Genomic DNA, 553,962 nt, shown 5'->3' on the forward strand with positions numbered 1-553,962 from the left:
ACAAAAATAATTTTGAGGACAGCCAAAGAACGGCAAAAAATGATGAGTCAAGAATAAACCCAGTGCAATGCAGAGAAAGGAACAAACAGAGCAGCTCAGAGGACCAGCGAGCAGAGAGCGTGAGGATGAGGATGAGCTCTGGTGGTGTGGCTTAGAAAAGAAGACTTAATCCACAAGACTGGTTCCGCAGAGGTCTACAAGAACCGCACAAGTGACTCCAGCACTCCTCAGGAGGATGCTGCATCTGCTGTCTCCACATACACCGCCACCTCCCGTCTTTATAGTCCCCCCACTAGATCTCATCTGCAAATCTGCCAGGAGAATTACATCACATAGCAAATCCTTCTACTGTACGAAGATATGCGCACACAGGGATGGGGAGAATAAAAAGAGTTGGGAGAGTCGATAAAATATTCAGTGCAGCTCCAGTAGTGGAAGGTGAGCCAGCACAACGTAATGGGTTTCCCTGACAACAGCCGCACATGGACCAGTGACACAGTGCAAAAGTAGGAGTTTGACAGGTGGACGTCAGAGAAAAGAAGCACAGTTTGCTGATGCTACTCGAAGAATAATGCAGTACTGGAGCCATTGCTTTGGCAGGAGTCCAGAGAGCACATGGTTTATGGCTCCACCCACTGTCTCCACTTAAAGAGAAATCATATTATTTTTATGTGGGCCGGTTTCTGGTAGCAAATTATGCTCGACTGATGTGTGTATATTCAACCTGTTCTTTTATGTTCCCATAAAACTGAAGAGTGCCGACCACTTCTGGCATATTCTCCACACCCATAAAACAAAGAAACAAATGAGCAAGCAAATTTAAAACAAAATACATAAAAATGTTGCTGTTGTTGATGCTACTGATAAAAAAATAAAAAAATTTAAAAAATCCAAAAATACTTTTAATAAGTATTAACTCTGGGTTCCCCAGTCTGCTTGTATTTTTTTTTTTCAGATTTGTATTCATTATTTAAAGAAACAAAACAAGACGGAATAAAGGCTGCTTTTCTTTCTACTTCACAATTATGCTGCTACTCACATACAATCTTAATATAAAAACAAACATTTATATTTTATGAGGCAAAATGTGAAAAGTTGTAACGACCGTGAATACTTTATACGTTTGTGAAATCAAAATGCTTAATGAGTAGTTTGTCATTGGAGCTGTTCATTTAATATCTCTTTGAAAGGAACTTTTTCCAGTTATAACAATATGAAGGAATTCAGGCCAATAGTTGCAGCCTCATCTCCTCAGAGAGCATGTGCTGCACAAACACAATCATGGACGAGCGATCTGATCTTTGTCCCCACAGGACACAGCAGTGCTGTAAGCCTACACCTGACTTTAATGTGATAGGCTCTGCAACACGCCCTTCTCACTCATATTCAGTGTGGCAATAAGGCAGGAGTACGAATAGGATTTTTACATAAGAAAGGTAAATGAAGTTCATTATTGAGTGTGGATGTATTGATGCTGGGATTTTACAGTTAACAAAAATGTATATCTAACATTCCTACAGTGAATCTGTTATAACTGGAAACTGAAAGACAGGAAGGACTAAATGGAAGAAAGAGGAAAGCACACAAGGAAGAAAAGAGGGTTAACAAAATGAAATAAGGGGATAGAAAAGGACAAAAGGGAGGAAGTGTTAGGACACAAGGAAGGAAAGGAAGAAGGAAGGGCTTGAATGAGTAAAATGAGGAGGAGAAGGGAACAGAAGAACTAAGGCAAAGAGGAAAGGCAGTAAAGGAAGAAAAGAAAGAAGGTAGAGCTCAAGTAAGATGAAATAAAACATATGAAGGGAAGGATGGATACAAAAAAGGTGTAGGACAACAAAAGAAACATAAGATGAAAAGAAGATATTCTGAAGAAAGGAAAAGGAGTTGGGGCACAAGGCAGGTAGGCAAGGCACCAGGAAGGAAGTATATAAGGAAGGAAAAGGGAAGAATGTTTTTAAGGAAGAAAGGGAGGATGGAGAGATGCAAAGAGTGAAAACCAATTATTTTCTCATGCACCATTTCCCTTTTCCATATAGAGGCTCTTCTCTCTGCCCTCTCTCTGTCTGATTACTGTCAAATAAAAGCCAATAGTACCCAAAAAATTCCTTAAAGACAAAACAACAGAAAAAAAACAGAAATTAAATTCTATCTTTGGAGCCACCTCCTCTACACCATTTGAATTTTCTCATCAGAACATCATTCAGGTTCACAGAAAGTCTTAAGCATATTAATGGACGGAAATGAGGCCATTAATAGTGGAGAAACTACACTTCCCTTGCATTAATGTATTGACTTTTAGAACTAAAACTAATTATGCTTAAGCCAACACTGAATGCACATTCATAGCATCAGGGCGTAGGCTTTGGGGTTGTATTCAGAGTAAAAACTTGTTGTTGCTGCAGTTCAGTGGGTATCGAGCTGACGTTTTCACGGCACAATGATTGAGTAAAAATACCACAGCTTCATGGACTCATCATATTTACAAATTCAACTAGTACTAATCCAATTCATTTATTTTAAAACAAGAAGAAACACATATAACTTGTTCTGCTAAATTAGCATGATGCTACCATCTGCATGTTTTGTCTGTTTCAATAGCATCACTACCAGGGTATGGGGGTCTTTGCAGCCAAAAATATTGAGAGACACTTTTATTTTGTGTATGTATAGACATAGTGACCACTGTGTTGTGAGAAGTTTAGTAAACCAGGAGCCTTAAGTTTTTAAAAACTTGTATTCCTCATACAGGAAACCAAATGGTTGGGCATTATTTGTAATGACTGAAAACATTTTATTCACAGACACATTAAGACTGTCTGTAAATAAAAGGTTAGGAATACAAGTAACAGCTGAACTTTCACATAAACTTAAGATCATAATGGCAAGCATATAAGCCAAACAGCAAAATAAAAAAAAGAAGTCTTTGATTTATTGCCCTTCATTCGTTTAACTTATCATATTTCTCAATTTATAGTTTTGACGTGTTTATTTTTGTTGCCAAAATACTGCACTAATAGTGGAAAATAGAAATGGACTGGAAGTGATTCATGCTGTGAAATGACACGCTAATCTTCATTTGTAAATCCGTCCAAACAGAAAACGTTATGACACGACACACTACGGAAGACAGAACAATGACAAATCCGAGTCATGGAGTCACAGCAGGTAGTACACTAACAACAGATAATAACAAGCACCTGCTCAATCCCTATTAAGAGAGGGGTGTGGCTACATCAGGGGCACCAGATTCATTTTTGAGGTTAGGGGACAAATGGGGTGTTTCCTCACCTCTGTTTTGAATGTAGGGCGTGCACACTTGTTCAATTGATATGATGGCACCTGTCAATCAATTCATTGGGTTTGTCGCAATTTTGTCCCAAAGTAAACAGTAAACATCCCTTGCCTGAGGGCAATGTTTTTTGGGTCTGCCATGCGCTGCGATCTGGCTAAATTTGAAAACTGTTTGCTATTTAATGCGCTGCAGTCATAGAAAATTGGTGGGAAATAACAGTAATACAATGGATGTCAAATATCCTCCAGCGATGCCAATTTAGAGCAGCAGGACAACCTAATGGTGCCGGCGCATCTTCACGTTACGGTGCAGCAGCGCAATCTGGATGCTGTGGACCTAAAACCAAAAGGCAGCGCAGATATTTGCTGCAAGTTCCACAAATTGTGTGGGAAAGAGATGTCTGAGTGGGACAGACAACCAGCCAGACTGCTGACAATATTTTTGCATTGAAAGCAAAATGAAAAACACCATGGATTAACTTTAATGTGATTGTTAATTAGCAGACAAAAATTAATTTCAACAGCCAGCAGAGACCTGAAAACCATCAGTAGCCATTCATATGGATGGCTACTGATGGCTGATTGGCTTTTGGAAGAGAAAGGGGGGCCAAAGGGGTCCTCTTTTATTTTCTTTCAGGTAATTAAAACAGAACTTCTTTCCTGTAAACGAAAATTCACTCACACAAGCAATTAATTACACTTTGATTAATCTTTTGCTGCAATATATATTAAAAGAAAATAGTTACACCGGTCTAAGGAACAATTTCATTTCATTTCTCAGACGGTGATAAGTTTATCAATAAGCAAATTTAAAGGTTGTTATTTTTGGGGGTTTTTTTAAGTCAAGTCTCCAGAATAACAAACCTGCGTTTATCCATTAATCCACCTGTCACACATCGAGGGAAGAAGCACTGACGGAAACCAGCTGACAAAATGTCAGCAACAGGTGTTTGTCAGGAGCTCACAATGTCGCTCAACAGCAAAGACAAATGAACAACTAAAGAGGCTTGAGAAAAGCAGCTCGAGTTAAAGTCAAGCAAGAATAAAGAATAGCAACCGGTTGGGTGAGTTGGTTGGCAGATAATCCCATTCCCGTGACCGACCGGTGGGGAACCCGAGTTTGTTTATAAATTAGAGTTTAAATCAACGAGGGTTTGTGGGGGGCCCCACCGGGGGGCTCCCGGGAGCGCCGCGTCACAACTCAGACGGAATGTCTGCAAGTTAAAATTGTTTATGGGAGTTAAGAGTCGCCTCGGCATTAGAGCTCACCTTGGGACTCCGGAGGAGAGGTGTCGCTGCCGTCCTGCTCCGCCATTTCTCCTGACGTCAGCTGAGAGGGATCAGCAGCAGCAGGAACCAGAGGGACCTGATCCCTCCACAGGGCTGCGGCGACTGGGGCCCCTCCCACGGACAGGTATGGGCTCATCGTCCCAAATCTACCCTACCCCACCGAGAAAAAAAATGTGTTTCTTAGAAATAATAAAGACACATAAAAACCATGACAATTTTGCTTTCAGCAGAAAAAATATATATATATTTGAAATGATTTAAGTTATTGCGCTTATACGCTTTCTGACACGTGGATTGGTCAGACACGATTTACTGTAAATGAAGGAAAATCTTTGCAGACATTTTTATAAGAGAAAGGTGAAATAGTTCTGGATTAAACGCACAATGTATAAGGGCGCCATCTGGTGACCAGTAGAAGGGATTTCAGAAAACAATTCGAATTTAACATGGGGGGGGAAACCATGTTAAATTTCATTTTGTTTCAGTTGTGGTTCATACAGATGATACCCAACAAACTACATTCACGGATTCAGAGGCCGGAAAAGCAGCCATGTTGGCAACACACCTTACCAGCGTGCTTCTTGTTACGGGCGGGAGGAAGAGCTTGAGCCCATGTCACATGAGCTCCCAACAAAATATAATACACAACATGCTGTTTGTGGTCGTAACTTTACAGAATTAGGAAACGTTTCCTGCGATGGTAAACCTCAATAATCCATGTTTCAATTGAAGTTCGCGATTGTACCAGCAGAGGGAGCCCTGCTCTCAATTTAGAAACATTTCATTCATTAAAACAGCATTCAGTGTCTTTTGTTGCTTGGTATCTTTGTCCTTTTGGTTCGTTCATGAATTCATAAATTCGATCCTTAGAGTATAGAAGGGAGATGATACAAATGAAAAAAAAAATTCTTGAGGTCATTACAATCCAAAACATGTCAAAGACATAACAAAGGGACATTGCAGTTAGACACAATGAGGCCCAAATATCACGCACGTGTCTGCTAATTAAGTCTGCAACAGTGGCAAAATGTTTTACTGCTCCTGGATGAATGCACGCTAATCTCTCTTAACATCCCTGCTTTTTAACCAGACTGTGCTGGTGAAGCCCCTTCTCTTTACTCTCAGCAAAGCAGGATTTGATTGGTGCACAGAAATCTGGAGCCATGGCAACCAGCTGTTTGGCGATTTCTCAGATGGAGGAGGTGGAAGGAGGAGATTGGCCTGTAGGTATATACTCTGGTACTGGCAGACAGATAAACATGTTGTCTGACGGAGTGGGAGAAGCAGAGAGCAAGCGACTGGGAATGAAAAAGGACTGTACTCATTCAGCTCCCCTGTGTTTTTATTTCAAGGGGTTTGATCTGAGACTGTCAAACCCCCCCCGCACCCCCTCCGCCATTCCCCTCCAAGCTGTTGTTTCACACAAATCCCCTCCAGACGAAGACGGCCCATTTCTTTCAGCTCCTCAGGTTTTGGGTACGGTCTATTTTTTTTCCCTATTTCATATTTGTTTAAATTGCATGCCTCAGAATCCCAGAACAGGATTAACTCGGTAGGCTTGTTAAGAAAAAGATGAGACCAAGTTTCCACAAATCTGGCTGTGATCAAATGTTTTGATGGAAGGCTGATTGATCTGTCATTAACTGGAAAAAAAATAGTAAAAGACCCCAAACAGATAAATCTTGATATTTATTGCCCACAGAATGCTTGTTTTTTTTTTATTCCTTGTACTAAAAGGGAAAATCCTTAAAAGCATGTATGCATATATTTCTTTGACTTAAATTAGAGCTACTGCTTGCCAGACATTTCCCACTCGAGGATTCAGATCTCCGGATTATTTCTAGGGTTCTTCATCGAAGGCCGCACTCGCCTGAGGGTGGGGGGTGGTCTGTCAGGGAATAAGCCGATTGAAGAACTGATTGATTTCTAGAGCGAGTCTCTTCATAGGGTCACTTGATTAGCTTCTATTTTTGTTCACTGGGAAATCAACAAGCTTTTAGGCCTTTGAACATCAGGATAGAGATCAAATATGTTTCAAATACAAGTGAATTGGTTGCAGGTAATCAACCAAGAATCAAGAACAAAAAAATCTATTTTTTACACAACATGGGTAAAAGTATACAAAATTAAGTACAGACTACAACACTAATAAAATAAGTCTTTTTTTTTTTTGGTTATCAAGACTTATATATGTAACAGTATTCTGTGAATTATCTATGCAATTGGTAACATATTTTTCTACATGTGCCCCAAAGATGTCTTCTGTTTTGATATGTGTGGTAAAAATATCCTCTTTATTTAAATAATTTGCTAGAAACAGATGGCATTGTAGAATCCCCCAACAGGATTCTGCCCTTGTTGTCTAAACAGTCTTACCCTTCCTGTGCACAAAGTCACATTCACAAACACACACACATTAAGCAGTCTCTACAAAGTGCATGGGGGTAAAACCAATCTCATTCCTTTGTGTTTCCCAACAAAGCGGCAATTGCAATGAAGCAAACGTCTCAAAAACAAGTAGCTCATGCTCAAAACGGGTCAGAAAGCATATGGCTCTGTGCTTGTAATGGTGTCCTTAATTGTAAAGCCCTGATTTAATCCTTTTCATGGGTGCACAGGTATTCTAGTCATTGTTTATAGTGTTAGATTACCAATGAATTGTTTTGATAAAAACCAAAGATTATGAACCATTACATAAACATCTAAATAGTATACATACTGACTGAGTCACCACGGCCCGTTGCAAGAATACGTCACCAAATGTCTGGGTTGCCAGTCACTCAAAACTGTTACCATTTTCGGACAACTTTCATGATGTGCCATGTGTTGTTGAAACATCCTGTTCAAGGGTTTCTGCAGCTGTGGCTGATTCTCCTGTTCATCAGTTTGTACCCCCAGTTCCTACCCATTCATTTCATCCCAGCCTTTTTTACATTGTGTCTATTTACAAACCATTTCATAGCTGTTTCCTTTGGTTATGTATTACAATATTCACTGTGCTAGCGATACAAAAATCTCATGTAATATTTTACATACACCTTATTTCCATTGACAGATGGTTCATGTCCGTGTTGGGTTTGATCGACTCTCATGGAAATTATGATCCCCATTTCAAACAAAGCAAACTCCTGCTTGTTGATACTGTCTTGCAATTCCTTACAATACACTTAAGTGGATTATAAGAAGCTCTTGTGAGTCACTAGGCAGGTAGGAACTGAAGCATGATTTTAAAATGTCTTATAGCCAAAGTTCCTTTTTCAGACCTGGAAAAAAAATCAGGTAGTATTCAAATGGAAGGGTGCAAAATAACATGGGGGAAACTTGGACACACTTTGACTTTTAGTTCTTTAAAAGTCTTTATTCTTTCTCTTTTTTTCCTAACTGTACAAATATCTACAAAGTAAGGAGTTTTTCCATTGTAAGTGAATATGTCACATACTGTAACTATTCTTGTCTTTGGAAGAGAACCAGGGTAAAGTAGAAATTGTTTCACTGTCAGTTTAAACCTAAACAGGTACAGTTTGTAGTTCTTGTATGTAAATGAAAACATTAACTATCAAGCACAAAATTCTCAAAGTTAGGAATCAGAATGAGTCATGCTTCTCTTGCTGTTTGCCACTGAATAAAATGGGTTGAAATACTCAAGAAAAAAAGACAACCTCTTAAGTAAATATTCTGGAGGAAAGATTTGCAAAGACCTGGACATTTCAGGCTTGGAGTGATTTAAATCTCAGTGGAAACATGCAAAAAAGTCTGCATGCAAATCTAAACACATCTTGATTTCAGGGCCTGGAGTCTATTAAAAATATTTTGCAGGCCTATTATCACTTGTCCATCTCATTAAAGAAAAACCTTTGGTCAGACAAAAAGCTTAGAATCGAATCAAATTTGATGTGAACATATACAAGGCGGGTTTGGATTCATTGTTTCATTAATTTACCATGAAAATGTGCTGTCCTGTGCATTTTTAGGCTATAACTTTACTGCACAGTGAAACTTCAGTGATTTTTCAGAACGACTTGCAGTACTCCCTTGTTTCTGTGTGGATCGTAAAGTATTCCATCCATTTTCTCCATAAAATCCTGACTCTACTGTAACCTGCTTTTGACTAAAGTGGCTTTAAATCGGTTCTAAACCCAGCAGCTGTACTGGTAAAGGTAGAGCAGAAAATAATTTAGCAGACTGTGTGATGTCGAACGTGCCTACATCTTTTCGTGCTTGGAGTTGGAACATTTATGTGTAGAGTAAAAAATAGAATGGGTTCATTGTAGTGAAATTAAATTGATCTCTCTTGAGATTTCAACCAACCTCCTCAACCCCCACCAACACACACACACACACAGATATACACAGGGTACACAGGGTCTGTAGAAATAGAACACGTGTATGTAGTATTCATAATGTAGAGGAAACATTGTTTTAAGTGGTTTGCTGGAGTAAAAGTCACGGTCGAGTAGAAATAGAGTAGTAGTAAGTATCCAGATCTCGTAATGCAGCTGGAAATATAACTGTAGTCCACTTTGTAAACCACAATTTCCTATTTCCTGCTACTTATTGTTGATCTATCCTTTAAAATGGACTTAAAACAAAGTTTGTGGTTGTGTATGTAACAAAATACATAAAGGTTCAGGGTTATTGGTTAATTTTCAAGGCACTATCACAGTGTATCACAGTGTGTAGCTTAAATGCATAGAATGTCTCAGAGGCAATAAAGTGAATTGCCTGTCATGTGAATGATGAAGCAGGCCCACAGCAGCTTGAAGCATCGCCTCATTTATGTGATGTTGTGTGAGTTTCACAGTGGTGGACATGGGTGGTTTGTCCTTCAACTGGGGACCGTTTTGGAGATGTTGTCCGTGCCACTTTCCATCTCTCGCTGTTTTCAACTCTCTCTGCGCTGCCCCTGTCAAAAAGCATCTTTTCAATCTTCATCCCCCCACTTCTCTGTTTCTGTCTCTGTACAGTGCTGTTGTGATGGATCACCTTACCGACGAGAGAGAAGACGGGCAAAACAGCAAAGTAATCTGTAACAGAAAATGTAGTATGGAAGAAGAGACTGTAAACTGGAAGAGGAGAAAAGAAGATATGCAAAAAATAATATTGAGTTCATTTGGGCTATTTTGCTTGAGGATGTTTCTGTTTCGTTCCCGAGAAATGCTCAGCTCTGACAGTAAAGTCTGCCAGCAGCTATCAATAAGGGCACATTTGTCTTTTCACATTATGTCACGGACTCAGACAGGCTCCAATCTTCTGCCAAACAGCTATCATCTTTTCACATCGGCTTTACCCCACTCGAGCACCATGACCGAGCGTGCTGGTCCAAAGCTCGCTGGTGTGCAGCCAGCTTACTGAAGCGAGCCCTCCGAGTGGTGAGGGAGGCTCCTGTCTTTAGCTATTCTCCTCACATTCACCTTGCAGTCCCAATTATTCAAGGCGGCACGCATGCATGAGCGCAGCCTGCCAGGCCCAGCTGTGAAAAGTGGGTCATGGAATTTAAAGGCACAAGCAGCCCAGTTTCAGCGCTTGATTGTGACGGCACCAGTCTGGCACCGATCTGTGACGGCATCAGTCTCACCACCCCGTAACATTCAGCAGCGTGTTTGTGTGCAGGTGAAAGACCCTGTCTGTTTCGCAGAAAGTTTTCTTCTTAAAAAATAAATTGGTAAAGATGCAAAACCACCACTTTCACATTCTCTTGGTGGGAAAATAAGTGGCCACATTTTAACATTCTATAAACTGTACTTCTGTTTTGGTCTCTCTTGAACATAAGGCTTCAATGAACATTTCTACCCAGCAACAGGGTACAGTAGGCCAGTAGGCTAGCCCATATGGGGGGTAGATGCCTCACTGAGGAAAGCTAATCATGCACACACTGAGCAATAACGTCATACCCTGATGAGTTCTTTGCGGAACCAGACAGCGTATGGGGGTGTCCTACTAATCTACTGCCAACTATAAAGATGTAATATGCTCCTCGACACACTCATGTGGAAGAATATCCCACATGAGCTGCAAAGCTGCAAATGGACACATAATGAATATTTGTGAGTACAGTAGTCTGACATTTATACCTTTTAATATAAATAAATACTAACATGCCAGAATCGCATTCCTCTGTAAGAAAATTGCACACACAGGAATTTGTTTTTCAAACAATACACAAGTATTCTGCTTTTTTTAAATTTATTTTTATTATCAGCAAAAAACAAACCACACACCACATTACATTTTATAAACAGGAATACTCATTGTGGATGTACGAAATAAAAGTTCAGCTTAAAACCTGAATAGGTTATTCCTAGCATCAGTGATAAAAGCAACAGCATTAATCATTGTAAATGTATAAAAAGGAAAGTTTTTAATTTATCAAATAATAATAATAAAAAAACACAACTTTGGGCAAAAAATATTTCACCTCAACATGCTACTTTAAAAATTCATGCAAATGTAAAGCTTTCTAAAACAGTCACTTTCAAAACACTCTCCACATGAAATCCAATAACTTAGAAAATATCAGCCTCTTGTCCCTGAACTGATCCTTGAGAGAAAATAGTTTAAATAACCTCAACAAAAACCCAAAATGCATCCCAATTTCCATTAATGGCTTCATCTGGCAAACATACGATCTTTGTTACATGTTATAGCCTTAACTGGGCAAGTACCCACTGAGAAAAAAAAAAAAAGAAAAGATAAAATCCAGTTTTCAAACAGACATGTTTCTTTCAAACACATTTCTCTGGCATCATTCATCAGTGAAAACGCTTTTTTTTTATACACAACTAAATTCTGGGAAGAACATCAAAATCAGCACCATTTAAATTTTTCCTGGATTCTTTCCAACGTGACACTCACGTTGACTCCACAGTAATTGATCTACAAAGTCATACATCTTAGGCAAGTCAAAAAAAGATGCTTTTTTTTGCTTAAATATAAGGTTATATTATACTCTCTATGAATCTCTGATTTAGCATGCATTTGGGTGTCTCTCTTATGCTTTAATCCAACATTGTTCTGCTTTTTTCTTTAGAAGTTGATGGATCCAGTGGCAGGTGTAAGCCTGCCCTGATCTAACTGGTACAACTACTTTGCAAATTACTGAGCCCAAAGCCATAAAGCATGATTGTATCAGAGTCTACAGGTTTGTTGGTGTTGTTGGTGTAATAAAAGGCCACCATCATTAATTGATACCTTCACCCATTCTTTTAAACCCGGTAATATGCAGTTGCAACATTCTCTGCAAAATGCAAAGGTTTAAACGCCTTAAAGTTTGTATTGACTTAGTTATAACCTAAAAAACAGTCTGGTTTAAAATTCAGTGTGAGATTTATGATTCGTGACATATGATGTTTTGGATGTGATACGTTTGGCACACCCTCAATTACAGAACATGGCTTATTGGAGTGTTGCCTTTCAAATGGATCTAAAAAGTTACAACGCCTTTGTTTGAATGGGAAATTTTTTGGGATGCTTAAACTTTTCCACTTTTAATATGACCTTTAAGCATCTCAATAAAAATTTACAACTTTAGTATTGTGGGAAAATTGTGGTGTTAATCAAAGTGGCTCTGATTAACACTAAATACAATTCCACAACTGTAGTGGGTTTTTCCATGTCAGAGAGAAAGCCATGGTTTGCGTAGAGCTTTTAAATCATCAGAAGGATCTCAATGTCAAAAAGAGTCAATCACAAGAACACAAAATACAATTTCACAATTTTGAATTGCAGTCTGCAAACTTTGCCAGGTCTTGATGCATGAGGGTGGTGTGATAATAAAATCCAAAGGAGTTGCGACAAAGCATTACCTTGTGGATGTGCAACCACATTATTGTTTTTTTGGGGGGCGGGGGGGTTTAAACCCAAAAATTGTAGTCACTTTTAACATTTCGATAGTGTGAACTCTTTACAACCAATCTACTGCTTCAGAGTTTGACCTCACGACATTTACTCTTCAGCTGTCGGTAGCTGAGGCTTGCTGCTGACAAAATTGGAACTCATCCTGAATGTCCTTAAAGGCAACATTGTCCATTATCAGAAAATTCATGTTAGCAGAGGTAAATGAAGCCAATGAGAATAACCTTCAATGTTGGAGCATAAATGGTCACATCAGCCCGCAGACGGAGCACAAAGAACACGATCGATGAAAGGCTGCCAATCATACAGGTTTTTGTAGTCTCGAACAGAGAACTGCAACACCCATCATGCCTTGCTGAGATGAAAAGTACAACATTAAATAACTAGCAAAAATATTGGTAATGTTTCGTTAAATATATCGCCACTCCATTAAGAGGTTTTACATAAAACAAAAGAGTGAATAGATTCGTAATGTATAATTATAATGCGCTTAAAAATCAAAAGAACAGCTCTCCTTCACATGTGATAGCACTGACATGATGTGGACAAAAAACTGACGAGAAAAAACAGCTGAAAACAACTTTTGACTCAAGAACAATAAATAACCACTTTTTTTGACGTAACAACAGACACTCCAGTAAAAGAAGAAAAAACTTATAATGAAGAATTGTGTTTTTATGGAGCTTCAGCTGATTGTGCACCTATAGTAAATATTTTTTTTACCACCTCCCTTGATTAATTTTGTCCTTGTTTTGTTTTGAAGGTTGTTTTTTTTATTCTTTGGAAGGTTGGTCTTAAAAATGTGTGAACTGAACATGTAGATTTAGGTGGTGATATTTTTGTTATAAATATACTCACAGTCCAGGAACATTCCTGGTCTTGACATTTTATCCTTCGCTCAAAACACACACTGTTTTTTCGTTCTTTTTTTTTTTGCGTAAGTAACTGTCAACAGTTATGTTATCATGACTTGTAATCCTCTGTGCTTTAAAATGAATGACGGGTGCCAGATTATGGATATTGTGGTGAATGTTGGCAGATTACGGGGTGTTTCCTAGAGGTTTGATAAACAATTCTGTATTACGACACTTTATGTTGGGTGAGTAAAGTAGGTGAAGCTGTAGTGACATAGTTTATGGTTGGTAGATACTGGACAAGTAAGCCATTATAGGCCCTTCTTGGTTGGAGCGCTGAGTTTCCTCATCCCCCTTATCCTGCACAGCAACTCACTGACAAAGTTCTGAAGAAGAAAAGTAAAACAAAGTTAGACTGTTCAGAAATACACATTAAATTCAGTGAAGGAGTCATTTAAATGCCTTCCTGAAAATTTATTTTTTGAGTCTTCAACCTTTGTTCAGTGCTGGTTGGACTTCGCAAAGCTATTCCTCATTTCAATGAGTAGATAACGGCCAAATTTCCCAAAATAAGTAGCTTAAAGTCATTTTCAGATGCACAAGAATCAACACTTTAATGGACTACAAAGGTAGACAAGCTAAATGAGCTAAAATCATTTCAGATTAAAACACACTAGTACATTTAATTATTTAATTTAATTGATCAAACATTGTAAAGATTATTGTGACACGCACTCTCAGAATCAAGCAAGAGGTTATGTCAAGGTCTGGTTTCAGTGTTAACTACCTTATTATACAGGACAGTGCTCACGATCCAATTCCAGATGTCTCCCCCTTCCTATCTGCATTCATCTTTTACCCAGCAGGTGTTTTTTCATTTAACCCGAACAACCCACTCTGCCTCATCACTCCCCCTCTCACCTCATGTCTTTAATCTCCTGTTATCTTCCCCACTCTGCCTTCAAGAAGCAATCTCACAGTCCTTTCACCTTTCGTTCACATTCATCTTGTATATCAATTACCCCCTGTCTTTCACTTCTTATTTCCACTTGGCTGAGAGGAAGGGTATCTGTGTGCACCATTTTTATTCCTGAGAGTGGGTAGGTACAGCCGAAATGTTACGAAAAACACATTTAAACAAAGTCCAAATGGGTACAGAATTGTTTTGAGCATCAAACATTGGTTTTAGGGTTCCGTAAAGCTAAATATAATTAATAGGTATTTAAAAAAAATTAGTACTGTTATGGAGTTATGTAGTTGAAGGTGTATAGGTTGCATAGCTCAACAACTGTTACTGTAGCTAAACAGCAATGACCTTGTAATAAAACCACACACAGTGACGATGACAGATGGGGGAAAATTTGCCATGTGTGGAATTAATGTGATTGGTTTTTAAAAACTTTAATCATGCAAATAGCCTCATGCAACCTCATCTAAAACCAGACTCTTATCTCTCTGAACACGTCAGTATGTATACTGCAAGTAATGAATATTATGAATTCCTACATCAGGTAGCTTATTTGTGCTTGTGCACGCATAGTTAATTAGGTATTCATTAGCATACTAGAACATGGTGAGTGCAGGCTTTGCCTCTAATGGTTTTTGTGCTCCAAAGAAGCTCACCTCTGTGGGTTTGAAGCAGTCTGTTAACGATTCCTGTGAAAAGAAGAGGGGGAAACAGTTGTTAGGAGGAAATTATTTACCGCTGTTTTTAAAACCTCAGCAGATTCTGCACTTCTAACTCTTATTGACAGAAACTCACATTCTCCATTGGTTGTTGGAGTCTAGCCTTCATTCAGATGAGCATATATGTATTTAATTAAATGTTCAAAAGGTTCTGAGATTTTACGAATAAATTGCTAATTAGCAGACTTGAGGAACGTTCACAAGTCATGTCTCTCAAATTAAGTGTCAAGTCTTTAGGACCTGAAGGAAGCATGCTCTCATCAAATGCAGGGCAGCTAATCTGCCAATAATAAATAAATTTCAGACTTTGCTTAGACAAGAAAGCAAAGTTTACACAAAGCCTTACACAGCAACTCTTGAAACAAACTAATAATATCCAAGTTTTACCTATGGGTATTTAATTTATTACAACATGTTTATTTTTACCAATTGCCTTTATATTCACATGATATTAACAGTTATATCTTTACTGAATACCCAGACTGCTTAAGAACCAATCAACCACCACATCTCTATCAAGGATTTCTCATTCGCTCTGTGACCAATCATCTCTGCGAAAGACTTGTAGATACACACAACCACATACACACATATAAACACACATTTACCTGTAGTTTGCTGGCTCTCTCATCATCACTGTTGACCTCCAACAAGTCATCAATGTCAATCTCTACCTCTGGCATCTCGTCCTCCTGAAACACAAAATAACCCTTTGTTAGAGAACAGATGGAAATGCTTTAAATGTGCAAACAAGATAAGAAAGTAGAATATTTAATTTAAAAAAATGCAACTGGAATATTTGTGTTGGCAAGAGGCTTATAAACACCCAAACCACTCTGTGTGCCTGCCTGCTAGGGACATACATCATTTGGAAATGTCATTGTGCCGGGGTTGGGCCGTTTAGCGGCTCAGTGGTTGGAGGCTGCTTTCAGCTCAACACCACATCAAAGCTCCAATGCTTCATTTTATTTCGCCACAAGGTTTTTGCAGAGGAAGCAAGCAGGGAGGATAAACCTTTCCCCCAGACACCGCATGACGTGTTCTACAAATGCTGTCCTTTTGGGAAGCATTGAGCTAAGGCTCTTAAAGGAACTGAGCCTGGGAATCCAGTTGTTTTTTCACCTTTGTTTGCTTGACATTTACAACAAACACTTAAGCATCTGCTGCTGTCAAACAAGTCAGTGGAGATATTTGATCACCTTCTGCTATCTTCCAAGTGGGTGGTCAGGTTTTTGTGAGCAACCCAGGCAAAACTCTCTGGGGTTATTTTTGCACATTGTTCTTTACTTGTGGTTTACTTGTAGGTTTTGTTTCATTACTTTGAAACAAAACCTCTGCTCAGAATATGCTCAACTTGCTGAAACCGTTTTAATCCGTTTCCTCTTTGAAGATTTACTGACTATTTTTGTTTGTTTTTTGTTTGCAACTTTTTCAAATGCTCTTTTTTTTTCTTTAAATTTGATGTGAACATATTCAAGATATGTCTTTTTTTCTATTCTGCCATTTGACATTTAAATCCATTTTGCCAAAAATAATAAAAAAAAGTTTTTTTAAGCCAGAAGGCCATATTTCTGTCTTTGTTTCACAAAGATTAAAATGAATCTCCTTACTGACGCCAAGGAGGTTCAATCTAACGTACAGCGGCACGGAAATGTTGCTCACAGCTACTTGCGAACCATCGTTTCATAACAATGCCTGTGAGATAATTTCTCATCTCTACTCTAACACAGCAACAGGAATGTTATCCAGGGCTCATGTGTATGTGTGTGTGTGTCTTTCATATAGCCAGGAGCACAGCATGGTATTAAGACAAAGAGCATTAAAGCAGGGATGATATTAGCTCCCAGAAATGTAGTCAGTCGGCTTCGTTCTGTGTGGGCAGGATAATAAGAACACACTGAAATCAGTGCAAATCATAACCATTCAAGTAACAATGCAAAAAAACATGCATTCTTAAAGTCTAATGCTAAAATCTTCCAAATGCAAATTAATATGACAGAACTGTTGATGGGAAAAGAAGTAAGCCTGTGGAGCAAATCTCCATAAAACTTGGGTTTGATGGTTAATAGATTAAATATCAGTTGAAACCAGATTTTTGCGTACACTGTATTATTATTTTTTTTTTGCCACTGTCTGACATAAAATTCCCTAGTCTTTGTCTAAAATTATTTGCTTGCTCAATGCCAGATGAATAAGAGTAGATTTTGTTTTTGCATTTTTATATGATTTAATCTTTATATTCTGAAGTTTACTTATGTTTTCTTAGTACTTGGTAGATTTAACTTTTAAAACATGTTGGATATCCTTTGGCAAGCTTCTCACAGTAGTTTGCTGGAATGTTGGATCATTCCTCCAGGTGAGCTGCTTTGGATCCCACCTTCCTCACATAAAACTTTTCAGCTTTGAGACAAAAGGAGGCTTTTCACCACTTCAGAATATTTACTTTATTGTCCTTAGATCTATTCTGGCTACTAGGGTTTGACCCTTTGGTAGACTTATTTAGACACACGTTATTGTCTGATGTTTTTCCATGTTTCCATATACTGATTTCAAAGTTGCACAAGTGTACTACTTATACCAAACAGCAGCTATTGGTGTTAAATGACTTAACTATAGTCTCAGTCAAGACAAATGAAGCAAAGTGATGTAATGTAGAAAAATAAAAAACTCTGCCCTTGTAACCGACTTTGGTCTGAACATTTAAGTTAACATTACACAAAACTATTTCCATTCATAGTTCAGGTCTTTGAGAAGCAATCAGGGAAGATCTTAAACTAAATCTTCTCATAGGTTTTTATTTGAATGAAGCTCTGAACTTCTACTGGTTCAATTTCTGACCAGAAGGTGAACGTTTACCCCAGTCAGAAGTGTTCTAACAGGTTTCCTTCCAGGATTGCCCTCCTGCTATCTTTCTGTCAACTCAGTCCATTATCTAAATCCGACAGATGACCTAAAGTGAATTGATGACTCCACAAAGTTTGTCCCTTGGAGTTTGAGGACAGGAAGCAAAGGTCAGTCCCCTCAGTCTTTCTCTCTATCTGTCTGTGGGGTCATCACTCACTCACTAACTTCTGTGAGAGTCTGATTGTTTCACTTGTCAGCAGGCAGTCCATCACCCTACATCCCTGTGAATGGTGATGACATCACACATGGCTGGAGTGTGAAGCATGACCGTGAGCAATTGCCAGGCTACATAAAAAATCTTGATATTAAAAGAAGCTGTCACAGGAAGACATTGCACATATTTAGTCCTTCACAGTGGAGTGTGAGTAATTATATTAGTCTGAATCCATGCAACTACTCCCAATTAGATTATTTTCAGTGCCTGCAGCAGGGAAAGTTAATAGTAACTGCAGACAACACAAGTAAATCATCTATGCAAACATTTTAAAATAAAGAAGCAATTGCTAAAAGTGCACTTAAATCCTTATTTGCTACACGTAGAAGTAGCAGTTGGTTATTATTATTATTATATTTTTTTTAATTTTTTTTTTTTTTGCATTTGCATTTGCAAATGAGAGAAATAATGATGAAAGACATGGTGTGTTCAGAGGATATGGGCACAAGGAGCAGTGTTTTTTGTAATCAAGGCAACTTTGTGAAGACTGTGCGCGAGAACCAGCTATGAACTGAAAGCCCGATAGAAAAACACAAAGCTGGACTGTGAGCCTGGCAATGTGTGCAGACAGCTGAGAGCTCATCTGTGTCAGGCTTGTTTTCACCGTCAGCTCAGCAGCCGGCAGCGTTTTCATTCTGGTGAATCTAAGCTAATGCGAGAAGCCCAACCCTGTGAGTCAACACAAACTCCATTTAGACCTTATTCAAACAGTGTCTCTGAACAAAGGTGTGAGCAATTGCTTTACTTGAATGAATGATTCACTGACATCCCTATTCATAACCCTCTTATGTGAACCAGACAGGCCGGTTTCATATAATTGCAGTTCTAAAATAGATGGTTATCCACAAGCTAATAAAGTCTTGTTGATGGTTTCAGTTCATCAATATCCCCAGGTCAAATGGACTGTCTATTTCATCAGCTTATTAAAAATTATGTTTGGGTTCAGGTGTTTACAGATTCGCCTACGTAGTTGTTATATGAGCAAATGTTGTTTCTCACTGTGGATTCAGTGTAGAAGTAGACTTCTAGAGTGTCCTCTTGTCTTCTCTTTCTGCTTCTTTACATTTTCACTTTCAACCCCACGCCACTCCCTTTCTTCTTCTGAAAATGGTTGCTCTGTCGCACACACTCTCAGAAAAAAAAAAAAAACATAGAAGTTTGTGGCTCTGACTTTACAAATATGAAAGTTCAAGAGGCACGAATACCCTTTTCACCTCACTGAAGCTGAAAGGCAAGAAAAAAAGGAAGAGAATGTGGTCCAAAAGAAGCAAACATAAGGAATCTAATATTAAATCCTAAAATTGTGATTGGTACAGAACACACAGAGAAGCAAAACAACAGTTGGTAAAAGCTACAAGATTAACTACAATAAGAAAGACATACAACTCAGATGCAGAGAGATGAAGCGAGCACCGATAAGTGGGTCATTGTGATGATGATGATGAGGCGAAGGAAGAGGAGGATTGTGCAACACTAAAATCTCCCAGCTCAGCTTTCTTCCTCTATATTCTGCCACACTGTGTCACATCAAAGTGCCGGGGAGCTCAAGGTGGGCTGAAATCATCCCCTGAAATTAAGTTATTAAGGGTGGAGGAAGTAAAAACACAGAGAATTGACAGTGTGTGATGGGAAAATGACTGTCACTGTAATTTTGAATGGGAAAGATTCAAAATGAGGGAAATAGACAAACAATAGAAGGAGTTCAGAAGAGAAGAGAGACTTTGCCAAGGTTACTGTTAAGGCCCTTGTGGATTACGTGGCTCTTGGCCCTCCCCCACTTTCAAACACCTCCCTGTTGTCGTTTGGTGCAGCAGTTTGCTGAAACCATAGAGCACGAAGGATGTGACTTTACTGGGTGATGCTAGCAGCTGCAGTCACAGCTCTTTCTCATGCTGATTCAGCTACTCCAGAGGACACTACATCAAATAGGAGAACTGCTAGAAAACAGAGGATTGGGACAGAAAAATCCTAAAATTAACATTGAACATACAATTAATTAGCATGACAGTGACCCTCTAAACTTCTGCATGCATAAAATTAAAAACATTTACCCTGACTGTAAACTATTAGTGTAGTAATACCACTGTTTTCAAGTGGATCTCTAATATTATCTTTAACATAAAGCATTTCTGTTTTGTGTGCTGTGGCTGACATTTATATACACTATTTCATAAAGTTCCTACTGTCTGCCATCAACTTAGACTGCTTAGTCAGTCAGTCACTGGTTGAGATAAAGCTGCCAACAATTAAACCATTTCTCTCTCCAACTTTTTATTTTTTATCAGAATAGAAAGTACGTCTATGTCAGTTCTTTTGTTTCAAACTTCCAGTCAGTTGAGATGGCCGAGGCAGGTTCTTCCTGTGTATGGGGAGATTTTACTTTCCACTGTCTCTGTGTGCTTGCTCAGTATGAGGAATTTATGTAAAGTCAATGCAAGTGATTTTCTACTGTCATTCCGTGCTGAAAGACAGTATGGCTTGTTACACTAATTTCAATAATGAACTGACCTTAATGAACTTTGTTAAGTAGGATCAGTTGGAATGGACACGTTTTTGAATTGAAATGGCATTTTTTGGTCATGTGCCCTGAGACGGCATGTTGTGAACTGGCATTAAATAAATAAACTAAATTAAAATTGAACTAAACATTTTCTTTATTAGGACAGCAAGAAACATCTATACATATTTTGATTGGAGAAGTTCCAGAATGAAGTTTTTTAGAGAACCTTCAATTCATTTCTTCATATCTTCATGCATGTATTTTATAGTGCATGTAAATATCTGGTTTCACTTTTTTGTCTCTTTAGCTGTTGATTGCGCATATTCTAACCAGATTCTACTGTCAAGCTGACCACATTACATTCATAACTTGAGTAAACACAGCATGCACTCCACTAAGCTTTTATTAAACCTTATTCTGTATGAGCTCAGATGATGGATGTTTCACAATCTGCAGTTAATTATTCTTAGTGTCTTCTATGTTGTAACTAATCCCCCTCTTGAAGCTCTTCATAAACAGTTTCCATCAGCAGCCTCATCAACAGCTCACATCTACACACAGTGACATGCTGTTGCTAGACAGAATCACCTCTGGTTAAAATCCTTGTATATATTTAACAGTTAAATAAGCCTATTCATTCTCTATCAGGAATATATCAGACCTGGACATGTAAGGCAGATAGATATAATGTTACTGTACTCGAAATCCAAACAGTTCTTCCCTGAGGCAAATGAATCAACAGCTGAAGCCAATGTAGACCTTTGCCCTCAATACAAAGCGAATGATCGGCATAAAAACATAGATAGGATTGAGGTCAAAAGCAGTCAGCCATCCAGCAAACAGAACAGAGTGCTAAAGAATGTATTTAAATGAAAAGTTTCTCGGTTTTTGAAAACTGTAATGTAGGTGAGAATAAAACAAACTAGCTGGAAATAAGATCCAGATTTGTTTGAAAAATGAAAGCACTTCCTTACTGAACCCATGCAATTTAGTTTTTGCATGAGTCATTTTGCACATGCAAAGGTGGATAAACAGCAAATGCACTCTTGAATAGGAGCTCATCCGTCTGCCTTTTGAGAGTCAAAACAACCATCGGCCTCTTCTCTTTTTCTGCAAATGCAGATGCTGTTTTGCATCTCCTCCTCCAACTTTGGAGCGCACAGAGTGCGAGTCGATGTTTTTAAACAGCGTGTTTATTGCCGTCCTGACAGAGAAACCAGTAGTTAACCAGGTCTAGTAGGTATGAGGATAAAATGACTGAGAAATGAACTGATTTTAAAAGTAAATTATCGATCAATCAATCATATTTATAATACATTTCACCAACAAAGCAGTTCAAAGTGCTTTACATCATAAAAACACAAAAATCAACAATAAGAATAGGAAATTGTCAGGATTTCATTCATTGATATTAACTTAATCCAGGCATATCTTGGCTGACACAGCTGACACAATAATATCTATTCCTCAGCAGCACACAGAATTACATTTCAATGTGCTACAGGTCACTGTTTGTTTGGTTGATATCTATTTGATTGAAACCCACATGAAGAGAGTGAGCGTGCTGGAAGGAGGATCACAAAGTAGAAGTGCAGAAGCATGAAGTCAGTTGAGGTGGACGAGTGCAGACAGTGAAAGGAGGATAGAAAAATTTAGCACAAGCAAAACTGAACAGCCAATAAACACGCCATAACCTTTGTGCTCAGTGTTGATTATTGAAATTGACACTCAGTGCTGCCAGTGTGTCTCAGCAGCTGGTGGATTTCTGCTGGCCGAGAGGGCTCCTTGTCAACACCTCTGATTTGTTTAGCAGCAGATGCACGTGTGTGTGTGTGTGTGTGGGGGGGGGGCAGGTGGGGGGGGTGCGTGTGTGTGTGTGCGTGCAAGTGAAATGTGTGGACGTGTGCTCAGAGACAGACACTCGGCGAGTTTCTATTTTGATCCATCATATCTAACTTTCCAAGCATGGATATTGTAAACAGAAGACTGACCTTTCTTCATTTCTCAGTCCGTCGATCAGTCAGTGCAGCAGTAATCATTTGATTAATAGCTCCAATTCTGATAACCGGAGATGTATGTGGAGTTTACAGTGACTTGCAGAAGCCCTTACCCATGGAACCTTTTCCACATTTTGTCCAGATACTTCTGGATTTTATTTTTAGTGAAAAACCAACACAAAGTAGCACATAATTGTGAAGTGGAAGGTTGCATTTTCTTCCATCAAGACACATCTGCAGTACAGACTAAGGCCTTCTTATGTTTTTCTTTGCCAAGCTAAGCAAGCTAAGGCAGATACAAAACATAAGCAAACAGCAATTTTCAAGTTTTCCCAAAACTCTCAATTAATATGATTGATTTAGCTTCCCACCACATACGACTTGTAGACCAAGTAACTCAGCTTTGGTCTCTCTTAGTCACAGCATATCTTTCAACATGTTTATTGTCTCCCCTACATTGCTCCTTAAACTGGCCTGAAGAGGCTCATAGGACCTCTTCAGGCCTTTTTTCAGCAATGGCTTTCTTCTTGCCACTCTCTAACAAAGGCCAGATTTGTTGAGTGTCAAGAGATAATCCACCTGAATCATGGTTCTCTGTGGGCCCTCCAGAGTTCTCAGGGGTCTATGGGCTGCTTTTCTGATTGAATAGAACATCGCAGCCATGGTTGATTTTGGATGAATTAAGGTTCAAAGCTTGAGATGCTGTTTTATAATTACATCTTTTCTTCTTTGAGGTTGCAATGTCACAAAGTGAGAAAACTCTTTATTAGTAAGAATGCTTGCAAGGCACTAAACTTGCTTGTTTGTTGTGTGTGCTCATAGCATGATGCATTAGGTAACTCAGTATGTAAAGTAATACTCCTGTCAATGAGTGCCGATGTATATTTTCCCAGGCGTGCTATTGAACCGGTGTAATGACTTGGGCTTGAATTCTACTCTTCTGGTTCTATGTGAGGCTCACGTGGTTGCTCTTGTTCCTCGGCAAAAAACACACGACATGCACAGGGGAGGAAAAATCTTCCCGTCTCGACTCGTCAGATGGTAAGCAGTGAGAGACAGAAAGATGAAAGACATTTCATCTTGAAAGTGATACTTGGAGGTTAGAAATCAGCAACAAAATGCACATTTCTCTTTTCCGTACACATATTCATAAACACAAAAATCACCTGAAGGCATTTTTTACACAAAATTCAGTTTCAAACTTGCATACCTTATATAATCCATGGACAACAGGAACAGCAGTCAGAAGCAACGGTATCAACCACAAGAAGGTGCTTCAAATCAGGAGATTGTTTTTGCTCCATTTGGTCTGAACATGTACACTGACCAGTCAGATCACTGTCATGCTCATCAGTGTATGAAAAGTCACCACTGAGCAACTGTTAAAGAGTAGCCCAGTCTCTTCAACCTAAAAAAAAGGCCACATGGCCTCATACAAACCCACAGACAGTAAAAGCCTCAGGGCAGAAGCCTTGTATACCAACAGACCCTGAGCTGGCAGAGCCACTGAAAAGTAGGGCATTTCTTCCACTCATTTGTATCTGAAAGGCATAAACATGACAAAGCATGCAGAATGCAAGTGTATAATGATTTACTGCTGTCCAGTAAGAGTTTATGTCTCGCATTATCTTCATTGATTGCTCTCAGACAGACAGATCCATCAGTCCGTTGACACATTTTGCCTTTTAATCACCTAAACTGGATCTCAGCATTAGCAGGCACTCAATTAGAGTCCACTTAATCTGTTAAAGAAGAGAAGGAGTGTGGTGGTGGGTCAGTAGTTACAAACTAACAAGGACTTTTGTCTTCTTTTGTTCAGTTAGCATAACACACAGTGGCTGACAGAAAATATATATGTGAGAAAAAGACTGTTTGTTCAGAAAAGAACTGCAATGCAAAGACAAACACTGAACAGCAAATTGCATTACTAATGGAATCTGTTTAGTTCATTTTATCACATTTCTGCCTCAACAAACAACCGGACTTCACTGACAAACTCAAGCCCCTATATCACAGTCCCCAATGTACTATCAGGTTTTCTTATGAAACTAATACAGTGGATGACCTTTCAGCAAGAACAGCATAGTCACCTCTACATGTATCTAACACACACATGCTTAAAGAACACTACCGAAACCAATTTGGGTTTCAGCATGAAGGTATTTACAACAGTGGTTGGAATGTGACGTCCTGCTTACAGTCATGTCCATAAAGATCACTAGTATATAGTAACAACCTCCTGCTCAAACACTCGAGGAAATGATAGACATCTTTAACAATGTGCTGAAAGTACAACTTGTCGACATCATCAGGGACTGCTTTCACTATCGGCTTTTATTGAAATCCTTCCAAATCCCAGTTCAGCTCAGGCTAATAACGCTCTGGTTATTGGAGAGCCGTAGGGGGATCATCATGGGATATTATATTGGCTAAGTGAATAGATATGAAAAGATGCCCTGCTGGTGTATGGATGTACACACTATATGGAAAGAGGTCAAATGGACAGGATACCATGCAAGAGAAAAAATATGAAAATATATTAGCTCATAATTAATCTAACATTCAATTTGCATTGACTAAATCCTGCTGGTGGAAGTCTGACATGCAGCCAAGAACTCAGTCAGCTTTGAAATGTTCAGCCATTACAGTTGGAAACAAGGCTTCAGCTTATTTTAGCTCAAATAAGAACCACAACAGAGAAATAAGCAGGGCTATAAAGAGAGGGAGAAGCTCACAAACCCACTGACAGACATGAAAAGGCATCGGTCTGTGTTAGAGGTCCTGTAAATGCAACACTCATGGCATTTTCAGCATGAGGGAGGGAGAAGTTTGGAGCGTCACACACGTGTAGAGTTTATTAACCTCATGTGTGGAAAATATTTGCATTGCAACGCTCTCTCTTATTGCAGAAGGGAAGGTATAAAAACCTGTTCTGGCAGTTAGTGTCGGACTGTGATTTTTTTTTTTTTTTGCCTGAGCTTAGTTTCGGTACACAATGCACAAATCACTTGATATTTTGGCACGCTTTGTTTTGATAAAGCCGCAATCTTTAAAGGATTGTATTGGGAGTATACGTGATAGACCAAAATAAAACCCAGCACAATGGCCAAGTGAAAGAAAAAATATATTTGATTTTCTTTGTTTTTGTTGTTGTTGTCTTTTTCAAACAAAAATGTAAAAAGTATTGCGTGCGTTGCTATTCAGTCCTTTGGGGCATGCCTCTACCTGTAAACCATTCTGACATGAATATGCTTTGATTTGACTCATTCCAGTAGCTTTGGATTGTGTTGAGTCATTGTTCTGCTGGGAGGTGAACTGGAGTCTCATCTGTTTTGTAGCCTTTAACAGCTTCTCTTTCAGGATCTCCATGTTTTCAGCAACATCCATCTTCCAATCAAACATTGCCAGCTTCACGTGCCTGAAGAAGAAAAGCATCCTCACACCATCCGTCAGTGTGGGAATGTTGTTTTCAGACTTCAGCATTCTTCTCTACATTATCATGGCTAACGATTAATCCCTTAAATGGCTTTGGTGCTCTTCGGCTTCAGTGATGCTTTTTATTGGTTCGAGTTTTTTTAAAACCTGTGAAGCTTTGGAAGAAAACCTTCACTGAGTAAACAGGTGATTTCTGAAGGCAATGGGTGGCATTTCACAGTATCAGCCACATTTTCTTTTCGATACACAGTTAAGCTCTTATTAATGTTCTCCTGTCTCATAAAATCCCAATAATTCAAGGTGTGTGTACCCCACTCCACCCTGGTCATTTTAGAATCTCTCAGTGGCGTAATCTCTGTGTGGATTATACCATTGATAGATGGAGTGAGCCACGCACATACATAAATATATGCCTGACTGGAAGTGACAGATGTATTGTGTGTGAACATGTGTGTTTGTGCAGACCCTTGGCATTAGGGAGAGGGTTGCGAGCCAGAAGAGGTGATTGGCTGGGGAGGAGAGTCACAGCATCAGCACATCTTTTAACCCAGTGCCCTTCTTTCCATCTTCTCAACACCCCCACATGGCTCTGCATGGCAGCATAGTATATGTGGGAAACAGAGAGTTTATTGGAGGGGGATTTGCTGCTATCCGGACCTCTGACACACTCTCTCTCTTTCTTTCTCCACATGCGCACACAAGGCCTCCCTTCCCCCTTTTTAAAGTGTTAAAGAATGCGACGTGCAGACGTGCGCACGCACAGTAATTGGGGTGGCTAATATAAGGCGCAGGGACAGATGCACCGCAGAAGAGTGAGTATAGGTTAAAAGGGCAAAAACCGTCGCCACATAAACGTCAAACGACTGAACTGGGACGCACGCGCCATCTCATAAACCTACAATAAACCGAGCAGCTGGGGGTTTGCTTAAAGGATATTGATGAAAGGACTGTCATTAGTGTCATTTACGAGAAATTATACGGTCTATGTAAATGGATGCACACAGAATTCCCTTTTCGCAACTGCAAGCTTCCTTGGAGGTGGGGAAGCGACCGGTGCGTAAAAGGACAACCATGCGGTTTCTCTGCTGCTGCTGCTTTTCCTCCCCGGCCCAGGCATCCCTTGCTCAACGACAGAGACAGAGATAACAAATAAAGCTCGGCACACATAGATGTCTGAAAGCCTCAGCATCTTGGCGCAAAGGAAAATGAGAAAGTCAAGCTCCTGGATGTGAAATGTTGATGTGTGATATTGTTATGATTTTGAGTTTTCATGTGTAAAACGTCTGTTTTACACATGGAAAACAGATGCAGCTCTGATTTACTGACACTACAATTAAAAAAAAAAAAAAAAAAACGACACAGAAACACGCATAAAGTAATCTGCACTATTTTTTCCCGGTCGTCTATCTTCTTGTGCATTTGAAGGGCCCCCCGCTGACAGAGGGTAACCCGTCCTTTACTCACCTCACAGTCATACAACTTGCTGAGCTCCTCGATGATCCATTCTTCCAGCACGAGTCTCTTCCGCAGCTCCTTCCTGTCGTACTTGACCGTCACTTTCCCCTGCTTCTTCTGGACAGGGTCCTCGCCGTTGATGGGGCCGGAGCTCACGCAGCCCACACCGGGCGCACCTTGGAAGAAGACGCGGCTGCCTGCGGTGGGCAGAGGGGCACTGGGTTCGGTGCTGGCGGCCGACATAGCGGGATGAGAGGGTTTGTTGCTTTGTTAAATGTGTTAATGGAGTGGACAGGAGGGGAGGGGGGAGAGAAAGACTGCGGAGCTGCACGGCAGACAGGGGAATGTGCAGCAGCTTTTAAACAGTTGCTATTTAAAGCGCAGCGCCGTAGAAAGCCGAGAGGGCGGAGCGAGCGCTGCAAGAAATGCTGGATGGCAGACGTCGAGGTTTGAGGTGAAATAAAAAAATAAAAATAAAGACTCCAATTAATAATAATAATAATAATAATAATAATAAAAGAAATTGTGGAATATGGAGATGACAATGGAACAGAAACACAAAGGAGTTTACTACAGGAACGCCGCATTAGCAGGTGAAGGTGTTTAAAAATGTACATATTCAAAAATAAGTCCGGTTAACAGCCGTAAATCATTTTTTGCAGTGAATCTTTCGATTTCCCTCAATGGTTTTCATTAGCGCACCATGTGTTAAAGACAGTTGCGCCATCAAGAGGCGGGAAGGAGAAAAATCCGCTTCCCAATTCGGACAATCATTTTACTTACAGGCGCAGATATTAATGAACACCGAGACGTCTATTCCAACAATTTAGTTCAAAATCTGAAACTCAGATCGGTCACGCAGAGTGATCTATATTACAAGTTTTTAACTTGCAGCTCATAAAAACTGGACAGCATAATGAAATTCAGGACATTCTGTTTCAGATCTCGCCGCCCCAGAGATTATTAGTGCCAAAAATAATTGTTCAAGTATTCTTGTTTGTAGCTACAAACAAACAAAATCTCAGTATCCCTATTTACATTCTTTTCATTTAGAGAGAGAGAGAGAGAGAGAGAGAGAGAGAAAAAGAACTTGGCCAAATAATTTTTGCGCCACCTATTGTCCGAATTCATCAATAACACCATGGTAGAGATCAGGTTTTGTTACTTTTCGTCACTGAGAAAACTCTCAATAAGTTTTCCGTAATTAAATCAAATCTCATGTTGTTGGCTCAAATAGGTACACTCCTTGTTTTTGGAACTGAACATAAAAAAAATGTAGTTAACATTCGGGAATGGTATAAATTTGGTCAACAAGTAAAGGTGATTGACCCTCATTGGAATTTTCACAGATGGATTTAAATTAAAAATGTCCTTAAAATACATAATGTAGGTATTTCTACCATCAACCACATTTCTAAATCTTTTGTTTTTAATTTGGCTCTAAATATCACAAAAAAGAAAAACAAAGCAAAAGATTCAATTCAATTTAATCACACAGACAGATTCAAAGGCAGTTGCATTTGAATTTGAACACACCTCTTTATAGAAGCTTCTGAGATTTCCAAATCTGTTTGTTTCAGAACTGATAAACCATAACAAAAAAATTGCTTATATCCCAAACACTTTCATTTCATTTGCTCCATGAAAATCAATATTTTATTAAAGGTTTTTGTTAAGTGTTTCAATTTGGATTTACTATTCAGTTTGTAGCACAGGGAGAAGAAAGTGGAATATTAACCTCGGTACAGGACTTTGAAACTTAAACTTGCAGACTTTTAGGTTTTTTTTTTGTGTGTGTGTGTGTTTTTTGTGTGACCTGGTGATCCTTGGAATTGTTTTTTATCAACAGGGTGCCAAGCTCATACGCCTTTCCCCATGTTCTGACTCAGCATAAAGGCCCACTTCAGATAACAGAGCAGTGTTTTATAACACAAGGTTTGCACTCAGCAACGGTACAGTAGTTCCGCTCCCACTAGCAGGAGCTCAGTCAGTCATGGCTCTCCTGTCTGAACTCACACCCGTCCTCGCTCTGATCCTGTGCATGGTGGCCGGCTTTTTGTTTCTGAAATCTCGGGCACCAGAGACCAGTCCGAGAGTAGCAGAGCAAACCAAAGAGCCTACGAAAAAGGAGGTCAGACCCTGGGTGGACCAGGACTTGCAGGATGACACAGAAATAGCAAGAGGAGGTAAATTCCAGTTTCTTTTTACTAGTCAGAGAAAAATAGGATTTTTATGTTTTGCACTTGCATCGGATGCAAAAGGCTTTACATAAATTAAAATAAAAAAAATAACAACGAGCAATGATTAAAAACGGACATACAACACTAACAGTCATATTAACAAACCAAAAAATAAATAATGAGCAAAACAAGCATGGGGAAGTTTCTTGTGTTTAAAACCTTCATACGTTATGCATAAATGTACTCCACATTACATCACCGAGGTTGAAAAGTACCCATGCATCAATGGAATCTATTCGATTTTCTCAGACATAAACTTTTTAACTACTTTGAATAACGTATTGAGTATAAGATAACTGGTATCAATTGGAACTATTAATACCAGATAATTAAAGTTTATACATCTCAAGGATGTCAGAGCTCTGTGCCTTGTTACGGCAGACTATATGTTGGCTCTGTCTCCTTTTTTATTTACATTCCCCGATTAACAAAAATGTCATAGGCACGTTTCATTTCTTTGAGATCATTTTAGATGACGATGAATGGGTGGAGAACAACGAAGAGGAAGCCCTTGCACATGTTCCCTATTCACCACAGCGCTACCCAGAGGAGACCATGCTGCAGAGGTCCAAAGACTTTTACTCCTTGATGAACCAGAGGAGATCTGTCAGATTCATCAGCCCCGAGCCAGTCCCACGAGAAGTCATCGATAAGGTCATCCTCACTGCAGGCACGGAACTTATCAGTTTGGCTTTTTGCTGCATTTGAAGATCAACAAAGGCCATCATAACTGGGATTTTTAAATCCCATCAGTTTATTTTTAAATGTGCTCATCAGCTTGTTCTATCTCTTTTTAGGGACAGCACCAAGTGGTGCTCACACAGAGCCCTGGACGTTTGTTGTAGTGTCAGAGATGGACACAAAGCACAAGATCAGACTTATTGTGGAAGAAGAAGAGGAGGTGAACTACCGCCAGAGGATGGGAGATAAGTGGGTCCATGATTTGGCCAGGCTAAGGTGAACATATTTACTTCACATCTTTTTTACCATTATGATTATGATTAAAAGGACAGAATATGCCTAATAAATCACTCTTGTTTCTGCAATACAGGACAAACTGGATTAAAGAATATTTGGATGTTGCTCCATACCTGATTCTCATTTTTAAACAGACTTATGGGATTCTACCAAATGGCAAGAAAAGGACCCACTATTACAATGAAATCAGTGTCTCTATTTCTTGTGGAATCCTCCTGGCTGCTTTGCAGGTTAGAAATACAAAATATTCTCTGAAATACAAATGACACAAAATGAAATGAAAATTATTGTTTTAAATAATTGTCCCAATGCACAATTATGTTCTCTGAACATTTTTCCAAAAACACAGTATAATCTCAAACAAAGAATCTGATTTTTTGTTTGTCAGAATGTGGGCCTAGTAACCGTCACATCAACGCCCCTAAACTGTGGCCCTCAGCTCAGGCTCCTCCTCAAGCGGCCGGTCAACGAGAAGCTGCTGATGCTGCTTCCTGTGGGTTATCCTGCAGCTGACGCCACTGTGCCAGATTTGAAACGGAAGAATCTGGAGGAGATCATGGTGGCCATCTGAACAAATCAGAAAATATAAAATGTGGAAAAGTGTTCAAATGTCTTTTGAAGAACAAATACTTTTAAAATTCTAAAACTACTTATTGCTGCAAAGAAAAAAAAGGTTTTAGTTGGTATTTTTTTGTATCAGCAGTACTTTAAATAGCAAAAAAAAAAAGTGTACTAATGTTGATGTATGTTCTCCACTCAAGAATGCTCTCAGTCATCTATGTAGGAAACTATATGTTATTGCTCTTCTATTTTCTTTTTTTAATAAAGCAATTAGTAAAAAAGTGTGAATGTTGATATTTTTGTTGTATTCCCAATTTTTGCTCATTAAATTTGTCCTTGATCAGTAGGTGTAACACTTAACCTTGTGATTCTTAAAACATCGGCCAGTGGTTCTGTTTTCTAAACCATTATTGCTTGCTCATTTGAAAATACATGTGAAGGCAATACTGTGGTAAAGTTAAATAGATGTTTAATACTGCTGCCAAAGGCTACTAAAGAATGGGTTGAAAAGATAAATTGATATTGGCTCACTAAACGTGCAATATTTGGGTTGAAATAAAAAAATATTTTCCATCCATTTTCTGTACCTACTCTGCAGGGAGTGCCTATCTGCATCAATTAAAAGGTGAGAAGTGGGGAACACACTCAACATGTTAATACTCAATTCTGATTCGTTGCTGAGCTCTACCTTGTTGTGATATAACTGACATAATTTAGATGTGACCACTATCAGACTTTATGTGCCTTCTACACTCCTGACGTGAAATGCCTGCACAAAAGATAATACGATGTTACGTGCAACACATTGTTTTCAGAAGGTGTACGCTTCTTTTGCACCTTGTTTAACATTTTCTCTTGTCACATTTCAGTGTTGCTAAGTTGGATGAAATGTAACATGACAGTCCAGATTTAGGTTGCACTGAAAAACATTGGATATGAATTATATATGAAAAAGATTTGTGCCTATTATGCATGTCCATACTATATAAAAATATATTGCCAGAAATATATTTGGTCTACTCTTTTCTGTGATAAAAGTAGCAATACAAATACACACACTCAACGGACATTTAATGAGGCTCATGAAACTTACAAACATGCTTTTGGATTAGGAGATGAGAACCCAAGAAAGAACCTAAAAATGCACTTGAAGAACATCAAAACTAAGTCCAAATAGGCCCCAGCTGGTCGAAAAAAATTAAAACCAAGAAATTAAAACTGTATGTCTATTAGCAATTGAATAGAGTTGAATTTGGATAACAAAATTCAAAATTTTGCTATTCATTCAATATTTCATTGAATGAAATATTGCCTTTTACAGTGTGAATGTGAAGCAACAATTCACCAATTCTAACTCTAAAGGATATTTTTAGATTTGAAAAGTGAAGGAAACCTTTTTCTGTAGTGTAAATTTAAGACATGATCACAATCCATAAACAGTAACTTTTTACTTGTCATGATTTACTAACTGTTGTTGCCTATTTAAAATCTATTTCAAACATAAAATTTTGCTTTACTATTTGTACTTAAACCAGACTTAAGTAACACAATTATATATATTTTTACACACATTTAACTAAAATATAGGACAGGAAAAAATGTGTATTTTTCTTTTTTACACGTATTTAACTAAACAGGGAACATTTAAACACGGAACTGTTGGGGGAACCAATGCGCTGTCGTTGTGTGAGTCCTGCCCTTAATGAGAGAAGAAGAAGAGACGCCTCATTGCGCAGGCGTACACCACGTACACCGAGGCATCGAGCTCAGTCGGCTGGATGCTAGCAAGCTAGTCAATCGAAACTCTGTTACATTTTGGGGCTCTGAGAGGGAGAAACACGCAACGGTGGGGAACAAGGGCGAGCCCAGCGCCGCTTTGAAATGGCCGGACAACAGTTCCAGTACGATGACAGCGGCAATACGTTTTTCTATTTTCTCACGTCCTTCGTCGGACTTATTGTGATCCCGGCCACATATTACCTGTGGCCCCGGGATCAGAACGCTGGTAAGGCCCGGTAGTTGGCTCTCTGTTGTCTTATATCGCTCATTAACCCTTCCTGGACGAATACTAGATGCTATGGAAACTTAGCAAGTTGTAAAAAAAAAAAAAAAAAAAAGAGAGAGATTTTCTTATTTTCACAGCCTGGAAATATACCATTGTGCAAACTGAAGCTAACAAACGTCAGAAATATGATGCACATGTCTTTTTGTCTGTCTGTTTTGGCATCCAAACAGCCTGACTTTATAGCCCGTGTTTGGATGTAATCATGAAGCCAATTCCTTATTTAATGTAAAGTTGCAATTTAGTAGTAGTGTTGATTTCTCAGCATCTCAAGTTTGTCTTTTTAAAAGTCTTATTATAGAGTATTCTTATCTTTCTCCTGCTATCTGTTTGTAAACAACAGATATGTTCTGATGTATCCGAATCAGACAAAGTTCACCAGTTTGTTGTTGTTGTTGCAGTCCTTGTATATTGATGCCTAAAATGATTCATTCTGTTAAACTAAATCTAACCTAAAAGGAACCTACTCCTCTGTTTAACATTTCACCTCTTTTTGTTATCTAACTGATGTAAGTCAGAGAGTGTTATCATTCAGATAGTGCTGATGTGTCCCTAACTGGTCCCTCTCCATCTTCCTTTCAGAACAACTGCGTTTGAAGAGCCTGAGGAGGGTACATGGCCGGTGCCTGTGGTATCGGCTCAGGCTGATGAAGTCTCAGCAGAGCATCATCCCGACACTAAAGTGAGTGCAGACAGCTGGGTTTGACCGTTTTCAAGATGAGCTGAAAGCCTGACACATTGCAAGACGCCAATTCTGATTGGTTTTTAGAAGTATTTTGTAGCGCTATGGCCACATTTTGGAGCATTTGGCTCTTCAGATCAATTTACTTGCTTTTGCTGTGAACTTCAGTCACATGGGACTGTTGCTATGTGGGGAGGAAAGTTCTCATACATGAAAATCCAAGCAACACTTGCAGGAGGGGAATCTCTGTCTTGCATTTGGATCAGACATTCTGTTCTGGAGTAGAGGTCGAGACTTTAACATCTTACTTTTGAAATTCTGAATATTTAGAATCTCCACCTTGGAAACCTCATCACTTAAGCCCCTTAATAAAAATCTTCCAAAATTGTAAGAGTGTCCTTTTTCTCATGTGTGTATAACATCAGATGTTTTTCAGTCAGTTTTATTTTATTTTTTTCGATTTACTTTAGTTCTAAGCGATGATTTGTTGATATAAAGTCCCCACTGTAAAATATCCTTTGTTGGACCTTTGTGTTGCCTTTTTTTTCCTAAAGACCGGCATATGATTGGATGAAGTGTGTGTTTTTCTATTATGTGCAGAACAGCCACAGAAAGATGAAAAGCTAGGTTCTGAAAATGCCTTTTTGTTCTTTTAAGAAATCATTCCCTCTTATCACAGCCGACCACCCACTGGAGATTTTTATTTTTTGCCAATGCATTTTCTCCACAGCTGGTGACATTTTACCAAGTACCCATTCTATGACTTTTACACTCCACAATTACACAAAGATTCTCCCTAATAACAGTGTATGTGAATATTCTTGGTGCTGTTCGCTCAGCGTGTCAATATTTTGTGATGCGTGTTAAAAGGTCAAGCGTTACATGGTTTAGGCAGCTTGCCGAGGGGGAATTATATGAATGACCTTTTATTTTGTTTAAATCTCTTGGTGATGTTTGCTGTCTCTCTAAACATGTTTTGTTTCCTGACATGTCCACTAATACTCTTCTCCCCATGTTTTCTCAGAGCTGTTTATGTTTAATCTCTGAACTTTTATAGCAGCTTCTCAACAATTTGCCTTCTGCCGCCCACATTAAACGTTTCCTCTGTCATTACATTCACATCCTGTTTACCCTCTAAAATCTAATATTTGGTTTGTAGGATTTTTGTGGGATACTGACTCGGCCCGCATGTTTCCAAATAGCTTCTCATGACAGTATCACTAGATATAAAATTAATTGAACTGTTGTAGCCGACTGTTGGAATCAGAGTGCGAAAGTTGAACTTTGCATGCCAATAAGCTACGCGGCCTGATGGATGAAGTCAAATTCTCCCAGATGACAGCTTCCAATATGGTCACAGAGAGAGTTGGAGACGTCAAAAGACATGGGAATAACATGACTAATAACATCATCACTACGTTCAGCGGCGATATTGCTGTTGTGCTGATGAAGATTTATGGCATGCTTGTCTGAAAAGTTGCGTCACTTCTCTGCTCATCACCGTTTCACTGCTTTTATAGGAAAACGTTTTGCGTATTTGTGCCATCAGACATCTGAGCTGGTGTAAACTAGTGATCCGTTGTCATGGTAACAGATTCTGGGCACATATTTTCTTACTTTTGCCATTGTCATGGTAACAAGTTCAACATCTATCTGTGAATGATAAAACAATAAGGATGCCAGAACTTTTGTGACCTTCTGCTCTGTGGAGATGCATCGATTGTAATTCGTTTTCTATTTCCTGATGACAAGTTTCCTCTCTGAAGGAAAAAATGCTGCTAGGGATGTTAGGGAGTGACTTTGAGGTTGAAAAACAAATTTTTGTAGCAGATATGTTGATTTCAGAAGTGGTGCTTTTACACATACATGTGCTCATTTTGTTTTCTTTGTCAATAAAATGCGTTTTTATAAGCTAAGAGCAGCTGCTCAGTTTGGTCTCAAGACTGTTTGTTAGCTTTGATCCAAAATGGATCAGTTTACTCTATGAATATTTGGACCAATGAGTGAAAAGGAAAGCGATTGTGAAATCCTTATTTTCTCAGAAGACGAGAACACATCTCTAGTGGTCAGATTACGTTTGATTCATCCAGAGAGACTAGAGACCAGTTGGGGATTTGTGGTGATCTACAGGATTCTTTCACCCACCAATGGAAAATCAATTATTTATTCCAGTATTGAAAGGGTGAACAATTGAGTAACAAATAAAATGTCGTACAGCTTGACTAAAACTTAAGATTGAAAAATTCTCACCTAATCCCGTTAAAATTGTTACTACCTTTTCTTCACCACTCTAGTTTCCATCCCTCTATGAAAAAAGAGAACCATGCTTATTCTTTCTTGGAATAAACAAAGCTTTCATGAGTGATTTGTGTTTAATTCTTTCTTCTTTTTTTTTTTCCAGAAAAGTGGCCTTGCTTTTTGGGTGGGCTGTATTCCTACTTCTAGCCTACAAGGTGTCCAAGCTGGACAGGGATTACCAGGAGTACAACCCATATGAAGTCCTCAACTTGGAACCGGTAAATTAGTTTCTTTTTCCAGATCACTTTAATGATTAGAGAGTTATGCAGCATCCAGAAAATCAAACCTAGGTTTGTCTTGAGAAGTGAACATCTCGATGTGAACTCGTTCGTGTGATTGTGTTCTTGACTCCAGGGCGCGAAGGTGCAAGCAATTAAAAAACAGTATCATCTACTGTCGCTCAAGTACCACCCTGACAAAGGTGGTGATGACGTCATGTTTATGAGAATTGCCAAAGCCTATGCTGCGTAAGTGGGTTTTTAAAAATTTATTCAATTACTTAATGATTTAGTCAAATCAACATTGTCAGTGTTTTGTATTTGGTGAACATATTCTGTCTTTTGTTTGTTTCTGCAGTTTAACCAATGAACAGTCGCGACAGAACTGGGAACTGTACGGTAACCCAGATGGTCCAGGAGGTAAGTTAAAGCTACCTGTGTCGACCCCAACCTTTGCGTTGCTCTGCCGATACCCACTACTTTAGAAAACTCCTGGTTGGTGCATTTCCTCCAGAAGTTGTTTTATTTATTTCTAACAAACCCTTTTTATTTTATGCCATACCACAAAATGTACAGTGAAAATACCAAGCTTTTAAAACTGAAAATATATGGATTAACTGCCTCCTCCAGCATGAAAATAAGGGGCAGCTCTTGGCATTAGGCATTGTACTAGAATAGCTTTTAATAATAATTGCATAATATTACATATGAGGTTGAACTGTAAATAAATGAACATTGGCCATAATTTGGTCATTAGTGAAATCCTCAAATGATAGACTAACATTTCAATGCAACTTAACAAGTATTTATTTAACTATATGCATTATGGTTTCAATGCATTATTAATTCACTTGGATAGTAGCATAATTTTCACAATTTGATGAAATTAAGCTAGAATAAAGTTAATGGGAATGGCTGACTGCCCAAAATTTGCACATTAACAAATGGATTATGTTTTTCCATTAACAATGATTGCATGAAAAATGTACCAGACAGACTTCAGCTTTAACTTCATAGAGTGTTTTTGAAAATAACAGGAGGTGTAAAAAACAAACAAAAACTTTTTTCTGCTTTGGTCCATTTTCTTTCTCCTCTTCCAGTCACCAGCTTTGGTATCGCCTTGCCAGCCTGGATTGTGGACCAGAAGAATTCCATGCTGGTATAAATTTTATAGCTAGAAATAATGTTTTTGTTTTCATTCCATTCATCTGAATGTCAAACAATGACCTACACTAACAGAGAGACTTCTTTTTATCTAGGTGTTGTTGGTCTATGGCCTTGCCTTCATGGTCATCCTTCCTGTAGTTGTGGTAAGCTTTAGGCACAATTCTTCTTAAGTCAGGTTTTGTACCAACTATAATGTTCTTCTAATGTATGGTGGTTCATTTTTGCCTGCTTGCTTTAGGGCACCTGGTGGTACCGCTCAATCCGATACAGCGGAGACCAGATCCTCATCAGCACCACACAACTTTTATGCATTTTATTTACAAAACACCAAACATGAACATGAAACGTGAGTTTAATCAAGACTGAAAGTATTTTCACATGCATAGTTTATTTATTTAATTTTTTAGATTTTTATTTTTTTTATTTGGAGGCTCTGGTACTTTGTTGGTAGATCTTTTAACGTTTAACTTCAGGTGTCACGCATTTTGTGTCATACAGGATTAACCATGGTCCTCACTGCAGCCTGTGAATTTGACCCTCGCAGCAATAAAGAGGCGACCATCAGACCCACAGACAATGTCGAAGTGCCGCAGGTAGAAACGCATCTTGTCTGGAGTTTCAAAGACTCAGGAAAAGTTTTTGGTGTCTGGGCAGAACTTTAATGTTATTTTTGTTTTAGCTGTGTGGAGAAGAAATAAACTTTTACTTGTTTTGGCAGTTCCTCATGCCTATTAAAATACATGGAGCAACCTGTGTCCCTTCATCTTTTTATGTGCTGCTGGTTCCCATTTAAATATACCCCTTCCTCCCCATGTTCTTGCAATGAACTGCCAAATTACTAATTTGCATATGGAAGGAAGAAAAAAAAAGCATCTTATTATAAATACAACATAATTTATTGTTGGATAATCTAAAAGAATACTGCCAAAAAAAACTTCACACTGGCATTTTAAGGGTTAGAAACTAGAAAAATTTGTGGATTTTTGTTTATGATGAGGTTTGAAGTTTTTGATGTGATTCTTTAAAAAGTAATATTGGAAAATGTGTATTGATCCAGTAGTTCTACGGGAATCCATAAAGAATACATTTTAAAATTCTGAATTTTTGTTCTTCCTGAATCCAGGCAATAAACATCATGTTTGCTTGTTGTGAAAAAGAGACAGACTTTAATCACTAAAATCATCAATTAAGGGGTTAAGAATTGAGAAAATACCTAAATATTTATGTATAGTGGGAAGCAAACGCCCCTCAGAATCTTTTACCACATGTTGGCTAAGCAAATCTCTACAATTTATCATTTATCTCAAAGAATTTACCAAGGATTCAGTATTTTTTGCCTGTGCATTTGTTGCAGTTGATCCGTGAATTGGGAAATATCAACGTGAAGAAGAAAGAGCCTCCATTCTGTTATCCGTACAGCTTCAAGGCCAGGGTGTTGGTGCTCTCACATCTGGCCCGCATGGAGGTGTCAGAGGACTTAGAAGAAGGTAGGACTGATCAGTTGAATTACATTTTAAATCTTCTGTTCGTCCATTGTTCCTTTAGATTCAAACACTTGTGAAGCTTCTTATTTGCAGCCCTTTTTGTGGTGGTGTAGTTTTGAAAATATAATTTTGGTAATAGCAAGCATACATTTATAAAAGTCTCTGGAGTAGCAGAGGTCTTTGAGAATGACATCTTGAGGGTTCCAGGAACTAAAACAGCCCCACAAGCTGCTGAGCGTTTGATAAACTAGAGGAAATTCTATGGAAGGAAAAGTCATTAAAAATCCAAATAACCTGTTCACATGTGATTTATTGTAAAAGTAGTAAACACTTAGACAGATTAAATGTGTTCTCTGTATTTCTTCACCAGATCAAAGATTTGTGGTGAGGAAGAGTCCTGCTCTTCTTCAGGAGATGATCAACGTTGGCTGTCAGCTCACCATGATGGCTAACAGCAGAGGAGGTACACATAGCGATGGTCGCAACTCCTACTAAGCATCACAATGCCTCCATTTCCTTGATGCTAGAAATAATCTGCGCACACTTGCTTATTTGTCTCTAGGTTTCCCCGCTCCCAGACTGGTGACCATTGAGAATTGTATGAAGCTGACCCAAATGATCGTGCAGGGCCTGCAGGAGACCAAGTCACCGTTGCTGCAGCTGCCTCATTTCGAAGAGGAGCACCTACGCTACTGCATTTCTAAGAAGGTAGGCCCTAACACAGGAAAGGAAAAGTTGCTAAAATCTGAGTGATGGGTTGTTTTATTATTTTTCTTTTTTTAGATTATTTATGATGACGGTAGACCAAAAGTTATTTTTAATCTTGAAGCACAAAACCAAAATGATTACCAGTAAATATTATACTTCAACAAGAACAAAAAAGTTAGCATCAAAGTAACATGTGTTTATGGATTATTTTGTAGTTTACTAATTTAGTGCATTTGAGTTGTTTATTTAGTATGAAACCCTGAGGAATTGTTGTCTTCCTGTCCTCTGTGCAGTATAAGGTGAGGACGCTGCAGGACCTGGTGAGTCTGAAGGACTCGGACAGACGCAGCATGTTGCGTTTCCTTGGGGAGGAGAAGTACGACGAGGTCATGGCTGTTTTGGGCAGCTTCCCTCATATCACCATGGGCATCAAGCTACAGGGTTTGTCCAGACAACTTCATCTACATTTACTCTTGGGAACTTGTCTTCAAGTGCTTCTGGTGGAAAATGTGACATTTTAAGTGTGGATCGGTTAAGTTTAGCTGCTATTCTCCTTTTTCTTTATGTTTGCTAGTCCTTGATGATGAGGACAGCAGTAACATCACCGCAGGCTCAATCGTCACAGTAACAGTCACCCTAACCAGGAAACGTATGGCAGTAAGTATTTCATTTGGTGGAATGCTAAGACTTTATAGAAAAACGTGTTTTTTGTGGTTTGTCACCAGAAGAGGGCGCAGTTTGCTAACTTCAAGGCTTTAAAAGTGTCACGCTGTCCTACTGTTCATTGTTTGCAGGACATGTTTGAGAAGGAGCAGGAAGCATCAATATGTCAGGGAGAGGAGACAACCAATACAGAGGAAGTAGTAAGGGTAACCCGCCATCTTTGATCTGCAGACGGAAAACGTCAGCGTTTGTTAAAATCCCAGCATAAATAAATGACAACTTTTAATCTCGTCTTAAATTCAGAATCAGGGAGACGCGAATAAAGCCAAAGCTAAAGTTTGGCAAAGCAAGAACAAAGGGGCCAAGAAGACAGCCAAGTCCAAGAAGAAGAAATTACCCAAGAAGAAAGTGTTGCCTGCTCCTGTTAAAGGCAAGCAGGCTAATGGCAACGTGGCTGGAAATGTAAGCATCCTAAAATCTTTGCTGAATGCGACTCTTTGTAACAATGACGATCGCCTTGTTTCAGTTTATTGGAATGTTTACAATGTCTCAGGAAATGGCAGTTACAACATCAGCTGCAGCATCCGCAGCGAAGGAAGACGACGACGAAGCGTCAGATAAAGGCAGCGAGTCGGACGACGGCGAAACCAACAAGGATTCTCCCAGCGAAAGAGATGAAGAGAGCGACAAACAAAGCGACACCGAAGTCGACGAGGGCGGTGGAGACGACGAGGAGGTCAGTGTGAAGCTTTTATAGACACTAAGTAAAGGAACGTGAGCTTGCCTTCAACTAAATGTTGTTTCATCCAACCTTTCAGGAGTGGGAGGCGCTGCAGCAGAGCATCCAGCGGCGAGAGCGGGCGCTACTGGAAACGAAGTCGAAGGTGACGCACCCCGTCTACAGCCTGTACTTCCCAGAGGAGAAGCAGGAGTGGTGGTGGCTGTACATCGCCGACCGCAGAGATCAGACGCTCGTCTCCATGCCCTACCACGTCTGCACTCTAAAAGACTCAGAGGAGGTGAGACTGTGCTTCTGAAAAGGTGTTGAGGAAAGTCAGCGCATTTTCCTCTCACTACTATTTTCAGTATTAGTGCTGTGTTTTCAAATAAAGTTGGAGGAAAAGCTCAGATTTTTCTGCTTGAGTTAACATCAATACAGTGTTGGCTAACCTGTTTGTTGTTTTTTAATTAACCAATTAATAATTGGGTAGCAAAAGGAGCCTAATAAGACTTTATTTCTTTTTGACAAAATTTGAACCAAATGAAGATCTACCTCAAAAGGAGTTTGGGGTAGAACATATTTACAAAGTTTTATTTATTTTTTTTATCTTAAATTCAAATTGTATGTTCTTTTTGTACACCTCTCTTTGCAAATGGCCTCTTTTGATTCCAAAATTGCTGCAAATTATTTCAATAATTGCTTTGTCGCAATAATTTTTTCTCTTCTTAATTTGCTCAAACTTTTGATTGATGCGTCTGTAGTTTCTGTTACAACGCACCCAATCAACATTTCCTCACATCGTGTTACAAGGCCGGCCTTTGCATTCAGCATTGCTCCCTCCGAGGAGTTTGTGCATGTTTATCCAGAACAGTTTTCTCCAACAACAGCCCAGATTGACAGGAAAGTAAAAGCTTAATGAGGGCTTCGTGTAACGTTGCGCAGCCAGCTGTCGCTACGGGAGCTGCCCCTTTCGTGCATGATGGGTCGCTGGGTACCAATCAATTAGTCTGTCTCCTCGATAGTTTCTCCTATGCTTGCATTGTGGGATTTAAGGCTCTGCATATGTGGCAGATGTGTTTCCGGCAGCCCAGACTGGTTGCTTCCCCCCCAAGCAGACGGGGCTGTTTACAGCAGCCATGTTCAACTCACTTACGATGAATAATAAAAAGCTTCATCGTGCTGATAATTAGATGTTTACTGTATGTATTTGCACAAGTTGCTAATCACAGCCTGATGTAGAATAGGTAATATTTATAGTCAAGCCCTGTCATCATCATGAGTTGGTTAATTTCTGGTAATACACGCCGCTGCCCGCTCCTCTGAGAAGACCATTTGTAAGGGCGAGCTTTTACAACGGAGCCATCTTTCTCTCTAAATGGTTTTATGAAAGCTTAATTGAAAAACTGTTCAGATTTGGTTTGTTGCAGCCTTGTGCAATCCTAAAGCAATATTTTTCTTTCCGAGTTGACAAGAGGAGCGCGTCCAGTTGTAAACAAACACTTTAGGTGGATTGTTTTGAAAAGACGACAAGATAGGAACTCGGCTGGAAATAGACTGACTCTTAAGTACAGATGTCAACAAGATGTGGGTTACAAGTCCTCTGTCTTTTTTATTAATGGAAAGGTTTAGAAGAAGTAGCTGGATAATATGAAACTTTAAATAGAAAACTGTCAAACACTGACGTTGTTGCTGACCTGATCTTACACCAAGTAGTGCAGATTAGCCTAGCCTAGTTAATCTGGTACTGGTGACAGATCACTGGATTAACTACAAGTTTATCAACAAAGAATGGAGAGGAAGAACCCAGTAAAGAGGTGAGGGGAGTGTCCTGGACCAAATTTGACACGGTTCTTCTCTAAAGTGTCTTTAGACTCGTATCTCCACTTTGGACGAGCAATAGTTATTTGAAAATTGACCAGTATTCAGTTCAATTAAATGTGGCTCAACCTTTGTTTCTTCTTTTATTTTTGTTTTTCAGGTGGAACTAAAATTTCCAGCCCCATCCAAAGCAGGCAACTACCAGTACTCAGTCATCCTCCGTTCTGATTCCTACCTGGGTCTGGATCAGTTCAAACCACTTAAGGTGATGAGATGTTTATTCATATGTTCATAGTGTGTTTTTAATATTCTCGCTGTATTTTACAGCAAATCTACATTATATTTTCAGTTTCTTTGTCATTTTAAAATGGGCAAGAATTACAGCATTTTTCTGGTATTGAATATTGTCAAAAATTTGAAAATATATTAAAAACTAATTCAATTCTTTGCAATAAAAAAAAAGATGGTGGTATTTGCTACTGGATTTTGTTTAAATTAAGTATAATATTTTTATTTAATTTTAGTTTAAAAGTTGTCTTTTTTCTGTGTGTGTTTTCTTTAGCTGGAGGTCCACGAGGCCAAGGCCATGCTGGACAACCACCCACAGTGGGACATCCCCGACACGGAGGAGGAGGACGAGGAGCAGGAGGACAGCGACGGCATCGAGGAGAGCGACGACGAAGACGAGGACAACGACTGACGGAGCGGACGTGAGCGAGTCGGGGGCGGACGTGAGCGAGTCGGGGGCGGACGTGAACGCCCCCCGGAGCGACCGCTCATCCACTAGCGACGAGGAGAAGCCGTGCCTGCCATAAACAAAAACACATGAATGAATAAATCACTGAGGAGAATTTCTACACTCAGAACCCGCCACCATTTTACTTTTACAATGTCATAAACTGTGACCCCTGGGGGCCTGCTCCCATCTCCCCCCTTTCTATAGAGACTTTGTGTTTCATCGTCTGCTGCAGGCGGACATTTCTGTGAATACTAACAGGCCTGAGTGCGTGAGTAAGTGAGTGTGTGTGCTGTGTAAAGTGTATGTATTTGTATAGGTATGAGAGACAAGAAAAAAAATAGCTTTGGACTAAAGGACCTATTATTATTAAATGGGTTCTTTTCCTCGAGGCGGATAAATAACAGCTGCTTCCATTTGCAAAACTAACAGAAACAAACAAACTCTGTAGGGACATTGTCCCCTCTCTCTCGCGCTCTCTCTTGGTTTTAAAATTCTCCTGCGCCGATATTTTCCACACTTATGAAACTTTCTGTTGTACTCTTCATCTGCAGAGGCGTATATTAAAGAAGCATCTTCTCTTTTGAGTGCAGGGTTCCACAAGTTTATATTTTTGCTGTTTTCCTTTTCCAGCATCACAACTGTATTTCATTTGTACTTTTTATTTTTATTAATTTGTATGTTGGTTCTAAATGAGTCAAATGAAATAACTTGCAGTGTTAAAGAGCGCTATATTCTTCTCCATTTGTTACGTGAGGAAGTAGAAATGCCTCAGTCAAGCAGTCAAGGTTCAGCAGGTCATATGCTGAAAAACTCTCTCCCTTTTATTAAGTGCATCAAAACAAAGATTTCACACTCATGCTGCACTTTTTGTTTGACTGCAATAAAATCTGAAAGTTTAGAGTGAAATGGTTTGCAAAAATGGAGATAATCTTGGAATTCTTTTGTCTGTATGCTTCGAAACTACTACCTCTATCAATATACCTTTTTTTTTTCTTATTCGTATGAACCATAAAAACCGTGATCGGTGCATTAAAAAAAAAATTACCGTTTCAGCCATTTGAATTGACTAAGATAGTGATCTTTACTCCTGGCCTTTTGGAGTCATGCATTACTTCGATTTCCTCTTGTTTTCTTTCCAGTTGTAGCACATTCCAGTGTAAGTCATTGTCCTATATGGGCCTTATGAATACATCTGCTGAATCACAGCGTCTGCATCCTCTGGTGGTTCCCACGAGCAGATCGGATTTATTTTCCCTGTAAAAAACCAAACATCTGAATTGTTTATTTGGAGTAAAATACAGCTCCACGTTGTTGGGGCTACACATCACTCACCTTGTCATGAGGAGTTGGTTATTTTCCTTTTTTTGTGTGTGAAATATTTAGAGGTTTGAATGTGATGTTTCTACCACACACACAACTGAACAAATGGTTGTTGGAATTTTACTTTCATACTTAATAGTGTTTTTCTTACCATAAAGCAGAACCCACTTACTTTTGACTCTTGTTTTTAGACCTGAGGATTGCAAAGCAAATGGAGCTGTCTTTCATTTAGTTTTCTTTTTTATTCTTTTGTCGCAGTTGAGCTACAGCATGTATTCAGACTTGTTGTTTTCATCTTTATTTGTAGATGTTTTAAGAAAATCGAAGCTTCTTAATGCAGTTCTCTGTAACTCTGCAGTTTTAGTTCTTGCAGTATTTCACTAAGAAAATCTGAACATTTGTTTGTTTATTTGATCTTTTCCAGAGTGCATTTTGGTTTTGTCATGTTAAGCGTGAGAGATCTGAATTTCTGAAATATTCAAGGCCATGCTCCGTCACTAGAGCACAGGCGCTTAGACAATTCCCCCATTTTGTTACAGGTCAGAGCAGGTGTAAACCAAAAGTTACTCTTCCCTCTGCAACAGAATGTAGCATCGGTGAATTGTGCTGCGTGGGAGGAAATTTAAAGGAAACGCTGCAATGAGGCTCCACCGTCCCTCCCACAACCAACCGCATCCAGGTGACTGACCCACAGGCCGCCTCAGTTTGGACAAGCGACTACCCAAATGACTATTGATCTGCCACTTTTGTTTACAAAGAAACTCATTGTAAATGGGAAAAATATATATATATATATATTATTTGTATTTAAAATCATTTCAAATAAAAACTTTTAAATGAGTTTGTGGTCTGTTGAACTACCGGACTTGTCATGGTGTTCAGTTGGCGATTAGGTTGAAAATACCATGGCAGGATTATCAAATGTTCATTACCCGTTTAAATCATTTTTTTTCCTTCCACTCAACATTCCAACAACAATCTGTCAGCTACTTTAGGAATAGAAGAGTGTCGATGTAATGCTGCCCAGGTATTATTTTAATCACACATAACTCTAGAAAAACATAAATTTAATTAACTATATTTCATAATCAACACAAAAAGTTGATTGTGGATCAATTCATTGAAGGAGTGAATCAAAATTCACTCCTTGAATGAATTTGTGAAATGAATTATGGTTGATATTTCACTCATTATGTCTCATGTGGGGAAATAAGGTGTGGGAATCCCCTCTCTTAGGTTTTGCAAATTTACACGTGAGTTTTTCGAGATAAACTAATTTGGTTGACATATCCTTTTTAGATATGTCAACCAAGTGCAACGTTAAAATGTAAATTATAGGCCTACTGCTGTTGAGCCATATCGACCTTACAATTCAGCCACTTAAAACTCGGAGGCGCTTCGGTTCCATAGTGTTTTCTGGTCAGGCGGAAACGAGCGATGCTGCTTTTGAGCAAGATAGGAAAATCAGCCACGCCAAAAAAAAAAAAAAAAAAAAAAATCCCCCCACAAACCATCGTTTTACTCTCATCGTCCTGCGTCCAGGTGAGACCAACTCTGGTCAACGCTTTCGCACCGTGGGAAGGTGACGCTGCGGTTCGTTTCCCGACCTCAGAGTCCGGTTCCGCTCTCAGCCGCTTTCCTGCCGCATCCGAAGGTCCGGCAAAGCGGACCGGGAGCCCTGCGCTCTTTTTTTTTTCCTTTTTTTTTTTTTTTTTTTTTTTTTTTTGCGGCTCCTTCTGCTCAGTGCTCGCTAACAGCCCCTCATCCAACCCGCCTGCGGTGCGCCGCCTCGGAAGCCTCGACCGGAATCAATCACACGTAGAAAGGTGAATAAAAACTGCATAGTAGAACCAAAGCCATGATGCATTATTTATGTTTTTGTTTACATCGAAGGAACACGCTGCTTGGAATGTAAATAAATTACATTATTAAGAAACACGTAAGGGGAAAATAACTTACTTTGATCTTTTTTTTTTTTTTTTATTCCCGTGTGTATTTGTTAGTCATCGTTTACGATCATGCGAGCTTCTGATTGATGTTTGCACTGCACAATATAAAGACATTATATTCAACGCAATACTATGCTATTTTTCTTTTATTCAGGCAATTGATTTTGCATATCTAAGCATGTGAACAATAATCATTTTATGAAGTCATATTCAAATAGCCTACTTGCAGGTGGATATAACTGATTTTCTCTGCTTTAAGTCCATTCAGTAGAAATGTAAAGTATTCAAAGTCTTTTCTGAAAAGACTTTGAATTGACTAGAAATCTTATGATTTCTAATAAGCAATAAATAATTAGATTTCTTGGTGTGAGCTGATTGTGAGCTTCTGACCGCCAAAAAACACTCCAAAACCTCATGATTGGACTATATACCCACTTATTTTCAACTGATATGTGGTTGTTAGGCTTGTTTGTCAGATTAACAACCTTTAAGCTGCACAAACAATTTCCAACAAGTCCACATTTCTTGGAAAATATTATTACATTGTAATAATATTACAATATTATTTTTATAATATTCTGGTCTTAAATGTTAAGTTTTTATTAGCAGACAGTGATGCATGTAGGTAAGGATTGGGTGATTGAACAGCCAGGAGCTGCATTCCTTAACAAAGTAGGAAATTGCACTGCAAAAAGTGAACTTTTAGTAACATTAAATATCTGAAATTAAGGAGATTTATCCTTGTTTTATTCTTTCTCACCAAGAGGTTTTTGTGTTAGAATATTTTTCTTATTTTAAGTGTTTTTGTACTTAATTATCTCAGTAAGATATAAAAGCTTGATACTAAGAAAATGTTACTTTCTTATATATTATGAGTAAATATATACTAGAAACTAGAATATCAATATTTACAAAGCAAACTTCAAATCTAGAACTTATTTTGCCCAAGTAAACCTTTCTTATTTCAAGCACAAAAAAAGAAATCACTTACTTAACAAAATCTCTTCTCATAATTAAAACAGACTTTATCAAAATGGAAGTCCTTGTGTAATTGTCAGTGAGAAGATAAAAAAAGCAACAAAAAAAAAAAAAAACAACAACATGAACTTATACACTTGCACAGTTGGCAGAGTGTACTGGGAATTCTAAGTTGATATTTAAATAGTTGACAAGCACTTGTAACAATTGCAGAGACAATACTAGTTTGTGTCCAGATAATTCCTGGCATGTTTTCATCTGCTATGGACCTTCCTTAATTTAATCTTCCATGCCATTGCCATGGCCAGACATGTCTTCATCACGTATTGCACCATCTACAAGAAACTTTGGGGGTTGTGAGTGACGCTGTCCTTCACATTCTTGAGGTAAGACATTTATGATACCTATTCATCATTACACTGATGACAGTTCCTAAAACGTGGTTTGTTTTGTGATTGTTTTTTCTGTTTGTGTTCCAATTAGCAGATGATCCAATAACTTAAGTCAAACAAGACCACTTTTCAGTTCTGTGGTGATTGTGAAACCAACTCCCTACCAGCCATTGGAACCATGCCTGTCCTGATCTTCTGAAAGGAGGACTGACCCCGCTACACCTTTCAGCATGTGTGTGTGGCCACTCCTTTCTGTGCTGATGACAGATGTCCATAACTGAGACAAAACTTCCACATATAAAAGCCTCTGGCTTACTGGAAGAAGTTCTTTGCAGAGTAAGCTCCTATATTAATACTGTTGACGTCTAATCCCAAGATTTCTTTTGCATTGGACAATTTGGTTTGCTTGACTCTTACGGCATCTTATGAGTGCGGCAGATCTGTTAAGGTCTTCGTCGTTCTGTCATTTCGTGGGATTAGTGTTAAGGTAAATTTTTCTTATTTTAAGAAAATGATACCCTATATTTGTACATTTTTTCTTGTTTTTGAAAGGGGTCTTTTTTGCAGTGTGTGCCTGTGAAGCCCTTTGATGCAAAGCAACACACTGCGCTTTTTTTCTCTGCTGAGAGCAGAAGAAGAGTGACTTCAAGCAGCACTTTCAAAAGCACTCCGCTCAAAAGTCACCGGTGTGTTTTCTTAATTTAGTCAAAATGATTCAATTCCCTTCAGTTTATTTATGAAGCGGCAATTCTCAACAAATGTCATCTTGAGGCACTTTACAAAAAAAAAAAGTCATTTAAATTCAACCACACATACATTCCATTTGGTCTTAGTTGTCAGACAGTGCATTAAGTTCAGTTCACTATCCAAATTAGTTCGAAATGTTTCTATCCAAGGAATCCCAGCAGAGTGGATTGAGTCACTGACATTCACAAGCATGTCGTGACATCGGACAATCACTTCCACTGAAATGATACAGAAGAACTGAGCATTTTCTGTGTTAATACAATTTACAACCATAAAAACTGAAGAGTACTTTCAGTGTCAAAATGTTAAGCTAACATTGTGGGGGTATGCTAACATTAGCATTCCAACTTCAGTAGCAAAATCTAGCAGCGCAGAGCAGAGTGGAGCACAATTAAATTAGAACTCAGTGTTACATTGTTAGAGAACTGTGGTTTAATGGAAATGTGTTTATTCAAAAACATAATTACACTATTATTTCTGACTGCCATTTAAATTAGCTAATCCCACAAGATATTTTTTTCATGACATAGCTTTCCGTTCTCTTATCACACTTTATTTGGTGATAATGTCTGACTCTTGTGCCAATGCTTACAGAAGTTCTATGTAATTATGTCCTGTGATTAAACAAGTTGGAGCTCTTTGAACGTTTGAACAACAATAATGACAGAAATCCAATTTAACCCTGAAGAAAGACAGAAAAAGCTAAAATTACAAAGGATTATTCTTAAAGTGCTCCAAGGATGATAAAGCCCAGGCCTCGGTAAAATAAATAATAATTAGCAGAAAATAAGATTTGCTTAGAGCATGGGATTTTTGGCTTCATATTTTCCCCGATTTCCTCATTCCCATCCCTGCTTGCTTTTGTTCTGTCATATAAAAAGGAGAATAAAGCTTTGCTTGTTAATTTTAACCAGCGCCCTGGACGCCAAATTCCACTATTTTTGTCCTAAAGACACATGTTTCGACTCTTTCTTTACCATTAGCCTCCCGTTTGTATGTGACCTCTGAACACATGCTGTTCTAATAACTTATTTCCCATCTTTCATTCTCATTGTTTATATTTGTTCACTTTCTGTCCTTCATCTTTTTATTTGATGTTAAACTAATTAAAACACAAAGGAGTGAAAGGTTTCCAAATTAATTTGCAGAAGCCGTAATGAATTGTTATTGTTTCCTCTGACATTTATTCAGTGATGAGCATCGTCCTTCCCGGTGGACTGTGAGGGTATGAGACTGCGCGGTGGCCGTGATTTCACTACCGCCGACCCAACCAGGAGGCGGCTGCTCTGCCTCCTTCACCTCCCATGACCTGGCTGCCTCCCGGTGTCCTCGGAAAAGGTGTTCGTTTGCGACTGCGTCTAGATCGCCATGACCACCGGGGGCGGGGCTGCTGGCACCTCGTCGACCTGGAGGCAGAGTCAGAGCCGGTCGGGGAGAGACTGAGAAGCCCAGACCCTGAGGCCTGCATTCAAAGTAAGGGCATTGCGTCAATACAGCACCAACTAATATACCTGAAAAACATCTTTATTTCCTATTACTTCACTTTGACTTAAAGCATGTTCCTGTTTGTGAGTGTATTTATTCACACCTTCTTGAGTGACTTTTGGAGCAGGGCCTGATTTAATCGACTGCTGTCTTAGCAACGCTCTCACTTTGCTGTAAATAAAATTCATAGGGGGGCAATGGCAGCCTGTTCCAACATTCCGCTGATTAGAAAGCACAAAAAAAACCCTAAAAAAACACCCAAAAAACAGTTTTGTATTCATCTAAGAGTGTGAATTTCAGAGTTGAAATTCAGCTACATAAAACTATATGCTTTTATTTTGAAGTGTTAATGAGTCGGGGCATAATTAAACTGTAGTTACATATGTGTGAGAGTGTGTGAAATTCAGTGAACCATTTGCATGTGCTGTTTCCTTTTTCTGCACATAGGTGCAGAAAGATGCTAATCTCTTTTCCCTGAAGCCAGTGATTAAGTTATGCTAATAACTGCTGATGCATTGCTGTGACTGACACCAACGGCTTCCTGACATCTCTTCTAACTCCCCGCTTTGCTAAAACAAACCGACGTCTCTTAATTGTGAAAATAAAAGATTAGCGTAAAGGTTCACGATCTCCTTAATTGCCTAATTAACCACAAACAAATTAGTCTTTGGTCCTGTGATGCATTGTGCAAGGTCGCAGCTCAGAAATGCACATTTCATTTGCTTTTGCAAAAGCACCGCTGTTGTTGCTTATCGTTAATGAGGCCTCTCCTCTCATATTAGCCCATTTTTAACTAGGAGATGATTATCTGTTCTCGCTTGGTCTGCCTCCATCTGTAATGTGACGTGCTGGAATGGGGCAGGACTGATTGAGGATTGATGTTAGAATCTCAGTGTGTAATTACTATCCTGATTAATGGATGCCCACGCTGAGCACACACACACACACTCACAGGCCTCTGACGGTATCAGTCAGCGGAAAATTGGCATGCAGGCCATTTTCCTGTAAAGACAGTCAGTAGTTTAAGTCTCTAAACCATGTATTTTATTGTCATCAAATTTGGTGGTAGAGCAGCTTGAGAGCTGGAGTGTTTCTAGTATTGAATGATGCAGTGGGTAATATCTGTCTTTAGGGCCCCACAGAGCTACACTCATCCCCCCGCCACTACACTACTCATCACTAAATATACTTAATATCAGATCATTAAATATTAATCAGTTTTGATAGATATTTAGACATTTTCAGAAACTGATTGTTAAAATGACACTTTCTTAAGTCTCATGCAGTGCTTGAGTCTGCATGAGACTACTCTATGAGACAGTCTATGTCTCATAGAGTAGACATAGACTGTTATGTCCACTCTATAGAGTAGACATAGAAAAGTTTGCCTGAATTATTCAGAATTTAAACTCAGTTTTATTGGTAATTTACATTTAAATGCAAACAGCAAAGAGCAGGACATTTGTAACCTCTAAGACAAAAAAAAAAAACAATTGTGGAGTCTGTCTTCTTCTCTATCTCTTGCCTGAGGTGTTAATTTTTTCTCCTTTGTGATTCTTAACATGTATTTTTTTTTTGTTATAGATACAACAATATCAGCATGCAGTAGTTAAAACAAAAGCAGAAGAAGCCTGCAAACAAAAGGAAGAATGTGAGCTGTGAAAGCTGTGAATTTAAAAAAGAAAATTATGCAAAGCAGTGCAATCTTGAGAGGTTTCTGTAATCAGTCAATGTTCACAGAAAAACTGTCCTTTAACCTGACTTCTCCAAAAATAGTTTTAAATGTCAGCGAAGACTCCTAAAAACTCTTCATAAAAAAGGATTTAATTCTTTGTGAATGAAGCTGAGATTTCAGTTTGCAACCCAAGCACCTTGCAGAGGTTTCAATCTCTTGTAAAGGCAAGAAACACCCCTGCAGCAACTGTAATTACATTATAGCTACACACACACACGCACACCCACGCCTGCATGCAAACACACACTCGTCACTTTGAGCTTAGCACGTCTGCCGGCTGCCACGGGATGTTAGAGGCGTGTTGCTATGACTACTGAAAGGGGACACACAGGAGAGGAGAGGTGAAGAAAAAGAAGGGGTGGGGGCATTCGGGGTGGAGAGGGCGGAGATAGTGGGGGGGGAGTAGTCCGAGACTGAGAAAAAAAAAAAAAAGAGAGAGAAGGGCTTGTGGAGTTGCCGGTGTCTTGACAGCAGTGAGCGAGCGAGCAGCTGGGAACAAGTCGAGCTGTCAGGGGAGTATCCGGAAACCTGCAGCTGCTGGGAAGCGTCACTCGGAGTCCGGAATTACTAGACAGCTGTGCGCGTGGTAGGTAAGGCTCAGGATGATTCAGGGTCAGCTTAAAGCATTTGTTTTTGTCTGTTTCAGTCAGTGAAAAAGAAAAGGGAAAACAATTGGCACCACCTAATGTGGTTCAGACAGGGAATGTTTCTGTCATTCCCTGTCTGTTTATGCAATGAAATGATGTGTTTCACATTTTGTTTGCGGTGGAATTTATTAGATAGCTTTGGCATTTATGCACACACAAACACACATAAAAAATGCTTTTTATTTGCCTCATTGGATCCAGAGTTTAAATTGAGAGAATATTTCAGATTATTCATCAGGTTTCATGAACACAGCAGAGGTGTTGCAATCTAACACCACTGAAATGCCACTGAAATGAATGGCACTGAGACAAACACTCAAATCTACTGATAGTACACTTCATTGATTGGTAAATTGTGTGGGTGCTTCACTTTTATTTCCTGTGTTTGTGTAAGACTGTTTTGTGTGTGTGTGGGTGTGTGTGTGTGTGTGTGTGTGTGTTTATGCATGCATGGCTTTGTCTGTCTCTTGCAGAGCAGTAATGATATTTATTGCAATCTTTGCAGCTGGAGAGGGGGAGGGGTGCGGTTGAGTACAAAGCTTTATGTGGCTTTGTTTCACTATTTCCTATCATTTCTCTTTGCGTGTTTATGAAAGCGTGTTAGTGTGTGTGTGCGCGTGTGTGTGTGCGTGGAGGCTGAAGTTGCATGTCTAGGTGCGATTAACAGTCTCTCACTCGCTACTTTCAGTTTATGCAAAGGAGCATCTCGCTCTTTCCCAGGTCGGATGAGCACCCTTTCTACCGGCTTGGAGATGCAAACTTCAACCCTGGAAGCCCAGTTCATAGTGGCACCCCAGGCTAAAGTAACTGGCCGGAAGAGAGGACGGCCTCCTATCCGGAAGCTGGACTTCCAGAGCCACTATGTGGATTCTCTATCGCCCTTGAAGGTTCCAAAGAAGAGAGGAAGGAAGCCCGGCTTTAAGGTAAATTAACAACATGTTTGCTTCAAATAACAGCTGCTGGAATTATCATTTTTCTTTCTTTGAGAGTTAAACATTTGTTTCTCAAGCTGTGGGGAAATACCACTGCGGTTATCTGTGTATCTACACAGGATGTAACTATGTAAAGAATCTGTGTTTTTCATTGTGCAAAGGCTGTCCCTCTCAGAGGCTGCACAAGAAATGACTGCACATTAAAAAACTGTAAAGCAATGTTTTTTTTTGTAATAAAGTAGGTTCACTGTGAAAAGTATACATTAGTTTTCAGAAAATATGTTGAAGCAAGCTGTTTTACAATTGACAATCCCTGAAAGATTGATCTACATATTGAAATACACTGAAATAATTTTTTCTGAATGCAGTTAGTAAAAGTCCCAGATCCAGACTCAGTGCAAAAGAATATGGCATAAACAAATTAAAACATTGTGCATTTCTGTCTAAAAGACAGAAATGTTATATTTTGACCATTTTATGGCCTGCATAATTGTTGCCAGCTGTCCGGCAGTCAGTGAAATGCTCCACAATGAAGGTAAGTCACGAAAGATCAATGCTGGGTGTTAATGGAGTGCTGTATTCAAGCATGTTAATGGAAAGCTTAGTGGAAGGAAGCATTCAGTTGAAATATCTGTCACTTTTGTTTGTGTTAAAGTCTCCATAAAATAAAAAGTAATTACAAGATTCTTATATATGAAACTTTTAGGTCAGGCATTCACATTTTGCACAATTCGCCTGTAATTATAAAGCATGTTGAACTGCAATGTTGGTATAGTGGAGAAGAACTGAGGAGGAAGCCCTTTTGCACAGAGGACTTCCTCTTTATTTAGCAACATGTTAAATAAGATCATGATCAAATTAATTGTAATCACAGCACAGCCATAATATCAGTACATTATATCAGACTTTCACGGAGAATAATTCTGGTACATGTAAACCAGATTAGTCAAAAATTTCAATATATATTTATTCATTTTCTACCCTGTGCCCACTTTTCCACATGGTGTTTTGATCTAAAATAAAAATAATAATAATAGAAAAAATGTATATTTGTATTTCTGAGTCTTAAATAGAAAATTTCAAAACATTTTGGCATCAAATCCATAAACAAATAACAAAATAACTTTTCTGTGATTGATTTCCATTTGTTAGCTTTTCTGAAAAATAAGGAACTGACTTGGAGACTTGACTTACATATGAGATAATTTTAGAACATTGTTCTCAACCACTGGTAGCATTATCTTTATGCAACGTTTTGACTAGAAATAAATTACATAATAATTGTTACATACTAGTCCCACCACCTTTGAACTTTGGGTCGGTCCATCTCTATTTATCCTGTGAGCCACAATGTGATGTGTTTGAAAGTTTTTTGTCGTCATAAAATCTCTTCTGTCAGCTTATTTATGAAGAGTTTTTTAGAACACAGTAGAAAGAAACCTGGCACAAAATCATGTCATTTAGATGAAAAGCAGAGTTTTTTTTTTTACATATTTGAGTTCCTGCAGGCTGTTCTTCCTGTCATCAATCTGCAGCAGTGACATAAAAACACATGCAGACACTGATTGTCTGTAAAAATGATGCTTCCTTAGACATAATCTTAGGGAGCATTTTTGTGGCTAAATCTACTGATAAACTCGGAATAGGTTAAGTAGCGCAGCCAAGATTAGCATGAAAATACAAGAAAAAAATATTTTTCTGGAGATTGGATTTGTAGTTTATACAACAAAAGTAGTAGATATGCCTTAGCAGGAGCAAGTATTTGTGAGAATGGAAAGCATTCGATTCCTTGGATTGCATACTTCTTATGACCTGGACTGATTAAAGACCTGATCAGTGGGACAGTGAAACCATCCCAGTGGGAAACTAAAATAAACATTTTCCTAACACACAATCTCATAGTAATTTACAGAGCTGTGGGTGAGAATGTTTCGCTGCACTGCATTTCAGTGCAGAAATCCTGCTGGAGACAAGATAGACAAGAGGGCCCAGAAGAAAACAGTGATGAGAACCGAAACGATCATTGGGGGATCCTCTGTTCAGGATTTGTTTCCGAGCCGCTGAAAGAACAAGACAGACCTTCTTCAAGAACATTTTGAACTGCTGCCATAAAGCAATGTGTATGGCAACATCAAAAGCAACATTGTCTTAGAGGATTGTGAAGCCAACAGACAAAGTGCAAACTAGATTACATTTTAAAACAGCAACTACTGCATCGTTAGAGACTAGTTTTGAGGTGTTGCTACATTAAACCATAGGTGTTTGTACATTACTTTGTGTTCTGTGTAGAAGTAGATAGTCATTTTCATTCATCCAGTCTGCTCTATTTTGTTCTTCAGAGAACCAGAGAATCTATAGAAAAGCAGAATTAATATCCAAACGTGTATGTGTGTCTACTTGTGCAGCTGAAGCCCAGGATGGTGATGTCCTCACTCGCCAACTCTCCTCCCAACAGTACGCCAGAACCTGAGATGGGGTCTATCCCGCAAGACGCTGCTATCGTCCCCCACTCTGCCACACCGCAGATCCTAACAGGTACACACACTCTCATATACAAACATAAGCTTTTCTGTACAAACAGGTCAGACCTATTGTTTTTTTACATTTATTACACACGTGGAGCTCTCAATAATTTTTCTTTCCTTCATCATTTCCCTGTACTGATAGGAACTCTAATTGGGATAAATGCATTCATCTTTTATGCAAACGTCATCTGTCTGTTTTGATCTGTAAAGGCATGAGTGCCCGTCTGTCTGATTATAAATAAATTCAAATGCACCCATGTTCTTGTTTGCATAATTGAATTTAAGCACAACCTTCAAACACAAGCATGATTTCTGCTTTTCCATTAAGTCATTTAAAGTAGATTTGAGTTGGTTTGTTTTTTTCAATTATAACAGGAAATTCTAATTTCATAAATCCATCTGTATTTTTGTGTCCCTTTTTATTTAAAAAAATATTTGAATATTGCCTTAGGCATATTTGACATTGGAGGGGGAACCGCATGTTTTGAGGACTGGCCTTCGTGTTTGATGTCAGAGTGTAGACTTCCCGAGAAAAAGCACATATGTGCAAAAAGGGTCATGCATGAATCAGTAAGATCCCTGTGGCGTCACCCAGATACATATGTAAATCATGTGTGTGGTTAAATAGAGAAGCTCTTTAAAACATGCCATGTGCTTTTAACTGCAGTTTGTAGAAAACAGGCAATTGTGAATTGTTCATCCCGTAATAAAAAGGATTTTGATATTTTTCTGTTTCATTAAAGTATTTAGTAATTGCCAGTGAATAAAGACAGCAGTTCTGTTCTTTGTGTGTGCAGTACAAATATGAGAAGTGTGCGTGTGTTCGTACATAATCTTCCATATTCATTCTCACAGATCTTGTCTCATAATTGATTTTTCTGAATACAATAAAATACGTTTGACCTTTGCCAGAGCACGCTGTTGAGGTAATCCAGAGGCGTCTCTGTGGAGTGTTTCCCGTCTTATAAATCCGCCGTCTGGCAAATCCATAACTGCCTCGCTCGGGCAAAACCAGAAGGCATCTGCATTATCGACAAGCTGAAAATTGGTCGACACAAAGAAAACAAATACAGAGGATTTACTGTTTGTGGCTCTTCCATTTTGTTTCCACACAAAGAATGGGCTGTGATAGCTGCCCTGAGGATTAGCTCTTTATTTTTAAAGAAAAACTGCTGTCTGATGTTGTGGAAAGTTAGATAATCGTATTTTAGACAGAACTGAAACTCCGTACAGAAGTACAATAGCAAAATAATATTCAAATATGTTTGAGATAAAGAAATAGACTGATTTCTGTATAAAAAAGCCATAAAATAAATTAATTTGGTCATGCATATTCTTACACAGAAGAAATTACAAAAACACAATTTTATGTTTTTCTAGACCCCAGAATTATCACTGCCCTATAAAATTGAATCAAGTTTGATATTTAATTGAAAAAAAAAGATTTGTAGGAAGATTTCTCTATTCTAATTTTTCATGTTCCTTTGGGAACTTCAATCAGTTGCTCTTCAGAATAACGGTCCAGATCATCAGTTTGTTGGAGAAGTCTTTATTCTTCTTTGTTCATTTGTATTTTTATAAAAACCAAAAATGACCATTTGTTAAAAGATGTCTCTGCCAAAAATAAACAAAAAACTTGCCTTTTCAATTTCTAGGAGAAAATTGGCACATATATCTTGAGAACGAGATTTGTTTTGAGATGTGAGCGCAGATCAAGGTCAGAAATCCAAAGTGGTGATTTGGTTCAATTTATAATTTGTTTGTTTCCCCAACTGACTTATTTACACACATTTGGATTTAAATGAAGTTTCTCCTGTTAAGTTTTTTTCTTCTGTCTTCCAGGTTAGTTAATTTTAAACCAACTGAATTACAAACATTACTAAATAAGTGAAATGCTTATTTAGTAACTTCCTGTTTTCCTTTTCTCAGCAGACACAGCCCTGCCTGATGATTTCATATGTGACCCGCCTGCAGACAAGCGCTACTCCATAGATCTGAATGACTCTGCATTCAACATAATGGCATCGCAGTACCTAACCAAGCCTTCTTACATTTACCGTAGTAATAGCTGCTCCACTCCAATAGGTTTATGCAGACAAGTTTCCAGTCCGGCGACTTTCCAGGATGGAAATAGAACCGGTGAGAAAAATAGGCTGTTAATACACTCATTATAAGTTTTTTTTTATTTTTTTAAAAATTTTTTACTATTGTTTTGAAGAAATAATAAGTAGTCATTTGACTTATTCTTTCAGCTGTACATGTGTTATAAACCAACAATAAGCAGTAACAAAGCGTTTGATAAAGGGTAAAGGGGAGAATAGTGATCCCCACCCCTTATCTTGAGTCATCATATATGTTTTATTAATTGTCTACAAAGATTTTCTAGACTAATTACTAAACAATTTAAGCATTTGTGCATCATTTTTAAAGTCTGTATTCATATTTCTTATTTTGAATTCTCTGGCAGTGTTTCTCTCTATTTCAAAAGATGAAATGCAAAACAGAACCAACTCTCACTAGTACATATGAAATAGCTTTTGCTTTTCTTTATTTCTCTATTTAAACATGTGACACATTGCATGTCTCTTTCACTTCTATCTAGCCCTTCAAGTATATTAAATCACAGTTCAACTTCCTTCCTGCCACGTGCAGCCAAAGCTGCTTCCTTTGTTCACAATGTGCTTCATTTTAGATATCCTTATTAACGTTAAAGATTATTTAAAAGAAAATTTGAGCAATTTTAAGACTCATATTTGCCTAGAATGTAGTTTGTTTATCCTCCAAAAAAATCATTGGCGTTTTTTAGTGTTTTCATGATACTTAGGCCCATCATTTTTGCTGTTTTTGTGTTCTCCATGTCAAACAGCCCTCACTCCCTTGCCAGACGTTGGAGAGGGCAAGCGTCTTTCTGGGAAGGACCCATCCAATTGGGGTGTAGAGGACGTAGTGTGGTTCATCAAAGAAGCTGACCCACAAGCCCTGGCACCCCATGCTGAGGCTTTCAGGAAACATGTGAGTTCAGACTTTTAGTTTTCGGTTTTCCAGTTTAGTAATAAGGAGTTTTTCACAAAGCAAAACTCGTAAAAAAACAAGCAAAAAACGAGACAAATAAACATAAACTGTCAGATAGAGGATTACTTTTAATCAGAAATCACAAAAATGTTATTAAAGGAATAGGTCAGGATTTTTGATGTGACCATTTGTTACAAGGTCATAGACAGTTAATGTAATAATGTCAAAAAATAATGCTTCTAGCATCTTAGTTTAGTTAACATCAAACAAGATTTATTCTTTCAAAATGACTTAAAACTCCAAAAGATTATAAAATCATATGCTTAAGTAGCGTATTTTGCATATGCTACTTAATGAACCTTTAAAGAGTTTTGTAAGCAGCTTCCTTTTTTTTTTTACACATAATTATTTACATAGGAAATGGAGGCAGGAGGTGATGTATCCACAATAATCTTACAGTGTAAAAGGTACAGACAGTGAAAACATTTCAAGCATTTCCAGTCCGACATAAAAGTAAAATTGTGTTAAAAGCAAACATATTGTAGTATTTTCAACCCCTTTAGATTTTCTGTTCTGAGTAGGTGCTTCAAACAGGAAAGCCATCATTGGCAAACAGTGTCCTACATCCATTTCCTGTGTAAAAAAGACACACACAAAAAAAGGCCATTGCAAATGTAGCAACTGTTTAAAAGCTCACAAAATAGCTTTGCCATAAACCAGAGATTGGAGGCTTTTAAGATGGTAGAAATCCACTTTGGTTTTGGTCTCTTTTAGCCCCGCTGTTAGCTTCAACCTATAGATCCAGTAAATCTGGAACATAATTATCTTCAAGATGAGATGCTCTCTGTGGGTAACCTTTCAACAAGAACCTTACTTCAGCATTTATGAACCATCTCTTCAAAGCGTTAAAGAAGCATTGATTTTAATCTGTTTGGTGTGGTTTGTGTTTCAGGAAATAGATGGAGACGCACTCTTATTACTGAAAAGTGAGATGATGATGAAGTACCTGGGACTGAAACTGGGACCTGCGCTCAAACTCTGTTACCACATCGACAGGCTCAGACAGAATCGCTAGTAATTTCCTGTAAGAGAACTGAAGGCTGAAAAAAAACATCACCTCAGTGTCCTGAATATGAGGTGAAATTTAAACGTTGGTGCTTTCACTGCATCTGAACCACTTTTTGTTGACTGAACATTTTATATGTACTTACTGGGACTATTTACAACTTTTTTTACTTACCGGCAATACTTGAGTGGCTTTAAATAGCAAATAGTTTTGCTACATACAAATGTCAGCCAACATTAACTATAAGCAGCATTAATTTAAGCGAACCATAATCACAATCATGGAGTGCTCCACTAACGGTCTACAAAAAACTTGTCACAGTGTTTTACCTCATTATCATTTTTAAACTCAGCAGTATTCCTCAGTTCTCCAACTGCTTGTTTGAATACATTTTCTTTCTTTCTTTTTTCTTGACCAAGTTGGAATTGTACAAAGATATTTTTAATTTTTTGATTCTGAAATTGTCTGGCAGGGAACAGCTGCTGGTGTATTATCCAGGTTTTTCTGTTGTCTGACTAGTTCACTAACAAGTGACGACAGACAAAAAAAAAAAAAAAAGATCTGTGAACATTTTATCTCCATAAACTACTGGATAGCAAAATGGATCAGTGGTACTGTATTTCTCAAGTAAGAACTCCCTTTAAAATTAGGAAAGAAAAAAAAAAAAGCTCATGTAACTTGGTGCTGCCACTACATCTACACTCAACATACTATATCATATCTTGTATTAATGTCTAATTCTAACCTAATAGCTTGCCATTTTTGTTACATGGTACCTCGTTTCATGCCATTCTGAGTATAAATGCCTCTGCTGAAGAAGTAAGTAAATTTTATAATTGGTTATAAAATTTTAAAAGAGGCTAAGTGGCATTAATCGTTTTCTCATGTGATGCTATGACAAACTTCTGGTTAAACTTAATCTTATGCTGTACAAGGCAAACTTGTGAAATATGTTGAACTTAAAGTTAACTTTTGATTAAACATGTTTTTTTTTATCTTTCTATATGGTTCTGGTTATTTGTATTTAGTTAAGGTAGTTATGACTTCTCATTGTTCTTATTTTCCACTTTCACAGCAAACTCTATCAAGCTCACTCTATAGACCTGTTGTGAAACAAAGAGGTCCTGGATTCTGGGGTGGTGGATTGAAGAGTGATATTTGAACTTTCCAATGGTTGTGGTTTTCTTTTATAACCTAAACCTGCCTTAAACCTCTCCATAGCTACTGTATATGTCTGACCTATCTGGTGTGTTGCTTGGCCTTCGTAATGCTGCTTGTTCACTATTGAGCTTTGTTCTTAATAGAACATACCTAGAACAAAGTGCACACAGGTGAACTTCATTAACTAAGTAGGTGAGGTCATGAAAGGAATTGTTTTTTGTTTTTTAAAGAATTGGGTGTTTTAAGGAAAGGTTGTATTTAAGGGCATAAGAGCAAAGAGAGGCTGCATTAAAAAAAGGCTAACATACATTTTTATTTGTTAAAAAAATGAAAACGACTTTCTTTTTCTCACTTTCGACTGTGTTTCTGATTATTACATAAAATATCAATAAAATTTATTGAAGTTTGTAGTTGTGACAAAATTGTTAAGTGCTCAGATTCAATTGAAATTTTATAAAATGGCAGTTTAACTAATAACGTATAATTGCAATTACTAGTATAAAAGTTTTTTTTTATCCCCCAATTTTGTCAGTAACTTTTGAGTAAAGCCAAAAATAATAGCTGTAAAATAACTTTTACTTTGAAAAGACACTTACGTCGCGTTGCGTAGAAAGTCGTCATTTCCGGTATCCTGCCGCCCATCGAGCTGCCAGAGGTGAACATGGGAGACGTGTCGGAGAGGACCTTGCAGGTCGCGGTGGCGGTTTCTTTCGCTGTGGGTTTCTTGACGGGCTGGCAGGCCAACAGAATGAGGAGGAGGTTCCTGGACTGGAGGAAGAAGCGGCTGCAGGATAAACTGTCGGAGACGCAGAAAAAGCTGGACTTGGCTTAAATGGTAATATGACGTCAGAGTTCAGCTTAATGTATTTGGGAATTACCAATTACAAGCATACATTAATGGGGCATTTCTCCCCCATCCCCCCTATTTAATTACGTGTTTTGTTTCTTATTTGGCAGGTCGGCTGTGTGAAGCTGGCTCACTCCGGTCGTCCTTCGTTTTTGGTCTTACCACACCCTGCACAAGTTTGATCAGGATACCTGCCAAGCTGTCTTCAAGACTTATATCAAAAGAAACATATCATGTGGACATGTAATATATGGGAGTTTGTCATGTGTTTTTATAGCAGTGAGACTTTTTTTCATATAATGCAAATAAATTAATATATTCTTTCTTCTCCTTTCGTTACTTTTTGGAGTATTTGACGAGGTTACACACAGCGATGCGTGACCAATAGTTAGAAATTTCCCGATTTACCTCTTACTGAACGGTGTAGTTTGTGAGATTTTAACAAATTTGTGGTAGTAACTAGTCACCGTGGAAAACCGAATAATACTTGTTTCTGGTGTGATTGTGCCATCTGCCGGATAGAAAAGGACATTACAGCCAATGCTGATAAATCATCCATCCATCAATATCTGGTATCAAAACAAAATGTAAGAGACTGACAATGACAACAACTTAGCCATGCAGTGGTAAAATCTGAGAGCGGGGTATGCTGAAGAGCAAAGTGTACAGAGGCTGGCAACATTTTGCTGAAACAATAGATATGACCTATATTTTTATAAGAGTAATTATGAACATTCAAGGCAGTAAGGGTTTTCCAATTAACTCATTGTTGGTGTTTATAAGTTGTGAGAAGAAAACTGGAATATCTATGGAAGACCCACAAAGTGAAAACTATCTCCAGAGAGAAAGACTAATTGAGGTGTTGAAGTGACCGAATGTCTACTATGCAACTCAGTAAAGCCCTGCTCTTAAATTTTCTGGGAAAATAAAATATTTTGCGTTGCAGAGAGACCTTGCTCTTCTTCCTACATAATTTATGAGAATAAAATATCAAAACAATTTGGGATGTGCAATGCAGAGAACGTTCTGCAGTATTTTAATGATAACACAATAGCACATTAGAAGCAGCATATGTATGACCAGTATTTTGTCCAAATTTCTCTTTAATTTCTTGTTGGTTGTTACTTTTTCATTAGTTCTGATTGATAGAGATGGCGTACATCTCAAGTCGGTTGCATGGCAGGAAAAAGCCCAATGTGTAAGTCCACTAATATAAAAACAGTACCGTTGCAGCTCCGGAGAGAGCTGCAGGCTACTCTTTGCAACTGCTTTACGACTATCACCATCTCAAACCCCATTTGGGTCAATACCTGACATTGCCTTCAATTAAACATCAGTTATATTTAAAGCGATGTACACAGATAAAAAGTTGTATAATTTACTTCAAATGTCAAAGTACAGACCAAGGAAGATGAATGAACAACTTAAATACAATATAAAAGTAATTTCAGTATTTTCACAAGTCATGATTGAAATTATAGCAAAGTCATGTGACGTTCTGAGTCACATTTACCTTTATGTCCTTACAACTTATCCTTAGAAAAACATTTAAAAAGCCTGGGGACTTGGTTATCTATTCTTGTTTTAAAGCATATAAGTAACTGTCTGTTTTGAAGAAAGTAGAAGAATCAAATAGTTTTGATTTAGGATTTTATTGTATTTTTTAATGAACAGTCAAAGGGCAGTGGTTGTTGAACAGCTGAGCCTGATTTAAATTCTCCTGTAAATGTTGATCACTCTGAGCCTGTCTGTAGGGGGAGCTGGTGCTCTTTGGGAATCTGGGCTTAAGATTTGCCTGCAGCACTCCAAGCTTTGACTCTGAAATTAGATCTTTTGAGCAGATCTCTCTTTTTCATCATCACCAGATGAGCAGCCCTATTACTATGTCTCAACAAGCTTTTGACACAACCTTAAAACGTCGTTTTTTTTTTCATGTTGCACTACATCAGCTACTTGAGAGGCAAGTGTAGAGGGGTTATCAGCAGAGGAGATGGAGCTTCACTCCTCCAAGAACATGAATATATATGTTTCAATTTATATACATATATTTTCCATGATGCCCTGTACTTTCAGGGAATAAAGGTGGCATAAAAAATATTTTTTGAGGAGATTTTAGGAGATGATCCAGCACTTCCTATTAAGGTAGAAATAAGTGCAAATTTCTAGGGGTGACTTTTAATTAACTCAATTAGTTTAATTAAAGCCTAACACTTAGATGCAGTATGGGGTATATTCTGCACAAGGTGAATATGTCACATAAAACTGTGTGAAGACGTTGTAGACAGCTAGTAGGACAATTCCCCTGTGAACTCTTTGACATTTTCAGCATAGAAAACTTGCATTGTCCTGAGAGTTGCCTGCTACAAAAAAACAAAACAAAAAAATATGTTGAAAAAGGGCTATTGCAAAAAGCAAACCATAAAAAAACACACAAAAAACAACTTCTGCCTGCAAGCTGCCCTGCATCCATACTTTACATTATATGTGGGGAAAAACTAACATTAGAAATCACAACTTGGTGAAGGACGGTAGCGGCATCTTTATCGGAAAATGTAAAGCTTACAGATCATAGAATGATTTCAATCAGAGCATATCATAGAGTCAAAAGGCCCAGCCACAGTCCAGACTTAAATCTAATTGAGAGTCTGTACTGAAAATTGAAAACTGATGTTTGTAGATGCTCTTTTTCCAGTCTGACTGCGATTGAGTTGTTTTAGAAAAAATAATGAACAGAAGGTCTGATATCGAGAATTTGCTAAGCTCGTGGAGACATACCCCAAAACTAATTTCTACTAATTTCTCCTCACTCTTGTGTGAGGAATCACAAGCTCAGCATTATAAAATCAATATAATTTATGTCAAAAATCTCATCTGTTGATATTGATACATACAAATGTATAATGATTTTTGTCATTACACAAAAAGTGAATTACCAGAATTTTGAAAAGTAAAATTGAAAGGATTGGCAGCAGCTCAGCAGTACTGAGAATATGTGGCCATGTGTGCCCCTTGAGTGGAGAAATGTGAAACTTATTTTTTTTTTTTTTTGTCTTGGATTCTAGACAGAGTTTTATTGTCCCTCAGTGTCTAATGCTGCTACTAAATTATGATGAGTAGCTTTCTGGAGTGCAGTGCGAGCGCATGCATGTGTGTCGACGCCAACTGTCTCTTCCTTGTTTATTTTGAGACAAGCTGTGCATTATTGTGTGCAACAGGCAGTGCTGGTGCGTGGGGCTCAGATGCATTTTCAAAGCGAGGCGAGGCGGCTTAGTGACTGGAGGAGATAATGCGTGGCAGTAAGGGTTCACATTGACTGGTGTGATTGATCTGATTTTCCTAATTGGCGCAAAGACCTTAGAGCGTGTGTCCTTCGTCTATATTGAGTGTGCTCAGGGAGTGTCATGTTTAATAAGCTCCTTGATTGGCTTTCAGGTTGTGTGATTGTGCCCTCTGGCCATCGGGGGAGTGGAAGGGAGCAGAGGAGAGCAGAGCAGAGAAGACAAGAGAGTAGAAAAAGAGATTTTTACAATCCAAATGTCAAAGGAAGCAGATAAATAATGAAAGGCTGTGGTAGCAATAAATAGGTGTTATATGAGATGGAAGGAGGTGGAGGGAAAAAGATTATAATGTGATGACATCTTCCAGTCAGTTGTGCTACTGCTTCTTAAATAACGGCCAGTAGGAAAGATTTTTAAGCAGTTAATACACACACTCACACATGCATGCATGCCTGTAAACAATTTGGAAAGCCTAGATGAGGATTTCATAGCTTTGTAAACCTCTTTGTAAGGAATGCTTTGCCCTGATTGCATTCAGAAAGGAGGCAGGTTCTGTGTCTCAGAGATGAAGGTGTTTCTGTGTGAATTATGTGTATTAGCCTAAGATCAACAGAATAACCGTTGTAGAGAGACCTGCTGAACATTATAAGAGAGTGGAATTAACCATAGTGAAACAAGTCCTGCACATACCTGGGTTGAAAGGTCATTCAATGAAGCAGAAGCCATTACTCTATAAGAAACATAAGAACTCTGATTTTAGTTTGTAAATGCACAAAGATAGAAAAGAGAATTGTACATTTTTAAGATATATTTTCTGATATGATAAAAAATAATAATCACTGAAGCAATTGGGCAGGGATGACCCAAGGTTGTTTGGATCTTTTGTTAGGATCTTGGGTTGTTTGTTATTCTGTGTTCCTTAGTCTCTTTCGCTTTGATTTGATTGCTTTTATTTCTGTTGTATTTCAGTTCAGTCCTTCTTAGTCTTTGTTCACATTATTATTTCAGTTAAATCTAATCTAATCAACTTGTCGCCTCAGATTATCTGCATTTGGCTCCACTCAACAAACACACACCATGACAGCCTTAGGAAGAATTTGGTGTGATGACCCCCTCGTCCTATGAAAATCATCACAACCACCAACAGCATTTCAACATTTATTTAGTGGAATATGAGGAATATAAGTTTAATTTATTTATCTTAAAGGCAATGGTAGGTAATCAGTTATTATTTGATGAGATGTACTTTTGAACAAAGCAATGCTCAAACACATTTTTTACACTTTCATAACATAAACACACCGATTCTTTTATATCATAAGTTTACATGACAAAAATTGTTTAAAACTTTTTAATTATCTACGTTGAAGTAGTCAAATAAATAAAATGTAAAACTATTCTCAATTAACAAATATTACAATATGGTGTGTGCTAAAATTCAAGCATTTATGAGAGGCCCCTCAAAGCCTGGGGGCCCTGAACAGCTGCTTAGTTCACTTCGCCTTGGGATGACTGCATTAGCAGGAAAAAAAGAGGACGCTTCAAGCCTAAGAACAGCATCAGAACAATGAAGTATGTGTGTCGCAGTATCTTGTGAGAATGCCACTGCTGCCGAAGACATTGGTGTACTTCACAAAAATACATGTCATCATCATGAAAGACCATTATGTGGAAATATTGTAGCAACATCTGAAGACATCTGCCAGGAAGTTGGCCACAAATGGGTCTTCCAAATGGGCAAAGAGCACAATCATACCGAGAAATTACCCTCATACAAAATTTGTGGTTAGAGCTGATGAAAATGTGCGTGAGCAAGGTGGACTGCAAACCTGACTCAGTTACATCAGTTCTGTCAGGAGGAATGGACTAGCATTACAGAAAAAAACCTTATTGAAGAATATCCAGATGGTTTTCCATTCATACAGTTAAAAAGGAGTTCTGTCAAATATTAAGAATGTATACACTTACTATTTTGAAAACAGTTTATCATATTTTCTCTCATTATTCAGATATTTTGGAAATAGAAATAGTTTAGATAATCTTATCCGTTCTTAAAAGCTAAATAATTTATTAAAAGTAAATATTAGTGTTGAAAAATGTTTTATGTGTAAGTATCTTGTTTCAACTGTAGATATCAGTGTTTTCATATGTGCTAATGACTACAGGGCCACATCTCAGATATAAATGCAAAAAATGCCAATTGCAATATGTTGCCGAGATCTGCACTTGACTTGTGATGTTATTTTTGTCTCTATTATTTTGATCTAGGGTTGTTCGGAAACCAGTTCTGGAAAGCTTTTATGTAAACAAAAAGTGACAACTCTTTTGACCTATGACTGTTGAGAAATAGCTGAGATATTTTATGAACAAAATTCACTTCTTACAAATTGTTATTTTAGACAATGACCACCAACATTATAGAAATCACTAATAAATTGGCCCCTGCTCTTATTATCCAACCTGGGCATATTTTACTAACCTATTATGCCCAGATGTCAAATAAAGAAAAAAAAGCTAATATTTGTAACACTTTCTGGCACAGATAGAAATTGGTCTTAGAAATAGGCAAAGACTCTAATAACAATGATAACTACTCCCATAGAAATCACTGTTTTTGCAACCCTGTTTTGACTGCTGGACCTTTTCCAGTACTGATACAGATAAACTTATATCTGGCTGTGGGTGGGATCCAGTCTGAGGTTTTGTCTTGCAGATTTCCACCTGCAAGACAGAGAGAACTGCATTCTGAACAAGCTTGTGTTTACCCAAATCCAGTAATGTTGCGTCCTCAAAGATCTACTTCTAAAATTTACATTTCCTTCCTTCCTGAGCAAGTGAAAAACAGGCTGAACATGAGGCCTAGTTTTTTGATTGTAGTCTAACTCTTCTACCATCCAAACTTAATTATATAAATATGATGTGTTCCATCACAGGGTAGAGAAATGGTGTTTTAACATGTAGAAACAGTGTCATAATAAATGGTCCCCAATGTGAAACCACTGATTAATTCACACCCATCTCGTTCCACTTTAACAACCTTTGGTCTCTGCGTTGAAATCAACCTGCTGCATTCTCTAATTTAATGCAGTGTGTGGTCATAATAGAGAAACCAGTGTGTTCCACCCAGCTTACCTTCTGAGAGTGTCTAAATCGAAGCTCATGCTCTGAGTAAATGCACCAAAATAAATGACATCCATGGCATAAAGCTGTTTGAAGAAAAGCAGGCTGTAAACTGAGGTTATGCTCTCTCATTTTTATATTTTTCATTTTTAGACACTTTCAAAGGAGCATTCACTGTTCCAGTTAAAAGGTTAAACCCTTCCCTCTGTGATGCTTTTACTGGTCTTTGAAGAGCCACTAAAATGAAATTCCTACACATGGCGTTCCTAAATTGTAATATAACAAAAATGATCACCAGAAAACACAAACATTCATTCTCCACTTTCTTTACCACTTGGTCTATTCAAGACCAGGTAAGCTAAATAATCCATTATGCAATACAATTTGTAGTCATTAACTTTTAGGTGGATATTTAAAATACAGAATATGAAGACCATTTAAATGAGTTGTTTTCCCAGCATTTGAATTTGCTTCTAAACACAGTATAGATTTTTAAAATAGTTCATGTTGGCATCATTCTTTTTATCTGTTTTAGCCTTTATAAAATACATTTTGATGTGTGTTTGACATCATTGCTCTGAACCTTTCAATTTGGTGTCTCTAGCTGCTTGCTGTTAATTTGCAGTGGTGGTCTTGAAACATTTTGATTTCTAACGATTTCTAATAATCTTTTCTTCTATTAGAGGTTTGAAGGAAATGTGCTCATCCTTTTGTGTGCTGCTATATTTCTATTGTACATAACTGTTACCAAAATTTCACTAAAGTTTGAGATCTGTGGTTCTAACTCAAAGCTGAAGATAGGCACCATGACCCATCCAGACACCAGTGAGATAAGGGTGTAAGAACATGGATGGATGAATGGATAGGTTCTAACTTTTTCATCTGAGTTTGACAATGTAAAGCTTGGGAATAATTGGATCACAAACACACACAGGAACTGGTTTTAGAATGGATAAAACACACTGCAGTTACTCAGCCCTAGCCTCAACTCCATTTATGGTCCACGCTTAAAAGCCAAGTCTGTGCCAGGAAACCAATTGAAGACACTCGCTGAGTTCTGAGAAAAGGAAGAGTCAAATATCCAGCCAGTATCATGCCAGATCTTACCCATAGCTATAAAAAAGCGCATGATTTTTCTGCTATTTTCTGAGAGACATTTCCCACACATTTTGGGGTTGTGCGAATATATTTAAACAATCCGTAAAATTTGAATTTTCTGTCTATTGTATACTTATTTCATCCTGGAAAAAGAACAGATAAAATGTGTATTTAATGCCAACTTTAATAAGACAATCAGAATGAAAGCAGGACAGGTGACCATAGACATTACAGCCTGAAACCATTTTACTATAGATGCAAATACCAGTAAATGGTATGTTCTGCAATGCAGACCTGGAAATTCAGGACACATTCTGTAAAGCTCACTCTATAAAGACAGTGTTAAAATATTCCTGTGTGCATAACAAAAGCCAAACCAGTTTAATAATGGAAAAGTGTCTGAGGCCCAGAATCAGACAGGCAGATACACCTTGGGCTGCGGATGTGTAGCTCTGAACTGAATGAGGTAATTATGCACAAACCACTTTGAAGACCCGGTTTGAAAATATCTGAGATTCCTTACTACACTGCTCCAAAGATGATTTCACAGAGGTGCTTTGCTTTTCTTTGGAAAGCAAAGCAAAGCTGAAAAAACAAACTAATGGAAGATAAGCAGAAGGGAGCAGTACGTACCTCGCTATATGTGTGAATGTTTCTGCATAGCTGCTCACAGAGTAAGTATCCTCAGTTCACCTCGTGTTTCATTAGTTTGGAGTTGTATGGCATAAGCCTTTTTGTGACTGTACATCCACCAGATCTGATACAAGAACAGGTTGACAACACCAGGCAGTGTCCTTATGTAAGCACAGATGAACGGAAACAGAAAAAAAGCATATTGTCCAACTATAGTTTTCTTCCAAAGAATGTAGCAAAACCCAAAAGCCCTGACATTTCCCAGAGGAGAATCAATCACATATGCTGTTTTAAATTTTAATAGTGTGTTGCATTGCAGTGTGGTACATTGCACATTTGTTACTCTTTTATTAAAAAGTTCAATTCTGACACAGACTGTGACTTTGCTGTAATTCCCCTGGGCCATAAAATTAACCTTTTAATGTGGGAAAGCACGATTCCAAGTGTGACAGCTTGTGTTTGTGCTTTTTATGATGGAAACGCTTCACAATCACAATGCAAACACACACAATTCACACGCACGCACAAACACCTACAGTTCAAGCTAGGATAGTATGCATACACATACACAAAGTTAGCTCATCTGTGGAAACTGCTTATTCCAGCTGACGGAGTGTATAATTCCAGCATTGGAATAATAATGACAGCATTGTAATTCAGACGGATAGAGGAGAAATTAGATTCTGGGGGGTTTTGCATATTGTCATTATTGAGTTCTTCGTGAAAGTGAAATGAATTAAGAGATACGATGGTTTATATGACTAACTTGCTGAAGTTACCCATGAGTCTCAATTTCTAGTAATTCTGTTTGTTTAAAATAAATCTTAAGTTCAATTGCACTGTTTTCAAGAACAACATGCACACTTTCATGCATGTGCTTAGAAATATAGCCTGTAGCAATGAAAAAAAACCCAAAAAAGCTTATTAGATCTACTCTTATAATGTGCAACAGAAATACCAAAACACTTATCACTTTTTATAGTTTCCCATAAGATTTATGACTTACAGAAAATAAGTGAGGTGTCATTCTGTATTAATGACACTTTTAATCCAAAGCTCGATTAAAATAGTCATTATTTACCGCATAACACTTCATGATGATAGTCACAAACATTCATGAAGACTAATCCTAATTGAACACATAAGCATGACTCAGCTTACTTTGACTTCTTTGAGTCATGTGCACAAAATGTTTCCTGTTAAATTACAATATACACCAGAACAGCAAAACAAATGTGGAAAACTGATATTTAGTTTTATAGAGGGGAAACTCTATTTTATGTGAGTTTGATGGATTTTCAGTTGGAGGTAAATCAGCTTGTCTGAGAATCTTTTAGGTGGAGGTGAGTGAATTTTTATTGACACTCTGCTTATGAAGGTGACGTCATCATTTCATAGCTGCAACATTTGTATTGCATTTACAACAATACTGCTGAAGTAGCGTTGCCACATTCTTATCATGGACATTTTTTGTCATGACTATATGAACTTGGCAGCATGAATTAGATGAAGATCAAACTATATTTACTGAAGTAAAAGACGATGCTTGCAGCTGTACATCCACACATACCATAGAAAAACAAGCTAGTTAGTCAATATAATTACAGCTGTCCTTTGTTGTCAGGGTGGTTTCATGGCCTAGATAGTTTAATCCCAGAGAGACAGTTTTGAGTATAAAGTAACAAAGGTTTGTCCTTCAGTTTGTAGGAGCTACATTGAGCCACACTCGTTTCAAGTCCGCTGGGTAAAAAATGAAAACTATAAGTTTAAAGTTCTCAGAAAATATTAAAGCATATCAAGAATGTGCTCTTTTGAAAGCGCTCGTGCACAACGCTGATCCATCACTGATGTGCCTCCAGGCAAATAATGAATGTAGTCAAACAGCTAAACTGCTGTGCATGTGTGCAGCGAGAGATGGAAGCTCAAAGATGATAGTTTCAGCAGCTCAGGGAGTGATACCTGCTCCTTGCGGGCATAAGAACAGAATTTTGAAGTCTGCTTGAATTACCAAAGGACAACAGGGGCAGCTACTCAAGGGCAAATTTTAAATGTATAAAGAATAACATATGTTTAAAAAAAGATTTGTTTTCTTCTCTATGGCGACTTCTTTCTCATGAGAATGCAGTACTACCTGCTGTGAGAGGTTCCTTGGAAGAGAAATTTGTAGAATGAATCTATAAAGTTATTATAAGCAGCTTGTCTCTCTTAGTGTATCTTTGTGTTCTGTGGCACAAAGGTACACTAAGATACCAAATCTTTAATTCAGAGATGAACTAAAGAGTTAGGCCTCTGCAGTATTTGGCAGCATGAACTGCAGAGGTAGATTCAATTTTGTTTGAATCTACCTAAAAAAATCGGAGTCTTACGCTGTTCAGTAATTATCTGAAAATCAAAATTGCACAACTGACATCTACACCTAAACTGACAGGCCTTTCAGCTGGACAGTGAACCCTGAAAATATGGCCAGAGGTGCAGTGCATTCATTTAAATTCAATTTGAAAAATGTTTTATTGATCCCAAAGGGAAATTAAGTGCTGTTAAATACAGCATACTCATGTAACTCAATCAAAGACCAATTAAACAAATGAAAAAATATGGCCCATAGATGAAAGAAACAAATTGTGCTATGAAATGGTATGGGTCTGAAAAGTGCACAATGTTACCCCTTTAAATTTTTTCTTTAAATTTGCTTGCATATCATTCAGCATCAGGTTACACATACTCTCTAAATGCAACTACCTTGCTCTGTCTTTTGTCTTTGTACTTTTGGGTCAGCCGTGCATGAATAAGGGGAACATAGTATTAAGGAATCATTTGGTAAATAAATAGATTTTCTGGCTTTCTGTTCACAGCAGTTTTGGGAATTTAATCAGTTTTTCTTCTAAATGTTTAATTGGTCTTTTAAAATCTGTTTTTCCTCACATTTTTTCTCAGTAGACCTCCAGTTTGCAATTAAGAGAAAAAAACATCTCTGCTTGGCTTAAGCAGCTCTCTAGGTTCTCTTTGAGAAAAAAATAATCAAAAAGGCCAAATAAATTGCCTACTGGACCATATTGGATCATCTGTTTTTCTAACTTGCTTAGTCGCCTACTGCAACATTCAAGCTCTTGTAAGAAATATCAGGCAAGAAAGTCTTTCTTCATCATGGCCATTTATTAAAGCCGATGTCTTCTTATCTATATACTGAACCTTAAAGTGATAAAAGGTTGCCCATAATCAAAGTTGCACATTTATTCTCAATTGTGTCAGAGCTGCAGTTCAATCAGAAGTCCGATTAGGCTTTCACAATGTCCAACACTGCATCCACCACAACTGTGTAAATGGATGATTGTGGTACTTTTTTGCCTGGACAGGGGGCCCATCAAGCAAAAAAAAAAAAAAAAAAACTGACAACATTTCCTTTTCCATGCAATGACAGAAAGCAAGGCTGAAACCCCCTCATTTCAGCCTGATTGTCCTCTTTCATCTTCTGTCTCTTCTTTCTTTACCTTTGATCTCACATTTCTGACTCTACAATTGTGTCCTGCTACGGCACTTACACTTGTACACAATGAAAGAAGACAGGAAGTGTTAGGCTTTTAGTGAAAAACTGTATACGCATGTACGCGGCACATCCAGAAAAACACTACGCACGCTGAGAGGAGCGCTATCATCGGTGGAACATCTGCTCGCCATCAAACGAGGCATCAAAGGCTGCTTGTTACTTGGATTGCATTAGTTTCATGATGTTTTGGCTTTTATACGCCCCAGAATCACTTCAGCAAACAAGACATGCTACCGCCACAGCGCACTGACTGTCCTCAGCCACAGAACAAAGCAACTCTCTTTCTGGCTGTCTGAATAATCAAATGAAGACAGATAATGTACAATAACCCCCTGCAAAGATTGTCTCTCAAATTGATCCCCTGAAGTGTTTAGGCTGTATCACCATATCTAATATTGCAAGCTATTACAGCTTCTCTTGATTTTTGTAAGAGAGAATGTCAGCTCATGCAGGCTTATCAATACTGACACTCGAGCGACAGACATTTTGTTTATGTCTCTTAAGGAGTTTAAAGGTGTTGGTGTGAGATAAGCTGAGCAGGATTTTTGTTTTCTCCAGGGAATGTTAAATGCGTCAATTGCTGTTCTTCCCTGGTCACAGTTATCAGAGTAATTTGGTTTTATGAATTCCAGGCAAAATTGGTGACTTATGTCTCTGTCATTATTTTGAAAGGCAAATTTTTGTTGGTCTTTCATAAACAACATGAACATGGGATTATGTATACAAGATATTTTGGAACATTTCGTCATCTTTTTCGAGTCTTTCTTTGGTTTTACTGAAAGATGACTGCCACATGATCCTATTAAGACAGATTATTTTATCCAACTGTTTCTTCAGACATGCTCAAAGACCTTTAACCCTCACCAGGCAGATGTTGCAGATTTGCAACAGCTCAGTGCTACTTAGCTAGTCTTTGCAAGTAATTTGAGCCTGAGAGGGTTAAGGTTGAAATCTCATGAAAGTCTAAAGTTATTGGATAAATTGAATGCTAAAATAGTTTCTAATGCTAGCTCCAATTCATATAAACCATAGAGGTTAGATAAATGAGGAACAAAAAAATAGCAAGGCTTAATAACTTATCTCTATCAGATAAAGTTCTCATGAAATTAATGTTCTAAGAAGGTCCAGCAAAGACCAAACTTTGAAATATCGTATATATTTCTTTCTCTGTTTAGCAACAAGATGTCCTCAAAGTCCTAATTCTTTACTGGATTGAAATCTTGTGACTGTTTTAACTGTGGACTCACTGTCATCATCACGAAATCCTAATTGCATTGTCCTTCTTGAAGTTGAAGACTCTGTAAATACTTTTCACAACGCTTTAAATGTACCATCACTTGTTTTCTTTTTTTTTAAATGATAAAAGAAAAAAAAAAGTTTCCATTTTTGTCCACTGAATCTTTAGAAAGGTTTTTGGTAAGTTGAGATTTCCCCTCAAATTACTCTAATGAAACAGAACAAAATAAATGTAGTCACCATCACACACCAAAAACACTTTTTTCCTACTTTAAGTTTGGACACTGTTACTTGCAAAATCAAGCACCTGAGAGGCACCCAAAAGAGACAGACCAAAACAAAGATGATGAATGTCACGCACAAATTGAGATCTAATTTTTTTCCCCTCCAGCATGCACTTTGTTTTGCTTAATTAAGTTGCTTAGGTTTGGGGAGTTTGATCAAATTAAGTTAGATGTCTGGTAGACAGGAAAGAAGTGGAAGAGGGATAACAATGAGCAGGCTTCAGTGTTTTGGACTTTCTGTGTTTTTAAATCTCAGGACAATTTTGTGTAGCAGACTATGATAATCCATTTCTCAAGCTTTCTGCCTGTCTGTATTTAGAGGCCTATTGGTAGCCACTTAGATAAATGTGCTCTAACTGTTAGTGTATAACATAAGTTCATATTAAAACATCCTCAAAGTGTTCATTAGCAAGAAGGGATTTAGCCTAATAAAGTATTTTTCATTTAGCATTAAATAATGAGAGCAATTTTTGGAGACCAGGAGGAGTTCCTGTTTTAAGATGATGACTGACTTGTAAACCATTTTAAGTTTCCAAGGACAACCCTTTCAGGACCTCTGGCGATATTTTCTTGAGCTAAGCGTAGTTAAGGGTTCAGAAGAAAGTCCATATGAGTCACATGCAAAGCCACCGATTCGAATAAAGCAACAAACATGTCTGGGGGAAGAATGTATGGATCCATTTCTATACCAGCTATTTCCAACTTTTGTAAACAAAGCTGTCTATGAGCCCCAACTCGGTGTGCTACTTCCAGAGAGAAATTAGTTATGGAAGTAGCTAATTCTTGAACAAGAAGAAGCCATGGCCATCTTGGCAAAATCAATTTGAGAAAACAATTGCAGTCGCTCCGTTCAATACCCTTTTGGACTCAACAGTTGTTGGAGGTTGATGGCAAAGGGTAAGCTTTATTTTAAAGGGTCTTAAATAATATTTAAATATTTTTTGTATTTATTTTGTGTGTCAAGTGGTCTTTTCAGCTTGTTACAGGTTTTCAGAAACTAAAAATGTACAATCCATGTAAAACTTTTTCCGCCTCCATTATGGACGGCCTAAAACACGATATTTGAGCTTTCGTCTTTTTCTTAAGTGACGTAACACTGCACAAAAACGGTTGGAAAACTCTTGAAATTATATGAGTTTTAATAGATCAAATTCAATCAAATGTTTGAGCTAGTGGTATTGTAGCGTTTTTCAGTACTCAAGCAGTTTAGTTAAAAAAAATACACACATTGGTGACAAGAATAAAACATCCTTATAAAGAAGATGCAATAAACCAGTTGTGTAAGTGCATATGCTTGTACAACCAGGAGTGAGAGAGATTTCTAAGCTTTGCTCAAAGAATTAAAGAGCAACATAGTGAGAGACATAAAATCAATATTGATCATCAAAATAAAAAAATTCTACATCCATTGAAATGAGCATGATATAATCAAGTGAAAAAGAAAAATGTTCCTAAGAGACAAAATCCAATTAATTAACAGTCTTACAATTAGAGTTGCGTCCTCGGTACTCTTCAGAAGATGTCTATTACTCAGTAACAAGATAAAGTTCCAGCGCAGAACAGGATGTATGCAGTTACAGGGGGTTGTATAAAAGCTGGCATCACACAGAGAGAAATCTGATTGTTAATTAGCTAGTGGTGCTATGCACATCTGTGCAGGAAGCTGCAAGCTGCCTTTGTTAAATGGTTGCTAAAAGAACCACATGAAGCAATGTAGCACTTTAGAAAATGTTACTATACACCAGGCTTATTATTATAATATTAAATCATATTGCTTTCTTTGTTCTAACATTTTGTACATACAGTATAAATTTCCAAATGTCTACATTAGAAGAAGATTGTGGGATTTTAAAGCCTCTTGACATGGTTTTATCAGGTGCCAGTGGGGAAAAAAAAGTGTAGCTCTTTGATTTTAGATGAACTTTACTTCCACGCTTTAATAATCCGAAGCTGTTCCATTTAATTTGATAAGTTCACATTTTTAACAGCAAGACAGGAGGTAAGGAAGCACTCTTATATGAAGAATATTTTCACAGATCTTTGCTCAGCATGTATTAAGACTAGCACAGGTGTAACATGAGCAATTGATTCTCATCAAATGTCCTAGAAAGCATTTACCATGCAGCGGTGAGTCTGAGTCACAAGCCCAAAAATGGAGGCTGTCAAATTAAATTCAACCATTGTAAATTAGATCTTTTTCTACTTTTAATGACATATTTCGTCTGATTGGGAGTAAAATTAAGGCATATAAGTGGAGCAACCAGAGTTCTTCAGATTGAAAATATATATGTGGGAGCTAACAATAAGATTGAATGAGGGAAAAGTAAGTCCACCGGCTTCAAAGACTTAGGGGGGCAATTATCAAACATACCAATGCAGAAGTCACATAAATCTTAGCGCATAACTATGCCGTTTCTAATCAGAATCAAAACAAATAAAAAAAAAAAGTTGTTAAATCAACTTAAATCCTGATAGAGCTCCTTCATGCATTTTATCACCTTTGAACATACACAGGTAAAATTTTACCATCACTTCATTGCAAATAATGGTGAGACTCATAATGTAGCCGGTTCTTCTCTTCTGTGAAAATCTGCCATATATTAAGTTGTTAAAACAGGTCAATGACTTTCTTTTTATTCGCAACTGCACCTATGCAGAATACATTTAAACACATTTTGGAAAAAAAAATAGCTCAAAGTTCACAAGTTAATATTGAAAGTTGTCATGGCAAAATTGCTAGCTGGGATTTTGATAAACGTGGAAACACTTGTGCTTATGAATGTGCCAGCATCCCAAAACTCCACCTCATGTTAAGTTCTTGCTTATCCACCTCTCCTCTCTTTGCCTTCTCCTTTCCTCTTGCTCTTTCCAACTGAATTGCACCGGCTATTGATTCTCCCGCAGGGGATGATTAGCCCTAACCTGTGTCAGAGCGCCAAGTCAGGGCAGTGATAATGCCTTCACTCAATGCACAACAACAACTCAGGTGCCCCCAGGAGCAAGTGCTAGCTTCTGGGCACAGGCTAGCATGCTAATTTGGAGAGTCCTGTGATAAATGCATGCTGTCAGTCCCCTTGAACTAAGTCAGGCTCTCAGCACTGCCGCAGTAACGCCAATTCAATAACCTACATCCAGAAAATAGGAGAGGGTGCAGTTGTTTGTGCTGCATCTGTGCAGTATAGGCTGTGATACAGGCCATAACACTCGTTCAAGAGTACACATTAAGGTAAATCCAGTCAGTTGCAAACAAAGCAGAGCAAACTTTATATTGCCACATATTTCATCTAAATACACAATGCAAAAATACAAAGACTACAAGGTAATTCAAACATAATGGTCAAATGCAATGTGTGGATCTCTGCAGAATGCCACACACAATAGAACAGGCACGTTGGCAGCTTTGTCACTCAGAATTGCAACAGAAGAGACGGGGGACGCTTTTGAAAGGAATTTCTGATCCCTTTTTTCTTTTTACAAACCAACACAAATTCCCACACAAACATGCACAGACTGCTGGATACACAAGAGTCTTATTTGCACAAGATGAATACCACACAAGCACCCAAAGCTGAAATGACTCTCAGCCTGTTGTGTCTTGCAAACATTAACACATACATGGGGAAGTACTGATAGACACATCCCTAATCAGGAATCCTCTCGTGGAGCGGCTTACGCGTGTAAACGAAACAAAGAGTAAAAAGAGGTGGAAGATGGTATGAAAGCAGATTTACAAGGTCTACTCCTGCATCCGTCAGCAGCTTCATTCTTTTCAGTCGCTGTAGCAGTGATGCAAACATGCCCGCGCACACGTGGACATTATTTTTGTGCAGCAAACACGCAAGCGTTTTGATGGATTTCCTTCAGATGCAAGGGCACAATGCACATGGGTCTGTTGCAGAGGAGTTCTCCCTACCTCAAATGTGTCAGACGACAAGGACAGTTTAAATGTTTCCGCAGGAAAACGCTGCAAGGAAATGATTTTGTAAATTTTTTCTTTTTTTTTTATGCTTGGCCATTATTCAAATGTGCTTATGGAGCTTGAAAACACAATATGGGCACAATTTAGGAGCATCTTCTGCAACAACCGTACAAGTTGTTTCATGCTGAGTTACTTTGATGATTTTGCATGTTGACCTTTACTGCTTTGCTCAGCATGCAGGACAGCAAAATTCATTTTTAATTCACCTCACTGATTATTCCCCAGCTGTAACACAATCATTTGAGCAAAGTTATTTTTCAATGTAACTCTTTAAAGAAAGTCAGAGGGTACCCATTTATCTTCCAGATTCAAAGATAAACAAAAATGCAATTTGTTTCTCATCCTTCATGTCTCAGACCAAGATTATGTAGTACTTTCATAGCTTTGAGTTTGTTTCTGAGTTGTTCTCTTCAGTTTTCTGACAAAGGATTACAAATCCCATTAGAAATGAATGGTTGGATCACTTTCTGTGAAGTAGATTTGCATAGCACCTACTCAAGGGTCAAAGATATGTTTCTGGAGACATGCATGAATAAATAATAAATATTTGTAGCAGCACAGTTCTATGTAATATTTTGTAGCAGACCGCTGGTGTCAAAAAAAAAAAAAGTTTTCTGAACAAATGTTCAATTCAGTATTTTTCAAACAATATGGGAGCTAATTGCTCAAGAAATGCAAAACAAGAACAATAACATAAAAATGGAACCTGCTTAAGAAAACAAAGAAATGGTTAAAAACAAAACAAAAAAGATTTCAACACTCGGGTGATAAATTCTTTGTTGACACCTTGGCAACACCTGAGTTACAAGAAATCTATGAACATGTTTTCTAGTTGTCAGAATGAGGATCCATTCCCACCAAATCAGAACCACAGTGCAAAATTAATGAGTATTTGCAGGTGAAGTCTTCTGGCCGTTGACAGTTTCTTAACTATCAAAGGTGGAGGTTTAAAGTGTTAACATAAGTGGCTTGGTTATTAGAGAATTTAAAGCACAGGTGGTCGTGGAGGTTTCATGCTAGGGCTACAACTTAATCGCAAGCGTCGTAGATCCTGTTGCTACTCTGGCTTCATCGTGAAGAACTTCACCAAGTAGCTGGAATGAACAATTCATGCTCTCCATGGAGATAATTATAGTGTATTCCTCAGAGTCTTGGCAGTACACCATAATTAACATGTGATTCCTAGATAGAAGGGCAAGCACCTTCAAATTTACAACCCTTGATTTTTTTGTTGGTTGCTCTGCAAGCTGAAGATGAATTGAAGCTCACAGTGATCACAAAAAAAACACATGAGGAAATCAGTACTTGTGTACGTGATTCCTCATGTCTGCCAGAACATTAGTTGAAATATTGTGAAAGAGTAGCATGTTGAGCACATTACATCTACTTCAACAGATAAAACCTTTCACTTATATTACCTTATGCTAATGTTGTTAGATATGTAAAATCTAATGCTGTTTCCTCCTTCACAGAGAAGCTAAATATGATGACGGATGCTCAAATATCTTTGCTGGAAAAAAAAAATAAAATCATTCGGGCTTTTTTTTTAATCACCAAAAATTTAACAACAAAACAAACCCTGCAGGATTTTCTGATTGTTCTAAATGAACTGCTAATGTGCTTTGATTTACTATTTTGTTTTGTCTTCAGTCACGACCTGACTTCTCAATGTAAACAACTGTCTGCAAAGGGGCGACCCAGATTCTTGCGGACACATAAAGATGATAAAGTGAACATCAGAAAGGCATTATGGTTGAGCAGACTTTCAAGAACCCTGAGTCGTAACCATAATCACAATGATCAAATTTAAACTAAACCTTACATCCAACATTCTTGTTCAGTGTTCAAGTTAACATGACACAATTTTGGTCAAAATTTTAAAGAAATGAAACGAACAAAATGCTCTAGTGGCTTTAATTGTCTAAAATTCATGATGGTATTTTAGTCTGCAGCCTTATTAGTGGAGAGTAAAAATAATTGCCGTCATCTCCAGCAGCTCCCGATCTCTGGCTTGTTGCATGTTTCTCCTTGCTTTTCTCCAGCTCGTTTGGACTGTAGTTGTTGCAGGAATGCGTCAGTGAATAGCTCCCCGCCTCGTCAATAAAGCAATCATTAGTAGCTGATTGAGTTTGTGCTTGTGGACCGACAGGACATTGGATTGGGTGAATGGAAGAAAGGAGCAAGGAAGAGAGAGGACGGCGATGGTGAGATTTTGACGCGTGTTGGCTGTGTCTGTCTCAACCAATTTAACTGACTGCAACCACTCAAATTGTTTTTTTGCGCATAGTGAAGCTGATGAGATCCAGATGCTTATGACCATAGCTGCATATTTATATCTCACCATGAAAAATATCTGCCCCACTTGGTTTGTTTTTGCTTCGTTCTTTTTTTTTTTTTTTGTCACACTATTTTTCAGTTCATCAAGCAGATGTACCACTATACAAAGATGAGCAAAGAAAATGCAAAAAAACCAAAAACAAAACAACAACTGTTTTTAAATAATGATTTTAATTATTAAGGGATATAAATATCTGAACCAACCTGGTCCATATGCAAAATGAATCATCATCTAATCCTAGTAATAGTCTTATACTTGGTGGCAACAACAGCCTTTAACATTTAATAACTGGCAAAGATAATTTTAACAGTAATGTGGAAGTAAAAAGAAATGTGGCCCATTCTTCAGGATTTTTTCTAATTCATTAATTTTGGGCAGTTTCTGTATTTGATCTGCTTATATTAAATAGAAAACTGCTTTTTGTATTCTTTCAGGGTAGCTTAAATATATATACTTTTTCCATTTTTAACTTTTTTTTTCTACTCCCCCCCTCCCACATAACAGCAGTTAGCTGTACGTTTAACAAAGTTGGGTCAAACCAAGACTCATCAACCTCACAGTTCTTCTCTCCTCATCTAGTTGAGAAGTGACTCAGGGTCAGTACTTGAAATGTAATAAGTCCCACTGCTCTCAGCTTCCCATATTATCCAAACGTGAACCGGTGAATCCCATTTAAAGAACAGCAGACCACACAGAGGCTACGCTCAGGAGGAGAGTTCGCAAGGGTCGAACAGTACTCACGTTTTACTGATACCTACCGAGCCAGCATACTTATTACAAACCCATAGAAGTGCTTATTTAATCATTTCTTATTTCCTGACTGCATGTTTAACAGTTAGCTGCTCCGTTATTGGAGAAGCTCAACATGGTGTTCAACTATGAGACTACTCAGACGGGAGCTTACTGTGTTCAGGCACAGAAAATTTGTTTCTAAGTCCAATATGCAATTTGTTTTAGTTTTGTAATGGTTTCAATCAAGTTTTTGTTCAGCTCCTCTGCAGTTAAATTTTCCATCATACATATATATGTACATAAAATAACATATTCTTTTGTGTGTGTGGGAAGTGTAATTTCACTTGACCTTTGCTGAAACCAACACTAATAAAAGTAGTCACACTTAATCAAAATCCTGCAGGTACTGAAGCCATAACAATGAGCTTAGGAGCACTTTGAGACCAACTCCAGCGTAGGCAAAACTTTTAACTCCATTTCGTTTGTTGTTAATATAAAAACATTGAGTACCATAGACGAAAATACCGAGTTTAACGATGCAGCTGCGAGAAATGTAAGGCAATCATCACTGAAGCATAAAATACCCAGAGAAATGCATTGTGGCTGTATTGAAATGATTAATATTATAGGGTGAGGTGGAATACAATCGGCCATTTAGACGAGCGTTCTAAGGTATTCATCTCATTTCATAATACAGAAAGCAATTTATCCACGCAAGCAGATGAATAAAAAGAAAGTCTTTTTGACACATAGGCACACACCATTAAAACTTGAGCTAAATATCTATCATACAAAAATACCTTTCTTTTTTAAAATTATAAATACTCCTTTCATGGATCCTGCGGTGTTTTTAAGGCAAAATGCCTCAACTGTGACTGATTCAGTTTCACATTCACTCAGTGCCTCAGGTAGACCTGTGCATCACATATTTTTTTACAACCTGTTTTGATTTTTATAATGGAAACTCAAGCTATCTGTAGACAGAAATTATTAGAGATGTGCAAATCTTTCTGTGTAGCTCAGGAAAGCTGCATCTTCTCTTGTAAAACACAATATGCAACTGCAAAATGAATGGGTGATTTTCAAAATACTGGGACTTTTCGGCACTTAGCGAGTTGAATGTGCACTTTTAATGTATTTTATATGGTAAAACATTGTGGTGACAGAAAATAGAAACTCATCAGTATTGAAATGGAGGAGGAATGTAGCTAAATACAGGAAAATTGTAAAAGAAAAGCTGTTAGCGCAGGCAAAAGACTTGAGATTGGGTTAGAGGTTCACCATATTTTTCATATCATTTACTTTACTGAATGATTAATGTATTTCTATATATTTATTGCCAATTTTGGCAGGGTCAGTCCTCCATCCTAATCAAATTAATGTGCAACAAAGCACATTGGAATTTGTGGTCATAATGTAACAAATGTAAAAAAGTTAGAGGTGTTACTCTTACTGAAAGTCAGATCAGTGTCTGGACTTACAGCATTTCTTTGCTGTTCCTCTTTCATATGTTCCATTTAACACAAATCCAATTTTCAAAATGCAGTTATCCTCTGTAGGTGAATAATGTGTGGCCTCAAATTAAGTGTCCTATCAATAAACGGTGTCAAGGGTAATGACATCCAGTGAAATCTTTTTTTGAATATATTAAGCCCCATGCTGTCTGAGCTGCAGATTGAGCACTGAAACTCATTTGTCCCTCTTGGAATTGATCACCATTAAGTAGCTTCACTGCCTTAATTGTGTGCTACTTGAAGTCTTATGAATTCTTGATTCACTAGTGGTTTGTGGCAAATATTTCTTTTTTTAATACAAATTGTGAAGTTAGCAAGAAAATAAAATGATTTGAAATCAATTAAAATAAAAATGGTTTAAAAGCAGAGATATAACTTATCTTCAAAGCATGTTATAAAAACATATTTATCTATTTCTACAGAATATTTATAAGTCTTTTGAAGACATGATGCATTCTAGAATATATGCTTGATTAGAGCTCATTCACAATTACAGACAGTCTCACTTTATCAATGTTCTTCATAAAATGTCCAGCCTTTTTGGCACATATCAGCAAGACTATATGGGAAACCCTGTTTTCCATTCACCAGTTAATCTAAAAACGCTGACAAAAAGAGCGCTTCCATTAATTTTCCTTCACCATGTCAGGCCATTTCTTCCACAATATTTCATTAAGATAAACCCAAGTGTGCCAATAACAAGCTCAGTTTATTCGCTGCGGTGCTTCAGAAACAGAACCCCATTCAGTATTCACACACGCAGCCGTCCACTTTGACTTACAGCCCGATCACGCAAAACTCAATCATTTCTGAAGCCACTATTGGTCTCGACAACAGGCTAATTGGATGACTGACCCTCCTGATTGAAACAGCCTACTCAGCAGTTTGAAAAGCAAATTCTATCAGCAAGTATAAAGCTTAACTAAGAGCTGTCATTTGTCAGTGATTTACAGACGGGTGACAGTCGTAATAAAAGGAAAACAAGATCCAGAGCTTCTTGGCACAGATTAGCAAATAATCAGGCCAATTAATCTAAGGTCACCAATTATAAAACTTTAAAGCAAACACTGAAACATTAATTTGCTAAAATAAACAAAACAAAATCACTACCTATAAAAGACTTTGCTCTTTAAATGAAGCTAATGTGGCAGTAGGGGTTTGGAACTCACCAATGACTTGAAATTTTTTCTATTATTTTTTTTGTGTGGTTGAATAAAAAGCAACAATCTTGTTTTCTCCGTTTGTTGGTAAACACTCTGACTGTGGTTCACTGTCAAACCTCAGAAATAGCTTGGAAATAGCTTTGTAACCAATTTAGGGTAAAAAAAAAAAGAAATTCTAATTTTATTTCTTTAGGGCATGATATGTGGCTTATTGACACATTTAGTCTACTTTATGTTATCAGATAGGTTCTATGTAAGTGGTTTGTTTTTGTTCAGATGGCCTGGAAACAATTAGTCCAGGATGTGGACTGAAACCGAATTGAGCTTCCAAAATATTATTTCAGCCATTTCATTATTTATTCTGTGTGTGGAGGGTTACTTTTCTCACATATGTTTCGATTGCATCTTTCCCAACCCTTATCAAATTAAATAGCAATTGTTTTATTCAGTTTTTTGTGTGATGATCTTTGCAAAAAAAAAAAAAAACTAAAACAACTATGTCCTAGGAAATTACTTTTTCTCAACTTTGTACCTGCATCAGAAGGTTATAAAAATTGCCCCATAAGTCCAAGGTGTTTGCTAAAATGTTTTTGGACCCATTTATGTGGGATCATCATATTTTTGATGATACCTATTGCTACTTTATGGCCAAAAAATACTGCATGTAATGTGTTCAGTAGCTTTTTGTTACTTTATGATTATTATTTTCCAAAATCAAAGTTCTTCTAATAAATCAATGAATTCTGCCATATATGCGTGATGTTGTGTAAAGCAAAACAAATGTAATTCTGTGTCTGTGTTATATATAAAGGAATGGTTTTCTGCTGAATCCCTTTGGGAGAATTGTCTTTGCTTACGCCTGAGTTTGTCAGCCATCTGCCCACTCTGGCTGTGGTTCCAGGCTAAAACCTCTTTAATTTATTTGTTCTTTTCCCCAATCGAGTCTGGCTTTACTTCTCAGTTTACATAATATTCTGTTAGATACAAAAACATAAAAGATATGGTAAATATTATAAGTCTGCTTGCCTTATAATATTATTTTGAAGGGACTTTATCCCTTCAAAATAAAAGCAAAATGGTAAGATGTGTTTTTATCTAAGTTTGGGATCATAAAGTAGAAGTAGCTACACCATCACACTGATTTAAACTGTAAATATATAATAAATAATGCACACCTCTCATTTCAGACCTTTCTTTGACTTATATTTGAATTTTGAGGGTGAACTATGTCTTGTTTTTTTTTTTTTTAAATGAAGTTAGCTTTTGCATCGCTGTGTGTTTCTCTAATCCTCACACCACACTCCTAAAATCCCCTCCATCCTTGACCCAGATTTAGTTCAAGGGGACTGACCTCAGCATATGGTGTTATGAGTATTTCCATTTCACTTTTAAAATGATGCTTTTGGTGTCAAATAGTAACTATTTTAAAAGGAACCAGCTCTTTAAAGCTGATACCGGACTCATTTTTCTTTCTGAAGACCTCAGGCAGATCTAACCACTGTGTTCAACAATCCGGAGCACAACAGACTAAATGTTTAAATAGGGCAAATAATTTAAAAGGTACACATTCAAAGTATGTGTTCCTCTATAAGTGGGTATAATTGTTAGGGATGCCCTTCTTTAACCCTTAGCAGAAATAAGATATTTTGTTTTAGATTTGACATAACTCATGTGAAGGTCGTTGCTTGGGCTTCTTGTTTGCTTAAATAACTTGTATTTCTTAGTATGGTTAATGTCGGCAAAATATCATGCCTAAATATATTACAGAAAGACAGAGGAGTGTCCTGAATTTTTTATTACAGTTGATCCTATCCTGTAACAAAAAGGCTTTGGACTTTAACTTTGTTCTGTTAGACAAAACTGATTGGTAGAAGTGTGGATGGAGTTTGTGGCAGTTCATCGTTCTGCTCTTAACTTCCTCTAATGAAGTCTTTTTCTTTGGCCGTAGCAGAAGAGACCTAAAACCCTTTTGCTCAATTATAGTTTTGGGTGAAGAAACTTTCCTTGTTAAACAAGTGACGAGAATTAAAGCAGGACATTTTGCCACTTGTCCTGTCTCTTTGTGGCACTGTCTAGCAATTGTCATTTTGTGATTGTTTTCTCTGGCACATAGATGTATCTAATTAAAAAGTTAGATAACGACAATAGTTGCAACTGCTTTAAATAGTATGAACATTTTTGTAGATACTTTAATATTTCCCAAGAATTTGTAAAATTTTTCTATCTATATGACTGTTTTTTTTTTTTTTGTAATTGAGTTAGAGCCTATTCGCCTGTGTCAGGCTCTTTTTTAATGCTACTTTGGAAGCACCTACTCAAAGTGTTGCCTCACCAGTTGTCATTAAAATAACTGGTAAGCTGCATTTTGTTTTTTCTAGTTTTGGTCTGCAGTCTAATTATTTCTTGTATTGCTGCTGTTCTCACTTCAGGGCCGAGGTGTTGTTGTCACGGTGTTGTGTAGTTGATGAGTTTGAATTCCCAGCACTGTGTTAGCTTGACTGAGTGGAAAGAAAGAAATAAAGTGCCAAGTTGTCCTCATTTGACTTCTTAGAGAGAGTGTAGATCCAACGCAGACACAAGCTGTTCAGTTTAAAGAATAAGAACTCAACATAAAAAATAAAAATTGTCAAACCTTATCAGCACATTAAACACAAGATGATTATAAAATAACAAATTTATTAGGTGAAGCAAATGTGAAAATAAAAAAAAGTAGCAACCTGATTCTGTAAGTGCACACGTCTTTAGAATGATATGTTGAAACTTCTTTTGATACATCTTCATGATAAAGTCAGACTTAGTTCACACCTACCATCTGTTGAAGTGAATTTGATTAACTCCAGCAATTTACACAACAGAGAAAATGTCTATATTCTGGAATGAAGTTACACAAAAATAAGTCTTTTCGTAAAAGTTTCTCAGAATTTGTTACAATGTTTTGACCTTCAGGCCTACTATGTGCAACAGAAACCAGACATCACCCTGGGAACACCATTCCTTCGATGAAACATGTTAGTGGCAGCATCATGCTGTGGAATAGCTTTTCCTCAGCTGGAAAAGGGAATATAACTTTTCCACTTCAAAATTGGAAAACAATTTAAGTCTAATTCATGTTCCACCAAACACATTAAGGTACTTGTTTGAAACCTGAAATCTCATCTGAAGGCTTTTGTAAGATACTATTAATATCATCAACAGCTATAAGAGTGTTAGTTTACATTCATTGTTGCCTCAAAGACATCAGTCCACTTTGCATTTAGATTTGAGGACATAACATCAGAGGAAAACACACATCGTTATAACATGAGATAAAAAGTCAACATGTGAATTACACCATCAATGTAGAGTTTCTAATAAAAATCTGAACAAATTTGCATCCTTTCCAGGGGATAAAAATTGAGCAAACCACATTATTTATATGTTTTTTGAAAGAGTTAAATTCAAAATATATACTCATATGTACTGGTATCATAAGGATTTAATCATGTTTTTAAAAAAGACTCTCAACTGATTGTCATGGCACTGATTAAAACTGATTCTACCAACAAGCTGTCAGCTAATCTTAGATGTTTGTATACTTTTGAGGCTCACAGCATTCAATATTGAATAAATCCTCATTAAAAAAAGAGCAGATTCCCTTTATCTCCTTTTAGGACTTTTGAAAATATTATAGGCCAAGTATTAAGGGTATTAAAAAGTCTGAGATGTTTTAAGAGTTCCAACTTTTACATCTGCATATAATTTAAATAAGTTTGCTTACTTTTGAGCAGTTGAAAAAACTCTCTTGTGGAGCTGATATATACGCATAATTTTTTGAAAATTTTAATTGACCCTTATACGTTCTTCAACAATTTTTAATAGTACCAACTTGAAACAGACCTTCATTGCAAAGCATCATCAAATTTAAGTCGGAAATAAAACAGTTCATTTCACTGGGAGATCATCCACTTGTTTCAAGCACAGCTGCTTCGAAGCCCTCTGTTAAAACAGGGCACAGGAACTGCGAGCACACCCGCACACACGCAAATTGCTCACAAGTCATTGAAGGGTATTTTGGCTCTTGACATGTCTAAATAGCTCAGCAATTTTCCTTAACGATCACTCAAAGTCTACCATGCAGAGGCTGATTAGTGCTGCAGTGTCTTGTTTTGGGTGGTTCACACTCATTACATGAAGTAAGCTGACTGTTATTGAGAAAATAACATAAAAGAAATTACTTAAAAATAAATAAAGATGGCACAGACAGCAGAGTATTTTACTCAGGCATTAGCAAACCCTAGAACATCTATGAAATTATCCAAAACAGGTTGAATACAACATTTTTGTGACTTCTGAAAAATATTCACCTGGAGTTTTTAAAGCAATACAAATAATTACAGCAATTAGTCTTATCAATAAGAACCCTTGCAAAACTATTGATAGACCAACCTAAAGTAGCACAAAACTGTGGAGTGGAAGAAAAAGAAAAATTGGTGCTCAACAATTTTTGCACTTAAAAATGTAAAGATGCATCATCCTGCAATTAGTGCCCAAAATTAAATCTGACTCCATGAATTGTCTTTCAAGTCATCTATTGGTAAAAAGAGTCAATTTCCCATCACAGTAAAACTCTGGCTGTTTGCCAGAGGTTTGTTAAGAGAAGATTAGTGAACAAGCAGAGTCTTGAGGAGCAAATAAGGTTGAAGAAAAGTTTTAAATATACATTATATCAATATACAGGGAATCTGGATTTGTTTTGATTTCATGGTCAGTATTTCTTTCTTTCCCCTCCTCAGATCCTCAGGTGAAATAATTTGTAAACACTTAATCCCTTAATGCTCCATCTTGGAAAGTGGAATGAGCTAATCAGAAAAGCAGTCAAGAGGCCCGACTATGGAGTACCTGCAGACATTCACAGCTCATTGGAAGAATGCATAACTTTTCACTGTGCCTTTCAAAGAAAACTAGCGAATGATCTCAAATGGCTCAGATTAGATAAGATCAAAATGTAACTTTTCGGCCAAACATGCAAAAATGAACATATAAGATCCTCCCCTCAATGAAAAATGGTGGTGGGAGCATTAAACTCAGGAGAGGGTTTCTTTCAAAGGCTCTACATAACTCTTCAAGGCACTATATGTTAGTATAATAAAGCAAAGCATTATGTATAAAAATCAGCTGCAATCATTAAACTGAAGAAGCCTTCTTTCATTAGTGGGAGTATTATGTACCTGTTTTATGTACTAACCATTGAAGCTCAACTAAGAAAAGGCCTTTTGAGATGTACATTTGGAAATGTAACTTTATTATTAATAATAAAAGAAAATAAATGGTTACAAATGTGGAGAAAGAAACCCAGAGTAAATGATGGGCTGTTTTCAAGGAGGATTTGCACTGAACTGGTCTTTCGGGCCTTTGATCACTTTGATTTTATGCCTCTTCATTTAGCCAGGTTCCATTATGTAATTAGGAGCATTGAAGAGATAGTTCATCTTGTAGCTCAGAGTGTTTCACTTCTTTTCAAACTCCCCTGCTTCTTTTGCTCTGCATGTCAGCCAACCCTGCCATGCTCAATAAGCATTAGTTCAACAGCGCTTAAAAAAAAAAAAACAAGCCATCATTAACTCTGTGAGGCGCATCGAGGGAAAAGTTAGTGGAGCGTTTCTGAGTCAGATGCTTAGTGAGTTGACTTTTTTGATCTTGAAAATGAAAGCAAATCTTAGAGTTTGATAATTTTTACATTTTTTTTTCCCAGGCACAATATTTCAAGAGATGAGCATAGATTACTGATTTTACATGTCGTGTCGCACACTTTCTCAATGTATGCCTGTAAGGGAATATTTTTAAAGTGCTCTGGATGAGAATGTGGCTGCCTATAGCAACACCCATCATTTGCCAAGGCCATTTCTGGGTCTGTTATTGTCACTCAAATGTCCTAATCTCCTTCGGGTGCAATGACCTGTGGAGCTAATAGAGCAGTCTGGGACTGAGAAGTTGATGGGCAGATGGATGTGCACAAGGATGCATGAAAGAAGGTCCCTGAGAATTGATTTTTTTTTTCATTGCATCTACTTATTAGACAAAAGAGGCAAACACAAATCAGAGAAAAGTAAAAGTAGATAAAAAAAAAAAACTAAGAGTGAGTCTGGGTAAGAGAGGAAGAGGAGATGAAGGTTATCACTGGGAGCTCTGTCTCAGAAAGCATTGAATTGTAGAGTAGTTCTGTTTCCCCCCCTGGAAAAACTCCACACCCCATTACCCCTGGCCATGACCACAGAGTTAGATGGTGGGCTTTGGGTGGTGAGGTGGGCGGGGTGGGCAAAAGACGATGATACATCCAAAGCGCACCCCAATACACGCTGTCTTGAGGCGAGCTGTAATGGAGAGGCAGGAGGGTCGGGATGAGGTCTTGGTCCGCTGGCTGCGGGATGCAGACGTAGCTGCTCAACTGATGCAGAGGAGGAGAACATGATGGAGGGAGGAGGAGGGGGAGAGAGGAGGGGGATACACAACTCATGATAAACACATCTATCCTCATTATTGAAATAACCCTCCTGCTACGCACCAGTGCAGCCACTCTCTAGCTCCGTCAGCCCCCACCTTTGTCATTCACCATCAGTCGCTTCTCCTCTTTTACTCACACACATACACATACATATTTCAAGTAGATGCATTGCTGCAGAAAAAAAAAAACAAAAAAAAAAACAATCAAATTCAATTTTATTCACATCTGTTCTTCTGTGATCCAGTCAGACAAATGGTAAGAGCTTAGAAGTGCAGATCAGAATCACTTTCAGGTGTAATTTTGTCAATCAGGAGAGGAAGCATGGTGTGCTCATCACCCATTCCTGTTCTGTCCACAGACCATGAGAAAAGCTGAGGGAAGCACTGGTTGGATTAACATGCTGGCCGTAGGGCTTAAGGCAGAAAAACACACACTGACATACACATCTCCCTGTTATTTTAACATGCTCTTTGCTCTTCTCTGACTTGTTTGGAAAACCTTTCACAGTAAATGTGAGATTTCTCCTGTGTACTGCAGTGTTAATGTTATCATGACGCAGTATGTACAGCCTGTCATAATGTGCGGTTGTAGGTGGCGAGGTAGATGCGGTGGACGTCATATTTTTGGAACCCGTTTGCCCACACTTCTTTATTGGATATTGCATATTCTGAAATAAGCGACATGTTGAGTTTTTTTTTTTTTCCTTCTGTTTTACCGACATTAATATCGCATTTATCTTACATTTCAGCCTAATATTCAATCTGCTCCAGTTGTGCTTTATATTGTTCCAGCTCCTTCTATGCATAGACATGTAAATTTTAATCTATCTGAGTATTGACAATATATGTGTGTTCTCGGCTGCACTGGACATTTTGTTGGAGAATAATAAAGTTAACAAATCCTAACAAAACAGATAAGATTCCTTGGTCCACAAGGTGTGGTTTGTCTCTGCTGAGTTGTAGTTTTATGCAAAATGATCGTTAAACAAAATAATAATCCATAAAACAATGTGAACACAATATGAAAGGAGTTTTTAAATGTGAACAATGCTTTTTGCTTCTTGTCACTTCATTTCCCCTTGACCAAAACCAGTGATCCTTATCAGCAGTTGTTCTCCATATGTCAAGACAACACTGCATTATTCTGACCTGATTTAATTCCCCCGAAGCATTTTCTTTCACGGTGTAACCACAGAATACCGGTCGTGCACAATGGTCACCCCTCTATCCACTAAAATGCAAGGTATGCTCAACTGCGACTGTTAGCCACAAAAAAGTGCAGCAGTAAGCAACATATATTTGATCCTGTTATTTGAAATCAGCACTTTGTTGGTGTCCACAGAGGAATAAGAAAACAATGCCAGCAAAGTTAAAAAGTTAGACGTGGTTTTGTGTCTGATAAAGCTTAAGATTTCATATGCACCATCACCTGCTCCAGCAACAGTTCAAGGCGTTGGTTCAGGCTCTTTTGGGGGTAGCTGTCAGTCTGACAGCTGGTACAGATCTAATCTTGCCTCACTCCATCTGCCAGCTTCAGTAATTGTTCATATACAAGCAGCCCTGCCCAGCTGGAATTAGGCGTGTGTGTGTGTGTGTGTTTGTGTGTATTGGTTGGAGAGCCCTTTGGATGCTTGTGTACAGCTCGAGCCAGCGGGGCGGTTGCCCTCTGATTTCAGCAGATGCCAGGTGTTGGATATCACCTGCTGCTTTGTGCACATATTCTCAAACTCACACAAAGCTTGGATGCCATAAGATCTGTGCCAAAAGGAGGATTATACTGTCAGTGATTTAACGTTGAATATTTTGCAGCAAAAAATAAACTTTTTTAGAAGTTTTTTTTTGTGTGTGTGATTTTTGTTATAAAACTTTATTTTGAAAGTAAAAGGGAGACGATTTCAAAACAAAAGATTAACAATCCTTCAGAGCAATTCCATACATACTGTAGGTTATGTACATGCACCATTTATTGCTTGCAGTTTGCTTTGGTAATGAATGGAAATTAATGCAAAGTGATCATAGATCAGCACCATTGGAGTCACAGTAAATACTTTCAATGTGAAACAGTTCGAGTTCTTTTGTTGCTATGCTGAAGTAGGCAAAGCTCAAAGTTTGTAGGAAATTGGATCTTTTATTGTTTAGGTTTGCCTTTGCACAGTTCCTCCTACAGCCATTCCAACGACTGAGCTGGACCATCTACAATTTAAGAGGGCATATGCATTTAGCAGTCTTTACATGTTGGCCCTACAACATAATAATTGAGTGGCGAGGGGTCATCACTCAATCACAACATTTTCTTCCATATTCCTTAATTTTCTTAGTAATTTTCTTCAAGAAATTACAATTCCTTGAAGAAAATGGTTGAATCGTTCTGCAGAAACACCTAAACACAAATTGTCTGTCATAAAGTTTAAAGTTTAAAAGTGTCACTTCACCTGTGAATGCCGGTGTGTTTTCACACTTAGTGGGATCAATCTAGACATAAAGATATTTGTGGTGATGCCACATGCCTGGTGTCTAAAACAGATGTAAATAAATAGACACATATGTACTCAATCCATGAGAAAATTTTGTTCCCTATAGATATTTGTAGCAATCACTTTAACCAGTGGCAACAATTTAACCAGTCATGACCTTTGTGTGAGAGTGAAAATGAAGTGTGAGTAAAATGATTTCTTTTTTCAGCCTAAGTGAGGTCTAACAGAAGATTGTTTCTGAGCTGCTCCAGTAGAACCAAGAATGGAGAAATATTGATCCCACTCGTTGCTGAAATATCTCTTCTTCACACTATCACCATCCTCACACTCTCATCTTCTCCTCATTGCTTTTCTATCTTATTTCACCCGAGTCATCAACCTGGCGTGTTCATGAGTGTGTGTAGATTTTCCAACATCCACCGTATAACAGTAACTGTGTAGGCTCGATATTGCGAGGAGAAGATAATTTCATTCCTTGAAGAAAAGAGACGTTTTAGGGCTTCTGGGTAATCAACCTGGATTTTGGGAGGGAAATTGATTTATATATTTTTAACCAGACAGGGATGAAAAAAAACAATATCTATAATTTTAGAGTGTGGTCATTGACGTACCCCATCATAAACCGTCCCACTGGGTGCGTGTGCATGTGTGTGCGCTGTATAATAAAGAGTAATAGCTTTGCCTGTGCCGAATTGGTCTAGCTGTCGCAGAATGATGACAAATGAATTCCCATGTCCCCTGATGATGATGATAACACTAATGCATTCACAGCTCGTTTCCCTCACTCTAATCTCCCCATGAAGAAATGAAAGAAAAGTAGCCATGATGTGAACTGTGTGTATTGTGTCAGGCTGCACATGAAAACAAAAAGGCGATGGCGTGCAAATGGACTAAGAGGTCAATGAGAATCACCCATTAGCAAATAAACACCACCGTCATCCACATGTCTCCCTTTTTTTTAAAACTTTTAATCTCTCTTTCTCTAATTTTCAAAGCAAGGTTAAGTAAACTCACTTCATCTCACACTTTCTCCTTTGTTGGAGGAGATTAGAAGTCATTAGCCAAAACTTTTATAAATCATGGCTCATTTGCTCAAACATTTTAATCGAGTGAAAGCAACACGTCATCTTATTAACCTATAACCTATGTATTGATATCCAAAGGATGCCAGCAGAAAACCACATATTGATAAACTTGTATAGCCATTAAAGTACACACATATAATATTTTCAATAATTAGAAAATGGTGCTCAATTATATTGAGTTATTAATAATTAGCAATTCATAATTAATTAAGTAATTACTAATATAGACATAAAATATCTAACAGCATGTAAACAAATGTGAAATCGAAATATTAAAGTTTTTGACTAGCCAACTATGTAGCTATATGTTTCTGAATTCAATTCTTGAAATATTTTTTTTATTCCCTATTCCATAAAATCTGTGCAACCCAAAAGCCTGTTCACTTTGAAACGGTCTCAGACTAGAATGCTTCTTCCACAATAACTTGTAGAGTTATTATTATTATTATTATTTATTTTGTTTTTTTGTTATTATTTTTCTTTTTTATTTTGTTTTTTGGTTGTTGTTTTTTTGTTACTTCTGGCAATGTCAACCAAACATTCCTTGGTTTTTATGGCATTGGATGAGCTGCCATTTAAAAAAAATAAATAAATAAAAAGTGACAGGATAACACACGTCTTGACATTCATGTTTATAATGAAAGAGCAATATATGTATGACAAGACATGTCACAAGAAAAAACTCATTTGCTCCCCCACTGATACACTGACATTTGTTTCTTGATATTTATACCACGTCTCTCAGTACATGACGATGCATTCGGAGCCAGAGCTGCAGTTGTGTGTATCAGAAGTCTATTTGATGGCATCCATGCTTCCGGAAGGGAGCTCTATCTCCTGCCAGGGCTCCAGTACCTCTCTGAACACCACAGATAAGGCCTGCTCAATGCTTCAGCCTCTACCAGAAGCCAGCACACGCGCAACGGCCTAAGCAACACCCACATGCATATTCAGAACACACTGAGAAAAAAACAACTTGCAACATACTGCTGGATGTTTATGAAGGGTAGCCGGTCTACACAGATGCTTTAACAAGTGTGTAAATGTAGCTACGGGTTGTGACTCACACATTTAAAGTAATACATGCAGAAAAATTCACTCCTACTGCTGTGTTTCAACATGCATTAGCTAAAGCTTTTGAATAGCCTTATCCTACTCTAAAGTGGAAACCAAAGCGTGGGTGTGGGAGAAACCAGAAAAACCAGATGGCAAATTTGTGTGTTGATGTCTGTTTGTGCAAACGTGTCTTACTTTGAAATGTAAATTACACAAGCGGGTATGTTGCCAGGTACGTTGATAGAGTGCAAGGTGGGGGAAGTGGGCCCATTTTTACTCTGCGCGATGAGCCACTTAAGTGGGTCTCTGTACAAACAAGCATTTGCATTTTAAAGACACCTTTAGACTAAAAGAGTAACCTGCCAAAAGCTGAGCTGCACATGCTTTGAGTTTTCAGTGTTTGAGGGTCACAATTTGCTTCAACGCAGGCGGAAAATGTTTGTGAGATTGGATGACTGGCTGTGCCTTTTTGTTTGAGTTGCTCAAAACCATGAAGAATTTGACATATTCAGCTGTGTGGCAGCAAATAAATGGGATCATTCAACATTCTGTTTATTGGTGCAAAGACTTAATAATCTAATCAAACTCCTGCGAGCTACTCGCAAGATAAATCTTTCTATTAAAAGAATGAAGCAAAACATGGGAAATACCCTGTGACCATTAGACCAACCACCCAGAGAGTGGGTGATGTGTATAACTATAGTTTTGGGAACACTAAGAATCCAAAATTTGCTCATTAAATCATCTGCATTCAGTGTTTAATTATCCAATTCAGGTTTAAATTATGCATCCCACTGCTCCACTGCTATTCCAAGGTTATTCTATGGCTTCTTGGGACCTTCAAAAAGCCATGTCATATATAGGACATTTTAAACCTCCTGATGTGTCAGCCTGCCTCTTATTATTATTACTTTAATTTGCAAGAGAAAAAAAGACTTTTTCTTTTCTAAATTCAGGCCTGGATTGCTTCTGTTTTAAACCTGGAGTTGCCATGTAACCTGAAATTTGGCAAAAGAAGCAAAGTGATCTTTATGCTTCCCCACATAACTGTGATTTTTTTTCCCATACAAATTTAAATGAAGTGATACCTTCCCTGTAAAAGCAATAATCCCTAGAAGTGACTTAATATTTCAGTCTTCTTTTCACTGTGCTCACTAAGTAGGTTAACTCTCAAGCATTCTCACTTAAGGGAGCACTGATTCACCCCAAGAGTGTTTTCTTCTCACAACTGAACTCTATCTGCATAGACAGCCCCAGTTCTGTGTGAGAGAAAGAGTAAAACCCGAGTTGTGGTGGGTATTGTATGGAAGTGGGTCAAAATGGCCAACTATTTTGGCCAGGGATGAGGGTGTGCGTCAATGCGTGCTTATGTTGGAAAGGGGAATCATGGGATGTACTGAATTTCAGATTTTAAATTTGAGAAATGGGAATGGAGACAAGAAGGATGAAAAACATGTGAAAGTACATTTGTGTTCAGCAAGAACATGATAAACAAGAGAAGGAATAAAGTGAGTCTGAAAGCTCAATTGTTTCAATAGAGGGGAAAGAGCATAGAACCAAGAGTCTCACTGGGTGTTTCCAATACTTTTTCAGCCTTTTGGTTTTCAATTTACTGAAGTTTTAAGCTGATATAAGCCTTTTTTATTCAGTTCTGGGCTTTCTGTCCCTTTGGAGAAAATAATGATTCTGAAATAGGACCCTCAAAGTAAATCCACACAAAACCTTTTTTGAAACCATCCCATGGCTGTTTTTTTAAGATAAGGGCCAGGACAAACCACTTTGAATAATAATACTGCCATACGCTCTGTCTTTGCATGTCTATGTATTGCATTGAAGTTTTCACAGCATGCATGTGCGCCTGTGTACAGTACCAGAGACAAAATTATTGCAAATATTGCACTGATAAAGTGCAGTGTGAGGATTTTTGTTCCACTCATCTCAATATCTAGCTGAGACCAAAATAGTCTTTTATTATACCTTCCACAAAGAAAAAATAACTGCCCTCCAAGTGCTGTGTGTATCATATTAATTTAATTAAACAGTAAGTGTAAGTGCCTCTTTTAAGACAGAAGCTCTTGGAAGTTTGCAAATCTAGATGATTTTGGTCTTTTGTAATGTGGTACTAAGAAGATAAGACAACTGAATGATACCTACTACTCATAATAATTACAGGAAATGAAACCCACTCATAGCATCAAAATAATTTCAGATAAGTGTTAAAAAGACCAGAAATCACCCTTGTGAAGTATTTATTCTCATAACTCTTCTTAGACAAATACCTAAATACCAAAGACGCTTACTAATTCTGGACACAAATGCTCTTAGTATCAGTTTAGCCTTATACATATTGTTTTAGTTCTACATTGTTCAATGCAGCCATCTTAAACAGCTGCATGTAAATCTTGAAGGAAAAAGTTCCCATGGTACAATTAAAAGGCGAAAGGTAAAGCATGCTTCTGTTCAAAATCATCCATTGCCCTGGGAATGCAGGTTTATGACTCAGGTTGACTTATGTCAGAATTAAATGTGCAAAACAATAGTCTGTCCCAGACTGAATCAGACATAAAAACAACATATTCTGCTGATAAAATAAAAAGGTAAATCACCCATATAATACTAACCTATAACACCTGAAGTTTGGCCTCAGTCATTCCTGTCCTGCTCCTGTGAACTCCAAAGGTAATAAAACGCTGTCCTCTCCTGAAATTCAAACTGCCTCAAGGAGCCTCCATCATAGCCGAGGGGCTCATTTGTGTGGGCTGCAAGAGCCTTGTCTCTACAGTTCTGTGCGGGGACAAACACACTTCACTCAAATCTTGATGACTGGAGTGTTCTCCAGGCACAATGGCTTGCTTAGAAAATACACACTGTCCACAACGCTCACTCTACATTTGAATTATTTCAAATTAGACCCAAAGCCTTTTGTGAAGCATGAGATTACAGACTGGCCTGTTGTAATTTTCCTGCTATTCTACCACAGGCAAAGAGCGGCTCAGCTGTGGAGTGTGATTGTTTTTTTTCAGAAGATGCAATCAGCTTGCGTGGACGTGTCTACATCTGTGTGTGTATGGTTGGTTTATCATCCAAAATGATCCTAATCAAGTCAGAGCAGAGTGACCTGGGACCCTGTTTGGTCCCATTCTCACCGTGATTACTGTGAGCTGTTGAAGGGGTTGATAAAGGGTTACTTAGCAGGTGATGACTGACTCATATGTATAGACAGACGGCAGGAACACACACTAAAGCACATTTCTCCCACGCACATTCACATCCACATTTCACCATTGCTCCTTTCTCCATTCCAAGCCAGATATTACACATGCTTTATAGCTTTATTTCTCATCCAACCACAATATGGTGCCATTACCTCCACTAATCTCCAGCTGCTTAACCAAAGACACACACACGCAGATGCCTACACGCAGTCTCACACTCCACACCCTTCCTTGTCTAAATTAGAGGTGAGCGAAAAGGTGCAGTCTCAGGAAAACCTGCACAATGAGAACAAGAGCCGGACGTCAATGTCTCTCAGTGCATCTGCTCAACTTGTTGTTTGTGTGTGCTGAGATGCATCTTTATTTTTTATTCATTTCTCTAGCTTACCAATCCAGTATGCTATAAAGAGAAGACAGGACACGTGAATGTGAAACAACATGCACTCACACCCATCCTAGCCCACAGGCATGGGTAAACACACACAAAGACACACTTGTCCAACTCTAATGGCCCAGGGCGAGGACGTGTCATTTCTTATGAGTGACCAGAGGCTGCAAGGACAGAAAAAAAAGTTGTTAAGAGAACAGAGGAGGATGGAAAAGAGTGACAGACACTGTCTTTAGGGTGTAAAATAACTGAGATGGGAAGAGCGAGCAGACTTGGAGGACTAGAGAGACGAGGGCTCAATAATGCGGCTAATTAAGGCTTGCTAATAAAAGAAAGGGAAGAAGGCAAAAAAGAAAAACTCTGGACTACGTGCAGAGGAAGATGCTATTAAATCATAGCCAGTGGTGAGGTAGACCAAAAAAGAAAAAGAAAAGAGAAGCATTCAAAGCACAGCCTAGGGCCTATTGGCTAGAGTTATATTTAAAAAGTAACTAATATGAAAATTTAATTAGGATTGCACCGTAGGAGAGGTCTCTCTCTCTCTGTCTCTCCTTCTCTATGTTCTCCTCTCTTTTATTCTCTGTCCATTTGAAATGAAGAAACCTGCAGGTGACCCACATGACAAATAGAGAAATTGTCATGGAGTAACTAAAGAAAAAAAATCTCTGTGTGACCTGTCTGTATTTTTAAAAAAGAACAAAAACAGAGTGAATCATCCTACAGCACATATAAAGCTTGTTGTCATAAATATTTGAAGCCTGTAGAAAGAGTGTCTTTATATTAACCATTGTGAAAAAAAAAAAACATTCATACCTCTTGAACTTCTTCAAATTCTGTCATGCTACAATCGCACATTTCCATGTGTTTTCTCATGTGACTACTACCACAAAGTAGTGCCCAATTGTGAAGTGGAGACAAAATAATAAATTGCTCTCTGTTGTTTTATAAACAAATATTTCAGAAGAAAGGTAACCACTTTTACTCAAACACCCCGGAATGAAACAGTGCAACAGATTCCCATAGACACATAATTCATGATTTAATCTCAATGTGAATCCACAGCGGATCTTAAAAGGCCTCAAAGTTTTTTAGAAAACACCATTGGTGGGCCATTCGATCACATTAATTTGCTGTGATTTGTAGCTCTTACTGTTCTAGAGTCAATGTCCAGTTGTCTACTTGGTTTTATTTAAGGGTGTCAGAGTAAAAGAAGCTGAATGCAAATCCATAAAGCACATACTTTCCATACACATCACGATCATGAACTGATTTGTTCTGGTGTATCAAAAAAAATCCTGAAAATGAAGAAAAAATTCAAAGGGTATAAATTTTTTAAACGGCAAAACCTTCAAACATAAACTGTAAGCACAAAGGTTTTTTTTTTGTTGTTGCTGAAACATTCAGAGTAGAAATCATTTACACTGGACTTTTCTTTCTTCTCATTTAAAGCATGAACACAAAGACCTTTGAGAGAATAAGAGTCAATAAATTGTTTTCAGAATCAAAGGAGCTCCCATAGATTCCATGAATGCTCTCACTCAGAAACAAAAGAACAAAGCCCAGGAAGCAATATTTGCTCTTTGTTGCATCTGAAGGGTAAGCGTAAGAGTGGGGGGGAATGTCTTTCCACTCATTCTCTCATCTCAGGGTCTTAGCGCCAAAGAGACTCATGATCCAACAAGCTGCACAAGTATGCCGGGATTAACCGTGCCGCTCGGATCTGTCGCCATGTGAGGGAGGAGGAAAGGAGGGATACAGGGAGAGCCTGTGCTGGTGAGCAGCCAATAAAGAAGGAGCTAACACTTATCAAAAGCCACACAATCCTTGATCAGGAAACCTGCACACCACATCATACACACTGATGACTTGCTGATGATTCACTCCCAGCACACCTCAGGGAGTGATTCCAAATGATATGAAAATGGGAAAAGCTCTTGCATCTGTAATAGAATCTTCCATTTTCAGATTTTTCATTGAATTCATTCACATAGAGCTTTCCCCATGCTTTTACCTATTTCTTGCTACCTTTACACTTACTGAATTATCTGTTGCTCGGAGACATGCTTCAGTAACATTAAAATGTTGTTTGTCAGGACATCCTGCCTTACTGACTGGTTCTCGAGATAATAAAAGAAAATACTTTATTCATAAACCATAAAAAAAACGTTTACCTGTTTGAGTAACAGTGATCAAAGTAGATTTAACCATGAATTTTGTCTTATCCATTCATCAAGTTATTGTCAATTTGTTCATTTCGTCTGAAATAAAGCAAAAAATATGTATAAATCTTGATTCTCCTGTTTGTTTTGATCACAGATCAGTATTTTAATTTGGACAATTCTCAATAAAGCAGCTCTCAGTTACACTTCTGTTCCTCCTTCAAACTTGAGACCAATAAATTAAAGTTTGACTGACTATCTTTGTAACTGCCTCCAGTTCACTCGTCTTAAGCACATTAGCTGACACAAAGTCATCTGTCATGAAAAGTAAAGAGAACATCTGAGCTGTTAGTCAAGAAATGTGAGAGGTAACAGAGCAAACCTGGGAACAGATACTCATATCTATTAGTGCTGACGGCTGAGCATGAGCCTTAAATTTATTTTGTTTAGTTAAAAACTGCTGACAAAGATGTGATATTTGGAAGTCTCTGTTGTCTCTGCACCAGCCTTCAACTTCGATCCTACACATTGATTCATAATTTCTGTTACTGCTATTGTTTACTGTGGTATTATGAACAATGTTATTGGGTTTTCAGATTCCCCTCATGTGGAAACTCACAGTTGTGTTTTTACATCATGATTAGCAAGGAGCAAGTACAAGGAGACCCAATGATCAGAGCGATTGAGCCAGAGACGTCAATGCAAGTGGCAGTTTTTATTCCAGTGATGGACAAGTATACTCAAGATATTAATCAACAGTCATGTATGGCTCATTAGGTATTTGCCAATTGCTACAAATCTCCCACTACACCTTTGCCCGTTCACCTGGTGACATCCACTCATCCGTGCAACAACAAATTGATCTTACTGTTGACAAAAATCATGCAAGTAAAAATGTCAGGAATTGGTTTTCTCTGTGTTGATTTGAGTTTTTCTGTGTGTTTATCTTACGTTTCAGTGTCTTCTGAGTCTCCGTGTTGTCCTGTCTCCCCTTGATTGTTCCCAGGTGTGTCTCGTTCCCTGATTGCCTGCTGTGTCATCTGTGTCTCCGTGTCTTTGTCTGGTCCTCGTCTCCTTTAGCATCCCGTCTGCTGTTGAGTCTGTCGTTTTTCTGTTTCCGTTGTTCCAGTTGCTACCAGCCCTGCTGTATAAGTTCATCTGTGCTGCCTGGATCTCTGGATTTTGGATTCTTCTCCATTAAAACCATCATTTATTCGTTCCAACATGGACCATCTGTGTTTGTCTCACCACCTATTACCGCAACTTATGACAGAAAGCTAAGACAACAAAAATATTTAAAATTTTCCAGAATAAAATCTGATTTAAAAAAATTACAGAAAGGAGAACAAAAGCAAGAAACAACAACTAAAAAGAAATATCTGCATCTGACCGTTTGAAACTCAGTAAGTGTCCATCCTGACCAAGTGACTCATCTTCATGTTGTAGGACCTGCTGACATTTTGTGGACCATGGCAGAACTTCTGTTCATCCGTGGTTCTGTTGTTTGGAGAGGGAAGGGCATGCAGATTTGATCTTGATGTAGTAATTACTGGTTAAGAAAATTGAAATCATCAAACTTACAAAATCAATAGGGAATCTAAAACTTTTTACTCCCCACTGTCATTGCACGCATAACTGGGCAATTATTCCTCCACGGATCACTTTAAGGAAAAACATCCGATTCTCCCGAGTTTGAAATTCTGTTGTAAGAACAACTAATACTGATATTCATGAGCACAAAACTACAAGCAATTACTTTGTGAACATTGCATCATTGCTATGTCATTTTAATCGCTGCTGCTCTGCTTTATTTTTCTAATTGCAACAAGAAATGTTCCTGCAACCCAGGATGTGTTTATCAATAATCTGTGCTTCTTCTCTTTGGAGACATGAAACACCCATATGGTATCATTTAGGCAAAACTGACAGCCTAATGTAAAGGCTTTAGAACAGGGTATATGATAATGTCATGTTGAATGTATGTTGACCTATATTACAGATGTTAAAAAATCCTCTGAAATTTTAACTCACAAAATTGCCTTGTTCTATAATACATCACCAAAAAAACATGTATATTAAAAAGCTGTTGTGAAGGAATAGATCGGGCCAGCTTCTATCATTTTTATGGGATTTATGAGACTCAACACATATTATTCCACCAGATCTGAAATGCTCAGTGGCAGGATGGTGCATATGGGTTTTTCAACAGAGATCCTGAACTGTTGATAAAGACCTCACAATAATATTGTTTTTACCCTGGAATAAACCAGGGTAAATAAATAATATTAATAAATAAATAAATATTGTTTAACAATAAATATTGTTTAACAATAAATAAATATTGTTTTTACCCTGGCTAATCTTTAATACCTGGGAAAAAATACATTTATATTGTATAATCCTTTTCTGGGAAAACCTCCAAGAGGGCGATGATACAGTATCTGTGGTTCTCATTCATTCTCTCGTTGCTGGTGTCCCCGCACTCACCCAATCATTGGAACATAACAACACTAACCGAAAGAGATGAACAACCCTAAATGGTCTGCAAAAGGTTCCTGTAAGCCTTTAGAGCAGCAGCAGCTTTGTGGCTAGTGTAAATGCTGTGCTTATCGCTGCATTATGCTGTATGTAAAATAGCAATTTCAATATCAATTTGTGTGAGAATGCAATTGCAATGGCCTTCTTTGATCAAAATTTGGAGGTTAATATAATTTAATTGCCTTTCCTGTGGATTGAGTTCATCTGTCTTTGATGTTCAAATCTCATTTAGACTTTTGTGACCTAGATGCTAACACCATTCTACGTAAATTAATTAAGGACATCTAGTGGCAGTTTCTGATATGGGATACATAGGCAACCACCCAGGGCGGCACCCCTGAGGGGGGCGGCATGAGCACCCCCTCTTTCCTGCTTAAAAATAGAAAATGCAGCAAACAAATCTTCATTGCCTTCAGAAGCCTGCACATGTTGGTAAGGCCCTAAATATACATATAAACAAATTGTCAGTGAAAAAATTTCATTTCAATATTTTTTTATTTCTTAAATAATTCTTTGGATTTTTGCATGTCTCAACAGCTCAAATACAAAATATACCTTGACATGAATTAATGCACACAGTGAAAACTGTCTTTGGACAGAATCTAGCATCTGCAGTCAATCAGTGCCAAGGAAAATTAATGATGCTCCTCGATTGGCAGCGTTGGAAATGCCATCCAATAGCACGTAAATTATCAGTGGACCTACATGTATCTAACCTTCACAAGATGTTCTGTAGAGCATATTTCAAATATGCTCCACAGAAAAAAAAATCCACATACACTAGACTGTGAATAGACAGGACTCCACTGTACTGCAGTTACTTGTGATGCCTTTAAAAAATGGTGCCTCCTCTCTGACTTGTTGCTGTTTCTGGTTTTGTGTTTTTTATTCTAACTCACTGTGCAATTCATGAGTTTTGCAATGTAACTGATAAAGATTTTGGGCACAGAAGAAAACTTCACTTCCTAAGTATTTATGGGATGCTCTTTTATAACCATCGCTATTTCATGCCTGTCTCTACCTTATAAAAATCCTCAATTCACATCCTGTTTCTTTGACATGTTTCTTTGGTTTATCTTGAGGATTACTGCTTATCAAAGCAAAGAAAAATATAAATCTAAAAATCTTCCAGAGACAAAAGTGAGTCTGGGTTAGGGTTAGGTTAGGGTTAGGGTTTGTGTAAAGATTTTCCTCCTTTACACAAACCAGTAAAGCAGGAAAATCTTTCCTTACATGGGAAGCAGTCAGAGTGACCAACCACGAGGAAAATAACATTAAAATGGGGCCCAGTGAAAAAGAATGTTGAACAATGTGTCACCTGCTTCCCACAGACTGCTGGCTATAAGTCAGGGGTTCTGTTTCCACTTGGATGGTTAAAATAAGGCTTTGGTTTAACTGAAAGCAGTTCCCAGATTTGTGTCCATGAGGAAAAAAATCTTCCTTCCGACTAAAGTCCCATCAAACTCTGCAGCATACGCACACATCCACGCACACGCACGCAGGCAAGAAGAGTCCTCTGTTAATGTAACGCTTCAGTAGGATGAGCATCAGGAGCTCGGGGCACGACCGACAAACAGGCTGCAGGTTTTTCTGCTGCAAAGGAAGAAGGGAAAGGGGAAGAAAGAAATATTACTTGACACAGAAAGAAGGAAGGTGAGGGCACTGTGGTGACACCAATCCTCCTCTCAGTCAGTCTTTTTGCCCTTCCTGCCTTTCTAATCCTCATTTTAATTTTCATTCCCCTGGATGTAGCTGCCACCTCTGTAACCTTTTTCTCGCATTTGACTATTTCTCCCCTCTTCCTTTTCAATCTCAGCGAACATATCTGTATTATCTTCATCATGCCATCCTCTGTGCATCCCTCTATCTCCTTATCGTATTTCTCTCATGGAGCCTCTGCGATTTGGGGTGAGTAGGTGAAGCTTTTCAGTTTTCTGGGGGGTAAAAAGGAGTGGGATTTTGTTGGAATCTTCAAACAACCATTTCACATGTGTCTTGGTTTCAAGTATCATTTATAAAAGCATAAAATCCTGCATTGGAAGCAAACTGGGAAAAATTGGGGTTTTCAGATAGGATTATGATGTATATGTACTCAGTATAAAAATGTGTACTGCACATAAATACACTCCTGTATCTCTGCAGGCAAGAGTTGCTTTTCCTCCAACCTCAGCCTTCAGTTTATCAATATCTGCAACACATTGCACACAGCGTCAGGCGGGTTTTTTTCCCCACTGACTCTCCATTTATTAATAGTATACATAGTGTACAGCTCAGTGCTTCGTTCTGTATGTTGGCCTCTCAGGAGAGTGTAAATCAAATACAAAGAGAGTAGGAACAATTCATAAAAAAGAGATATTTTCCCCTTCGCATAGTCCGCTATACAAAATATGGATGGTGGTGTTTGTGTGCACCACAACACGGAAGCTATTCATCTTTCCAAGAAATCCGAATGGCACTTATCTTAGAGAGAAACTTATTTGTGGTATGTTTACCTATGAACGCTATATAACTTTAGGACTTACTCATCATCGTCTTTCACAGTCTGCTTTATCATTTACTTTTCGTTGTTACTGGGTTCTGACAAGAAGTTATCATGCTCCAATGCATCTTACCTGCATTAGAGCTCTCGGAAGGACTTTCAGAGTGAGGTGAGTGACTGCATCACATTTTATTCTTTCCTTATCGCAAACAATGAAACAACATCCTGCATTTTAAATGTCTAGACATATAATCTCTATCCAATAAAGTTTGTTGGATTAGCAATTGGGCTTACTGTTAATCAAAGTGAGCCCCTGTGAGTTCAATTAACTTCACCATGTCAACTATCACACAATTTAATCCAGTTGTATGTTAAGTAATATTTTTTCAATACATAATTTTTTCATTTGTTTTGCTTTATTTTAATCATTTCCTTACAGTATCAGTACACCAGCAGACATTCTACTTGTACTATTTCAATGACGTTTAATGCTAAAAGAAGGAATGAATTGTTGACTAAATTAATGCAAAGCGAACATGACATACCCTGTGGTAGCTGAAAAGGGAACATGACCAAAACTCATCATAACATAATCATAAAGAGGAAATATTATATATACAGCTACCTTAAAATAAGATCTAAATTAAAGTTAAGAGGCAGTTCAGGCACACTTGTAAGAATTTTTAGATTGGTTTTACAGGAGACCACCATCTCAAGTATAATATGTAAAGAGTAAAAGGTCAGATGACAATTTACATTCAGTATGAAATATTATAGGAATTTAGAGCAAGGCTTTTCATTTAAGTCGGTGCTTTTTTGGTGTCTCCAGTGGAGCAAAACCATATGATTAAATGGATGAAGTTATCATAAAGAATGTTGATTACCCAGTCGTGCAGAAAGTAGAAGCAGTTTAATGCATAGTTTTTGTTTTGTTTTGTTTTTTTACATGAAATTGTTTTGTTATATTTGTTTTTAAATAATTTAATTAAAGTCCAGTAAACCAGACACCATGAAAACTCTAGTTCTTCTAATAGAAGTAAAAACAAAGAGGTATACTAATTGAAGTGTATGTGGCCACCACATAAAATGAAATGTAGAATAGGTATTTGTTGTTTTGTCAGATGTAGTGAAACATCAGTAGAGGGTGATTGCATCAAAGCTGATCCCTCTATTTGTAAAAAAGGCTCTTAAAGGCTGAATAGAAGATAAAAAAAAAACTCAGCCAACCTGTTTTCTTTTATCCTCCATGTTTTATTTTAGGAAAATTGTTTCCTATTTTTTGATAACATATTCTTCTGTTTAATTTTTTTAGTTTGTTTTCTATTTTGCATACTGTCACAATTTGCACTTTTAGAAGGAGATTTTATTTCAAAATTTAACCTCCATATTGCAACACCAGGCTATTACAATGTGCAGTAGTGGAATGTATTGATGTTTGCAGTAATTTAAAAATGTTTGCATGTTGTGTTTGCATGTTTGTTTACACTGGATATGGATTCAAACTGATGGTCTTGTATTTTTTAGTTATTTTTGCTGTTTACAGATTTCCATATGCTTTCTTTAGTTTCAGTGCATGGAGCACTGTTGATTTGTGGTAGACTGGCCCTGAAGCAGAGCTGTGAGATGTGCGCCATTGATTTTTATTATTTTTGATACTTTGACCTTTTTTAACGAGATGTGTTGCTATCGTCCCTTTTCAGTACATGCCGACTTGAGAAGAATAAAGACTTGATGTTTGATTGACATCTTCCATGGCGTTGTTTCTTATTTTTTTTATATTATTGAAATTTACTGAATATGCATAGCTTAATATGGCTGCTTACTTTATCGCAGCCATATTCAGAGAGTTTATGACTGTAGTGCTTAGAGGAAACAAATGCATATGTCAAATATATATATATATTTTTTTTTTTTTTTATCTTGTTTCAGCTGAATTCACCTCAAAATTACATTATATGATGATAAGTTTTTAGGATTCCAGACAGATATTTTGTCCAGTTGTCTAGAGCTATTTTGCATTCACAGTGGTAATTTTTGACACAAATTTTTCCTGTAACAGCATTATGTGAATTCCATTATCATCTCCTACAATGATAATTGTAGGCCCCCCTCCCAAAAAGATAAAAACATTTAATTCTAAGTACCATACAGTCCAAGTGTTAGGATTTAAATTGATTTGAAAGCCAAAGAGCTACAGAAAGAAGTGTCTGTTTTAAAGCTGCATTAGAAGTAAGTTTCAGGGGGCCTGGATTGCTGCACACATCATTTTAAAATACTCTTGCTGATTACGCTTCTGCTCAGGCCAACCAGATGGGGCTATGCTGAGAATTAACCATGCAGCATGTACCAATGAAATGATAAGCATCTAATTTGTTCCACCCCACCAAATGTGTCAAACAGGAAAAAAGGGGGCTGTCAGTCAAACGTGGTGTGCCTCAACCCAGACAGTCCTGAGAAGCAGAGGTTTAATGAGGCCAAGTTAGAGAAAAGTTCAGTGACCAGCAGTGTGAAAGACAAGTTTGGAAGTTACTGCTCTTGCAAAACAAACTTTTACCTTTGCTTCACATTAATAATTTTAAGAATAAGAAAGGAGCTTTTTTTGTGCAAAGATATCTTTGAGTGCAACGTTCAACATACATGTCTCTACAAAGCAACAAAACAACCCTGCATAACAAAACACAAACCTTTCGTCACCTACAAGATACAGAGCTGATGGAGACAATTTGTACAACCTATGTTCCCAAAAAAGCAAGTGTTAGTCTAGACTGGTTTTGTTTTCATTTATTTCCAATCATTTCATTTTATTTCAATCAAAATGTCCATGAAATTCACAAATTTCATGTAAATTTCAGTAAACAATTTCAAAACAAATCTGTAGTTCACTTGAGCAAAAAGGAAGAAAGGAAAAAGAAAGAGAAAGAAAGAACAAAAGAAAGAAAGAAAAGTCAGTATTGGACAGACTATCTACCTACAAATGTATCATGTTTGCCCTGTTTGAACTTAGTTATTTTACTTTTTAGCTTCAAATCGCTTTATCTTAATCACCTGTGAATTAAAAAAAAATACAAACATCCTAATGAATACTTAAAGTAATACTGGAATAGCACAAATATTATTTCAGGAACATTGCTATGTTTTCTTTCTCAATACTATTTTTTACGGCTCTAGAAAATGTTTCATCCAGGTGCTTTTTCTTCCAGTTTCCTAATATGAAGCAATTCTCACTGGTCACAAAATTCAACGATGGGCAGGAAAGATTTTAAATCTTTTTGGATTGATTATGCTTCTGTTATGAAGGTATTTATTGATCTAGCCCTTTGGATCTTTTTACATCTCTGTATGTCTGTCAAAACATCTATTTCTCATAGAAATAGAAACAGGAAAAAGAATGATCAGCAGAGACTAAACAAATCCATTATGATACAGCCAACAAGTTTAAAAACAGGCTTTTTTTTCTTTATCTACAGTATTGTAACGTCAGACTGTGACTGGACGATATCTATTATATTCTTTACTGACGCAGTTCTATATCTGGAACATTAATCTTGATGAGGACATTTGTACTTTTAAGCAAATCCATTTTCACATTTCTGAACTTTTTGCTGTATGAATGGTCTGTTCTTTTTTATTTCCACTCCCTCCTCCCGCAACTACATAGAGATCATTTTTAAATAACAAAGCTTCTGTCAAATGTAAACAAACTGAGCTTCTTCTCTCCCATTAGAATCTTCTTTTCTCTGTGCTCAGCTGTTTCTGCTCCTTCATGTGTAAGTAATAAACTCATAATTACTGCCAATAGCTGCAAGGACTAGTGGCCTATAAAAATTCACACGTGACTTGCATGTGTACAAATGCCTGCAAGTAAAACAAAAGTGCTACTCCTGACCATCTGTCAGATGCACATAAAAAAATCTAAAACCTAATTCGCTAATTGCATGTGTGTGTCTGTGTGAAGTAGAGAGATTATTTGTGATATCAGTTTTTGATGCCAAAGTTTCTGGAAAGCCATCATAAATCCAACCCAGAGTCTGTTTACATGAGGAAATGGGAAGATCTGCTATTTCTCCTGCTTTACTGTGTGTGGCTCAAAAATTCACAAACACATTCATAAATAGAAAACTGACAAAAAGGCACCAAACAAAGCTGCAATCACAAACCAAAGGTAATATGCAGGCAGCATATTTTAACAGGATCTATTCTATTCTATCATCATTTTTAAAATATCAAAAATATGTAATTTTGATTCAGGTATTTGACTCAAAACGTAACACATCCAGTGATTTAATTAGTGTTGATTACTGAACAAAGACAAAAAAAAACACATTTGGGATTTATAATAGTTTATTAATGGGGCAAATGGCTGCTTTGAGCTAGCTGTAACATTGAACAAGTCAATGAAGAAAGAGGAACACAGGAACTTACACTATAAATGCAATTAAGCATACTTTTTCATGCAGACTATTGAAAACCAAATGGAAACCTGTACTTGAGATTTTAATGGAAAGATTTTTTTTTCATTTCTCAATTACACAGCTTGAAATGTTCAAATATTAGATGCATTTGAAAACCTTGCAATAAATTTGAGCAGTTCAACAATAACTTGACATTACTTTAGCTAAATTTAGCAGAGTACAGAAACAAAAAAACACAATGAATAATGATAGGGTTTTATATCATTATAAAAAAAAGTAGATTCTCTAAAACTCCTTACCAGGAAACCCACGCTCCAACTCATTTTCTTGTGACTCATCAGCCTAAACTGTAGTTTGCAGTGAGTGTGCTACCATACCTGATGTGAAAATTGAAGAAAGATGTTCTGTTCACCAGGATAGTCTATAATTTGCTGCTGTTAAGTGACAAGTCCTCTTCATCACGCATGAGCAACCCGGAAATTAAAAGTAAAGGGAAAAACATTCATGTAATTGGGCGTAATTACTGCCAACTCATCTGAAGAAGCAGAACCTTTGCTGCTATGGAGGTCAAACATATTTAAATGCAAATGTACGCTGCTGCCAACAAGTATAATTTTTTAGTCTAATTTTGCTCTCTGTCTGGACTTTATATTGCCTGACGAGTAAAGACCTGCCCAGGGAGATTAGGACTTCCCTCAATTAATTACGTCAATTCACTGTCTCACTGTCAAACATTGAGACAGTGAGACAGACCTAAATATATCAACTATACATTACAATTAAGACCTCATCTGTGTTATTTTCTCACCCACACCAGTTTTATATCCATGCCTCCCCTTTCAGATGAATGTGTTTTAATTTACAAAAACACATTTTTTCCACTACTACAATTTTCTATTCTGTGCAGGACTCGTCTTGCTGACATTGTCGTAGAAATCTGGATAAGACCAAGAAACTCGCATATAAAAATTTTGTAAGTTCTTCTGTGACACCTAATCATAGAAATCCATAAACAGCCATGAAAAGAAGCTGTATGTGTTTCATTACAATAGGCACAAGCAGAACAACTTTTATTCCACTGGCTTTTGTCACATACACAACAATGCATAAGAACACATATATTCATGCATTCCCCACCACAAACACCACAAAAGACAATATCTCCTGGGATATTAGAGAGGAGCAGACGACCCTACACGGCTGAAATTGTTGTCAGGAAAAGGCATCAATAATGAAATATGCATACAGTAGCAGAGGCCACAGGCTGTGTGAACCTACAGCAAAACAGTACTAGACATGACAGGCACCACGCACCAAAGAAAAATCACAGAAAGAATGAGAGCTGATGCTCAGAGAGGGACAGCACATGTGGAGGGAAATAAAACATTTGAAATTTACTGAAAAACACGAAAGTTTATGCAGAGAAAATCAAAGATGTTTCCAATCTACAAAAAGAAAAATGGAACACGCAACCGCAAAGCACGGTATTGCAGATAGAAGATGCAAGGAGGGCGCAAACACATGCGGAAGATAAGAAAGTAAAAGCAGTCAGTGGTTTCTGAATCAAAGCTACATTAAAAGAATTTTAACAATCCAGACTTATTGAAAGCTTAATGAGGTGTTTCAATATTCAAAAATACCTTTCGATGTTCAACTCAGCTTATGTTCAAAGCTGAACTCCAAAGTAAAAGCAAAGAATACAAATTTAATTTACTAAGGCATTCAGACAAATGCTGGAATTAAGCAATGCAGAAGTTAACAATTGAAAAAATAAAAATAAAAAAGAAACACTGGAAGACATAATGCAAATGCACAGAAGGTAAAAAATACTAACACAGACGGCACCACAGCAGAATGGAGGGAAAACCTGATCACATAAACTTATATCCAGATTGGTCTCCTAAAGCCACAATGTAAAGTTTTAATTTCCTCCTCAGCAGACAGACACTGGGGCTCCTCTGAATAATGCATCCATAAATCTCTTTACACAAGTGATGAACTCTATTTTCCATTAACAACAAAGAAAAAACAAGTTGTAGCAGAACGAAAAATACAAAAACAAATAGAAGATGAAACAGACCCACCCTATGGCAAGATTTGCTACTGCAAACTTTACACATTGTAAGCACACACAATGTGTTGGCACAATAGCTGTTGTTGTGCTTGGTAGATACATGCACAACCACAATAACCTGACACGTTTTCTACATGCAGTACTTTGGGATGACATCCCATTACTTAACCAGCAGTTGCTGCAGAATGTGATCACTCAGGCAACTCCCACAAATGTTAAGTGCAGAGCACTGACATCCTGGGGTGGTACAGTTCCATTCCAAAGAGAGGAGAGGTGGGATTGATACTGTTTGAGTCTGCACTGAGCCTGCCACCAAGGATGACAAGCCTTTTCCTTCTGAGAATGAACACTGTTGGCTCTTACATTCACTAAAGGTTTTTAAGGCATATATTTAGTTCTGCAGCTCATCCCAAAAATGCACTTTCCTTTGACATGTGGCACTATTTATGCAGACATAAACAGATTTTCCAAAGGTGTAACACTTATTGCCAAGAAGTTCTGTTTCTTGGCAATTCAGAGAAGTAGAATCAGACAAAAATACCCAATGGCTCAATGACAATATTTTTTCAAGTCCAAAATATTGATTTATTTGATGTAAGAGGGAAGCATATGTTTATCCCTTTAAAAGCCCTAAAATACATTATTTACAACAGTAAGTTTATCAATATGTAATGGGTGCAGACAATTTGACTTAAAACATTCCTGTTCCTTCATTTCTCACTTCTAACATTCACCTGTCACAAGTGAGAGAATGTGGTCGTCTTGAAAATGAGAATTGGTTCCTCAACGAGATTTACTGCACATACAGAAAGATTTTTTAAAAAAAAAGACAGGAGAAGTGAAAATATTGAGAAAGAAAAGAAAATGTTCATTTATGTTATGCTAAGAGTGATTCAGCTCTTTTTTGGCTTAGTTGGATGAGTGCAAATGGCTTCTGCTCGTGCAAAAGGAGCTCTAATGTTGTTTCAATAAACGTCTATAACTTGACAAACTGCTCAAACTACCCAAAAGAGATATTTTATAATATTTATTGTCTGGGAAAATCTAGTTTCTCTGAGCTCATTTTTTTTCTTGATTGAATTTGTAGTCTGCCAGCTTCCCCCCCTTTCACACATTCAACAAAGGCTGCCTCAAACAGAGGGAAAGAGAAGGTATGCAAAAAAAAAAAAAAGACTTGATGGCAGAAGAAAATAATTGAGTAGTTGGGGGATTCTGTGTGAAATCGTTAATGAGTTATTTTAAAAAAGAAAAGCGGAGATTTGTTAGTAAATATTGGAAGCGGGAGGAAAAGAAAAAGGGAAAGTACAGTCAGACTAAAGCTCTCCCGGCTGCAGAAAATGGCTGACTTTTTTAAATTCAAAGCACATGGTATATCACAAGATTACTAGAAATGTCAATGAGAGATGGCATTCACCAGCAGGAACTAGGCAGAAAGAGAAATGGAAAAGAAAAGGAAAGGAAGACGTGAAATGGTGGCAGCAGTAAATGTAGATGGGCTGCTCAGGGTAAAACGGAGTAACAGCAGAGCTTGGGATGGTGGAGAGAAAACTGGGATTTGACTCAGCAACCCCAAAAGAGAGTAAGAAGGAAAGCGGAGACAAAAATGTTTTTCTTTTATCTGACGAGGGCACGAGGAGGACAGGAGACCACTCAAGACTTCATATAGAGGAAAACATCACAGATGCAAATATGGAGAAAAAAACTTCTCATAAAAAAAAGTACAAGAGTCTTCCATACTGTGATTGGGGTATGTTGGGAGACAGCATGTAGCCTTCAGTGTTTCAATGGCTGATGTGACACAACCTGTGTCTACAATAAAAATATGGAGGCAGTTTATGTCTGACCTCCAACTGACTAAGAAGTCATTTTTCTTGGTGCTTTGCCCCATATTTCACAGCAAATTACACTGGAAGGTGAAGAAGCCCTTTTGAAACATTTTTGACATGTTAAAGAAAAGTTTGGGGATTTACTGCAGGGACTGTGTCATGTGTTCCCCTTTCACAATGCAAAGGTTAAACATGCAGAGTAAGATGTCGTCCTCCTGCAGGTTGCTGCATTTTAAATACACAAAATTTCTCTTCAATCTGTAACATTTTTAATTATATGAATCTGCAATTATATGCATTGAGAACTGTGGCGACATTAGGCTTGAACTTAATTTCATTCATGCAATCACATTCCAATGGTCTCAAATTAAACAATTCTTTTTTATTCACCAAGATATGTAATGTAAGACATTAAACACTCAGTCCCTGAGTAAAATATTTCCACCAGTTACTTCTCTTGGGAAATTTATTTTATGCTTGCCAATATTTTAGTTTCCACTTGATTAGACACAGACAAAACAAAAATACTAGTTAGTATGTGTTACTTTAGTCACATTACTAAATGTCTAGATACAGACTACATTGTGACCTTATATTTTTTTACATTTTAGAAAATTTTGTTATTATTTTGTTGCTTTATTGTGCAAATGTATAAAATGGGATTTACAGTGCTGTCAATGGGACACATGTCACACAATGTTTTATTTCTATTGTTTTGCTTCTATTAAATGTATATCCAAATATTTTGGAGTATGAAAAATAGTTTCAGTTAATTTTCAATAAAACTTAAACCTTTACACGCTTGAATTTCTTTTCTTTTTTATTTTATCAGGTTGGTTATCCTAATACTACTACTACAAAAATATTACTGCTGTTTTGTAAGATTTATTGTGTAACTAAATACTGTGAATGTGTTCTTAATATAGATATTTTTTTTTCTTCACATTAAACGTTGTTTAAAAGAAACAACAGCAAAAAAGTTGCATGAGAAGTTAGATTTTATTCGGAAGATTTTTACGCATCTTAACCAGGCCGTGTGAAAATAAATGTAGCAGAGAGACTCCACACCTTATTAACTTGTGACTTCCTTATAATTTCATTTCAAGCTTTTACCAACAAATGTATTCTTGCAGTTGCAGTAGAAATGGAAATGTGTGAGCACAGATGTGACCAGGTAGGCAGGTTATCAGCACCTTTCAGGAAGGTAAAGGATGAAACATCCCTCTGCCTTACAGCCGTATTTTCAGCATATTCTCTGACCAGCACCTTTTCTGACTTTCTAATTAGCAAAAACAGCAGAACACAAAGGAACAGCTGCACTAATTGCTTGCTGGCTCTTTTGCAGCCCATTATGTAACAGAAGCTGAATGTTTCCCTAAATTGAGGAACAATTATGCTATTTTTTTTGCTTTGCTTTTGCTTTAATTTGATCATTTTTTTTCTATAGTTGGAAGAAGATGGGCCATTTTTATGCCCCATTTTGTTCAGTTTCCTGCTCACCTGAACTAGAAACAAAACAAAGGGAGAAAAATAACCAATTTGATCATTAAAGGAAGTGAGAGCTGCCACAGCAATGCTATGCTCTCTGTTTTGAATTGGCAGCGCAGGGTTTCTGAACCCCCACCTGCTGCTCTTGTCCACATCTGATCCCACCAGCTTGAGATCTATATATTATTCCCTCCGGTGGTTTTTGTGTGTGTTTTTTAGGGTTACATAAAAGCTATAGTGAAACATCATAGGCTATAATGACAGCAGTTATTAACCTTTATGATTTGACAGGAATATGTGCCTGTCTTTTCCATAACTACTGTGTTCTTGGCATGAAGGAAGCGATGCTTACTGCCACATTATGGATAAGAAAATGGGGTCCTGAACTGACCTAAGCTGGTAGAGGCAATTTTGAAAACTCAAATATAAAACATTGCAATGTTATTGAACTCAATGTCAAGTTTGTTAGAAGTGGTTTGCAGATTTTGGAAGATTTATAGCTTTTTTGTAATATGTTGCTGTTTCTGTTTGCTTTTATTTCTCAGAGGGGACAGACTGTCTTGGGTGCTCCCTACATTTTCATTTCTGCTTGTCAGAAGGTTAAAAATTCGAGTAACCTAACCTAACCTTAATCCGTTTTATCTTCTATTCAGTCTGCCAGTATCAAAGGTCAATTTAGCCCACAGAGGTCAAAGCAGCTCAGGCCAAAGTTAAACAAATTTGAAGCGTTTTTGAACCCTTGATCTTCTTGATCTGTGCATGTGTGCAAAGCTTGGAAAAAATTCACTTCACATATACTGCACTGCCTTGGCTTAATTTCTCAAGACAGCTGAAAAAGAAAAACGTTTATCGTGAAATATATTTATACTGAACTGATTTTGTACTTGCAATCAGAATGTTCTCCTTGTTTAACCCAGATAATGTTATATTTTTTTAAAACATGTAATCATGGAGAAAAATGGAATATTTTGACCAAAGTTGCATTTTGAAGACATAATGAAACCATATTTGTACTATTGTACCACTCTGATGATTCTGCTGCATTTTACATCACTCAAATGTTTGATAATATTCTACTAGTAAGGTGTTTCTAATTTTACAACAACTGAAGGTAATTTACTTGATTGAGCTATGAAAGGGAGCTATGAGCTTGGAAAATACATAATTCCTCTCCTTTTAAGAAACGAAGCAAAATTCTGACAAGTTATTCTTTCATTCTTTTAACTGAAAATTACAAATCTAAATTTAGTTTCGAAACAAAGTACATTTCAATACATTTCATTTCACAGAACACGCTCGTCTCTTAACACCAAATTAATTATTGTTTATAAAACATAAGCTCTTTTGAAATACTACTTATCTGCTCAGAGGCAAAAAATATACAGTTGGTAAATTTTACAAAAGTAAAAATCAGATATTTACTTTGTGGAACTCCGTTGCCAGAAAAACGCATTCGTCTCTTCGCAACAGATTAACAATAAATATTGTTATTGTTCAAAACACAAAACTTGGCAGGTAAGGAAAGATATATATTTTTTAATTATTATTATTATGTTGTTGTTTTTTCCACTGGTGGTAAAAACATTATAAAACAGACATTCAACACAAAAAGTAAAATATCTGTAAGCAAACAAGGACGCCTTTACAATCTAATAAAGCTGTATAATGTTGGTTTTTTTTACAAAAAAAAAAAAAGAAGCAGATGGTGTATCTCCTCTTTTTCTTGGAGCGCAAACTGAGCACTAAATACAAAATATAAAAACGTGCAGAAACACATGAAGACTGGAGAAACCTTGAGCCAACGCAGGTTTGGCTACTAAATTTACCGCCTCATTAGCTGTGAAACTGGAATTTCATTAGTGTGAGCCTCATGACATATTACTGGGCCGATATGGGGGCTGTGGGTGTGAGATTGAATCGTAACCTATCTTAACTTTGCCACAGTGTTATACAGGTAATTCCCCCAACATTGGCCTGCATTTAATTTATCATCGAGTGCTGCTGTGTCGAAGCTCAAAGATACGAGCTCAGGATATAGCTATATGTATGCATGTTCTCTTGGGATTCTGGGAAATTACTTTTAGCAGATTATAATACCATGATTTAAACCTCTAACATGCTGCGTGTTCTTTGGTCTTTGTCCTTCTTTTCACTTATCATGTACACACGCTCCCACACAGTAATGAGGTCAAGGTAGCAACTGCAGGAGGCAAAGTTTGACAAGGCTATATGACAGAAGATTAGAATACCAAGTCCAGAATACATAGGAGGTAGTCAAATGTTGAATCTACCCCGTCTCTGGAAAACTCTGATATATTCAGTCATACTCAGACGGAAATGATGACATGTGAAGGCTTCTGCACATTCTGCAAAGAAATGAAACATTTTCAAGGCCAGATTCAGCAAGGTGAAAATTGTTGTTGCGAGCTTGTAGCAATGTGAATGGCTGAATCTGGCAGTAGAGCACTTTGCAGAAAATAAAGTGGCAGTTTAAAACCAAAAGAGCTTTTCTGAAGGTGTGGTAGCATTAGTCTTGAGACGTGTGACAAGCATCACAGCCTTCAAAATACAGAAATTTGGGAAAGTACGTCAAGAAAGAATTAGTATCGGGTGACATAAGTCATCTACCTACAGAAATGTACCACTGCAGGTACATTTCTGGAAAAAGGCCTGCATCTCCTGCGGAGAACTGCTGGCCACAAAAATTTCTCCCTGTGGGAAATAAGCAGCCTCATACAGGAGATGCAGAATCTGAACAGGAGAACAACGAGCACTCAAATAAATTAAGTTAACCTGAGAAAAGATAAGGTTTTTCACACCCTGGTGTCCTTGTTTCTAAATGATGATGGTGTATTTGCATAAAAAATAGATAGTATATGCTGTTAATAACGGAAAAGCTCAGAGAAAGTCCTCTTTCTCTGAGCTTCACATTCTAAATGTGGAGAAACAAAAACTGGGCCAGAAGAATCCGGCATGCTAATCTCTGATATAAAACTTACACTGTAGTACATATTTATTTTTAAGCATTCTTCTCTACCTGATATCAACATAGATTGCTTCTATCATAAAGATTTTTTTTCTTCAACATTTAAAATGCATAAAGCTTCAGCAAATCTTTTGACAATAAAAAGAAAACTCGTAGTTTGGTTTTCTTTTTTTCAAAGACTGAGCAAATGGTAGCTGTTCAGCTCAAACTGTAAAGCTAAACTGAGCTTTTCTTAAACAGGCCAACATGCATTGGTTAAAACGGCAAAGGAGGATAATCATGGCTAAGGCCATTGTTCTCAATGCGTTAATTGTTTTAACCTTTACTTATCAGGGTGAGGTTTGCTTACACACACTGACACACGCAGCAGCTGCCAGCTGGAAGCCGCTCCCTGTCATTCTCAAAGCAATTAGCTGCTCTGCTAGGGCTTTTGATGGTGTGGCGTAGAGGGATTTGGCTCTCTAAGTTCAAGGTTCATCTTTCATTTTCTAATTCATATCACAGTTGTGTGATATGACCAAAGTTTAATTTCGTACAGTTCTGTTGTTTTGGCTATGCTTTTTGTACTGAAGCATTAATTAAATACTTTCCCTCTTTCTTGTTAAAATAGAAGTAGTTCATTCAATGTTCCTTTTTTTTTTTCTGGAAAACATTTCACAGCTGTTGCATCAGGACCTTGGATTTTAAGCCAGTGTGCTCAAGTTGTACACATGTGAAATTTATGTTTGAGTGGAAAGATTGCGAGTCTCTTCAAATAATAGCCTAGGCAGGAACAGAACCACAGAAAAGTAACTGTTGCTTTTCAAGGGCTGCGAATGTATCGCATTGCGTGTACAGAATACAAGAGCAAAAGAAGTCATAAAAAAGAAATTGTATTCAGGAAAATGACCTCTCTTTGGCTCTCCTGATGCTCCTCCCCTTCTCACAGCAAAGAAAAGCGCAGGCATTCACACACACGTGCGGCTACGCATGGCTGACTGGTGTTGCTGATGTTGGCACATTTGTGCTATGGAACAAGAGCTGCTTCATTGGCACTGATTACAGCTTTATCCCTCGCCTGAAAACATCAGCCAACATCACCCCGCATACCAATGGACCGGACAAGGCTCAGACCTGGGAGGGAGGAGAAGGGAAGAGGGGCCAGGTTAGTTACATTCATTTCAGCTCACGAGGGTAAAACGCCAAAACACTTCAACTCAATACCTCCTGTGATATGTATGCATTAAATTCATCACTCTGAGAGCCAGGTGTCTATTGTTGTTGAATATTGATGTAATCTGAATCTCTTGAAAGGATAATTGTGTATTTTGGATGAACTTGGTAAATCTATTAATAAATGAATGTAATAAAGCAAATCCAAGGAAATTACAGAATGTAACATTTTTGTGAGGAAGATATTTGAGTTCAGTTTTTAGATTAATCATTTAAATCTGCTTTTATTGACTGTCCTTCCTCTTTAGACATTTTCTTATGTTTGAAATGTTTCGTTTTTCTCAGGCATCTTGACATTCATCTGATTTTTCATTTAAGCAAAACAAGTGCTTCAGATATATAAAATGCATTTCTTGCTGTGAGCTTTACTTCACATGACAGCACAGAATTCTCTCTGTTCCAGTGTGTCAGATATTCACTCACCTTTACAGAGAGTTGTGTGCACAATAAAAGCACATAAAACATCTGAGAGTTATGCAGTTATTTCATTCTGGTGCAGCTTTTAAATGCTAAAAATATTTAACATTAAATGTTCGCTGATTAGCATCAAAAACTTGACACGTCCTGTTTGATATCCTGTATCTGTTTGAAGATATGACTTTGTCAGTGTTCTTTAAATAATTATATGAGATACAATAACAAAATTCAGATGTAAATTTTTCATTTCTACTTTTCATATGTTTTCCCCCATATTCATTATCTCATTAGGAAGAGCCTTTGTTTTCAATAGTCATTTTGTGATCCATTGTTCTCTTCTGTCAACAATCGCATAAAGTAGTCCAGAGGCTTTTCTGAATAATGTCACAACACAGGTAATTAATCTACAATCTTCTGTTAACTCACTCAATTTTTGCAGAGATGTTTATGATTGCAGCAAATTTAATGATAGTTTTACAGGCCTTACTACAAAAAGGCATAAAGGTATTGGTTTCTATCTTTATACATCGAGAGTTTCTCAAACTCTTTTTAGAAAAGAGCTGCCTTAAAGGCGGAGCACAGTTGAATCAGTGAATCTTAGCATTCAGGGCCACGTCGATGGGCTTCACATGTGTCAAATGATGGCTTTGTGAATGAGTCACCACCCACAGTCTGAGGAGGGCCGATAAGACCTGATTGAAGCCACTGCCTTTCAGTGGGACACAAAGCTGGAACACAACAGGGGACTCAGACATAGACGAACTTCAATAGGCATCCAAAAGGTATCAGAAAAAATCAAGACAAGTTGTGTAAAATTAATACCATTGTAAAATTGGGAAAAATTTCAAATTCTGGAATGAGCACAAAATTCATGATAAAAAATGTAGGAACCTTAAACATATTTTCTGCTGTAATCATTGTACAAAAACAGCCAGGGTAAAACAAAGGAAGCAATAAATCATGGCAAGAGTATTGGTTTTGTTTGGAGAAACATGGAGGAAGATTTCTGGAACCAATCTTACACAAAACACCTTTTTTGCCAAGTCAATCCTTCAGACTGGCTACAGAATTGTTTCACAACCAAACTATTCCAAATGTCTTCCCCTGCAGACTCACGAGGGACAGATTGATGCCATATGTGGCAGGTTGGATGTAAACCAGGCCAGTAAAAAGACTTGAATGGAAACGTGTTGCTGCAAGTGTCTGCTAAAGCTGTTATGATCCAAAACATCAAATTTATGGTGACAAGTTTTTACCATCTCCAAACCCAGGACCAACCCCCTTTGGCAATTTTAACTCGCAGTGAGACACAGCATTTCTAAATGTCCCTCATTCTCATGCTTGGAAAAACAGATGCTTGGACACAATGCCAAGCATTTTCTGCTTATAGCACAATTCATATGCTGGGGACGCTCGATTGATTTCCAACAGGAATTGTATTGATCTGGTTGTTTATGCTGTAATTTGGGCCCATGTTCAATGTTTTATGAAAGTCAAAATGAAAGGAGCTGATACAAAGAATAACAAAAGCAAAAAGGAAATCCTATAGCATATTGTTGGGAAATTCAGATGGCTATTAAAAAAGAAAACAAACCCAAAACACAGAAAGACTAACAAGCAGATGACGTGCTCTATTAAAAGATGCAAACCTACATGTTCAATGGGAAAGCAGACTGAATTTCCAGTGGATACATTTGAATTAATCTACCTATGTTTATGCAATCTTGAAATAAATTAGAAATAAATGATCACTTCTGCTTGGCACTGTTTAACAGCTTTGTTTTCACTGTTTATGTTGTTAATCACATAATGGTGTCTGCACATTAGCTGCTGGTTCCCCTCTGTGTTTGTTTCTGTTCTCGCATGATTATCAAGGTCGGAGTTTAACATTAATATGATATTTCCTGTTGAGATGTTCTAAAAGCTAAATCAGAGTTTAAATTCTTGGTAAAAAAAAAACAAAACAAACAAACAAAAAAACTTCACACCTTAAAGTAAGCAGTACTGTGAAGCCTCAGACATCTGAACGAGGATCTGGAAATGTAATCGCAACCAAATCGTTTTCTGATGAATATTTATGTTTTCATCCGCATTGATCAGGCTCACTCCAAATGTATATTAAATGGTTTTGAACCCTGTAACCCTTTAACTAAGATTTGATGCACTGCTTACTGCATGGACAGTGGTGCCCCATTGTGAAGTACAAATTACAACAATGGAGACCCAGAACTGTTAAGTTGTGCATCAAGCAAGGATGGGAAAGAATTCCACCTGCAAAGCTTCAACAATTAGAGTTCCCAAATGCATATTGACTGTCATTAAAAGGAAAGATAATGTAACACATTGGTAAACATCCTTGTGTCCCAACTTTTTTTGGAATCAAAATTCAAATAAGTGAACATTTGCAAATAAAAAAAAAATGTATACAGCAAATTTTAAAAGAAATTATGCGCTTTAACATGTAATATCTTGACTGTGAAGATATTTGTGAATTTGACTGAGTATAGATTGGAAAGAATTAGCAAATTATTGTATTCCATTTATGTTTTTCACATAAATGTGACTTCCCTGCAATTGGGTTTGAAATCTCTTGCAGAAGGATGGAAGCTGATCGATTCAAAACAGAGTCAGACTTACTTGAAGTCTCTTGCTGGTAATTTATTAATCCCCCATCTATATGGCTTTTGCATCTACAAATCCCTCACTCACACACTCATGGTCACAAATTATATGGTGGGATTCTGACATTGCATTCTGGCATCTACTGTTTATCAAAGAGCATAAATTCCCTAAGGTTTCAGTTCAAATTTTGTTTTTAATCAGTGTAAAAACCAATCAGTTCATTATAATTCCAATTCACGTTTCAACAATAGGATTTTGTTTCCTGAATTATTACATGCAGATCCACAGGGCAAAACATAACTTACAGCAACCTTCATCCAAAATGTTCACTGGTCCTCTAGCATTTACATAATAGTCCATGTCACAGAGGAAAAATGCAGAGCAATATTTAATGCTGCTGTATTGTTTTTCTGGCATACAGCCAGGCTGTTCTGCTGACTGTTATGTTTGGATCCTCACCAAATAGATCACAGAGCCACTCCATACACCGAGCAATCGTCTCCAACAGCTCTGAAATCACTGGCCAAGTGCAGTAATATTTCTGTCTGACACTGCTCGGCGGCTGACCCTGCTCTTTGACCTCCACGCAAAAGATACAAGCAGGAGGATTATTTTTCCCGCAGGGATCAATAGAGTATCACAAAAAAGAGCTTACAGTGGAATTCTGTGTTACCTATGGGGTTTCTATGGAGGAAACTGGGTCTTTTTCATGATAAAAACCTAAACTTTTCCACTTGCATAAAACATTTTTACAACAATGAGATTATGCAGCTCTCAGAGATTTGCATTCCATGTGTTCTTCGGTGCAGGGAGCTCAAACACAAACAGGTATACACAAAGAGCAGAAAAGCTGTCTTCAGTGCTCTATTTTACACCAAAGCAAAGAAAATACATGTGGTTGTGCCCCAAGGGTTTATAACTGTGCTATATTCTCTCAAAGTACACACCGATACTGTGCCTATTCGCTGTTCTTTTCGTGAACTTTTTACATTCTGCCTTGTTAGAACCACAAACCAACTTTTTATTGAGACAGAAAAATACAATCTGAAGTGGAAGGAAAATGAATAACGCTTAACGGTTATCGTTTTATACACCGAAATTGTTTGCACACCCTTCTTTAAAGATTAGAATGGATAAAAATTTCAATTTGAACTCATGCAACATATTCAGGTTTTTACTTTGATTAGGCCATACTAACACACGGATATTCTCAAGAATAGTTACTCCACCATAGCTCTTACTGACTCAATTTATGCACCATCTTGTCTGATCAGCCTCAGAAAAAAGTATTTCCACAGCATAATGCTGTCACCACCATGTTTCAAGATAGTATGCTAAGGGCGGCCAGACAAAACATTTAGTATGAAGACCAGGTGTCACAATTTTGATCAGACCAGGAAACATTCATCAAATTAAATGTTGAAGATAGATAAATAGATAGATAGATAGATAGATAGATAGATAGATAGATAGATAGATAGATAGATAGATAGATAGATAGATAGATAGATAGATAGATAGATAGATAGATAGATAGATAGATAGATAGATAGATATATAGATAGATAGATAGATAGATAGATAGATAGATAGATAGATAGATAGATAGATAGATAGATAGATAGATAGATAGATAGATAGATAGATAGATAGATAGATAGATATAGATAGATAGATAGATAGATAGATAGATAGATAGATAGATAGATAGATAGATAGATAGATAGATAGATAGATAGATAGATAGATACATAGATAGATAGATAGATAGATAGATAGATAGATAGATAGATAGATAGATAGATAGATAGATAGATAGATAGATAGATAGATAGATAGATAGATAGATAGATAGATTCTGCAATAAGAGAGGTAGCTGTTTAGCTCCAAGAACAAAAGAAAAGACAGACATGCATTTTTAGATGTTTATTAGACAGAGATGTTAATCTGTTAAGATATAAATCTGTAAATAACTGACTGCGTGTATGCATGTGTGTGTCAGACAAGTTTATTTGCATTGCACAATAGAATAGATGATTTAGTTAGTAATTAGGGAATCCAATTATTGGTGTTGTGAAATATCACTCTGTCTCAGTAGTTATTCCACCACTGTCTGCAACCTGCCTTATTACACCCGATATGATTAGCTAAGTGTGTGAGGAAACACTGAAAAGAAACTGCAGTGGAAATGAAAGGGAATAAGTTGAGTAGAAAGTGTGTATATTTGTGTGTGTTCAGGGAAGTTAGTATCCTCAAAGGTAACTAATTTCTGTTCATTGTAGATTACAGGTGGCAGGAGCACAGAGGAAGAGTTGTAGCCAAAGCCATTACTGGTGGTCCCGTGACACAATGCGTGTGGGGCTGCCATGAAAAATCTTATTTACTACCCAGTGTGTTTCTCTCACTCTCAGTCAGAGTTAAAGTGCACTGATACACACAAAGGGCACCATACATCATAAATGAATCACACAGCACTGCTTTTATGGTTGTAAAAAGGCAATCGGTCACATACATGCACTCCTGCTCTCAGGTTTGCAGCTGTAAACAAAAAGGAGGACATGCAAAGGGCCACATGGAAATCTGACTTTGTCCTTTTGGTCTGCGTGGGCACATGTGCAAGCACAATCATTTCTCACTTAGTAGAAAAAGCTTCCTGCTTGCTCTGCTTGTCACTGATGGAAACAAAGACCAGGGGCAGCTGAAAGCTGCTATCTCCAACCATCTGGGAGAGGAAGAAAAAAAAAGACAGCAGCAACTCCTCACAGCTCACCAGATGCTGCCAGAAGAAGAAGAAGAAAAAAAAGATTAACAGATTTGGAAGACTGGGGTGTGAAGAGGAAATATTATCTTCATGGAGAGGGGTCTAATATAAATGCTAAGATGGCTATCTGCTGTGGGCAGAAATGATGAAAAGAGAGACATCACTTCAGAGAAGATGGCATAAGTGTACTCACAGTCATCTTGCAAAAAACCCCAAAAAGTATTCAATATATTATGCATGCAAAAGTGAGTCACGCGCCTCAATGCGATGCACATTTCATTTCAACTTTATTTTGGTTCTCAGGCACAACATCAGTGGAGAGTAATATTACAGATTTTTGAACAAAGCATCCTGCGGAGTCCTTTGTTTTATTTCTTTCTTGCTGTCAGAAACACACCTGCAGGGCCCCTCCCTACACCAGCGACACAATCCTCATATGGTGACAGATGTCTGTGAGTCTGCTGCCTGGTGAAAAAAATATTTACAGGCCACTCATGGGAAGTAGGGTGTGGAAGCTGCTCTTGTGTCACAAAAGGTGCTGGCAGGTACAGGCCCGCTTGCTAACCTCTTTTAGGGTACATTTCTGTTGCCATTTTCTTCTTCGTTAATTTTATTTTTTGTCTATCACATGCTTTCCTCCAGGATATCCCTTTATTTTGTTCAATCCATCATTGGCTCTTATGTCCCTGTGCAGACATAAAAAAAGTCTTAAACCATATATTCTTTTCTTTTATTTTACAATCAAACTCTACTTTGCGTTGATCGATCCCAAGAAAAACTTTCAATAGAATTTTGGAAGTTTCTTGCTGACTTAGTGGGAAAAGCCAGTGGAAATAGAAATTTCTATTATTTAATAGAAATATCTATTTTAAAAATATTTAGCAGGCAAATGTTTTGCAGCACACTTTTTTTTTTTTTTTTTACCAAGTGCTGTCTTATCTGCTTGTTGTGAGATTATGTTGCATCTTATCTCGTCTGAATGGGAGTCTTCGCTGAAGTTGCGCGGGGACTCTGCTGATCATGAAGCTCACTGAAAACAAAAAAGCCACACCACAGTAACAGCCGTCTATCGCCGCCAGCCGCCTCTGAGCACACCTGATTGGGTCTGATGACTGACTGGCAGACTCTCGGAGGGTTTTTATTGGTCCGGAGGTAACAAGACACCGTGAAAGAGGTCCACTGAGGGCGGAGCGCGTCGGAGGAGGCGGAGCTCTCCGTGGTACTTAAATGGAGTTGGTGCCAGAAAGATGTGAAGTACGAGCTTCGCACTGCAGCCGGAGCGCCCGGTGCGTGCTGCAAACACTGAAGGAGAAGCGAGAGAAGAAGGAGGGGAAAGAAAGAGACAGAAGGAGAGCAGAGGACTGAGCAGCCCTCTGTACTCATGGATCATAAGGATATCTAATCATTCGCCCTCGGGAGCGCACAGGTATCCTGTTTTATCCTGCTTTCTACGTTTATTGCTGTGCGTAAAGATTGGTCTTTATGTGAAGTGGACCATAGTTTGTATCCTGCAGCTTCCTGTTTGTTTGGCTTTCTTACATTCCATCGGATGTTGTGATTTACGACTGAGTGTGAGGGAGCAAGGGGCAGTGGATCGTTGACTGACTCAGTAATATGACACCTTTCACCCCCGTGCGCACTGATCCTTGCTGGTTTTATGTGTTTCTTTAGAATAGCTACAATCGATTTTGTGCGTAAAGCCATTGTTTTGTGAAAGGCGGTGTTTTCATGCTTTCCATGCTGTCAATTTCACTCCCAGACACCGCAGTCCATGCCTCTGCCTTGCCGGGTCATTGATGGGAAACCAACTGGATCGGATCACCCACCTCAACTACAGCGAGCTGCCCACGGGGGATCCGTCCGGGCTGGAGAAGGACGAGCTTCGGGTCGGCGTCGCCTACTTCTTCTCTGACGAAGAGGAGGAGGTGGACGACCGCACTCCGTCCGACTGCGGCTTCACCAAGGACCACAGCCCGGCAGAGGAGGGACCCTTCTCGGTCAGTGAGGTGGAGTACTCGGCGTTCTGCTCCCAGGAATGCATCTTCTCCAAGCTGCGGGAAAACGAGGACCTGAACGTGTACTCGGTCAAAACTTTGCTGACTATGTGCAAGCCGGGGGATCTGCTGGAGCTGGTGGCCACCGCACAACCCCCCCACTGGGTCATTTACCAGCGTGACGACCAAGTTATTCACCTGCACAAGGGCGAAATCCGCAGGGACAGTCTGCTGGAGATCAGCAACGGTCGGCACGGCAGAATAGTTAACAATCGGTACCGATTTCGGCCGCTTCCTCCGGACCTGGTGATGCAGAATGCTTCGGGACATCTAGGGCTGAGAAGTGAGGAGATTTGTTGGACCAACTCTGAAAGTTTCGCTGCCTGGTGCCGCTTCGGGAAACGGGAATTCAAAGGAGGCGGGGAGGCGCACTCTGCGGAGCAGCAGTATTTCCTCAAAGTGCACCTGTCCGGCAGCGGGGTGCACACTCTGGTCTTTCGGAGTCTGGAGGACATGATCCGCGAGCGGCGGAGAGTGGACGCCAGTGGAATTCTTAAAGAGCTCTCTTTGGTGACCGGAGACAAGGACTGATCAGGAATTCCGTTTGATATCCTCCACCTCCAGTCACCGAGGCGCATGGACGCACGCTTTACTGGCGCACACACTAACAGGACCCTCACACATACGCAAACAATTAAGTCCCGCCAGAAGCGCACATATGAATAAGGACCTGTTGTTTTGGGACCGTCGTTTAGTACGGACCTCGATGCACTGTGGATTTCCCAATAAAATGGAGAGTACTGAGAAACGAGGGAGCGCGGCCATATAAACAGACAACGCCCCGCATGGTTAGGACGCGTGCTGAGTGGCGCACACGATTCCTAATCGACCCCATTAACACAGGACAAGCAAAATCACCTTTACACGGCGCACACGACTCGGTTTGATTTCTTTGATTTCCAGGAGGGGAAAAAAAGTGGATTCGGTTCCTTTCTTCTCTGCAGCAGCAGAGCAGACCGGCAGAGGGAGGGGACGGGTGTAGATGGGATCTGGGGATGTCTCTCAAAGGTCTCCCTTCTATTTTTTTACTGTTAGCTTTACGACCAGGACAGACCCAACGACACGAACTCCAGCCACTTAATGATTCATAGACCTCTGAAAGCCTGAGCTGGTTGCAACAGTTGCCTAAGCAAAGCGTCTTGGCTTGACCAAGCTCCTCTTTTTGCCATATTGTTCTCTCCACAATGCTGTCATCTCGCTCACAGCACTGGATGTATGTGTAAATTGTATTCATACATTGGTTTTAAAATTTGAGTCCCTTATTTTTGTATTTAAGTTTAGTGGAATTATCTCTTTTTTGGTTCAAATAAATCAAGGTTGAAATATGAAAAGAAAATCGACCTGGTCCATTAGGTCTTGTTTTTGGCTGCACACTCACACTCACACATCAACAGTGTTACTCTCCTCATTTGTGCTCACACAAAGCTATGAAATATTCATGCTCTGATACCTCCTGACCTCTCTCAAACCAAACACGCTTCACACATCTTTGTAGTAATCTGCATTAAGCAGAAAACATAAATCAGTGATCTTGCAGCTTATTCTGACTGCTTACAATCAATTCTTTACTGGCATTTCATAACTCATGCTCTGATCTGTCTTAATTAGGATTTTTGCAGCCTCCCATGCATCCTTGTGCACATATTTGACATTACAAGAGTGCACAAAATGTCACAGTCTTTATCTTTAAGCAACACAGCTGCTTATTTATATTGATTAGCTTCTGTGATGGTAGGAAAATGGCTTTGTTTTCCTGTTTTTTATTTAGGGTTGGATCAATCACCTCACCAGACAATCATCTTTGTTCGTGTGATGCTTAAGTTTTTCTTTAATATGAATTGAAAGGGCAAGGAAGCATATATTTGAAGGTGCCTTGCCATGATGTGTGCATTTGTTGAGCATGTTGCAGACATTAGAATGTCTTTAAAAGATTGTATGGAACAGCAGAGCAGGTTTAATTGAGTCCTCACTTCCAAATATTTTGTTTTGTTGATGAGAGAGCTGCAGATGGTTTGTTTCAACAGAGGTGAGCAGCTTGTGTGCAGTAACAAAGCTGAATTGATGAATATATATATGTAAAGCATTGACATCCTGAATCTTGACTCTTGATTTGTGTTTCAAGGTTTGCACATTGAATGGGGTAGTTTGCATTGGCACTAAAGCCGTGCATATACTTTAAAAAGATGTGTTCAATAATTATTAACTCTTCAATTGTATTCAGTAGCAGTTCTTCATTATGTGGCTCAGGTACAGCTGTGTCAGGGGGAGAAATAAACAAACAACAACAACAAAATGTAGCTGTCAATTACAAACCAAAAGATTTTCTAATGCGTATTGTCATGAAAAGCAAATAAATGTGGAGCTACGGAGATTCTGTACCTCGAAGCGACCTGCTTTTGAAAACCCCCCACCTACATACCCATTTTATTTTCTCCCAAATTATTGCAACTGTGAATCAATATCAACTTCAGTGTCAGCACATAGCAAATGACTTCTATGCCATTCTCATTGAGTTTATTTCCCAATAAGCACAAGAAAACCCCTTCAGGGCTGATTCCAATTTATTTAGCACATTCCAGCAGCAAGGTAGTTCAAACTGCTTTATATAACATAACACCCAGTTTTTAAATTACCAATAAACTTTATATAATGTCACCAATGCTTAGAACAGAAGGAGCCCATTACCTAGGCTGGCGTTCAGGCATAAACTATCACTGTTTTTATTGACCTCCCTCTAAGCACATAGACACATAATTCTTATTCATTATCTTTCTTCTTATAATCATCCTTTACTTTTATCCTTGACTTATGGAGCTGTTTTTTTAAGCCAACACCGACAAAAATACATCCACATATTTAAAAATAATTTATATGTTAACTATAATAATGATTTGCCAGTATTCAAGCTTGAAAAGAAGAGAGTTAAATTTTGTTTCTCTTTACAAACTTGATTTGTTGTTGCCAAACGTGAAATCCACCCTTTTGCTGCTGCTTTAGTCCTTTGCTCTTGCCATATTCCCTAGTGATTACTGTTCCGCCTGTTCAGTACATGTTGAACAGGCTGAGGTTGCCTCAGGTGAGTGATTTTATTTATTTTTTTATTTATTTTTTTTTAGAATTTGTGTTTATGTGTGCGAGAGAAAGTGAGGAAAGGAGAGTATGTCAGACTTCCCTTGCCAGTTTGATAAATCAGGGTACTGGGGCAGCCAATGTTACTTTGCTGTTTGTGGTGTGTGAATAATAGGACTCAGAGAAAGACGAACATGTGTATTTGTGTGCTCACCACAAAGTCAGCTTGAGGAGACACGGTTTGTATGTGGATGCGTTACATTCAGTTCCATATATACGTACATGTACTGGTGAATTACAGTGAAAAAGCTGCTTTGTAAAGCTGTGACTGTGAGGTTGTTTTAACAAGCACTGGCGACTTGTTGTTTGTGTACATTTATGAGCCATATGCTGCATGCATGTGCTACGTAGCCATAAAGATATTCGTCTTTGTTTCTATCAGCAACAGTGTGGAAGTAGCCGCTGTTACTAGGGAAACTCCAGACACTGGCGTACAGTACATCCACCGAGCTCTCTGCATGCTTCTGAGTGTCACTGTGCAAATGCTTTTCAGCCAGAAGCTACTGCAGCTGTCAGCCTTAACAACCACTCATGTAAGACATATGACATTCAAATCTCTCTCACACACACACCCACACATGGCAGTGTGTCCTTTGGGGACCAGCTATTGTTCTTTTGGCACTGTGGTGTTTAATTTACCCAGAGAATTGTTTTCTGCGTGTATCTGGACAAAGAGGATCTTGTCTTCTACCAGCTAAATCAGTGGTCTCAGAGGAGATGTTGTGGGGAGGAGGGAACATGAGAGCATACTGCGCCTGCATGATACCTTTAAGAGGATCTCCCTCTCATCTAGATACATGGCCCTCCCAGCGGAGTAATTTTTTCTGTCTTTATTCTCAACGATGGGTATTGCTCCACAACAGCACAGCTGGTGGTAAAAATGAGGCAGTTGCAAATAGGTTGCATGCTGCTAAAATGTTGGTGACAGCAGTTTATACCTCTAAACATCTGTTGTGAAATGCTTCATCCATCACCTGGAGTATATCTCCATTTGAACCCACACCTACACATTGGCATTTAAATCTGATCGCACACTGCACCACATTTGTAAATTGAATGACATCCACATTAAGGCCTGTTATCGGTGCTCTCAAAGCATCATTGTTGCCAAAGAGAGAGTAAATTCATAAAAGGTCTGTGTATTCTGCATTGTCGGTGTTTTTACAGCAATGATTCCCAAAGGAGGGATGGGATGTTAAGGTAAGGTGAGTTTATTTTAGCTGAACTCAAAAGATGTTAGTTCAAAGTGGCTTAAAAGAAAAGGAACAAGAGGAGGAAAGAAACTACCTTAAAGACACAATACATTAAAAGAATGATATTATAAAAAGAATAACATTAAAATCAGGTAATAAAATCATCTCTGATGCTTTTTGCAGCAATCAGGCCTCATATGAAGGGGACAACAGACTCTGCCCATCTCAGGTTTTCAGGGAGTTGATTTCAAGGCAATTTTATTTGTATAGCACATTTTTTAGCAACCTGGCAATTCCAAGCGCTTTACATGATTAGAAAAAAAAAAAAAAAACAGTGAACAAGTTACTGCAGATTAAAATGTTCTAAATTTGCTCAGACTAATCAAAGGTAGCCCTAAAAAGGAAGGTTTTCATTGATTTAAAGGAACTCAGTGGCTTAGCAGTTTTCGGTTAGTTATTTTCTGGATTAGGGAAGTATGAAAACTGAATAATGGTTCTCCATGTTTGGTTATAGTTCTGTGGACGCTACTCAAAAGAGAAGACCTGAGTGGCAGGAATGCTGCCACTCAGATTTGTGTATTCTTCAACACATCTTTAGTGTATTTTGGTGCTAAAGTACTACATAGTTTTTAAACCACTAGGTGCATTTTAAAGTTTGTTTTCTAAGTTACCGGCAGCCATTGTCAGAACTTTCAAATAGGGGTGATGTGCTCTGTCTTCCTGGTTTTAGTGAGAAAGCAAGCAGCAGCGTTCTGAATCAGCATCAGCTGTCTGATTGAATTTTTGTTTTTAGGCACACCTGTGAAAACATCATTGCTGTGATCCATGCAATTGAAGATCGGCGCAAAAATGAGATTCTCTAGATCTTGCTGCGACATTAGTCCTTCATGTGATGGAAGGCCTACTTTACAACTGCATTTGTGTGTCTCTGACAAGTCAGATCCGTGTCCATCACTACCACAAAGTAGTGATTGTTTAGCCCAGATTCTGGCACACTCACTAAATGTGACTGACTGTGAGGTGCAGGGCTGGCCCAAGATTGAGGGGCCTTAAGGAGAACTGGGTTTCAGGTTAAGAACTTCACCACCACTTTTTAACTTTACACTTAATTAGACAATAAATTTATTAAATCTGTTACCCAATCCCACAGTTTTCAACTTCAGCTGCAATATTTAGATGATAGGGTCTGAATTTACTGTTAAACGTATTAAAATATGGATCTATCCTGTCTTTATCAAAGCTTCAGACTGTTAGTGGTTGTGCTATGATGCAGTTGATATTATATTTGTAAACACCAAAGTCATTCTGAGTATTATTGCTGACTCTGTTCATCCCTTTATGACCACTTTCTCCTAATTGCTACTTTCATTACAGATTTGGTGAAATTTGGGAGTATGTTTAATAAGCTGAGCTTCAAAGCAATAGCAGACAGTAATGTTTGCTGAGATGCATTTGTGATCAAACCAAGTTCAAACACAAAGAGGAGATCAAACTTGTCAGAGTCAGATTGAGACATCATGAAATGATGATTATTCTTTGCTCTGATCACTTCTGTAAATCTTAAATTTAAATTTTAAACAATTTGAAATCTTTGAATGCATCTGTGTTGAAACCATCAAATCAAACTTAGTAGTGTTCTTATCACCAATATAAAATTTTAGCTCTATAATCTTAAAATTGAAGGCCCTGGATGATTTGGGGTCCCGAAATGTTTTGCTTCGCTTTTGGCTGGGTATGGATAATTCATCTGATCAACAGCTCTAAACTATATTAATATCCATGGTTTCAGAACTTATGAGATTATTAACAAAATGTTAAACTCTAACCTTTTGCAATCACGGTGTTGCAGCGCTGATTTAAATGCTGGTGTAATGAGATCAATTTCCTGGTGTTTGTCAGGAATTAACCAGTTGCATTTTTAATAAACTTGAGCTGCCTGACAGAGATTTTCTGCAAAGACAAGTACTTTTATCTAACCTATTGCAATTTAAAGCATGACAAATTTCTCTTTTTTGTATTTTACAAGAAAACCCTGAAAGTAGTAGTGTGATATATTTATTAAAAGACCAGTAAATCTAAATGTTAAGTTTGATTTCTTGCCTCATTACATTTATTTGAATTCAATTTATTGCAGTAACGTCATGTAGAGGCAGTTATCAACATGACATGTGTGCTGAACTCTAGTTACAAAAAATATTAAATTAAAAGAAATCTGGGGCAGATACTGACTATAAGGGTGTATTGTCATCCAGTGAAACGTTGACTCCTGTGTCATATGCATTACATGCTTCTCCTGTAATCTGAGTCAGGAGAAGCATGTAGAAATTAAAGAAGCCTGAGAATTGATCCCTAAAAAACTTTGCTCTAATGTTTAATGACCAAATTACTATAGTAATTTAAGCAAATTTGTTCTGAATCACTTTAGTGCAGCACCAGTAAAACTCGCTTTCAATATCTTTACTTGGATTTTCTGGTAAGCTGTTGAAAATGGGACACTGAGAAACAGTAATACCACTGAAACCAGTTTCAGAAACATTTCTGGTATGACTTTTACTAAATACTTCTAGTGTAATTTCAGTGTTTAGGTACGGTTGGCAACATGAAAGTGAATTTCACTGTAGCTCAACTTCAAAGTTCTGCACTTTTAAACCTGCAAATAGTAAAAAAAAAAAAAAAAAACTACAAAAAAAGTTTTCGTAATTTTACCAAATGAATGAATTAATCATTGTTGTTACTCTAAATTCTGCTTGAGGACTACATGTTGTGTCTCCTTCTCTTTACAAATCCATTAGATAAGCAAGCATTAACTATGTGTGTACTTAAAATGCTCTAATTAAGTACTGCCAGTGTAATAACAGATTTGTGTATTCTTCATGTCAAAGGTTTTACCTTTACACTTATAATTAATGGTGTGTTTATTTTCTTAACAGCAGATGTCTACCGGGAATGAAAACACATCTGAGTAATGAAGTACCAATTTTTGCTCAGGATTTAATAATTAAGTTTAAATTAAGTTAAGAATATAAGTTTTTTTCTTTTTGAAAAAGAAAAAAATGATTGATTTTGAGTTGATAGCAAGAATGGCTCAAGATCAAAACTCCTTTTGACTCAAGACTTCTGGAGCAATAGTAAGACTCAGCGCACCAGCATCTGCACAAACAACATGAGTCACCAGAATCAAATGTTTCTTTGGCTTTGCTGGTCTCATCATGTGCTGTAAGAAGTTACTAGCACTAATGACATATGGGCGTGGAACACAGCCTTTATGGCATTTGAAAAAAAAAAAAAAAGATCAAACCTATGATTAGACTGGAAACAATGACTTCAATACAAGCAAGAAAATGTTAATTTACAGAAAAACATCTACAGAGAAATGTTTATTGAATAAGAGCAAGTAAAGTGTGTGGTTTATAAAATTGTAGTTTTTGTTATTTTTGACGTTTTGGCATTTCTCCAGCTAAAAAACAAACCTCTGATGTTTCTAACCAATATTCAGTTAGCTTGAAACTGAGAGATTAAAACATGCCTCCAGCTCTTGACGAAAACAGGTTTTTCCACTGAAAAAGACCAGTATTCAAACTGCGCCTCGCCCGTCTTTCACTGGCAGGTAGGTCAACCGTATGCAAATAAACACTGTGCTGTGTTAAAGCTGCTTTGCTCCAATCAGATTGAAAGGTCACATCAACATTGAAACAAGGACATTTTGGGCCGACAGAAAACTTTTATTTGCTTGTACAATTTTTTGAAAGGATATTGCATTTTTGAATATTTAACATTTTTATAAAATACAATCTAAAAGTACATTACCCCCATGCATATTTGTCCAAAAGAAGTTGTAAAAAAGTACTTTGTTGTTAATCTAAAGCTGTTCAGTATAGAAAATAATTTTTTGAAGACATATTAAAAACAATGTTTCATTATATGTGATGCATACATTATGTTGTAATCAGCTTAACATTTAAAAACCTGTCTAAAGAGATGCAGTTTAGTGAATTTCAAAAGTTTTTCATAACTGTGGAACCTTTTTTAATGAAAGCAAGAAAACTAGGTTATTAAAAGACAAATACTTTTAATACTTTTAAATTCCAGGAAGATTTTAATCTATTCTCATTTATACTTGCAGCATAAAATAAAACCTGAAAAAATATATTTTCTCTTATTATCTACTGATTGTTTTTCACCTGTTTTATCTGCAAATTAGCTGTTGTTTGAAGTGTTAAGATCCTTTGCAAGGCAATGTGTTTTCATAAATTTCAAAACAGGAGTGGAGGAAACACATTCGGGTGATAAAACACTTCCCACAGCCAATAAATGTTCTATTCTGAGGGCAGGTGTTCCAATCTTTGGCTGTTCCGAAGAGTTAAGGGACTGAACAGCCTCAGGAAATTTTCCCTGCCGCAGCTGCATCGCTCTGTCCTTAGCCTCTATGAAAAGGCACCAACTGCTAAATGTCAACCGAATACAGTCAATAACAGTTTACCATTTACTCATTCTGACTGCTGCTTTTACAAACGTTCAGTCACATTTACTTCTTGTGCCACAAAGCGTGAATTTAGGATTGCATTGAGACAGTCACATCAGATTTAGATATTTAATTGCATTTACGGTGCTATCAAGAGTGAGAATATGTTACGCTGGCTAGCATTTAATCTTCTTTAGAAATCAAAAGCTTTTTATATGTTCACAAAATGGAAATTTCTCACAAAGCAGTTCGCAACATATTCAAGATTATTGCAATACGAGTTAATTTTTCTACAATTACATAACCATGGTTGTTCAAAGCATATCTGAGTATAATGAGGCATTTGTTGCTGATTAAAAATTCATGAAAAACATTTTTTCACTAAATGATTTGTTTAGGAAACTGTGTCAGAAATTTGCTGTTTTATCTGGCTTAAATCTTTCTCAGCCATGCCGAAGCACTTGACCCTGACATGAGTGGTGAAAGGACAAATATTACAGTCTGCAATCCAGCGCACAAACCTTACAGCTTCATTTGTGTGGTTTTCACCCTCCTGCTAACTTCTTAACACATGAGAAGAGAAATTGCCCTGAGGCTTTGGCCCTGTGCAATCACAGTTTGATTAATGAAAGGCCTAACATAGCCCCATCTTTCCGTCTCTGCGGTTTAATCCCTCTTTAAAAAGGCACAGCAAAAGGTTACTGTAAATGTCATTATGGGCAGTTTCACAACCTTTTCACTGCCAAATGTCACCCTTTCACCATTTTATAATCCTCTGTTTCCTTCCTAAAGTATTCACGTTTGCACCGTTTCATAAAGTTCCTCTTTTAAACCTAAAAGTTGCTGAGCGCACACCTTCTGAAGCAACACTCTGTGGAATTATGCACAAAAAGAGAGCGCAGTTTGAAAACAAGCACGGAGTCGTTTCACACACAATGTGACGTCTGATCAGGCAACTGAAGAGGTAAGAAACTGCTGGGTAATCATAAAGTTCATGCAGGTCCACAGCATGCTTCCATGTTTACAACCACAGCTCATTCAAATGTATCAGGGTGATTAATACAAATGAATCCCAGTAGTCTCGACTTTTTACAATCTCTGGCTTTTGATGCCTTGAGTTCGTAAATTGTGCTTAAATTGAGCTACAAGACAAGCAAAAGCAAGCTGAAAGGTGCAACGCTGACAAAAAAGTAATGTCACCCCACATTTCTTATTTTCACTGTTTTGTTTTTATTCCTGATCTTACTGTCAGACTAATATAATCTCCTGTATTATTGAAAAAGATACTAAAACCAACTTCACTGCATGTAAGAAAGTACTTGCCACCCGAACTGAATAATTCTTTGTGCCACCATCGGCAACTTCAACTCCTTCCAGCATTGGCAATAACTGGAAATGAGTCTTTCCAGTTATTGCTACCCTTAGTTAGAGAATTATCATTATTCAGCTGTGGTTAAGTTAAAGGTTAAGTGGCCCCAGACTCTCACACTATTGCGATCGTCTTTGATTGTCACAATAGGCTGTTTTGTTGTTGTTGTTTTTAAAAAATATTGTGTCACTTTTATGCTGGATGAAATCAAATGAACACCTTCCAAGCTGTTAAACTTTTGTCTTGTCAAACCTCAGATTGCTTTATATCTTGAGGGCCATTAAAATGTCTTTCAGAAAATGTGAGACAAGAATTAATTTTTTTTCTGGTCAGTGGTGTTTTTGTAGTTTCAACTTCCCCATTGCTGTCCTCTCATTCATGTTGAATAATGAACCTTAAATGAGGCAAGTGAACCCTGCGGTGCATTAGATTATGTTCTGTGTACTTTATCAATTTCTGGATGAGTCATCGGTTCTTGACGTATTGGTTGAGCGGCAGCTCCTGACAAGGTTCTTCCCGATTCGTGTTTCTCCTATTTGTGGAAAATGGTTCTCACGGTGATTCACTGGCATCTATCAGTCAGCTCTGTTACACTTTGCTAACTGATTGATGTGAAAACCTGTCTAGATCTGTGAATGATGTATTGCTCCTTGAAATCTGTTAAATCTACTTCATGGTGACAGGATCTGTTTCAGTAGTTCATGTATTTTGCAGCAGGAATCAGGCTTTTTGTGTGACCACTAAAATTAAACTCTGCTCTCCAAAAATGTGGTTAATCACAGTTTACTAGTAATTTAACAAAATGACTGGTTACTTTTTTTTCTGTAGGACTAGTTTGGTTCAGGTAGCTTTCTTTAATTAATGAAATATTAATTAATAAAATATAAAATATTAATTAATAATATATTTCTTAATGTCTAATGACATTAAGAAATATTTGAGGCAAATGTTTTTTCAGAGCATTGCAAATGTGAGCTAATCTTTAGACATTTTTAGTAGACATTGAGAGTGGTACAGACAGTATGAGTCACTTTCAACCAAAAAGGATAAAAGGAATAAGCAAACTGTTGATGAATGAACAGGCTTGACAAGCTACACTTGGAAACAATTTTTATATCTCTCTCAAAAGAATGGGACACAATTTGCTTTTTCCAACTGGACAATCTGTACTCTTAAAATAATTTAGTGTTGTCTGAGGAAATGAGGTGTTTTAGGAGAAGAGAACTTGTTCAGCTAGTTGCACATTTACTCAATAAACCAGCATTTTTTTTTCAGTCCTCAGGACCCAGTGTTTTAAACTTTCCTGCTCTAACACAGTTGATAGGCCTTTAACAAGCTTCTCTTGAATAGTAAATGTGCTGTGGAGTTAAATCCGTTTGCCCTCAATCATAAAAAAAATGACCCTCATGTATTCCCTGCTCTCCTCCACATGTATGACTGTCCGTTTTGTCATATGAACAATGTATTCCAACTCAGTCAACCAATGAGAACGGCTATAGGACAGTAGAGAAATGGATGCTTCAAAGGTTCTAGTTTACAGTCACAAGATTGCAACTTAAAAATGCAAGGCAGGTACATGAAAGTGTCAGGAGAAAGAAGCTTACAGTATTAGAATATTACCATTTGTCCTGACCAAACATGAAAACTACACAAAAAGTAGTACCACGATTTGAGACAAACATTTTAATCACCACACCACGAGAAATTAACATATTTTACCAGTTGAAAATACAAAACATGATTTTTAAAAAATATATTATTCAACATTTTTTAGCCAATGTGTTGGCAATAGCTGCCTGTAGTCTCCTAACTCATTCTCGTGCCAGCTTAACAAGTCAATATTTTAAATAACTTTCACACATTGCTTGTGTACAAACTTGCACGGTTGTCAGCAAGCCCAGTTTGTTCAGGCATGCTGTGAATTTGGAAGTAGTTTTAAAACATAATATTGTAAAAATGTTCTTATGAGCGACAATGACTACACTCCTGCTAATCACTGAGTGACAACAGGCTGGTAGATGAACAGGCTGAACTTAGTGTAACTAATAGCACTCACTTTGATCTGTCTGTGCTGATGCTGTTTAATGGGGTTTAATGAAATTATCAGTGTTGGTCAGTCTCCACAAACAAGCTTGCTGAGAGACTTTGATATAAAATTAATGATACTAATGAGCAACAGTCAGGAAGGTAATAACTATAATGGTGTGCTTGTTATTTCTCTCTTTCTTCTACTCATTCCAAGAAAAAAAAAACACAATAATGATTCTAGTAACATGTCTACGAAAACTTGATTCCTGCACAATTACTCATTTCCATCACTTTCTGTCTTCCTGTACAGTTTTCAGGCTTTTATACTAACTTCTCTGAAAACTTCATATGATTTTTCCATTTTCACCAGGATAGTTTTGTTTGCCAACACAGATTGTAGTCATTGAAGTCTGAGCCTTCAATAAATAGCAACATATATTTTCTTCAAAACTCTGTTCTTTTAAAGCACAGAAAACTAAAGCTTTATTTCCTCAGTGTTAAAACTTGGTCTCTGATTAGTATTCTGGAATATTCTTCACATGTATTTATTAGCTGCAGGCTGCTACTCCAGCCCAGTATGTTAAAGCAGGTGCTAAACGCTGCAAGGCACCGGCACCTTACGGACAGACATTTGAGACCTCTGGAAAAGGCTTTATGATTCTTTTCAAACAATCCTAACAAACAATTATTTTCTCAAAACACTGAAATTCCATCTCAGTTGTTAAAGAGAATAATTGAACCCTCAGGACAGGGAATAAGGGAATGTAGTTCTCTTCAAAGACAGTCGGGTTCAAAGAAGTGAATGTCTGTTGGGATCATCACCAACGCTCTAGTGAAAGATAGATTGGTGCAGAAAGAGTTAATAAAAACGGCATCATGAACCAAAGATCATGTGTAGCCTCTGTTATGGTGGCATGTCTAGGCTTTATAAGTGTAATCCATTGATCTGAAGTCGTTCACAGATGAAGTTACCATGTAAACCAAAATGCAATTGATTTTATCATTTCAGTTTCACAGATGCCTGAAGTGAACACATTGAATATTTTCCCTGTTCTGGAATTTGCACTTTTTGCTAATGAGGCGACCCACCCAACACATGCAGCCTTGGTAAACTCAAATTGTGCTAAAAGCGACAAAATTCATGGAGCAGTTTTCTGAAGTGATAAGTTAATGTCAGCATGTTCGTTCTCTGTTTTGATACAACTCACTCACACCTCCTACCAACTCATCCACATCTCACTCTGAGACAAAAGCATCACTCCCTATCCTTGGACCCCCTGCCTGTGCTGAAGATCACAGAAGAAGATGCAAGGCTCCTTCAATTTCTGAAGACCTGACTTGACACATAAAGTCATTTTCCAGGTGGACAAGTTAAAGACTTAATATGAAAAAAAAGTTCCATAATCATACAATGTCTACCTGGAGCCGTTGTTCTCTCCTAGACAGTGGAGATGACAGCGGCCTTCTAGACAGCAACCCCACACTCCCTCTGCTCACCAGCCTCAAAAACAGTTTGCATCCTGTGGATCCTTCTGCTTCCTAGGAACCACTCTTTCTCAGGACCTGAAATGATCCCCATCAAAGCTGACCTGCACTCTATCCAGAGATCCAGCTAACATCTCCGCAGACTATACACATCCTAGACACCATTTAATCCATTAAAACTTTTACCTTAAGGTCTGTACTACATAGCTTCACTTATAAAACCCAGGCACCAGAAACTGTTTCTTTTGAAACTATTGGTGTTCCAGAAATGCATATTGTTTCTTAGAGTTATACAAACAAAATGAAAAATTCTGCCTTGAATGAAGGGGATTACTGTGGGGTTCTATCATACCCCTCTATTTTAAATGTCTGTTTATGATTCATTTATTTTCTTTGGAACAATGGCTGGATGAATAGATGTTTCCTTTTCATTTGTATTTTATTTATTTATTTATTTATTTATTTATTTATTTATTTATTTATTTTGCCTGAATCACTTGTGAAGTACATTGGTCAACTGCTGTGTTTTTTAAAATGTCTTATATAGACACATTTGAGATTGACAGTGACTTTTATTAGCAGTCAGCAGAAAAGCTAAATCACCCAGAGGGGAAATCATAAACTCACTTTTCTCCCGTGAAAATCCCAATATATTGAACTCAAGATGTCTGGCCGTCCCCAAAATGAACATAACTGTGATGGATAAAGTGGTTTGAAAACTCTGTCATGGAAAAGTGCATCGTGATTATATCCAGCAGCAGCTTAAGGTGGATCCCACTCGACTTCACACGGCATTAAACACGGAGGAAGACAAACAGCACACAAAGATGCTTTTAACTCATGTGTCACTGTGAAACTTGCCAACAGCAACTGCAGCAGCAAGTAATACAAAAACTGAAAGAAAAAGGTTTCATATTGATCTCGTTTAACATAACAATCTTCTGACTTCTTGGAACCAAACAAGACAGAAAATAAAACTTCTTTCTTCTTGGCCAAACAAATATTACACAGGAAACTCAGTTTTTTTTCCCCTATTCATAAATCTTGCAATATTTGTAAGGACAATGCATATTTGGGTTGAGAAGCAGAGTTGAGTTTGTCAGCCTGCACCCATGAAAACTTGCCAAATCCTCTCCCCCAGTGACATTGACTATTGTCTGGTGTTATTTATTGGATTGGATTTGGATGTTTCAAGAAGTGAGATGATTTGCTATGTAGTAACTTAACAATTCTGTTAATAAACAGATGTTTTAGCAGACTCTTATTGAAGTCCACCCATATGGGATTGCCACATATTGTAGAATTTTGTCTTGGGTTCTTTCTTCATGGAGTTTGCTTCCCATGATGACACGCCTTGTTTTTTCACAGTGGAAGTGATTGCCCCATGCCAAAACACCATCTCCACCAAAGGAGGGGATTTGGTAAGTTTTCCATGACAAAAACCCACAATTGCGTTTTTTCCTTATAAATGTGATACCATTTAAGGGCAAATAAACCGGCTTTTCAAGAGTGTTAAAGCCATAAATATTGATTATCTAAACTGCTTTGTCTTTATTTATAAGGTTTACATTGGTTAACATTATGAAATTTGAGTTTTTAATTTGAAATGGTTACTTCCTTTTAATGTGTGTGCCACTACAATCCAGTGACTTGCCACCATCAGTGTATGAATGTGTGTATGTGAATGGATGAATGATGGAATGTATCACAAAAAAAACATTGAGACCATAGAAAGATTACAGAAGCGTTTTTGACCATGTTTCTCATTTTTCATAGGAAATAAGATATCGAAGTAGTAACAAGAGATATTTGGATAATTTTTATTACTACTTTTGAAAAAAAAAAAATTAAGATTCTTTTGGTAAAATCCACAGATTTGCAAATTTTCTTGACATACATATGTACTGGATTTTCTTTGTCAAGAAGCTTTGGTGGAACAACAAAGAAAATATCACACATTTCTTTGCTATAAACTATGGCATCTTTTTAATGATGTTTCATGTTTCTATGTGTTAAAATATTTATGGCCTCAGAGGAGTGTGACAAATCAGAAAAGCTTTCATTTTTCTAGAAAAACTAAAAAAACATTATTTTGCCTGTCTTTGGTACTTAAATTTAAATTGACTCTTAAAAACATTCCTCAGGGTTGCTCTATATGAAACAGAAAAAAAAAAACAGACCTGGATTTTTCTCCTAAATGTAACAGCTTTTACTGTAGATTATTTTCACAAAATTATTGCTGTGAACCAGATTACTAGAGAAAGTATTGAAAGACTTTACCTCAGTGAATCAACAGCTTTTGGATAGAAAACCCACAAAAAACTCCAACCAATAATTCTGGAGATATTCCATTTTGGAGCAAGACATTGGACCAACTGGGCTATCACCAACACTCTGCCTTAAAGCCATGCAGCAAGTCAGGGGTGAAATTGGGATTATCCAAAGTCCAGATGGGAATAGTAAGAGGAGGGGAACGTTTCCCCAAATCACACTTCATTGCATTTGTGAAATTTCAGACAGATATTTTACGATCATGAATGAATCAAATCAAATTTCTACCACTAGGGAGAGTGAAAAACATTTTTACTATAGTCTGTTGTGTGAAACTACACGCTTAATGTGTTTAATGGCAGAATTAAAAACCCCAGGACAATTTCAATAGACCAGTTGACCTCACCATCATGTTTTTGGATGTCAGCGTGTCCATTGGCAAGACGCTTCACTCATTCACTCATGTCGCCTACTGATGGTGGTCTGGTGGCGCCGGTGCATGGCAGCTTTGCTTCCGCCAGACTGCTATAATGGCAAGCTACAATCCAGTAGTTTGCCACCATCAGTGAGTGAATGTGTGTATGTGAATGGATGAATGGCAGAATGTAGTGTGAAGCGCTTTGCGATCCTCTGCACTCGATAAAGTGCTATACAAGGACGATTTTCCGTTTGACCATTTACAGGAAGAAACCTCCACCAGAACCTAGCTTGGTGTGAATGCCCATCTGCTGCTGGGGGGGTTGAAAACACAGGGCACATACACAAAATGATTGAGCAGCACTGATCTAGTAGTACTTTCTATGTTCAGAAAAAGTAAAAAGTAAATGGCAGGTGTAGCTCCTTTAGTGGATTTGTCTGGGAAAGAAACACAGCATCATAACCTCTGAGCAAGTTCTAAAGGCTACAGGAAAGAGAGGTCAGAGAGTTAGCAACATTTCAAGCCTTTACAATAGTTTTGTCCAGGAGAGCCAGAACAGGCCCAAGGACATCACCTATAGAAGAACGGGAAGTTGTCTATAGCATCATCTCAGTCAAAGCCCCCTGGTGGTAGGAGTCACAGCAAGGCAGGAAAAAACAACTGACAGAAAATATAAAGGTAAATGTTGAAATAACAGTAAAAGATGTGTTAGTAGAGAGGAGGAGATTGCAGCTTGTAGTGAGGATGAAAGGCCAGGAGCGTAAGCTTACAGGAATTTAACTACAGAGATGACCTACGGTTCTTTACCTATATGCTTCATCAAAAGGAAAGTTTTAAGACTGAGGGATGCTGGTGGTTCAGGCACTGGACCACCTATTTCACACTTTTTGGAGGAAATTATGAAATACAAAAACCACCACAAGAATAAAAGAAGGATTTACAACACAATCTCCTAATTCCAAAAAAGTCCTAAAGATTGTGATATTTTCTTCAGCAATACTATTTTAAGAATTGGGTGTCAGTGATCACAAGTCTTTGTCTTTGACTAGTTATGAAATATTAAGAAACAGTTTATCTGCCAAATTCAAAATAATGTAATCACTGCAAATGGATTTTTAGAGAACTAGCTTTTTGAGCAATTTGACATTTAAATTGTGCTACTCAGATGTCTACTCACTTCACTTACATATTCAAATAAGCTGCTAATGCAGCAGAAATTAATTCAAAGGGATAATGTGACAATTTAGACCTTGGTTAATCCAGTTATGCTGATATGCCTCTATTGCATCAAGAACATTGACATTAATAAATCTGTCTCTTCTGTGTCAATTCCCTCTATAACAGTTTGACCAAATTGACAGTACAGAAAAAAAGAAAAGAATAAAAGTCCAGGTGAGGCAGAAGGAAATGGGAATGATTTTAGTCAGTGACAGTAGCGAAACAGAATTTCATCACTGTTAAGGCAGCAAAGAGCTGATCAGCTAAACATTTGATCTCTTGCAGGTTACAGTGAATCTCAATGTTTCCTTTGGACACAGCGTACATATCAAATAATTTTGAGTTGTCATCTACCATGTGGAACACTGTTTTTCAATTACTTTATCTTTTAGTAAGCACTTATTGAAATGCACTGCTTCTGAAACAAACAAACAAAAAAAAAAACACCCACACAAATAAACACAAAGAGAAATTGATGAAATACGTAATAAAACACTTTTGCTTTCTCAGATTGCCTTTAAATCACCCATACAGGTAATGGGTTTTGAAATTGATTTTACTTCCATTGTACAGAAAGTAAATCAGTGCTGGTTTAACTACTGTCCTGTCCTCCAGGCAAGCGCCACTATCCACTATTCAGCAAGTAGCAGTTTAATAACAATATGTGCACGGGATCACAGGCTTTCACAATATGTGTGTGCAGCCGTAGATGTGAGGAAGTGTTGCAAATGTGTTTGTGCTCGAACTCATCCATGAATGGGAGAATGTGCAAGACAGAGAAAAAGCATAATCTACCGGTAATGGAACATGAAACCGAGCAGAAAATTGCAAAAAGAAATGACTCCTAGGGAGGGTGCCAGCTCTGATGAAATAAAGCTCCTCATGTGTGACCTAATAAAAACACGCAGAGGGGCTAATGCCCCCTATAATCATCCTATACACAATAAGGGAAAAAAAATAAACATAAAGGCATGCACACATGGCCGGAGTTTCAAAGGTGGCTTAATGGTCAAACTACCTGGAGGGGTTTTCTTTAAGTGGGCTGCTGGCTGTTTAAAATTGGGTAGCAGTTGATAGGTGATTGATAGACTTTGTATGTGGCAAAGTTATTTGTTCTGTGAACAATGACACAGAACAAATTATGACTTGTAGTTCGTCCAAAAAATTCCGAATGCTTGATTTGATGTGACAGAATTTATTAGATTGTCTGTGTCTTCCAAAATCTTCAAGAGTAGGGAATTAGTTTGTTGAAGTAAACCAACTCAACAAAATTAAACACTGAAACTTGTTCAGTCCTTTGTAGAACCACCTTACATTGTAATTACAGTTTCAAGTGTCTCTCTAGCAGTTTTGCCAATTTTTTATTCATTTTTGCAAAGCATTTCAAGGAAGTCAGATTGGATACAGGACACTTGTAAACATCAATATTTTATTTTTGCCACAAGATCTCAGTTAGATTGAAGATTGAAACTTCAGAGCCTTAAACCGTCATTCAGCAGGAGGGCTGCAATATTTATCAATATTTTTATTCCTTGTAAAGTATTAATACATTAAATCCTTCTCAAATTCCTGGCAAATGGCATGTAATAAAACAAGCGTTACAATTATTTAAATAATGAAATGAAATGAAAAAAAAATTATATTAGGTGTTACTTATTCTTACTGTTTAATAATATCTTTATGCTACTTTATTTATTTGTCACAAAATTCACTTGTGTCATTTTAATATTAAGATATCCATGTTTGGGTACAATGACCCAACATCTTGTATTTTAAATGTCTAAAAAAAACTAACTTTAACTTTTCAAAAGTTTTTGTCAAGGTGGGAGAAAAAATGAACAGTTTCAAACACCATTCAGTGGTAACATCAAATCTTAACGTGTCTGCCAGAAAGCTAGAAATAAACATAAAAATTTAATTCGTCCATATCACAGTAAGTCCAAATTGTCCTCTTAATCTGATAAAATGTAGCTGGGTCCAAAGATTGTTCAACAAAATATGAATATTAGGTTATGGACACTTGTGCAACCATGTTATTTACCATTTTTAATGTTTATTTTTTCTTTCTTTTTTTTCTGAACAACAAGTCAATATAGTAGACACCATGACAACCTCATATGTTATAAACCCAATAAGTAATACATACTATTTTACCAGTGAGGATAACATTAAAAGCAGTGACATAAACTGATAACTTTCTGTTGTGGGGTGAAACGCTTGAAGTTTCTGGCAGATTTCTACTCTCTAACTCATCAGTGTGCAAGTATGCGGCAATTACAGTGCAACACATGAGGTCCTTGCTCATTTGACCCCCTGCGTCTCCTTTTTTCTCTGCAATGACATTAGTATTGACGAGACAGCTCGAACTGACACAGCAGGGACATATGACTTGAGGCAAGAGAAATGGACAAAACTACAATCAACTGTTAGAACAGCTTGACCTGCCCTTGACTCTGGCTACTGCCGTGAATTCGCTAAATGACCTGGTGTCAAGCATTAGTTGTGCTGGACAAGTCCTCTGTGAATAGTTGAAAAGTATTGAAGCATGTGCTGGACTATGTCAACCAAGTGGGTGTAAATATAGGTTAAGGAAAACAGTAAAAAGATTGTTTGCAGCCATCTGGCAGTAGCAGTTTCTCCGTAGCACCAGACGCAACTCATACGGTCCCAGTGGGATTCCAGCCAGCCAGCCAGTCCATCAATGGTGTTTGGTGGAGCATAGATAACACCTTATTCTGAGAGAAGAGCGAGAGAATGAGTCAAGGAAAGAGTGAAATATTGATGAGAAATGTGAAGCATAAAAATAGAGCAGCCTGCATTCCCAGAGATGGGTTATGGATGCACACATTGGCATGCACACACACATAAATCAGTATGCAAGTAATTCACTGTCACACATGATGGTGTTTTTGTGTAAAACTATGATTCAGCAAGAGGAAGAAAAAAGAGAATCTGGGATCCACTTAGCAAAGATACTTTTGATAGCCTCAAATTAGCCCTTGTTACATATAATTTCAATGGAACCAAATGAAAACAAACAAACAAACAAAAATCAAGGGTAAAAATCTGAAAGCTCAATATTATGATGTTACACAACTACATGCAGCAAAACTGAACTAAGACATCCTTAAGAACTTATGTTTAATACTGAGCACAAAACAGTGTTTTATGTATTGGACTGGAAGGGTTACCTCCAAGCTAAATTATATTTTAATGTCACTATTTTATTCAACAAACTCTAATAAAATGTGAAGATCTTTATAATTTGGCATTTTTCCAGTTTCCTAACCATGAGAATCTGAGCCAACATTGGGGTTTTATCTTTAATGAATGTTGCAACAAGACTATAAGTCACAGAGAGCCACTGCAGCTTCCTCACTGTGACGTGATGGAGCACTATTCCCAACCAGACCTGGCCAACTGCAGGAATTTAATTGCTTCAGTGAATTATTGGATGAGATTTTTACCAGACTTAAGAGGAAGCAAGTGAATGGAAGTTGCTTGAAAAAAAAAGAAGAATGAAAACAAAACTATCAGTTTGCCACTGAGAAACAATTAACACATCAATTAATCTATAACCATTCTCTGCAGTAATAAGTTTGGTTCTTGGCATTAATTTGGTATGTGATTATATGTGATTAAAGGTGGAAATGTGACGTCTCAGATTTAACAAGTCGATTTGATTTAATGTCAGTGGAGATGCTAAACAAGTCATTTTCTTTGCTAGTGATGCTTTGGAGAATGTTGTTCAGAAAATAAAAAAACTTGCTAGGATCGCTAGCAATCTTGGCCATTACAGTTGGCCAAGATTTCTGAAATTGGTTTTCAAGGCCAACTCCATCATTATAATGAAGTGCAGAATTGCCAAAATCCTGAATTTAAGGTTTTTTATAAGGAAATATGGAAATTTAACTCTTCATGATAGATCTTATGCAATCGTGTGTCACACTATGTGTCATGACATGGATAAACCAAATTCCAAATACTCTACCACTATAAATCACTAAAACCGCTACACTGTTAGACTACATGGTGCTTGAACATGATTGTGTTTAGTTGGTTTTGACAGATTTTTATTCGTTATAGTTTTTTGAGGGCTCCTTTGCAACTGAATCCAACTGTGAGCTTTACATCTTTAAATTGTAAATAAAATCTGTGCTTAAGCATTAATCAGTAAAGTACTAGTTAATGAACAGCGTAGTAATCTTTGGGTTTGGAACAATTAACAGCAGATTCTTATAATTCAAGCCTTCTCTTTTGCTATTTAATATTACTTGTATTTTGTCACAAAATTCTAGTTTTCAGAAAATCCACTATTAATTTTTGGATAATTGGAATTCCATTATAACAGTTCTTGTCCACATGACATTTGACTTTAGTTTTTCTCTCTCTAATAATAAAAAAAAAGTCTCAACTTCAAACTGGCTTCTTGAACACACTTTCCAAAGATCCTGAAATCACTGGGAGATTGGTTACCTTAGCAACCAAGCACCTCTTTGCTGCCTTTATATTTCAGCAAGAAAATGTTGGAAACAGAGGAGACAAGAGGCCAATCCGCTGACAGGCAGGCAGACGCTCAGGGAAGACAGGCAGTTAGACATACGTGCAGCCAAGACCTGGAACACTTGCATCCCAATTTGTGTTCAAAATTCTCTTGCGAAGACTCCCAGAAAATGATGCAATGTTCTGGATGTGCAGGAAAATCTGAAAAGAGACTAGAAGAAATTACCAAAAATAATAGAGCACCCTGCAAAACGTCTCCCAAATTAGCTGAAGAGAAAGGAAGCTATTATGTCAACAAATCATATGAAGCACAAGAGAGAAGAGGATAGAAAGAATTTCAATGAACAGTGTAAACAAGCAAATATTTCTTTATTGAACATTGTGCACACACAGAACATGCTCTACAAAAAATTGGTTATAGATCCAAACAAAAAGTCACATGCTGTAACTTGTAGGCACAGGATTAAAACAGCCCTGGTGCACACAGATATCAAAAACAATGTGAGTCTCTCCTCCCTCTCCTTCTTCCTTTTCTTTCACTGCATGACCTCCTACTGAGACCCCCTATGGTCAACTAAGGGGTGCAAAAAGACTAAGAGTAAATCTTTTCTCTTGGTTTATGAACCGTGCTTTGACTCATAATTTGTGCATGCAGATTCATACCCCGGGATCCATGATGTGTGCCTGTGGAATTATAGCGGGAACAAAAAACAGGCAGTTTACAGAAAAGCTCTAAAACATCGACACAAAGCAAAACATTTACGTCTTGGGAAAATTGAACCCTAATGTCATAATGGTGCCATCATTGATTACTAAAAATTCTATAAATACTTTTAAAGAATAAAACTCTGAAGATAATAAAATATGAAAGCTAAAACATTTTTAAACTAACTATTTGCAATTGTGCCTGGAATAATAAGTGTATTTTGGTTATGCCATATCCTCAATACTGTAAGTATCAAAAGACATTTTTTCCAGTATCCTTGTTCTCCAGACACACGTCTTGTATTCTTTGTAACGACAAAAATTTCTGCCTGTGATGTTCAACTAATGATCACATCAAACTGTCTGAAACATTAAAGGCTTGTCTATAGCTATATGCTTCAGCAGGTAGACTTTTCAGAACAGATACACTTCCACTTTAATCAGCGACAAGCCTGCATTTCACTCACATTGTATGAGCTTTTGTTCAGAACAAATAAGATGACTGGATACTGAACTGTGGTATCAAAAGAGCTATTTTCAGTGAATTTACTTGCACTGTTGACAGAGATGGTCCAAGGCATAAGCATGGGCCTCAAAACACTTGAAATGTCACACGAATGGTTGAAAAATGTAATAGCTGTAAAGATCTGATGCAGACATGACAACTGTTAATGGCTCATTAATCACAATGAAACATATGAGACTGAAGTTGTTTTGAGCTGGTTGACACATTTTTCTCTTGGCCCTTCTCTGGTTACCAACAGCCTGTAAAAAAAATCTAATCTGTTCAAACCAGATAAAAATCTGAAGAGTTGCTTAGTGCATCCCTGAGATTGCTCAAGGTCTTTCAACAGAATCTCATTTTATAAACTTGAGTTTGTCCCTTTAAAGAATTCACTGTTGACTCAATAGATAACTTTGAAATCATCTACGGTAAATGCAGAATGCAGAGACACTAAACCATGATCAATATAAAAGAGATTCTGATGCTGTCTTTGCTGGAGGACGGTGGTCTTATCTTGAAGTGGGCCACAAATGAAATTCAGCATAAGGCCCTATACAACCTTGGTCTGACACTGATTAGATACATGCAATCTCATTTTCATAGGTTTTGGCTTTTTGTTTCAAGGCTTTTCCTTATTATTATTATTAATTAATTAATAATAATATTATACATTAATCTGAAAATTAATGATCTAAAATAAATATAAGATGCATAGGTAAGTTTATACTTTATCAGTGTACCTGTTGCCAGACCTTGAACAAGACTAACAGCATGCAATAAAACTATAACCACATTGAAAAATATTTTTGATACGAGGCTTTTAAGTCTTGTCCATTCAGCCAAACATATGCATCAAGCTGCACTCACATAAAGCGCATACTGAAATTAATTGCTTTGAAGCTGTGCTAGGTAGCATGAAAAGCAGAAAGAGAATTTATGTGTATGCAAGCACAAATTTCCTTCTTCATGGCTAATTCCGGTTTCACTGACAACATGCTACATATTTTATACTACTGTTCAGTAAGTATCTTTACTTTTCTATTTTTTTTTAAATAAACATTATTAAAACGTTGCAGCATGGTTTTTATCTCTACTAAGTACTTGTATTTTTATTTTTTTTACTTTGTATTTTTATTAAATTCATAACTGTTTTTCTCCTGATTTAGCTATGTTACTTGTTTTGAGTAGCTGGCAGTCTCCTTCTATTTGTTTAACACTGTATTCTGCTGTTCACTTACAGAAAACATTTTCCCGTAACATATTGTATCAATTTACTTGAACAGGCTGAAGGCCATATTCACTTGTAGCTTATTATGTCTTACATTGTTATTTTGTGTACTCATCAAATTTTAGAAAGCAGCTAAAAATAATTGCTACTATTGCACATTCTCTCTCACATTCTCATCAAGTACACATGATGTTTTTAGAATGATTGCTAATTCGTGTTAAATCTGGTTAAATCACATATCAAAAAGCAGAGAACAAAAAAATCTGTTTATACAGTGAAATAATTTTCAGGCTATCATATTGGCCGATTTTCAAGCATTAAAAGTTCCCCTGCTCTGATGTCATAGGTATCAAATCTTAGTTCTTAGGAAAGCTACCCTGTACTGTGTTGGTATCGAAAACTTCTCTATCTCTATTAGTATAGGAGAAAGGATATTGGCAAATTGCAGCCATTGTAATGAAACAGAAGCAACAAACATTACATTTACAGAAAGTCGGAAAAGCAGCATTTGGAAACTAACTCTCCTCAGTTATTTGGCTTACATATTAATACATTTCTTTTATAATTTTTATAGCACAGTCAAGTAACTTTAACTTAAAGTAACTTTAACTTTAACTGAAGTAACCTTCAGTTGTTATCGATTGTTATAAAAACAAATATAACTTGGAAAAAAATTTGACTTTGCAGTTTGACGACTTGAAATTGGCCTCTGTCTCTTTAAGGAGCTCCTGCTCTTTCTGACATGCCGCCTTTAGCATGTCATCACAAAAATGCTCCCCCATTATGGCGTTTACAACCGTTCTTGCCAGCATTGCACTGAGAAGTAGTTCCTATGATGAGCTCAAAAGACTCATTGTTCCACCTGGTACTTGCTGCTGCCGCTAGTTGAGCAGAGACGTACCAAGGAGGAGCTTTGTGAGAATAAGCGTTTCGGCATCTCTGACTGTCTGTCATGGGAGATTCAAACATGCATGAAAGGATAAAAGCAACACTCCAAATATGTTTTTGATGAGGGAATAATATTGTAATGTGATACAAAGCTCAAAACAAAAAAAGAGTACCAGTAACTTTTTGCATAACACTGCCCCTTTCAGGATTAATTTCCTATTTCATCTCGTCTTCATTTGTTATTTTCATAAAAGTTGTGCTCAAAGTTGTGACGGGAAACTCTTGAATTTAAGGCTACCATCTAAAGCTTTTTATGATTGCTCAAGATACTGTCTTACACCAGTATGCTGAGCAACATAAGCTTTTCCTGTTCAAAACCAAAGGATGGACTAATTTTCCAATCTAATGCTTAAAATCTAAATCATAATGTGTGACAAAAAGCTAATGAATGAAACTGAGAAATTTTTTTTTTTTCAGATTTTAGACATGGAGCATTCTGGAAAACAATTACATTAATTCATTATTAACATCACAAACAGCCATCTTTTTGGTTATCTTTGTGCTTTTTTGAGTACTGAAACACGATTTTATTTCACAAACACACACGCACACGCAAGCACACATATGGCATGTCCTTCTATTGTCACAACGACTTTGCACTGACTTCCATCCCTTTTTCATTCAATTCAAAACCCTAACAATGACCCTCACCCTAAACCTAACCATTACCAGAACATTCCTACATGCAACATAATAGCCTATGTGTTAGGAAAGTTGTCCTTACAATGGCAAATAAAAGGCCACATTAGAACACGCACACACACGCACCCACTCATGCTGAATATCAAAAGGAGGACTCCAGTCTAGCATGGCGGTTTACACTGCTATAAATCAGACATCTTTCAGAGACTCACCTCCTGGCAAACAACTGATAGAGGAAGAAAAAGGATGAAGCCCCAAAAGAACAAATGCAACAATAGATAGGGTTTAATGAAACAACAGATACAAGCAAGCAGAAAGCAAACACCAACAAGAAAAAAACTGATAGGGAGCCACAGTATACAAAGAACATCTCTGCTGTTGAAAGAGAGAATAATTCAATTTTAAAATAAACTTTATGTCCAAAACAACTCAACTAGATTAGAACAGCAACCTTTATTGTAGTCTTATACATGGATATGTAAATTAGTGCACAACTTTTATATTTCTTCTTCCGCTTGTAATTAAAAAAGTTGCTACACCAAAGAGTATAAGTGCTAATCCTCCCAATACAATTTATTTAACATTTGTATTCACTTATTGACTCATAGACTTATTCTCGTAGCTGGATGTCTTCATGAATTCTTGGTTTTGAAGAAAAATCTCCCTGCTTATTACAGGACACTCCCACCTGTTCTACATTGTATCATAAAATTTTATGAGGGTATCTTTTCTTTTGCCTCCAGCTATATCCGCAGCTTCTGTTTTACAGACTCCACTGTCCTGATGGGACATACACCCTCTGCAGTGGTCTCACTCGCAGCTGCCTCTGACAAGGCTCGTAATGTTATGCATTCATATTATATCAAGATCTAAGTTACTTCTGCACAATAGCACAGTCACAGAACATCCCATATTAATTTCAAGAGCAAAGCTACAGCCTGTACTGCATAAAAATTCTTCCTCAAGCTGCAACACTAAAGCAACTCACATTAGTCTCTTCTGCTCTCCTGACATAAGTGACTTCAAAGCTTTTCCAGGGAGGGGAGCTAACGGTATAATTAAATCTACACAGAAGATAGGCGAGCAACCGTCTGCTAAATGGCCATCTTATCTTCTCTGGCCTGACAAACTGTCAAACCCTCTCTTCCATTTGAACCAAATAGGGCGATGGAGGCATTGACAACACAATGATGTGTAATTGTGAGGAGGTGGGGTGCTTAGTTGTGGAAAATGTCAGAGGCGACAGTGAGGTGAGATAGATGGATGAAGTCTGGATTTCTTTAGAGAATGCATAGAAAATCAAACGATATCAACTATCTTATCTTGGAATTTTCCAGCAAATATTTAGTTGTGAGGTTCCCTAGAATTAGATTTTTGAGTTGAATGAAAAACTAAGTTAAAATGATAAAATTGGTGCAGTACAGAGTTACAGACAGAAGTGAAATCAATTTGGTGGCGAGAGACATTGATTTGGGGTCAATAGTATTGTAGCGCTTCACAAGGATGGCTCTCTTTAAACCTGACAAGATCACAGTAGTAGCTTATCTTCCCATTGAGAAAGTCGCCACGTGTTCGGAATTAGGATTAGGCAACCCCACATTGTGACAGAGCATTTTGGGGCTGTCAAGAAAAGGTGTTAGAGTAAATTCATCTGAAACTGACAAAAAAGAATTAAGTTAGGATTTTTCCCTTTTAAATCAAAACATTTTTTTAGTATCTGAATATTCCAAAATCCATCTTAAAATATAATGTCAAAATAAAATAAAATAAAAAAAAACATAAATTTCTCTCACTTTCTCATAATAATGTCTGCATTGCACCAGTTACGATAATCAAAAGGATTCTTTTTTTTTAATAATGTGAGAAAAAGTTCTTTAAAAACCAAAAAAAAAGTCTAGCCACCTTATATTTCAGGAAGGAGAGAAATACTGAGGAAGATGCTTTGGTGTGAAATCAACCCTGGAACAAGTCTAACAGACATCGAAAAAATACTGATTGAAGATGTTTCGAGGGTATCATTAGTCCCTGTGGCAAAATTCACGAAAAGGCCACTCAGGGAAGAAAGAATCTGTTACTTTGAATGCAACATAAAAAAACAAATTGCTACTTAAAGATGCAGACATTTTCTTTATTTTAGGTTTGTCCAGTTATCTGATTAAATAAAAATTAAACTCTTTGGCTATGATGACTATTGTTTCATTTGAATGAAAATATGAGAAGGTTTAGGAAAACTTGCTAACCGCAACAAACAAAAGTTTTGTTGTAGGAGGTATTGGTGCCCTTCACAAACAAGATGACATTATAAGTAAAGAGCGTTGTATAAGAAGCAATGTCTAGAAACATTGAAGAATACCCAAATCATATAAACAAATGTGAATCTGCAAAACATCACTGAAATTAATGTAAACTTCACATTTAGTAAAGTCTCTCTTATTATTCTGGAAATTACCAATTTGATTCGGGTAACCCTAACTGATCTGCTTCAATGTCAGACAGTGGAGGGAGATGATCACATGCATGTTTTTTGTTGTTGTTGTTTTTTTAAACACATTTTGTGCAAAAGTTGCTTTGCTTTTTAAGTTTGTTTTATGACAATCACCAAGGAATAAAATGAAGCACTTCTTCAGTTCCACCAGATTATCCAATCCTTGATGATTCATGGGCTTTTTCTGTGATCAAGTCAACAAACCAGTTTTCTGACTAGCATTTTGGCAGGGCCATTTGCATCAAACAAAAGATTTGGGCTTGCCGGGGTGGAAGATTGATTAGTCATGAGAGCTGCAGCCATAAAACTTTAAAAGAATGCACACAAGATGACAATACATAACAAAGAATTCAATTTGGGAGGATTAAAGAACATTACTTGAACAAGTAACCACTGAACCCGTAATACAAAGCGAAAAGTGTTAATATTTGTTGTTAGGAGTTACACCCTCAGTTGTCCTTCATTAAGTGATTTTTTTCCATTCTGTTTAAATCCCTGATTTGGTCAGGCAGGTGCTTTTTCTCCTGCTGTCAGTATGTCCACCTGGGCAGAGTACAGACTGCAAAGGTCACCAGTAAATCAAGGCCAACACAAAGCGCTCTAACCAAACACTTAAATGCAAGATTAAGGTGACTTTTTGTCCTCTCAACCTGTTATGTGAAAGGACTGATGTTACATTGTCCAACTGGGCTGGACACTGTCATCTCCACTTGTGATTTGTGAATGGCTAGAGGCAGTTCAAGAGCCCTTCTCTTTGCAAGTTTATGTTGGAAATGTTTGTTAAAGAGATTTCAGAGACAAACAGTCTGGGAAACACGTATAACATAGGGCCACTGAAATTCTCCACAAAAATCTTTCTGACTAATACTGAAACACACAAGGTTTTCCAAGCCTTGTTCCCAAGTTGGAAACTTCTTGTGGAGCAGAAGCAAGCTGACAATATGTGGAAGCATGTATTTTAACACAAATGTAAATATATGAAAATAAGAGTAAGAAAGTACATAGTATGGACGAATTTGTAACATAGGAAATGTTACAAATTCTTCTTGAACATTGTCCAACAATGTTCAACAAGACGTTATTTTAACTGGAGTTCTTCTGTCAAACTCAGGGTGCAGCTGAGTGATCGGCTTATACAAATGCTTCCTCTCAACTGTTGATAAGCTGCTACTCCAACAATCTACACCATAGAAAATAGCTGATGGTGTGACAAAGAAGGTCTTCAGGAGCAACCCCTGCACTCATAAAGATGTCAGTCACCTCAGCAGGTAGATTATCCGCTTAACCTTCCTGTAAAGTGTTGTAAGTTCAGTCCAGTTTGTCGTTCAGCTGAACAGTCAGGTATTTATAAAAAGTATCTTGTTATGCGTTAATAACTATCCTAATGTCAGTTCCCTGGACGTTCACTGATGTCTGTGTGGTGGATCAGCACCCATGAAAATTGAACACTTTGTCCTCAACGGTTTTACCCTTTGTTTATTGCAAGAGAGCAACTGTATGTAAGTACTGGAACATTGTGGTAACAAATAGGAAAACTTCGCTTCAGGGAATCCAAATATCTCTTTACAGTTTGAAATAAGTTTGATCACATTCTGAGCTGCTTTTTACCAAAACTCCACAAAAGCCAGAGGATTTCAGTCCTCTGGCTTTTGAGGACATAGTGTTCCTGTTCTGTTGCAAAATAGTATAATTAAAGACACCTTTATTGAAATCAACGAAGTTTAGTTTATTTGTTGGAAAGTTTTTGACATTTAAGGTCTGGAACGCGATAGTCCAAGGCTCAGCACATTCATTGAGTTTCCATATACTATAGGTCCTATTATAGACTCCTTCATTGTCTATCAAAATGTTTAAACTAAATTACCATCTGTAATTTGATTAGATTTTTTTATACTTCCCTGCTTTTATGTATTGAGATCTGAGAGCATCACCCCTAAAGGTAGGAAAGCTCCCAAGAAGCCGTCTCCTTGTCTAGACAGACTGCATTCAACTGGCAGCATGCACTCTGGTTTCTAATGCTACTCTGGGATTGTCGCTTTGTTTGAATTCGCAGTGCTGGTTGTCTGCCAATTAATTCAGTATACATTGCTTAAAGCAAAATAAGTGTCCATGTTGCCAGAGAAGAATGGTTTTCATTGCCAAATATTCAAAAATCTGTACAGGGTTACTGTTGACTGTAAAGATCGTCTGAAACATTTATTATCGTAATACTGCTGTGATTCTGGAGAAGACGTTTGATTGTGTTAATGTAACCACAATCAGGTAAAATAAAGGGCTTGCAGCTTTAATATATAATTTATGTGTCTAGACATAAGTTTCCTCTATATTTAACTCAGTGCCCAGCCAATAAGATATAGAAATGTTTACACTAAAGATATCAAATCCTGTAAATGAAATCACAGTATCTTATAAAAATCAAAGGTTTTGATGAAAAAACTATTACAGAAGCAAAGCTTTATAAATCCCCCCTTCAAAAACTTTATGTCAGACAATGAATGTGAAGTAGAGTCTGTGAAATGTGACTTTAGGTGTGAATTTGAACAGATTGCTGTCCTGAAAAGGCTGATTTGGCAGCTCACAATCACAAGACAGGATAAATATGTATGTGGAGTCATGCTCCACATGTACTATCCACCTCCCATTTTTTTCTTACCTCCATGTAAATGTATAACATTCTTGTTGTACATGCATCTTGTTCTGATTTACAGATGCGTTGTGTTAAGAATTTTTCTCATCAACCTCAGTGAAAAACATCAATTACAAAACATCATTAGAAGAAAATATCCTTAGCATAATGAGTACAAATTAGTACTCCTATTTGGTGGTTACAAAACAAATACTGCTATCACAATATTGTAGTATGGTCAGTGAACTGTGATTTTTGCAAAGTAAATAAGTTGCAGGATGATGCTTTGTTGAACAAAAATATACCACTATATCATTTACATTTTACAATTTCAGATTAATTTGAGATAAACAGCGTTTTTTTCCAGTTATCCATTGTCTATGCCCACATTGTTTTCATGTCGCTGCAGGAGATGAAGGTGCCTTGTAAGACTTCAGATACACCCAAGACAGGAAGCCATGTTGCTGCAAGAACACAGTGCCTCCATATCAAACTTGCTGTCTCGTCTCATACAAAGTGATTAAGCAACCCAGTCATATTAATGTTATTAATCAACATAAAAATGGCCATCTTTTCATTTCAGTAAAATTGTGTCATGTTGTTGCACAGTTAAAGGACCTCCCGCCCCCAAGCTAATAATTGGTGTATTTGTTGAACCATTGTTTGGTCAAAATGTCCCACAGCACGTTCCAAGCCTCTGGGTTAAAGAAATAATATTGCAATTTTTATTATGCACTGGTAAATAGTCTAAACAGAAATCCATTCCCATGGTTGCTTTTACTCGGGTTTACTCAAACTGTAAAACTCACATCATTTCCATGTAGTTGCACAGCTGCTCTCCAGTGATGTTCTTTCCCAGGCTTTTCCAACAACTAGCGCCCAGTCCCTGTTCTCAGACAGGCATCCCTGTTCTGTCATTTTACCTTTGAATCTGTTTACAGCACGCCTACTTCCCTCCTCCACATCTTCCTAGTTGTCCGAAATGTGGCTGAAGACTCCATCAGCCATCTGCTAACTGGCTCCAAAACAGCTGCCAGAATTTAGACAGCAGCTGGATTCAGTATCTTTCAGTCCATTGCAACTTTTCTCAGAGGGATTTTAATTGAGCTTCACTCATGAATTTCTTTTCACTCCGTTAGTGTGCTTCACTATATTTTCTTTCATTGCATACCTTACCTGTTCTCTTTTTTGTTTAAACACTGGTGCTTCATCAGTCCTAATCTAGCAAATAAAACAATCCTTGCCACACAGTGCTTAGCTGTGCTGTGTGAAAATGTTTCAGGCATTCATGTTGATTTGAATTACCATTTAATCATTCATTGAAAAAGAGATCCTTAACCTCAGTGATGGCAAATCATTGGAAAATAAAGGTTAAATAAACCTTTGTATTTATGCAGTCTTGCAATTTGCATTCTTTATAGTGGGCTATAAGTACCTGTCATTAATGTGCTTTGCCTTCCTTTAATACAATCTTCATCATAAAATTCTTTGATTATGTTTTTTTTTTTTTCAGTTTACCACTCCAAAGACGTGGCACACGTGGCCACCTATCAGTCGCCACCTCCATTGTGCCCAGCTGTTTGGAAGGATAATGGAAGTGGTCCATAGTGTGTATTTGTGCTGTCAGTTCCACAGTTGTCACAATGGCCTGTAGAATAAATGTGAATGAAGAAAAACTTCTTAACCCCAGAATCCCATAGCTGCATACAAAAACGGACTCCTGCAGGCAGAAACTGAGACCTTGGTTAATTATTTACATTTGGCCAATAATGAGCCACAAATCAATTTTTAATTGTGTTTGTCTCCACTATTAATCAGACGATCGATTCTGAGCATGTCTCTGGTGCCTGGATGATCCTTAGTGAGCAAGAAAAAGGAGTAAAGATAGAGGAGGACAACAGCTACTCTAAAAAGGAAAGAAAAAAAGCTTTAATGAGGAGCAAAGAGTGATCAGATGTTCTATCAGCTTAAATTACAATGAGATTTTTAATTTGACAGGAGACAGAGCCGCTACCTCTGATTTATTCTGGTCAGGGTCGGGCACAGCTGGCATTTCTATTGTACTTTTTAAATTTTAGCACATACCTCATTAGAAGAAAACAGCATTGAAAAAATAATCTTCCTATTCTCAATTCTTTGTGAGAGGTATTTTCTCGACCTACATGAAAAGAACCACAGACAATGTTTACTGGTTTTCAACCAAGCCATTTGTAAAAGTGAGAAGACGCAGCAAACCGCTTCTTTAAGCAGCTCACAGTGTGTTCTGACACTCTGTTGCAGAGCTTGTCTTTTTATTGGCATAGGAAACAAGTGAGACAGTTTTACAACTAAGGAGCATCTCAGGAAGTTCTCCGAAAGAGGATTAAGACAACACCTGCAAAAACATCCTCGTGGTTAAGGACAGGTTAGTTATGCCTTACACATTTGTCCGACTCAGAAGTTCATTTCACAATATCTGTCCAACAAAAGGAAAAAAAAACTTCCAGGAAACAAATAACGCAGAGCTGAGAAAAATACAAAACAATGAATTAAACTTCAGGAAAAAAAAAAAACAACAACTTTAAAAGCTGCACTAAATCTCTCAGGACCCTTGGCAGAAAATGTCAAGCAGCTTTTAAGGCACAAAGACAAGCCATTTAAAGAGTTGACGTGACACAGAGTTTTAATATTCCTTCTGCCTTTGGAAATGTCAGTGCTCCTTTAGAGCACCGCTGATGGAAAGGCAACGGCTTGATTACAGTCATCATCCTCTCCTGCAGCCGAGACTTGAGAGTACATTTGTTTAAAGAATCTGCTCGGAAAGGTTCTAACACGCCCACACAGATGCTCTGAAAAGCACATACTTAGGTATATTGTCTTAAATCACATACAGATGCTTTTTGTTGTATTTCAGGAAATGGTGGCATTCCACTTTGAAAACATTGTTTCTTTGATACCCTTCATTCTCTTCCATTTAGATCCAGCACACCGACTTCTTCTTCTCCTCTAACATTGAAACAAAGCCTAAGGTGAGCTTTAAGCTACACAACCTGCTTTGGTTCAAGCAAACCACCATCCAAGTCCAGTGCTCTATAACAGATGTATAGCCGGGTAAAACATTAACTAATTTTGAAAATTATAATTGTTTGAAGTAAAAGCTTTGAAGTAATTCATAATGAATTCAAATATTTATTGATGAGTACCACTGTTCGCATTAATGCTGTTTATACCTACCCACAAAAAAGACAGAAACAAAGTGTTTTAGTTACTAATTGATTTATTTCTTCGAGGTGCTCACTGTTATGATCTTGCAAGAAACCTTTCAAAAATAAAAGCAGATAACGGCACCTTTAAAACAGCAGTGTTTTTTTTTTTTTAAACATACATTAGCATTGAAGAAAAATATGGAGCAGTAAAATGTGTTCCAGTGAAGCAAAACATGGAGCACATAAGTTTCCATCTAGTGTTACAACTAAAATGCAAAAAAATAAGAACAAATATAAATAAACACATTAAATAATTACACCAACTAATAGCTTATTATTAGTATTGTTTAAAGTTTTTTTTCTTCAATTAAGTGACAATTGAATGTGAAATTATCATTCATGAATGAAGTGATTTATTTGTGTTTTAGTATTTAGTATGGAAAAAGTGTTTTTTTCTGCTCACACATTTTTTTGCAGTCAACCAGTAGTGAGTGAATGACTGTTCTTTCTGCTTCTTATATTGTGATGAAAAATAGTTTAAGTTTAAAAGTTTTTTTTTTTTTTGTCTTTCTTTCACTAAGATTGTAACCCCGATGGAATTGTGAACATTCAAATGTAACTTCTCTGCAACACACACATGCATCTACAGTTTTTGATTGTTGCATCTGATGAACTGAGACTAAGCCAGAGAGCCTAACCAAAACCCAAAATTGTTCAACTGGCCAAATAACCGCATTTACTGTCTTCAAAGATTAAAGTGGGCACAAAAATTAACTTTCACAGTGTGAATTAATTCATTTGACCTGGTATTCTAATTGCTCTTTCACAGTGATAAGTACTTTATAATCCCTTTTAGTGTCTGAATTGATGTTTACTTTTTCTGAGCTGTCCTTTTTTCTGTAATCACGCAAATTATCCCTGAACAATATGAAACAACCTCACTTGTTTATGTTCGTAGTCACTGTGGCAATGGAATGGGGTTAACAAATTGGTAGAAAGCTTTTGTATTATTGTGTCCACTGCAGTGCTGATTGTATACAAACTGCCAGGCATAGTCTGAATCAGGCTGTAATCAGACCAATAATCCTCAGGCAGGCCCTGTTTACTGCTTGCAAATAGACGTAGAAAGAAGAGACGGTCCATCTAAATTCATCCACTTGCAGGTCCCTGCGTCGTCCATTAGCGAGCTGTTGGAAAGGGCTTCACCATTAGAGGAAAAATATGTTTTCTTATTGAGTACACAGATAGCACAGATGTCAGTTTAATTAGAAAAAGGAGAGAGCTACATTAATCTGGCTGAACTCAATTAGAGTGTTTGAACTCAATCAACACATTATTTGGCAAGAACAAAACAAACCGAAGTCACTTTTTTTTTTCCTGTTCGCTGTGTTTTCTCCAGCTGTGAATCTGCATATTACCATTTCTCACCAATACTGAATGGCACTTGTGAAAATTGGTGGGAGAATTGAGTTTCAATCCCACAATATATTAATCTTTTGGGATTAACACCATTTGATTGGCTGCATCTCTCCTGGAAACTGCAGCCACGGCTCACGCAGGAGGGCTGGAGCAGTTTTAGCCGTCTGACTGACAGGTGGCTAAGACTATGTTTGAAATGCGAACACGAATTGATTTACAGAGGGATTGCCTTATAAATCAACCTACAAACAAGGATGGGAACCACAGGAGGCGGAGGAGCAAGGAGTGTGGGCGCAAAGAAAATGTAGTTAATCAGCAGCTGCACTGGAGTCTGAGACTTTTCACATTAATCTTCACAAACAAGGAAGATTTACAGTTGTAGATTTACACACAAAATACAAAATTTATGTGCATAAAGTTATTTTTTCTACATTGATGAAAAATTTTCTCTTTTAATTTAAAGGAGTGCAGTCAAGATCAATCTTTATTTTTTCTACATTTTCTTTTAATTGTGAATTTGTCAAAGAATTAATAAACTGTCCCATGTCAACAGTGTATTCTGAGAAATAGGTAAAATTGGTGGATTAAAAAAAAAAACTTGTCAGCTTACAATCATCATTTTCATATTAGGTTCTGCATTTTTATTCGGTTGGTTTCATAATTTGCTGAGAAGCAACACATAATTGGAGTTTGGAGAAGAATGACGTGCTGCTTCATTAGACAAAAATGGAAGGGATTTAACAAAACTTTCGCCACATATTTTATTTGAAAAGCAACCATTGGGTAAGACTTTCTGCACAGTCATGACAAGTTTAATTGTTTTTCACATTTTTTTGACTTCATTCAGAGGCCTTAGCTGATCAATGATGAAAAGAATTAGGCTTCAGATTAAAAAGAAAAAAAAAACTAAGAAATTATTAAAGAGATGAGGTGACTGAAGTCAGCAGCTTCTATGAGACTTGAACAGTGCTGAGGGATTAGAGTCACTAGAAATGACCAAATGACAGTGACAGTGACATTTGTGACAACTTAACTGCCTGGAGCAATGCCCAGAAATCTAGCATCAAACAGACGTGAACAGACATGCCTAGTCAGCCGGCGTGGGTATAGTCGGACTGTGTACACTGACATCGCTGACGAGAGAACCAAAGCGGTCACAGTGACCCAGACTCTGACATGGACAAAAATACAGGGAGATGGTGCTCAAAAAGAGATGGAAGACTGCTGAGAAGTCGCAGGCAAAATAAATCAACATCAGCACTGCAGGAACGCTGAGAAAACAAGCTGACTGCTGACGGCTGAGCATGCACTGTTCATACAAGTCCAAACTTCTGAAGGAAGTTGATCAGTACAGACAATGATTCGCAGTTTCTCATAAAAATCCTTGATGCTAAAGAACTGCTTCTGTACTTTAAGCTATCAATGTAATCTCTTTGCGTCTGCAGTGACTCTTTGTTCTCATTATGAATACCCAGGGGCTTTGACTTTCTGCCTGACTGTGACATTTTACTTAAATTGTCACTGCAACCCCCATACCGTAGAAATAAAATGTCCTCAATGATAAATAATATTTCTTATTATTACCAAATAATAAGAAGGGATCATATTGTCCACAAAGTAGAAGGAATGCAACTGCAGCAAAATCATAATTCAGTCATGAAGATTCATAATCACCCCTACAGCCCTGCTCACAAAGAGTTATTGTTGTGTGGCTGCCTGGTCTCAAAAGCACATTCTGCCATCGGATGAATACCTTAAGATCTATTAATGTGGTAAAAAAAAGAAAGAAAAAACAACCAGAGGTATTATAAACACAAACAAAATGAGGAAAATAGTTTGAATTTAAAAGTACTTTATTTATCCCAAATTGAAATTAAATGGTGTAACTCATATTATTCAAGTTTCTTCAAGGAGTTCTTGTAAATGCTGACAGCTGTGGGAAGGACAGGGCTGTGTTGAGGTAAGTTAAGGTAAGGTCATTTTATTTATAGCACATTTTCAGCAACAAGGCAATTCAATTACATGACTTAGAAGGAAATACAACAAAACAACAAACCAAGGGGCAAAATAAGAAAACAAAACATATCAACCCATGTTTAAGAATAGCAGGGGTTACATTGCAGGGTTTTATTACAGCATTCCCTTGTTGCACCTTCATTTCCTTGTCGCCCCCTGAACAGAAGCAGTTTTCTTTATCAAGTTGTAAAACCTTTTTATGTCCCTGACTCTGATGATGGCAGAATGTTCTACTCTCTCCACAACAAACTTGCAGAACATTTGCTGCAAACTCTCAAGAAGCCAAGCTTCCACATGAAGTATAACCTGCTCTGTCTTGTAGATGGGTTCACTGTTGTGTCTCCAGGTCAGTCTAGGTGAACATTAAAGTGTTCATATTTCTCACCATCATTTTTCAATGATCAAAATAGTGTTTGATCTAAACCTGTTTCTCCTGAAGCCTACAGTTATCTTCATTGTTTTGTTCAAATCAAATCAGGCTGAACTGTATTAAATGCGTGAGAGAAATCAAAGAACATGATCCTCATCCACCTGCTTATCCAGGTGACCTCAAGTTTGTTGAGGCGGTTGTATGACCGTGTCTTCAACTCCATGGCGATAAGCAAAGTGCAGGCGTGGGATGTCTGTCTGTCTGGGGTCAGGAGAGGACGATGCTGAGCTTGTTCTTGAACTGAATGTGCTTAGTACCGTTCAGACTTCCATCTACCTGTCCTCCTTTTGCTTGAAGCACATGACCTTTTTCATCCTCGAATGCACCTGTCTGATATTGTTCCTCTGTAGTTCCTCTCCAGCTTCTCTCTCTTGTACTTTTCAATGCTTTTTCTAATTTTTACTTTCAGCTGCTTTTGTATGTTCCTCAATAATTCCCTCTCTCATTCCCTCCTCCTCATGTCCCTGGTGATCCAGGGTTTGTTTTTAGGGAAGCATCTCACCAGGGGCAGACTTGCATATGGGACTACTGGAGATTTCACCCAATGGGCTGACGGGTTAGTGGTCCGGTGGAGAAGCTGTCCCGCCTGTCCCAGAGTCACGCAGCATACTCTTGTTTTCTCTACTTCATAGATCAGCTCAGTGTTCGTCCACGTAGTGGACCTGAAAAGCTCATGAATGAGTGTTACAGAGCCAGCTGGATGACAATGAAGAACAGGGATCGGTTCCACAAAGCCTGGCCTATAAAAACAAATAGCTCCTGTGGCGCTTATTAAAAACTGAACAGTTGTGAAAGAGTAAAGCCTTGTCCCTACGATATGAATTAAATCTTCCTGTTTCTCTCTTAAATCCAGCAGAGATCTGCAGTGCAATGGTTCTACCTCGACATGCAGGGCTGTCCAAAGGTGGTGTGGGGTCTCTCTTCCTGTTAGCTACATCACCACCACTAATAGTGTTTCAATACAGATTTGATAGAATCTGGGATATGGCACCAATGTTAATTGGATTAGTTTAAAAGCAATTACTGATAATTGGTTATTATTTGCTGATATGCAGTTGTGGAAAGACAAAATTGTTCGTACACAACTCATTAATCTCAAACGGTGAAGCACAAAGGTGAGGTTTATAACTCAAGAAATTCCCAGAATGGCACAATGAGTTTTTCTGCTTTGATTTCTCACAGGATTGGTTGATCTTCAGGCTCCAAATGTTTGTCCAACAGCACACAGAGGACTTGATTGCTATCAAGTGTGGAGGCTCCAGCAGATCATACTGTCAAGTTGACATCCTCCGTTCAGGAAAGACTGGGACTTCTCATGGCTTTCTTCCAACATTGAGTTTTAACTCAAATAGCCCCAATTCACACCAAATTTAATCTCAAGGCATTTACCTAAAACTTCTCCAAAGGTTTATCCTTGGTCTGTCCAGGGTGTGACTGTGTTTCTGGGACTCATGTGCACGGCCGTCACAGGTCTGAGTCCTGCCCTGTTGACATTTACCGAAAGTCTTCTCCCTCTCTCTCATAAGCTCCTTCCCTGTCCACTCACTCTCAAATAAAAGCCTATAAAGCCCCAAAAGAAAAAAAAAACATTAAAAAAGACTGTGCCATTCTATTTTTTCTTTTGGTATATTGCTTGATGTTGATGTAAGCATCTGAATATTGATTTTTTTTTTTTAAACAGAAGAAACATCAGTAAGAATTGTATTTGCAGTTAGGGCCTTATACAAAAACACAGACCCTGATTCACCCACTTTGTCATGCACACAGGGAAACACCACAACATCAACATAAACTCTTAGATCTTTTTCAGCGCCTCAGCCAAAAGCCCTGATGTCTGGTTTTTGCTCTCTAAGGACTTCTGATGCTCCTTTTAGCAAGTTTTCAACAAACTTGCTCTCTTTTCTCCCTGTCAGTTATTCTGTCTCATCTCTTTCACCACCATTAATATATTGTTACTCCCTCAGCTGTCATTTCCTCTCCCTCGCACACACAAATAGGCACATGATGTGAACTTTGCGTTCACATCACAGCAGAATTTTCTTAATTTATCACTTCTTCTTGTCTTGATCTAGATCAGCCTCACATCGTTTCCTTTTTAGGGCGCTATTGCATCCTTTTGTGTTTCTTGCCCAATATATATGTTATTTTATCTTTTCTCTTTGTCTGAGTGTCACTATGGTTACCCCAATCCGCACAAATCAACACAAGGCCAGTCAGAGGCCTGCAGCTGTGCAGAGGTGATTGCTGTGTGTTCCTGAGTATTTTTGGGGCAAGACTTGAGAAGAAAACTGATAGAAATTCAGGCTCAAGATGTTTGGGGCACACCATGCATGAAAGAGGAGGAGGAAATTAGTCAGAGCTAAAGAGATATAAGGGAGCACAACTTGATTCCCCCAGAGTGCCCAATTCTCTCTGAGGTTGTTTACAACCAGCAGCAGCTCTTATCATCATCAAAGCCTGTAAGTGACAGTGTCAAAACTAAACTCCTCTGCTTCCCCGTGCTCCTCCTTCACTATTTCTATGGAGACTGATTGCTTCAGTGAATACACTGGAAACAAAAACACCTGATGGCTCTTTGGTTTCTGGTGAATCTGGCATTAATTGTTTGAAACAATTGTTTGTACCGACACATTTGTCTGCTAAATAGTTGCAAGTATGGTTACAGCATGGTAAGTTATGATAAAGCACATTTTGTTTTAAAAAAATAATGGAAACATACTTTTGCTTCTTTTGTTTTGAGACGATAAAAGACTATTTTATGGATGTAAAACATTTAACTAGGCTTATCTCTATCAAAACACCAGCAGCTTTATGGTGTTTTTAGCCTGGTTGTTAGAGAAGTGTATGTGAGCTTGTAGGACAACTGAGACCATGAAGGCATCCATTTGGTACAGGGTTAAACAAACCAACTGTTGTTTCATGTTCTCATCATTCATTTAGTCATAGCAAAGTGAGTAATCAGGATTTTAGTACATTTATATACAGTGCAATCTGAGCTTATGAAGCCTTAGCTGACAGATTTCAATACCAAAATGAAGCTTGGATATGACATGTTGCTGTTTTAATCGTTGCTCATTTTCTCATCCAGAAAAAAAAAAACACACCAAAAAATACAATTATCTCAAGGCAACCAATTTTATGAATAAACTGAACTGAATTACATTGTTTGTCAACTAGCATCAGTTGTTTTATTGAATTAAAGTGACTTTTTTGGTAGAGTGCCTTCAAATGATTAAGTGTTGGGCTGATTGCTTTGTCATGCACATTCTGTGTTGAAAGTTTTGGGTGTCCATTTTTTTAATTCATTTTTTGCTTTAAACATGTCAAAGCAGAACATTTTATTTTACCTGTAAGTTTTTCTAATTTACAAAGAGAGCAATAGGGACTTAGTTACTCAGTCACAGTTTCTAACAGATAAAATCACATTATGTAACATTTTAGTTCTTGAATCAGTATCTAATGAGGTTAGTATATTTTTCACCTTTTAGTCATTTTTAGTCATGTCCAGAGGGGGCAAAAAGTTGAGAAGGGGGATGTAATTTTACTTTCAAAGTAGCAGCAGTCTTTTGAACTACCTAAATTGATCTTTTACACAAGGATTTATTCTCAGAAATAATGATTGCAGTAATTTGATAGCTGTCACCTTAGTGGAAAGTAAATTATACATTTCTTCTCTGTAACTAATCCATTCTGTAAGGCTTACAAAATTACAAAAAGCTATTAAAAGCCTTCATGGATTCACCTTGCTTCTTGTCTAATAAAAATGCTAAGCAAAGTTGATTGAAATTCCTTCACAATGACAAGACCATTGCACATTCTTTTTCTAACAACTCCACGAAGTAATTCCCACTGTCTTAAGGTTTAGATCCATGCTTTTCCAATTAAATTACAGTAGTTGTTTTATAAAATGAAGGTTTATTAGCTCAATGAAAGTTCAACTTTCTTAATATGCTTCGAAAATATTTTGTTTTAAACTAGCAAAAAAACAGAAGTAACATTGCTATGTTTAGCTTGCTTCATGCATGATTATTTCCTGATCTTCCTATAAAGCTGCAAAATCTTTTCTTTGCATTCATTCTGCAATGTCTAAAATGTAGTCCGTTCCTTCTGTCCACTCCCCTTGGCAGAGGCGGTCAGGTGCTGAGGTTTTCCAAGGCAACAAGATGACACCAGAGAAAATAACAATTGCTGGTGAAGCGCGTAATTTTCTTCATTCAACTGAGGAGACTAACATCAATGAGTCTCTGATTGCAAGAGAATAGAGAATAAATGATGCGCACACACACACATGCAAGCCAGTGGGTGTAAATCCTTCACAGAAGTTTTATTTGATTTCATATTTTACATAGACTTGATATCCATCTCCTTTTCTCTTTGCTTTATATTACATACTCCACTATACATCCATTATTTTTCTTGAAAACAAACCAACCAGCAAACAGAAGAAGACTGACACATTTGCTTCTACAGCAGCACTGGAAAAAAATAAATAAAAACATCTCCCTTCCTGCTCATATTGATTTGGCAGATCAGCGCTGCTTTCTTTTCTTCCTCAACCTCCTTTCCCTTGTTTTGCTGCTGACTTCAGCCCTGTCCTTCAATGCTCACAAAAAAATCTTTCTGCCATTGTGAAACCCCTGTTGTGCTCCTCCGTCTACAAGTGCTGTGCGCCAGGTGCTAAACCAGCTCCACAAACTCCTATCTACCAAGCAGCTGAGCAACCTGAGAGCTGTGGAGCCATATGGTGGCTGGTGAAGCTGAAAAGCATGTGAGAACAGGTTTATCAGTTAAAGAGGAAGTGTTAAGAAGGAACTATTATTGTTTTTCCACCTACTCTTCTGCTCCAAACAAGCTCTTATATGTTAAAATAAAGCTTAGCTCTTCAGCTGTATAATACTAATGTATCTTTTTTTTTTAAATCACCGTCAACATCGTTAAAACTTGGACACAGTTGGATGTTCCAACAGCACATTGATCCCAATTATACATTAGATTATGTTTTAGAGACAAAATGGGTTAAAACTAGGCTTCTTAAATCAACCGTACAACAATCATAGTGAAATTGGATCGTCCATCCTTTAAAAGACAAGAAGGGTGAGCAGATATTCGATCTGAATTATGCCAGAAACTTCTTTACCAAAATAATTGGTTTTGCTAAACTTGCAAACAGACTTTTGTTCTCATGTTATTGACTATTATATGTATCTTTGAACCTGTATGCAGTTCTTATTCTGTTTTGATAAAATAAAAAAAAAGAAAGAAATTAATGTCTTGTTATAAAAATGTCTTGATTTTTTGTTTCTTTGTAGTTGTATTATTGTACCACTTCAAAGAACATAATGATTCAACATAATTATCAGCTTAATATAGTCCTGTGAGACTAACAGTAGTTAGTGGCAAGAGATTTAGGGAACAGGGCATAGTGAGATTTTTTAAATAGGTAAGATCTTTATCCCTGAAGTATCTGACCTGGATGTAACCTTTCCCATTCTAGTAAGAGACGAATGGTCTCAAAAGCAAAGTATATTAAACAGAAGCTGACTAAGCATGGGGTAAAAATAATTCTGTCTAATCACCATCTGGATTCTACATTTTTTTGTTTGCACAAAATACTGATTCCAATATCAAAGTTTAGGATATTTTTTTTAAAAGCATAATCTAAAGCTCTGTGAAAAGATCCTTGACAGTTGTAAGACCTGCAAGACTCTTGGTAAATGCCAAAAGAAGAGAAAAAGCAGGAAATAACAGAACATTTCAAAGAGTAAAAATCTTTACTCAACATTTTTTTTTTTTTTGCTAAAACTGCAGGATCATTGTTAAGTTTGAATTGATGGAGATTACACAAATGCACTTTCTACAAGCCCTGTTCACTTGATTAATCAGGATTAATTAAAAGATCACTTCACTACTCATGCAGTTAAATGGCTGGCAGAATTTAAAAACAAAGAAAAATGTAAATCACACCAAAGGCTTTTAAACTAAATAAATCAATGTGAAGTAAGTTCCATTTCTGGTCCTCATCAGCATTTTTGCCACTGAGTTTTCTAATAACTGTAATGGAGCTATGATTTGAACAAAGATCAGAACGTAAAGGAAAACAGTAACAAATTCAGCCCTCAGAACACATTAGCATTTCTACAGAGAGAAACAACTGAACTCCGTTAATAATCTTTGGATTATAAAAACTTGTAATCATTTCAATAAGAAACATAAATGCAGGTTCTGATCAAGTTTAACTACTTTTCTATTTTTAACTTGATTACGTTGATTGTGGGGAGAGTTTCAGTCTCTAAATTGCAACAGATTCCAGACTTTCCCACTCTACCCAGTACAACCGGGTGATCAATAGCGCCAAAGGGAGCAACTGTGTCCGATCAAGTTTCATTTTCTTGACCCATACAGCACTTTGTGTGTGTAAAGTGCTCCATTAATGAAGACTGACTGACTGACAGCATGAAGAACAGCAAAATGCCTGCATCTGTCAGAGCGTTAAAATGCTCACACAAAACGTTGAACGGCGACAAAGAGTTTTTCTTTGATAGAATCCAGACGTCGGTTGTTCTCTATCAAAGATTTCCTCAAAGGAAACAAGGCTCCACATGTACCCAAACTAAAATGGTAACATCAGCAACATGCCTGCTCATATGCTTTTTCACTTGCGGTGAGTTAAAAGGCAGAAATCCACGGGTGCTCTTTCTCAGCAAAAACAAGGCAATATTCCAAACACTACTGATAATTGGCTCTGACACACATTCACTTCTCACTGTTACTAAAAGAATATAAACTCTTTCCTATTTGGCTTTGGCTAACAGGTTATCTCGGCACACTTTTTGACACATTTCTACCGGTCAACTATAAAATAATGGCAATTTAACACAAGCAGCAACAATGATAAGCAAATAGTTCTGATTAAGGAATGATTGTGGGCAATATTTGTACCAGTCTTGAATTGGGGTTACGGTCCAAACAAACTTATTTCAGGGGCCGCAGTTGGTTGCTCAATACTTTCTGTAAGACAGCCTTTCACTGCAAATACTGCCTCAAGTTTTTTCACACTTAGAAACTCTGCCAGCTCAAGTTCAGTCAGACTGAATGGAAAGCATCTCTGAGCATAAATCATCAACTATTGTGTTTTTTTTTTTCTTTGGATTTAGGTCTGGACTTTGACTGGGCCATTTTAAGTCATGGATGTGCTTTGATCTAAACTATTATCTGGTATAGATCACAGTTTTTTGTTTGTTTGTTTTTTTTTTTTGCTAGAAGTTTTAGATTTAGAGATAGAAGAATACACCCCTGGTGTTGCCATTGCATGATGCTGCCATCACTATGTTTTACAGTCAGGGTCGTGGACAGCACTTTCCATGTATATTAAAAATTAAGCTGTGGCCCCACCTAACCAAAGCACCATCGGTCAATTTGTATGTCTGGGTGCGATTCATTTGATTTCAAGTCATCTTAAGGAATCTTCAATTGACCTAAAACAGACAATAGACTGAAAGGAAAAATCTCATAACCAGTTGGCTCATTGTGCTTCTTACCTGCGAGGAGGAGAAATGGATTCACTTATTAATAGCAGAGGGAATTAAGAGCAGGTAGCAGCTTTTATCTAAAAATTAGATCATGATTGTTGTTGTTGTTTTTTTGATCAAATAACTTCTTTTCATAAAGAAATAGAATTAAAAAAAAGATATCCACCACGACGCTGAAAGGTTAGTGGTTTTTCAAATTGCTGGGTTACTTCACCACAGGTTTGTTATGTTTTTGGGAATGTCTTTCTGAGGAGGTCGTTCGCATATGCTTTGCTGTGACCACTGCATAGCACAAAGAATAATGCTATGCATTTAATATCTGTCGGCTTTCTTCTCATCAGTCCTTACACTTCTATTTGCATATTCTAAAAAATGCATAATTTTTCTTCTACTTTAAAATCATGCAATGCTTTTTGTTTATGTTTAAAAAAAATCCAGCAGAATATAAGCATGTGGCTATACTGTTTTAAAATGTGAAAAGGTTTGAATATGAATATTTTATCAATAAAAACAACTGCCTTCCTTTTTCATTTCACCAAGGTCTCTGTTACAGAGGTAATGCGAGTCCTGCAGCAGCGTATATTTATCCTGTGTGCTTTTAACCCTTGCTGCTTTTCACCTTTAACAATTTTGTCTTACCTGCTTGTGTGGCCGCCCTCTTTGTTCAGTTTTATGCATAAAGTAAGCTTTGCTCTTTTAAAGCAGCCTGTCTGTTAAAAAGACGTAATTTATATGTGTGGGTGCAGCACAGCGTGCGACAAACAGAGATAAAGCCGCTCCTCTGAGTTTCAAGGTTGTGGGTCAAACATGTGCCAAAAAGACGCAGTGGAAAGAATAGAGTAGTTTTGGAAACAAACATGGAATATTTTCCCCAGGACTCAGCGTGCTGACAAGCTTTGAAGACTTGTGAGGGATTTCCTGGAATGCAGAGTCACTTTTCTTTTCCCCCCCATCCTTCCTGCAGACTCGGCAGACACGAGCAAGTGCTTTGTTTCACAGAAATAACTTCTCCGCGGCAGCCCGCAAGATAGTGTCTCATTCAGCCTCACCTCCTGAGGGGGTACACCAATTCCTTCCCCGCTCTGCCCTCCTTCTCTCACCTCCTGGATGGATTGCGATGATGGCTCAGACCGGCTGCACCTCGAGCTCTGTCTGAAAAATGAAAAGAAAAGCGCTGACACTTGACAGGTGGTGACACTGTGTTTACCAAACCTCAGCAGCAGGGAGGTAGACTTTCACAACAACATTTTGCGCAGTTTTATGGAATCTATTCAGACCCAGAAGCAAAAACAGACGACAAAACAGCCCTGCTTCTTTTTTCTTAAGGATAAAGAGTCTTGAATTGTTCACAAAAAAGAAAGAGAGTTCACAACAAAAGCTGCGATCGGGAGGTGGGAACAAAAACGCCGTTGCTGTCATCGTTAACTCTAATGGATTCTGCCATTGTGTGAGTTGGTTACAGTGCCTTTCAGTGTCATGGGTAAAGTAACAATCCACTTAAACGGATGTGGCCATTTTCATCCGTCTGTCTCTGCGCATGTTGTGCATTTTTCATGTGGCAGTGAACTGTGTTAGATAAGAGGTCCAACGTGAATTGTGGGGAAGTAAAAGTTAATGAAAGTGAGATTACACCGTATTTCAGGTAATTATGAGGGCTGGCGCAAGCAGAAAGAGAACACGAGGAGGGAAAAACAGGATCCCTTTAATCTTCGCCAGCTTTGTTAGCTTCGTCTCTTTGGTAAAATGATTTTTATGCATAAGATGTGGTTTTCATTTTCAACAAGATTCACAGCATGTTAGAGCTCGTAATGAATGGGGGATGTTTTGAAGGCGGGCTCGGCAAACAAAACACACACACACACACACACACACACACACACACACACACACACACCACACACACACACACACACACACACACACACACACACACACCCACACACACAGATGCGTGCTTGTTGCACAATCCTCCAAGAATTCCCCAGAAGAATTATGAATTGAAATCAACTAAAAAAGAAAACAATCTTTGTGAGGCCTTGCAAAGGGATTCAGATCCTTGAAACATTTTTGGATTTTTTCAGGTCTCAATCACAAACCTCAATGTGTTTGGATTTAATGTGACAGACCATTATTTATAGAATGGCTTTGTGCATCCAGAGCCTGAAATGTTTGTTTTGTCCTCTTTGGCTAAAACGTGACACAATGAGACAAGTTCATTAGTGCTATGGCAAGGAACTGACTGAACACAAGTATCTGAAAGACCACATTGTGCTCTGAAGTAAATGAAAGCTGAGATGAATTAGGCTTCATGTGAGTATTAATGTCTTCAGGTCTATATTTCAGTAGTATTCAGTTTGAGTGTGGGAATCTGATAGGCTCTGACAGGGACCAAGCTGTGATGGTTATACTGCGGGATCAGCGCGTTTGTTAAATAGCATGGTGAACACAGCATGCTGGGAACAGTTCACACCACAGGAAGCTGTACAGAAGAAAATATACATTGCGACTGACTTGCCCATCCCAACATTTTATATCATATATCCCAAATATACATAGATATTAATTACTTTTTTTCTACCTTGAGAATGTCATGTCCTGATGGGATGGTGGAAAAGACTTGTTGTCTGAAAGGAGTTGGTCTATTGTCGAAGCTATTCAAGCCTGAAATGTCATCTCAATTCAGAGCATCTTGCACACTCAGCTCAGACTATCGTAACGTCAGTGTTCACATTTCCTAAGAAGACATGAATGATCAGGGCTTCCTAAAACACTAGAATGCTGAATGGCTATAATAGCCTTTGCACCAATTTGATTATTTAATAATTTGATATTAAAAGTAATAAATATATTTGTTGTTGAGCCTGTATGTAAATTTATCCAATAATTAGTCCAATAATGAGGACAAAGATTGCTAATGTCTATTTCAGTCTGTTGGCTCTTTAACAAACGGGTAGCAATGTGTGAAAGGCCATGTAGTTCATGACAACTGGTTCAGAGAACATTCGACTGAAAAAAACCCACTTTAAAACTACACTTCAGTTTAAATTTGGGTTGGAGTTTACACTTTAAATTTTATTATATTCTTTTTTCGCAATTCTTCCAAGTGTTTAGCACATTAAGCTCTCCTTTGTGCAAAAACTTCAGGTTTTTTGGTTTTGATTTTTTTTTCTATCATCTATAAATTACTTTGAAATACCTTGTGTATGAATAGTTCTACAAACATAAACTAAAATCCCCTAACATTTTAAGGTTTTAATTCATCCACGACTTCATTCATACCTTTAGGTGTTATTGGCTACTCGAAACATAGCATACTGTATGTTCTTCTCCTACCTGCGTTGATTTGATTACCTTGATTACTGAAGGATTCACCAGTTAAGACTGATTGCAACCAGGTATTGTGTCATCTTATTAGCCCCCTCTCAAATGAGTTGATTTTTATGCCATTCATCACCAGAAGAAGCCGCCTTTAATCACTAAAGGGTGCGGACAATCCGGCTTCAATTACTAGCTAAGACCATTTGAATTCACTGTGAAAGGTTATTATATTTTTACGTTGTTATGCAGCAGCAGAATGGGTTGCCACTCCACAAAGCCCAGTCATCTTTACCCAGTCAGTGTGGCGTAGTAGTGTAGAAAAGAAATAAATGCCACAACTCTGAAAGCAGGAGCAGAACCCTGTGAGAGTAGGGTTAAACATTAATTCTCCTGATGAGCCGCAGACGTCTCTGTAATGCAGACAGATCTGAGGAACGAGGGTTATAGCTTTGCGTCTGGCCACATATATTCACATGACCTGTAAGTGACACACGGATCGTCTCATTTTCCTCCATCTACTCTGCAGGTAAGAGATTCATTACTCCCTTGTTTGATATATAGATCACCCGGCCACCCCTTCTCCTCTGAACGAGTTTGAAATACAGCAGCACTGCTGACAGGGTAAATACCTCCGAGCCACGTCCCTTTATTCAATTTCTTGCCTGTCGAGGATACAAGCGGCAGCAGTTTTAAATGGTGCCCGCCTAAGTGAATTACTGCTGAATACATTATGAAATCATACATGCTTTTGTTTTGGCTGCCCTGAAAGTTTTGCAGAAACAGTAGACAAGTTAGACGGGAAAACATCACCGTGCAACAAAGGGGTTGTTAAACAAAACATTCAAGGAGAAACTAAGCTAATTATGAGTTGGTTAAAAAAAAAATGTTATGTCAGAAATGTAGCACATAAATCATAATAGAGTTTATCTATTGCTCTAATGATTTGGCATTTAAACAACTTTAATTACAAACCCTAACAATAAGATAATGGTACTGAAATTATGTATCTAATGCAGTTTATATACATTAGATACATAAAAATTCCTTTCGATGTTTAGGTATGTCAGTTTTCTACCTTTCATAAGAGCATAAATATGGATGTTGATACAATTATGTGTGAAAAGTTAAATGGATATTTGACATCATCTTTCCAGTTTAATTAAATCAGAATAAAGACACAATTTGGCATGAGTTTAGATATTCCAGTTGCTGTCAAAAAGTTATTACTTTCTCCATATTGTGTGTTTTCTGCCTCTTTGTAGAAAACATTTTTCTTCTTTTATGACAGGAGGAGTAAAATTTAAATATTCCTGAATTCCAAAACTACTTTTTTTGTGGTTATTTTGTTCTCCTAATAGTTTTGGAGCTGTTCTTGGTCCAGTATTCAGAGTGAATAAATAATAAATAACGTCAATGAGAGTTTTATTCCATCACAGTGACATTTTCCCAGCTCAGAATGAAAATCGCTCTCTACAAATGTTAGGACGCAATTTAAAATTCTTTTTCTAATGCATCATGCTTCCACTCACAACCTTTGATACGCATCATAAAAAGGCTTCTTTTGCATTTCAATAAATTATAATTGCAGTAACCCAGTGTCAGAGGTCCAAGATTTGTTAATTATATGCAAAACTCATATTCTTCAAAACAGATTTTTAATAGAGTTGACACATTGCATTAACATGGTGCAATCCCCACTGAAACTGCCTAACGGGAGTCGAAGGTGCATTTCTTGCGTCACACTGAGCTAATCAGGCAGAGTGTGCAGGAGTAATCAACTTCAAGTTGAGTCACCACTGTGTTTCAGCATCTATGCTTCACGTGTTGTAAGCAAGGGCTCCGATTGGTCAAAGAAGGGCTGAGATCAACAGAGGCGTGCAACAAAGGTTTACTGTATCAAAGTGTTCAGAGGTTATTAATGATTGATAACTAGGTGGAAAATAATTTATGGACCAGATATGGTCGCATCCAATTGTGCAATTATGTTCAACGCAAGTTCTCACAAGCCGGTTCTTGCATACTTTAGATCTTTCGTGGTTCAGCACACCTGAAGCAAATAATGGCTCATTAGCAGGCCTGCGAACAGCTTGATGACATGCTGGGAAGATAACATCATTTTAATCAGTGAGACATCTAAAGCACGCTGGATACTGGAACTTCAGGTGTGGAGGTGGACACCCCCAGTTTAGAAGATAAAACTTTTAATGGGGATAATCTGCATTTTGAGCTTCTTGTTCAGTGTTGTGAGATGGCATTTACCCATTTACAGAATGTTTCAGTGTTTTTTTTCTTCCTTTTTGTCACATTTAAATGTTCCAGATCACCAAACAAATTTTAACATTAGACAGATAACACTGAATAATCAAAATGAAGTTTCCAAATGATGGCTATTTATACAAACCAATTCATCCCTAAGTGAAAAAGTAATAATTCAAATGTCCCCAAAACTGATGTCACAAATTGATTTAGATCAGTTATGTCAAGTCTTCTTGGTGATGATGCAATACAGCAGACCAGGGTCATCACACACCACCATTGCTATGTTGGGCCGTCCTGGAATCTTGTTTTTCTGAGACTGTTTTACAATAGATGTCCTGCATCCCACGCCTTCCAAAAAGTCCGGCTTTTGGGATCATCAATATGTTTTTGTGGTTAATGTGGGATGCACCTCTGTGTTCAATCACTTTCCAATGAAACATAAACTCTGACTACAGCTGATTCAAATCAGGACTGCAGCGCTTTCAGTCGTCAAATCTACTCCTTACTTGGAGTAGATTTGGTAAAACGCTTCACCATTATTTCAAGTTTCAAGTCTCACTATTCACTTGTGTTGCAAAGTCTTAGAAATTAGTTTCGAGCCCTTTTCATCTGTTTTTGAATGTCTTCCTATAAGTTCATCAGATGTCATATGGACTCTATTGAAGTGATGCCACAAAGTCATCAGGTCCAATATAGTCAGCAATTATTTTTCCACATAAAACCAGGTTGATTTAGATTTTTTTTTTTTCAGATCACTCTTATTTTGAAAAGTGATTCTTTTTGTATTCACTTTGTAAGCATTATTTTATTATAGCAGCATGGCAAAAAATAAATTTATTAGGAGCCAAATATTCAAATAGAAATGCTGCAGACAAAGAGTCAGGGAAGAGGAATCAAATCATAAACATAAAAATATTCCTCACTCCCAAACTGCAAAAGTTTTTCTTTGATTAAGTGATTTATTCTTTCATTTTGTGAACACAGTGGACAAAGCTACCTGCCTGTGCTTGTTAGGAACAGACTTTAAAAAAGTACACCTCCGCTGATAATTTACTTTGCTTTGCAATTAGCCTTGCATAAAAAAAGAATTTTCTTTTTTTCCTTTGAGCAATTATCCACGTTAAGAAAAGAAAAGATTTGAACACTGTGGATGAAATCAGTTTCCCCAGCGAACAATACCTGGCTGCTTCCCCCACAACATCGTAAGTGCTGACCAGTGTAAACACTTCACCAAACTGCTTTAAAATAATTGTGCCACACAACAAAGTGCATTCAAGGGCCATGATAAATACATCATCATTGTTTGGGTCAGAGGGTTGTAATTATCCCCAGAACAGTGTGAAATTGCTGCAATTATGATGCAAATGTTTTGAATGTATTCATTTGGGAAGGGTAACAGTTTTGCAATAACCTTCCATTTCAGAGAAAAGTGAAGTTGAGAAAAGATTAAGACATTTTCTTCAACAAAGCTGAGATCTCCTAATGATCTGTAGATGTGTATAGAATTTTATTTTCTACAAAGAAACAGATGCACAAAATGAAAACACAATGCCTCATTATCATTGCATGTTCCTTTATTTCAGATCTGATAAGTGGGATGGCATGAAAACCACAATCATCTTGTATTGATATAGCTGGAACAAATTATGCTGACAGCATTGTCATACACCCACATACATGTTTATTCCTAAAAACACACAGGCACACACACACGACATGGGGGAGCAGTGGGGCTAATTTGTTTAGAGGAAATTAATTAGTTATTATTAGGGAGAAAACAACAGAGCAGAGGCAGGGTGTTTAACGGCGTGACGTTAAAGAGGCAAACCTGTCATGGAACAATAGGCTAATATCCACCCACCGCTCCCAGCTACCGCTCAATTACTTTATCACACAATAGGAGACGTTACGCACGTATAAATGTGAGGAGCTTGTGCGGTTTCTGATTAGTCCCTCCGTTGGAACGCTCAGTCGTGACTGAATGACAGCTGAGAACGGGGTTGTATATTTCTGTGTGCATTTCTAGTAGAACCAATGTTTCAATATTAAAGCAATCACCTCTCATGCTGTTGAAATTGTTTTCTATTGATGATCCCTCAACCAAATTAGAGAACTAAATACAGATATATGGCTTGCTAGTACTTCTACACTCTCTGTCTATGTCTACGTTAATGGACAAAAACATCCTCTTGCATGGCATCTTCCTCACAGCCACTTCTTGAGCACAGACAAAGCAGAATTGAAGGTGAACTGGGCCCTGTGAGTTCCTCTGTGAGAAAGCAGTAGGGAGCCTGCCTCTGGCGCGTGGCCCATCGCCATCAGGTCCGCAGCAGCTTTTTCCACGTCCCAGCCTCCCTCCTGCTGGTGGGACAGCATGTGGGAGCTGAGCAGGGGGTACAAGGCCGAGGAGACGCAGCCCACCAAGAGGCCCGCGTCCAGGAGCAACGAAAGCAGCTCTGTGTCGCAGGAGGAGGCAGTCTCCTGCAGGGAAAAAAGACAGGGTCAAACAAGTGTAAACATACATGTGATAAAAGCTAAGTGATACAAAGATTATATTAAAAAGGTCCATTCAGCCCTCATTACTTTACTTAAGGTAATGACGGTAATAGGTGTTAATGTATCTTATTGATATTTATCTATGTGATAAACCAAGACAAATACTAGTCTGTCAATCTTTAGTCTACTACAACAAATTGTCCTCAGAAATTACCTAATTAGTAAACAGTGTCAATATAAATTCAGATGTCCTGCAGTTCGTTTGAGAAGAACTAAGCACAGAAATCACACGGTGTGACCCAAAACAACCCTATTGGGACCGTTTAGAGAAATTGGTCTTGGCATGGTTTTAAACACACTAATGGTGTTTGTTTATGGTAGGAACGTGATCTGACCTCAGTCCAACCGACCTGCAGGATGTACGCTGCAAATCTGAGCCAAGCGCCTTCCAGTAGCCAGATATGGATCACAATTTGATAGAGTAAACAAACTAATAAAGGCTGCATGCCTTTCCATAAAACATAAAGCCTAACGCTACTTTTAGAAGGTTTTCTCAAAATTAAATTTGCTTCCTGTATTTACATTTGGTCGTTCCGCCTCAGCCACTCCGACCAATTAATCAAGTGACTTCTCTCTTTTGACTATTTACTGTGTGAAAAGAATCCAAACCAATAAAAAAAATCTTAAGTTAAACTCAATAATTGATTTGGCCCACAGTAAAAGAACTTTACATGTGGAAATGTCCTTGGAGAACAATAATAACCAACAGCATCAGAAAGATTCAGGGACACAGTGAGGATGAGGGAGAAAATGGTAAGAAGATCAAGGTTTGGTTGTAAAACATACTGGCTAGCCACACTCCATTCAATCTGATTGAGCCCAAATGATTTGCAGCTGAAAGTGATTAAAAAAAAATTATTTAGATGGAATGTTTATAAATATGCACCGGACTTTATAGATTTTCATTTGTAGAAAAACTGTTCACAATTATGTGCGCTGCATTATGTTGGTCTGTCAAATAAAATCCACTGCTGCAATGGGAGATATACAGGTTCTAAAGTTCTAATAGATCATAAGCCACTTTGTCTGGTGTGAGTAGTTGAAAATATTTCATAAATACGCTTGACCTTCACCTAAAAAAAACTGTGATACAGTTCAACAGTATGGATACTTCTGGAAGGTACTGTAAAAAAGAAAAAAAAAAAAGAGTTGCTGGTGAAACAGAGAACATTTCTGCATCAGCAGCAGAATGTGAGAGTTGTGAGTGATTACATTGTCCCATGCTTGATGAAACCTGATGGGGTCACAGTGTCGCATCACATCTTATATTGACCCTGATGCTGACCACCACTCCTCCTGGGATGAGCCTTCACACACATACACATACACACACACACACTTCTCTTCAGTCTATGCAGTCACTTGTGTTTTCAAGAGGAACACAAAGAAGTATAATTGTAAACACACCAACAAACCTCTATGTAATATTTTAATCACATCATCTGCCTCCTTACATCAGTCAATTACATGCAAATTCCACCCACTAAATGCTGCGGTGAGTGGTGTACGGGGCATGAAAATCAAAGCTGAGTGCCGAGGGTTGAGAGGCCGTCTCTCTGCCTCTCACTGTGAGTCAGCCCTTCTCCTCTGTGACCTCTCACCTGTTTGCTCTCTCCATTATTAAGCTCGAATTCGCTTTGGCCAACTTTACACGCATGTGTGGAGACAACAGCCAGTCCTTGTCCAGATATTTTTGGAGCTGAAGAAGATCAATTATAAATGTTGGCCCCATGTCTTATCCTGTTTTTGTGGAGATGGTGAGCAAAGCCGGATGAGTTTCTGCCCCCCACACCCTTTCACCTCTAAAATCTCTCATCCCTGTGTGAGCCACTTCTCCTTTTTTTTTCTACCTCTCGCTTTGAGGACAGTTCATCCTTTAAAAAAAAGCACAAAAGAGTTTTAAAAGGATGGTATGATGGGGTCTGAGCATTTCACAAGAGACTTCACAAACATTTAGCTGCTGTCATTGATGATGACATAGAGCCCTGGTGGAAATACTGATCAAGTTTTGCTGCAGTGTTAGAAAATCTCCAAAGGAGCATTAGTATTCAGGGTTTGTCTGCATTTTCAGTTCAAGTAGACCAAAAGTGCATGGTTACTTTGGGAGCGAGGGAGACAGAGCTGACGGATAACGCTTATGGAGATATAGTTCTTTATGTCATGCATGAGTAATAATTTAATTTCTGGGCCTTCCATTGAGAGAAACGACTGGAGGAATCATGACAAGCCAGGGCGGGGGAACAGAGATGGACTACAAGGTCATTTCAACATAATGACAATTAAGAGAATGAAAGACATAAAAGAAGTGGCAGTGTGGGAAACCTATGATAAAGATAAAAGGGGATGAGCCAAAGAGCAGTAGGGAAGACATGCACTCAAAGCAGCTGGTGCATACATTTTTAAGTGTCCAGGAGCTGCAAACCAGAGCCAAAGTGAAGCTTTTCAAAAAGACTTTCACACTTTGGATCAGACCTTTTTCATTTTGCTGCCTCAGCTGAGTCCCCCCATCTCCAAATATGGCCAGACATATATGAAGATGCTCTGTATGTTGACCTATTCCAAAACCTTTTATGATTATCTGGAAAAGTAATTATTTTTACAAAATGTATAAAGATTAGAGTAGCAGAGACAGAAGTTTCTGATAAAACTGAAACAAGCTTTTCTCCAAAGTAGTGTCCCCTCAATATTCTACAGTGTGCCAATCTGCTGCAATATGGCAGACCTGCAGTGAGTAGTGAGGGGAGCTGAAAGGGTCACTAGAGTCTCTGTTTCAGAGACTTAATCTCTTCTCCATTAACTTTCTGAACTGCCCGCCATCAGGCAAACTGTGTCACAGCCTCAAATAAGGACCACAAGACGTCCAAACAACTTTCTGCCTCAAGCTGTTAAAAACTTTAACTGCTGTTAAGATCATGAAAACCAATTAAAAATCCTATTTGTAATATTTGCCCTCTGTTCTAAATTCCTAAAAAAGTAATCTGCTTTACTTTAGGTTTACAATGAAATTACATTAAATTGATTTAAAGATGAAAAAGGCACATATTTGGACTATTTCTAAAATGTCAAAAATGTGTTTCAAAATCTGCGAGAAAAAAAAACAAAAAAACTTGTACTAAATCTTCTATTATCTAGAGTTATCAAGACCATTAAAAACAAATATTAATGTCCATAATTTTTTGGATCTCAAGTCAACAAAGAAACTTAATGCAAAAAGCAATAAATTACAAAAAAGGAAAATAAGTATCTTAGATTTCAAGACAATCCACTTATTTGAAAGACAACAATTAGAAGTGAAGTTGGGGTTATTGTTTATGAAAAGTCAATAAATGCACCTGCCCACAGTTGGTAGCAGTTCTAAAGAAGTGCAAAATTCACCCTCATTTTGAGACATGATTGTGTTCATGATTCATCACCTTGATGCCCATTCTAAAAAAGGTTGAAAGACTGACTTACTTTGGAATTTAAAGCTTCAAGCTTTATCATCAATTACATTTAGTAGTTACAGGCTTAGATATAGAATTTTCCAACTTTTAATAAATAAGACCTGAAAAATTAAAAACCTACATAAACCAGACATCTCACTGCATGCATACAACATGGAGTGTATGCATGCAAGCATTCAAGAAGTAGTCTGATCAGATGGTGGCCCAAATTATGAAGCTAACCTGCTGCTGATCCATACATAAAGCAGAAGCACTGCAGCTTCTGTTTTATGTAACGGACTGTAAGGTGACTCAACAGTAGCCATCACAGAGGAGAGATGAGGGTGCCAGGGCTGTCGGTGTTTGAGACATTACACCTGCAGGGCTGGGAAGGGAACAAATTAGAGTTCCAGCACACAGGAGAATTATCACACACAGTCAGCAATGGCTGCACAAAACACATATTTGGAATGGAAGAGAGGGGTGGAGGTATGCATTGGTCAGAGGGAACTGTGACCAATGCAGAGAAGTAAATACTAATAAAATTCTGTCTTTCTCCTACTTTTGTTTATTATGGAAGAGCTCAACAGACCTGCAGAGCAGAAAGCAAGTAGGGGTTTCAAACAGTATGTTCACTAACACACACCATACACACACACACACATCCCTATACCTCCCAGGCTATTACAGTTTGACGGTGTCAAGAGAGACAGCCGATTTGAGTCTCAGAGCCAGCCGGATTGACAGCTGAGCTGAAAATAGATGTGAAGAAGCATGTGAGAAATGGAGGGCTGGAGTGGAATCTTGATATTAGAGCAGCACAGATAACTTTGTGTCCTTCTAGTAGCATGAAAAGCTCTGTCACATTTCAGGCACGAGTGTTAATCCAGCGTTCTCACCTTCTGGATAAGTATGCAGCATCAGACTGCTGAGGGTAATGACAAGGCTCGCTTTGCCCCAATATGCTACAGCTAAATTCTATATACAGGAACCAACAGCGAAGTAAAACCTTGGAGGCTGTAGTCAGAATATTGCAGACACATTTTGACGCAGGTTTTCTATGACAAAAAAAATTTCAGCTGCACTATAATGTTTTTCTTTTTAAATTATTAGGACCACTGCCTCCAGTGGCCCTTCAGTGGAATAATCCGGTCTACTTTTTGCTACCTTTGATGTCTGTCAAAATATTTGTGGAATTATTTGATGCCAACATTTACTATGAACTTACTCAAAAACATTTATAATTTAAGCAGGTTTGCAATTCAACCCCTGCAAGTAGCATTGTGAATACAAAATCTTTGGTAAGATGAAAAACATTTAATTTACCTTCAAAAAATTATAACTAACATACTTGTACTTTGTTCAAACATATGAAAAGGTGCACTGGAGCACAAAGTGACTAATTGGACAATTATTTTGCTATTATGTCCAAACAAATTTGAAAAAATAAGCCTGTGTGATTTTATTCATGTCTGGGGTGGCAATTTCCTGACACCAGTGGTCCATTTACACTCAGGCTTTAATGCACCGAAAACAAAAAATATGACTGCCAGTTAATTTCACCTGACCTTCCACAACAATGGCTTTTTTTCTTTGAGTGAACTTGTGGCCTTTTCACACATCACCTCTTGCATCTGGCCTCACAGGCTTTTCTGTCTGTTGGTGTCATGTGTGAAATTACAGAGGCAGAATGAAAGGTTGAAAATGACCTAATGTTGATAATCCTCAGTGTCGGCAATTGGGGAAGGTAGTCACATAATTGAGATGCCGTGTGTCAGTAATGTAGAGGGCGGTAGATATTTTGTGGATGCAGGGTTGTTTAGAGTAAATTAGACATGCAGCAATCAGAATTAATTTGGCAGATTTCTGATCCTTGGTTTCTACTAAGCTTTAACCTGTCAGTACTAATTTTAGTCAAATTATATTTCTAAGAACAGCAATATAACAACAGCAGCCATGTGGAGCAGTTTTAATTATTTAAAATAAACGGGAAAACCTAGAGTTGACGGGAAGTGTTGATCAATAAAAGTGAAAATGCTTGTTTGAACAGATAGATTTTCAGCCAGGATTTAAAAACTGAAGAGTTCTTTGGAGTGAGTGGGGGAAATCAATTATTTCTCAGTACGGAGGAATCAAATGTTGAAGCAGACAAACTATTCATTAGGCACATTTGACCATCATAAATAAGTTGTAGATTAACATAACTGACTTGGTTTCTTTTCAGAAGATTCATTAATTCACCTTATAGCAACACCAGTGGAGTCAAAAGCTTCAATCAAGGAAATTGGCTCCTTGCTGCAAACTGCAATTTAATTTTTGCCTATTCAGCCGCAGTGTAGGGGAACCTAATGTATCTGAACAACATAGAGATGAGGCCGTCCCAAATAGTTGGCATGGCTCCCATGGCTCAGGGAGGATTGTGACATTCCTTACCCGTCAGCCAATTCCTGCTGAAATGCTCATTTACAAAGAATCCCAGTATAATGAGAAATTGAACCAGAACCAGTAACAACCAGCTCCTTTCAGTTTTCTACAGTGTAACGCTGTGGGGCAGTTCGGCACAGAGCTCCAGGATGTTTCCGTGTGTTATCTGGACAGGCTGATAAGCTACTCGTCATCCTGTGGCAGCAAATCAGTCTGTTCCTCCAGCAGTACCAAAGCCGTCTCCACTATTATGCACATCTTTGCACAGATATTTCATGTGCACCTTGTCCAACTTAAGATTCCTCGAACCTGACCTGGTTGGAGTTCAAATCTTTTTTCAATACATTAACATGCATTTTGTGCGTATTGACGCAGAGTCGGTTACACATTTAAATCTACATGTGACAAAATGGAGAAAATTTATTATTTAGATTCAAATTAAGTTTTCCCCTTTTTTTGTTACATTGATGTGTAAGGCTAAGTGCAGTTCATTTTCAAACTCAAAGTTTAAAAATTTAATTAAATATAAAAAATTAACTGAAGGGATAAATTAGGATAGTTATGAAAAATTAGAAGTGTTATGTTAAAAAAATTTCTACAAGTCTGAGTTTAGGTTTGCTCTACAGCAATACATTTAGTTGGTTTTAAATTAATGGCTTTAGATATATGTGCTTTTACTCTTCGACCTTATCCTGTTATGAACTTTTTCTCATGACATGAGAAATAAGCAAACACATTTTCTTTGTTATGTAGGGAAAAACCAAAATACTATGGGTATTTGGCACTGCAAACACCAATTAGCATTTTCCTGAGGCCTCTTTAACTGAAAGGTTACAATTAGTCCAAGCAAATAATGTCAAAAAATAGGTTCTTTAAATAAATATTTCTTGTTACCGTTATTATCTTGTCTAGTTAGCTCTGTCTTCAATATTTCATTTAAAATAGCTGCTCAGCTTTCTTGTTAAACTTAAAGAATAGCAATTTGCCATCATTACAGGCTTAACAAATAATTACAGAACATACTGGATGACACAAATTATAATTTTTTTTGTGCAATATTTGTATACTTGTACAGACCATTTCCTGAAGTCTTAGGCCATCGGACAGGGAGGGAAAACAGACGAGAATAAGACACAAACAATAAAAGGAAGGCAAAAAGAAGGGAGGAGAAATACAGAAACTGTGTAACATTTAGTGAATGGGATGAAGAATGCTGTGTGGAATAAGAAATGTTTGCACAAACATTTCTTATCAGTATATATATAATTTGTTTAAACTTAAGAACTGAAACTCTGAAAAACTTTCTCAGAGTTTTTCAGACTAAGAAGTAATTTTGGTTTATGTAAAAGGAATGAGAGAATCACTTGGTAAGTAGCTTCCTAATGGAGTTTTTCATTTTATAAAGAACTACTTTAAACCCAACCATTGGTGACTTTAAATTAAGTACCAAAGTCCACTTTCATAATGTCAGAAATTGATATTCAGTCGTACAATATTCACGGAGTCATTGGTCACAACAATAGTGGACTTAACCATCCTGTTGAGCGCTGATATCTAAAGGATGACTCTTGCATTACTCTGTAACTTAAAACTACAGCTACATGTCTGAAGAGGGTTTTCTGGTCTCTTTGTGTTTTTCCACATAAGTCTTTTCAACTCTGCACTTGATGAACAAATCAATAGAGACTAAACCTAATTGAGAAGGGAATACATCCATCATGCCCTTCTTGCCAGGGTCAGCAACCCTGAGAACATGAAAACCTTTCCTGAGCTGTACATGTTTGGTGCACAGGTGTGTTTGACAGGTCGAAAGACCTTCCAAATCTCCTCAAAGGCCTCCAGCAGCACGCAGCGTGTTTCTTCAAAGAGTTGAAAAACAAGAAGCATCTTCTATCTCCAGCAAATTTGCTTACACTCACAGCCTGTGTTCACTTTGAGTGAACAAACAATCAGCGTGACAGGACAACTGGCACATCAAACCACAGCTATAGGACGACCAATTCCCCTCCCAATTGCTCTCGTCTTCAGCCACAGCTTCTCATCAGACAGCCAAGGTTATCTCTCCTGTTTATTTTCAGAAGCTTCTAAATAGGACCTGAATTGCCTGGTCAGTATTTTGCATGCCTGTTTTCAATTCACGCTCAGTGCGACACTCATTTCCTGTATACATCTCGGTTGGCTCTCTACCTCCTTGAGCTAAATCCAGCCGAGAGCTTAATTGGGAGTACCGAACACGTACAATGCTTAATACATTATGCATGGGCAAGCCTTCTTTTATCATTTAAATCATAAAGCTCCTTTGGAATGCCAGACAACACACAACCATCTCCTTTTCTCCTCCTCTCATCCTTTTCTGTCCCTCCTCAGGCTCTGCTTCCCTTCCCTTCACTCTGCCTGTCCCTGGGCTTTAGCGGTGCATCAAACTGAAGTGTGCACACACACACAAACACCAAACACCATCTTGCTTACAGCAAAACGTGATTAAAAGTGACAGAAGAAGAGGTTGCAAAGCCCCGCGAAAAAATAAAAATGAGCAGGTTGTGACGCAGCTGAACAAACACAAGCATACACATTCAGGGATCAGCCCATTGAGTCTTAAGCAAACACAACTAGCTTAATAGGTCCAATATGGGACCAAAGCTGTAAATAAGCTCATTTAAACAAGCAATTAGACACATAATCACTCAGTCAAACACATGCATGCACAAGTTTGTTGTGTTTACTTCAGAAAGTAAGAGGAAATCAAACTCTCTGGTTCTTTGGATAGACCTTTCTGTTAGTTTGACAACAAAGTCTGACATGAGGTGCACATTAAAAAGCAAGTGAGAAAAGCAAAATGGGAGCAGACAAGGGAGAAGAAGAGGCAATTAAGATGTGAATTGACCGTTCCCTAAGTCACAACAGGCCAGTCAGTGATGGAAACATAAGCAGGCCCAGGGAGCATTCTTGTTGCAATAGATTAAATGATGTGTTTATCTTCATGCTGCCGAGTTTCTCAATTGAATTTGAGGGAATTGTTGAACTCTGGCAGCCTTAGTCATCAGGGTTGTGTAAGGTTTCACTGGCAGCCTCACTCTTCATCCTAAATGCATTCACAGCAGAGCCACTGTTAAAATATTCAACTGGAATATGTACGCAGAAAATGAACACTAGGAGCTTAAAAAAGACCAAGGGAATAATTAAAAGTCCACATTACTCTTGTACTACAAATTAATTATGACAAGAGTAATGGGACAAATTACTCTTGTAAGAGACTAGTATCTTCATTTCAGGTTGTGTAGTATACATTACATATTGTGTTATTGTGGGGCAATTTCAAGATAGGTAGTCCGTGAGTGTTTGTTAAATGGATTGCATGGTCCTCCACCAGAAGAAGTTTGAGAAACTAAAGTTTGAACTAAACGCTACCTTTATTAATAAGAGAGCTCTTTGATTCAACCTTCTACTGTTTATCAGACTAGCTAAGTTTACATTAGCTAGTCTGATAAGGTGGTGAAGGTAAGGTGGTATAAGAACGACCTTTTAAGGCAGGTCTGGTTTTGTTCTATTTTATTTTATTTTATTCTTTTTGATAGACTGTGGGTATTTTTAGACAACAAGGCTGGGGAATCTGTCACTATTATTGTAAAGTCCACCACTGCAATACAAAAATGACCACCTTAAGCAATACCAAACTAAAACAGATGAAAATGTAATGGTAAACAGAGACTGGAACTGGAAATAGAACATTCATCTAAGTGTTACAAAACGTTGGAACTCCTTCACACCAGCAGGATGACTCTCATCAAACCTTTAGATTAGTTTCCCATTAGGCTAGACTTGCTTCCTCTTCAGGAGCTCTACTGTTCTCCTCCACAGCTATAAATCATCTCTAAAATGAGCAGGAGAGGAAGAGCAGAAAATAAGACACTATGCCACACTGCCCTGAAAGCTGTGAAAGCTTTTGCTGCCAAACAAGAGAAATAAAGGAGAACGCTGCATTTTTCTGCATTAAGAATCCACTTCAATTCTCATTTCTTGCTCTACTACCTCTTTGTCTCCCTTTAGAAAACATCATGTCATAATCCCACTCCTCTCTTCCCTTCCTAAGTTCTTGAGCACCTACTGTGTTGTCCCCTTACATGGCACAGCAAAGTTATTTACCTGTTATACAGCACCACCATAGGTAATGAAAACCCAAAGCTAAATTTACACACATGCCAAGCCACTTTTCTGAAACGCCATTATAATTAAAAAATAATCTTCATAAAAATGTTATTTAATCACAATCTGAGGAACGTATCAGTATTCAAAAAATTAATGGTGAGGAAAATTGTAACTTCTGACATCAGACGCTGAACAGAGGCAGGAAAAAATGTGCTTGAAGATAAAGGCTGCCAGTCACTCCGAGCTGCATGCGGTTTTCATGCAGTTAGCGACAAGTTCTGTGTTGATAAATCCATTGTGTACTGCAGCCAGACAACTTCAGGCTTGTTAATGTCATAATAAATTATGACTGACATTTAGGAAACCTTTCATGTTGTGATTTTGACTGGTATGATGAAGTGAAATAAATTTTGCAAAAGAGCAATCCTTAATGAAACACTTGAACTAACCGAAAGGTAAAAATGGTCAATTAACAGTTGAGCGTCTGTGGTAGATCCTCTTGATACATTTCTAACTGACCAGACTGAGCCAAAAATCAATCACGACTGATCCTGAGATACTGATCTGCTAATGGCTGCTGCACAGTGGCTGTTGACAAGCTAGGGCTATTTGTAGATCTGATAAAACACCCTCGGGTAGTGTCCTCCCCTGTGAGCTTGAATTACAGCAACATAAAAATGAAAAAAGGGCAAGTAAACAACTCAGATAAAAATATAAAACACAAGGTAAAGCACAGATTTTTATCATCATCACATCATTTATCTCACAAATGTTTTTGATAGCTAAATAATTAGCAGTAAGGCAACCCAGAGCCATTCAATTTAGTTAAGTCTAAATTTAGAGCACCAATTTACAACCACTGTCATATAAAGATATTTTACAAGACAAATAATTCTCATCAATCTCCAATTATACAGCATACAATTTTGTCAAATTCAAATCAATCCATTCAATCCAATTCCAATTTAATCCAAATTATAATAAAAATGTAAAAGGTTATGTTTTTGAATACCCTCATCTAATTAAAGTCACTGAATTTATATAGACCCACTAAGATGGGAGATCTTCCCATGGAAAGGAAAAATAAAAGTGAGACATGATCAAATAAAATTGGAAGAATGGCTGAAGGAAGAGCTGAAGAACAAACAAGGAGAGTGGAAAAGTGGTCAGTCCATCCTCCAGTAGTTAGGTCCTTTAGAAACATAACTACAGGGATGGTTGCGGAAAACTCAAGTCACTTTAACTCCGATGAAAAAGTTTTAAACCTCGTCTTCAAAACAGACATGATAACAAAAAAATGGGAGCTAGCTTTTGGAGAGGAACCTAAGAAAACAGCAGATTACTACAACAGATACAACTTATAATTTTAGTCTGAGTGGTGAAGCTGTTACACTCCATATCTATTTGCAGTCAGCAATTGCCTTCACTCAGGCAAATTCTCTGTATAGGAAAATTTTAGCTATCCAAAGCAATCACTTGAGAACAGCTCACAACTTAAAAAACTTCACAACTCCTTATCAGAACTATTGCCCCTGCTCATATATCTAAATAGCAGATCACTAGAAATATGCTATTTAAACTAAGGCAAAGGCAGAGAGAGGAAGAATGATATGATAATGGGCAATATGAGCCCTGACACAAACTCAGCAAGAGGATACAGAATGTAGTATAATGTGTTTTACGGAGACATGGCTACAGGATTATATCCCCGCCTAACATCTTTCTGTCAGGCTGTCTGACTACATGAGCAAAAAAGAATTTAAAGAGTAGCAGGAAACGAAAAGGATGTGGATTAGCATTGCTGGTGAGCAATGGATGTTTCATCCAGGACATGTTACTGTGAAGTGTCTTCTCTGCAGTCCAATCGGTGAAGTCTTGGCAATAAGTTTCCATTGATATTATTTTCCAAAAGTTTCCACCAGTATTATTTTGGAAACCGCTTTCATTCCACCCTCAGCTGTTGCCAACCAGGGATGTGAAGTCTTCAGTTATAATGTTTCTAAGAAAAGCAGAGTGACCTCAGTTGGAGATTTCTTCAAATACACTATAAGACTGACTGCAACAAAAGGTATTTCTTGCCCATAGTAATCAGCATCTACAACGACTCTTTGAAGAACCTTGAATAATATGAGTTACAGCAACACTGAATTTCTTTTGGGGATAAAAGCATTTTTTAATTTTAAATTAAATTTGAATCAATACCTGCGGTAAGTCAGTGTATCTTAAACTCAAGGTCAGTCTAGGTGCCAAAAAAATAGTTTGGTTCTGCAGCTATTGCTTTATCACTTTGAGTTCCACCTTTCCAACATTTTTTTTCAGCAAATTAAGAATAATCAAACTTGGCATGCTTTTACCGAACTACTTCTTTTGCCATATGCAGATTTATCCAAATGGAGAATCTGCTGTTTCCTGCACTCTCTTTCTGCCAGGAAAACCTGTGTAATCACATTTTGGCTTAGTCATACATACAGGCTAAGTCAGCAATGAGCTACCTGGCACCAAACTAGGTAAATAAATCTGCCTGATACATTCAGATTATCTCTTACCCTTATGATATTTTTAAAAATCTTTATGTACAAAGGAACATTAAGAAATATTTTTTCTACCATGTATAGAAAACACTGGAATAAACACATGCGATGATGGAAGGAAGCAATAGTTTCCTTACAGGTTGATTCTGATTTTTCTTTTTTGTCACATGTTTCAGATCATTAAAAATTATCAGTCAAAAATAACCTGTATAAATATATAATGCAGTTTTGAACTGATTACTTCATTTAATAAAAAAGGACAAAAGCTCATAAAACCAACCTGAAAAAGTAACTGCCTGTTAAACCTACGCCATCAACATTTGCAACAACTAGAAATTAGACATTTTCACTAAACTAGAAACTGTGATCTAAATGAATAGTTTATCAATAATTTTTCTAAGCAATTACTTGAAGGTATTCATAGCCAGAACTAGACTTCTACTACACAACACCAGTATAGTTTTGTTTTTTATTATTATTATTATTTTTAGGCATTCAGAGGTAAACTGGCTGGTGCTTCTCCGCTCGAGGTGATGTTTCGCAAATCAGCCCCAGAAAATCATGCTATCACGATTATGTTGAAGGGGCAGGATAATAATGGTTTCTGAAAGGTTGCGCCTGTCGTAGAATAAATTGGGAACCAAATGGTCAACTTTTGTCTCATTAGTTCAGAGAATATTTTACTAGAGTATCTATATGTTTTATTTTGGAAAATGGAAGACAAACATTGAATTTCTTTGACCAATGAAATTTTGTCCAGACTGAATTGCTGAATTTTGACCACAGCCTTACGAAGAGGCAAATTAGACCAGTCTTTTTATGACCTTAGGATGAGTTCTTAGTGAGCTCTTGGAGGTTCATCATTGTTCCATTATCTCACAATGATAAATAATCTCATTGTGGTTTTCAGGAGGCAGGTAATTCAAATACATCCAGTTAATTTTGGATAGTGGTTTTTTTTTTCCATTGTAACCAAAACTGGCATTTAAAACCTGCTATTTCAATTAACTCAGGTGACGTTTATCATATATAACAATTTGTTTAATGATTTGAAACATTTAAATTTGACATAATAGCAGAAACAAAAATATATAGGCACACACACTTTTTCATAATACAGTGCGCCACAAGTCAGAAACAAACACCACTGTGTAAATGATAATCAGACACTCACTTAGTGCTGCTATTGGTAAAAAAAAAAAAATCAATAGCCATAAAATGACTCTGCAAGAACAGTGAGTGGTAATAAGTGCGACTTAAGCTTAATTAATTACATATATGCCCATCTCAACACCTTCCATCCTTATTCTCACTCCCACTTTAAAACTATATTTTTTTTCTAAACTGTTGTTTCTCTCACTACTCCTCACACTTTAGGTCCCTCAGTTCTTGTCTTATGTCGCTGTTGGGTAAAAGCAGGTCTAACGAAATAGGAGCTTGATCTTTTCATTTAATACAGGCTTAGTCAGTTAATTTTGAGGCTTGCTCTTATCTGATGTAGGAATAAAGCCAGGGTCCGCAGAGTCTAAGAGGCCTTCTTTATGACAACTGCTTATCTGATTGGAGGAACTGTGGAGAGCAGCCGACACGTTCTTAAAAGATTACATCCTTATGTGAGCATGGATTCTCAAAATGTAAAACATAGGAAAATGGACAAAGGCTGCTTTAAATAAATGCTAAGACTGATCTTTTTGGAATGTATCCTAAGGATGCTTTAAAAAAAGAACAGAGGTTATGTTTCTTGATTCCTCAGAATGAGGTCTGAAAATGTTTCTGCTGTCTGCTTCTTATTCAGAGTTGTGTGCTTGTAAGAAGTGAAACTGAACTGGATGTGAGGCCACTGTTGACAGGGTGAAGCTCAAACATTGATCCAGCTGCAAAGATCTGCCCATCTGAAACCTTACAACTGTATTTCTGCAAATAATCAATATTTTACTTTGCTGATGCACAACTGTGCTGTATGAAGACTGTTCAAAAGGCTCAGCCTTCAAATACAGAAAAACAGCAAACATACTTGGAATTATGCTTGGTGCTTTCAAAGGGAACCTCTCATTATCTATTCCATAATTTCTGGACTATAAGCCGCTGCACCTTTTTCACATGCTTTTGGCTCTGCAGTGTGGCTAATATATCACTTTTTACCAACGGGTTTTGAAATGCTGATGAAGAGGACAGCACAAGCTTCAAAGCAAGATTGTCTAAAAGATAGAAGAAGTGTGTGTGAGGCTATTCAGTTCTGAGATTGAAAAAGACAACTAGTGTTTTTAGGAAGGAGGAAGATGAAGATAATGATCAATGACTTTTCCTGCTACTTTTTCTTTTCTTTTTTTGTGCAACACTAAATTAAACAAATCTGACAAAATTATTCTCAAGTGGATATTATTAGCCAGGATTTTATAATAGCAGCCAATATGTGGATTAAATTGACCAAATCATTGCGGAATGACAATGTGTGGGCCAACCAACTTTTTTTATCAAGGTGTGAAAAATGTTTTCAAAAAATAGATCAGTCAAGCGTAAACCAAAATTATATTAAGTTCATAATATAATTCTCATATCTTACTGTAGAGAACCTTTGGATTGTTTTTCAAAACAATATAATTGTTGCACAAAAAAACTAATTTAATAACTAATGGGATAAATCACAAATTTATTTTAGGTGTTATCTGATAAATTTGGGATTTTGTTTTTTCAGTTTCAGTCTCAGTTTCAACACAGCATGTGAATTTTTTATGCATTTTTATAAGGCTGCAAACCAAAAACATCTGGGCACTGACAGATGGTTGAGGAAACCAAAAAATCTGAACCACCATCTTGGGTTTAGTGAAGCTGTAAAATAGTGCCATTTTCAAAGTGCATAATTAATTGAATACTTATCAAAAATGCATTCAAAACTACTCTCTATGCAGTGCAGCCAGCTCAGATTTGTTTATTTATTTTTACAGTGACACTTACTGCATTCATGCCGTTGATCTGATCCAGAGTCAGCTGCAGCAGCTGCTCATCGCCGCTCTCAGCCATTAACTTCAGTGCAGACTGCTGGAAGCTCGGCTGGTTTTGGAGCAGCAGGTGTGCTATTTGTCGGATACACTGACGGAGGAGAGAAAGAGGACGAATGAATGGACAGAAAGAGAAGGTGATGTGCAAGATGAGTTTGGTAAAACAACAGCATAAAAGAGAGGAAAAGAGGACAAACGATGGGAGAGAAAAGAGAAGAAACAGTAAAGGTTAATCAGTGTGCTCATACTGTACAGTGATGAAGGTTTACATGCAAACAGATGTGCGCTGCAGATACTGGCTCCTATTGCAGTCCCATCCTGTAATGTATGGATAACACAATGCAATCTGACTCCCTCATGCTTCGGCGGTTTCATTTCAGCAGATTCAAATTAAAACTGTTCAGAGCAGAGTAAAAGGCCTCCATCTGCACCTCCCACCCCTCCTTCCCACGGTAATATCAGACAGCCAAGCTGACACTAGGCTATTCACGCTGAATAGCATTAGCGCTAAACTAATATCACAGTCAGCTGGTCTTAGACATACAGAATGACCGGCTGAATGATTGGCTTGATACTTGCATAGTGCTCAGCAGGGCATGAATAGCATTAGGGAATGTCAGATGTCAAGGGCTCCTGGTGAATATATGCTTTGCAAAAAGCACAGAGCTGATGCCAACACATTGCACGTCTAATAGCTTTAGGCTCTTGTATTAAGATATGGGCTAAAATGCAGGTGTTCCAGCACAGTTTGCCTGAATTTAAACAAGCTTAGGGCAACCCTGAGATAAAAAAGGAAATTGAAAATGTGTTGAAGCCACATTCATTATGCTTCACTATGATGCAGGGGTGACGAGAATTTCAAGAGATAAGGTCCTGGATTTATAATTTTACAGAATTATGTAATGATTTATCCTGGAGAGTTGAAAATGATATATTTTATGTTATTGTACAGACCTTGAACCTTTCCACAGTTCTTCATGTTTCAACCACAGACTTTAACTTGTTTCAATGGGATTTTATGTGAAAGACCAGATCAAAAGATGTGCATAATTGTAAACTGAAACGGTATGACAAAATCTGGAGGAGCAACAGAAATCCACAGCTTAGCTGGAAGTATACTATTCCTTTCACTTTCTAATTATGAACTACTTTATGTATATATGACCGACAGAATCCTACAAAAATACATAGAAACTTGCGATTGCAAAATTAATGCGAAAAAAGATCAATTATTTCTGCACGGTCTTATAAATGCAGTGGCCTCAGTACTGGTGTACGTAACAATATAGTGTATTTCCATATTACTTTGCTGCAGGAAATTATACAACATTGTTATGACATTTCCTTCAACATTATTTGCTGCTGTCAGTGTTGGGCAACTATAGGAAAATAGAAACCATAAACAAAAAAAAAACAAAACAGAAAACTACTGCATCATTTTTGCCAGTTACCTGTACAGGGAGCTTGTGTTTGGTCTTGTAAAGAGACCTCACCACGGACACCAACTCCTGACCAAAGTCTAATGTGTCCTCTGAGGCCTGGCAGCGGGTCAGCAGAGCTGAGGTCAGCATCACCCAGGGGTTACGCTCTGACTGGGCCCTGCAGACAAAAAGAAGCACATGAATGTATTTTGTGCAATATTATACCCACAAGTTTGTTTTTTCTATAAACAATATGACGATTATTTAAACGTTTGATTAAAAAGGCAGATATAAAAATGAAGAACACGCATATTTCATTGCAGTTCGAATAGCGTAATCCAAATGCCAGTCCTAACAGGACATAACTTAAAAAAAAGAAACATTTTCAGAAAGCCCATAACAGGAGAAAATAGCTTTTGAATTTTCTTCTTAGGAAAGGACAAGGAAAAACAAAACAGACTTGAGTATACAGCTTTTGAATTAAAAAAATAAAATAAGTAAAAAGCATCATTTTCAATTGAAAATGAATAAATACAATTTTAAGATTATTTGTTAATTGCATTTATAAAATCTAAAATTAGTGTCTCTTTGTGGACTGACAAAACCTAAATATCGTAAGCACTTATTACTTCAGCTCATACTGTATGTACAATCACCAGCAGTGATCCAGAGTTTTTGGTTTTGACTGGCTTCTATGAAATATTGAGCTTTGTGGAAAAGCATGTTGATGGCTTTTTACTTTGCTGCATTTTCTGTAAAGATGCTGCCTGATGTTATTGTGTTTCTAACCTGAGGGCTATCCAGTGAACTGCAACACTATTCATTCTTTTCTTTGCAGTTCTATGACATCAGATGATAATCCTGCTAGACAAAGACCGGATTAAAGCAGATGACTACAGTTTGTGCACCATATGGCATACATTATACTTCATGAAAAAAGAAAATTATGAAAGCAGCAAGAATGATCAAGGGGTTTGTAAATAAATGAATGCATTCTGGCCATAATATTATGAAGACAATGTCTGACTAAACCTCCCACTCCCTGCGGTTAATATTAAACACCTACACTCAGCATCATCCTTCTCCTGTGTGTTTACACACCAGAGGACAGCTGCCAGCACTGACAGGGATCACTATGTTGACATACTCTTATGAGCTTTTTACGACCTTCAATAATGCCTCCAGAGAAACAGATTAGCTCCCACCAAGGCCAACAGATACAGGATACACAATCTTCAACCAGAGGGGAAGAAAAACATAAAACCAGTACTCAATTTTCAGAGGCAGGTATTTAAATTCTGATGAGATGATGTTAGATGAAAGTCATATAAAGTAAATTCTGCTGAGTGGATCAAATGTTGGCAAGTGTAGTTAGATAATGCGAAACAAAAGTCTTGTTACATCTAAATCAAGCCACAGAAAGAGAATTACAAAGAAAAAACATTAAGTGGTGCGGAGGCTTTTAAATATTTGCGTGATGTATAGGGAAAAAAAAAACGTTACCTAGACAAAAACTGTACAGACAACTTCAGTGCTTTGGGAATGTTGGCAAAGCTGAAGATTATGGAGGTGATTAGCATGACAAGCAGTGCATTATTTATTGAACAGAGAGCAAAAGACAAAAAAAAAAACAGAAATGAGATGGAGGGCCCTAAATAGATTTCAGACTTGTTGGTCAGATATTATCCACTTAGACACTTGAAATACTCTCTCTTGTCAGGAGCATAACTGAATGAAAGGAAACATCCTTTAGTCACCATGCTCAGCACTGAGATCAACTCCATGAAAAACAGACATAAGGAGCAACTTTTGGAAAAGTATTTATTTTTTTATTTTGCATTTGATATGAATTATTTATTTTTATGTGATGACAAACCTTCAGAATTGTCTAACAAATTTCATGTCCCTAATTTTCATTCTCTTTGTCCTTTCTTTCCTTAAAAATCCTGTTATGGCTTCAAATAATTAAACTTTCCTTATTTCAACTCAAAGATATTTATTAAAATCTACCCATATAGAATGTCAGCAAATTGTTGCAACAACTTTACTGTTTAATGAAGTGCTTTATCAGTGTTTGATGAAAAACTAGATCCTCCGAGGGTTAAAATTCGTTATCATATCTGTCTGCTTATTTTTTTCCTCAAGAAGCATAGAGTACAAGCATGCAAAAATAAGTGTGGGTTAAGATGACAAAGATCAGTAGGGCTTTTGAGAGCATCATTTAGTAAAAAAAAAAGGCATCTTTCCATAAAAGAACCAGTTTCTTTCCCTGAGATGCAGTTTCACCTCTGTCTGAGGCAGCCGTGGGAACAAACAGAGTCCACTCATGGTGCTGCCACACAACACTCTGAGCTTTAAAATAACAGACAGGAGAAGGGTGCTGCAGCATGACACTGCGAGTGTCTGTGCTCTTGCCAAATCTGTCACAAGGCTGAATGTGATTCACAGCCAGCCTCAATCCATGTTTTGAATCATGACTCAAAGATTGTGGACACACCAAAGGATAAGCTCCTCTCTTAATTCAGCATCCAAACAACAGCCTTCTGTAGTGGCACTGAAGAAAATCCTGACTCTAACCACACACACCATGTTTCATTCAGTGTGAAAGCATCGCTGGTTTTTAAATGAATTCTTAAACACAAAATCGGCTTGATGTTTTATTTACATCTGACAGGGCAGCAACGGAACTGAGGTTAGGAGAAGCGATGATGACAGCCTCAGCAGTCTGACTGTTATAACGTGCTAAAAGTCAGAGGCGTCCCAGTCAAAGACGGAGTGCAGCTGTGTTGTCTAAACCTAATCCTATCTCTCCAACTTCTTTTGTAAAAAGCTCAGCACAGAAGCTGGAGTCAGGCAGAACAATTTGTCTCCATTCCTGAGTGCTAGGAGGAATTGATTCTCCATCTAATGGGCTATTTCCACAGTATGAGCTTTTTAAGTGACCCTACTACCCTTTCAGGAAATCAGGGGGTTCACCTGCAGCTCTGGTGAAGGAATTACAGCGTATATGGGCCTCCACTGTCAAACCTTATGGCCTCATCCACAGGACCTTCTGCTGCCTTTATCAACCGGAGTGTACTAGAGACAGGACTTGCTGTGCTGAAAGCTGCAGGCTGATCATAAAAAGTTATTAAGACCTGTACTGAGTCATCCCTGCAGCACAGTGCAATGTAAATATTAAATGTCTGAATGTAAAAAAAAAAACCTTCAAAAAACAAAACTTCCATATGCGTCACAATGAACCAGATATCAAACCACTGGCTTTGACGGTTAATCAGTTTATCAGGGATCAACTGGTTAGAATTGAGAAATCCCACTTTTTTCAAATGCAAACATTGTCAGGTTATACTAACATCACTTTTTGATGTGTAAATAGTTACTAAGAGAAGGCAACCCAGTTTGTCGTTTTCTGTGTTGCTGATGTGTTCAAATTATAAAAAAGTACACAAGGCATAAGAAGCTACTGAAAAGAAAACTGAGGTGAATATGCTGTTCCTTCAGGCACCAACAACAAAGACTGAAGATAAGAGCAAGTTGAAGTTAGACAGCAAAGTAGCTCTGAATTTCAGAATAGGCTGAATTTAGAAATTTTGGCACACTTTCAGAAATCTCAGTTCAAGTGAGATTCTAATAACTCTACAGATAACAATACCAACAGTGACTGCTGACATGTTCATATTTTTGATCTTCAGGTAAATGCAAAGAACACGTGGAAATATCTAACTTAAACTGCAGATCGAAGCCTTTTGAGAGTCACTCCACGCTGACGTCTTAACTATGCGTTGTCCCCGTGTTCGCTAGAACACAGCCTCCTATTAATCCAGAACAACAGAACAGGAGACAAGCAATCTCATCATCAGGGATTTATCAATATTAGAGCCAACTTTTGCTAAGGCTCAGATGGTCTCTGTTTTTCAAGTTCATGTTCCCAATGTGTCTGTGAATGATTAAAAACACAAATTACAGAACCCATTCTCAGTGAAAGAAAAATGAATTGTATAAAAGAAGCCCATACAAAATGTCAACCTGTGCCTTTCCTTTATAATCTTTAAACTGAATCAAGTAATACCATAAAACACCTTATCTACTCTAAATATGCATCATAACTAAAAACTATTTTTGCCTTACTTTTCCAAATTTCACAAAGACTTGGTCCCATTTCTGAAAAAGACACATGCAGTAAGTAGTCTAAATCTATTGGGAAAAAATAAAAAGACTAAAAACCTGACGAAGGTTTGTTTCCCTGGAAAAATCATCTTTCCCATACATTGATGCTTTTTTCTGAGTGACATCAAAGTGTAAAAAATTACTGTAGACATTTTTCAGTTTTTATTGCAAAATTAAAGACACAGCTACGTTGCCTACTATTTGTCAAAATATTTCCGCTAGCAGTCAACAGTTCTTTTTTTTTCTGTGCTGCAGTCACCCATAGCGCCTGTACAGCTCTATAAGAATGCATGTCAATCACAACTCAAAACGTCAGTTCTCATCTATCACTCAGCTTATTGTAAATAGTTTTTAAACTTTTTAAAAAACACAGTAGGGAAAATGGCCTGGAAACACAAAAATGTCTACAATTTAAAAGTCAAAGTAAGTCCCTCTAACAATAAATGTAGCAAGCTTTAGGTAAGAAGAACTATAACAAACATTGCATATAAAGCCATTTCTAAACATCTTGAAATGAAAAATGAAACATTTTAACCTGTATGAAAAATACACTACTTTTTTTTTTTTTTGCATGACCTGAAAAGAAACTCTTCTGGCTGAAACTTTATTCAAATATTTTGTGGCAGTATGAAGCTGTGCCCAGAAATGCCCCAATGTGATAAAGTGTTATAACAAAATCCTAGCCAGAGAACATGCTGCCTCTGCCAGATGGTCTTCATCCCTAAGTGCATCCTCCCCAGATAAACATCTTACATTCACTGGAAAATGAGATTTATCAGATCAGGTTGGCTTCCTCTATTGTTTTGTGTAGTATTTTGGGCCACCTTTACAGATTAACTTTAATAAGTCACAGTTTAAAACCCTTTGAGCAGTGCCATTATAACAAAGGAATAATATTATATTATCTTTCAATGTCTTTGAAGTCATGGCCACTTAGTATTATTCTCTTCATAGTTACAACGTTGGATGTTGTAATGGTTTCTGAAAACCAAACATTCACTTTTAAGATCTGGGCACACAGTAATGCATTTAGCATTGTTTTTATCTGTTGATGCCATTGTGGAGAAAACTATCACTAAGCTGCAGATGCTACAAAAGAAAACTTACACTTCATCTTTCATCATGGGTGGCCATGCTTGCAAGAGAAGTGTGAGCAACTGAAAGTCCTCCCACTTCCGCGCTCCATCCAACATCTCCTGAAAAAGGGCATACCGTTTGTCTTCATCCTCCACATCTTCTACCTGGACCTGGAGGCAAAAAAGGGGAAGATGAGGAGAGAAAAACACCCTGAGAGCAAAACCAGGTGTACAGATTTAGGATTTTACACATACGATTCAATAATACAGGTACTGTTTGAGCTTTTGAGATGTTGATCTGCTGCTCCATGTTAAAAAAAAAAAAATCTCTTGTTGCTATGGGTATACACCATAACCACAGTCCAAAAGCAAAAACAAGAATCAAAAATCAGCTGCCCACAATCCAAAATGAGGTGGAAAAATTCTCCAAAAAGTAAAGTCTTAACTGGAAAGATGAAGAAGAATGGTTTCAAATGGAAAAAAAAAACAAATATGACAAAGCTACTCGACCAAGTTCCCGACTCGGGCTCAACAACACAAACGCTGATTTAGAAATGCCATTTTATTAACTTCTACATCAGAAGTTCTCAGGATTTTTTAACTATGCTTCTGTATTCACCAATCATGACAGGCATAATAATAATAGAGCTAAAACTTTATCTTGGACCACTTCTGAATGTGTTGCAGAAATCGAGAATTTTGCTGGACTTGATGTTCAAGTTTGTTTCCTTGTGTATTTATTTCATCTGGAGAGAAAACTGTTTTTTTTAATGATTTATGCTTCCATATTTGTTGTGCTTCTCTTTTTAATCGCATAAAATCTTTGCAAAACTAACTTTCTGCACAACAGATCCATATCTTGTGTTGGAGTCATTTTCCTCATAAAGTTGGGCAGGGGAATAAACGAGCAGAGCTTAAACTTGAGACCCTTCAAAAATGGAGGTCAAATGAGAAACAGAAACAGAATTTTAATTACCTGCAAAAAGCCCTAATCTAAGGCTATCAAATCCATCAGTGAATGTCATCTGCAAAGCAGAGCATGTTAATCAGTGTCGGCACTGTTCTGCTTTATGAACTCCTTCTTTTATCGCAGAAGCATTTTATAACTTTACAGCAATGCTTATTCCTTATCTTTAAAAGTTTAAGAACATGGATAACATTAGGATTACTTTTTAGAACATTAAATTATAAGTTCTTCGCAACAGTAGTTTTCATTGCAACTAGAGATATATTAAACTATTAACGGCTTCATTATTTTGCATGGACAAAGATGAATACAACATTCTTACAAAAGTTCACACACACATCGGATCTGGCCTACGGTCAACCGATAATGGATTCACTCCCATTTACCACGGAGAAATGAGGCTTATGTTCTCTTAATAAGTGATGACTGCAATTACCTGTGCCTGGTGATTAAATTCAACTGTTTTTTTGTGATGCACAATAAACATAATGCAGCAGGGCAAAAAGAACAAGGAATGTGGGGCAGGAACTGGCAGCTGATATTGTTATAATTGCACGTGAAGTGGAAATTAGATCTTCCCAAAGGTGTATTTTTAATCATTCAGCTTATTTCTACACCAAACCACCACATACATGTATTCTAGTAATTACAAACTAATATTCATTCTACACTTAAATCTATGCAATGACCAATGTTATACATTGTTGTAATTTTTAGGCAGCAATGAAATATCAAAGTCTTTAAAAGGACCAACAAGTTTGTCCCATTTTGGTATTCAGTTTGCAATTTTCTAACCAAGTCAAGTCAGTTTCTGAAAAATTAAATTGTTACCTTAGTCTGAAATCAGAAAAAAAAAATACTGATGTTCAATATTAATGTATAATTCTCCACCTTCATATTTCTGTCCATTCTGGCTACTTCCTCAGCCACCAGTTGCCAAAAACTATTCTCATAAAATAACATTTCTATTGTCATGATTGCCTGCAGCAAAAGTATTATGATGGTATGGCTTGGGTGTCATTAAACTACACTTCAGAACAGAGTCTGGATCCAACTTCTCATATTCCAAAAATAATATAGAAGCCATATGGCAAGATACATCTATAGAGGTTTGCACTGTAGGTTATATGTTTCATAAGGTTCTTTCATGCCTATAATAAAACTGCACTTTGATTTGCCAGTTGAACCAAGAATTATAACTTACAATTTATCAGTCTACATGTGTAACCAGATTTGGGTATTTGGTGCTTCCAAAAACTTCATTGAATTTTGAAAAGCAACAATATTTGTTTCCATAACCTTTTATTATGTCTCAAGATGAATCGGTTTTACTGATAAATTTGCAGAATTATTTTTTTAACCAATATTAATTTGTTTGACTAGTCACAAATATTGACTTCTCAACATAATTCCTTCTTGTTATGGCTACCGCAAAGTGTGATTTAAGAACAATTTTCCACATAGAAGGCATTGTTAAACTTTTGCTTCAACTGTATAAGGAAACCTTACTGTGGTATGGCTTAGCAACAGTCAGTGGACTCTAAAAGTCATTTGACTGGATTGCTGATTACTTGAGCTAAGATGGAGATACTACAAATAGAAAATTATTTTCCTTCTATGATTTGACATTATGTTTGGGATTTGGTTTTAGGCATTGTGGAGTTTTTAGGCATTATTATGTTGTATATTCTTGCATTCAGTTCAGCTTTCATAACGTATGTCTACATTTTAATCGGGTGGAGGACTGGATGTTTATCAGTCCAATACTGAAATATCAGTATTTTCTTTTTCACACAGTCTCCACCTTGCTTTATAACTGGAATAGGGAGTTTGTTTCCTTATTCTTTGCATAGTGCTCTGCAAATAGTTTAAACAGTTTGTTCTAATTTCTCAAAAAATCCTATGGTTCATTTAGATACAATATTGCTAACTTATTGTGATACCAAACACATAAAAAACATGGTTGTTCAGACAGGGAAACACAACATTACATTTTAAACTAACAAACTTCAGCTAGACTGAAGGTTAACAAACAGAGCATGGAGACAGACATGAAAGGAAAGTTAAACGAAAAGGATAAAACCAATTTTATTTACTGTGCTGACCCTGAAAACGGTGGTAGTAAATTAAATCTACTACTTCATGCTTTTCCACTATGACTAAAGTTAACCCTGCTTTCAGCAGAAGGATGAAAAGGAACAAGGAGAGCCAAAGGTGGGCAGAAAAACGCCCACCACAGAAAATGGTTGAAGTAAAAAAGAAATATTGAAAAACCATTACCAGTAGCCACTTCATTAATCTTTGGCATCGTTTTTTAGAAAAACACAAAGATAAAATAAAGAAACCAGACAAAAGATCTGGAATGTTAAATATGATTACTGTAAGAATGGTTGATTCTCAAAAGCGAGGGCACAGACCTTTAATATAATCTCTTCACGCATGTGGGTAAAAAAATTAATTGACTTAGTTTGTTGTTTATTATTACGTACAAAGACACAGTGAATGTGCTGGTACAGACGTGGAGGAAGAGTTACACAAGAATTACATGTTTTATAAAGTAATTTTAGTGTCGTCATGGGTATGTGTGAGATAGATGGGCATATAGATAGAAGGTGAGATCTCAGTAGTGCACACAGACACATCTAGCCTGATATTTTATATTCATTTAACTACATTTAACAAGGCCATATGAAACAACCTTTTCATTATTACTGAATGGCTTGAAATTCGATAGATTGCAGATTAATACACTTCCACATTGCTTTGACTCCTTTAACATTGGAAGGAGATTATTAGTTTATTTAGAGGAAATGCACACAACCACCAAAGCATAATGAGGATAATTAATGTAGGTAAACAGTTTCACACAGACTTGGAAAGAATCAAGTGAATGCAAGAACTTTAATAAAAGGCACAGAAATAATTTCTCACAGTGTTTTCTTTGAAAAGTAGGCTCTCTCAGGATAAATACTGAGACTTCAGTGAGCTCAGCTAAGCTCTTTTAAATTTGAACAGCTTTCATGTACATGTGTCAAATGAAGGTAAAATTGTAGATAATTCTTGACACACACTAGGGGAGTGAATACCAACAATAGTGTGTGTCTAGATGGGTAAGCATCATAAATAAGAACCTGCTTTGAAAGCTTAAACAGATGTAAGGCACATATTTCTGATCTATGGGGACAGTTCTTTGTAAATAAGCTATTTATTCACTTTTAAATCCTGCTGTCACTGATGGTTTGCCATTATATTCAGAGGAGGCAAAGCTAAAGTAGCACAAAATTGGCTGAGAGACATAAATTTGTATTCCCTTAATCGGTGCCAAATTTGCAGGACATTAGCTCATTAAGATATACTACAAGTAAAAGCTGAACAGTAAAGTTGATGTAAAATGTCAATTTTCAACTGACATGTTAAGAAAATTTAACTCTTCCCAATTTGGTTTTTGCACAGTTTTTTTTCCTTTTCATTGGTAGTATTTGTCCTCCCATGGGAACTGTGGCTTTTCTAATAGATACTGGTAAATGTCAGAACATAAAATGTATTAATTTAAGCCTTTAACCCAACCAAAAGAATGCAAAAAACAAAACAAATAAAAGGAAAAAAAAGACATACGTTCCAGCATACAAATAACTAAGATGCATTTTGGTCTTTGCACTATTATATGAAAAATTCTAGGCCGCAAAGAGCACTTTAAAGAGAGGTCATCATATAGAGGGATTAATGCAACCAGCATACCAAAAACCTAACAAGCAATGGTTTCAGTAATCATAAATGTTTCAATGTACCGTTCCAATAAATAGAAGACTGAGATTCCAAACTAAGTGCTAGAATTCCTTTGGTTCTCTTTGGCTGTATGAAGCATAGAGTAATGAAACAGAGACTGCATACAGCATGCCATCAAATCAATTCAACAGCACTAAACTAAACAAAGCAATTGGATAATGTTATATGTCTTATTGTAAAGCCATGAGTTAATATTAAGGTACATTCCACTGTAAGAATCTCACAGTGATACAAACCTTTAGTTTCTCTAGCTTTTCCACCAACCCTCCTGAGGTGTTTTCAGGTCATCTACTAAAGCAGAAAAAGAGGTCTGTTCTTCTTACATGGACGCTGTCTAAAGTGGCTGAAAGCCTTTTCTGACTGTACTAAATTTGGAGTGTTTTCCTTTAAATTAACCCATGATGGTTTACAGCAATTGCCAAGGACTGAATCAGTCAGGACCAAATTGCAAAAAAAGATTAGTTTGCTTGGATTAATGTTTAGAAGCACTCCTTTACTGGAAACTACACAAATTCTGACAATCTATATGAACAGTAAATGTGTCACTATTAATAAAATAACTAGTGACATATGTGTAACAAAAAATCTGATAGAGTAATATGTAAGCACTGTAAGCAAACATTTCTACACCAATAAGTTGAGGCATTTTACCTTCTCCAACTCCCACATATTTTCTGCAATTCATCAAGCTGTGACTTCTGTCAGTGTCTTTTATTACCTACGCACCTAAAGCACATTTCAGAAGCCTAAACAGAGTTTAGAAAGGCCTAATAAAATATTTAAAGTTATTATGTAAATTTATGAGGGGAAGCCAACTTCAGAAGAAGGTCAGGAAGCAGTAGATGCATTCCACAACAATATTCAGTGCAGACATTTTCCCATAGAGACTGAAAGACCAGCAGGGAAAAAAAATATAAAAATACACGCCATGTGTTCTTTCTGGTCACCCAAACATCAATAAGAAAAATACTTCAGAACCTGTTTATTGCAGTCCAACTTACATTATATAAATATGGTGCATTTTCACTGCAGGAAGCTTTTCAGGAACCTAGGTAGGTTTCTGAAATAGTCCTCACTCCCTCTTAAGCTCCACTGACACATATACACCAATATTTATTGCTCTCTTGGGTCAGTTATTCAGGACAGCTGACTAGGAACAGTGATGCAGTCCACAAGAAGTGACCGGGGAGACTGTATTTATCCAGAAAGCTCAGGCCCTTTGGTGTGCAACAGTGTAGAAAGATGTTCAGTTCAGTTCATTTATAAAGCGTCAATTCACAGCAAATGTCATTTCAAAGCACTTTTAAAACATTTTTTGAATTTATACATAGATGTTGCATGAATAAATATTCAAAAATACTAGTGAAAAAAAGCTGAAAATAGCATAAATCTTCTATTTTAACTGATTATAAACCAACATTTAAAGCAGATATAACAGATTTATATCAGATCTTTTATTCACATGGCAAGAACAAGGTTGAACCAGGAAATCATTTATCTCTATTTAGACCAATTTATCTCTATTTACACCCATCACATCAACAAAGCATCTCATAACAAAAGCAGGCTAATGTGGTGCTGTTAAAATCAAACTCAAGTCAAAGATGCACTTTTCTTTCTGAATTTTTATAAGCTTGTAGTGAAACAGAAGTGAACTTTTGCCCCTGTCAACAAAACTGCCTGATAATTTTCTCAGCAACTTGGCAATTATCCCAGTCCTTGACCTGAGTGGCAGAGGAACTAAAGGGAAGGGAGAGAGGAGAGAACGCACTTGTCAGTGTATCGGACTGGGAGCAGCAGTGGAGCCGGAGGACGTAGACATCTCTGCGTCTGGCCTTTACTGAGTGGGCTCTGAGTGAGCTCATCAATATTCATTGACCTGCGCTGGCTAATGTCCCCAGCGACAGGCAGAATAAAGTTGCAGAGGTCACACTCTTCACAAGGGGGGAGAGAGGACGAAAATTAGCGAAGCTGGAAGGAAGTGAAGGGGATGAGAGACTTCAGTTTTCAGACAAAAATGAACGCAAAGAAAAGCAAACACCAAAAAATGGCAATACCCCAAGGGCGAGAAGAAAACAAAGGGTTTATTACGATTTGAAAGTGAAACACATAAAACATGCAGAGAAAGCATAAGTACAAAGATAAAGACACGTGCACCTGTGGGGAAAAACAAACACAGTGACACTCCAATGTAAGCAGGGTAAGACATGACAGGATAAGTGCAATGACAAACAAATACAGCTTCCTATTCCCTCCCTCGATTCGTTATATTTCTTTTTGCTCTCGCTGTTGTCTGGGGAGGATCTGCCTTGTATAACACGACACAGGAGTATACATAATGGTGCATGCCTCAAGAAAGAAAGAAGACATGGGAAGAGCTTGGATGACAGAACACAGAAGGGGAGTGGTAAGAAAGCAACAGTACATAGAGTGTAAGAATGAACAAGAAAGCTTGTAAAACCGAGAGTAGCTCAACATAAAAAGCCTGTATAAATAAAAATGGTATGAATTTGATTTGTCTGATTCCTGTTTAGCAATATGTTTTAATATTAAGTCCATTTGTTGTAGGATGCCAGCTTTTCTCAAATAATAAATGCTCATATGTGTTGAGCATTTATTAACACATAATCAAGAAAGACTAAAAATGTAAAATATGCAAACATACAGGGTGACAGCTTGGACTCTCAAAATAATACCATTATATGTAGTAAAATTCCTTATATTTTGCTACATTTTATTGCATTACAACCAGAAAATTTTTGTGGTTTGGTAGGTATTTAATGTAAAAAATCCACACAATATGTCAGATAGTTGCAAGAGGAACGAAGGAAGTGATGGTTTTTATAATTTGAGCAAGTAACCAAATGCCTTCAGAAATCACCTAATTACTAAATCCAACTGTGTGTAATTTATTTTAAGCTCTTCTGTGAAGAACACTGAAGTTTGAGAGTTTAAATAGACATAGTCTACTTAAACTCACAGGCCTGATATGGAGAGCATTAATTAAACAAAACTACAGAAACTTGAGAAGAGATCTGGAGCTATATCCCCCCAACGCCGGGAAGCGTCACCATGCTACAAACCCGAGTCGGGCCGGTGGAAACGCGGTCACTCTGAAATAGAGCCGAGCCGGGCTGCTGAAGTAGAGCCGGTGGAAAAGGGGCATTAGTTGTGAGAATCCTTTTGTCGTGGACTATAAGCATTTGTGGAAGAGTGGTGAGAAGAAAGGCAATGTTAAAAGAAAGCCACAAGAAGTTTCATTTAATTTGTCAAAAGTCATGTATGGGACATAGCAAACGTGGAAGACTGTGCTCTTGACAAGCAGGAAGACAGATGGAGCTGAAAGGAAACCAATTCGTGGCTGCCAAAGACTTGAGGCTGGGGAAGAGCTGCACCTTCTAGCATAAATGCATACATGCATAGCCATTAAGGTGTTGCAAATACAAATATTGAATCAAAAAACATTTCACATTGTTTCAGTTTTGTTTTGTAAAATAACATGATATATCAATAAAATTACCAGTATCATACTTTGAAGGTTGTGGCTGCAATATGACAATCTGTAAGGAAGTTCTAGAGATATGAATCATTTTACAAGCCAATGTGTATTATTCATGCAATCTTTGGTTCTATGAAATCAGTGCGGGGCTTTGTTTATGAGACTAATTTAAGCTATTTACAAGTGTGGATAGCGCTTCGGCAGAATCATAAAACGAGAGTTTTACCTGGTGCAATAAAGAAAAAAGAATCTGCCAAAAAAGATTATGAACAAAAGCATCCTTATCCCCTCCTCCTTCATGTGAGATTTCTTCATCTTTCTCCAACCCCATCTGGCACTGTGCTGCCCACTCCTATAACTTCAACCATCCTCCGGCTATTTTCTCCTCATTTTTCCTTTTGTCTGTCTCTCTCTCCACATCCTGTCTTTACTTGTTTATTTTATTGTGCAGCCTCCCCTCTGATTTCTTTTTTTTTTTTTTTTTTTTTTTTGGGGTGACTGAATCATCTGTGATCCCACCGAGATGACCAAGTGTTGTGCTGCTCTCTCCAGGCTTCCAAGTTAAAAACAGAGCATAAATAAAGTTTTCTCAAAGAGCCGCAGGGGATAGATAAAAGCTGCCAAAACACGTGGCAACACAGCCGAGACTTGACTATCACGACAATGACCCCTGATCTGTTGCATTAAACTGCGGCTGTAAGCTCATTGCATTCATTATTTATCCACTTGGAAAGGAAGACTCTTCCCCATCTTTCTGTGCACTCATGTATAATCCTTTCCCCCAAGTCCAGGCTCATTCACTTTCGTCAGGCTGGGGAAGAGCTCTCTTTGCTCTTCTGTCCAGATCCTCATCTCTAAGTACCCTTCAACTTTCAAAATGTCTTCTATTTTTACATGAAACACCTTTTTATTCGAAAAGATGTCCAAATGTCCACATAAGTCGAACAACGGAATGGGAAAATACACACAATGTTTAAAGTCCACTTTTTATGCCAGACATATTAGAACATAGGTGGTTAATAGTACACAAAAATCAGTTTGATAAGTTTTGTAATAGACTTCAATCAAGGAAAAATGTGAAATGAGTTTTTTTCTTTCTTTTTTTATTAGAGGGGGATGTATCAGGCTGAAAAGGTCCTTTTCTGTACCAGAGTTCCTTTACTTTGTATTATGTTTCAAAACTGCTCACCTTAGCACAACAGTCGCACACAATCAATCTTTAAATATACAGCAGATGGAGTCTTGTAAAATGGCAGGAGAGGAAATAGATTCAGGCAAGAACAAACAGTACGTAGAAGTACATGTCGCATCCTCTTGGAAACACAGCCTAAATATTTACAGTTATTAAAGTGAAAACATGAGCCTTCAAACCTAGACACCATTTTGACTTGCATACATTGTAAAATATTGATGGGCATTTCAATCTTCTTTGCAATGTGATTTTTTTTTTTAAATAATCATGCCATGACAGACAACTGCAAAAGTGCTGCTATGTTATAATGGAACAAATGACAGCAGAAAAGTGTTCTTAGCAACTGACAGGCTCTGGTTCATATGTGTAACTTTCTGACAGAAGAGAGATTTGATTTATACCTATCGTAAGTCTTTCAAAGGAAAAAGGTTTAAAATAAATTTAGACAGAAATGGGGTCTTGAAGAGAAAAACAAGTCTACACAAGAATGAGAGTAAAGGAAAACATATGGGAGAAGCACCTCTGGGTTTTCCAACATGGACATGGGTTCTTGTTTGAATTTTTCCAAAATCTGAAGCAAAACGCCAAACCAACACTTACAGTTTGGTAGACTGGGATATGTTGAAGCTGAGCTACTTTTTGATTCAAACTCAGAATGGACAAGATTTTATTTCCAAAAAGACAGTTTAAAATGGTCTGAATAAAGTGAGGAAGACATTTGAGAAGACATCTACATGTTTATGCTCTTCTAAACGGTGGCAGCACAAATATTAGAAAAATATCACAATTTATCTAGAAAGATTCAGATTTCTACATGCATATGTTGAAGTTAACATTTGTGTTTAGATATGTGAAGATTTCTTTATTTTTGCCATTTCATTCAGGACATTTCTCGCATTCAGATAGCATTTGGTTTTATTGAAATAACAATTGTCAGACAAAATAGAAAAGTTGTGACAATTTGTGCCTCTTCCTCAATAAAAAATTTTTCTTAAGAAAGATGTGTGGTAGACTGAATAGGGGTACTTTAATAGCTAAAATTCACCCACCTCCAGATGTCACTGATGGAATTTGGGAATTTTTCTTCCTTATTTTCTTCCACAGGAAGAATAAAAATCAAGTTACCTTATTCCGGTAGTCAATGATAACTTAATAATTCCAACTATAATGCTGAAATGGAGCAATGCATTTACTTGCAACACAAACACACAGAGGAACATAATAAGTCTGACTGGAGTAAGAATGTTCTTTACAGGAAACCTTCATAAAACACGAACAGACGGCCATGTATATCCGAAGAGACGTACATGGCTCTGGTAGCAAAATCTACCAGTGATTTTGCATTCACTGGTAGCAAAATGAATCCAGAAATTGATGCTACCAAAGCCACGATCAACAGTAGACACCATATTTGTTTGAAAGGTTTACCCAAATGTTTTTTTTAAATATTAAGACTAGAAAGCTCACTCATTGTCTTATAAAACCATAAAACCTTTAAGAATTGTCCAGATGGACAAATACAAATTTAAATTGAGCTTAAATGTATGAATTTTGGAGCAGCATCTTCTAAGTCTGTACCAAGCCTAGTGGGGAGACATGACAAAGGTTTTCTACAAAGTTGTATCTACAAAGTGTTGATTCATTGAGCCTGAATATAAATGCACGCTATACTTTAATTTTAAAGGTGAAAGATTTATAGCTGTGAATACGTTTGACAACCATTGAACATTTCATCTGAAATTTGGTGAATCAGTTAATATATTGATTAAATAACTTATTGATTAAATGGCCTGCTCATTCAACTGCTACTTATATAAAAATAAAACAAGCACCAACCCAAAGCAGGATGACTCAGAGTCAGAGGAAAGGTAAGCTTAAGCTTCATTGCCTCAGGATAACAGCTACAGAATGACAAGCTAATTAAAGAGAAACAACAATTAAAAAAGGATATTGAAAATTAAGGCAAAAAAAAAGTTATATGTAATATTGTTCACAAAGCAAATTCAAGTTTGAGGACAGGTTTGATATGCAAGCTCCTGAGGCTGTTTACCTGCAGATCAGAAGGCCAGCAAAGTGCAGCTACTGAGTGTGTTCTGCTCAGCTCAGTTCATGCATATTACATACACACCGCACAGCAAGGCCAAACAGCTCAGCACCAAAATGGTGTGTCACAGCAAATGATCCATGACAGTGACAGGGGCGAAAAGGCCTTGTAGCATGAATCAATGATTGGGGCGATGAGGAGCTTAGATGATGACATTTCATGCACCCAATCACGCATGAGCACCTGCTGGTGATTCTCTCTGTAATCCCTCTCTAGGCCAAGTAACATTTAAAGTAAACACAGGTGTGAAGGCCTTGTTGCGGTGACCTGGCTCAATTTACTTCCCTGCTCTCTGCAGATTTCCATTTAACAGTTTAAGGCCTGATGTGGCAGTTAGTGAGAGAACTGTGCTGGGATTCAGCATGATAATTACTTTCACCTTAAACACCAAGTAGAAATAGCATCAACAAGTTTTGACAAACATAGCAGCATTTGCCTTGATGTTATCTTTTTTTTTTTGCGGGGGGAAGGATGTGGGGGTTATGTTAGAGAGAAATAACCCTTCGTAGACTGTGGTCATTGATGTAAAGGCCACAATATTCCCAAAGACTTGCACTCAGACATAACAGACCCTCCAATCTTGACAGTGGTGGCATTTGGATGCCCTGCTGTTATGACTAATCATTCAAACTTAAGTCACAAAATCTATTCCCACTGTCACCCCTCATACCCTCGATACCTCTTTCTCCATATCACTCCATTTCTCCTCCAAACTGGCTAAATGTCAGCATTTCAATTGGGCTCATTAATACCTTCCTTTTTAGATGTCTCTCCAGTTGAGTAGTGTGTTGGGATGCTAAATGAGGGAGAAAGAATGATGGATGGGAATGGTGAGTGGCTCTCCTTTTTATTTTAATATTATTTCAGTATTCTGATATTGAAATAATATTCCAATAAATAGAGTGGGGCTCTGGTATAACTTTGATTAGTCAAAATTTTGGTTGGTTTTAACTTGCTATATATTGTATAATATACATACATCTCATTATCGCTTCCCTATATCTTTCTAATTTCATCTATATCACTGGGTTTTTGTGAGGCTTTGGCTCTGAATCATGTGGCAGGTGTTTCCACTGACACAGCTGATATTGGAATGACAATATTTACAGAAAACTGCATTTATTGTAGTTTTTCTCATTTCCATCATCACAACATACTTATTGCTCTCAATTAGCTTTAGCATTTTGGGCTACATCTACAAATGTGGGCTCCAAGAGCTCAAACTGTTTATGCAACTGTTTGACTTAATTTAAGACAGTGGGGCAAAAAGGTCATTTTGTAATTTTATGTACTGTAAATACAAAGTTTGTACTATTATTGGCATGCTGAGTAAATATGAATAACAACAAGAGTGTATCAACACATCAAACATGCAGTACTTTTGTCCATTGTCATTTAACTTGCGTAAAATCTACATATACATTGCACATTTCTCTGTATAGCTCGTGTCCAGTGGACAAAAGTGTGTCATTTATTCAGCCACATGCAGAATATACAAGAGGAATTTAGGTGCCAAAACAAACTGAGGTAAAAACAAAACCTATCAGAGGCCAAGCAGACAGTGAGGATCTGAAGAATTACTGATGTAATGTTAAAGAGGTGAGTGGAGGGATGAAGGATCAGATCTGTAGGAATACACAATGCTGCTGGGCACCTCTTCTAGCACTGCTGTTTTTTCATTACCATTCTTCGTGTATCCACACTGATTGTGATCAATAGCTTTTGAACTTTTGCCTTATTTTTTAAAGCTTGGATTGTATATTATTCAACCTTATTTAGACCTCTTCTCTTAATGTGTTTATTGCTGTATGTTAACCTTGTTGTCATTTAATGCTACATGAATAAACTTGAGTGGATTTAACTGCAACTCATTCTATCAAAAGATGGAAAGCATTTTAAGCATCAACAATTTCTCACTGCAAGGTCCCACTAGGACTTGTGGGAGTCAGGGTCCCAAATAGAGAGTGATCAAAAATCTGGTTGTGTTATCAGAAGCACTATTTGTTTAGACTTGCATGTTTTATAATATTTGTTCAATTATAAAACATACAATCACGTTTTATAACATGATGAATGATGAATGTTTAAAAATGTTTCCCAGACAGCTTCCATATTTGTATGCAACTGTCCTGGGTTTTCTCTCATAGCATTGGTTTTGGAAATGGGAAATGCCCCCTGCATGACCTCATCAAAAGCTTAAATTTGATGAGGTGCTTTTCTTGAATGGTTGGCACCAGTGATGTTTACGTGAGGAGAGGCAAAGTGTTGAGGTCTATCATAGGACTTTCCCACTGTTCTATTTGTTTCTCCCTTTGAACCTCTGGGAGAAGTTGAGCTTAGATTATTATCGTTTAAAACAACCTTTTTGCTTGCTTTGACCTCAGCTAAGCGAGTTAGTGGAATTCATGCCCTTTCTGTGTTTCAAGGCTGTATTAATTATCCCCTTAATGACATAAAGGCCATTCTGCAACCTAACCTGGCTTTTGTTCCAAAAGTGTTGGGTTCATGCTCTCCAACACAAATGATTTCTTTTTACTTGCCTCCTTTGCCTCAGAGGAGCAAAGGCATCCACATAATTTGTGTCCAGCGAGTCCACTGCAGCTACGGACACCATGCAAGGTTTTAGGAATACCAAACAATTATTTGTGTCTTGGGCAAAAAACATATACAGGAAAGCCTTTATCAAAGCAGCATGTTTCACACTGGATTATGGAAGACATTACTCTGGCATAATCTTGCAAGGGACTCCAGCCCCCGCTGGGTCTTCATTCACACTTCACCAGGGGGTGTGCATCCGATTGAGCCTTTTTAAAGGAGTCTCTGTTCAGGAGGCGTGCATCTGCATGCAAGGCTTCCTACAACATGTTTGCTAAAATTTATAAGTGTGATGTGACTGCTGCCGTTTTGGCATATTCAGTAGTAAGTACAGACTTTCTTTGTGTGAGCCCTTACTGATTAGCCTCTGGGAAATGTCATTAAAACAGGCATGTCTGCCAATCCAGTAGTCATTTATCCCAATAAATGCTATGAAAGAAAATTTAAGGTTGTGAATATAACCCTGGTTCTTTGATTAGCATGAGTGAGTGTCTCACCTCAGTCACATGAAATGAGTTTAGATTTTCCTAGAATGGTTTTATTTTTGGGGATTAAAAAAAAAGCAAAACAACCCAGGTCTAATCAGAGAACAACAGCTTATATAAAGCTGAAAGTGTTGGTTTTACATTACAACACTGCTAATGCAGCAGCTGTTTATTAAAGTTTCTGCCAATTGCCTCATTACATAAAGTGAAAATTTCATTATATGTTTTGGTTTCCAACAGCCAAAGGAAATGCTACTTTAAAGAAACAAGCTTTGTTTCTTTTTATATATATTTACTATTATGCAATGCAAAAGCACTATGCCCAGGTCAATATTTGTGCTGTACTTCCTGAATCCATTCTTCAACAATTACGTCTGGCTTTTTTTTCCAACAGACTACAACATTGCCAGGGATGAAGAGGTGCATGATATTACAATAATAGGAAAATCTCACCTTCTTGTTTTAAGCATGAAGAAAAGCAATACATCAGTGAGGTGATATTATTTTTGCCAGTGATCTTCGGTTATCCGATTCAGAAGTATAAATTGCTGCATGTTTGAACAAATTCAAGAAAAACCTTGACGTTGTTTTCATCTGCAAGCATGTTGTGACAAAGCAGGTGTTTCTATTTTACTCTTGCATTTCACTGTAGGTCAAACGTTAATATCTAGCTTTCATAAAAAATAAAGCAGCCATCACAGCTTGTTTGTTTGCACCTGTGCTGCAGGTGAGCAGTACAGACAACTGAATAAATTGAATAGGAATCTGCCCCTGAGGTAACCTGTGGGACATCGTTAGAAGGGAGCTGTGCTGATTAGTAAAGGACCCAAGGGTTCTGAAGAAGAATAATATCAACTCCGATCCTGTCTGTTTTTTCCCTCGTCATCGCTCTACTTGTCTTTTTTTTCTCCTAAAGCAATTTCTTTCTGCTCTTCGGCCTCTTTGTCTCCTGGCTGCAGCAAGACACGATGGGGTCAGCACTGACTGAATCTGTAGCACGGCTTCAGGGCAACTGGCTGCCATCAGTGGCAGCTCTGCTTATGGGTGGCAGGAGCCTGCATGATTAATCTTCTGCAGCTTTCAGCTGAGCCGTTGACACAATGAAAAGTTGCTCATATTAAAAGAAAAAATGTAATGAATAAAAGAGTAAGTGTGAGTGAATGTGCTCCTGCATGAATTAGATTTGGGTGGCAGCTGAGCTGTGAACATGAGAAATATTTAAAACCAACCAAAATTTAGACTAATGAAAGTTATGTCAGAGCCCCACTGCAAGAATCCTGCTAACGCATTGGGTTGTCGAGGGGAAGAGAGAAAGAGAGACATGGCATCACTTCATTTGAAAAGAGACTTGCCCTTACTGCAAGATGTCTTTTACAAGATTAATTAACAGATCCCTTGGATGTACTCTCCTTTAAGAGTGCATGTGTGTCTGCCTCAGTGTGAGTATTTCATCAAAGCCTGCCAAATGTCAGGAGTTCACCCAATTAGTTAAAGAGTCCGGGCCCACACACCTGTCTACCTGAGCACACAATGGCCTGCGGCTGCGCGCATGCATTTGCACATTAATTAACCAGATTTGACCATGAATTAGTCAGTGAGATAATATAATGACTAGCCACTTAAAAGCTGGTTACACTAGGGAGGGGGGAAGGTGGAGGTAGAATCACACATGTGCTGAGGCGAGATGAATAGACATGTGCCAACAGCCTGAGAATTACGAAATGAATACAGATATGAATGTTCAGCTAATATTGCATCTTTACCTAAAAACTACATTCAATGTTGTGATAAACCAATGAATGTTGTTTAATCACAATCAAAGCGGATTGCACATGATAATCGTATCTGCAAACATAATTAAATACATTTTCATCTTAAAGTTAAAAAAAAGACTTTCTTTGGCTTCTTTTTTTTTTTAGCCCTTTTCTGTTTCCCACTATTTCAAATAATTAATTCTTTCTGTTTCATCCAAGGCTCTTAAAGTGATAACTTATCATTGTGCCTGAACATAAACAACATAATTAAAGACTGATCATATGTAGATAGAGGAAAGCTTGACATGGCATTAAAACATATTTTTCAGGATTAGATTACAGCTGGATGTTACTTCTTTTAAGGTGACAAATGTTTCACATCCATAAATCAATTTATACCTGCCATGTAAAGTAATTTTATACAGTTATGTTCATAAGTGTACATACTCTTACAGAGTTTTTAATTTCCTACTAATTGTCCAAAGAATGTGAATGATAAGACAAACAGGTTTTTTACCCTCATTGGTAGTTATATGAAGGCATTTAGTGAAACAAACCATGTAACCCTGATAAAATGTGTAAAGTACACTCAGAATGCTGTTCGGCAGGCATAAGGACCAAAATGTAAAAAAACCTTCAGAAAGCATCAAAAACTACAGATTAAAGGCAACTTTAAAGTGTTATAAGAAGGTCTGGCTCTTGGAAGTAAAGTATGCAGAATTTAGGAGCAAATCACTTTGCTCAATTACAACATTTGACACAGAAGTGTGATTTCTTGGTCCACGCCTTCTTCTGTTTTCTAATATTCCAAATTAATTGTTTTATTCGCTCTTTAATTTCAAGTACATCCTCAAATGAAATGTAACCAAGCCTCTATAATCTCCTCCAAATTAATTATTTTTTAGCTTCTTTTTCTAATGCTGGGAATGAAAGTCATTTTTCAAGTGCTACAAATTAACACTCCATGTGCAATGGGTAGTGATTGGCATTACAAGCATGTGTGTTTGCATCACCTCTCTGTCTTTGAGCACAGCCCGAGTCCTATAGAGGAGCAGAAGACGGACGTCGTGGTCTATCAGACTGAAGTTACTTTCCAGGATCTGCAGCACGTCGATCCGAGGCCTCACCGGGAGGGATGTGTCACCGCAGAATGGACGCAGCCAAGCCAGCAGGTCATCTGAAGTCACAGTGCTGTCACTGATGGAAGAAGGGCAGAGAGACAGCAGTCAGACAGGCCAAAAGAGATAAGGAAAGCTCAGACTGGCAGAGGATGTATGTGTGGTTTACTCTCAGAAGAGATCAACAGGTTGGGCTTACGTGTTTCCAAAAAAAGAAAAATAGAAAAAGCCTGCACAAAATTACTTCATAGTGATAAACAGCCTAAAAGCTAGACGTGAGTGACATTTAAGAGACCTGAAATCATTCAGCAAAAAAATAAATAAATAAAACCTGACTCGATAATAAATAAAGTCTTTAAGGCTGCTTTTCTGGCCTGAACAAAATTTGAACTTTTGCCAGTGTACTCAGTACTCAATAAAACCAGTCAAAATCTAATTATTGCTCACACAAAACAAGTTTTGCCATGAAAATGTAGAAATCTACAATTGATTGACATTCTTGTCAATACCTGATCTTAATTAACCACAATATTGCATTCAGATTAGAGTCTGGATAAAGTGGGTCTCAGAAATGCTGATTATTTCTATTTTTATGCCATTCTGATGTGGATTTGCTGATGTGCTTGGTCTTACGACTCGTTTTCAAGATGCACACAACCTTACAGTTGACAAGGACATATCTACTTCTTGAGGAACACAAGTCCTCAAGAGGTAAGCTTAAGCTTTCAATAGGCATGAGTAGACAAGTGGAACCTACCCGCTCTGCACATTGTTGTGCACAGATGCCACCACCCCCTCCAGGACTCTGAGGGGTTGAGGGTAATTTGTCAGGGCAGTTTGATCTCCACTGAAACAAAAATAAAATCAAAATTCTAAGTTAAAACAATGCAGGATCATACTAAACCTTTTGGTAAAGTCAAGGGACAACAAGCACTTGCTTGAGAAAATAAATAATAAAAAAAAACACCTTTTTTAAAAATGTACCAGAAAAAACTTGAATAAATATGCAGTAGAGGAAACCTCCTAGGCTCTATATGTTTGATTAATTTACATGATAATTTGACTTCTCACTTCCATTGAGTTGTAAATTGAATTGATTTAAAAACACAAAATTTGAAAGAGAGACTGGGACATCATTAGTGTTTCTGTTTTTGTGGTTCTGACATCTGCCTCTTTTCCTGTGTTGTTTGTGGGACTGTATCCATGCAAAGACTCGTGTCTTGGCATATATAAACAACAAAACACACAAATGTTCTTCCACAAATGCGGGAGATGAGACAGCATTTTCTCTTTTGCATTTTCCCACTTAGATTTCTCTCCTTGGAAAACACACATGCACAGATACACAAACAGAGCAGTTATGACAGATACAAAAGACAGCCATTAGCGTTAGACTCGGCTCTGCCTGCTGCACCAGACCGGAAAGCTTTTTGGGGGAGCCAAAAACCAGACTGACTCATTCATAATTGCCAAACACTTAAGGACAGCCCTACAACAATAAGTAAAGGCAAATTTCTGGAAGCCAAGAACACGACAAAGAAACTCTACCTCTAATTACATATAGCGAAGCTTTGTGTAAGCATACATACAATGGAAGTGTGGATAAAATCTGGAAGAGAACAACTACAAGAGGGTGCATTAGTTATTGGAAGACAATGAATCAGAGAAAAAGCACAAAACACATGCAAGACAGAGAGTGCATGTGTGTCTGCATGAATACAAATGAGAATCTGCAGATGTGCACGATCATCTTCTGCTGGTGTATAAATGCAGGTGCCATTAATCTGCACCATGCGCCATTGAGCAGCCATAAAAAGCAGGAAATGAGGCAGGACTATAATCAAGGTGATTGGTGCTCATTTATCAAGCCAATCAAATGGCCAGATTATATCTGGCTCCGTTGGTAAAACTAAAGAGGTCCTGAAGGCTGAAAGGGCAACAAGAATGAGTAGAACTTCCTTCCTTTTAGGTCATTTCAATAACCCAGAATTTTCTCAATTCTGTTTTTCACCAAGCTCAATAATGACTGTATAAAGTTTTTGCACGCTGAGTCACACAATATCCACGTATTTGGCATTGCTTTTAAATCTAGCAGCTCCACAGGCATGTCAGCACGAATCATCTCTCCGTTCCCTTTGAGTGCTCAGAGCTGAACTCCCACAGGCAGCTTCTGTACATTCAGGCTTCTCTTTTGACAGTATTCTTCCCAACAACATGCTGAGCCTGGAGTGGACCGATATACTGAATATTTTCTGATAAGTGCCAACAAAGATCAGGTTGTGGGAGTTGTGTTAAGGTGGCCTGATCCTATTCCTCTTTTTTATTCATATATAATTTTAAGACATATTTTGTATCACTGTTTTCATTGTATAATCTTGTGAGACATTATGTATGAAAATATAGCAGAGGGATGATGACATTGTTTAGCATGCATTTGTACAAAATGTAACAATAATAATAATAAAAAAAGATACAGACAAGAAAACTACAAGAAACATGATTTTTTTTTCTAGCGAGCAAAAAAAAAAATAATAATAATTTTGACTGCATTTACAGTCCTGTAACAATTAAGAAACCTGATGATGTGGTCTATTTTCACAAAAGATACCAGATTTAGCTAAAAAAAAAAAACACCCATCTTATCTCAAAAATTTAATTAAGTTCGCATTTTAGCCAGCAAAGTCTCATCTGTAGCATTGCGTTTGTGGTGAAATAAGTAAAATGTTAAGCTTAGTTAATTAAAAATTTCTTACAGCATTACAAAAAATTTGTGTTTTTAAAACATTTATTATTAAATGTGTTGTGAGTGAGGTTGTCAGGAAATTAAATTACATCTATATATAGGATCTAATTTTAGGTTGAGTTCTGTTTTCAGTGTTTATGCATAAATTAAGCAGGACACTTTCAGGCTTTCAAAATAAAGTTTTTAAGAGTTTTCCACGACAACAGGTGAACATAGTGAATCAGTAAGTTAGCTATGTGCTCATACAGGAGTGAGATACTATTTGTTCACCTATGTTCTCTTGCAAACTTCTGTATATGTGTAAAACAAATACATGTGTTTTTATTTTAATGTTTAGTTTTGATTCCTTTCTTGAGCTCCTTGTGCTCTGACAACTATACAGGTGTGAGAGAAACTGAGAAATGGAGAGAAAGCGAGTGATCTTACCTAAGTGCTGCCACGACCCTCTGCACAGCTTCCTGAAGCACAGTTTTGACAGACAGGTCGAGCGGTCCAACAGCTACAGACAGAAGCTCTTTAATCTGCTCCAGAGGATGTCCGTCAGTTGCCATTGTGACTGCTAACTCGCAAATTTTTGACCTTTCAGACCGCGACAAATCATAAAGTTGACTGTAGCGCCGTTGCTGTTCCTAAAGCAGAGAGTGATAAAAAGAGTAGCAGCTGAAACAAAACCAAAAACAGTCTGCTGAATAGTAACATTTTATTGAATTGCATTATGGGTATTTAAAAATGTGAACTACATGAATTAAAATGGGGATAAAGAAGTGACATTTTTTTCGTCTGTAATTTCACAAACCTTTAGATGTACATTTGTAGGAGTTAGACTTTTGTCAGAGTGAATCCCGAACCTCTTTAAATTTAAATCTCTTTTGACTAACGCATTTGCCTGCAAAATATGTTTATTTCTTCCAGATGTAAACCAAATAATTTCTTCTAATGTATTCCATTAGAGATGCTGGTATAAAAATCCGGTATGCACTTTGATCATGAAACAAGTTTTCTTCTTTTTCTTCATCTTCTTTTTTTAAATCAAATATGGGTCTTTTTGAATTACCAAGACAATATTAAGGACTTGATACTGATATCTTATTATTATTCCTTCTGTTGAAATGAGACAGAAATCATTTATATGAGATACTTAATTATAATATTATATCCATCAGCGGTGTGCCAGCTAAAGGCTGAGGAGTGCCTGATTGGATAACATTTTATATGCAGCAGTTTCACTGTGGTCCCTCATGTTCCTGGCAATATAGTCTGAGGCTGAGCACTGATGAAAAAAATACAGCGATTTTGGTAATACGCCAATTATGTGCAATGGACATCATGATGAGTGAATGTGCTATAATATTAAGCTTTCAATTCATCAGTCCTTGCTCCAGCTCTGAGGAATGAAAATTACGGAGCAGGATTGAACCTTTCTGTAAAATAACGCAGAGAACAGACTTTGATTGGGATGTTTATTCTGGAGCAGCAATGTCCGTAGCACTTTGCCAGTTTACAGAAACAATCTTCAATATGGGTTATTGTAATTTTATGTGATAAAGTAGCACAAACTGCATCATAAATGTAATGTTCAACATTATGGCTTCATGAATGAAATCTGACTATTATGGGATGCATTTATTTTCCAACTCCACAACTCTATTCTTGAATTGTCAGCTGGCTTCTCTGCTGTTTGTTCATAAAAAAAAATCTCTGAGTCCTTCATGGAACAGTTGCATTTATACAAAGATTAAATTACACACAGTCAGACCATGTTTCCTATTTAAAGCTGTGTCCTAAACGCAGTTGGTGGAACAGAATGTTACTTAAGGAAATTAGAGGGGTTCCAAAGAAATACACGTCACACTTCTCAGGTTATTTGTAAATATCCTTAAATTAATATACCACTATCCTTACATTTTACAATCAAACATTGTTTTGTTTTGATCTATATGCATAAAACGGTTCAAGTGGGTTTAATACTTTTGCAAGAGAGTGTGTACGAAATCTAGAGCATGAATTTTGTTCTCCTAATGCCAGGTCAGTGCACCTGTTGTTGCAGTGGATCAAGTCCTTTTGATGAATGAACTCTTGATAGCCGAAAGAACCCATAGAGCTTCATATATCCATATTTCTCTCCCTATCTGGCCTTTCCCACTCCTTAATACGCTTTTTATCCTCTAAGGATGCAATCGCTTCACCCACTAAAAGAGGTCTGATAACGTGTTCTGCACACATGCACCTGTGACTCTGCCCGAATGCTCTGCCTTGTAGTGGTTGTATCTTCGCCTATATTATGGAGGATCTGTGCTCTTAAACACAGATAAATTGGGGGCTAAATATCACCAACTTACATGCTGTGGCGGTCAAGCTGGTTCTCAGTGCAGCCTCATGGTCGCATAGCAACACCTCACTCACCAAATCATAACAGTCCTTTTCTCTGGCCAAGCATTCATTTAGTGTTTACACATGTGCATGGCACAGCGAGGCGACAGCGGGGTTAAGTCAGAGTGACTTTATTTAATGAGCTACAGTATGGTGCATGTCCCATGTATATGTCCATATGGAGGGGGCTCATTTTAAACAGCAGACAGTAGATTTACATTAATATACCCTTGACCGGCCTCTGTGAGCCTTGGAAGAGTTTATCAGAGCAGAACCAGCCAAAATATGCAACCACATATACAGAATAAACACTCGCAAACACCATCTGGAGGTCGAACTAAAGGCCATCTCATGGTAGGGAAATGAGAAATGCCTGCTTGCGTGTGCATGCGTGTGTGTGCGGGTGTGGGCGTGTGTGTGTATGTGTGTGTGTGTCAGAATATCAAAAACAAATACTCAAAAGACTGTAAGTCTGGTTAACATGCCTGTTGCTTCCATCCGTGGCAATACTTTGCATACCAGCACATAATAAAATCAACTCAATGTATTACAGGCGAGTAACTTTGCAGTAATCCATACCAATGCAAAGGGCAAGGCTGCCTAAATATAACTGGCTTAAATGTAGAGTTTAATTGCCTTGTACTTTCAGTTTTTTGCCCTTTGCTTATCAGAAAATAAACAGACTCTTGATGCATGGTATTTATTTTAAATTTTTTCTAAACCTAAGTGTTTATGAGGAAGGACTCCCAAACGTTTTTTGTATTACTTTTGTTTGCAGACTTGGATTTGAATATACTACCCATTTCTGGCACTTTTGCCATTGTGAGCCATGAGCAAGTCTCACAAAGAACTAATGGAAGTGAGCTTCATGCTATAGCTTCATAGGATGTGTTTAATTTTTCCCATGATTGAGTTTAGACTTTTTTAAAGATTTCTGTGGGACTAGTGGACATTTATCCTACAGTTTGCAGAAAGACAAAATAGGTAAACAAGGGGGAAGATATAGAAGAAAGTCCCCAAGGCTGGATTAGGACACTTATGGTATACATAATCCATCAATCCCTGATATCAAATTTGACACATCTCTAAGAATTGTTCTTATTTTAAGTTTAAAACACGTTTTTTTTAGCCTGTTAAAGGATAGAATAAAAATCCTCTAACTATTTGACAACTAATAATTTCTGTGTTTCAATCAATTTTGGATTGAAACACATTATCTCATTGAAAACAAATAAAAATGTAAAATGTATATTTTTCTGTGGAAACAAAACTATTTTGAAGAGTCTTTAGAAATGCTATTCTTGGTACTTTTTAAAAATATTTTTTAATACTGCAACAATGTTTTTTTTTTTTTTTTGCCAAAACACAAATTAAAAAAAATCTGTATTATGTACATTAGGAGACATATTTCTTTTGAAACCTTTTATTTTTTCTTAAGTTGATATTTTTGACACAGTTTTGCATAAAGAGAAATTCCAATCCTGAAAGAAAAAAAAAACATAGCTGAAGTGTGGCAGATGTGTCCTACCTGCTGGCTGTCTTTGAGTGACAGGACGAAGGCATGACTCAGAGTGTCCAGGTGGGCCTCGGATTGCTGCAGGTGTGCTAGAGCCTCGTCAGAAGTCATTCCTGTTGGGTCTCTGCCTTCATGCTCTCCACTATTATCAATTCCTTTCTTCCTGTTCTTTTCGGCCAGCTGGCGCAGGGCTTTGGAGGCTCGCTTTATCACCTCCAACCTTGCTTGGACGCTCAGCTGGACAGGGAATAGAGGACATGGTAGGTCAAAGAACGAAGGATGGGAAGACATGTGATAAGAAAAGCAAATGAGTGGGGAAGATTGAGGTCAAATTGGGCAAAGAGAGGGAGGAGAGAATTGACAGGTGATATTTATTCATTCAAAACATAACATGCTGAAGGTATGCAATCGATCTCGATGAAAATAATATCAGGAGCTTGCAGTGTAAATGCGCAAGAGAAGCAGGTTAGCGAGAGAAATGTGTGTAAGAGACATCATAGAAGTCAGGCTAATGTGATTGATTTTATTCAGTGAGAGCAGGTTAACTATTCATGCGGAGAGGAGAGGGCCTTTGGCTGAAGGTTTTACCCTCTTACATGAAAGTAGACAGCCGTTGACATGTTCTGCACACACAATCAAACCGAGGTGGATACACCAACATTATCTGGCTTCATAGCTGCCACTTCTCATTCAAGCGTAATAGATATTTTGAAGCCATCAGAATTTTTTCTCCACCAGAACATGATGGTCTTTGAGACTTAGAGCAAAGACAACCATGTAAAACATTCAAATCCACAATATTAATTGTACCGTGAACTTTTTCACATTTTGTCACATTAAAAACGCAAAACTGAAAATGTTTTTATACATATTTGTGTGATACATATAAAAATTATATTTATTTATACAGTAAATATGATAAATATAAAAATTCCATATTTATTTGAAATAGTTGAGTGTACTTGAAACGAGCAAATTAACCTTTGGCTGAAAATGTTATCATGTAACATTTTCTTATGTGCTGTTCTTCGTTAAATAAACTTTACTGACTACATGTAAGGATATATGAACATGCAGATAGAAATACAAAAATACAAATTGACTAAAAAGCTGGATATCTCAACTTGATGAATGTTTGACTTTGTTTTGAAAGAAAAAATAACCGTACTGTGTTGATTAATTCAGTTCCGATTTAACCATCTTAAATTTGATCAAGACATGCTGCCTGATCTGACCCAAATATAGGTTGGGATTTTTTTTGCACTGAATCACCTGGCCAGATCAGTCTGTATTAAACTGTAAATTCAGATATGACACCAAAAAAGTTTATCTAAAATCAATAGTGAGGAAGGGAGGTTGCCAATGCTGGGAGTTTCCCTTTATAAAATTTGTCCAGTGGGTAGAATGACAAACCTTAGTTACCCATCTCACCTCTTGGTCTTGTCAGAAATTGATCAGGCTACATTGTAGAGAGCAAAGTAGCACTTAAAGGTCAGCTGTAGTCCTGATAGTGAGAGGGGTTTGGATTTTTCCTCAAAGGGCTCAAAATGACGGAAGAAAAGGAATAGAAAAGCAATGTGTTTCTGAGAGGTAATCTACATGTTAAAGACCAGAGGGAAAACTGCGCCTGGTGGGAATTGGGGTTTAATTGGCTCTGAAGTAGAGAGGGATCAATTAAACCTCAGAGTTTCAGGGAAAGAGAAGGGACGTAATGGAAAAACGGGGGTGGGGGAGAAGCAAAGGTCTGAAGAGGGAACTGGTAGGGTGCCGGGAAGAAAAAAAAGACACAGTGGACTACTATTGATTAAGGTGCATTGAGGCTCTTTAATTCTACCGCAGGACAATTTCTCACAGAGTTGTAATTATGTGTCTGACATTTCCAGGGAAATTTCATAATTTCTTTTATAAATCAAGGCTGGTATGAGCTTTGAGGCCTCAGAGTTCGGATGTGAACAGAACTACTCGTCTGAAATTAGCATGACGGCTTTTGACAACTCAAGATGAAGCTGGAGGCACAGGAGAAGATCAGCTCTACAATTTAGAGTTGGGAGGGAGAAACATGACAGGTTGATGTAGTGACTAAAACTCCCCACAATCCTTCCTCCTGCACAATATGGGTCCTGTCTGGGTTGCGGTCAGGATCCATTGGCCGCAAATGCAACAGTTACAAATGTGTATCCCCAGCTATCAATTCCAGTCTAATGCTATTACAGAGAGGAAAAAAAAGTTTGTTCTACACTACACTCTGATGTGCTGCTTTTTCATCCTTTCTGTTTGGCAAATATTGATTTGTATGAATGAGATGGCAAAATGCTGCTTACATTTTTGGCTGCATCAGGAGAGAAAGTGATACTGTCCAGGAAGCGGATGGCATCTGTGGGAACTAGCCTGTCCAGGTACTTGGCACAGGTGTCGTAAGCATGCAGGTAATCCTGATCACTCTGTGGAGGTCGTTTCAGCAGCTGTGCGTCTCCTTTCCAAAACAATTTTTGTAGCCATACTGCATGAACTGCGCTGGCGGAGACCGTCGCCTTGCCGCCTCCGGGCAAAGGCAGCCGATTGGAGAGTTTAGAGACAGACAGAACATTCTGACTGGTCAGGACCGGCTGTAATGTGGCCAGTGGATCAGAGGACTCATCAGTCAGCTTTTTGTAGTTTACACCTGCAAAACACCAAAACAAAAACACAGTGAAGTATGTTTTATATTATAAAACTTGCTTGCCTTTCCCCATCCAGCAACTCTTTGACTTGGTCTTCATTCTTTAACATGCATGTAATATAAGTTGTCATATATTAACATATTTAACATTTGACACAATTATATTTTGTATATTTTGTTGAATATTAAAGCAGTCTTACATTAAATGTTAGCAATAATTCAATAGAAAATCCCATGGTGAACAAGTAAAATGGTCTCATTTGTAAACAAAAATAATTTGTCAAATACAAAACACTTAATAAATGAGTCATGAGAAACCCATTTGAAAAATAACAAAATATGATTAATTTAATTGTGTTTGCACCATATTTTGTAAATTTATATGGTTTGGGGGATTCATTTGTTTCTTTATCATAAAGTAAATTTTTACTACATTTTAAAGTTAGATCTAAGTCATTTTAAGACCTTGCAAAGATAAATAAAGGGTAAATAAAAACACACAGACAGAGAATACACTTAATTTTATAAATAAAATTGGGCAATTTAAAACATTGGTTTGTTATTAAAAGTACAAAAAAATATATATATATCGGTAAATTATGTCTGTCTCAAGCCTTTATTGACATTTTTTATATAAAAAACTTACTTTTCCTCTACTGACCGAGAAGCAATGTGACTTATTGATCAGAAACAGTCTATCTGCAGCTATAAAACTTTCTCCCACTTCATGTTATTCGAAATTTTTGCAAAAATCCTCCAGTATGTTTAGCTAAATCTTGTTGCTTAACTCAGAAGAGATTTTTCTTTGCCATCTTTTACCTCAAACTTTTAGAAAGACCATGTAGGCGGAGGCTGTCACAGAAGGATAATGGGTTCTACATTGCCTACTGTTAAATTTTTCTTATTTTTTCTATTAATTTCTACATTTTCCCCCTCAACGACCATTTTTACGAATGGAGTTTTAAAGCTGTCAAATACTTTTTTTTTTCTTTTTTTTAAATGTACGACCTCTTATGATATGCTAATGGTCATTCTGGGCTCCATTTAAAAAGAGAAATGAAGCTGCTTAATTACTATGCACACCTTGGATAAGGTGTTAATCTGTTAAACCAAAACCCTCCTTGAATATAAATGCATTTTACTTGGAACAATGGAAATTCAATTAGCATTTATTTTACTATGTTGTAGAGCTGGAAGAAAGGGCAAAAGTATACAAATGAGTTCAAAATCTCTGGTTTAATAACTGTATTTGATGATTAGATAAAGTAGTTTCAATATTTCATTGCACAGTAGGTGCAGGTTTACATGGTGTTAATTCATGGGGTGTGAATAGCCAATGTGCTTCTAAATCATGTGAGAAAAGCTAACATGAAAATAATGTTTAAGAAGCTACCGCACATCCAAAATACATCCAAAATGCTGATCTGGATAATAAAGACAGTTACGTGTTGAAGCAGTGTTGCCTGATCATGCACAAGTACATCTGCATCATGTCCACCACTGCAGCATGGCTTGAGCATGTTTGTCTCTGTATTTATGGGAACAGTTTGAAATGTTTGAGGTCTCCTGTGCCATCAGACAGACACATTACAGTGGCAACACTGCTGCCTGTCTGGATGTTAAATATTTAATACTCTGTCTGTAGAGAGTGCGCCATCGCATGCCTCAGAATGCTGCATTCTGAGCCATGTGAAAAATAAAATATATATTGGTAAAAAAATAATAATAATAATAATAATAATAATAATCACGGACATATAACAATTAACAAAAACAGATCACCAAACACTTTTATATTACCTCGACACAGAGCACCTAAACCGCAGATGAGAGTTACATGCGCTTACACATGTCCTCTCATTCTCACTGTCTGACTCTGCTCAATGCGCCGTTTCTCTGCTTCTGTTTCAGTCTCCTGCAAAGTGGATGTCATCATTTTCCTCCCTCCACCCTACTCAGACAATCATCTGGTACACTGTCTGATGATGGTATAAAGATTTAATGCACACTGCCTGACTCTGAAGCCAGGAATTAAATCAGCAGACACAAGTGTGTGGAATCATTTCCATGTTAGACCACGCATTTGTGTCTAGTTTCAGCTGCTGACCTGACATGAAGTTGGAGAATCTGATGGTAGTCTTGTATCCTCATTATCCAACCTATTTTTTTAAGTGAAATATTACGAGCAGTGAAGCAGTCCCACAGCATAATGCTGCCCCTACAATGCTTGAAACTTTATACAGCGTACCAAAAAAAAAAAAAAAAAAAAAACATAATTATGTGTAAAAAGCTGAATTTTTGCATTTTAAACCTTCTGACTTGGTCCAAACCTTCCAGGCCTCCTCCTACATGAATTCTCAAAATATTTTTTTAGAACTTTGGCCCATACCTTCTTACCAAACTCCTATAACTGACCAAGGTATGAATGTACAGACAACCTCAGTTCTCTGCAAAATTTCTGAAAATGATTGAGACTGAGACACTAAAACTTGAAAATGATTCACACTTTTTATTTAATTTGGATTTATGGTTAAGGTTATTCTCCATTATGGAAGAGGCATTTGTGCACATGCTTTAATGCCATATTTTTCAAGATTTCTATATAATGTTCTTTCCTTATTATACCATCTACTTTGTTAAGTGAATAAGTTCATTCTGCTGCAGAAAACTTATGCAACATGATAGTACCAACCAATAAATCAAATTTGGCTTAATTTTGCCAGAAAAAGGGCTTTTTTCCTGTATGCATTTACAAACTCAATTCTGGTGGTTTAGAAGTAATAGTTTCTTTTGTAATGAGTGGCTTTTCAGAACAAATTGGAAAAGTGATTCCTATGACTGCAGTTGAGAATTTGTTTACCATCTGGATAATCACAACTTTTTAGCTTGAGTTAAGGTTAGCATAAATGATTACCCAACCAAAACTTTGCATGTGCTGATGTGGTTTCCCATGTGACTTATGAATCATTTTGATTGAGTATGTGTCAAAGTTTGATCATGTTAACGGAAAGTTAGTGGCGCTGGAGATAACAGCCTGTGTGACAATTTCACCCACACAGAGTGTGAATTTGCGGATTGTGTTAAAATTGTATATGAGGAAGTTGGAAAGAGATTCAGGGAATGCAAACTTCTATGTGTTAATGTCACAAAGTCAGCTGAGGAACAAGTAGCCTGCATAAATTTGGATGCTCTAGATTTTGTTGAGGTTTTTTAGTGTGGTAATGTGCATCTGTTGGAGTTCATGAGCCAGCATCTGCAAAACTGATCAATTAGTAAATCCCTCCCCTCAACGGAGTGTGTAAAATTGCAGCTTACCTCCTGTATCAAGGTACAACTCTGACTAGCAAGTGTGCGTGAGGTACAAAGCTTTCAAAAACTTTGATGGCTTAGGAATTAAAATCACTGCAAAGCGGTTATGTTTTGAAACAATTTCTGGGCTAACCAGAACGTTTTAGGACTTGGAGCAAAACCGAAGCTTCTGTAAAGGGAACTATCAACGTGTCCTGTAATTTCTTGACCCTTTGAACTGTGGGCTTATTTATTTAATTAAAAGATCCTTCAGACCCTCCCGAGGTCCTATGGTTCTTAATTTTTGATAAAGACAGGAGATCAGGAGCTGATGTTATGTTGGGGGAAAAAAAATTAAAAAATCAAGCAGAATTTTTTCTTTTTATCCTGGCAGGAGCAGCTCCCAAAGTTTATGCCCTTTACTTCTAGAGCAAAGGAAGTAAAATATGTAAATACTACTGTCAGTGTAACTAAATATATTCCTGATCCAGAGACTATATATATATACACATACATATATATGTAGTTGCAGCTTGTTTGCCAGCAGTGTTTTGTAAGTTGGTCCTTAGCATAACATGATCTATCAAAATAGGGTCTTTATCAGTTTCAAAAATGACCCCAAGTGCTGAAAAACAACATATTCCATATAATTAATATTTTTAAAGAATCAATTAAATCACCATCAAAAAGACATGAGCAGAAAATTAAATATGCCCTTTGGGACAACTTGTGGAACTTGCTTTATCTGTGCATCACTCTCTCACATTGTTATAGAATATTGGCCTCTCTCTGATTCGAATTACCATGAATTAAGTTATTCATTCATGCACAGCAAATCCACCATATAATAATACATATTTCTTCATTCTTATTCTTTTATCGGGATGATAGTTAACCATCACTCCAAAAACATTTGTAGATGTAGGTTATGTGAGGACATTGGTGTCCCTCGTGAAAGTTATGAGGTTAAGGCTCTGAATAACTCCTGGAGTCTTTCAGAATAGCTATCCCTATAAAATTTATAGAATCTATTTTCACAATGCATCTAGAAAACAATGGCTAAAGGTTTTTTTTTTTCCTTTTAACAAACCTCAAAAATTGAGCACTCCATTTAACACCTGAACAGCGCAGCTGAGGAGACTAAAGATTCTGATGCAGGTCTTTAATTAACTTGTAATGCAATTCTTTAGAAAAGAATCCATTACTTTGATGGAACAGGAACAGGAAAGAAGTGACATTATGCACAGCAAACCTACTGTATATCTAATATACTGTATTGTGCATTAGGCATTACCAGATATCAAAACCTCCGTAAATCACACTTAGATTTCTGTCACTTCAGTAAAAGTTAGTCAAGTATTCCTCTGAATCCATCTGGAAAATGTAACAAAATTTGTGTTTTGCTTTCATATTGGTTGATTTGCTTCCCCTGCATTGAGCCTAAACTTTAAGTGAAAATTTTGCTTGTTTATTATTCACGTCTTAAAGTCGATCTCTCGGGCGAGTGAGTTTTTGCTGTGTTCATGTTTTAAACAGAGACATGTGTCACTGTTAAAATTTGTGGCACTTCCACAAGCAGAAGGAGGAAGCGAGGCGTGAAAACACAAGATGACACCCAGCTGACCTTTACTGAACTCCCAAAAGAGCTGACAACGTTTTCACCCTTACAAAACCGGGATCAGGTACAGAAGAGCTGGGAGGGCAACGTCTGGTCTCAATGTCCTTTGAGATCAATGCTCACTTCAACGGTGTCACTGCAGGCTCCCGGGGTGTCAGTTATTTGACTAATAATACAAACGTGGCTAGGTGTCTCTTTCAGTTACAGGCAAATGATTGCGTTCGGTTTCAGCACTGCAGGAAAGTGTTTCATGAACCAATCGGGAAGAAATAAAAGGAACAGAAAAAGATCAAGGAGGAGATAAAAGATGATGCATGTAACCTCTCACTGTAGATTTGTCATCAGGGATGTTTAATATTTTCTTCACAGTGAAATATGTGTTGTTGGGGTTTTTTTTCCTCACAATTTGGGGGGAAATGGAAAAGCTCCCATAAATCCTTAATTTAAAATGTATTTCACTGGTATTCACAAGCCAGAATGTATTTGTTTATGAAGCATTTATAAATGCTGCTGCTCTAATATTTGTATGAACAGATTTGTTTAAATCATTCAAAATTTAATACAAGTTTTCCATCCTAGCCTACTGAGGAGAAGTATCCCCCACAGCATGATGCAACCAGCATGATGTTTCATGGTGGAAAAGGTGTGTTCACTATCATGTACAATCATACCAAGGTTTTCATCAGTCAAAATCTCAACAGAATCCACTGAAGTCTATGATTGTAAATTAAGAAAACATGAAAAAGTCTAAATAATATGTAGAATATATAGTTCACCAGCACATGATCAAATAGAAACAAAAAAACTCCCACAACATACCTTTGGCAACAGCACGAAGCTTCTTCAGCAGCTTGACATGAGAGTCTGGTTTTATGATGGTGGTCACGTAAGGCTCACAGCCTGCAGTGTCTATTAAGGTGTAGTAGTAGAGAAGGCGGCCCAGGTCACTTCCCTCCACAGTGGGCAGAACATATTTGGTCATGTGGTTGTAAAAGGCCTCTGGGTCACTTTTCAAAGTGTCAAACAGTTTGAGGGAGTTACTCCGACTTTCGATTTCTTCAGTGGAAAGGCTTGAAGTGGGAGAGAAAAAGCAGGGGGCAAAAAAAAATAAAATCAGCTGAGAATCAAATCAATACAGCACAAATGCATTTGTAACCAAATATTACACAGTATATAAAGACACACAGCTTTTCCCTCACTGAGTTTAAATAAATCTAAAATTATCCAGATAGGATTATCAAAATTATGTTGTTTGCTCAATGCCAGATTATCAATAGAGAATCTTGTTTCCTTTAAATTCATAAGTTTAATTACATTAAGCTTACTAAGTTTTTCAACAATTTAGAAAGACTTGTGATGGCCACAAGAATCACCAATTTATTTGAAATCCTGAGAACACCATCCCGACATCAACATATTGGGACGGACGGCAGTATCATATTGTATTGGTGCGTTGCTGCAGGAGGGACTGGTGCACTTTATACAAAACAGATGAAGACTGACTGCTATGTGGCAATCTAAGAAACTGTGGAAGAATATCAAAGTCACACAGGCCATTCTTACCAAATATCAAGGCAATTAATAGATGAATCTTCTTTAAAAAAAATCTATAAATAATTCTAAATATTTTAGCATTTAGCAAATATAAATAGTTGTTTAATAGATAGCTAGTTCACCTAATTAAGATGAAACAAGAACAATTGGTCTTATTTTATGTCAGGCACTCAGAAAAACGGATGTCTTTTTTTTTTAGACATTTTAGGTATTTAAAAATCTGTTAAACAAATAGCAGCATTTGATTGTAGCGTCAAAGCCAAAGATTTGTTCAGTAAGATTGATTGAGAACTGTTTAAACACAGTAGGAAAATAAAAAAAAGTAGCATAGAATATGTAATATGATTTCATCAGTAGTCATAAGTGAAACAGCAGGAGGGAAGTTTGTGTTTTACAAAGTTACAAATAATAATAATAAAACCCTAAAAAATGTTGAGGATATTTATCACAGCTGACAATACTAATAATTTGAACTGATCAAACTTATACAAAGAGGAGGAAGAAAAAAAAGTATATAGGAAGAAAGTATATAGGACATATAGATTGTGGCAAAAATCTGAGGGGAAGCCGTTTCATTGACTTGATTAATCTGAGCACAATTTAAGTTTGTGTAGCCATAGAGAAAAAAGTCAACTGCAGGAAGTGGTCCAAAGAATGAGAACCAAACTAAATTGAAGAAAAGCAGAACAGCACAAAGAAATGGAGAAAAACCCCCAGAGAAATGCAATTAAAGTCAAACAAGAAGCGCTACAAAGATTAAAAAGGCAAGGGCGATGTAAAGCTACTCGCTGGTGGTCTCTTAGGGGCTCTGAGCAATCTGAGGCTGTCTGGGAGCGTGTTTGTAAGAGTGGAGTTCTGTTTATCTGTCAGAACAAGACAACATCAAAGTGGACAATGCTTCCCCTGGGCTCTCCGTCGCACTTAGTTGGGAGGCTTCTGCTAATGAAAAAATTAAATAGAGAGCAACAGCGGGTGCAGCCGCTGACAATAGGCTCAATAATGTAAATAACTCTAATCATGTTCACCACAGGAGCTCTAATATGGCTGCAATCATCTGAACTAATACAAAGGGAAGCACACTCCGCTAGTGCTTTGTCTCTCTCACACAGACAGGCACCCAATCAGGGTTGTTTTATTAGTTATTCATAATACCTCTTAAGAGAATGAGATCCATTTGAATTGAAACCACCTTTTAGTGAGATGAGAGGTTATGAGCTCTGATAAAAAAATTAAAAAAACATTTCTTAAGTTGGGAGCATTTCTTCTATTTTTCTCCGTGGTTTTTAACATCTCTGTGGTGAACATATTTCTCTCTGATAGCTTCATTACTAGTCTTCGCCACGCTGGCTTGGCTGCTGCCGCCGCTTCCTTGTTGGTTGCTCTCTAAGGACGCAATAGAATTTCCCCACTCTATCTTTGTGGTACTCATGTGGCTGTAATATCAGATGCTTGTTATTACAATCTTCTCTTGTTTGTTTCAAAAGCCAGCCAGAACAAGGAGCCAATTTAATCTGATTTGATCTCTGCGCCGCTCCTCACAGCCCTCGTCTCCCGGCTTGTTCCAGGCCCATATTAACATGTTTGCTTCAGATGTGATGCATGAGATAACAAACAAAAAGAGATTGCTAATGTTCCCAAATTTTGAGGCATATTCAATTGAAGAGCCAATCAGACAGTGCAGATTAAACTGTAGGGAGGCTTTCAGTGAGAAGTGATAGCTATCCAGCACGGCATTGTTCAAAGAGATGCTATCTGAGAGTCTAGAATGCTTGTAACTTTCTGCAAAGTAGGGGAGGTTGTACTGTAATGCTGTTGGAAAAATGCAGAAAACATTTTTTTTTTTTTATGATACATAGAATATGTTGAGTTAATGATGTCAAACTGCATCCAGCTGTAAGATTCTCAGCAAAATGAGAAGCAGTATTGAGTAAATGAGGGCCTGGAAGAGCCTCTCTTTCAACCAAACACACACCCACTGTCCAATGGACACCGTTCTGATAAAAAACTGTAACTTTGGAGAATGTAAAAAACAGAGACAGTGGACAGATGAATGTGATGTTATGTGCAGCAGGAGGAAATGAAGAGACCTCTATACAAATGATTCAGGTGTTTGCTAGAATGATCAGATCTGTCAAACCTTATTCTATAAATATGGTCTATACTCTGGAAAAACAGCCACAATCAATAAGTCTACCAGGCACACTATATGAAGAGAGTTTAGTCCTCAGTGTAGTTGTCCTGGGTTTGATTTCTGGTCTCTGGCGATTTGTTGCCTTTGTTCTCTTTTTCTGTTCTTTCTTATTCTTTATTCCTTGTCAGACTACAGTTCATGAAAGGCCACCAGTGCCAAAAACAACTTTAAAAATAAAACCAAACCGAAAGAAAACAGCAACATCTTAAGTAGTCAAGTATATCATTTTTGTGCAGCAATAATCAATAACTAAGACAACGTTAAATTTCCCTGTCAGGCCACAGACCTAAAGAAATCCTGACTTTAGCGTCACTTCATGCTCATATATTACATAGCAAGCTTGTAGACAGGCAAACAGTTCAACATCAGCTGCTAAGCATAAAAATTATTTAACTGATTTAATACATTTGTAGTGAAGGAATGATGAGTCATCAGAAAACATAATTAAGGAGTGTCTCACGTTAAAAGGCACATATTCACAAAAATATAGTATTTTTTGTATTTATATTCTCTAAAGGAAAAAATTCTCAGGGGACATGTCATACATACTTAGTAGACATGTTTTAAATTGCAGCTAATAATATAAATTAAAGCTTATGGATGTTCTTGTCATTAAGTTAGAAACTATTGCTATTTAATACAATTTGTCATAAATATCAACAACCCATAAAAATCTATCAATCCTCTTTTAAGTTCTTATTTGTTCTATGTACTAAAAATATAAATAAAATTGTAGTTCTATAAAAATGAGAGCATATTTACTCTCATCAAAAATCAAGATTTGCACTTCTAAACACAATTTATTTAAAATGGCTCTTTTGATTGTCAAAGTTGCAGACCCCTGAACTAAGTACAGTATGCACGTTTTTATACTTTGTCCTTATTCATTTGGAAAGTACCCAACAGGCTTTATGAATCGTCTTCAACAAGTTTAATAAAGTTGCTACAATATACACCACACTGCAGTCTGATTTACTTAGAACCACACAAAAAGAGGGGTTATAGAACTGTGTCAGAAAAAAAAAGAATGTGTCAGAGCAATTTTTATTTCAAGGACACAGCCAATTGTTATTTTGAAGACTGAGAGCAATTTGAAATCTGGCAAGAAAAAGCTTGTTGTTCTACTGAAAGGGCCAGAGTTGACCAAAATTCTAGATTGTGAGTTCAACTTCAATTCTATCAACTGTGAATTGTGGCAGCTCCTAAACAAGGTGAATGAGTGAAATGCAAAAAATGTATTTCCCATTAGGGATCAATATAAGTCAAATCTCTATTTTGCACTCCCGCTTCAGTCTATATACGTCTTTCCCCTTTAAATTCTTCCATCTGCACTATTTATACCGTTTCCTTCCTCCATCCATCCGTTAAATCAATAGGCATACTGCAGATGCTTCTACTCGAGATTATAGCATGAATATCCTTCACAGATTTGTCATGATCTTGAGGTTTTGGTGGAAACACACACACATAAAGCAGCTGTGAAAAGGGTTTAGGAAGGTGCATGTTGTAATTTATTGTTAAGCGGAGTCCATAAAGCATTTCCCTATATCAGAATGTGACAAGTGGGAATTTATCACAGATGCACACACATTTGCCTCCAAATTTGAGCAACCCTCAAACTCTGCTGAAAAGGCATTCTGTAGAAACAAGAAAAGCTGCAGTGCTAGCCCAATAAACTAGATATGAATTAAGGGAGCAAATAAATTATGTAAATAGTTTCTGACACACATAGTGTCAAATCCAAACTTACTCATTCTCTAGATGTCTCATTTACATTTGGATGAAATGCTTTCTTCAATGTACCCATGGTCTCTAAGAATGAGTTAAGTTCACATTTGGGTTCACATTTTCCAAAATTTAAAAACAAATTGGCTGTCCAGAAGTTCAATGTTATTTAAGTGGTCCTAAATGGTCGGTTTTTTATGATAATATTGCGGAGAAGTGCTGTAAACCTACAAACTAATGATGACTAATGATACCCTTATCAGTAATTTTTGAATTCATTCACTTATTTTATCTTTTAGGATAATATATTAGTAAGAAAATGTTCTTCTCCGATAAAGTTATTGGTTCTGAATCACATAGAAAGCAATATTATCCCATTTATTGTTCCTAACCTTTGAGATTTTTATGAAAGTCAAAGTGCGGCTGATGCGTTTATAGACCAAAAAGGGTTAAAGATCCTTGATTTTGATGAATTTAATGAACAAGGGTTAAAAAAAGTATTTGATTTCTTTAGTATTTGACCTTCCAATCAACTATCAGAGCAGGTCAATTAGACAATTCTGATCTCTGGATGATTATTTTGTGCATATCTACTACAATAAAACACCAAAGGAAGGACAAAAATGTAAGAAAAACACAAGGAGCTAATGTGATTATATTTGTGTGCATGTACCTGCTTTCTGTAAAGAGGAACTCGAGGTGGGTCATGTAGACCTCCCACAGAGGGACGGAGTAACGCTTTGCCAGGGATAAAGCAATCCTGTACACATCGTCATCCAGTGTCCTAGCACAAACATGGAAGAGGAGAACAGACATGGCAATAATCAGATTTGATCTTTTTACAGCAGAGGGGTCAATTTCTTTTAATTATTTCTATCAAATATATATTGCAGAAATGTTTCAAACTGATCCCCACGACACATTTAATATGATTTTGCTCTATTTACCTCCATGTTGCAAAATGGTACACTTTATAAAACTATTATGGAGATTCTATTTCTTTCACTGTCATTGTATTAAATATTTACATGCCTGTTTAGTCCAAAAAAGGCAGACTCTTTTTAAAGAGCACAAACTAAAAAGTGGAAGTTTTTTTTTTTATGTGGATGTTTCAGCCTTGACCATGTCAAAACTTAATCACAACACTGATTTGTATGTAGTATTTTATTTTTTCTTTTGAATAAGAGTTGAAATCAAAAACAAACTGAGCTAAAATGATAGTTTTAAAAGTCCAACAAACTAGAACTAGAGACCTACCAAGAGACATCCAGAGACATTTCCGTATTTTTTAAATATTTTCTATGTTTTTATGCATGTTTTGTCATTTACAGTAGTTTGAAAATTTCAATTGATTTTTTGTCCCAAAAAAAATATTTTTGAAGGAGAAAACCCAAAATGTATAGTACTTTCAAGATACCAAAGCTGCTCCTCTTCAAATCATTCCATGTATTTACTGATTATGAAATACAAGATATCTTCATGGAAAGAAAGCCAAACCCAGTCAAAATTCTTCTGACTCTGGCAAGTGAGAAGTAATCTGCTCCGGGAGTCAAGATATGAGAAGAAATGTATGACAGAGCCTTTTCATGTGTGGAAGACCACCGGTTTTTCTCTTTTTTATCTCCATGGAGATTTCTCATCACTCATTGCCTCCTCCTCCTCTTGGCTGCAAGGTCCCTCCTCTGCCAAGCAGAAATCCCTTTACCAATTCCTCCTGCCCCTCATTTTGATGAGGGGCAGGAGGAATTCAAATGAGGATAATAACAGTCCTGACCAAGTATCATAGAATTAACCTTTAATATGACAGATATTGTGAATCAAAAAAATTGAGGCAAGAAGTATCATTTTGGACAAGAAAGGCACCTTTAGGGTTAAGCACACATCTTTGGACATAGTACAACTCCATTCAGATTACAACAACTAAAAATACTTTTACAGCTGCCAGCTTCGCATTCCAAAAACAAGAATAACTGAAACTTCCTCAAGTTTTAGTTAGTTTAGTTTTTTTATTTCTCAGAGTAATAAAAAACTTACTCTGTGAGGCCGAGAATAGTGTTTTTCTTGTACTCCAAGTCAGAGCTGAAGCGCTGCACATCCACTCCCCGGCCCAGGCCCTGCAACACCTGAGCCTGAGTGAAGTCTGTCAAGCGCTCATTGTACACGTACAGCTGGCTGATCAGCTTCTGCAGCTCCTCTGGCCAGGCAGAATATGAGGAGACATGCTGCGTGACCAGTCGAATCAGCTCCTTTGGATCGGCCTGTGGAAAGAAGAAAAGGATTTAATGTTTCTGGATAACACATGACAGGAATTTTCTCTCTATGGACACTGAGAAGCTGGTTGAAAAGGGTTTAACGTTTTAAGTCAATGTACTTTTCAAAACAGAATACCTAAAACGTATTTAAGATAAAAAAATTAAAAAAATATTTATTTTTGCTTCATAACGAGGGTCTGGACTCTCGCTTGTTGAGATATTATTGCCTTGACGTGTGCAAAGTGCCAGCTTGATGAAGCTTACAAGAAATTGTGTACACTGTAAACAACCCCCTGAGGAGTGGCGCCATGACATCTTTGCTAGCAATAAAATGTCTTATTCATCTTGCTCTGACTTTAATTACTCAACATTTGGAAGCTTAGTGAACTTGGACTGAGTGGCTTTGTTCTCTTCCTCCGGGGCTTTTGCCAAACTACAACCTTGTATAGACAAACTACAATTCTAAAACATTGCAGAAAACCATTATGAATTGTTCAGGATGCCTTCTGTTTGCTAATTGGCCCAGTTGAAATTCTACCAGAGAAATCCATCTCAATGGGAAAAACGCAAATGAAGCACTAACGGGTAATAAAAAATAAAAAAAATTAAATGGAGCAGAATGAAGGTAATGGCCAGGCTAAAATAGTGCATTTTTGTTTAAGGTCAAATTTCTTATTTGGACCTTTGCAGCTCTTGCTTCATTTTCTTTGTTTTCATTCATTCCGATCCTGAAAGTATTTTGGTTACATAGTGATGAAAGTTACAAAAGAAACAAAAGATTACGCTTCTGGACTGAAAAGATCTACAATGACAAACTATTAACCATCTCAACTTTAAAAAATTTGAGAGTCATTCCAGAGAGACTTTTCAAATGACATAGTTCTCTGCAAATAGTTCCGCTACAAGCTCTTTCATGATTGCCATACTGATTATGCTTTTTTTTTACAATAGAAAAAAATTTGAGTGAAAATCCAAAATTTGTGGCAGATATCAAGTAACACAGTACAGAAAGATCTAAAAAATAGACGATAGAGGTTGATCCAAAGATCAATAATCTTTTGACAAATAAAAGATTCACTTGTCAGAATAAAGCGGCCTAAAAATAAAGATACCGCAACAACAGCAATAAAGATATTGCCAGGTAGTGCACTAAAAATGAGGGAATACCCAGTCAGTCAAAAGGGAAACTCTAAGAGACTGAAAACTGTTCATCAAGACCACTTTAAATCATGGCAAGACAGTCACAAAAACGCTCACATTAGATAACTAACTCAGGCTTCTGTGGTTTGTGGTTCAGTAAAAGGGTCACTCGAACCCTATTAAATTAGGGTTTGAGAGACCAAAGATGACCTGTGACAAACATTAAGTTGTGGTTGAAATTTTGGGGAAAATCTTCAGGGGTGATAGTTGCATCAACCAACATACTCTCTTTGTCCTGTGGAATTTCTAAAGCCAACTCATTTCCTTTCTCTCCCTCTTTTCAGAGTACGCATCTTATGCTCTGAAAAAAAGCACTATGCAAAAAATCTTTAACACCTTTAGATTGAGATCATTCATTGCTGGACTAATTCTCTGCTGGTTGTTTCAGGGATGGCACCAAATCATAGTTTCACAACTTTCTCTGTACAGTGAAAGACGTTACTGTAAAGATTTTTGAAATCAAACATTAATCACAGTAATTGTGGCATGTTCATGTTTTACATGGATTTTGAAACCTTACAGTGCGTGCTCAGCTTAAGAGGATATAAAACTCATTCCAAATGGATCAAACACCAAAAAAGCATAATTGATTATTCAACAAAAGCACCATTAAATCCCCTTTAAGCACAGTTCATGCTAATCTGATACATTTTGTATATATGCTGTCAAAGCATATTAGAAAGACTTTCACCAGGTAGTACCAATTGTTTTTTTTTTCTTTTCTTTCAGTGATGTTTGCTTTTACAACTAATTACAGTATTGAGACAAGAGGTGCAGCGCACCATTAAGGTTATGTTTGGCCTAATTAGTGCTGACATTAGGAGTTGACTTTAGCAATACCACACATGGAGCCTGAAACGCCCCATACTGTGAAGTTTTCCAGAGGTCTCAGCAAAACATTCTAATGAGGTTATTAAAACAAATTTTTGGTAATTTTCACAAACTGGAAAAAAAAAAGATGGAAGAAATAGATCAACGTTTCTCTAATTCTGCTTATGGAGATTTATTTCTGCACATGTTCAGTCAGGTAATTTAAATTGGAGCTTGTTCCTACATGTCAAGAAATTATGGCAAGATGTACCATCATTGCTATGGAGATTCGGGCCTGTGGGGATATTACAGACAGGTTTAAATTGACAGTGTAATACAGCAGGAGGGCTAGGTGAATGTTCTTTCTTTCTTCACCTCCATTCTAATTAAATGAGCTCCCAAATTTCAGTCGTTGGCATCTTATACCATGCTGCCCGGCAGGAGGAGATGGTTTATTTGTTAATCTTATTTGCATAAGGTAATTATAGCTGCTGGAAATGTGCAGCTGTGTGTTTGTGTATCGCCTTGCTAACACATCTCGTGTGTGTGTGTGTGGTGTCTGTACATGTGCGAATGTAAGCCTAGTGCCAGACTTGGTGGCAGATTCGCAGTTCAAAAGGAGGACAGGAAAGGTTGTGAGAAGCCAAGTTACAAAGAGAAGAATCATAAAAGTGAACTCAGTGTAGATTATAAGTCAGAAGGAGGAAAAGTCATAAGATGAGAGGGAAGGAAGCAACAGTGGGGGTGGAAAAGTAAGGACATGGGCAATGGGAGAAAAAGAGGGTGAAGGTAAGGCTTTTGTCAGTGCTGGTAACATACAGGATAGACCTATAAAAACAAGACTTTAGTCCAAAGTGAACACTGTTATGTTTGAATGAAGAAGAGTCTTTTACAATTAACTGAAAGATAAAATCTCATACATATAATTAAGGGGGGAAATTAGCACTTGCTAATTTATGTAAAAGAGGGGGTAAAATTGAACAACAGTCAAGACACAATGACAGATTTGTTATTCACACAGGAGCAGTGTTGAGTTTGTACAACATAACTATTAGAAATTTTAAGCCAGACTGCTGCGGCATCAGCAAACAAGGAGGCCAGAGCTGACAAAATATTTGGTTTGATCTTGTCAACTTATAAAACCGGTTAACAATGAAGGTACTTGAAAATGCTCAATGTTATTGTTTTACAAGGAATTCGCTGACATCTGATAACATCTAAAATCAATTTGATTAAGAATTGTTTAGACCTCAGACTATTCTCAATAGAGTATCTGATTGCAGTCACATTTCTGCTTCCAGAATGACTTTGGTGTAGTTTACAGGATTAATCCTACACGCAGCTGAATTTGAACTTCATCAGCATGATGTTTACATGTAACATGGCTTTATTCCAGGTGATTAAGTTCAGTGTACTGTGAGCTAGGCAGTTTGTTGAAAAATACTGATGTATAGCAAGCTATGTGACTGTCTTGTTCCACTGTTGGTCATTTCACAAACTGACCATGGTTTACCATTCTGGTGTTTTTGTGAGCAACTTTTCTGAATATGTTGTTCCTGCTTTGACAATAATAATGTCAAAGCATCAAATTCAAAGTCATTTTATTTGATCTGTTTTAATCTAATTGTAAGGAAACGTTGTTAAGTACCTAACCATTTGTCAGCAGGTCTGTCAGAAATGTCTTGAATTGATCAGGGGTCTAAATCAGTCAGATTGGGACCAGAATTATGTAAATAAGATCTAACATCCAAATCCTTATAAATTAAAGGACAAATAAATTAATCAGAAAAACATTATAATGTTTTATAATTATAATGTCAGCAGTGTCTAACGGCCCGTTAGCTATTCTGCTGATGCTACAGGCGCTTTTCTCCTTTTCTCCATGTTTTTACCTTTGCAAAGGTGCTAAAGAATCAATAAATGTCAAAAATAAAAAAAAAAAACATGATAATGTTTTTCTGCTGCTGTCTCCATAATTCATCAAAAATACACAATATGGTATGGTTCTTTTCCTACAGAGCAAGAAGTAAATTTTCGTCTGCTGCTCAGCTGCAGAGCTGATTTTTATACCATGAGTTCCTGTAGGAATGGTATTCCCATGGCATCATAATTACTACTTTGCTGGGTGTGCTTTAGTGTGTATCCCAGTGGCTTTTGCTATATAAATGTTCCTCCAGATTCTGTTTATTGGCCAACTGCAAAATGTGACGGGGTACCTGTCCAGATTATCATCTTCCTCATTTGAGCTTGTAACCTTCTGTAGGAGGTTCTCGATCTATTCTTCATTACTACATATCTCAATTGTTAGTTTACAGTTGTCCGTTTCAAAAGGGTAGAGAAAACCAAGAGTAGCGGTCGTATCTCTGGGTTATTCAGGGAGTGGAACTTTTTCCTCTCCTTGGTGCTCTATAAGATTTAAGAATATGCACCCAGCATATGCTGTCCCCATCTGGAGAGAGACAAAGGAATCTCTGGCTCATACCCCTTTTAGGAGAAGGGGCTGGGGTTATTGAACCTGTGAAGTCTCAGGAGTATTAGCTGATGTCAGGGTCATAAAGCTCCATTTGTGTTGCGTCACTTCGGTCTTTGTGCTCAGAGTTACATTTTCACCCCTGCACAGGACATCAACTAAAATAAAATGTTTTTAAAGTTCATGTCTTATTCATGTGGTCACTTGAGAAAGGCACATAAATAAGGCATCTGCAACAAATTTACTTCCTGCATCCCACAAGTAAAATATAAATTACTGCTTTTTTTTTTTCAATCCAGGGATCAGTAAATTATTTTGTTGTATTGTACAATTATCTGTTTTTCACAATTATGTGGTTATGTTGTGATCCAAAGAGACATGAAAGGTCTGTGCAGATCTTAAACTGCAAAACAAATCTATGTGTTAAAAGTAAATATTTCAGTAATAGGTTATGTTGTATTTAACTTCCTGGCTGCAATACATATACAGTTTTAAAAGCAGACATAATTAGATTCTTGAAAATAAATTATTTTCTGTCCTTCAAAAACTGATGTCACATGTATATCTAAGACTTGTTATTAAGACTTATGTGTGGCATTTTTTGTGGAAACATTGTGGTTAGGCATAAGTGGCTATTTGCAAAATGGTACATTTTGAAGTTCCCCTAAAATTATGCAGAATGACACAAAAGAGAAAAACACATACAAGAAAATCTGTCAAAACAGTGATCGACACGCTGATGTTTGAAGTAAGCGACTGAAAAAAGAAAAAACAGCTTTCATGATGAAATACTGCAATATCTTTCTTTCTCTCCTTTCTGTCATTCATCCATTGCACTGTTTGTGATCTGGATTATGTCCCCTGTTCCTCTGAACACTATTTTCTGCTGAATTTCTGAAAATTCCTCATCCCATCTCCCTCATTACCCCAGAATCCCTAAAATCCCTTTTTCTTTAAACTACATCCCTTTTCTCCCTTTAGATTACCTTCAAAGAAGAAAATAAAAAAAACACTTTTATCTTTTGTTTCTTCTTTTTTTGTTCGGTTTCTTTAAATAGATACAATTTTAAAATATCTAAAACGCAGATGTAATCCTCGTGGAGAAGAATGTGAAAACTGCTTGAAGGAATTACATTTGCATTAGACAGCATGTGATGTTGCACTGCTGTGATGTCAGCAGCGTCTAACGGCCCGTTAGCTATTCCGCTGATGCCACAGGCTCTTTTCTCCGTGTTTTTATCTTTGCAAAGGTGCGAAAGAATCAATAAATGTCAAAAATAAAAACTTGCTTCTGTCAGAAATGTACTTGAAGGTTAATTTCAATTTTTTCCAGTCATAACATTTCAGTGACCATGGGAAAGGGCATCATTTGTTGTTTTTTTCCCCAAACTACATGTGAATGTTTTGATTCAAACAAATTTTGAGTTGTGTGCACCTATGAACAATTCTACAAAATACAATAAATATTTTGTAGTGTCAAAGATAAAGTATATTGTAGATTGGTATTAAACATGCAATTTATGTTTGAAAAATTCTGGAATAAAAAATAAGAAAAAGAGAGGGCCAAGATTCCTTCAAAGCAATGTGAAAGATTGATTTCAGTTATCACAATCTTTGTTACATTACTAATTGTCTTAATTCTTTGAAAACTGCATGTTGTATTCATTCTTGTTGCCTGATATTAAAATATACTTAATTCTCTGAGACAGAAGAGCAAACCAATATAAATTTTTAAAAGGCCTTTTTTTTTTTTTTTTTTCCAGAAAAGTGTTTAGGTATTTGCATTTACTCTTTGGGTCAACAATTTTCAGATCCTGCAAATGTCAGTTCTACAAGCAAGTCTTAGAGTAAGGTCAAGACAAAGGAGAAATAACACTTCTCTTCCTAAGACAGAGTACAGGAAATCTAATCAGAAAACATAAAAACACATATCTGAACAGAATAGGAGTGGGAAAACAGGCGATAGGCTGGGACTTAAAATATGCCGAAGGGAATAGCAAGCAGGGGTTGCAAGGTAAAAATTAGTGATAGAAGGTCAAATCTTATCCAGAGCCATTTTGTTTGTATTGTTTTCTCTTGTGTCCACCACCAGTCCAAATAGATAAATGTCTCAGCATACAATATTACTGGCATTCTAAAAATTCTAATTTAAATGAGCTAAAACTAGCTTTATAGTTAACAGAGCAAACAGTCCACACTGCAAATAACACTCATTAAATTAAAGACTAAAGATTATTAATATTTTTGGACAATTGGTTCTCAATGCTGTGTTAATCAGTCATTATGGTGACAAGTAGCTCCTGTACAGATATTGACTGCACAGAAGCTGGAAAAAAAACATATTAAAATTGTGCATTCTGGTTTCACAGTTGTTGTTGTTGTTTTTTCTTTTTTACCAGTTATTTTGTTCCGAGTGTGCAGTTCTGTTCTTTGTCCTACGCTGGAGTGGAGCCCCAACATTTCTAATCAATAATAATAGATTCCAAGGATCACTTCAAATGTTAAAGTGGTAATCCTATTGCCATTGTTTCAAATGTTAAAACCTTGTTTTACAGCAGCTGCTCTGTTACACACATGTCATGGTAGCTCCTCTGGTTTTACTATAAAATATTAATGACCGTTCTTTGCAGGATGGCTATATTATTTTATATCCTTACATTTAACAGTTCTTAAAGAGGAATTAATTTAGGCTAAATTAAAATCAGTCAAATGTTTTTTTAAAAACTGGAGATCTGAAGTCACAAAACTCTGATTGGTGCATCACTTGGTCTGGATTTGTCTTTATACAGAAAGTGAGATTTTCAGTATATCTCATACATATAACGGTACTTTTTAATTTCAATTTTGTTTTTAATGAAAAACAACTGAAGTAGAAACTTGAGCCAGCAGATAAATAGACCAAACTGCATCAGCCCTCAGAGCGTGATGCAAAAACAAAGGTGTTTCATAAATGCAAAGTAGTATATAATAATTTGATAATAGTGTCATGGTCTAAAGAGTTTTTAGAGATATCCTAGAAAGAGCTCTGGATGTCACAAAGCCACCTTACATTACAATAGGCCTGAATTATAACCTTATGAAAGATAAGGGAAATTAAAAAGACACATTGTCAAGAGCAGACGGAAGGAAAAGAATGCAAATTCTATAGCTCAACTTTAAATTTAACTAACGTTGAATAGTAATATAAAGGTTAAAAATGAAAGAAATCGCCATCACTAAGTTGTAGTGATGATCTTAATGAGTTGTGTGTATGTCATGTTTAACACTTAGCTTCATGGTCAGTGGCCTCATTAGCACTAATACTGCAATGGAGTGTCCAGTATCTGCACATAATTAGTGGAACGGCAAGGGTGGGGGGGAACCAGGCATAGGTTGTAAAGGAATAATCACTTCATAAACAGGTTCAGCTGCACTGGGGATCATAAAACACCATGAAGGGGAGTGATCACGAGAAAGACACGAGGAGGACAAGCAGGAGTGCTTCAGTGGAGTTAACACCATGGATTTTATTAAAGAATTAGGAACTACTTAGTCTCAAACAATCCCAGTCAACTGCAACAGTACATTAAGAGCGCACATTTGTCTAATAGGGGGCTCTTTCCAGTCCCCTATTACAGGGCACCGATGAGTAAAATTTTGACTTCTAATGATTATGGTTTGAAAATATGATTTGTAAAAGTGTATAGAAACAAGAAAAACAAGAAAATTAAAGTTAGTTGATTAAGAACGCAACAGTGTAAATGGTAGGCTACTTGATCTAAATTGTTATTCCGGGCAATTCAAGAATATACTACTGTTTCAATGGTCCATCACTTCCAAGGTAAGCTCTGAAAATCAACATTTTAAATACCACTGTGACATTCACTTCAAGAAATACCTAGAATGATTGCAGCAATAAAATATTTCTTCATATTAAATTGGTTTTATGAAACCAATTTATCTATTTAAAGCTGCCTGTTGTAATCAAGTCTCAAGAACCTAAAATGTTTTTGCAGTTTATAAAGTTGTTGCTTTGCTCCTGCAAAAAAACATGTTTCCCTTTAATTCTAAAAACCAATGTAATGTCATTTTTAAACAAGAATTATGCATGTTTGTGTATAATGCAACCGTGTATGCTCTAAATGTACAGCAGCGCCCCGCTAGTGATGGAAATCAATACTCTAATAAGTGAGAGAATTGCGGCTTCAGGCAAAGATAAATGTGTTGATAAAAAATCTCCATCTCTTTACTCACCATATTGTCTTACAGAAGAATTACACTCAAAGCTACAATTACCTAAGAACGTTCTCATAAAACTGTGCCGGAAAACACAAACTAAAGAGTATTAATGAGACTCGTACAATAGCAGGTAAATTTTCATCAACACCAAAATAAAAAGAGGACTATTTTGCTATTTTACCACGTGCAGAACAGTTATGGCAAAAAGCAGTTCTGTTTCACAAATGAGCACTTTAGCCAGTGTAATGAAAACTTCCCTTGTGAACAAGTGGAAAGAGGCTCATTATGCCTTGGGGAGTAATAAAAACTCGGTCTCTGTATCGCTAAGCTATAGGTTTCCCAGTCATGCCTCAGAACAATAATCAAATGAGAGAATTAAGAACCACAGGCTTTAAAAGCCAACAGAGGGCAACTGATAGCTGAAAATCAGATGAGTGCCATAAAGATGCCTAAGTGTAAAAGAAACACACAAAAACCTTAAACAGAGATAAATGTAACATACAAGACAAGTTACAGGTTTGAGATTCTATATTGGTATAAATTATGAATGACCGATTTTCTTGCAATTGGTTTGATTTTATTCTATATTTAGTTAACTTTAACATAACTAAATAATTTTGTATAAAAAACAGGGAAAGAATTTCAAGTCAAACAAAATTATGAAATTGCTCATTTATCTCTAGCAAAAATCCACTCTAAAAATATCAGACAGAAAGGGAAAACATATTTTTCTGCTTTATTTTACTAATAGAGAAAGATTATTCCACCTTCACTTAGAGTATAATGATGTCTTAAATTTAGACAAGAGATGACAGTTTGTCATCGTTGGACTTGAGCGTCCTAGTAAGTTAACAGCAAATTTAAGACATTTTCAAGTCCTTTCCATGATCAGTGCATGTCCTCGTCTAACATCTTCCACAAGTGTAATAGTATCAAAAATAAAGGTACACCCTATGCAAAAAACCTAATTTAACTTAGAAAAAATTTCTTTATTATCAGAAAGCACCCTAGTAATACACAAAGAGAATATAAATAGTACGAAAAGAATTGAGAACAAAAAAATAGATATAGACTTAAACTACAGACACGTTCTTGACCGGAAACATATCTACCAGTCCATACAAAGACAGAACCAGGGAAAATTGACAAAGCTTTCTCAAACTTTCTCAGCGTGACCAGGTCATTGACAGACTAAATTAAATTCACCCAACTGTGTTAGAAGCAGTACATTAAGGTCTTACTGACTGATACTTTCTGGATACTTGGAAATGTATCAACAGAACAATTTTCCTCTTCAGAGTCAGCAAGTTGCTGTGCTTAGCAAGTTTTTGAAATTAACTGATGCGAAAAAGCTTTACTCCCTTGTAAATTCTTCCATTTTTTTGGTCAAAGTTACAATGACAAACTTCAATATGTTTCAATACAGTGTAGTGTCGTTTATGTTTTTACCTTCAAGTACAATCCGGTGCAAAAAAAAAAAAAACTTTCAAAAACTCTAAATTTGTTTACAGCTTCTGACTGTGTGTACTTTTATCAAATCATTAGAGAATAAACAATTTTATGAAGATGAAGAAACACAGCAGAAATGTCAAAAAGAAGGTTTTGAGCACGTTGACAGGAGGATTATGTTACAAGATAAGATCTCAAGCGCTATGCATTTGACAGCTTTATTCAATCCATTATCTGAAAGTAAAAAATGGCACAATGGAAATCCTTCCGATCGACAGCATGCACATCCTCCTAAACTTACAGCTCAAGGGTAGAGAGCATTTGTCAAAGAAGCCAAGAACGCTAGAGTAGCTGCAAAGATTCATAGTTCATGTGGGAGGATCTGTTGATGAGACAACTATTGACCGTACCCTCAGATGTAGGACTTTTATTGAAAGTATAACAGCCATATTGACAGAAAACCAGAAATAGCTTGTGCCATTTTGAAGACAAAAACAAAAATTAAACTTTTTAGAATTAATCCAGATGACAAAGTGGAGAAAAAGTAATGTGTAGACATCAACCCAACACTGAAACATGGCTGTGGCAGCGTGATAATGTTAGCTGGCTTTTCTCCAGCAGACAAAGGGATCTAGCTGAAGTCAAAAGATGGAGCAAACACAAGGCAACATTTAATTAAGAAAAAATAATTAAACTGTGACAAAGTTTGTGCATTAATGTTCACATATGCTATTCCAGTTTGACTGAGTTTGTGCAATGTTACAAAAATGAATAAGAATAAAAAATGTGTCTCTAAGTGAACAAAGCTGGTTGAGACACGACCTCCAAGAAGAGGGTTACATTGCAGTGAAAAGTGTGAATGATTGATTCTCTTAATTCTGAAATGATAGTAGTGCAGAATATTGAAGTTCCATAAAAATGACAAAACATTTTGCAATAGCATTTGTCATGAATATGTATGAGAGTTAAGTCTCTATTGTGTTGTTACTGCATGTAAAGTGGATTCTCTGTAATCACATGTAGTTACTACAATTTAAAACTGTAAATTTATCTTAAATGAGTGCATTCTTCATTCTAGCTTTCAATATTCTATATTTTCTGAGAGCTTCAGTTTGAAAATCACTTTAATATATCAGCAGAATGCTATGAAAACATGCTGCTCATTGAAGCTTTAAAAACACACCTTGAGTAAATCCTCAGAGAGCTCTATTCCTATTTGCAAATAGATGATTTCAGTATCTTGAGTGTTTGGTGTCTTATTGACTGGGTATGAAATTATGCAATAGACACTGGAGAATTGAAAAAGCACAAGAGTCATTCACACAATGTTACTGCTCTTCAAGAAGAGAGTGGGAAACACTCGGAGACAGCTTGACACACCACAACACACAAAAACAGACATCCATCAGCCGCTGTCTCAGGAAAAAAGATCTTAGACTGAAATCAACACCAAAATGTTAGCCTGCAGGAACACTTAGACACTACAAACATCCAAAAGCATGCACACAGATGTTTTATGCCCATCCATGTATCAGAAAACATTTGGCTACATGACATTTTCTCTTCTGCTAATCCAATTTACAATGCAAAGCAGAGAGTGCATAAAACATAAATACAGTCTGCCATACTTATCTGAAATTAAATATCACAGAATGTAAAATGCATGACACTTTAAAGATAAGAGAAAGCAAGAGAGCTTCTGAGAGAACAGTACAATGGATAAGGCATGCACTGCTTCGATAGTATTGTGAATAGAGAGGACTAAGACTTGACAAGTCATGCAGGATAGTAGGGGACAAAAAAGAAGTGAAGAAGTGCTTAATACAAAAATGCAACATAGTCAAAAAGAGGCACCACGAAAACTATTGACATTTTTTTAAGCTTAAAGGTGTCTGCCTTTTGCTTGTTCAATAAGACACTGTTCTTTTTACGGTCTATATACACTAAATCACATATAATTTTTGTCTTGTATTAGGGGCTCCCTGTGTTAGCCTCCATTTTCACATCAACAAAAGAGCTGTATCCCTTTCATTCCCTCTGCCTTCAAATTATTTTTCTTTTAATAAAAACAACCAGCCACCTTGTTTCTGTTTGTTATTTTCATAAATTTGTCCAGGGCAGAAAACTGGATGTTCTCCTGAAAACATCCAGGAGATGTTTTCTCAAGTATACATATACTTGAGAATTTTTAATTTGTTTTGCTTTTTATGATGGAGAGATAGGGTAAAAAAATATATAGCTATGTGGGACTAAAATCAGAAATTGTTAACAGTAATCTTTATGAAAAAGAAGTGAGAGATGTAGAAGGAAACACACCAGTCCTTTTCTTGCAAAAAACATTTTTGTGTCAAAATAGCATTTTGATATCCAGGCAGAAAAATTCCTTAATAAGCCCTTAAGCAACAACAACAAGAACATGCTTGATCCTTACGGGTTTATTATGGTTTAGTTTTTTTTTGTCACACTTAAATGTTTAGGATCAAAGTAATTTTAATAGCAGATAAAAATAAAGAAAATATATGTTGGAATGACATTAGTGCTACAGGAAGCATCAAGAAATAATAAACCAGAAAGAATGAGTACATGGTGCTGAAAATGAGAGTGATGGGTAGGAGTTCTTTAAACCACAAAAACCTGTAGATCATAGCCAATGATATGTCAGAAAAATATTAGTGGAAACATGCAAAAACCTGGACTCAAGCACTCAAGTGATCAAAAAAACTGAAAAGGTTTTTGAAATAAATATAAAAGACTTCTGCCATGCCATTCTTAAATATAGTGTGAATAAAATAGATCATTTTTTAGGATTATTTTATTATTTTTTGAGAGATTATCATATTTCATATCAGAAATACATTGCTTGGTTGAAAAACAACAATAATAAATAAAAAGCTGCCACAGATATGAATAAGTGTAGGATTAACTGTAAAAGTTCTTACGCAGTTACAATGTTTTAAAACACTGTTTTAAGACAAGGTAACAGAGAACACATTTTTGTGAGGCAAGAAAACAGCATAAAACTGAGTGAAAACAAAGTTGCCATGACCTCATCAATAACAGTTGAGGGACAACAAGACCTCAAAACAAAATGAGAACAAGTTTGTTCACACTGAAGCACCAAAAAGGGAAGCGGATCTTAAACAAAACGGAAGAGCTAAAATTTGTGCAGCTACTACAGAGAAGGGAAAAGGCTGTATATATATTTTAAGTTAATGGGCTTGAACTTTACTTGAGGCAGGAGGTTGAGGAGTGATTACTGCCATTAAGATGCAGGAAGACAGTGTGCATCAAAGTGAAAATGTGTGTGCAGCATTGGCTACCAGTGTATTTGTGTGGGTAGGGATGTGCAAGTGTACATTTCTGTGCAGAGTGCTGACCTTGAATGTCAACTGGGACACACTTATCCACTTTTTCTGCTGGCCTCTTTCCTTCTTCTCTCTATTTTCTCTGTCTTTTATTTCTACATTTTACTTCCCTCTTCCTACCTGAACTAAAACCCAGGAGCCACAGACCACTCAAGAAAAAGGTCAGAACCATTTCTTCCTTTATTCTGTGCCAATCAACCCCTAACAACTCAACTGCTTCTCTTCTCCATCCTCGCCTTTCCTTATCTGTCGTCTCAGTCTTGACATATTTATGTTTTATCTGAAAAATAATATCTAACAATAAAAAAAAATTGATATTTTTTCTCAATTTCCCAATTAAAATTAAACTATTTAGTTTTCAAAATAACAAACAAAACAAATTTAGACAAAAATCTAAATAAAACAGGAATTAGTGGATGATATGCTTTTACACTATGTTCCAAATTATCATGCAAGTGATATTTTCTCAGATTTTCTTAAATGATCAATGCAAATGACCATTTAAAAAAAACTCCACTGGCCATTGATTGGTCCGTCTGGATGTATGAATGGACCATTCATCCAACCATTCACTCCATCTATCAGTCCATGTATCTATCATCTAGTCATCAATACATCCAACTATCCATCCATGCACTGATCCCACAAGGTTTTCATCCATGAGCCACATATCAATATGTTTGTCCGTCCATTCGTCTGTCCGCCAGCCATCCATCCCACTATTTATTGGTCAATCTAAACAACCATCCATCCTCTCATTTGTACATGCGTTTGTTTTTCAGCCATCCATCAAGTCAACAGACCAGTAACATCCATTCATCTGTTCATTTGTTAATTGATCTTTCTCTTTAGTTATTGAGTCATCCATTCATTGATCATTTATCCATCTAGCTATACATTCACCAGCCATCCATTTCTCTTGCTATCAGACATAGATCCATACTATTTCCAACTTCCATATTTTAAGCCAGGGCTCTCCACAACTATCTTTATAAAATCAAAATTAACTTTAGTGTTTATACTTTAAAAGGATCGAGTGTTTTAGACATTTGAGGCTTTAGAACTATGGCATTTTGACAAGAAAGGAACCCTCATTAAAACATTTAGACAATGTAAGACTTTTTCACTTTGATATAGCTGCTGACATTAAATGATTAGCATACCACCATCTTTTATTACCATTCATTGAGGTCACTGAACATTGTCTGAACATGCAAACCTGATAGAGTGTGTGGTTTTTGTCCTTGAAGCAGGGCACAAGGCGGGAATAGATCTGCAGGGAGTAGTAGTAAGCAGCCAGCTGGAGTGACAGAGCAGAGTGGCACTGCTTCTCAAAGCACTTGTTGGCATCCAACACCTGCATGTATTAGAGACCATATGTTAGAGGAAAAAAACAGTCAAAGCATTATGTAATTTTACCAGAATAGCTGTAAATGTATAGAAAAAGTATAAAATTTACTTTGAATTATACGTGAGAAAATTTTGTCCCATAATCTGATTTCCACTTTTAAAATATTTCACAGAAGACAGTACCACTGCCCTCTTTTCAAACAGGTTTTTTCATATCTTTTAGAAACAGCTGGCTAAATCAAACTGAGCCAATTTGTGGCAAATCTTGTTGCCTTTATATCTGCAAAGCTGGTAAAGATACACTTGGGCCACACCAAGAGAAATTACATATGTACAACACTGATAACAGGCTTTAATTTAAAATATAAACCTTCAAAAATCATGTATTTTTCAGCAGTATGCTACATTATGTTGGTATATTTCAAAGAAATTGTGCTGAATTTAGAGATGTAATGTAAGAAAACCAAAGAAAATCAAGGGTAAATAACACTTGCAAGGCACAGACATGCACCATCTCTGTATTGCATGTTAGTCTTTATTGATTAAGATCTGTTTGTTACTTTGCTTGCACTTTATGGATAGCAGAAATGTTAAAAGTATAACTGTACTGAAAGAGAAAAACATGTTCATTGCCACTAGATAATGTGTGTGACCATGTGCACATACCTGAGGCAGGGCCAGTAAGTAGGACAGAGCCAGCATCATGTCTCTGGGAAATGCATCATTGGCCAGCTGCAGCAAAACTGAATAGAATGGAGGGATACAAAGAATGGAGAAGAAAAGACTTTAAATGAACAGCTAACTTAGCCCTTTTAAAAAAGGGAAGGGTGGCAGTGTAAATTTGAAACGTCCTTAACATTTTGGATTCTCTCCTCTCTCTTTCTGAACTGCCCTACTGCCCCTAAAACCTACGTAATTATGTGCTGATTATGCACTTGAAATAACGAGCAATGAGTTTTTATATCACTCTGCAGAAAATGTGACCAACTAATTTTTGCAAAGTTGTAATTCAGCCACATTGGAAGGTTGCCAGGCTGGATGGTCTGTCATTCCACTGAATCACTATTGGATTTAACCATTAATGGCTTCAACACATCACACTATAAACACTTCATTCGACTTTTGGGATGGTGCTCATTTTCGTAAATGCAAGAAGTTTAGAAGATATTAAACCGAGGGAAATGCATATATTACATAGGAAATCCATTGTCTTCTTCCTAATAATCTGAAGCTTTAAAACATGAAGAAAAGGAGAAGAATAAACCACAAGGAATCCGTAAACATTTATGAAGCAAATGTTCACATTTCTCATCATTAAATCAGATCTTAAAAGGGTTAGGATTTAAAATCTTTACAGGATTAGGTTGATCAGAAGTCTTTTTTGGTCAAAAGGTTACTGCACCGATCACTCAATAAGACAATTCAAATACTGACTGACTGCATTTATTGGGATCTCAATCAAACAGGTGCTCAATTACAAGTGAAACACTTAAGAGTACATAACATGTACAAACAAGTACTGGCAAATGGGATTTATCAGCTCTACAAAGTCAAAATGAAAACAAAGACTGTTTTTTTTTTTTTTTTTGTACACTGCCTGGCTAAAAGACAAGGAGAAATCAGAAAGCAAACAAACACATCACACACACTTTTCAGGTTTACCACTGCAGATGAACCCATTCCACTCTGAGCACACAAATGCACTTAATCACTCACTAACTGAATCTCAAACAGTGGGAGTGAGCAAAGGGAAGCAGACAAAATCACTTTGTAGTCCACAAAGAAGAAGAGGCCTGTGCTTGTGATAAGAGCACCAGACTAACTGGAACAGACAGAAGAAAGCAGAGCATGGACACTGGCTGAGAGACAGGTTCAGGGGTAAAAGAAGACACATGCTCTGAAGAACAAAATTCACACCACTGTGCAGCCATACAGAAGCATCCAGTGGCTAACATGTTTAGCTGAAACTTCTCTGTGTGAGCGTGTGAGTAGGGGTGGAGGAAGTTTAAAGAGCCATAACAGCTCTCTTAGGAAGTGAGCCCACCTCCTCCCTTAACTCACTTTTCTCTTCCCTCCTCTCCTACCCCCTGGGTTTCAATGAGCTACACCTCAGAATGAGCTGATTACACGCCTCTCTAAAGTTACAGATACCATCGGGACAGGAATTACCAGAGGGGTAAACACGTACACGCACTTAAACACACACACACTCAAAGTAGATAACCCTGACTTTAAAGCAGGAGATATTTCTGCTTTAGAGAGAGATGAAGGGGGACACTGATAAAGAAACCTCATGGAGGAGAGCGGGCATAAGACAAGGCTAGTTTGTTGTACACATCAATTTGGATTTCTACATCAGCTAAATGTGACACATAGGCAGCAGGATGGTGGCACATATTGCGGAAAAATAAGAGATTATGGCCAGCCGATGGCAGCACATAATGCTCAGTGTGTAGTTCAATGTAAGCTGTGCACCTGAATGCCACTGAGTCAATGTTCACCCTTGTCATCATTAATTACCTCCACCTTATCAGGGGTCAGGTCGAAAATCAGTGTATTTATTTTCTTAAAGGCCATATTGTAGTCTGTTTTTAAGGACAGCCGGTGCAGCGGACAGATACGCCAGTCATTAATCGAAGCTTGTTATCGGGGGACGACGACGTCCGGAGTGGCTTTTCTCTTTCACAACACGTCGCGCTTCACAAGCAACTCCGAAGGGAAGGTGACTTTTAGGGAGGCAGATATGCATATGAATGGCAGAGGCAACCGTAAGAGAGCCTTAGTTTGGTTACGGGGAAGTTTGTGTGCGCACAAGGTAGAGGTGGATGCATACCAACACACCGCCGCTCTTTGGCCAGAGATAGCTATTCACACACACATGTTTGCTCTCTTCTTTTGTTGCATTGATTTTGTTGAACAGCTGTGATCCATCATACGGCGTGGCCTTGATGTTTTGACATGATGCTATCTCCCTGGTACCACTGCAGTGATCCGTCATTAATTATCATTGCCGTGGGATGCGTGAGGATACATTAATTAGCAGAACGAGGCTATTCTTCCCATGTTATCCCCAGCTCCGACACACATGGGCTCTGTAGTTAAGATGGATGAGGTGAGGGAGGGCAGGGTGTGAGGAAAAGGGTTGACAACACTGTGCTCTTGGCAAATGACACCGCTTCAATTGTGAGACAAAGCACTGAGAAATGGTCCAAGTTCAACAATACTGACTCAGTTTACTCACAAGCTACAAATCTTCTTCTTAAAACCAGAGATTCCGCAAATGTCACAAAGTTGCATTTAGGATCTATTTAAGACCAATTGTGATTTAAATTTCAGCTCATCAAGATTCATGAAAAATACCTTAAGCTATAGCTGAGCCAAGAATTATTCAAACCTCAAGGGTACAGAGATTCAAAGTATTCTTAACCTTAAAAAAAATGTTTTTGTGATTGGAAAGAAATATAGATGAGTGTCAAAATATGATACTTAACAGTTCTATAAATTTGCAGAGTTCAGACAAAAAAAAAAAAATCTGAAAACTTCAAAAACAACAAAAATACAGTGATGCACAGTCAAAGTCTGAAGTACTCTGTTCATACTCTAAACCCCTCTAATGAGGCTGAATTATGACAAAAGATGATTAAGAGACCAGAAAGTCTTACAAGACAAATTTTAAGATTTGTTGAATAATTACTTTGAATGACAGTTGTTTCCACAACCTGGGGGCAAATGCTTTCCACAAAGGTCTATGTTGGCTTTAACAGCTTTTTTTCAACTTAAATTATGATAAAATCTGAGTAACAACAAGACAGTTATCTTCAAAAATTTCTTGCCATTATACTAAACAAGGTTGAAGGTCTTCTTAATTAGATGAAAGAAAGCATAAATACGCACATACAGTACAGACCAAAAGTTTGGACACACCTTTTCATTCAATGAGTTTCCTTTATTTTCTCTTCTATTGGCATTGTAGATTCACACTGAAGGAATCAAACTATGAACTGACACATGTGGAAATATGTGCAAAACAAAAAAGTGTAAAACAACTGAAAATACACCTTATATTGTAGTTTCTTCAAAGTAGCAACCTTTTGCTGTGATTACTGCTTTGCACACACTCTGCATTCTCTTGATGAGCGTCAAGACGTAGTCACCCGAAATGGTTTTCACTTCACAGGTGTGGCCTGTCAGGTTAATAAGTGGGCTTTCTTGCCTTATAATACTCATGAAAATAAAGGAAACCCATTGAATGAGAAGTTTGCATCCAAACTTTTGGTCTGTACTGTATAAAAAGAAAAAGATCTTTAAACTCAGAATGAATAACTGCTGGGCAGGAGAAACAAGAATGATGCCACTGCTCAGATACATATATTCTAAACTAAGGTAGAAATTACATGAAAATGCAAACATTTTGATCTGTTAAGAAGTCTATCACAACAAAAATAGCAATAACACCCCTTTTATCTCCATCACTAAGTGTTTCTTTATGCTTACCTTCTGTTGCAGGAAACAAGGTTTTTCCTTCTGTTTTCGCCTCAGCTAACTTCCCCGTTCTCAGCAAAACCTCAGCAAAGTTTTCCTGAGGCATTTCTTTGTAGGATGAGTAAACATCTTGACTCTAAGAGACAGAAGAGGAGAGAGTGATGAAGTACTTAGGGTTATAGCAAGTAAATTCTTGCAGATGGGTAGACAAGAAAAGAAGATAAAAAATAGAGAGATGTGATTAAAATGACTGAGCATCTTCATTCACATGGAGTTAAGACAAATGAGAGCTGGAAGTAGACAAATGAATGTTAGAGCTAAGCAAAGATTTCCAACCAAGAGGCCTTCTGATATCTTTATAGGATTGCTGTGTGGCAAGTTGTTTCTCAAGTGTCTCAGTTGTGAACAATGAAGTTCCTCCTCCCACTTGCCTCAGAGCTATCGCTTCGACACTGAACGTTTCCCGTCTGTCTTTAACACTCCATTCATCTTTCTGTCTCGGTGCATTTGTCTCTTTCTCCTTCAATCAGCCTCTTCCTCATCTCTTTCATCCTTCAATGCAACTTGTATGTTAAAAAATGACCCTATTGATCAGGCACAGAGAGATGGATGCAGGGAGCAATTATTGTTAGATGGATGATGGAAGATGGATCAACGGTGGAGATGAAGTGAAAGAAGGGATTTGGAGAGGCCTATTAAAGTGTCATGGGAGGAGATGTATCGGCCTTTGCTGTTTCTCCTTATGTCCACTCCTTTACGTATCCATATGATTTGTGTCTGAGAGTGAAACGCACAGAGATGACAAAAGGTGACCATTTTCTAAGTATAAAGGTCAATGTTTTCTTTTTTTTTACTTTTTACTCCTGCACTTTTCTCCTGCCATAAATCCTTATTTCAACATTCTGTTCTTATGGATTTTTCCCCACTCACCTTGCCTCTTCTGGTTAATATATGCAGTGTATTTCAGATTTTTTATTTTCAAGTCATCTTGGATTTTGCTGACTAACATAATATGCGTCTTAAAAAATGCTGCTTCCCTAATGTTAGTGCTTCTAAAGTGCTTTTGGCATTATAATTACTTAGACTGAAATCAATATTCATTTTGTCTTGACACAGTTTGTGAAGGAATGTATAAGTCATGAGAAGGGGGAAAATCAAATTAAACACACTCAGATAGGAGTCTACTCAGGTCTGTTTTACAACTTAAGAAGATGGCAAGCAGTAGAAAATAATGTTCCATGGCAAATGCAGGTCCAAGCCACTCACCGGGTCTACATAGGGATCCTCAATGAGCTCCTGATAAAAGGCATTGCAGCCCTGATGCTCCAGGTTGGAGTTTTCATATACCCCTTCCTGGTTGGTGGCTCCTGCTCCATGACCCTGAGGAGCCATCAAAACATAATTAAACTTTTACCACATGCCCACAGCACAGTCATCTCGCTCTGTCAAAGCTCATATCTTTGCATATTCTCTTTCTTAAGAAACTAGTGGCCATGTGGGCACTGTACTCCCCCAGCCAGCCCGAGAGATGGCATCGTGCTCCACCTTGGTGACCATCTATCAGCCCACTAACCACAAGGTGATAAAATATTTAGGGGCTTCAATTAATTATGCAACAGATGAACTTTGGTTTTTGGTGTATTTAATGAAGTCTGAATGGGAGTAGGAGCATAGAATAAGCGGGAGAGAGGACAGAAACCTCAGGAATCAAGTAACTCTCCATGTTCTTTACACCATTGGCGTTTCTTTACTTCCAAACTTATACTGATACAGGCCCATTAGGTGAGTAATTTGTGTGTACCTGAAGTGGACGGAGGTAATTAAGTGACTCCTTCCACCAACGGTGGTCACTGACTGCTGTCAGCACTGCCTTGGTTGTCAGTCCAGTGGTGGTCAACACTTCCATGGTCTTTGCTGTAGTCCTATGAAGGAGGTCTCTAGATGAGCCAGCCTGCAAACAAGAAGTGACAAAAGAAACCAAAGATGTTTCAAAGATTTCATAGTGTAATGAATGCAATGTGAAGGCCTTAACAAGTAAGAATGACCCTTTTTTACGTAATGTTAAGGACTGCAACATCTAAAATCACAGCGGGTTGAGATTTTAGTCACATGTTGTTAACGTGGGAGGTGGAATTAAGTGAAAATCTGATCTGGAAAAAAAAAGTAGAAAAATAGAAATGTCCCAGACCAAATTGATTAATAGACATTACTTGAGTAGAATGTGTCTGACAACATAAAGTCAGATAAAATATCTCAAAATCAACATACGTCCTATTCCTGAATGTCATGATCTTCAGCAGGCTATTTATTCTCCAAAACGGTCTGACACAGTTGAATTAAACAACCTAAAATTCCTAGAAGGGATATAAAAGACACATTGCCACTTATTGCAAAACACTTATAGCCGGTCAATGTCATTTTCACATGGGGTCAGGTTGTTTTGGAAATACGTTTTCCGCATTATTGAAAAAACTATCCTGAATGTAAAATAATGCAACAAAGACACCTCTTTAAAAGAAGACACTGTTCTTTTCAAATTGAATGTATTTATAACTATGCAGTCAAATTTTATGTCAGGTCTCACATTTCCATGTTATGCCCACATGCTTCCAAAACCCCACTAACACTACAAGCGGGCTGGATCCAAATTATTTTGCATCCTTCCTCCATATTTAATTTGGCAAGGGATTGAAAAACAAGAGAAAACAAATACATATAGACACAGATGTAATAATGCAAACAGACATCTAGAGATCTTAAATATACACAAGTGAGATCTGGTGGCATTAATATAACAATAAAATGACAACAGGCAGTTTCAGATGAGCTCCCATACACAAAAAGCAGTTCAAGTCATGAAACATTAACACCCACTCAAGGCATCATAAAACAGGGAGTGCTGAAGAGAAGAAGAAAGGGCATAAATTAACCAAGGGAACTGAGCAGACCTTAACATTAAGTTTACAAGTCATCAAATATAGAGCAGCAGGGAAACACATAAACAGAACCCTTTGCTCTGTTTATGTGTTTACCAGCTGTATACCTGGGTATTCTCAGACAACCAGCTTAGACAAGGATCATATAATCATGTAAGGCAAGCACATTTAATGAATAGAAGACACAAACCTTGAGATGGTCAGCCTTAGCTGCTTCTTGTCCACTCTCTGTATTGGCGGGCTCCATTTGATAATTAACAGCCTGGTACAACAACTGCAGAACAAGCAAGTAACAGAAGTCATTTACTGAAGAAACTTGTAGTTAAAATAACATGATTTATTGTCTTTGTGTATACACAACAACATTCTAGTTGTCAACTCAATTTCTGAACTCAAGCGAGAAAAAGGACTATCATAAAATAAAAAAAAAAAAGACAATTATTTTTTTTGCGAAAAAAAATAAAATGTGTGGCGTGTTCCTTGATTCCCATCTTTGGAAAGACGTGTGCTGCACTTGTTAAAGGAGGATAAATTATGATCAACTAGATAAGTGCCGTATTAATGTGTTGACGTAGGTTCGGAAGCACGGCCACACCATAATCACACTTTGCATTATAATCAGCTTTCCTTTTCAGCACACAGCTTAATCCTTTATCCATTATATCTTACAGTTCCTCATCTGTGAAATACTACAAGTGGGAAAAAAAAAGAGAAAATAACCTTGCTGCAATATCTATGTGAGCCAAACAAACTTTTCAGAAGGAGAAGTGTTTTACTAAAATTACTCGTTCTGAATGTAAATACACATAATTGTTGAACATCAGAAGTCAAACTATTAGTAAAAGTGAAGAGGAGAAACACTGGTTCTGATTTGCATGTGCTGAAGCATCTGCCAAGATTTGAACAAGATCCTATGGACAGCTGACACACTGACTAAAGTCTAGCTGGATGAAAGGAGCACAGAGAAAGAAAACATAGGCATCATCTGTCAAATATAGTCGAGTCAATGTGACGATATGAGAATATATGGCTGCCGATGTAACTGGGTCACTGCTGTGCAACGTTGAGTGTTGGCTGAAGTAGCAGGAGAAGTTTTGAAGTGTACAGGTCTGTACTTTCAGCTTCAGCAATGAAAGACTTTCTTTGGAGGGTGAAGGCTGTTGAACGGCAAAGACAGGTGTCTCTCCTGAACCTAACTGAGCATGCACTTTTCTTTACAAACCTAAAAATAGAATCAGGACAAACAATTCAGAAAGGCAGTTGTAAAGAAAAAACTTTTGAAAGGAAAAAATTTCAAAGATAAAACACCTTTATGGTTATGGGGTATTACATTTATTTTTTGACAAGTCGGGTGCTTAAGTATTACAAAATAAAATCAATAGGAAAAAATAAATTAGTTTTTGAAAAGTTTTTTGATACTTATGGTAAGAGCTATGGCATAAACTCAAAAGACGCATTTTGTGCATCCCGAGTAGCAATTGATTCTAGCTTTTACTTGAAAAAGGCCATATTGTCCAAACCTGAGTTTGCAAGTCACTGGAGGCAGCAAGGAGGGCGTGAATGTTGTCTGCGGGACAGTGCGTCAAAGCAAAGGCTAACAATTCTTGTCGCGCTTCCAGGTCTCTGTAACCCTCACTCTGACCGAGCAAACTGCACACCTCCCAAGCCAGACTGTACCCTGAGGAAACATAAGAGGGAAAAGAGGAAGAGGGCCACAGTTAAGAAAAATGAGTAAGGTAAGATGGTGACTATATTATAGTTTCATTCAAATTTTGCTGAATGACACAAATTCAGTATCAGTAAGTCTATCGATTAATCACTGACAATGGAAAAAAATCTTTTACCTATACAAACCATCAATTGCACAGAAATACTTATTTAAATCTAAAAGTAATCTCACCTAGATAAAAATCAACTGAAAGATAGTATGTGTGCTACTCACTAAAGCTTCTCTTAAGCAGCTTCTCACTAAAGCTTCTTAGGAGAAGCTTTAGTGAGAAGCTTTACATGTCAAGGTAAAGTGTTGGTGTTTGAATGACAACTATACAAATACTCTGCTTTCACATATACACTTAGCAGTGATTGGTTTTCATTATCTCTTCATGGAACGTGCATTTTTATATATATTTGTGTTATCTTCCTGTTAGTCAGAAGGGTGACAAGACTCCATTTTGCCTAATTAACCTATGTCTATGTCTCGGTAAATTGTAGTTTTTATTGCTACTAAGAAGTGACATTCTCTGTGAACCAAACAGATGATGATTTTTTTATAATTATTATTATTATGTCCTTGCTGAGCATAAAAATAAATCAAGCAACTTTGAATTTTATTGCCAGTGAAAAATGATTTGTCATTTTCCACTGCAATAAAAACATCTCCGTTGCTCTAGCTTCATTCTCTAGCATCAAGCGCTAACACGTCAATGTACTTTTGGCAAAATATTGTGTATGATAATTGGTCTCTAAATGTGCTAAAACTAGAGTAATTAAAAGTAGAAAATAATTAGATGTATTTATGATTTTAAAATAACTCAAGAGCTGGATGAAGACAAATCCTCAGTTTAAAAAAAAAAAGAAAATTTTCAAACTTTGCATCAAAAAATGATTCACTCTGGATCATTTTGTGAAAAACAAAGTTTTTTGTTTTGTTTTTTAGTTTGGATAAACTCCCATTTTATAATTATTCAGTGAGGCTCAGTGAGGTTCCTGTGAGCTTTAAACCACAGCTCAATGATTTTTTGCAAATTCCAAAAGAAAATTTGCTGCTGTTATTGTTGCAAGTCATTACACCATTTGCCATACATATAGATCATTCATCCTTCTTACAATAAATTATACCTCTAAAAACCTCAATTGATTTGACTGAAACTTTATAAAGAGATCTCTGAAGTATGTTTGCAAACTAAACACAGTTTGGAATCACTTTGAAAGAAATGTTTAATGAATAATCCTCTTGCACAGAGAACATTTCCACCCACCCCTTAACTATGCACATTGGCTCACAGTTCTTTTAACTACAAACCTGCACCCATGAGGTCCTGACAGTGGATGTAAGAGGCTTTAAAGTCCAGACATTTGAGGGCTTGCTCTGCCAGCAAGGTCAGCACTTGGCCTTTTCGCTTGTTGTCATCATCTCCTGGACACATTAAAGGGAAGGTTTTGCTTGAGCTGGCTCAGAGACATGCAACACATAGGCAGGATTTCAAATGTTCTTAAAATTTATTGACATTTCGTCTAATTAAAACATTTGTAAACCTCAATTTTCAGGACTTGACTCAAAAAGGTTATCAACTTAATTTACTTTTAACTCTAGATTTAGATTTAATACAGAATTAGGAGAAAGAAAATCTACCTTTTCTTTCTTATCCATGATTGTGTTTGAAATATTGACAGTAAATGCTCTTATGCTCTCACGCATTGATAGATTTTATTTTTAGAGGGACTTTAGAAATGATACAGGTACACAAAAATAGAATGCCATAAAAGTTCAATAGATTTTTGTCACTCATTTCTTATTGATATATTACACACAGTGAAATGAAGGTTTTCTGAAACTCTACAGTCTGGGTCAGTAGGCTACACAGTCATGAGGGAGACTGCTGACTGGACAGTCGCCCAGAAGTTCTCCACATGGACATGATGCCACAAAACAGAATTTCAGTGAGTTGTATCCAAGCATATATTCATAGATTGTTGGGCTTCCATCACACCTCAGTAGAACCAACTTTTTTACAATATTCCATAATTCTCATATTTGAAGTTACAGAAATTATTCTTATGTGAAAGCTATTTAAATGTGTTTTTGGAGACATCCCTTCAATTTTGAGTTGATTTATCTCTGACCTTCATTAAATCAATTCAACTTTCTAAGAATTTGATTCTATGACTCTGAGGAATCTAGCAACACCACATCTGTACAAGTAACATGTTCTTTAGTGGCTCTTATTTTAGGACCAGGACCTGAAAGGAAAATATGGAAAGAGTAAGTTTGTCCAAATATCCAAGTCTGCTGGACAAACAGATGTTGGTTTCTGTCCTTTCTTAGAAACTGTCCATGCTAGTAATGGAGATGACAGCCAATACCACTTTGGCAAAAAGAAATAAAAAGGACAGAATGCCATTGTTAGTCTTTAGTGAAATGTCAAAGAGAACAAATTTTAAAACTGTTTTTTCTGATAGGGAAAGAAAGAAAGCAGAAAAAGTGGCAAAGCTTCCCTAAAATGGTGTTTTTGATACCAAAGGTTACAATTGTCCAAGTTAAACTTCTAAAATCGTTACAATAAATGGTCTCAAAAAGTCTAAGATTACATACTATTTGATGTCTTTGTGGTAAATCGGTTATTGCCATGTCTTTTCATCCAAAATAGACGGTTTGAAATGTTAAAGTCGGTCAGCATGCCGTCTCACTAAACAGAAAAAAAAAAGAGCTGACATCTTAATAAAGGTGGAAACTGGGTGAAGAATCGGGACAGCCTTTGATTTTTCTGTCAGCTCAATAAACAAAAGGGGGGAAGGACAACGAGATCAAAAGGGATGTGAAGAGAAATGCAGCTTCTGAACAAACTTGTGCTCCGAGGATCAAAGAAAAGACACTGCATGAAGAAATGTGCTGGTCTTTGGCTGTGCTGCCTGTGTGCGTGACGTGTGAATGATGGTTAGAGATGTGGTGTTTACCGAGAGGGGGTGAGATGTATTTGTCAAATATCTTCTGGGTGAATAGTGAGAGGGTGTCTTCAAAAGGCTGTCAGGACCTCAATATAGAGGAAAGTTTGTGTCTGAGCAAACCAACCATCATCTTGTTCTGTTTTTAAATCCACACAGCTCTTGGTATTTGCTTTAAGCTCATCTGAATCAGACATATTGGTAATCTGATCGATATGTGTACTTCTCCCTGATGGACCTATCAAACGCTGAAATCAAAAGGTTGTGAAATGTCATACAAAGACAGTCTCCCAAAGCAACAATATGGATCAGTGGGGGGAAAAAAATATAAACGTATCAGTATAAAAAGGAATATTTCAATAATTATTACTGATCCTTTCATATATTCTTTTACCTCACATACTGAATGATTTACTTAGCATCTCTGTCGAGGCAGAAACCCAACTCTAAAGTGTTTTTAACTTGTGTGTTGGTGATACCTGCATTAAATATTCACCACAAAGCCCTGGAGCTATGCACCCTTCAAAAGGCTCCCTCCTGCATTTATTTATTTAAAAAAAATGTTTATTTCTCCTCTCATCTCCCTTCTTTTTTCCCCTCTGAAACCACACAGGGAGAGGTTCCTGCTGACAAACTGTGAGGGGTACAGACTCAGAAATGCCATGAGACCGGTTAGCAGGTTTCCTTTGGCTGGTGGCAAGTCTCTGAGCAAGAGGATGAAGGGACGAACTCACAGATCCTGGAAGAACAGTAAGATGAAAGCTGGAGGGACAAATACAGTGACACAAAAAGAGTGACAGCTTGTATGTCCGATTTGGAAAACATTAAACTTTGGAGCTGTACAGAAATGTTCTTGCAATCTTAAAAAGAAAACATATTTCCCCTCAGGTTCTTCTTTAAAGTTAAGGTTTTCTTTTTCACTTCTTAGAATCAAGGTTTCCTAGCTGAAAAGGTTGCAGTGCTAACTTCAAGGTTTCTTTGAGGATTTGATATCAACTTTCCCAATTTGCAGCCAGCCTATATTTCTCTCCTCTTGTATTGAACTGATTGCACTGCAGATCAATATGGTTAGTGTGGAACAGCTGTGCAAACATGCATCTCCACATATAAAAATTCAAAACAAATCATAAATTATTCAGTTTAAAAGTAGGGGATTCCCCTATTGGAATTACAAGGTAAATGCTGATGCAAAGATTTCTTGGAGAGAGTAAATCCAGCAACAACCTGAAAAATGTCAATATTTGGTGATGAAAGTAGGCCAAAAGAGAATGTGCAAAAATTTTGCCTTTCTAATATGATGAAAAATGTAGAATGTTCGAGAGGTTTGAGCATTTATTCACATAGATATACAAAGGAGGAAAATTAATCAAAATCACTTTTCCACAACTGTCATTAATTCAGAATCAATTTCAGAAGAAGTGATTAGTGGATGGCAGTAGATAAGAACTTTTAAGAGCAACATATGCTAAGTTAAGAATAACATGTAAACTTTCTGCTAAATCAACCAGGAAAGAAAGAAGGTTTAACTGAACTGCCATTCTGATGGAGGACATTGTTAATATAAAGACCAAATGGCCTCACACCGATTCAGTGTCTGACAAGCAAATATGCTAATATGTTGAAGTGCACCAAACAATTTAGAAGCCACTTAATATGTTTGTGTGAACTGAAATGTGGGTTTTGCTTTTGTGAGTCATGAGCTTGAGAATCGATCCTTGCTTGAAACCCGAAGCACTTGTCTTGTTCCTCTGCCGTGTGAGAACTGTCAGCAACCTTGCTAAAAGCACCCAGGCATGAATCATTGTGCATCTAAGTCGGACTCTGTTGTACATATTTCACTTCATCTTAGAATCATCATCACACAAAAAGCCAGCAGGGCAGTCTTGATCATTAAAGTTTTTCAACATGATTACGCTCCAAAAGCAAAAGAGGTGACTTTGCATGTACCTGACACTCGTAGAAGCGAGGCCAGGTTGAGCAACGTGGCAGATTGTTTGTAGGCTGTGGAGCATTGAGCGATGCACTCCTGGATGAGAGATAAGCGGTTTGATCGCAGTCGCACTGCAGGGAAGAAAAGAAGAGAAAGAAACAAAGGGTGGTCACACTTGTGTGGCAAATTACAACACTCAGTCAGGAGAAAGTTACAGCTGATGATTCAATAACAGGAAATTGTGCGAAATGAATGATGAAGCTGCTATGAAAATGCCAGGAAAATAAAGTGGAACATAATAAATGCAAAAAAACTATAGAGAATATGTTTTAAATCATCAGTAGTTGTAATAACTTTTTTCTACATATTTTAATTTTATCTCTCCTTATTCTAAATAAACTAATATTAAAACAAATACATACGTAAACATGTGATGCACTGATCAGGTTTTTTTTTAACCAATATTTGCAACTTCTGAAGTCTGACCTGCAAAGTCAGACATTTTAAGTCTAAGGATAAGCAATAAGAGATGGAAAAAAAATGCTCAAAGTTAGTTGAAAGACCCGTAGTTCTGTATGAAAGAATTGCAAGGCAATCTCCATTTATCTTGCAACTTTTGTTTTTACGAGTAAGCACTGAGACAAATAATGTTAAGGATTCTGAAATTTATTTTTCCACTGTAGCTTTTATTAACAATGATCTAAAGATTACAAGAGATAAAACGTTTATATTTATGCTTTACTGTAAATCAACAGCAATTCCACTACCTAAATTGCACAATAGCACGTTTTTTTAGTGAAAATATTTTCCATACAAAACTAACTTTACTTTAATTCATGATGCACAAATTCCCCAATTAGGCTGAGGAATTTCAACATTTCTTCAACCCTGCACTGAAACATGTCAACTCAACAACGCCCTGTGAATTATTTGCTTCCCTCTGAGGATCTTTAAAAGTTGGCATCACTTTGGGCGAGGCCTAGAGGGAATTCTGGAGAGAGAGGGTGTATGAGGCATTGCCTCAGGCTCAGTAGAAAGGCTGAGGGAAAAAAAAAAAAAAGCTTGAGATGGATTACATATGTTCAAATGCTTCGGCTTCATACTTGTGTGCGTTTATCTGCTACAGAGCATTGTAGCAGGGATATGGCTTGTACCCTTTAAGAAAAATAATGTGCTATTCTTTTAGTGTGTGTGTGAGAAAAAGAAAGAGAGAGAGAGAGAGAGAGAAAAAGAGAGGAAGTGAGAGAGATCCAGAAAAAAAGTACTGTGTCCTTGAAAGAGTGCAAAAAATATGACACCCGAGTACAGTGAGGAAAACAGCTTTGGCCCTGAGGAGTAAAAATGCAGTTCAGACAATCACTAAAGTCAAATAAAATCAACAAGTTGAGTTTTCTCTTTACGGGAATTTTGTTGTGCTAAGGCACTTTGTCTGTCTTCCAGTCTCTAAGTTGATGTGGAAAATAAAATGAGATGGTGACCGTAACAATAGTTTTACAGTCCTAAAAAAGCACATAGATGCCGTTTTAACATTACGATTTTATTTGTTTTATGCATGTAAAAAAAAGTCAACATTTGGTTGTAAAACAAATAAGATAACCTCCACTACTTCATCTTAAATTAGGTTTATTTATAAAAAAAAATTTAAAAAAAGATCCCGCTGACAATAAATGCGAACAGTTGTTGCTCTTGATTATATAATTGTCCGAAAGAGTGAGCAGTTCTCTGAAAGCAGAGTTGGAGCATTCAGCTGTGTGTTCACAGACTGCAAAAATATGAAAAACACATCAGCAATCATCCTGCTTCTCATCTGTATGAGTCATTTTACTATCTGCAGTGGCTTGTAAATCTATTAACCTCCCTGGAACATTTAGTCATGTAACAACCACAAGCTCCAATGCTTTTTATATGGGATTTTATGTGATACAGCAAAACAACATTGTTCACAATTATGAAGTGGAATAAAAACAAACATAATTTCAAATGAAAATATAAAATCAAAATGTGATGTACATTTATATTCACCTTATTGCTGTCAATCAATTAAAAAGTAATCAGATTAATCACACTCTGGCACTGTGATTAATAACGACTAATCACTGAGTCTAATTTTGTGAGCTTGAAATATAAATATACACTCAGTTGTGCAAACCTCCTGCTGCAGTCCAATTAAAATTTAAGCCATTATCAGTTTTTTTTGTTTGTTTGTTTTTTTGGGGGGGGGGTTTGCAACAGAAAAATGGTAATGTGGTCTTCCAAAACTAACAGCAACCAAGGGAATCTTATTTCTCTGCACAGCCATACACATAGCACCAAACATGTTCAGGTAAACATTAAAGTAAGACATGCTGGTGTACAATGAGCTGGGTAACAACTGGGCAACTCCTATTAACAACTGGTTAATAGGAGACACTTCACAAATCCACACCCTCTTTTTTTTCTTACTCTTAAGAATATTAGTAATTTAGAAACTTTTACATCACCACTCCACCTTGTTACCCTCTTACATCACACAATAAAGATGATTTGGGCAATTTTTTAATCCCAAGTATGAAAATGTATGAAAAGGGAAATTAAGACATCCACTAACTCCTCTGTATTGCACTCTGGAGTCAAACATGAGGCCACCAACCTGATAAGGGAACATTGGCTGATTTGGGTCATGCACCAGAACAGTGATCCTGTGCACAGCGGTAAAAGTTCGTCAAACTGTCTCTAAAAGAAAAGAATTAAGGTGATGCAATAACCCAGTTAAGGTTTAGACTCCTCCTGTAATGGGAAATTCGGATGTGAATGTAACATGAGCATGAGAATCTCATTGAAATTAAGAGATGTTATGGAAAACAAAGAGCATTATTTATTGCACAAACTGGAAGTAAAAACCTCCAGCACAATGAGTTATGTTTCAATTCACCTGATTTTAACCAACACCAGGTAAAGAAAATTTCTAAAAGATTTGGAGCTGTAAACTTTGAATGCTGAATTTTAAGCCTGACAATATGCCATTCTGGTTCATCTGGTTTATTTAAACAGAAGGAAATGCCTGGAAGCAACTGTTCCCACAAGAACGAGTGCAGAGATGAATACAGATCGCTCAGGTTTACACATGAAGTAGACATTATGAAAGAGGTTGCAGACACAGACATAAAACTTTGATCCTAATTAGGACATTGGGCAGATGTTTGCTCAACACTTGATCCATAAACAACCATATATTTAGATACAGAGACAAGAAGAAGAAACATATGGAAGGGTGATGCATGGTGGGAGACAGGTTTTATCGTTCATGTGTTAGGGAGGTGAAGAGTAACATTTTAGACAGGTTTGCCCCTGATGATATTTCATGGAAAAGCACATTGTGTATCACCTTGCAGCGGGAGAATGCGAACGCCGAAGTCCTCCAGTTGACTGAGAGCACTGATGAGGTCCAGTTCCTCCTGGATGGCTGGAGGACAGTCGGTGATCAGTTGGAGACATGCCCTAAGGACAAGAACAGTCAATCAATACAAAGGAAGTTAACAATACTAAATCAGATCACTGGATTGACTTGAGCTTTCTCTTGCTCCTCCACATGTTGCAGTGCACTGGCAGTCAGTTGAATGAAAAAAACGAGACATTTGGCTGCTTCAAAATGTTTTCAATTGCGAAAAGAACCGGCAATGTAGCAAAACTAAATGGGCGACACCTTCCACACAAACAATTTTTTTTTATCGTACTGATATTACACTTCTCATTATTTGTACACTTTACATTTTTGAAGAAATTAAACCAAGATTTGTAATTTTTCAGACATTTTTTTCTTCAATTTTCAAGTTTTTTTTTTTTTATTTTCGCAAGTTTTAGAGCAATCTGTATCCGTCTCTGTTTTTTTGGGTTCATTGTTGCTTGTTCTGTTGTTTTTACTGATTTTGTTTTCCTAAATCCAGTGGACTAACAATCCAAAAGGTGAAACATATTTTAAAGCCAAAACTACACAATATATTGGGAAAGGATGCATAATATATTGGGAAAGATACTAGGTATCTTGACACCCAGATACATATTATCTGGGTTTCAAGCAGCTATCTACTGGGTGGCTACTGGAACAGATTATTTACCAACTAGTATCAGCTTATTACACATGTCACTTTGTAAAGACCAGAACAGAAAATGGTATACAAATCAACATAAGAAGCCCTTAAAAGCCAAGTGAATTTCCTTACCAGAAATTATCTACCAAGATTTTTGTTTTAAGATCTAGATAACACAACAAATGTTACAGATCACATTAACAAGATAGTAAATTACATATTACTTCAGCAGCAGCAAAAGAAATAAATATTGATGTCCTGTTCAAACCTGTTTATATCCAAACATAATAACATTTGTATTCAAGGTTATCACCACATGAGGACTATGCCCATTTATGTTCATTTAAGTCCCACAAACTGATTAAAATGAAGGAGACTAAATGGATTTTCTTTATTCCAGTTAGCACTAAATACTATTAAGCCTGAAGTTTCCAGAGTTCAGCAGTGCGAACACAAATGTGACGAGGTTTCTAAAATGGATTTATTTACAAAGTCTAGACTAATTTGACGGATCCACAACAGCAGAGTTTCTCTTGGAATACAATCCACACTCATTATTCTTAAGAGGATTATGCAGCATAGCACTTAGAATATAAAACAGTGTACTGAATGAGCAAGTGAGCAAGATGCAAGTTTACTTTAGAAATAAATAAACCAACAAGGTCTGGGACAGAAAAAAACAAGGCAAAATGATAAATTTCACGTACATTCCCAGGCTGAGAATACGACTGTGTACATGAAGAGGATTGGCTTGTCTTTCGTACGTGTGTAGTAATTTATCCAATATAGTATAATGAGACCAAAACATCCTAAAAAATACTGCAGCTAAGTACACTCTCCACAAGCTCTCCACACAGCTTCACCTGCTCTCTAAGCAAGATGAGGATTTTTCTGCCAGGAAGAAGAGGTTTGTCCTGGCAAGGATAGAAGCAGAAGAAAGAGCTGCAGATGGGTGAAAGAAAAACTCAAAAAGGACAGGTTGATTATGTACTTGGGTTGTGAAGGATTTGGAAGTGTGTGCAGTGACAGAGCCAATAAGAAACAGAAAATGGTGGTTTGTTCCACATAGACCATAATTTTCAGATTATTTTGTGTAACATTTATAAAATATTTAGCACAACAGTTCTATTCAATTTGTCTTTGAAACAAAAGCAAAGCTATTGACATCTCCTTTCATGGAATAAAGACAGGCAATGCAGCAAACATTTTTCTCCTATTTTTATTCCCCCTCTATGTTTGTATTCTTTGTTTTTCCCCTCCTAACACAAACATAGATGAGTTTTCTCAAACACAACAGAGATGCTTTGCTGACAACAACTTAATGGTTGCTGAATTGTGTCTGACTTTTTTCCGCAGCAGACTTTAACAGCTCTTTCCTTTATCTAAAGCACAACAGACAGTAAGTTGTTAGATCTGTTCTACACATAAAAGAGAACAAAACAAGATACAGAAATAAATCTAGTCTTAGAGGTTGTCAGTTAATTCAAGATTGAAAAGGGGGACTTCTGTGATATTTTTCTGTAAGAACACACAAGGAAGTAAATTGTACAAACTGTACTCAAATTTTTAAAATTTTTAGATTTGTTCATTACATCAAATACACACATGAGGCCAACAAGTTTAAGTCTGGCCTTAATTTTTCTTCTTTTTTTTTTTACATACTTCATAGCTTGCAATTTTCCAGTACCGTTGCATTTAACTGCATTTCAACAGACTACTGGCTTCGTGCAAATTTCTGCCATAAAAAACTGAAGCAGCTAATTTTGTAATGAACAAGATTTCCATCAGTCTCAAAACTCCCAATATGTGCATCTGTACTATGTGAAGCTTTTCTAATCATAAAAACACTGGCGGTTGATCTCTCTAGTAATACATACTAGTTAACACGCTTCTTCTCCCTTTTACTCATACGCAACAAACACACGCACAGAAGCACATGCTCACATGGTGGGAGTGTTACTATAGATGATGCTGTCCAAGTGTGTGGAGGGGGGCCTCCGTATTAGTTACTATAAATGAATGACGACCCAATTACTGTCCCACTTCCCCACTAGGAACAGACGGTGAGATTAGACATCCAGCGGCCCCCCTCTAAGATCTGAAGCCAGCAAGAAACACAAATACAAAATCTTCATGTAGCACACAACAGAAGATAAAATGAAAGCAGACACCAACAGTGACTTTTTTTTGCTTCATTTTTAAAAGGGAATACAACAGAAAAAAAATTTGTTCATACGGCACAACAAAAGCCAAAAGTACCACAAGAAACATTAAATACAAAAATATATTTTAATATGTCAATTGCAAATAAAAAAGGAAATAACATTTTGTAATTCCAACAATTTGCCCAATAATTATGTAAGTGTGTCACTATCTAAATAATCTAAAAAGATTATATGCATTTGTAATGTTGTGTAGCCCTATAGTGAAAATTGATCCATTATCTGATTGGTTAACCTCATAGTAAGTCAATTTCAGGACAATTATTTTTTGATTAAAGCAGTATTAGCCATGCCTAAAATAATGACAAAGTGTGTGATAGAGCAAATAAATTAATGTATTACACATGCAACTACTAATATCTTGTATAATAAGTATTTCTATTTATCTACATTTAATATAATTAATGACACATTAAGGTAACTGTATAAAGATTTGCTTAATATCTTTTCCATCTCTGACTCTATGACAACACAATAGATGGCATTGAAAACGGACTCATATTTCAAAATTTGAATTGTTTCACTTGAGTCAACGTTTAATTCGTGCCAAGTAAGAATTGGCAAAAGAGTTATTTTTCAAGTGGCCGTTTTATATGAAAATACAGCTACTTCTACTCTTCCTTACCTGGCCAACCCCATGCAGGAATCCGTTAGTGCTGTGGAGGAGTTGAAGTACTCCCTGGCAGCAGCCAAAACCAACTCCACACTGCTATTGTAGGGCACCTTCAGAGCATGACCTTTTCCACGGAAAGACAAGCTAACAGGAACATCCTGACTCACCTGGAAACATGAATAAAAATGCAGAGAGATCAATGAGTATGGAAATGTATTATAAGCGGCTTAATGATTGGAGAACCCAGTAGGGATAGCAGGACCGTGTAAAGGAAAGTTTTATTCAACATACCGTGGAGCAATGCATAAGCTGCCCTGCCAGGCGTATGTTCTCCACACGGCTTGAGCACAGCAGGGACTCAACAAAAATCTGCCAGATTCAGAAAATATAAGGAGAAGTGATGCGGAAATTATATCTGTCTTTGTTGAATGAGAACTGCAAATTTCAGTGTTTAGGGTATTAAACTACAATATTTAGCACAAGCTCTAAGTGGTGTATTCTTTTGTGAATTTTCTGCTTGTTGATACCTGATAACATGTCTCTGGTTTTAAGCAAGTGTAAACATTCTGCTGCATTTCAAGCAGGTCCTGCAGGAGAGCTCTCCACGCTGAATCACTGACTGGAGGGTTCCTGAATGCAACACGCAAATATTCAACATACTCAGACATTTGTTGTGTGGTTTCACGTTCATGAATGCATTTTATTCTGAGCTCATACTTGCGGCCGGTGTGACGGCATAGCTTGACCATTAGTTGGTGGGCCTCCTCCTTACTGCTCTGGCTGTTCTTCACATACGAGATGGGCTTCTGAAGGCCATGCTTCTCCAAAACTTCCACCACACTGCCAAGCAAACAATATCAGGTTTACAGGAAAATTATACATTCAAAAACTTAGAGAAATAAATCTTTTTTTTTAAGATAAAGTCACTCATCACTTCCTTATAAAGAGAGTATTTTAAGACCCTGGCTTACTCTTTGAATTCCAGACCCAGTCTACTGCTACTTTTTTCATTTTAGTTGTCAATCAAAATCAGAATGTAGTGCTGCTGAAGAAAATTGATAAATTACAACTAACCTTTACTTTCTCTTCTGCACTCTATCAAGTGTCATATTTTATTTCAATTCAAATTTTAAATTAAGTTCCATTTTGAGGCTCTATTTTCCAAAGTACAATTTTTTTTCCCCATTTTCATACTTTTAAACATTTTAAAAGTACAATAAATCCCATATTTTTCTAGACTTTAACACTGTGTAGAAACCCTGATGCAATGTTTACCTTATTTCCACCTAAGATATAATAAACTGTAATAATCTGCAATTGACATCCTACCAAATCAAGTTTCTCCTCATTTCTGTTAGAAGCATTGTGTATTTATGAGCTGCCATTTTTAGTCTAATGACTGAAAATAAATCAAGGGATTTTAGATGAGTTACAATGCCTTAAACAAAGCCACACAGACATTTTCCTATACTGTATTTAATAAAGAAGCAATAACGATGAGAAGAAGTCACAGTTGGAAAAGCCAAACGAAATAAAAACTAAGACAACAAAATAAAACCAGCACAATCCACAGGAAGACGGGTATAATGTAAGCTGTTCATTATTTTGGCAGCACAGAGTCATTTGTAAGACACAGTGCAGATGGAGAAAGCACAGTTCTAGTCAGAAGAACATGATAAAGTGCATGCCACATAAACAGCACTGATTTGTAAGTGTGTGTTTGTGTGCAACACACACTGACAAGGGAGAGGCTAGGTGTTTGTGACGGATTAGCGCGGCACCCCTTCCCGTCTCAACAGGGTCGTGCTGCTACAGATGTTCGATCTCCATCGCAGCTCATTAACATAGCAAACAGGTACCTGTGAATGTGTGAGGGCTTGTACTTGTAATGCATGTGTGTGAGTAAAAGAAAAACAGCAAGGCTTGAAATTTACAACTCTGTGAGGGTAATGTGCAAGTCAGTGGCAGCAACTGTAGCCAGCCTTTATTATGGAAGTCCTCAGAGGGCAAACACTTGGCATTTGCTGCTTGATGGTGGTGGTGAGTCACATAACTTCTGCATGACACGGCAATAAACATAATCAGCAAGCTCCCTGAGGTATCCCTGAGGTTGTTGATTCTTGTATGTAAACTATGTAAAGAATAAACTGAGCCTCAACATTAGCTTTCTCAGAGCTAGTTCATTCCCTTCTTGGTTATCACCCTGTTTATTGGGATTCCTATCAGGCTACTGCCCTCTTCCCGGCTTCATCATTATCCCCCATTTTCACCTTCATCATTACTGTTTTTCCAAGTGCATTCATGGGAGCCACAGGAAGGCAAAAAAAAAAAAAAAAAAACGCAATAGATCCAACGCTTGGGGCGTTTTTAAACCACTGGGAATGTCGATAATCCTTTGATACGGAGTGAGTTGAGTGAGCTGAGTGTGCATCTGTGTCTCCTCTTTTTGTGGTGGTTGCTATGAAGTCAGAATGCTAAATTATTTATCAATTTGTCTACAATGATAGTTTCCCAAGCATTGGATCACTAATGATAGAACAGAAACACCTTGCAAGTTGTTAGGGGAATTTTAAATTACAGCTGTGGATGAGATTAGGATAAAGAATGACAGACAATCCTGTTTCGTTCAATTAAAATCCCAAATATATACAAAAAAAATGAAATGAAAAAGAAATTTAAATTGGAATCGAAATTTACATAAATTTGAAATTGTCTTACATCATTACATACTTTCTAATTTCAGACATGGAAATATGTCTACCATGATTGAAAAGATTGAACATAGCAGAAAAGAAAATTATGATATGCAACTTTTAGAGCCTGTAGATGCATACTATTAAACTAATATATTCCTACATCTGCAAAGTGGACAAAAACAGAGGTGACAGATAAAATGGATAAGTATACCTTAGGTGCTTTTCAAGTTTGTCCACCTTGTCATGGAGTGATCCTGTGATGTCTGTCTCTGGTCTGTAAAGCAATAAAACAGAAAAAAAAATGTTTTTAGTCAGTAAAACAGAGCACAAAATAAACAGTAGATTGCATAATAAAGATGTACACTTTGGGTTTGTAAACTTCCATCAATCCCCTACCAAAAATACATCTCCATTGATGCTTCAGCTTGAGGCAAAGCATTGTGGACTAGGTTGGCTTGTTCCCCTACAGAGTACTGGCCATGAGAAAATAAACTATGTATAAATGTGCCTATATACCCCACCGAACACAAACAAAATCTTGACATTTTAACCCATTTCTCTGCTTTCTTCTTCTTAGCTTTGACTTTTAGCCCTCAACATCTACTTTTCCTGCAATTTATGTCCCTGTTTCACTAATGTCTTGTTCATTCCTACGTTTTACTTTAGCCAAGAGGAAAGACAAATTATGTACTTCTTAGAAGATTTAGACTTAATTAGCCAGAGTCACAGATTAGAAAACCTGAGCTGGAGCAGCTAAGTAACAGTTTCTATCTTGGTTCACAAAGGTGCATCATTCTATGTAGGGCAAGGAGCTTAATAAGTTAGAAAAATCTCTCCCAGGAGAAAAGTTGAGTTTAGGTTGTTGCACATACACTCCGGCCTCACAATTTCTTCTACTCTAAATGCCACAGAATATAAATCCCTAAAGAAAGGTGAGCGATTTTCTCCATTGTAAAAGTACTATAAAAGGAATTTAAATAATTGTATAGCAATACTATAACAAAACATTTCTGATCAGTATTTATTCCACAACTGGTCAAATTCCAGTATAGCTGAAGTAATAAAAGACATTACCATCTCAAAATATAATTGCTGTAAATGCTTAAAAACGGCTCTGCTTTACAGCATCTTCTTCTTTTCTCACCTAACCACTAATCTTTCTGAATAGTTAAACATAACAGAGAAAAACTGAAAAACTAAAATAGATGATGGCTTTAATTCACTTAGTTTTTTTTTTTTTTCATAGACAGCTAACAATTTGAACTGTGCCAATGTGGTTCAAAATCAGGCATCTTGGCTGATTTGGTGACAAACATGCGGTAATGTCAATAGGACAGTGCTATGATGTGTGTTTCAGGAGAAATTTATACAACAAATTGACATACTGAATCTGACAACTGATCATGTGACTTAATCCTGGTAAAGTTTGAACTTCAAAATTTCAGCCAGTTCTCTTATATTGAGTTGATGGTGATTCATATCATTTGTGGTCCAAGTTTTTAATTGACTGATTTGCTCAGTCAATTAAAAAAACCCCCATCCCCTGCTCTTGTTTAAGACCCACCTGGATTTTTAAAATGCTTTTGTTTTCACATTGGTACCATCGATACTCCAGACTTTGCCACCTTATGTTTCTGTTGCAACAATGTGCAATATTTACGAGATTTTGTTTCACTTTTTTCACTTTCAGTATTAACACCATTGTTATTATGCAAGTTATTATTGCTGTAATAGAGTCAATAATTGACAGCAAGCTATAATTTTAACATTTGCAATGTTAACATTATTATTATTATTAAAGTTTTTATTATTTTAACATTATTAAAATTATTAATTCCATTTAAACTGCTTATTATGTTTTCTCCAAGCTTCAACATATTTTATTGGCATTTTATGTCACAGACTAAGACAAGGTTGTGTAGATTATCATAATATTAAAACACTGATTAAAATACACCCCTGCTCCAAACCAATTCTAGTGTCTCTTGTTTTAATACAGTTATTCCCTGTGGCGAATGTGCAGTAGAAAACCATAAACTCACAGCATGAAGTGCCACAGTGGAGCTAAATTGAGACAGATGAAAAGAGCAAAATGTGCAACTTTTGAACGTTCAGATTCCTGTCATGCAACCACCTGAGTACTGTCACAATGGTAATTTATTTCTACAATCAAGGCTGATTTTTTGAACAATTTCGTTTGATTTCAGCTATTCAAGGACTCCACATGTCCACTTTATCAATGATTTTCTCTCTTAAGACCACTCAGTCACTTTTAAATGTGCTGCAAACCCACACAGTCTCATGGGAAACTCACCAGGCCGGCCCTCATGTCATATGCAATAAAATGCGCAACTGAAGAGGCGTACAGAGAAAAAAACTGAGCAATGGGAAAGGGTAGGAAATAATATTCAAACTGTAGCAGGGTTGACTGATGACTCTTTGGAGTGTAAGTTAGACTTAAAAGCGGGAAGGAGGAGAAAAATATAGGCTCAAGGGGAGGGGAAACCGAAACGGGGGGGTACTTGGGTTTATTTATAGGTCCAAGGAGAGCCGGGAGGCTGGAATGGTGTGAGAATTGGGATTATTGTATTTTTGTGGACAAGGTAGTGATTGACTTCTTTAACATCCTGAAAACATGGTTAATAAAATCAAGATAAAAATCAATGTTGTCATTTTCAGAGCAGTAAATATCTGACCAGCTGACTGGGTGTCGGTGTATGGTGATGTATGTATGTCTGACCCGTAGCCCCTTTGGGGAAGACACTCCAGAATGTCGTAACAGAGGCTGAGCTGGTCATCTCTCTCACAGCTGTAGATGCACTCCAGGGCTACCTCCATCAGCTGGTCTGGGTCTCCAATAATCTTCAGCTGGCACTGAAGAAGATGACAAAGGTGTCTGCATGTCGATGTGCATCTATAATTAATTTACCTTAAAGCTAAAGCAACAGTCTTTCTTTATAGCACATATGTGCATGATTTGTACCGTCTATAAAACACAAGAAACTTATGGTTTATCATTTATAACACGACCAAAAGCATCACCCCTGGCATAAACCAACCACAGCATATGTGAGTTTTGGGATACTTACGACAGGTTTAGAGTGCTGGAAAATAATGAGCGGGAGAGTGAGGTCTTGCTGGCCCAGGCTGACCAGGTAGTTTGTGAGCAGAGACTTGGCAGCACCTTCGCTGTGTCCCTCACAGCGGTGCAAGAATGGCACCATCCACTGGACGGCATCTTTCGCGTAGCGCTCAGGATTCGACTGTAAACGAAAAGAAACAGACAGAAGATTTTATTCATTGTTTTTTCTTAATAATAGAACAAAAGCGTACAAAAGGTAAGGATATATATTGTCAGGCACTGATGATAGTTCTTTATGATCAGGATCCAATATTACACAATATTACACAATGAAACCTAAAAAATAAGCTTTGATCAAGTCCCATATTTTCCCCCTACTGTGTAGCAACCCTGTAAGACATCAGTTGGATGTCTCTGATCCTTTTTATGTTGGTGAAATATTTACAACAAATAAGATGTTCAAGATTGTGTGAAGAAAAAGAATATGAGCATTTTAACACTGTTTTGCATGTATATCGTGAGTTCCATAGTTTTACTTTTCTGGACATAGTGGAGCACTTCAAACAACATTTACATAAAACATAGGCGTGCAATTAAACCTGAACTTAAACTACAATTGCTGCAACATGTGGGTAGTGCAGTGGTGTGCAAATGTAGATGCTAAGCTCTTCAGAGAGCCTTGCATTCACCTTGCGACAACCCTGACTCCTAATGTGCCGATGAGAACGTATTTGCGGGAAAAAAAATGAGATTCAAAAACAAAATTAGATCACAAACGCAAGCTTACACACCCACGCACGTTTTGCTTCACTGTGCTGTTTCTCTGAAAAGAAAGACATCAGACACCAGCAGAGAGGGAGATGTAATCTAGCCAGTTTGGGAAACAGTTACAACACACACACACTCATATATCCGATGAGAGCCCAAAGGGAGTTCCAGTCAAACAGCATGTATTAGTGCAGTCAACAACATTTGCTGGCTGCCTGCCTGTGTGGCAGATCCCATTGCCAATGGTCCTTACAGGCTAAAGCTGGCAGTTATTAGCTACAATTTACAGGACAGCTCATATCATGTACTCCAAGGGGACTTGTAACTGTAGCACTTGCAGTAGAATAGCTTTCATAGCTCTCTTGCTGCGGTTGGAAAGCAAGTTTGTATCATTAAATGTCAGGGATTTCAGGAATTTGTGGCCGTCATTAAATATATTTTCAAAGTCAGAAACTTTTTGTTTTTCCGTTGTGAACAATGAAGTCGAGTTTAGATGACTTTAGAAGTTTATTAACTTTGACGTTTGTTAACATTTGTTCTCATTTTGAACTGCATAATATATTATACTTTATTGTCAACTTCAAGAACATGCGCTAAATCATCTCCCAGGATGAAATAGTGCAACCAAACGAGAGTACCCGTTTTGAATCAAGGCTCCTTCATTATTAATATAATCCCAAGAAAAAGAGAAATTCAGGCCTACTTTTCACTTTAAAGTATATTATTAAAAAAAAGGCCCCCCATCATGAAAAATGTCACTCACGTTTTTCATAAGCAGGCGCAGTTTGTCAATGTCGCTGAGCTGCTGCAAATCTTTAAGTGTCAGGCTGAGTTCACATGATGTCTCATACACCAGTGTTTCCATGGTGACCAAGTCATCAGCCAGGAGCTCCAGCCCCGGGATCTCCCGCTCCTTCCCGAGCCGAACCAGTGACAAGGAGCAGTCCACCTGACAGGGACAAGGCATGAAAATGGAGAGGAAAGACCAAAAGTAAAATAAATTCACATGGTGAGAAAAGAATCAAACATTTTTAATTTATTTGTAGATTAGGAATCATTATAAAAATGAAACACAGACCTCAAAATTATTTTTAGCATTAGAGTCAAAATCGCTTGTTCAAAAACATACCAGAAAGCGTAATATTAATATGTATTCGGCATTCTTTATTCTGACACCCTTAAATAACCTCCAGAGCAAGCAATTCCTTTCAGAAATGTCCTAATTAGTAAATACAGTACACTTGTAAAGAACCTAATCTCTGTAATGTTCCAGCTGCTCTGTGAAGGTCTCTGAGAACGTTAGCGCATAAACAGCACCACAAAGAAATGCCAAAACAGTAGACAGATTAGGGATGAAGTTGTAAAGGCGTTTAAAATACAGTTAGAATTTAAAGCTTAGAAGATTTTAAAGAGTACTGCTAAGCTGTCAAAAAGGAAACTGCAACAACCACTGAAAGAAAGCCTCAATCCAAATCACAAAGGGCACAGGAAAAATTAATATCCATTCTAATAGCACTTGAGGAGCTATTTTGCAAATAAGAACAGGCAAAAAAAATTCTTTAAATATGCAGACATAGCTAAGTACTTGCAGCTAAAAATGCAGCAGAATGTGTCTTTGACAAGGTAATAACTTGTGGGAGAAGGAATACAACAGGAGACATGCACAAAGTGCAAATGAACTGTGATTAACTGCGTTTGTAGTCAAATTTCACTCATCACACCCAGGCCTGATCACTGCCAGACCTCTAAAATAAGAAAGAATCATAAAAAAACTACAAACAACAAAAGAGAACTAACAGCTCACTCTGTGCACTTATAGTAAATGTTAATGTCCCAACAAAACCAATACCCTTGCTGACAAAAAACACAAACCAGTTATGGCACAATCTGTCCAAAGAGGAAATTGCCTGTTTTTCGTAGAGACAAATTGGTTAAGACAATGTTTTTCCACTGAATAAATGCACTCTTCATTTGAATACTGCATTTTTAATTTTCTCTTTATCTGAAAATAAAACTTGTTTTATGATATACAAAATATTCAATGATCCAGCAAAAATGACAAAGCTGTGAGATTTGCTGTACTGTATATGAGAGAACGTTTTGTCAAATGTTATAAATACTGGATGGAACTTTGGAATTCATTCATTAGTGCAGTCATTGTACAACAATGCATTTTCATGTACATTTCTGTGTCTCTGTACAATGTCAGTCACAATTGGACAGTGAATATAGTGAATCTTGAGGGTGTAGGTAGCTATGTAACAGGTCAATAAAAAGGCACTCCTGAGGTTACTGAAGTAGGACACAGAAGAAACAACGGTATCCCAGCCAATCCTAGACCAAATAAAACCCATCAGTCTTTGCTAATATCTAATCATTATTCATTCCACAATAAAGCAGACGATTTGGGCTTCCTGCTATTCGGATCAATAGAATTCCATCCAGAAGAGCAACCGATCAATATTGGACCACCTATACACTGGCAGCATTCCCGACCAATCGATGCGGACCTACCTGTGGATGTCAGCCAATCAATAGCAGATGCCACTGGGTGATGATTGCTTTCTCCATTCCTTTAAAGCAGAGCCTCTTTGGCAAAGTGTCTTACACACAGACATAAGCACACTCACATACAACAACCTACTGCTTATTTCAGCATATTTCTACTGAACAAGTAATTTTATATATTTCCTTGCTGAATGTACATTCTTGCAAACGAACAGGCATCAGGAGAAACTCAACTAGCTTGACTCAGCGCTGGAGTGGATGCAGAAAGGGAGAGAGAGGGCTATTGATCTAAATGTGTGGAAAGATCCTCCGGAGAGGGATTTCCCTATCTCATTGTTGACAGGTCAGATTTCAAAATAAGCATCTATGTTTAAAATTCATTTTTAAAATGTTCTATTAATGAGACACTGGACACAGTGAAAGAGTGACCAAAGTCTTCTCTGGGAGGAAGGAGCATAGATTAGCAATGCTGCACGCTGACTGTCAGCTGAATGAAAGACAAACTTAATGATTTCAAAATAGTTCCTCTCACAATACTAAGGTCCAGTGCACACATAGCCGAGTATTTTTAAAATAATGCAGCAAAGATATTTATTTCAAAAACATAGTGTCATCTACACCTGCTTGGTTTAAGAAGTGTTCATTGACACAAACCAGCTGAATTACACTAATGAGCCATAGTGTAACTCAGCAAAAAATAAATCTTTATTTGTTGCAGACTGTCCTATGTTTACCTCTAAATCTCCGATGTCCACATGCAAACAAGAAGAATCCTCAAACCTTCACTTTGACTGGAAATGTTAGTATAAATCATTTATAGCGCTATTGAACAAATGTTACGTCTAGACGAAAGGATGAATCTTCTTTTCTGACAAGTCTTAAAAATAGACTTTTGAAAGATTTAAGTTATTTTAATTAAGTGAACCCTTACTGCGTACATAATTGAAAAAAAAATAATTTGACTAAATTATATTTTATCAACATCACCACTACTAAAATGGGATTTAATTTAAAAAGCAAGAACTGACAATCCATTCAATCAAGCAGTTTATCATAACAGCTTCGTAGTCCTAATTACATTTGGACATAGTTCATCAATCTCCTAATCTTCTCCGGGATACATTTTCAAGTCTTGGTCAGAGTATGTCAGTAAAATGGTCAGATTTCTAAATGTCTACTAAGCCACACCAGCTACATGCAGACGTGGAACAGCTTATTGACTTGTTTTTATATCAGTGCAAGTCTATAAACAGTACAAAAGGCCAAATTAAAAATATTTGATGCAGTAAGCCCCTCATAACTACAACTATATTGTCTTGTTAAAATGCCAAAGCAATTAATGGTTTAGCTCTAACTACAAAAATTTATATAATATTAAATCTGAAGAAAGAACTGTTTCTTTGTTTAGTTTTAAATAAAAATAATTGAATAATTTCTTGCATTTCTCACAAAATTCTCATTCAACATGGTACTTCCATTATATCATAAGCATCTCCCGATCAGCCCATGCCTAAGTCTAACATTTTAATTATCTCCGCCTCTGTTATCATTATTGATTAAGTATTATTATCATCTATCTTGTCTTTTTTTTGTCTTTCCATTATTTCTCTTTCATAAGTTCTCCATGATCCTCCAGCTCAATTGAAGCCTCCTTTTTCTCTCATCCTTTTCCAATCTTAGCCTTTTCTTCAGACGTCAGTCTCTCAAATTCTCTTCAATTCTGCTCAATTTCTGACCCACTCGTCTTCTTCTCTTTCCTTCCCACTTTATAATAGAAGTCTTCAGCAGTCGCTATAGCTGGCCTCTCTTTGAACTCCCTGCCTGGCCATCTGCTTTCCCTGTAAACCAGCAACCCCCTTTCTCATTTCTGCTTTTAAAAAGGCATTCCCTTATTTTGGGCCATTTTGTTGCAAGTGCAACCACCACTTGTTTTTAATATAATTTCTTTCCACCTCTTCAACCCCATGTAAGTGGTAATTTTCTTCACACAGAGCTCTTTCCATGAGATTGCTTTCTTTTTTCTATCATCTGTCTGTGTTGGCCTCTCTTCACTTTGTGTTTGTAATGTGCTAACCTAGAGGGAAATGCCGCATTAGCCCTGCACTTATCTGCGTTCGTTCTTTCTAGTTTTGCACTCTCATGTTATGCTTTTGAAGTTTGTTCCTCTATATGAGTCATGTTGTCAATCCCCCTCTTCAGCATCTTGGTAGCCATCTCGCTATGACTGCTTCACAACACTCCAGCTTCCCCTGATGTCGCTCCTTTTTAATCAAGACCCACTTTCTCTGCACTAAATCATTCTCCCAAGCATCAACAGCAGCCAGGTCAAGAAGGGGAAAAAATGCATCACCTAGCAAAAGCATGTATGTCATTAAAACTTTCCACATTTTGTCACATCACAATCACAATTGTCAATGTACTTTATTGGGATTTCATCTGATAAGCAAACACAAAACAGACTAAAACTTAAGTGATAAATTAATTTGTTTTCAGTGGCAAAAAGAAAACCCATTTTGGAGGGATCGAAGCACAAAAAGATTTTTTGGGGGGAGTTTGACACAACTCATTTGTGGGGCACACAAAAAATATGTTAAAATAGGGGCTCTCTTTTCAACAACATAAAAAAGACTACATGAGGAAGTGAACTAACCTCACTCCTCAACCTGAATACACCTTCTCCTCAGTGATACGTGGTGGTGGCACCATCATGCTTTGGGAATGTTTATTTTTCAGCTGGTCAGAGTCGATGGAAAGATAAATATAGCTAAATAAAAAAGGTATTCCTCTAAGAATGAAATGAAAGATCCTTTTCCAGCAGAAAGCAACTCTAAATGCCCAGCAAGAGCTACAACTGGATCTATCTAATTAGGTCAAAGTGCAAACCTAATTCCAACTGAAATTTTTATTGTACATTTTTATCATGCAGCTCTAGTTCATAGATATACAAAACTAATAGAAATATACCACAATGGAAAGAGAGGCAAGAAGACTTGCTTCTGTAATTACAATAAAATTGATTAATGAGTATTAATCAAAATGCATGTTTCTATTTGGAAAAAAATAAAATAAACTGTGCATCATTTTAGCTCCACTTCACAACTACGAAGTATTTGGTGTTGCTGTGTGACATGAAACTTTTATGAAACACAGGTTTCTGATGTATCTGAAAAAGTTCAAGTGGTATGAATACTTTTACGAAGGAATAAAATACCAGAATTTTTAGGATATATGTCAGTTCAGCACGTGTGAGAAAAAGTGTGAAGGCGCAGAAGACATGAAGAGCAAGGCGAGTCTCAAGAGACTCCTGGAGTAACGTGTTAAGGAGCAAGAAGAGATGAGTTCTAATTAAAACGAAACAAGGGAGAGAATGAAAGGGAAAGCTGGTGTGATTCCTTGAGATTAACAAAGCCTACGATTTTTCTCCAGACTCTCTAAGTCTCCCTCTCTCTAGTGGATGATGAAAGCAGCAATTCCCCAGGTCTCACAAAAAATGAGCAATGGACCCCCAAATCTCTATTCCTCCATCCTCTTTGAGCTGAAGGAAAGGAATGAAATAGAGAAATGAAGGGGAACAATATGACTTCTGCCTAGTTAGTTCTTTCACAAAGATAAAGAGAGTGCTCTGACATCTTTGATCCATCACTGTGAAGTAGGTAAAATGGGGACAGGGTTGTAGTTTAGATGGTGTGGGTGGAGACAGTGGGCAGCTCCAGCGTTTATATCCCATTACTCCTCTAAACAAGTCCCATCAAGTCTTATTTTACAGCCCCGGCATCAGAGCGCAGATGACAGAAGCTTTGGTTTCTCTTCATTAAAAGTCCATATGGCCAATATGATAATAACTGTCACAGACAGGATCAAAGTGACCTTGACTGATGGAGGTTGGCAACATCTCTTCTGCATTATGAATCCACGCTCATCACAGTTTTCTGCCCTCAATTATCTAAAAGTAGTGTGCAACAGCAATTATCTTTCCAATAGCCAGGCTTCCATTAATTGCCTTCTGCTGCTGCCCTGCTGTAAGTCACAATAAAGCAGAGGGAACCTGAAAAGAGTAATCAACGGGGTGCATAAGATGGGAGAAAATACCTGCAGTCTGAGCTGATTTCATTCCCAACAAGGGACGAGAAAATGTTTTCAAACAAAGTGAACACAATGGGAAATGAAATACTTCAACTGTTGGACGTTCAAAGCTAAAAGACCCTTCGGTTAAGAGTTTTACACTCACTACTGGAGATATCTGTTTGCACAAAATAGTTTTTGGTTTCCATCTACAGATGAAAGAAAATGCTAAGAGGTGGCTATACATGTGCCAAAATATTAGGCCAAAATATTACAACTGCTAAATATGAAATGTGGAAATATGTAATAAGCATGTAGATATGAGCACAATATAAATGCACACCCTTGTACCCACTTATATAACATATACTCTATAACAGTGACCTTAAATAATCCATTTCTCCTTGAAGCTTTTTTGTTTGTTTGTTTTTAAGATCACTGAAAAAAAAAAATCACAACCTTTTCTTGATCACATTGCCTCAGTTCACTGAGACTTGAAGATACTTTTACAACGCTCTTGTAAGGTGCTGGAGAATCATTTTAATCTAGATCTTAATTTTTACAAGGGAATCTCACTATCTTAATTTCTTATTTTCTTATTCATTCTACCGGAAATTTTCAGTGATTTTTGGGATCATTGTCAAGCTGTATGACCAGTACAAACTGTAGTTGACAGACAGATGGCCTCATATTTCACTTTAGTATACTTTAGCATGCACAAGCACTGTAAGGTACAAAACTATTCCAAATCATTATCTTTCTATCATTATGCTCAACAGTGCACAATGATAATGCTGTTTTTTTTCCAAAGTTCATACCTGTCTGGAGGTGGAGTCGATGTCCTGGGCTCTACTCCGGTACCAGTCAGATAGAAGCTCAATGGACGGTTTGGCTGTACGAAATCTTTGCAACTCTGGAGAATCCTCATATAGGAAACCATCATCATCAAACAAGCTTTGGTCCAGAACCACTCTAGATAATTAAAAGAGGAGTTTTTATTTAAATGTAAATCATTAATTCCAGTCAAATTAGTTACTGACTAAAAGGGTATTGACTAGAATCAGAATATTTTTAACTTGATTGGTCAATCAAAACCTCATGAAAACTGTCAGCAGACAACAGCAAGGTTGAATGTTTTACAGAAAGTTTAGTTTTATCCATTTAAGCTTTGCCTGTCATGCCCATTTTTGTAAAGTTGCCCACTTCTATTTTGGAACATGCTGAGTTTAGAAAGCACTGCTGTTAACATTTCACAAACTGATGAGGTAAGTATGCATGACATGGTAAAAATGTCAAACATTAGCATTTAGAGTTGATACCAAAACAGAAAATATCTCCCTATCTCAAGAAAGAAGATGAAGGATTGATGGAGGAAGGAATACCAACATAAAAACATGTTATTTTTATTATCTAAACAAAAATGAAACCCCAGGACTCATTTCCAAATAGGTGATAATCTATATTTCCTCTCTACACCAAGGAGTAATAAAACTGTGCCTGAAAAGTACAATTGTAAATGAAGCTGCCTCCCTCGTAATAGACAGCAAATGGCACAAATTGGCAGCACAACAGGATTCAGCATTAGTCTGATATGGCTCTATTTAACATTTGGATAATAGGATGTCATGTTTTGTTTCACATAATGATGCCAGCACAAGCATCTGGCCTTTATGGAATATGAATTATCATGATTTTGCAACGTGGCTGGGAGGTTTTTTGTTAATATATGGGTAGATCATATAATTACACATTAAACCCTATGGTCTGAATGTTGGAGTTTAATATGTATAAACTTGAAAGGCTAAAAATCAGTATTTATCCAAAGTATTTACCTGCACTCTTCTGCCTCACACCAGTCCATCTCTCTGTGTCTCTGCTCCTCCCAAGGGATCAACGCCAACTCCCCTCTTTCATCCGTACTGTAACAGAAAAACAGGATTAAGGAGCAGCATCCACAAATGCAAATTTCAAATTACATAACTGAACAAACTAGCTTATCAGGACAGCCATAAAACACCTGCAGTGCTGTGAAAAAGCATGTGGACCCTGACAGGTTTCTTCTGTTTTTGATAACCTGAATAAATAACAAAATGCAGCTTATGATTTCACTTACTAGGGTAAAAAGGCTTTCTAAAACAAACCTGAACCTACATGAAAAAAATAACTGCCAACTTTAATGCAATCTAAGCCAACTGTTTTTTTTTTTTTTTTTTCAGTTCAGTTGCACCAACTACACTCATACCTGATTACTGGTAGACATGTAAACTGTACTGTCGAAACATTGGGTCATAGCAGCTACAACAATTTCAACTCTTCAGAGAAGCTGTAGGTTTGTGTTTATGATTCTTTAACCTTATATACTGGAGCTGATGAGTCCCCAAAAAAATAAATTCTCATGCAAAAAGCATAAAAATGCCTACACACAGAGACTTCCACGGTCAAGAAAAGTGCATTTCTTTCTGTTATCTACTCCTCTGTGGACAGAGAAAATATGTACTGTGGCTGTAAACTCCAAGAGATAGTGCAGCAACAAATCATCTTCGGTGCCGTTAAAGGCCGAGTGCACACGCGCTGCAGCAGTTTTATTAGCACTGCTATAAATTCTATCCAATCACAAAAATACATGAAAAGAAAGTAGCAGATGTGATTTATGTTGACTTGAAAAAATTTGTGTCAGAGATTTATAGCAACACTACAGAGGAAAGTCATCCAAATTTGGAGAAGTGACTAAACCTAATATTACATTTATTAAGGACTTAATAGACTTGAGAAAATTCATTCTATTTTACTTACTACCTGGTCTTTTTTCTTCATTAACGACAGCTCTGATAGAGCGAGCAGAGTAAATATTAGTGAGCAGGTTCAGATATCAATAAGTGGAATAAATCATTCTACATCTACAGCTCTGATCTACTTCACATCAGGGGAGCAGGGCAGCAGGGGTGAGGCGAGGATGTAAAGCATTTTAACTCTTTGGGTTTATTGTGAAAACAGTTTCAAACTACAAGTAAATTTTTTCAACATCAATGTTTCTCAAAGTCCCCACAAAAACCTGATCGATATTACAGAAGAATACTATATTCACCCTCTCTCCCCTTGTTTCAATGAAGCAAGACTCCAGTATATAGAGTGAGCCCCAGACAGATGGTGTGAGCGCGCTCCGTCTGCTGCAGTGTGGGAGTGAGTGCTGAAGGAGCAGCAGTTGGTGCTCACAAGCTGAGGGAAATGGAAAACTGGCCCACAGCGGCAGCTCCATGATGGATGCCCACTGCAGAGCCACAACCGCCTGACCTCCATACAAACTCAAGACATGGCTAATATAAAAAAAAAGAAAGGCTGTACAGAACTGTGTGTCTGGGCATGCGTGTGGATGGGAACCAGAAGGACAATTACTCCTGCGTAGTAAAAGTCATGACTCTAGAAGACCTTTTTCTTTTATATATACACATACATCGATCAATCTATCTACCGATCGATCGATCGATCGATAGATATATACATATAAAATCCAGCTTTCTGCTGCTGAGGCAACTGGCCAAAATTGAACCCATCCTGTCAAAGATGATTTGGAAGCAGTAATCCAGGTTTTTATTGCAATTTTGTTGGATTATTGTTACTGACTGTACCTTGGTGATAGCCAGTCATCCTTGTCACATCTTTAACTGGTACAAAATGCAGCCACCCAGCTTTTAGATGGTACACTGAGAAGGGAGCCTGTTTTATTCTCTCTACAATGGCTGCCTGTCAATTTTAGAGTTAATTTTACAATTCTTTCATTTGTTTTTAAAGCCTTAAGTGGTGTTACCCCACACCACCTCTCTGAGCTGCTGCACATGCACACCTTGTCTTCATCTCACTGACATAATGAAATAGACTCTTCTACTGATATTTTTAAATGTAGTCTAAAGAACCAGCTTTTTGGTTTTGACTATGACCACGTATAAAAAAAGTAAATTTTATTAGGATTGTATTGATAGGATGACATTTATTTTCTGTCATGCAAGTATGAATTTTTATTTGTGTACTGTATTGTGTTTTATATTTTTATTCTTCCACATTTTATCCTGAGCACTTTGGTTTGTGCTTTCAGTTTTAAAAATAAATTTGGCTTGCTTTATTGATCAACTTGTTTCTGCAGTACAGAATCAAAATTTCCTTACAGAAGCTACCATTTCTACCTTTACTTTGATTTACACTTGTTTCAGTGCAAAATAAAACAAATAGTTTTTTTTAAGTAGCAGAACAAATTAATATGAAACCACACTTTCAAAAAAGTGCTTAGCAAAGCCAGCAGTTCTGCAGGGGTCCGGCAAACAATATACTAATAAATAGCCCATAATGTGGCCAGGTTGCTTTAATAATGACCAACCAACGAGCACGGCAAATTACAGTTGCAAACAAGTCTATTGAGAATTGATCTGTACAGCCTACTGCTGAAGATAAATAGAAAATGTCCACAATTTCTTATTAAAGCACACAGGAGTCACATAATTAAAAGAAATAAAAATTATTTTCAGGTACTTAGTTGCAAGCCTAATTGTGTAAGCATTCATAAAACTAATGACACAAACCAAAGACAATGCTAATGAAAGTACCTCCTATGAGCCACAGAATAGATTAAAAAGAAAACAGTTGAACTTTTTTGTTACAGAAGGTATTGTGTAACCACCTGTTTTATTTTTTCCTTCTTGGAAAAAAACTTTTTAAAACTTTAAAGCAAAGTGATACAATTTTAAAGTGAAGGATTACCATTCCAACTGCAGATACGTTAATGCCCTGATAGAACACATAGCCTCTAACAAGATTTTTAATCTTGTTCGAGACAGTTAGAAAGTTTCTTTCCCAGATAAGTAAAGAAATTTTCCTTTTACTGCAAGCTCATTTGTCACCGCTGCAGACCTGAAACAACTATAAAATTAGCCTGATGCTAAATGAGTCATTGTTATATTGTAATTTATAAAAATAATTGCAGGTGCTTTTCCAACGTAAATAAAAAAAATAGTTCTATTTCTGAAATAACTTGGACTTGACCACATGCTAAGAGCATCTCTTATTGTCTAATGCATATTGAAAAAAAATCTAATTTTGCTTATATTAATTCATCAAGTTGGATACTTGGAATAATTAAACTAGTGAGAAATGTAATATAGGGCTCCCTTAATCAGAATTTACATCTGGAAAGAAAAACATCCACATATACTTTACCAAACATCAATATAAAACTTCTACAAATATGTGAAAAAAACCACAACATGCCTACATCATATCTGGCAAGAACCTGAGGGGTATTTAATAAAAAGAAGTCACGATCTTGCTGTTGGCTTTTTATGTCAGACATGTATTTTAAATAATTTGTATCGTGATGTATGTGAGCCTTTGTTTACGTCTCACCAGGCCTCGGGTAGCAGAACGGCATATTCGTGGGGAGAGGTGGTTTCTGGAAAGTTGTACAGGATAGCCAACCTGTGCTGCAGGAGTTCTTCCCCATGATACGTGAACAGAATATTCAGAGCCTGAACATTGCTCTCCTACAGAGAAACAAACATGAGAAAACATCAACTGTAGTCACTACAGTTTTAGTTTTATTTCAAATGAAACTGAAAATTCAGAGAATATTTTTTAAGGTGATGAATGCAGCTAGAATAAGACATCATGAGAACAAACTTTGAAGAAAATGAGACTCTCATGTTACCCTTGCATAGTTTCTTGCAGACAGAACGATATTTTGACTCCGGAATTTCTTGAAGAACTCTGCATCATATTTCTGTTCAGCTGCATGAGGCCCACCTAGAATCTCCTGGAAAAAAGGGAGGGAGGAGCAGTGAGAAGTAGAGATAAAAAACTGACAAAAAAGTTCATTAAATCAAATTTGAGAAGCAGAAGGGTTATCTTTCCAGAATAATTGCTGCAAACCAAACTAAAGATGGGAGGGACAGAGAAAGAAGCAGATGAGAATGTGAAGAAATGCAGAAAAGAAGAGTCAACAGAGATGCTATTTGACTTTGGAACTTGTGAGTGTGTGTATGTGTGCATATGTCAGGAAGGAACATTTGTTGTTCTGGCCTTTGGCTAGAGGGATTTATCTGTGGGTATAAAATCTCTGCAGCATCTTTCATGCTTGAATATGCGTGTGTGTTGAAGAGCATGTCAAAATGAATGTGTGTGATGGATAGCCTTTGAATGGGTCGTACTCAGGCAGACTCGGCCCGAGTTGGGATGATAAAAACCCTAATATCATATTCATAGATGGCCAGAGAAAACGGATTGGGGCGAAAGGCATCTGACGAGTCCTGGCGTTACCATGACAATGTACGAGTAAAATAAGGGACGCCACCCTGTCAGAGCTGAATATGCAGCAGGGTAAAGAAAATCTCATCTCCTTTTGCATGAGGGAAAGCAAAGCCTTGTTCATTTGTGATTTATTGTGGATGAGCAGGGTGTGCATGTTAACATCCTTCAAACTGAATATAAAAATTTACTTTTTTTTTTTGAGCACTTGGCTGCAAGAGTCAAGCTTCACTTCAGATGTGTTTCTGTTGCGCTGAAGTGCTTCTATAGCCAGTCTATGAGTAATGTATGATATGTTAGAGCACGAAGGATCTGCCACTTCTTCAGTCTTCCATTCATATACTTAAAAATCCTCTCACATCCATATCTTCTTTAGCCGTTTTTATATTTCTAGAGATTAGTGGGGTTAAGAGAAAGTATCCATGCAGGATAGATGAGAAAATCCTCTGTGCGTTGTAGGGATTTGATATGAAAGCAAAAAGCATTAGTTTGCTAGAGGGAAAACATCTAAGCCATAAAGAATGTTTAAGAAAACATTAAAGCCGTTTGTGTTCCACATAAACACAAGTGAAAATATGGGAGGCATTAGAATCCTTTTTACTTAATGCAATTTTAATTAAAATTAATAGTACTTCTTAGTCCTTCTCTTTGTATTAATTCCCACAGATTCAAGCTGGACGCTGAGGATAAAATTAGGATGCGAGTTTGGAAAACATCCATTCAGCCTCCTCTGGACCTGCAGACTAAAGAATGAATAATCAATGCACAACTAGAAACACCCTCCATTAGGGATTTATAGACTTGTCACACAAGATCATGCAACAGTATGATATTTCTCAAAGTGAAGATTTTTATTGCTAAACCCTGCTGTCAGGATGACTTTCTCTTTATAAAAGTGTGCATTATAATTAAGAGACTCAACATAGAATTTTATCTTTGAGACCCTGTACTTTTTAAGACTCAATAAGAAAAGGAAGAGAGTCTTCCTCAACAATTAAGAATTTTTCAGACACACTGTTTTCTTGTGACATCATGAAAATATAAAAAATGTCTGATTCTTCATTGTGTTTATTTTCCGCTTGTCTTAAGGTGACACGTTAATCTGTTCAATCACTTGTTAGTAACTGAAAACAACATAGGAAGGAACAGCTGTCAAGCAGTTCCCAAAGGAGACGGTTTCTGTGTTATGGCAAGGAATCCTGAGCAAAAGATATGGTGAAAATACGGACAGAGGCTGGCATTAAAGTGTTACCATCTGCAATGAAACATGTCCCAAACTCAAATGGATTGAAAGGCCAGTCAAAATGAAAGAAGTCTAAAATCAACATAACAGACCAGTCATGTGTTGAGATATGATGAAACTGAAAGTTTGCATGTGTGTGTGTGTGTGTGTGTGTGTGTGTGTGCGTGTGTGTGTGTGTGTGCGTGTGTGTGCGTGTGTGTGTGTGTGTGTGTGTGTGCATATGTCAGTTGCTATATATAGTTGGAGGGGAAGAAAAGAGGGGCATCACAAGGCCCTTTAAGAATATGTGGTCAAAGATGAAAAGGCATATATTAGCAAAGCAGCCTTAAAAACTGGAGTCAATCACTTCAGTTCTGTCAGGAGGAACAGGTCAAAATTCCAACAACCTGTTGCAAGACGCTTTTTGAAGAAAACCCAAAATATTTGACCCAAGTCATACAATACAGAGCATGTATAAACCTAACTATTAATTTGATTCTTTCCATTTGTATTTTGTTGAACAAGTTGCCAAATTTCCCTATACGCAGCTTGGAAAATTTGTGTTTTTCTGAACACTGTGAACTGAATCTTATTTTGTTGAAATTATTGACATTTAGAAAGGTCACAGCTGCATTTAAGAGATTATGAGCATATTTTTAGCAGTATAATCTCACTGTGCTGTTCAGTGGTAGACTTCTTGTTACCTCGTACGTTGCCAGTCGGTCCAGGTAGCAGAGCAGTTTCAGTCGACTACGACACAGCTCCTTCTGCTCCAGGGTCAACCTGAATATATATAAAAAAAGGCATTTCAGTAAAATCCAGACACTTAATTAAAGACCTCAACTCTGACACAAGGTCTTGGCTAGTAATGTTACCCACAGTGACACTAGATGTTTGCCTTAGTCTGTTCACTGCAATAAGACACAAATTAACTGGAAATTGATTCGTCTGAGGACACCCACAGGGACATATTGAACTTTTGACTGGACTGCCCTCTAAACTAATCATTTTCTAAGCCAGCTAAATCAACTTCCTTTGACCACAAAAACCTATTCAGTCATTTATAGGATCCCATCGATGAGGTGAGTGATTATCCTACAAGAATCAAATCAATGTCCAATATCATTTAATCACAGCTATAAATAAACTGAATGACTACAAACATTAAAGATCCAGGCAATCTCTGGGAAAGATCTGGTCTGCCCCTTGAAAATCAGTCTTGGATCAACAGCACTGGACCTGACCTCTCATCCTTCATTTTAATCCTTAATCCCTAATTACCGAGGGTGATATCAAGTTTTATCGTGGTGTCTCTGCAAAGACTAACAAAGATTAACACTCAAAACACCCTCTGGCACATCAAAGAGTGCTGGTTTGGAGCTTGCACTACTGGTAATTACTTTGCTCTGTTTTCTCAGAGCAACGTTGGAGAGAGGAGAGAGGAGATGAATGGCAAAAGGGTAAGGAAGAGGGATGAGGAGAGAGGTAGAAAAAATATATTTACCCCTCTCCTGTTCTCTTGAGGATGTGACTGATCATTGCTTGAAACAATAAAAAAAGGACAGAGAACTTCTGACAGTGAGCAAATAGCTTATATTGTGGGAAGTTTCTTCATTTTAGTGACAAATTGCAACCTGTATCACTCCAGATGAAGGTGAGCATTCAGAATGAGTCCACCTCCCATTTAATCTATACTATTAATATTAAAACATGCTCAAATAATTACTTTATTGTAATCATTTAAGTATTAGCATCTATTTTTGCTAATTTGATGATTATGGCTATTAGCTAATGAAGACCCAACAAGAAAAAATATTACTACAAAATAAAAGGCTTTTAAAACAAATATCAACAAATAGAACAGTATGTCCATGTACTGTAGATGATCTCAGTTGGTGGATGCTACAAGCTATTGGCTCTGAAGTAGGAATACCTGGTTACTTAAGATCAGGACTTCACTGTTCTGATGACGTTTGGTGTAGTTTTGTGGTGCTTGGAACAGGCACCACATTTTCAAAGAACATACATTCAGTATCTTCCGTCTGCTGGACAGCAGAAGGAAGCATAATGTGGTTGACAGCTGCACTGACTGAACTTTATGAAGGCAGAGTGAACCGACACAACTTCACAAATCATCACTGAGTGTGGAAACTTCACACTAGTCCTTAAGCAACTTAGATTCTGTGTCCTTTCACTCTTCCTCTACAAAGACACAGAATCTAAGAGTGGCGTTCAAATAAAAAGTAAAATTTACTTTCACCTGAAAAGAGGATCAGTATAAATAGTGAAATCAGTGTTATTTTACTTCAATTTCACTTTTCGCTCCCACTTAGCTTACCATATCTATGTTTGGACACAGCCAGTTTCTTTGGAAATATCCTTTTCTGTCTTAACGTCCCTGTGGAGTTTGTTATCATCTGTCTGCTGGATGATTCTTAAGCCTGCAGTCTTCTCCATTATTGCATAGGCCATTGCATGGCCATAACATGAAAGTTCTGAATTTAAAAAGGGTGTTAGGGTGTTAATATTCAAACTTTCAGAAAAAAAAAAATCATTCATTTTTATTGGCTGAAAGCTACTATCAAAATGCACAAAAATGACTGGATTATGTCGCTGTCTGAATGAAGTTTCTAGTTGCAATTCTGCAATGTTGTTCAACTAAGAGGCAGTATAAACAACAACATTCTGCAGTTCAGTGGTGAATACAATAAAGGGAAACCTGGTAATTCACTACAGAGAGTAGAATAGGATCTGCACCTTTAAAAAGGTTTGCAGTTTATTTTTCTGAATTGTTCTTACAAATGTGAGAAAGAAAAGACTGAATGAATCAAATCTGTGACATCTTAAACTGTAATCCATGCTGTCTGTTGCAAAATTGTGTGTATAAGTGTGTATTTCTATGAAGCACACAGCCTGCATTCAACTATTCTTGCACAGGCAGATAAACACTGCAACACTCCAACACTGCAGAAAGGAGGAAATTAGACTTCTAGCTGAAGCGTAAATCTGATCTACGAAGAACACAAACACCTTGCAGCAAAGTACATTCTTTTATCTTCACCCGTGTCCACCAATTTCTCATTTCTCCGTATATGATGTGAATGTTCAATTCTTCTGCAAACATGTTGCACAGATCCTACTAAAAGGAACAGAGTGGGCTTCATTTAATCAGAACACTCAATATCCACCAAGACTTTTAAAATGTTCACCTCTATTTTCTTACCAAAGATTACCACAATTTAGGAATAATGACATTTTATTTCACAGTTTGGACACGTGGCAGGCTCAAAAATGCACTCTGTCTGATGGTCTACAGTTTGATGCACAAGGCGCCCTGACTTACTCAAGAGCAGATGTGATCAATACCAAGCCATTTCTGTAATGGTTGGGTAGTTAAAAAGAAATTAAGAGAATTATTATGTGACTCACAGGCCTCAGCCGCAGGCCTGCCGTCAACATGGCTGGTTCCATTAGGGGCACACACACAAACACAGTTTGGGAACACATGTCAGCTCTCTGGGAGACATGACAACTCAAAGACAGATAAGAGAGAAAAATATCCATGTTTTAAGAAGTAAATTCACTAATGACTCTCAATGCAATGGCCTATTTCATGGCTATAAATGATAGATTTTTTTTTTTACACCCTCCTAAAACCCTGCGCTCATCTTCCATCTTTTATTTATCGACACAACTATAAGTCTGCATTAAAGCTCTGGTTTATTACATATACGATGAGTCACACAGATAATCACACAAGCAAAATGATGACACATTACAGCAAATGAATGGCAGGCATTACAAAGCTCCCAATTACAAAGTTTGTGCTTGTTTTCATTCAAATTCACACTGCAGGCTCAACAGCTATTGTAAGAACGTGGTGTAAAAAGAACAAAGCAGTGCAGAATCCAGCAACTTTCAGATCAAAACCAGCAGGAACTATGCAAACAGTGTAGATTTGCATTTAGAAAGTGTAATATCCCTGCATGCTTATGATTATTTCCCTCCATTAATGTACATTCATTTAAACAGGTGTGTGTAATGTGCATGAAATCGCATTAGGAATGTTTTTGGGATACATGAGCACGCACATTTGCATGTGCGTATGAGGGGTGATTAGTGATCACTAAAGGGTTTTTCATTAGTCTTTCCCTGGGCACTCGACAACAAAGGCATAAATTACCTCCAACCGATTACCCACTAATCTGTGCCAATGGTTTTCCTCTGTCTTTTCCCCCTTCATCCTCATTAGCATGGCTGCCTTTATGATCCTCTCTCTTCTGTGCCACCTAATCAAACTATCAGTTAAATTTGGCAGCCCTCTCTAATATCCACTCCTGTTTTTTCTGTCTATAAACATAATGTGTTAGCCACAGAGTTTCCTGTCTGGCATAGAGTGGATACTAAAAAAATAAAGCAATATTTTGATACACAAGATAACAACTTGCCAAATGAGCCATCTCCCACTGGGGAGGGTCAGGTTTCCCTTGGTGGGATTTTTTTCACCCACTCAACAAATGGTTCTCTCAAGTTTTCTAGATGAATAAATAGATTAAACCTACTGGTTAGTAAAAAGAAAAAAAAAAGAGGAAAAACATACCAACACATAATTACATAAATATTAAATTAAGTAAGCCTAAAAGACACCAAGCCAGGGCTTTGATTGCCAACTCAGCTTGAGTCCAGCAGCCAAAGAGATCCTCTCTTACATTCGAAGACCTACAGGATGTCTGTCTGGCTTGAACTAAATAAGAATTACGCAGAGCAAAATTAACTTTGTAGTGTTTTGTTTTTTAACCACATTTTCTAAAGTCCGCCATACATATTCTTTCCTGCTGGTTTTTGGAGAAAAGTTATAGCTCAAATGGAACCATCAAGAAAACTTTTCTACTGAATGATAACATTTAAAAACTCTTTGTCTCCAAATTCTCAAGAGATACATCATCTCTCTATTGAGGCCCTCATTTTTATATTAAAATGACCCACTATATTGTGTAGAACTGCATAGGACAAATTATTTTTCTGACTTATACACTAATGGATAGATGGAAGGAGGTACTGATAGCCAGATTGGATGGTCAGAGAGATGGATACATGTTATTGCAGAATGGATTGCAGAGTAAAGGTTGGAAATAAATACTTTTCAAAAATTATACTCCATACTTTTCCAGCCAAGGAAAATACAATAGCACATGAACTCTGAAGTTGGATGTCAGAGATCCTTAACACAACCATAGTTTTGTTTGATCTCAAAACTATCAGAAAGAAGGTTGAGCCCAAGGCACAGAAGACAAAAAGGTAGAGAATGACTCCAGAGGGAAAGTGATAAGAACAGCTGATTACAGGAGATAAAGTGCAAGGAAAAATTCTCCATGAGTGATTAAACTGACAAAAATTGGGTTAAATTCCTGTTAAACCCAGTCACCATTCATTAGTTTTCAATGAAATGGTTAAACTGGTGTTAGACTGGTATATAAAATTGTAGAGTTAAAAGTCAAAAATTGGTAGTAAAACCTGCATACCTGCTGAAATCAACCTTGGCTAGCAGCTCCTGTCTTTTCTTTTTCTCCTTATCCTTCTTCATCTCCAGTTCCTCATCATCAGACAAGAGGTCTTCATATGGGAGATCATCAAGATCCACATCACCAGGCATGATAAACCTGAGAAATGAAAAAAAAAAAAACAACATGCAGAATAAGCTCCTCGTCAGCAGGGGCAACACAGGTAAAAGTCACTTGTGCCCCTAAGATAGATGTTTGTGTTCAGAATGAAGTATCCCACCTGCCACCATCTTCATTTAGCCCAATGGCTACCAGGGCCTCGAGGTCAGTTCCCTTCAGCCCGTACTGAAGTAGCTCTTTAGCAGCATCTACATTTTCTGGGACACGCTCCACACACTCATGCAATACCCAGGAGCGCTTGCGGATTTTGCTCTAGGAGAGTTCAGGGGAATAAAATACGGAGAACTGAGACAAGAAGAAATTATGTGATAAAGTGAGATGCAGAGTTAGAAAAGTAAAAGCAAAAAAGGTGACCTTAAATAAGGTTACATGTTCTATTTTTTTTTCTCTTGAGCTTCAGCTTGTGATTTTCCCACTCTGCTCTTCTCACAAATTAAGCTAATTATACAGTGATAAACAGCTAAATGCTTGCTATAAATAATCAGTTTTTTCTTGTACTTCCCTCAATTCTTACCAGATAATCTTGAATTGAGGCGATACTGACATGGCTCTTCCTCCACTGTCTCTGGTAGACTAGATCAGAGTCCAGGTTGTATGCCTGAGCGAGTGACAGAGCTTCTCCATACTCCTCATTGTCAATCTGTGAACAAAGCAAAAGCATTTGCACAATCAACAACAGCCTTTTTTTTGTATAATGAAACAGTGAAAGGTGAATTTTGATTGAGACTTAAAGCAAACAAAAAATAATAATAAAAAAAACATCTGATATAATTTATGCACTTTTTTTATTCAATCTTCTCTTCAAGGGTACAGCACTGATTCAAATTTTATTCACAAGGACGTTCAGGTGAATATAAAATATCGACTATAATGAATTGATTCATTGAAATGAGACTGCACAAAACAAAAACAAAAACATCATTACTAATATGTTACAATTTATGCGTTTAATTAATCATGTGACCTTATTTATTTTGCTCCTTGAAACTTTGAATAAAACTTAAAATTGTTTCTGTAAAGTATGGTTTCAATATCGTCTTGGAAAATAAAATTTTTGCTGATTTACTGGGAAGAATGATAACAAAGATAACGAAGGTTTCTGGTGTTATACTTATGGAACTGATAATGGAGTTTTCAGTGAAGATGTTTATTCTTCTCTTTCCAACCGAAACTTCTCTGAACCAGGTTTAATTAGGGTCAAAGGTACCAATTAACCAGAGATGGGAGAAACTGAGAGAAACTCCCAACAGGAGAGAGATGGGTGGAAGGCACTGTGTACGTGACTGATAAGACATAAAAGAATTGTATGTGTTAAGTTTCACTTCTTCTTCTTTCTTCTTCTCTCTTGCTTTTCTTTTCTCCCACGCTGATATTTACTCAGATTTTTTTAAATGAAATATCTAAAGCCAAATGTGCATTTTTCTGATTGATTCAGTGTTTCGCTCTCTCCCAAAATGAAAAAGATGTTTTCTATCCACTATGAATGGTGTAACAAGACTAAACTTTGCTTTGCCCTTAACAGCGCCAGATTCAATATTACAGAGAAACGCAAAAAGCCCAGGGTTTTGACTAAATGTGACTGCAAGCAGTGTGTCCCTGAGCGGGAAGATTTACACATTCACATTTCAGCCTCAGAATCAATGTGTAACGTGCCAATGCTGAAGATAAGGAGACAGCCCCATGTTGAAATGACATTGTGACCAAGAGACAATCTGAAATGTCAGGAGGAATCAGCAGCAAAATATTCTGACCTTAAAAAAAGCATAAGATGTATAAAACCACAACAAATCCAAATTTAGAGGTCAAAACCACTGTTTACTCAATAGAAGCATAAAATGAAAAACATATGACTTCTTTTTAGAAATAGAAATTTCACCCACAGAAAACGCTTAAACTGTTGTGCACGGTTCCAGTTGGTTAGGTCTCCAAAGAATTTTTCTCTGACCACATTTCTCCTTATTTCCTCCTCTCACTGATTTGACAAATTGCCATGTAAATTTTGAACTCACATTTAAGCTGCAGACTTTGCTGGCGCTACTTTAGTCTTGGTGTTAGAAATTGATGCCTGTGTTCTGAGTCTTGACAACTCTCTTGGGTACATTTTATTTTACTCTTTCCCATACACATTTCTTGACTTCGGATAAGAAATTAAAACTAAGCTAGTAAATCTGCCTCGTTATTACAAAAAATGGCTGTTTTTATTTAACGTTTCCATTTTGTTTCCATTTTTACATTTATATTTTTGAGCTTGCATGCAATGTCATTGTTTCTGCTGTTGTGGTTGTTGTTGAGGAGTTTTAACTTATCAATGCCGAGCAATATGATTTAATCCAACAACAAAAGTAATGACACTACATTTTATGTAGGCCCACTCAGTGTGTGTCTAAGTAACCTGCCAAGCAAACTGGTCGACAGACACACTGAGGATTCCTCTCCCTTAGTGTGTAGGAGTTAAAAAGCAACACATTAGCCAGAGCGTGGATCCTGGAGGCCAGAAAGAACCCCACACAGTTAAACCTCATGTAGGAGGAACATCAAAAAACACTTCCTCTTCTCTCTAGGTTCATCTAATGAAACTGTTTGCAGTCTTGCCAGTGTGCCACTAAAGCATCCAGGGTTTTACCGCCAAGTGCATCATCAAACGCTTAAACATGTGAAGAGGCTGGCTTAAGGAAATAACCCACTTGACCACAGCCCACTCACTCTAGTTAGTGTCACTGCATAATCTCAGCAAAATGAATCTGAGAGGATCCCTGTTGTTCTTATAATTATAAGAATGTGTGTGTCAGGTTAGTGCAAATCCAGAACCACCAATAAGATTTTTGTAAACTATTAATAAATCCCATGCGTTTAAAATGAAAATTTTAAACACATTTAACACGTAAAATATCTTAATTTGTTCATTTATTCATTTTATATTACAACTGTCCAGAGAGTGCAAGTGTATTCTTAAACCAAAGTTCAAAGTGAAAAAAAAAAAGTAAGTCTCGTCTCATCATTCATTTCGTCTCAGAGTCCTGAGATTGGGGGCAGATGAAATTCAGATTTTTTTTATCTTAGTTACAAGCAGAACAGAAATAAGATCTGGTCAAGAAAAAAACTGCACAACTCTAAACTAAATAATTAAGGCCTTAAATGCAAAACTCCATACAGCTATTGAGACGCTTGTTAAATTGAATATGTACACAACGAACAAAAGAAAGGACAAAAAAAGAAATCATGGCAGACGTGCAGCATCAGCTATCGGGGAATTGCAGTCGGTACCTAGTGTAACAAAGAGATAATAATGATGTATTACTTTGTAACTCTCACAGTTAGGATTGATGGTGATGACTGATGGCATCTAATGATGATGACAATGATGAAGAAGGCAGCAGATGATGGGTCATAAAAATGACTGATGAACCGTGCTCCAACTCGGGACTGGATAGGGAAGATACCACTCTCACTGCGCCCCAAGATAAAGCTTGTTGTTGTCTTTTGCTGCAATTTGTAGCAAGCAGCACCAACAGTCATATTTCTATAAAGCAATTAGCATTTCAGAAACACCCCCCGGGACTGAAAAATAGCCTTAAAACAGACTGAGTGTCTTGCTTGGCTTTTCATTTTCTCCTCAATAGTGTTCTGGAGCCGATCCAACAAACATTAGTTCTTCTCTGTGCTAAAAGAGATTTATTCAGTCTGAAACAGATTCTGCTGAAGCCCCAATTACAATTCAGTCGATGACCAAACAAATGGTAGTGACTTCCTTCAATTGCTGCTAAATGAAGTGCCATAAAGAAATGAAGAGTTTCACAGTGAGTATGGTGTCCTCTCTGAAACCAAACTGCTCAGTGAAATTGATTACTGACATTACAGCGAGGTGCACATTACTCCTGTATTAGTTTTAAAATGATAAAGGCAGTGCATGAGGTTTATGTAATGAGAATTGAACTATCTTTGAAATATTACTTAACCAACATCCATTTTTTCTTCAAAATGAATTTGTAACTAAGAGGGAGGCAAAAGAGCACATCAGTGGAAGAGTTGTTTGGACAACTGAGCTAAATGAGCTTTCAAGTTCAAACATGAAGACATTCCAGCATCAACACTGACGACACCTTTTTGCTAAATAAACTCTGAGCATGTAGTTATGAATGATCTTTTAGACACCAAAGACACAAAGAACCTTCCCCAATTGTAAACAGCAATCAAAAATTTTGCAGTGTACTATGAAACCAAAAATCTATTGTGTTTGCAAAATAATTTATAAGCATGTTTTGGAATCTGGAGGTGATCGCCAGTTCATTAAACGTAAATGTAATTGTTCTTTGGAAAAACACCATAACATGCTGATGATCTCAGTTAAAAATCAGCCACCTAAGTGCAGCTATTCATAGTGCTTGAAGCTTTTGTCATGTCACAATCCAAACCAACATATTTTATCTCAGAGACCAATAGAGAGTGGAAAAAGAGTGAAGTGGAAGAAAGAGACAAAACAGTTTTCCTTTTTTTCCTCTTGAAATAAAAATGTATGTGAATTCCACCCAATCTGAATTCTGTCGCTCTAAAATAACCAACCAACTCCCTTCAGAAATGATATTACTAGTACAAGTTCCTGTAAAGCTTTACTCAAAAAAGGCACTGAAACCAGAAGTTCACCACAATCCAATTTCCTACAGTTAGCCTCAAAGTCACAATAATAATCATTTGAATCATTACCGTCAACATTGTCCTCTTCAGAAACTCTAACCATAACAGCAGTAATTTGTTATATGTATAAAATTCTCATCTGCGATGTTTAAAGACCTGTGTAAAATATGCAGATGTCAGAGATCACTACAATAATCATTACACAACTATCTTGTTTGAGACACTCCCACGTCTGCCAGTTTGGCAGACATTCACACAAACACTGGAACATAAGTATGCACTTTTAAATAATATTTAGCATAGATAAAAATTTTATTCAAATTTACAACATATTGTTAAATTATTTATCGTAGTAAATTTAGAGATAATGATAAATTCAAAATCCAAAATGCAAACTTTTTTGGTTCCGTACAGGACTTTGGGGACCTACAAGGGATGTTCTAAAAAAACCCTAATGACTCTTTCCTTTCAGGTAGAGCTCCATCAAATGCAACTGGGCCAGAGAAATGCCTGCAGGTTTTTAGCACAACCCCTGCAAAGGAGCTTTGAATGTTGTTTGTCGTGAATATTTATACAGAAACTTGAGCAAAGAAAGGTGGAAATTAAACTCTGCTTTCATTTGAATCAACACATGTATGGTTCCAACTAAAAATATTGCTTTTTCCCCTTTTCCCTTTCTCAGCTGCTAATATTTCTTTTTGCACAAGGAAATTACTTTTATGTTTGGTAATCTGCTTGCATTTAGCAAAAGATCAAAACAAGCCACCCGGCTCAAAAATATTATGCACCTGCTGGATTTTTCTGTGCCACAAAGGTTCATGAAGAAAACAAGAAGTTACCTTCATCTAACTTTATTAAATGCAACTCTCTAACAAATCCTGGCATAACTGTGGGATAGTTTGAGCATTTATCTACAGTTTGTAATAAAGCTGTACATTAAAATATAGAACACAGGGAGAGATTAAAGCTTACAAATATATCACCCTTATTAAAGTGCAGTGTGGTATAATGATGCTTAATTCCTCCTACCTTCCTCTGATACAGCTCCTCTGGGGTGGTGGACCTCAAACTGACCAGGCGGTAGTTCTTAGCAACTGTTCTGGGTCGTTTGCGTGGCGGCGCGAAACGTTCCATCTCCGTCACGTAATACAAGCCCTGCTTGACGTAGCCAAAGTAGCGGGCTTTTGCTGAGGACTCTTCATCCGAATCAGAGTCTCCACCATCATCTCCTTCCTCGTCCTCAATGGTTGCGCCGCTGCTGAGATTGCTTTCAAAGCGTGTACGCTTCTGAGCAAGTCTCACCTCGCACTAATGAGCATGACAGAAAGATAAAATGTTCACTAGGTGGAAGCACAGAACATAAAAACAATATAGGAGATGATGCTCCTTAAAATCCAGGTTAGTACCTCTTTTGGTTTAACCATAGAAGACATTTACAGTGACTTAAGATAGGAATATGCAGTGACTCAACGTTAAATATGCAAACACTTTATTTTCCAATAATCATGCCACAAATGAGTGAAAAAAAATGTGAGTGGAAGAACCTAATAGTTCAGTAGACAGAAGCAGTAAATTTTGAGTACTTTGGGTACCATAGTGAACCTTGTATCGCCTCAGCTGTTACTCAATGGCACTTTTATGACACTAAAAGACCATTAGCTGGAAGTGATATTTTTAAGGCCAAACAACATGTTGAGAAAAGCCAACTTTACACAGAGTTAAAGGCTCATTTGTGCTCAGTGTGCAGAGACATAAACCTATCCCATCTTCTGCAACTGTGAGTATTTTAGTTAGTAAGTCGGGGAGTGGAACTTCTCTCTATCCACATTCCACCATGTATTTAATGATCACACAAACAACCTTCATCTACTGCAATTGTGCTTCTTTTTATGTCTCATTCTGAGAATGTACATTATCAAGATTGTCTCCACCGCCCATGTCTGCTATAATCTGAAACTTTCCTCTGAAATTGAAATCTAACTCAGAACTTATCTCTAATAGCTATGTTGCATAAAAACCGAGGTAAATGAATACCTGCACTGAAAAGGCTTGAGAACAATGCAAGTAAATAGATCCACGGTAGAAACAGGTGGCCATATTATATGTGTTATGGACTGGCATCTGAATTTGATTTGCCGTATATCAAGACATCACTTTTCTGAAAATATTTATTGTGTTCTTAAGTGGTTTATGGTAACTTTCTTTTTTTTGTTGTTATTTAAGAAGCCTTGCTTATGAAACCATTTTTTTTATTATCATAAATGTATTTTAAATATTGCAAGATGTTACTGTTTAATTTATGTGAACTCCAATCATTAAGGTTTACAGATTTTAAACAAGATATTATTTCACCTTTTCATAGACTATTTTGTGTCAGTGTTTTACAAAAGAAGAGAATGCTTCAGTTTCAAAAGAAATCTGTACTGCAACAAAAATGGGAAAAAAAATAATATTTTCCAGATGCACTGTATGATTGTCTACGACTGTAATTTAAAATTTTCTTATTTTAGCTAGATTTGTTAGTTTTCCACAGTTAGGTTCATAGACTCAGGAGGATAAGTAACACAGATACAGTGCGTCTCTCCTAACATGGTTGTTCAATGGATAAGAAATCCATCTGTTGTTAGCAAAAACAAATGAATAACCACAGTTCTTTCATAGGAGGAAGGTTTAACTGTTTCCTAATCCCAATGACTATACCCAGCATCAACCAAACATTATTACTGCAAAAAATATGACTTAAGAGGTGAAATCACAAGGGGATTCCAAGCAATTCTCTATAACGACCTTCTGATAAGGCATATGAACATTTATGTGCAAAAATTAAATGACAGATGATAAATGATACAAGAACAATAGTGTGGCACTAATGTAGCTGTGTTATTGGAAAACACACTAAATTTGTGTCCATTCAACAAGCAGTCTTCACAAAAACAGCATCAAGGACAAACTGATGAATATAAATTTAAATACAAAACATTTTCTTTTGCTGGTTTTATTCTATTTTTTTCTTAATTACCTCAGAATGGGGTTGTGCATTTTAGAGTCCCCACTGCCTTTGTTATGATGTCCTACTGGGCTGTAGCTTAAAATTTAAAATGCTTTAGGACTTAAAAACAGTGGTGATTTAAGCATCATCATTGCAGTTTCTAATTATTCCACACTTTTGGATGAATGCACATAATATACAAGCAGACTTCAAATGAAGATGCATGTCTAGTCCAGCACAGATGATGCTGGGGAAAAACAAATGAATAAAAACAACTAAACTTAACTTTACCCATCCTTCTCCTCTCTGATGCTAAAACAGGCTGATGACACATTTCCTCAGGGTTGCCAGCTAAAAATGTTTCTGTGAGATCAGACAACTTTGAGACTTTATTGTCCCCACAGGAAAATTATTTCTTTGCAAACCAGCTCCACAGAAAACAAAAGCTCAGCAGTGGAATTAAACATTTGGGGAACATGTTTCCCCCAAAATATTAATTAGTCAGAAGAACTGACACCTTATTGTCCTTGTGACCTGACCACAAGGAAATTATATTTTTATTAAGGGAATTATTTTTAGAAATAGTTTGTGTTTGGACTCAACAAGCAGTTTAGAAACAATCCAAATTCCCAAAAGGTTGGAAAATTGTTTACGGTAAACTTTTAACTAAAAGTGAATTCAAATCTCATAAACAGTTTGTCTACAATGTAGAAATGTAGAAGACATATAAAATATTTAAATTAAGGCATTTGAATTTTTTTTTCAAAAATAGACTACTCAACTACTATGCCCTCAATTGCATTAAGCATTCTTGGTTCTGGTGCGTCTCATCTTCCATAAACAATAGCGCATGGATTATTTATGGGCTTTAGGTTTTGGGAGTTTTCAAGGCTGCAGCTGTCCCTTATGTTTGTGCACCTTCTTTTATCCACACTTTTTCCTTCCACTCAACTTCATTATTATGCTTACGTTAACACCCAGTTTCAGGCAAGACCTTTAGTTGCTTAGCAGACAGTCATAAGACTCCCATCTGAGAATAGCTAAAACCTTTCAGTACTTGAGACCTCTTCAAAAAACACCTGCCTGTTCAAGATACCAAATGTATAAGAATGTGCATTAATACACAAAGTGGAAGTGGTCTAAGCACTACTGCAGAAGATACAGTCTACCTTATTTCCACTTTTGGGGTAACAGCTAATTAGCACTAAGGAACAAAAATAGCACTCCTGGTTTGCTCCAAGTAGCCAATAGCTGAATTATTTTATTCCTCCTGACTGCTCGCTATAAGATATTTGCACTGCAACACATTTTTATGAGATTTTTACTGTTTAATTTATATTTGACACAACATCCTAATTTGGGGTTATATTAACAAAAGTGAAGAATTGCTCAATTCTCCACAAAGCATGTTTTAAAGAACTAAAGGATGAAAGCTGTGATCTACAGCTAATCTTAATGGATGTTCGCTCTGGTTCAACAATCTGCACACATCCCTCAATGTGACATTTACCTCCAGGCTTAGGAAGCCCCCGTCATGCGCAGCAGTGACTCTGGGTGAAGGCTCGAACCATTCGCAAGATTTCCCCAGAAGGTTGCGTAACGTTCTGACGGATGATACGGTGACCGACCCAGAGCAACGAGCCAGAATCAACACGTTGTCACTCCACCAACTCACATCCACCAGTGGGTAGAACTGCTCCTTATCTGGGACAAGTGCAGTGACACATAAAGGTCAGTCAGAGCAGATTTTTTTTTTCTCTTCTCATCCTCACTTAACATGTTTGCGGTATTTATTGCCTGATAATCCCCTTATCCAAAGAGTAACTTTTTAGTAACTTGTCTCCCTCTCTTCCAGACATGTTTATTTGCAGCGCCATGAGACATCACTTGTCATGAGGATATACGCCTAGATTACTGCTTACACAAAATGTGATAGCTGTCACCACAAGTGGCCTGAAACTGTCAAAATAAGATTATAGCCAAATACACAAACACCAAAATATACACACAAAATGGCCTGGTTACCAAAGGGAGAAAATATTTGCTAGCCCCACCATGCACCATGAGCTTTGTGTTTGTGAAAACTGTGTAATTCAATAAATCAACAACGTCAAAGATCATTAAATTGTGTCCAAAATGTGCTGTCATATCAGCAACAAAGTACTCTCTTTTCGCTGCTGCAGGCCAAAATACCTTTTATTTTCTTCCTTCTTTCCAGTGATGTCTTCCACTCCGGGTTGATCTCCTCAAATCCTGGCTGCAGGGCGGACCGGAAAGATGGAGGCACCAAAGCAGGGAGGGAAAAAAAAAGAAAGAGCGGGAAAGGGGATGGGGAAAGAAATTAATCTGCTAACCCTGTTTACACTTGCAGCACACATGAGCTTTACCGGCGGCGGAGCTGAACGTAGACGCTGAATAAATCAGCAAAACATTTGGCGAATTTAAGTTCCTCACATTATGTGGGATGGAAGCAAATACAAACACTCAAAATCCTTCTCCCCACACTAAAAAAAACATGTCCAAAAGAAGATTACATTAATGCTGTCAGTGAAGAACTTAATATACAAAATATTATCATAAATACGACTGTAGTGTACATTCAGAACATAAATATGAGCAGCTTAGGGTTGTACCTGTTGGTCCTGGCTCCATGTGGTCCTCTCTTTTAGGGAGGGGATGTCCCAGACAGACAAACGCCCAGAGAAGTGGATAACAGCCAGAAGTGTCCCGTCAGGGCTCAGGCTCATGCGGAACACACCATCCTGAAGAATGAGAATGCCAACACATTCTTCTCATTAAGCTTTTTGTGTTACAATGAAGTATTCAGGCTGAAGAAGGCTTCTGTACCTTTTCATCTCCTTGCCTTGAAAAGAATCTCAGGCTGGGAATCCTGAAGAAACTTCTCCTCTGATTCTATAAATACAAACACACAGGGTGAAAATGTTTCACCTACAACATAACTAAATTGTTTGCAAGAGAACGAGGCGTTTCAGACATCTCACCGAACCAATATCGTCCTCATAACTGGTGACCTGCTTGTAGTGAGGCGAGCCAGAGAGCGCCCTCCAGGCAGTGATGCCGCTGCAGGAGGCCTTGGATGCACCATTATCCCCTGATTCACAGCCTCCTACGAGCAGCAATCTACAGAAACACACACCGTCTTCATGATTTTGCCTCTAACCTCGTCATCCTTTAATTCCAACTAAAGCCAGAGAGAATTCCCACTACTGAACTGCCATTTAGGTGCCTAGCAGATTAAGTGTTATTTATCAGAGGAAAGGTCTGGGTGGAATGACTTAAGCTCAGCACAGACAAAAATAAGACCTCATTGATTAGTGGTTCCCTTCATTTACAGTGGGATTGGCCATGAAATCCGACTTTTCAACTCAAGACTGCCCCCTGGTGTAGAAAATATAGACATTAAACATGAGCAAAATAGGGTTATTTTGTTCAAAAATTGTTTGAAATCAATCAGTTTATTTACAGAGAAATGTTCTTACAGAGCAAAAGTAGCACATTACACAAGACTACAACAACAAACTAAAGCATCCAATACAAAAGAAATTGAACAAGTTAAATGAAGTGAAACGAGGAAAAAATATGCAGTCATTAGTATGAAGGGTTGAGGAACTATGGCATTAATGATGATGAGAAGACAAGTTTATTGAGAGTGGAGGTGGACATAAAAACTGGCTGTGCCTCATGGGCCAGCACACATTGGCCTGTCCTCTACTTGACCTCTTGCACTGCGGACAAGACGATGTACTGCAATTAATTATTAATATATTACATTTATATGCATAAAAATTGTATTTTCTCTCTTCTAAAAATGTTCAACTATTATTATTTATTGTATCTCAAAATTCTGTTTTTCTTTTCACATTTTTAGTTTAATCATGTCTTTTTTACTTTTTAATATTTTTTATTACACTTTTATTTCAAAACTAGCACAACAGAACAGAAAACAAATTAGCCTTTCCTTCACCAACAGATACAATTAGATGGTTTTATGGGAACTACAAAACTTATCAGTAATTTTTCCCCTGAAAGAAAAATAGATCAAGCAACAAAAATAAAACCAAAAATCTACATTAAATTAGAAACATAAAGCACTATTTATTAAAATAATGTCAAAACAAACAAGTCCCCCGCCATAAAAAGTCAAAGTTAAAAGTACAATCAAACTGGAAAAAATGTTTGATTGTAGTTTTTTCAGTCAGATTTGAAATTATTTTCTAAAATCTAAATCCTTAATCTTTTTTTTTTTTTTTCCTTATTTGCTTTCTATTCATCCTCATTTTTTACATAGGGATCATTAAAGTTTCATCTCATCTATCAGTTGGCAAACATTTGACAGTAGCTGCCAAAATCCATTCTGCTTTCATGCCAGGTTTCACCGGCCAAAGTAAATTTGCTTTGTATGGCCTATGAGCCCTGGGGAAAAACATAAGGTCACAAATATGAGCCTGATATAATTAACCACAACCTCTGAATGAGCAGAGGAGAATTTCAAGCCAATGCAGAGAATTCCTGCAGGTACTCTATTAAAAACATGGGCTCATTCATTTTTAAATGAGTACCATGACCTCATTCAACTTAATATCTTCTGCTTGAACAGGGGATATTGATGAAAATCAATTTACTTGTAACTTGCACCATAATCTATTGAGGTTTTTTTTTTTTTTTCTGCTACATACACTGCATCTCAGGTGCACTGCTTTCTCCTATACAGAGACAGAATAAGTCTCTTCTTCTGTGTGTAGAAAACGTGTTTGAAGTGGCAGCCGAGCAGATCAGAACCTTTTCACATTCTATCAAACTACATTTTATTAACTCATTTTATTAGGATTTAATGTAACAGGCACATAACATATACATGCAAATTCTAGTTTATTTTTGCCAATAAAAATTCCCCCAAAAATTTATTAATTCTTGAATCAAATCTAGTCAGTAAATTGTGTCTTCTAAGGACAGCATCCCGACAGATGATGTTGCCACCACCATGTTTAACTCTAATGATGGTGTGGTCAGGCTGATGTGTCGAGTTAGTTTTCCAACGCACATCTGATTTTACATGAAGGAAAAGTTTTATTTTGATCGCACCTATCCACAGCACTTTCTTCCACAGTACTTTGATGTATTCTCTAGATGTCCTTTGATAATCTAGAAGCAAGATTTTCTGGCCATCCTTCTCTTGCCACTCTTTCTTAAACACCAGATTTGCAAAAGACAAAAATAGTAGATGTCTTCACATAAGAAGGCCCAGAACAGGCTATATCTTCTGCACTGTAATAAAACTTGACTTCCCCCCCCCAAAAAAAGCACAGGTCCAAATTCAAGTAGAAAAGGTCTGCAGAGAGGAATATCAAGCTGACCATGCCTCCATCCAGAATTTGTACAACTCTAGACTAAGAAAAAGGGAAGCAAACTTCTCTGCAGGTCCTAGACACAAATGGCTTCATATTACTGTCAACAAAAGCTAACCACCACAGAAAAAGTTACTTTCCCCATGCTGCATTCCTGATCAAAACTATGAACACATTACAGGCTGGTCAGTTAGTTACATTTGCACAAGCACAACCTGCCTTCCTTTTTTCTTCTTCACAGAAAAATTGTATGTACATTATACATACTGGTTCTTTCATACTCATTTATTTCACCTGAAGTGTATACATTTATACTGTATGTTTGTAAGCTGTGAAATGCGAATCCAAAGTCAAATTTGTTCACAGAATCTTAGCCAATAAAGTTGATTCTGGTTCCAACATGATACATGGATGTCTGTGGCAGGAGCATGTTAAAATATGGGAAACTTAAGGGGCTTGATCACAAACCACTTCAAAGAGAAAACATAATTTAAAGAGCAGCAAGTTTGGGTTAAGCTAGGACACTAGAGATGATTTAGGTTCATTTTACACTATACCAAAACATAATTGTGTCCATCCTGCAAAGATTTTAAAATAAAGCAAAGATTTATGTAATGAAATCTGCTATGCAATTAAATCTAATTTATTTCTATCAAAGTAATGAAGATAAGATGTATTTAGCAGCAAATTTACTATGCCCGTAGATCTGAAATGATGAAAGAGCTGGAAATCGCTCAGAAACTTTCAGCTTTGGCTATTTAAGTGTTTTGTGGCATATCTCAGGATGAGAACTGATTCAAAGGATTTGTAAGGATGTCTGAATATAAATGTAGGAAAAACACTCCTGATCAAACACGGCACTAATAGAAGAAGTCTCAGAAGGTGGAGTCCTCAGGAGAAAATACATTCTCCAACAATGTCAAGGGAAGGCTATAGATATTAATTAGGCTGCCACTGATGGATTAAGAGCTTAATGCTGGCAAATGTGTCCATATTTCAAAAAGCTCTTCATATCATTTATATTCAACCGGCTCTCCAAGCTCATGCAGTGCTTGAATACATGTCATTTTTTAACGTACCGGTGACCAGTGTGGTAAACGGCCGAGGTGATGCCACGAAAGTGATGTGGGGAAAAGCTGAAGGTGTGGTTCTCCTGGAAGTTTTGATTGGTTCCAACACTGAAACAGAGCAAAAACGTTCACATGACATGAAATACATAATTAAACTCAAGCACATAAAAATTTACAAACAAATTAAGTGCTTATGTGGAAGCTTGTGGTGCTGAAAAGCAGTTTTGGGCAGTTTTGGATACAACAACAAAGCAATATCCGACCCAGTTGCAATTAAAATGAGACGCAGTAATCTATATAATCTAATTAGGAACGGCAATTTAAACGAGAGTGGTACATGTGGGGTAATTTGTGTTGGGATATCTCTCTGGGGAAATTGTTCTTTGCTGTTTAAATGTAAAGAGAAAAAGGAAAATAAAATGAGCACTGAAATGCTGGCACAAAAAGTAAAACAATGAAAGAGATGCTTACCTATAATTCTAAAAAAAAAAAATCTAATAAGTCATTTAGCAACAACATCATTTGGAGAATAAATCAGCATTTCCCTCACTTTCCCTCACAGGCGGCATCAATACTGACAGAATTGAGGAGAAGGTGTTGGAGGGCTGGACATTGTCTGATCAGGATTCAGCGCACATTGCTGAGTATTACCCTGTGTTTTGGAGTGTCACAGCTCCAAGGCGTTGTGTGACAACAACAGTAAAACAGGGAAATGGAAAATCTCTGAGGAGATGGAAGAAACAGAGAGGGCTAATGCTAAATCGAACTTGGAAGAAACAGGGTTCCAACACATTTAACATTTCTAAATGCCATATTTTTACAACTATATAGATTTTGCAGCCTATTGCTGTGACATTATGGGCATTTGAGTAAAAAACATTTACTTTGTTGATTTAATTATCTACTTTCGAAAATAAAAATTGCAAAATCATTGTGTTAAACCTGCCTTTACAAATCAGCAGTATAATAAAAATCTAGTTCATTGTTTTTTGAGAGTATATCTACCAAATTTTGATCAATTAAGATAACACCGACAAATCTAGATTGGATTACCTTAGATCAAATAAAAGTTCTTTAAAACTGTAGTTTTCAACAGCCGGTGTTTTAGATGTGGTTCTGCTTCACCACACCTGACTCAAATAATGAAGTCATCAGCAGATCTCTGTAGAAGCTGACCGCACAAAATGAGGTAATTCAGAAGTTTGATTCAGCTGCATTGAAACAGGGATGCATCTAGAAATTGCTTAATACCATATCCACTTAAAAATGTATCACTATTATCTTTATTTCACCAAATCTTCCAAAAAAATTGAAATTTAAATGATGTGTTATATATCTAAATCAAGCCCAGCTCAACGAATGGGTCCAGTGTGGAACCAAGAAGTAAAAATGGTCAAAAAATTGTGATTGTGTCAAATTAAGGATGCCAGAGTCATTTCAGAAACTTCACTTTTTTCTGCACAAAAATTTATTTTATTAGTACTCTAAATGTGGAAGATATAAAAAATTCAGACTCCATACTTGCCAAGTTATGTCGTTATATGTACGCTACTACTTAGGATAAGCTACTAATTTTTTAAAAGCATACCATGAAATTCATCAGCAATCTTCCCTTAAATAAATCAGAGGAAGCTTTTCTTTATTTTACCTTTGCCAACAGAACCTATTAATTGAATTAATTAATTAACTGTGATTAACTGTTAGCTGTGAAACGACCCCATTAAACCCATAACATGATTTTAGCTTGTTCACGAGAATTCGCCGTTAACATTCCATGAAACATGAGGTCGCTGTGTGAGGTGCAAAGTGTCGCAGTCGCACCTACCAACAGATTATCGGGCTTGTAAGTTTAATAAACAGTGTCATGGTCAATATGAGTAAGTTGTCACACTCTCTTATTCAAGCCTGCAGTGACTCATGGAGGGAGGAAGGAGGGGTGGAAAAGACAGATGCAGAAATGAACATGTCTTATCAGTTGTAATAAACACCTACTAATACAGACTTCTGAAGGAGTAAAGGCTCCTTTGCTGCTTCGAGGTTTTATTCCCAATTGAACTGCTTTATATTATGGCTCAATTAACATAAAAGCATCAGAAGTAAATTTTAAATATCACTGTTCGAAGAACAATTCTTAAATGCTATAAGCACACAAGATAAGAAAAGAACCACAACAACAGTTAAAAATTGAGATAAGAATAGTCAAGTTATACCAAACATGCAGCATTGTCATGGGAATTTTTCAATAAATGTCTGCTTTTATATTAGAAGACAATAAAGCAATTTAAGGGTGGCGGATTAATGAAGTATTTATGCCTCTCACCTTACAAGGTAGCTCTTGAGTCCACCACTGTATGTGATCACAAGAAGCTCTGCTGACCACTGAGCACTTGCTGTGTACTCCAAGAAAATCAGTCCCGCGACTGCACAGCTGAAATCTCCAGGAAAACTCACCACCTGGATCAGAAAACAGTAAGTCGAAGAGATGGTGTAAAAATAAGTGGTGCAACTTCTATTCATTTTTTTTTAAAAAGAGAGAAAGTAAAAACAATTACCACTTTGTAACCCACCAAGTGTTTTTAGCTAAACTGATGTAACATGCAAGAAATGAGCATAAAATAGACAGACTAAAGATGAAAAAAGTAATGATGAGACAGGCAAGCCAGGCAAACAGAAGATAAGTGACAAAGTTAAAGAGACAGAAAACCAGAAAGATGAGGGGGAAGGAGAACAGACATGCACATGAATTTTTTTTCTGCACATGCACACTTTCTGTCAAATTTACTTTTTTATCATCCCCCCCCAGAAATAGCAGCAAGTCAGTGGTGTGTGCACTTAACGGTGACAAACAGGAGGAAGAGCGAAGCAGAGCTGAGGGGAGCTGATGTAAGTGTGCGAGCGCACTCACTGTCGGCACACAACAAAGCAGCAGTGCACTAAAGGAGCGAGGATCAGAGACTTTCAAAGGTAAGTGTGGCTGGGGAGAAGGACGACAGTCTGCACTTGCCGTCTGCCGGCGCCATCAGAGCAGGGGAGGGAATGATGGACAGAAATGCAGGAATAATAATATACTGCACACAGAGGACATTAAATGAGGCAGGGATGGAAGATGGACTTGATGGGAGCATGGGGAGAGTCACTGACACAGACATGCACGGATGAGAGAAATGTGACAGCAGAGACATGAGGAGAAGACTGGGAGAGTAAGCTGGGAAAAACTTAAAGATGGGAGCTGATGAAGATGGGATTAAAAGGAGGAACTGAACACTAAGAGCAGAGAAGAAGGAGAAGAGAAAGAAGGAGCAATAGACAATGAACTAAAAAGCACCCGTGATAGACTAAAGGAGTGCAGAGGGTGTCTGGCAAGCAAACATGTACTTCAAGACCTGACAGGCAGCTCAAAGTGTTTCACAGAACAGGAGTACAAGTCTCGCCTGACTTGTCTCAGGAGGATTATGGATGTCTGAATCCTCAAAACCATCTTGCTGTACTCTTACAAGTAGAGCTGCACTGATTGTAGTTTAGGACAATTCTGATACATGATTTTTCAAAAGTATTCACGTCCAGATTCGGATATTAGCCAAGTTCTCTGAAGGAACCATGATGTTTTTTTTATCATCTCTGATTGAATTTGCAAAAAGTAACTGTTAAGTAATAATATGCATTTCTAGGCCAATCCCAGATTGTGTTTAATATTTTTATATGTTTCATATGTTTTTATATACTTTTTATATTCAATAACATATGTTATTGAAAATTAATGAGGACCGAGTAAACATTTGAGCATTTTTGCATCAAACCATAATGTCAGGAAATGTCAGGTATAATTTAAATCCCACCTTAATACACCCTTCAAGTTTTCCTAACATATCTGGACATTTGTTATATTTTTTAGCATCACTTTTAGCATCACTTCCAAGTAATATAGATAGACTTTACACATCCACATTTCTGCCCACCTAAACCAACCTAGCTAAAATTACACACAGGCGTGTCACATCAGCTGAACACACAATCACAGCTTCTGAGCATAAAGAAATGAAAAACGTTCATATGTAACACAAAAATTTAAAGATCTGACAGCTGAAAGTGAAAAGTGGTTGAAAACTTCTTCAGTCTGAGGTTAAGGATTGGCATAAGATTACAGGAACCATTTCACATAAATTATTTCAACCAAAGCAGGATTCACTGACTCTTAAGAGGGTGTCAATTTTTTACTCAAAAAACTTTTTCAGAATAAGTAACAAAATATTTGTATTTAAGTGTTTAAATATTTTTTCCAGAAACTGCTAAAAAGTATTGATGCATGTTCTTGACCTAAAATAATGAAAATAAAAGTATATCAAAATATGTTGCTTTTGTAGGCTTAAAATCAAAGGAATGTTTTGTTTTCTTTATAGTAAAAACATGACAAATACAACACAGGGAGCGCATAAGTGATTTTCAGATTATATCAAACAACTTGGATGAGCATGATTACCGGAGGGATGACAAAAAGTTCGCTGCCAATGAGATCAAAAAGGCGAACGGTGCCTGTGCTGTCCGCATATGCCAACAGAGTGCAGTCGTAGCTCCATGCCACCTTTCGCCACTGAGGGTTGGGGTCCTTTGGCACTGTGGCAAAATGGTAAGAAATAAATAATTAATCCCAAACTGATCAAATTTTAAGAATTAAAAGCTTTCAAAACAAGACAGATGAGGCAGCATTAGATTATATCTTCTATAATGTATGGTGCTAATAATTACAGATGGGAAATGAATGATAAATTAATGCTTTTAAAATTCCAAGACCAATTTATCTATAATAAATAACACGAATAACAGGTCAGCGATTGCGTTTTAAAAGGGAAAACACTTTTATGCTTTCAAGCTTAAAGCAAGGAGAGAGAACGTGAAAGAGGTTGGGGATAGGGAAAAAAAGGTGGGAGGAGAACAGGCATCATAAATTCAGCTTTAACTAAAGTATAGGCTACTGTTTTAGGATTGTGCTGGCTCAGCAGAGCTGCAAGGGTAACCATATCGCAATGATGAAGCACATCCGTGCCTGCTGGCATGTGCTCAAGGCTCCGCTGTCATCCTTCCTTTTGACAGAGGAACCAGGTCGGGCTGGCAGGCCCCAGGCACAGGACCTGTTTTGAATGCTTAGTTGGGGGGTGAGAGGGAAGGCGGGTTAAATAAAGTAAGACCTGCATAAACTAAGCTGGTTTACTACAGTCTTCTTTTTTTTTTTTTTGTGGACAACAGCAATGTGTCCAATCCATGTTCTGAAAAGGCAAGTTATGTTTTTCTGTGGTTGATATCCCATAACAGAGCTCCCGGCATCTATTGGTCTGAAATTCTTGGCCGTGTAATGCTGCTGCAACCCCTGGTGGGCAATAGCGCTAACGAACGGGGGTGTCAGATGTTGTATGACTGGAATTTTAAATGAAGAACAAAAAAGAAGAAGTGGGAGGCCAGGCAGATAAAGAGAGGACAGGAGAAGCTGGGAACGAGACAATGAATGAGACACAAAGATTAAAAACACAATGACTGCTCACATTTTAGGGCCATCGGATGAGGAGCGCATTAGGAGGCAGACGACTTATCAGACTTCAGATAGTGAGATTACAGGGAAGCTATAAAGCTCTGTCTTCCTCTTGTTCTTTTGCATCTTTATATTTAAATCTCTTTTTTCATTACATCCCTCACACACTTGCTATCTTATCTACCATTATGAACTGTGGACAGCAACACAGCGGGCTCCATTTCCACATTCATGTTTTTTTTTTTTTGAGGGAACAAGAAAATTAGAAGCTATGTGTCTTCAATTTGTTTCCCCCTCTACCCCAAGCAAAAGTGGAGGCAGAAGAATTACACCCAATGACCCAACAGAAGCCTTCTGTCTGAAGTCTTGCAGATGCATTTATCAGAGCTCAACACTTATGAATTATGCACAGAGGTTTTGAGACAACTCTACTGTAAAAGAGGCAGACGGGAGGGGGAAAGCATAAGGGTGAGGGGGAAGCAGTGATACATAGGTGTGGATGCAATGAGCGGACACGAGAACATATGCGCGCTCACACACACGTTCATGCTCATCCATTAAGAGAAAATGCCATTAAAAGCAGGATCACAGTGAAATCCATTAGAACAAATCTCCGTGAAGTGAAATGAAGTATGAAAAAACATGGAAAAGCGAGATGAAATGGAGAGGAAAGGGAAAAAAAAAAGAAGGAGGGAGGAAAGGGTTTACACGCGCCCAGGGGCTACTGTTATCCACACTATGAACCATTAGGAACAACGGATCACAATGACGGCTAGCCAGAGCAGAACGGAGGTCCGAGGGGAAGGGAGGGATGACAAAAATAAAGCTAAAGAAAATGACATAGAATAAGAAAAGAAGTGTAGGTGCTCCTGAACCCACACAGGTTTCACTCTGCATCTTTTACCTCTACCTGCTTTGCCTAGGTACTGTGAAAGAGTATTTATAGAGGTTTTATGCAACACTTGAATGTCTCAGTCCCAACTGATTTCAATATGAAGCAAAGGTAATCTAAATAAATTATTTTATTAAGGGAAAAAATGGCTGCACGGATTAATTGACTGATCCACCGCAGCCAAGGTATGATGACTGCCTGACCTGTAGAATCAGTTTACTTGAAAAAAGGATCTACAGAGCAGTTTTAGAATGGCATCCTGAGATTCAATCCTTTAGAAATCTTTCAAATTTTTTGTTGAATGTTTTGTTAAACATTAAACAAAAAGGACACAAAGAAAGTCAACCGTTAAAATGGGTAATGGGATGGATGTATATGCTTAGACATATGTAAATCCAGATAAAATTAATTAACCGGTTTATTTTTGTTTTTGATTTATTAAAGAGGGTCCATCTGAAAATATTGTATGAGTTTATGGGGTAGAAGTTTGTAAGTTTCTTACTTCTTCCTACTCCTTTTCGAGCATGTTAAGATTACTGTGATACAAAAAACAATGTATATTTTGCCTTCCTTGTTCTTGTGCATGATTTTATAGTACTATCATGTTTGAAATAAATAAATAAATTTGTTACAAGTTTATGTATACTCTTTGGACTTTTATGTAATAGAGCCTAAGCTCTAAATGTTTATCTTGGCAAATATGTGGTTGTGTTCTTACACAGGTCCAAAAACAAAAAAATAAGAGAATTGTGTGAAATGTCTACATGTAACATACACAAAACATATGAATCATTTATGAGGCTCTTCCAACAGATAATAAATATGAATTGGAAAGACAGACTGAAGAACTCTATACATTAACCTAAGGACAGAGTTCATTACTTTCACCATTTTACTTTTTGGAGTACTTAATGGTCTATAACCATATGAAGATGTAAGTTAAATGGTTGACACACTGTCCACCAGCAACCTCAAGAGGTAAAATAAGTATTAGCTGAATTATTCAGAAAATAAGGCCAAGTCGCATCCCATGTCAAACACTCCAAGCATTTGGCACGCTGGGATGAGGAAATTTTCAACACTTCCAACTGCATAATGCAGCAGAAGATGAAGTAACATTACAAAGTTATTGCTGCAACATCTGAGTTGCATTTATGTTAATTGAATAGAAAATGGAGTTATTCCATATACTGGGTGTCTTTAGGTTCCAAAAATTCATGCCTAGAGCCAAGCAGCATATTAAATCAATGCCCACTAGGATTCAGGGGTTGAGACACTGAAGTTCATACAGAATGCATGGGGATGACAGAATGCATGGGGATGACATGGGGATAAGAGGAAAAGGTGGATTACAGTGTGATGCTCAACAAAAGCAAGTATGTTATCCTAGTATGTTGCTGCATCTTTTAACATCTCCAAATGTAGCAGCATTTTATTTGACATGCAAAGCTGGGATGCAATGGTATGACATGAGCAGTTACTTTATTCTGTGCAGATTTATATTTCATTAAAGAAAAACAAAGGAACTATCCACTTACTAGTAGGCGATAGGACTGCTTAGACACTCAAAAACAATTTGCCTTCATAATGTTTGACATGCTAAATCAATTACAATTATGGAAGAAATCAAGTTGGGAGCACTCAAAGTTGTTTTGTCCACCAGGGAATAAAAGATACTTTAATGCTCTACAGAATCTGCTACAGAATCTCTGACTGTAACCCTTGCACTTTAAAGAGAAAATATGACCCAGTTTTGTATGATATTCAAATCTTGCAGCATTCCAGACAAGTAGCGCTGTATGATGTTAATATCTATAAAACGTTAGAAGCAGTACAGCAGAAAAAGTTTTAGATCTCCCTGCTACTCTATTTGTATTAATCTCACTATGTTATTAATGGGTAGCAATTTAAATACTAAAAGTTATCGTTTTGGCAGTTGTTCATTATTTTTCTTTCAAGCAGACTCAAATCATACAAGAATGGATAAATAGGCACTGCTTGACTCCTAATATCAATATTCACACACTATCTTTATTACTTGCCTCAGTTTTAGGAAAGCTTTCGAAGTGACCTTGATCAACATTTCCCTTCGGGATGTTTTTTTTTTGTTTGTTTGTTATGGTGTTTCTTGGCTTTTTTTCTATCTCTCTATGCATATACATATATATTAAGAAGAAATTCGACATGAAACAATTGCTTTTTTGGATCTCTCTCTCAAAAATTTGACATAAAACAACATATGATTTGGGTAGTTTAAAAAGAATCTACATTTTCATCATTTGCTTTGTGAATAAAAGTAAATGATTACTTTTTCATCAGAAATAATAACTAATGTTTCGACACATTAAAAATCATTAACACTAAATTATTATTTTAATTATAAATCTGAAACTTTGTAATTCTGAATATCTCCAGTATTTTTTTTTCTTTATTTCTCAGTATGGTCCAGGGCAGGAAAAGTGAGGGTGATTTACTGCTATTAGGCAGTAGTGTTGTAATTCATGCAAGTAATATGTATTCAAGAGCTTGCTGAGGTCAATAAAAGGCTAATAACTTAAATGCTCCTAATCTGATTGGATCTGGGTCATTGCTGCTTGCTCATATGCAATTCCTTGGTGTCATTTCTGTGGCAATTTATTCACAAGCACTGAATTTAAACCAACAGCAACACAAAGGAGAAACACATGAACAACACCAACCTAAGTTCTTTACAAAGCAAAGCGGTGTTTACTGTATTATGAGGATTTAGCTTTTTAACATAAACTAAAACCACAAAACGAGCAGAACTTACCCTGGCATTTTCCAATGACAGAGCCAAAGTCATCTCTCGCAGATCTGAGGAGAAAATGCATACATAAACAAAAACTGTAAAGAAGGTGAGTTTACTCTCAATAACACAGACATGCAAACATTTTACCAGGGTCGGGAAGTCAATGACCCCAAACTATTCTCAGGAGTATAGCCACTTATTGCTTCTTCTGCCATTTAGATGTACCAGTTTGAGGAAGTGTTGCTTGATTGTTTCAAAAGAACTGAACAGCAGCAGTTAAAGATGTGCTAAATTAACTTGAATGTTCTCCACTGAGACATTATGTCGTTACTGACTGTTCATGCTTTAACAAAACGGTTCTCCTTTCTCAGGTGCAAGTTGAACCTGGAAGTCTTTCTAACAAAAATGTGATAAATCACCTCATTAATTAAAAAGGCTCTATCACTCTCACACAAGGCTTTAAAAGAGGAGATAGAGTTTTGTAATTACCTAATTTCCACACACTGATCTTGAACAACCGCCAATAGTTTGCCATTACTGTGGAGTAAAACAGAAGAGTGGTCAGGAAGGAATGAGCAAAAGAAATGAGAGAGAGCAGAAGGACAGGGAAGTTAATGGAAAGGGGTAAACATTTGTCATTTTATTGTTACACATGAAATTACAAGCGGAAATACAAAAACCAGACATGTTTTGTGTTTTTTTGGAAAGAAAAATGCAAGGATGGGAATAAAAAACCAGGTTGAGTGACTTAAATTGAATAAACATCCAAGTCAGGTCATATCCAGAGTGGTTTGGTTCCAATAAAAATTACCATTTGAAAACAGGTCTTTTTATTGTTATTTTCGATGAAGACGAATTATTAGCTGAGCACATATGAGTCACATATTGATGACCAGACAAAAAGAAAAAAGAAATTGTGCTAGACAGTGACTTTATGTTCCTGTTTTACCTTGAAAGGACCAGCTGCCAGTTGATTTGCTTGTTTGCTAGTCGGACAAGACCAAGAGGCAGAGACGAGCTGGAGGGGCTGCGAAAGGAAAAAAATCTATTTCAAATTAATTATTTAACAAAGTTCTTTTTTTTTTTAATACTTGGATTTTTGATACCTGCCACTCCTCCCCCCAAAAAAGGTTTAAAGACAAAAACAATTTGTCTTTATTAGTTTGTCTTTGTTTGTTCATTACAAATTCTCGTAGTATGATAACATTGAGGAAAAATGTCATGCTTTCACTTCATCTTATTTTGTTATATAACATTATATTACATTTATTTAATGGGCTGGTTCTCTTTAGTTTTCACACAGCAATTATTTTCTTCTTTGAAATGCACATCTCCAGTCAGCTGGCAACAAGTGGGGGATGGGCAGTGCTCCATTGTTGTAAGCTTCATTCTAGTCATTCTTGCACCTTCTCTGGTATCTAATTATAAGGACATTAACAAGTAAAAACAGCATCCCAAGTTTACATACACAAAATTAAACATACCTTCTTTCTGCACTTTCTGAAATTAAATCATGCCTAAAGTGTTCTTGTTTATTAAATTAGAACTACCAAAGCTCTATTTGTTAAATATTGCAAAAAGGACTATAAATTATCTGTTTACTTTGATACTAATAGCCAGGATGTGCTTTTCATCCAAATTTGTAAAAAAAAAATAAAATACAATAAAATTCCAACAAATTCTTGGTTACCATAGTTACCAAGAAAATGTGTTATTTATGAAAATAAAATATCTTCCAGAATTTGATTGGCTTAAGCCACCCAAATGTTTTAATGCTCTTTGAAGTAAATCATTAAATTGGTTTACTGTACTTCAAAGTGGCAGCCAAGTCTGAAGACATGGCGACTGCACCACTGAATGCGCACATGCTGCCAGCAAATTATTACCATCCTACAATCCAAATTCACTCCTACTGGTTGTATTTTTCTTTCAACGAATGGGGGTTATTAACTCAACTGTCAAAGATGCTAATTTATGTAGTGGATGTAGCAATATCAGCACTCAAAAAGGCAAATGACTGTAAAAGCTTAACTGAAATGAGTGCAAAAGTAATTATTTTTTCCTGCTCAGTAGCAAAAGGAAATGTCATATAAAACGTACTGAATACAATTCATTAAATACATAGAATTGAAATCTAAAATTAAATACTTTGGCATTATTACCATGACAACAATCCAATTATAAAAATGATTTATTTTTCATACAACTGCTTTTTTTCTGGGTTTCACATTTTATGACAGCCTTTGAGTCTGCTGATCATCTCTCACCTTGTGCACAGAAAAGGTAAGGTAAAAAGTTTATACATTATAAAAACTCTGGACATTTCACATAAAATAAAAAAAGACTTGTGTAACTTGAAGAGTTGTTAAATATTTAATGTGGCTATTGATGGTGTTAGCTAGCCCCCTGCTGGGAGAATCAGAAGGCCTCGAGGCTAAAGCATTATAAAGCTCACTGATTTAAAGACTGATGTATTCCAGCAGGCAGTGAGCAGGACGGAAGGAGTGGCTTTGGTGAGCATTTTCTGATTTACACTGATAATGATGGTGGAAGTACAAATATGAATGTCTCAATTAGACTGGATATTTACATTGAACGAAATATACATAAATTTAAGCTTCCAAGGAGCTAGTTCAAAATTTAATGTATACTGACTGCTTTGAGTCTGAAAGAGGGAATGCATGACAAGACAAAAACATATGCAAATGTCAAATATTTATTCTTCTAAATTGCTACATTTCTAATGTTGCCACAGTAGATTAAAGGATTTCTCAAACATGCATGAAAAAAAATCAGGGCAACACTCAAAAAAGCCAATTTTACATAGATATGCCCGTTTAATGAGATGAATACCCACATTTATCTATTTAAGCTTTTGCCAATTTTATGATTCTTTTTATTTTTATGGTGTTGATTTCATACATTTCTGTTAAAGCTTTTGATAAATATATTAATTCAATTCTAAAAAGACATTCTTTACTGGAGGACCAGCAAATATGCAGTAAAAATAATGACAGAGTGTTTCATTGTTTCACTAACAAACTTACCTATACCACAGATAGTGAAGGAGCAATCGGAACGGTCCTGAGGGAGATTTATGAAAGTTAGAAAGCTAAATTTGACATTTCAGTGAATACACCCAGTCCTAGTAAATTAATTAGTTTGTCATATTTTAAGTTCAACAGCCCTGCAGACAAGAAAACCTATTTTCGGAGCTTGAATCCTTTGGCATTGCATGCAATGTCTGCATTGTATGCAAAGTTCAGATTCTACGTAAAGTGGCATAATAGCAGTATTTGGTATCATACTTCAGTATATTAAACTTTTTCCAGTTTTGTTTCTCTTTTATTTTCATGGTGGTGTTTGTTAGTTTTGTAGATTTCTGTTAATGCTTTGAATACCTAAATTAATCAAACAATAAAAAGCCATTTAGTGGATTAATGTCTTTCTTAACAAAACATACATAAATCTAAGCCTGAAGTACATATTTTTGTGTTATACAATTGTATACTACCAAATACTGATGTATTTTGTATCATGGGATTTATTGTATTGCACCCTAATTTCAGAATAACTCTTTTTAAAGTGAATCTCAATATTATAAAATAAACTACAATAAAATCATTTAAATTTAAATAAACTACATAAGATGCATTTAAGTTATTGAGATACTGAAGTCCATACAAAACAAGTCTGTAAAGCAAACATGAAGATTTAAAAAAAAAAAGAAGAGCAGCCTTAAATAAACCAACAAACAAAGGCTTTTACAGCTGAAGTAGATAACAGCCGGAAAAACCTCACAATAAACATGAAGCATTTTATTCTAGCACATGAAAATACTTTCCTCAAGACAAAGGATTTCAAAGTGCAATTCAATGACCTACAATATTCAGATGTATCAACCCTGATATAAATTTCCAGGTAGTGGATATACTATTCATTATCTGGCTCTATGTTTTTTATTAATCCAAATCATAAGAACAATAAAAATGTTTAAATATTTGTTGTTGTTTTTTGTTGCAACCAATGTCATTATCTCAACATTCAAGAAAGATTTTCTAATATTATGCAATCCTATGCCTTTAGTATGAATCTTTGAGAATGCATAAGTTGCTGTTGTGCTTCAGGTTGAACACCTAAGTGATCTATTAAAAACTTGAGTGTTTGATGGAAATATACAAACAAAACAATCTTCAATAGGTTCACAGATCTAAGAGAAAGCTGTCAACCTTATTTTCGTGGACGTTAAACAAACTTAAGCAACATAAAGCGGAACTCACCTGTTACCGCTTTTGCAATTACAGACGTGCTGTACTCCTTGATGCCCCGTAACTGCAAATGACAGGAGAAATAAACGTGGGACTAAGGCTGCACAGGACAATTCCTGTTACAGAGATGTAAATATAAGCAAAAGTAGGTACATAACGTATAATAATTTTTATTACGAGTTCAACGTTAAAATATGTTCAAGTTCATACAAATGTGAATACGTATTTCATTATTAAACTGATTCTGATATGTACAGATTCTTTTGGACTTTACTAACAGTGAGTTTAGCAAAGGAAAAGTAAAAAAAAAAATTCTACATATATAATAATTTTTCTACACTCATTGAACAGGACTTATAAACTTAATTCATATTAAATTTGCACAATTGGAGTAGAACTTGTCCAATGTTTCTACTACGTGGCTTTGCGCTGCTGGCAGGGTCCAGTTCACTTTCTCGTGCTTTCTTAACAATTATTCTCTCAAAAAAGACAATGGCGAGCCTAACAACACTACCTAAATGTCTGAGATGACAAACCTGTGTGTCAGTCTCCGGTGGCCATTCCGTAATGACCAATAAATCGTATAAAATGTTTTCCTCTTCGCCTTCCATTAAGTTGTCTTCAGCCATGATTGCCACAGCTGTCAGAAATGTCGACTACGGCAAGCGCAGCGAGACAAAATGTAGCGGGACCACACAATTTTACAGTATTGGTCCTCCCTAAAAATTTGGTGTTTTTTTTTTTTTTGTTTGTTTGTTTTTTTTGTTTTGTTTTTTGTTTTGTTCTTTTTGCCAGTATGATGTTATATTTATATAAATATATATATATATATATTTGCTTACACGGTTTTTAAACCGTACCGCCGTTAATCCGGAACTATTGTGATCCTTCTGTTTTGACGTTCTTTTAAACTAGTTGCACCAAGCCGTTCCTTCTGAACACGTAACTGCCGGTCGTTGTAGCACTCGTTGCAGCAAAAATGGCAGCCTTTTCTGGTGAGTTTGCCTTGTTAATTTAATACATCTCCACTTATTCAGTAGCTATTTTGACAGATAGTTATTAGTAATAACCAGACCTTCGCTCTGAAACATTAAGTGTATGTTTTACAAACGCAGAAATGGGTGTTATGCCTGAAATCGCGCAGGCTGTGGAGGAGATGGATTGGCTGTGAGTTATTACACTGTTTGCCAAATCATCCATAGCAGTAATTCCTTGTTCTTTTGTTCCGCCCTCATTGTAGCTGCAAAGTTTATGCTTATTATGTTATTGTCTTAATTATAGACTGCCAACAGATATCCAAGCAGAGTCCATTCCCTTGATTCTTGGAGGAGGAGATGTTCTTATGGTAAGCCATTCCTAAACCACAACATAGTAGCTAGAACTGGTCGTATTCTTTTAGGGTTGTGATGCAACAATTTGAACCTCAAGAAGGTTTTTGTGTAGGCTGTCTCTATAAAACGTACGCTTTTATGTTAAAAAATTATTGAAAATCCAGTTTGTCATGCATATTTTTGGAAGACACTCTAAATGTATCACTTTCAAAAAAAGCCGACACAAGTGTGTTACAGACTCTGAAATTTCTTATTCACTCTTATTACAGGCAGCAGAAACTGGTAGTGGAAAGACAGGAGTAAGTAGAGCCGCACTTCATTAGAAAATCTAATTTTAAATATTTGCTGTTTGGCAAACATACACATCAGGTTGAGGTTTGTAGAACAAGTTCAGTGTGCTATATGCATTTCTTCCCCTTTGATCACCAGGCCTTCAGTATCCCGGTCATCCAGATTGTCTACGAAACCTTGAAGGATCAGCAGGAGGGCAAGAAGGGCAGAGCTGCTGTCAAAACTGGGGGAGCAAGTGAGATTTATTCATTTATTTATCAAATAAAAATTCTCTTCTAATATTACAAAACATGTCCAAAGTTTAACTAAAGTTATTTTGCATTTGTCTTTCCTGTTCATAATCATTGCTTCGTCCTAGTTTTCAACACCTGGCAGATGAATCCATATGATCGTAGCCCAGCCTTTGGTAAGAAAAGTTTAAGTGAACTCATCTGCATTAAAAGACAGCCCAACTGATTTTAAGACAAACACTGTACAAGCTTCACCTTTGTAATTTTCAACATGTCTTTCTTTGCTGATCTGCTTAGCAATTGGCCCAGATGGACTCTGCTGCCAGAGCAGGGAGTTCAAAGAGTGGCATGGCTGCCGCTCCACCAAAGGTGTCACAAAAGGTAAGTGAACATAATTTTTAATTATCTGCCACGCTTCCCTTGAATAAGAGAAACCTTCATTCAAAATACTTATTGAATTATATGTAGGGAAGTACTACTATGAGGTAACCTGCCACGACCAGGGTCTCTGCCGGGTGGGTTGGTCTACCAGTCAAGCTGCTCTGGATTTGGGTATGTATTGAAAAATCTCCAGCCTACAAGAAAACTAAAAATCTACTCAATTGTGCAGTAACTAAATTGTAAATTGTTGTGTTTCTCAGGAACTGACAAGTATGGCTTTGGTTTTGGTGGGACCGGAAAGAAATCCAACAACAAGCAATTTGACAGCTACGGGGAGGTGGAAATTACTCCTCTGTTGTTACGAAACATAATCAGTTTGTGAATATTCTTTGGTTTGTTTGCTTGTTTTAAATTTCATCTGCCTTTCCCTCTTTGCAGGAGTTTACCATGCATGACACTATCGGGTGCTACCTGGATTTAGATAAGGGGCAGATCTCCTTCTCTAAAAATGGTGCATTATAATTATCCATTTTTGGATCATAAAAGATATAGGCAACATTTTGAGCTGTTGATGGTTAGTAACATTTTGCTGTTTCTTTTTCCCAGGAAATGACCTGGGATCGGCTTTTGACTTCCCTCAAAATTTAAGCAGTCAGGGCTTTTTTGCTTCATGCGTCCTAAAGGTATCTCCAGGCTCATTTAAGTACAAATACTTAATAGTAGAAATCAAAAACTAAGTACCATGATGCCATACAAGCCTACATTTTTCTGTCTTGCTAGAATGCTGAGCTGAAGTTCAACTTTGGAGGAGAAGACTTCAAACATCCCCCTAAAAGTGGGTTTGTCGCTCTGGATCAGGCACCGGAGAGTCACACCATTAAATCCTCCCAAACAGGTAAAGGACGAGCATTCCAGGTTTAATTTTGAAATGGAAGTAATATTCATTCCCTTTTATAATAAAGGCTTTTTTTCTATATTTCTGATATTACAACAATATCCAAGAGGTCCACTGTTTATTCACTTTTGATAATTTTGTGAAACTGCAGGCAGTGCCAAAGTGACTCAAGTGAAGGCTTCATCAAATGCACCCAAAGCCCTGATCATTGAGCCATCCAAGGAGCTGGCAGAGCAAACTTTCAACAATGTCAAGCAGTTTAAGAAATACGTGGAAAATCCCAAGCTAAGGTAGGATAAACAATGGTGGAAATCATATGTCTGTAATTGTAATTCCAAATTACTGCCAGCAGATGGAGCCAGAGTGTTAGTGTAATCTTCTCCAAACAGCATTTGCTAAGTTTCCTCATCTGTGTACAGGGAGCTTCTTGTGATCGGGGGTGTTGCAGCTAAAGAGCAGTTAGCAGTTCTGGAACAGGGGGTATGTAATATCAATAGGCCTAATTGGTTTAAATGTGAAACACTCAAACTAAAATACACAACTTTTTGTTCTTTTCTTGTTTCTTTGTTTTTGTTTTTTTTGGTAACTTTCTGTGTACTTGATTCTGTTATCAGGTAGACATAGTGGTGGGAACACCTGGAAGACTGGATGACCTTGTTTCCACTGGAAAACTCAATCTGTCCCATGTCCGTTTCCTGGTTCTGGATGAGTGTGTATGTGCAACACATCTGCAAAATTTCAACCCACTTTAAAAACATAAAGTTCTCACTTCTTATGAAAGGCATTTTCAATATATTTGGTTGTTTTTTTTTCTTTTTTTATTATAATGACATAGTTCACTACATTTTAACACATATTGGGATTCACTTTGTCTTCAGGATGGTCTCCTAACAGCCGGATATACAGACTTCATCAATAGGATCCATAAACAAATCCCTCAGGTGACCTCTGATGGCAAGAGACTGCAGGTATCATTAATGATGATGTTAAGGGTTGTAATTATAATGCAAACCACTAATCTAAGGAGAGACGCATGATGTTAGGAAATTATGCGTATTGTGATGTGATTGTTGAATGATGATATTAGTTGGGATTTTCTCACTTATCTTTAGCTCTAAGAGTCAGCGAAGACAATGCTGAAATTACAAGTCTTGCAGGGTGCTTAGAGATCGATTGCCCTCCATTGCTTTAATATTTTCAGTTTAGGTGTTTTCCATCAAATTTAATGGAACTCTTCTGGGGGAAAAAAGTCTCTGCTGAGTGATTAAAAGTCAATGCCACTTACTCTTCCCAGGTCATTGTGTGCTCCGCCACACTGCATTCCTTCGACGTGAAGAAGCTTTCTGAACGCATCATGCATTTTCCCACTTGGGTGGACCTTAAAGGTGAGGACTCTGTCCCGGAAACCGTCCACCATGTGGTGGTGCCGGTCAACCCAAAGGCCGACCGACAGTGGGAGCGCCTCGGCAAGAACCACATCCGGGTGAGATACAAAAGAGATTCTATTTTATATTGTTAAAGGTTGGTGAGGAAAGCTTTTGTTTTTATTCCAATCTGCTTTCTTTTGGTTAGACTGATGAAGTTCATGCCAAAGATAACACCCGACCAGGAGTCAATACGCCAGGTAAAGTCTATGCTATATTTTACCATATTCTTCATTAGAAAACATGCATTTTTTTTCTTACAAATATTTATGTGTACCTTCTTGGTAGAAATGTGGTCAGAAGCTATCAAGATGCTGAAGGGAGAGTACACGGTCAGGGCCATCAAAGAGCACAAAATGGACCAGGCCATAATCTTTTGTCGCACCAAGATCGACTGCGACAACATGGAGCAATACTTCATTCAGCAAGGAGGAGGTGGACAGACCTTTGAAAATTCAGCACCGATTTGAAAATATTATTATTGAATCATACATTTGGAATGTTTTTTTTTATTATTTTTCAGGTCCAGACAGCAAAGGTCATCAGCTCTCCTGCGTTTGCCTTCATGGTGATCGAAAGCCAAATGAGAGGAAAAATAACCTGGATCGTTTCAAGGTGAGAACCAAAGACGAATACAACTTTCTGATGCAGTTCAGCCACTTGGTAGATATTTTAAGGTCCTCTCGCATGCATAGAGAAAAGATGTGAAGCTGCTGATCTGCACAGATGTGGCCGCCAGAGGAATCGACATCAGCGGCGTTCCTTACGGTACCAATTTTGTCGTTTCATCCGCTTTATTCATATTGGTGCTTCTCCCACCTGTTCTCACAACGTGCTGTTTCTCCCTTCACAAATTCAACAACAGTGATTAATGTCACCCTGCCTGATGAGAAGCAGAACTATGTCCATCGTATCGGCAGAGTTGGTAGAGCAGAGAGGTAAGCTCTTTGGAGTCTTGCGTCAGGACAATGCAGACTTCTGAAGACAATTGATTGTAACGGGAGCTGAATACATATGGACATCTCTTTGGTTCATGTGTTAAAATGATTCTACTTTATTTTGTACTCTACTTTGTGTTAGTTTGATGCACACTATTTCAGTAAAATATATATTTAATTCTGAGGATATGTAATATTTTCTTTAACTTTCAGAATGGGACTTGCCATCTCCCTAGTTGCTATGGAAAAAGAAAAGGTAATCTAGGCGATAGGAAGCCCAATATTCAGTTTGAACTCCTCTGTTTTAATGCATGTAGGTGCACCTTTCATCCTGGTAGGTGTGGTACCATGTTTGTCAGAACCGGGGGAGAGGCTGCTACAACACCCGACTGAAGGATGAAGGAGGGTGCACCATATGGTACAACGAGAAAGAGGTGAGCAAAATGAATCAGTCCGATGCAACAAAGTAAAAGTGGTGTATGAAAAGGTTCGCCTTGTTCGATTAAGAAGTTTTTAAGGTGTTGTTTAGAAGCACACTTGTTTATCTTTCTGGCAGGTGCTTCAAGCACAGGTCTCATTTGCCCTGTATCTCTCCCCTCTTTCTTGTTATCCCAGCTTCTGTCTGAAATCGAGGAGCATCTGAAATGCACCATCACTCAGTGTGACACAGATATTAAAGTACCTGTAGATGAGTTTGATGGAAAAGTGACTTATGGACAGCGCAGAGCTCTGGGAGGTATCTGTCACCATTTGCATCTTTATAGAAGTGATAAATATTTACCGCTCTGCCGTTTCTCACCAACAAGCCTGTTATCCTTCCCCAGGCGGAAACTATAAGGGTCATGTGGATGTTCTGGCCCCGACAGTCCAGGAGTTGGCCGTCCTTGAGAGAGAAGCTCAAACATCTTTTCTTCATTTAGGATACATGCCAGACCAGTTGTTCAGAGCCTTCTAAACAAATAGTATGAAAGCTCTTCAGGCTTCTGCCATTAAATGAAACACTCACTTCCTGAGTATGAAGATTTGTGCTGCTTAATGAACTACAGTTTAAAAAATGGTTAAATTTGTATTTTATTTTCCGATTCAAAAGTTTGGTCTTTGAGTCTAGTTTGAAGTATTTTGTTTTAAAATATGCTAAAGTTTGTGGTTCAAGTGAAAGAATGACTGAAAGAGATTGCTATTGGTCAGAGATACAAAAGTTAATCCTGATCACTGTGATTTTTTTTTTTTTTCTGAAATAAATTGTTGTAGGTTGTTGAGTTTGGTTTCTCTGTTTAAATAGAGCTGAATCAATCTATTTAAGTTCCTTATTAAATCACAAATAAACTTTGATTAACTACACTATTTATTGTATTAATCTTTTTTTTTTGTTTGTTTTGTTTTTTAAACCCCAGAAATATACTAATTTCACTTTGTCTGCAGGTTGTGGCACCTCTCCACACAGTCTAGTGCCAGTGAATATGGTAATATTCTTTGGAAGGCTAATCTTTGTATGTATTAAAAATGATGTTTCATTGGTTTTATATGTAATTCCAGTTTTCTAAAACCTACATTTTAGGTTCAAAATTCAAAGAAAAATGCTGCATCCCTCTGTAATGTCAGTGATGAAGTTTTGTTTGTTTTTTTTGTTTTGTTTTTTTTAGATGCACCCATATACAGTCGAGTTCTTTTTCATAATAGTACTCAGGATATGCTCTACGTTGAACTTCAGTAGAGCTTCCCATGTCAGTGGTGAAAGTCTGTGCATTATTCCAGATAACAGTATTTAGAGCAGTAAAAAATTAACTGAGAATCTAATTGCAGATTAAAAATCACAATACCAAGCTTTGGCTGTAAGTGGCGCTCTTGGCCGATAAATTTAGATTCCATCTTTCATGAAGGCTCACAGTTAACCTCATCATTGCATTTAATTACACGTTTCTGTTCATGTAAAAGGAATTTAAGCACGTGAGGAGCTTTCAAAATATAGGATAAGTCCAGCTTGTCTGAAATGATTTTAAAATGGCAGTGATGCCAAAATGTTGCACCTGACAAAACTATTATTGATCACAAGTGTTCTGAGTGAAACATCATGAATGTTTTCATTGTAATCAAATGTTTACAGTCTGAAAATTGTCACATTTTTGTTTGCCTTAAAAGGTCAATCAAGTTTTAAGGCAAACATGTTTAGCAATTTATGGGAAGAGTATGAATATTCCAGATGGAGGAGGGAGAATTTGATAAAGATTAGCCTCTAAACTCCAAAGATATTAACAGAAGTTTTCTAAGGTAGGTTTTTCACTTCTTTCCATCCGTCCTACATCAAGGAGATGTTTGTCCATAACTGTAGAGGTTAATTAGATAACTGGAAACCATAATGTGTGTCAAAAAAGACTGACATCTTTTACAAAGATGGTTGTAAAATCCAAGTACGTTGCCTAAAATGAGGTTGTGTGAAGTAGTCCACTATGTCCAATTGAGAGAGTATATTGCTATTTAAAGTTTAATAGTAGCACATTACAAATGAATAGTATTTTTTTAAAAGTATTCAAAATATATTAAACAAGTAGTTAACATTTATTAACATTAATTGTTAATATCATTAATAATGTTAAACATAATTATAAAAGATTTTTTAACTTAATTTCTATAGTTCTTCTGATTTGTTCTTTTTGAATTCTTTTGTTCATAATTATTTAATGTTGATGCTTTGAATGTTTTGATAATTACTCCCTCTGTTTTGGGAATCTGTGCAGCTGGAAGGGTTTTTTTCTCTCACCTTTTGAGTTTTGGACAAGGGATATGTAGCAACAGTGCATTCTGGGAACAGCTGATTAGCATCTCAAAAGATCAAAACCACCTGAACTGTGACCCCAAACCCTAGTGGAGCTGAAAAGGAAGCTGCATGGATGCAGAGCACAACCAAGAAGCAGAGAGAATGAGAAAACCCAAACCATCTGAAAAGCACATGTGGTGAAGCAATGCATGAGAACAGCGATAAGCAATGGCGTCATCCAGGGCATGTTGCTGTGGAGCATCGTCTCTGCTGCAGGTATTGAGCAGTCCGCATGATGGCCATTCAAAACAATCCTCAGTCAGAGGCGTTTTCAGATAGCTTGCAAGACTGGCTGCTACCTGCGCAAAAGCATCATCATTCACAGCGACTCGTTTAAGACACTTGGATCACAAGAGTTTGGAAAACGATCATATACCCTTTGAAGTAAATTGTATTTTTAAGCGAATTGAACTGAATTTACTTTCCTGGTGGTTTATCAATCCAAGTATGTAGCGTACCGTATCGGCCTGCTGGGTAAAAAAAAAACTTAATTCAAATCCTAGTTTATTTCTTTCTTTCGGAAAATAAACCTTATTTTCTAAGACCGACGGAAATGCTTAGGGTAAGCCAGGGAGCTTGACTCGGAGCTGGAGACGCCCATTCCCAGTCCTCGCCCGCCCCGGCTGCAGGAACGGTTCCTCCTTCTCTACGAGCTTTGATTGTCAGCCTGGATGTCGACCCGGCCGCTATTCCACCGCAACAGGTAAATTATTAAACATCATTTTCATGCTCACAAAAAAAGGGGTGGGGGAAAGATTATGGAAAACACCATATAACGTAGCACCTCTTCCAATTAGTTGAATGTGATGTGGATGTTATTTATTTTTTGTATATAATTATTTCCTAGTTCCTTTGAGGTAAATGGGGTCTCCTGCTTTTACTAAATGGCATACGGAGCGTAAAGGCGACGAGGCGACGCGTTTTAACACCGCGGGTTGATTTGCTGCAGTGGGGCTGCCGTCCTGACAAGATGTGGCTTTTTATGAAACCTGTCCTGAAAAGCAACCTATTGTCTGCGTTTGAGAGAAGGGAACACACCATATATGTCTGCAAAAATAAATAATAATACTAATCATAATATTTTCCTTTAAATGACAAACTTAAAATTAAACTTCCTAAGTCATAGTCTGTTGGCTGCAAAAACGCAATTTTGTTGTCTGCCGAGAGCTGAGGAGGATTAATAAGTGTAAGTGATTTTCTACTAATTGTCTTGAGATGTCTTGTCACATGACATCACTGTTTGAAGACAACACATCTCATTCTAGAGGTTAATAATCCATCCTGGAGGTTAACAGTGACCTGGTTAGTGAATGGTGTATCATTAAATCCAGATTTATAAAGGAGGGAAAATACAGCTGAAGCATAGCCTGTGTGTGTTGTTTTTTTGTTTTTTTAAGTGCGGCAGGTGTATTTATTATCTTACTGCTGTGTCCCTTTGCAGCACCTGACAGGTAAGCTTGTCTTCAGATGAGAGCCCATTTTCAATACCGAACGTGACAACTGGAACAAATTAAGCTGTTCAGGTAGGCATGTGTTCATTCACCGCAGTGGAGGAGACGAATTATAGAGATAGCTTACAGTGTGTCTTGAGTGCGTGTGTGTGTGCGCACCGGTTCTTTTGCTGCTTGGAGGTTTGCTTTGCTGAAGTGGCAAAGTCCATTTAAACCGCAGCAGTTGTGACATCTGGCCCAATCTCAGCTGAGGCTGTTAAATATCCACCTGCCAAGACATGACATAACCACAGAGCCTTGCAGGAATAGTCATACTCTGACATGTGACAGGCCAACACAAGTAGAGCGATATTGTGAACTGGATAACTGGATTGTTTTCTGCAGTTTTTTTTCCCCTCCCCATTTGTATTTAGGCCCTCTATGTCAAAACTTAACAAAACCATTTACAGCTGCAAGTCTCCAGTGGCTTTACACATAGGAACACTGAAACAACTCTCTTTCATCTTTCGTAAAAGCTTCAGCTCGGTAAGATTGAATCTGTGAACATTGCCTTTTCTGGGCCACAAATTCTCAACTGCACTTTATGCAAAACATAAATACACTTTAATCTTAATCATGCAATTCTAGTTCTGGCTGTATGATTGCCCTGAAATGATCTCACACCATCTAACCTTCAACTCTAAACAACTTACGTGTCATTGTTGAAGAAAATCACCTCCTCAGCATGCTGCTGCTACCGCCGTGTTTTACTGGGAAAAAGATTTGTCTCCTTGCCCTGGCCAGACAGTGTTGATGGACTGGCATGTCTTATAACCTGCATGACGCTCTTAATATTTTCAGATGATGGTAAATGATTACTCTGCATTTAATTTATGAGTATCAGAGACTAGACATGAATTAAGGTCACACTTTTCATTATCTGTTCAAAAAGCTTGAAAACAACCTACCATTTTTGTTCCTTTTCACAAACATCTTTGTGTTTTTCCACCACATAACATTTCAGTGAAACCCAGTTGATGTTTGTGATTGTAATGTGACAAAATGTGGAAGAAGGGATTCAGATTTTTAGCAAGAGGTCATACACATGTCCATTTACTGTGGTCATACAAGTGGCCAGAAAAGGACTTTCAGTGTCATTTTTTTTCTGACATTTTCTTAAATATATATGGACATAAATACCAGTTAATTTGACCTTAATATTAAGGCAACAAAACAAAATAAAAACAACATAGAAACACTGCTGAGGTAGGTCATACTGTTATTTGTGTATTGGGGGATGGAGAATCTTGTGTTAAAGAGACCACAGTTATTTATTGAGTTGACCTGTGACTGTGACATAAAGATATGAATGAGTGTCCTAGCAGAAACGTCCTCGATTTTACCAGAACAGAGGAAGACGTATATGCCTGTGTGTCTGTGCATCCGTCTGCTCTTGTGAACTGGCAAAACACACAGTGCTTACACTCACACACACACGCGCAGCTCCACGCACACACATACACACTGGGGTCTTTATTTCCACGGTTCCGCAAGGCTTCCTGGACTGTGTCAGCCAGTACAGGCCCCTCTTCTGTGCTTGCAGGGTGTGTTGGACACACTTGTGCACACAGGCCGAAGCATTGATATGCCACATTCATCTAGCCTGGAGTGGTGCACACAGGTGTCAATCAGCATGCTGGTTAGAGTGAAAGGATCTTTGATTCGTTCGTGACCTCTGTGTGATGGGTCAGGAAACAAATCCACTATCCCTCTTTTGATAAACCCAATGCCTCAAATCCAGCTAGGAAATTGTTTATTTATATATATATATATATATATATATATATATATATATAATATATATATATATATATATATATATATATATATATTATATATATATATATAAAAAACACACTTTCTGTTGATATAAAGGGTGTCTTTGTCTCCTTTTGTTGATTCATTATTGGATCTATCCAGGATATGTCCTGTTTAAACAGTGAAGGCTGTCTTCCATAGCCAACAGGAGGTAATATGCCTCACACACTTCAAGACATTCAAGTGTTTGTGCATGAGGGCGGATAAGTGTCCACTAAATACTACACGTGTTTGCATATGACAGTTAAAGGCACACATAAACAGCACAGCCAGGAAATTTTTTTTTACCTCCATTATATGTGCCGTGCTTTACAAAAGTAAAGTTTGGAAAATTATTTCCAAACTGCATCTTAGTCTAATATTATGTGTGTGTGTCAGTGTGTGCATCATTGATGCCACAGAAGTTGTCTGGAATGCAAGAATTGTTGGCTTATATATTAAGTGTCATATTTAGCCTATTGCACTCGCTGCAGTAAATATACACACCTCACATAGATTAAAATGTTTCAAAATCATAACAATGTTTACCAACAGTGTGACAATCACGTAATTTTGTAATGTTGAGCCCCAATGATCAAGCAACATAGTGGTGCACCATTATAGACTGGAGGAAATAGAACAACTTGATTTCAATTGTATATCCCAAACTCTGAAGTCATTCTTACAAAAAAAAAAAGTCTGAATTGGGAATGTTTCCTGAATTAATTAGAAAAGCTTAAAAGGTTTGTGTTCTCTGATGCTTCTAATTTATTTTTAGAATTTTATTTTGAAACTGTCTGTGCCTTCTCTTATGCCATGAACAGGTTTGCCCATGAATTACTCCATAAATTAAATCAGGAGCATGCAGGGACAGATGCCACAATGGGTGGTTTAGTGCTCTTAAGTAAGTGGCAGAGCTGGCATGTACAGACAGTATTTTACATTACGAAATAATCACAGTGTCCCCTGTAGTCATACATTAAAAAACAGGAAAGACAAATCAGCAAATAGAAGCAAACAAAAGGGAAAATCTCAGTTTCTCTTCTAAATTGGGGGAGGGGGATCCTGTTCAATCGCTGAAGAATAAACCTGAATTTCTTGGAAGGAAAAGATTAAATGTTTGAATCTGAACTTTGGAGGACTTTATCATTTTTATCAGTTGTGGCAATTTTCTCCTGAGAGAGCTTTGTAAATATAAGCTGCAGTTTCTGCAGCCGTGAATCCACATTGGTTTCTGCTACAGGCTTCATAAGGACATTTCTTTACTTTAGTAACATTCAGACAGTTTCATTCTAACCACTTGAGTCTAAACCTCTGCTTAGCTTAACAGTTTTAGAAATATTTCCTGAGCTCTGCATAATGAGAGCAATAGAGGTAACCAGCACTGTCTGGCTGTCAGTCAGTAGTTAGCTACATTTAACTCAGTGCCTCAGGTAATGTTTTCCTTGAAAATAAGACTCCTTATTATCCAGTGGCTTCTCCTCACCCTCTGTATCCACATAAACACCTCTCTCCATTACGTCACAGTGATGACGCTCTGTTATTACAGCAGCTTCTCTCTGCTGCTAACCAGCCCAAATATTTTCTTCTGACAGACTGGCAGCTTGTAGCGCAAAGAGTCATAGCAATGGTTCTGTACGTGCAGCCTTAAAAAAAGAACGAGCTTACTTAAATTTGTCGCATCATTAAAAACCAAAACCAAATCCATTTGAATTCGACAGCAGAGGTTTTATTTTATTTTATTTTATGTTCAAATAAAACGATTCTCATTCTTCTTCCAAACATAAACAGTGATTGCGATTTTCAAACTAGTTGGGTCTCAACCACAAGGGTTTGGGGTAAACCAAATTCATTGCTGTCAACTCCTTCAGGACTGAAGTTTTGAAAAACTTTGATCTGGCAGTTTTGATGTTAAATTTTATTCACTTCCCAACCCCAAGTGTTAGTTGTTGTTTCTAGTTTTACTGAGAATGAGTTGTCATTCTAAAGTGTTTGCAACGGGGGAAAAAAAGGTAATTTGAAACATTTAAGAGCTTTTTCTCTCTGTTTCTGTACAAATACTTCTTATCCATTTTCATCTTACTTTTTTGATCTTATCAGATCAAAATTTGGATTTATAAAACATTTTCCTTATTTTACAGTGAAACTATCCTTTGCAAATCACGGAGAATGAAGGTCAGCGTCAGCTCTGTTTGCTTCATAATAGCAAACAGAGCAGCAGACAATCATCAGGAAATATGTAACTTTCTTGATGTTGCCTTTAGGCACAAGCAAGTTTGAGATGTGATGGTAAAAGTTTGTGCCGTTTCCTAGTGTCTTTGTATTTACATAACAGTTGAAAACAAACATTGTTTTTATTGCAGTCATTGAGATTGGTGGAAAATAGTAAATAGTACAACATATAATTATATATGTCACATATATCATTTTTGTTTAGATTTCTATACCTACTCTTAACCAAAAACAGACTAAATCCCTTTAAATTGTTTTAGTTTTCATGGAGGCGTTGTAGTAACAAGCTATTAGATGGGTCATTAGTTGGCTGTCTGCTGGAGCCTGCAGTCAGCTGCTCACCTAACATGATGCTTGGTGCCCTTTCAGTTCACACATGATGACTGTCCACATTCTTTCATAACTGGCTTAATATGTTAAAGGCTTAATATGTCAAGAGCTCCCTGGTTTCTTCAGCCTGCTAACCAGCAATGCTCAACAATCGCTGTGTTGCTCAATGCAGTTTAGTAATCAGTGGAGGTGGAGATAAAAATATTAAGCTGTATGAGCCGGATGAGGGGAAGTTTGCTCGGTTTTTTGAACTGTGATCTTTTAAATCGTTGACATATCTTGATGCTTCTTATGGATTTTGTGCTTTTTTTTCACTTCTCTACCGATTTATCAAATTATCAATTGTTAACGTTAGTTTAGCAGAAAATGAGTGGTTGGCCTTTATCTAAAATCTAATACAACCAGGAAATAAGTGGATTTTTGAGGTATTAGATGCAACCCATGTGAGGCAAATTGAATCATCTTCATCTCCTTCTAAGAAGTTGGTGCTTACTAGTTTTTTTGTTTGTTTGTTTCTTTGTTTTTATTGTTTGCTGAAGCCACATCTGTCAAAACAAGGAAAATAAAATAAATAACACACACACACTAACCAAAGCATCCTGTTTGTCACACACCATCACTTCAGCAGCCTGCCTTCTGTTGACGTCATCTGTCTCTGTTTTCTCTCTCCCCTTCCCATCTGTCTGTATGTCATTATCCTTATTGGCATTCTGGTATAATTCTTATTAGCCATTTGCTGTTTTTCCATTACATTTCTGGAAAGTGATTGGTTTTGTCTTACTTTTTTCCTCCCCCCTTTTTCAAATTTTTTTTCCTTCATTCACGCCAAACAGATTCCTACACTTCCGTTACTTTGTGACTCACACAATCACACTCTGATCTCTGTCTTTCTGCAGATGTCTGATAGCTAGCCAACTGAGTAGAGGACCTCCCTCTCTGCTGGGAGCCTTCCACCTGCAGCCATGAATGGTGAGGACACAGTTTAAAATCTTGGTTGTGCATGATGTGCATCTCTATTGGACAAAAACATAGAAATGCAGAAGTAAATAAAATTACACGAAACAGATATGAGGTTATTTCAGGGCCTGTTTTTAACATTATGATTGTTTATTTATCGATCAAGTCATCAAGATAAAATAGTTCATTGATGTTCTGACAGTAACAATCATTTGTCTTTGTACTATGCTGGGCTAAGTACATACTGGTCTGCATTCAGGGACAAAAGGTCTTATAGGTCTTATACTAAGTCCTTTTTCTATTTTTTATTTTTTATTCATAAAATTGGTCCCACATTAAGTTTTCAATTTGAACACAAAACTTTAATTTCTTTTGGGTAAAAAAAAAATTTTTGGTCTCTATTCCCAGGACTGAAACCTTTGTTTTGTTGTCTGTAGACATGACCTAATATTTTTTTAGACTGATTATCATCTCAGTTGCTAAATATTGGGAAAAAAAACATGTAAAACTTAGTTTCCCTCACACTATTATTACTGTTATTTCCCATTCCGTGAAATAGCCCAGGAAGGAAAGAAAAGCAGTTTGCATTTTCTGTGCTCCCACTGAAGCAGTTTCTCAAAGTCAATTCTTCAACCACGTGGACAGTATGCAGCAAGCCTTTAAAACACACACACACACACGCACACACACACACACACACACACGCACACACAACCACACACACACACACACACACACACACACATGCAAAGGTAACTTGGGTATCTAAAATGCTGCAGTGTGCAGAGACTATTGATCCACCATCTGGAACATAAACCGATGAGTCTCAGGTGAAGTGTTTGATATGTAAATATTGAGGAAAGCCTTGCTGTGTTCTCCATAGACAGTAGCGGTGCACTCCGGGGACAGACTCGAGTGTCTCCTAAGTGAGGACATTACTGTAACTAGACAACAGAACACAGGCCAACAAAGGAAAAAGTCAGAAGGCAGAGTCTCAGTGCAGCAGCTGCTGTGGAGGCGAGATGCAGCGCAGGTGTTTTAAATTCAGCTCAAGTGTTGTTGCTATAGAAGCCATCCTATATGTGTTTACATTGGTGCTTTAACTTTACAAAAGTGTCTGTGAAATTCCAGAAATATAAAACCAAGTGCCTTCAGAAGTTAACAAAAGTAAAATAGAGGAAAATGGAGACTATCTGGTTAAGTTTTGCATGAATACAGTTGTGTGAAGGCCTCAGAGGTTTGTTAGAGAACATTAGTCAAGAGGTCAGGGTCTAAGTTGATGACCCATTTAAGGTGAATGTGCAACTCCACAAATCTGCCCTCCTTTAAAGATTGATTATAAAAAGTCTATTTATTCATTTATCTTTCTTCATACAAGTTGTCTCATTGAGATCTAACATCTCATTTACAAGAGAGACATGTTTTGATCAAACAAAAGCAACCTTTTTGTTCTGTGTTTTATGTTCAGCTTGTAGAAGCCTGGATGTGCAGGAGGGCACAACAAAAATGTGGACAAAGCTGGGAAGATGAGTGAAGTTTAATCCTGGACGTTCCAGAAACACTCACTGGGTGTTTCTGGAGCTATTTACAGTAATATCAAATAAAAGCGATAAAAGTGGTTAGTACAAGACAAATACTTTGGATCATACTCAATTTTAAAAATGTCAAAATTTGAAATTGCATTAGTCACTTGTTCTGACAAACCGGATTTGTGTCAGTCTTGAATTGCTGTTTTTGTGTCGGTTATACAAAGTTACTGTGAGTGCTTCTAACGCCTGGTTTAGACCAAAACATGTTTTGGGTTGGTCCAGTCAAAGTCCAGACCTAAATTTAATGGCAAAAAGTCTAAATAGCTTTTCACAGATGCTCTCTGTCTACTGAGAGCATCTGCTTTAACAACAGAAAAAGGTGCATTGTATTCTCATTGTTTTTTTGTCTTGTTTTGTTTTGTTTTGTCACAAGTATTAATTTGTGAGCAATAATGTGAACGTTAATTCAATGACATTATCTGCTAGAAATCAGACACACGTGTCAGTGAGTCTTTCTCTCTGTGCTGGATTTATTACAGCAGCAATGCATAAATGTGGCATGTTTTCATGTGGCCTTCCATAGAACATCTATAGGTCTCCAGCAGCACAAATGTCAATCCGTAGTGGCCTCTTTTGAAGCTTTTCACTGTCCCAGTTACTCACAGAGCATCAGGCCCGCTCTGATACATGCAGCACGGCGACTGACAGTCTGTGGATGTGGCCATGCTAGCTGCATGTCCCAGTGGCCCTGTGCTGAATGTCCTTTCATTTGCAATAGCTTCAAACGGGGGGCTGGTGCAGCCATCGAGACAATGTGAAGAATACTCACATCTTTCTCTGAGATTAATTACTTTCTTATTGTCTACAGCGGCGTTTTGCTGAAGATGCCAAATGTAGGCCAGTCTCTTTGAGTTGCCATAGCATCAGCTTTGTCGGGGAGGAGTAAAAAAAAGGCACACCTGAACAGCTGTTGCTGTTGCGGTTTAGGGCAGCTTGTTTAGACAGAAATACCAGATTGTGGATAAGTTGTCTGCTTTTTGCTCACAACATTTTTTTTGGCTGCTTTTTCTGCTGCTATTAAATTCCAGATTTCTGAAGTGCTACACCCGTCCAACTCTGTGTATAGCTGGCACAGTCTTGTAGATTGTTTGGGTTTGTTGCCAGGGTGGAAGTTCCATCATGGGCAGGGTGGCATTTCCTGAGTTTTCAGAGTAAATTACAGCCTGGACACCAAATCTCTGCAGATATGCTTCTGTTCTTCTTATCTAAGATGAAAGAAACATATTTTTTTCTCGCACATAGCTGGCACATCAAAATTATCAGCCTAAGGTCATAGTGTGTGACACTGCAATCCCAAAGGACCGCTTGGACGCTGTATTTGCTCGGTAAAAGTATCAATCTCTGTACACTGATGATATATTCAGCCTCTTCGGTCGCTGCTCCGTTGTGCCCGTGAAACTAAAGCTCAAAGAGAGCTTTAGATGTGGACACTGTAGCGTTGGAAAAGAAAGAGATTAGTGACAGAAATGCAACTTAATTGCAGTTGATAATGTTATTGCAATTATATGTTTTCTTAAAAAACACTTAGAGGTAACTTTTTATCCACTGCTGCTAAAAGGTCACCAAAACCATCAATGATACTTTTATTTGCAAGTATTGATAAAGAAATATATTGCGTGCAATGTCTCTTATATTTAATTGCCATTGCATAATTTTTTTTAAAATTATATTTCCTTGGTGAAACATATGAAGGACCTTGATGATCAATATACAATATCGGCTACCCATTGCCCCTTGAATGTATGTTACTATGCATAGGACAAATTAATAATAATCTGGCATAATTACGTCTGAAAGCAGAATAAAAGAAAGATTAGTGTCTCCTGAATTCAGTGTTTAAGATGAGAAGCTCATGTTTTGCCAGTTGATCCATTCTGTTGGTAAAACGTGTGATATTCTGAACTCTCTGCAGTCTAGTATCAGAAAAGAAGGAACACAGGTTAAAAACTGTTTCAATATGAAACACTTCATCAGAATTAGTCACAACCTTGACTGTTTATTTTTATTTTCTTGCAAATGCTGCACACAGTTTCAGCTGAAATGTACTCATTTTGTTTGCAATCTGCGATCACCATGGCAGCAGCGTTTTGGCATCAGGACAGCCCATCTGTTGAGCAGCAAAGGATGAAAGGTTTGAGAAGCCAGCTCAGATTGAGCAGTTCTTTTTTTAGCTGTCCCATATTAGTGCTTCATTCATTTTTCAGTTGATGTAATGATTCAATTATAATTAATATTTCTTAATGAGTTGTATCTGTTGCATCACCAATGTTCGTTTTTCTGCTGTTTGACAAAGTAGCAGTTTGCATTGCTTTGCTAGAGTTTTCTCTGCTTTGTAAAGACTTTTCCCCACAAGTCTTACAACACCTTAAAGGATTATTCACACCCTTTTTAAAAAATTGTACATTTTGTGATGTTACGGCCACAGCTTTCGGTGTACTTTGAACACAAAGTACATTTAAACGCATTTTCAGGGCTATGACTGTAACACTGTATCTGTCCTTGTCTGCTTGTCTCCCAGTCAGTTGAAATCTGTCACCCGGCATGAACATTTTGTTTTTGTGATATATTGTATTATTCTCGCAGAAAACAATAGTGAAATATTTTCTCAAGGATAAATGTGAACTGGTGTTATAATTTACATTTGCGTTAATACATACTCAAGGCAGGATGTTTCAGTGAGAGAAGAGTGAGTGGAGTGAATAGGAGCTGCGTCGACACTTTTATAAATTAATAATCTTCAGTTGAAAGTTTGCTGAGGTTCCATTTGGAATACAAATTATGAATGCATTATGGAATGGCAAATTGAGTTCTGCGTGCGCGATGAAGTCGGTGCTATCATTTCAGCTTTTTGAAGGTTTATCACTGGCTTTTGGTTGCTTATGGTCCTTGTATAGCGTTTTACCAAGTCCAGATAAAGCGCTATACAAGGCTTTATCAAAGCGCTTCACACTACATCCAGTCACACTCATGCACTGATGGTGGTAAGCGACAGGACTGTGGCCACAGCTGCTCTGGGACAGTCTGACAGAGGCGCCACTGGGCCCTCTGACTACCACCAGCAGCCAAAGTGGGTGAAATGTTTTGCCAAGGACACAATGACTGAGACAGACCCACCTTAGTTGAAATCTGTGTGACTTTTTGATAAAGAGTCATTGTTGTTGTTATGATTTTGATTGAATAACTTACATGGACTTCAGCTCTCATGCCTGACCAAGTTTATATTGTAATCGTATATTTTATTAAATCAAAGCTGGTAGCTTTTTATTGTTTATTCTGGTTTTGTTCAGATATTGAACAACATATGCACAAAAAATGTCTTGTCAGCTCTTTTCGTGTATTATACATGATAAACTAGGATATCACAGGATTTTAACCATATGTTTAAAATGATCTAATTGAGTTTATCTGGCACAAAAGCAACAATTAGAGTATTGTTTCTACTAAAGCCACTTTCATGAGAATAGCATCATGAGAAATGATGTAGTAAAGAACTGCCACAGGATCTAATACTCTGTGACAAGTTTTCAGCCCCTTTTTGCTCCTATATTTTCTTTCAGGCGGTTCCAGCGTTTGGGCCATCACTCCAGAGGAGAGAGGGAAGCATGATAAACAGTTTGACACCCTCGCACCGATCCTTGGCTATGTCTCGGGTAAGCTGCTCTAACAAAAGAGTTCAACACATTGATCAGATTAAACAGTATGTCCACTGTCAGCTAAAGTGACCCTGCTTATCTCTTCATGATTCTGCTGGGATCTTTTTGCATTCCTGGTATTCCTTCATAAGTTTATTAGATACAGATAACATCTCATCTCTTACATAGAAGCTGTTCCCCCCTGCAGAACATCCTCAGTAAAAGCGCAATAAAGAATCTGATGTGGTTTCTCAGCCTCTGAGCTCCCAGGATGCTAGACTGATGCAATCTGATGCTATCAGTGAGAAGTTGGCTCAACGTTTCTCCCAGAAGACCATCTGATATGGACACCAAAAGACAGAAACGAGAGCTGTGCTTAGAGTAAAAAACCTGGGGCCCCTACGCTGTTTTGAAAAGTCTGGAATTTCCCCCATTCTTTTTCTGAGGGACAGAAGTACATACAGTTTAATGAATGCAATAGTTTTACACCGATTCATTTTCAGTTTACTTGTGTCACCGCATCCGATGCTAGTTTTAGTATTCTAATGATTTGTGCTGTCCGTTTTTACTTGCTGAAACAAAATAAAGTTACAGACTTCAAAGCTCATCTACTTGCAAAGCATCTTTAAAGTTACTCACAGTCAAATGGAGTGAATTTTGCTAAAACTGTAGAAACATTTTTGTGAAAATTTAATCCAGCAGCTCCAGGATAAAGAAGCCTACTTAGTATTAGGTCATAACGTTGTGGCTTAAATAACTTTTACATTTCATAAAAGAACCGGATCAGATTCCCATCTCTCTGTCATTGTTGTTTGTCCACAGGGGAGCAAGCGAGGAAATTTTTTCTCCAGTCTGGCCTGCCGGCTTCTGTCTTGGCTGAGATCTGGTAACTAAAAATTCTGTAAATTGTCATCAGAGGTCATTTTTTAGGCCTTAGCAACTGGGTCACTGGGTCCAGGGTTTGTGTTTGGCCAGCATCAGTTTAGTTCATGGAGTTGTTTTTGACTTCCTGTTGAGAACTCATTTCCTTCACTGTCTGCCACACCTAGTAAACTGTGTGTATGTGTGTTGGGCGGGGGTGCAGGGCGAGTATTGAGTGTACTCTGTAATCAGAAATGTGTGTGTGTGTGTGTGTGTGTGTGTGTTGTTTTTGTGTAAAGAAAAATGTTGCTGGAATTCAATTCCGCCAGCGCCTTGTTCCTTGTGTGACTTGCCTTTTCTATTGTCTCTCCAAAGGGGAAACAATCCCAAGAAATAAACAGCTCACTGGACTCTATGCACCAGTTTTACCAGTTTCTCTCCTGCAGGAACCTGGCTGACATGGACAGTGATGGGAAGATGGACAGATTGGAGTTTTCTATTGCTATGAAGCTTATTAAACTTACCCTTCAGGGCAGGAACTTACCCTCATCCTTGCCAGTGACCATGAAGCAACCTCCGACTTTAAACAGCAGCTCAAACATGACTTCTTCGGCACGGTTTGGTAATATTCTTGAGTCATGCACTGTATCTGAGTTTCACCTTAATTACCTATTAAAAAAACATACAACATGAAAGTAACTCACTTTAACACCATGATGTTTCATGATGTCCACATGTTTACCTGTGTGCTTCCTTTGTGTAGGAATGGGATCCATGCCAAACCTGTCAGTCGGTCTTTCATCCATGCCAACTATTTCCAACATGCCCATTCTAACACCCATGCCAACTAATCGTCCTTTAACCTCTGTGCAACCTCTGGTGCCAGTGCCAATGACCCTGCCCTTGATCACCTCATTCGGGAACTCTGGGCTCCCCAATGGCACCATCAGCCTCCTCACCCCACCACTTGTTCCCAGCAATGCAGGTCGGTTCTACGCCAGAACCATTCAGATCTTACTCTTGGACAAATCAAAGTTATGCTGACAAGTCGATTGGTAATGACTCAAATTTGACTCTAGGGTTGTACATCCACAATATTGGGATGTGTCATCTATTTATTCAATTAATCGTACTAGATTTAGGATATGTAATAGCTATTTATGAACAGCTCAGGAGACGTGGACCAGTCACCAGTATTAGGGCATAACATTTCAGTGTTACCATAAAGTGGTAACATTAGAGTGTTACCACTTTAAAATGCTAAAACTGATGCCTCTCTGCTACCTGTTGCTGTGCACTGCCAGTCAACTAATTGGAATAAGGCAATAACAGTTTTTCCTTCAGTTGCAAAATGACAATTTAGAACAAAAATTAAAGCCGTATGTTTTCCTTTTCAATACATAGTGGTTTTACTTTGGTCAAAGTATCAAAATAAAAGTAACCGTGGCATAATGAAATATGACGCAATTTCAGCAACAGTAGCAATAATTGTTACTTTTCTGTTCTTTGTCAAAACAATTAGACAGTGGAGTATTTTTTTTTTTGTTTTTCAAGCAATGGCTTATGGTAGATACTATAGCTAGGGCTAAAGCTATCTCAGTAGTAGTCTTAAATGTACAAACAAGTACAAAATACAATGTATTTCTTCATTGGCAACGAGGCTGACACCAATGTTGTTGAGGGTTAAATGAAGCTTAATCTCCATTTTTTTAATTCTTGTACAATATAGCTTTAGCAGCCCAGCAGAGATTTCTGGTACATGATTTTAGACAAGCTGCAGACTTATTAAATCTACTATGAAGCACAGATTCACACATCTTCGAAATCACATTAGTGGTGGCTGATGATATGTAAGGCTGAATGAAGCAAGGTCTCATTGGAATTGTATTGGAAGTATGATTACATGAAATTGATTCCCAATCATCTTTCGGGGATGTTTCCTTTTAACACAGCATAAAACAGTTTGCGGGTAACATGTTGGTAAGCTGGTCAAGTCCTTCAGAAACTATATGTTTCATAATATGTTTGCAATAAACCTAAAACAGAAAAACACAAACAGTGTTAGATATGTGACTATATACTTCAAGCCATTTTTTATTGTGATAATTTGCAATGAATAAAAAATACACCGACACTGTTGCACTTGTTCAGCTCATGCTGCCCTACATCTTGAAAATGCCTTTCCTAAAGAGCTTAAAAGCAGTTTAGAGAAAGCTGTGTTTATTTTATTAATTGTTTTGCATCTTATGTGTCTCCTTTTGTTACTCTCTCAGATTTTTACAATGTTCCCAATTATATAACCAGAATTCACTACATTAGATAATTTAGGCCACTGCCTCTTTAAAGTAGTACTGAAATCAACCAAGAAAATGTATTTATTTTGAGCTACATGTCAATCTCCTTTTTGTTTGAGCTCAATGTACTCAGTCTGTAAAATATAAAAAGATAAGATTAGATGTTTTTAAATTCAAGGACAAATGTAATAGAGAAAGTTTCCAGATTATTTTATGGAACTGGCATTCTCTCTGACTTTAAATATCACTATTGAAAAATTATCTTGATATTTGATTTCTTTTGTCCAAACTAACAATGAACTGCCCTATATACAGGGACTCCGATGTCAGGCTTTTCGTCCCCTATGGCTTTTTCCTCATCTCCGGGTGTGTCAAAAGCCAACTCGCTTTTGGACCTTGGATCCAGCAGGTATGCCTATTTTATTTTATTTTATTTTAATTTTTTTATTTACAATACTATTAATCTCTATGACTGTGCAATGGTAAAACTGAAACATAAATGTAGAATCAAGTTTATGTAGTCCCATCTGTGTAATTTATAAGTACCAAAATTACATTTTCTCATTATGTGCATTCAAAGATAAATTGGAATTGCAGATGGATTGATTATAGAAATATTTAATGAATTTCAAAATGATGTTGGTCTGCACATTCAAATTTATGTAGGATTTTCAAAATTACAAGAAAAAAAAGTTTGAAATGTATCCCCCTTTGTGTAATAAGTCTATATAAAGAATCTCAAATTATTATCTCAACAATGTTTCTACTGCAGAATGTTTGACTTCAACTTTGCATGTTTAAGGCAAAATAAAATACTGCAACAGCTACTTGTCGACTTCTGGCTTTTTGTGAAACATCAAATCTCTTCCTGGAATAGAGAAGAAAAGAAAGACGATGCCAGGATGTATGAAGGTTTTGTGTTAACCCAGATTCTTTGTGGTTATCTTGTGACCATGTGACCCCTCCTGGCATTTTTGCGTGGGTTTGAAGAAAGGATAGAAATGGGATCTTCAGTAATTTCACAGCTTCAAATAACATGATGTCTCTGTTATTTGAGACATCATCAAGTGTAGGTTGCTGGCTGTACGTAAGGTGCAAGTGTACAGGGAAAAAAATACATATTTACCTCTTTCTGTATTACAAATCAAGGTTTCATAACACTGTATAATATGAAAACACATTTGTGGATATCCTGGATCTACTTTTTACTGTTTTCTCAAAGAATGGATTGGTTACCAAAGAAATTTTAGACTCAGTAATTTTCTCTGCTCCCCTCCCTGATTTGACCAGTGACAACATAGTTAGTCGTGTGTCACTGCTGAATGTTTTGAAGTCAGAAATGTTTTGTGAATTTGCTCTTTATCAATAAACTGAATCGAATTTAGTTTGTGCCTTACTTTAGAAATGTTTTAAACCGTCATTCATGTAAAATCCCTGTCTGGCTTAGTAAGGGCAAATAAAAAGCTCTTACTAAGCTTTTTATTTATAAAAAGCCATCATTTAGGCTTTGGATTGGAGCAGAAAAATGCTGACTTTCAATTTTTTGTCTTTAGTTAAGAACTTGCAATATTATAACAGGTCTTCTTTTCTTTTTCCATAGTTCAAACTCTTCCTCCACCACATCACTGGCCAGCAACTCTCCAAAAATGGGTTCTGGGGATTGGGCCGTTCCACAGGCCTCGAGGCTCAAGTATCGTCAGCAGTTCAACACACTCGACAAACTCATGAGCGGCTACTTGTCAGGTCAGTCCAACTAAATAAACTCAAAGGTCTTGGTATCACTTGGCTGCTCATAAGTGGTCTAGACTGTTATACAGATACATATTTGATCCAAAATCACATTTTATGTATTGAGTATGTTTTCTGTATTTTTACTCTGCAGGACCTCAGGTTAGAAATGCGCTGATGGCATCAAACTTGACCCAAACTCAACTGGCAACCATTTGGTACGTATGATGTCTATTTTGTAATTCCTGCCTGGCGTTGTTTCATCTTTGAAGTTCAGTTTATATTTTCTGGTATCACTATTTTCACTACTTAGTCAAATTTATTTCTCTCTTTTCTAAAACAAACAAGAGGCATTAAAGAAATTGTTTTAAGTTTCTTTCCTTCCTTCAGAAGTTGGGTTGAAGGATTTGGATTAGATTTTTCTGCAAAAGTGGATGCTGGTTTAAACATTTGTATTTGTCAAACAACAAAAAAGGGCAAGTAAAAATATACCAAGAAAAATTATGGGGAAAAAATGATGCCTATTACATCACAATGTAAGCATTACTGAATACAAATGCTTCAAAAATGAAATGAACCCTTAATAAAGTTGGCTACAATCTTTTATTATAGTAGTATGATCTAAATAATGTTAATTAAAAAAAAAATAACACTGAAATAAATAATTTTAATTGTCCATATCAAAAAATGAATATAATTAACATTTTTAAATTGTTCTTTTTTTAATCTGATCAGAATTTTCTGAAATTTTTATCAATCTGTGTCTTCCTGTTGAACTTGAACTTTGTGCTTTGGTCAGATTTAATTGTATTTGGATTTTTGGCAACAAAGACTTCTGGTGTTAACAACACACCTTTAGAGAATGTTTGTCTTCTGCTAAGTACTTCAAATGATTGATTATATGTTGCATGCAGAAGTTAAGAAAACACTTCACAATTACGTGTCATTTGTGCACAGGAGCCTGGCAGATGTTGATAAGGACGGTCAGCTGCGGGCTGAGGAGTTCATACTGGCTATGCACCTGGTGGACATGGCGAAGACTGGACATCCACTTCCCCTCACTCTGCCTCAGGACCTGATACCCCCCTCCCTCAGGTAGCACAGAGGGTTTGGTTTGAATATGCAAAAACAAGCAGCTTAATACAGCAAACAAGGCTCCTCTTTTCATTTCAGAGGAGGAATTAAGTCCAGCGAGCTTCTCAATGGAACAGGACCCTACATAAGTCCAAGTTTAATGGACACAGAGATCGAACCTCCTCAGAAGAACAAGAGCAGTGGTGCGGCACTCTTCACGGTTCTGTTTTTTTAAGGTATCTTCTCTGGTCTTTGTTATGTCTCTGGTTCTCGTCCCCTCAGTGTCCTACGAGGACAAGCTAAAGGAGAACTTTGCGCGCGGCAGTGCTGAGCTGGAGAAAAGGCGGCTGGCTCTGGAGGAGGAGCAGAGGAAGGAGAGGGAGCGCCGGGAGCGGGAGGAGCGGGAGGCCCAAGAGCAGCGGGAGAGGGAGGCCAGGGAGCTGGAGAACAGGAGGAGGCTGGAGGAGGAGAGGCGGATGGAGCGGCAGAGAGAGATGGAAAGGCAAAGGGAGGAGGAGAGGCTGCGGGAGCTGGAGAGGAAGGAGGCGAGTGGGAGCCGTTTTCAGATGGACAAGCGTCGAGATGTCTCCTTTTCGCTAACCACCTGTTATTGTACGTTCAGGCGGCGAAGCAGGAGATGGAGCGCCAGAGGAGGGAAGAGTGGGAGCGAGCAAAGAAAGAGGAGCTGGGAAGGAGAAAAGAGGCAGAGCAAGAGGAGATTGTTCGACTTAGGGCGAGAAAGAAGAGCCTCGAGTTAGAGCTGGAGGCAGTGGTGAGGCTGCGCTAACGTTGCTATATAAACCCCTCCTGGTCAAATCTGGTCAGCTTGACACCTAGTTTATTGTATATCAGGGCAACAAGCACAAGCAGATCTCAGACCGTCTTCGTGATGCTCAGAGCAAGAGGCGGATCCAGAAGGCCGAGGTGGACCTCATCAATCAGAAGAGAGACGCCCGCATTGCTGAGATCAACACTCTTCAGCTTGAATTTGAGGTCCAAACCTTTTTCTGGCCTCTTCCAGCTCTACTCTTTGGTCAATAAAGCTTCTAAATAATACTGTTATTATTAGGAATGGCAAAGCAAGCTGTCACAGCTAGTCCCGGAGCAACAGCTGCTGTCTGAGAAGCTGCGAAACATCAGTCTCAAGAAAATGCCCTGTGAGTCAGTCGGCCGCAACATCCAGACACGACACAGGTGGCTGAATTGTCTCTGATCTCTGACCTGTGCTACGTAGCGGCCACTTTGACATCTCTCACGGGGAGCGCCGCAGAGTCGAGTGGGAACTGCCGCCGACTCAAAGATCAGCTGGACATCCTGGAAAAAGAAACAACAGACAAACTGACCCAGATGGAGCAGTACAACAAGGAGCTCAAGGTCAGTGGTCAACTGAAGACTCTTGACTCAGGTTCAGCGAGTTAACGCAGATGTTAGCAGATTTCTCAAAGAAATCTAAAATCGATGCTACTTTTGATTTGCATCTCTCGTTGGGATTATTGTAAATCGGGTGTAGAAAGCGTTGCAGAGTTGAACTTTCAAGTTGGAGCCAGAAATATTAAGGGATTTTATTAATTAGAAAGTTGTTTTGATGAATTCCTGAGTAGAAGGTTTTGTATATTTTGTTCATCCCCTTTTTAGGCTTACATGCAAGACATTATATTTATGGAAATTGTCTGCATGTCACTAAGAAAACACCATCTCTGCTGTTATTGTGGGCAGTTTTGTGAGAAAAACAATGCCTCTTTAAGGAACTGATGTCCTGAAGAAACAGGCTTTTCAGAGCAGTATTTGTGTTTGCCTGTGACTGCATTGCAGTTGCCAAAAAAGCCAGCAAGATTCTATTATATTCTTTCATAATTACCTCAATAAATATCACAGGATATTATGATAAAAGTTAAAGTCAATATTGCCCTTCCCAATTCTGCTGGGGTTTTTTTTTTGTTTTGTTTTGTTTTTTTTTTTCCTACATCACTGTCATGCGCTGCTGGATTCATTAAGATTAGCTACACAGATTTGTGCCCTGTGCAACCTTCCTGTTCATTGCCAGGTTTAAATGTTTTACCTCATTTGTTTAATTGCAAATTGTGTCCTTTCTTTCCCATATTTTCCACCACATTGACTGTGAAACGGTAGATTCAAAAGTGCCTCTCGAGTTAAGGAAAAATAAAACAGCTGAATAAGATTTTGCAGCACAGAAAACCATGTCTTGTAATTATTTTAGAGAGCCTACAGACTCAGAAACATATAACTAAACCATCTGTGGTTCAGTACAGGTGAAAGGTAGGGCTCTTTCACAGGCAAACGTTTATGAAATTCTCAAACTTGCAGCAGCATCAAAAATTGTCTTCCTTCCTTTGTTCGGTTTAGCTTAACAATTTCTTGACTGCTGGTGGAGCTTTTAACTCTTTGTCTTCTTCTTTCTCTTTCTTGCTGCCAAACCTGGATCTTGTTTTTTTTTCTAATGCATCCAATGTTCCATCTTTCCACTTTCTCAATCTTTTCTCATATCCTCCTTGAAATGATGTTTTTCCATCTTTTATTGGATTCACCCCATTTACTACCCTTCACTTTCATCGCCTCCGTCCACTTTTCTCCTCTATTTTTCTTTTATCGTTCCGACTTGTGTTTTACTGCATAGCTTGGGGATATGGATGACTGCCTCCTGCGAGGCCTCCTCTCCCTGCTGGCCTGCCTCAGCCAGCTCTTCCTCCTCATCAAGGTCATCCCTCATCCTTTCTTTGCCTCCCACTCTATTATCTTTTTCGGCAACCCCTCTGAGCTGTCTTTAGTTTTTTTTTTTTTCTCAGACATCTTCACCTCTTGTGTTCTCTCTGGCCACAGTCTTTACTCTTTTCCCATTTTCATCCAACAATAACATGTTTTGTTTTATTTGTTTTGTTTTTTCCTTTGTAAACAGGATGTTCCCTCTGGGTAAAACCCACGTACACACGCACAATGTTAAATTTGCTTCTTTTCCGTTCTAGAACGCATGCACATCCACACACAGCACATCCAAAATGTCTGCATGTCACTTTAAGTTTCCAAGTCAACACCAGTTTATGATGACTTGTAAATACAGAAAATTGCTGGGTTTTGACGTTCTGAGAGAAATCCTCCTGCTCTTGCCTACACCAGGAGCTGCGGGAGAAACAGACGAAGCAGCAGGCCGTCCTGGATGACCTGCACAGAGTCAAAGAGGAGAAGCTGAGGGAGCTGCACAGGCGCAGGGAGGAGGAGAGGGAGCGGAGGAGGAGAGAGGAAGCAGAAGCAGCAAGGTGAATCCAGTGATCTCTTAAATCAATCTCCGTCTGCATCTCTCCTGTGAATCTGCGCGTCTGTCGCCTAAGCCGGGTTTCAAAAACCCGCTTTCATTCTTGCAGGCTGGCGAAGCTGGAGGAGGAGAAGCGCGAGCAGGAGCGGAGAGAACAGGAGAGGAGGGAAAGGGAGGAAGAGGAGGCACGACAGAGGAGGCTCCAGGAGGAGCAGAGGGCCAGGCAGAGGGAGGAGGAGGAGAGAGAGGCGCAAGCTCGCCTCCGAGCGGCTCAGGAGAAGGCGCAGGAGGAGGAGAGGAGACGGAGGGTTGAGGAAGAGCGGAAGAAGAGGGACCTGGAAGAGGAGATAAAACAGAAAGAAATGGAGGAGGAAAAGAGGAAGAAACAAGAACAGGAGAGAGGAGCAACCCAGCTGACTTCATACAGAGCCCTGTACTCCTTTCTTGCCCGCAACGGAGATGAGCTGAGTATAGATGCAGGCTGTCTCATAGAGGTGAGAGACACACACTCTGCTAAATAAGCTCTTCCCTCTGCCAGCAAAGTGTCCCGAGCAGCAGCTCAAGCCAAAACATAATCGACCCTTGAAGACGGTTTTCTCTCCTTTTGCATCTTATTTTCTCCAAAACATAACTTTGCTAATTCACCCCAAGAATCCAGTACATCTTCCTGAAGAGGTTTTTTGGTAGTGACCCAAAAAAAAAAATATGGATTTACTTTTCACCCAGTAACTCATTTCACGCTGCTTCTATTTTCAACCTTTTCATTGTTATGCTGTCAAATACAGACATGCTGCTTTAAAAACGAAAATAAATATTTAAGACTTCGATTTTGGAGAACGGTTTGTCATTCTGTCATTTTATCACGGTAATTTATCATTTGTAGGACTTTTGCAAGTAATCTCATTTCTGTATTTATGTAAATATGCTTTTATATGCTATCGCCCTATTTCTGCTACGACACGCAGATTATCACTGTAACACGTTTGTGTGGCGCGTGTCCGAAACGCTAAAACTTACTGTGTTTATCACTTGACCATCAGCCTTTTGGCTTTGAATTACTGAGGTTAAAGTGTGTTTCTCGTGATGCAGGTGGACGAGCACACAGTGGGTGAACCCGGCTGGCTGTGTGGGAACTACCGAGGAAAACGGGGCTGGTTCCCCCAGAGTTATGCAGAGAAATGTCCCACGCCTCCCACCTCTGAGATGACCCCTGCCTCGTCAAGTCTTCCTCCTTTAAACGCAAGGTAGCGAGAAGCAGCAAAATCCAATTGATGCTGTTGGTCTAACTTTTACTTCCTAAGTAGAAATGTGTGGAAGTCCCATTAGGCCTCGGTGATACCAAAGCTATCCCTCCTTCCTGTTTTATCTAGAAACGCTGCCGTGGATGCCACACAGGAGAGCAGCGTTTCTCTGTTTCCAGCTGCTTCACAGGTGAGGCAAGCTTGACTAAGTTGTGTTTCAATCCCAGACGCATTGTTTTATTATTGCTGCTGTTGCACTGCTTCTTGTTTTGCCTCACATGTGAGTGTGTCTAAAAATGTATTTCACATTTTAACTGAAGATTTGTAAATACTGCAGCCTGAAAATTGTTAAGAGTGAATGTATCAAAAAGACAGTCCATCTCCCCTGCAATGTCTGACACTCCAAGCATTCAGGATGGCCAAGTGAGTTAGTCTTCATTAGTGTAGACAGAGCTTCTGCATAGTTTAGCATGAGATTAAGTGTAATTGTTATATACATTTGAGTACACACACATTAGTAGCGATGTATGTATATATGGCAGTATGTTATTTGAAATGTTATTTTAAGGAGCTATAATAACATTTTAGCTCCTTATTTTAAGGAGCTAAAATAACATTTCCTGTTATTTTAACAACTACTTTACTTGGCTAGATTGTTAGTAGAGATAGCAGGTCTTTATGCAAACAAATGTGAAAAAATTCAAAATAAATACTTATGCAGGGTGTCATGAATATGTTTTTTGGTTACATTAGTCCCATAACTAAAGGGTTCAGCTGTCACTAATTATGGTTTCTCTTGGCTTCTGTATTTTGCCTCTCTAGTCCACGGTTCTTCTCGCCGTTCGAGCCGTCTCTTCATGGTCGCCTGCTTCAGAAACTCATCTCAATCTCTCGCCGGACGTGGGCGGAGCTCTGCTTAGCTTCTCACAGGGCGACCTCATAAGCGTGCTGCAGCAGAGGGACGACTGGTGGTTGGGACAGCTCAACGGGACGCGGGGATGGTTCCCAAAAAGCTACGTCACTCAGGAGCCAGGCGGCAATGCAGAGTACGAAGACGCACAGCAGAACACAGACTTAAATGTAGCTTTGAAATTGAATCGATTGCTGGATTCTAATAAATGTGTTATTCTAATTGTAGCGTGGACACAACAGACTCAAGTGTTCAGCTCGAAGGTGAGTTTCATTCATCATCCTGCCTGTACAAAAACAAAAAGGCGAGAAGAGGCTTCGCATGGACTCTATAGTTTGTTCTGATCAGAGTTTGTCTGAACTAGAGTATGTGGCCCTGTACACATACGAGAGCCCAGAGACGAGTGACTTGACGTTTGATGAAGGAGACGTAATTATGGTGACGGAGAGAGAAGGCGAGTGGTGGAGAGGATGCATCGGTGACCAGACAGGACTGTTTCCCTCCAACTATGTCCGTCCGGTTGAGCCAGAGGTGAGAACAGTCTGGTCGCTTTTCAAAGCATGGTATTGCTCCGTGACCTGATAACTATAAATATGCACTAAAGTCAAATGATTATACTTCTGAATGCTATAGAAAATAATGCCTTTGTTGAGCAGCTTCTTGTGAAAGTTTTTTTTTTTTTTTTCATTTCCATTCTCAATTTTCTACATTTTGCTTCAATCTGCATCCATGTAGAATCATGGATACAGTTTCTATTGAAACTATATATTGTATTTATTCCCTAAGGAAAATACTTTGAAGAACCACTTTTTGCCCTAACAAGTCTGTTGGGAATGGTGGCAAACTCTAGTCCCACTAATTAGGTGGGGCTAGAGGGGCTGAACACAACTCTACTACATAAAAAAAAAAAAAAACATGTCACTTTTCCTTCATTTTATAGTTTTATTCTTTATGTTGACTCTTGAGATGAACTTTTAATAAAATACGCATGAAAAATTTTATGAGTAACTAAAACATTTTGTTGCACGATAAATGTTTTTGGTAATAAATAAAAATAATTAGTTATTTCCTATTTGTTATTGCTATTTCCTAATGCCTTTTTTTAATTTTGCTCACTGGTTTCAGGCATCAAAACCTGGAGTTTCGAGCAAAAAGCCTGGTGAGGAAATGGCCTTTCACTCTGTTCCATTCAACTCAAAGACAAACACGGTCAGGTGGACAAATGTTGATTTAATGTCATTATGGGATATTTCTGCTTGATTACCAGAGATTGTTCAGGCCGTCACTGCCACAGAGGCCCCCATGGCTTGTCAGCTGACTCTGTCCCCAGGACAACTGATTGTGGTCAGAGCCAAAAACTCCACCGGGTGGTGGCTCGGGGAACTGCAGGTCAGACATCACAGCCTTGGATAATATTTTTAAGGTTTTTAATGTGACTGTGTTTTCATTATTTTGCATTTATTAACCAAAAGACTTTTCTAAATACCACATTTACCTCTAGATACTACTCAGTGAGTTTTGTGTGGTTAATTATCATTGTTTACTGTGCAGTGATCTCAGTAATTAATTTCAGTGATAGCCAATTGTAGCTCAGTGTGTGTTGCTGCTTTAATCATTATAACTAAGTAGTAAAGAAAATAATAAATGACAAAATGTTAATTTAAAAAAGAAATTGTGAAGAATACGTTGAAATGTTTTAAAAAATTAAGTTATATTTTACACCTAATTATTTAACATTCTTTATTTTTCACTTGTCAGTATTTAGAGGGTCTTTTTTCTGTGACTGGGAACCCACGCATATTTGGGAATACATTTTTGACTTCTTGTTTCTTTGAAATTGTCAATGTTCCTTTAAACTCGTAAAATTCAATTAATTTCATTTTTTATTTAGAATCCAAAACAGATGAAGCTGCTGTAAAATGGACTCCTGGTCACTATTTTTCATACTTCCAGGCTCGGGGCAAGAAGAGACAGAAAGGCTGGTTTCACTCCTCCCATGTCAAGCTGCTGGGACCGTCCAGTACCAAGACCTGCCTCTCCCCTCTGCCAGGTGACTGCCACCACACTCTGCACCCAAAGATTTGTTGCTCCCCAACATGGGGAGCAACAAATGCGTGTGTCTTGATATTAAAACCTAATAACCAGCAGTCGTCTCCGCCTTGCAAGCTCATGCTTCATTAACACACCGTATTGCTCCCTCGTGTATCCCAGTGTGCCAAGTGATCGCAATGTACGACTACGCTGCTGCTAATCAGGACGAGCTGAATTTCTCCAAGGGTCAGCTCATCAACATCCTGGACAAGACCAACCCCGACTGGTGGAAAGGTGAAACCAACGGTGTCACTGGCCTGCTGCCCACCAATTATGTCAAGATGACAACAGAGTCAGACCCCAGCCAGCAGTGTAAGTAAACCTCACGCTTTTGTTTTTTTTTTCCTTTTGAACAAACAATTCTCGTAGAAAATGCGATCCTTCTGTTGTAGCATTTAAGAGAAAAAGCAGAAATTGACACCTTAGAGGAAGCAAGAAGCAATTTTAAGGAAGCAAGAGTTTCCTCTAAGGATGAAATAAAAGCTGCAAATACAGAGAAACACATTGAAAGTTTTGCTTTCTTATCGGTTACCTTGGTTTGATCCAGGTACATTAAATTCCTCATCCTTATCAAAGCCTGGAGATGGTCATGGTAAGCCATATTTTTTTTTCAGTCAGAGGGAGTTGGTGTTCTCCAGCACTTAAAAGGCCTGATCCCAGACATTTCTCACTGATCGCTGCGTAAATTGATGAGCAATTTTAACCTTCGCAGTAACAAATTAGGAAAAAGAAGGAATCAGGCTTTTTAAGCTCTCCCGCTTCAAAGATCATTTGAAGGAATAATACAACATATTCATGATGAACTTTTTTGCCAAGAGTCTCTTGAACTCTTTAAATTCATCAATCTCTGGGCAAAAAAGTTCGATGTAATTTCTATAATTTGAGATTCTTACAATTTGCTATGACAATCAAGAAGAACAATCACTGATAACCTGCCACATTAATCATTTCGCTCACATTTCTGGAAGTTTAATTGAAGAGATGATTTCACTGAACATTCAGCACTGATTTATGAGTGCAGCACTTTCTGCAAATATTCAAACTTCTTTACTTGCTTTATATATATATATATATAAAAGCATTTTATATATATATATATGTATTGCTAACATAATTTTACATCATTGGTCAACACAAAGCAATACCTAATTGTGAAATGGAAGGAAAATGAAGCGTGTCTTTGAAATGTGTCTAAAACTTTGCATCCATTTCCTTCCACCTCATAATGATGTACCATAAATAACTGAAACACATAGAAGGCCTTGGTTATGTCGTGACAAAATGAAGCAAACTCAATATTTTAGCGAGATGCTGTAGCTGGGTTTAAGCAGCTGTTTAATGAGAGGAGCACGTTCGAATTAGTATTCATAGGATGTGTGTTTTTCGGCCACCGCAGCAGATTTCTTGTTAACAAGAGAGAACACAGTTGACATTTAATTAGGCTGAGCCACGCTCGCTAAAAACAATGAAATTTTCACTTTAATGAACGTCTTCCTGATGGACGCACATGCAGCCCCGGCACACACACACACACACACACACACACTCTGCGCCATAGTGCAGAAATGAGAGGCGATAAAAGATGGGCACGCACCAGCTCGTAATGATTAGTAACAACATTTACATTTCCAGAAATGCATTATTAATGCATGTGCATGTTAAGACTCCTGCATTAATATTAAAACTATATTAACCATCTGCTGTCTCTCTTCCCCTTTTTTTCCATCTCACTCATCTCCCCGCCTCCTCTACTTCATCCACTTTTTTTCTCCTTCTGTAGGACAGTAGTGCTGGTTTTCCTCTCTTCTTCTTCCTCTCCTCTACCTCTGTCTTGCCCCTCCCTCCACCACCTCCACCCCTGTCTGAGCGAATTGCCCTGAGGCAAAAGGGAACCTGGCAGCCAGCAAGAGCAGAACTGCCCATCTCCTCACTTTCTGTGGTGTCCTCTGCTCCTCTGTTACAATTTCTCCTTTGATTGTTTTGCTTCTTACCTTTTCCTGTTAGACTATTGATTTCTTGCTCTTCACTTCCTCCTGTTTCCCTCCACTAATTAACCAGGGTGAGTGTGAGGTGAAGGCAACTCGAAACAAGCAGGGGGGAGGTTTTGTACCTTTAACATAGAAATATGGAAAGTCTAGTTTTAATTTAAAAAAATTTTTAAAAAACAGTCAGGCCCAAAATCATTCATGTACATTCCAAATTTTGATTCATTGAGGAATTTTTTTAATTGTTAAACTGTTTTCTTTATAACTTGGAATGATATAAACAAGTGGAAAATAGATTTGAGTATTTATTAATACAGTTGTTATTATATCTGTTGTTAATAATGCACTGCTTGTAGGTTTCTGCAAACTTTTAAATCACTTAGTAGAAACTTTTATTTGGTATTTCCACAATTAAGCATTTCTTACCCTTCACGCTCATTGGTAGTTTGCTTGGTAGTTATGAAGCACCTTAAATTGAATTAAATTTATCCTGCAGCAGGCTAATCTCATAAGTTATAGGAAAGTCCAACCATTAATGTTGTGAAAAACATCAAACTTTAAAATTCCTTTTCAAATCAAAAGCTCAAAAATAATCAATCAATAAAACAAATGTAAATGTGACAATCCCCAGCAGAATGCATGCACATACACGATGGGAAAAGGGAAAGAGAAGAAAATTAAAAAGAAAATATTCCGAAATATAACAATTTATATCACTTTAGCCATAAACTTAAAGATTATTTCAAAATTAACAATAAATCAAACTCTGGCATCCATGTGGGTAATTTTGGGCCAAACTCTAAAAGTATCTAGAAGAAATTAGCTGCAAGGTATTAAATATTCTATCTAAGTAATTAGTTTTCTACACTAAGCTTGTGTTTTAGAGGCGCAATAGTATTTTAATAGGGTCACACATTCTTGCACTAACACTAAACTTCATTGGACCAATGAGAAGATTCACTGTTGCTCAAATGGCCTCCTCGCTGTTCGCTGCCACATTGCAACTACTTGAATGGTATTTTTATGACTCAGTTCTTAGGCGCTCTTATTTGCATTACCGCTTCATAGTTGTTTAAATTTTAAGTACTCAACTGTGATATCACCAGCAAAAAAAAAGAGAACGAGAGAAAAACCATAAGCATACAAAGCAACATTGTAGACCCTGAAAGGACAGTGCTGTGCTGACATTTACATGTAAGTTTTGCCAAGTTTGAACCTCAAAGACTTGAACTACCAGCCGAGTCTTCAGCGGCTCTTTTGCTTCAGCTCTTCTGCTTACTTTTTCATTTACACCTATGCAATCATCAGGAGAGGCCTCTCCGATGTGAGAGGTGCTTTAATTTTAATGCAGTCTTCTTGGTAGCACTCTTGTTAGCATCACTTAGTATATTGTGTTCATTCATCCACTGCAGCTACAATGTGCCTCACTCAGTGCGACAACTGTAAATGTAACATTAAAGGACTGATAATAAAAGAGGATTTTGACACGTGTGCTTGTGGAGTGTTTTTATATGCTTTTGTTGTGTGCCATCCACCTCTTATGCTTGGGTGAATCTGTGTGTATTTGCACGTCCATGCGTTTGCGTGCGTGTGTGTGTGTGCGTGTGTGTGTGTGTGTGAAATAGGGTGTGCAGACCTGATCACGTTGGACACAATGACTCCTCAGGAAAGAAAGAGACAGGGTTATATTCATGAGCTCTTCCACACTGAGGAGAACTATGTGGACGATCTGGAGCTGGTCCTCGAGGTACGAAACAAATGTTTGTTTGTTTTTTTGTATTAATCGAATGTCTTGATCTAGTACGGCTCAATTGACTTTTTGGACTGTTGGTGGGTACTCAGGTGTTCCACAAGCCCATGTCTGAGTCAGGTCGCCTGACAGAAGCTGAGATGGCAGCGATCTTTGTCAACTGGAGGGAGTTGATTATGTGCAACACCAGATTGCTCAAGTAGGTACCACGTGTCGTAATCTCACACAGCCTCATGAAGGTATTTGTAGCACTTGAAGTCTTCCATATTTTGTCCCTTTAAAAAAAAATCAAATGTAAAGACTTGAATCAAAATGTCAAAAAAGAACATACCTGTCCATCCAAGGGCAACATAGAGACAGACAGGACAAACAAGCATGCACACACTCAGATCTGTGAGCAACTTAAAGAGCCTAATTAACCTGACATTCATGTTTTTGGACTGTGGGAAGAAAACATGCATGCATGTGGAGAACATGTGAACTCCATTAACAAAAACCCAGGCCAGGATTTGAACTCTGCATCTTTTCATTAGTATAGTTGCAAGACAGATCTGTCATGTAGGACAGAGTAGACACATGAAAGATGGTGCTGTGGACTGGACATTTTCAGCCTACATTTATTTATTTACTTATTTATTTATTTCAAACAAACAAAAGTAAAAGCAAGAAAAAAAAATAATTAAAACAAATTATCATACCCAATTATCTGTTCAAAAAGGAGCAGGTAGAAGATACAAGATCTTATGATTTCCTGCCCCTCTCATATTCATCAATTTATAAACATTTAAATCTCTTATCTTAAGCACCAGATAAGCTTAAGTTATTTCCACATTACATGAGACTTAAATCTCAGATTTTCATCTTTAAATTTACAATTATTCATAAAAAAATCACCAATAGCATTTTTGTTCTTTGAAACACTTCTTATGAAACATAATTCCCAATAAGCTCCTTTTTAAACAGTTTTTTTAAGCTGGTATATATTTGTACATTTTTTTAACTCATCATTCAAACCATTCCATAAATTTACTCCACACACTGATAAAAGCTCTTTTGGGTTGTTCTAATACACTGTTTACAAAAACATTTTTTGTACATTGTGTGGAAGTCACCCTGATGGTGATGGAGGCAACATGCTGAGCTCCAGGGATAGAGAAACTGCTAAAAGTTGATTGGCCGATGCATGGAAATAAATATATCAACTCTGAAGAAAAAAGCAGTTAGAGGAAGAACTGTAGTCCTGACTACAGCGATTTTTTATTTTTCCCAATCAAAGTATAATCATATTTTGGAATGGCCCAGTCAAAGTAAAAACTTAAATTCAAACTAGAATCTGTAGCAAGCTTGAAAATTGGTCGTGTACAAAGTCTACAATCAATAGGGGTGTTTGGGGAAAAAAGTGGAACAATATCTGTCTTTATAGTTGCAAAGCTGGTAGAAACAGCTAAAAGACATGTAGTTTTATTTTGACTGGGTGTCTCACTGGAGTTTTCAGATTTTTATTTCAAAATTGTAAAAAAAAAAAAATTCTCCAATTTCTACTTTATTTACACAAAATTTACAAGTTTTGAGTTGGTTATGTGAAAAGATGTGACAGACTTCCAAGTGGCATGCACAGCGCTTTTTCACAATGACTGGAAAAGCGCTACATAAGCTCAGACCATTTACCTTTTGCAAGGCGCCGCATGTTCAAACAAAATGTGTAAAACATCTTCACCATTTGTGTGCGCCAGTGCTCTGCGTGAACGTAAGCAAACGGGAGGAGAGAACATGCCGGTTCAGCGGATTGGAGACCTGCTGGCTTCAGAGCTAGCTCACATGCAGCCGTACGTTTGCTTCTGCTCTTCCCAGCTCAACGCTGCAGCTCTCCTGCAGACCAAAACCCACAACCAGCCTGAGTTCAAAGATTTCCTCAAGGTACAAATGACGAATACTCAATTCATGGGCAAATGTTTTATCATGGTATCTATTTTCCTAATATTTTCCTTCCTTTTTGAGCAGAAGGTTGCCACAAACTACCGCTGCAAAGGAATGCCACTGTCCAGCTTCCTGCTGAAGCCCATGCAGAGGCTCACCCGCTACCCTCTGCTCATAAAGAATGTACATTCATCACATCCTACTTATCGCCATCTCTGTTCTTTCTCCTTTACTTCCTGTGGTAACCTTGCGCCTCATTGCCTTCCCGTTGCTCAGATTCTTGAGCACACTCCAGACGGCCATGAGGACCGCGAGCCGCTCCGAGAAGCCCTGGAGCGAGCCGAGGAGCTGTGCTCTCAGGTCAACGAGGCGGTCAGAGAAAAGGAGAATGCTGACCGCCTGGAGTGGATACAGAACCACGTTCAGTGTGAGGGGCCTATAGAGGTAAACACACTCAAATGTGGCAGATCTTTGTCGAGCCGGGGCTTAAAGGGGGCAATAAGCTAATATTTTTTGGTCTCTGGAAAACCTCAAATTTGACGGGCACTGCGCCGACATCTAGCAACCCCGGCAGAGCCCAGCCCATCATCTAGCAAACCAAGCGGAGCTCCAGCATATTTGGTCAGCTGGTTTTACTTCTGTATACACTGTACAATGGATGCTGGAAAAGACAAATGTTGACTTCCCATTCAAAAACCACTTGCTGCTTTGTTGCTGGTTGTGCAGGAAGTCCCACTTTTGCTTTTCAAGGATGTATAGTTGTACAATTGCACATCTGTTTTCAGCTGTTTTCACATGCGAGTGTAAACATTGAGTTGAGGGGCGTGGTCACCACAGCTTACTTGGTTTTAAAGGAACAAGTGACCTTAAAAAAACTAGAAAAGAAAAAAACTAAACAGGTTAAAATCTCATAATCTGAGAAGCAGTTTGTGCAAAACATGTAATGACCACATTTTGTAGAGCCCATTGATCCATCCCAACTTGTTCAAGAAAGCATAATAGGTCACCTTTAAGCTTCTCTCCATCTCTATTGCAGCACCTGGTCTTCAGCTCTTTGACTAATTGCCTCGGGCCACGCAAGCTGCTCCACAGTGGCCGGCTGTTCAAAACCAAAAGCAGCAGAGAGCTGTGGGCTTTCCTCTTCAATGATTTCCTCCTCCTCACACACAGCGCCAAGCCTTTCTCCTCCTCAGGATCAGAAAAACTGTTCAGCCCCAAAACCAACATACAGCTGAAGATCTACAAGACGGTATGCCTTTAAGCTTCTGGAGAGTGATAGTTTTTATTTATTTATTTTTTTTTTTTTTTACGTGTTTACACATTGTGTGTCTTCCCAGCCGTTGTTTCTCAATGAGGTTTTGGTAAAAATGCCGGCGGACCCGTCCAGTGATGAGCCGCTCTTTCACGTCTCGCACATTGACCGAGTCTACACCCTGAAAACAGAGACTTTAAGCGAGAGGTAGTCGTGAGCGGATACTGCTCTTCAAAGCACTATGACCTGCAGTAATGATGATACCCTGGGTGTTAACATGTCTTCTTTGTTTTGGTAGGACAGCATGGGTCCAAAAAATTAAAGCAGCCTCTGAACATTTCATAGAAACAGAGAAGAAAAAGAGAGAGAAGGCATACCAAGGTTAAACACACACTATTGGTGCCATTTGCAATCTGAATAACCCTAACTCTAACCCTAAATGTAAAAAATACATATTTACATCAGTCCTTTCCCATTTATTTCAGCGCGCTCCTTAAAGTCTAGTGGAATCGGTCGCCTGCTGGTGACGGTCATAGAAGCTCAGGAGCTGAAGGCCTGCAAGCCCAACGGTGAGACAGAAACAACAGAAGGCAAATCAGTTTCCATCAATTAATCATCAGTGTTAAGAGAAGCTGAACTTTACTTCCTTCTTTAGGAAAGAGCAATCCATACTGTGAGCTGACCATGGGGGCTCAGTGCTACACGTCTCGGCCGGTCTTGGACACTCTGAACACAAAGTGGAACTTCAATTGTCAGTTTTTCATCAAAGACATCTACCAGGACGTCCTGAGCATCACTGTGTTCGAGAAAGACCAATTCTCACCCGACGGTCAGTGATATCTGAAAACATGAGTCATGTCGGCCTTTAATCGTTTTCTAGCAATCTACCAGACACATTAGCAAGGTTTGTTAAGATAAAGGATCTGCTAACTACTAAGTTAGCAGTACTTTCCAGTGAGAACACGAACTTGAAAGCAGTAATATCTAGATTGTCGTAAATATTTAATTCAATTGAATCCTGGGATAATGGAAGATCTCAAAGTGGAAAAATTAAGTTATTAAAAGTGGACGACAGAGACAAAAACAGAGGAAGCCATGAAATATGTTGTCCAAATCTAGTTTATGTTTGTGTTGCCTGGACTGGATTTTTCTATTGCACAAACTGTCAATTATAGCTGGTAAATGTGATTTAGATGAATAAACTCTTATTGTTTGGCCACAGCTGAATAACAGATAATTAGTCTGTAAATTATTTGAAACCTAATGTTTATTTTAAAGCTTACACCAAAAATAAATGCCACACATTTAATTTTATTTTTACAAAAGTAATACTGCAAAGTAATTCTGGTTCAGAAAATAAATAGGAAGTCATTTCAATCACAGCATCACCCTAACATTGACAATTACATATAAAAGGGACGTGCAGGCAATTCTACATTAGCTGACGAGTCTCAAACTCATCCAGATTATTTTTGTGTGTCACTGTTTCCATCTTTTCACCAATTTGTTCTTAACCAAAATTATTCAAGACATCCACCCTGCTGAGAGGCTGGCCTCAAATATTCACACTCAGCTAAGATTTAGTAGCAGCTGATGATGGTGAAGCCTGAAGCAGCTCACTGACTTGACAGATATCTTTCTCTTCAGATTTTCTGGGTCGCGCTGAGGTTCCTGTTGCGACTATAAAGAAAGACATGGAGAGTAAAGGAGCGGCAACCCGCCGCCTGCTCCTGCACGAAGTCCCAACCGGAGAAGTGTCGGTCAAACTGGACCTCCAGCTCTACGAGGCAACCAAATGAACCCCGTCGGACATTTGACACTTAACTTATTGATGGAGGAGATTTATGTGCTGAACATTGCCAGTCTGTTGTAAATTATGCAGCTGAATAGTCTGGGTCCTGCTGTCCCTGTGGCGTTTTGCATCAGCAAACAATACATTTTATAATCAATTCCAGTTTTAACTGTAGCAAAACAAATTTCCAATATTTTCTTATTCACAGTGAAATCAAAATCTTAAAAAAATACTTTTGAATAAAACCGTATAGTTTTGCTAAATGGATCAATTTTTGCAACTAAATGTATTAACCAATATATTTGACTAGGGCTATTTTATCACCGGCAGAAGAGATGAAATGTCACAAGCATCATTGCCAAATATACATATAGTTGCACAGTTCCTTCCATGTCAATATACAGTAGTACACAGCACCTGATGTTGCACACAACTTCAACTTGTAATCCTGAATTTCAGAATTTCAAATTGAATTTGAAAATATACCAATAAATATGCAAAGTAGTATAAATTAAACTGTTTTTGTCCTTTTCACTGTTACCAAGTAGTTCAATTATTTGACCCTTGAAGATCTCGGAGGGAGCTGTCAATGAAAGTTTACGTGACAGCAACATACGTAGGTTTTATTTGGATGCAGTCACTGCTAAGGGTGAGTTTAGATGTGGTAAACCTCTTGGTTGGAAACATTCACATCTAGAAAACTGGCAGCTTCTTCGATTTCCTTGACTTCATCCTTTTCTGGAGCTTTGATGAATGCAGGAAACAGATGAGACTACAAGGTCTGAACAAGCTGGTTAGCCTGAGACATCAGAGTTGGCGAGAGAGCAACCAGTCTGAGGTTGCGCCACGGTTTTATTGGAGGCGGGTTTAGGTTCTACAGCAAAGGGGGGAAAACATCAAACATGTAACATAATAAAGAATAACACAATTATCCCTTTTGTTTCACTAGGTTTTAGAATCCAGCATATTGAACCAGCAACTGATTTAATAAGCTGCTCATATTACCTGCTTGACAAGCGGTGCATAGTCTCTGTTCTCTTAATTTTTTTTTTAATTGAAGATTTAATTGACGCATCTCCCTTGAGCCTGTTGTTCTTATCTATGGATGGAGGAGAGAATGTAATTGTCACATCATTGCATGTTTAAGTCTTTTTATGTTGTTGAAGACAGAAGGACGTTTTACTGGTCCCCACAGTCGAGTTCACCGTTAAGGCAGGTAGTGAAAACTGAGGATCACCTTAGATTGACAGTGTAGGAGGTAATGACTGTGCATGATTTGGTGTCTCATGAAGTCCATGAAGTAGCAGGAGGCGGTATGTTTCTCCACTCTCGTCTGGATGGGAAACCACACATTTTCAGTCCAGCGCTTGTGTATGAGCTCCTTCTTTCTGAGCTCGTCTATGTTTTTCTGAGCCAGGAAAGACTCTATCTCCTGCAAAGCAAAAAGAGGGAGATTTGAGCCAGAATGAGAGGAGCGGGTGAATAGTTTGCACCGTGTCAGATCCCTCAACTCCTATGTTTTGTTATATTACAAACACAAACTTTTCTGTATTTGGGTGGAATTTGTGTGGTACACCAAAACGAAGTGGGACATTTGTTATGAACAAGGAAAACAACGCATGCCTTTACCAACTTTTTCGACACCTTAACCCAAAAAAGCCGATGTAAAAACGGAATGCAGGCATTCCACTGCTTAACATTCAATCTGTAAAGTGTTTTATATATTTGTATTCTGGCCCCTAATCCAATGAAATGTAGAACAACTTTTCATTGCACAGAATGTGCTATAGTTGTGTCTAGTACACAAGATGTCCCAGTTTGGGACATCTTAAGACTGAAATTTTAGGCCATTCTTCTTTGCAAGATATCTCAGATTTAGACTGGTTGAATGAAAAGTATTTATGGACATTTCTGAGTTTTGAGATTTATGTTCATTTAGCTCTTAAGACTTCTTTTTGCAAACATTTTTGAAAACCGTGTTTCATTTTTTTTCCCAATTCACCATTATGTGTGTTGGTCTGTCAAAATGCAAAATATCAGATCAAATAAAACGTTTTCAAGGCATCGTATGCTATGCTTTACCTTCATGACAGCGTTGTCTTGATTCAATAAAGGCTCAAGTAATTCTTGTACCTCCTCATTTTCCGCTTTTATCTGAGCCTGAGCAATAACACAAGAAGTGAGAAAATACACAGGCTTTCTCTGTCAGGACCTGTAAGCTGGGGCAAGTGTAGTACCTGCAGTTGCTTTGAGGAGGGATGATGGAGCTGATCCTGCTTAAATCCGTGCCTTGGCCCGCAAAGAGACGGGACCAGTTTCTTTGTTCCCGGTCTGATACACACCAAACTGCTCTTTTCCCTCACAGTCGGCTGAGATATATTCCATCTCTTTCCTGTGGTTTCTTTCACAGCTGCCATGTGGTCCTGAAACATAATTTGTATGAATTAGGCAGCCCATCACTGCTTTTCAATAAAGGGATCAGTTTAATCTCCAGATCCTGTCAACTGTTTATAAACAGATCCTAGTCAGGGGCTCACAGGTAAAATGGTTTGCTACCACATCTGGTTTAAAGACACAAAATAGAGAAATAAAACATGGACATCGCTAAGGTTAGAGTGAAACAATCAGTCACTGAATGAATGCCACCCAGAGCTCACAGAACATAAAGCATAATCTGTCCCTGCCTTTCAGTCCCTGAGCTGAAGTCAGCACAACAGATACAGTCCATCACAGCCTGGAAACGTAATCTGCTTACTTTTGTTATAAAAATGTTGCAAGTAGAACATGAATATTACACAAAATTCATGCAATTTTGAAAGTGTATTCAAAATGGTTTCTTCAATGTATTTCTGCCTGCAGTCCAACAGAAATTGCGGCATCCCTCAGAAACCTAAGATGTTTTTATTCAATTAGCTGCTCAGCAAGAACATCCCTCCACACCCTGACATTCGGACAGTGGTGATGAATTATTAGTTGGTAGGAGTTTACAGGCTTGCACTCTTAATTAGAGCTGTGGAAAAGGAGCAAAAAAGTACATGCAGAAATATTACGGTAAACTACAGTGGGGAGTGCAATGAGACGACACATAATCAGAAAGCTAAAGTATGATCACAGAACCTTTGATTTTCAGCATCATCACTTATAGGATTTGCTGTGGAATCTTTTTCTATTTGCTGAAAAAAATGGGAGGTTCTGTGATATTTTGCTCAATAACCCCTCTACACTTTCCATGTTTTAGATTGCTGCAATTTAAAAAGCCCACTTTTCTGTTTGATGTCTCAAGGTTTTTTTTTTTGGTTTTTTTTCCCCACACAGACAAGCCCAGATTTTATACTATTTTTTTTTCTTCATGAAATTAATTCTACTTGTCAAAATGGACAAATGATATATCTTTCTCCCCTTTTTTACATTTTTATTTTAAAAAATGTAAATAAAACTGATGTTAAGTTTTGACTAAACAAAAGAACAATGCAATTTAGGTATTTCATAAAAAAATCATTTAAATGAACTTGTTTGAAATATTTTCAGAGGTAAATTAAACTGAGTTAAAGTTTTAAACCACATGGCATCACTTTTATTTGCCGACACTGTTGAACTTTATCACCAGTGACTGATGACAAAATGAACACAAAACGTACATAAAAAAAACGATTTATCGAAAGCGGTTCAAGGTCAATTTTAGAGTCTCGTTTGTTCCGGAAGCGCACATGCCACTCACAATATGGCGACCGTCACCGTGTCTCCTGTTCCTCCTCTTCGTCTTCTGTCGCAGGATTAAATGGAAACGTTCTCACACGGGCTAGAGCTTACGTGCGGCTTCCGACTGCTCCGACTGTCTCAGAACAGACTTTAACTTGCATAGGAAGGAGAAAGGAGCCGAGCTTCTCTTCAGCCTCCAAGTGTCCTACCAACCGGAGGCTTTCCGTCACCATGCCGACCGCGGAACGCACCTGAAAGGATTTGGATTTGAATCTGATTGGGCCTCGTGGGCACGCGCGTTTCTGCATAACAACCGGACGGACCCGTTTACATATAAAGCGCGCGCTTTGTATTAAATGCCTAAATTGCATTGTTCTTTTGTTTAGTCAATATTTAACATCAGTTTTATTTACATTTTTTAAATACAAATAAAATAAATTGATTGTGCATTTTGTCCATTTTGACAAGCAGAATTAATTTCCTGAAGGAAAAAAAAAATGCATAAAAACTGGGCTTGTCTGTATGGGGAAAACAAATTAGGCAAATTATACATTTGTTTATATGGGCTTCCATATAAACCAGGTGTGAATACTTTACATTGCAGCTGGAAGAGAACCTGAACAAAGGAGTTGAGGGGAAATTACTATTAATGAAATGACATGAGACTTGTATTGATCTTTTCAAAGTTGCTTTAGAATGAAATAGTCTTTCCCATTCACACATTGTGTACACATTCACACACAGGTGACTGACCTACTGCAGGCGCAGCTGCCCTGAGGCAGATTGTCAACAGTGAAATGCACACAAGGGTATAGAGGATCAAAACTAATTAAAAACAAAAGGAGAAATCTGTATCGTTTGTTTTTCCTTTTCTTTGCATCTTCCATATAAGAGAAGTGCAGAAAAGCACTGAAGACTAATAATAGGATGAGAATCTAAACTAAAACACTGAGAACACAAACAACCAAGCTCTTCGAGTTGGCTGATGTTGACGTTTATCATTTGAAGATGGTCATCCCAGCCTGTCTACATGAAAAAATAAAAAGATTGATGAAAATTTGTCAGTACTTTTTTATTGAAAGGATATGCCTGCACAGCCTAGGAACCAAACTGAACACCTTCGAGACATCAACATTAAAACTCTAGCTATGAATATGGAGTCCTGGACATCAACATGTGTAAGGATGCATTTATTCAGCGACGGAGCAGATCGTTTTACTTCAAAACAAAAGAGACAACAAGGATAGATCTCGTGGTTGGAGATTGTTCAGAGCTGCAGGCCTCGGAAGCAGGCAGTCGAGACAGCCTGCAGGAGGTCTGAGGTCTTAATGCTAAGGAGTTCTTATTAGGTGACCGTTTGGACACCTTCAGAGAGAGCGCCTGTGACATGTTTGGGTATTAACTGCGCACAGACAGGCGGTGCAGGGCTTGGCCAGGTCACAGCATATCTTTTCACCTCTTTACTTTCTTTTTGTCGGTGGATCCGGGACGGGACAGGGGGGAGGCCACATGGATCTGTGGACTTGGTTGGCAGCGAGTATCGCCCTACTCTGGATTTTCTGCTTCATAGACGGTAGGTCAAAGCTGTCAGACATGAGAGTTTCACTTAGTGATGTGGCAAGGCTGCTGATTTTCTTTGGCTGCAATTATTGTTGATATTAGAAGGTAAAACAAATAAATGAATCTTATAAATGGGTTTACTCTGATTAAATCAATTTCATCTGACAAACAGTGGATCTGTGCTTCCTATTTGTGTGACTAGAACCAGTTGAACAAGAACATTTTAAAGTTTAAAATATTGCAGTGTTATTCAAGTAAAAAAAATGAATAAAAATACACCCTTATTGGAAAAACTCAAAATTAGTGAATTCTTTTAAAATTGTAATATTAGCTGTTTTGTTCTGCATGGACAGCAGCAGCATGGGTTTTTCTGAGCAGCCTTTAATCCAGCAGCAGACACTGTTTGTAATGGTTTGTGACACTAGTCACAGTTAAATTAGTCTCCATCTGACCCGGCTCCCGTCTTAACTCCAGGTAACGCCGTGCTTGAGCTGCGGCTGCTCTTCCATGCGCTCACCAAAGCCGCTTGCCACCTGTACCTGGCCCTGCTCCCGCTGCGCAGGGCCGCCACCCACTTCGCCGACTGCGCGCGGCACCTGCTCAGTCATGCCCAGCAGAGCCCGTCCCTCCAACACGGATACCTGCACCAGCAACAGCCGCTGGCCAAGAAAGGCACGCTGCACTTCCTGGAGGGCCTGTGCGTGGTGTGCGAGACGGTGCCCAACCTGATGGGCGCGGCGCTCAGTGTGGGCGCCGCCTTCTGCCACATGTTGCAGGGAGGCTTTTACATCCTGGCCGCAACGCTGCGCACCATCCAGATCAACCTCTTCTCCCAGATGAACGGCGAGAAGGAGCGGTGGGACAAGGAGCGAGTCAGGGCCAAGGAGATCGAGAAGAAGCTGAATTGCAAAGTGCTGGAGTACATCTCGGTGTTCTGTCAAGACCCCGTCAGCGCTTTACGCATCAAGGTGGACGTGCCACCTGTGTACAGATAAGCTTTTGTCTGCTTAAGTAGCACTTAAGAGGCCTTCTCTGAACTGGTCACAGGTTAAAGGTACACTTGATGGGTTTGATCCGATAGCAGGGACACCTTTGACCACTGGCTTTAACTTACTGCAATCAACCATCTTGCTTGGCTATGGAAGAGGACCACTTCCTATGGTGCGTTTTGTTATACCCGTTTCAATTTTGTTGAAATGAAAATAAATCTCTCAAACAAATCAAAGTTGAGATCTTATCTTAAAAGGTGCTAGTCCAAAGTTGTATAATGGCAATTAAATCAAGTCAAAACCTCTGGAAGGTCAATGTTCACCCATAATGTATGGAAAAACCTTGCTCAGTTTGTTTTTATACATCTTGTAACATCAACCTCCATTCACCCAAAGCAGAAAAAAAGTAACTAAAAGCACAACTCAAGACCTCTACAGTGACTGGCTTAATTAATCTGGTTTATTTTTAAAGTGCCGTGTTGTTCATTCACCGTCAGTCAACACTATATCTAACATACATTTAAGAAAATTAGAGAACCGAGAATGCTGGTTAAAAATATCCTTAATTCCTTGTTAACATAATTAGAATATATAACATTTATGACAGTTTTATAAATATTTATTAGACAAAAACTAGTAGTTTCAGATATCTTGACATTCACTAAGCTGTATTTTTAAAAATGTGGTTTCTGACATAATTTTGCATGATGGAAAAAAAAGTGAGTAAAAACATGTACCTTTTAAATCACAATGAAAAAAACCCATTAAAACATGATTAATATGAAAAAGTTATGTATTCATTTAACTGTTTTCATTGACTTACTATCCCTAGTTTGCATTTAAGCAGCAATTGTTCAGTCACACTGGTACAAAGTTTAGTTCAACATTTCCGGCATTAGAAGGGAGGTATAAAAATATGTAGAGGCCCAGAAGAGCAGAAATCAGCCATCTAGTGATAAAAGTGGATCAGTTCCAGCTGAGACTACATTCTGGCATCAGGTGCAGCTTGGACAATATGAGGAAGGATTCTTCCAGCTGCAGCAAGAAAACAATACCCAGAAGGTATCAGGGTGTAATCTTGAAGTCAAATCATTAAAAAATAAATAAATAAAATAAAAGCTTTTACTACACTTACCAAGCATGTCTCCAGTTCTTCTCACAGCTGATTTGTTCACTTTATACTCATTTTCAGAACTGCAATCAGGGAAGAAACAAATCTTGAATAACTGCTGTGATAACACAATTTCTGAACCACCAAATAAAATAAGTTTAAATTGAATAAAACAGATTTTCAAGTCCTGATCTCATTAACTCACATCTTTATCTTAGTGACGGCCCCCAGCCTCCGCAGCGATGACAAAACGTTTTTCTGCATGTCCGATGAGAGGGCTTCATAGGTGTGGAGTTCCCCTAAAAACAAAAATAAATAAAAAGACCGAAAACAAACTCATTTGGGATCAGCTGGAGGGCAGTTGTCATTTATTTATTTATTTTAAATTTTTACCTGAGACGATGAGTTTTGTAGCCAGAGTTCGCACACCAGACAGGAAGTCTTTCTCTCTGAGAACACAGTCCGTCTCCTCACAGAGAAATCTGAACATCAGCTGCTCATAAAAAAATAAAAATACATATTAGATCCTCTGGCATACTCACTAACATAATATGCTACTTTTAAAAAAATCCCCTTTTTATTTCTGCTTTTTGAAAAAAAAAAATTGAGATTTATAAGACAAACAAATGAAATGCATCACTTTGTGCATTTACCTGTGTTACCCTTTTTGAATTGAATGACTGAAATAAACCTATACCATTATCCTAATTAGTGACAGAGTGTTAAGGGCACCTGATAGGACTCTGTGAAGGGTTTCAGCAGCTCCTGCAGGAAAGACAACACCTCCAGTCCTGCGTCTGAATCCGTCACTTCCCCCTCACTGACATGGACTGCTTTACATTTGTGTAGCAGAGAGCATGCCTCATCAAAGTCCTATATATTGGGAAAAAAAAAAACATGTGTTCATGGAAAAAATAAAAAAATACTAAAATAAAATTTGTGGAAATCCTTGGAGTCCCCTCCCCCCCTTCAATAGTTTCTGCCATGAGAGCATGTTGAGTTTAATACAAGCATTTTAATTTAAAGAATCACCAACATCTGTGCTAAAAACAAGGGGATTTACCTGAGAAGATTTGCCAGGAATGAAAACGAATTCATTGGAAAAAACTTCTTGCAGGAAGCAGAAGCATGTGAGGAGCTCATCTGTGAACAGACAATGAGCCATTAACATGAGTTACAAGAAGCAGTAAATGAATTCACATCATTTTAACCTCCACACCTTTCTTTGTGCTTTTTCTGATACTCATGGCCAAAGCAAGCAGGGCAGGACGCACAAAAACATGCAGGCACTGATTCCTGTATGAAGCCAGCATCAGGAACGCAGCCGCTGTCCTCATCACGTCTTCCTCTGGGACTATTGGGTGTTTCCGCTCAAGCTCATTGTTTTGTGTCAAATAGACACGCCCCGCTTTACGGTAAACAACAGATTGATGGAGAGCCATGGTGGAAGACATCACATCTGAATCTGACACTTTTTCTGTCCCCCCACAAAAAAAAAAAAGAAAACAAAACGACAGTTCAGGTATTGCATTCTTAGCATTAGTCCTAAATCACTACAAGTGCTTTAATCCACTGAAAATGCTCTAGGCGAGTGTGAACACTTGTGCCAGCTCACAGTCATCCATTGGTCTGATCTTCTTCAGACCAGATCAAGGAACCCATCTGTCCTGAAATAGTTACCTCACTGTGTGGCCTTCACCATCACATGCCAATATAAATGCATTTACTGCCAGTAACCTGTACATAAGAGACAATAAGATTTGTAGAATATATGTAAAAAGCATCTTACACCCACCAGGCCAGTTAAGATGAGCCCTAAAGTCCAGTGCCAGCTTCCTGAGCCAGAGGGTTTTCTCTGTGAGCTGGTGAAACTGCAGACCCTCTTCTGTTAAGACTGTAGTAGGAACCTGGAGCAAGACGCAGGCCATCAGAGACCAGGGGCTGGTCAGAGCGCCCTCCTCTTGGAGCCGTACAATCATATGAGCCAGCCAGCTTCCACAGGCTTGGGCCTCTGCATTGGGTTCCTGAGGAAGATCCCTGTACAACAGGAACAGCGAGATGAATGAGACAGATCATCATATTTGACTACAGCCAATTTAAAACGTAAATGACTCCAGTTTTTCAGCTACTACAGTGCATCAATGTTTTCTTGTTTTTTTTCCAGTTTATTGGACATTTAGGTGTTTATACAGTATATATTTAAATGTTACATTACAAGAAAACCCATTTGTTATGTCTGAGCTATAAATTTAAAAACATACATAGGTCAGGCAGGAGAAAACCGAGTAGTATTGTCCTTACGCCACAAAAATTACACAGTATTTTGCTTTGGTCTGTTAAATGAAATATACTTAAATATTTTTTCTTTTAATGAAGTAGCAAAAAAATTTGAAATATGGACTTTTTTGTTTAAAAAGCTGCTTATACTGCAGGTCACTAGTGAACTATATGCTCAGCAGGTAATTTTCTCTACCTGGGTATAAGGTTGTACTGGCAGCGATTTATCTTGCCCTCGCACAGCTGTCGGACAGACAAGGGACGGCCAAAGTTCACATGCATGCAGCCGTAATTCTCCTGCAGAACTTTGCTGGCCTTCAGTAGACCCTGCAGAGAGAATGAGACCAATCATAACAAAAGGAAAAACTGCCGATATGTGCAGTATGCATCATCTGAGACCAGATCTAATGATAGTTGTGACAGATGATCTTAGCTGGTATTACATTCACCCTATGCATCTGCGTTTATAAATTGTGATCTTTGGAAAGCCTACTGTAGGAACTTAAAGAAAATACATTCTGAAAGCTGAATGGACTTATAAAAATAGCAGGTCATACCATGGTGCTTTCTCTGGGTTTGGGGACACCTAGTAGCTCATGTGCGAGCAGGGACTCCTCCAGCACCCGCTCGTAGCTTATACTGATGGGTAGCAAGGTGATATCATACACCTCGCCTTTAAAGAATGGCTCCAAGATCATGTTCATCATACCTGCAGACATTTCCAGAAACCATAATGCATTTGGAACCAAAGAACCCAATAAAGAAAAGAAAAAACGGAGAATTGACGAAATGGCGTCGACAGATGTGAGCTCACCTAACTTCGGTGGGAGGGACTTCAGTGTTCGACTCCGGAGACCTTCCACAAAAAACTCCAAAGGGGCAAATCCTTTCTACAGAAAACATTTCACAATGTTAGTTTGCCTCTTAGCAGATAACATCAAAAACTGAAGTGGGAATATGGTATAAATTTTTTGTAAACAGAGTTCCCAACATGCGTTTCCCCTTGTGGGCAAATCTTAGTTATAGTTTGAAAATGTTAATGTTGGAACAGAAACTTCTGTCTTGGTTTACTCTCCAAGTCCTGGGTAATGCAAAACAGGCTTCAATCTGAACAGCAGTTTTCCAGAAGTCTTCATTTTATACCATAACTTGAACAAAGGGTGGTGTTCTTGAACGTCCTGAAAATTTTTCTTTTTTCTAAGGATGACATTTTGGGTCAGACAGCTGAAACCCGGAGAAAAATCTGGTGTTCCACATTATTCTTAAAGGAGGCCGACATTAAGCCTCTGGAACTTCATATTAACTTTAAAAAAATTTTGGTCTATGCTAAAGGCCCAATTGGCATTAACCCCCCACTGACTAGTTTAACAAAGCTCTCCCTGTCTGCTTTATGATTACAGCCATTATTGAATGGAACTGTAGTTAAAGCAGCTTGACATTACATCATCCTTCAAATCATCATGTGCCTTACTCTGACAATTGTTCGAACATATTCTGACAGCACAGCCCAGTAGAGTTTGTCAGAACGAATGGCACGTCGAATAAAGAAAGCCCCGGACCGACGCAGTATCTCTCCCACAATCTTCATTCCTGTAAGAGCTTTAAGGAGGAAAAACAAAACGGAACAGGATAATAAAATGGTGAGACTGCTTGACTGAATAATTTCTAACTGTTCTAATTATAATGGATTGGTCCAAACTGAATAGATACTTGCCAATTCCTGCAGCAATTACAGGCAATGGAATGTCGTAGTTGAACAAGATGTAGGAGATAGCCAGGAAATCGATGTAACTCCTGTGGTTGGGCATCAAGATAACAGGAAACTCTTGAGCGGCTTGTTGAAGCTGCAAAAAAAAGAAAAGAAAAAAAAACATCTTGTTTGATAATGCAACTGATGAGTATATATCAAAAGGTAATGAACGCAAAAAACAAAAGCCTGACTGTAGCCCATACAACAGTAACTCCTCTACTTCTACAGTAGACTGGAATCTATAAAAAAAAGTTGACACTTGTGTGTCTGAGGCTACTTTTTATTTGCACAGATAAAGTGACACAATCGCACAAAGTGCACAGGTGGAAATAAAAATACTTAAAAGCAAAACTGCACTGTTTACCAATGACAAAGGTCAAATCCATAATACTACCTCCCATATGTGTCAAAGCAGTTTTTATTTTCCGTCTCTGAACACAATTTATGACTTAAATGTAGAATGATGCACTTTGCAACTCCTGGAACATTTGAAATTCATGCAATAACATTTGGGCCAGTTTAAATATGTCTGAGAGAGCGCCCAGGAATCTCGTCATCGAGAGTAGATCCTTATTTCTGTATGGAAGTGTCTTCATGCACCAGGGTGAGTGAACCACAAAATAAAAAAGGTATTCCATGTATTCATCCCATCTCATTCTCACCGCTTGGAGTCCTTCCATGTTGACGTAAACGGCACTGAAGAGTCTCTTGATCACCTTTCTGACTGTGAACCCCATCAGCCTGATGAACCTCAGCTGCAAGTTTTGAGACATTTCCCGCATAATTCTGCATACTTTGTCTCTCACTTCCTCCACGGATGACCCCGTCTCCAAAGCAACCTGAGCAGGGAAAGAAGGGTTGAGGTCAGGCTGCCTGCTGACGTTGCTACAACGTCACATTTCAAATGGTTGCAACTTTTCGGATTGCTCAATCGCACCTCTTTTATAACGTAGCAGAGATGCTGAGACTCCAGCACGGCTTGGTTAAGTTCAGCAGAGGAGCAGGCGGGCGCTCCTTTATACGGTGGAGGACTAAAGGTCCTGAAGGCAAATCTCAGGTCACTGCAGTGACTCTTGTCTCCCAGGATGTCCACAAATTCCTCTTCATCTTGTAGATGAACTTTGTCCAAGACTCTATACTGGAGGAGAGAATGTTTGTGTTAAAATGATTCACTTTTAACAACCATAACACAACATTATGATCACATTTAAAATATGTATGAAGTAAAAAGAGCATTTGTAATAACCAAAGTATATGGATTTAGTTATAGGGAAAGTTGAATGGAAGGAAAAAGTGTAGGGGAAATAACGCTGTTCACTGATCCAAATTCCTCTTTACAGAGGCAAGAACGTGCAAGAACTTGTTGCGTTAAAAATCAAGGTGAAAAGAGCTTAGAGAAACAGTGGAGAGGCACAGAATCCAAACTGCTTGATTATAGTGTGATATAGTCAAGCAGTTTGGATGGCTTGGAGTCATTCATGATGTTGGTTTATTAACTCTAAAGTCCACGCAGATGTCGACAAGTTCATTTCCAGCAGGAGTTGGCACCTGCCTTTGTTGGCAAAAATATCAATACCTGGTTTAATCATTATGGCAACACTGCTTGATTGGCCAGCAAACCGTGAAACTGAATTTCAATTTAGGCCATAATCACTTAAATTAATTAAACCAATTCGTTTTGAATCGCATCACTTTATGATGACTAAGATCACCGCTTTTTGAATGGAGTTATAGAAATTATTTTCTTATAGTTCAAATGGCTGAAGATATAACCACCTTGTGCTCCTTTTTTTTTTTTTTTTTTTTTTTTTTTTTTTTTGCGGACAATCAGAAAATTAGAAAGCGCTTGCACCGTTTTATTTTCGCCTGATACTGCAGGTTTTTCGAGTTTACTTTTATGACAACAAAAAAAATTGTAGGGCAATGTTTCGCAATAAACACATTTGAGAAAATAATTAGTACAGCTTTAGGATTATTAGGCGGAGGGGGCTGATCTGAACCGTTCCTTGGTGTTAAGCGATGTAAAGCATCAAGCTTGTTCAGTTCTGTACTATGACCCAAATAGCTGCCTATTAAGCAACAAGTGGAGTGCTTAGAAACACTGGACAACTTTAAGTGGGCCAAAGTTTGAGCAGCTTCTGCACTATTAACATCTCATTTATTTTCACAGGTTTAACCATTACTTCTACAGTTTTGTGAAAACAGAACAGTAAAAAAAAAACAAAGCTAAGGTACGGCAAATGTCGCGGTTGAATACAAGAGCATACTAATGCCATACTAACTAACAAGGTAGCTTACCATGTTTGCCATTATTTACAAAAATCCGTCCTTCCCCGCTGCTGTTGGATATCCTTTTAATGACTTTCGGTTTTTGTCTCTTTTTTTTGTACTTCACACAAAACAGCAAATGCCTTGCAGCTGAAGCAACATGAGCCGCAAGCCAATAGAGTTACTGAATTTCGGAAACTCCTCCCCGCTCGCCTGGAACCAGCAGCTCTTTATTTTGCCCGAGAATAACCTGGGAGTCCCCTGAAAGGCAGAGTTGTAGTTCCAGCAATTGTCCACAAGATGGTAGTGTTTCTCTCATCCACTGTATAACCTTCTGATTATCTTCAGCTGTCATTAGGCTAGGCTAGAGACCCCATGGACAAGTCCATCACAGGCCAATAGACACACAGGACAAATTACATAGTTTCCCCCCCCCCCCCCTTTATTTTTAATTTAAAAAATCTGTTTTTATTGTGAAGATATTCTTTGGTGTGCTGCATTCACCCATTCTTGTGGTCCTGTCCTTAATTTCTCACGTACACAAACAATTTTATATCACTTGATGTCCAACTTTTTGGATAGATTTTGTCAAAATAAGTGCAAGTAGCTTTAATCTCTGTTGCATTGTGATTTATGCAACAGAGGCTTTCTATCTTCGACCGTTTTTATTGGTTGTGGTACTGATTTAGAGTTTGAGCCTGTGGCCTAATGTAATGTGAGATTATTATGACACTTGATCAAACCAAAAAATAAAAATAAATAAGGTGATATGTGACCCATTCCTGGAAGATAGTAATTATTATAGTTATGTCACCACAATTTTTAATTGGAAACAATGATCAACTGTTGATTTACAGTTGCTCACTGTGAATCAACAGTTTGCAATGTGTGAAAGTCAACAGTCAACAATTGTTGACACAAATCAACATTTGTAAAAGTGGATGCAAACTGACACAAAAAAAAAAATAAAAAATTCCCTGTATACCAGTGTAATTTAATGTTCAATGAGACCACTTTGACAATAAACTGGCCCGTGGAGGCCAGTAGGGGAGCGTTTCAGTTTGATGCAAAGATTAAAAGAATGTCAATTTTAGCTCTTTCATGGAAAGAATAAAAACATTTATCACAGAGCTACACATCCCCTTTCATAAACAATGCTGCAGGTTTGATGCTTTTACACAGTTCAAATATATACCTGTCTCGAAAACTGCTGTAACAGTGGTTCCTGCTCGTATTCAATCTCTTACTGTCTCTGGTGTCGTCAGATACAAAGATTACTACACAGAAAGACATTGAAACATTGCTGTCCAAACTGTGACCAGCTGTCTTTTTAGATGCTGCAATAAAAAGCCACACAACTTTAAGGTCTATTTTAAATTGCACCAAAAAGGAGATAAATTGGACGGAATAAGTTTGTTCTAGTTATACCTCTGATATAAAAAGACATCTGAACACATGCACACAAGTTTGAATAGAAAAATAAACATTACTCAACAAATCATCTAACAGATAAAACATTGCAGGAAGGTATTGGCTCCAGCTAATAGTGTTGTGTTTCTATGTTCTGTACAGTTGGAAGTAAAGCTACATAGATGCTTTTTTTTTTAAACCATGTTTTCAGAAATGTTGTTACATAGCAACTTTTCAGCAAACAGCACCTAGAATCAGTCAAACTTTGGCACACATTTGAGTAACTCGCACAGCTGGACTGTGAGCTCACACAGTGCATCTATTGAAATAAATAGGAAGTCTAACCATTGAAATAAGGTCATTTCCAAAATAAAAACTCTGCAAAGCTGCCTCAATACATACATGATAATTCATTCTAAATATCCACATCCAGTATTTTTGACAAAAGAGCACCTTTTGCTCTTAAGACTAAACAGAACATTTTCCTTATTGGTTGTCTCTGTACGAAAGTGCATAAAAATACTTGATCTATAATCAGATACATCACAAAGAACTATCACTATCCACATCACGGCTACATTTCAAGCACACTATCAGTCATTCAGAGCTCTTTTTGCTGGTGAGTTCAGCTGCTGGAGCTCATAGTCTGTGGACTTGTAGTTTCCTCCTGTTCCACTTGGGGGAGCTGCTCCATCCAGTATGTGAAATGGCTGTAGGTGTCCGAGCAGGGGAAGTCAGAGGAGCAGGAACGCATCTTGAGGGGGAACACGTGGTCCACAACCTCACTAAGACGTGCATAGCTGGAAAATAGATTAAAAAGAGGTGGCTGTATTGAGACGATGTGATTTTAGACAAAATGTTATCATAATAATAATAAAGATCAAGCACACTTACGATGAGATGTTAGTCTTAGCATGTTCCTGCACTAGCTCCCCTTTAGGATTTACTGTAAAAATCCGGTTCAGTGGCACCCCTACTTCCTTATAAGAATACACATCCTATAAATGTAAAAGAAAAATGTAAAGATGTATTTCTTTAGATAAAATGTTACTTATTATGTGTATCTAAAATATGCGATTCCATACCGTGGGTCTGTTGCCAAATGCTGCGTAGAAAGGTTCTGTGTTTGGGTAAAACAGGTGTCTGATATCTGTGAGACACTCCACCTTGAATTTCTCAGGTTTCTTCTCAATCACTTCCCTGTTGCATAAAAAGAAAGCATGGTTTCTCCTGCTTCTGATCTCATTATGATAATGTTAAATAAATCAGTGAAGTGGGTAAGGGTTGTAAAAATACCTGTGCAGGGCTGAAAAAAGGCTGGATGGGCTGAGAAGAACGGGGCCCATAGGAAGCATGGTGCCTCTCTCATTGACCCAGTTGAGGTAGCCTCTGGTCATGTCAGCCATGCCGATTGCTCGAGCTGAACAATATAGAAACTTGTAGCCATTTCTGTTGGATGGACAAAGAGGTTAGCAAACAACAAAAAAACAGAAGAAATAGAACATGTCCAGAGCTACACAATATCAACTGGCATGAGGTGTGTACATTAAAAATACTTTTTGTATTTTTGGCTAGATATCTAAAAACAAAACAAAAAAAAATGTAAGTTTAGTTTTATGAGCATAATCCAACACAAAGAAATTGCCTATATACGTTTGTACAAACATTAAAATATGTTTTGCTTCACTACATATTTATAGTTTATAAAGTATTTGGACATTAGGGGTTGAATAAAAATAAAAATGCTTACTGGCTGACTTTGTGGTAGAGTTGTGCAATTCCCTGGTGAGTCCAGTCTTTCCCCAGTGTGGGCAGGATGTGACCCAACGTGTCTGACCTGAAATTAAGTTGAGAAGAGTTTTTAATTTAGATAGACTGCTATTTCCAGACAGCCCGAGCAATCGGCAACACAAGTGTAAATGACCACATGGGTTAGGTTGCAGGTGAATAAGTGTGAACCAATATGAGGCAATAATAAAGCATACGGAATGGAAATCTTATCCCATTCTACTTCAAATAAGTATAGTTTTAATGTAGTAGAGGCATTTCATTTGCTAACACCTGGTAATGGTTCCATCTATGTCAGAGATTATAATCTTGTCGTCCCAGTTCCAGAGGTAGATGGTTCCCTGACAGCGACAGGTTCCCTGGTACTGAGTGGTCACACTAAACACTACATCATTAGGACCGTCCTGCAACTGAAGGGACATCTACATATGAAAAGAGACAGGAAAGAAAGAAATGAAAACCACAATTCAACTAAATGGAGAAGAAAATTAGATTGAAAGCTGTAGTCAAACTGAGGTCCTCACCAGCTGCTCTGACGTGAGGCGGAGAGTTTTCTTATAAGACACGCCCCCCGAAGAGAGCCCAGGTTCTGATTGGATGATGGGAGAAGACTGATTGCCTGTAATGTGCTCTTCATCGCTAGATGATGAATCTTCTTTCAGTCTGCCATAAAAAAGGTTATAAAATACTGAATGATGCATCTCAATAAAGTACAATGCCATTGATAAGTTGATTTGTTTCAGAGATTCAGTTCAATAGGTAAACTCATGTCATCCAGGTTCATTAAACACAGCGATATATTTCAAGCCTTTCCTTCTGTCATGTCTTTCAGCTTGTGAAATTCAATTTCTCAGAAAATAATGCAATATAAAAAAGAAAAAAGAAATATAAAAAAATGTCATGTTGTAACATGACATTCCACCTTCATTGGGGAAGGTGGATGACATGACTGTTATCCAGCAGACACTAATTGAAGCCTCCACAAGTACAGGAAGCCATAACACTATAATTTTAATTAAGCGGACTGTTCACAAAGTTCTGTTTCCAAGCCCATAAAAGGAAAGTTAAGTGGAAGGAAAATGTGTGGAAGAATAAAGTCCACAACCAACAGGGGTAACCGCAGCCTTATAAGCAATGTGAAGCAAAGCATCCTTAGTTGGAGCCAGGGCGCTAAAAATCGCACATACAGATGTATCCAAGACAAAGATTACAACTGTTGAACTCCATGGATTTAGCAACTTTTGACTGAAAGACAACATTAGCTGTGTGGGCTAGTTAAAAAAAAACTGAGCTGTAGCTCAGAAGTCATAATCATCAAAATTAACTAAAATAAATGTTAGAAATATATCACTCACTGCACCATTAACCTATATATCACACAGGCTTCCCTTTTTAACCATTAAAGATTTAAATATTAAGATGAATTGTTGAAAATTTTCTGAGTTTGAGTTCTTTACTAACCTGCTTTTAATTTGTCCAACCTCAGCAGAACCACAAGCCCCACATTCGGAGGTTGAGTCCTGAAAAAAAAATGTATGCTCATTAAAATGGCAAAGATTTTATTTATTTATTTTTGGATGTGAACAGAGAGGAAGAACTTACTGATTTTGCATTATTATTCCTGCCTCTCCACGAGAACCACCACCTCCCTCCTTTCTTGGGCATCTTCTCCTTCATGATGTTCTCCACCGTGGCCTGAGGAGGAACACACACACCACCCCGACATCCACGACACACCATTGAATAAGAAAAACGTTAAAAAAAATTAAACCACAAGCAGTTTATAAATCAACTAATGAACCTTCAACTAACTGGAAAAAATGAGTGCGACAGACTGACGGGGAGGATTTGTGAGCGACAGACTGAAAATAAATGAGACAAGAGCAGGGTGGAGTCTTTCCAAACATACAGAGCTGAAGCTGAAGATACTAGTCAGACAACAGAGGAAGAAATCCACGGATGAGAGTAAATAACTGAGGCCTGAGGACTAATATGTGAAAGAAGGGGAGAAAACAAGAATGAAACAGGAGGAGCACAGAACACAGAGAAGACAAAGTTTATCATATTAGGTTGACTGATGTTACCTAATATAAAACTCACTTTTAGGGTACAGAACTAAACATTGTGGTCATAGGGTGGTGTTGTAAACATATGACTGAGTAAATCTGTCTGAGTGTGCCATCACCTTTGGCAAAGGTTTCTGAAAGGCTTGTATGGCGAGCACGAGTGGGGCTGCGGTGCTCCAGTTATAGTACCTAAGTGAGATGAAAAAATATATTTTAATTCCATCAGGAAATACATTTAAAGAGGCATTGATAGACAGTATTTTTGCAAAACTCTCTCAAATACGATTAGGGATAATTGTTAAACGGCAACTTTATGCATAATTTATTTAAGAGTGTCTTACTTTGAACCGATTTTAACAACTAAGTTTGGGTCGTCTATGATGGAGGGGTTTTCTGCAAATTGCTGATAGGAGATGATCTTATCACAGAATTGCTCTAAAAGAAACAAAAGCAGACAGACAACAATCAGATTCTGAAGTGTCTCGTGGAGTTGTTTTGTCACTTGTGATAACGTACCTTTAGTAATCTCCTTGTTGTCAGTAAGCCCCCCACACAGGGAGATGGCCATTGATGGCATGTCAGACATGGGGTCACAGTAGCTGTCCACACCGCTGTCGCCCGCCGAACTCATAGACTGTGGGGACAAGCTGGTGCTGTGGAGCCCCGGGTCAGAGATACTTCTGGCTGCAGCGCTCTCACTGCAAGTTTTAAGTGTTAAAATGATCAGGTCAGATTATACTGAACTGATTGATCTGAGTTGACTGTGTGTGTGTATCTGTTTTTGTACCTCTTAGGAAAATAAAGAGCGGCAACTTCAGGCTCCAACTCTGTAATGTCGTCCAAGTAAATTCCATCGGAACCAAGATGGCGGCTTCTTTTGTCTGCAGGAGAGAAAACAAAATCAGGCTTCCTCATCTGTACTTCTAGTAAGATTAGCCATTGGAAAACAATTTCTTATAGGTTGGTCTAAAAGATTTATTTCTTGTATTTGATTGATTGATTTTAGGGGAATCCTCTCCTAGAAGTTTGGGCAAATTGAATGGTTGGCCTGGTTCACCATTTGGGGATGTGACAGAAATAGAAAATTCCCATAGATGTACAGTTATGTGTTGCACATGCACATATTCACCTTATGCTTAAAACAAATACAATTCTTGTCAGTTCAAAAGCTTCTTGCAGACCTTTTATTCACAACCAGGTTTGAAACAGGACTGATATTGCTGAGGTAGAGATTTTTGCTCCCATATCAGCCTTTGATACACTGGCCTAATTTTGAGTTATGTTTCTGGAAGGTTTTTTGCTTTCCTTCATGTCTTAGATGTTTTTAGAGCTGCTAAGTAACTTTCATTAAGCACAGCACCTTATTCTGAAACCTTAAAATTATTTAAAAACTCAGTAACGGAAGAAGCCAACACCATTTTTCTTATTGGAATAAACTCTGGGAAGATCGTAGAAGTGCTTTCTTTATAAACTAACAGCACCTTTACCCTTTTTCTTTGATGGAGAGTCTGTTTTACTGGATGTAAAAACCGCTGCTTCCTCTGAAGGTAGCATCTGAGTCTCCATCCTCATGGATTCTGATTCCATTGTGACCGGGTCCGGTGTTCCCCTTTTGACCTCGGCTTCCTCCTCAATCAGCAAAGAGGGAGCTTTTATTTTAGAGCTTGGCGCACATTGGTGTGAAGGTGTCTGATGAGGGATCGCTCGGAAATGTGTACTTTTGGACACAGGAATGGATACGGGGAAAACATTTGACCCGGCAGGCTTCAGTGAGAGAAATGAAGGCTAAAAAGGTGAAAAAGGAGAGTCGTGAGAGCTGAAAATTGAAAACTGCAACAGAATGTCTTTATTTCTATAGTGCTACATGTCTAGAAGTGTGGACATTTGCTTACTGCAGCAGCCTGGGGCAGCTCTCCCCAAGCCCAGTGCATGGCTGGATTCTGACTGTCTGCTTCTGAATGATCGGTGATCAGCTCTGAGTCGCTCTTTGGAGAGGTGGGCCGAGAGTTATCACGACTGGAGGGGAAAGAAATACAAAAATTAAGCATCTCCTTCAACAAACAGCACAGTAGAGTATCTTGGCCTCTACTGAAAAGAAATTAATTTATTTTGTAGTGCATATTCTCAAATGACAAATCTTTTTTTGAAAAAAATCAGTTTTTAATTTGAGCACAGTTAGAAAATGCATATCATTATTGCTACTTTTCTATTAACACCAAGTTAACCAGAAATTGTATTTTTATTGAAGTTTACTAAACAGTGAGAATTTTTCTGTAGTAGATGCCAAGGCGGTACTGTTAAAAATTTATGTAAAACCGTAATTCTTGTAATTTATTAGTTTCATTTTCAAATTGGCGACATTGCTGTTAAATCGATTTTTTTTTTTGCATTGCGGCTCACTTCTTTTTACTGGCCTACAAAATGGGAAACATCATAAACAACATATATTTGATAATGTTTTTTTTTTTTATTATAAAATTTCTAATACATATATACATATATGTAGAGTTAAAAAGAAATGGGTTTATTTTGTCCTAAAACAAGGAGGCCGATAGAGAAAGTACAGAGCAACACAAATGTCCAAAAGGTCTCTGCCTTAGAACTACAACAAATGCACCTAGAATAAAGTGTGATTATTTTTCACTGAAAAGGCTTTTGTTTAGAATTACCTATGAATCGGGCTCCACTCTCCATCTGAACGAGTGTAGAGCCCAGCCTGTTTAAAGGAACAGATGCCTGAAGCCACAGTTGTTTCGTCTTGCAAGGCGTCCTTTGATAGAGACCTGCAACAAAAACACAATATCTGAGCTTGTGTTTCAATCTACTTGCATAACAGCATGTCCTGTATCCAATCAAGGTTAGCATGTTTACATCTATCAGTTACGAAAACACGCATTTGTCCTTTTTCTACTTCAAATATTGTGTATTTGAAAGTATTCTGAATTAACTTTAACAGCTGAGCTGATTCACAACACACTGAATCACGCCTATTAGATAGAAGTCAGTTGGTTCATCTCTCCATCTTTGTACAGTCATAATATATCTCATTCCCTCTCATATTTGCCTTGCCACAGCTCTTCTTTTTCCACCCTTTCTTTTTTATTACCTGCTGGTCTCCATTTCAGTCTCTTCATCAGAACTGATGTCTATTGCAAACATGTCTTCATCTGCTGAGTAGTCTCCGCTCTCCTCCCTCCTTGTGCTGTCTGCTCGACTCTTCCTCCTCCTTTTCCTCCTCTTCTTTGTTGTTGCGCCACTGCTCTCGCCATTGCTCCCTAAGGAGCCCAGGGTCTGTACAGCAGGCCCAGAGCTCTTCCCCATCAGCGGAGAGCTCATTGAAAAGGCAGCATCCGACAAGATGGGAGAAGTAGCCAAGTAGGAGGGGACCACTTCCTGTTAAGATGGCAAACACAAGCAAGATGATATGTTACCTCACTGGAACAGTTACCTGAAGACATAGACATAAAGGTCTTTAAACATGGAAAACCTCACACAGTTCAAACCGAAGGTCAATGAAGGCTATTCTGACTCCTTAAAACAGCTAAAGGTAAAATATCTCCTTATATTTTTGCATTTTGGTAAACATTCTCAAGCTTCCTGAGGAAGTTTAAAAATCTACATGAAATGAATGCAGAGGAAAGGCAGATTGGGCTCCGTCCAACTGTATTTGCAAATTTAACGTTGAGTGCAAATGGGCCTTTAAAATGTTTAACGAAACTAAACACTTTGTCTGAAGGTTACATTTTCTTGTACCTCAAGTTTATTTAATGCTGAGCTACAAAAACACAAGCAACAGAAATATGTTACACAGTTTGAGCCTGTAACAGTTTCAAGGAGAAGCTGTTTTTATTTCCAGACTTATGGAAAAAAAGGAAAGAGAAACATGTTTAGCCACATGATTTGTGGTCTGACAGGACTGCCTCCCGTTTTTGCTCTGCCAAGAAAGTTGGTTGAGAAGCAGTAGACTCCTCCTATCCTCTTTGCCCCATTAAGTCTGGGAATCTGACACCAGTCTGGAGAACATACGGCACCCACTTCCTTTGTCTGAACCAGCCACTATTCAGCTTTTTTACTACTTTTGGCAGACCACATTTCTATCAGGTTTAAAAAGTAAGTACCTAAGCTGCATTAACTTGTTCGCAAAGGAAAACCTTGACAAATCAAAGGTAATGGCAGCTTCCAAAAACATAGGGTTAAATATGGGTTTTTTTAAACAAACTGAGCTCAAGTTGTAACTAAGTCTCTTTTTTTATTTCTATTTTCTAACAGCAACATTAAATATGTGAAGTTCTTACAGGTCCGTAGGAATATTTTCACTGTGAGACATACATTGCAACATCATTAAATGCAGGTATAAATGGCTCCAATAATAAATGCTGCCCTTATAAGACTCTCTGATAAATAGAGGAATGCTGTTATAAAAAAAGGAAACCAAAAAAAAAAATCCAGAATGTGCTGCACACAACCTGACTCTGTTAGATTTTCTATGATAAAAAAAATCACAGAAAAGCGTTTAAAGTTTTCTGGAGAAATATATGAGTGGTTGGTGTGTACCGTTTTTTATTTACCGTTTCAGCTAAGCAGAAATATTCTTGAAATGGCAAATAATCATCAAACTCTTTTTATCCTTACCAGCTGAAATGGCATGACCAAAGAACCCATAGAAAAGGTGTTTTCCTGATTATTACCTGATCATTGTTTGTTTGTTGCACAAAGAATGCCTCTCCATTCTCACCCAGCTTCATGTGCAGGTCCACTGGTTCTCCGTTGATTTCTATGTCAACCTAAGGAAGAGAAAATATTTTTTTAAAATAACAAACTATGACATTCTTTACCGTGACAAAATCTAAAATTTTGTCTCATTTGAGCCTCCATACCACTTTCTCTCTGGACCGGAGGACGCCCATTTTACCAAAGCGAACATGGAAGGGCGAGCAATGCAGCGAGCCATCAGGATGTCTCACAACGATAACGTCGATGCAGCCAGAAAGCGTTGCAGGGTTGAGTCCTCGGTACAGCTCTTTGACCTGGACGAACACCTGACCTGCGAGCTGGCCCACGTAGTTCATGGTTTGACGGGTCTGTAAAAAATGGACATTGAAAATGGGAAAATGAAAGAGGAGACAAGAATTGATTCAGGACTTCTTCCTTGATGAATAACAAACAGACCAACAAAAATGAGTAATGGAAAAAAAATGAAGAAAAAGGTGGCATTTTTTTATTTTTGACAAATAAAAATCTGAAATATTTGGCACTCCTGAGGCATGACTTAGCAGAAACGCCCTGTGCTGCAGTTACGGCAGATCATCTGCTGGGTTTTGTCTCTACCAGGGGAATAGTCCTGCTATAAAGTGCCATCTGCCCCACTTACACGGTTTTTGCAGAGTCAAACTTATCTAGTTGCATGGCACAAGATATGTTTAGGCCACACAGGTGGCCTAATTCAATAACTATTTCAGGGTATTAGAGTTAAGCAGGCTGAATTACAAAGCTATCCACACTTTTCAAATATCTCATTAGAAACCTTTTCTAATGAGATATTAGCATTAGCAAAGTAGTAATTATGCACTACTTTGTTTTGGTCCATCATATAAAATCCCAATAAATTCCATTAAAGTTAGTGGCTGCAACATAACATATTTGACTGGTATGAATACTTTTACAAGTCGCCATATGTTGTGCTATTTATTTGTACCCATCTCACTCCTTCTCCCGTGTGGAAATTATATCCGACTGCTTTCCAGTCGGTAACCCCAAACGCCAGAGCTCAAACAACAGGCCAACTTAAGCCTGCCACCACTTCTCAAGTGATTATTTGATCACTGACTGACTGTTTGAATCTTAAATTAGCTGAGCTCAACTTGCAGCGTCACGACATTGAGAACACCAGAAAGACACAGTTACATAACGAGCCATTAAAATATCCAAAACAGCATCTCTGCCACTGCTGACGTCTGCATTATCTCCCTGGAACACAATCTTGCATTCAAGTGAGCTCCTTCCTAAATGCAAAAAAAATCCATTATGCAAATAATGGACCATCTTGAACAGACTTGACTGTAGCATGCAGGCTGATTTTATGACTTAAGGCATTCTAATTTTCAGATGAGGTGTAAAAAGAGAGGAAATGTAATCTAAGTATGTCAAAGTTGGATATAAACAGACAAGGTGGATCCGACCTTGATTTATTTGGCAGATGCCCCCCATCCTATGAAAGCTTGTATGTGCCTCATCTCTCTTTTATGATCAGGACACTTCTTGAATAACAAGAACCCTGAGTTTCAAACACTAGGTCAGACTGAGAATCTGCACAGTCACCTGAAACATTTAACATTTATTGCAAATAACACCCCATCCAGCATCTAAGCTGATACACACTGCTGAACAGATGAGTCTAAAAATAGACCGTCTGCTGTGAGGGATTTTTTTTTAAAGAGGAAGAGTGGCACTTGACAGCTTAGTTTCGCAAGTATGTTTAAGGAAAAAAAAAGTCACGCTCAAACAGTGACTTTAATCGAGCTGTGCTCACGAGAATCATGAGGTTAATAATCACAAGCTGCAGATGGAACGTGAAGATGTTATGGACCGAGTCTTTTGTTGGCAGCCAAGTCTCATATCACTCCGCAGACAGGCGTAATAATCTGAAAATTAAACTCACCGTGTTCACTTATTATCGACGTGAGCTTGCTCAGCTTTTAAATGGAAACATTTAATGACCGAGGCAATAAATCATTACCAAACGGTAACGCATGTCTGTACACGAGTTTTGGGCAAGCAGCCAATCAGCTTCCATAAAAAGCAAACATTACATTTTTAAAACAATTAAGTTCAGGGAAAATAGTTGAGACATATTTACTCAGCGTGTACGAAAATGACCATTATGAACGATAATAACTATGTAAGGACAGGAATATGACATGAGAACAAAAAGATGTAGTGAAAATTTCCATTCATACATTTAAAGGAACAGACCTGGAGACGTATCCTATTTATAACAGCACGCACATACCTGTTTGTAATGAATATGCCAGTCTTTAACGAGCACTTCCTCAAAGGGAAACGAAACAAAAATGTTTAAAAGTTCCGCTTTCCCAGCAGGGGGTTACATTGCCTTATGTTTTCGTCAAAAACAGCCGCAGTGGTAGACTCTTTAGGTGAAAGCGAATCACATTTCTTCAACTCTTTAGCGTAACCTAGTAGATGATAATGTCATGCAGCGAAAGCGACCATCTTGTTGGCCAATCAGCTTCGAGCTGGCCAGTTTGCTCTTATGGCAAACCATTTGTATAAATAGTACATGTCCTTTATACTCACATTATTTCCTACACTCTTAACTTTTTTTTTTTTTTGTTAGTACTTTGAATGGTCTAGAAAGGCCAAAGGTTCTACTAACTATTTGGGATTAAAAATAACCTGTGATCCAATTTGTTGCCCATCATTGCCAGAACCTGAATAAGATTTTTGCAGAAACTGGCTATTTAGTCAACACAAGTAGGTTCTAAACAGGAAGTTTTATGAACATAAGGACTTATGGGGTGTGAGAAAAATATCCAGTGGAGTTGTTGCCAACCAGTGCGAAACAATAAGGTTCTCAAACTTTACATTGCATTTCGTTTCTAATTGTTTGATTCAAATCTGTTTTATGCCAGTCGAGTTTTACTAAACATGATGAAAGCAAAATTTCTTCCTGCTGGTAGATATAATTTTTTTCCGAGTCACAAAGTCACATTTTCCCGAAAAGGAGCAAAACATTGAAGATTATGGTGAGTTTAAACGAACTGAGAAAAACGTCAAAGGAGCGAAATAGAGAAATGACCACCACCAAAACAAGAACATCAAATATGTGCACAAATGGCTTGCCATAATACCTTTCCTCCGGCCACAGAGGTACGCTACTCGGTTGTAAACGGGAATCAAGTCGCGTCACTTTCTCAGAGCTTTTTCGGGTCATATAAACAATTCACAAGAGAATGCGCGATTTCTACAAACATTCAAATAACTATTTCTTCATCAAACTACAAATTGTAAAATCACATAGTTCATTGTTGTTCTGCAGTGAGCGATAAAACTCCACGTCCACGTGGCTTAAGTGAAACATTTTGACCACTCTTTTCCAGGAGACCGTGCAGACATTTAAAGAACACGGTAAACTGAGCCGTTTTGCAGCAATCGGGAGCGACGTCAGCGGTTACGGTCGCTCAGTGAGCCTGGCAGTGAGGTGATCTTCCTGGCCAATCACAGCCCTGCCTTGCAGCACAGCCGATGTTGGCTGTTGAAGAAAGAGACCCATAAGCGAGACTGTGTTAAAAGGATGTGGCTGACTGGTGGTTTCTGCTTCATATTGCTCAACATTGACAAGATATTTTTTATAATAATCATTCTCTCGAATGTTGCACAAAATTCCCCTTACTTACACATCACTCAAAATATGTTCACTTTGTTAAGCCTCCCTCTTTTGGGATTTGCCTACTTGCTTTAAAAGTTTTTACCAGTTCCTCTCTCTTCTTGTCTCTCTAATCAGTTATATTACCTTTGATTAAATTTGAATAGTTCAGGAAACGACAGTTTTCCAGTCTTGTCATGTTCTCGTCGGGATATAGACTTGGACTTTGACTGGACCATTCAAACATGAACGTGTTTTAATACTATTCCCCAAAAGATAATATTTCTCATGTGTGTCTGTGTGGCTCTAGGAACACACATGAGATTAATTAGGCCCTCCACAATGGCTAGTAATTTGGGGTCAAAGATGCAGTTTAAATATCTTTTACAAATCAGTCACGACCAGCAATCTTTGACCTTTTTCGGGGGGTTTTGGTGAAAATGTTTTACAAACAAAATAAAAAAAAACTGTTGTAAACGGACAGTGATTTAAAGTACAATAAATCATTCACCCATTCAAATACACGTTCACACACTGATGATGGTGGCAAGCTACCAGTTCCTCTGACAAGCATCAGCAGATGTGAAGCTACATGGATTGTAACAGTTTTTCGTCAAACTGGGGCACCAGAAATTTGACTAAAAAATATATAATTCCTAATCTTTTCTTAACATGGGATTTTAGGTCCACTAAATGTCAGTGAACATGTTCGTCTTTATGAAAAAGAAGCATTTTGCCAAAAGATTTAACCCCAAATATTTCTCTCAGCTGGATGGTTTACTTATACAAATATGGCCTGACGTCCCATCAGTCTTTCTGTCAGTTTCAGAGGGACCTCTAAGGATATATGAGCTTCACAGCTGTCTTTACTGACATGTTTCTAAGAACAAGCCCACTGAGAGTCGATGTAAACAACTCATGCTGGAAGTTTCACGCTCAGCATGTTTAATCACTTAGACGAGGGCCGTTTTAAAGAAAAGACAGTTTTGATGGCACATTTTTAAAAAACAAAACAAAACACACATTTATGTTATTCTGCTTCTTTATACATGCAGAAATGTAACACTGTTTGTCACATGATTGAAAATACTGAATTATCAGAACCATCTTTTGGCTTGCACCCCAACTAAATGTGAGATACTGTAGTGGTCAGCTGGAACTCTCTCAAGAAACACTCACTTTGATCAGAAACTCACAAAACTCGCAAAACCAGGCAGATTTTGCCTGAAAGCCCTCAAATATAACACTTTGTGTTAAAACGCATAAGCAAGGATAAATTGTTTTAACAGATGCAACACATGTGACATATCTGACTAACTTGAAAGCTGCTGACTGACTGATGCTACTCTGGCCTGAGAGTCGCAGAGCTCGACAGAAACATTGATTCAGAGGCTAAATTAAACTCCAAGGAGAACAAAACACATAGGACAAAGTAAGCAGGTTACAGGAAACACATTTTTGATGGCACATTTTCAAAAATAATTTTGAAAATTTTAGCTGTGAAAGTCTCTTCAAAAAAGTTTTTCTTTCCAATTTTATGTGCAAAGTGGGATTTTGGGACATTGGCAGTGATGTTGATTGTGATTACTTTTACATTTTTTTAATTATAATGATGTAAAAAGTTATTAGTTTTTTCATCCCTCATACAAATTCTTAGGTTCACTGCATAAGATAAAACATTTTCATATATTGGAAAATAAGATACATATTTTTATTATATTATAAATAGAATATGTGGATTTGTGTGATGCACATGCATTATAAATGAAAGCAAATTGTACATGGAAGTCCCAAAGGGCCACCATTTCTTGCATTTAATTTAAGACATTGTGTTAATACAGAAAAGCTTCCCTCAAAGCACACAAACTCACTGCATTTTATTGAATTTGCATAAACATAGCCAGAGTTATAGAATAATAATTGCACCATAATATAAAGAAACTTAAGAAGGTTGAATAAAAAGTGATTTTGAAAGAAAAATTTAGCCTTTAGACATTTCAGAAACTTTTCAGTCTGAGCTACAAGTTGTCATCTTGCGTGACAAATTTGCTGTTTTGATCACGGTATTGCGATGTCCTCATGAACAGGGTGAGAAGATCACGTGATCGCTGGAGCGTTTACCCTATCCTCCAACCCAGCCTGGCAACCTGTTACCCCCACCCTCTCCTGGCCTCTTGACACTCTTCCCAGATTTCACTTGTACCAGGTCGCTTTACATGTGGGATTAACTAAACACACCCGGCATCTTGGATAGTCCCTGTTATTTGAACCTATTGGGTGACTTCTATAACCGGTCTTCAATATTTAACTCGGACCTAAATTTGCATTGGAACAGAATGCTCTAGCTGGAAAGAACAAAGTGCTGTAATCCCCGTTGTTTCTTTCACACACGCTTGTAACTTGTAAAACACGTTACCCAGCTCCAGGTGGTGTCAGTAGAATATTGCTGAACGGCCACATCGAGCTCATCTTCGTCCACTGATATCATGAGTTAAATCTCAGAAACAGGAAGGCTGGAATGTCCTCAAAGTTGCGACTTGCAACGGGTCTTCGCTACGTTCTTGAACATGCGTCTGTACGCTCCGAGCACGGCGACTGTCTGACTGTCAAGTGCAAGTGAACGCTGTCTTACTAAATTTACCTGGGACCCCCAGTTGGAAACCTGAGTCAGCCCTCGAGTGTGCATCTTCCATTGGAACCTCTGACTTCTTAGGCATTTGTTGGGATTGCTGGGATATTTTGACGAAATGTTATTCCTAGAAGTTTTTCATGATTTCACACCGGTCGGACAGCTGACCTCCCCACTGAGGAGTTCAAACGCATGCCTGTCAGTCTTTTCAATGAGTTAATTTTCTTAATTACTTAGGAGAAAGGCTATAAAATGCTTGACATTTATTGCCCCATGGAAGACCACAATATTGTCGTCAATCACATTCAGTTCAGGCCACCTGTTACGTGAGCACATGGTACACAGTGACCACTGTAAATAATATGACCCTGTTATCGCCCAGGTGTTTTGCGTGCCAAGAAAGTTAACGCCACAATACAGCGCCTTGCCAAAGTATTTATTCTGCCTTAATTTTTAAATTATGTTTAAAGTTACACCCACAAACTTTAATATATTTTCTTGGGATTTTATATGAGATTTTGAAGTTGAAGATATATTTTAATTAGAAAACTAGCTCAAGAGAGCATCAGGCATTTGTCTTCGGTCCCTTTTATACTGACACCACTAAATGAAACCCAGTCAAGCAAAAAAAATAAAATAAATAATAATAATAAAAGGAAGAGTAACTCTGGAGGAGCTGTGGAAATTAATATGTCAGATGTAAAAATATGCCAACAGAATATTAGTTGTGTATTCCACATGTCTGGCCTTTATGGAAAATGAGAAGAAAAATAGTTTTTGTGTAAGAACGTCACAACTCCTGTTTGCAGATTATGTTACACGTTTCCGCTTGGTTGATATCACATTTACATCCAATCCAAGGACCAAATCCTGAAACTTTATCTGAAAGTTTCATAACCAATAGGTTGATGGTTCGAAGCCGCACTTTATCTACTTCAGTTGTCTCCTTGGGCAAAACAACTGCATGTGGTGGTCAGAGGACCTGAAATTGGTGCATGAATGAATGTGTATTAGTGGGTGACTGATTGCATTGTAAAATCCTTGGACTAAATGAAATGCTGTACAAATACAGGTCTCTTAAAAACTCTGAAAAGGTCAGCCTGTGCGTGTGCAAATCTGGTACAGTCAAGAGTCATGCAGTTTTTCCCTGAGTCAAAGCGACTAAACACAAATTAACCAAATGTATAATTTCCCTTGCAGGTCACATTTATATCCTGATTTATGTCTATCATAATGCACCGACGTTTGTAGTTGTAACAGGCAGATGTTTTAAAAGTTAAAGGGGCATGAAATAGCTTTAACACTGGTGGGAATACTTGTGACTACAGCACACTCTGGTGTTTAACATGGGTAAGTACATTCTAGTACAAATTACAAATTGCCATCACTTTTTCTGTGTGTGTGTTTTATTTAAAATGTTTTTAGCATATAGAGTAATATATACGTGCGCCAAAATATATGCAATCATGTTTTCATATAGATGGAATTCAAATGTAGAACTTTTTTGTTAAGTAAGTGACAATGGAATCTTTAATGTCAATGTTCCATTTTCCCGAAGTACCTGAAGGCAGCACCGGCTCTAGTCGTTTATCCAGCTAACTGACTGCTAGCTTTTGTATCAATATGGAGTCCGGCTGTTTGTTTGTTGTTTCTGGCTAATAACCCGCTGGCACTTGGTGGCTTTAATGTTCCGTGCAGGTCACCTACAAACCATCGGCAAAGCGGGAACTGGCTGGTAGGTGGTCTTTGAAAAAAAAAAACACTGAGACGTAGGATAACTCATCGCTCACGTTCATTGAACTCGCGTGGATCAGCTGGTTGCAGAGCACACGGGCTAGCTACATCAACAGGCTAGCATCGAAGCTTTCCTGAATGTCGAATGGGGGTTTTAATTGTTTATATTGACGGCGATTCTCGCAGCAGAACAATCAGTTATGTATTCACGCTTATCGCTTGCTAGACGGGAAGCAGTCGTGTCTTTATTATGCGTTCATTGACGTGGACTGCTCCAACTAACAAGAAAACGTTAGCTTACGAAGCTAGGTAGTGAAACCGCTGGCGATAGAAGAGATCTGCTCTAAATTCATAGAAACGCCGCCGTTTTTATAGATTTCTAGCAGCTGTTACAACGTAAGTAACAGTCAATGCGTCTATTGTTGAAACCATCTTCCAGAAAAAGAGTCATTTATTTTTGTCTTGTCTGTGCCTCGCTGTTTTTGTTAGTCAGCGTTAAATATTGTAAATAAATGTATTGCTACTTCCGTTTGTTGTTTATGGGGTTCTATCCGAGAGGAAATGCATTTGCATCTCCCAAAGCAAATGCTTATCTTCTCATGTAAAGCGTTTACCTTTCTAAATGGCAAACAAACGTGAATAATCATGTTCAACATTCGCCCTCCTTCCCAGGCACTTTCACCGGACAATGGACGAGCTGGTCCATGATCTGGTGTCAGCACTGGAGGAGAGCTCAGAGCAAGCTGCCCGGGGTGGCTTCGGCGATGGCGGGGACCACGCGCTGGCGGTGGGTTGTCTGCTGAAGAGGCAAGCTCGGAAGCGCAGGGGCAGGAAACGACGCTCAGACAATCCCCATCCGCCCTGGGAGACGGGCCACCTCAGCGAGGGGTCAGAGTCCAGCGTGGAGGAGCATAAGGTGAGGCTGGGGGCGTGTCCTGGCTGCTGGAGAGGTTTTACTAGTCAGGCAAGCTTTCATGTGGATCCCACAGGTGTTTTTGTACTCTGGTCACTGTATCAGCGTCATCCTTTTCATCTTTAGACAGTGAATTGGATCTATCCTTGCTGACATTCGAGCACCTTTCAACGTCTCACAACTTACCAAGCATGCCACATTTCTTTGTTGCCACCAGGACTACCGTGCCAGCTCAGGAGGTGTTTCCGCTGCCAACAGCCACGCCCGTGACAACAGCGACTCTGATGACCAGCTTGGCCCCAAAAGACGACCGCCCCACGCTACCGACCTGGGACGAAGCAAGCGACCAATTTGGCCTGACGACCTGGCCGTCCTGGGGTCAGCAGAGGGAACTCGCAGCCTTAGACGCCGGCGTAAGGTCAAACGTATGGCTGTGGACCCGCCGGTAGAACCAGAACCTCACTCCTCCATCCTGCTCGGGCCCCCGCCGGTCCCCAAGGCCCGTGTCGGCAGCAGGGCGCACAGACTCTGTGGTACCGAGAGTAGGGGCGCCATGGAGCTTTGTGGAAGTGGCCTGCTGGCGTCTGTAGGAGAAAAGAACCGAGTGAAGAAGAGAAAACTGGCAATGCAAAGACTGGGGCTGGAAGCTGCAGATGAAGGGGTGGTTGTTGAGAGCGAAGACCCTCTGTCTTCACCAAAAGAAAGATCTAAAGAGAAGATGGAGCTGGACGAGCAAAAGGGCTCAGATGAGGACATGAGTGACAGGTGGTTAGTGTTTTGGCTTTCTTTTTACTATTTCAGCTGATTTTCAAACCCCCACCTTTGTTTCTGTTATTGACGAGAGTTTAATTTTAGATCCGGTTTGTATTTTGACTAATTTTGCATCCACTGTGTTTATACTGTACATTTAATGACCCTTTGTTGTCTTTTACAGTGAGACCAGCAGCGTCAGCAACAGCAGTGATGGTGGCCTGTATACTAATGATGAGGGGAGGCAAGGTGTGTGCGTAGTCCTGTTCTTCTCTAGGTTTTAATCTGAATCTCTCCTTTAGAGGAACAACATGTAAATAACCTCTGATGTACGCTACAAGTGTTTTTCTGGACTGGACAAGAAAAGAAAAAAAGCTAAAATAAATATATTGCCAATCTTCATTAATCCTTTAATCATTAGATATATTTATCCTTCTAATTTGTAGCATATTTAAATCCCAATTACTGCAGAAGTATCTGCCAGAAGTTGATGGTGAAACTTTTTTTTTTATCTAGTTTGAAAATTGCCCCAAAACAAACGAAATAAAAAAGAACAAACACAGTTTCTATCTTTGCTCCAGGTGATGATGAACAGAGTGATTGGTTCTGTGAGGGAGAACCGGGGTCCGGATCTGGGCCCGGTGGTGCATGTGGGATAGCAGGAGTGGTTCCCTGGTGGGAGAGGGAGGCGACGTCGGAGGAGCTGGACCTCGCCGACCCGGTCTTCAGCAGCATTCTCACAGGATCCTTTCCTCTCCTGAGCCCCGCTGCACAGAGAGGTACGTTATGAACTGCTGTAAAGATGCATGTCGTTATGTCATTCTTGACCGATAGGGAGCAAAACAAAAAAAGTGGAAAAATTTACTACTTATTTATAAAAAAAAAATCTTTGTTCTTTTTTTTGTCGTCTCTCAGTAGGAAGAAGATGCATTTAAATTAGTTTTCCATTTATTTGAGCACTCTTTTTAAAAGCCAAAAAGTATGAATCCAAGATGAATTTGAATTTAGTTTAATCTTATTGGCCAAATGAAATTAGATCAAAAGTGAGTTGATCTGTGAATAAACTTGCATTGATGTTGGACAGGGTTCCAGGCCAGGTTGAGTCGTCTTCATGGAAGCCAGCAGGGATCCGAGGTGGGGCTTCCAGGAAGCTCCGGTCAGGGCTTCAGCGAAAGGCTGAGCCAAGATCCACATGAGTGAGTTACTGCCTGCTACTAAATCTGAATTTATTTATTTTCTTTTGTCACCCTTTTGAAATGTTATGTTCGTAGAGGAATTTGGGTTGTCTTTTGTATTGAGAAATGTGACCAAATTATTAATAACATATCTCAACAAAGATCCAGGTTTATCTTTCCTTTTCTTTTGATTCGATTCAAGTCCTTCCTTCCTTATAGTTGTTCCACCAGTCTCCAGGTTTCAAGCCTTCCTGCTGTACCAGGAAATGCGATAAATTCATTCATTACATTCAAAATGTACATAAAATAATGTGAATTCTGAAACAAGAACAGAGAGTTTATCATCCAGATGTTTCAATTGCACCATTTCTTCCTAATCAGGCCTTGGTTTAACGCAAGCTCAAGGCGGGACCATGGACAGGTGAGCTATGTTTCAAACTGGTCGAAATGCTAAGCTGGAATCTTTCAGATTGCCTATAAGATAAAATTTTGTCCTTTTTCTTTCTGTCTTTTATCTGCCACTGCAGTTGCACTGGGATCCGCGAACAGACAAAGGACATCGGAGGAGCTGTTCGGTTAAAACAGCAAGCAGGTGAGAATAATTTAAAACATTTCACGTACAGATAAATTAAAACTTTTTTTTTCCCTGTTGTATGCTGTCAGAATTGAAACTTAAAGCCGTTCTTGTTTCACCCACCGTTCTGCAGGCAGACCAGCGGACACCTCGGCTCTCTATGCACAGGCGACATCAAAAGGAGGCGAAAGGCAGCTCCTCTAGGTACCGTCGTTCCCTTAGGTAACTGAAGGAAACACTCTCCTGCTGCTAGTCTTTTCCTTTCACGGATCTATATGCGTCTTATCTCACGTCTTCTTTACTAAAAATATTGGGAGTCGGGCCATGACACACATAGCAAATGTTGGTAATGACAGGGGAACAAGCTGTAACCAGAACACTTGGAGACCCTGGACTGAGAAGCTTTTACTCAGCCCTGCTTACAAACAGAGGATTAAAACAGTAAGTAGTTAGCCTCTGTGACTAAAGCAATGTTCCTAGAAAACAGAGAACAGCAAGACTATTATCCAAGGCGGAAGTCAGTCCTTACTTGTCCGGATGCAGTTGTTGCACGACAGAAAGTGTGGCTAAGTCAATTACCTGGTTACGTTTGTGGAAAGGCAGGACATACAAGCAAGACCGAATGCCTAATCTGTGCGATAACAGCAAGGGTTTTAACTTTTGAAGTAACCAGGATTACAAACTTTTCAGTGGACTTTAGGTGACCTGTCTGTGGCTCATACTATAAGGGAAATAGCAGTTGTGGCTCATGTTCCAGATACGTTTGTGTGTGGCTGTTTCCTTATTCTCTGACTCCATCTAAACTTTACATTTGATGCATGGTCTCAAAACTCTTGAATGAATTTGGTAGCATATTCTTCCAGGAACAATATGTTGTTAGAGCATTTTTTAAAAAACAGTTTCTCATTCTACTCAATTTTCCATTAATTTGCTTTCATTCAATCTTATGTGAGAAGTTAGATTCCTTAGCTACACTCTTTTTGGCTTATCCTTCTTATAACATGTTAATAATTTTATAATGATCACACTTTGGAAAGCTGTCAACGATAATCAGCATAATTATCAGAAATAAATGCTTAAATCACAACCATTTGCAACGACTCTATATTGTCAGAGTTTCTTTATTTCTTTTTTTATTTGTGTTCTGAAAAGACTTTTTGATTTGCTGGGAGTTTTTTTTTCACACAAATTTTAAATGTACCTTTTTCTTTCTTTTTTTGTTGTTGCTAACTTTAAAACATTTTCTTCTCAGGTGTGGTTGGAGAAAACGCGGCTCCTATCCCTGACACAAACATGGGGAGCCGCATGTTGCAAAGCATGGGCTGGAGCCCGGGGATGGGACTCGGCCCCGAGGGGAGGGGTATCACCGAACCCATCCGGGCCACACAGAGACCCAAAGGGGCAGGTTTAGGTTTCAACTGATCTGTCGCTTCCTGGACTCGAGACACAATACTGCAAAAAAATAAAAAATAAATAAATAAATAACATGGGGAATGTTGCAAAGCATGGGCTGATTGCTCAGATGAAATTCTCCTCAGGATGATTCTTAACCAAAGTCCTGCGAGCTGCAAGAATGAAACGGTTCTACTAAGAACGTCTGTGGTGACAAACTTTCCCCACATTGGGGAAACTTTTACAAAATCTGGAATGGAGACGCTTGACAGTAATGGGTAGAAATGAGTTCTCCACGTTGGAGAACTGGACGGTGAAGCTTGATCACATGTTACCTCAGTGTTTAAGGGCAGACTGCTGAGTCTTTGAGCTCATTCTGAGTGTGAGCCACTGACAGCGCAACCCGTTAGTCAGCCAAACTGGTTGGAACGTTGATCAGAAATGTTTTTGTTTTGTTTTTTTCCTCTGAGATTGCACAAGAGTTTTTGAATCAAATGTTTGACTAGGCCATACCTCAACACACCTTTTTAAGTTGCTTTTTTTTATCGTAATGAAGTTGGCATACTTTACATTAATGTGAGCAGACTTATCTGGATGTATGTAATAATCCATTTCATTGATTTAATTGAGGAATTTGTGTCATTAGAAAGTTTTTATTTCTCCACAAAGAGGGAAAATAATATTAAAAAAAGATCTAAATCTGTTTTTGTGTCAATTAGTGGATTTGCATGTGTCCCCTTGATTAGAGTTCAATTTTTTCAGTTAATTGTTTTAGATTTATTATTTAGTCTTGCACATTTTAAAGGGTTTTGCTTAAAGTTAACATTTATTACTTACTACACACGTTATATTTCAAAGTCAAAAGAAACGTCATGTCTGTACTGGCCAGAGAAAGTATTTGAAACGCTTTGTAAAGTTGTTTTACAAACTAAAACCTATATGTTTGTTTTTGTAGAAAACATTAAAAAACCCAAACAAATTAGGATCCTAACATAATGCTTAATTTTCTCTTTGTCAGTGTTAGAGATACAAGTGCACTGAATGCAGAAAAAAAGGCAATTGAGGTTGACAGTAACCACATGGCTGCTTAGGGTAACATAAATTTAGCCAGAATCGGCTCTCGATGGTCTGTTTAGATCGGCCATGCATGTGGCGTAATCGGTACCAAAACTGACCCAGTTGCGATTGAAACACCAGCCGCAGTACCACCTGTCATGTCAGAGGAGAAACATGCCAGTGAATGTGTCTGCCAATTTTTCTTCATTGGACAATATTAAATTATGTCTGTATTGTATGACAGACGTATTTTCACAAACACTGCTATCTGGAAGTAAATAGGTTCAACTCATTGTTTGGCTCATTCAGTTTTTTTTTTCCTCCCAGTAGGAAATGTGAGACTAGTCTAGATGGAGGGCGGGATGACAGCAGCAATATGTACAAGAAAACCCCCTTCAAAGTGCTCTGGAATGCACACAGAAAATTGAATCGTTTACCAATATGACAGTGACTCAAAGCACACAACTACACCTTAAGGTTTAATAACTCTAAGTGTTAGGCTGCTAATGGCCTGTTTATAACATTTTTACCTGCCCTAAAGGAACATTCAGGGGTCATTTCTGTTTGGCTTGTTTGTTTGGTTCCCTGTTTGACAAGAACGTTTGTTATTTCTTATATCTGCTAGCTAAAACAATTAAAAAAGAAAAAAAAAACACCAACAATTACTCAAAGTCTGCAATCCTGACCCAATGTGTGGTGTCAAATGGTGAAAAGATCTCTAATTTAAGATTTAACCCTTTTTTAACAAGAAAATTCCTGCACCCTTCCTTCTTTTTCATGAGATAACTAACCCTAAGCCCTCAGTATTTCCAGCTCTAATAAAACACACACTGACTCAACATTGCCTAAAATACAATTCAAGGATCCTCTGCATCCTTCTTCCCCCCCTCACATCTTTAGCATGGCTGCAACAGAAAACCGTCCTCTGACTGCATCCAGAGAGAAGCAGGAGCACCGTGTGTCCTCTGCCCGTCGGTCCACCCCGCATTTAAAGGGGGGAGCATTCAGCTGGGTTCTCCCTCCTCCGCTCCCTCCCTTAGACACACTTTCTGTTTGACACGCTCACTCAGGACTCCCCTGTGAGCGAACCGGGGCAGGTGAACTCAGCACTGGATCTGCGAGGGATGCTGAGAGGAAGGAAAGAGGGAGAGGGGGGGAAATCTGCGTGTGTGTGTTTATGAATTTGTGTGCACGCTGCTGCATCGCTGAGCTACAGAGACCGGAGGCGAGGAGAGCTGGAGCGTTTGTCCTTGAGACCGACTGACTGCAGCTGGAAAGCAGAGCCACTGAACAGCCGACCAGCCATTGGATGAAACTGACAGTAAGTACCGAGCAGAAGCTGTGAGATGAGCAAACCAGAAGGAGCAAATGTGGGTTTTATTGCAGTTGCAGCGAATGTACTGATGTCTTTTTTTCTTTCTTTTTGCTCTTGTCTGCTTAGAAACAGTCCAGTGTGGTCTTTGAGCTGAAATGGGTGTGTGTGTGTGTGTGTGTGTGTGTGTGTGTGTGTGTGTGCGTGTGTGTGTGTGTGTGTGGCTAAATATCTACTTTGAACCTTGGTGAACTCTGCCTTTTTATCCCATCCACACTTCATTTAAAACCTTCATGGGTGACTTTGTGAGCACTTCAGCAAATTGTTCAGCTGCTAAACGCATCTGCAGCAGCATTTGTCCAAGTGTGCTGCATCTAAACAAAAAAAAAAAAAAAAAAAACTGTCACCAAATATTACTGTCCAGAACAATTTTTTCTTCCTTGTCTGTTTCTATTGATAGATGAATTGTAATCGGTAGGCAATATGTGTAATTTTGCAAATGATTAACTTTTGATTGCCTTTGGTGTGGCTGGGAATTAGTAGGCCATCCTGGACAGGCTAACTGGGTGAGAGGATGACCAGAGGGTGGGGGTCCCTGAAAGAGCACTATGAAGTGGGGACAGGAGGAAGAGCCAGGGTGAAAAACTGAAACATCCTAGTGGCTCAGCATACAGAACCTAATCAATCTAATGACATGAGACGAAGAAGGAGGGACAGAAAAGAAACACAGATGGACAGATGGGATTAAAGGAACAAGGTTTAAAGTAAAAGTTTGGGGAATACACATAATAAAAATTATCAAAATGTACATTTATTTTGGTTATTTAGTTAAAATAGCACATTAATTTATGTAGAAAGTTATTTTAAGTACTTATTGTTTTTTCATTTTAACAATTATAATTTGGAGCTAATAAAAAAAAATACAAAAAATAGGTTTGTTGAAAAAAAAAAGGAATCGTAGATAAAAGGACAATATTTTTTCATGGCATAGTGACTTTCTTATCATTTTGTTTGCTGGAAAACCATGGGAAAGACTGCAAATGTAAGAGTTGGAAAAGATGAACATGTTAGTGGAAGGTTTAGTGGAAGGAAAAAGTAAAGTTTATGAAAAAGGATGCTCGAGCAACAGGGATAGATAACTGCAGTCTGGATTTGATAGGATTTTGAAGAAAGGCCTTTTTAAGAGTTTGGGGAATACACATAATAAAACAATGTCATTATGGGCCCTTTTTTCCCCAAGGAGGCTTTTATGTGGGGGGGAAAGAGAGGAAACGCTTGACTGTTGTTCAGTAGCCCAAATACTAAAAGAGTAATAACTGAGGAATTGATACATATCTGTAGAGTGTATGGAAACTTCTCTATTTGCTGACATCTCTGTATTCTAAGTTCTTTTTTAAATTAGATTTATGTAGCATGACATTATTTTAATATAATGCTGCATAAAGAATTTAATTTTGGATTTTTGTTTTTTTATTTTTTTAACAAATTCAATTCAGTTTATTTAGCACAAATTCACACATCATCTCAAGCCACTTTATAAAAAAAAGTAATTTCAATCTGTAGCACATACACTCCAACTGAACCTAGTTATCAAAGAGTTCATTAAGTTCAGGTCATCATTTTTTTTTTTTTCCTAGTTCATTATTCAAATCGCTAAAAAATTTTATCTAAGGAATCCCAGCAGAGTGCTTTGAGTCACTGACTTCACTCTTCCTGCAGGAGTTTGCAGTGAGATACGATAGATTGCATTGTGGTGTTGATGTTACAGCAATCCTTCATACTCAACATGCATGTCGCGACAGTGGAGAGGAAAAAACTTCCCTTCAACAGGAACAAACCTCCAGCAGAACTGAGCGGCCGTCTGTCACAACAAACAACTGGGGGTTTGAAAAGAGAGAGCGGATAAAAAGAAACAGGAGAGCAGATGCATGAGAACTTTCAAAGCTGATGAAACTTCAAAAGTTCATCTCAGCAGAGGAAGAAGCAGTTTCTTTTTCAGAGATTTCGTGTTCAAATATAATTTTGAGACGTGCCTGGGATCTAACTTATGGGGCTCATCAGACACTTTGTGTCACTGTGTGTCAGGAAACCATTTGAGTTTCACTTTTTCCAACTGATTTGCAGAAATTAATTCAGAATAATCGTATCTATGTGTAGATGCAGCTTATACTACCTTTTCTGGAGCAGGACATTATCCACCAAAAGATGAGTGGTGGAGCTGCTGACAGCCATCAAAAAGGCGGGCAGATGAAGAGGAAGCCCGGGCCTGAACGCATAGAAGTAGCCCTACTTTCCTCTGTCTCTGTGTGTTTTCTGTTGACTTGTTCAGCCATGACATGCTGACTCTGAGCCAGAGGGCTAAATTTGCCACCTGTGGAGATAAAAGTGATATGATGAGTTCGGGAGTGCATACATTGTCTCTGAGTGAGTGTGGGTATGTGAAAGTGTCTGGAAGAGCTCCTGACATCAGCATTAAACACGTGCGCTGCTGACTCCCAGGTTTCTGTGTGTGTGCTGGACCCGCAGTGGTGGCTCCTCACCTGGGATGAGTCTGGGAAACAGGTGCAGAAGTAAAAAAGCAGCTCTGATAAGTAAGCAAGAAGCTGACACAATGGTATTATTATCTTATTGTGGTGAAACCAATTGCAAGTACTTATAGGTTGTATTTTTTAAATTAACTACTCCAAATAAATCTTGACAGAGGCACTTTCTTGCTCAGCAAGGAGATGTGGAAGGTGAACTTCAGCCCATTTTCTGACTTTTACATCCTCTAACAGGTTTTCTTCCAGCATGTCCTCTATTAAGTTCTATCCAAAGTCTCATCAACTCTGTACAAATAGCGTTACCCTGCTGGAGATTACTTATAGACTGTTTTCAGTTCAGGGAAATGACTGATGTTAAATTCTTTTGATAACTCATTAATTCCCTTTACAAACACATAAGAACATGCAGTGTTCATTCTTAAGGCTTCAGACAGCTCTTACAATCTCACTGATTATCTGTGAAACAGATATTTAAGGCTGTAAATGTGAAAATCAATGTTGTTTTAAGAAATGCTATGTGTGCCACATGTTTTAATATCTGCATACAAAATCTTTGTGGTTATAATAATTATGACATCAAACCCATACTGTATCGTTTATGGCACACAAAGCTTTGAGAAAACAAGGTGACATTTCTATTGTGAAATTATTTTGTGAGAAGCAACAATTTTAGAAAACATAGTTGTCTTTGAAAAATTTCTAATACTTAACTGCTGAAGATAAGTGAATAAAAGACAAATCGGTTTAAGACCGGATTTTACTGAGAAGTTGACGATCCTGTTGACAATAAGATATGACTCTTCCACCATATAAAGAAAAGGGGCAGAAGAAGATGACCAACAGATGACCATTTAATCCAATCCTGCTTGTTGAGAATATGAAGGGTATTTGTTGCCGTAATCCATATTATGTTGTTAGGAGAAGCTTGGTTACATGGACTAATCACCCTGAGGGCCTCCAGACGGGCAACTGCCGGAGGCAATAAGTCCGGATCGCACGATAGAGCTGAGGGTTGAATTCTCAGCTCTGGTGAATCATCATCATTTATGATCAAGCTGCACTTGTTTTGTCCCTTTAATAGAAAGAATTTCTCCTCTAGGGGGCAATCCAGTCAAGTTATTACAGAACGGGCCTGAAGCTGAAAAAGGATTCATCAGTGTGCCTCCTGGTCTCAGATAGTCATTAAACGAGCTTAAATTTCTGCACATGAAATCCAGCCTGCCTGAAAGCCTTCCTGTGCGTATAAGGTTCCCTGCATTTCCTTTGCAGTGTGACTGTATGATGCACAGAGAAGTGAAAACCATTTGAGGACCATTGACCCACCGTGGAGAAGCAGCAGCGAGTCCCAGTAGATCTGAGTGACATTTCAGTGGTTTCGTTTCTTTAGGCTCCTCTCGGAGGGTTTCTAGGGTTTCTGCCGTGGATGTATGTGTGAGCGAGGGAGCTCTAGATCCCTATGCTGTGTGCCGCAGATCAATGTGAAACCAATCTGGGTCCGAGTGCTCGTCTGTTGCCCGGTCTGTGGATCATTTCCCTCCAATCCATCTATTTAGAGCCACCAAATAGAACACCGTATAGATTCAAGATATTGTTTATTCTTACTCAATGACCTGTTTGTTTATTTATTTTTTCCTGACTGCCCAGGCACCTCAGGGCCTCTCCTAACTCAAATACTTTTTAAAACTTTTATAAAGCCTTGTTTTTATTCACTGGCCTTTGAACCTATCTAAACTGATGTCTTGACAGCTCACTCTTTTTAAAAATGTTCTTTGTATAGGGACAGTGGCGCAGTTGGTAGCATTGTTGCTGTGCAGCAAGAAGGTCCTGGGTTTGATTCCAGGCCCAGGGTCTTTTGCATGTTCTCCCTGTGCATGCGTGAGTTCTCTCTCCTGGTACTCCGGCTTCCTCTCACAGTCCAAAAAACATGACTGAAAGGTTAAATGTCTCTTTAAATTCTCCCTAGAATTTGACCTGTCTGTCTCAGTGTTGCCCTCCAACAGATTGGCGGCCTGTCCAGGGTGTACCTGGGCAGGGTGTACCTGGGCAGGTACACCCTGGACCTGGACAGGTACATCCTGTCCAAATAAGTTGTGACTTCAACTTATTTTTACTTTTTGTATCTCTGTGCACGTCCAAGAAATATTCAAAATCGTTTGTGTCGCGGTGGAACAGTGGCGTTCATTAGTCTTTCCCACCACCCTGGTAATTGATAAATGGCTAAGAGTCAGACATAAAAAAAAGCAGATTACGCTCGTTCATTTGGAGGCTAATGCCAAAGTGTTTGGTGGAGCCGGACTTGCAGAGTGACTGTCTGGTGTGGGAAGCAAATGAGACAGCTGTCCCTGTAGGATGAGAATCAGTGGCTGTGAGTTTAGGGATTGAGGAAAAAAGAGTGAAAACACACACACACATGCGCGCGCACACACACAAACATTTCTCCTTTTTCTGCAGATGGCAATGTATGCATCTGGTATATGGGGTCAATAGCTGGCAGCTGGGTGCCCTTTTACAGACAGCTTCCCTCCGGAGCCAGAATTGAGCTTCTGTCTTCAGCTCAGCTTCAGTGTAAAAATATTGTTGATGTCTAGCAGCAGCCATCCTCGTTGACTTTCATTTGTTGCATTTAGAGTGTGTCAATGCTGTTGTTTTGCTGTTTTTTTTTTTTTTTTGTTTGTTTGTTTTGCTTCGCTTCGCTTCATGTCATTCTTCCCCTGTGATTTATTTTGCCGGGAATAGGTTGCTGTTTCCTCAATAGTATGTTTTTAGCAACTGGTCAGACTTTTAACAAACAGACTCATTATTGACCGGCAGAACAACATGCAATAGTTTGTTACAAATTATTAATTAATCAAGACAGAATCTACCCTTGCCTAAACAAGCTTCCACATATTTTTGTTATTCTTTTAGTCAAATTCCTTCTTTGTATGTGTCCCCATTGGCTACAGCAAAGCATTTGAGCTAATAAAAGAGATTTGTGAAAGAGGATGTCCAAATTTCATTAAAACTGGACATTAACTTTGAGGGACCATTTGAATCCACTTTTTGTAAAAAGCCTACAGTTTGATTAATACACTGTGTTCTTATCAAGTTTCCTGGAGAACCACTGCATCGCTGCTACTTTCTCTTGAAATGATTATAAGTAGACAGACTTATAATGATCCCTATCCTACCAGTTAACCCAGCAACCAAACAGATCAGGGAAATAAATAGGCTTTGTATTATTCTAATTGAAAATCGTCCTTATTATCTTGCCTCTGTTTCATCTTTTGCATCAGTGTCGGACACAACTAAGCAGGGGTCACTGGAATGAGACTCTAAATCAAAACCTGTGTAGTGGAACCCCTTGCAGATATTTAATTTGTATTTATACCACATTGCTTGCATGCAAAAAATAGTTATTTTGTATCATGCATTTATAAAATGTCAATGGAGAAAGGAAAGCGCAGTCGTCGGATGAGTTCTTTCTCTTGCATGAATTAATTCAAGCTGATGACAAGTAACTTTGAGACCCAATTATTTTTGTCAAAATAATGAAATCAGAAGTTGGTAATATAATATAATTAATCTGTTGTATGTTCAGTTTGTGAGTTTCTTTCCACTGCGTAAAAGTGTGGAAGTAAACAGCACCTGACTGTCGATGGCAAGAGCCTCTGAGAAGATCAGAGCCACTTCTTTTTAATGTCAGCATTAAAGTTTCAGGAATGGTTTCCAGAAGAGGATTTCTCTGGAGATGATTTTTATGTGATACAATTACTGTAGTAGATTTTATCATCACTCTCTAATCATGTCAGCCTTGTTGTAGTTTATGGCTCCAATAATAATAAAAAAAATGCTCACCGTGAAATGCTCCTCTCTTTTGTTTTCTATGCCTTTGTGTTTAGGGATATATGATTCTTTATGATTTTTATGATTCTTTGATCTTTTTCCTATTGGATTACGTTAAAACCACAAATCTCTACTTGTGTGTCTTCTGTGACAGATCAACACAAAGCAGTTCATAACTGTAAATGGGAAGGAAAATAATTTTATTTTCTTTGTTAGCTTACTTTCAAGGCTTGAAAAAAATTTTAATCCCTTCAAAGTTGGTACACACACACCATTACGGTCATATCTGCAGCAAAAACTGGTTATAGAAACTATATAACTGCTCTTTGTTGGTCTGTCACAAAAAATCCTAACAAAATATATAGAATGTTCTGGTTGCATCATGAAATAATATGCAAAATACGACAAAAGAACTTTGTGGGAATGCTTTTGTAATGAACTCCATTCATATTTGATTCCCAGTATGTATATGCATGTAGCTGTAATGACTTTTCTGGTTGGTTGATGTTGTTGTCAACCAACCATGAGGTACATAATGAGATAAAGTTCACTGCACGCAGTCCGGCCTTCATCTCAGCAAAAGATTAGCACAGGTCATTTCAGCCCCGTGAAGTAAGATCAGGAAACACGGCATCATGTTGGTTAGTAAAGGAAAGAAATGGGCAGATATTACCAGGAAAAGCACTTTGCTGCTCACAATTGTGACTGAAAGTCTAGAAAATTCTGCAGAAAAGTATCAAAAATGATTAAATGACTAAGATGTTTACAGAAGTTCTCAGAAAGAAATTTCTAGAAATAGGTTAATGATCAAAAATAGCTGAATTAATATCCCACAGTTTTTTTTAAAAAGCATTCCACTCGTATCCAGATACCAAAGTAAATGTTTCAGCCTTGAATGTTTATTCAAAAGAAAGTGGAGCAAATCTGGATGTTAAAATTAATTTTAATGATTGGTTGCAAGTGTAAACAAACTCTTTTCTGTGAATGGACTGGAATGCTACTGTGAACAGTGATAGCCTTAATGTCTTTTTTTCTGGTGACAGAATCTTATTTTACAATTTCTTATTGTGAGTAGTGCTGTAAAAATGCTGCATTATGATGCACCTGCTGACCCGGACTCTGTCAAGTCTCTGCCTCCCATTTTGTTTGCACGTGTGCTTTGTGAGTGAAAGGAGAAAGGCATCATGTTAGGCACTGAGCCATAGCTGATTATCTCAGATAACAGCGCTGTAGCGGGTAAGTCAGTTTAGGCTTAAGTAGAATTTACGTTAATGTGGTTTGGAATGTGGATGTCCATATGTTTGTTTATGTGCTGTCACTGTGGATAGCAGCTAACTTTACATTACATTTGGGAAATAGTCTCTGTGAGAATGTTCTAAAGTTTATTTTGAGGTTTTGTGTAATGATGCCATTACATCCAAGACGTATTCCATGGTATTTTGCTGTCTGTTCAAGTTTAAAATACATGAGAACGTTTGAATTAATGAAGAAATAAGTAAAACAGATTTAAAGAAAGAAATATATGTAGTCAAAAGTTGCAACATTGTGACGACATTATTCTCAGAACACTATGAGATTTATCCACACCATGACGGTCACAGAAGAAAGTAATAATTGCTCCAGCCCAAACATGAGTTCATCAGATTAAAATTAAGTTAAACTCAAAAACACTTAATGAATCTAAAAAGGTCGATTGCATACCTGTATATTCTGTGACTCATAACATCCAGGTGTCTCCAAAGAGTTGATATAGGTGCAGAGGCACATTCAAACTACCATCGAAACTCAGGGTTGCTTGGCAGTCTCTGATTTTCCCAGTTTGAATCCCAACTTCAGGGGTAATTATTGTAGTTTTTCTGCCTGGGAACTCTGAAAGTCTAACCTTGGAGGACAAAAAGAATACAGCAAAATACACTTGGTGCAGATTCCACACCTACCCAGGATCATATTATAAGCACTTTACCGCCATCTAGTGGTCAATTGTGCTTAATTATGCCAAATTTAACTAATTGACATGCTAAATACCTAGATGTGTGTCTTTTGGATGTGCTGTATTTAAATCAAAATTTTGTTATTTAATTAAACATTTCTCTGAGAGCAGACACTCAAACAATCCATCTTCTAAAGAATTGCTAAGCAAACTTCTATAAAGGGGCACAATGTGACTGGGAAGACCATAATATTGCCCTCTTAAAACATGTCATTCATAAACTGTAAAAATATCACTTGTGAAATGTGCGTATAAATATTTTTAGCGTTGCAATTGATAGAAAATCTTCTAATCAAAATAAATTAGAGAACTGGATTTATTTGTGTGCCCGATAAATTGTAATCTGCGATCCCACGCTGACAGCTTAAACCTGTTAAATAGGCACAGTAAGTTACTCACATCCACCTGCCCCGAGTGGCTGTGAGCGCGAGCTGATTGGCTGAGAGGGCAGCCAATCAGCTCGCGCGATGAAGTGGCCGCTTTGGTCACAGGCAGCTCGCAGTTTTCAGTCACAACTGTCCGTCCAGACGACAAAAGGCGGCGCGGAGAGCAGCTTTAGCGAGAAGTGAGAGTGACAGGAAGACAGGCGGACCATGAGCGGAGCCGAGAGGGAGACACGGCAGAGGAGAGGGCAGTAGATGGAGGCAGAAAGTTCCCAAGCAGGAAAACTGTGATTTACAAACAGGTTGAAGGGGCAGGTGTAACTCAGGCTGTGAAAGGCGCTAATACAGAGAGAAAGAAAGCAAAGCATTTCTAATTTAGTGTTTTATTCGGGGTATGGTAGCAGAGCGCACATGGATTTAGTTGACCTGTACCTCCCCGAGTGTTTCAGCTACCACTCTGACACAGAGTAAGTACGTTTTTCATTCTAATGTTATCCTATTGAGCTTTAAAGTCTCGGGTTGCTCAAGTGAATATTAATATATTTTAATTCATTTAAAATATTATTATTATTTTTTAAAGTTACCTGTTTATCAGGTGACTTATGTCTCTTGTATGAGGTAATTTAATTCATAATACATCTCTGACAATCTATTTTGTCGTGATTAAGAGTATTTGCGCTAAATCCAGTTACTCAGATTTTAGCCACCATAATCATATTCAGCTTTTTCGCACTTGCTTAATTTTATTGGCTATGAAGTAATATTTCTTAGTTAGAAAGCATCTTTAAAATGACCTGTAGTTAACTGAACATGCACTGTCCAAAAAATATATTTGGAATGGCATAATATGACATTTTCTAGTTTGAATATTGCGCGAATAGATATGATTATATTTGCTATCCATATTGGCAAATATTTGCCATAATTCCTTCAGTATGATCCTTAGTGTGGAATATGCATCAACAGGTATTAATTACTTGGATGAAAACTCTGCCTTGTCTGCAGAGATGGGCCAAGGTATAGGCTAACAAAAAATTGCATAGGGTGCCCACTCTAGCAGGTTTAGCTCAAGAATGGAAGAATAGTCATTTAAAGTCAACTTTACAAATGTAGGAGTAATAAATTTGCATCAAGTATACGAAGAGCACACTTTTGATAGTACTAGTAATGCATCAGTTAAATTGCCAAAGATTGAAGTTGGTCAATTTCCTCTTGATTGGCTCTGATCACTTTGCTGCAGGTTCTTGAGCTTACTCACAATCCAATAAAATTGCATGTCTTCTACTAAAGAGATGATGATGTTTGGGAAGTGTCCAGAGCCAGACCAAAGCATGTGCAAACTAAGCAGCTGCCCAGGGCCTCCGCCACAGCAGAAATGCAATTGTCACTAAAGAGAAGTTTACAAATGTGGGAGTGACAGAAAATGTGCAATGCTGTTGATGATAGAGATTCAACAAACACCCAGAGATCGAGGTTCTGTCAGTTTTCCCTAATCAACTTCAATTAGTCTCGATGCGTAAATGGTGATAATCTTGTAATAGATTAATTTTATTTGAAATTCAAAGCTGCTTCCTCTGACAAAGCACCTGCCTTTCATTTTTGTCTATTATGTGTCAAAATCCTACTGTTAAAAAAAAAAAAAATCAGTCAAAATTAGAATCCATGCATTTGTTCGCTATCTACCGCTTATCCAAAGTCACATAAACCAAACCAAGTAAACCAAAGACACAGTTTTAGTTGTGTAAAAGTTAATATTTTCATTGACTTTTTAAAACATGCTATACTGCTCTGTAATTGTATTATAATCAATACAAATTCCACACAAAATCACAAAGTCCTTGAGCAAGGTGATGCACTTTTTTGTAATTATTATTTTTTATTATAAACCATAATATTCATAAAAAGAGGTACATAAGGCATGTGAGATTATTGAGCAAAACTTTTGAAAGGTATATATTCAGATTTGATCCTCATACAACCTGATTTTCTATTTGGTGTATAAAATGTTTTTTTTTTTTCAAAAACAATGTTTAAGCTAATTAACTACAATGTTTAAGCTAATTAACTACATATTCAACCTCTAACAGGAAAGTTGTACAAATAGCAGCACAAGAATATTTCCTTAACTTATTTGAACTGTTTTCTGTAATTTAAAGAAAGATTTTCCCATTTTAGTCTCTCTCACAATGCTACTACCACTATCCTGAACATTTCGGTCACTAAAATCTGTATCAAGAGCGAATGAAATGGAAACTACCAAAATAAATATTATAAAATACATAACGTTTTTACTTGAAATGTAAAAGCGTTGGTGATTACAAACACTTGCATTTCCATTGAGATTCCATGCATTATGCAGCTTAAGCCAAATTTTATTGACGGTTGCTTCTAAAACACAATCAACTGAATGTTTGTGTTCAATCCAGTTTTTTTTTTCCCCCAGCTGAATATTTTACCACAAAAATTAAGTTCGGAAAAAGCTGTTCAAAGCAGGTGTTAAATTACTCACCACATAATTACTTTTTGATTGTCCATATTTTATTTAATCATTCGAAAAGAAGAGCGAGAAAAAAAAAGCCAAATCTATTATCATCATTGTTCAGCTTTTATCAGTTGTGGCATAATCGCTCAGCAGAGTTCAGCAGCGAGCGTTTCACGATTGAAATTAACCTTCCGCCGGCAGCGGAGAAGAAAAGACAATTAGAAGATAGACAGAGGGAAACGGGAAGACATGTGGACGCACAGGTTGTCTGATTGCATGTGACACAAGCAATCAGATAAAGGAACCGGAAGGAGGGCAATGACAGCTGCAGATCACCCCCCCTCCCCACCCCTGTCCTCCTGCGTCCATCTCTCTCTAGAACCCGCGGGTCTGAGGATCCAGCCTCAAGTGCTTCATCTCGTGGATTCATCCAAAGCCTGCGTAAGGCTCTTAGTTGGCTGAGAGTGTCACTGATCCCCGCTCATCTCTCGATCATTAGTACAAAAAAAAAGCACTACTGAGACCCCGGTGACCTAAATCACCTCTCTGCGGCCATGTAAGATTGAGCTGAATGGATAGGCGACACGCCCTGGGATATAGTTGGATTTGGCTTTTTTTTTTTTTTTTTTTCCATTTTTATTTCTTGCTTTTGGCAATCTTCTCTTAATTTATCTCAGTAACTTATCTCTTCTGTTATCTCTTTCTTCCCTCCAACTCCTTTTTTCTTCTGCAGTGAGCCATTGTCTGTGTTATGACTCTGCTTAGCCAGAAAGTGTTGCCCTCTCTTTTTTTTTCTCAACTCCCCCATCCCTCCCAGGTTAATGAGCCACAGGACTCTCCCTCTCTTTCTGTCCAGCTTTTTCCCCACTCCCTCTTCCTGCCTGCATCTCTTTTCATTTCACGCTGCATTTTATCCTTTGTTCCCAAGGTGCAGTTAGTGTTGTTTTAGATCCTTGGGCACAAAAGAGATAACTCAGAATGGCCATTGAGACACACACACATTTATTCAGGTTTGGACTGGGCTGTTGAAGCTGCGATGTTGATGGGTTATGTGGTGCTTTAGATTAGTACTGTACCAAAGTGATCAAGCATTTCATTATGAAAGCAAAGCATTGACTCAAAGTACTGGGATGCATTCCAACAAGAGAGCTAATAGTATGCAAACTATCAGGCTTTGCAAAGCAGCATGAACACCTATGATAGAGAGATGACAACAGATTCCTTGTCTCCGTGCTGTTTTAAATGAGATTGGAAATGGTAAGGGAGGATTGATGGAGCAAATTGGATGAGAGTCTTGTAACTGCAAGCCTGGGCACAAGTTACCAAGGCACAAGTTTGGAGAACAGTGGATCAAACCTTCCCAATAAAAAAAATATTTCTTACCTGGCGGGTTGCTCAAATTAAATTAATGAACCCTACCTACTCAGTAGTACTAGAAAAGGTAAATGATAGTAAAGTGGTGGAATGTATCACATTTTGTTCACCTTAACTACTTATGTTTAGTACAAAGCAGGTACATTCTTTTTATGTTAGCATAAAACACAGTTAAAACACAGTTAGTCCCAGTTTCTCAGATAGTGGGATGTTTGTTAAGCAGCTGACTACAGTGTGTTTGTTTCAGCAGATAGCCTGACTAATCAACCAGCCTGCTGAGACGTCTAATACTCAAACTATTAAGAAATTTAGTAGACGTCTACTCTGTTCACACTCTGGTCTGCAGATCAAAATATCAATAGACAAACATTGCAGATTTAAATTATTTTAACTGTTGACATTTTTGTGCACATGCTGCAAAAATGTTGTCTTTTTATCCCCCTGTGAGCATTTATGTGTCATAATTAGTACACAAACATATCTGACATATTCAGAAAAGTTCAACTTCTTGGCTACTCTTTGTTAAATAGTTAGAGTGATTCCTCTTCTGTGGTTGTTCAATTTTCCTCTAAATAATTGATTGTTCATTATTTTATCTTAAAGAGGTGTGTTTTTTTTTTACCATGCACCTTTGCGCTTGCTTTTGTGGCTCCATAGAGGGGTCAGTAGCGCGTGGCCATGGCTTGCTCAGTGGGTGGTTTGAAACAGCCAGCCTTTTTGCCTACCAAATAGCTTATGATGGGCAGACTCATTTACATGGCAGGAAACAGATCAACTTGGACATGCACCTCGCCATGCAGAGAGCGCCGACCGAGAAGTGTACATATTGTGTGTATGTGTGTTTATGCGAGACAAAAGCCAACCTGCAGTCTGTTTTTAGAGTTGGCCTGGCGACAAACAGTTGCGTGCAAGTATGTGTCAGGGTGTTTATGAAGACGTGTGTGTGCACAGGGGTTGCAACGTGTGAAGCGATTGCAGGAATCTTCATGTGAAGAGAAGAGGGGAGACGGGCTAAGCTCCTTATTTTTACAGCCAGGCACAAAAGTCTGATGCCACCATCGGAGTATGCGTGTGTTTTCAGGATGTGTGAGAGCAGGGCACATGCCTGCAGGCCCACTGTCCACGTCAGCTGGTTTCCTCTTCAGCTTGGTGACAGAGAGTCTGTTGTGGTCACTTCTTTACTTATTAATAGGTTCGTGACACATGATTTAACATGCAGGTCATCTCTTACTATTTAGATATTACGGTAGAAGTAATGGCATTTGTTGTTTTGTGTGTGTGCCGTTTATTTTTCATTTAGAAATTTAAAGAGAACATTCTGTTTCTGGAAGCTCTTATTGAGCTTTTTATTTAAATTTTTGTCTTTGGCTTGCAGTCCTTTGAACACTAATGAAATACTATAAGAATAATTAGTATATGGAAATGTTTAAAACCCTGCATTACACCAAAAGTAGTTAAAAAAAAATCAAATAGAGACCCCACAAACCTTTATTAATATTTTCAGATAATTTTTTATTTATTTGTATTTTTTTTTACAAAAAATAGATAAAAGAATAGAGGACATGACTTGGTGGACAAAGCCACCTCGTATCATTGACTTTGCTTTCATCAAGTAACTTTTCTAGGTAATTTGCCGGCATGATTAGCTTGGCAAAAGACATATTCCACTCCAAACTTTAACTTACTCTCTGCTGTATCAGGATGTTGCTTCAATGTTTGCACATAATGTCCTCTCTTCATGATCTTTTGTAAAGTACAAAAAGAAATATAAAAAAAATACTTTCATCACTTGTCTGAGAAGACAAACATAGCATGATGATGAGTGTCGGATTGCATACAGCATCAAAACGCTCCCACAACATGATGCTGCCAGTCTCTTATGTCACAGTAGGTATGGTACTCTTGGGCTTGCAAACTTCAAATATGTTACTTGGCCTTATGGCCAAACAGTTTAATGAACACAAGATATTTCTCAAACAGCTAGGTTGTCAAATCAAATGAAACTATCTGTTTATCTAAACAGAAGTACAACATAGAGCATGCTGTCTTAATGGATTTTTAAACAAGAAAAGTAGGAAAATTAGTCTTTTTTATTCTATAAATGAACATCAAAACAGTCCCAAATTCTCAGGATTTGACCTCTTTCACTTTGATAAGAAAAAAGCCGTATTTTTCATAGACTATTTTATTTTTTAACATTCTACTGCATTTCCTACTACAATGACTCTTACAACAAACTCTTAACGTGTTTCAGTTATGATGTGTTTGACAAGTAAAGCGTTGTTGAGACAAGAACAGGTGTGCCATAACATTCAATACAAATATTAGAACAAAACAAAAATAAATAAACAAACAAACAAAAAAAATCAGTGGCAGGAAAAAGAGTAGATTACCCCTGGCTTTTCTATTTCCCTGAGTTTGCTTAAGTAATCACCTCCTTCAAAAACAAAGTAGTGTAATGCACTGCGGCTTTGCATATGTGGTCGATCCCAAACGGCTGGTTCAGACAACACAGGGAAGGGTGGTTTGATAGACCAATGAAAGGATGTGCAAACTTAACTAAGTGGTTTAAACTATTAAAGCTCTTAGGGTTGTTGACATAAGGAGGAAAAACCTCAGAAAAGACTCGCCTGGGAAGCATCGTAATTCAGAGCTCAATTAATTTGTATGTGAATTCTGTCTGTCTGTCTAATTGTACCTTAAATGTTGTGTTTTCATTGCTGTAAGTGATTAAACCATTATAATTAATTTAAATAAAGACTTAAACATCTAAGTCTTATTAATTAAGCGATGCAAAACATTTCTGTTAATTGTTTGAGATACTCAGATAAAAACTAATTATGTAGTCTTTTAATTTATTGGATGAGTCTGTATAAGTCATGCATAAGTCTGAGCCTATTTCTATATTGATCCACTCTGTTTGGATTTTCAAAAATCTTCAAGTTCAAGCTTGTTAATTTTTCTTCAAAAAGCCATTGAAATTGTTTTTTGCTGTATTCTTTTGGACCCTTGGGAACAGGATTGTTCAAATATGCAATTGTAATCTAGGGTTAATATGACGTTCATGATTATGAATGCAAGCTTCCACTGGTATGTTAAGAATGGTCGTCATTTGTTCTGTTCCCTGTCTTGTCCAGGCATCAAGGCAGAATGTCAGTGAGGGGCTTGGACCCCGCCTGTCCCACCTCAATAAAACGGGAGCCCTCCAGCCCCAGCTCTCAGGGTGATGTCAGCCCAGCTCAGCCCAGTCCAGGTAGCTCCTCATCGGATACAAACTCCAGTTACGGTCCCCTCACCAAGGGCCTCAATCACAACAATGGGCTGGACTCACCGAGCCTCTGTGGACACACAGCTAGCTTGGCCAATAATGGCGGAACCACCAGGTTGGGTGTTAAATCGATTTCAGCTTATCTCACTTGTTGTACAACGAGCGCCAACTGAATGAACGCATTTCTCCTCACCTCTCTACTTTCATGCAGGAGGTTTGGGGATGACGAGGGCCAAGTGAAGTGTGAGTTCATGCTGGGCACTGTGGCAAAGCGGGTGTGTCTGGTGTGCGGTGACGTGGCCTCTGGCTATCACTATGGTGTGGCTTCATGTGAGGCTTGCAAGGCCTTTTTCAAGAGGACCATCCAGGGTAAGTGTAAAAAAAATCTACATATTCATGGAAAGAAAGATGCTCGGTTTTATAGTTTATTGTGCATGACTGGCAATGCTTTCTTGCTTCATATAAACCTGTTTTACGAGCAGCATGGCACAGATGGAGTTATGCCCCAAGCTTTTGTTATGGTGAAAACAAGCCCTGATCAGTTAATTCATAGCTTCCGCCTCCCACTTTTCCAAACTGCAGAAAGGCTTTAAATAAAGATCTGTTTGCAAACAGCTGATATGTGGTTAAACTTGCATGACATTGTGTGTATAGTCAACATGTTGGGGGTTTGAAGCAGCAGATAGCTGAGCTGCCTAGTGCTAAATGTGTTTGCTTTGACTTCTCCTCACAGCTGAGAACTGAAAGCGCACAGTGTGGGTGTTTTAAAGGGATTGTCCTGCTCTCTGTCGGCTCTGGGCCCAGGTCGAGGACCTGGTGTGCCTCGTCTCGTTAAGAGCTCTGGAAGTTGGCTGCCGGAGAAAAGTTCAAAGGGTAGACTTGAGCGGCTTTCAAATTGAACAGGGAGATCTGATGTCTGGCTCAACAGAAACTTCCTGTTTCTCTAATGGAGGCTGGCAGTTGAGATGACCTGTACTGGCTCAATGCCATCAGCCTTAGCCGACAACTTTGGCTAGTTGATCAAATTAATTTTTTTTTCTGACAATATACTAAACTTTTTCAAATACTTCCAATAAATACCACTTTTAGTCTGAGCATAAAACTTTCCCATAAAAGAAAACGGAGTTTAGATGTCAAGACAACAAACTCAACTGAAATAAAAAAAAAAACAATTATTTTTCTGTAGTCTATTGTTTGGCCATACAAAGCGCTGGTAAACAAGTTTAGGTAACTGTTTCCACATAATTGTCGACCACTTTTTTCTTATCCGTCCCTCTCTTTCCCTCTCCAGGTAACATCGAATACAGCTGCCCAGCTTCCAATGAATGTGAAATCACCAAGAGAAGGAGAAAATCCTGCCAAGCCTGTCGATTTGTGAAGTGTCTGGCAGTGGGCATGTTGAGAGAAGGTCAGCTGTGCATTAAAGTAACTGACTGTTAGCTTCACTACGATAGATCTGATGGGACATTTGGCAGGAGCTTCAGTCTCGTCCTTATAGACTTCTGAAATGGAGCGAGAAAGCCACTGGTTATTATGATGGCCTGTGCTGTAGCTGACTTATCTCCATTGACAATGAACTTAAAGCATCGTCGTGTTGCCATATATGACACGTGTGTGTAGGTCAGTGTATGTGGAATAAAAAAAGCACTTAACGATGAGTAACAGGGTTTTTAACTGTTCAGCCAGGTCCCTCTTTGCTGTGCAGGGTCTCCAAAATAGTTTCTGGACTTTTGCCAATTTGTGAAGGTGTCAAGGCAACATTCCAGCAACAAGAGAGATATTTGGAAGATAGCTTATTCACTATGAAGTTAGTTGAAAAAGGGTAGATTTTTTTGCCACGACGACCAGAAGAACAATTAAATTTTGGCTAAAAAAACCAAAGATTATTGTACTAATTGTCAATCATGGTGGTAGCAGTATCAGTGTAGCTACAGATTGATCTGATGCATTGCATCAAGTGAATGAAAAGATGCAAATTATTGAACAGATGCATGGTTTATCTGCATCTGTGGGGGTCTCAACAGAATAATAACAAGTCAGGGGTGCACAAAGCAGGCAAAAAAAAAAAATCCTTCCTATAGTTCCAGCCTGAACCCAATTGAAAATCTTTGTAGTGTGCCAGATTTATTCCAGAAACATTTTGATGGCTACAAGATTTTTTTTTCAACCTGCTTTCTACTATGAAACTTTATCACGTCTGGATAAATATTTGAAGTGGGTCTGTGCACATGCCGCAGATAGCCTCCTTTAGTCTGCCTGCTGCCTGGTGACATATTGTTGTCCAGATTTAGAAGTGACTCACAGAGGAAAACATTAGCAGCCTCCTACTGTACTGGCCACTTGTCTCCTGCTGTGTGCAGCTTAGGAGAGTTACCAAAGAGGAGAGAGGAGATAAAACACCTGAGTGTGTAAATGTTGAGCAAAATTTATTATAAAAATAAAAGCCTGTCAGTTTATCCTAAGTGGCTTATGTTACATTGATGCTTGCGAATTATGATGTGTGGAATTAATAAATAAGGTAGCTTATGTATGGGAAAAGAAAATGCCACATTAATATATCCTGCACTTTACTAGACGTGTTTCACAATGTTTTCAACATTTTCCACTTTTCTGTGCTCCTTTTTTCCATTTTTCAGTCACGCTAATGTCGCCTTCGGGAAATGTTTGTGTAAGATATGGTCCAATCCAGTTTTTGTATATATCTGAATATCTGAATTGAAATATTTATTACAATAGCAGCTCCAGAACTTGATCATCTTATTGATTTAGGCACAAATCATTTCAGTTCTAAAGCCTTCCATGGATTGGCTTTTCTCAAAGGAGAGTGCTAACTAGAGTACTTGACCAAAGTTATGACTCAAACTGCAGGTTATAAACCTTTTATATGGAGAAAGTTAAAGCTCCGTTTATAGCCATTTTTCCTCAGCTCAGTTCTTCAATAAGAAGCACAGTTTTAGTTTTACCTCCAAAAGACATGTTCACAATTTCTGATTGTCTTGAATTTTTGTGAATGTTTTGAAAGTGATAGAAATGATTGGGAAGATGAAGGTACAACCCCAACTCTTCTAGATCTGAAAGGTGATTTATTATTTTCTATTTGGAACTTAATGTGCAGCAGCATCCTCCAGCTGCAGCTGTATATGCATAGTGAGTTATAGATGCAACCAATTATAGCATGTTTACACATTTCTGTGTATGTTTAAACACCTTACCAAGATCTCAGATCCGCACTCACACCTCGGTGTGTTTTCCTCAGTGCTATCTTTTTCTATATTAGCTGCTTTTAATAGGGTTGGGGCATCAACAGCATTCCTCCTCTTTCAGCCCCCCCCTTTTCTTCATCCCCCTGCCTCATAAATTCCTCCAGATGCCTTGTGGGATTCCTGGACCTCCATGAAACGCGAACTGCCCCTCGTAACTCCGATCGTAAGCGCCCTCGTAACGCGCTTCATCGTGTCTCGTAATGCCCCTCTTCCCCTGGAGAGGCCGCAGTAAACAGAGACAGAGGGAGCTGTGAAGTTTAATGAGGAGAGTCAGAGCCATATTAAAAGAGCAGCTAAAAGACATATAGACCCCAGGCAGGATTTGATTAAGCCCCGTTTAGGTAACTGTTTCCACAGAAGCTTTCACTTTCCTAGGACAATAGGACCATGGTTGCAAAATAAAAACAATATATCCTCCTCATTTTCTAGTTGCATTAAAGTTGCACAGTTTGTACATTGAGATGGTTCAGACCCTACACACCATTTCCATCAGTCAATAAGACGCTATCTGCTGTATATCAGACGCCACTAAGGTATTTTGGTGTTAGTGGAGATTATCACAACACAGCTGCACACTCCAATGTATTTTTGTAGGATGTTATGTGACAAAACGACACTAAGTACAACTGTAAAGTAAAAAAATATATAAATATTCATATTATTTTGTTTTTTATTTTGTAAGTGAATGCCATTTCATTGTGGTATTCACTGGATTGTTGGAATTGTATTTATGGAAGGAGAATCTCTGCTTCATCTGCAACCCCACATTATGATGCAGGCTCCTCCATGTTAGCATTGTTGGTTCTCTGTCACATGTTGCATTTTATGTGTTGGCAAAAAAATATGGCTTTAATCTCATCTGACCAGAGCACCTTCTTCCACATGTTTGCTTTGTCCTGTCAGTTTTGAAGGACGGCTTCATCCTGCAAACCTACACAGTTCTCTGTGAAAATGTGTCATTTTGGATTAATCTGATCCTGAGGTGACTTCTGAATTCAGCCATTTGTTCAGGATCCTTTTTAAGGTTTTGAGAGAAACCGAGAAAAAATATAAATTCAGAAAACCTTTTGGATATTTATTTGTAGCAAGCAAAAATTGAAACTCTTGTATTCTGTTCTCTTCCCTTTAAATTGCAATAAAACAGATACAAGCTTGAGGAAGCAATGTGATGAAAAGTTGAAAGATTTAGGATGCGGTAATACTTTAAAGCTGTATATGTCACCACATCTGAGATGCGTGGGATTGTTTGTGGTGGGAACATGGAGACAGCGGCGATGGAGGTGAACAGGCTAAACTAGATGAGTGGATGCTGTGGGACTTTTTGTGGATCTGAAAGCTTCTTATGTGGAAATGCTGTAAGAATGGCGATGAATGTGATGAATGTGGCTGTCCTTATCAAACGCTGATGGGCAGTCCAGAAGAACAATGAGGTAGTGTGTGTGTCTCTCTTGTTATCCACCAAAGCTATTCTTGGTCTTTTAGTTGTCAGCACATTCCTCTATGAAACGTTATACTTAGTTTTGACATTATCTTCTGTCATAGCGGAACACAAACAAACGCTTGAATAAAACTTAGTTCGCCTTTAAATCCGTTGTCTCGGTCATGCAGCGAGGACAAGCCCTTAAAAAATATGGTTTTTCAATTGCAAAGCTGCATACGAAACTTTAATCTAACAGTCCTGCATCAGAACTATGGTGTCACAACTCAGGGGGAAGTTTAGGCTCAAGCAATCCAAATGTGAACTTTACAAAAGAAATAAAGATAACCAAACCCAGGCCTCAGGTCAGACTGACCGGAAGACTAAGGAAATTACAGCTGGACAGGCAAACAGTATGGAATGGCATCACTGATCTCCGTAAAACTGATATCTTTTCAAATTTCCCCCCCTCCTGTTGCCCTCGGGTTGACATGACCCGAGGACAAGCCCTTATAAAACATTTTTTTAATTGCAACTGCATACAGAAACTTGAAATCTAACAGTCCTGAATCAGACCTACAGTGTTCACAACTCAGATAGAATTTTCTGCTGGAGCAATTCAAATGTGAACTTGACGAAAAAAATAAGAACAACCTCCTGTTGTCTTCGGGTCAAAATGACCCGAAGACAAGAGGAGGGTTAAATCAAGCATTCAGCAAATTTGAAACAGTTTGGAAGCAAATCCACACGAAATTTTCAGCTTATAATTCATTTCTTTAAATTCAAATTTAGTCAAGCTAATATTTGGCAATGAAGAGCTAATACTTGTCCTATTGCTCTAGCATGTTAGCCTTCACACTTTAGGGCTATGCTTACATGAAACCTCTGTTTGGAAACTGCTGGTATTTTCAGATGTTGACTGGGAAAAAGTTTCACGTTTAGACAATTCTGGCAAGACACCTTGGATCCGCTGTAGTTGTCATGGCGTTGTGATTTTAAAATCTCATCAAAACATGCATAACCTTTTGACCCTTAACTTCTTTCTCAATTAGAAAACGGTAAGCTGTTTCAGATGAACCAAGTGCTAATGCTCAATATATTCCCTTTTCAGAAGTGGCGTTAAACTGAACGATGTAAAGCGGCACACACGGCACAATGCTATCCACCGCTGTTCTTCATACGTAGAACAAACCCTGTTGCCCTTCACCAATCAGTGCAGTGACCAGTCCTCAAACGCTAAATGATGTCACATCAGATTAATTTAATATGGGGAAAGTGAACACAAGAAAAGAAGAGAAAGTAGAGAAAATCTTTTTTTTTTTTTTTTTTTGGTAAAAATGATTTAGACAACATCTGTTGGCATTATACAAATACGCTTAATACTGTGACAATATTTTTTACTTAAAGCAAAGATTCTCATATGTAATAGATACATTTCTGCTAGTTAAGTTTTAAAATATGAAAGCATGGTTAAAGGTGCACCACATTTAATATAGTGACAACTAATAAAGAAGCGGCAGACTTTCCTCGATAAACTTTTTTATATTTCCAGTGTGTATCAGAAACAGTATTGGGCACCCATAATACAAAATATATAAATAGAAACTTAAGTCTCTGTTTAAGTTCAGTGTTTGGTTGGCTCTGGGAAAAATGGCAGCACACTGTCCTTATTCAAGTTGTTAAACTATTTACAAAACCTACTTCAATGACAACATGATTATGACTTCTTGGTATCACATCTGTGTCTTTTAATCCCTAAATTATTCTCAATTATTGGTTTCTGCTTTGAGTTTTCCAGTTATATGATGCCAGTGCGGCAAGTGATGAATAGCCATTATTTTCTATTTTGGTTTCACAACAAGCTGTAATGGATACAATATGTGTCACTAACTGCTTGTTTACATAAACAACAAGAAAACAATTAAAGTCAAGAACTTTTTGTGCTTATATTAAATAATTTCAGTCTCAAAAAATGTTATTTTAAACACCTGTCCTCAGCACCTTCCACGTTTTAAAACTTAAATTAGACATAAGTGCATTCAGATTTATGGCTTCACTCAGATTTTAAACTTAACTTCTTGTTTAAAGCTCAGGTTTTATTGTGGGATCCATCTTATTTGACAAAAGCTTAAATGTAACAAGTGTCTGCAAGTAAAAGTCTTATCAAAAGCTTTAGACCTGTTTTATGGTCCTGTCTGTCTTCGGACACTTGACTTGCAAATAGGTGATTTTTTTCACTCTTGTGATTTCTTGTCCTTCTGAGAGGAAAGCTTGTAGAGGAAACTTTTTCTTATGGTTTGTAATCAGTGTCCTTCTTTGCCAATTGGTACTTTTACTTTGCTCCTACATGCAATTCCTTTATTTTGTCCTGTTTTTTCAAGCTGCAGGTGGTTTTTGAGGAAATCCTCAGTGCCTGGGCGGAGAAAAGCTTTCAATATATAATAAATTTTAAAAAGTACCAGCAGAAAGACACAAGTAGTGCAGAAAAAAGTTCTCTAATATTTGATCATTGCATTGAAATTGGTGTTTGTTTTTATTTTGTTAATATAGAAATCATGAAAATCAATTCATTCTTATTCCATAAACTTACAGATTTATTTTTCTTTCTAAAACCTAAGAATTGAAAATCATGACTCTTTCCTTTAACCATTAAAAAATACAAAACTGCTGTGGGTGTAAATGTTGCCGACCCCTTGGCAAGTAGAAGTGGAGAGCTTATTACTGCTGATAAAACATGTATAACTCTGAGACCTACCATTAACATATAGCCCTATTTAGGTTGAATATAAACGTGGCAGTTCAGGACACTTAAAGCTGTTACAAAGCAAGTGGGACACTTAAATAAAACTCTTAAAGATGAGAAAGGCAACTGAAGAAAAGGTTTCTGGAGATCCTGGGGGAAAACAATATTGAAATAAAAAAATATTTAAATATTGGGTGTGTTTTAAAAAGTTACCAGAATCTGAAAACAATTTGAAGAATCAGGCCTTGCAAACCAACAATACATTAGTTTTCAGTGAAAACCCCTGTTAAGAACAATATAAAAACCCTTTGTTCCCAAATTTTGTTCTACTCAACAATGTTTATCAAATAAATGTATCTGAAGCATTTTTTAATATACACTTAACTTTTCTAGGTTGAAGTGTTTGAATTTTATTTATGTGTGACGTGTTTCTCAATGACAGACATATTTATCTTGTGTTCTTCAAAATGGCAAATACAAGAGAACATGGCATTCTACTCACATGTTTTGCTGGGGAACATGTATTCATTTAGATTTAATTCATAATGGGATCTTCAAAGATAACAATGATTATACATTTTATTTCTCAGGATAACATATATTCTTTTTAACTGTACTTTATTTGTCATGAGAGTTGTAAGGAACATAATTCATACCAACACTGTTATCTACAATCCTTTCTTGCATTTAATATCTTTTCATGGGACATTAACTGATAAAGCCTTATATCAAATTTATAGTTATAGTAATGGCAGACATATAAAATAAAACAAAATAGCTTTACAAGTCAATGGGACAGAACTGATAAAACCCCACAAATCTTTAAACGCCTGATTAAGAAGACGTTATTTTTTTTTTCTGCTCCTTAATTTTTGTTGCGTGCTCTGTGAAATTATCTGTACAATTCTGAATAACAAGTTAAAGGGATGGAATATTGCTGGGAGGTGTCAAGAGGGGAAATAATAGCCTCAATGTGTCTCTTACAGATGCCATTATAGATCTATTCAGGGACACTATGGCTATTTACACTCTGCAGACCCAGAAACCCAACACCACTACTGAAGGCTTCCTGAGTCACATTCACACCCCCTGCATAAAGCAATTTCTCTGCAGTTGGTGAGATTCACAGTGTGTCTGTTCCTCCTCTGTGAACATGACCGGCCTCTCCCCTGGCTGGCACACACACACACACACACACACACACACACACACACACACACACACACACACACACACACACACACACCCCCCCACACACACACACACACACACACACACACACACTCCTAAATCTCTGTCATCACGTTGTCGCAGTGCTTGTTAAGATGAGCATTTGTCACCGGCCCCTCCGAGGTTTTCGGGTGTCATCTTACAGGATGCATGTTGCCGCTCCAGCATTTGGCCCGTCCTGTCCGGTCTCCTTGAGCTTGGCAGTACATGTGGGCTGTTGACTGGACAACATCCCGATGGTTTAATGGATTTAACGTGGGAGCCTTTCGCCCATTGACTGACTCGTTTAAATGTCGCATCAATGTCATACACAGCTCCAAATGTAACAAAGTAGGCAATGTTGAAGATGTTTGATATCACATCTTCACAAATCACATCTGAATTTGGATGATCTTACTAAATAGATGTTGCTAAATTGAAATATCTTTTGAGAAATTTTCTGGAATTAATTTATTTATCAGAAAGGAAGAAAAATTTGACAGAAAAATAATTTAAGTGAATTTAAATAAATTGTACTATAATCAATGTTCAGTTATTGCCATATTTAAGTTAAAATGTGGTTCATTGTATACCAAGTGATATATTTCAAGTGTTTATTTCTGTACATTTTGATGATTATAGCCATATGAAAATGACATGAATTAGAAGTTAATAGATGGAAAAAAAATACATAAAAACATTGCAGACATTACCACAACCTGGAGTAAATTGTGGAGTAAAGTCAATTTGAGAGTCATTACACACAAACTTGTGTAATTAACTTGTCTTATGAGAATAAAGAGTTTGTTCAGTGGTGCGAAGATATACATTTACTTTTCATTGGCTTGAAGTCCAGCATGAAATTTACACAGTCAGTGATGATTTGATGAGCCGTCCCCTCTGCTGGTCTTGGTCAACTGTCCATGTTCAGTTTCCAACAAGCTTTTAGGAGATAATCATGGATTTTTATTTATTTATTTTTTTAGCAGAACATTGGACCGGCCCAAAATTCCAATACCTACTTTAATGACCGCAGCAAAAGACGGAGATGAGAAATCCCAAATGCGTACAAATGCATATGAACCGAACTAATAAACAAAGCACAGTTCATGCAAAAGAAGATAAAATATAATGGATATACGTTTCAAGAATGCAACATTTCTATGTTAAAAATGTTACAAAACGTTACAAAGCATTACAAAACACGAAAATGGGAGTTTTGGGTTTTTGTGAACTGCAGAAATATTAGCAGAAATGAATACTTGAAATATATTGCTGTGTGTAATTTCATACATTTCTTTTCAATGATATTCCAGTGTATTGGTTTGCACCTATATTAATTGTTTTATTTACTGTACATGTAACATTATCATATGAGGGCCCGGGTGTTTGTGTATTTATGTGTTTATGGTGTGGCTAAGCAAACATCGTCATAAACATCCTGTGATTATGTTTACCTATAGGTGTGCGCCTGGACCGGGTTCGAGGAGGCAGACAGAAGTACAAGAGGAGAATAGATGCTGAGAACAGCCCCTATCTGCACCCACAAAGCAGCTTGCCACAGAAAAAAACATGTAAGTATAAAAAAAATGGGAAAGTTGTTCCTCTGATTTTATAGACTTCAATTATGGTTAGATGAGCTCTAAGTGAATTTAAGTGCTTAAGACTTAGCAACAGCCAAGCCCTTTGAACTCTGGGAAGCCATCATTACTCACTTAACAAATTTAGACTTTTATGTGAGAACAGCTTTGCATTTAACATTTAAGACGAGGCAGAGACACTTTCTATTGAAATTGTTTCCCTTTCTTCCTCCTGGATAGATAGTTTATATAAGAAAATAAACTAATATCACATTACATACAATAGCTTCTGTCTTTTACTTGAATTGTCAAATGAAGTAATAAAATGTTATTTTTTTCAGTTGAGAAAAAAAAACATGTGACTTGGGTGCAGCAACCAGGGGCTTGAAAGACTTAATCAATAATTGTTCGTCTTTCGTCTGACAATAACAAGAACTGTTGAAAATGAATGAGAGTCAATGACTGGAGCAGCCAGTTGGTACAGGAAGGACGATCAACATAGCAGAAAATTTACTTTCAAGTGGGACTGATTAGCAGGCCCGACTATTTTGCATCAATCATTACATTTACATGTACAGTTTAGTCAAGGTACAGTTGGAGCTCAATCAATCCATCAATCTGCACGACTGTTGTTTTCTCAAGCTCCATTTCTGCTGCTAAACTCCCTTCCTGTTCTTTAGTCCTGGATGTCCTCTGGTTATTAGAGGCCTGAACTCTGTTGGTGCCTAGAAAAATGGGAAGTTTCAGGGATTCCTGTACAACACACACACGTCACAATGTGGAAACCGCTATGCTGTGCTGCATTTCATCCCCTTATGCAGGTGACAACAACTTTGACATGTCCTGTGTGTCGCCAGCTTGAGGTTATTCTTTGTTTTGGCACCAGTTTGGTGGCAGCAGGTGAAATGATTGATTCAGTCTTACCCTTGAATGCGCCTTGGTTTAACTGATTTTTTTTTTTTGTAGCCTTGGATGTATGTTTATGATCATTGTCATTCTGTCCAGACCCAGACTCAAGTTAAAGTTTTTTGTTTGTTTGTTTGTTTTTTTAAAATATGTAGCTGTTTGAGGCTCGATTGATGACTCTGGCAAAAGTTTTGGAGGCTAATCCTAGCTGTGTTTCCATTAGCCATAGATTTGTGCAAATTGAAATTCCAAAAGTAAATTTGCTTAATGGAACCATGGCAATGTTTCCATAAAGCCACAAATAATTTCCATCCTACCTCAAAAAGGTGTTTGTGGTAGGATGATGTGGTTTTTCGCCCATGTCAAAATAGATGTATTTTTGCAAAACTGTACTGGAAGCACTTTTTATTCTTGTCAGACGAGTCACATGATAAACAGCCAAATGTTACTACTGGCAAAAACAATTTTAAAAAAATCAGTGGGAAGTTGTAGGAAGATGAAGATTTTTCACAGCATCGCACAGTTCATAAAAAGCTGTGTGTCATTCCAACGTGTTGAATTCATATCTCTTTTGTAAAATCGCTGACTACAGTTTTCCCAAATGCTGGATGCATAGTCACTCCCGAGAATAAGAGGCTTGCCACTTCAGCGCCTGAGTAAGACACCGACGTTTCCTCTGATGGCTTAGGCATGGCTGAATTATGATTATGTCTCACATAACTGTTTAGATCTATCGCTGCCATGATTTCTAATGACTCACCACATGGACAACCTTATTCACTTGTGATTTTAATTAAATTTCTTATTTAAAGGAAACACTACCTTTGCAATTTTGACATTAGCTGACAAAGATTTGCGCAAAGATTTCTATTGGAAACACAGCTAGTGTCAAGAAACCTTCGGATGGTGTGGGTCACTTTTCACCTTGATACTTCGATAGAAATATTCTGGTTCCAGCCATGTCTTCCCTTTTCATCTTTACTGACCTCATTGAAAAAATGAAAACCTTGTAACAATAGTAAACTTTTGCAGTTTTTGTAGGTGCAGTGGAAAACAAGGTGATATCCCTGCTGCTCGTAGCCGAGCCGGAGAGCATCTTCGCCATGCCGGACCCCACGGTACCCGAGAGTGACATCAAGGCTCTGACCACGCTGTGCGACCTGGCAGACAGAGAGCTGGTGGTCAACATCGGCTGGGCCAAACATATCCCTGGTATGAATCTCCCTCTCTCTCTCACTCATAGTTCTCTCACACAAGCCGACACACACATTAGGTTGACTAAGTCCCTAATCAGATCAGAGAAGGGATTGTTCTGACTTGTGGCTGCCAAGACGGCCCAAAAGAGCGGGAGGGGGGGTTGGCTGTCTGTTATCTGTCAGTCATCCTCTATGTGTGTGTCTGTGCATGCCAGCATGCTGTAAATTGCGTGCCATGCCCTTCCTGACCAAAGTGTTCCCACACCAACCAGATGACCAATGGCCACATGGAAGTTTTAATTTGTTTCCTGGGCCGAGGCCGCCTCCCTGTCAGGTCTGAATTACAGAAATCCTCCTGGCTCTTGGAACACACTGAGCTTGTCTTCTGTCACAGAAATAGCAGATGAGACATGCGGAGGTTTATTTTTTTTTTTACCCCCTTCAGCTGAAGAAGTGTGTCTGTTCTCACTGAGTAGTTAGACTAAAATGCCTGATGTACCTCTGCTCTAGACTGAGCATCATGTTCAGCTGGGGTTTGTGTTTGTGGGAGCACAAGCACTTTGCCAAACACAGAAATGGATAAAAAAAAAAGTCAAGTGTTTCATCATTTTCTGTTTGGAGAGTTTTATTGAATACTTTTGTAGTTATGAGCCATCCAAAACTTTAATTTGCTCAAGATGATGAATTTTATTTTTATTTATGTTGAGAAGTTGTTTTTTTTCACATCAAAATTAAGTTGCTGTTCATAGATGGTGCATAACAGAAAATATAAATTCATAAGAAGGTATTGCAAAATAAATTGAATACCAAAAACTTGCAAACACATTTTGAGCCATTTACACTAATGCCTGATCAAAAGCCTCAAAAGCTGTTCAGTTCTTTTAAATTCACAATATTTTTTACTGTTAAAACATTTTCAGTTTACTCTTGCTTTAGTTGCAGAAACTACTTGTTCGACATCTTATAACAGCTAAGCTGTTTAAAAGTAAAAGTTTGTAGTCATCCAAACACAAATGTAATATCTGTGAAAAGATGTCTGACCTGTAATTGTATCCTTTAAGTAAGAGGTAAAGTTTTATTTGGACTTTTTAATGCTTTTCAGTGTAATTCCCAAGTCAAGGGATTTGGGATTTGGTATTTAGTACTTTGTAGGTGCAGTGAAAGGAACAATGACTTGCCCTATCTAGTTTTCAATGTGACTAATAATACCAGGATTTCCGCTATTACCTACTCAAGCCATTTTAAATTGCAGCTCTTTCACAGTAATTTCCCTCAGGCAGGACATCTGCATTTTCCTGCACCACTTATATTATCCACTTCAAAGGGTTCTTATAAATTAAATAAATACTTCCCCTTTATTTCACACTAGACTGTTAGTAAATACAGGACCGCCTCCGAACAGTAAAATATTACAATTCAAACATATAAAAGCTGCAATTTATTACTGTCATCTCATTTAGGACCACCGGGATTTAAAAAAAAAAAAAAAGCCAAAGTAATCTCATTTATTAATTATGGTGCTGGCTTTTTATTTTATCTTTTTTTATATAAATAACTTGCTTAATTTATATGTTTTTGAAAAAGAAAATGTTTCTCAGTCTCACAGACAATGCTTTTTGCTAAATAATGAGTTTAATTTCACCTCCAGTCCAAAACTCAAACTTTTATCTGTAAAAAAGTGAGATCCTACACTAAAACAGGCTTTTGCTTAAAACACAAATTATGGTTATTAAATTTCTTGCTCAGATATACTTTAAAGGCTACGAGCTGGGTCAAAAAGTTTAAGGACTTCATTTAAAAATACGGTAGAAATCCTGGATCCTGTTTAGGCGTATAAGGAAATAAAAAAAAAACGTCACCAAAAACACTTTCACAATTAGCGACATATGGTCATGCTTTGTATGTTTCTGTAGGTAAACTACTGGAAGCTTCAGAGAAGTGTTTGCACAGTCTTATAAGAAACTTAAATAGGGGATTCTATTTTACAGCTTTTCTTGGTTAATTAGTTCTTATCATCCCCTTTTTCTCCGCTTTATCAGCAGTGTTATTCACACCCAAAACATCACCAGTGAAACACCTGGGCTCTTTGTTGATGTCTTGTCTCTGAAATGCTTACAAAACAAACAAAACAGGTGCGTGTGCTTGCTCGTATCGTTCTACTATATTTCCCCCTGCATCTTTTTCTCAAAATTTAATAAGAGGCATTTGGCTGTTTGTTCCTCATCAGCATTTCCATACTCTTGTTTTGGAAGAAATTCACCTCCTCCCTGTTTACGTCTCCCCCAGCTCCATCCCCAGACAAATGGAGTCCGATTGACGGGTTTATATTTGTAGCCCTTTGCTGAGGGAGCGGAGCAGCGGTGAGCGGCGGCTGTAACCACAGCAGATACCCACCAGAGGGGTAAAGGAAAGGAGAAGGGAGGGACTGGAAGACATTTTTCATTCTGAAATGACACCAAAAATACATTAATCTAACAAAACCCATCAGGCAAGTTTGGGGAAAAAACTAGAAATACTTAAAGGCAAAAACAGTAAAGTTAAATGGAAACCAGTATTTTGCTCCTTGGAAACAAATTATATTCACAGAACATGGTGATTTTGAGCAGCCTTTTAGTTTTACTCCGAGATGGAAAAAGTGACGGCATGATCACTGGTAAACCTGTTTCCCAGTGAAACGTTCAAGAGCTTCTAAAATTATGTAGAAATACACTGTCGGAAAGTTCAGTGAGCAACTTTTTACATTCTAGGAAACGTGCCTGGTCATTATTTTTCCCAGATTTGGATGAGTAAACCAAAACCAGTTTGACAAGTTGATGCTGGAGAAGTCTGGGGGTTTTTTTGCAGTGAAACTGGAGAAAGGATAGAGTAGGTAGTCTGAACCAGTCCAACCACAGACATGGACTGATTAAGAGTTTAAAATGTGTAGTCTTCTGATTCACTGGCTAGAACAACGGCAAAACACTTTTTCTGTTGCTTGCAAAAATGTCGGCCTATTTTTTTTCCTGGAAAATCACTTTGTGAAAACTGAAGGAACATTACCTTCTGCTTTTACCTGACTGCAATCTGGCTACCTGAGCAGTTAGCCAGGCTGATTAACCACATAATATGAAAATCTATTATCTTTATTTCTGAGCAGAATGACATATTAGGTCTAAATCTAATTCTATGCAAAATAAGAACGTGTACTTGAGAATTACCAAAGTTAGGGAGGGATATTTAATATTTTTGCTTAAATCTATGTGTCGTAATTTTCTTTGTGTCCTTCGGTTGCAGGGTTTGTTGTTTTGGGAGGTGACTTCTCTCGATTGAGCGTCTAATTGGGGGTTATGTTGGAAACTCACATGTCCGCCCAGCTGCTCCTTCTTGGGTCGTTCATGTGGCCGGCGTCTTTTTAGGCAGAGATGGAAAGCTTGCAGGTCTACTGACAGTTCATTGCATGGTCATACCAAGACAGTAGGAGTCCTCACGACTTCTCGGATTTTGGCTGCAAAACATTTCTGCTTACTTTAGTCTTCAGATGGACCGGCATCTTGTGCTTTAAAGAAAACCTGTCTCCATTTTGGCCACTTTGATTTTACGAAGGAACAACCTTCAAAGAGGGCATCACCATTAACTCAAGCCAGTGACTCAAGTCCATGCATGAGATTCAGACTCAACAATTTAATGTTATAATTGTACTATTCAACAGTTGATCCTATTTCAGCAGCAGTGGCCAAAATTCAAACAGGAAGCAGGAATTGTAATAGAGTTTCTAATTTTAGTAAATCAAGAAAATAACTTCCAAACGGTATAAACACTGCATGGGAACCAGAGTTAAACAGAAGGAGCAAGTGCAGAGCAATATAACCTGAGAGCTTGAATTTACTGAGGAGAAATCACAAAGAAACCAGAGGAGCTAATGACAGGGGAGTGGATGCAGCTTTGGAAAAAAGCAGATAGGGAAGACCAAGACAGAAGTGAAAAATAAAGCAAAACAATGAGAATGAAAAGGGGGGAAGTAAACTGTAAGAAAAACCACTCTAAAGAAATAAGTACTAACATAAACAATGAGATTGACTAAACTGAAACAGGGTAAAAACTAAGATGGCAAGAAATAGAGAAGCACACAATGAAGAAATAATCAGAACATAGACATTGATGAAACTTAAAGTCCAAACATCAACATAGTGAGCAGGGTTTATATATTTGAGGAAACATCTGGTTACTGTTTTGGATGATCTTGCAAACTTTATTAATTACAATTCATTGCATAGTTATCACAATTGATATTTATTTTCCCCTCTTTTTGATGAATAATGTGATTAGTTTACTCCTCTGATTGCAAAAGTACACAATGATTTCAAGCCAGTTAATCTTAAATGTGGATGAACAAAATGAAAGAAAAAATTGATTTAACAAAGAAAAGCAGTGGCAACAAGAGAGTCAAACACAGGGAAAAGGCCAGCTGAACAACAGTCCGGCCGGCCCTACCTAGCAGCGTAATGGCCGTGTCACATCAGCTCTGGATGAGTGGCAGAACGCACAGCAGCCCCCGTTGCTGCTAGACCCGGGGTCCTGGGCGAAGTGTCCCAGGCCATGTGAGTTCTTCGCCCAGGGGGAGGTGAGTGTGATGGGCGGGCTACTGCCCTGGCTGCACCCACTCCTCCGTGTCGCCTCCTATAAGGCAGATTGACAGTGATGTGGTGTGAAGTCTGAGGGGCAAACCGGAAGACGAGCTGGCTAAAGACCAACTGCCCTCTTTGGTTTTGGCCATTTTGAGTCTGCGATGCAGCACTGGCTGTGGAATATATGTGTGATTAAGGCGACTACTGGGTGACAACTGTGTTAACATGTGGTGATATAAACTAGCTGTGCTTCTCTTTATTTGTCAAGTAAATGTAGAGGGTATATTTGACATGTTTCTGTCTGGAGGGAAATTGTTTCCTATGTAGAGTTTGGAGCAAACAAACTAATTTGTTTAGTGTCTTCAAGAATATTTCCTGGAGAACTTAAGAGTTACTTTAAATGAGCTGGTACAGGGAATTGAAATTTGAAACAGAAAAAAAGATAGAAATTGTGAGTTATTTTGGGCTTTTTTAAAAATAGTTTTACATTTTATAGGCCAGCTTGAACCAAAAATATTTTAATTTAGCTGCTTCTGTCCCACTTTCTGATATTTTATGCCTTATTTATCATGAACAACTTCTTTGTTTGCCTCATTTATCTGAAATGTTTCCCTTATCAACAATTTAACTTTTATCATTCGATTTATCAATAACGTGCTTGAGATTTCACCTAGCAAAGATTCACACAGGTCCAGTGATCGATGGCTCTGCTACAGAATACTGATCCCTATCGACGTATGAAATTGTGCACTGACAGCGTTTCCAATCCATCTCGGGGCCAGGTTGGGGAAACGGACCGCCTGCGCCGCCGCGGGGATTTTAAAGAGCCGTGGACTCTGATAACAATCAAGGACGGTGTCAAAAATACAAACAACATGCGCTCCCCTCCCTTTGTCTGTAAAAAAGGTTGTTTAATTACAGTAAACCCGTGTCTATGTGTGTGTGTGTGTGTGTATGGAGGTGTAAGCGAGGCGGTAAGTGGGTTTAATAACCTCCAGCTGGATGTAATTGTCAATCAAAGTTGGCGTGTCCTGCAGGGACTCATCAAATGTGCCACAAATTTCTTCTGTCCTTCGTTATGCCCTTTATTTCAGAAGTAAAATTATATTGCTGCAGGTATATTTTGCTGTAATAGTAATGAATATTTCGCAAAAAAAACCACCTAAACTTTCTGTTAAACTTTTTATAGCTTGCAAATCTTCTTACATGTTAACTTGATTCAAATATGTTATAAAAAGGATTTAAACTTTTTCGCATTCTGTCACTTAACCAGAAGTTTAAATGCATTTTGTTGTGATTTTATGACAGACGTTATTGTGAAGTAGACTTTGCTCATACAGATACCCGTGTTTCAGTGTGGGTATGGTGTGTTAGAGTTTGAAGACCATATCCAGTTTTTGTTCAGATTATTCCACTTTGCCTGCTCAGGTTTACCCCAATCTGTCCCTGGCAAACGCCATAAATGTTTTCTTTCATTTGTTTCTTTTTCAGGCTTCCCCACCCTCTCCTTAGCCGACCAGATGAGTCTCCTGCAGAGCGGCTGGATGGAGATCCTGATCCTTCGGGTGGTGTTTCGCTCGCTGGTCATGGAGGACAAACTGGTTTATGCCGAGGACTACATTATGGACGAGGAGCAATCCAAACTGGCAGGGCTGTTTGATCTGAACAGTGCAATCCTGCAGCTGGTAAAGAAGTACAAAAGCATGGGTCTGGAAAAGGAGGAGTTTGTGCTCCTCAAGGCCATTGCTCTCGCAAATTCAGGTACTATTTGACTTTGAATCCACGCCTTTCATAAAAAAAAAAAAACAACAAAAAAAGTCTTTTAAATCTTTCCCAGCTTTAACCTGATCCCTTTTGCTTTCAGACTCCATGCAAATCGAGGACTCTGAGGCAGTTCAGAGACTTCAAGATGTCCTTCATGGAGCCCTGCAGGAGCACGAGGCCACGCACCACCCTGAGGACTGTCGGCGTGCCGGAAAGCTGATCATGACCCTCCCTCTCCTCCGTCAGACGGCCGCTCGCGCCGTCCAGCATTTCTGCAGCATCAAACAGGACGGCCGCGTGCCGATGCACAAACTCTTCCTCGAGCTCCTCGAGGCCAAAGTTTGATCAGAAGCAGATCTGTCCACTGCTTTGTGAGAAGAGGGAAGGCATATTGGTAAATAGTTGGCTCGCGACTCTGTGTATTCGTCCATTTTAGCTCGCATCCTAATTAATATTCTTTTCTTTTTTGGAGACACAGCCCTCCTGATTCCTATAAAAAAAACAGTGAAATTGGTTCAAGTGTGCTGACCCGCTGACTTCTGGGACAGGTGGCTCAAAAGCAGAAGAATCGCGCCTTCTTTAGATATTTACAATTATATGCCAAACCGTATTTCTTTCAAAATCATTTTAAGAAACACTTGATACTTGAAGATCCTTCTGGATTACTTTGCTCATCTTGAAGCCTGTATAATCTGCATCCTTGTGGTTTAGAGAACATTTATGATAAGAATTTTTTTGTCGTTGTTGTAATGGTAGCTCTATACTGTTAGTCTTGCCAAAGAGTAAAGACTCTTTATCATTGAGTTATACCAGCAGATGTCCATGATATTTTGATGTGGCCTATGAAATGCTCATAAAACCCTGCTCCCTTGCTTTATTGTATAGCAAAAGCATCTATCTCCATTCATGCACATGTGAAAGAGGGGATTATTATTATTATTATTATGACTAGCATTAATATTTTACCAGGCATTTTCAGGGAAAGAGTACTTATCTTCACGATGCAACAGTACTACAGCAAAGTGACATTTATTTGTGGCTCTGTTCTGTTTCTTTTATTTGCACATGGGCTGTTGCAGCTAGAGGATAATTTTTAAAAATTTTTAACTAATATTATTGTGAGATAATTTTTTACCAGCTTCTCTGCTGCGGCACTGATAACTGACACCATGTCATGATATCACCATTGAAGTGCAGTCTGTGCATAATATCATAGGGTCTTGCAGGACAGTGATATGACTTCATGTAAAACAAACAAACAAAAAAAGGCTGCCATAATGTATAGTTCACGTCAAAAGTTTACGCGCTGTGTTAACTTTGGACCTTTAATGACTCATATGAACTGTTTTTATTGAACTGGGTTGATACTCAATATTTTTTGATCATTTAAAATCTGGAAGAATTTTGAATTTATGGAGGACTTTCTCTTATCCATAAAGGCCTAACTATATGCATACAGTCTAACAACTAAGGCTTTGCTAAATGTTTCGTAGGAAGTTGCATCTTGGCCACAGTTTGTGTAGCATAAGTGTAACATAAGCATAGTCCATACATTTTCAACAGGGGGAGAGAAAAAGAGGATTCATATTAACTTCTAAAATCAGTTCAAATGTGTGGGGACGTCCAACTGTGTCCAAGTTTCAACCATCTAGCTGTTGGTTTGTGGTGAAGTTGGTTCACCTATGACACTGTCCCGCTTACATCTCCACAGCATGGCACCACAGCCACCATACTTTACAGATGTTCTTAGATTGAACAGCTTTACCTCGGCTCATCCAAACAAACCTTTTGTCACTGACCAAATAGTGTAATCTTTGTCTCAAATGATTGTCCAGGGAGAAGAAGAGGAATTTCGACTGTATATTTGGTGTTGATTTGGTAGATAGTTCTTCTTTTTCCAAGTAACCATTCAGTCCATGTTGACGTTAAACTGGCGTCATTAGATAGTGATGCTAATGTTTTGCAATCGTCCAGTTTGGCTTCTTTAATCTGAATATTGCTGGGTATCCCAGCAAGTCAATGATTCCAATGGGAGATGGGGAAAACAACAGACTAACGCCATGTTATGAATTTGCATGTAAGCATAATCTTGAATCTAAATTCACACAGACTTATGTGTGCACATTTTGTCTTTTCAAAAAATGCCCCGGGCAACAATAAGCAACAGTTCACATGCATCTTTAAAGGACCAAACTTGCCGTCATGCACCTGAACGGTTTCTGTAAACTTCTGACCAGAACTGTAGATCTATAATTAGGGAAAGCAAGTTGATGTCTTTTCTGTAGTAGAAGTCTGTGTGTAGGGTCAAACGTGTGCACTGATTTCATTTTAGCCATAATGTTTGGGGAAACTGGTGGTGGCGCTCTGTTAATTTGCTAGCGTGTGTTTGTTGTGTGAAGAGTCTCTGAAATTTGTCTCCCGCCACACATCTCGGAGGAGTGTCTGGTCGGGGGAGACGGGGAACCTTTCAGATTTAGGGTCAAACGGCACCAATGTGGTCGGTTTTAAATGTTTGTCATGTAAGATTTGCTGTATGTACATCATGTCTTATGCCAACAACGGGGTTTTACAGATGTGAGCGGATTCTTCTCTCCCCTGCAGGAGCTGAGCAGTGCTATTTCATTCTCAGGTGGATTCTTGGGCAATAAAGACGATCCCCTTAATGCAAAGCTCATAATATCTGAGTGTCTTCTTCCTCAATAAAAGCGAAGGGAATTCATTAATAGCTGGTAAGTGGGCGCAGTCTATTCTGCCTCAGTCTGACAATGAACTCTTATTTCCATGTTCGGCCTATTATGGCACATTTAGGCCATCTTAGCCCAGTTGGATGAAGATTTATAATTAACAGCGGTAATGTAATGAAGTCGAAAAGTAGGCCCAAAGAGAGAGAGAGAGAGAGATGTCTGTATAGAGCTTAACGACGCACTCATTGCCTTGTCATGTAGAGAACCTGAGGGGGAAAAAAACGTCTCCTAGCTTCTGATTGTAGCAGAAATATTGTTTAAAAGCTGCAAAGATGAGGGCAGGTCAGCTAAACCCTAAACTAGTGAAGGCAGTCCTCAAGGTTTCGTATCTGGCCCACTCTGGTCCAACACAGCCAGATCAGCCAATGCTTCTCCAGCAGGCCTCTGCAGAACAATACAACATGCTGAGAAGGTAGTTGGACCATTTCCATCAGCCGCGTTGGTGCAGAGACTTGAGGACCGGGGTCAGAGACTCCTGCCTTAAACAATGAAGATGCATGAAGAAGCCGATCCAAATCCAACAGAACCCTCACACGCCCCCGTTTCTGCCAGCTGAATTTATCTTTCCTTAAAGCGTCGTCGAACGCGCCGGGGGATTCGGGGACAAGCTGGAGAATTTTCACCACATCAGCTGTCAGTAAGCGAGTTAGCCATCTTGAGTGATGTATTCCCATATGTTCCTGTGTGTAAATGGGTTAGTCTCCGCTGATGGATGAGGCCTCCCGAGGAGATGGGCTGTAAAAAAAAAAAAAAAGGCTGATTCTGGCACTCAAGGGTGAGATCACTTCCTCAATAAAAAAAGCATCGTTCCGAATCATCACAGCAAAGTATGAATGCTGATTAGGGTATTAAGCAGAGTAGCAGCTCTGTGAAAATAAATCAAATGAGGTGAGGCTTTATTTGGGAGGGATAGAGGCTTCAGGAGTCTAAAATAATCTATTTAATTGTCTCTGGCTTCCTTCTACAAGGCTTCCTTTTCCAAACTTACTCTGGAAAAGGTTTGGAAAATGTGTAGAATTTATTCGTATTATCATCCGTGCAGACTTACATCCATCCAAACGCACTCATTTATCTTCACAATTTGGAACTCTGTTCTTTAAAATTATGTATACAATTATACTGTATGTTTGACGTAAGTTATAGGATAGTTTATTGCTGCTTGAACAGATATTTGGTCTCGATATAAAGTTTAAAATATGTCATTTTGGATCAAAACAAAAGAGGAAGTGGGATTTTTATATTATTTTTTTACTTTACATTCCTGTTGGGGAACAGAATTTTTTTTTTAAATTTGCTAAAAGGACCAAGTCATGTTTTGCGTTTTGGAAAAACAAGTTGTGCATCAAGAAGGATTCAGGAGTTGCAAGAGTTTAATCTTGCAACTCCTCCACAGTTGAAGCATCTCCCGGGTTTGCACTTGGACCAGGCAAACACATCATTTGTAGAACACGACATCCGTCTAAAAAAAGAAGAATGGATCAAGGTTTGGGATGAGTTTGAACTTAAAGAGGTCTAATAAAGAAACAAAAATTAAGACAAGAAAGTCAAACATTCAGCTGGCAGAAAATAATTTTGGGGAAAAAAAATTTGGAAGGAAATTGTAGAGATCAAAGAATTTAATAAGACAAAAGACTTTTTTGCGTCAAAACATGATGACTAAATTTCCGCAGGGTTTTCCTTCTTCATAGCTGGTTACGGGTGCAGAGCATGCTAACCTGTATGAAGACAGCATGCAGCTGTTTTCAGGACTGCAGGGTGTCACAGGCCCCCCTGCTGCTTCCTATGCACAGTGACTCCATGCATTCAGCTGGACAGCTCCATCCAGTAGCTGCTGCATGCTGCCATCCTCTGGTTTGAGAACACACTGCAGGAGGCGCCATATTGACCAATGGCTTCATGTTATTCTCCAGCATATTACATTAGGAGCTTACTGCAGCTTTTGTTTAAAAAAATATACTTTTCTCATTACCAAGGGTGTTTTTCCAGCATGAAACAAATAAAGCAGGACTCCACAAAGTTTGCCAACAAAAAAAAACTCAAAAATCCCCAAGTGTAATTCAGGTGTAGATTTGATGCAGACTTACCTGCGAACACCTGCAACAGCAATTTTCGTTCACATGAACGTTTCTTTGATAAGCTTGGTGGCTGATTTAAACATACAGAATGTCATTTCATAAGATCAGAGACACATGAATAGTGTATAAGAAGAGCTTCACGTCTCCGCAGGTAAACTGAAAGCCGACACCCGGCTGTTACCATGGCACCTGCCGAGGAAAAGCCAAGGCCGATGGGAGCTTTAGAGCCACTCAGGAACATGAACGCAGTCGGTTCGAAGCTCTTTGACTCTTGACCCTGTCTGGGAATTTTCGGTCCTGGGTAGAGAATGACCAGAGCGAATTTCTTGACACATTTTGACGACATGATGTCAAAAGGAAAAGGTCAAGATGGGGCTACAGGTGAGATCCTGAACCCTGTGTAGGCCTGTGGCCTTTGCGATTGATGTGACACAGCGAAGGGCCGCCAGCATATCCAACACAGGCCGAACCACGGACTTCAGCACTGGTGAGTCCAACCAACGCCTTCGACACGAAGCTTCTGCGTCCGTCACTTCTACTGAGTGAACTTACACTTCCACAAAAGGTTTCCCTGATAAATAAGCTGAAAGTGACCCGCTGCGTACCGTGGTGGCATTGCTGGATGCCTGAACGAGGCCTTGCAGGTGAACGTGTCTCCGGTTACAAAGTTATCTCCGTCGGTGCAGAATGTGATCATCTTTCATTCACACTGTGTTGATTTCAGATCTACAAGTTCATCTTCACTTCAGCTGATAACCCAGAAAATTATGCTTAAGATTATACAACTTAAATATAATCCCCATGACAGACAACTTTGACATTTTTTTGACATTATAATAGGTGGTTTCTTGTAAAAAAAAAAAAAAAAAAAAAAAAACACACAACCTAAAATAATATTATACCAGAAAATGTTTTTGCTTAACATGCAAAGCAAAAGCAGTAGTTCTCCAACTGCACTGTGCAACACGGTGACAATTAAACAGGTTTTTTTTTTTATTGTTTTGTCATTTTTAATAGCGTTATTTTTTTTTTATATCCAACGTTATAACTTCTTAATCCACTTTTCCATGTGTTTAAGTTGAGCATCTGATAGTCAAATAGTTGTCAAACATTTACTGATCTGTTTGTTGACTTTTGAGTTATATTCACACAATTCTCTCTATGTTTCGAGCTCTAATAATCGATAAACCCTAAAAACTCCTCAGGATGTGTCTTCCACACGTTTATCAGAACGTCGTCTCTTCCAGACCCACCGAGCCCCTCTCCTCCCGGAGGAGGCGGCGGCATTGCCGGGGGTGACCGGGCAGAAGGAGGCCGGCGAGAGCATCGTGTCGTCCAGGAGCTTTGGTTCATCGTGGTGATGGGCGCCATCGCCCTGCTGCTGCTGGCCGTCGTGTTGGGAGTCACGCTTCACAGGGTAAAGAGACCGGGCTCCTTTTCTGCTCTCTTCAGGTGCAAAACCGTCATGTTGCAGCTTCATGTCCCACCAGGCCCTGAATAAACCCCCCCTCACCAGGGCCAGGCCTCCTCTGGTTGCTCTCCCCATGCAGAAGAGGAGCCCCATGGCTGTGTACCCGCCCAGCAACTCTGTCCTGGTGAGAGAAAACCTTTGTGGAAACTAGGTCATCACAGCTTTCAAAGGTGTCAGACGCTATTGTTTATTTTAAAACAATAGCGTTGCTCTATTTCAGACGGTGGCCCAGAAAGTCAGGACATCGCCAGACCTGAAACACAGCTTTAGATTTATGGATGTTTGCAACGTGGCCTGTTTTCTTTCAAAGCATTCTCACATCCCACGAGCAACAGGATGCATCTCTGTGTTAATGCTACTGTTTTATGATTATTATTTTATTTTCAATAACTTCCAGTGTTACTCTCCCTGTTTCAGTTCGACACGGTGCCAGACACTACCGGCTTCTCCAGCAGTGTGACCCTGAAGGGATTCTCCATGAAGATTGAGGTAAAACTCCAAACAACTTGCATGTGTGTGTGTGTGTGTGTGTGTGTGTGTGTGTGTGTGTGTGTGTGTGTGTGTGTGTGTGTGTGTGTGTGTGTGCGGTCCTGGCAAGTGGAATAGCATGCGACACAAATATGTTACTTCAACGCTGCATCATTGGCTTCAGTTTCTGTTAATTCATTACAGAGAGGGACATCCTTGAATTTTCATTAGTCATATCATCAAATCATGCACTAGAAATGTTTCTACGCTGAGACATGATTTAAGTTTGTGTCCAATTTTAACCGGTATGGCGACTGCTCTAATTAATAAGTCAGACTTAATTATTTTTGATTTGATTTATTTTTCAACTTTTAGCCTTTACAACTACTTCGCCCTCAAAACATTCAAAGTGAAGGTTGTTACATTTTCAAGTCCAGTCAGGAGGTTTAACTACCTCCATGGCTTTACATTAGAAGATGAATAATATCCATAAACTACATTATCAAGGCGTGTTTGTGTTTTATAGTTAATAGATCTGAGACCATTTGTCTTTATTTATCATTATTCCTGAGGGAAGGTTGTATTTGCAAAAGGCATTTAGTGTGAAAACGTTAGTTTCACACAAAAAAAAAAAAAAAAATCTGCAAATGTATTTTTTTCTGCTTTACATGAGAAACCTAGACTTCAGCCTTCAATGTTAATATAATTACATTACTGCCCAAAAACGCCATCATTAAAAAAAAAAAAGTAGAATGAAATTAACTTGAAAAGACCAATTCCAGTGTGATAAAGCACTTGGTCTCAAGACCTTTTCTTTCTCTTCTTCTTTTTTACGGGTGTTTCATGTTCATTCAGGAGATTCTGGAGGCTAAATGCGAGCCCGCCGAGGAGCTCGATGCGGTTCTGAGTGTGAACTCCCTGCGGCGCAGCATCAGCCAGGTGATCGACGGGAAGTCTCTCACTGGAGACGACGACGTCTGGGACCCCAACATCTCGGCCCACGACAGCGGGATGGTGAGAGACCCCAAAAATGTATGCTGAACATGTCAAAAAAAAAAAAAAATACAATTATGTAAAGCACTTGAAAATATACAAATAATGTAGGTGAAAAGTTTAAAAAAAATAAACAAACAAGCAAAAATATTTGAATATGAATAGAAGTTGGAGCCTTCCCTATTTTGCTTTGCAGTTTATGGATGACGAGGAATTTGTGGACACCATCAAAGGCTTCAGCACTGTGAGGAAAGAGCACACGATGTTCACAGACACCAACCTGTGACCCAACTGCAAACATTTGGGCCCCACAGCTCAGTCCGGAGGGCAAGAGCATCAGTCGTGATGAGGCGTGTCATCACAGGGGCTCAATGAGGAGAAGCTTCTTGTGACAAGATCCAGTGGAAGAAGAGGAAGAAACGTCTCTTTATTTACACACAACTGGAAGAAAATCCATTCTATTGACATGAAGGAAGCAGCAGGACCAGCAGAATCCCATGGGAGATATTTAGTCTCCATATTCCACTCTGATGTTCACACAGATTCTGAAACAGGTCCTGAATCATCCTTTCACTTTTGATGTAGGACCTGATGAGAAAGACATGTAAACATCAGCCTTGTGAAATCGGCTTCCAGGTGCCATCATGTTCATCAGAAGCTGGAAAAGCGTTTCTTTTTTTTTTCTTTTTTTTAACCATGTACTTTCTGAACTACAGCGTTTCAGACATGCTGCTCACTCCACATTTATTGCTACACCAGGTTTTCTCTGACTGTGCTTTCTAGGAATTGCTTGTGGCGTTTCGAACGACTTAATTTTATTAGTTAAAATGCATTTTCACTAGAACACTTTTTTTTCTGAATTTTCTGCAAATAAAAAGACATCCGTCAAATAAGCAAAAGACGTGTTATTTTTGTCTTTCCTATTTTGAACAGTTTGCGAGATAATTTGGCCTCGGTATTAAATAATGTTCTTTGGGGGGAAAAAAAATCACATTTGCACAGCAAACCCAGTGCAACTTTAAGAATCTCCACAGAGCAGGAAATGTTTTTTATAGATTTCGTAGCCATCATTCTGCTTTTGGACATCATGACTGACATTACTTATACATTTCAGGTCATTTAAACGTCATCCCAAAAAAAAAAGCTTACTAAACTGGATGACATTTCAGTTGTGATTCTTTGGTTACCACAAGAGGGCGACTGTGCACCATCTTTAGGATAATCAGGTAAAAGAGATTTAAGCGTCAGACCCAGGTCAACATTAAGTCAAATTCTAATAAGGCCTTCGAGGTCGGCAGCAAGCTGCTGCAGATCTTCTCTATGTCTGTAATTGAGCATCATCTCTTCTGCTGCCGTCTCTTGGTTCAGTCGCATCACAGCTGATTCTTCTCTGGGGATGACTGTGGAACCTCTGGAGATGACGGCAGACTCTTCTTAAAAACCAAGAACGTTATGGACAACCCTGACCGTCCTCTTTTGTTGAAATTGTTTTAGGAAAACATGTCTTCAGTCAGAGGCTTCTTCAAATTTGCTGTAATACAGGCTGCTACGAGAGACCTTCCCTGCCAACAGCCATCATCGTCTGCAGTAACTCTGAAGAATTTGAATTAGATAAGTCATTTTGAATTTGATCCACGAAGTCATTGTTGCCAACTATGGGTTTATTTGAACACAAAACACAGGAGATTCTGGAGGCGAAATGAGAGTAAAAATATATAAATACGTGTAATAAAATTAGACAAAGAATGATTCGCAAAGTAAACCATACAAGCCACAAAGTGTTTAAATATATACTTTCTTTTTTATTTGAAATGTGTTGCAATGCAATAATGTGGGCACAAAACACTTGCACCATTACAGTCGAGATCATGGTTACAAAACATTCACATAATAAATTACTATACTGCAGTACCACATGAGACAGTAAACATAACCCCCCTAGCTAGGGAAATAAATTGCATTCGGTACATGAGTTTATTAAATGTACAAAATATTTTTCAGGCATTTAACAAAGGCAGCCTCTTGTTTTTTTTTTTTACTTGTTCGTCATGTATAAATATAAATCTCTAACCTGGAGTGATATGTTTGTTAAAATGGCCAGAGATCCTTCAGTGACACGAGGGCTGACAACCATTTCATTTCTAAACCATTGCTGATCAGATTTACAAACATTTTTCATTAATGCATTTGATTCAATAGACATTACAAAACCCCTTTAAGCTTTAAAAAGTATTAAATGCTTGTTTCCTTTCCAGTTTTCTTGATATTGCTGCAACATGCACTTTTCCCTTTAGTGTGATATTTAAACATGTCTGTAAACAAATCACTAATCATTGGAAATGTGTTTTCTGCAGCAGCAGCAGCAACAGTAAAGTGCATGCAGCACATGCTGGGTTGAAAATAGCTGGCATCTGTAGAAACATGTCACATACAAATATTTAAATATATATATTGTTTAGAAACAACAGAAAAAAAAAAACTTTACCTCTTACTTTTTTTTGCAAATCGATGTGCAATCTACCCCAACACTCATTCCACCTGCCGGAACATTTTCCTTCTTGGAGTCTCCCAATCCGGTAGCACTTCACAATACAGCCCATATTTTACACTGAACTTAGTGGTTTGTCTCCAGAATGGAATTTGTCATTACTTTCCCAGAACTGAGTGGGTTCTTTCAACAATTGGGCCGTATTATGAGGTGTCTATTCATTTACTAGTGCCTTCCTGAGACTGAAGCGTTTACTTTTCTGAAACTTTCAGAGAGCTTAGTAATTATTTCCATTGCGAGGTTCTGGAAAGTGACTAGAAAGTTTCTGGGAAGTAACCAAGAAGTTCCCTTAAAGTTCAAGGAAAATACTGGCTTGTTACCAGTAAGGTAGCAAGCAAGTTCCATAAAGTTTTGGGAAAGTAACTGCTAACTTCCTGAATGTACCCACCAAGTTTCAGAAAAGCTTTGGAAAGTACCTAGCATTATCTGAGAGTTTCAGAAAGTATGGGTAGTTATATGTTGGTGACATCGCTAACATTGCTACACTGAAGCAGACGCAGACGCAGAGCCACCACCACCTGAGCCACTACACAGGAAGCTTCTCCTGGGACGTTTTATTTTTTTTGCAAAACGCATCTTTGATCATGTTTTATTATCATCACAAAGGCGACATGAATCAAGTCCTTGCAGAAACTCTGACAAGGCTAAACATGTAAACTGAGTTGGGAATGTTTTATCTACCAGAACAAGAACGCTAAAGTACCGACACTGACGACTGTACCTGAGACCAAACAACACCTGACCTGAATGTTTGCGTACCAACGTCATCTGTGATCACACACCGGTGATTCCCTGCAGGACTCATGGCTTTGATTTCACTCTATTCGCTTTGCAGTCGGCACAAGCCATAAGGAAACTAGGCAGCTGCGAGTAAAATGTTTTTTTTTTTTTTATATTTCGACTGTTTTTAATGTTTCATCCCAATTCACTTCACTGTCAACATTTCAGGCAGCACGTAGATTCTGACTGGATCTGAAAAGTGTAAAACTAGAATTCTAAAAGACAATAAAACTGGGATTTTATATATCGAAGTTAAAATGCAACTGACTTGACTGGCTAAAATCTAGACTTAAACTATCATCGGATACTTTTACATTCAACTAAACATAAAAAAACTATCAGCCACAACAACCCAACCTTCACAATCTTTAAGCGAGTTACATACATTTAGACTATTATAGTCTACAGCCTTTTAATGAAGGATTTCCAATTTCCTCACTGAATCTTTCAAATGTTTAGTCCAAAAACATTAATTATAATCACAGAAGCTTCTCAAATCATTTCCGTCATGGTGAAGTCATTGACTTTACTAAAGAGAAAACTGAGCGGGAATGTTGTTCACTAATGTTTCTCTTTTAAACATTTTAAATGAGACGAATGCTCATTTAAAATGATTCCATTTTGACCACATCTTTCATCGTTTGCTGATGAGATCCACTCTGTGCTATATTCTGCAGAACTCCACCTTTGCACCATCGGGTCACTGATAAAGTGCAACCCCATCTGTCCCTAAAGCCAATGTCCTAAAACACAGATAACTTACGCAACAGAACAACGGTTAACGCCGACGTAAACTTAGTTAATAATAATATATTATTTTCCACCAATGCACATATGAAACAAGAGGAATCTGCAGACTGGTGAACTAATCTCATGTGGAAGTGGTGAAATTGTTGGGGTTGACGTCACAACATCTAGAAAAATCGTTCCAATCCCTTATCTTGTTAATTAAAAAAAATAAAAAAATCTCTTATCCAAAAATATTTTTTTCACAACTTTGATCATTTTTGTCCCTTTTTTCAAACAGTGCAAACCCTCTATGTCGTGTAGAAGACGTCTCATTTGAAACATTCACCTTCACACAGCTTGTACCTGAAACTAACATGCAACAAACAGTTTTTTTTTAAGTTTTAAATAAAAAGGGCTTCCTCTTTGATTTTGAGAGCTGAGCTTAAAAATCGTGCAATAAATCATGAGGATAATCAATGCTCGATGCCTTCGACTTGCCTGCCACTCTTTCACAGATCACACCAGGATTTGTTTTCCCTGTCAGGCAGCTGAGGGGAAGTGGATTTGATAATCAAAGCAGGCTGCTTGGACTGCAATTCCCTTGCAGAAGCCTGCCGATAGATTTCAACGGATTTTAAAAAAAATAAAATAAAATGAAACACTTTTAAGGGTCGCTTGTTTTTCTCCAAAAGCACCTGGCTGATCAGAAAGTGAGGCGATCAGGCTAACACTGATTACTGGCATCCACACATGAGTGGTTACAGGTGCATCTCAATTTATTGGCGTATCATCGAAAATTTCAGCAGTTCAGCTTGAGAAAAAAATGCCGGATTTGAATTTTTAACATTGAGTTGATATGTTTCAAATTTTTATTAATGCCAGTTTGGATGACTGCGGCTTGTAGTTGCTGAAAACTCCAAATTAATTTCACAAGACATTAAAATATTATTTAAGACAAGAGGATTATGACTAAGGTGTGATATTAGAAATAGAACCACTTTTACTTTCCGCTTGTGGACCTTTTTCCTTCCACTCAACCTTCTCTTAATGCGCTTGGATACAAAATTCTGAACAGCAAACTTCTTCAGCAATGCCATTTTATGGCTTACTCATTAGATGGAGGGTAAATTTGGTTTTTGCATAAGTTGTAAGCCATAATCATCAAAAACTGACAGAAACAAACAATTGAAATTGATCATTCTGTAGGTAGTGAATTCATCTAAAATGAGTTTCTCATTAGCATTGTCTTACATCATCAAAAAGTTTACTTCAGCATCAATTATTGAGATGCACCTGTGTGAAGTCACAATATGAAAACATGGAGCACTGAATGAATAAAACACTAGCTAAATATTAGAACTTAAAAAGAACTACAAAAGACTAAGAGTCGTATCAAAAGTAAAGAATACGAGGAGAGAGGCAGAAGGTACCACGAGGAAAACTGCAAAGAAAAAAAAGGAAGGAAGGTTTGGATTTAAATCAGTTCCTGCGTTTTTCCAAAACTGAAACCCTCCTCTGCCGGTCGACGCTGAAGAGGCAAAAGCTTCCCGTCTGACTTTACGTGGGACAAAGGACTGTGGAGAGAAAACAAAATTGACAAACAGCTGGTGAGAATTGCTGCAGCGCACGAGGCAGCAGAGGTGTGGAGTGTGGCAGAGCAGCTACAGCCGGGAGGAATGTGTGGTTAGAGGCGAGGAAACCCCCGATTACAGGTGAGAAGCAAATACACCAACAGCTGCTACTACAAGCCGGCAGGGTGAGGAGAAATTATGAGCGTGAGTGGGCTGTGTTTTTCAGAGTGGGTGTAGCACGGCTAGAAGCACCATACAGCACAACTGGCACCACGGCGGAGAGCGACGGAGGGGTGGGAGGCTGACTGCTCTGGTTAAAAGGGAATATTGCGCAGACATGGAGGAAGATGAGGCGTTCAATGTCAATGAGCGGAGTTAGCCTCACGAACCTCAGGTTCCTCTGCTTTCATACGAGAGCTACCCGAAGGCGAGAGGGAAAGGAAGGCACATGTCAACAACAGTCACATTCACCGTTAAAGCTCACGGATTTATCGGGCTGGGGAAGTGGAAGAAAAGCAGCAGAAACGCTGGTCGCTGAATTTTATGACGTTCAAAGCAAAGGGGGAAGCTTATGAAGCAGGAGACCAACTTTTTCTGTCTAGAGCCAGACTGGAATAAGCTATCAATTAGTCATATAAATCCTGATCTGGGCATTTCTAACCACCAGCATGCTTCAACTATTATAATGTAGCAAATATTGCTTGTGTGACTGCATTCATATTAGGATGACAACTGTGATTCCATTTTGTGCACCTCTACTTTTATCAAACTATTAAGTTTAAGCAGTTGTGTTATTTGTGGTACTTCTAGATTATATAAAGAAGCAAGTCTTTCCTTTATACACAAATTAAAAACACAATTTGTGGTTTTTTTCACACTTTGAAAGGTCATCAATAAAATTATTTTAGGCCCTATAAATTTAACAACAAACTCGCATTTCTGGTCCTGGACATCCTGTGTTTTTACTGTAAACAACCAACAAATTTAGCTTCCTCTCTTGTATTGTAAGTTGTATTGTAACCTTTTGCTTGTTTATGCAGCAGTTCCTCTTTGTCTAGATTCTACTTTCTGTGTTCATATTTTAGCTGCGTCTGGAATCGACACTGGGTCTCTGGGTGTGGCCACAGAGTGAGACATTATGTCAACACTTCTGAGGAGACTTCTTTCTTATTTCGGTCAAATCTATCAAACGGTGAACTAAGATCTCAGTATAAAATACACTTCTGGATGGAAGTCAAGACTTTTAACTTTTTATTTTGAAGGTACATGTGACTGCTTAAATACAAATTAGTCTCATGGTTTTACCATATATTTTTTTCTTAATCTTGTGGCCTTGCTTGGGCAAAAAGCCTTAAAAGTAAAAGTCATGTTTACCTTTCAGTATGTAATCTGTTAGGAGGGCTGGTACCTTCTCGCTGTCATCCCTCATGGCATGAAGGACTGATATGGAAAGAGAAGGAAAGAGGAGTCAGAGACGTAAACAAAAGCTGACTAACGACACGTCTCTGTTCCTCACTGGTTCACCGCTCAGTGATCTTGCATGTTCTTGTTCATCGACTCACTCTTTGTGAGGATCTGGAGGTCTTCTACAGAAGGAGAGCCTGCTTTCTTTTCATAGGGGATCACTGTGGTCAGATACTACAGAGAAAAATATGTACATACATTACAAACATGGGAACCTATAGAAAAAAATACACTGACCGGTTAAATTTAACTTCAGTGTAATTTTGGAATTAAGTGTTGTGTTGAAGTTATGAAACATGCAAAGGATTTTTGTCGAAAGGAGGGCAAAAAATATTTCAATACAAAAAAAAAAATTTAAATGACTGGGTGATTGTATTTTGTCACAATGCAACCACAAACTTTAACTTTATACATCTGGATTTTATGCAACAGACTAAAACAAAGTAGAGCATAATATGCGTTGAAAGATGCATTACTTGGAAAGCCATTTTAATGTCAACTTCAAGACAATCTGATCTTGTTAAAAGAAAAAGCAAAACAAAAAAACTCTGCTTTAGATTTCTGCACAAATTCATCCCCTACCTCTCTGCTCTTAGTTTGTTCACTGATGTTCTCATTGAAGTTTGTGTTTGTAACAAGACAAAATATGAAAAGTACAGGGAGTACGAACACTTTTGCAAGGCAATGCAAGAAATTTTATTTTAAAGAAAAATGGAAAATACAAAAATGAAATGCAACAAAAGGCCAAACTGGACAAAAAAATTATGGAGCAAAAAAAATAAATAAAAAAAGAATGCGCATGCCAGTTGAAATCCAGAGGTGAAAAAGCAGCACAGAAAAGAATCCGCAGTAGGAAGAAAGAGCAGGGGGCACCTGTTTATCCCCTCCTGAGTGGCCAAACGTTTGACGGAGACCATTTTGAATGACAGTGGAGAGTCCCTCCAGAGTGAGGAGCTACAAGGAGTGAGAGGAAGGAGGAAAAAAAGAGATTTGACGAGAGATGAGGAGGCTCTCTGTGACAGGAAGGAAAGGCGCTGGTGCCGATAAGATGGTGACTACAGTGAAAACTCGTCGGCCGGGTCATGCATCTCTTTTCCTAACTTGGAAATAGTGCGTGGTGCATCACACGTGTCTATGTCGTTAACCTTCGAGCCATGAAAATGCATATATTTAGTGAGTTTTTTGTGAATACCTCCCTGCTGACTCACCGTGCCTGGTATGTGTGTGCTGTTTGTCCTCTGGCCGTTGGGCCCCGTTGTGTTTGTGCTGCGGATTTTCTTCTTCTTGCGCAGCAGTTCGCGGTGCTCCTTCTGTTTGTTCTGCACGTCGATCAGCAGGGAAATAAAGCTGTTCTTGACCTGCACACACACAACATTTCAGTAAGCTACGGTAGGGGTTTGGAAAATACAAAGCAGAAGGGATGAAACTGACTGATTATCTTAGTTAATAGTTTTCAGAGCTTTTATTTCAGTTAACAGAATTGACTAAAAAAGCAACAACAACAAAAAAAAATCACTAGATAAAGGAGAATTAAAGTATAAAGCAAAAGGATTCGTACTTCAAAATGTGAGATTTTTCACATTTTAATACATTACAGCCCTGACTGTTTGGACTTTATGAAATAGGTCAACATTACGTAGGCACCAAATTGTAAAAATGAAGGATAATTATAAATAGAGAACCTCTGAAGGTAATCGATTGAACTGGATTTTATTGAGTGTAACAGAGTACAAGGGGTCTGGAGACAAATTTAAGGAACATTTATTAAAACATTTTAAAAGCCAAGCATCTTTTTTTTTTTTACCTCTTTAAAATTACACCCAATGTTGTGTTGATCAATCACATAAAAACCGAGTAAAATAAATGTTTGTTTATGGGTGCAAGCCTCACTAGAATCTCCTTACATATTGCTACTTTACATCATTCCTTAGTAAGATGGTAGGCACTGCAAAACTGAAAGGTTAGTTGCACTTTAGGCGTATGAAATAAGAGAATAGGGGGGACGAATATTTTTGCAAGGGATTGAATTGCATACTAATAACCAAACAGTTGTCTTTACTGAAGAATAACATGAATTCTAGATACCATAAAATAATGTTTGCCTGTTTTCCCAGTAAATTATTTGTTTATATATTTCATTAATTAGTGATGCAGTTAAGGTTGACAAGAAATATTGGGAAAAAAAACACTTGCAATCAATACATTTACAATAGTGAGCTGCTTATGACTAAGGCTCATCTGAATGTTTTTTTTTTCTTTGAGGCTACAGACAACAAATCTAATAATTGAATATTCTCAGTATCCTTGTGATCTCTACAAATATCCCTCAGGTGTTTTTTTTTTTTTAAGGTTCTGTCAAATCTACTCAGAGTGAATCATGACACAGAGACAAATGTGCAAATAAAGCTGCTGGCAGTTCTGACCTCACGGTGACAGAAGGCAGAGGGTGCTGCCGTCTGTTCTCACCAAACACAGGGTGTGTGTGTGTGTGTGTGTGTGTGTGCGTGTGTGTGTGGAGGGGGGCGGGGTGCGTGTGTGCGTTGCTTAAAGGTCTCGGAGTGCTTCAAAGCTGCCCTGCTTTAGCAACATCTCTTGCAAACGTTTCTAGTCGATCTGATTTTGGAGTTAATGTGCGACCAGATTTAAGTACCTCCTTCTCAAAGTCGAGCTCGTCTCGCAGCGCCAGAGCTTGGATCAGCTCCTCGCTGTAGCGGCGGATGGCCGCCTCCACTTCCTCCAGGGTCCGGCTGAGCTCCGACACGGACAGCTGACGAAGCCCTGCGGACCAAATGCGGGGCGGAAACGGGAAGAGCAGATTTAATGTAGAGAAGAAGCTCGGTGCAGGTCGAACCATAACAAAAACTAAAACAGTTCTAAAAATGGTAATTTCACACTCATCCAATTTTAGCACATTTACAGAGACATGCATATCAAGCCGATTACATAACATTTGGGACAACACATATGCTGATTACATAACAACCGTATCACATGTGCACATTAAAACACTTACTACACAGAGTCCTATTAAAATTGATTTAGTTATTTAGATAATCATAAAATTGTTTGCAGAGGCACATTAAGAAAATGTGTGTGTGTGTGTGTGTGTGTGTGTGTGTGTGTGTGTGTGTGTGTGTGTGTGTGTGTGTGTGTGGGGGTGTGTGTGTGTGTGTGTGTGTGTGTATTTGTATGTGTGAGAAAGCAGGTACACTCACGTTCCTCAAAGCTGGTGTTGGAACCGGATCGTTTCAAAGCGCCGAGGTCCTGAGAGAGCATCGACAAGTCGGACTGGGAAGGACTCTCGTCATCATCCGGGTCGGGAGATTCCTGCATCATCTCTTCAATCTCCTCTATCACCTATAAACGCCACAACTTTCAGCCAGAAGCCAACTTCCATGAACTTGTTTGACCATTTGCTTAAATATGTAGTTTTGTAACCACAATATATATCTTAGAGCATCCGATTCTTATGTGAGAAACATCAGGTTGAGTTTTTCAGCACAGAAATGACACCAACATTGGGGCTAATTAATCGTCTTGTGCTTTAGCTAACTTTGAAAAAGTTTAGCACAACTAGCTTCCCCTAAAGTAATGTTTCTGGATAAATTCTACATATGCATATCAGCTCTGCAATCATCACACAGTGACACTGTTGAGGGTGATGTCTCATGTTGCAACATGTTGTGTCATTGATGCATAATGGGTATCAACATGGTATAATAGAGCGTCTTCTGCTAAATACCAAGTTAGTATTAGCACTTCAGCATTAACAAAACTAATGTTTATGATCAGATCAGAGTTTATAATTAGTGCAACTAACCTTTCAGTTTGCAGTGCCCACCATTTTACTAAGGAATGATATAAAGTAGCAATATGTAAGGAGATTCTCGTGAGGTCAGCATGTTTATTATTTAACCACATCGTCTGTTGATTCTGGGTGAGACATTTGCATTTGTATAAATCCAGAACAATAAGCTGTCCCGTAATATTTATTTCTACATCCATAACAAAACTCTCTAAACATATCCCACTTCTGTGTTTGCTTTACTTCCCTGGCTTAGTTATGCGTCATTGAAGTAAACACATAAATCTAATTTAAGGAAGTAACTAGCAAGCTGACAGGCTTGTATATTAAAACATACAGAAAATAAGGATTATCTGCTGTCAGTTTAATTTCATTGTTTGTTTGGTTTTTATTTCATTGGCAGTTTAATTTTCTTTGTGCTGAAATGTTTTCATTAAATTTACGTACTCAGAAAATCCTCAGTCCTAAATCCTCCGCAATTTAAATTAATTCCTTTTTTTAGAGAGAAATATTTTAAACCAGATTTCTATTTATTTTGGTTTGGTTCCACATTTTACCCACTTGACTCTCGTGAATAATCAGAATGAATGATCAAACCATAAAAGCTCAATAGGTAGTAATCCACTCCTATCGGATATTAATCACTGACATGTACGCTGCCTTACAGTAGACAAGCAATTGAAGATATAACATATGCATCTATGTTGTAATTAAACTCTTGAATGTAAACAGTCTCTTTGATGAGAACCGATTGACGCATGGCTAATGTGAAATTTCCAGTCGCAGCACAAACATTGTGCTGCTCATAAGAACGAAAAACAAAGATTCACAGTTTGAGGAGGAGTGTGAATGAGCTACCTGTTCAGCGGTGAAGAGAGGCTCCTCATTAATGCAGGACACAATGATTGAGTGCATATCCAGCTGTTCCCGCAGCTCCTCATCCTCATCGTCGGACAGATCCAAAGACTGGTTATCCGTCTTCTGTCCCTTTGGAGGAGGAGATGGAGGCACAAATTTAGGCGCATGATATTTTACCGACGAGACGTTAAACTGGATTTTAAATCCAAAGCAAAAACATGGACGAAAGATTTATATCAGAATTGTTGGATTCAAGGTTTCTTTTATTTCTTTGACAAGAATGGAAACTTTTGAGACTTTGTGCTACTTTTCTGCAATATGATGCAAAGTGGAAAAGAACAGAAAGGCTTCTAGACCAGAAAAATGCAGTCCAGGTCAGCTCACCAGAATAAAAGACCATTTCAGAGTAGCTAGTAATGGGGATGTTAAGATGAGCTGACAATGTGCAAGATGCGATCAGCTGAGAAAAGAGCAGCTTTGGAGATCAATGCGTTTTCACCACCTTCCATCAATAAAACTCAATCTGTTTGATTACAAAATCATGTACACTTTTATTTAAAACATGTTCCACTCAAATATTTGATTTTGAAAGTTCCTCTAAGATATAGGAATTGTTTGTGAAATGTTAATGTATTAGGGTAATTAGTTCGATAAATTCAACTTAGTATTTGTGTTTTTTCTTCTTGTTTTTGCCCTTTTTTTTTGTCACACTTTGAATTAAACCAAATTGCAGATTAAGTGATTCAAGATGCACAATGACAGGCCTGGATTGTAACAAGGTGAGTGACCTACTGAAATTAATCTCTTTAATTAGGCCAATTAGGAGCCAATTCTCTGCATTTGTGAGGTATCATTTGCAGCAATCTGCAAAAAGCGAAACACTAAATAAAAGAGTGTGTGCGTGTGTGGTACCTCTTGATCTTTGAGCTTAAGGGCAGGCAGGTGCAGGGACCGAGTGTAGGACGTCTTCCAGTCCACGGGCATCACGTTTCCGTAGTTATTAGTCAAAGAGTTCCACACCCTGAAAGGACAAATAAAAGAAGAGTTAAAGGTCAAAGCACAACAAAGAAGACATTTTTTAAAGCTGCAGATGCAACAAGACACGCTTCCTTCTCTTTTTATTGTGACACAGCATTGCACCCCCTCACTAGTTTCCTACAACTAGATCAGACACTCTGAGTGCGATTGGTGGATCAACGTCTTCTGAATCCCGCACGTTTCTGCAAAAACCGAACCTTCGAGATGTGTGCCTCTAGCAATAGTTTCAGCAACGTGGAAATCACAATGAAGGAATTTGATGAAATAGAACATTTTTCAGCTTTCAAACCTTCATTTGCATTAAAAATCAGACGCTGTTGGCTATTGGCTGCTGCCTGCTGCATCTGTCTGATGCGAGTCAGTCAGCTGAGGCTCATCTTTGCCTCAGACTTACAGCAGTAGAAGAGGAAGCTGAGCTCTGAACACTGCTGCATGATGCTTTAAAACTAGTCATCAAGTGTCGCAACACTTAAAGCAAACCTCTACGAACAAAATGAAGCAGAACATTTTCTCTAAGCTTCGTCGGCACATGAATAACTGGAAACACAAGAATACATGATCAGAACACGAGTCCCTGCTCTGCTGAGCAAAGATGGTCAGGGAAAGCGAGAGGAGTGTTTATTGAAAACCTCTCCACAGCCAAATGTGCCAAGTCAGACAGTCATTTGTAAAGATAAGAAGTTGATGATAAATGCTAAAACTGTGTCGTTAGGTGGCACGTTGTTAGAAACTGTCACCTAATTAACCCCATGTGGGAATAGAGAGAAACTCAAAAATATCCTGTTGTTCACCGCTGACAAAAAAACAACAACAGTGATTAAATAAGTGAGGCACCCAGATGGAAATTTTGGGACAATACCGACTTTTATGATGCTGTTATGGTTGACAACCAATATTTTTATTGGGTCATGAGTTGGACAAAAAGCATTTCAGAAAATCAGCACTCACAGTAGCACTCACATGCTCATGCAAGTGTGTTTTGGCACTTTTGGCTCCGATTGTGCATGTAAGGGTGCTGTGAACCCATGTGTCACAGTTGCGCTACGATGTCCAGGACAAATGTTTATATAACATCCATGTTTCTCCCTCAAGTGTTCACGCGCTGCTTGGCGAGCTGCTGGCGAGCTGCTGGCTTGTTCTAAATAGGACGAAGCGTAGCAGGAAATGCCGTGAGCCCCGAGTGGTGACAGTGTCTCGGCCACGTGAACGCCCGCCTAAACACACCGCCGGCTACCGTTTCAAAACAGCAATTTTGACAGCAGCGCTACAGCAGGATTATTTACTTGTTGTGACTCCAACTCATCACTCATTAGTGTGAGGAACTCTCTTGAATTTATCTGTACTGATAACATCTTTGGTACGCAGATCTGAAGGAGTTGGCTCCAACATAGCCGCCTGATTCCAAAGGAAGGTCCATAAACATAAACTGTGTTATCCTCCAGTTTGTTTCAGACGCAGTATTTCAGTGGAGCTTGTTAAGGAGCTGAACACGTTCTGTAGAAGTGCAGCCACCCAGAAAAGACTCTTACTGAGTCTGGCATTGATTTTAGGGCTGTAGAAGGCTGCGGTCCAATTATTTCATACCCTACATCCTGTTTCTCCCTTAAAAAAAACCCCAAAAAACAGATAAGTCTGAACAAATAAACACTGCTTCAACTTTCAACCTGTAGAAATAATTTCACAAGAAAGAAATCATCAAATTTGCTGCAAACGGGATCTAATAAAATGTAAAAACAATAAATTAATTTTCTATCAATACTTGGGATAAAAAACTACATTCAAACACATGTGTAGTTGAAATTTTTGGGCTTTTAAACAACCTGCAGATTAAAGTTGATTTCCACATTTACTCTGGGGTCAAGAAGTTGACACCGGTTCTAAGTTTCAAATAAAATGTGACACATTGTGAGTATGAGCTTATATGTTGCCCACGCCATGTGGTCAAATCAAAGACTCTCACAATGTTCAATGCAAAGGGCAAGAGGAGGTCGATTCATGCAGCCAGCTGTGCAGAGAAAAGTAACATCTATTCCCACGGCGCTGCAATGCCATGTTGTCATGTGAATGTCTAGCTGTGACCTTTGAGTGCCAATGAGACCCAGCAACTGCTTGACACCTCAAAGTGGGATCCAAACAGACCCCGACTGCTCAGTCTTTCTGTAGCAGCACCACGGTTGCGATTGTTGAGAATAATTCAAGGGATTGAGAAAAGGGAAAATGTAAGCGTCTCCAGCGTATTAAACGGCACGAGTCGATAGTTTTGTTGTGGAAGAACAGGCTGCTTCCATCTAAAACCCGGTTGAACCCACATTTCTGCTTTTAGGTTTAAAAATATATTGCATCCTTGATTACTATTTTTAAAATAAATCCTTTGCTCAGAATTAACTGCTTAATTTTTTTGTAATTTGTATTGTAAAAAAAACTGCTTACTGTGTGTGTTTTTTGTCATTGTTTTGTTTCCCTTTGTAACAATAAAGGTGTTAGGGAAGACTACTGTTGTTTTTATCAAATTTAAATTCAGTGAATTTAAATTTACTGAATTTCTCCCTTAAAATTTACTGAATTTAAATTTGGCAGAATGTTCTGTAATGACACATCTATAATAATAATAATAATAATAATAATAATAACAATAATAATATGGTCCAATAATCACTAAAATAAATTATTTATTTTCCATTTTGTAATTTGGACTTACATTTTTTAACAATGCAAACTAAAGGATATGAATTTCTCCAAAATTTCAGCTTTAATTTTAAGGCAACATGTCAATTATTTTAATGCTCTTTCCCAGATTTAGACAGAATCGTTTGCTTTCATATACAATCTTTTTGAAAACTTACCTCTTGTAATAATCGTTTCAAAACTGCAATAAGAAGACGCAAACAAAAAAATAAAAAATAAACATTTCCATTCCTACTTTTTACTCAGTGGGGTCTCGTCCCTTAACCTTTGAGAAATGCTGCCTATAACCTTAAGGGAAACATTTAAATTTTAAATACTGCATGGAGTTTGTGGATGGAGTGCTTTTTTCTCTTCTCGGCGTTTAATCAAACTCTTGCTCCAAAGAAGCAGAAAGCGAACCGTGCAACCAGTTCTTCCACTGCACTGACCGGCTGTATTCCAGACAGCTAAGAGTATAATATATGAATTTATTATAGAGTTAGCTTGTGAGGCTAACGTGGCTAGCTGTGAGATTAAAAGTTACAACATAAAAGCATAGCCAGATAATTAGCACTCACTCGTCGTCTTTCAGGTAATTCTCCTCTGTGATTGGTTTAATGGGAGCAATGTTTTCCGTCGTTGTGTTGTAGTTTCGGAAACACACGGTTAGCTTTTCGTCGAAGTCGTGGACCAGGTCCTCCATCGACTTGAAGCTACAGATCTCCCCGGAGAAACTGTTGTCCAGATCCGAGAAGTCGTCGAGGCCCGATGGGTCGCCCACGTTTGAGTTCATCTGGTCCAGCTGTTCGGCCGACTCCGAGGACGGCTTGAATTCGTTGAAGTCCTGCCAGTCCTCATCGAAGTGGGCTAACGGCGCCGCCATGGCTGCCCGGTGAACCTGTCTGTGCGCTCGGTCTCTCCGAGTTCTCCCTGGCGCTCTGCTGTTTTCGTTGGCACCAGACAGTGGGGGCGGGGTATAATGACGTCAGCGTACAGCTCCTCCCATTTGCCAGCGAAACAAACCAAACCTTCAGAGGCGATGTTAAGACTTTAAAACTTGGGGGCTAAGACCCAACCAAAAATGTTTTTTTTTTTTAAGTTTTGTAAATAACTGATACAAATACCATGTGATTATAAATTATTATGCATTCCCAACTGAAAAAAGATACATTGTACATTTATATTAATGACACAATGAGATACATTTAAAATGCATTACATTGGTATATAGTGAATATAATCATAGAATTCAATTATGAATGTCCTAATAATACTGCTACATTGACAGTAATACCTGTATACCGAAAGTATCCCAACTGATGCACATATTTTCACAAAACATTTTCTGTGAATATATTATGTAAGTAAGAGATACTGCTTTAAAATCAATAGTAAGGTACAAAACATATTTCTTTTTCATGTAAATATCCCAACACTATATATTCCATGAAAACATTCAGTCATCTATTTGTCAACAACCCAAGAATCCTACAATATAGTAGGATTCATCTTTTAGTTTATCTCATTTGAAGTTGCAGATTGTTAAAAGTAAAATGTTTGATGGAGACAGAAAGGCCTCAAACACTTCTAAATATGTTTTTTTTCTTCCTTACAGGGTTAAAGTTCTTAGGAGTAACAACCAATGAATTCCATTGGTTGGCTCTAGTAGCATAAAATTGTAATAAAAATTACATTAAAACTAATACAGTCTTAGTCCTTTTGGTGCATTCCTTTGAACTCGTAAGTCAGCATTTTGAGTTTTAGTTTGAAAAAAGATAAACTGGAATGATTTCTAAAGTTAGAAATCTAGCCTGGTGAGCTAGAGGCTTCTCACATAATCCACCTAGAAATGTGACTACACAACTCAGAATCTCAGCAAACATATTACATATCAGTTTTCTCATCTTTCCCTTTAATACATTTTAAAATCATGCCAATATCATAATAGCCACAATCAAATTATGTATCACTTAAACAATATTAAGCTTTGGACCAACTAATCTATTTCATGCTATGTAATTAGTATTACATGCTTGTTTATTTCGATTTAATCTGCAGTAACATTAATATTTACTTCCTAAACAAAGTCTGCATACCCATCCCGAATACCTCAAACTATTTATATTTCTGATAACTCATTTATTGTTTATTGTACCTTAGGTTTCAAATTTCTTTTTCGTTTTTATAGGCCACCTTGTTGTTCGCAATACCACCAGATGGCGCAATTTGACAAATACTTCAAAAAAGAGATTTTTTGTTTACATTTTATAACAGCATTATCCTGTTATAAAATTAGTCTTTGGGAAAAACAATCTAGAAATAATAAAAAAATGATATACAATTTCAATACATTTTCAAAGGTCAACTTATTTTTATAAGTCATTATAAGAGAAGTTTGCTTGTTGGGCAAAGCTTTTGTCATTTAAAACAAATTCTGATTTAGGTTCATATTGTTTCACTTTGGATCTTCCATTTATTTAACCACAAAAGCTTCCATCCTCGATTATGAGCAGTAGTGAATCTGACTACACATATTTACTTTCTACATATTTAATAGTCACACAAACTATTTTCACGTTTCTCCTCTCTCCCTGAAATGGCAAACTCTATATTAAAATGGATGGCCAACAACAAGACTTACTTAAAAATAAGTGGAATTTATTGTCAACAGATTTTGTTAGTCCTAATGCTGGTGTCAAAGCAAGCCCCCTCTCTGTTAGACTCCATGTAGCTTTCAAGACATGTCAAAAATCAAATAATTTAATACAGTAATCTAAACAAGAACAGAATCAACCCAGAATGCATCACTGGGGCCTTAATTTAGTGATAAGCTTTCACCCCCAACATGCACGCATGTTTTAAGCTCAAAAAAGGTTTGTTTTCCCATCATCTTGTAAGTGTCCAAAACCTGGGCCCTGTGCCATTAAATTATTTTAGATCTGTTTTTTCAAAACCCTGAATTCTTTATTGAAAATATGCATACATAACACTTTTCCTACACAACAATACAAAACATTACAATCACTGTTGTAAATAAGACATTGAACGCAAACCAACACATCACCCCCTTCCCCACCCTAGAGCCCAAGGAACTTAGAGATGCTACAGTAAGCCCTTATTCCCCGCCCCTGTCCCTTCCCGCCACCACCATCACCTCAGAGAAATAAGACATAGTTAAATCAGAAACAACTCCCTCGGCAAACTCCGACAGAAGAACAGAGGAGACACCGGGTTGCATACAGACATAGCATTTTGCCACCAGCAGGTGAAGGATGTTTTTTTTTTTCTTTACTGAATTACTTTTTTTGGGCGGAGAGGGGGTTTAAAAAATGTGCATTGATTTCCATCAAGTCTTCTGAAATGGATTCAGGGAATGGGAAGAGGAGTCCATTCTGTGGTTTTGGGAGAGAAGAGGTTGCTAGAGTGTGCATATCAGTCTGTGACGTACATAACCTACAAGAAAACAACTGTGTGCCTGGGATTTGGCTTCAATACAGGTCGGAAAAGTAGCAACTGCCTATCTACAATGGCACACCGAGCAGAAGATATCAAAACACAGAGAGATGCGATTAAGCAGAATCTTCACAGGGAGTAATTTCTTTAAAGGCGATGGGTGGATAGTTAAAACCTGATTCGATAACACTTAAACACACCATGACTCCTCCCCTGCTTCTACTGGCAAAGAGTGTTGCTGTGCATAATTTTTTTTGACTGTGGTGGTAGATAAAAATGCAACCGAATACAAACAAAAATACACATAAAAGAAAGAGAAGTTATGTTACAAAAAAATAGAAGGACTCCAAATGTCTGGTTATATTTTAATATGATCATACAGGGATAGAGATCAACCAAAAATGATATACGTGACCAAAAAAAAAAAAAAAAAAAAAATTAAGTAACAAAAAATAGTTCAATAAAAACAGACAAAAGCACTGGTTTAAACATTTTACTATATCAGTCTGTAGCGAATTGTCATTACATACCCTGAAATAAGGGAGGAAGAAAGCTTTAAATGGTGCAAAGACCACTGAATAACTTGGCTGGAGAGCAAAGGGGAGGTTGATGCCTAACACTCTTTAAACTCCCAGAGGGGTACCTTCAAGACGAGGTTGCTTTGCCTTATAATGCTGAGTTTCATCACATTTGGGCCAATCACTCACATCGGGTGCATAGAGGCATGGTGAGGACTCAGGTCCTCTTGAAATCTCCTATTAGGTTTTTAAATCTTTACCAATGTAACCTTTTGGGTGGAAACCAACTAAAGATTAATGCCACCGCTTTATGTGCAGGAGAGCAGAAAGACCACTCAAAGTGCCGTGAGGGAGTCATACATACCGAGGGGGCGGGGGGATCTGTGCAACTGTGGGAACAGGAAGGCAGTTTGTGTTGCTTTGATTCAGGATTGCAAAAGTCCCAAACTAATGCGCTCAGAGCGTTGTTTTAACTATTGATGCCTCTTCTTTTTATAAACTTGTCGAATAATTCCAATCACCAACTTCTCTCCAATGAAATAACCCTTCGCTGATAACTGGGCATGGGCCGGTTTCGTGGTAAAAAGTTTACCAGCGCCTTACTTTGGGGACTTAAGTAACTCCAGAAATCACTCTTCTAAAGTAATGCTGTTTTAAAACTACAGCTGGAATGCCGTCAAGCAGACGACTGCAGGCTAGGAACCAGCACGGATAGTCCAAATAGAAAGGTGTCAAGTTATTGTGCAATAATAAAACTTGGTGGGTGTTTCATATTTTTATTCCAAGTCTATTTATCATAATTGGAATGATAAATAAATAATAAATACACTACTATAACGGCAATAATCGATTTGTGATCATATTTTTGTGGCAGTGAGAATAATTGTTGGTATTTTGTTTTAAAGTGGGGGGGGAGAAACCTTGAGCATGTTTCTGCATTTTTGTTTGAAAGTTTTCAGGAAATATTTTGATACCCTGAAGTCGTGATATATTTTCATTTTTCACAGAATCTCGTACCGGCCCATGCCTTTACAACTTTCAGCCTCTTTCTGGTGTCTCACTTAAATAGCGTTTTTTTGTTTTTGTTGTTTTTTGTATCTTGCTTTGCTTCACCCAACGAATCTTATGTCAACATATCAGTGCCATTTGAATGCTGCATCGTTGAGGACTAAACACATTCTAATGTAAAAATGAAAGCCCCATGTTAAAAAAAAAAATGTTTCTTTTCTTTTTTTTTTTCTTTTTTCTTTTTTACAAAATGGCTCTCTTGTTTGTTTGTTTGTTTTTTTTGTTCCACAGCTAGAGAGGTCCCTATGGGGCTTTGGATAACTCAGAATCTGTTTAAAATCTTGAACAATTTTACTATGAAAACAAGGCGATGAGGGGAGAGAATCTTCTGCTGGTGTGAGTTGCACACATACAAAAAAAAAAAAAAAAACAAAAGAAAACACACGCCAATTAAATTTGCACCCAATAATGTCCACTCTCGCTCTACTGTGTGCATGCAAAAAAACACTCTTGTCACTATTACTCACACTCACACTCATCCACTCTCACACAGGAGGGACAGCAGTCACTAAGCGTGCAAATGAAGTTGCACTCCATGTCTGAACGCTTCTCTTTCTGAGAGAGGTTTCAGTTTATATATATATATATATATATATATATATATATATATAAAGTTATATATATATATATATATATATATATATATCTGTGTGTGTTTGTGTGTTTATACATATCTATATATATGCGTGTCTTGATGGTGGAAAGCACACCTCGCCACCAGTGTGTGACCCCCTCACAGTGGATATGTAACCTGTGGATCACTCTGTCCTCCTCGTAGGTAGATTTAACGGAGTTGTGCACAGGCTAGCTCGACCAGGAGGGAGTGAAAGGGGGAGCTGTCCGTGATGGATGTTAAATAAGGGGATAAAAAGTTTTTTTCCCCCCCCTAATGCTGAGAAACAGAATGTGGAATCTTCACGCTGAAGTTTTCCTTGGGGACTACATGAGCTAGGGTTCGCCTCTTAAACAAGAATGAACGCTATGACTATCATTTAAAAAAAAAAAAAAAAAATCTTCAAACAGTTAGTACAGCCTATCGGTGTTCTTTATCAGCTGGTCTGTTGATGGTTTCACCGTGAATTTTCAGCTTTTGTCCAAATGACTGAAGAATTTAGCAAGTAAAAAGGGGAAAAGGAAAACACACAGATGACCTACTATAGCCCTTCCCCACCCCACACGCACTATCCCCCTCTCTCAACAACAAGTTCCCCACCCATGTCCATAGAGACATTAGAGAGTCTGAGACAAACGGGCAGACGGATGTAGTCCGGCAAGGAGAGGGCTCGTCAGTCCCGTCCGTCTGGAGGCATCGCGAGGATGCAGCAGGCCCCAGGCTCAGGGTGGACGTGGATTTCCTCAGATACTTGCAAAGAGCTGGCATGTCTACTGACACTGGAGCAAAATGGAGGACGAGGGGGGGTCAGTTAGAAGTGAGGAGAACAGCTGTTAGAGTTCATCAGAGGAAGATCCCGCTGAGTTCTGACTGACTTTCCAGGTCTTTAGAAAGGGATCCAAATTTTTTTTTGGATGCGGACCCAAAATTCCAGGGAGTCCGTCATCATGTCCACCATTTGTCTAGGCCGGTCTGGAGCCATATTTTTCTCACTTTTGTTTTCTCAGATGGGTCGGTGACATTTGCTGAATTTTCCTTCACTTTCTCTCTGGTGATATCAAATTGTATTTGCCCATTTACGTTTTGTTATATTGTAGGATTCTTGGGTTGTTGTCAAATTGAGACGTCATCTGCTCTGTAGGTCACCATCAACTGTCCATGTTACTGCTGTTTTCTGAGGAGACAAAAAGCAAGCAAACATGTAACTTGTTATTACAGGTTGTGAGAACAGCCCATGTTTGAACGTAAATTACTTACCGTTGAGTCCGTCTGCCTCTTGCGAATCGAGAAATGGTGCGGGACCCCAGATGCGCACTGTACCGTCATCTGAGGCGGACGCCATGAGACCCGGGATGGCTGGGTTCCAGCTCACACAGTTAACGGTGCGTGTATGGCCTGTGAGCTCGGCAATAGGAAGTTCGCCACGCCTATGCCAGATATACACTTTATGGTCTGGTGGGATTGATGGAAAAGATAGTTAATGGATGGAAGAAAATATCTCTAGAACAGGGAAAGAAATACTACCGCTCACAGCAACGATAACCAAAGAAACAAAAGGTTATATATCATCCTCAAATCTGAAGTCTTCCAGCAATTTCTCAAAAGAATCCTTTGCATTTTGTCAAATTTTAACCACCACATTATGAACTGCATTTGAACAGAAATTGAATTTTAGAAATTCTAGTTATTTGTGATGAATCTACTCAAATCACAGTAGTAAATATTTATGAAGTTGAAGAAAAATTATTTTTCTTATTTTTTATGTTTTTTACAAATCTTTGAGTCATTAAAAAGACTGATTTTTTCTCCATAACAGAATACACCTTGACCAAAATCAGCCCATTAGAGCTCTGGTGGTCATTGTCTCATTCTGAATTAATAATCTTTTCTTAACAGGTTTTCGTCCAGGATTATGCTTCATTTATCTTTCTTACAATTTAAACCAGCTTTCCTCTCCCTGCTGAAGAGAGACATCCCCACACCATGATGCTGCCGCTACCATGTTTCACAGAAAAAAACAAAAACAAATCTTTGAGCATCGTTTAGGAGATGGTAGGAGATGCTTTCCCACATTAGGTAACCAACTTTAGTTATACTGTAAACTGTTTTTTGTCAATAGCTGCCTTTTCACTGTACCTTCGCTGCCACTGGCGATGAAGTCTTCATTGTGTCCTCCGAAGCAGGAGTGGATGGTGTAGAAGCCCTGGGTCACACCTTGGTACTTCCTCACAAGCACCCGATCTTGAAGATCCCACAGGTGCACTCCCTATTGTGAAGCATGTTGAAACCAGTTTCAATTCAACATTTTATTTAATTTAAAAATACTTCATCAATGCCCAAATCTATTATATTTCTCCAATATATTTATTTGTTTATAAGCAACTCGATAGAACTGATTAGCTTACCTGAGTTGCTACATTTAACAAAGCTAATCTACCGTTCTTTGAAACGGTAAAAGACATGATAGGGTGGTCCTCTTGAACTCTGTAAAAAACATGTGAAAATAAATTATCCATCTGCTATTAAAATGAATTACATTTAAGTCACAGCTTTCATTTTCATTTCAAAATATACATACATGTTTCTGTCTGTGAGGTCCTCAAAATTGTACCCTCTGATACGCTGATGGGTGTCCGAGGCCAGCACAGTCTTCCCATCGCTCAAGCACCACAGGCACTGAACTCTCACCCCTTCCCACGAGTCCAACAAGTTCCCGTCCAGGTCCTGACAATACAAACAGCAGAACCCTAAGCCCTCATTCTTAACAGGAAGATGAGCAAACACACACACGGGTAGCAGGGTACCCTGTTTAGCTTTTAGCTCCAAGCCAAATCTAAGACTGTCTAATCACAACCACCTACATCAAGCAGCAGCCAAATACAAAGACTCTCGGGCTTACAGTGCCTTGCAAACTAGTCATTATGCTTATAGGGTGTTTTGTTAAAACCACAATGGGAATTTATATAACAACGTCCAGCACAATTGTGGCATGAAAGGAGCATAGATGCTTTTTTTCATTATCATTCTTTTTTCTTTAAAAAAATCAGAAAGTATGTTGTACATTGGCTTTCAACCACATTTACTCTGTTAATATTAAAAGAAATAGCAGAACGATCAGGCATGAAACTACAAAAAAAGTTCAAAGCATTATGAGAACATTATTCACAAAATCAACCAGAAGGTCTACAGTTACTTTGGGGCAGCTGCAGGGATTCAGATGGAAAAATCATTCAACTCAATAATTATTGGCCTGGCTAATATGGAAGACTGGGAAGAAGAAATTTACCGTACGAGTGGGGTTGAAGGTGACCTTCCAGGAGGTCACGTAAACATCTAGCCAGAGCTAAAATTAAGTTTGTGAAATATTGGTCTATAATAGGCCTGAAATGATTCCTGGAATGATTAGAGTACCTCAATTATTAAAATTCCTCGAGGAAAATGGATCTGCCTCGAAGCTTTGTTAAATTATATAGCGCATCACATTCTGGCCGGATTATTATTTGTGATGGGCAGCCCTCTTACTTCCGCCTATGAGTTGTTGTAAAATGGAAACAGCAAGGTGTTGAATTGTGCTGCGTTTTGTCAGGGCTTGGGGGACACAAATAAGGAGCGTTGAATTTGTGGCGCAATGGTGAGACTACGACAGCTTTTGGAGTAAATGGTAGGAATGGTGCTGAGAGAGGGAGGAAGAAAAAAAGAGTGAGAGAGAGACAGGGGGAGAGATCAGATTCCTTGAATAATTGTAAAAATATTTTATAGAGTACTCGATTACTAAAATATTCTGTTACAACAGCCCTGGTTTATAATGTTTAAATCAAAACATCAGACTGATCCAGTCAAACATCAGAAGAAGAATAAGCACAAGTTCGAATGCAGAAGTATATAAAACTCATCAAGAAACTCTAAAAGACTTACAGCTGAAATTGCAGCAAAAGGTAGCTTTATAAAGTTTTTAATCAGGACTAAATGCAAACAAGCACCACGCTCCAGGTCTATGTGTCATAATATCCTTCCACTTCACAATTATGCACTACTTTGTGTTTGTGGATCAAATGACATCCAAACAAAACACTACAATATTTGTGATTGTGGCAAAATGAAAAAAATCCAAAGAACTGTGTTTGTAAAAATGGGTAAATAAGTGGAGGACTTACACACTGATAAAACTGCCCCCTTTGTCCACCGGTGACAAAGCGTTTGCCGTCAGGATTCCAGGCCACACTGGTAAGACTGTCTTCGTGGGACTGGGACATTTTGGTCCGCAGCTCCCCCGTCTGGCAAAGGTGGGTATTTATAGAGAAACACAGAGAAGGAAATGGGGGAAAGGAGAGCGAGAAGACACATTGAGCAAGAGTGGGGGAGGGATGAGTAAGAAAAAAAAAAGAGCGAGGGGAGGGGAGAAGAGAGGATGGGTGAAAAGAAAAGGTCATTGAGTACAAATAGCACACTACAGGGTATCCATAGCACTTTTCAGACTTGGGATACGATTAATGGTGCTTAGATAACCGCGTCATACCAAGGATGGCTATGAGGAGACACACTTACTGCGTGTCAAGCTGAATGACACAGAAACTGTAATACAATGCATGACATCAGAGTATCCTCAATAAAAACAATAGTATATAAATGAATTCTGACAGCTGAAGCATCTTATAACTCTGTAGAAGAAAATATCTCTGTATGGCTAGCTCATTAATTGAGGTATGTGCCAACAAAGGCCCAACTTCTTGTCTGAATGGTGTTGAAAAGAATATTTAAGGATACTTTTTCATTTTCTTTTCTTCTTTCTTTTTATTTTACCTGAACATTCCAGAGCCAGAGCTCAGAGCAATCGTCAGGTCCACAGGCGATCAGGTAGGTGTCATCAGGACTCCAGGCTAAGTAGGAGACGCCGTATGCGTGCCCCTCCAGGGTTCGCAGCAGTTTCAGTTGGTGGCTCTCCTACATGGCAGGTGCAATAAGAGACTTTAGAATGGCATTTTTAGCTTTATTCAGCTTTACCTTTCATCTGACTACCCTTTTGAGCATTTTTAGAGCTTTTACGTAATTGTTATAGAAAAGCGAGTGATTCTTCTCTCTACTGGTTTAGGGAGAAACTCTGTTAAACTTGATTAATCTCATGCAAGACAGTAGCAAGACAAAACACTTGAGAGGATATAAGGAGAACTAGATCCAGGTTGCCAATCCCAGGTGTTTCAAATAGATTTTCAGCTGAATGTTTGAAGACAGGACATTACAGCAGTTCCAGTGCTTTAATCTTGAGCAAATTCTTAACCGGTTCTATTAAAGGACCTATTTTGTTTTTCATAATCTCTGTGCTAATTTCAATCCATGTCATTGAATTGAGTTCTCATTCAGTAAATGTTTGATCTTCTCTCCATTTCCATTTGAGGAGGATCTTGTTGTACAGAGACAGCTTAAATTCAACCAATCAGATTATTTATCTCAGCCACTCAGCAAACAAAAATTCTAATATCTCCTTTGTTTCTTAACACGTTAGGGATAAAGGTCTGCTTTCTTGCTATTTTCTGTCTTAAGTCACATTTGCTTCTGCAAAAATAAATTGTGTTGCTACAGCACACTTTGAATTTCACTCGTTATATTTGAATAGATGAGCACAGACTGTCTCTTGATAATGTGAAAGTATATATTTTTCTAGTTTAGCCCTAAAAAGAGACTGTAACTACTACAATAAGGCGTGTATGTTTGCACACTCACCGGGTCCACTTGCCAGATTATGACAGTCGTGTCTTTGGAGCCAGTTGCTAGTTTGGTGCCATCATTTGAGAATTTGCAGAACCACACTTCGTTACAATGCTCTGTCAGAATCTGCTGGGTGTAACAGGGAAACTGTTTCCTGCAGAAAGAAAACAGACAAGATTTATTTTAAAGTCTGTATACTGGTGAATACATTTTGAAAATTCATCAACAGGATACAAACTGGCCCTCAAAATGTAATATTTATGGCATTTTCAGATGTACAGAGAGAACAGAAATTTGAGAATACAAAAGTGTCCACGTGACGTTCGTCCGGCATAATTCAGCTAAAAAAATGCAAACATGGAGGGAGGAACATTACATTTTATCAATCCTTGAGTAAATTTTATTAAAGCACAGTTTTAGTTTTCAGGTTTTGACAACTCTGTTTGATAAAAAGTTCTCCAAACCTATGAGATTGTGAGGACAAGCTAGGTCACTTCAAACAATACATGTTCTCTGATCAAGAAATTTTATGTTTTTCTAAACATAAAAGTACATAATGCACATAATTACTGAATATGAAAGTACATTAACTAAAGAAAGGAGGGGAGACATATAAACAACATTTAAATAACTTAAATTATAATAAAAATAGGAACAAAGGAACACACAAATGCTTTACGACTTGAAGCAAAAACACTTGTAATTTTCAGTTCACTGTTATGCTGATAAAATAAAAACCCTTGCTTTGGAGCTGAATGCTTTTTGGGACTATTAGTCCCTTCATCAACTTTGACAAAAAACACATTGCTTCTTATGTAAAAGCAGCCTACGCCTGTCACAATAAAGCAATTAATCGCATGATAAATTAAAATGAACTTAATCATTTCCGTTCCGGTTCATTTCGTCCAAAGAAACACCATAATCCATTTTAATTATGGGTTTGGTTGTGTGTGGTTTTTATTTTAATTTATTGTTTTTGGTTGTTTTGTTTTATTTGGGATATTTAAAATATCTTCCATTTCTAAGTGTTCTTCATAAAATTAAAGTTTATTGGTCATTAAGAGAGCAAGTGTTTGTTGTTATGCCATTATCAACTTGGAAAATAGTCTCAAAACAACATTATTGTTTATCGCAATCATTTCTAAGACTATTTATTGTCCATTGAAAATTATCGAATGACACCCGCACTAATTAACTAGCTGTTAATCAAGTTATATGACTGTTACTATAGAAAGAGCACAGCGGTAAGAAGCGGTAATATTCAACTAATTGTTGTTTAAAAAAATCTTCAAGACTACTTACTGTTTTAGATGTGACGGCTTAAAATTTATCTCACCATTTGTGACTGAAGTAGAATTTTTTTCCGTTGACTGAATATATTAAAACTCAGTTGAATGTGTTGACAGCCTCAACAGGCAGTAATGAGGAGAAAACGAACATCACGCTTCCCACTTGTGTCCAACCCTCTTCAAACCATTTTTTTTTAACATCACAAACTCACCATTTTAACAAGGTTGTGTACACTTCTCAGACCTATGATGCACTTTCATCAACAATTTCACTTTATGACCGACGCTGCAGCACCAACCTGCTGCAGACATGATCGAGGAGAAGGGAGACTGAATCCAGGTTGTTGTCCAGCTTGGTGTTGTGATAAAGACAGCGATCCCTCTGTAGTTCCACCGCTTGCCGCAGCAAAGTGTGTAGTCGCCGAGGAGGCAGCATCACGGATGGGGGCAGGTACGCTGTAAAATGGTCAGAAAGTGGGAAGATAGTTCACCTCAGCACATCAAATGTACATGTGGAAGCTGGGTAACATGTGCCAGCTCCACAGGCTTATTAAATGGAAAACATCTCCTCACTCTGTAATTTATCCAGGAGCCTGGAGCGAGAGGCTGTGCCCTTGCCCTCCCACTCTGCCTTGGCTCGGAGGTCGTCGGCGTGGCTACACATTAGGTACCTGCAAGAAAATACAAGGTCAAGGTTTAGGGAAAACAAGACTCACTGTTGGTAAAAAAAACAAAACAAAACAAAAAAAAACTAACATGATTCATCACACAACCAAAAATTTATTAGCTGCAACATTTCTTGTACAATATCTCACTTAACCTACAGGACTGATCAGAGTAAATCGAAACGACAATTATTCTGTTTGCACAATGTGCCCATGTATTATGTTTATATCATTGTTGTCTGGAGCCAGGCAGCAAATGATAAGGAAAAGCTTACCAAAAATGCCCAGATAGCATGTTTTTGAAGTCCATCAAAAACATGCGTAAACTGATTATTTCATAATTAAAACAATATTTTAATGTACAGTAAATGAAAATGCCTGGACAAATCTAATTTAATAGTCAGTCATGACCGGGGTAGCGCTGGCCATTTGGGCGCCCTGAGCTATGAACAACACAGAAAAAGAAGTAAGGTGGACAGGAGGTGAAGCGAGACTCAATACCACACGCGATTATCATGTCTTTGTTTGTTGCTTTTCTCTTTTCCACCCACATTTCTTGATGCCTTTTGAGGGCATATTCAAACTGTCTGCTAGACCTGAGACTGAGGCATCTTTTTTTTTTCCTCGACCAAATATTATCTTTGCATGAATTGTGCCTTGCTTCAAACATTTTTTAATATGTCATTATAATTACTGAGCCTGATCATTCGGTGCCCTATGCACTGCATGTCAATCTTGAAGACACAATATTATGTATAGTCTCATATCAAGAGCTGCGTTTATTGTTATAACTATATTATTCACTGTATTAATTGGAGTAGTAGCAACTTGTTGACTTAAGAGCAGCGTACTGCTAACAGGCGTATTACAGGGTAACTCAGGTTTCTGAAAAAAGCATACTTTTAAATATCACTTACTGACTGTACTGTCATAGAGACTCGTGTAGTTTGTTTTACAACATTCTTTAACATGAGCACTGCTTATTTTCTTGAAATCATGAGAAGGTACTGACGATGCCCTCAGCCAATGAATACACATGGGTCAGTTATGCTGTCGCTGCCAGAACCAACCGCAGCCCTTAGAGACATTTGTTGTGATTTAAAGTTGATTCCAAAAATGTCCCAGATGAGGCTTTCTGCTACATCCCAGTAAAAATACACGACTGGCCCATTCTTGGCAACATCAATGTTGCCTGAGCAACACTTAAAATAAGTAACAGTAAAAACTCAGAGAACAAGCAAGACATGCCAATAACCTATAAGAAAGGTGGACATTTGGCATTGGCAAAATACAAAACAGAGTAAAAAGTCCTAAAAATGCAAAGTGATACTGTCGCCAAAGTCATCACAGCAGGGAACAGATTAAAACAGTAATTATTTAACTTTAAAACCAAAATTACATTTATACAAACAGTATTAAAAACTAGCAAGCTCATAATATACAAATAAAGCAAATCAGGTCTTAGTTTACTTGACTCACCTAATGAAAATAAAAGAACAGCGAGGTCCTTTGATGTCTTTTTAATTCCTCTGCTTGTTCCCTAATTCCTCCGAAACACCAAGCTAACATCTCATAGCAGCTTTTAAGACTCCTTGCAACAACAACTGACTACAAATTCGACCTAATCTAATCTTATATTTTGCCACAATTTCAGCCTTTAGTTGTTTGCTTCCTTCAAAGCCACTGCCCAAGCAGCCACCAGAGGTTTTTCTCTGTTCAGTTTTTTTACGTAGCTTCTCTTTGAAGTTAATGCTAAGTGTTTGAACTACTCATCTAGTTGGCTAGCTCTGCTTTTTATTTTTTCATCAAAGCTCAGCTGATGATAGTTTATTTCTTCTGCAAATATATTTCAAAATTCAAAGTACCATAAGCCATGTTGTGATGAATAATAATAATAATAAAAAAATCATTGGCAATAAAAAAAAAGAGTATATTATAACCTCAATAACATTTAGGAACTTAACTGCCAATATTGTGCATTTTTACAGAGAGAAAAGTAAATATGTGGAGCCATGATTCACACTTTGTGTAAAACGTCAGAAAGTACCCGCTGAGGACATGGATCCGATCCGTGTTGTATTTGAGTGGCGTCAGCTCTCCCCGGAGAACCTGCAGAGCCTCCAAGACCTTGCCGTCCTCCAGATACTCTAGGTACTTCTGTTGCAGCAGCAGGAACTTCATACGCTGAGGAGGAGAAGAAGACAGCAATAAAAAAATTGGCAAAAGTAAAACCCTGGTTTTATTCGATTAAAACACTTAAAGAAAGCATTAATAAATACATCCCTAAAATACTTTAAAGTACCTCAAAGTAGAGGAACCATTCTCACAGCAAAATTGGAAATAATAGTCCTTTTACAAACTGTTTTTATACTGACATCTGTAATTTATCAGCAAAATCTTTATCTTTGGCTTGGAAATACCTAAAAAGTGTTGGAATTAATCAATTTTAAGCCAAAAGTGATATCCCCCTGCGTTTTAAAGGTGTGCTGCAGTTAAACACTCAAAGTAAATGATATGTATAAACCCTCATGAAGAGTTGAATATTCTATTATCTGATACTGTACTGGAAACTGTATGGAGGGAGCAGCAGGGCAGCTTCAGTCTAAGGATGCATGACCACATCTCCCACATGCTGTGTTGAATAAAGCTCCCCTACTTTGAAAAGATTCCCTGTTGAGGCAGCACACAGTGGAAGGCAGAAGCTGTTTTAAGATTCTGTTTACATGTTTGAAGTTATGATTCTGTCTATAAAGAGCCAGGCAGCAAAAAAAAAAAAAACCTCGAAATGCCTCTCTTTTTCCATGATTTACTAAGAAAAATTTAAACTATGGACATGTCTGACCAAAGACTGCTTCATTTTAATACATTTTATAATCTCTAAATGAAGGAAAATTTAAGTACTTGATGGCCTGACTTTGCTGTTATTGAGGTGCCTTTATTAAGATTGCCTATTCACCCACTATTCTAACTGGGACGTTCTGGGACACATGCATCTCCATCGGTTTGTCACTAAACACAACCATCCTGGGACACATTGAAGGAGAACCCACAAACATGACCTCATGACCTCTGGAAAACTCAGCATGAGGGTTATTTTTAATAACCAGAGATAATAAATTTCATTGAATCTTCTTTATAGAGGAAAAAAATAAGTTTTTCTCTCAAAATATGTTCTTTTTAATAGACCAACAGACTTCAGAATGCTGCATGGGTGAATGTTTGTTCGTTGTACATTTTTTTTTAGCTGACTGCACTCACTGCAAACCTTGCATAAAAGTTAATAATTTAAAAAAAATATGACTCATGGGAACAAAATCTGTATCTGACAAATGTACTGTCACTTTTACATAATAGTGTAAAAGTGTGCAAACAATTATAAACAACTGTAATTGCACAAACAATTATAAATTATAGTTTACATTCTTCAGTGTCCGCCCACTAATATAGACCTTTTTGAGCTCTTACATTTTACTTCTCCCATAACACATCTGTTCAGCTATGCATTTACAATTATAGAGATTTTGAAGCCAAACTAAAGCAGCAAAATGCAACTCATCTAAACCTCAACGATGTTAACAACTGATTAATAATGCAGCTCGTGTGACTGGAAGTTTCTAAGATGATGTGGAAACATCAGAGGACCTGCTGATGTCCAGTTTATGGCTCGGTCGGCAGCCCAGCCCTGTGATGTGGCGACCTGCTCATCTGTGTGTAAAGGAAGATACTGAAATCTGATCACACAGGACAGGAGTACATGACAGTGCTAAGTAGGATCTACTTTTATCCGAATCAGTCAGGGTGTATTTTAATACCAGGTCTGAACATGATCTTATAGTTATAAAACTCATACTATTTAATATCAGTCCAAAGTCTCACAATGTATAACTCTAATTCAGAAAGCAACCAAGACAATATTTTTCAACAACTACAAACCCTGACTGGTTAGGCTGGTATAGCAAGAACACAGAAACCATATATAATAAAGTAAAGGCATGATTGCTCAAATTATGGCCTTGTATTGTAGAAACACACACTAAATAGCAACTCCATTCTTTTTTCAAGCATGTTTAAAACCTCTTTAAAAGAAATTACATTCAAATGCGCATTTCTGTCACGTGGTGCTCATTTTTGGCACGTCGGCTGAGCTCATTTTTTTAAGCTTGCAACCAATAAATGCATTGTTTTATAGGATGCTAAATACAACTTTCCGTTTATCAGTTCATCAGATTGTTAAATCTGGCATTGGCTAGCTTAATCAGCTCCCCCACTTCTATTCTTTGTATAAATGGTTAACGAACCCAATACAGAAGTATGAAGAATGGCAGAGATGTCAGAGTATAAAGAGGATAATTAGTATGTTGGACTGCACAACAGAACAGTATCATTTTTTTGTTCAGAAGAGGGAAAGTAATGGCTATTATTGGTCCTATTTTTCTCCAACTACTTATCTAACTTAATGTAATTCTTTGCCAGTGTTGCTTTGTTGCTTTAAAGGGAGCAACTTTAAACATGAACTTTGAAATCAAAATGGAAATCCAGGTGGTAGAATAAAGCACATTCAGTTACCATTTCAGGAACAGCTTCAATTTAATTTTAAAAGATTGAAAAAAAATGCATCACAATAATTCAACCATTTTCAAATAGTGAAAGCACCGGTTTCGACCCCGCACACAATATTCCCACTGTTATTTTCAATTACACTCCTGAAATCAACCCTCTGCGTCTCTTTATTTCACGCTGAGGGTAACAGAAATGTGTTTACTGATCAGTACAAGCAGAGTTGTCTTTGGTATTAAATTTGAGTCTTATCTCAGGGATGCAGCATGACCCCAACAACTGATACAAGCAGAGTTGAGACAACCACACATAAATTCAAGGCAGCATCCACCCACATGCAGCATTTCTAAAAGTACACGACCCACCAGCGACCCATCTCCCAAATGCTAATTTTCACTGGGATACAGGGCAGAATATGATTCTATCTAAAAAATATTTTTCTTTAAATTTAACCATTCTATTATTTTTAATAGCACTGCTTTGTAATTTGTGTTGTCAGAGACAAGCTTCCTCTGCTCTCTTTCATAGAGTATTGCAAACTAAAGCAATACCTTAAAAAAAACAGTAGGCGCTGCACTTTGCTTGAAGCATGATTCATAAAAAAATGGCAAAGTTATAACACACTGAAGAAATAAAGATAAACGTAAATAAGCCAAAATAAATTATTCAGCAAAATAGCATATTCCTTCCTTAAATCCAGTGTGTGGTTTGTTTTCAACTCTTTATCCAGAACATTTGAGAGTTTTAAAGCGCCACAACACATGCCCGGTTTCTACTGATACAGTTCTGGAACCTCCAGCAGAGCCTGTGTGCTGACTGACCGTCAATCAGCCCAGTTCAGGGTTTGGGCAAAGCGGGCGCTTACCACAATGGCGTTGGGAGAATGCATCAGTGCTCTCAGCTCGTTGAGATCATTCTCAGCCTGGACCAAAAACAAAGGGTACATGATGGTGGGGAGACACAGAGAGAAATTGTTAGTTCAGCAGTTTCAATGCATGCATAAGAGGAGGAAAAAAACAACAGCAATATGAACATCAAGTGGTAGAGATGGTATGGCCACTGTCCATGAGGCTTTCACAGTTTCCATGTTCTTTGATGAAACTGAGCAAAACAATCACAACTTAGATTTACAAGTAGCATTGTGGGAAGAACAAACCTGCCACCCACATGCACAAATTTACAACCACTTGACTCAAGCCTTCACTGAATGTTTTTGGCTTAAGATCATCATTTTGCAATGCTTCTTTTTTAATAATTTTCTAAGCCTAACTGAAGCTCTAGAATCAAAGAAATGCAACAAAGCCTGAAAATTAAAAGAGTGCGAAAACAAAATGTGCTTGTCAGGCGGTGTTAAATTCTGGAACAGAATTTTCATCAGTGCTGAACTCATTACTGGATTTAATTTAATGTTAAATACAATTCTAAAATTTAAAACATGTATAATCAACTATCATACAATTACAAAACTATCCAATAGAGAAGGTTGTTTTCTACCATACAGCATGGAGGTTATATTCAGTTTTGGTTTGATCTGACCAAAGTAACCTTCTTACATGTGCTTGGTGTAACTCTTGTATGGCTTACGGCAAAGTACAAACAGGAATTCATCTGTGTTTCTTTCAAGAATGGCTTTATAGTAGCCAATCTTCCATAAGGGTCAGGTTTGTACAGTGGATAACTGACAGTTGTCCAGCTGCAGGTCAATATTGATGCCTGGTTGGTTTGCAGTTGGGTTTGCAGTTGGATTATACTCTTCCCATTTTTGGAAGTTGGACTGAGCATTACTCTTTCAGGTGTAGAAAACTTAGGGATTCTTTAGTGTGACTATAATTTTAGAGAAAAGCAGTAACCTGTACAAAATGTTATTTTATACAATAAGGCTTGTGGTTTTAACATGACCAACCGTAGATTTTTGTTTGAAATGTATCTAAACTTTTTGGGATGTTTATTGACTATATAACAACTAAAAAATGTCAAATACAGTAACTCATAACTGGAGAACAAAATTTAACTTGTATAACAGTTAGACCACAAAGGTAGGTCAATGCCTTTCTATTCAACTTGAAAGAACCTCTAAGAAGTCCTTTATTATATACAATTTTGAAACAAACACATTTCTATTTTTACGGTATGAATAGCACAACGGATTCAAAGAATATCTCCATATTCCATGTTTATCAGACCTTAACTCATCAATTATATCCAGCCAAACTAACCTTGTCCCACTCCCCCTCCATGACGTGGTTGCGGAATTTGGACGCTGAAGGGTGCTCCAGTCTGCAGCCTGATTCCTGCATCAGCAGGTCCACCGTCTGACTGCAGACACACACACACACACACACACACACACACACAGACACAGGGGAGGGTTGGGGGGTTGGAGGAGAAGCAGACAAAGTTATGCTGATGTATAGACAGAAGACAGTAAAAAAAAGGAAGAAAAGTAGGGGATGGATGACTTTGAAATGAAGCATGAAGGTGGCATCTCAGCGTCAGCAGTGAGTGGGTAATCAGAACTGTGAGCTCAGTCAGAAGGATGACGAAATTTCAGAACATGATTATATGAAGTGACATATCGGAGCTATTCATTTTCATCGTCGCATTTCTTTTTGCAACAAAATGCAACTGAGAGGGTTAAAATCAGAGACATGGTGGTCTGTGAGAACACTTTAACGCAGTGGGAGCATCGTCAACTCTACCTGGTGACATAAATTTTATAGCTCCCTATATCTGAGGGAAACCAACACAGAGCACTTGTGTCATGACCGGAGCATTATGTGTGGAGAGTAGGAGGTTCAGTAACATGGGGTGAGCTTTCTCTCCAGTTGACATCACACCCTCTCAGCTTGTCAACCATGAACCATTACCATCTGTCCAAACAGCATCTCCCAGCTAAGGAGACCATAAATGCGCCTGCCGAGATGCGAGCACAAGATAATGAAAACGAGGTGGCGGGGGAAGGAGGTGTTGGAGGGGGGCAGACACCTTTCAGCATGATGACATCATTCTCAGGTATCAATGAAGTGGCGCAGCAGCTTTGTGTTGAGCCTCTCATCCAGCTGACTGCAATACCGACTTCTCCTGTATTTCCCCTGCTGAAATATAGGGGCTCTGTTTCATACCAGGCGATGCCATGTATCCCCCTCTGCCCCCCTTCCTACCCTGGCACCTACCTCCAACGTTAAGGCTGTCTTTTATAAAAACCTTGTAATGGCTGCTTTTACTTTCTCAGCTGGACAGCGCAGATCAGCGCAGGTTTAAGCTTATATACAACAGTCACTTTGAAAACGATGAGTGCACACACACACACACACACACACACACACACACACACACACACACACACACACACACACACACGCATATCCTGAAACCCCCATCGTGGCTATAATTAGATTCAAGCAAAGCGTTTCCATCTAAAACAGCTGGTAGAGAGCGCATTCCTCAGCCGCCATGAAAACCATCTGATTCTGCTCATTTCAGGAACAAATGCCCGAGTGCCGTCTTCAAACAAACACATGCCCTCAATAAAAATGCATGTCACAGGTTCTGGCTGACTGTTGACAAATATCTGTGACGATGAGACACGGGAATTGGGGCATTAATGCTGGAGAGGCATAATCTGCAGGAGACAGCCGTATGAAAACGACAGGGGGGGTGGGGGGGGGGAACAAATATCAAAATCTACAAAGCTCCACAAAATGACGGATATAAAGAAACGCTGAGTTGGAAAAGACGAGGAATAATAACCAGATGCTGCCTTGTTATTACGGCGCCTTTACACATTACACTGTTATTTCTATTGCACCGGAGGTTAAACAAACAAATATACACATATTTTACAGCCGAGCAAAAGCAATATACAAAAACCTCGAATCGTGCTGGCTTAACAATCTATACATTAACCCTAAAATTTCTCCGCAATTTTTTTTTTTTTTTTTTTGCGCAACAGCCTTTGAACCGCAAACAGGTACACAACAAACTCGATAATCCTGCTTTAGCACCTCATTAAGAAGCTACAACAACATCCCCTTTAAGGCAAATAAAACACCTCATGTTGAGGTGTCGTGAATGGATCGTACTAAAAAGTTGAGCCTTGTTTGGTGTGAATAAACGATGCCAACATTGGATGATGTAATGCTTTTATCCAGTGCGAAATCCATATATGTTGACAGTACATCATGTCCCAATTTCAAAAACGTGCTTCGTGTTGCGTTGCACGCGATGAGCTGTTAAACTGTAGCTTGTGTTTTATGTTGTGTTAAATATCTGATGTCAGGGCACACAGCACCTCGGCGCAGCCAAATGCTATTAGCTTTAAAGCTAACTGTTATTGTGCAAGATGGACCCCTTCTTCCTACCAACTGCCGAGCTCGCAGGCTAACTTACTGCCCCATCCCCCCATGTTTGTGTGTCAAGCGCTCTAATAGCGCTTTTAGCAACTGCACTATCACAAGAAAAAACAGTGATGCCGATTATACTTGAAATGTTCACCGCTCACATTTGATGTCTGCTGAAGTTTTTGTACCACTGACACACTGGATAAACTTACTTCAGCCCCAGTCCGTGGAGATGTTGTCCTATTAATCGTATGACATCTTCCTCCGTCTGCGAAAGCCGTTTCTTCTTTTTCAACGAGCCCACCTCCGAACCCGAGGCCGTGGAGGGAGCCGAAGTCCCCGAACAGGGTCCAACCGAAGACCCGTTACTGGTACCGACGCCGTTACCGTTGTCTGCGTTGGACAGGAGCCCGTTTGAGTGGGTTCCACCGGCCGAGGATGATGACTCCCCGTTTTGTGCGCTGTTCAGGCAGGGAAGTTCAGAGGATTCTTGTCCCTGTCCTGCCCCGTTTGACTGCATGCTGTTGCTAAAGTTGTTAACAACACTTCGATTAAAGTGGATGGTAGAGGTGGTTTGAGAGTGTGCGGCAAGTCCTAGGACAACTCCAGAGAGGCCTGTTACAACGGCTGAAGCCCCGGGCTCTCCTGCTCCCTCCGCCGCCGAGGCTCGGTGTTTCTTCCGCGGGGGCGGCGACGCTCCGCCGGTGTCCGAGTCGGAGGAGGAGGAAGCGGAGGCCAGAGTTTCCTCACCGAGAGCGGCCGTGGTTAGAAACCGGCGAAGCTCCGGGTGGGAAATGTAGGTTACGCTTCCAGATTGAAGGCCTTGTTGCCAGACTCAGAGCCTAATGTCAGCTCGTTTTGTTGATGTTTCTCTCAAAACAGCTGCAACTCTAATGGAGTCCTGACGCCCTGACGTAGCCGGAAATTCCTACACTAGCAGGCTTCCGAGTAGAATATAATCCATGGGTGGTGCATGGGAACATAGTTAGCATAATAACAGAATATTTGACTAAACAGAAGATACAAAAGTGTATAAATGTTGTTTTTATGTCATATGTATTTTAAAACTAATATATATATATTTTGCAGATTTTACACAAATCTTTTTAAGCAGCGAACTGACAAATTACAATAATGTGTTGAAATGAGTTAATTGTGCTTAAACTGCAGAAAAACTAATTTAAATAATCTAACGTTAACGTTTAGTTCCAAAATGTCTTTAAAGCATTTAATACTGAGAACCAATTTGTATTTTATCATCAAAGTGACTGAGAAATTATTAAACATAACTCCAAAAGCTATTCTTTGCTGACAGTTTCTTTGCAGTTTGCATCTTTCTGTGTGTCTGTTATATTCATTAGCCAGTACCAACAAAATTATAGTGTGCAAATGCCTAAATTCATTACAAGAGTGACATGTTAACATAATGTTCTGAAGGAATAGCAATCATCTCACTTTAACTATGCATAATTGAGCAGACATACCACATTCCCAAATACTCTGTTTCAGATGTTTACAGCTTAGACACTTCATTCAGGCCCGTCTCGTCAATGTGGTAGATAAACTGGCCACAAACATGACTGCTGTTTCTTACCTCACAACAATCATAAAAAAAAGTTATAATCTCCTTTATTATTAGCAAATTATGCTGAGAAACTAATACAAATCTGCATTGGAGATATGATCAACTTTTCAATTTTAGATGGCATTTGGGATTCAGTTCCTCCACATAATAATTGTGCAGGCTACTCTGACAACTGCAACATGAGGTATTATGCCCAACTAACCAGTTAGCCAGAATCTACTAGGGTTTGAATCATTAACATGACTCTGACACTTAACCTTTTCTTTTCTCTATTTTGAATACAGTGGCTGAGCACGTATAGTTTAGATGAGATAAAGACTGTTGTCCTGCTATACAGACTGTGTGGTGTTTAAACATCATGCCTTGGCTAAGTAATGAAAACAGTATCAGACAGCTCTGATGCTGTCAGATGTGAGTCAGTATCAGTTAAGAGGTTTGGTGTGAAACAGTCTGGAGGAGTCACTATTTTATATTTATTGCCTCAATAAATATAGAATTTATCACCAATAAATTTTATTTATTGGTGTATATATATATTTATCCACCTCAAAGGGGTTTTGATTCTGAACATTTCAATTTAAAAGAAAAAAACCCTCTAAATATGAATAATGTCAGTAAACAAAGCAATCATTCCAGTTTAATAAGTAGTTTTCATTGACTAGGATGTCACTTATATTGGCATAACATTCCGAACATTCAAAACATTGTAAAATAATTCGAAACACACAGACTAAATATAATTTATTAAAAGTGTAAATGCAATGTTATTAGCCACAAGGTAAAACAAAGTATGTTACATGTTTATTACATACATCCATGGAATTATAGACATAGATTTACATTCTGACTCCGGTGGCATTCTTAGTTATCTCTGTGTTTTACTTAAATATGGAGTACAATGACATCAACAAATAAAAAAATAGTAATGAGGCACTTTTCTTTTATTCTGTTTCTTTTATTTGAGAACGTCACCTATGTTTCTTGGCACTATTTAGAAATGACCACAGGTTTGTTTGTTCTGATGTCATAAGTGTGGGACCTAGTGCATTACTTTGCAAAAATTTAATGCAGTTTCCTAATAGTCATGATCATTGTGTGCTGGCAATTGAATTTATTGGTTTCTGTACCTTTTTGCTGCTAAACTAAGTGGCAGAGTTTAGAAAAATATGTTGGAAATAAAACTGTGTACAAGAAAAGTGGAGCAAAGCTACCATTGCCCTTAAATCGATTTGCATGTTCATTGAAATATTCAGGTGAAAAAAGTCAAGAAAGGTCCTCTACTTGGTGCGGAAGAGCAGTTGTTCTTGGACCTGCTTTGCCGCTACACTTGTCTTTCCCTTTCATGAAAAAGGTAAGCAGCTCTCCTTTTCCCTTGACAAATATGGGCCCTCTTCGAATGAAGCGGAAGCCATATTCCTTCAGGATGTCATAGCAGTCCTCCACCACCTGATGGCAAAACAGGACAGATATTTACATGAATGCTATTCTGAGAACCTAAAACTTTCAAACTTAGAGAATGTTGCATTGGTTTATTCAGTTGTCACTATGTATGACTATGAGAGTTTATAAAACCAGAAAAAAACTTACCAGTGTTTCCTTCAAAATGGTATTCAGATTGTGATTACCCATACATAAAGAACTATTTAAGGGTTTAGATTTAGCTCTCTACTGTTTGGATTGTTCATATTTGACATTTAGAAGTGATGGTGAAAGGTTAGGGAAATGGTGGGTGGCAAAGATAATTTGAAAATCATTTGTCCCATTCAACATTTAAAGATGTCTGTCTATGTTTATGCTACCTGTATGTTGCCCATCACTCCAGTTGACTCCATTCTACTGGCCACATTGACTGTGTTACCCCAGATGTCATAGTGAGGTTTACGGGCTCCAATTACTCCAGCCAGAACAGCTCCTTTATTCAAACCTGAAGGAATCGACATGAAAAGATATTAATGTGTGCAAAGACTCAAAGAAGAGGCACCTTCTTCCAGGTTCACTGACCAATCCGTAGCATGAAGTTGTTGAAGGATTGCTTGTTGAGGTTATCAAGAGTGACCTTCATGGCCAGGGCAAAATCTGCCAGCTCAGACAGGTGCTGCCAGCGTTCAATGAGGGACTGGTCTTCTGGCTGTGAAACAACAGAATGCAACTTTGTTGGGTTAACATCACTTTGTGTGGCACAAATTAAAGTAGATGACACAAGATAGGATCACACCTTTCGGCTGCCATATCCATTGGTGTTGCTTTCGGGCGTTAGTCCAGAGGCAGCCATGTATGTGCTTCCTATTGTCTTGATCTTTGTGATACACCTGAACTCATCTCTGTCCAATAACTGGTGAGCAAAAGAGGTATTTGCTATTCTTAATTTAGGTGTTACAAAAACAACAATCAATCTATCCACTCACCCATTTATCTATCCATCTGTTCCCTCATCCATTGACTATTCCCCTTTAGCATTGTTGTTGCAGGGCACAAAAACATCTTTAATATAGTTCTGATCACATGATTGAATTCAAGGTTTTTGATAGTGCATTTCAAAAGCCTTCTTTTTCCGTGGTGAAAGGACCACACAACGTAAATGATGTTTAAATATGTGGGATAGGGTGTACCATAATCCAGGATATCTAAATAAACACATGTGAGATATTTGGTGAAATATCTCACTACACATTCCAGAGAATCTGCCTGTAGCCATCTCCAAGGCTGTGAAATACTTAAATCTGGACATTTGACCTCTCTTCTTAGAATAAATGGTAGTAGTCATTTGAATTGTTTGGCTTCATGGCATGGACTTGTTGCTTAAGCATAATCCATAAGTTTTAGGTCAGGGGCCAGTCAATAAGCTTAATATTAATCCTGTGGTATTATTGTCTTGCTCAACACTCAGTTGTGTCAAAGTTTTATCCAGTTATTGGTTGATATAAGGTGAGGTTGCATAGTTTAAAGGTCCTCTGATTTTATTATTTTATATTACTAAAAAAACATATTAAATGCACCAGTAACATTGACAGAAATATGAACCATATTGCTGAGAGTAACATCAGCAATCTGATGTTACTCTCACCAGATTGCTTGACAATCCGCATATTATTTCGATGTGACTCGACTCTAATATTTATCCACAAAGCCTTTTCATAAGAGATTATGGTGCTAAATAGGATATTTTAGTCTGTATTTCTAAAATGTGATTGTCAAAAACCTATGCAAAAATTTTGCCAGGACATTTTTCATCACCAACATGTATATGGTTTCTCTTGAACTTGAGCATGTACAGTTTTGACCCTTTGCGAATGACTAGAAATCCACTGTAAATTCCAACCTGTGCAAACTTTTTTGCAACCGGTAAAAAAAAAAATGCAAACAGATGATTCATGTCCATTATGATAGGACATCACAACTCACACTGTCAAAATCTGAAATGATCTCATTGAGGATCCTGAGACACTCGATGCCTCCGTTGTTGATGCCCTCTTCAGTGTAGAAATCAGAAAAGTTTGGAATGGAGGCAAACATCACACCAATTTCATCATAAGACTGACTGTACAGCTCCTGCAACAAAATAATTACATTAAGGTAGTTTGTGCTGACTTTAGTGATAATGCGTATTTTTATATTTCAGAAGATTAAATATGTAATTATGAAAGAAACCACAAGATGGCAACGTAGGTAAAAACAAACATGTTATATTCCCAAATGGTTTGGATGCATTGCAGGATGCATACATTAAAAAAATACTTTAATTTATTTCTATTAAACTGATCTGTTAATTTTGTTGGAAGCAAACCAACTCAGATCCATCATGCCATTGATTTATTAGATTCTTACACACATTCAGTTGCAAGGAACCTTGTAATCTTCAACACATATTCTGTGTAGCAGTTTGTCATAGTTATTTGTTTTTTCAACTTTTTATTGTTTTTAATGTTATCATAGGGATGAGTTACACTTTGATTAACTACTTTGCTATATTGTTGTTTTAAATGTGCTATGGAAATAAACTTGCACTTGACTTGTACCTCATCTCTCATTTTAGTGCCCAGAAAGTGTTTGGCCACATGCTCTGGCAGCATGTTGGTCACCAGTGCCTCGTTCCAGCGCCTCATCTCGAACACCCGCTCCTTCTGGTCATGAACCCCGATCTTCCACAAGAACAGCTTCCTCGACTGACGCTCCAGCTACACAAATGCAAGTTTGATAGAAGGCGCCTCATAAAACAAGAATATTTTGAAATCAGTAGTGAAAGTGTCATTAAATGTTCCCCTAGTTTTACTCACATGGCGAGCAAAGAAGTAAAAACATATCATCATGACAATGATCATCATTGTCATGAGATACTTTGATGGCACTATGGATGTTCTGAAAATACATGGAGAGGCCCAACATTAGAAATGACACATGTACACACCACTAAAAATCCATGGCAAAATGGAGGAACAGGCAAAAAAGTTTTGTCTCGATATTCCCTCCTTCCTTACCTGTAGGAGGCAAACTGTATAAAATCATACAAGTCGTATATGTCACTCCAGCTGTAGATATTTACTGCTCCTGTTGCTGTGACAACTAACACCATGAGGCCCAGTTTGATCAGGTGGCTGACCTGAACCAACATGGCGGTTGCGATGAGTGACATCACAGCCATGAAGCTGTAATACTTTGGATTTTCTGCACAGCCTCGGTCGCCAAGAGACTCCAGCATCGGGCCAAAGGTACTGTTAAAGAGCCTCAGTGAAGGTGGAACACAACTTAGCTGAAAAATGAAAGATACAGAGAACATTGGGTGTTAATTCATATGAAAAGCTGTTATTGAAAAACATTACATCATCTGACACTAATTATTTTCTATTTTTTATGTTACAAACTAAAATACTGTCAGAAAAAACATTAAATAGTTCAAAAACGCAATAAAACAAATCGAGCTGAAAAAATAAAACTGTAAAAGTGGATTAAAAACTTCATTGCCAGTAAGTTTTACTTGGGCTATAATTTTACCACAAGCAGTTTTGGGATAATGAGCTTATTTCCTTCCCCTGTGGAAAAGGTAATTACCTCCCTAGACCTTAGTCACTGGCATGTGTTTACATACAAAGCCATTTTGGGTGTTGTTCCTGCTGCTGCGACATACCTTTTAACAAATAAATGTGAAACTTACAATCTGTGATTACATCAGTAATGTGACAACTTAACTAGATGAGAAAGTATTTAGGTTTTTGGCATCTAATGTATGAACTAAATAAATTTAGCTACTGCAAAATTATTGGAATCCTCCTCATTTGTGTGCAAGTGATTTTAATACAAACAATTCTTAATATTCTTCATCTTTTGTTGCTTAATGTCATGTATGTATGTTGCTGCCCTCTTGCTCAGCTGTCCTGATCTAAATGGGAATAACTTGAGATAAATAGCTCTTATTTAATTTATTTTTTATTTTTTCTTTGCAGAAAGATCAAATCTCTGTTTGCATTCATGTCTCCCATTGCACTTTCCATTGTGTTGTCCTGCTTCTGAGAAGTCATTGAATAATACATTTAACCCTTTAACTTTTTTGCCACAATTTGTAAAGCATAGGGTTTATATGATAGTGTTTAGGCTTCAAAATATTAATATTATACAATATCTGGTATTGTCCTGTAGCAAATTCTAAATAAAGTTGAAATATTACCTACACATAGTTGCACTTTTTGAGGATATAAAAGGTTAATGATTTTAGGGGCTCTTTGAAGATGGACTGTCATTCATGCCCTTCTACCAAGACACAAAAAAGGTTCATTCTGCATCTATGTGACAAAACTCAGCAGTGTGTGTAGCAGGTTTTCCTGTGAGGCTGTGACAAATTAGGCAGCAGGCAGCTAGACAGACAGCTAATGGACTCCGCTGGGAGCATGCAGTGAAAACTGTAGCAGACAGTGATAACCTGATGATGGGAAAGTGGAAACTCGCTAATGGAAATCAACACACACAATACAACCGCTTGGAATGGTGAACTCTTTCAGTTCTGAATAAATGGAGATAAAAGTGTACAACATAAAACGGATTAATTCCTTTGATTGCAACAGTCAGCATACACAAAGATTCAGTGTTTGTCAAGATGTCCTTCAGCCTTACCATGTCGGCTATTACGGCCATGGTTAGAACAAATATGGCTGCCATGGCCCACGTGTTCCGAGCCCATCGCGTGCGGTCAATCCACATTGAGAAGGAAACCAACCTCTTAGAGAACATCTGTAACATACAGCAAACCATAAATAACAAACCACAAATAACGCAAAAAAAGAAATGGAAACATTGAAAATAGATTTTTTTTAAAGCATAAAAGAGGTAAACAGGCTTAAGAATGATTAATAGATTAATGCTTTATTTCCCACCCTAGGAAAGATTGCAGCTAGGGAGCAAACTGTGAGAATAAGCAACAACAGCTGTCCAACAGCGAGAGTCACGTAGTTCACAACCAACCTGGGTAAAGAACACAGGAAACAATTAAAATCACTACAAAAGGAAATTAATGCTCATAAGAGCCAAATAAATTAACAATGAGATACTTGCAATAACATTCAGTGATGAAACACTCACAACGGGTCAATAAACACTTCCATTGCTGTGATGAAAAAGAGCACAATGACACAGCAACTGAAGGCTGCACCACTTCTCTTCTCCTTCTCCGAGGAGTAGTGCTCCTCCAGCTTTCCATCCACAAAGCGCAGTGAAACGGGGTTGATTTGATCCTTCATTCTGTTTCAAAACAACACAACTCAACACTGAATACTGAAAGATAATGCATAAAAAATGGCATCCACATAGGGAGGACAAGTATACCAGATGTTTACTTTAAAACTTCACTAAATAATTGATGATGCATCTTACATTTGCTGAGACTCTCTGTCCAGAAGTTCCTGCTGCAGTCGTCTATTGATTGCTTGTTCATCAGCCATTTTATTTATCTAAGATTGTTTGCAACAAAACAGAAATAAAATGTGCTTATAAGGTTATTAAGATACATTATAAATTTTTAAATTATTCTAATGCCAAGGTTGCGTACAACGTTAGTCTTTGCAACAAAAAAGTAGGAAATAAAAAAACAGACATACAATTTTATTTACCTCCTGTTTAGGGCTAGTCAGCATTGACTGAGGTGAGACTGTGTTCCCATTGGTTATTGTTGTATTGATCACCTGATTTGAATTTCTGCTGGTCAGTGCCCCAGGTGTCTGAGGTAAAAAAGAAAGGAATATTTAAACATTACATAAAAAACAACTTTTGTTAATTTTCATCTTTACCACAGGCTAGCATCAACATTCTTTTTTGGCTAAAAATAACTTACAGTTCCGTTGAGTCCATTTGCTTCCTGCTTGGGTTTGAGAACCAGGTAAGTGTCAATTCCTTTCTCCAGCAGGTACTCACACCTCTCTCCTCCATTTCCAGGCTCAACCTCAAATTCCCCATGCAGACTGTCCTTAGTGCTCTGGGAAATGTGCACTCTCCTGTGCAGCATATAAATGTTTTAAGACACAAGGAGTTAACTGCTAGGTGTAAGATCAGATTTTTATTTTTCTACCCGGGGATTCCTCCAGACTCCATCTTATTGGCCACAGTGACATCTGTTGACCAAACATCAAACTGCCAGCGCTTCTGACCGAGGACGCCACCGAGCACAGTGCCTGTGTGAACACCCACGCGCATGTCCACGTCGGTTTTTGTCTTTTCACGCACATACCTGGTGAAATACAGAAATAATTACTTTCTTCACATATTTGACTATTCACACCATACTTCAATAGTCTGTTATTTTCTGTCGAAGTTTTATTTGATGTGACTTTATCCCTCTTTATTGTTCATCTTTATTGCTCATCTCCATATCCAGGAAGCACAGAACTATTTTCTTTTTCGCTTTGCATATTTTTAAAGGAGGCACTACTTACGAAATAGCTTCCACCATTGAAAGGCCCATCATTATAGAGCAAACAGCATGGTCTTCCCTGAAGTCTGGCAGACCACAGATGCAGTAGTAACAGTCGCCAAGAATCTTAATTCTCAGTTGGTGATGTTGCTGCACAACAATAAAAGCAATTTCATTTGCAAAAGTTTCTACAAAAAGAGATTGGACCTTATGAAAACAATTATTAATACAGGGACTCTGATTAAACTTGGTGTCTTAGGTCTATGCAAATTCATAGAAATTTCAGTGGGTTTTGTGATTTTTTTTTTGTATAAATATATCGATTGAGAATGCACAACCAAAAAAGTTTAATGAGTGTACCACAGTATATTCTATTCTGATTAAAAAACTTGCAACAAAAATAACACACTGACATTGATATTTTCAAATTTTAATCTTTCAATGACTGTACTCTGTTGACTGTGTGTTGGGTTTTTATTTAGAAGTTGGCAACCCTTCTATAAAAAGATCAAGGATGCCTATTTTAGGCTAATTTTACAGGATTTCTTTAGGATTTCAGTCTAGACACAAGATGGCTAAGAAGGACGTGTGATTTTGCTCAGACCAAAAATGCTTTATTTTTTGATATGCCTTCCAAAAAAACTGCTTGGTACAGTTTTTTTTGGAAGGCATAAAAACTAAATGCATTGACTGCATTTATTGGTTGTCTTAACATTTTGTCAAGACAAAATAACAACAGAAACATAAAAGAAGACACAAAGAAAAAAACCCCAACAACTTTACTTTTATCAATTTGAATAACTTTGAGCATATCTATAAACAAAGATCTCAGAACATCTTGCTGATCACTGTTCTTTAGCTGTTGCACAGGGTTGAAAGTATTGGTAGTAAGGCCTGTCAAAAAACAGTAAAAATCATGCTAAAAAAAAAAAAACCCATTAAAGCAACAGATTTTGAATTCTACTGTTTTGTGATCAAAATGTCTAAACAGTTTATATGATTCTGGTGTAACTGTATATTTCTTTACTATTGCATCTTCTAAAACCGGGTTACACTAGTGAGACACTGAGCAGTAGCGTGCACAGAAGTCATGCCCTTCAGAAAATGTTGTTTCTAATTCTGGCTGCATATTTGTTTGCTTTCAAATATGCTTGTGTGAATATCAGTTTTGTATTAGTTTGATTATTTGCTTAATTTTCAATTTCCTAATCGAGACAATAACGTCTCCATTATAGACTGAGAATCAGTGGCTATCTTTGTTGCTAACAGAATCATATGAAATTTTCAACCCAGGAAAGGAGATGCTAAGTAAAAAGAACACCTTAAAAATACTTTAGTTGCATTTATTATAAAAGCATTACTATTGATACAGATGATTTTGCAACAGGTGATTGTGTTTCTATATTTAACAGTGCAAAAACAGATTTTTTAAGATTAATATTATACTACTGAATAAAAAGATTAATTGAAAATATAGGCATCAGGGTGCTAATAACTATTTACAGCACTAACGAACGTGATTAAGGTAATTCATTCATTGCTGATACTCACTGAGGCCAGTTTATCGAAGCGGGCAAACAGTTCGTTGAGCAGCTTTACCAGCTCTTGTGCACTACAGGCTGAGGATAACTGGGTGAAGCCCACGATATCTGCAAACAGTATACTGAAACAAAAAAGGCATATACAGAGGAGAAACAACATGATCTCCAGCATCCATTTTTCACTTACAAAAATCACAACTCTTGGGTAGCATCAAAGTTGATTTTGTGATCCAGACCTGACATTTTCATGGCGGTACATGTACATGGTGTTGAACTGCTGCTGCTGGACCTCATTTTGATTGGCCTGGTTCTTCATGCCCTGCAGCATCTCATCTGCAATATGCTTTGGCAGGATGGATAGCAACAGTTCCTCCTACATGGGGGGAAGGGAAATGTGTGTGTGTGTTCGATTAACATAAAAAAGGAAAAGACTTCTGAGTGCCCAACATGTAAAGCAATTAATTAGTGGTTCTGAAAATATTCTGGTCAGGTTCGGTCTCTTTTTCTTTTTTCCATCTCTAAAGATGTTATTTGGAATTTGGTTTGCAACTCTCTATTTTTTCAACTACAAGAAAAACAGCTCTTTTAAATTTTAAATGTTTTTCAATTAGCTCCACAAATTTCAACATTCAAGAATTTTATTGAGATTTTATGTTACAGACCAACAAAACAGCACAATGTATTGTGAAGAGGAAGAAAGAAAAATAAATAACAAAATAAAATAAAAGGGTGATAAGCACTTCTATTCACTGGATTCTGAGTAGGCCATTCTAACATATAAACGTGCTTTGAGATTTCGACATAAGTAGGTGCAACAAAAACAAAACAAAATACTATATTTAAAATTGCAAAGCTGAGTTAAAATAAATATTTGATGAGATAATCAAATGGCCAGCTTAATTGGGGTTGTTGCCCAAGAGACACAAAACATATCTGCATTTTATTGCCCAACAGCTAAGATGCCATTATTTTTACAAGTCCCTGATGACTGATCCACTGATGAAAACAATGGCTGATTAGCCAGCAGCAGAGGAAAACACAGGGCAATTAAGGAGCACAGAGCGTTCTGTCATCTGATCTATTTGGGTGTAGGTTCATGGGAAAATGCATAAAGAATGTCTATGATGTAAATAATTACACTGTATATCAGTTAAGGTCACAATATTAGGATGCATGATAGGTTCCAATTAGGAGGGAAAGCAGTGGCTAAGGTTAGTTTAGGTCTCCTGAAGAGATGAGTGAAAGTCACATTGTTCTCCTGAGTCATCTTACCTGCTGGGTGCTCTGGTCCTCCAGAGTCAGTTTAACTTGCAGAGACTGACGAGCTTCCAAAAACGCTGTTCTGTACTTCCTGTCGGCCATGTAGAATGACATCACACCCACCATGGCTGCACACAGGTACAGCATCACATTGGCCAGCAGCTGAAGAAAAAGAGAAAATGTCATACTTTTCTTCCTGTACTTAGGTGCTCTCCACTCTTTGTCTGTAATGATATGATAATTTGCTGCTTTCAGCTGAATACTGATGGACTCCTCCATGTGAATCAAGCATATTGTCGATGAATGATAAATGCAGTATGTGCACCAGAGGTGCAGTTTTGATCAATGAAATATTACAAATAACAAATAAACACAGAGTCATGCAGCATCTACAGATGCAGGTATGGAAAGAAAAGTTCTAAAAGTGACTACTTTTGTCTTTCATTGTCGATTCTTGGTCATACTGCCATATTACTATTAGAGCATGTGTCAAACTTAAGGGCCGCTGGCCAAATCTGGCCCACCATAGCTATTTCTGTGGTCCTCAAAACTCTAGAGGTCTTCTAGATAATAGTTATGCTCTTAAACATTATTTTATGAATGAAATCAAATACAATTTTATTTGTCTTTTTCTAACAGTTTTGTCATGCAATTTTCAGTGACATCAAACAAGCTGAGACTTGCAAAGTTTCAGATAGAGCTCCTGTTTTGTGAAATATGTTGTTTCTAAATTGTTGTGAAGTTTTATTTCTCTCTTGTCCCAACAGTGACCTTTTATGACACCTGCTTTTTTTTACCTGTCTCACCAGCATGGCCCCCGGAAGATTATCGCCAAACCTTTGAGCCACAGTGACCCCCAGTGTCAGGGTGTGAATCCCACAGGAGAACGTTGCAAGGAGGACAAGGGGCAACAAATTCAGTGGTAAAGTCAAAAAGCTGGAGAAACTGAAGAAAGCCTGCCAACCCACAGAGTCGCTTGCATCAGAGAATTGCTCGAAGTTCAGTCCCATGTAACATAAGACATGGATGGTGACCATCAGCCACAGAACGTATGGCACCGCTCCTCTTGCCACAGGGGATGTCGGGAGTTTTTGGAACCAGCAGAGCAAGTAGAGAACTACATCCGCTGCCAGCCCCACAACGGCGACCACCACCATGGCCAGTTTGTCCTCGGTGTACACCACCGCACACATAATGATAATGAAGCTGTTGAAGAGGGCTGCAAATAACACCAAGACCAGCAGGTTCTCTTCTCTCTGCCTACGAAAGTAGTTCTGATAAAGGCTCTCCAAGGACTCGGGGGTAAAGGTAAGTCGCACTGACCGGGGCAGGAAGCGGCAGCAGCCGGACTGGAGGATAGCCACATCCCGGGTGCGGCCCGGATCACTGGGAGCCGGTCCTGAATACTCTGCAGAGCACTCTGTTGAGTGCTCTGTGTTTGTTGTATTGACACGGTCCACAGACATGCTGTTCATTTAAAGGTAATCCATTTGGTTCCTCCGACGGTATTCCCAAATGTATGGTAAAATCCTTTGAAAAGATGCAAAAGTTTCCATCAAATGTATAAAATAGAAAAAAAAATCAGTTCCTAGGTGAATATAAATGCATCATGAAAGGTTCTTACCTTTTATGACATTTAGGATAATTTAATTATTCTTGTTCTTCACAAACTAAAACTTCATAGTGAAAATATGGCCTGCAGTATCCAAATCCGGTTGAATTTGCAGTAGAAAGGAGCCATGTGCAGCTACCGTTTTGAAAGTAATGCATGTTCAAAATGGGTAAACGGCATCACAAGGTTGAATCTGAAAACAGAATCACTTCTCTGGTGCTCTTCTGTGCTCCGATAAGTCCTCTGTTTCCTCCCACCCCCAACATCTCCCACTGGTAAACAGCTAATCCTCTGTTACTGTTGTTAAGATGACACTAAAGTCTTACAGTCATGTCTTGGGAAATGTGATGTGTGCAGAAGTGAGGAAAAGAAAGGAGAGGGGGTCTCATTAAGCCATATGACAGAAAAAGTGTTTTTATTAATTATCCATCATTTTACAGAAAATAATTTATGTCCTGAAAAGGACACAAATAGCAATGTTTCCTGGTGGACAAAACCACATGGTTCTCATGACACACAAATACTAAATATCTACACAAAACAAAAAATATTATCATTTGGTATTTTTCTTTGTTGGAAAAATACCAGCAGCAGCAAAATGCTGGCGTTTAATTCCAGTTGTAGAAACGGATGTAAACTCAGCCGACATTCAGTCTCTGTGTGTGTTGGTTGTTGATGGTGATTTTCCTAGCATACCACTGAGAGCGCTTCCCAAAGCCAACACTATAGCCACCAAAACTCCTACGGTCCCCAGCGTCCCCAGAGCTGCCGTGCCTAATGCTGCGGCCCCCAGAGCGCCGGCTCCAATAGGCGCCGCTGCTCCGGTGACCGTCTCCATGCCGATTCCTTTAATTAGCCCCGCTCCTGTGAGAAGCCCTTGCTGTAGATTCACCTCAGTGTGGAATGGGCTTTTTGGCGCACCCAAAACAAATGCCCCTACTGCAGTGATTGTCACTGTCATCAGTTCAGAGGTTGTCAGCTGTGTTGATGTCAGTCCTGGAACCTTGAGGGCTACAAGTACACCCACGATAACGGAACCTAAAAGTACCGATGTTGAATTTCTAGACCCAAATGTTTGCTTTGCTGCAACACTCGCAGCGCCCAGTGACACTCCTGCAACTGCAGTTGCTCCCAAAGCTGCTCCGGAGCAGCTTCTCAGTCCTAGAGCAGAGCTCAAAAGTACAACAGCTTTCAAAGCTATTGATGTTATTACCACAACTCCCACAACAACATTTCCAGCCACCTCTGGCCCCAGTCCAACCATGGCCACAGTTCCCAGGCCAGCCCCCAACAGTCCCACAGACAGAAATCCCACCCAAAGGACAGATTGTAGCATTAAAATCACTTGTGTTTTTGTGCCTTCGTCTGCCCCACCTGAACCCAAACCAACAAAAAAACCCAAAATTGCCACAAAAACAGAGTAGAAGAAGATTCTCTCCAACAATTTGCACCTGGTTTTAGATTCTGGTTTTGGCGGTGACTTTGCTATTAGAGTTTGTCGTAGAGCAAAGAGAACAATGATGCTCAGTCCCACACAGAAGAACCCAAGTATGACACCCAATCGTCCAAACATAACACTGGTGTACAGAGTGGTGAAGATGATTAACAGAGCTGTTGTCATGTCACTGATGTTGGAATATGAGTAGACGATAAGAACCAGAGCGCCCTGAACCATGACGTAGATCCAAGGTGGTATGATACCCTCCAACCCTCCAGTGACGACTGCACCCAATGCGACTGATGCCCCGGACATGGTTCCTATCAACCATGGCAGGGTCACACCTGCTTTATTGAACAGCTTCAGCACTACGGCACTGAAGAGAAAACCCAGTCCAAGAGAAAGGAGTGCTGATGTAAACACGAAACATGCTGCCACGACCGCTACACCGGTTGAACCAGCACGTTCAGCAGCTCGACTGGCAGCGTTCAGCAGAGTGACGTCTTCAGTCAGAGACGGCTTGACTGCATATGAGGCAGCTTGTCCAAACACAAAACCAGCTGCTGTACTTCCGAGGAGGGTCTTCACCGCACGGAAGGCACCTACAGACAAAATCCAGTCATTTAATACTTTTCAAACTACAATTTAATTTCCATATTAAAATGTACATACTATTCAGAACTACTTTATGGAAAAGGTATAAAGTTATTATGCTTAAAACAACCCCCTCAATAGATCTGTTAATATGTTTTCTTGATGAATTTCAATTAATTAAGAAGAAATGCTAACTGCTTCAGTAAAAGATTTACTCACTGGATCACCAGGAGATGCAAAAACATATTTAGTCTTCATCAAGTGGTTTAAATATCATTTTTATTTGAATCAGATCTATTTATAGGCAAAAGTTCCAGATAACAACAGGACTTTTTTTCATTTGACCAGACGGATAAAACGGATATTAATTCATGGCATAAACGGTTTTGCGTCAATATCGGAAAGATAAAATGCATGATATTTTAATGTGATTGTTATCTCAATAATAATAATAATGAAAATACTCAAGTATCCAATAATGGTGTAATGTGGCAGAACTTATAAAGCTTGTGAAAAAAGTATTTTTTGGTGGAAAAAGTCTTTGACATCTATCAGTTTGGAAATGTGAGAGTCAGCAAATCATCATGAGAGACATTGTCCTCAAACGGAGACAAAAAAATTACACAGTGGTGAATCTTCCTACCACAGGCAAGTCTACCTGACGACTCATGCAGACTTGTCCCAGATCCCAGAAAAACATCACTGGTCTGGACAATCTTTTGCCCTGAATGAATGAAATCACTGAAGCTTTTATTTATGTAGGTTATTTTGTCTGAAATAAATAATATCTTTTACAACTATATTCTACAGGGCATTAATTTTTTTCAAAACTGGTAACTCTGGAATTTCATATCTCAATATGAGACTTGACTTGATATTTGATTGTAAAGATTTAAGCCTCACTTTTCAAAACAAAGCCACTCATCTGACTCTCTGGTAGAGCTGGTAAACAACTGCTGTGAAGTAAAACTGTTTTCCTGCTCTGATACAATATATTAAATTAAAACTGATAATTTATAATCAACACCCCATTAAGAACGCTTACAAAGGATTTTGCTCCAAACTGTGGTACTATGACAGTCCTACTTTAATTCTTGTATTATGTCCCATTGTCAATTTTGTTCAAATCTGGTCCTGTCACTTTAAAATGAAAGTAGAATATGACTGAATGGTTCCACGCAGAAACCTAAAACCAGGAAGTTTGTCTGCTGTAGAAAGAAAAGCTATCACTCCAGTGGACCATATCAGTACAGCTGCTGCTCTGCAACTAACACGCCACCAAACATATCTCATATTCACTGCGTCTGAGGTTGTGTGTGAAGCTCGGGGTAGTGTTATCATCTTACCCAGGCTTGTTTCTGCCATTTCCCCCTGAGAAGTGTGCGCCTCACTGACCCGACACCCTCTTCCTGTTCATGGTTAGACGTCAGACGACCTCACGTTGAGAGGAGCCAATCAGGAAAGAGATACCATCGCCTGCGTCTTTACCGTGTAACAGCCTCACCGTTGCCCACAGTAAACTATTTTCTTTATTAATATAGAAAGAACGGGCTTAGAATGGATTATTTATTATGTTCAGCATCATTACAGTAAGATAAAAAATGATTAAAAAATTTATAAATAAAGTTTGAACTACCACGTCACGCGTCAGGCAACATAATGCCAATCGGTCATTTCCATACCCTACATTTTAATTACGCTCATAGCACACACCTGTTTAAAACAATTTTATTGGCTAAATATTAGTGAATGAATAAACAAATATTCGTAAATATGTCATGTATTGATGCGCCCCCTGTTGGATAGGCAAACAAAAAAACAAAACAAGCAAGCAAAAAAACCCAAAAACAATAACAAAAACAAAACAAAGGACAATGAATTATGTTGGTCTTTTTTAAAATAATAATAATAATAAAAATAATATTAAATGATCCTGTTTTATATTATTTTATTTCTAAATGTAAATTCAATAAGGAAAGTAATTTTTTATGCCTTTTAAATTTGATCCGAAAAATTATCTTAATTAAAATAGTCTATCTTACTTAAATACCGTTTGACAAAGCTTGTTTTGTTTCTAAATGTTATAATAAACATTATTAAGCAGCATCCAGTCTCCCTCGTCCTAATTTCCGGTGTATGGTCACCAGACAGCAGAAGTCACGTGAGTTCCACTTCCGTGTTTACAGGCGCGACTCCGGATAAGTGATGTTTGTGTGCCTCGCGCTTTTCAGACACTGAACTTCTGAGCAAAGTGAAGACTGAAGCAGAAACCAATATCAGAAGAATATCGACAGAGGCCTTGGCTCAACAGTAAGTTTACAGTTTCACTTACATTTCAAAGAATTGCTTACAAAGTTGTTATGACGAGAATGTATTTTCGTCCTCATTCCCAAAAATATTACTGATTAAAATGAAAATAATACAAATAAGTGCAACTATTGCGCAGTGTTGTTGTTGTCCCCCCCCACAACATTTATACTTACAAAATCCTAAATTTTCGATGGTCATATAACAGCTAAACACATCAGAGTGAAAGCAAGTTGGTGTCACCTGAGACTCACGAGGTTTAAGTTGTCTAGAGACACCTTAAACACATCACACCTATCATCACACCTTCGGTGTGTAAATAGCTGTTTGATGTTGATGTAATCCAGCACATTGCATGTGCTGTTCTTGCAAAATTATTTAAACCTCTGAAGTACATGAAATGGTCTAATGCTTGTTTTTTATAGTCTGTGTACATTAATTGTGGTTTATGTTGTAAAACACTTTGTGGCTTTGTTTGTGAAGGGTGCTTTATAAATAAACTTAGTATGATTTATTAAAATTCCATGTAAAATACCAACAAAACTAGTTGATTGTGAATAATGCGATAAATGTGGGATTAAATGTTGATACTATTCTGAAACTAATTACATTTCTTATGACAAGGTCAGATCAAAACTAAACTTTCACGAAAGTACGTGAAAACACTGTTTGAAAGCTGAACATTACCTCTAAGCACTCCACCCTCAGTGTGAAATACAGTGGTGACAACATCACGTTGAAGGACTATTTTTTTCTTCAATTGGGATAGAGAGGTGATCAGACTTGATGAGATGGTGTATAGGATATAGTATATGACAATCGTTGAAGAAAACATGTTAGAGACTGCTAATGACCTGAGACAGAGAAGAAGGTTAACGTTTTAGCAGGACAGCGGTTTTTAATGGTTCAGATCAAAGCATATTCATGTGCTGAAGTTGCCCTGAAACCTACTGAGAATCTTTGACTTCTAATCTAAATGAGCCTGAGGTGCTTTCTAAGCATAAATGGAAAAAACCCCCAAAACTTTCCAAGAGGTGAAAAGGCAGAAGAGAAAAACCCCAAAAGTAAAGCAGCTGCAATTGCAGCAAAAAGTGCAAGCTCAGCTTTTTATTTGTGAAAAATGTTGACTACCATGCATTTTTCCCCTGTACTTTGGCCTATCTTATAAAATCCCAATGACAGTTTGCAGCTGAAGCCTAACAAAAGTACAAAAATGATTTTATGCATGGTGTAGTTTTCTGTTCTTAGTTATGGTTTTCTGTTTACTGTTTTTCTTTTATTCGTGTATTTACAGGCCTGTGTCTGCATCATCTGTATCATCAGATTTTCCTTTTTTTATGTCAGGAATGCATTTCGCAGTGCTCATTTTTGCTTCTGTGGCCGCCGTGACCACCTTCGCCCTTGACAATGGACTGATGAGAACGCCTCCAATGGGCTGGTTGGCATGGGAACGATTCCGCTGTGACATTGACTGCACAAACGACCCAAAGAACTGCATCAGGCAAGCAGGCTTTTAATAAATGAATGCACCTAAAATGACGTTACTGCACAGAAGCAGTCAAGAAATGTTCAATAAACAGAAAAGTGTGTCTTTTAATAGTAATAGTGGATGAAAAGTTTATTTGAATGCGGCATAAATTCATTAGATGTTTACAAACCGTACATCTTGTTCGGGTCAGTGCTAAACATTGTTGTCCTTCCTCCCTCCAGTGAGAATCTGTTTATAGACATGGCAGACAGACTGTATGAGGACGGCTGGAAGGAACTGGGCTACGTCTACGTGAACATAGATGACTGCTGGTCGTCCAAGGACAGAGACAAAGATGGACGGCTGCAGGCTGACCCTAACAGGTAGAGCCTGGACACATTCAGACAGGAGTGCTCTTTTGTAAAAACAACGTTACAATATCCAGGCCAACAAGGAGTGGCAGTACAACAGTTTCACAATCACAGCAAAGTGCATTTGTCTGTAGCTTTCCTGCAGGTATCTTCAAATCAGTCAGTAGAAGTGTGATTAAAAACAATGACCTTTGAGATCTGTGAGAAGCTGTGATAAATGCCTGACCTACTGCTTAACAAATGAGAACATATTGCTCTCTTATGACTGTGTAATCATGACATTTGCAACTGGCATTGTTGGTAACGTGGAAAACCTGCACTTATTCAACAGTTTCAACAAGTAATGTTTAATTTCCTGTTAAAATCAGGTTTCCAGGGGGAATCAATAAGCTGGCACGCTACATGCATGACAGAGGCCTAAAACTGGGCATCTATGGGGACATGGGCACCCACACCTGCGGGGGATACCCTGGGACGACGATAGATAAGATTGAAATAGATGCTCAGACATTTGCTGACTGGGAGGTGGACATGTTTAAATTTGATGGGTGTTACTCTAATGCTGCAGAGCAGGAGCTGGGTAAGAAAACATGAGTCATTAGTTGAATGGTATGAATTCAGAGGTGATTAATTGACTCTTATTGTTTTTCCTGGCAGGTTATCCTCTGATGTCAAAGGCTTTAAACGCAACGGGCCGCCCCATTGGCTACTCCTGCAGCTGGCCTGCTTACCAGGGTGGACTTCCACCGAAGGTGTTTAACACTGGCAAATGTTTTGAACACTGTGTTCTAGTACAATCAGGAAAAATTTTATAGCTAAATCCCGACTTAAGACATGTCTCTTTTCTTTGGCCTTTGAGACAACCTGAGATGTTGACTTTGTTGTCTTGTGTTCTGTTATTTTTACAATTACTTCTGCATACTGTTGCTATTATTAATTTACCGATTGATCATATTTAGGCCCGAGCAGCTAAGCGCTGCGAAGGCCTATTGTTTTCCTATTGTTTATTATTATTATTATTATTCTTCCACCCAAATGAATTGGCTTTTTGGGGGCTTTATCATATTCAAAAACTCACCAAACTTGGCGGAGGCCTTAAGCCTGTTTAAAATTTACGTATTTTAAAGTCGTAGCAAAAATTGCAACAGAAATGTCTCTACGGCGCCACCTGGAAATTGGAAAAACACCCTTTTTTACCCTCTCCTATTCACTTACTTTATCGTAGACACATGAAATTTGGTACACTTGTAGAACTCCCCAAGATGCTCAAAATTTATAATTAATGTCATAGTGCAAGTATTACAGGAAGTCAGCCATTTTTGATTGAAGTTCCCATTTTGACCCCATTTTTGCCGATTTTTGCCGTTTACAGCCTTTGTATTTGATCTATCTCCTCCTAGGGATTTTGATTGATTGACTTCAAACTCGGTCAGTCTGTTCATAAGGCATGTCCCATCTAAAGTTATCTAAACGGTGAGTTTTTGAGTATGCTGAAGGGGGGTTAGCAGGGGTCAAAGTTCACCTACTCGCCATAAAAAAATAAACTGCTATATCTCTTACACAGAAACTCACAGAAGCATCAAAGTTTCTGTGATTGATCATCATCGGGTCTTCTACAATACCCTATGGTCGAATGATGACATCACTTAGGCCACGCCCCCTGAGAACAGGAAGTGTAATGTTTTACTGTGAACTGTCGCTATCTGACCCCTTTGACCTCATCAACATGAAACTGTGCCCAGACACAGAGAACATGTTGGTGTATTGAGGATTCTAACCCAGACCAGCTTCGATGGAGCAGGTGGGCGTGGTGGCGTGGCGAAGTCACCTGTAACGCCATCGCCATACGTTTGGCTCTCAATTCCACATTTTCGGGCCCAGCTGCTGCAAACTCATAAGGATGGACCCTCATCCACTCCCCAAAAGGAATCCATCACAATATTTGGTGGGCGTAGCCGAATTTCTCTATAGCGCCCCCTAGAAAACTTTAAATGATCAGCCCCAAGCCATGCTTTAACCTACAATTACGAAACTTTGTACACATGTGTACCTTGTCAGGACGTACAAAAAAGTCTCTTGGAGCCATGGTCTAAACCCCACAGGAAGTCGGCCATTTTGGATTCAAGTTCGGTTTTTGACCCCATTTTTGCCGTTTACAGCCTTCGTATTTGATCTATCTCCTCCTAGGGATTTCGATTGATCGGCTTCAAACTCGGTCAGTCTGTTCATAAGGCATGTCTCATCTAAAGTTATCTAAACGGTTTGTTTTTGAGTATGCTGAAGGGGGGTTAGCCGGGGTCAAAGTTCACCTACTCGCCATAAAAACATAAACTGCTATATCTCCTACACAGAAACTCACAGAGGCACCAAAGTTTCTGTGATTTATCATCATCGGGTCTCCTACATTACCCTATGGTCGAATGATGACATCACTAAGGCCACGCCCCCTGAGAACAGGAAGTGTAATGTTTTACTGTGAACGTTCGCTATCTGACCCCTTTGACCTCATCAACATGAAACTGTGCCAAGACACAGAACACATGTTGGTATTGAGGATTCCAACCCCGACCAGCTACGATAGAGCAGGTGGGCATGGCGGCGTGGCGAAGTTACCTGTAACGCCATCGCCATACGTTTGGCTCTCAATACCACATTTTCGGGCTCAGCTGCTGCAAACTCACAAGGATGAATATTTATCCACTCCCCGACTGGAATCCATCACAATATTTGTAGGGCGTGGCCTAATTTCTCTATAGCGCCCCCTAGAAAACAGCAGCCCATAGGTTATGTATTTATTAATTATTTAAATATACATTATTATAACTTTTTATATATAAGTTTATTTTGTGGGTTACAGTACAAACATTCATTCATTTTTGCTAGAAATAATACAAACAAAGTCATTCAGCAAAACTTATGACACAGCGAAGTAAGAACACACTGGGGTCAGTGTTGATGGAGTACTACTGGCACCTTGTGGAGAAATACTGGTACTGCTAGTGCAATACCAGTATTGCGACAGCAGGAGGCAGTGGTACTCCATCAATGAGAAAACAGATCGACGCTACGTAATAACAGTCAGCCGGCGACAGCTGGAGCTGCAAAGTTTTCCTGAACATTTTGCTTGCTTTTTGGAGCCACAGAACTGGACTACGCTCAACATTTTGCTTGGATTTTGGAGTTGCAAATCCGAACCACGCTTTGGAGCAAGAAGGCTCTGTTGGACCGGAGTTGGAGAAGTTTAATGGGCTCTTTGCACCTCAGCTTACACGTTCGGGAAACACGGCTGAAATGTTTTTCCAAGATAACAATTAATAATGTACATCGATCCGAAACCCCAACAAGTAAGGCAAAGAAAGGTTTTAAGATGTTCGCCTCGTTATACATTCACAGATATGAAGGTGAGTTTTATTTTCTTTAAACTGCTAGCACAAGCCTGCTAGCTTTCTAGTAAAAATCTGCTATTTAATTATCTAAAGATTTCTCAGCCATTCTAACGGACACTGTGCCTTATTTTCAAGCATATTACGTGTGTTTATTGTTAACGACAATAAAGCAGCGGGGAGGGGGGGGGAGCAGATTACAGTTCAGACTTTTTGCTTGAAGTATGACGAAGAAAAACGAGCACAGAGCTTACTCTGGTATCGGAGTTCTAGTTCAGCTGACTGTTCAGATTCAGAGTTATTACTTTTAGAAAAATATGGCCGTGTTGCTTAAGGTTTCTGTGTTATTTCGTTTTATTACTTTTGCATGCTTGTTGTGAATGGCTCATTAAGACAGTGTTTAGAGCGGTGTGTACGGCGTTAGCTTCAAGTGGTAGCTTTAACTTGTAGCAACGAATATTTACAAGCTGTCTTAATTGAGGATCGCTTGGAAATCCATGAAAACTTAAACAAAGTACATAGTATTGTTTTATTTGTGTCTTAAGTACGACTTTGTCTTTTATAGCAGTCATAGTTTCTGAAAGTGGAAAAAAGAGCAGCATTCGGGTATACAGTTGTGACGTCAGCGCGGCAGGTGCAAAGAGCCCATTGCTGTTCGTTTAAACAGTCGTAACTCGCGGTGCGGTGAGTAATTTATTCCTTCCTGCTGGTTCTGGAAGCCGTCATGTTTGGAACAGTTATTCTGAGGAGGATGCTAACCCAATGCCTGAGGCCTGCAACGTTTTTAATGCTAACAAAGCGCTTGACTAATTCAATAAACTGAATAGTGTGTGTGATACATCCAGTTTCATAAATTCAGAGTTGTTTGTTATTATGTATAGAAGATGTTTAAAATGTCGTTTGAAAGAGCTCTGAGAAAATGCTAAGTATCTTTTTACCGATCCATTGGGGTTGTAATATTTAGTTGCAGCACTTCCTGTGATTAATACCTAATTAATGGATGGGATTCAGTCTGTGCTATTGTTCTAAAGTGCTGAAAGTTAACTGTGCTCTGTTAATGTGCATTGCCCTTGGTTTATTACTGAACAGTGCGGTTTATTAAACTGATACATCTTAACCTTCACCATTTTCCTGACTCATTTCACGATAACGTTAAAGTTGCACTGCATTTAGATCTCAGTTGTAGTTAACATCAAGCATGTGGGTGTGGCTTAGTGTAAAACTTTCACTATTTACCATGAAAGATCAACATTAAATGACTTCCAAATGCAAGATCACAGCTGCATCATCACACTTCCTCTGTCTTTCTAGAGAACAGCCCTGAACACATTTCCATGGTCACTTGATGACCTCACTGTAGCCCCGCCCACTTTTAAGAGGCAGTCACATGTTTTTTCTGCTGTATGTTTTACTGTTATTCTATAATTTATATGGGTTTCATCATGTGAATACTGAGTAAAAACGATAACATGATGAACTCTATGAATGCTGGCTGCTGACCGAACCGCATTGGGGTGTAGAAATGACGAAATGCATTACTTCGCCACGTGCATATGATCGGCTCTAAATGACACGTGGATCATCGGACTGGCGCCAAATTGAAAACGTATGACCTTTGTTGACCTCTAAAGAGCAAAACAGCATTGAAATGTATTTTGACTCCACTGCGCCCCTACATTGATCCGCCAGCTGTATTTCCTCGCTAAACCAATGAATCTATACCACATTTTTTTGCATCTTGAAGGATAGCCGCCGAACGCATAGATGCGTACCGCCTGGAGGACGGGCGCGGAAACTGCGCAACAACTTCTGTCTTAGCACGTGCGCAGCGTTGATGGAAACTGAGCAACTGCTTCCGCGGTGCGGGCGGAGGCGCTGAAAACTGCGTGAGAGCTTCTGTGGTGGCTGGCGTGAGGCGGCGGTTGCTCGAACCCTGCGGTGGCAATAGGCCGGAGCGGCGCTTGGCTGCGAGGGCCGTTCGAGGCTGCTTGCAGCTTTAATTATTATTATTCTCCCTCCAAATGAATTGGCTTTTTGGGGCTTTATCATATTCAAAAACTCACCAACTTGGCGGAGGCCTTAAGCCTGTTTCAAATTTACGTATTTTAAAGTCGTCGCAAAAATTCCACAAGAAATGGCTCAATAGCGCCACCTAGAAATTTTCAAAGGACCCTTTGCTATTCACTTACTTCATCGTAGAGACATGAAATTTGGTACACTTGTAGAGCTCCCCAAGATGCTCAAAATTTACAATTAATGTCATAGTGCAAGTATCACAGGAAGTCGGCCATTTTGGATTGAAGGTCCAATTTTGAGCCCATTTTTGCCGTTTACAGCCTCCATATTTGATCGAACTCCTCCTAGGGATTTCCATTGACCGGCTTCAAACTCGGTCAGTCTGTTCATAAGGCATGTCCCATCTAAAGTTATCAAAACGGTGAGTTTTTGAGTATGCTGAAGGGGGGTTAGCAGGGGTCAAAGTTCACCTACTCGCCATAAAAAAATAAACTGCTATATCTCCTACACAGAAACTCACAGAGGCACCAAAGTTTCTGTGATTGATCATTATCGGGTCTCCTACAATACCCTATGGTCGAATGATGACATCACTTAGGCCACGCCCCATGAGAACAGGAAGTGTAATGTTTTACTGTGGACTGTCGCTATCTGACCCCTTTGACCTCATCAACATGAAACTGTGCCCAGACACAGAAGACATGTTGGTGTATTGAGGATTCCAACCCCGACCTGCTTTGATGGAGCAGGTGGGCGTGGCGGCGTGGCGAAGTGACCTCTAACGCCATCGCCATACGTTTGGCTCTCAATTCCACATTTTGAGGCCCAGCTGCTCCAAACTCACAAGGATGGATCCCCATCAACTCCCCGACAGGAATCCATCATAATATTTGGTGGGTGTGGCCTAATTTCTCTATAGCGCCCCCTAGAACTTTAAATGATCAGCCCCAAGCCATGCTTTAACCTACAATTACGAAACTTTGTACACATGTGTACCTTGTCAGGACTTACAAAAAAGTCTCTTGGAGCCATGGTCGAAACCCCACAGGAAGTCGGCCATTTTAGATTGAAGTTCAAATTTTGACCCCATTTTTGCCATTTACAGCCTTGGTATTTGATCGAACTCCTCCTAGGGATTTCGATTTATCGGCTTCAAACTCGGTCAGTCTGTTCATAAGGCATGTCCCATCTAAAGTTATCAAAACGGTGAGTTTTTGAGAATGCTGAAGGGGGGTTAGCAGGGGTCAAAGTTCACCTACACGCCATAAAAACATGAACTGCTATATTTCCTACACACAAATTCACAGAGGCACCAAAGTTACTGTGATTGATCATCATCGGCTGCCCGACAATACCCTATGGTCGAATGATGACATCACTTAGGCCACGCCCCCTGAGAACAGGAAGTGTCATGTTTTACTGTCAATGGTCGCTATCTGACCCCTTTGACCTCATCAACATGAAACTGTGCCCAGACACAGAAGACATGTTGGTGTGTTGAGGATTCTAATCCCGACCAGCTACGATGGAGCAGGTGGGCGTGGCGGCGTGGTAAAGTGACCTGTAACGCCATCGCCATACGTTTGGCTCTCAATTCCACATTTTTGGGCACAGCTGCTCCAAACTCACAAGGATGGATCGCCATCAACTCCCCGACAGGAATCCATCACAATATTTGGAGGGCGTGGCCTAATTTCTCTATAGCGCCCCCTAGAAAACAGCAGCCCATAGGTTATGTTGTTATTAATTATTTAAATATACATTATTATAACTTTTATATATATATAAGTTTATTTTGTGGGTTAAAGTACAAACATTCATTCATTTTTGCTAGAAATAATACAAACAAAGTCATTCAGCAAAATTTATGACACAGCGAAGTAAGAACACACTGGGGTCAGTGTTGATGGAGTACCACTGGCACCTTGTGGCGATATACTGGTACTGCTAGTGAAATACCAGTATTGCCCCAGCAGGAGGCAGTGGTACTCCATCAATGAGAAAACAGATCGACGCTACGTAATAACAGTCAGCCGGCGACAGCTGGAGCTGCGAAGTTTTCCTGAACATTTTGCCTGCTTTTTGGAGCCACAGAACTGGACTACGCTCAACATTTTGCTTGGATTTTGGAGTTGCTAATCCGAACCACGCTTTTGAGCAAGAAGGCTCTGTTGGACTGGAGTTGGAGAAGTTTAAACTGAGCAACAGCTTCCGCGGTGCGGGCGGAGGCGCTGAAAACTGCGTGAGAGCTTCTGTGGTGGCTGGCGTGAGGCGGCGGTTGCTCGTACCCCGCGGTGGCAATAGGCCGGAGCGGCGCTTGGCTGCGAGGGCCGTTCGAGGCTGCTTGCAGCTTTAATTGTATTTTATGATTGTGTACAGCACTTTTGTCTTGTGGGTATATAACTTGGTCTATAAATATATGGTGGTTTAATATTGCTATTGATGTTTCAGGTGAATTACACTCAGCTCGGGCAGATCTGCAATCTCTGGCGCAACTATGGCGACATCCAGGACTCTTGGAGCAGTGTGCTAAGCATTGCTGATTGGTTTTTTGAAAACCAGGATGTCCTGGCACCTGCAGCCGGACCTGGAAGATGGAACGACCCTGACATGGTTTGTCCCACTGGCCTAATAAATTTTACTGCTTTCGATTATTTTTCCATCCATTTTTACTTACTCAGTTCCTTGTTACATATTTAGTTAATTTCTTAGGTATATACAAGTCATTTTGCTACTTAGTTACTCATCAACTTAGTTGCATTCTTATTTCTTACAAACTTAGAAAGAAACCTAGTTGCTTCTTTAGCAACTTATTGCAAAAGAAGAATTAGTTTTTTTACTTCCTCAATCCAAACATACTTAGTCAGTAAGTATTTAGTTAGTTACTTATGGTGTTGGTTCCTAATTAACTTAATTGTGTAGTTAGTTACTAAGTCATTACTTAGAGGCTTAGTTAATAAGTATTTTATTACTTTGTTAGTTTGTTACTTGTATCTAAAGTTACCTACTTAAGTAGTACTTACTGAATGACTTGGTTACTTATTTCCCTGCATTCTTAGTTAGTTAATTAACAAGTTGTTTGGATAGTTACTTCCAGACTTTGTTTTGTGTTATTTTTGTACTTATAGCTTAACTACAGTGGGAATAGCCACAATAAACATATTTCAATATTTCCAGCTTTTGTATTTATTTGTATTTAAGGTAGGTTAAACTTTCCTTGAAGAGCCATGAGAACTCTTGAAAGTTGGAGTCCAGAAACGTGTTGGTTACTGAAATGTCTAGGAACTCGGTGTCTCTATTTATATCGCGGTCAGGCTCATAAAGACATAGTGGTTGTCAAAAAGGTCTGAATTTCTACTAATAAATGTAATCCCTCTTAATTGTGTGGTCATTTCTTTGCTCTCACCAGCTGGTTATCGGAGATTTTGGTCTCAGTATGGACCAGTCTCGTTCTCAGATGGCTTTGTGGGCAATCATGGCCGCTCCCCTGTTCATGTCCAACGACCTTCGCACAATCAGCAGCGGAGCCCAGAGCATCCTTCAGAACAAAATGATCATCAGCATCAACCAGGACCCCCTGGGTATTCAGGGAAGACGCATTCTCAAGGTGTGGATTGTGCTGCTGTTTTGGCCGTGAGGAAAATAAGACGGATATGGCGATGAAAAACGTTTTCATGTCTCATTGGCAATAAAATTGCTTTCTGTCTTCAAGGAGAAGTCTGGCATCGAGGTGTTCTGGCGCCGCCTGTCAAACAACGCCAGCGCTTTAGTGTTCTTCAGCCGCCGTACTGACATGCCCTATCGCTACAAAACCTCCTTGAGCAAACTCAACTACACCACTGGCAGCTACAAGGTAGGTCTCAGAGATTTAGTTTTTTACCGTTTAATAGTACAAGGCTTTTTAATGTGGAGGTTTTCTTCCAAGAATCACTTGTGTTTTCTGAGTTTTTTTTTTTTCCAAGGTCACTGATGTCTACACTGACCAGACTGATGTGCTGAAAGACTCCACTGAGTTTGTGGTTTCAGTGAACCCAACAGGTGTGGTCATGTGGTATGTCTCAGCGCCCGGCAAACTGCAGTATCATCCGTTTATCAGAGGGGACAAACTCCACAGACAGACATATGATGCAAAGCAAAGCAACTTCCTTTGAAATTTTATTGTCTTTTAGTATCTTTAGGGGTTTGGCTTTGGTGTCATTGTCCCTGCTGGGTCAACGACAACAATGTTTTGCTCAAATCACACATGGTCTTTCTGCACGAGTTGTTTTTCTACCTCAGAATGACTCAGGTTTAATATCAACTTTTCATATAATATCAACTTGTATGAACAAATTGGATTTGGTTGATAAGGTCTTAAAACACAAGAGATTATATTCTAGACAGTGATTTTATCATCTCACATACAAGACTGTTTAAAGTGAAATTACGTTCTGTCTAGCTTTTTCTTTTTCTTCAGCAAATCGTCTTTCTCAAGGAACTAAAGGACTGGGAATCATGGGTGCCATATGCAATTATCACCATTGTTTTTCTTTAGAATTACATTTAGATAGTTGTCAATAATGTTTTGCCATTATTGTCAAATTTATTTGGAATAAAAAGAAATTTTATAACAAGTTTTCCTTTGATTGATTTTTTTTTTCTTCAGGAAGTTTCAGGAATAAGAATCCAAAGGACCTATTTTACTGCTGTTCCTTAGATTTTCTGTGAAATTCAGTAAACTGTAAAATGTTTCAGTGTACTTCTGAAATGTTGAGGCGTAAATATTAAATGTATCTTAAGTTCAGCTTAAGCTACATTTAAAATCCCTGGATCCCATGGCTACGGTGCTCTGCATATCTAAAATTAAAATGGGTATAATAGTTTAATAGCATACCCATTAAAATAGGTATTAAGCACAATACCAAATGTGCTGATTTTTATTTTTTTTTTCTGATTGAAAGAAAATCCTTCTGATCTTATAAAGATATTCCTCGATCTATAAAAGTGAAGAATACAGAACCTTGTTGTTAAACAGTCAACACATTCATTACATGGCAGAGTCCTGGTGGTCCTCTAGTATTGTGGTTGGCCTCTTTGCTGGCCACCTGGTTAGTTTATTGTCTTTTCATTAAGTTTGGTAGATTATCAAGGTTTTATAACGTCAAAGTTTCCTCATATTAATGTTTCCTATTTCATTTCATAAACACTTGAGTTTTAAAGCCGCTCTCGCCAAAGCCTCCTGGCCAGGACAGCAGCACAGAAATGGATTTCAGACAATTTCTAAGATAAAAAAAAAAGCATATAATAAAAATAAGCACATGTTTTAAAAGCAATGAATAATATGTACTTCCAAATCCTTGAACTCTTAAACGTGTTCAGACACAACTACTGCTGGAGACATGCTTCATATTTTCCGTCTCCATCGTTTCTTCACGTAATAATGTCTGTCTTCACTTCGCCAGAGTACACATGTAATCCTGTGAAAGTATTTCTCCTCACTGCTGCCTCTGAGCAATGAGAACATTTTGATCCTCTAACTTTTCTGCAAACTGTGGAGATAGGGTAAGAAAGCATAATTCAAAAAAATCCTACTATGACAGCTGCACTGTGTTTGTAATAAGATTCATTTTAAATGATGGTAGGTGTGAATTCAAGAAGAGTGAGTGCAAATCAAAACCTGCTTCAGTAAAGCGTTAAAGTCCAGAGGACCGCAATGCACTTCACACTGTCAGTGCATGTCGATTGAAATCCTATTTTTTCTAAGAAACGCAACTTTAATTACATTTCATTATTTTTGAGAAGTTGTGAACTTTCTGTGTATTTCTTCACTGCCTTTAAAAATGTTTCATCTGCCTTAAAACAAAAAAACAAACTAATATATTTACTTTTATATGTACTAACACAAAGTTATGCAAAATATAATGAAATTCAAATTTGTGCTTTTAAATTGTTTAACAAATTAAAATTTTGAAACGTTATTTATACATTTTTAAAGCCCACTGAGCCAGTTGCACAGGCACATGGTGTCTGGGTCTGTTCTTCCCGGCATTGCATATTTCTTGCCCATTCTTTGCAAAACAACTCACTACATTGGCGACTTCTGAAGATAACTGAGTGATCTATTACTATTTTCTTTGGCAGTTTTAAAGTAATGTGGGGCTAAAAAGGAATATTTTGATTCTGTGAATACATTTGCGAGAAGCTCTTTCTCTCTTGTTCTCTCTCTCTCTCTCTCTCTCTCTCTATATATATATATATTTTTTTTTTTTTTTTTTTTTTTTTTTTTTGCCAAGCAAGCTCAGTCAAAACATTTGCATTTGTTTCAAGACATTCCCTCTGAGCCTGTAGAGGTCAGCATCGTTCTTCTGTCTGTAATCATGGCATCGTGCGCCTGCCAGTCCCAACCTCTGCCAAGAAATGCACCTGCTCAACGGCACAAGGACAATCAGCCCATTGAGTTTGCTCATTTATCTCTCTGCTATGATTTGCTCTCTGCTGACACCACCTTGCCCAATTTTTGCACATTTACTACAATGTATAAACTGCTTTTATGTTCAATTTTGTCCTTGAATCCTCTGATCTCTTCATTGTATTCATTCTATCGCCTAATCTACGCCTCTTTCTTCCTCCTCCCTCTTGTCTCCTCCTGCTCGATCTTCTGCATGTCACCTCTGACCTTGGCCTTAAAGCCCAGTGTTTGCTCACTCTTAACATGCTGGAGTTGTCACGTGAACCTATGGTGTGGCATGCATGCATAAAAACGAGTTAACTTGCTTTTAGTGATGTGCAGACACACGCACGCACGCACGCACGCACACACTCCCACATGGCTCTTGTCTGTCTTTTCAGGCCAAATTGGCTGTGCGTGCGTGTGGGAAACCAGATCTTCGCCTTCTTTTCTTCCCCATTCAGTCGGCTCAGATATCTGTTGGCTGGCTGAGCAGAGCCCATCTCTCTCCGGTCCAGGTCCGTGCCGCTTGGCAACCTGACGTGGGAGAGAAGTGAAGGGAGTTATGACTGAAATGACGAGAGAACAGTGGAAGAAGGATTTGCACAAAGGAGGGAGGCGGGGGCCCTCAAAAAGTCTATACGGAGGTGCAAATGAGTGAGGCAGCGAGGGGGAGAGATGAGAGAGCGGGTAAGGGAGGGGCGGAGAGAGGAGAAGAGCGTTCCTGCCGATGCTCACGTAGGCCCACAGCTGCAGAGGGGCGCAGTTGCCAGTCTCGTCTTTGTGTCGCACTAACACCCCTGATTCTGTTCTGTTCAGCACCTCCCTCCTACAGCCATCCCACTCATTTCTGTCACGCTGCTAGACACAGTCCCTGCCTCACGCTCAGAAATCTCACACATAGAGTGGATTCTGACATTAAATGGATTCAGGCGAGACTTTGTGTATATGCCAGGATAACTGCGCTGTCTCAGAAAACAGGAATGGGGCTGAGACTACTACTCAGGTTCAGCTGCGGTGAAAGGAAAGGGAGGTGTTTGATAGTTACTTCTATGCTCATGCATTGCCTCTGGAACTGCAGGTAGAAAAGAAAAAAAATCTGTCTACACATTCCTATTTGTGCAAAGATACAAGCTGGATTGTTTCTTCGCATAAAGAAACTGAAACACTTGTTTCCATGCACCTGATCCTGGTAACATCATCACCCCATCTGACGCTGCCAGTCCGCTTGGCTGGCTGCTAACTCGTGACATCACCAGCCTTTAACTCGATCCAATGCTTGGAAGCTGATAGACGCACACGCCATAATCTCATCTCTCCTTTTACCGTGTTATGATCCTTGTTGACTCCAAACCTTAGACGCAATAAAACCTGATCATTCCTGTGATGCTGAATTGAAAAAAAAAAAGATTTTTAAACTTTTTTTGGTGCCAAACTCATGTTTGGTGTGACTGCATGACATTGATTTCACTTTAAGGGCTGCATAGTTGTGCAACTGTTCAGTATGTTTTCAGACTCAGCACAAAGCCCTACATAGAATCCAATCTCACCTGCTTGGAATCTAACTCATGCCAATACTATCAGAGTTCAGTTTAAATCCAAGAATATAGAGTGGAATTCAAATTATTTCCAGATGTATTGCATGAGTCATTGCAAAAATAACAAATTTAAGCAAATCTGTATTGTTTTGACTAATTTCAGTAGAAATTAGTCTTTGCTTAATTTTTTAGAAATCCTCCATGTGCCAGCAGAGCAGATCTAAAATGCCTTGCAAAAATATTTACACCCTTTAAACATCCTCGCATCTGCAGGGGGCGGTGAGGTATTTAGTAAAAACAACATTTTTGCGCTTTCTATCATGTTATAATATAAACGATTCTTATTTCAAATGCTTGGGGGATGCAAACTGATTTCTTCTGACTTTTTTTCCCACAACTGTTTTCTTTCTCTCTCTTCTTTTGATATGCTATGTATGTGATGCATAGCTGATAGTTGAATTCAAATAGACTTCACAAATGTCTTTTGGTTAAAAAAAAAGTAAATAAATAAGCTTACATTATTTTCCTTCAACTTCATAATAATACACATGTGTGACACAAAATTCCATAAGGTACATTGATATTTTTGGCTGCGATATGACAAAATACAAGTCAAAGGAGTATGAATATTTTTTTCTTGGCAATAAAACCACTTGGAGGAAGAACACAGAAGAATGTAATGGAGTTTATGGTGCTGGGACGGAGTAATAGCAATGTGGGAATTAGTGGTTTGTGGGACGGGGTCTATGCGGAATATGCTTGCTTCACCTCATATTTCTGTCTGGTGTGCAATAATGCTGGTGGAAAACTTCAGAGTCCTTTTTTGTGTTTTCTTAAACATTACTCTGCAGTTTTTAGGCTAACTTCCTCAGTCCTGCTAGGAATGGTCATATGGTCAAAGGTCGGCCATACGGATTTGCAAAAAATGTTTATTTAGGTGGCAAGTGTCATCGGGATCAAAGTAACATCCGGATGTAGCTTTCCCCAGCAGAAACTCACATTGACACACTGGTACAACTAATTGGATTTGCAAGTAGTCATACTTTTCTGACACAAGTAATCCCAAGCAAAATGAATGTGTTCGTTGATTTTCATGAGCATGCAGAAACATAGAATCTGTAAACAACGACAAAGTGAACAAGCAGAACTGGACCACCTGGGTTTTTTGAACCAGATGTTTGTGTCAAAGATGAAGCAAAGTCATCTGAGCCCCTTTCTATTACAAAACTGGGGCATCTCTCTATAAGGGCTATAAGACTCCTTTTAGTCTAGCATTTTGGGTAAAAAAAGAAAAAAAACATAACTTTTCAATTAAAAAATATGATTTTTTTTATTTCAAAAACATGTTTTCAATTAGATTTTAATTGAAAACATAAGTGTGATTAATTTCGTTCAGTGTGAATTGACAGGTGCAGCTTTTATTTGCTGATATTACTAATATATTTGATAGCATTTTAACTGCTTTTCAGAAGCAACAATAGTTACTATAGAAGATGGCATCACAGAATTTTTTTTTTAAATCTCAGACAAAGGTTTAGCACTGTTTGAAGGAAATATCTTAAAGTTACAGTAAATGTGTATGTTTTTCACCAGCTGTTGGGATAGCTGGTGAAAAAGTAAAGTTGATTCTTAAGTAGATTGGACCATTACCCATTGCATTTTGCAGATGTGGACTTTAAAGAAGTCTGGCAAAAGGAAAGCAATGAGAAATCCTATTTGCAGGTTTGCCACCAACCAAAGCAAACAGATGAGACCAAAATGAACCTTTCTGGTCCAAATGCAAACAAAAACAAAAACCAAAAACACTTAGTGTGGCAAAATACGGTCAAGAATTGTGCATCACGCTGAATATGCCACAGTTCCTGTATCATGCTGTGTGAATGACGTGAAGAACCAGAGAAAAAAAAAATTCTCTTGACCTGGTTATACAGTGCCTGCTTAGATTCACCTATTTGCAGATTTTTCAGTGGAACATGACTGCACGTTTTCTATGAAAATCCACCTAAATGGAATGCCGTTTATTTTCCTTGCCGCTCATTGGCTGTAACCCCAAGAGCAGAAATAAGGAAGAAAAACGCATTAATAATTTCTGCAATAGCTCCAGGACAATTTAAACTGTGAGCATTTATACATATTAATACATATTTGGTGTTTGAACTTCAGTAGAAGCATTCTTGTAGGGAGTCTTAGCTTTTTCCTGGTAGCTGGGCTACCTATATTCTTTAAGAAGCAACAATAGTTGCTCTTTTATTGTTCTCCCCAATGCTGAAGATTAATTATATTACAGTTCCTTATGGTGCAATCCTACAGATGTAGTGAGGTCAACAATGGAATTGCTCAATGTGAACAGAATCATTCTGGCTCTTCCATTAGTGCACAGTACACTGGTCATCCTGCGCAGTTTAGGTTTAGCCAACATGAATCATTGATTCGTCATTTTCTTTCTCATGAAAGTTTAGACGAGACATCACTTTTGGCAAACATGGAAAATCCTGCGGTGCATTACCTAACAGGAACTTATCCTACTCTCCGTCACTCTGGCGTCTTCTGTGACCCTCTGCTGTATTTTTCCTTCTGCATTTACTTGCTCATGCATTCACTGACGACTGGATGCTGTCACCTCTGGGGTCAGACCGCGCACACTCTCCCCTCCCCTGTTGTACTCTGTGACCCACGAGACACACCACGCCAAGCCTCGCTGGAGAGAATTACTATTTGATCTGCCGTGAGCAGCAATCCCAGGAAAACTGCATGCATTCTTGGATTTTTATGAGCGTGCAAAAAACACACATAATGCTTTAATATCTAAAGACCTGGCCCACCTCTTTATTGTTTTGTTGGGGGTTTTTTTACCAGATTTTTGTGCAAAGTCATCTAAGCTCCTTTCTATTAATAAGGAGGAACTGATAGGTGTTTAAGAATAGGGCATCCTTATGTAACGGCAATCAGAGATTTCATTCTAACATTTTAGGTAAAAATACCAAAAAATGTAGCCTCTCCCTGAGTCTGGTGCATTTAATTGATATTGTTTCAGAATCCCAGTGGCTGGTGTGAGGGTTAGTTGTTCTGTTATAAATGAATGCAACAGAGGACAAAGTGTCAGTGTGAAGGTTTGTTATTTCAGCCGGAGCCAGATTTTCTGCCTATAGCTTATGAACACATGGGGAGGTGTGGGAGGAAGACACGTAGGATGGACATCATATGCTACGTCTGGAGCTGGTCGATGGGGGGTGGAGTGTCTGATTCATGCATGACTCATGAGAGACTTTCACTCCTCTAGATTTTCCTGCTTTGCAGCCACTACATTTGGTGTCTGTAGATTTTATGAATGAATGTCAGGACTTGTCCACCAGTGGCTGCTGTTGACTCAGTGAAAACAGACGTGCCTGGGAACTGTTTCTTTGACGCCGCTGCGTACGAGGCAGGCTGCACGTTGCAGAAGTGTTTGGGAGCCGGCCAAAATGTCAGCTGCCTTCTTACTGGCAGTCTGTGTGGGTCAAAGTCTGCTGCAGCCAATACGCTTCTCCCGCTTACACACTTGCACAGACGCACACTGTGCCATGAGCTCATTCTTTCCCTTTAACTCTATATCTCCCCTTTTTGACTTTGCACTCTCGGTCACACACTGTCCTTCTCATATTCTCTCGCAGTCTCCTGCTCATTTCACATTTCAGAGCTCCTCATTCCGAGACCACACAGGGAACTCTCAGACTCTTCTGCAGACATTCCTCACATCTGTCCACTCCGAGGTCTGTCTGAGGTTTCCTCATTAGATTCCGCTACCTTTCTAGGCAACAGATCAGCAAGAATAAAATCTACTTTTAGCTTTTGAAGCCACACACAGCCAACCCAGCTGCAAGGTCTGACTCAAGCTAGGTTTGGAGGAAAATGGTTAGAGAGAACGGAAAAGAGCAAGTGGAGTTCCTTGGAAAATGAGTTTTGTGGGTTTGAGAAGTCCAACAGACATTTGACAAGCTCTCACACAGCAGCAATTTGTCACCTGCTTTCCATAATCTGTCTATTTTTGGGGAAAAGCCATATAAAGCCCTCAGCAGGATGCAGCAGAAACTTTGATCAGATTAGTGTGCAAAAGGGAGACCTGTTGCAGGAGGCCGACAAAAATAGATGCATGGTCGGTCAACAATGCTCCTCATAACCTTTTGTCTGGCCTGTGTGAATCCGTGCATGGTTTTATGTCCTATTTTTGCTTGGGTCTATGTGAACTTTCTCTTTTTAATGCGGCTGACCCCTCTGGCTTGCTGGCCTGCCTGTCTGTCAGTTGTTTGTACAGTATCACTATGATGAGCAAGAGGATCCACGTGACACGAAGGTCAAAGCTGACTATGATCATTCAATTTGCGCCATGGAAATCAACAGAACTCGATATTCGTTCCTTTCAGCAACACATTGCACTGATGCCGCACTTGATTTGAAGTCAAATCAAGAGTTTTGAAGTCAAAAATCTGATCTTGTAATGACGTCGCAAATGAACACAGCACAATCTAGAAAAGAGTAGAAACATACTTCACTGTCCTAGAAAGTCGGATATTCAGCTGCAAAAGATATAACGCTTCACTAGTTGGGATACCAGAAGAATTTCTTTTTTTGGTTCTAACTGTTAGCGATGCAAAACAATGTTGCACTTTTCCCCATTTGTGCTCAAACACGTTCTGTTTTCAATTTGTCTCTGTAACTGGAGCTTGAAGCTGAGAATGAGGTCATATCCAAGCTGAGTCCGTTATAGTTCCAGATTGAAACTGCGGGATTTGCTACTTGTTTTCCTTTAATCTAATATTAGCAAATACTTGGCAATGAAAAGTTGTTTGACTTCTAAGTTCAAATGGTTTGCACTGTAGACCACAGCGACTGTTTGACTACGTCACTAGCACGATTAGCTAACATGGCAGAAGCTCATAGGATAACATCTTAGGATTTTCCTTTATCTTGTGGCTTTGGTATTTGTGTGAAATGACTCGATAATGATGGTGTATTGTTCTAGAGTTTTGTCCCGCAAATTTGTTTTCGGTTTTAGTTTTAATGAGTACTTTACAACATAAGTACTTTGAAAAAGAAAAAACAACAAAAAGAAAAAAAAACTGCCCAGTTTGAAACCACCTTTAAATTATGTTAAATTAGGTTCAGTATCTAAAGTAGAGAGTAATTAAAATATATATATATATATATATATATATATATTTGTGAGATACTCATAAAATGCATGTAACACAGCAAATGTGGTTTCTGTCACACCGACATGCTAGCATCCAGGTGTTGCTAGCACCTATATGTGTGCTTGCAATCACAAAAACAATAGTACATTTTTTTCTCTTATTTTCTTAGTCTGGCTCATATTGCTATAATAATGTTTCTATTAAACTTGAGTTTTGTGTGAAAAAGCCAGAAACTCTCAAAGAGTTTTATACATTTGAACCCAACTGAACTGCAACTAATCGCACTGCTTTTTAACAGTGCTTTAAGATAATTTTGGTTTCAAATTGACTCTAAACCAATAAAGCTGAATTTATTGCGGCGGAACCGCCTGAGGCCTTATCTGGACTTTATACTTGGGAGCATGGTGACAGCAGCTCTTAAGTTTATGGAATATTAAATCATTTCTCTTTATAAAGTCTAGTTTACGCTTCTCAGAAGGTTCTAAATGAGCTGCTTCCAGTCAATATCGTCTTTGATGTCAATGCGCTGAAAAACAACAAAAAAATATTGATTGGCAATCACAACACCATCATTGACAAAATATTTTCGCATTTAGAAACGAGGCATTAGTAAAGTTAGGAGTGGTTTACTGAAATCCGATGAAAGAAATCGACGAATGAAACGACGCGCGAGTCTGATTGAAAATTGACTTGATACCCTTCATAGCAACCGGGATTCTCTCCCCCTTTTACAGCGTTTGTCTGTTATTGACTGGGTCAGCTGCTGGGACTTTAAGGCCAAGTGAGTTGGGCTGCTGTTGGTTGGAAAGACCACACAACGCTATGTGTGAGCCATCAGCCAGCTGTTAGGACTGAGCTGCCTTACAGAGCCACCTCTCCCCATCCCCAGAGCTTAAATCTATGTGGTTTTGGGTCTATTTTAAAGAGATCACATGGAACATGTGGGCCTGACCTTCAGCCAACTGCTGCATGTATCTCAGCGGGCATAATGCGTCTAAACATTAACTCCGGGGACTCGGCACAGTTTAGTCTAATGGAGCTGACATGAATGAGTGTCCACGGAGTGCATGTGCTCCCACTCACCTGTTGTGCAAGACTTTAAGAAGCAGACTAATAGCGGAGACAGCAAACATTTATTTAATGCACGTCAGCAGAAGGAAGCAGATGTTATAAATTAACACTGCAAATGGAGGCAGGGTGAAGATGCTGCCTCAGTGTCTACCCTAACTCGCCGGGCAGCAGACAGCACCTGCGTCGCCGGCATCTACGGTCCATCTGGTTGCACCGAAGGTTGGTGCAACTAGGTGCAGGTGCAGAGCACAGGTGCAGAGCTCCACCTGTGCTGCTGGGGGGCGTGCTGACACCTGCAGCAATGGGGCTGGGGGGAGGTTTTTTTTCTTTTTCTCCTTCTTCTTCTTCCACCACCACCAAGAGTGGCTCACAGTCTTGGAGCAGACATGCCAGCAGCTGTTCTTTCACTCCATTATGAGCACAGTCGAGGCTTTGTGCGGCGTGAAGAAAAGAGCTACTTGTCGAAGCGGTGACGCAAAAAGTCCCCCCTCTCTGTGTCAAAGTGTCAGGGAAGTTTTGGGTCAACTTGCGAGCCATGTGTGAAAACTGTCACGTACGGCGCTGTAAATGACTCATGGCTGATTATTGTCAACCAGGTATCAAATTTGCTTTATCTGGGATTGCTCACTGTCCCTCCACAGAGTTCTTCATGAGATTAAATCACATGATGAATAATTTGCAAGATTGTAACTTGCTATCGAGCTGTGTTGCACTCATTTTGTCCCCCCATTTCACCCTTGACTGAAAAATGACTTACTACTTCTTTCAAATATCCCAAGGAGCTTATTTCTGAAAATAAATTCAGTTAAAACTTCAGCTTCACTCAATCCTTCACTGTTTTAAGTCCGGTTGACCAGGTCAGTGCACTGAAGTGACCCATTAGCATTAGCTCCATGGCCACAGGGGGGCAGTATGGTATAGAATCACCAGTTGCGCAGGATTTACCCTCAAGTAACTCAGGTAGTCTCCCCCATCTGCACCCCCAAGAAATATCTGAGCCACATGTCCTCTGATGAAATGACCCATACCTCCATGAATGACTGGCATTTGAAGTGACATCAGTTATAACTGTGACCTTGTCTCTAATGCCCGGGCGACACTCACCGACTGCACCACACTCCAAAAACAATCCTTTCTGCTAACCTTTGCTGCTCTTTTTCAAAAGTTTGATCATTGTTTTCTCTCGCTTTTTTCCATTTTTCTTTTTGAACTCAATACGTGCATAGCTGGAAAACAGTCGCCTCCTGTGGGCTTTCCTGGAAGGTTAGCACTCTCCTGTAATTTTGCTCCTCTGGTCACATTAGGTTAAACAAAATGGAAGTGTGGCATCGGACAGAAATGAAAGGCAATGATTTAGAGACCCGTATATAACATCTTTGTGGACGTAAGTGTTCAGTGTACGTGTGCATAAACCACCAGCGGTTGACCTTCTGACATTTTGCAACACCCAGAGATTCTTTCCAAGTCTGCTGGCTGCTCTGGCCGCTACAGGGCAAAACTGTTTTTTTTTTTCTGAATGGAAACATCCGATAAGCTCTAATCTCACCTTGATATTTTATGGCACAAAGCAATCCATTCTCAGCCCCTCGGACTCTTTTAAGTCCTGAAAAGCGACCATTGTTTGTTTTAGAAGATTGTACAAAGGAAACAAAATCTGGTTTCTGGTTTGTGGTTATGTAAAAAAAAAGAAGAAAAAAAAAAAAAGAAAATTAAAATAACTTGAAAATGCACAGAATAGAGGACCAATAAGTGGCTTTTGAAAATGTGACACTTTTATTGCTATGATTTGCAGGGCAAAATGCAGAAATATTGGAGAAGGAGAATTTATAGTTGTTAAGGGTGGGAAAATTGAAAAGCACTGCACTGAAAAGGGAAAAAAATAAGATAAATGTGATAGATTTAAGTTTCTATCTGATGATCTCTTTCCTGCTTAAGCAGTTGATCCACACAGAATATGAATATCTTAAAGAGTCTGGTTCAGAAACATATTGTTGGGTACAACAACAGCCTCGATTACAACACTTACGGAAAATATGACTGTGTAAAGCCATGAGACTAAAGCTGCAATTAGAGCGTGTCGAATATTTCACTTTACCATAATTTCTGCCTGTTTCTCTCAACGTCTTAGACACATAAACACAGACTCCCATTTTCTCCCCAAAGTCTTCAGCATCATCACAGCAATGCATTCCCTAAACCTGGTCTTTATAATTCTGCAACGCCAGCCTTAAAATTTGTCTTAATCTGAAAGTAAAACTATTTGTAAATTGTTCTTTAAAGGTCATGTCTCTTACTTTTTTACAACTTTGCTTTTCAATTGTCTTAAAGCTTGTTGGTGGAAATTGCTATGTTTATTTCAATGTCTGAAGCTCAGAAATATATCATAAATATTGTGGATGCTTTTTTTCCTTTTAAGCACTTTGTGTTACACCTGACTGTATGAAACCTGCTCTTGCTTTGAGTGACAGCTAAGCACACAAGTTGCTGAAGAGTGATGATGTCACACATCGAACACCAAAAAAAGTCATGTAGTGATACTGACAAAACCTTTAAAATACAATATGTAGTCTCTCTGTCAAGAGAAAGAAAGCAAGAAGAAATCTTTTCTAAGGCAGTTGCATGGAGATGTTATAGACGGGCACCTTACCCAGATATTTAAAAGCTCTCCATGACGGCATCAAAATGATGAATGCCTGTAATGTGCCACAGTGGCAATACCTGCTTGCTAAATTTAAAAGCAAAACAATAAAATTCTCATAACTTATACAATTTTTGTTCTTGTTCTGTTGAGAATGTTTGATCTGATGTGCACAAGAGTGAACAAGTGCTGCTTTTTTTTCTCAAATGACTATTTGACTGGAACCTTTTGTACTAGTGAGTTGTCCTTTGGTTGCAGCAAGCACAGAAGCAGTGAATGGAAGCAGCTGAAAGTCTTGAGATTTCACATCTTTTTAAGTGAAAAAGATCATTGTTTTGTAGCTATAGTAATTGTAGCTATAGTAACTGTAAGCTTCATTTTGAAGATGCCATCTGTTCTGCTTCTAAACTCGACATTTAGAGCTTCATATAATCTGTAGCTCTAAAGACAATTTTAAGCTAATGCTAAAGATATACTGGGTAGAATGGAAGTTAAATACTATTACGCAATCATAACTCTCATTCCTTTGACTCACACACAGAAAATATTGAGTTCCTACTGCAGCTAATTATTGTGGGAAAAACTTCATAGGAAGAATATTGGGAAAGAATTATATTTTATTATATTTTATTTATGAGATGGGAGGAATCTAGGTGTTTTTTTAATTTACAAATGAAAATCACTTGTTTGTTTTGACAAACAATGTAAAATAGACTATAATCATATAATTTGTTTTTGCATAATCAGGATTGATACGTTTTCTGTCTCTAGTAGAAAACAAGCAAACACCAAATGTAAGTCGCCCAAACCTTACCAGAACTGCAGGCTCGCTGCTCTCAGCTCACATGAATATTTTACCACCCCTGCCCTCCTCCATGAATTCCCTGAACTTTGGATCTTTAGTTTGGCCGAGTGACAACTTTGAAAAATATTTATCAGACCCATTCTTCAGGGCAAACAGAGTCCTTTCATGGCTTGAATTCATATGTATTGAATTTTTACTCTTTGCCACTTTTTGTTACGGCATGACAAAAAAGTAACTGTGGTTCTGTTTATTAGCACAAAAAAAAAATTCTGAGCCTCATCTTGTCTCAAAATGAGAAACTTAAAAGCTCAAATAAACGATTGAACTACGTTGTTATGTGTTTAACAAAATCCAAGCCCAAAGTTGCAATGTGGAAAACCTCGGTTCATCTCTACAGTTGTTTTACTGATTATCATTAAAACACTAAAGTGTGGCTTCACTGCACCTGTTTTGCTGAAGTGGAGCATTATTGGCATTTAAAGACGGAAAAAATCTGGAATAATCTTATAGGAGCAGTTGTTAGTTTTTCTCAAGAAGCGTGACAAGGCATTTTCCAATTGATTTTCATGCCAAAACAAGCTTATCTTTGTATGGTGGAAAGAACGAGCGGAAATTGGAAAACATCCCAGACAGTTGCCAGCCTTTCCATTAATGAGCATCTTTTTCTATACCAGCTTTCACACTCGCCCTGAGGTCAAACTGTTCATTGCTCAGAGAATTTACCAAAACCCAAGAGATTCAATTAGTCTTGACTACCATAATGAATGTTAAAGGTCTCATAAGCACAAATAGTCTTGTTCTGAATTATCACCCAAAATCTTTAAGCTAAAAATCTCAGGTACGGGAGGAATTCAGATAAGTTATGGAGAAAGACTTTTGGTTGACTGTGAGAAAAGAATGAGTGGCCTCTGGTTTGGGGAAGAACTGCAGATCTGAACTGGGAATGTTGTCTGGCGGAGGAGGAGATCTGTGAGACGCTTCCAGTTGCTGAAAACAACATATTCTCCCCAGATGAATAGATTCAAACAGCCTTTACAGATAACGTTTCAATCTTGATAGGTTAGAAAACAATCAAGTACGCAAACCTTTCTCCATCTACACCCTTTCTGCCATACATCTCAGTCTACTGGGGTGAGTGTCACTACTATCCTGAAATGTTTATTAAAATCTCTCTGGGAAAATAGGTTTGACCTGACCAAGTTGTTTTGCGGCAAAGCCAGGACACTTTCAACTTTATGCTTCTCGGTTGGCATGAGTTTCCTGTCCTGAAATACTGTATTCGTGCCAAATATATCCTCCGTTCTGGTGTTCAACTAATTCAGTTTTAAATTCTTCTGTCCAAAGAACATTATCCTACAAGTTCAGATTTTTGTGAACTGACTTTCTGGAAAACTTCAATCTGCAAATATCCATTTAAATCTCTTTCTGGTTGCAGGCAAAGACAGAAGCAACATCAATAGTTGCGATATCCTGCAGTTGGTCACATGATGTCATTTTAGGACTTTCAGAGACTTCGTACATCAATGTGATTGGATGGCTGGAATAAATTAGGATACCCAGTGTGTAGGTTTCCCTCATTAATCTTTTACCGATATAATCCCATTACCAATAAATGTAAGTGAATTGATAGGTGGATGATTAGGTGGATAGTCAATAATTTATTTCAATTAATCTGCACATATGGGACCAAATTCTGAGTCATAATCTGAGTCAGTATCTCTATCATGTAATTGTCCGACTGCAAAGTATCTATTTTTTTGCAAAACAAAGGTCAAACCCTCATCATTATGCCCTAAAATGTCACTTATGTAAGTAGCTTTGAGGATTAGTCATAAAAAAGATGCACATGCCACATAGTAACTGAACAGGTAGAAGACAAAGGTTAATCGGTAAAAAACAACTCCATAGACAAATAAAGGAATTATATAATATTTTATGATAGTCAGCACTTCCCAGTTGCTGATCCTGATGCACCTTAGATGTCAGGAATGAGGACGTCCATTCAAGCCTGAGTCAACTCCATTACCAGGAACCTGATGGATATTTTAGACAGCAGCTCTGTAATGTAGATAAACACATGTCATTTAGTTTCCCTGTTATAATGCCACAGTCAACAACCCTTCCTTGGCAACAGCGCCCTGCTCTTTTACAATGCTAAGTCACAATTACGGTATCTCTAATTGCAGGGTTACCTCAGTGTATGTGTGTGAGTTTAAATCTCTGCGCTTGTGCCCTGCTGCGCCGATGTCAGAGAGTGGAAGAGCTCCTGAGAGGAGGCTGGAGGGCAAGAGGAATCCCTTAGGTGCATCTATCATGACTGGAAATATATTTTAACGAGCTGCATCTGAAATAGCACAGACGCTGGTGCCTGCGCTCCCAAAAAAGAAAAAAAAAAAAGAATGAAAAAAATCAATACAAAGGAAGGAAATTATACCAGAGAAATGAGGTTGGTTTGCAGATGTTGCTGAGTCACTGTAGCATGCTTTCTAAGAAAAACTGCTTGCTTGCTTTTACTCAATTTAGATCACACAGCTCCGGAGTTATATTTGGCCTGTGTTGCTCTGCTCTGTCTTTCTGTGCAACTGGTCTTTGTCTTTGCTTCCCATAGCGGTGGTGAGAGATGTAACAGTTTTGGGGGAGTGCAGGCAGGCTACGTACACACACATTGATCAAGTTTACATGCTGTGTTAAAGCACCTTAGCTGAAAGATTTTATACAAATTGATTGAAAATTCAATCAATGTTGACTCAGGGATGACGCAGCTGTCATGGCGTTCGGTTAGGCTGCAAATAAAAATAAGTTTATGGTTTGCTATTCACGTTTTTCTACAAAAGGAAACAGGTTATTTTCTCTCTGTGTCGCAACAGCTTGACCAGCCACAATGGTATTTTGGAGCTTTGAGCTAAAAGCATCCAATCACATCGACAAGAAAGCGGGATTCTTCGGCTGAGAAGCCTGACCTGGTCCAGCTGTCAAACATGCTGACCCTTTTAAAATGCTACAAGCCAAGTATTCTCTGGAGCATAACCATGTGATCAACAGAGCAAGGGTGAGTTATACCCTGAACTGGTCAGTGACCCATCACAGGGCTATCATTTACTTTACTATCAAAATGAAAATCAACCTCCACCCTGAAGTCAAGGTGGAGGTTATTATCTCCATCTATGTCTCAGCTAGAAGAAATGATCTCCACATTATGATGCTGCCACTCCCTTTTTTCACCTTTAATGTGTGTTTAGCGTGAGATGTATCAGCTTTCTAGTCCTGCCACTGATTCTCTTTTAGGTTTGGCTTTTGTTTGGGTCATTTTTTAGCACATGCAATGATCCTCCACTGCTTTTCAGTCTTGACACCCTCTGCCCCATCTTCCTATTAACCCGTACCAGCTTTGCTCTCCTTGCTAAATGTTTCACAATGGGGATGGATAATTTTAGGACAATGTGTGGTATAAGACCACACAAGGCAATTTGAATGTAGGTTAAAAACTTCCATTTTGGTCTTTGATGACCAGACACATTCTTCCCCATCTGTGCTGTCTATTTGGAAGAGAGGAAGAAGAAAAATGAACTAAGCAGAAAGTATTAAAATTCTCTCTCAACAGAATATGGTTGATGTTTTTTTTTTTTTTTTTTTTTTTTTAAGACATCAGGACTGGTAGGTATTAGAGAGATTCGCCACCAAAAATAAAATGTTGAAAGGAAAGTAGCCAAAAAAGGCTCTGTGAACTATAGAGCAATCAAGGAAACAGAAGAAAAAGCTGAAACCTTCCAGGAAGGAAATCAGATCGATAATAAAAGCGGAGATGAGTCAGCTGAAAATATTTTTAGTGAGCCACTGAGTTAAAAAAACATGAAAAGGAAATAAAATCTCAGCTTTGAGACATAGTTACTATAAAGCTCTTGTATTCTTGTTCACTAAAATGCAAAGTTGTTGCTGCTGCTCAATCTGAGATTCTGTTGCTCACGCTCCTGAAACCACAGTCAAATATGACTCACATTTTATACAGGAACAAAATTACTAATGTTTATCATTTGTTCATATTTAAAAAATGTCTTAAATAAATGCACTGTGCATTTTTCTGCAGAATTGCCCATGAAACATTTAAATTATATATATGCATCTACTTTTGTAAGCTGCTTGGTGTGGTTTATCTCTGCCCAGAAATTGTGTCTCTACAGCAAGTACAGTATTTTTTTCTGGAGAATGAGCTGCAACACTTTCATTATCTCTGCAGAAGCAGTGGGATTCTACAACAAGGGGTTGCCAAAAATGAAAAAATTCAAAGCAGTTACAGACCATCAGATGAATAAAAACAGCAGCATGCTCAAAAAGAGTTCAACACATTTCATTCTCATGTTCTGCCTCTGAAAGTACTTTGTTGTGCATCCAAATTTTGTTGGATTTATAACCTGCAAGCTGCGACCTATAGATCAACCGCTGTGGTCCTCGGGAAAGAGCCAGGTTTGTAGTTGAGGGTGTGTGTTGGAAGGCCAGTTGGGAACACATGCCATACCAAGAACTCCACAGGACCAGAGGATCTGATGACAGCGACTCTCTTACTGAGAGTCAGAGCTAAACTGAGACACACTTTAGTCAGGGGGAGAGTTGGAGGAACGGAAAGGGGAAATGATGGACTGTCGGTCGGGGAGAAAAGGAGACTTATAACTCCGAGATGTATCGAATTCGGTGAGCTCGCCCTCGCTAATATCCCCAAAATTAGCCAACCGACCTTCTTGTGAGCTCGATTAAGCATTGTTCATCCAGTGTTTGGTCACCGCTCGAAATGAAATCTCATTACAGCTCACCTGGCTCCTGCTGAGATTAGCTACATTGACACCGTCTGACGTGGAAAGCATGTTGTGACCGAAAATAACATAGATAGTTTCTTTAAATAGCATCTACATCCATGCATGCGCAGTCTCTCCTCAGTTTGAAAAGTTCAGGGAGTGAGCATAAGGTGGGACTCCCCGAAAAGGTCACCAGTCTATCACAAGGCCAACACAGACACAAAACAAAACAAAAGTATCTGGAGAAAGTCATTCTGCTCGTTAGTTAGTTAGTTAGTTAGTTAGTTAGTTAGTTAGTTAGTTAGTTAGTTAGTTACCAGACAAAACATTAAGAACAAATTCTTATTTACCATGTCATTCTGAAAGTGCTAAAAGACTTGAAAGGGGTTAACATTGTTCTAACATTCCAACAAGTTGCACACAGAATAGTCCCGCCTGAAGTCATACCCTGAAATTTTGAGTAAGTCTCCTATTTATTGGTCTTATCTAATAGTTTTATGTTCTATGAAACTGTTTTTATTAGCTTTAAGCCTGAATCATCAAAATTACTGAAATAATTCTTTGAACTCTGCATATAGTGAACCTGCATTGCATAGTAATAACAGTTTTATAATAAAATTAGAAGAAATAAATACAGATCAAGCACAAATACTATTGTTAGTAATTTTGTATTCTTTAAAAAGCTACTCAACAGAATCTTGAATAGCATCTACATCCATGCATGCTCATGGATGTAGGCCAGGTTTCAATCCTTCTAAACTTTTCCCTGAATTTGATAAATATTTAATTTAGTCTAGGAAGCTTGCATGTGTGTGTGTCGGGGGCCTCTTATCTGTCTGTCCTTGAGTTGGAGTCTGCCTGACAGACCTGGTCAAACCTGCAAACAGTCAATATAGACACAGTCATGTCTAAAACTGTGCTGGTGCTACTTGCATATGCAGTTTACGCGGTCCGTGTCCAAATGACACCACATAGCTGAGTGGAGAAGATAAGCCAAATCTTCCAAGTTGCCCCTGCCAGGACTCACGTTGACGCTGTGACAAGAGTTTTATGGCTCACTGAAGATGCCAAGCTTGTTCTAGGACTAGCGCAGCTTATGAGAATCAGTTTGAAGAGCCTTCACCTAATGAAACCGAGATGATGTAATTCATTGCAGACTCAAAAGCTGTGAATAGCAGGAGCATTACCAGTCCTGCAAGAGGGAGTCTTGACCAGAGAGACGTCCTTTGTCCCCTGGAGGTAGGTGCAGTCAGGGTGGCGACAGGAGCTTGTGGAAAAGGGAAAGCACTGGTTTAAACTAGAGAGGAGACAGAATATGAGGTATGAGGGCTTTACAGTATCTGGATAATTTAGAGAATTAAGGATAAGTCAGACAAGAAGAGGAATGCAGATTTTTACAGTTTAATTTACCTTAAAGTTGGAGCTACAGTGTCTTGCAAAAGCATTCATGCACCTGTTGCTTTTGCATATTTGGTGATGGTACAACCACAAAACTTTCATGGAGCTGGAGAGAAAATGACAGTGGTCAAAGTAAAAATATAAAATTTTTATTCAGAAGCCTTCTTCTTTACCCTTAAATAAAATCCAGCACACCAAGCACCTTCAGATGACACCCATTGGGCAAACAAAGTCAACCTGTATGTAACCTGATGTCAGCATAAATTCATTTGTTGCTCCTTGAGGTTTGTCAGAAACCTTTAATGAAAAAGGAGCAACACGTTGTCCAAGGAACGCAGCAAACAGCTGAGACAGAAACCTGAGGAGAAATCTAAAGCAGACTTAACTTGTAAAACAGTTTGTAAACCAACATATTTTTTTGTCCACATCATTTAAATAAAAATTGAATTAAAAACATGTTCTGATGATTTATTATCAAATTTACAGTTTGTGTCATTTGAAAAAAAAAAAGTCCACTAAATTGGCACTATCAAACAATTTAGTTTGCATTTAGAGCTTCTGTTTGCAGTTATAATCTTAAAGTACACTGAAATATGTGACTTGATCTCCTGTTTTACAGGTTTGTTTAATTTACTTTAATGTTCGCCAAGCCTTGAAATCTTGAGTGCCTTATAGTTATTGATATTACTGCTGCAGGAAAGTTTTTAAGGACATATTAACTGAACTGCCCAGGAACTAGACGAACCTGTGAAACGGTGGTGCTGATTAATTGATTTTCAGTCTGCCAGTGATTTTATTATGGGCTGTGTATAAATAAATCAGTCAGGCAGGTGGAGCTCATCCAAAAAGCTGCTGCCAGCAAATGGCATAGGTGAGGACAGACTCCCTATTTGGAAAGGCACAAGTCGTAAAATCTTCGTTTGGGCCCACAAAGCTCTGAATGGTCCTTGACCTAAATACATGTCAGAGTTTCAGGTCAGGTGTGATCCATTTAAATCCCTGACCTGTTCACTCAGTGTTCCCAGGAGCAGCACTAAACAAAAGGAGGCAGCATTTTCTCCTCAGCCTCCTGAGAACCTGACATGTACAGTAAATGTTGGTGCTTTTAAATCCAGACTAAAAACATGTTACTGATCATTGTAGGTTTCCCATAAAGCCCCACACATAGTTTATCAATTCATTTTTAGCACGTTTTAGTTCTCTATTTTAAGGTAGCGCTGCTGCTTGGTTTCTTTCTCTGTGATGCTTACATTTTTCTTTTGCTTTTATGTACCGTTTTGATCAATATCCAGTCTTTGTTTTGTTTTTCTTTACATCTGCTTCTTTATTTTTTCCTGTTGAGTGCTTTGAACTTCCTTGTGTATAGGTAGTGCTATATAAATACCCCTCTCTTGCCTTTTGTTGACAAAAGACAACAACATGTAATGTAAAAATTTTGCTGAATTTGCAAAAAGATAATGAACATTTCTGATCTGATCATTGTGACGCCAAATATCTCAGGCACCAGCCCGAAGGGATTGGTTGGCACCTGCAAGGGGCAAACCCGAAACACACAAGGCTCAAAGAATCACTTGGTAACATCAAACATGCCAAATACTCCATGACATCCTGAGATGCTCTTTTTCACCAGTTAAGATCTTTATGCAATCCACATCCAATCAGTGTAGACTTTTTTAAGTTTAAGCTGTCTCTGTGGAAAAAAAAAAGTGGAAACATTGTTATTATCTTATGTATAATTTCAAATATGAATATAAAAGGATTAAAGCAAACTTTTGCTCTTCAGCTCCCTCTACAGTTATTAGATGTGACAGCACACGTTTTTTACTCCCATGCAAATAAATCTGTTGTTAAATAAAGCTGTAGTTAAGAGAAAGGATGTAACACATGTAACACAAAAAGTGAAACAAAGAAAGATAGGAGCACAAATCGCTCTTTGCAAATGACAGGTTTACAGTTTCTGAATCTGGGATTGCGTGAAATATGAGTAAATGCAAAACAGTCTTGATCATAGCATCAACTCACCTGCCAAGTATCGGGCTTGTTTAAGTAGCACATAATTTTAGTGAGATGTTAAGGTTGAAATGTACACAATAAGAACTATTTTGCCCAAAGACAATTCAAGGAAATAACATAATATGCCAGTTCACATAGTCTGCATTAAAAACTGTTATCCAATAAACATTATTCCATTGTTGTAACAAACAGCGAAATAGACGCAAAAGTGCTTCCAGTGCAATTGCAACATATCCAAAACTCTTTTTCACCCGTAGAAACCAGGAAGTAGTGCAACCATGTTTTAAGTGGGACATATTTAACTCTCGGTCCAAAAGAATAAAGCCTACCACCCCCACTACACGGATCTTGTGGCTGAAGAACAATGCCACCCTTCTTCCACTATTGTTCCACAGAGGAGTCTCAATCATTATAGCCGCTTCACTTAGGCGCTTTTCTGAGGAGTACAATAGTGGCTTATTTGTGTCATATACTTAGTGTCCTGATAGACTAGATCTGTCATAGTGAAAAGTTAGAAGAATGTGAGCGAAGAAAAAAGTGGATTTGAACAGATGAATGGTTTTCTTTTTTACTTAGACAAAAGCAGAGTCTCTTAACTTAAAGATCAGTTAGAAAAGAACTAATTTGTTGCTGCTACAAAGAGCTTGGAAAAAAAAACATAGTACCATTTTAAACTTTTTTCTATTTTGTCATCTTACAGAAACATAAATGTAGTTTTTTAATTGTATATGTTAGATGAACACAAAGAGTCAAATACTTGTGAAATGGAAGCAGAATTACAGGATTTTAAAAATCTGACTAGCTTGAAACATGCATTTTTATGAATCCTCCCCAAATAAAACCCATTGCAACTTGCCATCAGAAGTCCCTCAATCAGAATCCACTTGTAAGTGAAACATGAGCCGCTTTGAATATCTCAGATGTTTGGTTAAGACTTTAGTAAAAATATTTGCTTTGAAGACCACCTTTTGGAGAGGCTGAAGGCAGACCCAGTTTACAAAATAATATTCCATGCTTTCACTGCTATGCGGCAGAATCATGATGTTGGGAAACTTATTTTACAAAATATGTTTGTTTCTGTGCATGCAAATGCGGTCTAATACATGTCATAGTCAGCACTCCATCCACTTTGTGAAAAGCATCCTGACATAATGAGGTGGAGATGCTTTTCTTTAGCATGAACAAGGAGGCTGATCAGAGCTTATGGTAAGATGGATAGAGCTATTTACAGGCTAATCCTTGGAAGAAAACCTGTTAGAGGCTAGGAAACAATTAAAAACTGGAAAGGACACATTCTCGCAGGACTGCAACTCTATAGGTAGAGCCAGAGTTTCAAAGGAATAGTAACCGATCGAAGCATATTCATGTGCTAGAACGACCCGGTTGAAGTTCAAAACCTCTACGTTCTTCCCCTCTTTGGTGTTCAAGGATCTCACTGTACAAGATCTTGCAATATTGAAACATTGCAATATTTGTGTTTGAGGTGGTTGCGGTTTTGAAAACACCAGCCATGGCACCGTCTAATGATGTTGGAATAGAGGATGCCCCAAGTTCTCTGAAATCATTTGTTTGGCAGGATTTTGGATTTCCAGTGCAAACAAGACACAAACAATATGCAAGGAGAGCAAGTTTTTCAGATGCTGAAGGAAGCAGATTGCATTTGCTAAAGGACTGATTGCCATATTGAGCTACATCGCAATCACATCACACCCTGTCAGTAGCAGATCATGCAGAGTTGAAACACTGTCCTAAGGACGGAAGAGATTAGAAAAATCTGAAAAAAAAGTCAAATTGCACCTGTAGATTTAGAGTTTTCTGCAAAATCTATAAAAATGCAGAATGAAGGCCTTTTCACACCATAAGCTTGATCTGTGAAGTTTAGTTTGAAGCAGTATTACAATGTTGCGTTGTTGTGTCTGGTCTTGTCTTGTGAAAAAAAAGTCAATTATTTGAATTCCTTTCTTAGACAGGAACCCAGTTCCTCTATCATTATTATTATTATTATTATTATTATTATTATTATTATTATTATTATTATTATTATTATTATTATTATAGTTTTGGGCAATCTTTACACCGCTGCTGTACATTCATCTGTACGTAACAGGTGTCATAAAATATATATATATATATATATATTATATATATATATATTATATATATATATATATATATATATATATATATATATATATATATATATATTTTATTTATTTATTTATTTTTTTGCTGTTTTCTTTCCTCATGTATTTCTGTCTACTGAGTTGTCAGTACGTGTGAAGTGGAGGAGTGGCTCGAATGCGGCCCGTGCTTTCAGTTCACTACCGAAACAGATGTACTGTAAAGATGGGTTAATGTGAGTCGCCTGCTGTGATGCAACAGCTCACTCTGTGATGCAGCCCCAACTGTTGGACATGCGATATGGCTGCCTTGTGATCCATGGTTTCCCCTTCGGGTTGCGTCCGTCATGCTGCCTCTCCTGAGAAGTGCTGTGACCGTGGGTTTTTTGTGAAGCAGCGCTTTACATTGTGATGTTGAAGAGGGCCATTTGGCTCCGCGGTGAAACCTAGGCAGGCCAGAGCAGCTCTGGGTGAAAGTTTTCCTGACCGGATTTGGAAGCAGGCATCAATACGCGGACGTGAGCAGTACGCGTACAGTAAGGAGATTATACCTAATCCACTTAGGAGTTAGGATATTAGCCTGAAGTAATATATAGGCAGTAGTAATACAGTACAGACCACAACAGGACACCTAATGCGATAAGGTCACATATTATGAGTTAAATCAGGAGCTTTTGGTGTCAATTAGCATCGAAACTAAAGTGTTTGTAATTAAAGTACAGCAACATGACTGTAATACATGCTCTACAAACTGTTTATGAAAGTTTTGTACAATTCTTTGTAATACGTATTCATGCACTGGAAGTTTATTATGGAAGGCCACCACTGAAGTTGAATATACACTCACACACATACAGGCTTCAGATTACTGACTATTGGGGTCATGCTAAAATTAGAGATCTGCACCAAATATATTCAAGCATTAACCCGAACCCTGCCTACTTCTGACAAGTTAATAACCTAAACATGGCACGTCAACCTTTTCTTTGTGTTTTGACATGCGATTTGAGGCCTCGGTGACGTGAAAATAATCATGTTAATGATTTAACTGGTCAGACAAGGGGCCGATTTTATTGGAAACCTGCTGGGAATGTCTTAAGATCACCATTGAGCGGCCCCCCCTCAGACTGCTGGTCTCTCCGAAATGTCTCCGGCTCCAGGATGCAACGTTTTCTGAGCTACATGAGAGCAGAAATTAGCCACGATCAATTAGCGACAGTTTGTGAACGATAAAGCAATAACACATTGCTCAGCGGTGGGGGTCTTCTCACTGTCTCAGTTACAGAGTTTCAAAACCAGCTATTAATTAATTGTGTATCCTAAGAGTTGCTGTAATCCAGATGTTGTCCTTAAGGGTTATATCAGCCAATGCCGTTGAGTATATAAAGACTAAATGTCTTTAATTTCAAGCTTTTAACAGAACAAACACAGTAAATCACATTAAGTCATAAGCTAATCAGGTTCAAACTGGAACCTTTTTTCCTGACCCTATCATAATATGATTTGCTGACGCTCAGTCTCACAAGTCTATTATTAATAATGAACTTTTTTTTATTGGTTTTCATTTAATTTTATTTACATTTGAATTGGTCACGTCCATCTCCGATAATTTTACATTTAATTTAATTTAATATTCCATCATCCTCAGGATTCTTAATCAAGCAATGAATTATATGAAAAATAACAAAAAATTAAGTTTTTTTTCAGTAAACTGGACTACGCTTTCCATAATGTGGATGCGTGTGTGTGTGCGTTTTATTTTTACACATTGTTTCAGTTCAATAATACACAATACAGCAGAAATGATGGACAACAAATAAAAAAAACCCATAGAAACACACACCTCTATTAATTCAGCTGGATTTGTTTCACACACAGTGCATTATCTAGAATAAAGCTCTATTATATTCCTCCTTAACAATGATAAAAGGATTTTCAAAATTTGCTATTTTGCTTTTTTAAGGTTGTGAGAATGAAATTTCACACATTCAACCAAAAATGTACAAATGCAAATGTGTACAAAAACTACCACTATATCATATCAAAACTTGGCACATATCATTCAAGGCGTGTTATTTGTTTTAATAACTCATCTAAATTCCAATAACATGCTTTGTTTATATGGTCTTCTCTGTAAACCCAGCCACAGTCCCTCTCCTTTTATACACAGTATAAATTTTCCCCCCCAAAAAATCATCTCAATAATCTTACAGCCTCAGGCAGCGTAATGCTGGGTTTTAGGTTACAGTGAAACATCATCCAATGAGAGCAGCGTGTGAGGCATCAAATTTTGGTTTATTATGGGAAGAGTCAAAGATCCCTTCAACAGCCTGTTTATTGTCCTGAGAAGTTGTTGCCAGTAAAAAAAAGTCCTGGTCAAAGTTTGTTGTGGTCCGTCAGAGTGGGGTAAAAGGGTTTTCCCTGTGGGACAGAGATGAGTGAGTCACTCACCAACAAAACATAAGAAGGAGGTTAGGGTTGACACACTAGAAGGATCAACTTTGGCTGAATGACTTCAGCTGAAACACACGTCCGAGTGATGTGGCTGTATTACTGTGCAACTGTAGCAGATGTATGAAAACAAAAAGTCCGTATTTTCCGGACTATAGAGCGCACCTTACTATAAGCCGTACCTACAAAGTTTAAAAAAATAAAAATAAAAAATTGGAAACGTACTTATATCTCCGCCACTCTCTGTTTTTCCTTTTTAATAAATTTTAATGCCATTCCAATAGACTATTCTGTGTTGGTCTGTAATGTAAAATTCTGTGAAATATGTTAATATTGAGCACTGCAATATGCAAAGAATGTGTAGAACATTTGTTGGAGGTGTAACTAATTGAAATGTTGTCTATTTCTGTAGAAATGGAGGGAAAACATGAGAGTTGAGATGAGTGACGTTTGTGATCTGTCACCAACTGAGCTGGTAGTCACTTCCAGAGTTAACAGGAAAAAAAACAACATCTCTTGTCAGTAAGGATGGAAACTTGCAGTTGAAGATCTCAGTTCCCAGAATATTCTTTTTTTTGTTGTTTTTTTTTGTAATACAATATTCAGGATTACACAATCTATTTTTACCTAGAGCTGCCGCTCCTTTTTGACGTTTGCCGCTTTCTCAGCAGTCATGTCATAGTGATACTCATGCATATTCCTGAAATTCCTGCTATGTCGGTACCTCCTGGCTCTTCCAGCTTATTTTACTGTGATCTCAGTTTTCCACTGTGGATCATTGGCAGAAATCTTAAAAGTTTCCGCCTCGCCTTCCGTTTGGCTTCTGTCCAAAACTGTTTTTCTTAAGAGTTATTGAATTTGGAAAGCTGGAGAGACTACTTACAATTGCATTGCAGAACCTTTCTGCTTTGTGATAGACATGTTTCTAGTCCAAATTCTACACTTTTTAAATTCCCAGAGTTCATTATCCTTTTCTTGATTTACCAGTAACAAAGAAAACTCACCCATCAGACGTCAACGACTATTGACCTGATACCCCAGCATCCCACATCATGCGCCACTTCAGATCCCTTGCAGGCATCAAAGGAACATATTGCAATTTACAGAGCTGAACGTTTCCTCATTGTATTTTGTTTATTGTTACACATCCAGACCTGGAAAATACCTGAATGAAATGTCTAACTTTTTTACACCGCAGCAGGGTACTCTTACTGAAGCTTGTTGCTAAATAAAGATAAGGGAAAGAATGTGGGTTTACAGTGCGCCTGGTAAAAAGAGATAAATGTTTACACAGTGCAGAGCCTTCCAGTAAGGAGCTGGTGACTTATTTATATTAAACAGAAACATACTTTTTTGCTGTTAAAAACAAAACAAAACAAAAAAAGGAATCAGATCAAAACTTATTTTAAAGGTTCAGAAGAAAAAGAGATTAATAGACTTCATACATCTTGCGAATCATGCCATAATTTTTGCTGTAAGAATCTAAGCAATTACACATTTTGGTTAGCTCGCGACGCTTGGCAAGAGGATCGATGTTGGCTTCCATAAATGGCTTTAAAGGCTGTTTTACAATATAATAAACAAACAGTGAAGAAAGGCAGATAAGGAGTCAAACAGTAACTTGCAGGCATGCCAATGCAAAAGGGATTCAGTCAAAAGTCCCTTTTTGGACTTTGGGATTCCAAGAATCGGGTTTCACTGTGAGAACTGTCTTTTATCCACCTCCACAAAAAAAAAAAGCCCCTAATTCCCCAGCATCACTGTTCGTCTAATTACCGATATCATTTTGGAGAATAAATACTAATCTGAAATGTCATTCTTTTCCCCTGCCTGTTTCTTTCTTTCTTTTTTTTTCTGAAGTGATTTGTGGTTGATCAAGAGCTTGTGAGGTTCTGCCAGTTTTTGTCTTTAATTTAACACTGAGCCTTTGTGGATTCTCTAACAAGGCCAGGCCTCTCTTAATACAAGAACACGCAAATCCAGCTCATTTCTACCTGATCTGCAGTAAGACCATAAGCTCACATCACTTCCTCACAGCACTGCGCTCTCGCAGCTCAGAGCCACTGGCAGAATCTCATCAGTATTCTTGGCACCAAATGACACCCTGGTTCAAATTTAGAAAAATAAAAAGATTCAAGTTGAGTTTTCTCTCTTTTTAAATGCGAGCATAAGCCTCATTATGCCATTAGTTTAATTAGTTTAACACAACAGATTCTTGTATCTTGAAAACTGACCATTTGACTATTAAAAAATTCAAATCATCCTAAAATGTGCTATCATCAGTGGACGGACAGAGTGTAGAATAAAGAGTAACGGTTTCCAGTTGATCAATATCTATCTGCATCTGCATTCGTCGAAATAAATGCAGGGACATGCACAGAAACACTGTTGTGATCATGAATATGCCCAG

General features: G+C 38.0%; 20 protein-coding genes across 37 annotated transcripts; 11 read left to right on the plus strand and 9 right to left on the minus strand.

Moving 5' to 3' along the window:
- Window positions 1-10,758: 10,758 nt before the first annotated feature.
- LOC129368934 (protein phosphatase 1 regulatory subunit 14C-like) lies at window positions 10,759-27,836 on the minus strand. Its single transcript, XM_055044111.1, has 4 exons — window positions 27,487-27,836; window positions 15,581-15,664; window positions 14,910-14,942; window positions 10,759-13,672 (listed from the first exon to the last, which is right to left on the minus strand). The coding sequence occupies exons 1-4, from the start codon at window positions 27,718-27,720 to the stop codon at window positions 13,598-13,600; spliced, it is 426 nt and encodes a 141-aa protein (XP_054900086.1). The 5' UTR covers window positions 27,721-27,836; the 3' UTR covers window positions 10,759-13,597.
- A 1,511-nt stretch (window positions 27,837-29,347) lies between these two features.
- LOC129369104 (iodotyrosine deiodinase-like) lies at window positions 29,348-31,772 on the plus strand. The gene is made up of 5 exons (XM_055044432.1): window positions 29,348-29,663; window positions 30,190-30,387; window positions 30,515-30,674; window positions 30,769-30,925; window positions 31,084-31,772. Exons 1-5 carry the CDS (start codon window positions 29,471-29,473, stop codon window positions 31,264-31,266), a joined length of 891 nt encoding a protein of 296 aa, XP_054900407.1. The 5' UTR covers window positions 29,348-29,470; the 3' UTR covers window positions 31,267-31,772.
- Window positions 31,773-32,997: 1,225 nt separating this feature from the next.
- On the plus strand, window positions 32,998-45,307 carry sec63 (SEC63 homolog, protein translocation regulator). Its single transcript, XM_055044624.1, is given in 21 exon segments — window positions 32,998-33,261; window positions 33,901-34,000; window positions 36,402-36,516; window positions 36,653-36,765; window positions 36,875-36,936; window positions 37,617-37,675; window positions 37,776-37,826; window positions 37,922-37,982; window positions 37,985-38,029; window positions 38,182-38,276; window positions 39,038-39,170; window positions 39,538-39,630; window positions 39,730-39,875; window positions 40,169-40,316; window positions 40,450-40,532; window positions 40,670-40,744; window positions 40,842-41,000; window positions 41,092-41,274; window positions 41,357-41,557; window positions 43,238-43,342; window positions 43,640-45,307. Coding segments are annotated over 21 exon segments (2,289 nt in total). The 5' UTR covers window positions 32,998-33,137; the 3' UTR covers window positions 43,778-45,307.
- Window positions 45,308-50,592: 5,285 nt separating this feature from the next.
- Window positions 50,593-61,605, plus strand: scml4 (Scm polycomb group protein like 4). 5 transcript variants are annotated; one of them, XM_055044099.1, is made up of 6 exons: window positions 50,593-50,675; window positions 53,790-53,992; window positions 56,407-56,536; window positions 58,456-58,665; window positions 59,393-59,538; window positions 60,491-61,605. In XM_055044099.1, the coding sequence occupies exons 2-6, from the start codon at window positions 53,795-53,797 to the stop codon at window positions 60,611-60,613; spliced, it is 807 nt and encodes a 268-aa protein (XP_054900074.1). In that variant the 5' UTR covers window positions 50,593-50,675; window positions 53,790-53,794; the 3' UTR covers window positions 60,614-61,605. The 5 variants fall into 5 exon arrangements, with proteins under 5 accessions (XP_054900074.1, XP_054900073.1, XP_054900071.1 ...); XM_055044098.1 differs by lacking the exon at window positions 50,593-50,675 and adding an exon at window positions 52,877-53,012; XM_055044096.1 differs by lacking the exon at window positions 50,593-50,675 and adding an exon at window positions 52,877-53,008 and having other exon boundaries at window positions 53,758-53,992.
- Window positions 61,606-62,393: 788 nt separating this feature from the next.
- Window positions 62,394-62,940, plus strand: LOC129369107 (mitoregulin-like). The gene is made up of 2 exons (XM_055044434.1): window positions 62,394-62,600; window positions 62,723-62,940. Exon 1 carries the CDS (start codon window positions 62,427-62,429, stop codon window positions 62,595-62,597), a length of 171 nt encoding a protein of 56 aa, XP_054900409.1. The 5' UTR covers window positions 62,394-62,426; the 3' UTR covers window positions 62,598-62,600; window positions 62,723-62,940.
- A 65,490-nt stretch (window positions 62,941-128,430) lies between these two features.
- Window positions 128,431-131,628, plus strand: lratd1 (LRAT domain containing 1). The gene is given in 3 exon segments (XM_055044064.1): window positions 128,431-128,497; window positions 128,500-128,629; window positions 128,963-131,628. Coding segments are annotated over 3 exon segments (1,023 nt in total). The 3' UTR covers window positions 129,789-131,628.
- Window positions 131,629-182,184: 50,556 nt separating this feature from the next.
- On the minus strand, window positions 182,185-335,006 carry nbas (NBAS subunit of NRZ tethering complex). The gene is made up of 53 exons (XM_055044449.1): window positions 334,912-335,006; window positions 334,388-334,439; window positions 333,155-333,191; window positions 331,057-331,134; window positions 330,597-330,644; window positions 330,129-330,172; window positions 325,402-325,535; window positions 323,245-323,378; window positions 320,934-321,032; window positions 317,491-317,629; window positions 317,336-317,401; window positions 317,122-317,250; window positions 316,682-316,745; window positions 315,999-316,192; window positions 312,529-312,807; window positions 307,382-307,507; window positions 306,968-307,119; window positions 306,709-306,846; window positions 301,891-301,969; window positions 299,369-299,473; window positions 299,068-299,204; window positions 295,509-295,595; window positions 294,495-294,648; window positions 287,870-288,055; window positions 286,346-286,519; window positions 285,997-286,130; window positions 283,468-283,530; window positions 281,278-281,400; window positions 281,088-281,190; window positions 280,852-280,929; window positions 280,573-280,727; window positions 277,023-277,135; window positions 273,676-273,789; window positions 270,089-270,202; window positions 268,587-268,744; window positions 267,257-267,340; window positions 265,932-266,081; window positions 265,397-265,510; window positions 264,143-264,266; window positions 260,315-260,391; window positions 259,518-259,655; window positions 244,569-244,792; window positions 243,208-243,318; window positions 237,884-238,134; window positions 231,821-232,161; window positions 229,512-229,736; window positions 226,040-226,242; window positions 223,628-223,717; window positions 222,766-222,949; window positions 205,402-205,541; window positions 200,158-200,305; window positions 198,663-198,797; window positions 182,185-183,109 (listed from the first exon to the last, which is right to left on the minus strand). Exons 1-53 carry the CDS (start codon window positions 335,002-335,004, stop codon window positions 182,834-182,836), a joined length of 7,098 nt encoding a protein of 2,365 aa, XP_054900424.1. The 5' UTR covers window positions 335,005-335,006; the 3' UTR covers window positions 182,185-182,833.
- A 280-nt stretch (window positions 335,007-335,286) lies between these two features.
- On the plus strand, window positions 335,287-341,209 carry ddx1 (DEAD (Asp-Glu-Ala-Asp) box helicase 1). The gene is made up of 26 exons (XM_055044630.1): window positions 335,287-335,370; window positions 335,491-335,542; window positions 335,657-335,720; window positions 335,976-336,005; window positions 336,136-336,232; window positions 336,356-336,403; window positions 336,525-336,608; window positions 336,696-336,779; window positions 336,869-336,945; window positions 337,047-337,119; window positions 337,215-337,291; window positions 337,389-337,503; window positions 337,655-337,793; window positions 337,923-337,983; window positions 338,118-338,216; window positions 338,382-338,471; window positions 338,798-338,986; window positions 339,076-339,127; window positions 339,216-339,362; window positions 339,451-339,542; window positions 339,623-339,695; window positions 339,793-339,865; window positions 340,079-340,121; window positions 340,204-340,299; window positions 340,481-340,601; window positions 340,690-341,209. The coding sequence occupies exons 1-26, from the start codon at window positions 335,355-335,357 to the stop codon at window positions 340,818-340,820; spliced, it is 2,223 nt and encodes a 740-aa protein (XP_054900605.1). The 5' UTR covers window positions 335,287-335,354; the 3' UTR covers window positions 340,821-341,209.
- A 2,086-nt stretch (window positions 341,210-343,295) lies between these two features.
- On the plus strand, window positions 343,296-377,386 carry itsn2a (intersectin 2a). Of its 6 annotated transcripts, XM_055044307.1 has the most exons (41): window positions 343,296-343,383; window positions 344,122-344,203; window positions 349,426-349,498; window positions 354,633-354,725; window positions 355,530-355,593; window positions 356,015-356,190; window positions 356,332-356,553; window positions 358,178-358,271; window positions 359,463-359,605; window positions 359,745-359,808; window positions 360,548-360,685; window positions 360,764-360,867; window positions 360,947-361,209; window positions 361,287-361,436; window positions 361,517-361,657; window positions 361,734-361,821; window positions 361,899-362,038; window positions 363,300-363,380; window positions 363,797-363,936; window positions 364,042-364,426; window positions 365,022-365,176; window positions 365,303-365,363; window positions 365,996-366,219; window positions 366,312-366,346; window positions 366,448-366,614; window positions 367,209-367,242; window positions 367,351-367,472; window positions 368,037-368,133; window positions 368,295-368,486; window positions 368,722-368,766; window positions 371,785-371,906; window positions 372,002-372,108; window positions 373,643-373,826; window positions 373,911-374,009; window positions 374,103-374,270; window positions 374,863-375,075; window positions 375,164-375,285; window positions 375,377-375,459; window positions 375,564-375,647; window positions 375,734-375,907; window positions 376,726-377,386. In XM_055044307.1, the coding sequence occupies exons 3-41, from the start codon at window positions 349,492-349,494 to the stop codon at window positions 376,875-376,877; spliced, it is 5,133 nt and encodes a 1,710-aa protein (XP_054900282.1). In that variant the 5' UTR covers window positions 343,296-343,383; window positions 344,122-344,203; window positions 349,426-349,491; the 3' UTR covers window positions 376,878-377,386. The 6 variants fall into 6 exon arrangements, with proteins under 6 accessions (XP_054900282.1, XP_054900281.1, XP_054900283.1 ...); XM_055044306.1 differs by lacking the exon at window positions 344,122-344,203; XM_055044308.1 differs by lacking the exons at window positions 344,122-344,203; window positions 368,722-368,766.
- A 40-nt stretch (window positions 377,387-377,426) lies between these two features.
- Window positions 377,427-380,801, minus strand: fam228a (family with sequence similarity 228 member A). Its single transcript, XM_055044312.1, has 6 exons — window positions 380,589-380,801; window positions 379,108-379,293; window positions 378,953-379,030; window positions 378,108-378,302; window positions 377,876-377,969; window positions 377,427-377,744 (listed from the first exon to the last, which is right to left on the minus strand). Exons 2-6 carry the CDS (start codon window positions 379,285-379,287, stop codon window positions 377,665-377,667), a joined length of 627 nt encoding a protein of 208 aa, XP_054900287.1. The 5' UTR covers window positions 379,288-379,293; window positions 380,589-380,801; the 3' UTR covers window positions 377,427-377,664.
- Window positions 380,802-383,510: 2,709 nt separating this feature from the next.
- On the minus strand, window positions 383,511-390,684 carry gnpat2 (glyceronephosphate O-acyltransferase 2). Its single transcript, XM_055044671.1, has 16 exons — window positions 390,555-390,684; window positions 389,194-389,394; window positions 388,919-389,095; window positions 388,221-388,350; window positions 387,978-388,105; window positions 387,321-387,396; window positions 387,064-387,215; window positions 386,703-386,833; window positions 386,025-386,266; window positions 385,449-385,706; window positions 385,293-385,372; window positions 384,962-385,102; window positions 384,623-384,722; window positions 384,435-384,528; window positions 384,254-384,312; window positions 383,511-384,153 (listed from the first exon to the last, which is right to left on the minus strand). Exons 1-16 carry the CDS (start codon window positions 390,564-390,566, stop codon window positions 384,101-384,103), a joined length of 2,034 nt encoding a protein of 677 aa, XP_054900646.1. The 5' UTR covers window positions 390,567-390,684; the 3' UTR covers window positions 383,511-384,100.
- Window positions 390,685-391,497: 813 nt separating this feature from the next.
- On the minus strand, window positions 391,498-406,756 carry lpin1b (lipin 1b). 2 transcript variants are annotated; one of them, XM_055044479.1, is made up of 20 exons: window positions 406,588-406,756; window positions 400,666-400,869; window positions 400,477-400,572; window positions 398,895-399,181; window positions 398,458-398,571; window positions 397,681-397,804; window positions 397,276-397,573; window positions 396,576-396,669; window positions 396,305-396,486; window positions 396,130-396,223; window positions 395,908-395,977; window positions 395,325-395,417; window positions 395,184-395,242; window positions 394,247-394,385; window positions 393,996-394,144; window positions 393,685-393,771; window positions 393,231-393,383; window positions 393,020-393,134; window positions 392,829-392,932; window positions 391,498-392,734 (listed from the first exon to the last, which is right to left on the minus strand). In XM_055044479.1, exons 1-20 carry the CDS (start codon window positions 406,657-406,659, stop codon window positions 392,560-392,562), a joined length of 2,709 nt encoding a protein of 902 aa, XP_054900454.1. In that variant the 5' UTR covers window positions 406,660-406,756; the 3' UTR covers window positions 391,498-392,559. The 2 variants fall into 2 exon arrangements, with proteins under 2 accessions (XP_054900454.1, XP_054900455.1); XM_055044480.1 differs by lacking the exon at window positions 406,588-406,756 and adding an exon at window positions 402,798-403,110.
- Window positions 406,757-408,396: 1,640 nt separating this feature from the next.
- Window positions 408,397-414,687, plus strand: gpatch2 (G patch domain containing 2). 3 transcript variants are annotated; one of them, XM_055044656.1, is made up of 10 exons: window positions 408,397-408,535; window positions 409,207-409,450; window positions 409,665-410,215; window positions 410,382-410,446; window positions 410,779-410,976; window positions 411,282-411,393; window positions 411,754-411,793; window positions 411,900-411,964; window positions 412,080-412,168; window positions 413,199-414,687. In XM_055044656.1, exons 1-10 carry the CDS (start codon window positions 408,486-408,488, stop codon window positions 413,366-413,368), a joined length of 1,584 nt encoding a protein of 527 aa, XP_054900631.1. In that variant the 5' UTR covers window positions 408,397-408,485; the 3' UTR covers window positions 413,369-414,687. The 3 variants fall into 3 exon arrangements, with proteins under 3 accessions (XP_054900631.1, XP_054900633.1, XP_054900632.1); XM_055044658.1 differs by having other exon boundaries at window positions 412,080-412,150; XM_055044657.1 differs by having other exon boundaries at window positions 409,665-410,212.
- Window positions 414,688-415,451: 764 nt separating this feature from the next.
- LOC129369157 (estrogen-related receptor gamma-like) lies at window positions 415,452-452,924 on the plus strand. Of its 3 annotated transcripts, none has more exons than XM_055044514.1 (8): window positions 415,452-415,715; window positions 431,441-431,686; window positions 431,783-431,940; window positions 432,863-432,979; window positions 441,667-441,777; window positions 443,722-443,901; window positions 449,981-450,250; window positions 450,354-452,924. In XM_055044514.1, exons 2-8 carry the CDS (start codon window positions 431,454-431,456, stop codon window positions 450,596-450,598), a joined length of 1,314 nt encoding a protein of 437 aa, XP_054900489.1. In that variant the 5' UTR covers window positions 415,452-415,715; window positions 431,441-431,453; the 3' UTR covers window positions 450,599-452,924. The 3 variants fall into 3 exon arrangements, with proteins under 3 accessions (XP_054900489.1, XP_054900487.1, XP_054900488.1); XM_055044512.1 differs by lacking the exon at window positions 415,452-415,715 and adding an exon at window positions 424,595-424,914; XM_055044513.1 differs by lacking the exon at window positions 415,452-415,715 and adding an exon at window positions 424,595-424,914 and having other exon boundaries at window positions 443,731-443,901.
- A 2,398-nt stretch (window positions 452,925-455,322) lies between these two features.
- On the plus strand, window positions 455,323-458,848 carry si:ch211-57i17.5 (usherin). Its single transcript, XM_055044489.1, has 6 exons — window positions 455,323-455,559; window positions 456,320-456,489; window positions 456,563-456,667; window positions 456,961-457,032; window positions 457,867-458,025; window positions 458,201-458,848. Exons 2-6 carry the CDS (start codon window positions 456,433-456,435, stop codon window positions 458,288-458,290), a joined length of 483 nt encoding a protein of 160 aa, XP_054900464.1. The 5' UTR covers window positions 455,323-455,559; window positions 456,320-456,432; the 3' UTR covers window positions 458,291-458,848.
- Window positions 458,849-459,785: 937 nt separating this feature from the next.
- On the minus strand, window positions 459,786-474,404 carry fez2b (fasciculation and elongation protein zeta 2b). Of its 4 annotated transcripts, XM_055044436.1 has the most exons (11): window positions 474,040-474,404; window positions 470,672-470,780; window positions 469,760-469,888; window positions 468,312-468,453; window positions 467,747-467,874; window positions 466,305-466,454; window positions 465,970-466,050; window positions 465,195-465,270; window positions 465,007-465,072; window positions 464,022-464,049; window positions 459,786-463,635 (listed from the first exon to the last, which is right to left on the minus strand). In XM_055044436.1, exons 1-10 carry the CDS (start codon window positions 474,342-474,344, stop codon window positions 464,039-464,041), a joined length of 1,197 nt encoding a protein of 398 aa, XP_054900411.1. In that variant the 5' UTR covers window positions 474,345-474,404; the 3' UTR covers window positions 459,786-463,635; window positions 464,022-464,038. The 4 variants fall into 4 exon arrangements, with proteins under 4 accessions (XP_054900411.1, XP_054900410.1, XP_054900412.1 ...); XM_055044435.1 differs by lacking the exon at window positions 464,022-464,049; XM_055044437.1 differs by having other exon boundaries at window positions 459,786-464,049.
- A 4,747-nt stretch (window positions 474,405-479,151) lies between these two features.
- Window positions 479,152-496,500, minus strand: wdr26b (WD repeat domain 26b). Its single transcript, XM_055044482.1, has 14 exons — window positions 495,880-496,500; window positions 493,544-493,643; window positions 492,193-492,249; window positions 488,818-488,954; window positions 486,679-486,776; window positions 486,405-486,561; window positions 484,832-484,970; window positions 483,914-484,054; window positions 483,268-483,387; window positions 481,692-481,837; window positions 481,519-481,597; window positions 481,250-481,379; window positions 480,371-480,565; window positions 479,152-480,287 (listed from the first exon to the last, which is right to left on the minus strand). Exons 1-14 carry the CDS (start codon window positions 496,185-496,187, stop codon window positions 480,262-480,264), a joined length of 1,833 nt encoding a protein of 610 aa, XP_054900457.1. The 5' UTR covers window positions 496,188-496,500; the 3' UTR covers window positions 479,152-480,261.
- Window positions 496,501-497,978: 1,478 nt separating this feature from the next.
- Window positions 497,979-509,480, minus strand: LOC129369253 (adenylate cyclase type 3-like). Its single transcript, XM_055044666.1, has 20 exons — window positions 508,742-509,480; window positions 507,957-508,106; window positions 506,921-507,057; window positions 506,695-506,806; window positions 505,166-505,293; window positions 504,802-504,960; window positions 504,568-504,727; window positions 504,347-504,454; window positions 504,111-504,187; window positions 503,820-503,978; window positions 503,615-503,702; window positions 503,355-503,471; window positions 501,728-501,999; window positions 501,527-501,608; window positions 501,269-501,427; window positions 500,655-500,801; window positions 499,468-499,584; window positions 499,254-499,380; window positions 499,052-499,176; window positions 497,979-498,698 (listed from the first exon to the last, which is right to left on the minus strand). Exons 1-20 carry the CDS (start codon window positions 509,417-509,419, stop codon window positions 498,516-498,518), a joined length of 3,285 nt encoding a protein of 1,094 aa, XP_054900641.1. The 5' UTR covers window positions 509,420-509,480; the 3' UTR covers window positions 497,979-498,515.
- Window positions 509,481-509,954: 474 nt separating this feature from the next.
- On the minus strand, window positions 509,955-513,021 carry LOC129369102 (uncharacterized). Its single transcript, XM_055044429.1, has 2 exons — window positions 512,935-513,021; window positions 509,955-511,596 (listed from the first exon to the last, which is right to left on the minus strand). Exons 1-2 carry the CDS (start codon window positions 512,951-512,953, stop codon window positions 510,206-510,208), a joined length of 1,410 nt encoding a protein of 469 aa, XP_054900404.1. The 5' UTR covers window positions 512,954-513,021; the 3' UTR covers window positions 509,955-510,205.
- Window positions 513,022-513,779: 758 nt separating this feature from the next.
- Window positions 513,780-525,746, plus strand: naga (N-acetylgalactosaminidase, alpha). Its single transcript, XM_055044683.1, has 9 exons — window positions 513,780-513,898; window positions 515,240-515,396; window positions 515,606-515,746; window positions 516,103-516,314; window positions 516,392-516,486; window positions 523,585-523,746; window positions 524,543-524,740; window positions 524,846-524,986; window positions 525,096-525,746. The coding sequence occupies exons 2-9, from the start codon at window positions 515,242-515,244 to the stop codon at window positions 525,282-525,284; spliced, it is 1,293 nt and encodes a 430-aa protein (XP_054900658.1). The 5' UTR covers window positions 513,780-513,898; window positions 515,240-515,241; the 3' UTR covers window positions 525,285-525,746.
- The last annotated feature ends 28,216 nt before the right edge of the window (window positions 525,747-553,962 follow it).

The sequence above is a fragment of the Poeciliopsis prolifica genome, unplaced genomic scaffold (assembly GCF_027474105.1).
Source record: "Poeciliopsis prolifica strain line A6 unplaced genomic scaffold, Auburn_PproV2 SCAFFOLD020, whole genome shotgun sequence".
Lineage (NCBI taxonomy): Eukaryota > Metazoa > Chordata > Actinopteri > Cyprinodontiformes > Poeciliidae > Poeciliopsis > Poeciliopsis prolifica.

Coding starts and splice junctions, on each gene's coding strand:
- LOC129368934 (XM_055044111.1), bottom strand. CDS start 27,720: ATGTCGGCCGCCAGCACCGAACCCAGTGCCCCTCTGCCCACCGCAGGC. Junction 14,943..15,580: donor AGAGAGCCAGCAAACTACAG/GTAAATGTGTGT, acceptor TTCTTTTCACAG/GAATCGTTAACAGACTGCTT. Junction 13,673..14,909: donor ACTGCTTCAAACCCACAGAG/GTGAGCTTCTTT, acceptor TTTCTTCTTCAG/AACTTTGTCAGTGAGTTGCT.
- LOC129369104 (XM_055044432.1), top strand. CDS start 29,471: ATGGCTCTCCTGTCTGAACTCACACCCGTCCTCGCTCTGATCCTGTGC. Junction 30,388..30,514: donor TAAGGTCATCCTCACTGCAG/GCACGGAACTTA, acceptor ATCTCTTTTTAG/GGACAGCACCAAGTGGTGCT. Junction 30,675..30,768: donor CATGATTTGGCCAGGCTAAG/GTGAACATATTT, acceptor TCTGCAATACAG/GACAAACTGGATTAAAGAAT.
- scml4 (XM_055044099.1), top strand. CDS start 53,795: ATGAGCACCCTTTCTACCGGCTTGGAGATGCAAACTTCAACCCTGGAA. Junction 56,537..58,455: donor CACACCGCAGATCCTAACAG/GTACACACACTC, acceptor TCCTTTTCTCAG/CAGACACAGCCCTGCCTGAT. Junction 59,539..60,490: donor CTGAGGCTTTCAGGAAACAT/GTGAGTTCAGAC, acceptor TTTGTGTTTCAG/GAAATAGATGGAGACGCACT.
- LOC129369107 (XM_055044434.1), top strand. CDS start 62,427: ATGGGAGACGTGTCGGAGAGGACCTTGCAGGTCGCGGTGGCGGTTTCT.
- nbas (XM_055044449.1), bottom strand. CDS start 335,004: ATGGCTGAAGACAACTTAATGGAAGGCGAAGAGGAAAACATTTTATAC. Junction 270,203..273,675: donor CTCGCTTCTACGAGTGTCAG/GTACATGCAAAG, acceptor TAATGTGTCCAG/GAGATGATGACAACAAGCGA. Junction 183,110..198,662: donor AGATCAACGGCATGAATGCA/GTAAGTGTCACT, acceptor TTTTCCCTGCAG/GAGACTGCCTCCTCCTGCGA.
- ddx1 (XM_055044630.1), top strand. Junction 337,292..337,388: donor TTGCTTCATGCGTCCTAAAG/GTATCTCCAGGC, acceptor CTGTCTTGCTAG/AATGCTGAGCTGAAGTTCAA. Junction 339,696..339,792: donor CATCAGCGGCGTTCCTTACG/GTACCAATTTTG, acceptor ATTCAACAACAG/TGATTAATGTCACCCTGCCT.
- itsn2a (XM_055044307.1), top strand. Junction 354,726..355,529: donor GATCCTTGGCTATGTCTCGG/GTAAGCTGCTCT, acceptor GTTTGTCCACAG/GGGAGCAAGCGAGGAAATTT. Junction 364,427..365,021: donor ATGCAGGCTGTCTCATAGAG/GTGAGAGACACA, acceptor CTCGTGATGCAG/GTGGACGAGCACACAGTGGG.
- fam228a (XM_055044312.1), bottom strand. CDS start 379,287: ATGGCAGCTGTGAAAGAAACCACAGGAAAGAGATGGAATATATCTCAG. Junction 377,970..378,107: donor TCCTACACTGTCAATCTAAG/GTGATCCTCAGT, acceptor CTCCATCCATAG/ATAAGAACAACAGGCTCAAG. Junction 377,745..377,875: donor ATGCACCGCTTGTCAAGCAG/GTAATATGAGCA, acceptor CCTTTGCTGTAG/AACCTAAACCCGCCTCCAAT.
- gnpat2 (XM_055044671.1), bottom strand. Junction 387,397..387,977: donor ATGTTCGAACAATTGTCAGA/GTAAGGCACATG, acceptor TGTTTTCTGTAG/AAAGGATTTGCCCCTTTGGA. Junction 384,529..384,622: donor TACAAAACTCATCGTCTCAG/GTAAAAATTTAA, acceptor TTTTGTTTTTAG/GGGAACTCCACACCTATGAA.
- lpin1b (XM_055044479.1), bottom strand. CDS start 406,659: ATGATATCAGTGGACGAAGATGAGCTCGATGTGGCCGTTCAGCAATAT. Junction 394,145..394,246: donor GCCTCACGTCAGAGCAGCTG/GTGAGGACCTCA, acceptor TTTCATATGTAG/ATGTCCCTTCAGTTGCAGGA. Junction 392,933..393,019: donor CATTTGGCAACAGACCCACG/GTATGGAATCGC, acceptor TTACATTTATAG/GATGTGTATTCTTATAAGGA.
- gpatch2 (XM_055044656.1), top strand. CDS start 408,486: ATGTTCCGTGCAGGTCACCTACAAACCATCGGCAAAGCGGGAACTGGC. Junction 409,451..409,664: donor CCAGCGTGGAGGAGCATAAG/GTGAGGCTGGGG, acceptor TGTTGCCACCAG/GACTACCGTGCCAGCTCAGG. Junction 410,447..410,778: donor TAATGATGAGGGGAGGCAAG/GTGTGTGCGTAG, acceptor TCTTTGCTCCAG/GTGATGATGAACAGAGTGAT.
- LOC129369157 (XM_055044512.1), top strand. CDS start 424,859: ATGGATTTAGTTGACCTGTACCTCCCCGAGTGTTTCAGCTACCACTCT. Junction 432,980..441,666: donor AGTGGGCATGTTGAGAGAAG/GTCAGCTGTGCA, acceptor GTTTACCTATAG/GTGTGCGCCTGGACCGGGTT. Junction 450,251..450,353: donor CATTGCTCTCGCAAATTCAG/GTACTATTTGAC, acceptor TTTTGCTTTCAG/ACTCCATGCAAATCGAGGAC.
- si:ch211-57i17.5 (XM_055044489.1), top strand. CDS start 456,433: ATGGGCGCCATCGCCCTGCTGCTGCTGGCCGTCGTGTTGGGAGTCACG. Junction 456,490..456,562: donor TGGGAGTCACGCTTCACAGG/GTAAAGAGACCG, acceptor ATGTCCCACCAG/GCCCTGAATAAACCCCCCCT. Junction 456,668..456,960: donor CGCCCAGCAACTCTGTCCTG/GTGAGAGAAAAC, acceptor TCCCTGTTTCAG/TTCGACACGGTGCCAGACAC.
- fez2b (XM_055044435.1), bottom strand. CDS start 474,344: ATGGCGGCGCCGTTAGCCCACTTCGATGAGGACTGGCAGGACTTCAAC. Junction 467,875..468,311: donor CAACACCAGCTTTGAGGAAC/GTGAGTGTACCT, acceptor TTTGGTCCGCAG/GGCTTCGTCAGCTGTCCGTG. Junction 465,073..465,194: donor CCTCCAGATCCTCACAAAGA/GTGAGTCGATGA, acceptor TTTCCATATCAG/TCCTTCATGCCATGAGGGAT.
- wdr26b (XM_055044482.1), bottom strand. CDS start 496,187: ATGCAGTCAAACGGGGCAGGACAGGGACAAGAATCCTCTGAACTTCCC. Junction 481,838..483,267: donor GGGGGCAGTTTTATCAGTGT/GTAAGTCCTCCA, acceptor TTGTATTGTCAG/GACCTGGACGGGAACTTGTT. Junction 481,380..481,518: donor TGTTAAATGTAGCAACTCAG/GTAAGCTAATCA, acceptor GCTTCACAATAG/GGAGTGCACCTGTGGGATCT.
- LOC129369253 (XM_055044666.1), bottom strand. CDS start 509,419: ATGAACAGCATGTCTGTGGACCGTGTCAATACAACAAACACAGAGCAC. Junction 504,961..505,165: donor TCAATGGTGGAAGCTATTTC/GTAAGTAGTGCC, acceptor GTATTTCACCAG/GTATGTGCGTGAAAAGACAA. Junction 503,703..503,819: donor GAAGTGTTTATTGACCCGTT/GTGAGTGTTTCA, acceptor TTCTTTACCCAG/GTTGGTTGTGAACTACGTGA.
- naga (XM_055044683.1), top strand. CDS start 515,242: ATGCATTTCGCAGTGCTCATTTTTGCTTCTGTGGCCGCCGTGACCACC. Junction 515,747..516,102: donor CTGCAGGCTGACCCTAACAG/GTAGAGCCTGGA, acceptor TGTTAAAATCAG/GTTTCCAGGGGGAATCAATA. Junction 523,747..524,542: donor GATGGAACGACCCTGACATG/GTTTGTCCCACT, acceptor TGCTCTCACCAG/CTGGTTATCGGAGATTTTGG.